Source organism: Anolis carolinensis, chromosome 1, assembly GCF_035594765.1.
Source record: "Anolis carolinensis isolate JA03-04 chromosome 1, rAnoCar3.1.pri, whole genome shotgun sequence".
Taxonomy (NCBI): Eukaryota; Metazoa; Chordata; class Lepidosauria; order Squamata; family Dactyloidae; genus Anolis; species Anolis carolinensis.
The window spans coordinates 218,970,121-219,546,836 of NC_085841.1; the positions used below are offsets into that span (position 1 = coordinate 218,970,121).

The window sequence follows — 576,716 nt, forward strand, 5'->3', positions numbered from 1 at the left end:
TGTGGCCTGCATCAATAGGGGAATAGCGTCTAGATCCAGGGAAGTCATGCTACCCCTCTATTCTGCCTTGGTCAGACCACACCTGGAATACTGTGTCCAATTCTGGGCACCGCAGTTGAAGGGAGATATTGACAAACTGGAAAGCGTCCAGAGGAGGGCAACTAAAATGATCAAAGGTCTGGAGAACAAGCCCTATGAGGAGTGGCTTAAAGGCATGTTTAGCCTGCAGAAGAGAAGGCTGAGAGGAGACATGATAGCTATGTATAAATATGTGAGAGGAAGTCATAGGGAGGAGGGAGCAAGCTTGTTTTCTGCTGCCCTGCAGACTAGGACACGGAACAATGGCTTCAAACGACAGGAAAGGAGATTCCACCTGAACATCAGGAAGAACTTCCTCACTGTGAGGGCTGTTCGGCAGTGGAACTCTCTGCCCCGGACTGTGGTGGAGGCTCCTTCTTTGGAGGCTTTTAAGCAGAGAGTGGATGGCCATCTGTCGGGGGTGCTTTGAATGCGATTTCCTGCTTCTTGGCAGGGGGTTGGACTAGATGGCCCATGAGGTCTCTTCCAACTCTACTATTCTATGATTCTATCACAACCAACTGTTCCCTCCTGGTTCATGCCAGTATTGAAGAACATCCCAAAATCATGCAAGGACATTGTGAATTTACAATAGAACTTGTCAATTATATTTTCTTAAACATGAATGTTTGAGCAAGGGATATATATATCTGTGAGAGAAGTATCACACAGACGTTTTAAAAAGAAAGCTGAAACTATGCCAAAAATAAAGAACAATACATTTATTTTGGAACAGTAGGCCAGAGAATCCAGACTTTAAACATGGCCGTAAGGCCCAGAAACACTGTATAAATTTGGGAAGAGTCAGATGTTCCTAATTCCTATAATCATATCCCCATGTTTTGTTTTGTTTTGCTTTATTTTGTTTTGCAGTTGAGCAGAATTTTCCAGGACTCAGATGTAGAAACATATGAAATAAATTGTGTTAGCTTCATTTGTTCTTCCAGTGTGTTATTATTTCCACAATAGTATCATGCATTAATTTAAAAGGAAGTAGTTAAGTTTATTATGAGATATTTTATGTGCTCAATAGTGTTCTTAAACAACAACCACAAGTCAGTGGAGTTATTATTAGACACAGTTAACTCTAACTTAGAATTAATGTTGCATCTGATGCTAAATATTACTCATTGGTTTCACAACTGGTTGGGTTTTTTATGTTGCTTTTAGAAAGCCGAGTCACAAGAATAAATCCGCAGCTTCTTCTTGTTATATTTTATTATATTGAAAACCGGTAGGATTTCCATAGGTGGGTCAAAGAAGCTTTGTGTGCGTTCGTTTTGGGAGTCTTTTGGGGGTTCTGTGAGACCAACTATAATTGAATACTGCAAATACAGTCACAGTTGAAATCCCAATATATGTATTTTAACAACAATAAAACAAATTACATATTAAATGTGATATATATGCACATTTGAGGTGCAGGATTTGGTTGCAAGACTCTTCTGGCTGTGCTGCTCAGTTGTATTGTGACATTTGGATGCAAATTATAAAACCCTTGATGACAATTTTTTTTTGTCTCATACGTCTAACAGACGTGAAAGTAAATCCAAGTAGGATGAGAAAAGATACTTCTTTCACATTTTTTTTTGTTCCTTGAATCTTTTATTTCTTCCACTTATCACCAACAAGGTCCTTGTGGATCGACTCAATGTATGCAATAAAAAATATACTGAACCACACAAAATATCTGTCAAATCAGCAACAAACAACAGCTCAACTCCAGTGTTTAGAAATATGGGGAATAACAATGTAAATCTTCATGTTTTTGTTCTTTCAGGTAAGAATGAATAATTCCTTTAGTATTCTCCCTGTTGAACAAGAATCCAAAAATTTCTGTTCAGTTCTTAAATAGTATTCATGCCTTTGGAAGTACTATTTTTGCTCAGAAATAAGCATTTTATCTGTATTGAGAACTTAACCACCAATATATATATACGCGCAAATACAAATAGTTTGCAGACTATGGGCCCTTCCACACAGCCTATATCCCAAAATATGAAGGCAGAAAATCCCACAATATCTGCTTTGAACTGGGTTATCTGAGTCCACACTCAGATGTGGGATTTTCTGTCTTGATACTCTGGGATATAGGGATAGTTTTTATTATTATTATTATTATTATTATTATTATTATTATTATTGACACAAAGACATAGTATGACACAGCAAACGAGATATATATGCTGGATTTCATATCACAAAATCACAAGTCGAACACTTTCCAAGCGTTTAGGACTGTGTGATATATTTTCGGATGTGTACGCAGATCCCAGTAAGGTGTCCTTTTGCAGTTGACAGATTGTAATTTTGTCAATGTTTATTGTTTCCAAATGCTGGCTGAGATCTTTTGGCACGGCACCCAGTGTGCCCATCACCACCGAGACCACCTGGACTGGTTTCTGCCAGAGTCTTTGAAGTTCAATCTTGAGGTCCTGTTAGCGGCTGCGTTTTTCCTGTTGTTTTTCATCAATTTGACTTACCTGGTATGGCGACATCAATAATCCAAACTTTTTACTTTTCCACAATCATGACTTCTGGTGTGTTACGTTGTTGTTGTTGTTATTGTTGTTATTGTTATTATTATTATTTTATTATGACACAGCAAACAAGGTAGATATGCTGGATTTCGTATCACAAAATCACAAGTCGAACACTTCCCAAGTGTCTAGGACTGTGTGATGTATTTTCGGATGATGCGTGCAGATCCCAGTAGGGTGGCCTTTTGCAGTTGGCAGATCGTAATTTTGTCAATGCCTATTGTTTCCAAATGCCGGCTGAGATCTCTAAGACGCAGCCATAACTAATGTATGTTTAACGTTCAGGAGTTTTACTGTTTTTGAACATCAGGGGTTCACTGCACAACTCATCCACATAATTCAGTCTAGCCTTAACTTTGCCCTATTAATGATTACATTTATTAAGCAGTACTTCAAGGATCTTTCTTTTCCTTTTTAAAGTGAGGCAGTCCTTCCAGTCCTTGCCATTCCACTTTCCGAAAGCTCTGACTTTTTATTTTCTCCTGTGCTTTACATATGGATTGATTTAAAAAAATCTAAGATGACTCAATCTGGAAAAATTTAGCTCATCTCAGCACTTAATCAAAATATTCCAAGCTTTTGAGGCAGGGAGACATACACATATTTGACCAGAACCCTAACAGAAATCCTCTGTTATTCTGTTATCTGAACAATTCACCAAAGCATTTGGGAAATACTTGGGGGAATCAAGGCCAGTTTCAAGGTCTCAAGATCAGAAAACAAACCTTCAAGTTAGATAAGTGCCTGGAAAGTTACCTCTCAAAAAGGATAATGAAAATGCAATTTTGTTAATCAACACATTTCCCAGAAGTGCTCTGGAAATGAAGAGATTGAAGAGAATGGTGCAAAAGTCTTGTTGATTGACAAGGTTGTGCAATGGTAACAACAGGAACTCCATGCTATTAGGTATCCCTGCTGCTAATTTCAGCCTCCGAACAGCAGTCCTACAGGTGCTTTGCGATTGCTAGCCTCATTTCTGCTGTCTCTGGCTTCTCTTGATCTCCCCATACCTGGCTCCAGATTACTAATGCCTTCCCTGCTGAGCAAGAGACACATCTGCTGAATCTAGTCCTTTGAACATGGTTCTAATAGTGTGAAATCTACTAATTGCTGACAGTTTGCCCTTGTCTATGCTTTCATTTCAACAGCATCCGGCATTGTTTCTGCTGTTACTGACATCCTGCATTGACAGCAGTTAAATGTCTGAGGTTAGACATTGCTTTAATACATGCAGATGGATTTGTAAAGTGACAAAGGTGTAACAAGGATTACTGAAGGAGGACAGGGGATTCGTAGAGAAGCAGAGTGATCTATTTGGGTTGGTCCTCTTTCCTATGGAAGATACTAGACTGATACCTGTATCTGAAACCAGTATTTCGGAAAGGAGAACCTGAAAAACCAAATCAAATAAAGTTAATAAGAGATTATTTTGGAAGGCTATCAGATTAAGAATGTTAAAAGTGACCCATTTCATGTGACATATATCCAAGTGTCCTTACAGAGCTAAAGGAACCATAATAAAAAGAGACCAAGTTCTGCTGAATGCAAGAGGAACCAGAAAATTGAAGGCAATTAGCCTAAATTTTAATCTAGTAAAATTAAAAGAAAGCATAATAAACACTAGATTGTTGGATACAGTGAAGAATAAGTATTAATAAGGGGAAAAAACAGTATGGCTTCTGCAAAGAGAAATCCTACCTCACTTTTTTCATTCTCTAAAAGTGGCATAAATACAGGGTTTGACATATGTCACATCCTTAGATTACTTTGTAAATAAGTGTTGAGCTTTGTGACAAAGGAGCCCCCAGTGACGCAGCGGATTAAACCTAGCTGCTGAACTTGCTGACGAAAGGTCAGTGGTTCGAATCCGGGTAGCGGGGTATGCTCCTGCTATTAGCCCCAGCTTCTACCAACCAGCAGTTCGAAAACATGCAAATGTGAGTAGATCAATAGGTACCGCTCCGACGGGAAGGTAACGGTGCTCCTTGCAATCATGCCGGCAACATGATTTTGGAGGTGTCTACAGACAAAGCTGGCTCTTCAGCTTAAAAATGGAGATTAACACCAACCCCCAGAGTCAGACACGACTAGACTTAATGTCAGGGGAAAACTTTTACCTTTACCTATAGTGACAAAGGACAAAGATCTCTTTCTTACTACACAATGATGGCACTTCTCATGACTGCTATGTCTGCATCCTATGCAATTCTGGGATTTATAGTTTGGTTAGACCCAAGAGCTCCCTGACTGAGAATTTTGACTATCTCCCAAAATTATGAATCATAGGATTCCACAGGATGCAGCCAGCACTATTCAAGTGAAGCCATAGTGCCATAATTGTGGAATGTGACCAAGGCTATGCAATGTATTCTGCAGGAAGAATCTCTTCATTCTTTCTTTATTAATTTTTCAATGTTTGGTAGTGGTGTTTCCTGGAGTTTATTTCACATGACTTGAATAACTAGCATATATCTATATCTATACACATAATAAAAGTGAAAATCTGTATTTTTGTGTGTGGCAAGGGTGTCCGTTCACACAGCCAGCCTCCGGCCTCCACAAACAGTTCCCAGTGCTGTGGAGCCACCAAGTCACTCCCTCCCGTGACATTGCAGGTTACAGCGAGCACATCCCAGCGTTACTTTCTCTCTCAATTTGCATGATCCCGCCCACTGCCTCTCCCTTAACCCTTTCCTATGGCACACAGCAAACAGAGGAATTGATCAGCAACTGAACATACTGGAGAGGTTTGGGGAGAATTCACCATGATTTCTAGGAGTTGTAGGGACTGGGATGTATAGTTCACCTGCAATCTAAGAGCACTCTGAACTCCACCAATGGGCCTGGAACTAACTTGGCACACAGACCCAGCATGGCCAAATTTGCATAGTGGCGGGGTTTGTGGGAGATTAACCTTAACATCCAGGAGTTATAGTTATAGTTCACCCATCTGATGACAGATCTGGACCAAACTTGGCACACAAATTCAACATGGCCAGCTGGGAATATTGGTGGACTTTGGGGTGTTTGACCTTTAATTCTGGGAATTATAGTTCACTTGTGTTCCATGAGCCCAACAACGATGGATCTGGACTAAACTTGGCAAACAAACCCAACGCTGCCAACTTAGGGTGATTGACCTTGGCATCACAGAGTTAAAGTTCACCCGTATTCAGAGAACACACTGAACCCAGCAAGTGATGGATCTGGACCAAATTTGGCACACAGGCACAACATGGCCAACTGTGAATACTGGCACAATTTCGGGGTGTTTGCCCTGGGAATCTGGCAGCTGTAGTTCAGCCTTATGTAGAGAACATGTGACCAAACTGATATTACCTAACACCCAAAAACAAATAATTTTAAATTTCAAATAACCCGAGCATTGCCAGGTGCCCAAGCTAATTTAAAAATAAAGAACAGGAGTTGGGCTATTGAGAATGGGCAGCATTCACTGCTTTGAAAAATGAGCAGTGGGATTTCCAAGGATGTGGATTGAGACCGATGCTATTAAATTTATTCATACATTACTATGTCACGGAAAGATAGCATTGTCAAAAAACTAAACAGTTTGAAGAACTTCGAAGTTGTTTCCAGAAGCATGGCTAAAGGGTGTCAATAGACAAAATTAAGTTCATGGTAACTGTAAATTGATAAATACTAGAGCAGCAAATCCTAATACACTGATTAAATCTGAAATGTAACTCTAGGCAAGAGATTGTGGGTTTGTGGTTGCGAATCAGATTGAAGTTGAAGTTTAATGGAGCAAAGCTCAATTAAAATGTCTGAACATTTTATGGCACTAGTTTAAAAAAGGCCAATTCCTTATTATTGGTGGTGATGATGGTAACAGATAAAATCTAGTATGGCAATACCCTCATATTGTGTGTCTGCATTTGGAATTTTATACAATATTCTGATAGTGCTATTTCAAAAACGATACAGAAGTGCTAAAAGGCTACAGAAATTAGCCATTTGTGTTCAAAAGAGCAGAGGCCACATCAAATTAGAAGAGAATGCTCTATGTGCTAATAGACTGGGATTGTTACTTCTTCAAACAAAAAGGCAAAGGGCTTACATTGCATTGAAAACCAGATCACTGAAGATGATAGGATATAACTTTGTAAAATTATACCAGAAGTAGAGAGAGTGGATAAAGAGAAAAATCTCCCACTCATCCTATGAGAATCTGAGATTCAGAACCAATGAAGGAAGATGATTTTCATAATGTTGATATTAATGTATGGGATTTCTTTCCATAAGATATTATAAAGATGAGACAAAGTGTAAATGCCAGCATTTTTCTGCTTGTGATTTATTTCCTATGACAGGGAAACCTGAGAGAGACAATAGAAACCAATGTACTTGTGTTTGGAAATAGTTCATATATCCACAAATGCAGAATTTCTATAAATGGGAGGTTTTCCCCTGCGATGGGGAAACTACAGGTAGCAGGTGTTCTGCCCCAAAAGAGCATTCCTGTTACATGTTTATCTACTCAGTTTACAATGTTTGTATACAGATCTGTTAGCAATTCATCAGGCCTGACCCCTTGTATTGTGTTTGGTTGTTCCTAGCAACTCTTATCTCTCTGGTTTGGTTCTCCTCAGTTATCTTTTTCCTCCATCTAGTGTGCCTTGTTTTCTTCGTATCTTTTTTCTCCCCTTCACCTCATCCTTCCATTCAACTTGCCTCTTGTCTTACCAACCATCTTACCATTCGCTCATTTGTAGTTGACGTTATTTAATCCAAGAATAAAGTTGAGCTGTCACTTACTACCGTCTTTCCCCGAAAATAAGACATACCCATTAAATAAGCCATAGCATTTGAGCAATATAAACCATATCCCAAAAATAAGACATAGTGACTGGCATGGCTATGCAGCGTACCGACATGGAGCAATAAAGATGGCAGCCACCCCTTCTCTCTGCCATGGCCACGGCTGACTTACTAGCTTACACTAGCATGCTCTCCTCCCTGTCCAAGCAAGGGAAGGCTGCAAGGCACTCCAAAGTCTCCCAAATGGAGGGAGCAGGAGTAGTGGCAAGCCCCAGTAAGGGAAAACGCTGCAAGAAGGCGAAGGGGATGGGACTCACTCAGGCCCCCACCCCACCCACAGCTCAGCTGCAGGGCTCCTCCCCAGTTTTCTTGCTGCCAGAGGAGAATGCTGGAGTGCTACTCGCTGAGCTGCCTCTCTTGCTGTTGCAAGGCTTGGGTGCATTCCCTCTCTCGCAGGAGCAGCAGTCCTCTCCGGACGGAGGGAGACATCTGGCCATCACATTGACTGAGTGCCTAAGTACTGGCTATGAATATAAAAATAAGACATAGTGTGTCACCTTGAGGAAAAATAAATGCAAGACAGTGTCTTATTTTTGGGGAAACATGGTATATATACTCACGTATTATTTATTTATTTATCGACCTTATTTATACCCCGCCTTTCTCTACCTTGAGGGGGACTCAAGGTGTCTTACAAACGGCACTTATACAGTGCCTTAAGGCATAAAACATAATCATGAGATAAAATTGGACTAAAATTAATACATACATCATCGCATAATTAAAATACATTTCAATGTTAAAACACGTCATCCAAAAACAAAGTCAAGACCGTTCTGTGATCACATTGCACAATTTCCCTTTAAGATGGTGCACTGCGCTATTTTTCAAAGGCCTGCTCCCAAAGTCAGGTTTTTGCTCACTTTCTAAAGGCTAGCAGGGAGGAGGCTGATCTGATATTGCTAGGGAGGGAGTTCCACATCCGGGGGGCCACCACTGAGAAGGCCCTGTCTCTCTTCCCCGCCAGCCGCGCTTGTGAAGGAAGTGGGATCGAGAGCAGGGCCTCCCCAGATGATATCAGTCTCCGAGGTGGTTCATAGAGGGAGATACGTTTGGACAGATAGACCGGGCAGGAACCGTTTAGGGTTTCATAGGCTAAAGCCAAGACTTTGAATTGAGCTCAGAAGCAAACTGGCAGCCAGTGTAGCTGATGTATCGGGGGGTGGGGGTATGTTCCCTGTATGCAACTCCAGTGAGCAGCCTGGCTGCCCCCTGTTAGACCAATTGAAGCTTCTGAACAGTCTTCAAAGGTAACCCCATGTAGAGCACGTTGCAGTAGCCTCAGATGTAATCACAGCATGGATCACCGTGGTCAAGTTTGGCTTCCCAAGGTAAATGTCTAAGTTGAGGGCTGTTCCCGCTTATAAGCTGCCCCGAGTCCCTTTGGGAAAATGGTTGGTGGGATATAAAAATAAACTTATTATTAAATTTATTATTTAGAAGTCAAAATTATGCATTTTGATATGACCTGGGGATAGGTTGAAAGTGGAAAAGTTTCTGTGGAGAAGGGAATGTGTGGGCACTGCCTTTAGGGGGTCACTCAGACTCAGCTGCCCCATTGCCATGTTCCTGCTCAGGATGGACACTATATTCGACACTTTTTCATATAAAAGTTCTGCTGGTAGGGCCTAGGAATTTCCTGAACTTTTATTCACTGATGATTCTCCAGTGAACATATTTGCTGGGGGTGATATTGTCCAGCAAATCCAATCAAAGACTTACAGTCTTTGGGTAGCCTTACGGTCTTTCATTGGAAGAACTGAGCAACTAGCTGAAAAAGATGATCTGCCTCCATTCCACACACGTAACCTAAATCATTTTGGCATGGTCCCAAACACTTTTGTGGTTATGCCAAAATTACCAAGGACATTCCTTGTAACATGGAAGGTGATCTCTATTTCTCAGTCTATTGGACACATGCCTATAGTTCATGCAAAAAAACATGGGTTCATATTAAATCGAATCCTTGCCTGTCAGCCAATGATCATGAAATCACAGTTATGTAAATCTCCCACTCTTTTGAAAGGTTTCTTCTCTTTGTATCAATTACACTATGTAACAAATTTGGGGAAAGTTCTGTTTCTGGTTTGAAAGGGTTATTCCCGTTTAATTGTGCAGTACTTACTTTGAAAGTAGTTGTTATACTCCAGAAATTTCGTTTTTGTGGCTGCCACAAACTACTGTGTTTACTTGAATCTAACTCTCTCCTTTTTTGGCTGAATCACCTTGCCAAAATCAGGGTGCACATTATTTATTTATTGTGTCAGAAATGAACCAAGGGTACAAGTTGTAATGTATTTGAACACACAGTTTTAAAAACAACAACAACAACTTGGCATTATACTAAATGTCCTTTGGCCAGTAGCTGGCCACTTGGAGTGCCTCTGGTGTTACTGTAAGAAGGTCCTCCATTGTGCATGTGGCAGGGCTCAGACCGCATTGTAATAAGTGGTCTGTGGTTTGCTCTTCTCCACACTCGCATGTCGTGGACTCCACTTTGTAGCCCCATTTTTTAAGGCTTGCTCTGCATCTCGTGGTGCCAGAGCACAGTCTGTTCAGCGCCTTCCAAGTCGCCCAGTCTTCTGTGTGCTCAGGAAGGAGTCTCTCATCCGGTGTCAGCCACTGATTGAGGTTTCAGGTTTTAGCCTGCCACTTTTGGACTCTTGCTTGCTGAGGTGTAATGGGGTCACCTTAGTGCTGAACTAAAGCAATAGGTGAAGCTGTTTTAGGAGCACCTGGAGCTCCTATTTGTAGGATATCATCTGTAATTCAATTGTCATAGTTCAATAGGATTTGTAGCTTGATGAGGCATACACATGCTTCGGCAGTGAAGGCTCAAGGCATTATAAAACTACAGCCCCCATGATCCATAGCATCACCATCACCATCCAGTCTTAACTATTTACTGCCCTAACCCTCTGCACTTTACCCTATTCCTGAATCTCATTGCCTTGCATTTTTGCACATGCCTGTCTTCCCTGTAATTTCTTAATAGCCCCACCGTTTAGCCATGATGCTCACAATGTATTTTATGAATGTTATTTTACTGTTATTGTTTTAATTATATATGCTGTTGTAATGTTGTATCTGTTGATTGGGCTTGGTCCCCATGTGAACCGCTCCGAGTCCCCTCGGGGAGATAGTAGCAGGTTATAAATATATTATTATTATTATTATTATTATTATTATTATTATTATTATTATTATTATTGTTATTATTATTATTGCATTGGATCAAGGCAGTTAAAGTGGATTCATTCTACACCCCAAGGTTTCTTTTCCACTGCTAAAAGCTTTGGTGTTCTAACACAATTATTTTTAAAGAAGGAATTCTAAGTAGGCAGTAACTATAAAGGCCAAATTACAAAGAGTGCACCTTTTGCTGCTGCATGTTACATTCGGTAACATTTTTTGTTTTGTTTAGGGTTTTAAAAATTAAGGTGCGCATTAGATTTGATGACGCATTAGACTTGAGTAAATATGGGTATGTTGAATTGATTGAGACTCAATGAGACATTCACTAAAAGCTATGCCAAAATGTGCTACTGAATGTCCCACAAAAACAAAGTTTGTGCAGTTTAATAAACTTTTTTCATGTTTTAATGATAGAACTAATTAGGAAATGACATTCATAACCCAGAAACAAAAATCATGTTACATAATGTTATTTGCATGCTAATGTAATTATAATGTATCACTAACTATAACAGTAAAACACAGTAATAATAATATATCACATAGTTGTAGATAGATCCAAAATCAAAGCCAGCTGTACTGTCAAAGATCAGTTAGGGCTCACATTAGAAATGGCAACCTATGGGGTTGATCCATTAAATTAACACTTTGGATTAATTCTCATGTGACAGTTTTATTTCTCTTTCCAAATATTTATTTCACACATCTCAATTTCGTAGCTCATTGCAGCTTTGCTCTTATTCTCACTTAGGAACATGACAAATGTCTGTGTCTCTATTCCAACAAAAATTTAGCCATATTGAGGCGTTTTGAAATAGAGCACATACAGGAGAAATTGAAATGTTAACTCTTTTGTTGTGCTACTTCTTCCCCAACTTCCCTGCATAGCCAGGGAAGTCACAATCCTCTGTTTTATATACCTGTAATCCTCTGTGCATTAGAGAAACTTGACAGGACAGGGTTGACAGTCTTGGTTATGGATGGTTTGGATAAACCATGTTTAAACTGTTCATTCAAACATAGTTACAATGTCTTCTAACTTTCTATGTCAATTCAAGGAGCAGAGAAGTGGGATGGTTTGAGTGTGCAACCCATATTTTGTTTCTGGACCCCTGAAGACCCACAAGCTGCCTTCATTCTCAATTAAGATTCTCTTTTCTCGACTATACATACTTTTGTATAATTTGTGCTTAAACCATTCTCAATCCATTTACTCGGGAGTTAATGGACTTATCCTAAGCATATAATTTCAAGATTATGACAAGGCTTCTCTTCTTTTGTTGTAGAATTTTGCTTAATCATAAAGAGATTTGGTTAATTGCTTGTGTTATGACAAAATGCATCTCAAAGAACAGATTTTCTCAATGTTGCCTTCTTTACGTCCTAATTGCTTTTAATGTTAAATGTTTTTAATGTTTTAATGTTTGTGTATATTTATAGTTTTTTATGCCCCGGCATGGAATGCTTGCCATATATATGTTGTGCTCCCTTTGGAGTGAGAAGGGCAGAATATAAATACTTTAAATAAATAAATAAATAAAATTGTAGGTGTTGAGACAGAAATGTGATACATATTTCATACATAGAGAAACATGTCATTGCTTACAGTGAAGGGCTTCAATATATAGTCCATTGGACTGTATAGCTTTGTAAGAGCACCAGTCTTTTTGATCCTGAAATTCATTATCTTAAAATATATTATGAGATAATGCAGTATCTTATGTGAGTTACTTACTTCTCCTACCTCACTCTGCCTTTCTGTGATTATAATAAATGAGATTGCAAGCACATATTGAACGAAGAAATCCTGGAAAATATAGTTGTGTTTGCATATATGTGTATATGTGTGGGTGCATATACATCTATCTTAGCATTTGTGCCAAATTACAACTCCAGCATAGGGTAGGGGAAGGTGAGGAGAAATAATATAGTTCTACTTATTAGTAAATGTGCAGTGTATACACCTCAATTCTCTCTTGTTCTCATGCCCATTCTTATGACATATTTCTGCTTTATATTTTAAAGTCATGTTGTGCTAGAAGTTTTCTCTTTGTTAGGTTAGACCAACACCACAGCCTGGACATCAATTCAGTAAGTTATTTTAATGGCTGGACAGGGAGCTTGCTAAATAATTTCTTGCCCTGTCTAATGCTATTCAAACATGAAATCTGGAGTGAGGAAGATAGCCAAATATGTTACCTCTGCCTTATAAACATAGCTTGCCAAACATTCCTAGCCAGTTTACCTCACTCGTATGAGGAGAGCTGACCTTTGCTGCCAGTGTGATGTCTCTACTCTTCACTATTGTATCAAGGTTGGTCATTGCTCTCCTCCCAAAAAGTAAATGTCTTCTGGTTTCCTGACTGCAGTCTGTGTCTGCAGTAATCTTTGCACCTAGAAATATAAAATCTGTCACTACCTCCCCAGTTTCTCTCTCGGATTATATAACTTGTGAAACACCGATCCACACTATACAATTATAACAATTTGATCTCACTTTTAACTGTCTTGGGTCCATCCTATATCATTTTGGAATATGTTAATTCGGCTGCTCTTGAGAGTTATATGCACTTTTCCCTGAACGAAATCCCAGAAACGATCTGGCTGCAGAGAATTCTAATTAGCTGAAAGTTAAACTGCTGAGCTGCTGAACTTGCTGACTGAAAAGTCAGCGATTTGAATCCAGGGAGTGGGATGAGCTCCCACTGTTAGCCCCAGCTTCTGCCAACCTAGCAGTTCGAAAACATGCAAATATGAGCAGATTAATAGGTACCACTTTGACGGGAAGGTAATGGCGCTCCATGCAGTCATGCCGGCCACATGATCTTGGAGGTTCTATGGACAATGGAGATGAGTCTCCAGAGTCGGACACGACTGGACTTAATATCAGGGGAAAACCTTTACCTTTACCTTTAAATCTCAGGATTACATAGAACGGATCCAGGATCATTAAAGTAGCATCGTATAGCTGCCACTGTGTGGTGTAGAAATACTTTATATGTCTTCAGAAAAATGAAAATATTACGTGGCCTGATGTAAAAGTGGGCTTGAAACTGACCCACTCTAAGATTTAGTAGAGCCACAACTGGAACCCTTTTTCTCAAGTCAAAAAGCAAAATACCTACTTCTGTCTGCTGCTTTGGCACCCAACAGAGAAAATCCCATAAGTACATCTCCTTGATTAATCAGCTTCTAATGAAATAATTTCTAATTTACTGTCCTTTCATAACACCCAAAATCGGCTGCCTGAGGCCGCCGCCTCAATTTGTGTATTGGTTGGGAAGATTCTAGCCTTGCTGAGGCTGTGGGAACGCAAGAAATAGGAGTTAGGGGTGAAATGTAAACAATGTAGCCTGCAATTCTATATCTATAGTATTTATTTGGGAATAGACCCCAGTGAGATAATTCTGATTCAATATGTACAGGAATGTACTGCTAAAGTATTAATTCTTGCCAGAAACACTTCATGTTCATCTTTATTCATGTAATATGATTCAACATATAAAATGCTTGGTTTGAGACATGTCGTTTGCCCTTTTGTTCTCCTTTTTTTTTTTTTATAAATTCTCTGATTTGTTTCAATTAGTAATTACATCATAGACATTACAGAAATCCCAATGGAAGGCCTTTGTTTTCTTTTAGCTCAAGTGTGATATGAAAGACTGCATTTTATTTTACTTTATTGGAGCCAGAATTCCGATTGGAACTGTTTCCTTTCAAGAAGACAAACCATATTTATAATTAAAATATAACTCAAACATGACATAAATTTTCCCACTTATGAGAATTTCTCTGACTTCACAGAATCACAAATTAGTCCTTGCTGCGCGCCAGAAAGAGCTTTAGACTCTCTTCTCCCTCTCAGAGTCTTGCCAAAAACTCTCTATAGGGGATAGTAATGAATTTATGTGGCTTAAATACAGCATGAAACAAAGAGAGTTAATTAAAAGAAGTTGTAGAGATAGAAGATGGAAGAGAGAAAATAAATGTTTATTCCAGACAAGACAAAAGTGGTTTCCATGTGTACTTTGTGGCTGTTCCCTTTGTTTTGTGAAGGGGCTTCTAGGAGTGTATCTACACTATTGAATTAATGTGTTTTGATACCACTTTAACTGCCTTGGTTCAATGCTATGGAATCCTGGGAATTGTGGTTTGGTGAGGCATCAGCACTCTTAGGCAGAGAAGGCAAAATACCTTGTTGAACTACAACTTCTACAATTCCATAGCAATTAAAGTGGTGTCAAACTGTATCAATTCAACAGAGTAGATACACCCTAGAAAAACTGCCCTTTTACGTGATATTAAAAATAAAGGTAAAAGTTTTCTCCGACATGAAGTCTAGTCGTGTCTGACTCTAGGAGTTAGTGCTCATCTCCATTTCTAAGCCAAAGAGCCTGCGTTGTCCGTAGACGCCTCCAAGGTCATGTGGCCGACATGACTGTATGTGATATTATAATATGCAAAACTGGAGGGAGTCTGTTAGTCTTCCAAGACAACTTCTAACCTCCCAAAAATTGAAAAATTGAAATAAATATAGGTTTGCAGGCATCAAAACTAGAGAGAGCTCCTCTAATGGACATGTAGTAGAAGGAATTTCAGCAAGTGTTATTACCTGCTTGTGCCTTCAAGTCGTCTGTGGACTTACGGTGACCCCATGAATTTCAAAGGGTTTTTTAAGGCGAGGAATACTCAGGGATAGTTTTGCCAGTTCTTTCCTCTGAAATATAGCCTAGGCAAGGTATGGCACACTGATCGGCCACACAGACTGCGGGGGACGTTTGCAAAACACATAGCTGATTGCTCTGATTTCTAATTTCCATGGGCATGCAGAACTTCAGGGAAGGGACTGATACTTGCCTGGTATGCCTAGAGCAGGGGTCCCCAAACTTTTTAAGCAAAGGGCTGGTCCACAATCCTTCAGACTGTTGATGGGCCGAATAATCATTTGGGGGGGAAAAACCGAACAAATTCCTGTGCACACTGCACATGTCTTATTTGTAGTGCAAAACAACAACAATAATGAAAGAACAATACAATATTTAAAAATGAAAATAATTTTAACCAACATAAACCTATCAGGATTTCAATAGGAAGTGTGGGCCTGCTTCTGGCCAATGAGATAGTCAGGTTAATTAGGATTGTTGTTGTTGTTGTTGTTGTGTGTCTTCAAGTCATTTCAGACTTTGGGCGGGCCTAAGTCCAAAATTATTTATTTATTCATTTACTACATTTATTTACTACATTTATATCCCACTCTTCTCACCCCGAAGGGAACTCAGAGCAGCTGTATGTACATACAATATATTATATTATTAGCATAGCACAATATTAGCATTAAACTATATTGAACTATACCACTATACTGTAATGTTATATGTAATATATAACATATAATTAATATTATTATATCATATTATTGTTAGTATTGTATTGTATAAGATGATATATTATCAATATTATATGTATATACAATATATTATATTATTAAAACTGATATAAAAATATTATATTATAAATGAGGGCAGGGGCCAGGTAAATTACCTTGGAGGGCCGCATCCGGCCCCGGGGCCTTAGTTTGGGGACCCCTGGCCTAGAGCATTTAAGGCCAGGTTGCAGTCTCACATGGCTTTACTCTTCTTGCAATAGTTGTCCTTTACACTGGTCTTCTCTGAAACTGTGGTGTTGTGATCAAGATATATTTCAGAAGAATGAGGTCTGATACCTGCTTTCCGGTGGGTGAGATCTCTCCAGCAGAAGCATAAGGGCTCAGGACTTAATGGATAATTTTGTCTAGCTTGGAGGTGTCATTTCCTAAGCTATCTTGATGGTGTGCAGGTAGGTACCAGACATTAGTCCATCCTACAGTAGTTCTCTGCCTCCAAGAATGGAAGTTGTAGTTTTTACAAGACCTGGCAGAAGGTAGCTTTCCCAACTGAAGGGGGAAACAGGGAGCATCTGTATAGGATTGCCCACCCATTGCTGCCAATGGGACAAAAATATCGATTTTTTTCCGATATGGGACAAAAAAGCTCATTCAAAAAGGTGCCATTTTCGGAAACGGCGCTCAAAAACGAAAATGGGCCATACGAATGAAACAAACAGAAACAGATAGCGAGCCTATACAAATGCATGAGACTACGCCATACTTTACACAACTCTGTTTTAACACAGGAAGCCAAAGAACTATCAAATGTTGGCAAATCAAGTGCATGGTGTTCAGATTTTTTTAAAGAAAAATATATGTTGGCATGAGTTCTTGGAGATCTGGATGTTAAAATGTTAAAAGCATTTTGCAATGTTCTGTGAATGTAAACAAATACTTCCAAAATATACTCTTGAACTTTTTATGTACAATGCATTGTAGTACATTTAATCCCTGTGAAAACCAATTTCTGGAATGAGTAGCAAAACGTTTGACATAGTTGTGGAACGTTGATCTTCATTTCTTTCTCCCTTTGGAGGGAGAGGTTTTGTGCTTTGAACAGAGCCTGGAACTGGCTTTCAGTTTTGATCCCTTTAGATTTCTAATACTACTGTTACTATTTCCATAATTTATTTCCCATTTTACAGTCAAAAACTGCATGTTAATTATATACTATACTGTTGGTCATCTTTTTTTTTCCTTTTCTTTTCTAAATTCCAGAAAATTGAAGACAGGAGCCAGAAAATCACATGGAAATAATAGAGAAATGTTCCTATACCATAATAAAGAATAGTAGTTCAATATTTTCAAAAAAAACCCCTGAAAACTAACAATATGTACAGGAAATCAAAACATCAACCCAGGTAAAACTCAGATAAAGATCTTCTAAAGCAGTGTTTCTCAACATGGGGGTCAGGACCTCTGGGCAGGGTCACTAGGGAGGTTCAGAGGGGTCGCCAAAAAAATATTTTCTGTTGGTCATGTGTGAAGTTTGGCCCCATTTGATCATTGGTGGGGTTCAAGGGGCTCTTTGATTGTAGGTAAACTATAAATCCCAGCAACTACAACTCCCAAATGTCAAGGTCTATTATCCCCAAACTTCATTAGTGTTAAAATTTGAGCATATTGAGTATGCCCAAATGTGTGTGTGAAGTTTGGCCCAATTTAATCATTGGTTCAAGGGGTTCTTTGATTGTAGGTGAACTATAAATCCCAGTAACTACAACTCCCAAATGTCAAGGTCTATTATCCCCAAATTCCACCAGTGTTCAAATTTGGGCATATTGAGTATTTGTGCCAAGTTTGGTCCAGATCCATCATTGTTTGATTCCACAGTGCTTTCTGGATGTAGGTGAACTACAGCTTCCAAACACAAGGTCAATGTCCACCAAACCCTTCCAGTATTTCTTGTGTGCCAAGTTTGGTTCAATTCCATCGTTGGTGGAGTTCCGAATGCTCTCTGATTATAGGTGAACTATAAATCCCAGCAACCACAACTCCCAAATGACAAAATCATTCCCGCCCCAACCGACCAGTATTCAAATTTGGGCATATCGGGTATTTGTGCCAAATTTGGTCGAGTGAATGAAAATACGTCCTGCATATCAGATATTTACATTACAATACATAACAGTAGCAAAATGACAGTTAAGAAGTAGCAACAAACATAAATTTATGGTTGGGGATCACCAAAACATGAGGAACTGTATTAAGGACTCATGTCATTAGAAAGATTGAGAACCACTGCTCTAATTTAAGACTTCTTCCAAAATGCATCCAGAGATGACTTCTCTTTCACCTCCCTCCACTTTTCTCATGTTTTCTATTTTAGCAGAATGGCAGACAAATGTAGGGAGAAGGTGACAAGGCAGGTTTCTCTGCTTTCCCCTCTTCTCTCTTTTGCTGTTCGCACATGCTGGTCAAGTATCTTTGTTTCAGATCCCATCCAAATTGCACATTTTTCCATATCATAGTTCTATTATGGACTGGCTGAGATAAAAGACTTTAGGCATAAGGTATGCCTTAACTTTTCCTTCTACTCCATATTCCTAATATGTCTGTAGATTTTCGTTCTAGTTAGACAGCTAACACAACACTGTTTGACAGTTTGCCATGTGAAAGATAAACTTGACACCTGGAAACCATTTGCAGAGAATAACTGGACCCTTGAACTGATGTCTGTGGAGATTTTCATCCTTAGAAACCTTGCGAAAGCCTTTTCCTGCCACTGTGCATTCATTAGGGGAAATTTTGAAATACAGTGTACATCCATCCAGATAACTGTAGCATACACAGTAGGGTTTCTATTTCCTGAGGGCTGTGTTTTCATCCTTTACCATCACAAAATGCTCCCAAAAGAATATGAATATATGTATGTTTGTGTGTGGCCCAAATAATGTTTTTACTATTTTAAAAACCTGTCTTTCTTTCAATGGAGGCTCTCACTGTCAAGTCACAAATTTCACAAGAATTGTTGATAAGTAATTCTAGGTGTGGGCAAAGCACTGTTGTGGGGAGACTATTGGTCTCACACTTAGTAAACAAATTGCTTTCAAATGGCACATAATGAAGGAATATTGTGTTGGTTGTCTTACAAGAGAGAGCTGTTTTGTACACTTCATATTTTGACCAGGGGGGTCTATATTCCAGTTCTTGCTTGCATCAATTGCTATTCTGATTTGTTTACCATGTTATTCCACCCCAGATCTCTAAAGGCAAATATAAATAGTAACTTAATAAACATGGAGTCCCCGATGGCACAGCGGGTTAATCCGCTGAGCTGCTAAACTTGCTGACTGAAAGGTTAGTGGTTTGAATCCGGGGAGCAGGGTGAGCTCCCACTGTTAGCCCCAGCTTCTGCCAACCTAGCAGTTCGAAAACATGCAAATGTGAGCAGATCAATAGGTACCACTTCATCAGGAAGGTAATGGTGCTCTATGCAGTCATGCCAGCCACATGACCTTGGAGGTGTCTACGGACAATGCCAGTTCTTCAGCTTAGAAATGGAGATGAGCACCAACCCCCAGAGTAGGACACAACTAGACTTAATGTAAGGGGAAAGCCTTTATTTTTACCTAATAAACATGGATGTGAATAATTGATATTTTCTCCCTGGTGAGGAGAGAAGGGCTCTTGTTGAGGGACCCTAAAAAGTGTAACTACCACTGTGTTAAAAGGCAGTGTTACAATGTAAGGTATACATTTGTATTGGTTTTAACATTTATTTTATAATCTTCCTCAAGACCACCCAGATTTTAAAATCACAGTTTAAATGTTTTATTTATTTCGTTTCAAAAGCATTGCATAATAAATAAGTTTAAAAGCGATAAAATGACGTAATCACAAACAGCTAAATAGTTTTAGACCAAAAGCGGGCAACAGTGACCACATTTCCGTAGCTTTAAACAACTCCACCTCCGTGCATGAGGCAGGGCAAGCATACATATGAGGAGTTTTGTTCAGCTCCACAGTCACACAAGGTGGAGGATTCCTCCAGGTAGTGCCATCTTGCCCGGATGTCTTTTGATCTGCCCACTCCGCTTCTGAGTCTTTTAAGGGACTTCCAAGTTGCCCATTCTTGGTTTGCCCCTGGAAAAAGACCCTCATGGGGGCCATCCAGTTGAAATTGTCTGGTTTAGCTGCCCAGAGGATACTCTTCCTGTTTCTGGAGGAACATCAAGAGGAGTGGTGGTTCTCATGAAGCTTTGCCTTGATTTGAGTTTCGTGGGAGGAGGTTGATAGTCATGCAGTGGATGGCTTTCACAATGTTTGACCTTATTTCTCTCACAGTTAGCAGCAACTTCCCGTCGCACATCAGTTTAGATGTGACAGCAATTAACAGTTTATTATAATAAGCTCTCAAAAATAGAGAGTCACCGACTGACATGCTTCTTCTTCTCTCCTTTTGCAAAAAAAAGAAAAGAAAAAAGATTTAGGGACTTAGTTTCTACCAAGTAATGCTTTGCTCTTTTGTCTGAATGTGGTAAACTATGGTTTGCCCAAAATGTGTTTGCCATGGTTGGATGAAAGGACAAATTATGGTGTGTTACAAATGGCAAGTATGTAATCCTGCTTTCTCTCTTCTATTTGCCTTTAAGAAAAAGGGAGAAGGATGGACTCTTAAGGCTTGCTTCTATCACCATGGTTTAACATTATGTTTAAACTTTTTTTTGTGTCAGGAGCGACTTGAGGAACTGCAAGTCGCTTCTGGTGTGAGAGAATTGGCCATCTGCAAGGACGTTGCCCAGGGGACACCTGGATGTTTGATGTTTTACCATCGTGTAGGAGGCTTCTCTCATGTCCCTGCATGGGAATCTGGAGCTGACAGGCAGGAGCTCACCCCGCTCCCAGGATTCGCACTGCCAACATTTCACTCCTGCCTGCACAAGAGTTTAACCCATTGCACCATCGAGGGCTCCGTTATATCTAAACTGAGCAACAACTATTCCATTCAAATGCAAACTGTTCCCCTTTTCTTAAACTTCATCATTTATTATACTGAAACACAATCATTTATATAATATAGTATCTAAAAAGATTTTGGATATCAGGCACTCTCATTAAGCTTACCTCAGCCACAGTCTTTAACCAGGATTTAATGAAAAGACTTTCATGGCTTGGTGGAAAATTATTTGCAGAGAAATTTTCTCCCTGCTGTATTGGGATTGTAACACTGTAGAACTGTTATTGAAATTCCCAGAATAATGTGTGCAAAGCATTTTATGTAGTGTAATACAGCAGTGGCCAATTTTTGTGACGACTTCCTAAGACAAGCCCAAAGTGTGCATTTTTGCCATTCAAGAGTGTACTACGCCACACATGAAGTTCTGTGTTAAGATGTATTTATATCTCTAATGACTAAAACACAAGTTATTATGTTAGACAAAGCAAATCTGTGGTAAAAGGTAAAAAGGTAAAGGTTTCCCCTGACGTTAAGTCCAGTCATGTCTGACTCTGGGGGTTGGTGCTCATCTCCATTTCTAAGCCGAAGAGCCGGCGTTGTCCGTAGACACCTCTAAGGTCATGACTGCATGGAGCGCCGTTACCTTCCCGCCGGAGCGGTACCTATTGATCTACTCACATTTACATGTTTTCGAACTGCTAGGTTGGCAGGAGCTGGAGCTAACAGTGGCCGCTCACGCCGCTCCCGGGGTTTGAAACTGGGACCTTTCGGTCTCCAGCTCAGTGCTTTAACGCACTTCGCTACCGGGGCGGGTAAATCTGTGGACTATACCATAATTTTAACTTGTAAATTTTAATGTTATTGATGTGGTCTTATGCTCAATGTATTTTAGCAGTGTTGTGTTTTATCATTCTGTTTTAACCATGAGCCACAAGAAGAGACAGGTAATAAATTATTTTATTATGACACAGCAAACAAGATAGATATGCTGGATTTCGTTATCACAAAATCACAAGTCGAATGCTTCCCAAGTGTCTAGGACTGTGTGATGTATTTTCGGATGATGCGTGCAGATCCCAGTAGGGTGGCCTTTTGCATTTGGCAGATCGTGATTTTGTCAATGTCTATTGTTTCCAAATGCTGGCTGAGATCTTTTGGAACGGCACCCAATGTGCCCATCACCACTGGGACCACCTGTACTGGTTTCTGCCAGAGTCTTTGAAGTTCAATCTTGAGGTCCTGATAGCGGCTGAGTTTTTCCTGTTGATTTTCATCGATGCTACTGACACCTGGGATGGCAACATCAATGATCCAAACCTTTTTCCTTTCCACAACTGTGATGTCTGGTGTGTTGTGTTCCAGAACTTTGTCAGTCTGGATTCGGGTCTCACAGTATCTTTGCGTGCTCATTCTCCAATACTTTTGCAGGTTTGTGATCCCACCAGTTCTTTACTGCTGGGAGGTGGTACTTGAGGCATAAGTTCCAATGAATCATTTCAGCCACGTAGTTGTGCCTCTGTTTGTAGTCTGTCTGTGTGATTTTCTTACAGCAGCTGAGGATATGATCAATGGTTTCGTCAGCTTCCTTGCACAGTCTACATTTTGGGTCATCAGCTGATTTTTCGATCTTGGCCTTAATTTCATTTGTTCTGATGGCTTGCTCCTGGGCTGTAAGGATCAGGCCTTCTGTCTCCTTCTTCAGTGTCCCATTTGTGAGCCATTATTATTATTATTATTATTATTATTATTATTATTATTATTATTATCATTATTATTAACTAGCTTGGTTACCCGGCCATGCCCGGGTTATTTGAGAAGGGCTTTGTTTGTTTTTGGGTGTGAGGTCATATCACTTTGGTCATATGTTACACTATGTCTTAGAAAAAACTTTGCTTTTGTTTTTTATGAATGCCCCCTTTAGGAAATGCATAAGGATGTGCGTGAACTACAATTCCCAAAAATCTTCAGTCAAACCCCCCCCCCCCCAAACTCCCCCAGTATTCACAATTGGCCATCTTGGATCTATGTGCATTGTTTGATCCAGATCTGTCATCTGCTGGGTTCAGTGTTCTCTGTATAAGGGTGAACTACAATCCCCAGATTCCTAGGGCAATCACCCCGAAACCATGCCAGTATTCACAGTTGGCCATGTTGAGTCTGTGTGCCAGGTTTGGTCCAGATCTGACATTGGCTGAGTTCAGTGCTCTCTAAATACGGGTGAACTACAACTTCCGGATACCAAATTTAATCACCCCCAAACCCCACCAGAACACCAAGTTGGCTGTGTTGAGTCTGTGTGCCAAGTTTGTTCAGATCCATCACTTGCTGGATTCAGGATATCTGAAAATGGGTGAACTATAACTCTCTGATGCCAAGGTCAATCACCCCAAGTTGGCAGTGTTGGGTTTGTGTGCCAAGTTTGTTCCAGATCTTTTATTGGTGGGGTTCAGAGGGCTCATGAAATACAGGTGAACTATAACTCCCAGAGTTAAATCACCCCCCTGAGCTCACCAGTGTTCCCAGCTGGCCATGTTTTGTGTGCCAAGTTTGGTCCAGATCCATCATCAGATTGGGTCAGTGTTCTCTGAACTCCTGGATGTCAAGGTCAATCACCCCCAAACCTGCCAGTATGCAAATGTGGCCATGTTGGGTCTGTATGGCAAGTTAATTCCAGGTCCATTGTTTGTAGGGTTCAGAGTGTTCTTAGATTGCAGGTGAACTATATAACCCAGTCCCCACAACTCCTGTAAATCATGGTTAATTCTCCCCAAACCTCTCTGTCTAGTATATTCAGTTGGTGATCAGTTCCTCTGTCTGCTGTGTGCCATTGGAAAGGGTAGGAAAGGGTTAAGGGAGAGGCAGTGGGCGGAGTCATGAAAATGGCAAGAGAAAGGAACACTGGGATGTGCTCACTGTAACCTGCAATGTCCTGGGAGGGAGTGACTTGGCGGCTCCACAGCACCGGGAACTATAGCCTGTTTGTGGAGGCCGGAGGCTGCCTTTGTGAGCAGACACCCGTGCCACATACACACATACAGATTTTCACTTTTGTAGTGTGTATAGATATTATTATTAATACACTGACTCTCTGTTTACTTTTTCCAGCATTACCACAAACATTCATAGCTTGTGCTGGTCAATATACTGCTCTGGCATTTTCCATACATAGTGGCCAGTGGCTTCCATATCAGGTTTATAGTGAATCTGCCCTGGGTTTTATTCTACACTTTAGAAGAGCTATCTAAGGTGCTGGACTGCATCTAAACAAATTTAGCAAATTGGTTAGCTTTAGAATAAAACCCAGATTGGTTTCATCACAACTTGCAGAAACCGCTACCTCTAATTTTAAGTATTATTAAAAACTAATACAACAAGAGTGCATCATGTTATATGGATGTTTAGGCCTTTACAGACAAGACACTGCATTCATTGTTCCTCCTCTCCCATTCTTATTCCCAGAAAGACCTTTCATATTCCCTTTATCCTGCCAGATTAGATCCCTATTGTAATTTAGTCCTAGTTTATGCACTCACCTCAAGAAAATTTATGGGCTCGGGCTGTGGCGCAGGCTGGAGAGCAGCTGCAATCAATCACTGCAATGAATCACTCTGACCAGAAGGTCATGAGTTCGAGGCCCGCTCGGAGCCTATGTTTGTTTGTCTTTGTTCTATGTTAAAAGGTATTGAATGTTTGCCTATATGTGTAATGTGATCCGCCCTGAGTCCCCTTTGGGGTGAGAAGGGCGGAATATAAATGCTGTAAATAAATAATAAAATAAATAAAAACTGCAATAGCTCAGAAGAAGAGCAAGGGGACTCTTTTCAGCTACTGCATGGACAGAGTGTAGTCAATATGAACTAGGTCTTTTATAGGAATGTCCAACCATATGAGAGTCTGGTTTGCCCAATTTTCCTGTTTTGTTTTAAGAGGGAGAAACTTCACCAGTCTGGTCTTCAAGTTGGGCCTCAATTCATTGGTGGAAGAAGTTGCAGCTTCCCCACTATTTCAGTGACACCTCTCACTGAACATTTCAACTTAGTCTGGATAAGTGCAGCCAAAGATCTCCTTTCTCACAGATTTATCTTCTCCCTATCTCCCAGAAAAATTCTCCTCCCATTCATCTCCCTGTTTTTCCCCTTTTGGTGTCTTGCTTTTCTCCTGCAAAGTTCTGGCAAAAGAGGTTTTCATGAGCTCCTTATCATCAAGGAGTTATGGTCTGGGATAGACCGCAAGAAGAGAAAGCAGACAACAGAGGACTCACAGGTCCATGAAGGATGAATAGGAGAGAACAGATTGCTGGCCCCGATTAGTGTGAGCTCTGTTTTAAATCTGAAATCAAACCATTAATTGGTCAATCACATCAGTTAATTAATTTATGCTTTTAGCTCTTCTATGTAGTAATTAAAGAAGTCTGTGGGATTTCCTCCATGAACACAGTTATTAATCCCAGTGACCCAGCTAAACTTCTGCTTGCTTAATTATATTTGTCTAATCCAATCCCCCAGTAGTTTAAACCGTATACAGTATTGTTTTCACTTCCTATCCTAAAGTATTGTGCGTAGCAACACTAATACAAATGTAGAAAAGTCTGTCTTTTTTATACTACTCTACTGGATCATTTTGAAACGATGGATTGCAAAGTATTGACCTGATAGTTTTGTAACTTGCGGAGACCAGATTCTTTGTAACCTTGCCAAGACTTCATTATAGGTCCCCATGGGGGTCTATCTCGTCCACACTTTTGGTCCACAAATATATGAGATTGCTGTACAAGATCATGTAGAAAACTGCTTTGCAATCTATCAATTAAACCACCACCTATCGTTTTCCTTCTCTTTTATGTCAGTTCTTCTAATCTCAGTGCTTACTCGGCATACGGTGATGAATGGAATTGGATATGTATTATGGTTGGATTAAGATTAAATATGACTGAACTAGGCAGAGTAGGAATACGCACAGGGTTTCTTACCATCCATAGCAGTGTGCCCCCAGTGACGCTTGTGCCTGCAGGACTGCTGACTTGAAGGTTGCTTTGCTGACCGGAAGGTTGCCGGTTCGAATCCAGGGAGAGCGCAGATGAGCTCCCTCTGCCAGCTTCAGCTCCCCATGCAGGGACATGAGAGAAGCCTCCCATAAGGATGGTAAAACATCAAAACATCTGGGAGACCCCTGGGCAATGTCCTTGCAGATGGCCAGTTCTCTCACACCAGAAGCGACTTGCAGTTTCTCAAGTTGCTCCTGATATGAGAACTTTATTTGAAAGTTCTGATAAAGATGTGGGAGATATAACATATAACCCAGGGTCTGAGCACTGGTTCAGAACTTTGGTAGCCTCATTTGATTAGGAGATGAAGACTAGGAAATAATCAACACAGAGGTGACTCTTCAGTCTCCTCTATTGTGTCCCCAGCAGATGCGTATAGATATCAGACAAAAAAAATAAAACAGAGTTCTGTGGAATCCCAAAGTGTAATTGCCTTGGGACAAAGTGTAATTGCCTGTGGAATCCCAAAGTGTAATTGCCTTGCAGCATCATCTTCTGGGACAGAATGGTTGTATCCTCAAGCCCCCAGAAAGACTGTCTATCAAGAAAGATACCATGGTTGATTGTCTCAATAGCTAGAAAATGCCCCAAGAAAACCAAAAGTATCTTGCTACTTTTCTCACTCTCTCAGAGCAAATAGAATCATCATCACCATCATGTTTATTTGTATCCCACCACCAGACATAACACTGGCAAGGAAGGTCCTCATAGTGAAAGTAATGGTTTTCCCTTTAGCAACCTATGGATGTGGGAGTTGGACCATAAGGAAGGCTGAGTGAAGGAAGATTGACATTTTTGAACTGTGGTGTTGGAGGAAAAGTCTGAGAGTGCCTTGGAGCGCAAGAAGATCAAACCACACCATACTCCAGGAAATAATGCCCGGCTGCTCACTGGAGGGAAGGATATTAGAGGCAAAAATGAAGTACTTTGGCCGCATAATGAGAAAACAGGAAAGCTTGGAGAAGAGAATGATGCTGGGGAAAATGGAAGGAAAAGGGGTTGACCAAGTGCAAGGTGGATGGATGGTATCCTTGAAGTGACTGGATTGACCTTGAAGGAGCTGGGGGTGGCAATGGCCGACAGGGAGCTCCGGCATGGGCTGGTCCATGAGGTCATGAAGAGTCAGAAGCAACGGAACGAATAAAAAGCAAACCATCTCCCCGGAGGAACTCGGGGCGGCTCACAGGATGCACTCAATAGTGTTACACAATACAAATACAATAGAATACAAAGAGGTAAAAATATTAACAATAAAAATAACCCCATTGTACAGTAATAAAACCCCTATCAGTTACAAATACTAAAAAACCGACAAGCTATAGAATAGTGGCTATGTACAATATGTGTCCTCATAAAATGCAGCAGTGACCACTGTCTAAGTTGTCAAATATAGTGATCACAATCCCTAAACAGGGTCAAAAGTCTGTGTCAAAAACCATGTTTTCAGGTGTTTCCGAAAAACTCCCCACCAACCGCACTTGGGACGGAGGTGGGACCAAGAGAAGCGCCTCCCCGGCAGATCTTAGGGCCCTTGTTGGTTCATAGAAGGAGATACAGGCTCAAAGATAGGCTTGACCTGAAGCGTTTAGGGCTTTATAGGTAATAACCTGCACTTTGAATTGGGACCGGAAACTTGTTGGCAGCCAGTGGAACTGATTTAGTAGGGACGTGGTATGCTCCCTATAGCTCGTCCCAGTTAGGAATTTGGCTACTGACCTTTGCCCTAAATGAAGCTTCAAAGGCAGCCCCTTGTAGAGTGCATTGCAGTAGTCAATTCTAGATGTAACCAAGGTGTGGACCATCGTGGCCAAGTCAGATTTTTTGAAGTATGGTCGAAAGCCCTACTGGCCACTGCCGACACCTAAGCTTCAAATGTCAGCAATGAATCTAGGAGGACCTCTAGACTGCGACCTTGTGTTCTCAGGGGGAGTGTAACCCCATCGAGCACAGGTTGCTACGCTATACCCCGATTGGCCTCATGACTGACCAGGTGAACCTCTGTCTTGTTTGGATTAAGTCTCAGTTTGTTGGCCCTCATCCCATCCATCACACCTGCCAAGCACTGGTCCAGGATCTGGGGAGCTTCCTTGGAATATGATTTTTCACGGTCACTAAACCAATTCTTGTGTCTGACTAGAGACTAAGCCATCGCTGTGAAGACCATTTAGTTTACCTAAAAGTAAACTGATATAGAACAATTAATACATATTGACTCATTCTCACCAATGTGGGCCTGCACTTTGCAGTAAAGTGTTACCAATACAATTGTTATTACAAGAGCAGTTTAGACCACAGCATTGCAGCACATTAGATGTAGCTAGCTACTACAAAAGCATCCATGAAAGCGATCTCTCCATGTTCTGTAAATTATGAACATCATTTATGGGACCTGACTGTTCTGTCAGATCGTTTAAAGTTGATTCCTAACAGGGCAGTTATTTCAGAACAGAAAATCAGAGTGATCAACAACCAATCAATTTATCTGCAAAGCTATTAAAGTTATGCTTTATGTTGCCTTTCAGCTGCATTTCCTTTTAAGTATGCACAAGCTTTCTGTCCTTCTGCACTCTTTGATTATGGGGAAATGAAGTAGCTCCTTGTTCATTTGACTGCTCTAGGGTGACATCATAAAACAGGGTGTGTAGCAGCATAAAGGCAGGAGTACTTAGACATGTTAAACTGTATAAATAGCCCTCAGAGAGTGATAGCATAAGCTCTTCTGTGCCAACAAGTATCTGTGATAAGAATAAACCTCTTAAACCCAGAGTAAATTTTCTAAGCACGAAGGTTATGCTTCTAACAGCTTTCCACTGAAGTATTACTTTTAAGCATAATGTTTCAAAGCATAGATTGCACATCATAATTGAATGAAATATTTAGCTTTTCGATAAATCAATTTTAGTGTTTCTTTCTTTACATGAACAGCTTGTATATCGTGCTAATATTTCTATCCTTGACTAAAAGGATGGTCAAGGAAAAGCTTGCAGAAATATTTTTTTAAAGTCTTCACAGTGCAATTCTGCACACATCCATTTGGAAGTAAGCTGTATTGAGTTCAATGGGAAGGACTCTTAGACAAATGCGTACAGCAGGCATAATACAGCACTGCCTCTCCAGATGTTGAATACAATGGCCATAATCTTTGACCATTTGCCATACAGGCTAGAGTTAACTGGAGTTAAGAAAATATGGAAGACCACTTTTATTTATTTTATTTTATTATTTTATGTTATATTGTGCCTTGCTCGCAAAAAGAGATCCAAGGTTACTCATTCCCAGTGCAGGATGAACTTTTGTAGGTATTCATAGGTGATATGATGTGCCCACAATACCTATCAAACTAGTGTCCATATCATTTCTTATGCGAATAAGGTAAAGGTAAAGGTTTTCCCTTGACATTAGGTCTAGTCTTATCTGACTCTGGGGGTTGGTGCTCATCTCCATTTCTAAGCCGAAGTGCTGGCGTTGTCCGTAGACACCTCCAAGGTCATGTGGCCAGCATGACTGCATGGAGCACTGTTACCTTCCCATCGGAGCGGTACCTATTGATCTACTCATATTTGCATGTTTTTGAACTGCTAGGTTGGCAGAAGCTGAGGCTAACAGCAGGAGCTCACCCTGCTCCCCAGAATCGAACCACTAACCTTTCAGTCAGGAAGTTCAGCAGCTTAGTGGTTTAACTCATTGCACCACCATAAAATGTGGTATGTGCATAGTAAATGGAAATAGTCCCACGAATCTAGGCTTAATTGTCTATATCCAGTTCTGTAATCCAATGTGTTTGAATTCAGTGGCATTCTTTGAAAGCTTTTGAGTAGCAGTTCAATAGGAAGATTTATAATGGTGCACAGGACTCCTGAAAGATAGAACTACTGCCTTGATTGCTTGAAAAGGGATAGTACTAAGCTGATATAAGTGTAGGAGGAAACACGCTTAATTTAAGTGAAACAATTATCAGGCCTAAAAACATGGCCAGTGCCGCAGGTCAATGTATGGCTCATCATAAGACATGGCCCAAAATGTTTTACTCCTGTGGCAGATACTTTATGGGTTCCTTTGCAAGCAAAATTCTGTGGAAAGGAAGCCTGCAGAGCAAGAATTGTGAAAATCCCTAATTAAAATTATTCATGTATACACAATGGGTTGAGATTATCCTGAAAAACTTTGCACGAAGCTCCTCCAAATTATCTCCATATACAGTGTTCCCTCACTACTTTGCGGTTCACTTTTCGCGGATTCACTGTTTCTCAGTTTTTCAATAAACTCTAAAAGACTATTATAAATAATAAAAAATACAATTTACAGCCTAAGGAGGGATAGCTAACACTCCAGAAGACAGGAGCAGAATTCAAAACGATCTTGACAGACTAGAGAGATGGGCCAAAACTAACAAAATGAAGTTCAACAGGGACAAATGCAAGATACTTCACTTCGGCAGAAAAAATGGAAATCAAAGATACAGAATGGGGGACGCCTGGCTTGACAGCAGTGTGTGCGAAAAAGACCTTGGAGTCCTTGTGGACAACAAGTTAAACATGAGCCAACAATGTGATGCGGCTGCTAAAAAAAGCCAATGGGATTCTGACCTGCATCAATAGGGGAATAGCGTCTAGATGCAGGGAAGTTATGCTCCCCCTCTATTCTGCCTTGGTCAGACCACACCTGGAATACTGTGTCCAATTTTGGGCACCACAGTTGAAGGGAGATGTTGACAAGCTGGAAAGCGTCCAGAGGAGGGCGACTAAAATGATTAAGGGTCTGGAGAACAAGCCCTATGAGGAGCGGCTTAAAGAGCTGGGCATGTTTAGCCTGCAGAAGAGAAGGCTGAGAGGAGACATGATAGCTATGTATAAATATGTGAGGGGAAGTCATAGGGAGGAGGGAGCAAGCTTGTTTTCTGCTGCCCTGCAGACTAGGACACAGAACAATGGCTTCAAACTACAGGAAAGGAAATTCCACCTGAACATCAGGAAGAACTTCCTCACTGTGAGGGCTGTTCGGCAGTGGAACTCTCTCCCCCAGACGGTGGTGGAGGCTCCTTCTTTGGAGGCTTTTAAGCAGAGGCTGGATGGCCATCTGTCGGGGGTGCTTTGAATGCGATTTCCTGCTTCTTAGCAGGGGGTTGGACTGGATGGCCCATGTGGTCTCTTCCAACTCTACTATTCTATGATTCTAAGGAAGGGAGGAAGAAGCCAAAGGGAAAGAAAAGGAGACCAAGCGGCAACAGGAGGAGAAGGAGGAGATTCATCAACACACGATTGGTTGATAAAGACTTAAAATAGTGTATAACTACTAAAATAATGTATAAATATTAAAATAAATATAGCGTCCCTACTTTGCGGATTTTCACTTATTGCGGGTGGTCCTGGAACCTAACCCCAGCGATAAGTGAGGGAACACTGTAATTGGTGATCATGACAAAGACTGCAATAAATGGAATTACCAACAGAACAACGGCTAGACAAGAAGGCAATCGGTAGAGATACTGAGCCCAAACTGTCATTGATCAAGTTCTTAATGTCCCAACTTTCATCTACTAGCCTTTTTTCCCCAAAATGGTCCTTGTAATTAGCTTAATTATTGTGAAAGATAAGCAGAAGGAGTTTTCATTTCAATTGTGAATTACTTTTTCTCAGAGTTTTAAATTATTTTCTTGAACTCTTCAACAAAAGCATATTTTTTGTATTTTAATATATGATCAAGTTGTGTTCAGAATGTCAAATACAATCCCAATCTCATCTAGCAAAAAAGCGGTTCTATATTTGCGTCCTATTGTGTCCTATATTGTTACAAGTGATTTTCAAACGATATTAGCAATGACAGAATAAAAGAATCTGTAACAATGAAATCATTAATCCACATGGAACGAAATTGATCTATACCGTGTGTGTATGTTTTAAAGTAACAGCTTGTCTGAAAAAGGAAACCAAATTTAGAAAGTGACTTGATCATTTTCACAAACTTGTTCATTCTAAATGCATCAACAGTTTCATAAAGGAAGCATTTCTGTTGATTGAACACATGTAAATAATAATACAACATGCATTTTGGTGCACATTAAACATTTTTGAGTACAACAGATTTCTTTGCATTGATTTCTGAAACCCTCCAAAAATCACTCTTTTTTTCTTACAGTGCATTTGATTTGCACTACAAACACCATCGATGGACCTTCCTATACGTTGGAGTGCTAATTGAAGCCAAAAATCAATAAACCGCTTTCTAGTGAAATGAGTTAGATATTGCTTTATTTTTTTTAATGATTCAGAAAAAAATCTTGTAAAAATATGTGCAGAAGCAAAACCGCGGGGAGGCGAGGATGTAATATTTTTGGTACTGAATAGCATAAATGAACATTATTAGAAACATACATGGCTATTTGCTATCACTTCAACCCTTTATATATCTGGACAAATGAAAGGGTATATTGTTTCACATGAGACCCTTGCAAGTGGATCGTTATTTTTTTATGTTGCACTGGGGCAGCAATAGGCATTCCTTATCCCATGCATTTATTTGCCAGCAAAGCAACTTTCAGAACCGCACCATAAAATTTGTATATTATCACATTAAAACATAAAGATCTTTCTTAACAACACTTGTAGGCTTTCCCTTTCCTATTTTTCTAAGTTGATTGACTGCTCTCTATTTTTATTGAACACTATTATTAACAGAAATGCTTCCCTGCATATTGCAGTGGTCTTAATTTGCAAAGTATCTACATAATAACTGTATAATTTACTGTGTGAATTATCCAAATCCATTGTTTACTCTCTGTGTACTTTAAAATATGGATATAATGTGAGAGGCAATATTGGTTTTCTGAGGGAAATTTATGGGCTTTTGATGTGTCGCATTTTGAGTGAAATATCTAATTGGATATATTCATCGCTATATTCTTATGACACATTTTTTTTCTCCCAGAATATTATTAGTAAATTTTGAGGTTATAGAACTACTGACCCAATCAAACGTGTACAGAGCTTGGCCCCCGAGTTAATTAAATATGGGTTAATAATATATTATAAGGAAATCATTGTCCTTATTACAGTTATTAGGTAGTTAGTCAAATTATAGCTTCAAAGGAATGCAGAGCATGGAGAACTCGGGATTAAATTATGCATTTGAACCTTAGGCCAGCTTTTACTGTTGAGACAGTATGCTGCTAAGAGAAATCGTGTGTCATTGAAATTAAATGCTTTTCTGGGGATGGAAGGTTCCAGTTTTTTAATGAAATTACCGAGTGTGGTGTAGTGAAATGATTAAAATCTGTATTCCGGGAATGTGGCACTGAAAAAAAATCAATAAATGCTAGCACAATTTTGCTGCTGAATGTGAATCCCAGGAAGAAAATAAAATAGCACTAATATTACAATTAAAATCATAGCCCATTAACTGATTTTTCCCTGAGTCTGCCAAGACATAATTTCTGCTAATTTTTCCAGAATACATTTTCCTGCGCAACGAGGAGCTTTTCAGATATCCTTGTTAGACAGGCAGTGTTTTTTGCCCTTCCCCCAGTGTTCCTTCATTGCAATCATTGTGCTTCCACTTATTATGTTACAAATGACCGAGGTAAGGCTGACATTCTCATTGCATGCAAAGAGACCCAGTCTGCCAAGCTTTTTTTTTTTTCCTAATGAAGCAGCTTTGTGAAATCTCTCCATGTGCTAATACTAATGAAGATCCTCCAGCACAATTAAAATCACAGCCAGGGCCTGAAAAGGAAACACAACACAATAGTATCTCTCGACATGTGCATATTATTTTGATGTTGCTACCAGCTTTTGTTCAGATCTGATGTTAAAAACCTTCACATTTCAAATGGCCCTTGACAGTGCAAAAGCATCGTCAGCACTTGCATGCTCCAGTTTCAGAGAAGGAGAAAAACGTCCCCTTGCACTTTCCCTTCTTATTTCGAGTCAGTGCTCTTGGCTGTATTTTAAGCTTTTACTTTTATAGTTTACAGGAAGCAATTCTTTGTTTGCAGTGTACTTTAACCCTGACTTAGCTTGAGTTTTGGTAAATGAGAGGGAGAGGGAACATGCAGAGTAAGCTACTGAATCAGAAGAGGGGTGTATGTTTCCCCTTTTGCGATCCCCCTCCTCAGTCTCACACACAGATTTCATTGCTCTCATTTGTTACAATAATCACGTTTCAAAATATTGCAGTGGCTCTGCAAAAGGACAGTGGAAGAACTAATTCTGATGTTAATTTTAAACTGATGTCACTTAGTAGAGACATTAAGGGCCAGAGGTATAATCTCGAAGCATAACAAAAACAACTATATCTATATATCTATATATCTATATATAAAATGTATATATAATGATATATATAAATGCATAAAAAGATCATCATCTTATGTATTGTGTGTCCTTTTCCTTCCCTTATACCACTAAAAGAGACATGACTTTGGGGATGGAGAAGGAAGGGGATGTTTGATGGGCTTACTTTACCTTTTCATGGCAAGAGAAAGGTATACATCTTAAATGAACCATTTTTAATGTAATTGTATCTTAGGCCCCATCCACACAGCTGGATAAAATCTAACATTAGCTGCTTTGAACTGGAATATTTGGGAGTGTGAACTCAGATATCCCAGTTCAAAGCAGATATTGTGGGATTCTCTGCCTTGATATTCTGGGTTATATGACTATTTGGAAGGGCCCTTAATTGCTTTTAGGGCATATGTTTTAATGTTTACTCATGTTTTAGTTTATTATATCCTATTGGATTGTTTCTGTTTTATTTTTATTTCAATGCTTAATTGTTTTGTTGTAAGTTTACTATTGCTACTGTGCATTATTATCCTGTATTATTTTTGATGTGTTTGTCCTCATTTGGGGCATTGAATGTTTGCGTTTTTGTGTGTGTAAACCACCCTGAGTCCCTTTGGGGAGAGATGGCAGTCTAGAAATAAAGTTTTATTCTTATTACAGTAGAGTCTCACTTATCCAACATAAACGGGCCGGCAGAACGTTGGATAAGCGAATATGTTGGATAACAAGGAGAGATTAAGGAGAAGCCTATTAAACATCAAATTAGGTTATGATTTTACAAATTAAGCACCAAAACATCATGTTATACAACAAATTTGAATGAAAAAGTAGTTCAATACGCAGTAATGTTATGTTGTAATTACTGTATTTACAAATTTAGCACCAAAATATCACGATGTATTGAAAACATTGACTACAAAAATGCGTTGGATAATCCGGAACGTTGGATAAGCAAATGTTGGATAAGTGAGACTCTACTGTATATTTATTATTATTAAGAGAGGCTGTATGATGTTTTCATTATTTTAACAGTTTTATTGTTTTAAGTTATTTTTTACTGACTTGTTTTAATAACTATAGACCTAATTCTGTTTTAATATTCATATTTTTAGCTTTTAAATAGTATTGCTTTTAGGGGTGAGATCCACTTTGGCTCTTCATCAAGATGGAAAAATGAGTTATAAATAAATATAAACACGATTATCATCATCTGACACCTCTTTCCATTTTTTGGGGAAAGCATGTTGTATAATGTATAGCTTTCCCATTCCCACACCCACAATACCCTGGGTGCATCTACACTGTAGAATTAATGCATTTTGAAACCACTTGAACTGCAATGGCTCAATGCTAGGGAATGATGAGATTTGTTGCTTGGCCAGGCTCCATTACGATTTGGCAGATGAGTCTCAAGACCTTATAAAACTGGGACTCTATAGCATTGAGTTCAAGAGGTGTTAAACTGCATTCATTCCAGAATGTAGACACACCCTTAGAATTATCATCTCTCTGTCTGGGTTGCTGTGAGTTTTTCCAGGCTTTATGGCCATGTTCCAGAAACATTATCTCTTGACATTTCGCCTACATCTATGGCAGGCATCCTCAGAGGTTGTGAGGTATATTGGAAATTAGACAAGGGTGGTTTATATATCTGTGAAAGGTCCAGGGTGGGAGAAAGAACTCTTGTCTGTTGGAGGCAGGTGTGAATGTTACCTCCTTTCTGTTGAAATTGTCCACGTTTGTGGATTTCAATGGCTTCTCTGTGTCATCTGACATGGTGGTTTTAAGAGTGGTCCAGCGTTTCTGTGTCTTCAAATAATATGCTGTGCCCAGGCTGGTTCATCAAATGCTCCACAATGGCTGACTTCTCTGGTTGAGATAGTCTGCAGTGTATTTCATGTTCCTTGATCCGTGTCTGGCCAATGCTGCGTTTGGTGGTCCCTATGTAGACTTGTCCATAGCTGCATGGTATACGGAGACTCCTACAGAGGTGAGAGGATCCCTCTTGTCCTTTGCTGAACATAGCATTTGTTGGATTTTTTAAGTGAGTCTGTAGATAGTTTGTAGTTGTGTTTCTTCATGAAACAATCAGGGCCAGCTAACACCTGCCAACAAAGGATTCTCCCAGGCAGGAATCAGCCAGGCCTTGAAGCTGCAAGGCTTTTTGATGCTCATCAAATAAGAGAAGGCTGAGAGGAGACATGATAGCCATGTACAAATATGTGAGGGGAAGTCATAGGGAGGAGGGAGCAAGCTTGTTTTCTGCTGCTCTGCAGACTAGGACACGGAACAATGGCTTCAAACGACAGGAAAGGAGATTCCACCTGAACATCAGGAAGAACTTCCTCACTGTGAGGGCTGTTCGGCAGTGGAACTCTCTCCCCCGGACTGTGGTGGAGGCTTTTAAACAGAGGCTGGATGGCCATCTGTCAGGGGTGCTTTGAATGTGATTTCCTGCTTCTTGGCAGGGGGTTGGACTGGGTGGCCCATGAGGTCTCTTCCAACTCTACTATTCTATGATTCTATGATAATTGCGGGCTGTATGGCCATGTTTCAGAAGTATTCTCTCACCCACATCTATGGCAGGCATCCTCAGAGGTTATTGATTATTTATTTATTTACCTTATTTCTACCCTGCCTTTCTCCACCCCAAAGGGGACTCAAGGCAGCTTATATATGGCAACCATTAGATGCATTGAAAACATACAAATAATGACTCAAAAACAATTTAAATTTTTAAATTAATACATATTAAACAATTAAAGCATTTTAAAACAGTTTATGCTAATCAAGGTGGCCAATTGCAACATTCATACTTGCCTCCAACAGACAAGAGTTCTTTCTCCCACCCTGGACCTTCTACACAGAACCATAGCCAGGGAAAAAAATCAGGGGGGAGGTTGAAACTTTTTTTCATCGAATCATGAAGAGTTCCATAATGCAAAATAATTTAGAAATCAAGCTCCATCAATAAACTTCAGTGGACACTCAAGACAGATAAACTTCAGTGGACGCTCGTGGAGATTTGGTTAATCAGTTAAAATTCATGAGTAAACCAGGTTTTTTTTAAACTGAAAAATCTGGGGAGGGGTTGTCTGTTTGAGGCAGGTGTGAATGTTGCAATTAATCACCTTGATTAGCATTGAAAAGCCTTGCAGCTTCAAGGCCTGGCTGATTCCTGCCTGGGGGGAATCCTTTGTTGGGAGGTGTTAGCTGACCCTGATGGTTTCCGGTCTGGAATTCCCCTGTTTTCATAGTGTTGTTTCTTATTTGCTGTCCTGATTTTAGAGTTTTTAAATACTGGCAGCCAGATTTTTTTCATTTCCATGGTTTCCTCCTTTCTGTTGAAATTGTCTACATGATTGTGGATTTCAATGGCTTTTATGTGTAGTCTGACATGGTGGTTGTTACAGTGGTCCAGCATTTCTGTGTTCTCAAATAATACACTGTGTCCAGATTGGTTCATCAAGTGCTCTGCTGACTTGTCTGATTGAGTGAGTCTGCAGTGCCTTTTTTGTTCCTTGATCTGTGTCTGGGCAATGCTGCGTTTGGTGGTCCCTATGAAGACTTGTCCACAGCTGCATGGTCCACAGACCTCATGGATGGCCCATGAGGTCTCTTCCAACTCTACTATTCTATGATTCTATAAGCAGAGGCTGGATGGCCATCTGTCGGGGGTGCTTTGAACGCGATTTCCTGCTACTTGGCAGGGGGTTGGACTGGATGGCCCATGAGGTCTCTTCCAATTCTACTATTCTATGGTATATGGTAGACTCCTGCAGAGGTGAGAGAATCCCTCTTGTCCTTCACTGAACATAGCATTTGTTGGATTTTCTTAGTGGGTCTGTAAATAGTTTGTTGGTTGTGTTTCTTCATGAAACAATCAGGGCCAGCTAACACCTCAAGAATCATTGAGTTGGAAGAGACCTCATAGTCCATCCAGTCCAACCCCCTGCCAAGGTGCAGGAATATAACATTCAAAGCACCCCCGACAGATGGCCATCCAGCCTCTGCTTAAAAGCCTCCAAAGAAGGAGCCTCAAACACACTCTGGGGCAGAGAGTTCCAGTGCTGAACAGCTCTCACAGTGAGGAAGTTCTTCCTAATGTTCAGGAGGAATCTCCTCCCAACAAAGGAATGAGATTTTCCTGCTTCTTGCAGGGGGGTTGGACTGGATGGCCCGTGAGGTCTCTTCCAACTCTACGATTCTATGATTCCCCCAGGCAGGAATCAGTCTGGCTTTGAAGCTGCAAGGGTTTTAAATGATAATCAGGGTGATTTATTGTAACATTCACACCTGCCTCCAACAGACAAGAGTTCTTTCTCACACCCTGGATATTCCACAGATATATAAACCTCCCTTGCCTAGTTTCCAACAGACCTCACTACCTCTGAGGATTTATTTATTTATTGTGTCAGAAGCAAATTGTGGGAGTTGGAGTCCAAAACACCTGGAGGGCCCAAGTCTGCCCATGCCTGGTGTAGACGCATCCTTCCTATGAGCATCTCTCTGCTCTGATACTTGGCTCTGGAAAGAAGGGGCTGAAGAGTTGTGCTTATCCTTCCAGCCCTATAGATAGAAACCCCATGCTTGAAGCCCACCCCTCTCTTTCCAGCCAAACCCCCCACAAAAGAAGCCCAACTTTCTTCCCAACTCGAGAGTGGGTCTGCAAAGAGGCGTTGAACTTTGGAAACGGAGGGATGAAGCCTCTCTGTGTCTGTCTCTGCCTTTGGGGGTTGGAGGGCTCGCTTATTCTGATGAGTGCGGGCAGACAGGAGACAAGAGAGAGAGGGCAGCCACCGCTTTCTCTCTCTCTCTCTCTCTCTGGCCCCCTTCCCTTGAACAGCAACTTTCATTGTTAGGAAGAGGAGCGAGCCGAGTGGGTTGACGTCACTTCGGGAAGGCTTCGCCTGGAAGTGGAGCTGAAGCAACCTTGAGGAGGGAAGCAAGCGGCTTCAATCCGCTGCAAGCCTGGGACTCTAAGCAGAAGAGAGGCGGAGAAAGGCTCCGGCAGCGAGAACAAGGGCCACGCTATGACTCCCCCCCGCTAGATCGTCCCAGTCTTGCTGATTTCCCGTCCAGACCCCACGCATCCCACCCACCCTTCTCACGCCCCCTCCGTTGCTCTCTCTCCACCAAAGGAATCCTCTTCCAAACGGCAAAGGTAAGGCTCGGTTTTGGGGAGGTTGGGTTGCAGTCTGGGTTGTCAAAGGAGAAGGGAGACGGGGGAAAGAAAGGCTGGTGCGGGATCCTGGTTCCTGGCATCTCTTTGTTGCTGAGGAGAAGGTGTCTCAGGCGTGTTTTGCTCCTCTTGCTCTCTTCCCCGGTCGGAGCCCTAGAAGGAGAAGAAGGAGCAGCAGTGGCTTCTCCCAGCCTGGAAAGTGAAACTGACCTTGTGCCACTCGGGGCGGGCGGCTGGGCACCGGAGTGGGAGGGGGCTTGGCAGGCAGAGGGGCCTGGCAGGGGAGGGATGGGGCCCAGGAGCAAAAGGAGGAGCACCTTTGGGAGGCCTGGCAGCCTTTGACCCTTGGCCAGCCCAGGCAGGCAGGCACCAAGGCACTCCTCCCTCCGCCTCCTTTTGGCTTGCCTGCCCCTTTCGCCACTTTCTTTTCCTCCTTGGCTTGATCCATTCGCCCTAGGCATGACAGCCAGCCCTACAGCCCCTCATCTTTTGGAAACAGAAAGACGGAAAGGAGGTTCAGATCACCCCAAAGTGAGGGAGGGAAAGGCATTAGGGACTCTTTCTGGATCTTAAGAGCCCCTCTCTCTGGACATTAGAGCCCCTTTCTAGACCTAAAGAGCCTCTCTGTGGATCTCAGGACCCCCCTTTTGGACCTTAAGAGTCCCTCTTTGGAGAGAACCCCTTTCTAGACTTTTAAGAACCGCTTTCTAGACTTTAAGAGTCGCTTTCTAGACTTTAAGAGCCCCTTTCTGGACTTAAGAGCCCCCCTCTGGATCTCAAGAGCCCCCCCCCCCCTCTGGACCTTAAGAGCATCTCTCTGAACATTAAAGCCCCTCTCTGGATCTCAAGAACCCCTTTCTACATCTTAAGAGCCCCTCTCTGGACATTAGAGCCCACCTCTGGACCTTAAGAACGTCTTTCTGGACCTTACGAGCCCCTCTTTGGACCTCAAGAGCGACCCCCCCCCCCTTCTGGACCTTAAGAGCCTATTTCTGGATCTTAAGAACTTCTTTCTGGACCTTAAGAACCCCTCTCTGGACATTAGAGTCCCTCTCTGGATCTCAAAAGCCCCCTTCTGGACCTCAAGAGCCTATTTTTGGACCCTAAGAGCCTATTTCTGGACCTTAAGAGCCCTCTCTGGATCTTAAGAACCTCTTGCAAGACCTTAGTGCCCCTCTCTGGACCTTAAGAACCCCTTTCTGGATCCTAGATACTCTTGTTGGACCCCAGAGCCCCTCTCTGGACCTTAAGAGCCCTTCATTGGACCTTAAGAACCTCATGCTGGACCTTAAGGGCTCCTTTCTGGACCTTAGAGACCCTTTCTGAACTTCAGATGTTCTTACTGGACCTCTGGATTTTATCAGACCCTTTCTGGATCCTCAATACCCTTGCTAGACCCAGGAGCTCCTTTCCAGACCTCAGCAGCCTTTTCTAGACCTTAGGAGCTCTTCTCTGTACCTTAGGAACCCCTCTGGATCTTAAGAACCTTTTGCAAGACCTTAGCGCCCCTTTCTGGACCTTAAGAGCCCCTTTCTGGATCCTAGATGCGCTTGCTGGACCCTAGAGCCCCTCTCTGGACCTTAAGAGCCCCTCATTGGATCTTAAGAATCCCTTTCTGGATCCTAGATGCTCTTGCTGGACCCTAGAGCCCCTCTCTGGACCTAAGAACTCCTTGCTGGACCTTAAGAGCTCTGGATCTTAAGAACCTCTTGCTGGACCTTAAGGGCCCCTTTCTAGACCCTTTCTGAACTTAGGATGTTCTTGCTGGACCATGAGAGCCCCTCTCTGGATTTTATCAAACCCTTTCTGGATCCTCAATACACTTGCTAGACCCCGGAGCTCCTTTCCGGACCTCAGCAGCCCCTTTCTAGACCTCAGCAGCCCTTCTCTGCACCTTAGGAACCCCTCTCTGGATCTTAGGAACCTCTGGACCTGAGAGGCTCTTCCTGGACACCTTTTGCTAGAATTAGAGGCTCTTTCTGAACATTAAAGGCTCTTGCTAGAGTCTTAGAGGCTCTTTCTGGTCATTAAAGGCTCTTGCTAGACCTTCCAGGCTCTTTCTGGACCTTAAGAGTCTGTTTCTGAATCTTAACATTATCTGGTTGGACACCAGTGGCACTTGCTGGACATTAAGGGCTCTTTCCAGGCATTAGAGCCCTTTTCTGGACTTTCTCTCCCTTCCCTCCCACAGCCCACTTTTCTCCTGCTTCCTCCTGTATGTCTGTTTGCCAGAGTTGCCCCCCCCCAAGACCCCCTCCTCTGTGGGGTTTGTTTGTTTTGACAAATGGGGCGACCAGGGCGCCTTGGTGTGGCTTTCTTTTCCCCGCCTGCCCCTCTCCGTCCGTCCTTGCTTCCCTGCCTCCCTCCCTCGCCTTCTCTTTCTTTTGTCCTTCGAAAAAAGCCGGAGAAGCAGCTGCAGCCCTTTGGCGGAGTTGTTGAAATTTATCCCTTTGTGTATATTACAATATCCTCCATTTTTCCACTCCCCCCCCCCCTCCTCTCTTCTCTCTCTCCCTGCCCTCTCAAGAACAAGAGCCTTTCGCCATCTTGGGCTTCTCCTCCGTCTCCTTTTCTAATTTCCAAGCCGGGTGCCTCAGCGCCTGCCTTGCTCCTCTTCCTCAGCGTGAAGAGAATTCTGCCTTTGGGCAGCCTGGCCTTCTTGGCAGGAAAGGCACCAAAGTGGCGGGCAGCTTCCCAGGGACGGGCCGTGACGTCATGTAAAGTTTGAGAAGGGGGCTTCAAAGTCTCCCTCCTGCAACGGTGTGTGTCTATGAGTATGGTTTATTACTATTTCTCTCTCCAAAAGGATTTCTGGTCGAACAAGTTTCGAGCTCCCAGGGGAAAGAGGGAGTCTTTCTAGAAAAGTATTTTTGTAACAGGTGGAGAAAACTGTCTAGACTTCTCTCCTTGGCTATGTCTGGGCTTTTCGGTGTTACAATCATATCATTTATTTTGGTTAGACTGGTTGCTCTTTGGGGTCTCTTCCAGTTCACACTAGAGCAGGCATGGGCAAACTTGGGCCCTGCAGGTGTTTTGGACTTCAACTCCCATACTTCCTGGCCTCAGGCCCTTTCCTTTTCCCCCTCAGCCGCTTAAGCGGCTGAGGGGGAAAAGGAAAGGGCCTGAGGCCAGGAAGTGTGGGAGTTGAAAGTCCAAAACACCTGCCAGGGCCCAAATTTGCCCATACCTGCACTAGAGCATAGATTCACTTCAAGGCCATTTTACGGAGAGGGCTTTAAACAGCTCAGCCAGACAGGTCCTGGGCCTCACCAGACTACAAATCCCAGAAACCGGATTTAAAGTGGATTCACGCTCTAGTGCAGGGTCCTCAAACTTTTTAAGTGTAGGGTCGGTTCACGGTCCTTCAGACTGTTGCAGGGCCGGACTACGATGAAATAGTCCCAAATAAGGATTGTTGTAGGAGCCCCGATGGCAAAGTGTGTTAAAGCACTGAGCTGCAGAACTTGCAGACCGAAAGGTCCTAGGTTCACATCCCGGGAGTGGAGTGACCACCTGCTATTAGCTCCAGCTTCTGCCAACCTAGCAGTTCGAAAACATGCCAATGTGAGTAGATCAATAGGTACTGCTCCGGCGGGAAGGTAAGGGCGCTCCATGCAGTCATGCCGGCCACATGACCTTGAAGGTTCTACGGACAACGCCGGCTCTTCGGCTTAGAAATGGAGATGAGCACCAACCCCCAGAGTGGACTTAAAGTCAGGGAAAACCTTTACCTTTACCTTTAGGATTGTTGTTGTGTGCCTTCAAGTAAGACTTAATTCAATGCTAAGTCTAAAGTTTAGGACAGGGGCCAGGTAAATTTATTTATTTATTTATTTATTTACAGCATTTATATTCCGCCCTTCTCACCCCGAAGGGGACTCAGGGCGGATCACATTACACATATAGGCAAACATTCAATGCCTTTTAACATAGAACAAAGACAAACAAACATAGGCTCCGAGCAGGGCTCGAACTCATGACCTCCTGGTCAGAGTGATTCATTGCAGTTAATTGCACTGGCTTGCTCTCCCGCCTGCGCCACAGCCCGGGCCTAAATGACCTTAGAGGGCCACATCCGGCCCCGAGCCTTAATTTGGGGACCCCTGCTCTAATGTGATGACGTTGCAATTCTATGATTCTGTGGTTTGCTATTTTCTTCTCACATGTCACTGATGGAGAAGGCTTGTTCCTTTTTGCAAGTGACCCCGTGTCAGTGGGCAAAGTGACAAATGACTTCTTAAGGGGGCAGTGCCTGCAAATGCATTTTAAATAAAGAGTTGTGGATTGTGTTGTCGAAGGCTTTCATGGGTTGCTGTGTGTGACCACTTTTTTGGATGACTAGGAGTAACATCACATCACTTTCAGTTGCTTTTATGTATGTTTTGGGTTGGTTTGCAGCAATATTTAGCTGCAGTTAGGGAAATTGAGTGGTGTTTTCTTTTGGTCAGAACATTTGTTCAGTAGAGATGAAGTGGGAAGATCTGTGAGGTTGCATAGGATTCTTTGGGGGGCTGTAAAGTACCCATTAAACTGGGTTGCTGTGAGTTTTCCGGGCTGTATGTTGCCATGTTCCAGAAGCATTCTCTCCTGACATTTCACCCACATCTATGGCAGGCATCCTCAGAGGTTGTGAGGTCTGTTGGAAACTAGGCAAGTGGGATTTATATATCTGTGGAAAGTCCAGGTTGGGAGAAAGAACTCTTGTCTGTTTGAGGCAAGTGTGAATCTTGCAATTGATCAAGGTGATCAGAGAATGCTTCTGAAACATGGCCATACAGCCCAGAAAACTCACAGCAATCCAGTTATGGATTGCTTTTACTATGCTGTTTCCTAATACAGAGTCTAGCAATCCTAGATGTTGCATGCCTTTTCGACTGTGTCTGGGATTTGTTGTTTCCAGCTTGATCCAAATATACCCAGGTCTTTATCGAATGCTGCGTTCCTGTCTCAAAAATTGCTTCTCAAAAAAACAAAATAAACAAATAGATACTCCCATCTTATTATCTAATGGCTGCAAGCTCTTAAAACTTTTAGTTATTTAAAGGCAAACAATGAAAGATATTGCAATTTCCATATACTTTCCCTTAAAATAAAGTTGTTTTCATTTTAGAAAAAGTTGCCCTGATCGTGGGGCAAAACTTGGGGAAAACTGGGCTCTATGTGAAAACACAGAATTCAGTTTTTCTTTTTCAGTTTCCTGTATGTGTTTGGTATTTCTCTCCATCTATTTACACATGCACTAACAACACGAAAACTCCCTGTGTTTAATTTGCATTTCCTTTGTCTTCACGTTGAGGGGGGAAGACTTACCATTGACTACAATTAACATGGAAACAAACAGGCACGTTTTAAGCATATCAAGATGTTCTTTTCTTCAATACACTCCACACTAATAGACAAATTTAGCATATTTTTATGCTTGGGTAGGAAATCTGCTTTCATGTTTACAAAAGTAAGCTGTTTACCTTAATATGTTCTTTTCTTTTCCTTTTTAAAAAGCAAGCCACTTCAGAAAGCTGGGTTGAATTGAATGGCTGCCAGTGATGTGACTCTTAGGTAGATGAAAATGTTGAAACAGTTAAAAGCACACAGAACAGATGGCTTTAAATTATACATGCAACAAAGGCTTGGGAGATTTGGCAGATTATAAATGGTGAGCAACAGAAGATAAGCAGTTTAAGAAAATGATAGTTAAGTATATTTGATATCGCACACCTATTGTAAACTGTGCACGTTTTTAGGCACAATGGTGCATAAATCAATAAAGCATGAAATACCAAGAAAATTATAGCTGAAACAAATGCCAGTATTGGATATATATCTGCGTGTGGCATGTTGGGAATCTTAAGTATTTAAGAAGTGAATGCATTTTAGGTGTTGAGATAATTTCCACACAAGGTCTTACAAGGATTTTTTTAAAAGCCTGGAATTTTGATTATTTGAAAACAAGACTTGATAGAAACACATGCATATGAATGGCTCTGTGTATAACTCTGGATTAACTGTCTGACCATTTAAGCGATGTCGGGTTTTAGGCTGTAGATTTTTAAAATAAAAATATCCCATTACTTTAGTATTTTAAAAATGTATCAACCAAAATAAGTGATTGGTATTTGTCTTGAACTGCATCAGTAACATCACAGCACTGATCCATCCTTGAAATTCCCAGAAATTGAGCTAAAATTGTGTACTGTCAACAAAGTAGCTTTCGTACCTATAATTTAGCCTTAAAGTAATACATACTCAGTGTGAAGGAGTTAAAATTACTCTGCTATATGCTTAGGTCAGTGCAGGAGGGGTAGATTTCTGTGGATAATAGTTGGATATATTTTTGATTACAGTAAAAGAGCTGTAATTATGAAATTTATCAAGAATATTAACAAAAAAACCAAATATCATACCTTCTGATTATGTCACAGTATTTGTCATTCATTCATACCTGATGCATGGTCAGATCAGAGGTGCAAAGCAAATAAATATATATATTATATTGATTTTTCAAAAACATACAAAATTCAGATTGAAGGCTAATGGAAGCTTGAGATTTTGGGGATGTCTTTACACCTTCCTTCATTTCTTTGTTTGCATGTTTATTATAGAACTGCAGTGTGAAGGAGCAGATGTTTTGCCAAACATCCTGATGTGTTGCTTTTTCTTAAGGGAGTGCGTAACTGTTCCTTCTGATGCATTGGCTTGACAGCTGGTTGATTTCATGGAGCTGCTAAGAAGCCATTAGTGGTGTCATTGAATTGAAACAGAACAGTTACTCTCAGCTTGAACTGCAATTGTTAATGTCTTTGTTGCTACTTTTGTGTTTCCTGCACAAAACACCAAATATCACAGTTGCAGGAAAGTTCATATCTTTGAATTAGTGAAGTCATTGAATTAGTGAAACTGTATTAATGATGCTTGGTTATTTTTTGGTGCTAAATATACTTATTAGACCATATCTAGAAATAAAATAAGGATTTTTGTTTCTAAAGATATGAGAGGGAAAAAGACTTACAAGGAATCTTCGTCAGGACACTATGTTCCTTCCAAACCAATCGTAGTAGTAGTATTTGTTGTTAAAACAGAGCCCATGCTGCTATTTATTTTCAGTAATTTCAACTCAGGTTTAAAAGTAATTATCCAAAACTAGCACACAGTTTCACACATTTAAGTCCAGTTGAAAACAATAGATCTCACAAGTGAAAGATTGAGGCCCACGTGCTGAACAGCTCAGATGTGTTTTTGTTTTAGAATAGGAGTTGAATTATATTTGCCTTTAACTGATTGATTTGTGCATTTATTACCCTTAATTCTATGATAGTAAAAAGAAACAAGATTTTTTTACTTGTTTCTGAATATATGTCAAGATCCTTACTTTTTATTACCAAATAGACTGTTGGTCATTAAAATAAACCAGGTTTTAACAACAACCTATGATCCTTTCAAAAAAGTATTTATCAAATAGCACAAAATACTGACAAAGTTAAAAAGATAGATAATTATGTATTCACATTAGAAGGCTGCTTGAGAATTGATCTCTTACAAATGAACCTGTGCATTAATAAAATTGTGCTATGGAGAGGGAAACACATTTCAGCAAGACAGATTAATAAAACCATTTCATGAGCCATGTTTGTCAGTCAATGTGTTTGATGGAGGGAGGACAGTGTTGGGAGAACTATTAAAATAACAGTAGTAGTGCCAAGCACCAGTATCAAACATTTGAAGTATTCAAAGGGCTACATGCAAATATTATCTTACAAGCAAACTGTCAAGAAGCAAAGTAGTATTATTTTCGCAATGTAGATTTCCTTTAATCGTGTCATAAGCAAATTGAGAACATACTGCAAGTCACTTCTGGTGTGAGAGAATTGGCCGTCTTCAAAGACATTGCCAAGGGGATGCCCGGATATATTACCATCCTGTGGGGGGCCTCTCTCATGTCCCCACATGGGAAGCTAGAGCTTACAGAGGGGAGCTCACCCCATCTCATGCATTCAAACTGCCAACCTTTAGGTCAGCAGTTCAGTTGGCACAAGGGTTTAACCCACCGCACCACTGCAGCTCTACAATGTAGATGAAAACCTGTGGCAAAGAGAATAATTACATTTAAGGTTATCTCACAAATTTAAGGTAATCTAGAAAATTTCTGGCTCTGATGAGATTTGTACAAGGATCTTCCAAATCATTTTTGTGAGATGTAATCCTGACCATTCCTACTGAGCAACATGAATAACATTTGGACTTACCGGTAGTAACTCAGCAAGACTTAAATGGTCCATAGTTCAGTCTGTATAGTAACACTTATGCTGGTGTTCCTGGCACCTTTGGGGGGGGGGGGAGCAGTTACAGAGTTCCCTCACTACTTCGTGGTTTGTTTTTCGTGGATTCACTGTTTTGTAGTTTTTCAATAAACACTAAAAAAAATAATAACCATAAAAATTATGATTTTTCTTTCCTTCCTTTCTCTCTCTTTCTCCTTCCTTCCTAAGGGGAAGCCGAAGGAAGGAAGGAAGGAAGGAAGGAAGGAAGGAAGGAAGGAAGGAAGGAAGGAAGGAAGGAGAAGGAGCTGAAGGGAGAGAAAAGGAGGCTGAAGCAGCTTTGTGAGATTGTAAACAACACAGTTGGACAGCATCAGTGGGAATGTAAACAATACAAATATAGTAATGTATATACACTATATACATATAGTCCCTACTTTGTGGATTTTCACTTTTCGCGGGTGGTCCTGGAACGTAACCCCTGTGATAAGTGAGGGAACACTGTAATCATAAAAAACATTCAAAGATGTAGTGCTTGTCTTGATTGACAAATAGCTAGAACTCTCCAAGTTTTATTTATTTCAAATAGAGATAGGCAAAGTGTGGCCCTCTAAATGCTGCTAAATCACAGCTCTTGGCATGCCAATTGGCTGTGCTGGTTAGCTTGCTCTTTCCATCCAACATCAGGAGTCTGCAATTTTCCCACCCTAGTTAAGTGTTTGTACTCTTCAGTTGAAACAATTGCCAGCTGTAATGGAATAAAAGCAATTCTAATGTTGTGTGGTGATCCAAAGGGGAAAAGAGATTCCACCTAAATATTAGGTGGCAAGGATTGTTCAGCAGTGGAATATGCTGCCCCAGGGTATAGTGGAGTCTCCTTTGGAGGCTTTTAAGCAGAGGCTGGATGACCATCTGTCAGGGTTTCTTTGATGGTGTGTTCCTGAAAGGCAGGGGGTTGCACTGTATGGCCCTTGTGGTCTCTTCCAGTTCTATGATTCTAATTTATTCAGAAATATATGTGGGTAGGATTGTTGTATGTATGTATGTATTTTATTTGTATCTCACTCTGTCTTTTAAAAAATCCTCAAAGTGGACTATACAAATATTCAAACTTTTTTTGTTAGTATGTGCACATGGAAAAGTTTTGCCCCAAAATGTAGGATTTGTATTTACACTTCCTTGTGTCTGAAATAAAAAAAAAACTTGAGTATTCGATTTTGGTATTAAATATAGTTTTTGCATTCACTGCATCCATATTTTTGGGTAGATATTTTTTATTATAGTATTTTTTTACAGAACGTCTTTTGTATATATCCAACCTGATTTAGTGATCCAAGGGCTAATATTATTGCCAGAGAGTTTTTGTGCCTCTGAGGTTTTCTCCATTCATTTCAGTAGAGGAAGGGGTGGAAGAAATTAAGGATCAGCTTTCCAGTGTTGTTTCCATATCTTTTCCCCAAAAGTTTGACTCAATGTAAGTAGCAAATTAAAACAAACAGTGCAATTAAAATATGTTGCTGGACTGCAACTTACATCATCCTTCACCAGTAGCTATGCTGGGGTTGATGAGAATTGAACTTCTAAAAGGCCACTATTTGCCTATTCTTGATATGTGAACAGAGTTTTACATTCACATGGGAGTGAAGAGCAAACACAGATCACCTGAGCCCTTCCACATGCACAGTGGAGGACCTTCTTAGAGCAACACCAGAGGCACTCCAAGTGTCCAGCTACTGGTAAAAGGACATTTAGTATAATGCCAAGTTTTTCTAACTTTGTGATTTCAAATACATTTCAACTTGTACTCGCAGTTCACTTCTGACATGATAAATAAATAAATGGGAGTGAAAATAGGATTATTTGAAGATACTAATTCTATAAATCATACTGCCACAATGTATTTCTGAATACATTTATTTCAAACCGATGTGTGTTTCAAATATATATAAACTTAATCATTTTAAAGTCAAGCAACTCAATTTCCTCTTAAATTTGATTGCAAAGGAAAATTAAGTTAATTGCTCTATGGTTTTAAATGTTAGATCTGCAAAGCTAATGGATGCATTTTTGTGAGTGATATTAATTGTTCAAACGACATTGTTCTGTCTTCATTTTTCTCTGTTTTGTCTACTGTTGTTGAAAGGGCAACTTCATGTTTTTGTATGCATATGTGCAGAGAAGGGAAAAGGAATACTAATGTCTAAGATTTGTCTGTACTTGCCATAGTGTTTTAACTGTTCTTCTTGTTAATTCTGCTTTCATTAGTTTTTCTCACACAGCAAAACAAATTAATCAGATTTTGTTAAAATCTACAATCACTTGCCACTGCAGAATTAGATTCATATGTAACATACTAAGCATGTTCACTCAGGAGTAAGTTCAGTGAGATTTATTCTGGCTAGTTGAGGTCTAAAGATATAGGAGTGTGAGCAGGAGCTTGCTTAGCATTGCCACATTCTTCCCATTTTGCACATAGTGAGACCAGATCTGTTTAGTGGGATGGACCTTTTCTATCAATGGAGACCAGTTGGGTTAGTTGTTTAACTTTTGTATTCTGTGAGGTGATTTGGCTATTTTGTTTCAATTTACATTGTAAGCCATATTTGGGTCCCATACTAGGAGAAAGGCATGATACCAGTTCCAATTGTTTAAGAATGAGAAAAGCTCCCTGTGGCAGACATTTGTCTTCACCAAAGGGGTAGAAGTGGAGTGCTTATCTCTGCCACCAAACAACAAGAACACTTGGAGATGTCTGCTGTCTGTAGTAAGGCTTTTCAGGATTGCATCCTTGAGCACATATCACACAAGCATCCCTAAATCCATCTTCGAATGTGGATATTTTTTAAAGTTACTAGATTACTGCTCAGAAGAAATCCTTCCCCATACCACTTTCAGCTTTGGAATAGTTCAAATTGTGTTTTATATAGTAGTGGTTTTATTTTGTATTCTACTGTATGTTTATTGTATGCATTGTTTTAGGCACCTTATGCCATATGTAAGCTGCCCTGAGTCCCGTTGGGGAGATGGACACAGGGTACAAAAATAAAGTTCTTGTTTTTGTTGTTTTGTTGTTATATTAATAGTTACAATTCAATATTCTGCTTGTATTCTTGTAAATATTGTCCATTGTGTTTTTTATATGGCTGACTCACAGATAGATTTTTTGCCATATGGAATCAAGATTTCTTTTAGTACTTACTACAATCTTTTTCAAAGCCTGGCTTCATGCATATTGCAATATTGATACACCCTGTTTTTTGCTAGCACCATCATGTAGTCTCTGTTAGCATGTTAACATGTTTCGTTTAATGTTAAGGTGAATGGATTCAGTTCTGATCGTGTTTCTTTAACTGAAGCTGGTTAACTGACTTTGGTCAAGATTATGTTGGATCTCTAGAAGAGTACAAAACTCAGATGTGTGCTTACACTGATAGTATAGGAGATGAAGCCTGTGGGGTTTTTTCCAGCTTCAAAATAGTGGCCAGATGGCTTCTGGCTGCAGCTCTAGCCACTGCCACTGGTTGGTTGCCCACAGAGGTGCAGATGGCTGCCATCTAACTCCTGTTGCACAGCTAGGGAAGGAGGAGTAACATTCTCCTTCCAGACAAAGGTGGAAGCTGATCTTTGTTGGCAATGCAACTGTGACTGGTTAACCGATGAGCACACTGTTGTGGCCATTCTGGCTGCAGAGTTAGAACTATGCTGGGAGCTGTCTGTTTGCTGTCGTGCAACTAGAGTAAATGCATTGCACCAGGACATGCTGGGTACCTCCTTGCACAATGTCCTCAAACTATCTGCACTGGTGTAATTGTTAGGTTGGGTATGTCCCCAACTTTTGTTGGTGATCTTAGCATTAACTTTTGAACATTGTCCATGTAGACTTAACGTAATGGCAGCATGAGAAACCAGGTGTTAATTTCTGACATTTTTATCCAAGTTACTTCCCATTCAGTTTCTTGCTAATATTTATGTTGGCTTCAATAGTATCTATAATGCAGCCATACTAGATCTGCATAGCAAAAATCCATTTTATTCTTTGTATACCTCATATAATAACCCTACTACGGGATTGTTCCTGAAAGCCATTCCTTTAAAAATCTGAAATACCGAAGAAAAGGAATAGTTACAGATGGCAACACACTTTAGAATATTACAACTCTGCTGCATTTTATATTTGGATTTTTAAAAATATTACTGTTTTACTGACCATCCCTCAGTGGTGACTTGGAAGTATAAGAGAAATAAATACACTAATCATGATTTACAAGCTTTGATCACTGGTCCACTGAGAATGTATAATAATAAAAGTGAAACTTTTATACTCACACTTCTGTTTTAAGTGGTCCATATGGAAAATGTCCTTTTGAATAGAATGCAGCTTCTTTCTACTTTATATGTTGGGGATTTGATCTGAAACAAATGGCGACAAGGAAAATACTTTTTTTCCCCTTTGGGTTTAAATCAAAAGCCATGGTAGTAGTGAGACAGAGTCACATTAAAATGCAAGCACATTTACAAGAAATGATGGTTTTATATTTATAATAAAATATAAAGAGTATTACACCAGCTGCAGTGTTTGAACAAATCTACACTGTAAGCAAAAAACTGCTTAATTTTTTTCTCTCTGACGGGAAATCCAGCACGAAGATAATTATTGCACTGGTCCAATGGATGTGCAGAGACATAATTGTGTGTTTTTAACCCTGTTTTTCTGTTCTTACACTTTTCCACAAGCATGCACTCATTAATCAAAGACACTGCACTCCTGCTGAGGGCGGAGAGGTTCATCAAATTGGCAGCCGGTTTGGTGCAAAGAACGGTGTACTGAAGCTCTTAACGCGCTGGGACATAAATAAATCTAAGGTCTTTGTATGCAAACCCTGGAGGTTAATACTGCATAATTCAATGTCCTGTCTTTGTTTTTATGATTGATGTTTTTAAATGTTTGAAGCTTGATGCAAGTCTTCTGCTAGGTCAGGACTTACAGTCTGATTGGCTGAAGCAAAAGGGGGAAAAAGGCATCAGGCTGGCAAGGGGACTTTGAGTATGCTGCGGAGGTTTTGATTTTTATCCCCCCCCCTCTCCCCGCCTTTCTCCTAGAAGATCATTGTCATATTGCCTGAACTGTTATAGGAATGTTCCAGTGATTGACAACCCCTGCTGTGATAATGGACCTAGTGCATGAAATGCCAATAGTTTGGTCCTATTTGTTCGGAAGCTTACTGCTATTTGTATCCTTAACAGAACTAACATGTAGAACAAGGGGAAACGACTGGGATTTCTCTGTTGAAATAGTGCTGGGATTTGGTTTTAACATGAATTGGTTGCATATTCATAATTTAAGAACAACTGGTTACAGCCAGAAAACAGTCATTTGCAAGCTATTATACACCATTCGACTAACACAAGGAACCTGGTCTCAGGCTCCGTCCTCCCGCCTGGGTTTATTGATCTACCTGCATTTAAAATCTAGTCACTGCTGTCCAGGGAGGCCTTTCATTTTCGCTGTGCTTGCAACATAGATGAGGTTCAATTTTAAATATTTAATTTTAACTAAATGCTGAGGAAAATGATAAAGTGCACAAGCCTTGAAGGAACAACCCCGTATGGATCAGTGGTGACCGCACATCTTTAATGCAGAAAGTACTATTTATTGGAAACACGTTTCTTCAGCCTTCTCGGGCTTTTGATTGCTTGTGGAGTTCAGAGCAAGGAATCAGATTTAGTCAAGGTTACCTTCTTGATTCCGCAGCTCTTAAAAATGCAGTGTGTTATTTTTCTGCTTTGCCCACACACAGAGATTTTGCTGGAGTGTGCGAGTATATAATAAAGGAACGAAAGGAAAGGAAATTTATTCATAACCAGCTTTTGATAGGAAAGAAGACCCTACCTAAGTACTAAACTAGGTAGATTCGAATCTTTGTAGTATTCTAGAAATTGATTTGAATCTAGCTTGTGTTTTGCTTTCTGTTTTAAGCCGTTCGGTATGATAAATTAGCTTATCTTAAAACGAGAAGCCTTGTTTTATGCGGAAAAATCTTTGTTGTTCAAAATAAGTATATATTTATTTCATTATTCAAATACTTTTAGTCCTCCTATTTGTTATAAGGGATACAAAAGGATCCTTCCAGATTAGTTCGAAGCCATGGGATTTGGTGGAAGCTATAGCAGTACATTTTTCTTGATATACAAATGACATACTTCAATTTTCAGTACTAACTGCAAAATCTAATTTCTATTGCATGCACAGTGTGTTTTCCTTCTTATCAGGGAGTTTCTCATTCAGGCCGGGACAAACGGCACATGTCTCAATCCACCTGTTATATTTTGGAGCAATGTCATTGATGATACTTCAAGTCAATGTTGCTTCCCCAGTCTTTCTTTTTAGAGTTATTGTTAGTAATATCATTATACAAAAAAAAAAAAAAAAACTAAAAGAGAGGGATGGGGAAATGGAAAACCTGGAAGAGCTTTCAGTGAGGAGAGAGAGAGTTTATGGAGGGGATGGTGATGGGTGCTGAGTTCATGGAGATGGCTGTGGGAAATCATGTTCCCACTACAACTCAAAGAAGAGAAAAGAGTTGTCAAGAAACTTGTGAATCAAGGGTAGGATTACAACTAGTGAGAACATACCCAGAGTATTTGGGAGGTGACCAGACCCGACATCTGAAAGAAACCACCCTGGCATTGGGCAGTCATGAATGGCCATAGGTAGGATTCTAATTATTCTGTTAATTCTTAATATGGTAAGCTTAATGTTCTTAGATCAATGGTTCTCAACCTGTGGGTCCCAGGTGTTTTGACCTACAACTCCCAGAAATCCCAGCCAGTTTACCATCTGTTAGGATTTCTGGGAGTTGAGGGCAAAAACATCTGGGGACCCACAGGTTGAGAACCACTGTCTTAGATCATCTAGTAAGTGGGATGTATGGATTAGACTGCTATGGTAAATGTGAAAATTGGAATAACTGAAGTAATGAGAATGTCTGTTTGTACCCGTGGGATTTGCTTGTGTGTAAATATTTTTAAGGTACCATGTTCCAGGCTCTGTGTGAGAAAGGCTGGATATTTGATTGGATATTTTATTTGAAAATTTGCCTTTGGGTGAACTTTGGGGAAGTAAAGATTCTTTTCGTATGATTTACCTCTGAGCCCTTTGTGAAAGAATGAGCACATATTATATAGATCCTTTTATCTTGAGTCCAGGATGAGGTGACTTGTACACAAACCAGAACAAAAAAAACCTTCAGAATACCAGGAAATGTAATCCTTCTGAGGATATTGAGTTTGCCTAAGAAACTCAGAAGATATTAGGGATTGCCAATAAGGAAATACATTTGACTGTTAATTGTGAGAGAGTAGGCTTACCTACTGGAGACTCTGATCTGCTGTTTATCACTAAAGCATGCATTACTACTTCTTCTTCTTCGTCCATATACATGGCCTTGTCATTTCTGTTTAACCAATAGTGCAACCTTTGTAAATCACATTTCAGGAGCGGAGGCAGTTGACTGTTCTACCAGTTTAATTATGAATGTTGTTGCTTTGGAGTTCTTAATGAATTTTTGCTGATATGATTTGGTGCTTTGTGCAAGGATGATCTTTATGTTTCTGATGGATACTTGTGGATTTTTTTTTTGTAAAAGCATTTTTGAAGTGTACTGATATTTAGGAATAAGATTCTCAAAGTGAATAAAGCAACTCTACCTGCCTTCCAGCCCTCCATACCAGTTGAGATGATCTCAATTTCTTTGCTTTGTCTTGTCCCATATAATTGGTAACCCTTTGTTCCTAGTTAGAATAAGGGCTAAAATACTTCATTCTCACAGGTGTTTAAAACTTTAAAGTGACTGTGACATGGGACCTCATTTTGACCAAAGCAATAATATTGAAGGAGAGGAGTTGTCAAACTCATTCTCACTTAGTAAGGTAAAGGTTTTCCCCTGGCATTAAGTCTAGTCGTGTCGGGAGTTGGTGCTCATCTCCTTTTCTAAGCCAAAAAGCTGGCGTTGTCCGTAGACACCTCCAAGGGCATGTGGCCGGCATGACTGAATGGAGCGCCGTTACCTTCCCGCCGGGGCGGGTACTTATTGATCTACTCATATTTGCATGTTTTGGAACTGCTAGGTTGGCAGAAGCTAGGGCTAACAGCAGGAGCTCACCCTACTCCCCAGATCAAACCGCTGTTCTTTTGGTCAGCAAATTCAGCAGCTCTGTGGTTAATCCACTGTGCCACCGGGGACCCCCATTCCTACTTACCTGCAAAGTTTTCCCATTTCTTCTTCTTCTGAAGGGAGGGGTTATAGACAGTGTTTGTTTCTCTCCTTGAATGGTAGTATCAACAATTTAGAGAGGATGCATAAATGTGGAAACAGTGCAGTATAGTCATTTGAGTTATGCAGTAGGACTTCAAGACAATAGCAGCCCTCTTCTGAAAAAATATTGCAAAGACACACGGAAACTTTTAGGATTGCATGTGTCAGAAATGACTTGAAGGCATGTGTGAACATGTGAGAGAGTAGGAGAGTGGAGGAAGAGCACCATTGTTCTGCTCAAATTTGGAAAAACCTGTATATCCAATTAAAATGGGATGAGTTGATACTCCTTGTCATATATTATTTGGTTCCTAGTTTTTCCTTCTTTGCTTATTTTGAAGGTAGTCCTGCGATTATCTTCTTTTCCTGAGGCCTTTATGTAGGAAGGGCTAAAAATCAGAACAAACCCCCGAAGAATATGTTAAAAGAGGCATGGTGAGAGGCTTTCTACTGCTTGTAGGGAAAATGTGTGATGGGTAGGATATTGCTATCTTTGAAAATGTAATTTTCATTATTATCTGTTTACTGCAGGTTGCCACTATAATCTCACTTTATACTCGCAGAAGTTTGCAGAAGTGAAATTGTCAGTGAATGACAATGTTACTATGAATTGTTGAAAACATATTTGGGTATAGTTGCACATTCCCTAAGCCTGCAAACATGTGGTAGCTTACCCTCTCATATCCGATCTAAACTGCCATTAAAGAATATGTAACTTTTGTAGTGGCGCCTCCCATCCAGTGTTTACTTTTAAGGTCCCTTCTACACAACTATATAAAATCTATATTACCTGCTTTGAACTGGATTATACGGCAGTGTAGTCTAGACAGCTCTTCCAACATTCTTATCAGTTAAACCAAAGTCAACTCTGAGTCCCATACATTAAAAATCTATATTTATTTCATCAAAAAGGACTTTGAACCAAAGGTTTATGGACCAATCTTAGGGCCCTTCTACACTGCCATATAACCCAGAATATCAAGGCAGATAATCCATAATGACCACTTCCACACAGCTGAATAAAAATCCCACACTATCTGCTTTGAACTGGGACATATGGCAGTGTGGACTCAGATAATCCTGTTCTAAGCAGATATCGTGGGTTATGCCTTGATATTCTGGGTAATATGGCTGTGTGGAAGGGCCCAATATCTGCTTTGAACTGGGTTATCCGAGTCCACACTGCTGTATAACCCAGTTGAAAGCAGATAATGTGGGATTTTATACAGCTGTGTGAAAGGGGCTTAAAATAATTCAGTTCAAATCAGATAATGTGGATTTTCTGTTTTGATTACCTGGATTATCTGGCACTGTAAAAGGGGCCTCAGATAATCAAGTTCAAAGTAGATAATGTGGATTATCTGCCTTGATATTCTGCATTATATAGCAATGTAGGACCCTTTTACACAGCTGTATAAAATCCATATTATCTGCTTTGAACTGGATTAATTGGTAGTGTGTACTCAGATAACCCAGTTCAAAGCAGATAATGTCGATCATCCGCCCTGATACTCTGGATTATATGGCAGTGTAGAAGGGCCCTAAGATTGGTCCATAAACCTTTGGTTCAAAGTCCTTTTTGATGAAATAAATATAGATTTTTAATGTATGGGACTTTAGTTGACTTTGGTTTAACTGATAAGAATGTTGGAAGAGCTGTAGAGAACCTACTCTGCCTCTGTTAGAATACGCAGGTGAAAACGTTATAAATTATTTCCTCCCTATCTATGTATTAAAATATGTATATCCCACCCTATATCAAAATACCAAAGGGTGCCTAACAAATAGCCCTAAAACAAGTCAAATATTTTTTAAACAGTCAACTAATGTAAATAGGCTCAAACATATCAAACCCGATGAGTTAAATTTTTTAAAAAAGATTTTAAAGATTTTAAAAGCATTTAAGGTAGGTTAAATTAATGAGGCCCAAAGGCTTTGCTGAACAGATAAGTTTTAACTTGGCACTTGTGAGTGTTAGTGCCTGCTGGTCCTTTGGTGGGAGGGCATTCCCCAGCTTAGGGGCCACAGATGAGAAGGATCTCTCTCATGTCAGTGTTTCCAGGTCAAATAAGACCCAACACAGGATTTAAAGAAACTTTGCCCTACTTGAGTGAAATTAATCACTGCAGGCTTCAATTCCATTGACCAAATCTGAGTCCAGTTCACTCTTGTAAACTAATCCAGATGTCCGTGTTCAATTTTCCTTGAGATATATGCTGAGCAGATTTTAAAGTAAGGGTATGTGGAGAAGCGAGATACACAAAGGTTTGTCAATTCAGCCCTGATTTGTTCTGCTCTAAATTTTACAGCTCTCTCTGAAAGGTACTGGTTTCCAAATTTTGAATATCTGCTGTGCTGCATGGTTGAAGTAATTCCTCCTTATGCTCATTTCACACCCCTTTTTTCAGTTTTTTTGTAAAAAGGTTGACCCATTTTTTCTTCTGGCAGAACCTAAATATGAGCCAATATTTTGTGATAGATGCTTTAATATATAGTGTTGAATATATAGTGATGTGAAGGCTGTGTTCTATTACTCAACAGTAAACATTTAGATCACTGTCCTGCTCTATGTAGAGTCGCATTTCTTCCCTTCAGCGGAGTAATTTTAAATAGTGAAAGATGCTAGGCAGGATCAAGTTTTGTTTAATTACTGCTCCCACCACTGGAATTGCTGTCTAGCAGGATGGCATAATTTCCTAGATGACAATATGCTAAAATTATGTATAGAAACTTTATGGGAGAAAGAAAGTAAAAAGCAAATTCAAACCATTAATACTTACCTGATTTGCTTTTTTTAAAAAATCGGGTTAGAAGCGACTTGAGAACATAATACAAGTTGCTTCTGGTGTGAGAGAATTGGCTGTCTACAGAGACGTTGCCCAGGAGAGGCTATGATGTTATTGTGACAAATACTATTTGCTTTGTTTACCAAGGGCAGGATGCAGCACTGACTCCTTCTGCTGGTAGAAAAGTTGGATCCATTGGGAAGGATACAGTTTTGTTTTATTGCTTTGTAGACTCCTTCCTCACTATGTATTGCAAAAAATCTCATTTATAGGACTGTGAAATTCCCCAAAGCCATTTTGAGTCCAGCTTCAAGGACTGTGGGTGGGTTGGGGGGATCACCAATATGTCCTTAGACCTCAAACATGTTTGTGTGCAATCTGTTTGCCTACTTGGGATTTACAGAATGGTGGGAAAAGTGGGCTTTGAAACTCAAATGAAGACATTAACACAGCTATCCTATGCGCAGTTTTTTTGGGAGTGATCCTCACCAAACTTAGTATACCTTGCCATAGAGTAGGCATTTATAGGATTGCTGTGTAAAGCCACGGACCTAAACATACTTTCTGCTGCATAAACCAATGCAATGTATGCCTGAATAAAAATGCATGAGAGTGAGTATTTGTAAATAATGAATTAGAACAAGTGGGGACATAAAAGAAGCCACCCACAAGAATGGTAAAACATCAAAAAAAAAAAATCTGGGCATCCCCTGGGCAACGTCCTTGCAGATGGCCAATTCTCTCACATCAGAAGCGACTTACAGTTTCTCAAGTTGCTCCTGACACGAAAAAAAGATTTAGAAGTGACGTTTTCTCACATTTGAATCAATTCAACTTATTCATATAGTATGGAAATATATGAAGAAATCATATTAGGTGTGATATCAGAAATGACCATTTACTTAAAGGATGAAGAATTTTGCCAGTTTCTGCTGATGCTCTGTGGCTTAGCCCCATTTATACTTATTTGAAAGTACAGTAGAGTCTCACTTATCCAAGCCTCGCTTATCTAAGTTTCTGGATTATCCAAGCCATTTTTGCAGTCAATGTTTTCAATGTATCATGATATTTTGGTGCTAAATTCATAAATACAGTAATTACAACATAACATTACTGCGTATTGAACTACTTTTTCTGTCAAATTTGTTGTATAACATGATATTTTGGTGCTTAATTTGTAAAATCATAACCTAATTTGATGTTTAATAGGCTTTTTCTTATTATCTTATTATCCAAGATATTCGCTTATCCAAGGTTCTGCCGGTCCATTTAGCTTGGATAAGTGAGACTGTACTGTACATACCACTGTGTTTTAATCAAACTAATTTCCATATATATAATTAATTAACATATTTAATATTTATTCTCCTACTTTGAAAAGCATACCAAGCTAGGAAAATATACTTCAGCAAGCTCTGGATAAAAATTTGCCTGTTATTGAATACCTAAAAGCCATTCCTTCTCTGTCCCTTTCTGAAAGTGAAGAGGCATCCAGAGATGAACAAATGCTTTATATTTATAGAAAACAATATTGGCTGATTGTCTTTTGTATAGCAAGGCTTGGGTGTGTTCTAGATCACAGAGGGCTTCCATACAACATGATTATGACCACTATTTTGGATGGCTAGGAGTAATATCACATCACTTTCAGTTGCTTTTGTGTATGTTTTGGGTTGGTGTGACTTTGCTGTTCGTTTCAGTACTATTTAGCTGTATTTAGGGAAGTTGAGTGGAGTCTTTTTGGTCAGAACATTTGTTCAGTGGAGATAAAGTGGGGAGGTCTGCGGGGTTGCATAGGATTTTCTGGAGGGTTGCAAAGTACCCATTAAACTGGGTTGCTGTGAGTTTTCCTGGCTGTATGTTAATAATAATAATAATAATAATAATAATAATAATAATAAAACTTTATTTATACCCCGCCACCATCTCCCCAACGGGGACTCGGGGCAGCTTACATGGGGCCATGCCTAGGACAATACAATATAACCATATCACAATACAATTAAATAATACAATACATAAAAACAAACAGTACAACATAAGATCAAAACAGCAGTATAACAAGGGCGGGCCGCATGAACACTAAATTAAAACTAAATTAAAAACTCTGGGTGAGAAAGGGATCAGAATAAAAACCTCGAGGGACAGGGACGTCAGATAGTGAACCAGTCTAGAGGATAAATGTTGGGGGGAGTAGCAAAGAACATTTACTCTCCGAAAGCACACCGGAAGAGCCATGTTTTTAAATCTTTCCTGAAGGCTAAAAGGGTGGGGGCTTGCCTGATTTCAATGGGCAGTGAGTTCCACAAGCGGGGGGCCACAGCAGAAAAGGCCCTCTCCCTTGTTCCCACAAGGCGGGCCTGAGATATAGGTAGTGGCGACAGGAGGGCCTCCCCTGATGATCGGAGAGATCGGGCAGGTTTATGGTAGGAGATACGGTCACGAAGGTAGGCGGGTCCCATCTTCCAGAAGCATTCTCTCCTGACGTTTTGCCCACATCTATGGCAGGCATCCTCAGAGGTTGTGAGGTCTGCTGGAAACTAGGCAAGTGGAGTTTATATATTTGTGGAAAGCCCAGGTTGGGAAAAAGAACTCTTGTCTGTTGGAGGCAAACGTGAATGTTGTAATTGGCCACCTTGTTTAGCATTGAATAGCCTTGCAGCTTCAAACCCATATACCATGCAGCTGTGGACAAGTCTACATAGGGACCACCAAATTCAGCGCCCAAACATGAATCAAGGAACATGAAAGGCACTGCAGACTAACCCAACCACAGAAGTCAGCCATAGCTGAGCACTTGATGAACCAACCTAGACACAGCATATGATTTGAGAACTGAGAAATGCTGGACCACTCTAACAACCACCATGTCAGACGACACAGAGAAGCATGTGGACAGATTCAACAGAAAGGAGAAAACCATGAAAATGAACAAAATCTGGCTATCAGTATTAAAGAACTCTAAAATCAGGACAGTAAATAAAAAAGAACATCACTAAAAAAAACCCAGGGGAATTCCAGACAGGAAACAATCCTGGCCAGCTAACACCTCCCAACAAAAGATCCCCCCAGCCAGGAAGCAGCCAGGCTTTGAAGCTGCAAGACCATTCAGTGCTAGTCAAGGTGGCCAATTGCAACCTTCACAGTTTCCTCCAACAGACAAGAAAAAGCTCGGAAAACTCACAGCAACCCAGTGATTCTGGCCATGAAAGCCTTCAACAATACATTACCCATTAAACATTTGCAAGGTAAATCAAATTCACATTTCTTAGGAGTGCTGGAAATTGTGGTCTCTTGACTATCAGTATGAAAGCTCAGTGTTGTTTCCACAGCTCTCTATGATTTTAGACAGAAGCCCTTCCTAGTGATGCTTAGAAATACCAAGGATGTGTCCAAAATGTTTTGGACACCCTGGCTTCATCACTGTAGAATTAATGCAGTTTGACACCACTTTAACTGCCATGGCTCAGTGCTATGAAATCCTGGGATTGTGGTTTGTTGTAGGCAGAGAAGGCAGAGAAGGCTAGAGATCTCATCAAGCTTTAACTCCCGTGATGAGCCGTGGTGTTCAACTGTATTCATTCTATAGTGTAGATGTGCCCATAGTCAAGACCTTAAAACTTTGTGCTGACGACTTGCAATATTTTTCTTGAACTGTAGGCATTTGCTCTTTATAAACAGAAGAATCTGTTGTTCCAAAGGACGCTTCCATCCTGGCATGAAACGTACGTCCTTGAGGACAAGTGTCAATTATTGAAATGTGTTTCAGGTACAAGAAACTATTTCAAAACTGAAGACACTGTTGCCTCGCTGAACCATTTACTTTGATTAGTTGGATTGATATCAGATAGTTTTCCTACAACAAAAAAGTTGTTTGTTTTGAATCCCAATTTTATTTCTTCCCTCCTTACTAAAATGTACTTTGTTCAGATGTGGTGAGGGTTGCCACGGAAACTGTGAAACTTGAAATGGAAGTGAATGCAGTTTATATTTGAAATTGATAATCTGCTTGTTTCCATGTTTCTGCTTCTCTTTCCATGGAAACAGAACGCTTATCACAGAAAATAAGTGAAAGGTTTGGAAACGATGGCTTAGTTTGAGTCTCTCTAGAGAAAGCTGAGAAATGTTTTTCTGTATTTTATTTTATTTTATTTTTGGTCAAGTTCAGCAAACAGCAGTTAGCGGAGAACTTCAAAGTGGTAGTTTTGGCTGGGAACTTCCTGACACACCGGGAATCAAAAGGCTCCTGGCATTGCCATAGTGATTTTTAAAATTATGGGGAAAGGAACCCCCTTCGGAAACAAAATATATACCTTTGTGGGCTCCTACTGCTTTGAGAGTTTTAGACATGTCAGTGAAAATATCACAGGACATACAGGTCTAACCTGAGATGGCTCATGCTCGCTTCTTTCTAAAGAATGCATCTATACTATAGAATTAATGCAGTTTGATACCACTTTAACTGCCATACCTCAATGCTATGAAATCATTAAAGTTGTAGTTTTTCAAGGCCTCCTCTGCCAAAGAGTGCCAGTCCTTCAACAAACTATAACTTCCAGAATTCAACAGACTTGAGCCACAACAGTTAGAGTGGTGTCAAACTGCATTCATTCTAAAGTGTAGATGGCTCCATAGACATATGAATCTCATGTTAGATCATTGGTCCCGGTGGCGTAGTGGGTTAAAGCCTTGTGACTTGAAGGTTGGGTTGCTGACCTGAAGGCTGCCTGGTTCAAATCCAACCCAGGGAGAGCACGGATGAGCTCCCTAAATCAGCTTCAGCTTCATGTGGGGACATGAGAGAAGCCTCCCACAAGGATGGTAAAAACATCAAAACATCCAGGCGTCCTCTGGGCAATGTCCTTGCAGACGGCCAACTCTCTCACATCATAAACGACTTGCAGTTTCTCAAGTCATTCCTGACATGAAAAAAAAATGGTCCCACTAACACAGTACTGCCTACTCCACAGTCTCTGGATGGCTTTTCTTTTTATCTCCTTTTTGATATTTTAGTCAAAAACACAAGAGATTTATTTCATTTTGGATTTTCTACATGAAATATATGAGTTTACGACTGTAATGCAAGGACTTGAGCATGTCACTTTCCCATATCTCATGGCCTGGCTTGATCTTACTAACACATGCCTCTTTCTAGTAAAGCAAAATTAATAAATAAAATTAATGAATTAAGTAAACTAGGAATTCTGGGAAATTCAGACTTCATAGTGTGTTGCATGGGTCTTCTCTCTCTGCATCCTTTTTCCTCCTGTATCAATGGTACAAAAGATTTAAATATCACACCAATTGCAGACACAGGCTCTACAATTTCATAATTTTGATTTACAATTCAAATTCCTGCCTAAATTAAATAGACTAGAATAGTTTTGGATAACACACATTCACTGCAAATGCTGCATATTATCTGTTTTGGTGAAAACTTACTTCTTAGCATTTCCTTGATAAAGTGACAATATTACTGCTGTAACCAGATTTTTTTTTCCCAAAATGATTTCAACAGTAATCTATTTGGGTGGGTATCGGGAACCTAAACCTTGGTCTCTGATGAGTCCTTTCCCTTTAAGTAGAAATGTATTTCTGAGTTGTAGATTTGACACCACTTTATTCTTTGGCAGAGAAGGCAAAAGACCTTGTAAAACTAAAATTCCTATGATTCTATAACATTGAGCCGTGGCAATTAAAGTGGTATCAAACCACATTAATTCTACAGTGTAGATACATCCTTGGAGTCTTCCTTCTAAGGGCGCTGCTGTCATTCTGATGTATGTATAGCAGACCAGTCTACATTTACACATTGAAGTCAACACTTGATGCTGCCAATGTAAACTTAAATGTTTGTGTATGAATCACCCCTAAGAATGGCTTTCAGCATTGCAATTGAGGGCTAATGGAAGACATTCAAGTTCGTCTTTGGTCTTGTCACAATTATTTCACTTTATCAATGTTCCTCACCTTTGTTGATTTTAATCTTTAAATGAGACCTTCCTGTCTTCCTATATTTTATTCTTGAGCCTCACGTAGGCTCTGTACAATTTTTACCCCTACACATTTTGCACTATGCTCAGGCTCTAAGGACTTGATATGTTTTATGTTGTTCTATGCTGTTTTTATTGTTTTATATTGGTTTAAATTATGAATGTGTTTTAATGTATGTTGATGTTGGGCTTGTCCCCATGTGAGCCGCCCCAAGTCCCCTTGGGGAGATGGGAGCGGGATATAAAAATAAAGTAATAGTAGTAGTAGTAGTAGTAGTTGTTATTAATTTATAAATCCTGCCATGGGAACTGCACTTATTCACTCTTCATCTGTGGATGGTCTTGTTCATATATGAGTCTTCTTTAAATTTAATAGATGTTAAATGCCATCTTAATACCAAAAATGTACTTCATATGTAAAGGAATATTGTCAAGAAAACCTTGTGACAGGTTCTCCGTAAAATTGCCAATAAGTTTTCGAATAGACTTGAGGGCACACAACAACAACCCTGGCACATTGAGGAATAATCCCATCATCCACATCAAAAAGCCCAAGAAGCACTGGTCTAGAGCAGTGGTTCCCAACATGAGGTCCGTGGTCCACCAGTGGTCCGCAAGACCTAAAACATGGTCCATGGCCTACACCGTTGCAATGAGAGTGACTGGTCTCATGAAAACCTCTTATAGTGGCAAGGCTGATTAAATACGGTTTTCTGTGGGTGAGCAGATGGCGACTGCTAGATGGCATATGTTCTGTATCAGAAACTAGAGCTGATGTGGACTATCCAATGCAATTTTCTGTATCAGCACCCCAAATAACTAAATCGAATCTAAAATTGACCAAAATTCGATTCATAAATCTTTGGATACTAATGTTGGAATGTCAGAGTATCCATGGGGGCCTTCCACACAGCCCTATATCTCGGAATATCAAGGCAGAAAATCCCATAATATCTGCTTTGAACTGGGTTATCTGAGTCCACACTCAGATAATGTGGGATTTTCTGCCTTGATATTCTGAGATATAGAGCTGTGTGGAACGGCCCCTGGTCAAGTGGTTTCTGGTCAAGTGGTTCCTGGTCAAAAAAAGGTTGGGAACCACTGGTCTAGAGGTCAATCTTGCCCACCTCCCAGTAGGTCACTGAGGTTAAGATTTGGGGGTGGTATTTGCTATTGAAAAAGAGTTCCAGTTGGGGGGGGGATGATCTTGATTCAAGCAGAGACCCCTTTTACACATGTTTCCTACTCTAAAGATGGAAAGCTACCTCCAGTGGCCCTCCTGCCAAGTAAGCATAAATCTCTTTCCACACCAACATGAAGGGGCAGATCTGGTCCACTTACTTATGATAGTGAGCATAGGGGAATTAAAACACATCCACTTTCATCAATGTTGAGCCAGCAGGAATGTAGATGCAGCTGTAAAACCATCCCCTCCCCTTACTTCGCCCCCAGTGAGGATTGTTGAATTCATACTAGCTATGCTTTATGTTTTTTAACAAAAGCCAGCATTTTCACAAGGAGGTTGGAGGACAGAAATCTTTTACTTTATACAGATTAGGAAATGGTGGGTGCTTGGTAATGTTTTACAGCTGTGAGCTGAAATGAAAAAAAAAGTACTGTATTGCCTGGAGAAACTTCCTTGAATGAAGAAGGTTTTTATTATGCATATTCCTTCACTTGTTTTGTTGTATCCAAGGCACCACTTTAAAACATATTTTGAATGCCTATAAAAACAGCACTGTGATTCTAGTCTTAGTACCAGGCTTCTTTCTTTGAAGATCATGTTGCTAAATAGTTGTCTTTGTAGTGATCCAATATTTTAATCTCATAGCAGGAGTCAGTATTATTATTATTAAGACATCTAAAATAAACCCGCTGTTAACAATATTTTAACATAAATTTTATAGTATTTTCTTTACCCCTTAAAGTGTTTGAGCCATGACAAATGGCAGTATCAGTTCCAGGAGGCCAAATAGAGTGGTAGCTATGGCAGAATGTCTTACACTATCATGCAAACAACATCTAAAGCTGGAGAAGGAAACTAGTCCACAAGTCACCTGCTGCTGTAAGCCTGATTTCATGCAAACTTCAATTTCATCCAGCTTTGTGGAGACATACTCTCCTATTTAAGCATCCTTGCTCTTTCTTTTGTTCTCCTGAGCATCCTTCTGAGAATTGCATCCTCTTCTAGTTTGTATATATATATGTACTTATACATCATTGCAGAGATAGAAAAGTATTGCATGCCATAGAGAGGGAAAAAGCTATATAAACCAATAAAAAACACCCCCTGCACACACACATATTTTGCTTTGATTCCCACTACTCTTGGATAGGTCTCCAACTACTATCCAGTTTGATTTTTCTGTAAACAAGTGTCCCTTCATAGGATACTAATTTCTCCACTTCTGGTGTGGCCATCAATACAGTATGTGAATTCTGTTCTCTGCTGTTGAAATAGTTCAGAAAATTCAGCGGGAAAGAACAAGGAGTTAAAAGTGAGGGGCCAGGGCTATTTCTCAGCACCTAAAATTTCCTATCTTTATTAACTTACTTAATCAATTTAGTAGTCTTGTGCTGTCGGGGTAAACTTTGCTCCATTTCGTGTTACTGCTTTCGTTCAGGGCCCAATCCGTTTTCAAGAGCTTTCCAAATTGGAATTGGGGGTTCGGTCAGGGATGCAAAATTTGGACCATAATGGGGTGGGGGCTCCCACCCACTGCCTCCCCTTCCTGCCATTCCTACCTACTGGCACCTGCTGTTGCTCCTCCAGAGTAAGGCATTCAGCTGCAGGCGGGTTCTGGGCCTGCCTGCACAGCTTGCCAGCCACCACACACACCTTGCCACACTCTCTGCAAGCCGGCCCAGAGCTCATCTGCAGCTTAACTCCAGGCCTGCCTACATGCAGGCAAGTAGGCAATTTTGGCTCAACACGAAAGCAGGCTTTTGTGTCGATCAGATTTCCATGTCGGAAGGGGGCTTCCTGTTTTGTGCTTACAGATAAATGGAAGACATGAAAGAAACAGGAAAAATTGTAGGAATGAATTCCGTGCACATGTCTACAATGTAGGTATTTATTAAGTTTGTCAAACATTCACAGATTTCTCCTATATAGTGATGATGGTGTCTGCACTCTACTTAACAGATTGCGGTGGCGCAATGGGTTAAACCCTTGTGCTAGCAGGACTGCTGACCGAAAGGTCGGCGGTTTGAATCCGGAGAGCTGGGTGAGCTCCTATCTGTCAGCTCCAGCTTCCCATGCAGGAACATGAGAGAAGCCTCCCACAGGATGGGAAAACATCTGGGTGTCCCCTGGGCAACATCCTTGCAGACAACAAATTCTCTCACACCAGAAGTGACTTGCAGTTTCTCAAGTCACTCCTGACATGAAAAAAAAAGATAGATAGATCTTCATTTCTAGGAAATGTGGGTAGAAGAATGATTTTCTTTAAAGAAAATTTTAAAATATTTCTCAGAAATGTACTACTTGTAAGAAGCTAGGGTTTGCCTGGTGTAGCAGAGCAGTGGTTTGTGTGATTCAAGTGGCTCTGAACTGTTTTGTTACCATTTCAGACTGCAATCCTCCTTTTGCAGTCTGAAATGGTAACCCCCTCCTTTTTTTTTCTCGGTTTCTAGTACCACTTTGTAACATGTGTTTTAGATCAGACCCTATTGACATACAGAGGTCACTATTTGATGCTGCTAATGTACAAGATGGTTTTTAACCCAGGATGGCTACACTCTAGCCCCATCTGCAATGCATTTATAGTTTTGTTTTCACTGTTTCTGTCATATATTCATTCTTTATGACCACACAAATGCACATGCTAGATGCCATTCACCTCAGGCTAGAGGAGTGGTCAATTATGAGTATTTGGTTGCACTTGTTTTACAAAGAGAATGCTAAAGGATGTCTGGCTGACACTGGACACCTCACCATTATTGCAAATTTCCTTCATCTGTCCAATCGCTATGCCGTCTGGGGATTTTGGAAGATGTAGCCCAAGGGATCTGGAGGTATCAGGGCAGTAGTGTCATTATCTGCATCAAATATTATTTATTGATGGGGGAAGGGTTAGAATCCTAGAGTTGGAATAGACAACAAGGTTCAGTTCAACCTCATTCTGTCATGCAAGGAGACAGAATGGCCATCTAGCATCTGCTTAAAAACAGAGAAAGAGACTCTACCACATTCCCAGGTAGCATATTCCACTATTGAACAGCTCTTACCCTCAGGAAGTTCTTCCTAATGTGTTGTAGAAAGCTTTCATGGCTGGAATCACTGGGTTGCTGTGAGTTTTCTGGGCTGTGTGGCTATGTTCCAGAAGTATTCTCTCCTGACGTTTCACCCACATCTATGGCAAGCATCCTCAGAGGCTGTGAGGTCTGTTGGAAACTAGGCAAGTGGGGTTTATATATCTGTGGAAGGTCCAGGGTGGGAGAAAGAACTGTTTGTCTGTTGGAGGCAGGTGTGAATGTTGCAAATTGGCCACCTTGATTAACATTGAATAGCCTTTCAGCTTCAAAGTCTGGCTGCTCCCTACCTGGGGGTTCCTTTGTTGGGAGGTGTCAGTTAGCCCTGATTGTTTCTTGTCTGGAATTTCTCTGTTTTCAGAGTATTGTCTTGATTTTAGAGTTTTTTAATATTGGTAGCCAGATTTTGTTCATTTTCATGGTTTCCTCCTTTCTGTTGAAACTGTCCACATGCTTGTGGATTTCAATGGCTACTCTGTGTAGTCTGACATGGTGGTTGTTAGAGTTGTCCATCATTTCTGTGTTCTCAAATAATATGCTGTGTCCAGGTTGGTTCATCAGGTGCTTAGATGGAATCTGTTTTTCTGTAGTTCAAACCCATTGAATCTTGTTTTTTAAATAATGCCAGTGGAGCATGTATGGCAAATCTACCATTGTGATGCTGATCACTACTTTTCAGTGAGTTTTTGCATACATTTCATTTTAGTTTTAGATGTTTTAAAACAAAAATCTGTCTATGCCTCATTAAAAAAAATTCATCTCCATGGTGGCCACATCCATGGCTGATTATAATTTTGCTAATAAAAGTGGGATTTTTACATTTTAATCAGTCACTGTTGATTCAGATCAAAACCACTGATTATAAAATCATTTTTAATAGCCATTCATTGTAATGCATGTGACGATGTGTTTTAAAGCTTTTGGCTGGGTTTCAAGCTTACAGTGGATTTTCTATTCATTTTCATATTTTATACTGTAAACTAGATTAGCAAGATTCAAACCTGTTTGACAGATTTAAGCAAACCTTTACCAGCCCTTCCTTTAATATCATCTAAATCATATTATTAATACATGCTTGAGCCAACTGATTTTTGCTGACAGTTGGAAAGGTGTTAGGAACCTTTTCACTCTTGGAAAATAGTCATGATATACCGAACACTAAATCCACAGAAACTTTATTGGACACATCCTACTGCCTTTAGAAAACTGAAACATTTGGTCCAATAAAATCTGGACATTTCTGTGTCATAAAAAATCTTTATAGTACTTTGGATTGGTAAATCTGGAGAGGAATGGTAATTTGCTGCTGGAGTCATAACATTTCAAACTAATCTGCAAGTGAAGCAGTGTTTCGTGGACATCAGCAGTTTTTTTGAACAATTATAACGTAAATGAATCGACTTGTCAAGTAAAATGGAGCAGTGGGGAGAGGACAATTTGTATTAAGTGCAGTCACATGATAGAACTGTTCACTTTAGATGTGTACATTTCAGAGGGCAAGTGTGACTGAGCACCCTCTGATATAAAACAGTACAGGCCGTCCCTGAGTTACAAGCAGCCAACTTACAAACAACTCATAGTTAAGAACGGGGGTGAGACAACTGGAAGTGAGAGAAATCTTCCCCTAGGAAGGGAAATTCACTCCTGGAAGAGTTATAATGCACCACTCATGCACCAAGGATTGTTCTTCCTTGTGTATTTGCTTAAAACAATGCCTAGTAATTTTGTATACACTGAAGCTTCCTCACCAATCGTTGTTTCCTTAACAAGCGGATTTTTTAAAAAATCCAGTGATCACGGGGACAGAACGTGAGGGGGAATCTTACGAACAGGGATACAGACAGCAAAACCAACTTCACAGGGGTGTTAACCCTTCCCTATGCTAGCCAAAGCTATATTTTTGGCTTGAGTTATGCTTTAAAAGTGTACCTGTTCTGACTTATATATAAAGTCAGTTTCAGAAACACCCTAAAGAACCTATCTTGTTCTTGCCTGTAGATAGAAAACTAGATGCCATGGGGTGCATCTAACCCAAGTACGGGCAAACTTCAGCCCTCTGCATGTTTTGGACTTCAACTCTCAGAAATCTCAGCCACCTTACCTGTTGTTAAGAATTATGGGAGTTGAAGTCCAAAAACCTGGAGAGCCAAAGTTTGCCTGTGCCTGATCTAAACTGTAGAATGAATGCAGTTTGACACCGCTTTCACAGCCATGACTCTATGCTATGGAATAATGCGAGTTATGGTTTAACAGGGTCTTTAGCTTCCTCTTCCAAATGAGTACTGGTGCTTTAACAAACTACAACTCCTATGACTCCATAGCACTGAGGCATGGCACTTAAAATAGGGTCAAACTGCATTAGGTATTTGTTTGTTTGTTTGTTTTACCATATTTATATCCTGCCTTTCTTACCCCAGAGAGGGCTCAAGGCAGCTTTACAGCAAGCGGCAATTTGATGCCATATAAACGATAAACAATTATAGTTAAAACCAAACAATTAAAACATGAATTATTAAAAAAAAAACAATAAAAATCACGCCAACCAAAACATAATCCAGGTCTGTTACATTTGTCAATCACATTGTTTCATAGTCACTTATTGCACTGCTCCAATTACTTGTCAAAGGCTTGTTCCCAAAGCCACATCTTAAGCTTTTTCCTGAAGGTCAGGGGAGAAGGGACTGATCGGATCTCACTGGGTAGTTCCACCGCTGAGGGGCCACCATTGAGAAGGCCCTGTCTCTCATTCCCACCAAACACGCCTGCAAAGGAGGTGGGACCTATGGCAGGGCCTCCCCAGATGATCTTCATCTCTGAGATGGTTCATAGAGGGAGGTACATTTGGACAGGTAAGCTGGGCCAGAACCGTTTAGGGCTTTATAGGCCAAAGCCAGCACTTTGAATTGTGCTTGGTAGCAGACTGGCATCGAAGATGCACTCATGGAGAAGGGTCTAATCTAGCTTTTTCTTTTCCATGCTAATTTTTAAAAATATATATGGATTTTTTTGATTGTGTTAAGAAAAAAAATTTATATGCAATTTCCTCCAATTCCCATATCTTTACTCTAACGTTATTCGGTCAGTATTTGCTGCTACTTGTCAAACCATTCCTCTGACAACAAAGTATAGACTACATCTTGGAAGATTCATACTAATTTAAAATGAAAATATTCCTTTTTCAGAAGCACCCCTTTTTTAGCGGATAAGAATATTTCTATCTGTCTGTCTTTCTCAATTAATCATCTGTCTTAGTTAAAATAAGTATCATATGTTGGGAAGAAGGACCTCATACCTTATTCTAACCAAAAACAGTGTATTAGTTATCTGTGAAAGCTTACTAGGGTTCAGTAAATTTGGATCTACACTGCCATCTTATAATGAGCTGTTTTCTCCTTCTGGATGATAACAGAAAAATTGTTTCTCTCCTAATGGGCATTTTGAATTTCTAAATTAGGGGTGAGCAAAGTTGGTGGTTTAGCTGCTGCATGACTTTCTCATTGGCTCTAAATAGCTTTGTCATTGGGAGATTCACTCCAAAAACTTCTGAAGGGCCAAATTTTTACTCTATGTCATTAACTGAAAATAACATGGCATGGTTTTTGGATATATGTAGTAACGTTTTTGGATATATGTAGTAAAGAGCCCCGGTGGCAAAGTGCGTTAAAGCGCTGAGCTGCTGAACTTGCAGACCGAAAGGTCCCAGGTTCAAATCCTGGGAGCGGCTTGAGCGCCCGCTGTTAGCTCCAGCTCCTGCCAACCTAGCAGTTCGAAAACATGCTAATGTGAGTAGATCAATAGGTACCGCTCTGGCAGGAAGGTAACGGCGCATGCTCCATGCAGTCATGCCGGCCACATGACCTTGGAGGTGTCTGTGGACAACGCCGGCTCTTCAGCTTAGAAATGGAGATGAGCACCAACCCCCAGAGTCAGACATGACTGGACTTAACGTCAGGGGAAAACCTTTACCTTTACACTATATCATTTACTGAAAACAACATGGCATGATTTTTGGATATATGTAGTAAAGTTTCAGCATATGATACCAACTCCAGAAAACATATGATCCCTACTTCAGAGAATTGAGCTGTGTAAGCACCATGAAAGAAACAAAAGTTAACAGGAAAGTTAGACACAAATGAAAGATTTTGTCTTTGTGGTTCTTAATACACAGTTTTTAAAAGTTCTTCTTTTGCCACTGAATTTGCTGAGATTTTTCTGATATTTAACTTCATGTTTGCAACACTTTTTTTAAAAAAAGCAAATTGTGTTGCTTCTCTTTAAAAGCAATCCCGGTGATTACTTTACCACCTTGTTTTTGTCTTTGCAAGCCCTCGAGTCTAGTCTGTGCTTGCATCTAGGCTGAGCAGTCACAGATGGGGGGAAAAGTAAATAGAAGTACAAGGTGAGCATGGGAACAAGACAAATCCAGAGTGGGGATTCCATAACGATAGCGACAGGCTCCGTGGAATGTAACTTGAGCCCTTACCTTTGGCTATAACGAAGGACATATGCAAGGCACTTTCACATACAGCTAGGGCTGTACGTTTAAAACTTGTAACCAGCAGGAAATAAAATTGCATGGTTGTCATTTACTTTTCTCTCTTATGGTTTATTTATCTGGCTCTCTCCTTCATCTCCTGCCCACTTTGCGCAGCCTGTATAATTCTGGAGTGCATGGCCAAGCCTTACATCATCACCACTCCAAGAATGAGCTCTTGGGGAAGCAAAAATAAACATGGTCCACCCTGGCAGCTGAGAACAGTATGCCTGCCAAATTCCCAACCTCTGCTGGCTTGAGGACCTGACTTCCCAGACTTGTTTCCCAGCTCCAAATTGGACAGAAATGTTATTTATAATCTGTTATGCATTAGCCCCCAAACCTGACTATTACAGTATTTTGGGGATTTTTTCCCCAGATCATTTGAGTAAGGTGCCCATTCATGTACACCCCGATAAATTAAATCCAGGATAAAAGAATATTGGGAAAAGTTAATCCCTAAACATGAGGGATTTGGAGGTAGTGCTTTTAAGTTATTTCTGAGTTATGATGGCCCTAGGGTGAAGTTGTCAGAGGGTTTTCTTGGCAAGATTTATTCAGAGCAGATTTGTCATTGCCTTCCCCTAAGGTTGAGAGAGTATGTTTTGCCCAAGATTTGAACCTTAAACCTATCAGGGTTCTAGTCCAACCCTCAAACCTCTACCCTACACTGTCTTTTAAAAGTAACATTGAGCTTAAAGAAATTAGAAATACAGTAGAGTCTCATTTATCCAACACTTGCTTATCCAACATTCTGGATTATCCAACACATTTTTGTAGTCAATGTTTTCAATACATTGTGATATTTTTGTGCTAAATTCATAAATACAGTAATTACTACATAGCATTACTGCATATTGAACTACTTTTTCTGTCAAATTTGTTGTATAACATGATGTTTTGGTGCTTAATTTATAAAATCATAATCTAATTTGATTTTTAATAGGCTTTTCCATAATCCCGCCTTACTATCTAACATATTTGCTTATCCAACGTTCTGCCGGCCCGTTTATGTTGGATAAGTGAGACTCTACTGTAATTATCAAGATCTTTATGGACATTGCAAGATTGCTTTAATTTTTGCTATTCTTTCCGCTCTCTGATTTTGTGTGGGATTAATAATTTTGCTCTGAACTGTTCCTTTCTGTATATCTAGTTGCCATTTCTAGTAGTTTGCCTTTATTGACATATTACTGATCAAGATGCACCTTTGGTTTCATCCAACAAGGTGATTTTCATGATCTTTGATCAGTGCCACAATATACTTGTCATATGAGGTTTTGATAATCTTTTTGCTCTTGCTATATTCTGCTGAGAAGCAGCATGGTGTAGTCATTTGAGCACTGGACTATGATTGGGATCGTTGTCGTCTCACTTGTTCAGTCGTTTTCGACTCTTCGTGACCTCATGGACCAGTCCATGATTGGGGACCAGGTTTCAAATCCCCACTCAGCCATGGAAACCCACTGGCGGCTCTTCCACACTGCCATATAACCCAAACTACCGTGTTTCCCCGAAAATAAGACAGTGTCTTATATTAATTTTTGTTCCCAAAGACGTGCTAGGTCTTATTTTCAGGGGATGTCTTAGTTTTCCATGAAGAAGAATTCTCTTTTATTGTTGAACAAAAAATGAACATTTATTATACACTGTACAGTAGTTGTCATCACAAACCAGCATAACCAGACAAACTGGGAATCCTATCAAGAATTTCTTGTTACTACCACTATTTCCATGTACAACTGGTATGTACATTTACCAATCCTGCATGCTCTGGTGTTCTGTTTGGCAGGCGCTGGGCATGCTTCCAAACAAAAACTTTACTGGGTCTTACTTTCAGGGGAGGCCTTATATTTAGCAATTCAGCAAAACTTCTACTAGGTCTTATTTTTCGGGGATGTCTTATTTTCGGGGAAACAGGGTATCAAGGCAGAAAATCCCACAGTATCTGCTTTGAACTGGAATATCTGAGTCCACTCTGCCATATATTCCAGTTCAAAGCAGATAATGTGGGATATTATTCAGTTGTGCGGAAGGGGCTTGGGTGACCTTGGGCAAGGCAAACTCTCAACGTAATAGGAATGCAATAACAATCTCCATCTGAACAAATTTTAGAAATAAAATCCTATCTTAAATTGAGCATAAGCTGGAAATGACTCTAAGGTACACAATAGCAATATCCTGCTGACACTAGTTGGGATTTATGGCATAAGAATATGGTAAATCATTTTGACTTCTGTGTTTAAATTTTTAAAAATGAAATAAATACTCTTTCAAGATGTTGAAGTCATCATACTTCATCACATGCCAATCTTCTGATTTAATTAGTAGGTGATTATAAACAAAATGTATAATTAATATCTCACTAGTTAAGGAGTGCAGTTTTTCAAGTATTCTGTACTTCATAAAAATAGTACACCGAATCTGTGTACTGTGAAGGAATTAATCAGTTTTCCACCTCATTTTGCCATGAATAGGAGCATCACAAGTTTCTTTTCGCAAAAATAGAACTATCACAAGATTCTTATATAAATAGCCTGCATTTGACTAAAAAAAACCCTCAGCATGCCATTTAAAATTTTTGAACTATATTCTTCTTCAAAAATGCTTGTGTAAATAAAATAGATGTTGCTTATCCAACCTTCGCTCATCCAACGTTCTGTATTATCCAGCGCAGTCTGCCTCCTGCCGGGGTCCACAGCTGTTTATCTAGGCAGCAACGCTCAGGGGGCCAACACGCCCTACAACAACAGAAGTGTAGCCACACTCCCAAACAAGTAGCAGACTTGTAAAACATGATGTCTTGATGCTTAATTTGTAAAATAATAACATAATTTGACGTTTAATAGGCTTTTCCTTAATCCCTCCAGATTATCCAACATTCTGCCAGCCTGTTTATGCTGGATAAGTGAGACTCTACTGTAGCTTTAAACTGTGTTTATATGGCTGAATGAGTAATTTATCTAGGGTTCTGACTTTACTAATAGTAAACAACATATAAGCATAGTTCTCTCCAGCTATATTATACTTAAAATATATCTTACTATTATTATCTATCTATATATATAAAAGAGTGATGGCATCACGGCGACCCACAAAACAACAAAACTACAGCCCCCCCAACCTCGAAATTTGACAACACAACCCATCATCCACGCCTCTAGGTTGATACAACAAAAAGAAAAGAAAAATAAAGTCCCAATTAGAGGGAGAGGAATAATTGCTTTTATCCAATTGCTGCCAGTTAGAAGGCTAAGCTCCTCCAACTTGGTCTCCTAGCAACCCAATAAAAATAATAAAAAACACTAAAAATAATTAAAAACACTAAAAAATTAATACAATAAAATACTGTAATAACAGAAAATAACTAAAAATAATACAAGAAAATAATAAAATATAATAAATAAAAAGATAACTTACAATAAAATTAATTAAAAAAATACAAATGTCAAATAAAAATTACACAACAATTTTTAACCAATACCACCACCACTTTGCCACAGCAACGCGTGGCCGGGCACAGCTAGTTACCTATAAAGCCCTAAACGGTTCGGGTCCTGCTTGTCTTCATGACCACATCTCTCCCTACAAACCGTCGCAAGCTCTAAGATCCGCCAGGGAGACCTTTCTCTCGCTTCCGCCTCCATCACAAGCACAGTTTGCGGGGACGAGGGAGAGGGCCTTCTCGGTAGTGGCTCCCCAGCTCTTGAACTCTCTCCCTAAGGAAATCAGATTAGCCCCCACCTTGTCCATATTCTGGAAAGACTTGGATGTTTCAACGTACCTTTGAATAACGGTTTAACTTGCAACCATCCTTGCCCAGCCCTAATTTATTTATTGTTCTGGTTTTTCAGCAGTTTGTCCTCAGCCCTGCATTTTGCACAAGCCTTGCCCTTCCCTCGCAAATTTGAATATGCCCATTTTTTGGGGTTTTTTGGGTTTTTTGGTTTTTTTGGTGTTGATTGATGTAGTTTATGATACTTTTACTTCCTCGGTTTTTAATTGTTTTAATTATATTGTTTTTTTTTTTTGTTGTGTGTCATAATTTTGTACTTTGAATTCTCTGTTTATTCTGGGCCTGGTACCCATGTAAGCCACCCTGAGTCCCTTCGGGGAGATGGAGGCGGATTAATAAGAATAAAGTAATTATTTTATTGTATGATACAGCAAACAAGATAGATATGCTGGATTTCGTATCACAAAATCACAAGTCGAACACTTCCCAATTGTCTAGGACTGTGTGATGTATTTTCAGATGATGTGTGCAAATCCCAGTAGGGTGGCCTTTTGCACTTGGCAGATCGTAATTTTGTTTCCAAATGCCGGCTGAGATCTTTTGGCACGGCACCCAGTGTGCCCATCACCACCAGGACCAACTGCACTGGTTTCTGCCAGAGTCTTTGAAGTTCAATCTTGAGGTCCTGATAGCGGCTGAGCTTTTCCTGTTGTTTTTCGTCACTGCGACTGTCACCTGGGATGGCAGCATCAATGATCTAAACCTTTTTCTTTTCCACAACTGTGATGTCTGGTGTGTTGTGTTCCAGAACTTTGTCAGTCTGGATTCGGAAGTCCCACAGTATCTCTGCGTGCTCATTTTCCAATACTTTTGCAGGTTTGTGATCCCACCAGTTCTTTGCTGCTGGGAGATGATACCTGAGGCATAAGTTCCAATGAATCATTTGGGCCACATAGTTGTGCCTCTGTTTGTAGTCTGTCTGTGCGATTTTCTTACAGCAGCTGAGGATATGATCAATGGTTTTGTCAGTTTCCTTGCACAGTTGCATTTTGGGTCATCAGCTGATTTTTCGATCTTGGCCTTAATTGCATTTGTTCTGATGGCTTGCTCCTGGGCTGCAAGGATCAGGCCTTTTGTCTCCTTCTTCAGGGTCCCATTCGTGAGCCATAGCCAGGTCTTCTTATCAGCCTTTCCTTCAATTTTGTCAAGGAACTTTCCATGCAATGTTTTGTTGTGCCAGCTGTCAGCTCTAGTTTGTAGTTTATTATTATTATTATTATTATTATTATTATTATTATTATTATTATTATCTTAAAAGATGTGCATTTTTGGGCAAGAATACTGCATCATTAGAGAGCCAATGTGGTGTAATCGATTTGAATGTTGGACTCTGACTCTGGAGACCAGGATGCGATGCTTACCCAGCTGTGGATACCAGCTGGGCAACTTTGGGCAAGACATATAGAGACAGAGAAAGTCAAAGGCAAATTCACTCTTGCCAAGAAAATCCCATGATAGGACTCTCCCTATACATCTGACAGAACAACACATAACAACAATGCCATCATTGCATCTGTTGCTTTTTAACAGTACATTTTGGAATGGGAGAAAATCAGAATATTTACAGAATGTTGTTATTATTGTTAACTGCCATCAAGTTGACTTTAACTTATGGTGATGTTATGAAAGGGGAGGCCCCAATCTCCCATCCTGAGGTCACGAGGTTCAAGATTGTGGCTGCCTGGAGTTCATCCAAATGAGATGGGGTCATACTTGTTCACCACTGCTCTGTACTTTACCAAGCATTAACATCTTTTTTAGTACAACTTCAGTTCTAAAGTAAAATAGATTCAGATTAGTAATCATGACTTCTAGATACAGTCAAAAAATGCAAATTCTCTCACACCAGAAGCAACTTGCAGTTTCTCAAGTCACTCCTGACACAACCCCCCCCCCCAAAAAGCTATAGTCTATGTAATCCACATATGTTAATCACAGAGAGTTTACATGAATATGCGTCAGAATATAAACCCTGTGATACTTGGAGCATTCATTACTCTCTGAGATGGCAACTGTAGTTTTAATAAGAAGATGGCTACTTTCATAGACAGTGAGAACACAAACCTTTACTCATTTAAAATCCTATGCTTCTTAATTTCATATTTATTAGTGCTTTGATCCATTTACTTGAAACGATCTGATACCGAGAGCAGTTTCCAACACTTGACAGCCACTTTTAAACAGTAAGATTTTGTCAAGCTAACATTTATTACCTAGAGAATCTGCTAGTATCTAATATTACAGTTCCGATTTATTAATTTCAGAGACTTCATCATCAGTTTGTCTTTATAGAATAATAGCAATGAAAGGCAATACCGGAAAAGAAAATGGCTGATGTTTGCCTTCATTATATTCCCGTTTCCTTTACTTCCCCTGTTAGAACTAGATAGAAAACATTAATGGCTGTTTTGGTTTTGAGATGTATAGTCCCTAATACATATTTTTGTAATAGGCGTATTGGCTAATAAAGCCCCTTTTATTCATTTTTAGTGTTGTTTCTTTGTGAAACTAGTTGTCAGCTTTATCTAAGAACCAGGCTGAGCGTACTCTGTAATTTATGACCGAATGAAAAATGTTGCTATTCAGATTTTTGAGCAATATCTTAACAGTTGAATAGTGTACAGTCTGTTTTGTTTGCTTGCATTTTTACCACTTATTCTTGAGTAAGATTATATCAGTGTGCTGGTAATATTAAACAGATACAATTATGGAACATTTTAGGATAACTTTTAGGATATAATTGTAATGGCTTTAAAAAAAGAAAGGATATAGTTTATAAGCACTGACATAAAAAGAAACAAATATTATCTCTTCCCCAGTGTTCAATTAATCTTCCTTTTAAAGTATAATTCACAGTCTGATCTTCCATATGTTTAGGAGGATCAGTGGATTGTTTGTTGTTTTTTCTCTAGCATTTCCTTGTGCTTAGCTTTGGGATTGCACATTTGTTTTATTTGGTCATGTCTATTCTACCAGATATCTGCAATTGTAATACAGCAGTTGTCACTTGATGCTTGGTTCCAACCAGAGGCAAAGGTTGATTTCATTTGTACTGTGTGTACAGTTGGAGTAGACAGACTTCACACTTGCAGAGTCTACTTTGTTGTTGATTTTACAAGATCCACAAATCAGATCCTGATGGGAAAACATACATTTAGACTTAAATTTAGTTGTCATTCTCAGTGATGGCAGACCCAGTGAATTAACAACAGTTTGGTTTTTAAAAAAGACATATACATTTTCCATTGTTACAATGAATCATTTTGGAACTAGCAATTGGATTTATATTTGGAAGACAATATAGAGCCCAAGGGTTTGTTTTGAATACCAGAACTATATAGCATTCATGAGCTTTTATCGCAAAATTCTCTAAAGGAAATGACCAGTTCCTGGCCTTTCTTCAATATAAATAGGAAGCATAATATTTCTGCTATTCCTAGGTAATTCAGAAATGTCTTGCAATCTATTAGTAATCATCCAAAAATCTAGTTCGCCGCTTTGAATCCCACCCATGGGAGAAAAACGGGATAAAAATGAATAAAATATTTGTTTATCATGTCAGAAGCGACTTGAGAACATGCTGCAAGTCGCTTCTGGTGTGAGAGAATTGGCCGTCTACAGAGACATTGTCCAGGAGACACCTGGATGCGTTACCATCCTGCTGGGAGGCATTTCTCATGCCCCTGCAGGCTGGAGCTGACAGATGGGAGCTCAGCCCATCTCACGAATTCAAACCGCCAACCTTCAGGTCAGTAACCCAACCTTCAGGTCAGCAGTTCATCCGGGACAAGGGTTTAACCCATTGCACCACTGCGGCTCCATAATAATAATAATAATAATAATAATAATAATAATAATAATAATAATAATAATAATAATAATAATAATAATAAAATGTCCAGATCTACCGTCTGCCCATAGCTGGGTTACAGATTTGCCTTCAGGTCTTTCTATGACAAACAGGCATAAATAGTAAATTCTGGTAGTTACGTTTTAAAGAGTTAGGAATATGGTTATGGTTTGGCAAAAGTTAGTGTCAGCTTGGAAGGAGAGGATCCCCTGGACTTTAGCATTGACTCTATTTGTCAACGGTAGCAGCAAACATTCAGCCTTCTTCATTTAATCCTCCCTCTGATTCACCTTTAGTAGTATGTTGCAGGAGCTTCCTGTGTGTCTCTGTGGTGCAGTAGGATGCTCTTAAAATATTGCTTTGCATCTTGAAACTTTACAGCTCCCTTCTGATAGCAAGAAGGGAACAGTGGAAGCTATATGCATGATGATGGTGTTACTACCATTTCCACAGGAATAGGACTGTTGTGTGGTTTGCAAAGCAGAAAAGTAAGCCTACCTGTTTCCAATCCTTCTATTAGGATTATAAAAGTTTAGTCTAATTCAGGCATGGGTTATGCTGATTCAGCATTCATTCCTGGTTTCGCGTCCTGGCTGCACTCTCTGGTTGTTTATTTTGTTGGCTTTCTTATTCTCTCTCTCAGGCCCAATATCACAAAATGTTGCTTGATACAGTGGTGGCAATGTGAGTAGTTGACATTGAGAAAAGTGGTTTTCCCAGTTTCTTCCTCTGAAATGTAGCTTAGAGCAGCTGGTATTCATTGTCATTATTTGGATGCTAATTTTAGTTATTTTTATGTGCCCACTCTGGATTTTATATCAGTGTTTGTTTTACAGAGGCATTGAATGTTTGCCGTTGTATGTTGGAATCCGCCCTGAGTCCCTTCAGGGAAATAGGGCGGAATACCAATAACGTTTTTATATTATTATTATTATTATTTGAAGAGAAGACTGTGTAGGATGAAGTCCAATCTCATAACTTTCATAACTCTGGCCTTCTGTACACGCATAATCTATTTCACAATCTAAATTGTTTATTATTTTTGAAGATACGTGATTTCACCCTCCTCTTCTGCCTCCTTGAAATATCTCAGGGTGTGATGTGCTATGTGGTCCTATATGTGGTTGGGGCTGAGACTTATTCACTTGGGGCTGAGACTTATTCACTTCATGTTTCAAAAGCACTGTAGCTGCCCCCCCCCCCCCAAAAAAAAAATAAAACCTGAGCAGGACAGCAGATCAAGCAACAGACAGGAACATTAAATTTTTTATTTTGTCTGTTTTACCTCATATTGATTTTTTATTTCTGCATTCCCATCTGTCATCCATTGTAAATCACTTCTGGTGTGAGAGAATTGGCCGTCTGCAAGGACGTTGCCCAGGGGACGCCCAGTTGTTTGCTGTTTTACCATTCTTGTGGGAGGCTTCTCTCATGTCCACGCATGGGGAGCTGGAGCTGACAGATGGACGCTCACCTGTTCTCCCCAGATTTGAACCACTGACCTGTTGGTCAGTAGTCCTGCCAGCACAAGGTTTTAACCCATTGCATCACTGGGGGCACACCAGAAGCGATTTGCAATTTCTCAAGTCGCTCCTGACACGAAAGAAAATCCATTGTAAATATTCATTACTACGGTAATTTAGTTCTTCACCTCTAACCTGCATGCTTTACTGGCTTATATATCCTTTACTGTTCATTCTTTTCCATTTCTATTTCTAAGCCGAAGAGCTAGTGTTCTGCGTAGACCCCTCCAAGGACATGTGGCCGGCATGACTGCATGGCGGTCATTACCTTCCCGCCGAAGCGGTGCCTATTGATCTATTCACATTTGCATGTTTTCGAACTGCTAGGTTGGCAGAAGCTGGGGCTAACAGCAGGCGCTCACTCTGTTCCTGGATTCAAACCTGTTACCTTTCAGTCAGCAAGTTCAGCAGCTCAGCACTTTAAAATGCTGTGCCATTGGGGGCTTCAAAGTATCCTCCTTAAAAAACAGAATCCCCAAATAATGCCTTGATTTTGCCATTTTATACAAAGGACATCATTTTACTATGTCATGTATATAATGCTGAGTATCTATGGATTTTGATATCTGCAGTGAGGGAAGGCAGGTGTCCTGGCACAGAGGATAGGATACCAAGGCCCCACTGTATTTCATTCAACCTTTTATCTTGTTTTTTAACAAGGTTAAATGTACAGTCCAGAAGCCATTGGAATTCTGTTGTTTCATCTTAAAAGAAACTTTTCTAATTTTGGAAAGTCTAACTTAGAGCACAGCTCTATAAATGAATAAATAAATCCCACTGGAATTAGTGAAGCTTATTCTAAAAAGAAAGATGTAGAACTGCATGCTTAAATTGGTATGTTTGGCTCCACCAATGTAGTTACACTGCTTGTGAACGTGAAGGTGACAGTCAAGTTGAGAGCAGATCAAAAGGCAGTGGTGGCAAGGAAAAGGATTAGAAAGGCAGCAGTGGCAGCCATAGGAAGCAACGGTGACTGACTTCACGCTTCCTCTTTCTCCATGTGAGATTGTTTGGAGAAGGATTCTTGGTGGTGAATCACTCCAGGAGGGAAGAACAGTTGCTTGTGCCACAGGACAGAAAATCGATGTATCCACATGCCATATAGTACCTTGGCTCTGAAAACTGCTCCTCCAAGCAGGGCACTAGGAAATAAGTGGTTTAGAGCTAGACACTTCCTTTCCCTGTGGCTGCTGTATGCGGCTTCTTCCCACTTGCACAAGCATGGACAAGTATAACTATTAGCATAACTGTGATTCTAGCATAGTGTGCCAACAGGGTTCCACCGTAATTGATTTGTGAATCAGTATGTTGCATTGGCAGGATTGCAAAGTTTGTTGAAGGAACGGTGTGGAAACTTCTGTACATGCTGTATCTGTACAGGACACATAGACATAGTGGTAATGGGTAGAAGTAGAAAGAAGAGGTCACAGTGGAAATTTCTACACAAATTTCTGATGTTCAGGCTTTTGCTGATAATACAGGTTGAATATTCCTTATCTGAAATGCTTGGGAACAGAAGTGTTTGAGGTTTGGGATTTTGTTTTCCAGCTTTTGGAATTGCCATATATAAGTGCAGCCTAAATACAAAATTTATGTATATTTCATTTACTCTCATACACATAGCCTAAGGGTACTTTTATCCTATCCTATCCAATTTGTTGTCAATCCACTCCTTTGGGCTTCACGCAAATCTACCATTTGCCAAAATATAATATCCTGTGCTTTTCTTTTCCATTTCTGGCCGAATAGCTTAACTATTGGTTCATCCCATCGAGTATGGTCTCTTAGTATCCAGTTTGTTAGTTGATATATTCATCGGTTGTCTTTTGTTTGCACTGTATGGCCAGCCCAAATTCTTTTTGCTTCATAGATTTCATTGACCACGTCCTGTACCCCGATTCTTTGCGCAGGTCTTTATTGCTGACTATCTCATATTGTCACACCGCAAATCCTTCTTTCCATTACTCTCTGAGTTACCACCAGTTTTTGCTCCTCTAACTTTGTTGTTGACCGTGTTTCAGATGCGTATAACATTGCCGGTAAAACTGTAGTGTTGAAGATATTGGCTCTGACCTTCATTGGCAGTTTATAATTTGTAAGGTTTTACTTTTATACAATATGTTAATTTACACATGAATAAAGGTTTTGTACATTGAACCTTCAGAAAGTAAAGGTGTTGCTAAGGGCTCACACTACTTGACTTCCAAAATTAGATGGGATTTGGTGCTGAATGGGAATATATAGAATTACTTTGGAAAAGTATTTGACCACATAATGAGAAGATGAAGTATGTTGGCCATATAATGAGAAGACAGGAAAACTTGGAGAAGATAATGATGCTGAGGAAAATGGAAGGAAAAAGGAAGAGGGGCCGACCAAGGGCAAGATGGAGGGATGGCATACTTGAAGTGACTGGCTTGATCTTGAAGGATCTGGGGGTAGTGACTGCCGACAGGGAGCTCTGGCGTGGGCTGGTCCATGAGATCATGAAGAGTCGGGAGTGACTGAACAAATAAACAACAACAAACTCTCAGGATTCTTAAAAAACAACTTTTCCAGGTCCTGGAGATTAGAACCATTCAGACACCATAGAGACGAGCAGACAAAGCAGAAAGGGTTTGCCATGTTAAGGTTAGAGCAGTCATTTCAAACCCAAATCTGGATTCATGAGCTGGTCCATGAGGTCACGAAAGGTCGGAAGCGACTGAACGAATAAACAACAAACCTAGGAAATCCCTCCAAACAAATTTAAAGTATATAGATTTACTTTCCATTTCTTAGGCGGAATTTCCTCTCCCTCTGTCATCTCAAAACTGACCTGTTATGAGTATCCTTTTGCTGGTTGCTTCTTCCAGGGCCATATGCAAGTCATATGTGTCATATTCAAATCCAATCATTTTTAAAGGAAGACTTTCACTCCTGTAATCAGAATCTCCTTTCTCTTTTGTTCCCCTTTCAGTTTTTGTGTTCTGCTGAATGATCACTTCTGCTAAATACAACCCACTGTTTCCTGTGCAGGGGTGCTCCTTGATGATATACAGTGTTCCTTCGCTATTTCGCTGTTCACTTTTCGCGGACTCGCTGTTTCACGGTTTTTAATAAACACTAAAATAATATTATAAATCATAAAAAATTCTGATTTACAGTGGCGGTGGTCTCAGTCGGGCGCGGGCGGTGGGGCGGAGAAGGAGCCCAAACGGCAGCATGAGGAAAAGGAGACAGCACCATGTTCCTGTGCCTCTTTCTTCTTCCCTTCTTTCCTTCTTCCCTCCCCCCCTCCCTCTTTCTACTTCCTTCCTAAGGAGAAGCCTAGCATCTCAATTTGCGGATTTTCACTTACCGCTGGTGGTCTTGGAATGTAACCCCCACGATAACTGAGGGAATACTGTACTCCCAAAATCCAAGACTCTACATTACATGATTACTGTAATTTGAGATTACTTTAACTGTTAAATCTCCATCCTGTATAACGCTGGGATTTGTTTGGTGACTAACAGACATTTCTCTGTTAATGCAAGGCAATCCTGAGAATTCGGAGTACGTAACTGAACTATAAATTACAGGATTTCAAAGGATGGAGTTGGAAGAGTTGAAATGCAGTATAGATGCATCCTCAGTTACTTGTTATCCATTTGTCTAAACCATTTTCTTTATGTACAACTGTGACAACTGTCTAAGAAGTATTTCCTCGTCTCATTAGCAATAAGAGCTACATCCATTTTAATGTGTGCCATAATTTACCATTTATCGCCTTGGAACAAAAGATATTGAAGATAACGTTCCCATTTTTTCCAAAAAACAACCCAATAATTTCAAAGAAATCATTACTGTTAATATAGATCAATGGGAACAGAAATAATCTCATCTAGAAATGAGTGTCTTTTAAGGGATGGAAATCAATACAAGCATTTTAAAAAAGAAATATGATACTATAGCAGCCCCCTACTTTTAATATGGAAGTGCCATGTATTTCGGCAAGCAAATAGAGTGAATGGTAGATATTCTTGGCACCTTTCTAATGAAGTCATTTTTTAACGTGCAATTATTAAGTCTATCTGAATAGAAAGGAGAGTGGTGTTGTCAGTAATTGATTGCTCTGACAGAAAACTACCAGAAATCCAGTTCAGCTAACATGTAAAAGGCAGAAATTTTCAGCTGCTTTTCCATATAAGTGTCGTACATGGGCTCTGATTCTAAGCATGCTTATTTTGAAGTTAAATTTTGTTGAAATTACTGAGGCTTAGCTTAATGAAAATGTGTTTAGGAGTGACAGCTTGCCTTGCCTTTAAGGTGAGTTGAGATTTTTATCACCCTCCTATTTATTAAAAAGCATCTTGACATTGTTTCCTCAAAGAAGTTTACATAAAATGAAAAGGAAAACTTGTTTGCTTAAAAGGAAAATACATACACAAATACATACAGATCCCTGAGTTTGCAAGACCTGAGTAGCAGGTGTTTAGGAGTAGTGTTATGGGGGGAGGAAGAGACCGGGATGATTTTGGCCACTTCTCCACTGCCATATAAAATCCAGATTATTATCTTTGAACTGGATTATATGGTAGTGTAGACTCATATAATCCAGTTCAAAGCAGAGAATGTGGATTATCTGCTTTAATAATCTGGATTATTTGGCAGTGTATAAGGGGCCTTGTTGCTCTCTCATTCATAGGGTCATGATAAGCCAAGATCTCTTGTTGGCAGTTAACAACAAATAATTAAAATCCTGAGTTTCCCAATCTTAATGGTTGTGAATAAAGTCGCCTTGAGTCTGTGTTGCAGAGAAAGGTGGGTTAGAAATCCCCTAAATAAATAAAAAATAAACATATGCAAACTTTTGAAAAGGCATGACCAGTATCAAAAATATTGGGAATGTCTTTCTGAAATGAGAAACTGGGCTAACCAGATCATACTTCACTGAATGTTGTAAAGTGGGGACTATAACCTATTCTCAACTTTTGGTCCTCCAGGCCTTAGGCATCTTGGCCAACTATCAGAAAGTTTGGTATCAGAAGCCCAAGGCCCATTCTACACTGCCATATAAAATCCAGATTATCTGCTTTGAACTGAATTATCTGGCAATATAGACTCATATAACCCAATTCAAAGCAGATGGTGTGGATCATCTGCTTTGATAATTTGAATTATATGGCAGTGTAGAAGTGGCCCAAAATAACTAGAGGACTAGAACCACTGACCCAGAGTTCTGCTTTTGAACTGGATTATATGGCAATGTAGTCTCATATAATCCAGTTCAAAGCAGATAATCTGGTTTGATGAACTTGGTTATATGGCAGTATAGATTCATCCTCAGAGACAGAGCGAAGGTTTCTGTTAGGAAGAGAAAAGCTGATAAGATCTAAATGGGTTTTTGGTGCTGAAAATGTGGTAAGAGTTCAGGGCATCAACAGAACCACTTGCCTAGAAAAGTACCAGGGAGGGGTCTTGAGGGCAAAGTGATGGATAAGAGACCAGACGTTGGAACAACTAACTCAATCTGGAGAGGGGTCCTGTCAGAGCCCTCGGGCCCTTCCACATAGCTATATAACCCAGAGTATCAAGGCAGGAAATTCCACAATATTCCTTGATATGCTGGGTTATATGGCTATGTAGAAGGGCCCATCATCTGTGTATAGTTTTATGCGTACATATATGGGTCTTTCTCCACTCTTTGTTTGCAGAGAAAGTGTAGGGATAAGGTGCTGCCCTTTTGAAAAGGTTTTGGAGGTGAAGGAAAGCTCACTCATTGGAGAGGATTTTGTTACTCTAAAGTAGTGGTTCTCAACCAGGTTCCCCAGATGTTTTTGGCCTTCAACTCCCAGAAAGCCTAACAGCTGGTAAACTGGCTGGGATTTGTGGGAGTTGTAGGCCAAAAACATCTGGGGACCCCAGGTTGAGAATCACTGTTCTAAAGTAATGCTACTCAAAAATGATGGTCAATGTGCCAGTTAATCCACAAGTTATTCGCTGTTGGTTCATTGCGAGTTTCCAGGAAGGAAAGAAGGAAGGAAGGGGAAGGGGAAGGGGAAGGGGAAGGGGAAGGGGAAGGGGAAGGGGAAGGGGAAGGGGAAGGGGAAGGGGAAGGGGAAGGGGAAGGGGAAGGGGAAGGGGAAGGGAGGGAGGGAGGGAGGGAAGGAAGGAAGGAAGGAAGGAAGGAAGGAAGGAAGGAAGGAAGGAAGGAAGGAAGGGAGGGAGGAAGAAGAGAAGGAAGGAAGGAAAGAAGGAAGGAGAGAAGGAAGAGAGGAAGGAGAGAAGGAAGGAAGGTTGGTTGGTTGGTTGGTTATAGTTAAGAGGAACAGATATGGTGGTGGTTCCTGGCACAGTGGGAGAAATTTGACACCCCCTTATCATGGCGAAGTGTGTTAAAGCAATCAGCTGCTGAACTTGCAGACCGAAAGGTCACAGGTTCAAATCCCGGGAACAGAATGAGCGCCCGCTGTTGCTCCAGCTCCTGCCAACCTAGCAGTTCGAAAACATGCCAATGTGAGTAGATCAATAAGTACCGCTCCGGCGGGAAGGTACCGGCGCTCCATGCAGTCATGCCGGCCACATGACCTTGGAGGTGTCTACGGACAACGCCGGTTCTTCGGCTTAGAAATGGAGATGAGCACCAACCCCCAGAGTCAGACATGACTGGACAACATCAGGGGAAACCTTTACCTTTACCTTATCATATAGCTTAAGAAGCTCTAAAGAACCTCACTTTGGAGTAGGCTTTTCCTCCTAACTCTTTTGGGCTCCCTTCTCTTTTAAGCAAATGGGGGTAATTGCAATGTTCAGTTGATATTGGGGTGGGGGTGGAAGGAGGTCTCCTAATAGAATATATATAGTGGAGGAGAATGGAGAAAGCTACGCTTTTGCTGCACATGTCTTGAGTATGGGATGGATGGCCCTTCCATCTTCTTTCAGCTGTATTTAGGGCATCCCACCCCTCAATGCAAATGTATGGAAAAATCATTCTATCCACTTTCAGAGGGGGAGAAAATACCACGATCGGCACCTCAGTCTGGCTTTGCAGCCGCAGGGGCACTTATAGGATTAACATTCATGTTCCTAGCTCTAAACATTTGTCCCACAATACTTTTTTGTCACTGTGTGTTTAGCATTCGCTAATTGAAATGCCAATAAAGGAAAGACCCCAACTTTTATGCCGTCTTTTTCTTGCTCTGCACATAAATATAGCCTTGCTTGTTTGTTTGCAGGGCAAAGGATTTATATTCCACAGCACTGTTTTTATGTGGACTATCTGTGTTTGTGTGTGTGCATGGATGTGGTCTGGGGGGCCAAAATAGGTTAAATGCTGCATCAGGAAGTGGAACCAATTTTCATTTCCCTTTGGTGCCTTAGTCCGATGCGGATCTAAGAGTTACAAGACTGTCGTCACTCTTGTTTTCTCTCCAAGGGCAGACATCTTTTTCATGAACTGTAAAGAACAGCCAACAAAATAAACTGGGAGAAAATATTGCCAAGATAGTAGTTTTGCTCCCTCTATTTCTCATCTTGCTCAAGCTTGCAAAATGAGTTATGTCATAAGCCAGCACCCCGTCTCCTTTTAGTTATGACTGGTTACAAATAAAATAAAACATGCTTTGAATTATTTATCAGAAACCACAATCGGAGGGCTAAGAATTATAATGGGTGTTTATACTTTCCTCTGTCACCTGCCCTTGTTCTGTTTCCTCTGTCATTTGCTCTCTCTCTCTTTCTTATTTTTATTTCTTTCCCCCTTGGAGACATTTTAGGCATCTACAGTTTTCTTGTTCTCAAGTTTTCTGTTAAAATTACACTCCCCAACCCCCAGTTTACAGAATTTCTCTCTTGTACCCTGATGTTGGCAAGCATTAGATAAAAATAGGTCATGTGAAGTTCATCTGATTTTGTTGTGTCCTTCTCTTGGTTCCCAACAAATAACTATAGACATCAGAAAAAGAAAAATATTTGTCTAGATCTGTTCATTATGATCTGTTCAGGTTTGAGTTCACCAATGTGTACCAGTGTTTCTGAATTCAAAAAATCTTGTCAGGAGTCCATAGAAGTTATAACTGAATTCTTTTTACATTTAAGTAAAAGTAAAGGTTTCCCTTTGACACGAAGTCTAGTTGTGTCCAACACTGGGGGTTGGTGCTCATCTCCATTTCTAAGCCAAAGAGCCGGCGTTGTCCATAAACACCTCCAAGGTCATGTGGCCGGCATGACTGCATGGAGCACCATTACTTTCTTGATGTAGCGATAACTATTGTTCTACTTACATTTGCATGTTTTCAAACTGCTAGGTTGGCAGAAACTAGGGCTAACAACGGAAGCTCACTCCGCTTCCCGGATTCGAACTTCTGACCTTTCTATCAGCAAGTTCATCCGCTCAATGATTTAACCCGCTGCACCATTGAGGTCTCCTACTTTTAAAAAGTGGAATAATGATTTCTCTCCAAAGGAGATGAATGTTTATGAGGTTTAACCAGTATTACAGTAAACTCAAAATTGTTATAAAATTTCAGTGTTTATGTCTGAATTACTGTTTTCACTAAAGTAATGAACAGCATGGCTTTCCAGCTCTGTTTTTCAAGGCTGAAACTGTTCCATTTGCATTTATTTGGCAAAGAGTGATATGACAGCATGTGTGGGAAGGAAGATCTGTCTTCTTTTTGTGTGTCTTTGAGAGGATGTACATGCATCCACAATACTTTGCAAAATGCTTGAGGCAAACAACAGTAGGAAACAAATGGATCCTTGAAGCAAATTTCCCCTTCATCTTGGCTGAATTTCAGAATGAAAAAATAAAAATGAGCTTAAAACACTTTCCACTTTATAAATAGCTCTTTTTCAGTTGTAGGATATGTAGTTTCCAACTTACAACAACCCTAAGGTGACCTTTATCTGGCTGGTTTCTGGTCAAGAGGTTTACCTTTGTCATCCTCTGAAGGTGAAAAAGTGTTCCTTGCTAAGGATCTTTCATTGGGTTTTCATGGCTGACTGGGAACTCGAACCTTGATTTTGTGATCTCCATGTGCACTCAATTTACTATACCATGTTGGCTCACTTTGTTGCATAGCACTGTAATAATAAATCAGGATGCTGAGTTTCATATATGGAGATCTCTCTACCTATAGTAGAGATCTCTACCTATAGTTGGTTGGACAGAACTTGAAGAATCTCACTGGCTGAAAAGTGGACTCATAATTAACGATAAATTAAAGGACTTAAAAAACAAGATAAATTTGTGAGAATTTGATATAATTATATAATTTTAACCAATAGAAAGGCTTCCCCATATGATCCCCTTGCCTCTATCATAAACCTTATTTTTACATGTTTGCTTGATAAGCATAGATTGGTATAACTGATTGTCTTGCTTGTTTTGTTCGAAACTGTTAGTCATTGTTGAATCATACAGTATTTGGTTACTGAATTCCTCATTTTTTGTACACAAATATTGCAACATGTAACTGTGAATAATCTGGGAAGAAAATAAATGAAGAAGCGGAGCAGTTGTACTACACATTGGCTGCATATTGTAATAGATGTAGCATGTTTTTCTTGCCATTTATTGCAATGGTTCTCTTTGTAAATTTGTTTTTAATTCACTGTTCGCCACTTGGAGTCCCACCCATGGGAGAAAAGCGGAATAAAAATGAATAAAATAATAATAATAATAATAATAATATTTTTTCTTTGAAATCTTTTCATTAATGTTGCTTGCACTGTAGGCAGCTGTCTTAGGTAGTCCTGAGCTTGCAAAACCCATGCCTCTCTGTCAAAAAACGAGCAAAGTCTCATTTACGGAGAGGCTGAATTTTCTTTTATCCACCTTCTGCAAAATTTGCTCATCCAATATCCTTGTGCAGAACGTTTGAGTCAGTGAAATGGGAACTCAGTGAAGCATGCAGACAAAATACTTGCAGAAGCATCTTTCCTGACCTTACCCTAGCTATGAATCCTGATCAAAATACAAAATCGTGATGCAGACCATCTTGTCATTGCTGACATCATTACTTTTACCTGCCATAACCATGGTGTGGAAAGGTTCATGGTTTGGCCGTGTCTGAGGAAATGCTAACAGAGCTTTGGGGATGCAGAAAACTTTCTCTTTTCTGTTTTAATGTCATTGGGGTTGATTTTACAGTGAGAACAAAGATTACAAAAATATCAGACAAATGAACCAACAAACGAACTGTTGACAAGGGTTTCCTTGGGCAGAAAATAATGTTACTCAACTGATTTGTTTCCAGATGCTAGTTGTTTCTTCAGGGGGTTGATTCCTGAGCTGCAGGAATAGTGTGGCACACTTCATACATTGTTGGTGTGGGAAGGATGGGATTTTGTTCCATTCTGTATACAGCCTGGGCTGCCAAAGATTGGCTTTGATTTGAACCGTGATAGCTTATTTTCATCTGTATCATTTGATCTCTGATAAAGTGATCGTGCCCCCAAACAGTTATGTGTTCAGTGAGTCCTTGTTGTGCATACCAAAAGAACAGCAACCCATCTGTCTTGCGCCCCATCATGCTGTTGTAAAACTAGTGCCATCTGATGCCAAGCTATGATAGCGCATGCTGCAACGATTTGCACACAGTCTGTGAAAGGATATTTGATTCCATTTCAAAATAGGAAAATGGCTGAACACTACTTCTTGAAGCAAAGTGGTCTTTTATTGGCCTTGTGCTTGCATGTTTTTCCCTTGTGCTTGCATGTTTCATGCTATACACTCAGATGACCATTGCTTGAAAGAGATGGGGGAAAATGACAACAAGCTCTAATGACAAATTAGCAATGCTTGGAAAATTCTATTTTGAATCCGTTCATGTAATTACATTAATCAGGTCAATGTCTTCTGCACACATACTAGGTTTTAAGAGTGTCTTTCCTACATAATTTGCTCGGGTGCGTATTTTTTCATGTGCATACTGCATACAATTGCATGTTCAGGGGGACCATTCCCAGTAACTGAAAATTGGCCAGCAGTTTGTGGGCTAAGTGGATCTTTTGCAGGCTGACTAGGCCACTTACATTTGAAATAATATGGATGCAAATTTTGATTTTTAATAATGTCATGTCTACTTCAAATGGTTCAAATGATTATATCCAATTAATCATATATTTTAAAGAGTTACTCATTTTCTTTTAAAAAAATGTGAAGCCTAAGTGGACTAAAATGCAAATAGATTTCAATGGACAGTATCGACCTCCAAATTGAATTGATTTTCACCAGTCTGGAATGTGAGCAAGATTAATGCTGATGTGCCTTGTGCAAAGTGTCAGCAGCTGTGCAGGAATACATGTATGAATTCCCACCACATTATCAAGATCCCCATTTATAATTAGGAAGAAAGCAAACTACCTTATGCCAGTTCTTTTCCACCTATCCCCGTATTCTGTATTTGGCAGTCTTTTACATCTCCTACTACCCAACCTTTTTGGCTGGAGATGCCAGGATTTAATCAAGAATGCTCTGCACACAAAGCATCTCCTGTGCCAATAAGTGATGATCTGTCTGGTTCAAGTGATCAGTTGTATCAGTTGTCATGAGTCAACAGTGTGATATAGCAGCTGAAAATGCCAGTGCTTTTCTAGGCTGCATCAAAAGTATAGTATAGTGGTTCGCAACCTGTGCTCTGCGGAGCCCTAAGGGCTCTGTTTTCACTTTCCAGTGGCTCTGTGGCCACTCCAGTAAAATAATTTAAATACAAATTGAGTGAAATTAAAAAAACAAGACACAAAAAGAAGAATTAAAACAAGAAAACTATAAATTGCATTCTAAATGGAAATTTGCCAAGTTGAATTTGCCACTGTGCGAAAATATAAAATAAAATACAACAACAGGTGTTCATTAAATTTTTATACGTTATTGTATGTTATGTTATGGGCCCCAAGTGGTGCAGCAGGTTAAACTGCTGAGCTGCTGAACTTGCTCAATGAAAGATTGGCAATTTGAATCCAGGGAGTGGGGTGAGCTTCCGCTGTTATGCAAATGTGAGTAAATCAATAGGTACCACTCCAGTGGGAAGGTAACGGCTCTCCATGCAGTCATGCTGGCCACATGATCTTGTAGGCATCTACAGACAATGCCGGCTCTTCAGCTTAGAAATGGAGATGAGCACTACCCCCAGAGTCGGACACAACTAGACTTAATGTCAAGGGGAAACCTTTACCTTTCTTTTTATGTTATGTCTTAATTTAGGCCTACTGTTGCACTACAGTGCACTCTAGTTTTGTTGCAAAACAAGTTCTGTTGATTTACTGAACTTTAGAAGAATTTTTATGTATGGCTAAATTTTGACAATATCATGTGTACTGGTGGTAGTTGAGAATAAATTGAGATATGGTAAATGTCAAGGTTTATCAAATACAATTTCATTGCATGGACATTGTGCAATTGTTTAGATATTTCTTTACATTCCCTTACTATGTATCCCGTCTTCCTCCCCCCATAACATTACTCCTAAACACCATTAAGTTGTAAGACATAGGGTAGACCTAAGGTAGTGTTTGTCAACCTGAGGGCCGGGACCCGGGGGGGGGGGGTGCAAGGGAGTTTCAGAAGGGTAACCAGACCATCAGAAAACACATATTTCTGATGGTCTTAGATGACTCCTTTGGCAGAGAAGTTTGAAGATCTATCCGCCTGTCCTTTGGCCCAGTTCTATCATTGGTGGGGTTCAAGGGGCTCTTTGATTGTAGATGAAATGTAACTCTCAGCAGCTACAACTCCCTAATTTCAAAGTCTCTTTTCCCCAAACTCCACATGTTCACATTTGGGTAAATTGAGTCTTCGTGCCAAGTTTGGTCCAGATCCATCATTGTTTGGATCCAAAGTGCTCTCTGGATGTAGGTGAATGACAACTCCCAAACACAAGGTCAATGCCCACCATATCCTTCCGGTATTTTCTGCTGGTCATGGGAGTTGTGTGTGCTAAGTTTGGTTCAATTCCATCGTTGGTGGATTTCAGAATGCTCTTTGTTTGTAGGTGAACAATAAATCCCAGCAAATACAATTCCCAAATGGCAAAATCAATCCCCACAACCCTACCAGTATTCAAATTTGGGCGTATTGGGTAGTTGTGCCAAATTTGGTCCAGTGAATGAAAATACATCCTGCATAGCAAATTCCAGTTATGAAGTAGCAATGAATATAATTTTATGGTTAGGGGTCACCACAACATGAGGAACTGTATTAAGGGGTCACAGCATTAGGAAGGTTGAGAACCCTGGCCTAAGGGGTTCCACCATAGAAATTGATGCTAAAAAAGGACTCTGTGAGTCAAAAAGGTTAGAAACCACGTTAGTATTTAGATTGAGGGAAGTAATAATTCCACTCTATTCTGCTTTGATCAGACTTCACCTGGAATATTCTGTCCATTTCTGGGCACCATAATTGAAGAAGGACATTGACAAGCTGCAATGTTGTAGAGGATTGTGACCTCTAGACATTTTTGCTGTGTGTTATTTTAGGCCCTTTGACATCAGGGATCAAGTATAATTCAGTTGTTGGGGGGGGGCATACAGTTTTTTTGCACACAAAAAGAACTCCTAGGAGCCTCAAAAATAGCCATGGGGTACACTTTGCTCATCCTGCTCAAGCGTGGAGAGATGGAAAATAGAATACTGTAGTGCTTATCATAACTTTCAGTGTCTCCAGGTGGAGTTTTAGAGGAGCATTTGCTGCGCAGGTGATGTTAAAAAAAAGGAATTTTTGTAAGAAGTGATCAAAAAGGAATAATAGCAATGCTAACAATCACAAAATATTTTTAAAAATTAAATGTCCATAACCTCATGCTAACAATTTTGACTTTAATGCTAGATGCTAAAATTGGCCCCAAACTTGAGGGGTTCTTTAAATTTGTATCACAAATGTTGAGGTTGTTTCTGGACTTCAGTGAGCTGCCTGTCCGTCTTGCTTCTAGTTTCTGTTAATGGGAAGCATGACCTGAATGGAATCTTAAATAAGAGCAATATTTGGCTTAAATTCAATTGTTAGTCCAAAATAGAGAGGACCTGCTGCATTAGTGGTATATAAGTGTTAATTTACCAAATTTACATTATTTAATGTGTTTTCTCAAGTTGATAGTAAAAACTAAATTCATGGTAAGGATATTAAAAAAATTACTCTACAAATACTTCCTTCTCGTTAAAAGTTATAACGCATGAATGCTCCAGTAAAGAGAAATTTCAGAAGGACACCTTGAAGTGATGCTTAAGGACAATATTAGGCTGCTTGTTTCTCCCAAATTACATTTGTTGGCCGCTTCTGTTGCCCTCCTGTTATTTTCTTGGGACTTTTCACCATCCTCAGCAGCCAGCAACATCTTTGCTTCTGCTAAATATACAAGAAAAAAATGGCCTTGTGCCCACTAGAATAGAATTCCGCAGGCTACTTTGATTTGTCTTTTCCCTTTGTTTTCTCATTACCATATTCCCTTTGGTTTCCGACCTTTCCTTTTGTACTTGCTATTTCACCTTCCTTGAAGTTCTTCTTTGCTTTCTCCTTCTCTTTCTTTTTTTACCATCTGAAGGTATTTCAGTAGTCAAGAGATTTTAAAAAAATAAAACCGAAGCCACAAAAGAACTTCACCATAACAGAAAGCAAAGCCATGATTAGGACTCAAAGACTACTGAAGTTTGCTGTGCATATGCTTTGAAAGAAGAGGGAAAAAATAAGGTATTGCAGAATGTTTCAGAGTTTTGCAATAAGGATTATGTGTGTGAGAGAGAAAGGGGGAGGGAAAACATTAGTTGTCTTTCGGGTGAGTTTTACTGCAAGAATCTGATAGCTCTTGGTTGTCTTCCTCCTCCTTAGCATAAAGACATTTACATGCGCTGCTCCTTTCTCTTCATGACCTGTTGAAAGGACTTTTTTTCAGTTTAGGCCACACTGAAGGAATATTAAAGCTGAAAACCTGCAGTGGAGGAAACTGTCATGTGATATGTCAGGAATATGTGAATTTAAAACTTGAATTCTGAACTCTTGAGTGTTGTGAAAAAGCCTTGAAGAACAAGCCATTTAGGAAGCTAGTCAAGGACTTCATTTTCCCATTCTAACAAAAACAAACAATATGAGGAGGTTCCTGCTTCCACTCAAACACAACTACCTTATATACTCATGTATAAGTTTAGAAATTGTCATCAGAAAATCAGTCCAAAAAACCTGGACTGACTTATCTATGGGTCAGTGTATTGTACATTAACTCTTATCAATAAAGGAACCACCCCCCTTTCTAAGTAAAGTGGTGAAAAGCAAGATTATAGTCTGTTCTGTGAGAACCTTAAAGAAGCACCAATCCCATCTATCTTTTTTAATGTGTGAGCTGGGAACTGGCAACAGCAACTGGGAGAGATGGCCCTTTGAAGAGACATTGGTCCTTTCCTTCTCAGCAAAATGACTTTCAACTTATCCATGGATCATATAAAAATTCATAATTTTGGCCCCCAAACCTACCCTCAATTTATACATGAGTATATATGGTAAATCTAGTGTTAGACCGGCAACAGTTGGAAGAAAAGTAAAAAGACATCAAGTCCAAATAGCTGCCACTTACTTCATTAGGTCATCCCTCGTTGTCCAAATATGATGGCCTTCCAAGTTCTTGGAAGATGCCTATGCATGAGTTTTTAAATGTGTGGAGGTTGGTGCACAGCCAATCAACACACAGTCTTCATAGAGTGAAGGTCCCAACCAGTAGCGTGGTCAACACAGCGACAGTGGCTTCTCAGTCTATTGCAGCCTTCTTCCGCCTTCATAGCTGTTGTAACATGTACCATTAAGGTCTTCGGATTGTGTTCGGTCTGGAATCTCCCTCGTGCCCCCCCCCCCCAGGAGTGCATGACTCTAGTTGTTACAACCGCAGATTCATTGGAACACACAAGCCCCCCCCCCCACCACTACAAGATGACAATCTATCGAGGGGGCTGCCAGTGCAGGAATACACAGGCTTGTGTGTTCCAGTGAACCTGCAGTTGTAACCACTGGAGTCATGCACTTCAGGGGGGAGGGCACGAGGGAGATTCCAGACTGATCACAATCTGAAGACCTCAACAGCGGATCAGGCAGAAGATAGCATGGTACTTGTTACAACAGCTGTGAAGGTAGAAGGCTGAAATAGATTTTGTGATTAAGACCAAGAATATGCAATCATAAAATCATCCAATCCATTTTGTCTATATAAATACATTTGTTTATAGAGAATAGGAGGACATTTGGAAGCATGTTTTCACGCAGCAAAATGGTGTCTCTTGCCAAGAGGCCCAAGTGCCTTTATCACCACATGAAGGAAAAGATGGAATAAGGTATGTTCAAAGGATCTATATGTTCCCTTTCATCTTCTAAAAAAGGAACATATAATTAAAATAGTTAACAGATGGTAGTGTAGTCCATTAAGATTAAGAACCTCATCATATGAGGCTTGGGCTCCATCCTAGGACACTTCCAGGACACTTCCAGGACGGAGCCCACTGAAGCCCATCACATGAAGCAGGGATACTTCTGGTGGGGCTCAATCCTGAGAACGGGCGGCTCCCCATGTTCTTATTAGGTAAATGAGGATGGGGGGAGGGGGGGAGCAGGGCAACAACATATGATGAGGTCCTAAGTTGCATTTCAACAAATATGAGTTCCCTGTGCTAAAGATGCAAGGAAGATATCAGCTCTTACCTTCATTTGTGGTGGCTTTGCAGTAATGTTTACGGATTTTGGTTACTGGATTTTGAGGAAATCTCCAAACTACCAATGGTTATCTTCCTGCGATGCCTGAGACGTGTTTTTCAATACGTTCCAGGGAGATTATGTAACTCTTAATAAGATCTGATAGGTTTCTTTTGTTTTGAAGCCAAACAATTGATTGCCAAAAATGAAGGGAGAGGTGCATTTCACACTAAGTGGTGGATTAAGCTGTGGCAGCTAGCACTTATGGAAAAGTAAACTTCACAAGTTATGAAGTATAGAGTGACTGACTAGATTGATGACTCAATTAATGAGACTTAGTGGCCTTTTACTGCATATTCCAACAATCACAATATTATTTACCACCACTTCCACGCATAAGTCATAGTAAATTTTGGAATGATCCATTGTCCCAATTATCCAAATTATCCAGCGTTCCCAGTCAGTCTTGTGGTATTTCTCTCTTGTTGTTCTTTGTTTGTTTTTGTATTTCTGTTGTCTTTTCATTCAACAGAAAGTGACCATGAAGACTTTTTTTGTGTCAGGAGCGACTTGAGAAACTGCAAGTCACTTCTGGTGTGAGAGAATTGGCTGTTTGCAAGGATGTTGCCCAGGGAACACCCAGATGTTTTACCATCCTGTGGGAGGCTTCTCTCATATTCCTTCATGCGGAGCTGGAGCTAACAGACGGGAGCTCACCCCACTCCCCAGATTTGAATTGCCAACCTTTCAGTCAGCAGTCCTGCCAGCACAAGGGTTTAACCCATTGCGCCATTGGGGGCTCCATCATGAAGACTTGAAACAATAGAATTTTAAAAAGCAAAACACATGCACCCCACTTTGCTCTCTAATAAGGTTGGAAATGTTCGTGTTATTTGAGAGATTGCACAATATAAAGGTTCACATCTTTCTGCATATTTTCATTGTAAAGCTTTTTTAGCGACCCAAATCAAGTCTGTGCAATATTTGTAGGAGAAGTACTGTTGCATACAAGCCATATTACATATACAGTAGAGTCTCACTTATCCAACACTCACTTATCCAACGTTCTGAATTATCCAACGCATTTTTGTAGTCAATGTTTTCAATACATCGTGATATTTTGGTGCTAAATTCATAAATACAGTAATTACTACATAGCATTACTGCATATTGAACTACTTTTTCTGTCAAATTTGTTGTATAACATGATGTTTTGGTGCTTAATTTGTAAAATCATAACCTAATTTGATGTTTAATAGGCTTTTCCTTAATCTCTCCTTATTATCCAACATATTCGCTTATCCAACGTTCTGCCGGCCCGTTTACGTTGGATAAGTGAGACTCTACTGTATATGTAATCGGAAGACAGATTGAGTTCTTTCTGGTGCTTCATCAATACTCAGTACTTGTCCAAGTCTTCCTTAGCACAGCATCTTTTCTGTAATTATCAGGGAATAGACCATGATAGGTTGTCTTAAGGGTCACCATAAGTCAGAAATGACTTGAAGGCACACAACAACAAAGCAAAGCTATGGGGAAATAGTTGTGGTGTTGTTATTTCTCCTTTACCAAATTGTAGTTTGGCATGCTTTGATGTTAGGACAAATAAAGTGAAGATCACTGTAATGAAATGTGTCCTTCCATCCCCATTCTTTTTTCTTTTTGCCACTTTAATTCTGTTGTCTGATTTGTTAAACTTCAGTTTCCTATTATGGGGAGCCTGCAAAAATATGGTTTTGAGCAATCAAATTGGATATAAAACCATTATTGTAGTTTGCATACGGTTTGAAACTTGTTTAGCAAACAAGGTAATTGAGTGTGTGGGTGGATGGGAGATGGAGTGGAAGAAAAAGAAGGAAAGGGGAGTACACCGCACATGAAGAGTCCTGGATCAATAAACCATGGTTGAAGAGACTGAGGGCCCTTCCACACAGCCCTGTATCCAAGAATATAAAGGTATAAAATCCCACATTATCTGAATGTGGACTCAGATAACCCAGTTCAAAGCAGATATTGTGGGATTTTCTGCCTTGATATTCTGGGATATAGGGCTGTGTGGAAGGGCACCCAGAATACTGTGGATGAATCAGGCTTATGTGCTGAATACAGTAGATGTTCTGGCATATTATGCTCATGGAGGAAACTTGGGATGTAAATGCAATAGATAAATTGTACAACAAAGAAGGTAATCCTAGCAATCATATTTTAGGGGGAAACAAATACTGTAATTTGACAGCATAATTTAAAGAAGTGTGCTTTTAAAAACAAATGACTGTATACACTATTGTGTAAATAAATATTACAGTGGGTGGCATCATATTTTTTAAAGGAAGTTGTGTATAGAGCTTTATTTAACTTTATTTTGTGAACTCTAATTGTACAGCTATGTCATGCAAATGCATGAACTGCTTTTTTTCTTTTTTGTTTTCATTAGGCAGTATATGTGCTTATTTGTACTAATGAGGCCTAAAAATAAATAGCTCAAAACCAATCTTTTAATGAAGTAGCATAGCATACATATCAACTCGCCAAAGGAAAAAAACAACAACAACAATTTAATAAAGATCCTAGCATTACCATATGACTCTTATTAGTTGGGGGAAATGTTTGCATTAAAAGTTTGCATGCATGACACAATAGCCTTTTTGAGAAGAAACTAAAGTAGTTAATCTGAAAAGTCACTTTGACTCTGACTCATTTTTAAAAATTGTATAAACATGTTCATATTGTGTAACTTCCTCAGCTGCGTGCCAGGTCATATCTTCCCAGTTGCGGCTTAGTTCATTTTCCAATAGTTATATAGTCTGCTTACCAGAGACATTGTTTCAGTCTCTTCTAATGTTTTTACATGTAAAGGAAGAGTTCACAGAAAAGCGAGTTCCCATATTTTCCTGTTAGTAAACATATTAAAGTGAGATTCTTTTGAGTATTGAATTCTTCTGAATTTGGCGGGGTCAGTTCTGTCATCCCACTTTTTCATCTGAATCATAGTGTTGGAAGAGACCTTGTGGGCCATCCAGTCCAATCCCTTGCCAAGAAGCAGGAAAATCGCATTCAGAGAACCCCCGACAGATGGCCATCCAGCCTCCACCATACTCCGGGGCAGAGTTTCACTGCTTAACAGCTCCCACAATTAGGAAGCGCTTCCTAATGTTCAGGTGGAATCCCCTTTCTTGTAGTTTGAAGCCATTGTTCCGCATCCTAGTCAGTTGCAGCAAACAGTGAAATGTCCAAAAGTACTTTGTATTCAGTTTACTCAGCAAAAGTGAGAAGAGAGGAAGGGAAAGACACTTACCTGTCCCATTCGACTGAGGCAAAATCAAACTGCTGCAGCTTCTCCAAACATGTTTGCTCTTCTTCATTAATAACTTTTGTTGTCTTAACCACATACTAATGTTGCTTGTCCTAATGAGTGTGGATTTTCATCTGTGAAATGTTGGACAATATGTGACCACTGTTTTTTGCAGATAGTTTCTTAACTACATGCATTCATACTGTTGCAGCCTTCTGTAATTCAAACACCTGTTTCTACGCTCCACCAAAAAGCTAATTTGGATGGCCTAAATCCAGTTACTATTTCAAACTACGTACCCTGTTTCCCTGAAAATAAGACATCCCCAAAAAATAAGACGTAGCAGAGGTTTTGGTGAATTGCTAAATATAAGGCCTCCCCCAAAAGTAAGACCTAGCAAAGTTTTTGTTTGGAAGCATGCCAGGTGCCCGCCAAACAAAACACCAGAGCATGCAGGATTGATAAATGTACATACCAGTTGTACATGGAAATAATGGTAGTAACAAGAAATTCTTGACAGGAGTCACAGTTTGTCTGGTTTGGTTATGTTGGTTTGTGATGACAACTACTGTACTGTATATAATAAATGTTCATTTTTTTTGTTCAACAATAAATGTGAATTCTTCTTCGTGGAAAAATAAGACATCCCCTGAAAATAAGACCTAGCACATCTTTGGGAGCAAAAAATAATATAAGACACTGTCTTATTTTCGGGGAAACACGGTATGTCCAATTTATGCAAATACGAATTCACCAGTTGATTCAGTAGGTCTTTTATGTTTAGTAAAGGTAAAGGTTTTCCCTTGACATTAAGTCTAGTCATGTCTGACTCTGGGGGTTGGTGCTCATCTCCCTTTCTAAGCCGAAGAGCCAGCCGTGTCCGTAGACATCTCCAAGGTCATGTGGCCGGCATGACTGAATGGAGCGCCGTTACCTTCCCACTGGAGTGGTACCTGTTGATCTATTCACATTTGCATGTTTTCGAATTGCTAGGTTGGCAGAAGTTGGGGCTGACAGCGGAAGCTCACCCCGCTCCCCGGATTCAAACCACAGACCTTTCGGTCAGCCAGTTCAGCAGCTCAGCGGTTTAACTCGCTGTGCCACTTTTTCTTTTACTTTTGCTAAATTTATCGTGACCCCAACATTGAGCTAAGGGGATCTCATTTTGGGGTTTGGATCCATAGTTTAAGAAGCACTGCTTCGGACCATTGTGTGGTCACATCCTGAGATCTGCATCATGTGGGACAGAACTGAAAAATTGTGCTTGTTGTGAATTGTTTGGAGTTTGACTCATCATGTTAGTTGCATTTTTTACTCTAAATCTACAACTAGACATTTGGATATAAACTTTTCCTTCTTATATGAAGCAATTCCAATATGATTTAGGAAGATTTATGTGGGAACTGCAGCTTGATTCCTATTTTTAGAAACATCTCATGAGTTATGTTATTTGTGGCAAATGAGAGGGTCCTTAATAGTGTGCTTTCTCTTTGGAAATCAAACATTCAACAATATTTGGCCTTCCCATAATCTTTCCAGAAACTGAGCCAATTCCATCTGTTGAGTTACTGTATGATATCATACCTTCCATCTGCCCGATTTGGCAGGGACAGTCCTGACTGATCCTCTGTCATCTCACTTTTCCAGTTGCTTTCTAAAATGTCCCAGTTTTCGCTCCTCTTCCTTCTTTCCCCATTTTCCCTCCATCAACTTCAGTTGCTACAAACTGAGCTAAAAGTGAAAAGTAGTTGGCATTCAATTCACCACCGAATGGCAGGAAATGATACTTTTTGTCACCTTGATCACACTCTAATGTTGCTTGGCCATATATATGCTGGTTTTCATCTGTGAGATGTTATAAGGCATGTGATGCCAAGTAGTAAGCTGAGTCTGCAGATGCTGCAGTAAATTAATAAAATTGAATACACAGCACCACAAAATGTTCCCTTTCTTATTTCTTCAGAAATGTATTTATTGGGATATCACCTTTTGTTAGAGTAAGCACCATGCTTCCAGACATTCCTTAAAATGTATTCCACAGCAGGAAATTAGGATAACCAGTAGTAAAATAGCTTGCAGAGTTTAATGTGTTTATTGGATATATTGTCCTCCTGCTACAGGAGTAGGCAGCTTTTTTTTTTTCCGTGTCAAGAGCAACCGGAGTTGCTTCTGGAGTGAGAGAATTGGCTGTCTGCAAGGACATTGCCCAGGGGACGCCTGGATGTTTTGATGTTTTACCATCCTTGTGGGAGGCTTCTTTCATGTCCCTGCATGGAGCTGGAGCTGATAGAGGGAGCTCATCCGCACTCTCTCCGGGTGGGATTCGAACCTGGCAGCCTTCAGGTCAGCAATCCAACCTTCAAGTCACAAGGCTTTTTACCCCTAGGCCACCGGAGGCTCCTGCGTAGGCAGCTGTGGCCTTCCTAGATGTTTTTTTTATTGCCACTCCTATAGTTACTCACTCCTGGCTTTTTAATGTGATTGTAAACATCTGGAGGACCACAATTGCTCACCTCCTTTTTACTAAGGTTGCATATGTGTAATTTTCAAGTGGTGTCCAACCAACTGCGTTCTGCTTAGCTTCATTAACACCACTTGGCACTTTTACATCTAGCAAAGGACAATGCACTACTTTTAATAATATGTTCTCCATTTATATTCCTCTTTTCCACAATAGGGGACTCAAAGCCTCTTACAACAATGAAAACCAATACAGATGAAAAACACACACCAAAAGCAATAAAACTACTGGTATGTGGTTGTTTTGCAATCCATACTTATCTGCAGATCTAAGATATTTTTCCTTTTTTTAATATTTTATTTATAATTTTTCCTATACATAAAAATGAAGGGGAAAAAAAGAGTCTAAAGAAAAAGAAAATACATACATAAATTATGAGTACATATAACTGTGAAGCTGGACAGACAAAAAAAAAACAACAACCCAAAAACAAAACCCCATATCCACTTCCAGCTCCTCTGCATTGCTTTATAGATCATCGTATAAACATTTGATATATTTTAGCAAATCTTCGTATATAACCTGAAGTCTAAGAATTTCTGTGAACAAGAATCACAAAATCACAAAAGTTCTATGTTACTTTTTGATAAATACTATCTTAGTTTGTTCCAATCGGTCCATTTTCTTGGCGAAATGCTCTGTGATATTTTTTGTGTTAATAAATCCATGTTTTTAATATCAATTAGTTTCAGCACACACACCAAAAGCAATAAAACTACTGGTATGTGGTTGTTTTGCAATCCATACTTATATGCAGACCTAAGATATTTTTCCTTGGTTGTTTCCACAAAGAGTTCATCGAAGACAACAATTTCCCCTTATAGTGCTATCTCCTTGTGAATCTTAATCTTGCCCTAGTAATGTGACAGATATGGGGAAATGTAGCCATCCAGGTGGTCGGTGGACCACACTTCCATTATCTGTCACCATAGTCTTGCTTAGCTAGGGCTGAGAGAATTTGCAATCCTAACAACATCTGTTGGGCCGCTGATCCCCCATCACTTTATGAGAGGGGTGATGTACTGAAAATGGATTAGCTTCATTGCAAGAGAAGATAGGTGTCTTCCTTGCTTGCTTAAAAAATGTGCTTTCCAGTTTGGAAGAGTTCTTGGTTTTTAATGAACATATGTGTGTGTGTAACTGCAGAACACAAATGATATGTGTGTGCAGTAGTGGGAGATTTGTTATTTTGTATGTGATTTTCATGAAGGTGTATGCATCACTTTAACACTCATATGTTAGAGAGAAAGATCTTAGAAGAGATGAGCCTCTGCATAATTTTTCAAAACATACATAATGTCATTTCTTGTTGATGATATCACCCAGGCAATATACAATAGTTACCCATAAGGCTTTAGCAACCGTATTTAGCATTTGTGGTTGGAATTAATATGCACTCTGGGAGCAAGTTCTGCTTTTTCCTCATGACAAAAATGCAAAGTATTTTTTTGAGAAATAAAAATACAAGAAGTGCTACCTTGAGAAAATATCATCTGGGTCAACAAGCGAATAACAACAGAACATTTATTGTGTGCAATGTATAAGAAAGGGCTTTAAATACTTTCAAAAACATTAGTCTTTGTTATCAAAAGGTATCATGGGGGGCAGGGCAATGCCTATCATTTCATAGTAGTTTAAAAAAGAAAGCTGTTGAGGCAGCTACATTGGGATTATATTATTTAGGACGCTAGAAGAATGCTATATGTACGTCTTCTCAGAGATGAATCCTGTTGAGTCCATTGGGGTTTCCTCATGGATAAATGAGGAAATGATTACTGTACAATCTTATGGCAAGGCTGTGCTTGTCTTTAGTTCAGAGGTGTTTGTGAGTAAAAGTGGAAAACAGGAATAGTACACGCAGACCCCTTTGCCCCAGAAAATAAGAATAGCTGCTTTATGTCTTCTGCCTGGAGTGTGCCTTGATTTAAAGCTTTGTGGATATGAATCTCTTCCAAAGAATAAAGACCTTGAGTGATTAACAAGCAACCAAATACATATTTTAAATGCTTTGACATATGCCATGGTTCATATTGTAGACATGGAGTGAAGTTTGCTTGTCTTGTGTTCTTGAGCATACGCCAGCTACTCACGCTTTGTTCTTATAGTTTATTTTGTCATCAGGGCTCCCTATAAATATACAGTCACTTGAATGCTTGGTTGTGGCTGATGGCTTTTATGAGTGATAGCAGCACAGCAAACCTCAATAAGCTATCCAATAAAAATTACAACTTTTTCTGGTCAGGAGAAGTAGCAAGGTCAGAGACCTTTTTAAAGATCAATCTCTAGAAGAATGAAGATGGATTTTTGAAGGGAACTATGGACACCCACCCTTTGAACCAGATAGTTTACTAGACTGTACACCAGTTTAGCTTTTGGAAATGATTATAAAGACCCAGGAAGGGTTGTCTGCATAGAAGAGGATATTCCAGAGTGCTGGCTGAAATGTCCTCTTCTATGTACCCATGAAAAGGACATGAACCTCAGCCCTTATTTTATGGTGATCATAATTTGGTGATCATAATTATGGTGATCATAATTTGGGTCCTTTCACACAGCCATATAACCCAGAATATTAAGGCAGATAACCCACAATATCTGCTTTGAACTGGGATATCTGAGTCCACACTGCCGTACAGTGTGGATTTTATACAGCTGTGTGGAAGGGGCCAGTGTTTCCTCTCTAAAGACAAAGAACATCAAATGGCTGAGGGATCAGCGCTGGTCTGTGGACAACCACTTTGAGTAGCATTACTCTAGAACAGTAGTCAAAGTCCATTGACTGGTTCTGATTCATAAGCCACTGGCTGTTATTTTGGGGCTAGAAAAGAAGAAACAATTTTAGCCAAAGGGCACAAATATGATGTTGCATCCTAGTACAACCTACTGTGTGAACAACCTACTGGTTTTCCACACCAAATAACATTGCTGTACAGTAGAGTCTCACTTATCCAAGCTTCACTTATCCAAGGTTCTGTATTATCCAAGGCAGTCTGCCTTTTAGTAGTCATTGTTTTTGCAGTAAATGTTGCAATGTTTTGGTGCTAAATTCGTAAATACAGTAATTACTACATAACATCACTGTGTATTGAACTGCTTTTTCTGTCAATTTCTTGTAAAACATGATGTTTTGGTGCTTAATTTGTAAAATCATAATGTAATTTTATGTTTAATTGGCTTTTTTCTTAATCCCTTCTTATTATCCAAGATTTTCGCTTATCCAATGCTTTGCTGGCCCGTTTATCTTGGATAAGTGAGACTCTACTGTATATACTTGAGTATAAACTGACCCGAATATAAGCCGAGGCACCTAATTTTACCACAAAAAAATGGGAAAATGTATTTACTCCAGTAAGCCGAGGGTGGGAAATGCAACAGCTACTGGTAAATTTCAAAAGTAAAAATAAAAATAGATACCAATAAAATTTCATTAATTGAGGCATCAGTAAGTTAAATGTTTTTGAATATTTACATAAAAGTGTAATTTAAGATAAGACTGTCCAACTCTGATTACCTTATATACTCAAGTATAAGCCAACCTTAAAGTGAAGACCTGGCTATGCGAGCAAGCGTTCAAAGAATAAGTTTTGTTGGCTTCGACTTGGTCTGGACTAAGGTTTATGTACAAGGTTTTGTGGATGAATGGCTAAAGTAATTTGTATTGTTTTAAGTCTGTATTTAACTGCTTATGTATTATTCTTTTATATTGTTGTGTATTGGCATCGAATTCTGCCAGTTTTGTAAGCCACCCTGAGTCCCTTTGGGTGAGAAGGGTGGGATAGAAATGATGGAAATAAATAAATGAACCTGAATATAAACTGGCCAGGACCCTTACTTGAAAAGGGCTGAAAAACTTGGCTTATACTTGAGTATATACGGTAAAACCTAATGGTCTACAAATGCTCCTGAAATGAGGCCGGGTGGATTTCTTTTCTTTCCTCACAAAATACAGAAACCACACCTTTTTTGGACAGAAATAAGTCCTGGCAAATGTTTCATATTTAGATGACTTTCAGCATCCATTTGCACATTTCTGACTTTGAGGACATTCGAAATATTTGTCTGATGCAGTTTTCAAGATTGATATGAACAGTGATGCTCACCCAATTTTGCATTCACTGTAACAGGTATAATGTGTAATTGTTTATGTTGAAAGGCCTTTCTTGATGTGCAGTTACCAACACAGCTGTTAGGACCTATGTCAGAGAAGAATAGCCCTGTTGCATTGGAAAAGGAACTCTTGCTTTCAACGTTGCTTCCTTTTTCTCATTAGGATGTCAACGCAGGTTTGGATTTTCTGTCTATACCCAGCTGCCTGTAGAAAATATCCATGACACAAATGCTGCAGTAGCATATAATTTCCCTCTCATGTCTTCTAATTGAACAGGCTGCCCTTGCTCGGTTACAGATGGCTTTACTGTCATGTGCCTCCTGCAGCCTTGGTTGCAGCTGTGTGCGCAGACATGCTGCTATACGAATGCTCTTCTCCAGGAGCACATGCGCTATGTTTTCAAAGGCATTGAAAGCACAAGTTGAGTTCCGTTGCCCTTTCTTTCTGAGGAGTTAAGTGGAAGGGTGGAGCGGAGTCATTCAGCAAAGTCTAAAGGCACATAACCAGAGAGAATGAGACAAAGGCGAGGCAAATTTAGGTCTAATATCAAGGGAACGTGTACATACTGAGATTTATAAGGCCATCAAAGTAGTTTCCCAAGGAAGCTGGCAAAGTCCCAGTTGAGGACAATTGGGCATTAGCACAGCGGTGGCTGCCAACTGATTCAACAATAGATTGTATGCCAAGCATTTTGGCAGCGGAATGGATTGAGTGCTTTAGAATCCACCTAGCTTTAGTTTATCAATGGTTTTTTAAAAATGTTTTCAAACACTTTCCCCTTATCCCCCCTGAGACTCATCCCAGCTTAAAAAACAAAACTCTCACTCGGGTCACTCTAGACCCAAAGCTGACTTTCTTTTTTTTTCTTTGAGCATTTAGACTGTTTTAAAATAAGAGTTATTTATTAGCTTTACATTTGTCTGGGATCCATTTTACCGCAACTATAAATGCACACATGAACTTTGTATGCATGCCTGCTTGCATTGGAAGAAATGTCATTATTGCTCTGCCATTGTTCTCGCTAAGCAAATAAATGCATTGTTCTTTAAGATCAATTGAGCAAAAATAGAATCTTTAAAAGAAAGACAAAAAACAGCTGTATTTTGCTCTAGTTTGTATGAATTATTAACTGGAGTATACTTGTAACAACAACTGCCTTATGTGCACCTGACATCTATGGTTTAGACTGAAATTTTGCCATATGTATAGGGAAAAGGTAAATGTTTCTCTTTGACATTAAGTCTAGTCTTGTCTGAGTTGGGGGTCGTGTTCATCTCCATTTCTAAGCCGAAGAACCGCGTTGTCTGTAGACGCTTCCAAGGTCATGTGGCAGTCATGACTGCATGGAGTGCCGTTACTGGAGTGGTATCTATTGATCTACTCACATTTGCATGTTTTCGAAGTGCTAGGTTGGCAAAAGCTGGGGCTAACAGTGGGAGCTCATCCCGCTCTTCGGATTCGAACCGCCAACCTTTCCGTCAGCAAGTTCAGCAGCTCAGTGGTTTAACCCGCTGTGCCACCATATGTGCTGTGTCATATGTATAGTATACTCCATTAAAAGTGATCATCTTTATTTCTGTAAATCTATTCCATTCTTCACAGGCAACAGGGGAGATAGGTTTTGTAAGGAATAACAAGCTACACATATAACTAGAGATGCCAACATTCAAAAACAAAGGGGATTATATGTGAATAAATAGAATGTTCTCAATATATATAATAATAACAAAAATAATAATACAGTAACAGCAACACCAACAACAACATAACATGTAAAGAGATATCACTGGAACAACTGTGCCCATTTCGTGAAATGCTAAACTTGGCCACGGTGGTACATGCCTTGGTCTACTTTAATGTGTTCTACGTGGGATTGCCTTTGAAAAGTGCTCAGAAACTTTAGTTGGTCCAAGGAGCAGAGGCCAGACTGCTAAATGGGACTGGCTAAAGGGAGCATATAACTCCTCTGTTGCAACAGCTCAACTGGCTGCCAGCCCATTTCTGGTGCTGGTTTTGACCTATAAAGCCCTATATAGCTTAGGTCCAGCTTATTTGAAGGGCACTATCTCTCTTTATGAACTTATTGGAAAATTATTATCATCTGGGGAGGGCCTTTTTTCTTTCCTCCGACCTGCTCAAGTACGTTTGATGGTCATGCTGCTGGGGAGGTTGTGAGTGGGATTTTGGGGAGGGGGGAGGAATGGTAAGTTTTACATGCTATTTTAAGTGTATTTCTTATATTTTAAGTGTATTTTAATCTAAATCCATGTAGTGCTATTTAACTGTTTTTTTTAATGGGATTGTTGTATGTTTTCCGGGCTGTATGGCCATGTTCCTGAAGTATTCTCCCTTGACATTTTGCCCACATCTATGGCAGGCATTCTTAGAGGTTGTTTTTTGATGTTTGTATTTGTTTTGTTTTAAATTGTGATCTAAGTGTGTGATTGTTAGCTGCCTTGAATCCCCACGGGAAGAGCACTGATGTAAATAAAGTAAATGAAATAATAATAATAATAGACAAAAAATAATTCTAAGGGCATCTCTTTATCCCAAAGATGATAATGCCTCAACTATTAATTCCAAGAGCAAATCTTCCACGTTGCTATACTCTAGTTTTTCCAAACCTGGTGACCTCTAGATCAGTGGTTCTCATCCTGTGGGTCCTCAGATGTTTTGGCCTCCCAGGAATCCTAACGGTTGGTAAACTGGCTGAAGTTTCTGGGAGTTGTAGGCCAAAACACCTGGGGATTCACAGGTTAACCACTGAGCTAGATGTGTTGAACTATGTGACTAATTTAATTCTCATTGTGTTCAGTTGATGTCATCTAAGTACAACTGAGTTTGCATGTAATCTGTTGTTATTGTTTGTATGTATGATATGAGTTAACGGGTGTCAGCGCTGAGCTGCTGAACTTGCAGACCAAAAGGTCCCAGGTTCAAATCCCAAGAGCGGATTGAGCTCCCGCTGTTAGCCCCAGCCCTGCCAACCTAACAGTTCGAAAACATGCAAATGTGAGTAGATCAATAGGTACCGCTCCGGCAGGAAGGTAACGGCGCTCCATGCAGTCATGCCGGCCACATGACCTTGGAGGTGTTTATGGACAACGCTGGCTCTTCAGCTTAGAAATGGAGGTGAGCACCAATCCCTAGAGTCTGTTATGACTGGACTTAACGTCAGGGGAAACCTTTACCTTATGTTATGAGTTGGTGTTTCTGTAACACGTAATGAGTTCAATTACAGTAAAGTCTTGCTTATCCAACATAAATGGGCTGGCAGAACGTTGGATAAGCGAAAATGTTGGATAATAAGTTTGGATTAAGGAAAAGCCTATTAAACATCAAATTACGTTATGATTTTACAAATTAAGCACCAAAACATCATGTTTTACAACAAATTGACAAAAAAGCAGTTCAGTACACGCTAACATTATGTAGCAATTACTGCATTTACAAATTTATCACCAAAACATCACAATGTATTAAAAACATTGACTACTAAAAAAAATTGACCACAAATAAAGATAGAATTGCTGCCTAGAGAAACAGCTGTGGATCCGGGTGGGAGGCAGACTGCGTTGGATAATACAGAACTTTGGATGAGCGAAGGTTGGATAAGCGTGACTCTACTGTATTGCTATAAAACTATAGAGAAATGGTAAGAATGGTGTGGGTCTCCAGATGTTGCTGAATTGCAGTTCACAACATTCCTTATCATTGGTTATGCTGGCTAGTGCTGATGGGAGTTTTAGTCCATAAACAACTAATTGTCCCCAGACTAAGGCCATATGTTGCCCATCAAGTTCATTTTTCTGCCCCCATCCTAAACTTTAGACTTGGAATTGCCCTAAGTCTGAAACAACTTGAGGGCACACAGCAACAATAACAATTTTGACTATTCCATCAACCAAAAGCAGGCCCACGTTTCCCATTGAAAAGTTTATATTGGTTAAAATTGTTCTTCATTTTAAATACTGCATTTTTTTTTTCATTTTTTGCACTGCAAATAATATATGTGCAGTGTGCATACAGATTCATGTTTTTGAGGGACCGTGAACCGGCCCGGTTTCAAGACCCTTATTCTACACAAATGCAAAAAGGAGCAGAAGAAATGTACACTCGAGTTAAAATGGTTAGTGTGTTCAGTGCACATTGCTTAACAAAGTAAGCTGTTCCTGAAGCAAAATGGTCTATGTGAAAATGAATAATACAGAGAGAGTTCTGAAAGCCTCAATGACCTAAACAGTATGAGAAGTTCTAGTTTCTCATACATAATGCAGAACATAATGCAAATACATCATGTAGCTTTAATCTTTATCATTTGGAATCTTAACCAGAGTCTATCCAACATCATCAATTCTCTTAAAGAGAGTTATTTTAAGAATATAATGAGAGCATGACAATTTTTACTAATTATGGTGAGAGGCTGGAATATATTTAACTTCTGCCTTACAAGACATTTGTTACTAGTCACTCGTCAATCATTTTTAACTTGTGACCTTGCAGTCTGCAGCATGCTTTGGAAACAATGGAAAAGCACAAGGAAATGATCAATTTCTAAACATAGCTGAGCAGTTTCTTAAAAATGTGAAATATGGACATGTTGTCTTTGAAGTGCAGCATTATTTGTAAAATGCCCTTGGCCGTGATTAACAATGTATAGCAAGCAGCTCTCAAGAGCAGCAAACCAAAGGTGTGAACAAAAAAACCCCTATGCTATAGTCTATCAAATGGAAAGAGCAAATCCCAGTAATATAAAACAGGTTAATTGAGACTGCTGGCCTCTTATAGACAAGGAATAAATAACTGGCTTTCAGCAGGTACTGGCATTCTCAAAAATTGATGGAGCAAAGAGCCTTTTGATATGGTGGTATCCACCAGTTTTCTAGATGTATGAGTGTTTGGGCACACACATATACACAATATGGAGAGGAATAACAAGTAGATTTGGATTTCAAACTGTATTTTGGTTTAATTATTTGTTTGACTTTTGTAAAATAAGGTTTTAACCTAATCTTGTTTTAAATAACCGTAAGCCTCCTTGGATGCCATTGTTTGTGAATGATGGGGTATAAATTCAATAAATATATCAATAAATGAATAAACCATTTCTCTAAGGACTTTATCACATGAAGCTGCTATTACCTGGCAGGCACTGTATCATAACAGAAAAGCACTTTTGATATCACACCTCCTTTCATTCACACAATTGTACTACTTCTCCAATGCATACCACACTTCCCTAATTTTTTAAGAGCAATTTCACAGTTCCAGCAACAAGTAACAAAAAAGGCAACAATAAATTGAAAATATTAAATAACCACAAAACAGACAGTTCAGGGATAGAAAGTGGGAAAGGAGGAGGAGAAGAACCCTATCCTCTGATGTCCTCTTAATTCTAGCATGCTAGATCAGAGGCAGAATGGACCCATCTTACAAAAATAGGTGACAGGAATGATGTAGGATTGAGAGTTATTGATGGGTTTTGCCTGTCAATAATGAAGGATAGGTTTGTCTCAGGTAGAAGAAAGAATGTCAATGGGATGCACATGGCATTGTGCGGTAATTTCAGTGCTGGTTTGCCTGCCTTTTGAGATAAAATCCCTTAATACAGTATGAAACCATGCCTATTATTATTATTATTATTATTATTATTATTATTATTATTATTATTATTATTATTATTGGAGCCTCCGGTGGCCTAGGGGATAAAAGCTTCATGACTTGAAGGTTGGGTTGCTGACCTGAAAGCTGCCAGGTTCGAATCCCACCTGGGGAGAGCACGGATGAGCTCCCTCTTTCAGCTCCAGCTCCATGTGGGGACATGAGAGAAGCCTCCCACAAGGATGGCAAAACATCAAAACATCTGGGTGTCCCCTGGGCAACGTCCTTGCAGACGGCCAATTCTCTCACTCCAGAAGCAACTCCGGTTGCTCCTGATATGAAAAAAAAATATTATTATTGACACAACGACATTGTATGACACAGCAAACAAGATAGATATGCTGGATTTCATATTACAAGTTGAACACTTCCCAAGTGTTCAGGACTGTGTGATTTATTTTCGGATGATGCGTGCAGATCCCAGTAGGGTGGCCTTTTGCAGTTGACAGATCGTAATTTTGTCTATGTCTATTGTTTCCAAATGTTGGCTGAGATCTTTTGGCATGGCACCCAATGTGCCGATCACCACCGGGACCACCTGTACTGGTTTCTGCCAGAGTCTCTGAAGTTCAATCTTGAGGTCCTGATAGCGGCTGAGTTTTTCCTGTTGTTTTTTGTCAATGCGACTGTCACCTGGTATGGCGACATCAGTGAGCCAAACCTTTTTCTTTTCCACAACTGTGAGGTCTGGTGTGTTGTGTTCCAGAACTTTGTCAGTCTGGATTCGGAAGTCCCACAGTATCTTTGTGTGTTCATTTTTCATTACATTTGCAGGTTTGTGATCCCACCAATTCTTTACTGCTGGGAGGTGGTACTTGAGGCATAAGTTCCAATGAATCTTTCGGGCCACATAGTTGTGCCTCTGTTTGTAGTCAGTCTGTACGATTTTCTTACAGCAACTGAGGATATGATCAATGGTTTCGTCAGCTTCCTTGCAGAGTCTGCATTTTGGGTCATCAGCTGATTATTTATTTATTTATTTATTTATTCTATCCCGCTTTTCTCCCGTGGGTGGGATTCAAAGCAGCGTACAACATATATAGCCTACTCTTTTCTAAACCCTATTCTGGATCCTTTGACCAAACAGCTAGTTTGTTTCCTGTCCATCTTTGCATTAGTGACATTTATGTGCCACAGACAGCAATCTGTTGAAGGACAAGAGAGGATCTCCCTTCCTCATATGCTCCCTAAGCAGTACAATCTTTGTATTTTATTGTTTCTTTAGGCCTCCTAATTACCTTGTTAATTTATAAAATAACTAGCTGTGCCCGGCCACGCGTTGCTGTGGCAAAGTCTGGTGGTATGGGAAATAAAGTATTGAGGAATTGGAGGTAGTTAAGGTAAAGGGTAAAGGTTTTTTCCTGATATTAAGTCCAGTCGTGTGTGAGTGTGTGGGTTGGTGATCATGTGTATTTGTAAGTCGAAGAGGTGGCATTGTTTGTAGAGTCCTTGGAGGTCATGTGGGTGGTATGACTGTATGGAGCTCTGTTAGTTTTGTGTCAGAGGAGTACTGATATTTGGTTGTTTATTTGGATGATATTGGATGTAGTGATATTTGGATGTTTTGGAACTGTTGGGTTGGGAGAAGGTGGGGTAATAGTGGGGGTTGACTCCGTTTTTTGAATTCAAACATGCGACGTTTCATTGGAGAAGTTGAGTAGGTTAGCGGTTGAAGACGCTGCGTCATTAGGGGATATTATTTCCTAAAGGTTGTAAATATACAATATTTGTGATTATTGGGTGTTTTTGTCTGTTGGAGGTAAGTATGAATGGTGTCTAAGAGATGTTGTAGGTGTTGTGAATGGGTATAGAGTACGTTATCATTGGTATATTAGAGTTGTATAAGAGATGTTGGTGTTTTGAATGGGGATAGAGTACGTTATCATCGGTATATTAGAGTTGTATAAGAGATGTTGTAGGTGTTGTGAATGGGGATAGAGTACGCTATCATCGGTATATTAGAGTTGTATAAGAGATGTTGGTGTTTTGAATGGGGATAGAGTACGTTATCATCGGTATATTAGAGTTGTATAAGAGATGTTGTAGGTGTTGTGAATGGGTATAGAGTACGTTATCATCGGTATATTAGAGTTGTATAAGAGATGTTGTAGGTGTTGTGAATGGGTATAGAGTACGTTATATCGGTATATTAGAGTTGTATAAGAGATGTTGGTGTTTTGAATGGGTATAGAGTATGTTATCATCGGTATATTAGAGTTGTATAAGAAATGTTGTAGGTGTTGTGAATGGGTATAGAGTACGTTATCATCGGTATATTAGAGTTGTATAAAAGATGTTGTAGGTGTTGTGAATGGGTATAGAGTACGTTATCATCGGTATATTAGAGTTGTATAAGAGATGTTGTAGGTGTTGTGAATGGGTATAGAGTACGTTATCATCGGTATATTAGAGTTGTATAAGAGATGTTGGTGTTTTGAAGGGGAAAGAGTACGTTATCATCGGTATATTAGAGTTGTATAAGAGATGTTGTAGGTGTTGTGAATGGGTATAGAGTACGTTATCATAGGGATATTGCAGTTGTGCAAGTGATGTTGTAGGTTTTTTTGTTAATGGGTATAGAGTACGTTATCATCGGGATATTGTAGTTGTGTAAGCGATGTTGTAGGTTTTCTGAATGGGTATAGAGTACGTTATCATGGGTATATTAGAAACGTTAGGATTGTATGGTGATGTTGTTGTTGTTGTTGTTATTATTATTATTATTATTATTATTATTATTATTATTATTATTATTATTATTATTGAGAGGCTGGGTGGCCATCTGTTGGGAGTGCTTGGATTGTGTCCTGCATGGCAGATGGTGGGAGGTGTTAGCTGGCCGTGATTGTTTAGTGTCTGGCATTCCTGTGTTTTAAGAGTGTTGTTTTTTATTTGGTGTTGTGATTTTAAGCTTGTTAAAATATTAGGAGTCAGATTGTGTTGATTGTCATGGTTGATAGCATATATTTAAAATATTGAGTGTTAAAATGGGTCGGATATTGTAGAAGGGAGAGTATATGGAGAGAAATGGTTGATAGCATATATTTAAAATATTGAGTGTTAAAATGGGTCGGATATTGTAGAAGGGAGAGTATATGGAGAGAAATAATTCGGATGATGGGCGGGCGCTAGGACCCAGGGGACAGCTTTTTCCCATTGCCTGCCTTCCCTGTTGCCGGCGGCCATTTGTTTTCTCTTTTCCTCCCTCCCGGCATGGCTCCCAATGGGGCGTTGTGGGTTCTCTCCATGTGGAGCTGCGTGAAGTGAGTTTGTGTTGTTTCAACCTTAAGGCGTGGATGATGGGATGTGTTGTCAAATTTCGAGGTTGGGGGCCCTTTACTTTTGTTGTTTTGCTCAGTGCTCGAATTCCATCACTCTTTTATATATATAGATCCTGAATATAGAAATAATCTTTTGACCAAGTGGTTATCACTTGATCAGTAGTTATGTAAAGGGATTGAAACAATGAGTACTCCTTTCTTGAAAACTCACCTTAGGGAATTCTTGGGACCTCATCATACTTACCTTAAACAGTGTCCTATGACATTTCTACCTCATCTTCAGGATGGAGCCCCATACTAGACATCAAGAGCTTCCAGAATTTGACAGAAAGCTGTGCGCAGGGCGACAGATTCACCCCACTGCTCCCTCTTTCCTCATGGAAGCCTTTCTGATGAGGCCCTTAGAGCAATGGTTCTCAACCTGTGGGTCCCCAGATGTTTTGGCCTTCAACTCCCAGAAATACTAACAGCTGTTAAACTGGCTGGGATTTCTGGGAGTTGTAGACCTGGGACCCACAGGTTGAGAACCACTGCCTTAGAGGAAGGCAAACCACCTCTGAATAAATTTCCCAAGACAGCCTCATGATGACAGAATTGCTATAAGTCCAATTTAACTTGAAAATACAAAACAAAAAATATGTTTTACTAAATGTGATTTCAATACCTCTGATGTCTGTTCTTGAATTCTGCACCACTCTGCCCTTTCTATGCATTTCATTTATTGCTAGGTTTGGTTATTATTTCTAATGCTTTTAAAAGAAGAGCAAAAATACCTTTAAGGAATGTATTGTCTTTTGAATGCAGGCAGTATTCAGTGATTTTTGTTTTTGGGATTCCGGAATATAACTTGTTGAGAAATTTCAAAGTCAAAGTCTTTTCAGCACTCTTTGCAGAATGACATTGCCCTGTAATTCAACCATTCCATTCCAGTGTCACCTTTGTGCTTGTAAGGGTGACAGATGAAGTGTCTTTCGATATCTCAGGGAAGATTTCACTCAGAGCAGATGGTCTTGTAAAATCCTTTCTGTTTTCTAGTAGGCTTTATCAAAATACTCTTTGGCTATATTATCCAAACTATATTATCAAGCACCGTGCTAAATACCATTACGAAACTGGTTTTGTTCACTTTGTTTATGGATGTTACCAAAACCGAATCATATAGAAGACTTCAAAACTGACCTTCAGAAAATCTTTGGGATCAGGAAGGGATATGGAATAGGAAATTTGTACAACTTGTGCCAAATCCAGGAACTTATTGTAAAATCTGAGATTTGTGAGAACCAACATATTAATTTATTCTAGAGGCTCCACCAGAACTGTAAGATAATATCAATATAGGGACACCCTTTCTTCTTTTCCTTATGTCTTGACTGATTCCATCTTCAGAATCCAGGAAAAGATGTAAGAGAAGAGGGATAGCAGTTGGGCAAAATCTGCTAGATTTTTCTTTATGATGATGAGTGTGAATGGATACTGGAAAGAGAACAAGAAAGGCTTTCTGATGCCCCCCTCCCCCCTTGCTGTATACCTTTAAGTTGTTTCAAACTTATAGAAGTCCCAAGATGAACCTAGTACAAGATTTTCTTGGCAAGACATTTTTGGGGTGGGCTGCCCTTGTTTTCCTCTGAGACTAAAAGAATGTGACATGCCTAAGGTCATTCAGTGGATTTCCATGCCAAGTGGGATTTGAACACTGGTCTCCTGAATTCTAGTTCAACACTAAGACCACTACACCATACTGGATCTGTTCTGCAGTCAGTAGCTGATGATAATCCTTATTTCCAGACCATAAAAACGTTAATAATATATATTTTTTTGTGTCTGAAGTGACTTGAGAAACTGCAAATCGCTGCAGGTGTGAGAGAATTGGCTGTCAATAACAACAACAACAACAACAACAACAACAACAACAACAACAACAACAACAACAACCTTATTCTTATATCCTGCCCCATCTCTCTGAAGGGATTCGGGGCGACTCACAAGGGGACCAAGCCTGGCAATACACTATAAAATACAATCACATAAATACATGTAAAACATATAAAGTGAAGTGAAGTCAGGCAGGCTCCCTCCCTCCTATCTTTCCATAGAAGAGTTAAGATCCGGTTGTGGGACCAGGCCTTTGAACAATAATAGCAGCATCAACTACTACTATGTGTTTTAGAACTCAATGACAGACCTAGTTTTTTAGATTCAAAATGCACCAATTGTATATTTATATGTGTATTTTTATGAATGCCTAACGTAATTTAGGAGCCCCGGTGGCAAAGGGAGCCCCGGTGGCAAAGTGTGTTAAAGCACTGAGCTGCTGAACTTGCAGACCGAAAGGTCCCAGGTTCAAATCCCGGAAGCGGAGTGAGCGCCCGCTGCTGCTCCAGCTTCTGCCAACCTAGCAGTTCGAAAACATGCCAACGTGAGTAGATCAATAGGTACCGCTCCGGCGGGAAGGTAACGGCACTCCATGCAGTCATGCCAGCCACATGACCTTGGAGGTGTCTATGGACAACGCCAGCTCTCCGGCTTAAAAATGGAGATGAGCACCAACCCCCAGAGTCAGACATGACTGGACTTAACGTCAGGGGAAACCTTTACCTTAATGTAATTTAATTTTAATTGATTTCAAATGTACTGTATTATTTTTATATATGTGCTTTTATTGTAAGCCACCCTGAGTCCCCTATTGGGTGAGAAGTGCGGGATACAAATACTGTAATAAATAATAAATAAATAAAATAAACATAAAATCATAAATCATATAATACATTTAAACATGCTCAAAACCAATAGCTAATACTCAGGCGCAGTGAACACATTCGTGCTGATTTTTAATATAATGCTGTTAAAACGCAGGAGCTGAGCGAAGAGGCTGTTCTCAGAAGCAGAAGAATAGCACTGATATATTGGCAGTTCCATCTTTGTTCAACCTTCATGCTTAGTATTACTTTCTAGATTTTCATTTTTCATCTCAGATCAATTGGGTTTTCTAGAATGATAGACATAGATGAGCTACATGTGCTAGCTTCCCCTCATCCAGTCCAGTGTGCTTCTAATGTGTCACAAAGTCGACAGTTTGTGGAATCTATTTGAGGAAACATTGAGAAGTCATGTTTCCTTTTTTTCTACTGAGCTCATGATGCAAGGTGTAAGTATAATAGAGAAATGAGCAACTGTGGCCTTTCAGATGTTTTGGGGTGTGTGACTTATATAATATTTCACTATTGGATGGTCAGGTTGATGGGAGTTCTAGACCAAAGATATTTGGAAGGCCACAGTTACCAGTAGGCCTATATGGATGTTATACCTGTCTTCTTGCCCATCTCTACTGTCGCAAGTACATTCTCCAGTGTATACTGTCTCCAAGAAGCATGTTAATGTAGATCTCCACCTCTAGTATTCCCATAATCTAAAACCCTGATGTTGCAGGAGTCTGAGTAACATGGGATAATAGATACATAGACCAGGATTCCCATTATAAATACACTACTCCAATATTCAGGTGTGTGTGGGGCGGAGAGTATGGTCCTACTATTCCGCTCATATATGTGAATGTTAGTGCACATATGATTCTTCTTAATATCATTTCTCCCTCTCATAAAAAAGAGAACCCACACAAGAGCAGCGTTATACATTGCTTGCACTATTTGCTTTTGATGATGCACATTGGGAGTAGGCTCTTGTAAATGAATGGACTGACATTGATCAGCATATCTGGCATAGTAGCGTTGTGCTTTGCCATGGTGGAGGAAAGATAAAAGAAATACTACATAGCAATCCAGTGTGTAGCAAAGCTGCACTTGAACATAGGAAAATAACTGCCTTCTTGTTCTTGCTTAATATGCTCTAGTTTCTTCATGTTTGTTGTCTGACAGAATATTTTATGATTTACTGTGGGATTTCTTAAATATTATATTTGATGTCTTAGCTTTTGAAAATGTAGCATTTGGGAACAATTCAAATGAACATTATTTACCTTTTGTTTCAGCTTGCGGAACAGTGATGCCACAGAACTGACCACATTGATCGCAGTAAGTAGCTTCACAGTAACTGATATGCCAAATTTCAGAGAAGTTTGAATCAAACCAGAGAAGAGAAAAATATGAGAAACAATCCAGAGAAAATTAAGAACAGGGAAATGGGTAGAACTGAAAAATATGTCTTAAATGTTTTAAGTCTGGTTTATGCCAATCATACTTAGGCAAGTGTAGATGTCTCTATCTTTCTATGTAGTTCCAGCTGATAACTCATTCGGATAGTAAATCCTTTCTGGGTTTAGTCTGAACTTTAGCAGTTCTGTCCAAGGTCCTAAACCTGTTTTGGGGTTATGGTGGCATACCCTGGATAGCTCCTGTGTATATGCATATATTGATTTCTGTACAGTAGGGTCTCGCTTATCCAGCCTTCGCTCATCCAATGTTCTGGATTATCCAACACAGTCTGCCTCCCGCCTGGATCCACAGCTCTAGGCATCAATTCTATCTTTATTGCAATGTTTTAGTGCTAAATTTGTAAATACAGTAATTACTACATAATGTTACTGTGAATTGCATTGCTTTTTCTGTTGTAAAACATGAAGTATTGGTGCTTAATTTATAAAATCATAACGTAATTTGACATTTAATTGGCTTTTCCTTAATCCCTCATTATCCAACATTTTCACTTATCCAGCATTCTGCTGGCCTGTTTATGTTGGTTAGGCGAGACTCTACTGTATATATCAGGCTACCTTAGCCTCATATCTTCCAGCTATTTTGACCTACAGGAATATTTGACAATTACCTATGTGACCAAAGCTGATGAGATATTAAGACCAAAGAAAAACTGGATGGTATCAGATTGGGCAAGGCAGGTATATATTATATGCTGCCCAGTGGTTTTACTCTCAGTTGCCCATGTCCCTAAATCTCCAGCTGTCCCCAGATTAGGTAAAGGTAAAGGTTTCCCTTGACATTAAGTCTAGTCGTATCCGACTCTGGGAGTTGGTGCTCATCTCCATTTCTAAGCCAAAGAGCCAGCATTGTCCGTAGACACCTCCTAGCCAGCATGACTGCATGGAGTGCCTTTACCCTAATTACATTCACCTTAATGTAAGAAAGATTTCTTTCTTGTGTGGTGTACACTGGCTTTGTCAGTGTGGTTGTTTTAATGCAAAGTAGGTGCTTTTAAAAATTCCGACAAATGAATGAGGGAGAAGGAGTGAGCTATTGGATACAATCCTATTTTCCACTCTCATATTGACTAGATCAGTGGCTCCCAAACTTTGGTCCATAAGATATTTTAGTCTTCAGCTTTGAGAATTTCTGTTTGCCAAGCTGAGGCTTCTTGGAGTTCAAGTATAAGATATTTGGAGAACCAAAGTTTGGATACCACCGGACTAGACACATATGTAACATATAGACTTTCCTGATCTTACATTCTTACAGATATAACAAACACCTCAAGGCAGGGAAAATGAGCAGCTGCAGGAGGGGAAGATTTAGAGTGCAAGCAGTGGGTGGAAAAAAAAAGAATGAATGAATGAATGAATGAATGAAAGAAAGAAAGAAAGAAAGAAAGAAAGAAAGAAAGAAAGAACGAACAAAGGAGAGAGAGAAAGAAAGAAGGAGGATTATATACCCCACAAAATAAGACTCAACCCTATGTTGTTGAAGTTTGCATAAAAGTGCAGTGAGCGTCTCTAAGAAATGTAAGGATTTGGCCTAGTTATTTTGCCTGAAACTGGACTCCTACACATCTAATGGTTAGTGCTGTGGGCATGAAAACAATTGGCACTGTGTGCCCAGTATTGGGTAGTGAAGGAGAGAGTTTCACATCCAACAGACTTGCCTGCATGTCAGGGAAAAAACTAGAAGGGTAGTTCCAGTTCTAAAACTAGTTCCTGTTGATCAGTGGTTCCCAACCTGTGGTCCGCAAGAACTGAAATATGGTCCGTGCCCAAACCGTTACTATTATGTATAATAACACAGTCCAACCAAAAAAAGATTTTCTTGGTGTCTTCATGTTTAGGCGTGTTCCTTGGGTTATTTGGGGGTGCTGATTCAGAACATTGCATTGACTAGACCACATCAGCTCTAAATTATTAAATATGATTTCATGTGGGCGAGCAGATGGCAACTACTGGATGGCATATGTTCTGTATCAGATACTAGAGCTGATGTGGTCTATCCAATACAATTTTCTGAATCAGCACCCCAAATAACCAAACCAAATCTAAAGTTGACCAAAATTGATTCATAACCCTTTTGGTACTAATGTTGGAGAGTGGTCCATGGTCAAAGTGGTCCTTGGTCAAAGTGGTCCCTGGTCAAGTGGGCCCTTGTCAAAAAAAAGTTAGGAACCACTACTGTTGATGGATTATCAGAATTTGCCCTGCCATTAGGCAGAGTGTAAAAGAATCTCAAGCAGTGCAATGTTGGAGGGCAAGGTTGGAAGTATGACACAACCTGCTCTGCACTTTCTATGTGAACCTGCCGCTGTCATGTGCAGGGGAGGATGATGTGTTGTCATCAGCATTGAAGTAAGACTAAACTGTTATTATGGTTATCTTCTATATATGGCATGGGAGGGCAGCACCATAAGAACCACTTCACTGCCATATAATGCAATTTCATAATGCAGTTTAATGGCATTGAACTACATTATGTGGTAATGTAGACTCATGCAGCCAATGAAGTTAAACTGCAGTATAAAAATGTATTACATGGCAGTGTAGATAGGGCCCCAGTACAGTGTAATGGTTTGAGCTTTGGACTATGTCTCTGAAGGCCAGGGCTTAATTCCCAGCTTGGCTATGGAAACTCTTTGGGTAAGTTTGAGGGAGTCATTAAGTCTCATCCCTAGAAGACATCAGGACAGGTTCACCATAGGATTGCCATACATTAGAAATGTCTTGAAGGCATACATACAACAACAGAAAGAAGGAAGCATTGTGTTTTCTGCCTCAGGCAGCAAAATGCCTTGGGTCAGCTCTGTTTGGATTGAAGCAACAATATCTATTTTGTGGAATGTATTTCATTGTTATACCTGTGCTGTAGTCTCAATTCTAAGTGAAATTATACCGCGGGCGCTGTTTGATACTGTCATTACCATGGCTCATTTGCCGTACTCTGTGTACGATGCTCCATTTTCAGTCATTGGTACAAATTGGTACACTTTTTCATTTTCATTTGGGAGTCATACTAACTGAATTAAAACTATTGGTGACAGTAAAGGATTTGAGTGTCTGATTGTTTCTGTCAAATTTGAAAAACAAAATTGCGGTCCTGAATTTATGAGCCTAATTGCACCGTGCAGAACGAAGTTGTGCCGAGATTAATAGCACTTAATTGCAAATAATCGTTGTAATGCTAGACATCTCCTCATGAACCACAAGACATATATGTGGTTCTTGCTTCCCTCTAGTGCTCATGGTAGGATCTCATTTGATCACTTTATATTTAGGATTGCGGTGTAAACAGAAGGGCAGATATGCCACATAACAAAATATGGTTTTATTGCCATAATTGTCAGCTGGTTTGTCTTAGCACTATGTTGTTACCTCATGTTCTGGTATCATATATTCTGAAGATAATTATTTCCCCCCAATCTGTGTACTTTACTCATACTAAACCTCATTTGTTATTGTGTTGACAAGTCAGCCAGTTTGAGATTTTTTAGATGTACCCCCCCCCCCCCAAGTCTGTTGGAACCACATATTAAATATTTTAGTGTCGTCTTACAATCTTGCAGTTCTCATTGCTCCCTCCCTTCATTATTTTATTCATAAATTACATATCAGTGTTAAATATATTCCTGGTGGTGTGGGGTGTCACCCTATTTACTTCATTCCATATTGCGAACTGCACATTTATTCTTACTTTCTGTTTACTGTTCTTTAACCTGTTACTGATCAATGGTAGATTTATCTTCTTTTCACAGTATCCGTGAAGTTCATTGTCAGAAGCATTTTGGCAGTATTCTTAAATTGTTGAACCACAAGGTGAAGCTTCTCTTTGCAGAAACCACCTTGATTCCTCTTCAGCAAGGATTATTATTCCTTATCTTCAGTATATAAGTTGACAAATGCATTTGCTTGTGTCATATCACAAACCACTTTGAATGTACCTCTGAGTTTCAAAAATAGCTTGCCTTGTGTATTGGTGAATGGCAGGTTTGAAAACCATAAGGTCAAATCCTCGTTGTGTAGGACCAGTCATGCTCTTGGAAAATAGAAAGTTTATCTCTTCCATAAGTTGGGTGTATAGATGCCACTGTTTCAAAACAGTCAGCAGACCCATAAAGAGTTTCTAAGCCTTCTGTCTGAAAATGAGTTGATAAAGAACAGCACATGCAGTTATTTGTGTTCCAGGCAACACATGTATTTGTGTATGTGCCTTCATGTTGCCTGTCAGCTTACAGTGATCCCATGAGTTTCACAGGGTTTTCTTAGAGTGGTTTTGCCAGTTCCCTCCTCTGAAATATAGCCTACAGTGCCTGGTATTAATTGGTGATTTCCCATCCAAGTACTAACCAGGGCTGACTATGCTTACCTTGCAAGATCACATGGGATTTGATGCTGTTAAGGGAAACATTGCACTCCATAAACTGTAGCTTCCCTTATTCAGTGCAAGCTGAATATTTTACGATACTCTGCAATCTTTCTTTTCAGTAGCGACCTTCATGCCTGCATCCCAGGGGTGCTTTACAATCAGTAAAGTTAAAATTAGATCGGGTAACACAGAAAAAAATTGCTAGAACAATCATTTTAGAAATGCTGACTAAAAGAAATAATTTTTAAGGCTAGATTGAAAAATCCAACTAGTTGTGGATGGTTTCTGCTTCGTACTGACAGCATGTTCTACAACTGAATGTGAAACTATTTAAAGCCACGGCGTACAACCTTAAAAAATATTTAGGAATCGGAAAAGGTACTAGCATCTGCTGATTTGGAAGAAAAGCCATGCTCACTCGTATAGAATGAGCACAAATCCATTAAATAGGAAGGAAAAAGCGATTTTAAAGGTCAAAAGAACAATTTTTACTGATTTTACCAGTATCCCCTATTCTATAGCCTCCCCCCCCCCCAGGTTGTAAAAGCCTGGTGGGGTAAAAGGTATCAAAGGAAACCAAAATTTCCTCTCCACTCCCAGCAGAAGCATTCTGTTACTGTTGTCCCCTCCTATCAGGGCCACATTAAACGCAACAGGTTAAATTAAACTCTTGTTGCCCCAGCTAGAATTAGACCTAGGATCAAAGGAACATATCATAGAGCAGGAGGGAGGGATGTTGGCTTGGGAGCCATAGATCATTTGGTCTGGCCCTTGGTCTCCTACCCAAATACTAACCCAGTATTGACTCGAATCTTGTGCCTTTAACAATTTTTGCAAAAACCGAATTTCAGATGAAAATTAAGGAAATTACAGTACAGGCAGTCCCCGAGTTACAAACATCTGATTTATAAATTACTGATAGTTAAGAACGGGGGTGAGACAAGAGGAAGTGAGAGAAGTCTACTCCTCAGAGGTGAAATATAATAATAATAATAATAATAATAATAATAATAATAACAACAACAACAACAACAACAACAACAACAACAACAACACTACCACCACCACCACCACTTGGGAAGTGTTCGACTACTGATTTTGTTATATGAAATCAGCATATCTATCTTGTTTGCTGTGTCAGACTATGTCATTGTGTCAATAACAATAATAATAATAACAACAACTTTATTTGTATTCCGCCCTATTTCCCCAGGGGGACTCACTCCTGAAAGAGTTATTACCATGGGGGAAAGGGGTGTCCACTGAAACTTTTTCTTTCTTTGACAGCCTCCCCGGGTTGAACTACTATGCTGTTTATAATTGTTGTTTTATGATATTGTGTATGTATTTTAATGTGATTATATTTTACAATGTTGACCAGGCTTGTCCCCATGTAAGCCTCTCCGAGCCCCCTTGGGGAGATACAAAAATAAAAGTTGTTGTTGTTGTTGTTGTTGTTGAATTGCCTGATATGTGTTCTGCTGAGGCAGGTCACACGGGGAGACTGGGGCTAGAGGTTTTATGAGCCCTGACTGCCCCCCTCCGCCTTCCTTTCTACTCTTTTGAAGCTGGATTGGCAGGAATGCTGTATCACTCCACAGGATCCCTGGCCGTGATTTGTGTGGATCCTTTTTGCCTGGTTGGTTGTGGTTGCAGAGTCGGCACAGGGATGAAGGTGGATTGTTGAATTGACAACATCATTGGAGGTGGGAATCTGGCTGCCATTTTTAACTAGGTCTTTCCTTCCTTGCTCTCTCTCCTTCCCTATCCCAGTAGACAATAAGGTTCTAACTACTAGGCCTTTGCCTCTTAGGCATTTACCCTACAATTTGAGCTGCTTCTACCCATGGCAATTTCAGCATGAATTTCCCTAGCAGGGCATAATGCAAAGATGGGGCCATATAAGGCCCATGAAATCATTTTGTGTGGCCCAGCGCGGGAAAGGATGCCTTCCATAACCCACTCACTTAACCCAGCTCCTGTTACTCCACTGAGCCACTATGTCGACTCTTCTGTATGCTGAGTGCCGCTTACTATTCAGATCTGAACCGCTTCCGGGTTCCTCTCCTTGCACAAGCACAATCTGATTCTTCTGCTCTTGTTTTTGCTGGCTGAGTGTGAAGCCAGTAAGCATGTACTGTGCAGCCTTTGAAACTTTCATTTGATTTTAATATATAATTTATAAGAATATAATAATATATGGTTTTATAAGTATTTAAAATATGATAAATAAATAAATAAAGGTATGATAGAGTAGGGTAGGGTAAGGCAAGGTAGGATAGGGTAGATTAGGTTAGAGTAGGTAATGGTATGGTATGGTTCGTGAATGATGTTATACATATTCAAATGACCCTTGGCAGGGGGAAAAAAGTTTCCCACCCCTGCCATAGAGTCATCCTGAAAGACTTATAGATGCCTACAGAAGTGTTCGATTTTATGATCAACTCCTGCAGTTTCTGCTGTAAGTTGATCATAGAATTGTGCTGAAGGCCTAGAAAGAGCACTCGTCTAGGGCTCTGTGGATCCTCCATTGTGGACTTATGATATGTTTCAGCTGGAAATCCAAGACATTGTTCATTTCAGTTAAGAAAAATAGGATTCCTGATTATACATGAAAATTATATTACACAAAGGATCCTGAAATGGATCCCTTGCATTATACATAGACCTAGTGTACATTCAATCTACTAATAAGGCTTTTAATACTAGGTTGGATTACTGTAATGCACTCTACGTGGGGCTGCCTTTGAAGACGGCCCGGAAACTTCAATTGGTCCAATGATCAACAGCCAGGTTGTTAACGGGAGAAAATTATAGAGAGTGGTCAACCCTCCTACTGAAACAGCTCCACTGGCTACCGATAATCTTCCGGGCCCAATTCAAGGTGCTGGTTATCACCCATAAAGCCCTAAACAGTTTGGGTCCGGCCTATCTTTGTGGTTGCATCTCTCACTATGAACCTGTAAGAGCCTTGAGATCTGACGGGGAGGCCCTCTTCTCACTCCCGCCGCCGTCTCAAACATGGCTGGTGGGGACTAGGGAAAGGGCCTTCTTCTTGGCGGTCCCCCGGCTCTGGAACTCCATCCGAGGGAAATTAGATCAGCCCCAACTTTGGCCACATTCTGAAGAGGGCTCAAAACCTGGTTATTTCAGTGTGCGTTCGACTGAACAGGCATACTTGACGCTATCACTCTCTAATGTCCCCCAGTCCCTTCTATTGCACTTTATTGGCCCAGTTCCAGAAATTGGAATGATTGCATTCAGATATATGTTATCGCCTGACCCCATCAAATTTTCTGACAGTACCTTGTTTACAGTTTTATTGTTTATATGCATGTTTTATATGCTTTTTATGTGTTACTTTTCTTAAATGTATTTGTTATTGTATTTTATGATGAACCGGGCTTTGTCCCCATGTGAGCTGCCCTGAGTCCCTTCGGGGAGATGGGGTGGGATACAAAAATAAAGTTATCATCATCATCATCATCATCATCAGGTAAGGTAAAGGTTTCCCCTGACTCTGGGGGTTGGTGCTCATCTCCATTTCTAAGCCGAAGAGCCGGCATTGTCTGTAGACACCTCCAAGGTCATGTGGCCGGCATGACTGCATGGAGCGCCGTTACCTTCCCACCGGAGCGGTACCTATTGATCTACTCACGTTGGCATGTTTCCGAACTGCTAGGTTGGCAGAAACTGGAGCAACATCAGGTGCTGATTCCGCTCCCGGGATTTGAACCTGGGACCTTTCAGTCTGCAAGTTCAGCAGCTCAGTGCTTTAACACACTTCGCCACCGGGGCTCCCATCATCATTATTATGCACACCCAATTTATTAAAACTATGACTGGTAGCAGCACTACTTTGGAGCTTGTTCTACCTTACAGGGCTGGAAGTGTAGATATACTAGTTAGTTATATGTGCAGATCTCTCTTAGAATAATGGAATCATAGAGTTGGAAGAGACCACATGGGCCATCTAGTCCAACCCCCTGCTATGCAGAAAAAGTGCATTCAAAGTACCTCTGACAGATGGCACTCTTTCAATTAACGCCCCCTTTGATACTTTGAAAGGTAAGGTGTGGCTGCTAAAATGTCTTTCAGCCTTACATTTTAATTATTTCAAGGCAATCTTGACTGATGTAAGCCCTTTCTGAATTTTTATCATTAGTCAGTAGGGAGTCTACTCATGTAAACAACCCAAATTATAGCTTTTCTTCCCGCACTTAAAGGTGATGATTCATGTTATTTTGGTTATTGTGCATTCTGAGACCCAGCATGAAACCACAAATTTTGTTTTAATATCGAGAAATATTATGGAAACACTGCTAGGTTTTTTCTACAGACAGTTCATAAAGAAAAAGAAAAATTCACCACTTTGTATGTGTGCAGCACCTGCAGATTTAATTAAACCTTTGCTGCTATATAATAACAATAATTATAACTGAGAAACCTGAAAGAATGAGATCTCTACACACAGTTTTAAGTGTTTGCAATAAGTAAAACTGTTTAAAATGGAAGGCGAGAAATAATTACACTTCTCAAGATTATTTTTTAAAAGAAAGTAGTTTTGCAAAACATACATGTAGATTATAAAGAGACAAATATTAAGGCTGAAGTACTGCAAATGAATATGGAGTTGCTTGGTGTTTGTAATTCAGAGACTCATTTGCTGAGATTAAGCAAAATCTGCATTGTGTGACTGAAGAATACAGATTACTTTGAAGGGGAAAATGGCAATAGAGAATGAAACTATTTTTGCATAGTATATTCACTGAAATGTTAACTGTTCTGCTTTGCCTGTCTTTAATACCAGAAACTTGAACTGTAATAATTGAGAAATCTTTCATAATTGCGTCAGAAAATATGCTTTGTGAAAAGTATTAGAGGACAAACAAGGGTCTCTCTAACAAAGAGTGAAAACGAAGCAGTGACCTAAATCCCATTGTCAGTCGCTGCAAAAGTAGAGCCATTAAATCATTTGCTGAATGGTAAGACAGCCCTTATGTAAAGTATTTTGATTCAATTGATCTATTTTATTTGAGACTAGCCATTGAATTTGGACCACTGCTAACTCAAAGGGCCGGTGGTGGTGCTGTCTTCTAAAAAAAAATCCAGGAAAGAAATAAAACATGGAACTAATGGGACACAAATATAGTCCGAGTCCCAGGCATGTTGGAAAATCATTGCCAGTCCCCGTGATCTGATATGAGAAGCATATACTTAGGCCATAATGCTGTTCTCCCAATTTTGTACGTGAAAATATAAGAAAGACGATGAAGAATATTTTTGGGACACACTGCACTGATTTATAAAAGTAAATTTTTGCCAAATAGTTTTCATATAAGCATAAACCTATGTATTATTCCCAATAAGTGTAAACTCAGAGACATCACGGTCATGGGTTTGAGTATTGGACTAGTATTTTGGGAGACCAGATTTCAAATCACTGCTCTGCTATCGAAACCCACTGAGCGATCTTTGGTAAGTAAAATCTTTTGAATTTAAGAGAAGGCAATGATAAAAGTTCCCTGAATAAAGTTAGCCAAGAAAACCCCATGATTTGAGTTGGCTTGAATATACATAGCAGAAACAGAATAAAGCCACTGAAACAATGGGGGGTTGATAAAGTACCCCTGACAGATGGCCATCCAGCCTCTGTTTAAAGGCTTCATAGGAAGGAGCTTCCACCACACTCTCGGGGAGAGAGTTCCTCTCTGAACAACTCTTACGGTCAGGAAGTTCTTCCTAATGTTCAGGCAGAATCTTCTTTCCTGTAATTTGAACCCATTGCTCCGAATCCTAGTCCAATACTTCTGTAAGTTCCATTGATTTAATTGATCTATTCTTAGTAAGAATGAACTGTATGATTTAGACCATATTTATGTTATTTATTACAAAAATGTAATAATGTAATATGAATTAGACCTCTAATAAAATGCTACAAGCAAGTGTTAAGGATTCAGCCAGCCACACTGTCCTTCATTCCATTCTCTCTTCTACTATCTTTCTTCCCAAATCAGTATACATTTAATCACCACTGAGCGTGATCACTCTTCATTTGGAAAAAATCTAAAACTTTTTATGTACAATATAGTCTCGCTTATCCAACATTTGCTTATCCAACATTCTGGATTATCCAAAATCACAAGTTGAACACTTCCCAAGTGTTTAGGACTGTGTGATGTATTTTTGGATGATGCGTGCCGATCCCAGTAGGGTGGCCTTTTGCAGTTGGCAGATCGTAATTTTGTCAATGTCTATTGTTTCCAAATGCTGGCTGAGATCTTTTGGCATGGCACCCAGTGTGCCCATCACCACCGGGACCACCTGGACTGGTTTCTGCCAGAGTCTTTGAAGTTCAATCTTGAGCTCCTGATAGCGGCTGAGTTTTTCCTGTTGTTTTTTGTCAATGTGACTGTCACCTGGGATGGCAATATCAATGATCCAAACCTTTTTCTTTTCCACAACTGCGATGTCTGGTGTGTTGTGTTCCAGAACTTTGTCAGTCTGGATTCGGAAGTCCCACAGTATCTTTGCGTGCTCATTTTCCAATACTTTTGCAGGTTTGTGATCCCACCAGTTCTTTGCTGCTGGGAGGTGGTACTTGAGGCATAAGTTTCATGAATCATTTGGTATTATTATTATTATTATTATTATTATTATTATGTCTCTCTTTCCTGCAACGTTTTCTTTATTACTTTGCAAAGGAAGGCTCCCCAATTGCCCTGCTTGCCCCAGGCACTCACGGCTGCCACTGCCACCACTTCTAGTGCATGGGCAGGAAGGGTAGGTGCTGGAGGTGGAGCACCTGCCTGGCTTCCCTCCTTCCCTTCCTTCTCCACCCCGACTTTGTCCCATGTCACCGCCCTACATTTTCCAAAAAGGTTGCCCTTTGCTGAGGCTCCTCCCTTGGGAAGAAAAGGTGAGAGCCAGGTGGCAACTATAAGGCCCCCCACCACCACAATCAAAGCCCCTCCCAACAGGTGGCCATGCTGTCTCTGCTGAAAAACCTCCAGAGAAGGAGACTCCACAGACTCTGAGGCACCATATGCCACTATCTGAAATGACTTGAGCACACAATAGCAACAATCCTAATTAACTTGATGCTCTTATCAGCCAAACGAAGGCCCACACTTCCCATTGAAAGACTGGTATGTTTACGTTGGTTAAATTTGTTCATCATTTTATATATTGTATTGTTCTTTCGTGAGTTTTTTACACTACAAATAAGACATATGCAGTGTGCATAGGAATGTGTTCATGTTTTTTTTCAAACTATAGTCTGGCTCCCCAACAGGCTGAGGGACCGTGAACTAGCCCTCGGCTTAAAAAGTTTGGACACCTGTGCTCTAGTGTATATTTTTCTGAAAGGGTTAAAGACAGATTTTGATTGCTTATTGTTAGCATCTGTTAGGAGGAATAAGTAGTTTATGAAGCTTTACTGTACAGATGGCAATTGGAAGGATTCAGATGTAAACTGAATTTTCTGTAGTATCATTTGATTACGAAGACCAGCTGGTTTTATTAGTTAAATAGGAGTAATCCTGAGAATTCCTGTTAGTTGATATTGCTTAGAAAGTGCCAAAACCGTCTCAGGCAATTGTGTACAACCAAGTTTTTCTTGTTTGACAGATTAATATATTGAGTTGACATGTAAACAAGGGGAAAGACTGGTCTAAAGGTTCATTTATGAGGGACGCAACTGGAATGTTTTTCAATGTTTTTTGTTTGCTTGCTAAGAGCATTTTAGACCATTCCAAAAGAAGGATTTCACTTATTTCCAGAGTCTGCCCCCATGTTTACATCATCTCGGCAAACATGAATTTTAGAACTTGTATTCACTAAGGTAAAATTTTCTGACTCTGCAAACCTGTACATTTTGTCTTGTTCTTGAACTGGATGTAGCCCCAGGTCTCTCCATGTTTTTTCCCCCCAGTACCTGAAATTGACAAATATTACTGCTGTAGTGCAGTAGATAGTATGCTTCGGACAACAATTCAAATCCTTTCTCTGATAGAGTCCAGCATCTCTCGGTAGCAAATGGAGAATTGGGTCCTCAAACTAATTGTACCTGAATTATCCTTGGCTGGTGATTAAATGGCTTTGGAATATGGATTCCTAAGGATTATAGGAAGGGAACAAAGAAAATCAAAATGTGTGAGCATGACCCATCCCTCCATGGTAGCCATGAAAACTGCATGCAAGTTTTCAACAGAGAAAACTCCAGTCTCCTCGTCCATTCTCATATTTTTTTTCCAGTGTCAGACTAAAAACTGGGTGCAAGAAGTATTCAGCAAGACTCATAATAAAAATGAATCCATTCATGTCACTGGACATAGTTAACACTTGACTATGATGCTAACAAAGATTGCTTAGTATTAGAAGCCCAATTCACTTTACATTGCTACACACATTCCATTACATTTGCCCACTTCTGATAAAACTCTAGTATTTTCGGTCTATTTCTTGTGAAGGTGACATTCTGGTATGTTATTCTCCTGATTTCTTTTAATGTGAGGAGACAGATCATGGATTTCTCAGGAAGGTGTAGTCCCGAGTCACTGAAAATAATGATGCAACTGGTTTATTGAGCTTGCTATTTGAATCAAAAAGTGGTGATATGTTACCTACAAATTTGTATCATGGCATAGAAATTAAAAATAACACAGCCCTATCCACAGGCTTAGTGAGAAGATTGACATGGTCCTCTAGACATTTTTGGGTTACAGCTCCCATCATTCCTTACCATTGCATATGCTAGCCATTGCTATCAAAGTTACTGGAAGGCATATCATGTGGTGTTGCCTTTGAAGACAATTCCAAAAATACAACTAGCGCAGAATTCAGTAGCCAGATTGATCAAAGGGATCAGACAGTTTGATCATATAAAACTTGTCCCAACTGCAGTTAGGATTGGCAGTTCAGCATCACTGCATTGGACATAATCCTTTCCCCTTGCCAGTCTCCAAAACATTTGCACTGTTCTCTCCCATGCCTCCCAGGCCCTGAGACTTGGCAACCTAGCTCTAATAGTTGCTGATACGTATCAGAATGTAGCTTTTAACCTATGACGCTTTAGATGGCTTAGGCTCTCAATACTTGGTAGAATATCTCTCCTATAGCTAAGCCTCGAAAGGCGGTAACAAGAGGGCCTTCTATGTGCAGTACTATAATCAGTAAAGTCTGCTTGGTTTCCCTGTTATCATCTTTTTACACTGTCAGATTAAATCATTCACATACTTAATGTAATGCTGACTTTTAAATATTAGCCTTAAGCCTGTGTTTTAGCTGTAAAATTGTTATTGGGGAGAAGGGCAGTTTTATATTTGCATACCTGGCATTGTCCAGGTATGCATTTTCTAGTAATTTTTATTATAAATACTCATTATTATTATTAACCCCTGGTGGTGCAGCGGGTTAAACTGCTGACCTGCTGAACTTGCTGACCAAAAGGTTGGTGGTTTGAATCCAGGGAGCAGGATGAGCTCTCGCTATTAGCCCCAGCTACTGCCAACCTAGCAGTTCAAAAACATGCAAATGTGAGTAGATCAATAGGTACTGCTCTGGCAGGAAAGTAACAGCACTCCATGCAGTCATACTGGCCACATGACCTTAGAGGTGTCTACAGATAATGCCAGCTCTTGGCTTAAAAATGGAGATGAGCACCAACCCCCAGAGTCAGACACAACTAGACTTAATATCAAGGGGAAATCTTTACCTTTACTATTAGTGTTATGATTTTAGGGATTGTTCAGTCAGAACCAGCATTTCAATTTGGATAATCAAGGGTATGTGTGTCAAATTTGGACCAGATTCATCAAGCCATGCAGGAGCCTTTGAGGTACAAACATACATACATATGTTTACTATATTTCTGTTATGTATTCAACGATATCCTTATACACACCCCTTCCAAACATAAACATTTGTACTCATTTTGCATACTTTGTCTGGAAGATGTTTAGAGCTTTCTAAAGAAAACATTTTCCAGAAAAGGGAATTAAGAACATGCAAATATGATTTCCATCCTGAGGTCCCAGATGATAAAGACCTAAGATCTGTGGACCACAGTTTATTTGCTTTGGTATTATTTCTGTTAATATTGTATTTATTTATATTCTACCACTTTTCCAGTCCTGGTTAAAACTGATTTTAAAAATTCTGCTTTAAAATTCATACAAAGATTTACTACTTTGAAATGTTTACTAACAATAGAACTAAAAGTAGTAGGTTGGGAACTACATCTTTTGCAGCAGAGTTAACAGATGTTTGGCTTGAATATCTAGCATTTAAAACTTAGATATCTTGTCTCTCCCAGCTTTAGCTTAAAACTCTAGTTGAAAATAAAAACAAAGGTTTGCTTTCTCAGTCAAAAATAACACAAGTTCTTCTTTCATTTTTAGTATTCTAAAGAGACAATACTACTCCCTATTAGTCACTATGGTATTTCATATTTTAAGAATTACAGATTGAAACTCACCAGACATGCCCTGAAACTTGCAGACAAACTTATGTTTGGCATTTAAAATAAAAAACGCTCCTTCTCCGTGTGTGTGAGCGCATATACATCTGTATATAATGCTATTGCCAAGACAAGATTAAATCAGATGCAAGTGGCTGCTAAACCCTTTAACCAAGTTAGCTGGGATGTATTCTTTTGAGTATTTTGGCATGGCATGGCATGGCATGGCATCACGAAATGCCCCTTTTGGGCATGAAACATATCCCAGTTCACCATTCGAGGGAAGAAGGGCAAAAAGGGCTTTATCTGAGATTAAGTAATATGTTGTTTGTGATTTTTTATTTGTCTCTCCCTTCTTTGTAGACAGTGATAAGATATGATGGGACAGTGTGATAATGTATACCATTTTAAATATTTTTAAATATGTTTTTATTGTAAACACTGGTAGAATAATATCAAAATCCATCACAATTTCAATATTCATATCAAATTATATATTCTTAGAAACATTATCCTTGCTAATTCCACCTTTATCTTCCACTTATGTCTATTGGTTCCCCCCCCTCCCCCCACTCTCTGGGAACAGTACTTTCTTTCTTTCAGATATTATTTCAATTGATCAATCGTAAATAGAGAATGATTCAATTCTTTATATTTTCTTTGTCCTTTGACTTCATCTATCAATCTATCAATCTTCCCCATTTCAGATCCCAGTTCTTTTTAATTCGACCTGATATATTTTTAGTTCTCCTTTCAAGGATGTAATCCTGAAGCATAAAATCAGCTACCTAGGTATTCATACCATTTTTTAACTTCCCACTTTGTTTGCTCTTTCCAACCCAAGGCAACTGTTGCTTGAGCGGCAACTATCATGTATATTATAATTTCCCTGCACTCCTTAGTATTTTGTTCTTGTCTAATTTCTGGGTAAAGAATTCTTTATTTTTCAAAATCAATTTATGTCCTGTTAAGTCTTCCATTTCCTTCTTTACCTTGTTATAAAATTTTTGTATTTGATCACATTCCCACCACATATGAGCCAATTTTTTCGCATCCGTGCCAACACAATTTTGTGGTTGTTTTAGTTATATAAGCTAATTGGATTGGGGTTCTATATCATTTTAAATATCTATTTATATTCTACATTGATTTCTTACAGTGTTTTATAGTCATACATTTCACTGCTGTTTAACTTTGTATTGTGTTTTTAACATGTTGGAAGTCACTTTGAGTCCCCACTGTGGGAGAAAAGTGGCATATAAATAAAGCTTTATGGTGATGATGATGATGATGATGATGAGCCGCAGTGGTGCAATGGGTTAAACCCTTGTGCTGGTTGGACTGCTGACCTGATGGTTGGGTTGCTGACCTGAACGTTGCAAGTTCAAATCTGCAAGATGGGATGAGCTCCCATCTGTCAGCTCTAGCTTGCGAGGACATGAGGAAAGCCTCCCAGCAGGGCCATAGCCAGAAAAAAATGGGGGGGGGGGGGGGTTTGAAACTTTTTTTTAGTGAATCATGAAGAGTAATTCCATAACACAAAATAATTTAGAAATCAGCCTCCCTCGATAAACTTCAGTGGACACTCATGGGGATTTGGTTAACTAGTTAAAATTCATAAGTAAATCTGAAAAAAAAATTTGGGGGGGAATTGAACCCCTAACCCCCCCCCCCAAGCTACAGCCCTGCCTCCCAGCAGGATAGTAACACATCCGGATATCCCCTTGGCAACGTCTCTGTAGATGGCCAGTTCTCTCACACCAGAAGCGACTTGCAGTATGTTCTCAGGTCGCTTCTGACACGATAAAAAAAATTATGATACCAGAGCTCTTCCTGTTACCACTCCAGTTTGCTGGACAGGCTAGTGAAAGAAAGATAAATTAATTGAATGCACAATATCACAAGACGAAGAAGGATAAAAGATGCTGAATTGGAACATGTATTTTTTTTTCTGAACCTTTTGCAATCATCCTCTTAGATATGCAAATAGCCTGTAATTTCTGTTTTAAAGGAGCTGACTTAATTAATTTAAGGTATGTAGGCATAATGTTTTAAAAAGTACAAAATGTTCTAGTCTTAAACTCCCATCTTTTTTCAATTTGGCAGGGATATAAAATGGCTCATCAGAAACTGGTTTAAAATGCCTATCAGCTGCATAAAGCCTGGGCGTGGAGCTTGCGGAGGGATGTATGTATCATCTGTTTTAGATGTATTACAGAGGTGATGTCAAGGTGAAAGCAGACTTGCGGAATGGTTGGAAATCATTGATATTCTGACTCTGAGGCTGTAAATGGCACTGTGGCAGATGGAGTCTTTGTCAAGGAAGAAAAATGGCAGCTCTGGAGCATCAGAGATGTTTTTGCTAGCAGCTCAACTCACGGGCTGTGACCTTCCAGTGCTCAGGAGTTACACTCCCGCTTTAATAAATTGTCTTCGGCTTTTATTCCTTAAAAGTAGATAAATAGTAGTCATCATAATTCAGGACAAATTGAGTTGTTTCATTAGAAAAGGAACATAAAACTGCTTTAGTGCCTACATGTTAAAACAGTCACTTTGCAGCCTGCACTCCTTTCCTGAATGAAGGAAAAACTAGATTTTTTAAAAGCCTTGTATCTTTGTTATTAAAATTAAAAGGAACAAAAATCGAAAAGATTATTATACTAGGCCCTAAAGGTAGCATTGCTTTTGAATGCCCAGGGGAGAAAGTTGAAAATAAGATATTGAGGAACACAAGTATTAAATAAATCTATTCCTGTGACTCACTGCAGAGACTGAAATCGTGGAAGGGCACCTTGAGAACTTTTTTGTAATTATTTCTTAAACTATGTTTCACCATAATAGATGTATCATTCTATTATTCTAGAGAAGATTTAAATGTCACTGTAGGTTATTTCATCTTTTTTTTTTAACTTAGAAAGGTTGGAAATCATATAATATAAAGGAAGAAAACCATGCTGGTTTGCTGATAAACTTCAGCCTAACAAAGCCTTGCGTTATTGTGTGTTTTGAATAGCCTGCTGTAAGGGAGAGAGGAAACTTGCTCTTTGCATGCTGTTGAGGCCAACTAGACTTGAAGAAAAGAAAGTCTGTTATATATTTTGATGTGAGTCCAAACTAGGAAGGTTAATGATATTTTCACATTGCTTTCTTCGGTGACAAAGGGCATTTGACATGTCTTAACACATTTTGAAAATATTTTGAACATTTGTGATGTTTTTGGTACTTATTTGTGAAAGTTTTACTTGTAACCAGAAACATTGCATTTTCCATAAAAATGCAATAGTGGTACATGAAAACATTGTGTTTTTGTGTGTGCAAATTACAGTTTTATTTGCAAATGAAATTTTTATAAAATTGCCTGAAATAAGGAAAATAATTCAAAAATGTACATAATGTAAAAAAAAACTTATATTCTTTCCCAGAAAGGAAAACACTTCAATTTGTCTCATTCTTTCATGTAAGAACAATATAAGCATTTATTTAGAACCCTAATTAAAACTTGAAATGATTTTATTGATCAGCCAATTGGCCTTATCAAATTACACAATATAAACACAATGAACAGTATACAGCTAGTCTGAATATATATATATATATATATATATATATATATATATATATACACACACACACACACACACACACACATATACATATACAGAAGGAAAAAGTAGAGAAGGCCAACTGTAAAAACTCAGAATATTTGTCCACTCTCTGGAAGAACTATACATTTGTGGTTGTTGTCTTATGTATACTAGTTTTATTTCAGAAAAGAACTCAGAATGATTTAATACATACTTTATTTTTATACCCCGCCTCCATCTCCCCGAATGGACTCGGGTTGGCTTACAGGGGGCCAAGCCCAAATAGTTACAGTCATTGTAATAAAACACATCGGAGTAAAAACAGATCAATAAAATGCAGTGAAAACACACCAAAATAAACATAAATTGGATAAAAACATGAAAGCACATAAAAATGATTGAAGGGTCTGTAGACTTTTCTAGGTAGATTATTTTGCATGTCATGCAAAGGCATCTGATTATTTCACTTATTATTATTGTATGGTTACTCTTAGAGGGGTGATGGGACATTCTCCCTGAGAAATCTTCAAACCCACACTTGGTTAGTTTTGTGACTGGACAGTAAAATGTGTTGATCTAACCCTGTGCTTCCTTCATTTCAAAAATATACTATAAGAATATCAGTAAAGTATGAGTTGAGGTCTTAGATTGTTTGCAAAATATTGTATTTTGGTTTAGTAAAGACCAAAGATTTTCCGAAAGGGTTTTTTTTTAACATAAACAGCTCCTCTTTGTAAAACATCTGTTCCAAAGTTTCCTACAATTATGTGCCGTCGCGCCTGGGGCTATAACTCTTAGTGAAAGAGGCATGGACGTGACATCTTTCCCCAGGGGATTGCTTCTTGCCCTCCTTTAGGGAAACTGGAACTCCCAAGGACCAAAACACTGTAGATAACTCAAAACTGGTTTTATTTAAACCTTGGTCAGACCACACCTGGAATACTGTGTCCTGTCGCCACTGCCTATATCCCAGACCCGCCTTGTGGGAACAAGGGAGAGGGCCTTTTCTGTTGTGGCCCCCCGATTATGGAACTCGCTGCCCATTGAAATCAGGCAAGCCCCCACTCTTTTAGCCTTTAGGAAAGACTTAAAAACGTGGCTTTTCCGGTGTGCTTTCGGAGAGTAACTGTTATGCACTTCTTTTGTTACTCCCCCCAACATCTATCCTCTAGACTGTTTTTCTATCTTATGTCCCTGTTCCCCGTGGTTTTTATTCTTATCTTTTTCTCACCCCAAGTTTTAACTGAGTGTTCATGCGGCCCGCCCTGTTATATTGCTTTTGTGATTTTGTGTTGTACTGTATATGACTATTTATTGTATTGTTTAACTGTATTATGATATGTTGTTTTTATATTTTGCTATATTGTATTGTCCTGGGCATGGCCCCATGTAAGCCGCCCCGAGTCCCCGTTGGGGAGATGGTGGCGGGGTATAAATAAAGTTTTATTATTATTATTATTATTATTATTATTATTATTATTATTATTATTACTGTGTCCAATTTTGGGCACCGCAGTTGAAGGGAGATATTGACAAGCTGGAAAGCGTCCAGAGGAGGGCGACTAAAATGATTAAGGGTCTGGAGAACAAGCCCTATGAGGAGCGGCTTAAAGAGCTGGGCATGTTTAGCCTGCAGAAGAGAAGGCTGAGAGGAGACATGATAGCCATGTACAAATACGTGAAGGGAAGTCATAGCGAGGATGGAGCAAGCTTATTTTCTGCTGCCCTGCAGACGAGGACACGGAACAATGGCTTCAAACTACAGGAAAGGAGATTCCACCTGAACATCAGGAAGAACTTCCTCACTGTGAGAGCTGTTTGGCAGTGGAACTCTCTCCCCCGGACTGTGGTGGAGGCTCCTTCTTTGGAGGCTTTTAAGCAAAGGCTGGATGGCCATCTGTCGGGGGTGCTTTGAATGCGATTTCCTGCTTCTTAGTGAGGGGTTGGACTGGATGGCCCATGAGGTCTCTTCCAACTCTACTATTCTATGATTCTATGATTATGTGAAAATATACATTACAGTCTTTGGTTGTTTTAAGTCCAAGGTGCTCTGTAGCTGAGAAGCTTTTTCAGGTCCCTCTTTCTCAATGACTGTGAATGCCGGAGCAAACTCAGCCTCAGTCCAAATGGCCTATGTTTGAAGACAGTGTCTTCCTCTGTTGCCAAAGGACTGATTTGAAGGTGCTTGAGACTCCTCAACGTCATTCAGGTTGGCCCTGAACATGAGCGTAAGTCTCAAGGGTAAGAACCTCAGAATTGGTGCTGAGAGGTAACTTAATCAAGGGCTTTTAGAGCCAAGTCTCTCTCTCACGTCCATCTGATCGAAAGCTTGCTGGTGGAATGAAAGGAGGAAACACTGTCCTACTCCAGGAAGAGGTGGAGCCCAACAATTGAGCTGAGTGAGCAATATAACAGGTGCAAACAACATTGATTGACAGATATAAATAACCAATCCAACTACATTTACAGGGTAAAGGCAAAATCAGGCATGATACAACAATTCAAATCTTGCAAGTTACAATTCAACATATAGATGGCGCCACTCGCGCCGTCACAAATTAGTAGCTGTAAATACAGTTGACCCTTTGTATCCATGGATTCTGCATCCACGGATTCAGCTATCCATGACTGCAAACTATCAAAAAAAAAATTCCAAAAGGCAAACCTTCATTTTGCCATTTTATTTAAGGGACACCATTTTACTATGGCACTCTATATAATGGGATGAGTATCCATGGATTTTGGTACCCATGTGGTGTCCTAGGATCAAACACCATGGATACTAAGGCCCCACCCTTAGAGAAACATGTATGTAAGCAACTCCTAAAATATCTGTATAAAATTGGATCATGTAATTTTAAATTACATTTAAAATTTTAAATTAGCTAATTTGAAATACTCCAGCTGGCAGTCTTTTAAATCTACCATATATGTTGTAAGATCATTTGTTTTAAGCCGTTGTGGAAGTATTGGTGCCAGTGGCCCTAAAAGCATATCACACCATGTAAAAATGTTCAGTTGGATCATTGACCTGTACTACAGAGTAATAAATAAGTGTCAAAATTAAAATTGCAAACATTTCACAACCATAACCTGCCTGAGAAACTCTTTATCCCTCTTGACAATTGTTAGAATTATAGAATGCAATCACAGTTCATCACGAAGGAAAGTGACCCAATGCTTTCCAGGGTCAGGACAGTGACATTAAAATCTGTTCTGTCTCAAACCCTTGGGGTTGTAGTCTTTGCTTCACAGAGTGAATCCATTTCCAATTTAATGGTCTGTCCCTTGTACTGTGTTCAGTCCTTTTGTAATTGCACTATAAAAAATAATTCTTCAAATGATTTCAGACTGATGACTCAGGTTAGTTTACATCTTTGGTGTTCTTGCCCCGCAAAATGCCTTATACAGTGGAGTCTCGCTTATCCAACATAAAAGAGCTGGCAGAATGTTGGATAAGTGAAAATGTTGGGTAATAAGGAGGGATTAAGGAAAAGCTTATTAAACATCAAATTACGTTATAATTTTACAAATTAAACACCAAAACATCATGTTTTACTGACAGAAAAAGCAGTTCAATACACAGTAACGTTCTGTAGTAATTACTGTATTTATGAATTTAGCTCCAAAACATCGCAATGTATTGAAAACAATTACTACTAAAAATTGACTGCAAATAAACGTAGAATTGCATAAAATGAACTTACAATAACTACATTGTTGGAAGTTAAATCCATAAAAAGTTCAGTCCTGTGAAGATTTTAAAAAATCAGTGATCTTTGTCTGCCTAGAGAAACAGCTGTGGATCCGTGCGGGAGGCAGACTGCACTGGATAATACAGAATGTTGGGTGAGTGAAGCTTGGATAAGCGAGACTCTACTGTACTTTAATTAGCATTAGGGCTTGCTGTTATAAGTCATATATAGAAGCTTCTTAGCAGACGGTTGTCATAGAACTTCAATCTTGAGAGTGAAGAAAAAGCAAAAATATGTCAGAAACTGAACTGACATTTAAAGACCTTTGAACTCCCGTGCTTGTGATTATGTCAGTAACTACATTTAGTCCAGTATGAAGTGCAGGATTGACATCTGTGTCCATGGTATATGTGAAGTGTTGCTGTGTGAAGGGAATAGAATGTTCTTCATCTTTCCACCTCATTACTTGCGCCGATTTGCCCGTTGTATGCTGCTTCCCCTCTGTTTTCAGCACGAAGCCCTTCCAACGACACACAGACACTTCCGGTCAGGCTCTGTGCTGAAAAGGGAGAGGTAGTGGTGTACACTGTCATGGCAGCAACATGGGAGCCTTCCCGTGTTTCCTTCCCAGTAATGGGGGAGCCAGAAGGCAGCGCTTCCTCCCATGGGATGAGGGAGAAGATAAGGTGGGCAATGCAGGGCATGGAGCCACAGGTTCTCCATGCCCCTGGCTGGGAGCCAATGCATTTGCTCCAGTGTGGGACAAATCAATGGACCTTTATGATTTTGTTTGAGATGAGCTTGTACTGCACTGGAAAAGTTTTATGCAAGCTCATTCTTCCAAACCATGATTTAGGCATCCCTAGCAAACCATTTCAATCTTGAGAGTGAAGAAAAAGCAAAAATATGTCAGAAACTGAACTGACATTTAAAGACTTTAGAACTCCCATGCTTGTGATTATGTCAGTAACTACATTTAGTCCAGTATGTACGATCTCTTCGCTCGTCGGGGGAGGCCCTCCTTGCACTTCTGCCAGCGTCACAAGCATGGTTGGTGGGGACGAGGGAGAGAGCCTTCTCCATGGTGGCCCCTCCGGCTCTGGAACGCTCTCCCCAGGGACATTAGGCAAGCTCCCACCCTGGTAACATTCAGGAAGAGCCTGAAAACTTGGCTCTTCACACAGGCCTTTGGATAAGTACTGCCCAGTTGTTTGATGAATTCTCGTACCAGCAATTATTTCTTGATCTGTTGTACCTTTGCATTGTTAATCTCGCTGATATAGTCATAGGGTTCACCCCCACTTCAAGGTGCTCTCCCATGATCTTATAGCACTTTTAACTACCTCTTGTTTACAAAACTCACTTAGTGCACTTTTGCCCAGTTCATTCTTATGATTCTAGTGCTGTGTTATAACTTGTGTTTTTACTAATGTTTGTTATTTTACTTTTATGTTAATTTTTAATTTTATTTGAATGTGGTTTCTGTTATTTTTTGTTGTTTTATGTTTGTTATTGTATTTGCCCGGGCTTTGGCCCCATGTAAACCGCCCCGAGTTCCCCCGGGGAGATGGAGGTGGGGTATAAAAATAAAATTATTATTATTATGACACAGCAAACAAGATAGATATGCTGGATTTAGTATCACAAAATCACAAGTCGAACACTTCCCAAGTGTCTAGGACTGTGTGATGTATTATTATTATTATTATTATTATTATTATTATTATTATTATTATTATTATTATTCCATGTGAACTAAGTGCTGAGCAAAAAATGGCAGCCTGAATCCTCCCTTGATAAGTTTCCCTTTTGTCCAAAAATAATGGTAATCTGAAATCCCTCAGTTGTATTTGACAGTTATTTGATTGTGTCATGAGCAACTAACCAATATGTCACATCACAGACTGCTTTTAAAACACCTACTACTTGTAGTATCATGCAGAAAAAGGAGGGCTTTTGTTTCATAAAACAAGTTGGAATCTTGTTGGAATCTTTGGGCTCAAAGTTTCACAGGTCCATTGTCTTCAGAGCTTCTTTCGTTTCTTTCTATGACTTTTCATTGTGTTAACTTGTTAATTTTTTTAAAACTGAGTTCAGTATTCATTTTGGTTTTCATTTCTCCAATAACTATTTTCCAGTTTACCAAGACAGCTCCTTTTATAGATACTTTCTTGGAAACTTAATTAGGGACAATCACTGTTCTATCTTATTCCTAAATTTTCCTGCATCGACACATAATTGCTGAAGATAGGACGGAATTTCTGTGCCTTGGGCATAGCATCATAGACACCCGGTGCTTATGCCAGCCCAAATTTAGGGCAGGAATGCCAATGTTCCTCAAACTATGGCATTTTTTTAAACCTCATTGATTGCACTAGACAGGATGAATTACATCATGTGAGCAAAACTGAGAACAGTAGTAGCCTATATACACATATATTACTATAATAGTGTTTCTTTGCATTTTAATTAGGAAGTAGCTTGATGTATGAATTAGGACCAGTAAGAAGGCAGCCAACACAGAGACCACACAGTTGCCAAATGCCGTTTACCAACCAATGCATTTATGTGAATTTCAGTGTAGTTTGTGCAGACTCCTCCATAAGCTGTGTCAGTTTGAATTAGGGTTCTATGGTAGCGGTGGTTAATGAGTTATTCCCTTAGTTAGTAGCAGTGCCGTTATTTAAGGAATTATGGGTGTCATGAATTACGATTAATTACACTACCAGAAGGATGTACTGATCATTTTCTTAGTTGTTAATTAAACTGAGTTTATGCACTCTAGCAATACATTTTGGGAAGCAAAACCCTGCGTTGATGCATATTTCAACAAAACCATTTCGTCTCAAAAAAGTTGTAGGTTGTTGGGTTTTTTTTTTGCATGTCCAAAGGAACATCTTTGTTGACAATTTAAGCAAACAATTTAAAAATATCATTTGAAATTCCCATTTTAAGATACATAACTGCATGTGTAACAAGGAGCCAGGCTGCAGCATAATTTGGTCATTTAAGGTTATTTAATAACTCGAAATAATAGCATCCAATCTCCTTGAGTATTAATAAATGAAAAGGCAATAGAAAATTATTGTTCTTCAATGCAGTCATCTTAGTTACTAGGTGACAAAGAGGACTGAATGAAATTAGTATTAATTCATGTTCTTTTAGTTCTTAAATTTGTAATATATATTAGCAAGTGGTTGTACACACCTAACACAATCAATGGTAAACTTTCTGTATGAGCTTATATATTTAGTAATCAGGGGTTGTATACCCCTACACAATGTAAATGGCAAACAGTTTTGATAAGAAATACTCCCAACAGTTTCCCTGAGAAATAAACCTCCTTTGTCTCCTTAGTACCCATTGATTTTTCCTTCAAGGGTACATTAACAATGCTGATAGAACCTGTGCAGTTAGCATCTACATTTAGCAAGGGGGAGCGTGAAAATAAAAAAGCACTGCATTTATAATATTTACACGATGGCATGCAATGCTGATGCATTTGAAGCTGTGAAAAGTGAAGGGAGGACAAAATACTGAAAGGGGTGGGGGCTGGGGGTAATGGAGAAAGAACAAACGATGCAAAAAGAAAATGACACTGAGGTCTTGGTTTAATACATATGTATTCCAGGTTGATGGTTGATTTCATTAGCAAATCTCATTGTTATGCAATGTCTGTTCTTCTGCAGCAAAATGAATATTGTATTCTCACAGGCTGTGTGTCTATTTTCTGTTGATGGATAAATGAAAGGATATATATTTACTGCATTTCACGGTCTTTTATGAATTTTCTAGAGAAAAAGCAGGGCTTCGGTTCCAGTGCCCCCCTTCCCCTCCTTAAAGCTTTTAAGAGCTGTATATTAATGAATATTTTAATACACACCACTCAGTATAAATTAACTAGCATTACAGAGGAGATAGTGTGAATTCAGTTCCTTTTTTCATGTACTATGTGAGCGATGTTAGGCTGAAAACCTTTTGAACGCTGTCAGTCCAAGGAAGCAGAGCTTTATTAATCTGTATAATAGCAAATATTCAGATGCAATCTTTTCCTATCATCTCTGTATGAAGCTGATACAGGGATGTAATTTCCTTATATCTAGTAAAATAAAAAATAAGTAAATACATGCCCATATTGTCTAACAGGCTTTGAAAGCCCTTTCTGGGGCTAGCAACAACATCCGCAGTGCAAATGTGGAAAACTGCAAGAAGGATGTTTGCTTACCATTGCCACATTCTGATTTTGTCATAGAATATATAGGTAGAAATAGGCAGCTGGACTTCAGAGAGGATACGATGTATTATGTACAGAAGGAGTTCTCAACTACAGATCCTGTGAGAGACTGCAATTTTAAAGAATTAAAAAATATGCTTTAAATATAGTATTTTGGGGGCTGGAGTTTGATATATTGGGGTTCTCAGCAACTGGAACATTATTTTAACGGTTCCCCTAGGGCAGTATTCTCAGCCTAAACCGTGATGTTTTAGCCTTCAACTCCCAGAAATCCTAACTGCTGGTAAACTGGCTGGGATTTCTGGGAGTTGTAGAGCAAAACACCTGGGGACCCACAGGTTGAGAACCACTGCCGTAGGTAAAAAAAATGAGGAAGGCTGACTTACAGTTTCTAAATTCTTGAATCAAATCCAGCTCGGAGAACAGGAAGATTAGCAATATAGTGCACAATCACCGGTAGGCTGCCTTGTTAATACAGTGGGCCCACCAAATCTGCAGGTTCTCTGTCCACATATCCAACTGTGTCTTTAGATGTACACAATACTGTACATTCGAATCTGCGATGCGGAGTATGCCATTCGCTTGCTTCTGCCTTTGAGGTTGTAGGGGTCCTTTGCAAAGCAGAAGTGGATGGTTGTGAGTCATGGGGATAGATAGCAGCAGATTTAAGGTGAGCTTGGGTTTTCTGACTTGTATAGATAAGCCCTTTCTCTTTTGAAAAGTGAATGATTTGTTGTGAATGTTTCAAAGCCTTGTTCATATGGGAGCTGACACTCTGTAAATCAGGTGCAGTGAGTCATCATTGGATCTTGTAACACCACAAATGCTGACTGTTTCATGGATAATCTGAGGAAGTCATGAAGGAGCCACCTTGTTGAGACTAGGTTAAGACTCAGGGCAGCTCAACACAGACACTATAATGCAATTCAAAGTCAACTTGAAGGCAATGGACACGGCGGTGCACATTAAGTCAGAAGCAGCATGTTAAAACAGCTCACCAGAAAGTCCTGAACAAGTCAGAAAATCTACAGCTCATGAAGTACTGGAGTCCAAGACCAAAAACTGTTGAGCGCTTGTCAAGACAGCCCTAGTGCTGGCGCACTTTAAAAAACTCTGAAGCATAGCTACCTGGAAGGTAAACAAGTGCTTTCCCAAGAGAGGAATTGACGACATACCCATGGGGACTCTTACTTTCCACCTCTTTGTTGTAATTTCCTGTGCCCTGTCATGATTTGGCACTGATCCTGTACAGAAATGGAAATGCACATCAGCACACCTCAGCAGAATCGGTAAGAAAAAAAGATTTCTGGGTTCGGTTTCATTGACATTGTGTAGGCAGACCTCAGCAGAACACAATGGGTTTAATTCAGCTCCTAACATGATTTTAGTGTCTATGTAGAACCACACTCAATGCAACTGTAGTTGGATGTACACTGTCCTATACTCTAGGACTGTCCTATATCCTAGGACAGTGATGGTGAACGTGCCTTAGAATAATGTTAGAGAACTCAAACATGCACTCCCCTAATCTACATTTCTGAAAATACTAAATACCTCACCAAAATACACATCCATGATGAAGTTATGGCAGTTAAAATGGAGTGTATCTCTTATACCTATATACAGTAGAGTCCCACTTATCCAACACTCGCTCATCCAACATTCTGGATTATCCAACGCATTTTTGTAGTCAATGTTTTCAATACATCCTTATATTTTGGTGCTAAATTCGTAAATACAGTAATTACTACATAGCATTACTGCGTATTGAACTACTTTTTCTGTCAAATTTGTTGTATAACATGATTTTTTGGTGCTTAATTTGTAAAATCATAACCTAATTTGATGTTTAATAGGCTTTTCCTTAATCCCTCCTTATTATCCAACATATTCGCTTATCCAACGTTCTGCCGGCCCATTTATGTTGGATAAGTGAGACTCTACTGTAGTATAATTCAAAAAAACATTAGGAGTTCTGCAGGAGTTCAGGGTTAATATTTTTTGAGCTATAGTTATAATTATTTTTATGGAAGTGGTCACTGAGATCCAAAAAACATTTCAAGGGTTCCTTTGGGGTAAAAAGGTTGAGAAAGGCTAGTATAAGAAGTCCACAATTTACGAACAAGATGGATTCTGTAGGTTTGTTCTTAAAACAAATTTGTTTATATAGCAAGTTGGAACAGGTACATTTTAAGTGTAAAAAGGTAAAGGTAAAGGTTTCCCCTGACTTTAAGTCCAGTCGTGACCGACTCTGGGGGTTGGTGCTCATCTCCATTTCTAAGCCGAAGAGCCAGCGTTGTCCAAAGACATCTCCAGGTCATGTGGCCGGCATGACTGTATGGAGCGACGTTACCTTCCCGCCGGAGCGGTACCTATTGATCTACTCACATTGGCATGTTTTGAACTGCTAGGTTGGCAGGAGCTGGGGCTAACAGCGGGCACTCACTCCGCTCCCGGAATTTGAACCTGGGACCTTTTGGTAGGGACCTTTTGTATGATTTTAAGTGTAGCTGTAGCCAAATATATATATGCTCTGTGTGTGTGTGTGTGTGTGTGTGTGAGTGTGAGTATGTGTGTGTGTGTGTGTGTTCATATGTGCATGCATACTTTGGATATATTTGGGTATATAACTTTGCTGTTATATTGGTTTCTTGTATTTTGTATTATGTATATGTCTTGAATGTTTTTATGATGTGTAAACCACTCTGAGTCCTTATTGGAGATAGAGCGGTATATAAATAAAGTTTTGTTGTTGTTGTTTGGATAGTATAAGGAAATGTTAACACCCCTGTGGTGTATTTGTTTTCATGCCTGTGCCCCAGTTCAGAAGATTTCACTTTACTATGCCTGTGATAAATGCATTTTGAAAAATTTGGCTTGTTATGGAAACAAGGATTGGTGATAAATCTTCAGTGGAGACCCCTTTTCCCCATGAAAAATCTTTCACTTCCTGTTTTCTCACTCCTGTTCTTAAGTCTGAGTCTTGTAGGTTGGATATTTGAAAATCGGGGATTAGCTCTGTAGATAACTTTGTTCACCTCAGACTGGTATCCAAATGGAAAACTGTCTGGAAATTGCATGCCCATAGACCACAAATGAAATTTCCATGCTATTATTGGCCAGACCCATTAATATATTTTAAATAACACCATGGCTGCCAATGATGTAAAGTGAAATAATTTAAACTGCTATGCATATAATGAAAACTAAATCCAGAGTGTTGTTTTTTGGGGGATTTGTTCTCCTAGATAGCAAGTTAAAGGTCAATGCAAGATGTATCAAATAATTAGCATCTGATTAAAATCAAGCTTAATTGCTCTGAACAGTGAATCAAAACACCAGAATACTAAAGTACAGCAATAATATTAATCACTAAGCCTCATTAATAGAATTTTTAGATATAAACAACCTTATCTTAATTCAATATACAAGCTTTAAAAAGTATTCCATCTGAGAATCAAAATATCTGTTAGCCTTGAATCTGATTAAACATTTTTAAAGTGTTGCTGCAAGAAGTGTGAAATGTGACTCAATTTTTATAATAAGTTGGTGTTGGGGGGTGTATTTAGTTGCACAAGAGCAAAATTCATTGTATGCAGAGGAGGATGCTGTCCATTTCATATTCCTCAATCCCACACCGGAGGACTAAGGATGCATCTACACCAGTGGTTCTCAACCTGGGGTCCCCAGATGTTTTTGGCCTTCAACTCCCAGAAATCCTAACTGCTGGTAAATTGACTGGGATTTCTGGGAGTTGTAGGCCAAAAACATCTGGGGACCCCACGTTGATCTACATTGTAGAATTACTGCAGTTTGATATCACTTTAATTGCCATGGCATAGTATGGAATCATGGGAGCACGTTTTACAAGGTCTTTAGCTTTCATTGCCAATGAGTGCTGGTTCTTCACCAAACTTCAAATACAGTATAGACTGTAGATGCACCCTTAGGTTGGATTTCCACCCCCATATAATCCAGATTATCAAAGTAGATAATCAAGATCATCTGCTTTGAACTGCTCTATAATCCAGTTCAGATAAGATAATATGGATTTTATTTCGCAGTGTAGATGGAGCCCATTATGCAAACTTTGTTGTTAGCATGAATCTTTGGACTCGCCTATGCTATTTTGAGAATCATGTTATATTTAGGCTGTGGTCCTTGGGATATCCTAGGAGACATAAGATATTGTAGTCTTCTTTCTCTCTCCTCCTTCTTTCTCTGCTTTTGGTAGGAGAAGAAATAGTTCCAAGTCAGGATGTCTCTTGTTGCAGTCAAAGTACTTCCATTATTTTATTGTTAGTAATCTAATAATAACAAGGAACAGAAAGGGGCATATCAAGGGGCTGTTGCTTGTGTTCGAGGCATAATAGCTCTGTCCTATTCCCCTAACATCCTTCTGATAAAGAAAGGAAATCATGGATGCTTTGGACATGACATACAGGTGTACCTCAGTTAAAAAAATAGAAGTGTTAATGGACATACTTCTGTAACAGAAACTTTGGTACCAGAAGTAGAAAGAATATCATATCACAGGCCATTGGTTCTTAATAATACCTCCCAACCATAAATTTATTTTTGCTGCTATTTCATAACTGTAATTTTGCTATGGTTATGAATCATAATGTAAATATCTGATATGCAGGATGTATTTTCATTCACTGGACCAAATTTGGCAGAAATACCCGATACGACCAAATTTGAATACTGGTGGGGTTGGGGGGATTGATTTTGTCATTTGGGAGTTATAGTTGCTGGGATTTATAGTTAACCTACAATCAGAGAGCATTCTGAACTCCACGTAAGCGCATGCACAGCTATAGAAGGATCACATAGAATCCCATTATTTCTTGCATTTACTGTAGTTCAACACTGGAAGTTTGTTATCCTCTAGCCCAGTGCTTCTCAACCTGGGGTTCCCAGATGCTTTTGGCCTATAACTCCCAGAAATCCCAGCCAGTTTACCAGCTGTTAGGATTTCTGGGAGTTGAAGGCCAAAAACATCTGGGGACCCCAGGTTGAGAACCACTGCTCTTTCCCTTCATCACTTGACTTCCAGTGTCAATGCTTTTTATCCACTTCTGCAATCTCCAGCCAAGGTTTTTCTTTTCTGCTCACAAAGGATTGCTGTGCTTTAGAAACTGTCGTAAACCATGGACTACTATGAAACACATGGAAGGAAATAGATAGGTGCTCAGAGGATACGAGTTCTATGTGTTTCGGGCACAGATACAGATTGGTGGACAGCAGTTGTTGAAGCCTAATGCTTGTCACTGGTCTGGGATGTAGTAAAAATGGCCTCCCAGACATCAAAATTGAGAGTAACATTTTCATTAATATTCTCTGGGTGGATACAAAATTCTCTCAACTCTTTCTTAAGGGCAGACTGCCACAGCAACAGCATTGCCTCGTTCTGTATTCAATCAGCATGTAGTATAATTTAACGTCATTCCAGGACCTTGAGAAAGGCTAGCAGCATCTCCCAACATGTATGAAGACTTTTCTTCAAAATGGACTTCTGTGTGGAAGCAGGGGAGAGAGAGGGCAAAAAAAGAAAATTATCAACAATCTTCTTGTAAAAACTCTTCCAAGAAGTTTTAGCCTACACTTTAGGAAAATGTAGGCTAAAATGATGGATGCAAGCATGCCTACATGGATGGTTAACTGCTCTGAAGCTTCTAGATGCTATTTGCTCCCATCCTCTGCATCTTGACGTGGGTCAAACCCTTTGATGCCGCTCGCCACCCAATTTTGGTGGTATGCTGCCAACTAGCTAGGGGAAGCAAAAGTACTTCTAGTTGCCAAACACTCACATTTTCACTCTTAAAAAGCACAGCTTGTTTTAGAGCAGAATTTCACTTCCCCAAGGGTTTGCAAGTGCAGATTTCTATTAAAACACGACAAATTTTCACTGTACACTCCATTTTCGCACAGAAATTAATATGCTTGTATTGCCACACTGCTGACTCCTGGTGGTATTCCCGTTGGGAAATTGTTCTAAATAATTTCTATTTCCTAGTGGGATAAGTGCTGGAAAAAAAGACTGTACTCTTCTGACTATGGACCTTATCAGAAAAGCCCATGGATTCTCCTCGCATTGGATGCATCCATGGGCTCAAGGTGGGGATGTGTAGAAGCCGCCATGCCATATCCCGCATTGCCCGCTTTATCTTCTCCCTCATCCCATGGGGGGAAGCATCAGGACCTGGCTTCCCCCCATTGAAAGGAAGACAACATGGGAAGGCTCCCGTGTTGCCATGGTGGCAGTGTGTGCTGCTTCATCTCCCTTTCCAGCATGGAGTCTAGCTAGAAGTCCCTTATCATCATGTGAAGGGCTATGTGCCAAAAAGAGAGGTGAAGCAGCGTACGATGGGCAAATCAGTCCGTCTGATGAAGTGGTTTGACTTATGATTCAGTACCATTGGGCTCCCTTCTATTGGGAAATAATTTATCACTTCAGAGATTTAAAAATTCTCTGATGCCACTGGAGAGATTCCTTTAGGTTTCAAGATGACTGATAAAATAAGTTTTCCAGGTTCTCCAAAACCAACTTCTGTTATCCAGTTCGGAATGCATTTGAGGACCTGTAGAGCTAGGCTCCATCTACATTGCCATATAAAGCAGTTTAGAACTGCATTATGTAGTCACTGTAGACTCATATAATGCAGTTCAATGTAGTTAAACTGCATATATGTGTCTATACTGACCATAGAATGCACTTTCAAATTGCATTATATGGCAGTGTAAATGGAGTCTTAGGTAGGACCATTCTAGGCAATCAGGCTGGGTGGATGAATGATTTTGCCTTGCGTTGGGAAACCAATTTATTCCCTTCAGGTATTTTTTAAACTTTAGTTTATTTTTAACTATTCTGATGTGAATGGGGTGGATACACTTAATCTTGCTGCGTGTATGCACGTACACACACAAATATACTATTGCATGTTGAGACGGGGACTCCTACAGTGTAGCACACAACATTTAGTGCCAGTTCAAGTAACTTTTTTCAGACTTGCATGGATTTGATAAATGTGATTAATATTGGGTGCATATTTGCACCAACTGACTCTTGAGGCAGTTGCATTGACTCAGTCACATGTTACCTCACTATGTGAGTACAATGTGGGAAATAATTGTGACATTGTCCTAGTGTTACTATCTTAGATCTAAGCCTATTTATTTGATCACACAGTGTCTCCAAAGTCCACCCCAAACATTTATGGGATGCTCACTATGAAAGTCCATAGAAATTGTATGTTGGTTAATTGTCTGCCCAAAGAACAGGTGGAATTCCTATACCCAACATCCTATTTTCTTGTTCCTTGTTTGTGCCCTCTAGTTCATTGGTACTACAGTAGAGTCTCACTTATCCAACATAAACAGGCCTGCAGAACGTTGGATAAGTGAATATGTTGGATAATAAGGCGAGATTAAGAAAAAGCCTATTAAACATCAAATTAGGTTATGATTTTACAAATTAAGCATCATGTTATACAACAAATTTGACAGAAAAAGTAGTTCAATACGCAGTAATACTATGTAGTAATTACTGTATTTACAAATTTAGCACCAAAATATCACGATATATTGAAAACATTGACTACAAAAATGCGTTGGATAATCCAGAACGTTGGATAAGCGAGTATTGGATAAGTGAGACTCTACTGCATTTTCAAATGCTTGTTTATAATGTTTTGTCAGGGTTTAGTAAACCATGAGGCATGATTGTATGTTTAAATGCAGATAACAGTTTCCCACAGTGCCTCTATGGCCATATTCCTAACATCACAGCAAATCTTCACTTGCTTCTTTATCTCCCCTAGGAAATGTGGGACATGTCCAAGGAAAATGGCAGAAAAAAGACTTTAGTTATTAATATACAAGTGTACTTTTTCCCATATGATTCATCATACTTTATCATGCATCTCTAGCTGGCATGAAGAGCACAGGGAAAGGATGATAGCACCAGTGTCTAGTCTGTTGCCAAATCTGACATGATTTCACTGTCCAGACTTCCTCAAAATAATAATAATAATAACAACAACAACTACTACTACAACTACTACAACAACACCACCACCTGGGAAGTGTTCAACTTGTGATTTTGTGATACGAAATCCAGCATGTCTATCTTGTTTGCTGTGTCATACTGTGTCGTTGTGTCAATAATAATAATAATAATAATAATAATGACTTTATTTTTCCATCTCACCTCCATCTCCCCGCAGGGACTCGGGGCGGTTAACACAGGGTCATGCCCAAGGATAAGTAATACACAAAGTAAAATACATGTAAAAACAGCATCTTCAACCAGATAAAACACATTAAAACCAAATGATACAGTAAATAACAATAAAAATCATTTTAAAACATGGAATGATGACATAAAAGGACCACCATTTAGGAGAAGTAGAATAAAATGGGAGGGCAGTCTAAGTGAAAGTGCAAAGATATGTATTATAGTGCCATTTGGGAACGTAGAAGGACAAAATGCTCAACATTCTCAAGGAGAATTGGAGTGAGGTAGGACTTCAAGTTACTTCCAGGAGAGAGTAGGATAAGGTGCAAAATGTAATGAAATTAGTTTAAGTAGAGTATTGATCATGGGGGCTAGATTATTCAAAAGCACACTGGAAGAGCCAAGGTTTTAACTCCTTTTTAAAAGGTGACAGGGTGGGTGCTTGCCTAAGCTTCTAGCCAACTCTGGAATGTTCCCTGACTTTGCCTATAGCAAAACAAACAAACAAACAGTGATACTCACTAAAAGCTTCTGCATATCACTGGGATAGCCTGTAGTCCATACGGGCCGAATATGCGGGGGAGGGGTTTGCCACTGTAAAGTCCTGGAACTTTTATCTAAGTGGCAAAGAACATCTAGCAAATGTGTACTATTTGGTGAAAATATTTAATGCAAGAGATGGAAGATAAAACAATCCCTTTCTTCACTCAAGAACTTGGTCTTTTCCCCCAGAAACTGCCCTCTATCCATGACTTGCTTGTGGTAGATTTACCATCTGTTGGGCTATCAAAATACATTGGATTTGTATTCCTCGCTGGTAATAAGGTTCATTCTGATTAGTTTCCAAAGGCTGGAGGTCAAACTGGATGTAACACTAAATGCATTTTCAGCAACTACATCTGGGTTTGTTTGTTTTTTTAATTTATTCTAAGTACATGCATGTGCCCAGACACAGACACACATACACTGGTTTTCATAGGGCGACAACGTGATGGGAGGGAGACATCAACTCTAGTTGTGCTCCAGACAGAAAGACAGGTCACACAGATCCACACATGTTGTTATTAGAATTAAACCTTCCTGTGGTATTGATAAAATCAATATCAAGGTGTGATATTGATAAAAATTGTACCCATAGTCTTTAGAATAAAAAATAAAAAGCAGACATCACAGCTAATGAGGGTTGCTAAAGAGGTTAATATTTTTCTAAAAGTTGTGCCACTTGGCTTAGAGGCTTGGTGATAAAGATTAAGTTCTGTCTATTTCATATTGCATCAATACACACATATCACTGAAATGTTATCTCCATGCCAATATCTCCTGTTGGAACCTCCCTAAGTTGTGAGATCTTCGTATTATGTATTTATTTGACAATACGATGATGATCAGCACTGGTGAAGCAATACGATGGTGATGATACAATACATGGTGATTGCATGCTGTGGTGGGTTATCATTTTTGTGAAAACTGCATACAGTAGTGGCTGGTGGTTTATTTATTTACGATTTTTCTATCCCACCTTTCTCAATCTCGAAGGGGACTCAAGGAGTGTTGTGACTGCGCCTTCGGGGATTATGGTTGATGGGGATGGAATTCAAAGAGGAAGAAAAAACCCTCGTGATGAGGGTTCACTGGAGGAGTTGCGCAGGAAGCGACTTAGAGAGCTATATGGGGGATCTTCTGAGGAAGATTCAGATGGGGAGATGGATGCTGAGGAACAGGTGGTGGCTGGGGAAGCGGGCACTGAATGGGCACAGCCACCGGAGATGTCTGGGGATTCGGGGTCTATGGATACTTCTGAACCTGGGGTTTCTGCAGGAGCTGATCCCAATTGGGATGCTTGGAGAAGGGAGGATGGTTCTTTAAGTGTTCATGGGGCTAAGTGTGGGCAGGATGATTGGGACTCCGACGAATTGCTAGGTACTCCAGATCCACGAGCTCTAGCTGTGTGGAGCTCAGACTCTGAGTAGATTTGGGACACCTGGTGTTTGGGTGTGAGTGTTTGGTCACCCAGGAGGAAGGGGAATAAAATGGGAATGTTTGGCCACTGCACCTTGCGTGTGGCAAGGTGTTGCTGAGGCGCCATTGGGATCTCTGTGTTTCCATGAAGACTGGACTTGGACTATGATTTGAATCTGCTGTTATCACCTAGCTTGGCTCTCGCTGTGTCTTATCGTGGACCTGTTTTGGATGACTGCACCCTCTTCAGACCTTGGATCGGAATTTGACCTTGCTACTGCCTTCGCCCTGTGATTGATGACTACTATCGGCTTTTGACTCCTGGCTTGCTCTTTGGACACCGCTGTTATCTCCTGACCTGACCTTGGAATCCCGGACGACGTCTTTTCACCATCCTTTTGGAGCCTTCGGCTTTATCCACATTGTGGAAGCAGTCTACTGCATTCTTAGTTTGTTTGTTTGTTTCCTGACCAATTTGGTGTTTTCTTTTGGGAACTGTTCCTTTGAAAACTACAGAGCCGGCTGGCAGGGCTTTGACTCAGAAAGTGCAGTTTGCACGAAGTTTGTTTAGCTTTGTTTTTACCTGCTTGTGTTGCTGAATTATATTTTTGTTTGAACTGCTCTTGAAGCACTGATAGTGAAGTGTTTCAAGGTTTTTTCTGTGTTAACATTACTTTTTGGCTTATCTGCTGAATAAACTCTATTTTTGCTAATTGGCGTCTGACTCTTGACAAGGAGGCTTTACATATTGCCAGCTATTTGATGCCTTAAAAACAATACAAATTCAAATGGACATTTAAAATCGAATAATAAAATACAATTAAAACAATTAGAGACATTTATAAACCATACAATAACCATTAATTACAAGATCCACAAGTGTAATCCGGGCCGTTCCTATAGTCATTACATGTCATTCCATATCTATTTATTGTACAGGTTCTCCAAAGGCTTGGTCACAAAGCCATGTTTTTACTCTCTTGTGGAAGATCAAGAGGTAGGGGACTGATCTAATATCCCTGGTTGCTATATCAGTGAATTCTTTGTGGTTTTAGCCAAAACGTTTAAGGAGCTACCTGCAGTGTTGAGCCCTTTTCCCATTGCTCACTTAAGGTTTGGATTTTGCCCTTTCGTAAATGTCCCTTGGCATTGGAGCCATGAGGCAACACTGCTTCATAACCATTATAAGATATGTTTTTGCTCTTACTGGAATCCAGTGAATCATGGTCAAGATATTAATGAAACTGATGTTAGGCTTTGTTCTCTCAACTACTCTAAATTGCAATATTCATTAATGATTGTCAGTTATTCCAGTATCTTCATAACATGACAGTGGTCCACTCCGTTGAGTAGAATGGTAGTGTGAATTTGCATTGGTAATAGTGACAGTGGCTCTTGGGTTCTGTGTGGTTTAGTAATTGATTTGGTTTATTTCTGGTGTAGCAGTGTTGTAATTTGCTTCCTTTTTGTCACTCACTGCATTTTGGACAATTCATTAATATAGGGTTTCTCTGTTGTGATGGGCGGTGCCTTGACACAAAGATTCAGAAAGATGGATTTCGGAAACAATTCAAACCAGTGATTTTATATTGCCTGTATAAAATTCTCACTACTTTAAACTTCAGTGAGTTAATTTTTATTCTTTGCTGGTAGTATATATGATAACAAGTCTATGGGTTTTTTTTAGAGTTACAAAAAAGGAGCAGGTGCATTATCATTTGGAACCATTCAACATTCCTGTTTTATGCAATTGCTTCTCCCTCCCTGTCAAAGCATACATTTATATGTGCTGGGTTTCTGTGTTATGCTTAATGGAACTTCCTTATTATCTAAAAACTTTGGCAGTAGTTTCTTTTATATCATTGGTGAACATTTATGCTTTTGAAAAATTCTTCCCCTCTCCTTCTTCAATGTTTTAAAACTTTTCCTTGTGGCAACAAGGGGGTTAATAGAAGGCAGAGGAAACATTTCCAGTGATCTGTTTGCCAGAGGAAAAAGAAAAATATGTTTTTTGCTTGCAGAGTGTGTTTTTTAATTCATGGGTGTTGCCACCCTTCAGCCGAAGGATTTCTACCTTATATTTTGCAAGTCACATACTTCACCTGGGTTGGTTTTGATCACATGAGCCGGGATGTTTACCGGTGATCTAAGTGCTCCACCTGCCTTCCAGTTTGTTTACCAGGAAATCAAGATGTGCAAACTGCAGGAAGTACTATTTGACCCTCTCCGGCAGTATCTCATTACAATAATTGCTAATCTCTGAATAAGACAGCCATGTTTTGCGAGTAACATAGGGAGAGGGAGAGAGAGAGGTTGTGTTGGAGAGATTTTTAGGTGTTCCTGCAAACAGGCTGTTGTAAATGCCGGCTTCGGATTATGCTTCTTTGATAGCTTTTGATAATAGACATCTGCTGACCTCTGGGGTCAGGAGAGCTGCGATACAACAGTGCGGGTGCTTTCGTTCCTCTTAACTGCAAAAAAAGAAATATCACGGCTTGTTGTTTTGGAGAGCTGTCACTGTTCTGAATCGAAGGGATAATGGCTACTTCCTGATTAAACCACTATCCACGGTAAGCTGTTCGTATTACATCTCTATTCGCCTGTGAAGGGAAGAGGGTTCAGTGTTTTTCTTTTAAAAATAACCAGGGAATTGTCAGTGTAAAATGTTTATGGCATGTGGGTTAAAAGCTTTCATTTTAGAGCAATGTTTCCCTGTTTTTGTTTCGTGTGATTTCTTTTTGTCTTAAAGTAAGGGAGTTGTTTAGCTTCTTCTGTACTGATGGAATATTTTAATACATACATCTGTGAGTTTTCCTATATGGTGTAATGTTTAAATGCTGTGTTTTAACTTTGGGGTTAAGGATGCAATGTAATATATTCTTGGGAAAGGAAATGCCATATATTGTTAGGCAAAGTAAATGAGCAATGTTTTCCACATTAAGTGAGCTGGAGAAACAAAAGGCAGTTAACTATGTTGTCGTCTGTGGATTATTTTTTAGCACATCTGTTACTCTTTTGGACTACAGCACAATTTGTTTTAAAAATTAACTTTTTATATAGGTTATTAAGGAGATTATTCTATACATTATATTGTATTGTTTTAGTAAATATTTGGAAAAATAATCTGAAATATAAATAACATTTAATTTTGGTTATCAGTACATTGTACATTGTTTTGTCTTTTTGAAATATGTTACAATCAGAGCAAAATTATTTTTTTCAATAATAAGTATTTAAGTATATGCTTGTGCATTGAAATCAGCAGGGATTATTTCAATTTGATTCAGTTATGTCCAGAATTTTAATTTTTTTTAGTATATTCGTGAAGTAAAAACCAATTTCATTAAAGCTGAGAGTCAAATATTAACTGCTTGGGGGGGGGGGCGGTGACACTTCTGTTATATCTGCTTCAAAGCTAAACTGAAAAAATACAGAAAAAGTCTGTTTTATGAAAAAAAATATTTGCCATGAAGAAGCAATGTACAACAAAATTAATGTCAACAGCTACTTAAAATTGCTGATTAAGACAATAATACAGGTAGAAAGCATCCTTTATCCAGAATTCTGAAATTGTCCACTTTAGTGACTGAGATAGTGACACATTTGCTTTCTGATGGTTCAGTGTATATAAACTCTGTTTCATAAAGAAAATTATTACAAATATTGTTTAAAATTGTATTGTTGAAAGCTTTCACGGCTGGAATCACTGGGATGTTGAATGGTTTCCGGGCTGTATGGCCAGAAAACATGGCCATACTTCCCAGAAAACATACAATACCCTGTTGTTTAAAATCACTTTTAGACTATATGTATAAGGTGTACACAGAACTTGAATGAATTTTGTTTTTATATTTGGATATCTCATTATGCATGTATATGCAAATACAGCTATCCCAAAATCCTGAGGTGCGGTGGGGGGGGGGGGACCCAAACCCCAAACCCCTCTTGTCCCAGAGATTTCAGATAAGGGATTCTCAACCTGTACTGTGTGCTGTCTATGTTCTCCGAAGAGAATTAAGTATGATTGAACTCAAATTGGAATAGATTTCAAAGTACACATGCTAATTTTCTTAGATCATAAAATTAGATGGTAAGAGATTTTGATTTAAGTAAAAGTACCATGATAAGACAATGCTGGATGTAGTTGATTTTATAATTGGTTTGACAACATTATTAAGAGGCTAGCGGAAAAGGGGCCAAGTAGTTCTGTTGCCAAAATTAATAATTACCTGATTGAGAACATTAATTTATTCAGATGATAATGTAAAATAAAATTCTGCACATGTGTAGTTAATATTTGGGGTTATAGGATTGTTCATAGATGGCTATATGAAAATTATTTAATGTTAGTCCTGATGAAACTTTGGTACATGATAAGCTCACCTGACTTACATTGGTAAGATTAGTATCTTCTCTGTGGTAATGGCGCTCCATGCAGTCATGCCGGCCACATGACTTTGGAGGTGTCTACGGACAATGCCAGCTCTTCGGCTTAGAAATGGAGATAAGCACCAACCTCCAGAGTCAGACATGACTGGACTTAACGTCAGGGGAAACCTTTACCTTTTTATGGTGTGGTCCCTCAATTGCTTTATCTGGTTGCTGTCCCTCCTTCATAGCTTAGATCTTTTCATTCTAAGGATATGTTCATTTCAGTAGGGCATTGGAAGATGCATTCTCAATAACCCCATAGCCACTGAAATAGATCCAACTATAATTTTTAGGAAGCAATAACATGAGTCAATATAACCAACATGCATGTCCCAATGGTATGGACTAGAGAAAAACTCTCAGAAACTCATATACTTGTCAAGAAAGCTTATAAATATGGAGCCAGTTCCAAACCGACCTGAGTGAATGTGCTTGTTGCTAGGGCTAAAAAAAACAGGGTTGGGTCCAATATTCTTTTTGTTATGGAAAAAGTTCACCCATGAAGGACTGGTGCTCTGATGTGTTGCTCTTATGTGATGTCGAAGGTTTTCATGGCCTCAGAGGATGCCAGCCATAGATGTGGGCAAAACGTCAGGAGAGAATACTTCTGGAACATGGCCATACAGCCCGGAAAACACATAACAATCCATGTGTTCTTACTCTTTTTATTGATTCCCCCCACATCTCACAGTGGTGAGGATAGAGTTACCAAGTTGGATCTGAGAGGATCTGAGAGGGAGCTCCTGTAACTTTACTCCTGAAGTGGAAGAGGACTGCAGAAAAACTCATGAAAATGGATAATCCTGTGTGCTTATCTAGAAACCTCATAAATAATGAGCCAGTTCCGAATTGAGTGAGTTTGCCTGTTCCTAGTTCTAAAAAACCAGGGTCGTAGGACAAGGTGCTACAAGGTTCTGTCACATGGTTCTAAGGTAACTGTCTTCCTTCACTTTCCAAACCCCAACTTTCAGCTAAAGCTATTTCCTCCAAACATGGCAAATGTCTTGTCAGTGGAGATTGAGAGGGAGAGCATGGAGGAGTGCCAAGCTCCATGCCGTCTTGAGAAGAACAGCTGGGGAAGGAAGTTGGGGCTTGGAAGATAGGAGAGAATAGGTACCCTTATCCCACTTGAAGGATCTTTATGATACCTCATCCTGCTCCACAATCTAGTCAGGATTAAAACCGCAGGAGTTCCTTCCTGTATGTACCCAGTCTGGCAACCCTGGTTTAGGAGGTTCGTCTAGCTTTCTGGAGAGTACAGTGGAATTGAAGAATCAGCAAGTATCACATCTCTGCTGTGAAGAGAGAGGGAGAACCTCACCTTGTAAGGAGAACTCTTGAGAGTACTGGATGTTTTTAGAGACTACCGTCATGCACATTTAAGTGTTCTCATTCTTCATTCTGTGAGAGAAATCTTTTGCACATATGTTAGGCATAATCCTTAAGCATAATATGTCGTGATAACTGCCTGAATTTAGTATTGCCTGATCCTGAACAATATAGCATTCCCTGTTAAACATTTTCACTATGGAACTTACATATATACTAGTATGGTAATTTTTTATTTGAGATCTTCTTTGATATTGTCACCCGAAAATTCAACACCTGTTATATTCACTTCCACAAAGAATAACATTAGCCTTTTCATGTCATGTAGAATCATAGAATCATGTTTTTAGAACAATTAGAATACAGTGGAATACACCGCAAGAATCGATCTCTATAATCCTTGTTATCATTACCTTTCAAATTATTTGTTATTTACAACTATAAAAGTTGGGAACCAAAAAATTAAAAGGATGTAAAAATCTACATAATGCAACAATATATTTCAGTAATAATCTGTTATGTTGGCTGTGCTTAGTAAATTATTGTCACGAGAGGAACCATCCTTACTATGTAGACTCTCCAAAGTTTTTTTTTATTATATTAGCTGAAAATGGGTTGTGAGTCTGCACTGTTTTTCTATCCCTTTTCTTTTGGATAGCTTCTAAATTAAGAACAAGGTTGTCTTGTGTCATAGAAACAGATGGCCAGAGGTCTGGGCAGCTATTTGTTGATGAAGGACGGTATGCTATAAGTAAAAAACAACAGTTATCTCCTCTTTAGAGCAATAGTTTCCAAATGTTAGTTCAGGACACATTTGTAGGTCACAGAAAACTGATGAGTAGCTCACCAGGCTACTAGAAGTCATCTTCTAAGTCAGTGTTCCAAAAATGTCAAAGGTTAGTGTGTGAAACTTTTTCTCCTGGAGTGAAGCATAAATAGTTCTTGTGCAGTGACAGAACTCCATAGATGGATCCTCCCAACTTTACATTTCATGACCACTGGCTTGGAGCCATTGGCAGCTATTTTTTTTAAACTGATTTTGTGTAACAAGAAGAAAAAAGAATAACATTTGCCAGGATCCATCCTCAATTTCTGATGATTCTGAAAGGATAAAATCATTGAGTTATTAAACCATTATCATAGGATTTTAGCATTTCTCATGTAGATAATGAAACTGAATGATTCATTAAACTTCCACCTCTATCTAGAAATACTCTTGTGGTAGTTAGGACTACGGTACATCAGACAAGCAAAATTGCCCATCTTACGGCACTTGTACCTCTCTTCATGCACAGAGGCCATTGGATCCCATCACATTATGTTAATCTACTTCCAACAGGTCTCTGTGCCTGAAGAGAGGTCCAAGCATCGCAGGAGGCAGTTCCGTCAACACGGAAGCTTCCCATGTTGCATAGAAAACAACAGGGAGAAGCCAGATGGTGATGCTTCCTGCCGTGGGATGAGGTGAGGGGCAAGGCAGGCGAGGCAGGGTGCTTGGATTGTCTTGCTGCCCCGTGGATTTGCCACAGAGGCTGGCAAATCGCCCCCCGCCTCTCATCAATGTGATGTGGTTCTTAAACATTTACTTCAAGTAGTTCAGTTACTGTGATGGTGGTGTGCCTTCAAGTCATTTCCAACTTATGGCAACCTAAAGATCACCTTTATCACCCAAGAATCCATACGGTGGGTTTCCATGGCTGAGCATAGAACCGAACCCTAGTCTCCAGAGTTGTAGACCAACATCCAAAGCATTACATCACACTGTCTATATTTTAAGTGTCATGAAACAGCAGCAAATTGTTAGTTAATTGTTGTTATGGTTTTATTGCTGGGAGGAAGCAAAGGACGTGTGGAATTTCCTGCTTTGAGTGTCAAAATAACTTGATCATCTTTGGCTACTGTACACGGGGAATGCAGCAGATAGGCCTCTATATTCTACTTTTCCTTGGACAGCTAAGTCCCAGGTCAGATCTGCGCAGAAGAAATATTTCTTTTGAAAATGACGTTTTTAGAAGGATTGGATTGTCTTTCTTGTTAAATGCATCTGAATTCATGCTACCCAGGATATTTTAAATTAGAGAAATCACAGAATATTCTTTAATGGTAATGTTCAGCAACCTTTTAGACCACTTAGTTGGAAAGAGTGTGTAGGCTAAGATCCCATATCTTTGCTGTTACACAGCAGCCACAGCAGGAGAATGTGACAGCAATAGTCCACATCAGAAGAAGAAAAAAACAAGAGCAAGAAAACGGTCACTGATCATTGGGCACAGGGAATTAGCCTAGTCAAGATGTCCTACCTGTTGTGTCTTGCTCCACAATACTCTCAGAGCTAGCCATCTCGCCTACCTAAGAACTGAGAGTATCAACTTGTTTACATAAAAAGGGTTATTTTCCTATAGGTTCCTGGCCTCAATATGATTTGATATGTATCACTACAGCCAACAGGCATGTAAGAAAGGGATCAAACCTGCGAATCTTATCTTGTGCACATTCAGTATTTGTTCTTGTTGTTACTTGCTACTAAAGCAGGTTCAATTTATGGCTGTGGTATCATTGAAAGATGTATCCGGAGACCCTGTTATTAGTCCTGCCAAAGTCTTGTAACGCAATGGCTACAGCTTCCTTAACTTACACATTCAGTATGAGTTGTCAACAAAACAAGGGTCTATGCATACAATATCTATACTTGTATCATTTTCATACGCATACAGTAAAACCCACTTATTCACGGATTCGATATTCACAGTGTCACTTATCCACACTCAAAAAGATAGTCTTCTTTGAAAGTGAGTTTAGGCATCTCTAGTGCAATTCTGTGTCATGCCTCCTGCCAATTATAGTCAAAGCATAAGGATCACTATTTTCCATGGTTTTAGATATCCATGGGACATGAGTTGTTCTTGGAATATATTCCCTGTGGATAGAGGGATCACACTGCATATGCACCAGGGGTAGTCAGCACGAATATAGGGAGAACATAGTCCATTGGTGTTATCCTCCTATGCATATTGGCTGAATATATATTGTGATATGTGTACAGTGCATCCAGTTAATATGTGATGCCACAGTATTTCTGCCAACTGTTACATAAACATTATTTGTTAGATATTTGGCTATGGGAGATTGCTGCTTCTGTGTAGTTGGTACGAGCAAGATAATATGGATACAGTCCTTCCTGTTCCTGTACAAAATTTACTTCCTTGAATTTGATAATTACAAGGTTTTTATTTGGATCTTATCCTGGCCTGCCCTGAATGTAACAATGTGGGATTAATCTAACAATTGAAAGATGGAAAGCTTGATTTAATACTTTGGGAGGAAGGACAATGATTGTACTTAATATAACAACATTTTGTATTTGAAAAATAGAATAAAAAAAGCTAAGTAACTGATTCAGTTTAGGTTTGCCATGGCTGTTTTAAAGCTGCATATAGAGCATAGCAATACTGTTTTGAATGCAGGAAACTAAACTTGTAGAAAAAGGAAAAAGACGTTAGCACATCTTTGTTTGTTCGGACATTTCACAATTTAAATTACAGTTAAACAGATATAGACCACAGCCACCAGACTGCTGAATCTGAAGACATTCCAGCAAAGATACTCTACTTCAGAGTGAGTGGTTTTGAGGCTGAAATCCAGCATTGTGTTTACTTTTTCATTGTGCCTTAATTTAAAACAGTTTTGCTTTAGAGGAAGGGGAAAACTTCTATAACATTTAACAGAACTGTGTCACGCAGTCAGAGGAGCCCTCTAAAAGGAATATATTTGTGTTTCTCTTCAGACTGGTTTTGACTTTAACTCAGATGAGTACATTTTAAAAAATGATAGTGTGATTACCCACTCTTAGTATGGTGTGATTATCCACTCAATCGTTGCCCTACTAGAAAGGAATGCCTTCAGAACCAAAAGTAAGACTACTTATTGTTTAAAGTATATATTTGAAGCTCTCCATTTATTTCTTGTGGATTGTGTGCAAATTAATTTGCAAGCTCCAGTAGGAATTTAAGTGATCCAATTAACTTGCCCCTGGGCTCTTTATGGCACTGGTTGCTGTAAAATAATTTAAAGTTAATCTATCAGGAATTCATGAGGACTTGGAGCTTAGGGTACGTTGAGAACAGGTGAGAAATGTACTCATAGTAGACAGTTGTCAATGCAGGGATATAAGGCCTTATAGAAACAGCTGGATGTTGCTTTTTCTTTGTAAATTTGCTATGGCTGATATGCAGACATCTTTTCGAACTTTTTCGTTCTACAATATTACAGCACTATGACTGCCTGATTGCATCCTGAGGAATTCTGGATTTTGTAGCTTGGTGATGTACAAGATCAGTGGTTCTCATCCTGTGGGTCCCCAGATGGTTTGGCCTTCAACTCCCAGAAATCCTAACAGCTGGTAAAATAGCTGGGATTTCTGGGAGTTGTAGGCCAAAATACTCGGGGACCCACAGGTCAAGAACCACTGCACTAGATATTCTTTGCACAGAATGGTAAATTATTCAGGAAACAATCCAAGGATTCTGTAAGATGAAATCATGGCAGTTAAAGTGGAAATCATAGTGCTGTAATTGTGTGGTGTGAAAAGGCCTTTGGTTAACAATAGTCTGAACTCAATATCCTGAAATAGTGATGCCTTTTTACAGCTTTGTGTCCTCTATTTCCCTATGGCGCACAGCTTGGGTGTTTTCTATAGAGCAGATATAGCAAGTACTGAAAGAATGAAATGCCCGTTGAAAGGTTTCATAGTACAAAATATAAGTTTTGATGGTAAATGTGCACAGACTACGTTGTCATCGGCATATTGGAGTTCTGTAATAGATGTTGTGGTGACCTTGGCTTTGACTTTCAGTCTGCTGAGGTTAAATAGCTTGCCATCTGTCCGATAGATGATTTCCACTCCTGTGGGAAGCTTCCCATCAACAAGGTGAAGTATCATAGCGATGAAGATGGAAAATAAGGTTGGGGCAATAACACATCCCTGCTTGACACCTGATTCCACCTTAAATGGGTCACTTTGGGAGCCGTTGCTGTCCAAGACTGTTGCCATCATGTCATCATGGAGAAGCCAAAGGATGTTCACAAATTTGTCAGGGCACCCGATTTTTTGGAGGATGGTCCAGAAAGCGCTGCGAATTCACTGTGTCGAATGCCTTTGCAAGGTCAATGAATGCCATGCACAGAGGTTGGTTTTGTTCCCTGCATTTTTCTTGGAGCTGTCGTGCAGTCAAGATCATGTCCACTGTTCCTCTGGAGACTGATGAATCTTGGCGCTAACATAGAATGGATGTAAATGAATGCCTCCTATCACTTTAAAAAACTGCATCGCACCAGCTATTAAGAAAGCAAAATACTTTGAGAAACAGGGTAAAGCCCTAAATGTGATAAGAATATCGCTTGATGAGGCTTACTAGCAATGGACATCTAAATGTGCACAGAAAAATTGCATCATGGTCTTCAATTCATGTTTGATGATCGCACTGGAATGGGCCTTATTCATGGCAGGAGATTTTTCTAATTATAAATGATTGAGACTGCACAAAGGTCTGTTCCAAACATAGTGTCGTGTTCCTAAATTGTCTAAGATCTAGAAGACCGTACTTGCTCAAAATGGTGCACAAGCATTTATTTTCTTTTTTAAAAATTCTCAAGAAATGGAGTGCTCTTGTTGTTACTTGCCTTCAAGCTGATTCTGACCTATCATAGGGTTTTCTTGACAAGATTTATTTGAATGAGATTTGTCATAATTTCTAGTCAGCATCTGAAACATTCTCAAAAGGATTTGTTTGTCAGCCCTTCCCACCAGTTGGCAATATACTCTGGTGCTACTTTCATCTTATTTTGTATGCTGGCATTAGTGTGTCCACTGTAAAAAGATTGAGGTGCAAATGAATATTCTTAACATTTTTTTTTACAAAACTGACTTACTTAAAATCTTTAGTTTACATGGCAGTGAAATGTTAATATTCCATTAAGATATAACCAATTTTATATGAGCACAATGACTAAAAGGTTGATTGATATTTTTAACTCTTGTTTTATTGTCTTACTGTGTTTCTTTTTTTTGTATATTGTTCAATGTATTTATGCTGTTGTTTTTGTAAATTGTGTTAGTCGGGCCTTGCCCCATGTGAGCTGCTCCGAGTCCCCGTGGGGAGATGGTGGCGGGGTACAAATAAAGTTGTATTATTATTATTATTATTATTATTATTATTGAGGTACAACCATGTGTGTTGGCCTGGACTGTGGCCAACAACTGGGGTGTGATCTTTCAAATGTTCTCCTTTAATGGAAATAAGAGGATTTCTGTAGAAATCGTCTGAAAGTTATAGTAAGAATGGAATACTTCCTCTTAAATAGCAACTTAAAACAGAATAACAAAACTGTCAAAGTATCATTTCTGCCTTTCAGGAAACCAGCCTATTATATATGTAATGTGTTTTTAAAATATGTTCAAGATATATGGAAGCTTCTCACAAGTGCTTTTTTAATTAATCTAATTCTTGAATGTGTTTAGTACAGGTGGTTACACCTTGAAGTGTGCCAAAAAGGAGCTAGAAAGCCACATGAACTCCAGGTGTGAACAAAATGTAGCCACATGGAAGTTCACAAGACCACTTTGTGTGCCCCCCACAAAATCCTTCACTTACTCTTTCTGCTTTCGCAACCAGGACCTTTCTATGGGTTTACCTGTTCACCATCTCTCGAGTGATTGTTTAATTTCACAGTTTTAAAATAAAATATTTTTACCTTTATATCTTCCACCACTGGTTTTCTTAGTGATTGAAGCTAGCTCCTAGAATTAGTGACCAATTGTCATTCTGCAGCTGTTCTTGATTTCCCTCCTTAATAGATTTTTCAGGGATAGTAGAAAAGCATATTACCTAGATCCCCGATAAAATTCTGCATTGCATAAAGGGCCATTTCATAACAAAAACTGTATTTGGAGGCATCCTTAGTCCCAAATGACATTGTTAAATCATGCTCAGAAATAGGTTTCAAACTGTATTTGCAGCTACTGTAGCTAGGGAAAACATTGATTCCAATGTAATGCTAATCACACTTACCTTCTTAATTAGATGCATGAGGATGTCTCTTGAACAGGAAAAGCTAGGAGCACATGAGCCTGTACCATTCTTTCAAAAGCTAGGTCATGATTTAGCAATTGGGCAGTATCATGTCTCCACCAGGCTGGAGCGCATTCCTTCTCAGTTCTCCAAACAAGTTTTAAGGTATAAAGGCTGTATTTCAGAGGAAGGGACAGGCAAAACCACCTCCAAATACTCCTTGCCTAAGAAAACCCAATGAAATGCATGGAGTCACCATAAGTCGACAGGCAACTTGAAAACACGTCACAAACATACACAATGGCACTGAACCATCTGTCATCCATGTATCAGGATTGACACAGCAAGAAAACCCAGCTAAGTTTATTTATTTCTTTGTCACTTGCCTTTAGTAGTCAGTGATGAGCCAATGTGGTATATATTGATTTGACTTGGTAATCTATCTTTGTATTGAAATTTGACTTTTGGTACCTTCATGAAGGACTCAACTAAAATAAAATAAAAATTAATTGTGGGTATATTAATAACAGTGTTGTAAAGAAGGGAATTAATTAATTGAAAATCAAATGGTGATGTTGGTGATGATATAAACATCAATCAGTAGTAAATTCGTAAGGCAACAAATATTTCTCTGGATCTAGAGTTTTTGTGGGATTTGAATCCCGAGGGAAACTACAAAGCTCATATTGTACTGATACCTTTAGTACACTAACCAAATACATCGTGCTAGCTGTCAAAGTCCCCTGGCTTCATCATCAAACGGATATGGTATGAAAAAAATAATAATGTGCTTACAGCAAAGCTTAAGTTGGCCTGGTAAAAAGGTAAAGGTTTTCCCCTAAGTTGGCCTGGAGGTCTAAGCTAATACAGATAGGAGCCAAACGCCTTCATTCTTGTGAGGAACTGGGGACAAAAACCGTAAGAGAATTGCAGTAACATTTCCTTCTTCATCAAGAAAGTATACATCATATTTTCTCCTTAAAAGGATGTAGTTTTGAGGATTATGATTTCCCATATATGATGACACTCGGGGATACTAATCTAATGCATAATGTTTTATGCATACATAGGGAAAGCATAACATTGTTAGCAAATGTACTGTTTTTGAAGGCAAATTGTTTTCGTTTTTTTAAAAAAATAATGTCAGGGCACCCGATTTTTTGGATACATATACAGTACTGAGCTGGTCATTGACCGTAATAATAATAATAATAATAATAATAATAATAATAATAATAATAAAACTTTATTTATATCTCCCCAATGGGGACTCGGGGCGGCTTACATGGGGCCATGCCCAAAACAATACAATGTAAACAGCATATTAAAAAAAAAAAGCACAGCACAAAACAATAAGCAATACAGTAAATAATATCCATTACAAAATAAAACAAGGAGACAATGAAAACAAGGGCAGACCACATGAACATTAAGTTAAAACTCGGAGTGAGAAAGACATAAAAATAAAAACCACAGCGAACAGGGTCATAAGGGAGTGGGGTATTCTGGAGGATAGATATTAGAGGGAGCAACGGAAAAGAAATATAAAATGGTTACTCTCCAAAAGCAGAGCGAAAGAGCCATGTTTTCAAGTCTTTCTTGAAGGCTGCTAGTGTGGGGGCTTGCCTAATCTCAGCGGGCAGAGAATTCCACAGTCGGGGGGCCACAGCAGAAAAGGCCCTCTCCCTTGTTCCTACAAGGCGGGTCTGGGATATCGGGAGTGGGGACAGGAAAGCTTCCCCTGATGAACGAAGGGATCGTGTAGGCTTGTGATAGGAGATACGGTCACGAAGGTAGGTGGGTCCCAAACCGTTTAGGGCTTTATATGTGATGGTATACACCTTGAATTGGGACCGGAAAATAAAAGGCAGCCAGTGGAGCTCCTTGAACAGGGGAGTAGATCTCTCCCTGTAATAAAAGTTTACATTACATTACATTACATATACAGTAGAGTGTCACTTTTCTTACATTCTGGATTTATGAATATCGTTCCGTTATATAAATGCAGTGCTTTGTACATCTTGATAGGTTGATTTTATTATGTACATTCTCTGTATTGTATAATTGGTTTCTCTTGAAAAGATCACATATATGATATTGATAATGGTTACATAGGATTTAAATTTTCCATTAGATTTCCGATCCATAGGAAGAAATTAGTTTTGTGCTAGCCTATATATTACAGGGAGAAATTACAATGCCAGAATCAAGAAATTTTATACCTGAAACCATTTTCTTGATTCACATTCTCCAAACATCTCTGCTGAGAATGATTTTTCCTGCTTTATAAATTATTGAGACCAGTGGGGTTTTTTTTCTTAAAACCCTCATTATCTGATTGTAAGTGCCCGTGTCAAGACCTAACAAGTAAAAAAGAGTTCAGGAATTGGGATTACACCTGCCCGAACTGGCTCCAGCCCTCTCATATGCAGATCATCCAAACCAACTCACACACTCATCTTGTTTCTGTGTCATTTATGTAATCAACTCAGTTTTAAAATAAAACCAACACAGTTTTAAAATAAAACAGGACTAATCTCAGTTAATTCAGTGGTACTCAACGTTCAAAATATTTAATTGAATGCTAGGCAGTGATGGTCAATCGTAATGATTTCTGCCCAGTAGTAGCTTGGCTCTAGTGCACTGGTTCTAAACCTGGAGTCCATAGATATTTTTGGCCTACAACTCCCAGAAATCCCAGACAGTTTACCAGCTGTTAGGATTTCTGGGAGTTGAAGGCCAAACACATCTGGGGACTCAGTTTGAGAACCACTACTCTAGTGGAAGAGCTTCTGCTTTCTACTGTATAAGTTGAGCTAGCTGATTCTTATAGGTTCCTTCTTATATATTGCCACTGATTGTATCCAAGCTTGTTCAGTTCTAGAACTTTACCCAACTCTTAAGCATAGTTTTTCAGGGGGCTTAAATGCCCCCCTCCCGGGTGGCGCAGCATGTTAAAGTGCTGAGCTGCTGAACTTGTGAACTGAAAGGTTGCAGGTTCAAATCCAGGGAGCGGAGTGAGTGCCCGCTGTTAGCCCTAGCTTCTTCCAACCTAGCAGTTCAAAAATGTTCAAATGTGAGTAGATCAATAGGTACTTCTCCGGTGGGAAGGTAACGGAGCTCCATGCAGTCATGGCGACCACATGACTTTGGGGCTGTCTACGGACGACGCCGGCTCTTCGGCTTAGAAATGGAGATGAGCACCAACCCCTAGAGTTGGACACAACTGGGCTTAATGTCAGGGGAATACCTTTTTACCTAAATGTGTTGGGGAAGACTAGCAAAAAAGGTCTGGACTTACATGTGTAGAGGTGCTTTTAAAATAAGGCAAACCCTTTAGATACAAGTTACAGTCTGACTGCTAGAACTGGTTTCAGTGTTAGAACATGAATTGATACACCAAACAGGCAGCATTTTGCTGGACCAAATATTTGTTGAGGATTCACACACAGGTATGCTGGCAAAAAATGACCACATGATCAAATAGAGGTCAGCATCTGGTTTAAAGATACCAAGCATATCCTCTTCTTCATATTTGGATTCTTTTTTTAAAAGTATATAGTTTTTTTAAATGTGTGCCAACATTTGCATAAATGTGTTAGTTGAAAACATGTAATGTTTTAATGATTTCTCAATGCTGTTACGAATCGGTAAAGCACAGAAAGGGAACACTCTTTCTGCTGACATCAAGTTTAATTTTCTGGCACAGACCTCTTTAAAATGTTTTAACTCCCAACCTGGTTTATAAAAAATAATTTGGAAGCATTTGAAATCTTAACACACGAGAAACAAATTGAATTTAAGAATCCACTGATACTCAGTTGGACCTGTCACTGCTCTGTGGCTGCATTGCTTCCTATTTGTGTAATGAAGCAATCTAAACTCTTGCTGCTAGTGCTACAAAACAAGCCTGTACCTGATGATGGCACAGCAGTAGACAATGGTGTCATAGATTTTTACTGTGCATGGAATTTTTATAAGTGTATTATTGCTTTTGTTATTGTTACCATCATTTATGTTTATAGCGCCATTGCTGTACGTGGCACTTCATAATTAAAAGAACAACAAAATACTTCCCTACCCTGAGGCTTACAATCTAATTAAGACATGACACACAAGGAAAAGGAGATGCCAGTGTGGGAGGGATTCAGTCCAGCAGATAATGCCTCTTCTTCTCTCCCTCTGGGACGAGGGCAGTGGCAGTTGGGACAGAAAGGAGGGCTTTTATCTGCCTCTGGGTTTAGACATGATGGATCTGTGCCTGCTTTTTCTTCTCCCTTTCCTAGGCAAGGGAGGTGGCAGTTAGGGTGGATGGAGGACTTTCATCTGCTTCTGGGCCTAGACATGATGTAGCTGTGCCAGTGTCTTCATTCAAGGCTAGAATATGGAGACAGGGCTTTTCATCTGCTTCTGGGCTAGGTGTGATGGACTGTGTCTGCTTCTTCCCTCCAACCAAGCAAGGTCAGAGCAAGTTAGGATAGAGGGAGAATTGTTCATCTGTAGACAGATGAAGATACAAGAAGAAATAGGGTCTAAGAGTCAACAGTTTTGTGCATGGAGGGAGAGGCCGTCTATCTGCTTGTAGACCTAGGCATAATGGAGCTGTGTTTGCCTCTTCTTCTCTTTCTCTAAGACATGGGCAATGGCAGTTGGGATGTAGAGAGGATTTTTCATCTCCATACAGATGAAGACAACAGCCCCAGTCTCATGTTTATTGGTGAAAACCTGCACATCATTTACCTTTCCATCTTTTGCTCCAGTGCCACAGCTCAATGCTATAGCAACTTTATATAATTGGGAGGCCAAATGCACACTGCATTCAAGGCAACTGGTTAGTGATGAGGTCATTCACAAGGTTATTGTTGTGATGGAACATCTATGTATCTTGTTTCTGTTGCTTGTCTCACATAGTGTTTGTATATAAGCAACTTGTGGCATAACAGATCATATAACCAAGAGTAGTCTCTCTAGGAACAGAACAACTAGCAAGCAACATGTGAGGATAAAGCTAAGGTCAGTGATCTATATTAGGTCTGAACAACTAAATTTAACGCAACTCAGCAGCTGTATATGAAGATCTCAACAAAATTTCCTCGTTTTGCAATCCTGGGTAAAATTGTTGTATCAATGGTGAGTCCCTGGACTCACCTGAGAGCATCTGCATTTGGCTTGAAAGGTCACAAATCATGCAGATTTGTTCCTATCTGAGCCATGAAACCTTAAATGTACGTATGTATATTATGCTGCATGTCATTACATAATTCTCAGTCTTACAACTTCAAAGGATCTCCAGACTTATACCAATAGCCTCTGGTATACAATGGTATGTTTATTTTTAAAATAGTTTCTTCTGTGAAAATGCCAAGTTTTAATGAAAGCCCTTATGTGAAGAATGATCTCACAGTAGCACCCCTCAGCTCTTGACAGCTGCTACATTGCAATATGAGGAAAGTTAAATTACTACTATTTTTAACCACAGGAAAAATATTGACAAATATTTGGTAACTTCTTTATCAAACAAGTTGATGAAAAATGAAGTGCTGATAATCTTCTCAGCCTAAAGTGCACATCTCCAGTTACAAGTGACCTTTTGCTTTGAATACATTGACTACCAGCAAAAGGACTGATCAAATCAAACTTCAGCATTTCAAAATCCCATTGATTTCAGATAGCCCAAGTTAAGCACCTCTGACATAAATAGCTGGTGAGATCTTCCATTGAAATAAATACGCTTTTGAAGTTGGTATCCATTGTATCCTGTGGGACAGTGAAAAAAAAGAGAGGGTCTGTGAGTGTCAATGTTTATCACAATGCTGTCATATGGCGCACCCCACAGCTTTCTTCCATGGAAAACTGAATGAGGAACAGTATTGAAAGAGGCTGGAGTGAGAAAAGGGACTATAAACACCCCCATTGTATGTGCAAAATACCCTTTGGATCCTTAATGCGCCAAATCGTATTCAGAAAAAAATTAGCTAATAGCAGTCACGCTTTGTAGACAGCACTTTGCACTTTATTTTCCTACTGAGACATACTGCAAAATCTGGGCCATACCTTTTTAACAAGCCCTAAGATACAGTTCCCTACAATTACAATGAAAGCTCTTGCTTTTGTTCACTATAAAGGAGCAACAAGCATAAGTAATGATCACTATTATATATATATATAATAATAGGTTTTATAAATGAGGTATCCAGTGTGTCATACTGTTATGATCGACTTCATTTTTACATAGCTTATCTAAAAGTAAGGTTTTCTCCCAGTAAATAGTTTCTTCAGTCATTTGAAAGGATAACAGCCGAATTATGGTGAAACGTAACTCTGCTTGGAGGAACAATTCAGAGAAATGTTTTGCTTCTTTCTAGTGACTATATTATTTAGTTTACTATAATAATAGAGGTTCAAGATTTGGATATTGAGAAAATGATGGTAAAGGTGCTCTGATGTCATCACTAGGCTTGTGCACAGATCCGTTTTCAAAAAAAGTCTTTGGCTTGTTCAATTGGTTTGGATGCCTGCAATGGCATGACTTCCACCGCCATTTTTTTTAGCCACAACAGAACAGTGTCTGTTGAAAACTTGTCTGCTTTCCGTTTCTTTTGGTTACAGGGAGGGAGGCAGCTGCTAGAAGGGAAAGGATCCCAGAAAAGATGATTTCTTCAGCCCTTGCCTTAAACCCAGATTTCCTCTAAATACAGAAAGGAAAAGATCTCAGAAAAGGGCATTACTTGAGCCCTTGCCTTAAACCTAGGTCTCCTCTATAGAGAGACAGGAAAGGATTTCAGGAAGGTTGGTTTCTTAAGTCCTTGCCTTAAACTTGGGTCTCCTCTAAAGAGAGAAAGGAAAGGATTGCAGGAAAGGGGGATTCTTAAGCCCTCCGGTGGCCTAGGGGATAAAAGCCTCGTGACTTGAAGGTTGGGTTGCTGACCTGAAAGCTGCCAGGTTCGTATCCCACCCGGGGAGAGCGCGGATGAGCTCCCTCTGTCAGCTCCAGCTCCATGTGGAGACATGAGAGAAACCTCCCACAAGGATGGTAAAACATCAAAACATCCGGGTGTCCCCTGGGCAACGTCGTTGCAGACGGCCAATTCTCTCACTTCAGAAGCAACTCCGGTTGCTCCTGACACGAAAAAAAGCCCTTACATTAAACCTGGGAAGCCCCCCCCCCATTGCCGCCAATGGGCCACATTGAAAAGTAATCTTTCGGCTTCCCGGATCGAAAATGGATTTCTGTCCTCCTGAATTCGGGAGATTCCCAAAAAATGGATCGGGGTCTCCATCGAAATCCAGGACATCAAAAGGATCAAGGTTTACCCGGATTGCACAAGCCTAGTCATCACCGCTTCTTAATTGTCTTTGGCGATAAATGTATCCCCCTCTCCTCAGTTTATTGAACTATGTAAGAAACATGACAAGATAGTGAAGAGCAGAGACATCACACTAGCAACAAAAGTCCGCATAGTGAAAGCAATGGTATTCCCCATAGTAACGTATAGTTTGAGAGCTGGACCATAAGGAAGGCTGAGCGAAGGAAGATAGATGCTTTTGGTGCTAGAGGAAAATCCTGAGAGTGCCTTGGACTGCAAGAAGATCCAACCAGTCCATCCTCCAGGAAGTAATGCCTGGCTGCTCACTGGAGGGAAGGATATAAGAGGCAAAGATGAAGTATTTTGGCCACATCATGAGAAGACAGGAAAGCCTGGAGAAGATAATGATGCTGTGGAAAATGGAAGGAAAAAGGAAGAGAGGCCGACCAAGGGCGAGGTGGATGGACGGTATCCTTGAAGTGACTGGCTTGACCTTGAAGGAACTGGGGGCGGTGACAGCCAACAGGGAGCTCTGGCGTGGACTGGTCCATGAGGTCACAAAAAGTCGGAAACGACTATGCGACTGAGCATCAGCAAGAAACATGATAGTTGAAGATAACACCAAATGGGTATCAAACAATCTGCTGGATGCATATAATAAAGAAGATGTGAAGATACCACAATAATGAAGGTGCAATATATCACAAGTATTTGTGGATTTGTCCTGGCTTGCCCACCAATGTTTGAATTTTTCCACAAGTATTTTTATAGTGATTTGTAATGTTCATTATATTAACCCAGGCTTTTTCTAGGTGGGCAAGCAGTACTAATATGTACATGTCCAGTACAAATTGGGAATGGCATTATGCCCCTTCATGCAATTTACAAATGAAGAAGTCTAGAAAGACTATATTTCCCTTGCTGTTTGCTATGTTTATATACACATGTGTCACTTTTATCATTTTTATTCATTTCTTCATTCATTAAAGACATTTCTAGGACACCATTCTTTGCAAAAAAAATAAAGTCATAGCAAAGCAACCACCAGGAATAAGTGTAAAACCAGAGTTTTAAAATATTTATTTTTGGTGTGTGTGTGGGGAGGGGGAGAAGATTAACGTTCCCTCAGTCCCTCAACCCATACGGTTTACAGCGACTGTGTTATTTATGGGATTTGCAGAGTTGTACAAAAAGCAACTTTTCCTTGCTCTGAACCAAAGTGCAGCAAAAGTAATACCAAGCAAAGTAGTGGGAAAGGGCAAAGATGTGCATTGTAATCCTTTTTAAAAGACAGCAGAAAAAGAGAATGACATTCTTTGGGGTGAAAGGAGGGGGGTGAAATTGTCTCGGCCTCTTGAGAGTTGATGTGAAGGCTGTCTTCTATCCTTCATAGTTTATCACTGCATGCAAAGTAGGAACATGAAACAGAGCCCAATTAGATAATGAAACTGGACTTTCAAGGACAACAGTAACTCTTTGAATTGGGTTTAGAAAGATAATGACAGTCTGTGTAGTGGTTGTAATCCAGGATATTCATAATTGCATCTGCCAGGAAGAAAACATTCATTTCCATTCTTTGTATGTTTACTGTTCAGTGTGTGTGTGTGTATGTATGTGTGTACATCCAACAGGTTACATGTGACCCAAAGGCCATTTTTGTATCCTTTTGACATCAGATTACGGCTCTTGGTACCCTGTAGAGCAAGCATGGGCAAACCTTGGCCCTCCAGGTGTTTGGATTTCAACTCTGTAGAGTAATGAACAGGGACTATAGTGTAAATATACAAAGAGCCTTTTCCAAAAATAGCAGCTAGATTTTGAAAGTCTTTATATCGTAGATCAATTTAACCTCGATATGGCATTTTGTTGCTGTATAAAAACCACTTTGTCCTTGTAGGTTTGTGGGCATTGCCAGCCTTTTTCTTCTTATTACAGATACAGATTTTTCTGTGGTGTTGAAGGCTTTCATGGCTAGAGTCACAGGACTGCTGCGAGTTTTCTGGGCCATATGGCCATGTTCCAGAAGCATTCTCTCCTGGCATTTCACCCACATCTATGGTGTCGCACCTCAGGTTAGCTTCACCTTGCTAAAGACACCAGGCTGCATACAGAATGTAGTCTTTTGTAGTTTATTAGGAAATAGGGAAAAAAACAAGGCCATACAGCCCAGAAAACACACAGGAACACAGATTTTTCTTCTTGCTGTCTTAGTTGCTTGCTTTTTATTATTTTCAGGTGATATCTAGAGCTGACTTCTTTTAGCAGAATGATTCCTGCTTATGACAACCCAGATCTGAATGCCAGATCAGTACTATCCCAGGCTTGAAAAATGCAAGGTGATCCTTCATGTCACAAGGGGATGTTAGAGAAGGGATAGCCTCTAGTGATGCATTAAACACAGCTGCATAGAGCAGGGGTCCCCAAACTTTTTAAACAGGGGGCCAGTTCATGGTCTCTCAAACCGTTGGGGGGCCGGACTATAGTTTTTTTTAAAAAAACTATGAACAAATTCATATGCACACTGCACATATCTTATTTTGAAGAAGAAAAACAAAATGGGAACAAATACAGCCTCAATGTTAATCATCATCATAATCATCATCAAAATAATAAAGGGGGTTGGAAGAGACCCCTTGGGCCATTTAGTTCAACCTCTTCTGCCTTTGTGCACCAAAAGCACAAACAAAGCACCCCTGACAGATGGCCACCCAGCCTCAATGTTGTTGATAATAATAATAATAAACGCTTGGAAGCATTCGACTTGTGATTTTGTGATTCGAAATCCAGCATATAGATCTCATTTCCTGTGTTATACTATGTCTTTGTGCCAACAACAACAACAACAACAACAACAACAACAACAACATCAAAGAGAGTTGGAAGAGCCCCCTTGTGCTATTTAGTCCAACCCCCTTCTGCCTTTGTGCACCAAAAACACTAGTAAAGTACCCCTTAATAATTAATAATTAATTAAATAATAATAAAAATGCCATTATAAATAAGCAAAACTTTGGAAGGCATGTACCAGGTGAAGGAGGAGGAGGGCCGGATAAATGGCTTGGATGGGCCGCATGTGGCCCCCGGGCCTTAGTTTGGGGACCCCTGGCATAGAGTATTCCATTCAAACATGAAAACCCAAGTTGTAACAAATGAAGGAATTACGTCTTCACATACATTTCAAGGTATTGTTTTCATGCTGAGAGTCTTCCACCTCATCCTGAGAAGTAGAGAAGAAGGTCCAGGCCCTGGGATCCAAGACATAGCAACCCTTGAGCCAGCACACCCCATTTTTATGCATCCCTCCTACAAGAATGAGACCTCAATTACGCCTAAAAGTAATGGGGCCATTCAGAAGGGAATGAAATAAACGCAAAAGTCAAGGGCAAATGCTGAAAAATCTAGATGTCAGCTAACTTGAATGAGCGGAAATTTGTTCACTTACGTAAAGCCCCTGGTGGTGGCGCAGTGTGTTAAAGCTCTGAGCTGCTGAACTTGCAGACCGAAAGGTCCCAGGTTCAAATCCCGGGAGCGGAATGAGCGCCCGCTGTTAGCCCCAGCTCCTGCCAACCTAGCAGTTCGAAAACATGCAAATGTGAGTAGATCAATAGGTACCGCTCTGGCGGGAAGGTAACGGCGCTCCATGCAGTCATGCCGGCCACATGACCTTGGAGGTGTCTATGGACAACGCCGGCTCTTTGGCTTAGAAATGGAGATGAGCACCAACCCCCAGAGTCGGTCACGACTGGACTTAACATCAGGGGAAAACCTTTACCCTAAAGCCAGCACTGAATATTTCACTGCTAAGTATGATGGGTGCACTAGAAAGAGAGGACATAAACATTTTTAATAATAAATGAATGGAAATCAGTCCCTGTTAAATATTTAGATTTCCCCCCATTAAGATATTAACCTTTTAATCAAACTCTAGCAGAAACTGTCTTTGTGAACCCACCCCATGCCCTGCATGGATACACAGGCATACCAATTGAGAATATTTACTCAGGTCAGTACATTGGTTTTGCTATATTCCACCTCTTTTTCTGCAAATGGGAAACTTGCAGTTGTAATGGATAATATGATCCAACTATATATTTCAACCATATGGTTAATGCTATGTATTGAGCTGAATGTAGGTCTCTGCTTTTGCCTCACCTTTCTGCACTTCCGCCTGGGTGCCGTCGCTGAGATCACAACACTGAGAGTGGCTTGAAAGGTAGAGGAGGATAAGGTGAGTTGACAAAGCTGTCCTTGCCTCACCTTATGCACTTAGGGCTGTAGGCATTACTCAGCATGACTCCACCTTCATTGTGCCTCGGATATAATTGCATCATATGCTCCTGAGAAGAGCTATGGCTGGGGCCAGGAGACTGTAGCTGCAGAAACAGACTGAAGCTATGTCCATTCCACTGTACACTGAGTCTTAGAAGTAAGGCCCACATCTCTTTGAGTTAAAAATGTCTAGCATTGTCTGGTGTAACTGCAGTCCTGGGCATACTTTCCCAGAGCTCTGGTAAGTAATTTAAAAACAAAACAAAACACACACACACAGAATCTCCAGCTAGGCTTTCTGGTAGCTGCAAAATGTAATATTTTTCCACTTAACATTGGAATAAAAACAAACACAAAAGGAAACACTGTGAACTATGGGGACTCAGTTTATTTTAATCATCATCATCATCATCATCATCATCTTTATTTATATCCTGCCACCATCTCCCCGAAGGGACTCGGGGCAGCTTACAATGGCACTCTAGGGTGCACATATCATATATAGCAACTAAATATGGTACAAAAGTATAAAACAAGTCACATAAAATTATATCAACAACCCCGGTCAACACATATAGCATGAAATCAAAATAAAAATCAAAATTTTAGGTTGCTATGTTGGACTATCTCGGAGACTGGAGGTCAAGTTGCCAAACCCTCTAGTTTTTTGCTTTGAGGTTTCATAGACTTGTTATTCTGTCAAGGAAAGTGGTCCTCTACCTCATCCTTGCCTACTTTGATAGTGTTTGTGTCCTGGAAGAAAACAGGTTTAATACCTGTTGTCTCCTAGGCAAATCAAGGGTTTTATTGCAGTATAATTTACAGGTGTCTCTATGCAGCTGCGAAGTTTTTGAAATATTGTCTTCTACATTATTCTATTGTTTGGCAACTTCATGTAGATCCTACATGTGTAGGCAAGACCAATTCTGTGTGCAATACAGGAAATAATTAACTGTCAACTAGTACCTTGTTCCTTCCAGAAAAGTTTCAGTGAGTGTCAGTAAATGAGTGACACTCATTGAAACTTTTCTGGAAGTCCTAAATAGACTGGAAAGTTCCTGATGGCACTTGAAATTGTACAAGGTATTTGACCTCTAAATGTTTCTGGACTACATATTATTTTCCCCTCTTCACAATATGCTTTGGACATACTGATTTTGATGTGAAGAAGATAATCCTCAGTGTGATTTCTCTCATCTTTCTGTCATAAGAATTTCTCAAGTGATGAAAAAGGAGCCATTGCAAATGTGAAAGAGGGTAAATAACTGGCTTTTAGTTCTGTATTTTCTTAATGTATTGGAGAAGCTGAAACGCAAGAGGATATACTCAAGCTACAGAGGTTATACATTTACAAGGGAGTAGCTCCCAGTGAACACCATGTGACTTATTTATGTCCCATATGTAAGTAAAGGCATATGAGGAGTGAACAAAAACGAAGAGAAAGCTTTTCATTCATTGCAAATGGTTATAATAATGAATTCCTGATAGTGTTGAATGGCTCCTCATTTCTTTTGCAATAATCTAGCCTTAGGTTTCCTTATGGTTTCAAAGAGAGATGATTTAAGGCCTGAAATAAGCATGAGGAGAAAGTTTCCAGTGGGTAAACAAGCAGCTTCTGGGATATGGGAGTTTTTGTGGGGGGGAAATTCTAGATTGAAGAGGGAGAACTAGAAAGATGTGGGCCACCTTCCAAGATATGAGAGGATAAATACAACCACATGAACCTTGGATATTTCACACCCTTCTTCTGAATTAATTTGTGGCACCAAAGAAGGGAACTGGTAAAATACTGGCTGCCATTTTGGTAGAGTTATGTTGGTTTTAGGGGACTCTGTAGCTGTCATTAATTGAAACTCTTAGATACCAATTGGGTAAAAGGCTACACAAACGAAGGTGGTAGACTCAGCAAAGGCCTACAGAAGAGGAAATAAACTGTGTGCCTGAAAAGGGAAGCAAGAGTGTTCAAGGAATATGTCTGGGGAAGGGACGAGAGCATTTTCATGACCAGAAACATCAGAGGCTGGAGTCACGTTTTATTTGAAATAGTTCTGCCTTCTACAACCATTATGCAGTTACTCCAGCAATTTATTTAGTAAAGTGGTGTAAATGCTTAAAACCACATTTTTTTTACTTTCCAAGGGAACCATTGGACACTAGGTAAACCTCCAAAGCAAAAACCTTCTAGTTGTAGTTCTTCTAATTTGATGTTGTCGCACATGCTACTGTAGGTTTGTTCAGATAGTTGATTATCCTGCTATTATGTGCTTGGAACTCAGTTTGGCTCTTATTTTCTTTGTGTGAGTGATGTTTTTCATCTTTAAAGTCCTATGTTGTGTAGTAGGACTATTATACCTGAAGGGAATATTTCTTCTTTCTTTTACAAACACTGTCATATATAAGGCCTTGGCCTGTGCAGAAAAACAAGAACATCAGCAGAAGGAACTAAAGCCTTGAAAAGCCCTTTGGCCTGTGTATATATTTCTCACTATGATCAGCCAGGTTCCTGCTAGAAGCCCAAAACCAGGGCATGAAGGAAATACTGTTTTCCACCTCTGTAGTTCTTCCAGCAGCTAGTAGCCAAACTGATAGGGTTGCCAGGACAAGATAGTACCAGGCCCTGAAATTTTAGGATCCAAACCTGAAGCATTGAATCATAGAGTTGAAGAGACCACAAGGGCCATCCAGTCCACCTCTGCCAGGCAGGAACACAGAATCAAAGCACCGCCAACAAGTGGTCATCGAGCCTCTTCTTTAAAAACTCAAGAAATGAGATGCTACCACACTCCCAGACAGCATATTCCACCGCTGAACAACTCTTACCGTCAGGAAGTTCTTATTAATGTTTAGATGGAACTGTTTTCCCCCCCTGCAATTTGAACCCATTTCTTCATGTCCTAGTCTCCAGGGCAACAGAAAGCAAACTTGCCCATTCCTCAATGTGACATACTTTTAAATATGTAAACATGGCTCTCATGTCTCCTCTCAACCTTCTCTTCTGCAGGCTAAACATACCCAACTCTCTGAGCTACTCCTAACAGAACATGGTTTCCAGACCTTTGATCATTCTTGTCAATTTTCTTTGGACACATTTTAACTTATCAATAAAAAGGTAAAGGTTTCCCCTGACGTTAAGTCCAGTCGTGACCGACTCTGGGGGTTGCTGCTCATCTCCATTTCTAAGCTGAAGAGCCAGCGTTGTCCATAGACATCTCCAAGGTCATGTGGCCGGCATGACTGCATGGAGCGCCGTTACCTTCCCGCTGGAGCGGTACCTATTGATCTACTCACATTGGCATGTTTTTGAACTGCTAGTTTGGCAGGAGAACTTATCAATATTCCTCTTGAATTGTGATGCCCAGAACTGGACTTGGAATACTGTGTCCAGTTCTGGGCATCACAACTTATCAATATTCCTCTTGAATTGTGATGCCCAGAACTGGACACAGTATTCCAGGTGAGGTCTGACCAAAGCACAACAGAGGGGCACCTTTACTTCCCTTGATCTAGATAAATCACATTTATTTTAAGCCCTGAGAAACACCCTTGTGATGCCTCATGGTACGGGCTCTGGTAAATTCATTAAACATGATACGTTGAGCATGAATCACAGTTTCACAGAAAACCACAATTTTCAGATAAAAACACCTAAGTCCAACAAATGAGGAATATATCTGCCACCATTTGATGCATTACTGAGATTCTTCCACTTGCCCTGGGGATTCAAGAAAATCAAAGTTTGGGTGAGCCCTGAGATCCAGGAACACTAATTCCAAGGCATGCTGATCTTGGAGCCAGCATATGAACATTATTTCTAATGACTTATGTGCTGTAACAGTCTGTTAAACATGGTCTGGGAGAACTGGTTCAAATCCCTACGCGGCCATGATGAACTCATTGGATGATTTGGATTTCAGTCACCACCTTTTGGCCTGACCTCATTGGGTTGTTCTGAGGATAATGTGCAGAAGGGAAGACAGGATATATGGTATATTAAATAAATAAGCTTGCATCCTCCTCCATGAATTACTGCAGTTCCCCGTGTGAGTTGAAAGTCCGTCACTTCATCTTATTTCATCATTTAACAAAGATATGGTATGAAGATACATTTCCTTTTACATGTCCTAAGTCTACTGCTATTCAGCTTGCTTTAATGATCTTGGATTCTAATATACCATCAGAGCCTTTTCGCTATATCTACCTTCTTCACAGGCTTCATAATTTTGTCAATATCTGTCATACTTCCCTTGATTGCTTTTCCCCTAAATGACAAATCCCAGATCATTTTTGTTGCCCTTGTCTGCACTTTTCCCCGGTACAACATCCATTTTACAATGTTATGCTTAGGCACATTAATCGTATTCCACATGTGATTGTGATATAAGTTTGTACTAGAGTGACTACACATGGACTTTTGTATACAGTTCTAATCAACTCATTTGAAAACTGTAGAGAAATGGCATGTTACTTCTGACTTTTACAGAGAAATATAGAATCAAAAACTAGGTAGTGTGGATTATATTTTAGCATTTGAAACAATTAATGTATTTACTAGACTCTAATGCTCATCCTTTTTGGCTAAGTGATCTTGCCAAAATTAGGATGGACATTAGATTTGCATATTATGGTAATCTTAATGCTGAGCCAAAGCAAAAGAGGAAGATGCTTCAGGAGCACCTGGAGCTGTTCCTTGAGGGACATCACCTCAGATTGAATTGCCATGGCTCAGTGCTAAGAGATCCTGAGATTGTAGTTTGGTGAAGCATCAGCTTTCTTTGGCAGAGAAGGATCAAGGCCTTGTCAAACTACAGGTCCCATGATTCCATAGCATTGAACCAAAGTAATTAAAATGGATTCATTCTATAGCATAGATGCATCCAAAGGTTTTCTCTTCCATTGCTGGCAGGTTTTGTATCCTAACACTTTTGTTTTTAAAGAAGGTAACAGGCAGCAACTAATGTGTACTTTTTTGACCAAGTTACAAAGAGTGCACTTTTTGCCACCACATTACATTAAATAGCAAATCCTATATATATAGGTTTCAAGGTTTTGAAAATTGGGATGCACATTAGATTCAAGTAAATGTGGATATTTAAAATACAGGCCCTCCTATGTTCAGTGGACTTTACTCTCCCAGGTAAATGCACAGAGAAATGCCAACTCACTGCAAGATTAAAAAAGCATTTTTACCAAAAGAGAAAAACACTTTAACTTGTTTTTGTGGGCATAGAAATCCCCCTTCCCAAATCTGCCTCTTTTAAAAATATGGTACAGTAGAGTTTCACTTATCCAAGCTAAACGGGCCGGCAGAAGCTTGGATAAGCGAATATCTTGGATAATAAGGAGGGATTAAGGAAAAGCCTATTAAACATCAAATTAGGTTATGATTTTACAAATTAAGCACCAAAACATCATGTTATACAACAAATTTGACAGAAAAAGTAGTTCAATATGCAGTAATGTTATGTTGTAATTACTGTATTTACGAATTTGGCACCAAAATATCATGATATATTGAAAACATTGACTACAAAAATGGCTTGGAAAATCCAGAAGCTTGGATAAGCAAGGCTTGGATAAGTGAGACTCTACTGTAGTTATGGCCCAAAACATGTGGATCAAGGTGTTGTTTTTTTTAAAAAAAAGTATGGCAGTAAAATCCATTGTTCGTGGTTTGAGAACTGTGGTTAAAAAGTAGTTGAAAGCAAAAATAAAGTGTTATTGATGAAATGATCACTTTGCATTAATGCAGTGTTTGTCCTAGCAGTTCTTAACAGATTATGGTTAATAAAGCTTTAAAAAGTTATGTTTGTGGACTACATCTCCCAGATCCTCCTACAAAAGATCCTTACCTTGTCGTGATGCTGAAGCTTGAGCACCACCATCAGTGATGCCATGAGCGAAACCATAAAGGGACACCCAAGACGGGAAGGTGATTGCAGAATGAATACGATCCCTGGGGAAGGTAATGGCAACCCATCCCAGTATTTTTGCCATGAAAGCTAAATGGATCAGTACAACCAGAGATATGTCAATATACCATCATAAGATGGGACTCCCAGGTCAGAAGCTGATCAAAATGCTACTGGGGAGGAACAGAGGATCTGGGCAAATGGAAGAAAAAAGGAAGAAGGGGTGACCAAGGGCAAGAGGGATGGACGGTATCCTTGAAGTGACTGGCTTGACCTGGAAGGATCTGGGGGTGGCCACTGCCAACAGGGAACTCTGGCGTGGGCTGATCCATGAGGTCACAAAGAATCAGAAACAACTGAACAAATAAACAACAACAAATTCCCAGAATTCCTAAAAAGCAACTTTTCCAGGTTCTGAAGATTAGAACCATTCAGACACCATAGAGACGAGCAGACAAAACAGAAAGGGTTTGCCATGTTAAGGTTAGAACAGTCATTTCAAACCCAAATCTTAGAATATATAAGCAAGAAAATGATGATGTGGGATTAGATGACTAAAAGAAAACACTTCTTGTTTAGTAGGACTCCTTCAAAGCAATCGGAAAACTGCAAGCATTAATTTGAGCATTTTTATCCTTGTGTTTTGGGAGAGCTCAAGCATTGTTTAGGTTGAAATTAGCCCTTACAAAAATATAATTCCTATTTTGTTATTCTCAAGTAGCTGCTTTGTTATATTTGCTAATTATATTCAGGCTTTGATTACAATTATATGATGCTACTGGAGGGGAAAACATTTCAGATAATCATACATACATTGAAGTCTGTCTACAATGGAATTATTCTTCCCTTCTTTAAATATTTTGGCTCTGGACAGAGAATCTGCTCTGGAATGCATGATTTGCTGATCTTAGCCTTATCCTGATACTCATATTAATACCGCAATTGTGTGATCTGCCCTGTTTTATGAGGCAGCACCCAATGCAATGTCCAGTGTCCACGGTCAGAGGCATTTGTCACTGTTCTTCCAGCCTATCCGCCTGCTCATCTGTGTGGCTCTAGTAGAAAAGAGGAGTATACTAAGAGCCTGCGATCCCAATTAAGGTTATAATTCTGCACCTCTTCTTCATGACAGTTGAGCTGTTGCCCTGGCAACTGATGCAGATTATAACGAACATCAACACAGTTCTTTACAAATAAGCAGCCACATAGCTTGGTCCCATGCATATTTATCTCAAAGGAATCCTATTGCATTTATTTGGATTTGCTCTGAGTCTGTATTTATCAGAGAAGGAGTTATATTACTGTCACTTGTGTAGTAATTTGCGATTATTAGAAATCAAAGCTGTCCATAAATGGGTCCTACTGAGTTAAAGGTTAATGTGTGCATGTACTATTGTTTCTTCCTAGAGCTATTATTCTTCAATATTGTTGTTAATGATTTGGGTGATGGGAATCCTTATCAAGTTTGTGGATTATACAAAATTGGCAGTGGTAGCTAACACATTGGAAGAGAGGGAAATGAGCAGTAATTAATAAAATGATATTGAACAGAGACAAATTCAAAATTCTGTATGTAGGTCACAAAAAACAGATGCACAAATATATGACAGACTTACTTGTCTCAGCAGTACCAGACTAGGGATTATTGTTGATCATAGATTGAACATGACACAGCTGTGTGATGCTGCAGTGAAGAAGGCACATACTATTTTAACTTACATTAACACATTTGCTCAGAGTGAGTTTCCATTTGCCTGCCTCATTGTTTGAAGATGCATCTAGAACAGTGGTTCTCAACCTGTGGGTCCTCAGGTATTTTGGCCTACAACTCCCAGAAATCCCAGCCAGTTTACCAACTATTAGGATTTCTGGGAGTTGAAGGATAAAACATCTGGGGACTCACAGGTTGAGAACCAGTGATCTAGAATGAATGAACTTTGACACCACTTGAATTGCCATGACTCAATGCTGTGGAATATGGGATATGTGGTTTTACGAGGTCTTTTGCCTTCTCTGTCAAATACCGCTGGTTTCTCACCAAACTATGGACCCCAGGACTCCATAAAGTGATGTCTCCTCCCAATTGATTAGGTATCTCTTGCCCAGGTGTATGTGTGAATTTGATCAGATCGTTCTTCAACAAATGTAAAAAGTATTGGGCTGAACAGAGAACTTTGGAGGAAACCTATTCCCTACAAGATCTGACATTTACTTCTTCTCTTCACCTTCGTCATATAACCAGTTCGAACCGGCCTGAGGATATCTTCTCTTATTCCGTTTATTGCTTTGGTTGTTTAGATGTCTGTAGGGAACTACTTTGTCCAACACTTTGCCCAGGTAAATAATAGCAAGAAGTAATTACAAGTGTTTAAATGACCATGTATTGTAATGCTTGTATAATGTATAATGCTGGGAGGTCTAGATGCTGCTCCTGCATGGCAGGTGGTTGGACTAGATGGCCCATGTGGTCTCTTCCAACTATTTTATCATTCCACATGACAGCCCCAGATTGTACTATATTCCTGCACTTTAAACCCACCCCATATTCCATCTTTGTAGACTTTCTTTTAGGAATTACTTACTAAAAGGAAATATGAAAAGAGTGACAAGATTCTGCATCCTAACTGGCTTCATGACGTTTGGGATTTCTATGGAGTACACTGAATTTCCCAACAGCAAATTATCTTCTTCTTTACTAGGCATCCCCCATCAACCTGGAGAAGATGATGAAACCACACTATGGGCTACATCTAAGGCCCCTTCTACATTGCCATATGAAATCCAGATTATCTGCTTTGAACTGGATTATATGGCAGTGTAGACTCATATAATCCAGTTCAAAGCAGATAATTGGATTTTCTGATTTAATAATCTGTATTATATGGCAGTGTAGAAGGGACCTAAAAAAGAGAATCTGTCCCACTGATGGAAAATAAATGAAGAAGTGCTGCAGAATTATATAAGTGTACACATGTTCACTAGCCACAAATGTGTAGGATGTAATCAGTAACCCACATTCATTAGAGTACCCTATACACTCACGTAAATATAGACATTTTATTAAAAAAATAACCCCAAACCTGGTCGACTTATCCACAGATCATTATAAATAAGTACATTAACTCTTCTAAAAAAATTGAACCATTCCCTTTTTCAATTACAGTGGCAAAAGGCAAGAACTCAATACATATTGTGAGAACCTAAAAGAAGCGCCAACTCCCTCTACTCTTTCTGTTATAGTGCTACTACTGCCTCCTCCTCCTCCTTCAGTGCCTGGTTGGGGAAATGGCAATAACAACAAGGGCAGCTTGGTGATTTCTCCTCTCCTCAAAATGACTTTTTTGCTGGTCATCTCAAATTCCATAATTCTGGTCCCAAAACTTGCCCTCGACTTATCCATGAGGTTGACTTATTCATGAATATATATGGTATCTGTCCTCTACCACTCTGGGAAACTTTGAATGTAATACCTTTTAGTAAAACTTCATTAAACATTTTTCAGCAGATCTTATGTACTTCATTTCCCATTGTGCCAATTATGAAGACACTGTGTCAAGGAATAAAATTAATTACCTGTAATTCTTGTTCTCTGAAGACAGCTGCGTGAGCCTGAAAGTCAGGGTCTATTGTGCAAGGGTAGAGATGTGTTGTGACATTTAGCTCATATTTCTCCAGAGGTTTCGCCTTTCTAATCATTTTGCTCTTCCCACCCGATTCTTCTAGTGTTGAAAAAAAATCCTTATTGCATCATGATTCATAATCATGGACATAGCTGTAATGGGAAGGGGGGATCCTGCCAGCCTGTTCCGACACTTTTCTAACAAAACTCGTAAATTCCCACAGAGAAGAAAACTTGACTCCTAATTTTTGGCACTTGGATGAATGTGCCTGCCTGGAGGGTGGCCTACAGGTATAGAAATAACATACAGATAAAACAAAACTTGGTAATACAACCTGGTAAGAAGCAGAAGTGGAATCAGAGATCAACTGAGAATATGTGTGAGTTTTTAAGAGCTGTGCAGTGATTCCTCTAGCACTTGTCATAAAAATTTGCCTTATTGAGGAAAACCTTTTTTTTTTGCTTTGGCAGAGAAAGGAAAATGAGTTCAGATGCCTTTGAAAAACATAAAAATAAAACTTCATTATTGACTGAAAAAAAAATCTTATATCCCACCTTTCCATCATCTTCATTCAGGGTAGCTAAGAATGTTTCAAATTTGTTGTAAAATGTGCTGAAATTACATAAAATGCAATAAAATTACAGTACAGGAAGATTCTTTTGACTGGGAGGCAAAGAAATCCCTGTAAGCTTCACTCTCTAGCGTGCAGAGGCCTATAGAGTCTCCCTCAACTGCCAACTGGGAGAGGCGCCAAAGGCCTCCATTTTTTTCACTCCATAATAATAATAATATTAAGGTAAAGGTAAAGGTTTCCCCTGACGTTAAGTCCAGTCATGTCTGACTCTGGGGGTTGGTGCTCATCTCCATTTCTAAGCCGAAGAGCTTAGGGCTGTGGGCTCGGGCTGTGGCGCAGGCTGGAGAGCAGCTGCAATGAATCACTGCAATGAATCACTCTGACCAGGATCATGAGTTCGAGGCCCACTCGGAGCCTATGTTTGTCTTGTCTTTGTTCTATGTTAAAAAGCATTGAATGTTTGCCTATATGTGTAATGTGATCCGCCCTGAGTCCCCTTCGGGGTGAGAAGGGCGGAATATAAATACTGTAAATAAATAAATAAATAAATAAATAAATACATTGTCTATAGACATCTCCAAGGTCATGTGGCTGGCATGACTGCATGGAGCGCCATTTCCTTCCCGCCGGAGCGGTGCCTATTGATCTACTCACATTTGCATGTTTTCGAACTGCTAGGTTGGCAGGACCTGGAGCTAACAGCGGGCGCTCAAGCCGCTCTCGGGATTTGAACCTGGGACCTTTCGGTCTGCAAGTTAAGCAGCTCAGCGCTTTAACGCACTTCGCCACCGGGGCTCAATAATAATATTATAATAACTTTATTCTTGTATCTTGCCACCATCTCCCCAAAGGGACTCAGGGTGGTTTACACATGGCACCAAGTTCCAAAAACAGAACATAAAATACAACACAATTTTAAAAATAAGTTGAAAAACATATAGACATATTAAACAAAAATTTAAAACTCAATTAAAACAGTGCTCATCAATCGGTGGCAGAAAGCTACTGTAAACATGGCAAGGCTGTAAACGATTGGACGGGGCTAGGATAAGTGCAAAGCTGTAACCATCAGAATAGGACATGAGATAATGTGCAAGGCTGCCTAACAATTGCAAAGATCAGATATAGACTAGGCATTCTCGAAGGTTTGTTTGAACAGCCAAGTCTTCAGGTCCCTATGGAAGGAGGGCAATGTGGGGGCTTGCCCAATTTCCCTGGGGAGGACGTTCCAAAGCTGGGGACCCACTACCAACTGTGCTCCCTTGTACCCACCAACCGTGCTTGCAGATCTTCAAGCACATGCAGGTTGATGTAGAGATACGGTCACGAAGGCAGGACCTGAACTTTTTAGGACTTTGTATGTAATAACCTGTACTTTGAATTGGGACTGGAAACATATTGGTAGCCAGTGGAGCTGCTTTAGTACGGGCACTGTGTGCTCCCTATAGCTAGCTCTAGTTAGAAGCCTGGTTGCTGATCTTTGCACAAACTGCAGTTTCTGAGCCGTCTTCAAAGGTAGCCCCACATAGAGTGCATTGCAGTAATCCAATCTGGATGTAACTAAGGTGTGGAGGACCGTAGCCAAGTCATAATACTCACATCCCCATTTTTAAGGGGAAAAATGGGGAAAGTGCGACCATTATGTGATGAAGTATGGTATTTACTTTACATCATGTCTTTCTCCCCGTATAGGACTCTAGGCTACTCACAAAGATTAAAAAAGAAAATCAAAAGAGATAGATATTTCAGTTTGTTTTTCCCCCTTAACTCATACAGCAAATGCATGTTTAAACAAGATCTTTGACTTGTGTCAGAATGCTTTTAGCAAATAATTATTTTATCCAGGCAGTAGTATATAACCATTAAAAAAAGGAACCAGACAGAAGCAGGAATAACTTGCTTGTTTTGGCTTAGAATGGGCTGGGCTTTTCTGAACTTTTTAAAAAAAGAATTTTGGAGAGTCTGAAAAAAATAACAGCTATGAAAAATCCAACCCTGAATTACTTTCTCAACACCTTCTAGTCATCCTGAAAGTTGTTGCATTTCTGAAAGTATGGGTATAGGGAAGATAGGTAATTGCTGATGAATAGTTTGAAACCATGAGTTTTCCATCTGTAATGGACAAGCATATTCTGAAATTGTTTCTATTCTGATATTCTCTATCCCTGGCCATTGTATATGTTTTAAATTGGATTTTCCATGCTGGTTAGAGCAGCTACATTTCCCAAGGACAGACGGTGAAACTTTTTGATAGTTAACCTCCAACAAGAATTTAAAACACATAGAATACATTCCTTCCAGTTTTGTAACAATTTTTTTTAAATGTAACTTGCTGCTAAAATCGGGAGATTCTTTGAGGAGCCACGGTAGTTGAGGAGCCATGGTGGCACAGTGCATTAAACCCTTGTGAACTGCTGACCTGAAGTTTGGGTTGCTGACCTGAAGATTGCTGGTTCGAATCTGCGAGACGGGGTGAGTTTCTGTCTGTCAGCTTTAGCTTGCGGGGACATGCGAGAAGCCGCCGAGTAACACATTGGGTGTCCCCTGGGCAATGTCTTTGTAGACGGCCAATCCTCTCACACCAGAAGCAACTTGCAGTATGTTCTCAAGTTGCTTCTGACACGATAAAAGATTATAGTTTCATGGAGAATTCAAACAAAATTCTCTCTCTATCATCAGTATACAGTGTTCCCTCACTACTTTGCGGTTCGCTTTTTGCGGATTCACTGTTTTGCGGTTTTCAATAAACTCTAAAAGAATACTATAAATCATAAAAAATTACAATTTACAGCCTAAGGAAGGGAGGAAAGAGAAGCCAAAGTGCGAGAAAAGGAGCCCAAGTGGCAACGGGGGGAGAAGGAGACGATTTATCAACACAAGATTGGTTGATAAAGATTTAAAATAGTGTATAACTACTAAAATAATGTATAAATATATAGCGTCCCTACTTCGCGAATTTTTACTTAGTGCGGGTGGTCCTGGAACCTAACCCCTATAGGGAACACTGTATATTGAATGCAACCTAAATAATGCTATCTTGGAAAATGCTAGCATACTAGATTGATACAACTCTGTGCTACTACATGGTGAGCTTATGTGGTATTGCAAACTGGTGTGTTGAACACTGAAAGTAATTCATTGAAAAATGCTAATGAAACAACTGCTCAAGTTCCCAGAAGTGATCGTTTTGCTATTGTGCATAAGTTTTGCCATGATGCATAGATTGGATATATATTAAATTTATTTCTTTTTCTCATCAGATATGTCAAAATAAGATACAGTTGTTTTCTATGAGTGTTTCTCATCTATCTTGTAGTTTGTTAGTATTCTATTTAGGTCTGAATTTTTTGTGGTTATTTATCTTGGGTTTGAGAACCATTGTGGTTTACTGGTTTGGCTCCTAGACTAGGACTCTGGAGACTAGGATTTGAACCCCTACTCAGCCATGGAAATCCACTGGATGAATCTAGTGGTAAGGCATACTCTCTCAGAGGCATCATCCCATGAAAATCTCATGATAGGTTTGTAGTCATAGGTTGGAAAGGGCTTAAAAGTCACGCAACAACAACATCTTGGCTTACAGCTCATGAACATAGGTTATTGATATGAACATTGCTTGAAATCTTCTCATAGTTTCTATCATTTGTTTGTAACATTTTTATTTCTTTATTATGGTCTTGTTTGAAACCTGACCCACTTTTATTGGTTGGTATTGTGATGAATTCCCATAGTATGTATGGGGGATTTTGTCGTTCATATAACATGAGCAAAATGTTAACCGCAAGGGTTAGAATGTAAAATATTTGTTTAGTTAGCCAGCTGTTAGTGCCAAGTAGGGCAGAAAGGTCTTCTCCCACTTCTCCCACTCATTTATTCTCCCAAAAATAAAATGTCTCCCCCAAAGCCTCTGGGAAATAAACTGACATTTTGGGTGTTTGGGGGTGGAAGGGCTTAGAGTTTTAAATGCATAGCCTAGCTTTTTCCATGAAATGATTATCTACAAAAAGTGAATCTCCAGAGAATCTTGGAGCATTTTTCTGGTCCAAAATTGTGGCCCAAAATGTGACATGAGATGGATAGTTGTTGTAGGAATTGAATATGCAACCATCCATGGTTGGAGAGAGGGGGTTAATAGGAAACCCCAAACACCACTCCTTGTAGCCGCCTACTCCTGGTTTACCAATAGCCATAGTTAGATCCTGCCAGGAGCAGAACCACTTTTAACACCTATTATTTTAGGGTTATAAGATATAAACACAGGGGTCATCATACTCATTCATATTAAGCTAATTACAAGATTTGGGTTAGGCATTGTGTATGCACACCAAGAGATCATATATTTTTGATATTTTGTTTCAGTGCTGATGAAATATTTTTCCAATATCAGGATAAGTTATCAAATAGTATGTGTCAGATGGATTTGTAAGCAAACCTTATATTTTTCTCAAGGACAAGAATTATTTTTATGATATGGCTATACCAAAATGGATCGCGATCCAAACTAAGTTCCTGAATATGAACTTATTTTCACCATATTGTACTATATTTGGAATGTAAAATAATACAGATCTCATAATCCCATACTTCAGTTTACTCAAGATCTTATCATAAAGTCTGATCAAATCTGTTTGACAAAAAAGAGTGTGGGAGACTTCTAAGAGCAACAGTATCTGTGGCATAGAACTGTCTTGCTCACATTACTCACTTCTCTTTAGAGAAATGTGCTCCATATTTGCCAAAACATTAGTCATTTATAATAAAAGTAATAATACTTTGGTTTTAATAGACTTTAGTTTTGTTAGTTGTAGTTGTGTGCCTTCAAATCATGTCTGACTTATGGTGACCCTAAGGCAAACTTATCACAAGGTTTTCTTGTCAAGATTTGTTCAGAGGGGGGGTTCCCATTGACTTTTTCTGCGAATGAGAGAAAGAGTGATTTGTTCAAGGTCATTCAATGGATTTTCATATATTTTGTAAAATGATCTGATAATGGAAAAAGTGGTTTTAATCCCTGGAAGGTTACTTCATCTTGAGAGAGCTAATGTTTGGGAACGCTTGTCAATGGAGGTCATGTTGAGTCTACATACCCTGCACATTCCCAGTGAGACCAGTCTTATCCACTTAATAACATAACCTGTGCAACATTCACCTGTAATTCTGGAGCAAATTGGATCAGTAGGCATGCAGATGAATCCAGTTCTCTGAAATCCACTTCACAAAGCAGAAGAAGGCAATACTAAGTATTAATTAATGTGCTTGATTTGAAAGGTATAAGCAGAGAGCCAAAGGTATTATACCATACTTCTTCCTCCTTGGTGTGCTCATCTTGTTCTGGAATATGCAGTTTTTAATTTGATTGATATGTCAGCTTTTATGAAACACATCATTTATTTACTGACTTGTTTGACTGCATTTCGGCTAGCTTTGAAATATTTACAAAAGAAGTAAGTAAAACGAAAGGGAAGACTTTTGCCGGTTATTTGAAAGCCTGCATACTTTCAGACTTTTTAGTTCAGCTACATATCTAAGTATATAAGAAATATTGCTTATCACTAAGCTACCTAGAGGAAAAAATTGCATCCGAGCCAGAATGAAGAAGATGAGGCCTGGAAAATATACATGATGATGATGGAGGAAAAAAACCAGATGAAGGAAGGTTAAGGGGCCACATTAGAGACCTTGGAGAGCTCCACCTGTTTCTGAAAAAACAAATGCCATTTTAAATATTTTTGTCTCCAAATACCTCTAGTTGGAATGGGAACATTTCACTGTGTTTTGAGTTTCAAAAAAATGCCTTTCTAAAATTAGCATTGAGGCAAGTTACAAAAAGTTGTGGAAATATACCCTATACTTTCTGGTAGACATTTTGGGGCAAAAAATTGTTTTGCAATTTTTTTTGCAAAGATTGAGATTTCATTTTGTTTTGTTTCAGGGAGCTTCCAAATGTGCAGCAGTTTTTTTAAAATTTCTGGGGATTCCTGTGGGCCACATTTGCCTACTCCTGGTTATTGATCTTTAATGATGATGATGATGATGATGATGATGATGATTTAAAGATTGAACTGAAAAGTCTCTGGCACAAGCCAGTAAAGGTGGCCCCAGTGTTGAGCGGCACACTGGTGCAGTGCCTAAAGACCTTGGTCGGCACTTGAAAACAACCAGCGCTGAAAAAATTACCATCCATCAGCTGCAAAAGGCCACCCTAGTCAGAGCTGCACGCATTATTTGCCAATATATCACATAGTCTTAGACACTTGGGAAGTATCCAACGTGTGATCCAATACAACAGCCAGCACAGTGATCTTGTTTGCTGTGTACTAATTTTGTGTATCTAATAATAATAATAATAATAATAATAATAATAATAATACCACCACCATACCAGGTGACAGTCGAATTGATGAAAAACAACAGGAAAAACTAAGCCATTATCAGGATCTCAAGATCAAACTGCAAAGGCTCTGGCTATTACCTGGTGGTAATCGGCACACTGGGTGCCGTGCCGAAAGATCTCAGCCGGCATTTGGAAACAATAAACATTGACAAAATTACATTCTGTCAACTGCAAAAGGCCACCTTACTGGGATCTGCACGCATCATCCAAAAATACATCACACAGTCCTAAACACTTGGGAAGTGTTTGTCTTGTGATTTTGTGATACGAAATCCAGAATATATATCTTGTTTGCTTTGTCATACCATGTCTTTATGTCAATAATAATAATAATAATAATAATTTTATTTCTTACCTGCCTCTCCTCATGGCTTGAGGCGGGTTACAAAACAATTAAAATACATAAGCACAGCAAAAACACTACAAATACACACACTAAAACGTACCTCCATAAAGTTACATGCCAAAATGTATCTCTACAAAATACATACTAAAACACACAAAACAGACATCAAACAAATCCATGTTTAAAGACTGTGTGGGTAGACCTGTTGGAATAGATGGGTCTTTACATGGTTTAAAAATTCCTACAGCTCATTTCGCTGTAGCAGGTCGTTCCGCAGTCATGGGACGGTGGTTGAAAAGGTCCTCTGTGTGGTAGATGCAAGTTGGTTTTTGGCTTGTTGGAGCAGATGCCCCCTCAGAGGACCAAGGTGTGTGAGGCAAATTATATCGGAGAAGGTGATCCTTTAGGTAACATGGACCCAAACCATGTAGGGCTTTAAAGATCAAAACCAAAACCTTGTACTTTGCCCAGAAACTAATTGGCAGTGAGTGGAGTGACTTTAGGATAGGTGTGATATGCTCACTCCTGTCACCAGTCTGGCTGCTGTATTTTGAACCCGCTGGAGTTTCTGAATTTAATAATAATAATAAAACTTTATTTATACCCTGCTCCATTTCCCGAAGGACTCGGGGCGGCTTATACTGGGACAGGCCCAAAACAGTATTACATCAATAAAAACAGTAAAAACAATTTGGTGGAAGGGTAACCCATTCCTACATTGCAGAAGTCTAACATTGAGGTTACCAGTGCAGCCACTACCATCTTCAGGTCCGCCAAATCTAGAAAGGGGCACAGCTGGCGTTATCAGCCAAAGCTGATAGTAAGCACTCCTGACGGTTATCTACCTGGGCTGATATTTGGAGAGACAGATCCAGGCGTATCTTTAACAAGATAAATCAAATAATCTGGGGCTGCCTCTAGATCTAGCTCTCACTTGAGGAGTCATACTCTCCAAACATTTCACAAATGAAAACCAGGATGCTTGAAAACATATTAATGAAGAAACCTTATTAATGAAGGAGAAAGGGGAAAGTGGGAGGAGGAGCATGAAAACAAGACAGCTGAAAAAGCAGAATAGCAGAAGATTGATTTGGATAGTTGCTGCCAAATAAGCACAGTTGATATGGAAAACTGAGTAGCCTCATTGGCATTGGTCGCAACTTTAGCTGATATGCCCTAGGGCTTGCTTAACTTCGGACAATTATTTGCTCAGATGGTGATTCAGAGAAGGATGAGACATCGAAATCCTTCTTTCGGGTAGTACTGGTGGTCCATTTCAATAGGCAGCAATTTCATATTGGTGAGTACATCGGGAGTGCACCTTTCTAGGCCATTCATTTGCAATAGTTGGCCTTCAGAAACAAGACAGAGGAGGACCTGGGCAGCTTAGTTCCACCTCTGGTTCTTCCAGATTTATTAGGGCTGGCTCATGTCCCATCTTCAGCCTGTACAATCTGGAGGGATTTCATTGGTCAATCTCCATCAGTTAGGGCAGCGTTTCTCAACCTGGGGGTCAGGACCCCTGGGGAGATCGTGAGAAGGTGTCAAACAGGTTGCCAAAGACAATCAGAAAACACATATTCATTCACAGTGCTCTCCGGAGATAGGTTTTTTTCCCCCTCCAGAGATAGGTGAACTACATCTCCCTTAAATCACTGTCAATTCCTCCCAAACCCCTCTAGTATTTTCTGTTGGTCATGGGAGTTCTGTCTGGGAAGGTTGGCCCAATTCTATTATTGGCGGGGTTCAAGGGGCTCTTTGATTGTAGGTGAACTATAAATCCCAGCAACTACAACTCCCAAATGTCAAGGTCTATTTTCCTCAAACTCCACCAGTGTTCACATTTAGGCATATTTAGAATTCGTGCCAAGTTTGGTCCAAATCCATAATTGTTTGAGTCCACAGTGCTCTCTGGATGTAAGTGAACTATAACTCTAAAACTCAAGGTCAATGCCCACCAAACCAGTATTTTATGTTGGTCATGGGAATTCTGTGTGCCAAGTTTGGTTCAACTCCATCGTTGGTGGAGTTCAGAATGCCCTTTGATTATAGGTGAACTATAAATCCAAGCAACTATAACTCCCAAATGAAAAAATCAATCCCCTCCAACCCCACCAGTATTCAAATTTGGACATATTGAATATTTGTGCCAAATTTGGTCCAGTGAATGAAAATACATCCTGTATATCAGATATTTACATTATGATTCATAACAATAGCAAAATTACAGTTGTGAAGTAGCAACAAAATAATTTTATGGTTGGGGGTCACCAAAACATGAGGAACTGTATTAAGGGGTCACGACATTAGGGAGGTTGAGAACCACTGAGTTAGGGCTTAAATGGTCTGAATGCCATTCATCCACATTGACTGATGTACCAGTAACCTCCCTAGTTGAGCAGAAAGAACTTGGGTTATTGCAGCAAGTGGTTTGTGAGCTTATCTTTGATGATGTCCAGAAACATAAACAACTGGTACAGAGTAAAGCAGGGAGTCTTTTTATTGGGAGATAATATTTTGAACATATTATTCCAGTGCTGTGTTGGGTGTATTGGCTCCCAGAACATTTCCAGATATCATTCAAACTCTCATATGTTCTTGTCCAATGAAGAAGGTCATCTTCAGAGGCTCTTCTTTAGTTGCTGCTCCAGACAGGAGTGTAGTGGGGTGGCTCCCAAGGAAAAAGTCTTCTCTATAGTCCTCTTTCAATATGTTAGCATATCCTCCATCTGTCCCAGTTTAGCAGGGATATTCCCAGTTTTAATCCTCAGGTGTCCCACTTTCTCAGCTGCTTTTAAGATGCCCAAATTTCTCTCTTTCTCTCCTACTTCCTTTGTCCTTGGCTTACTTCAGTTGCAGCAAACTGAAAATGCAAAAGGACATAATTTGTGTTCAGTTATTTCAGTGAGAGGGAGAAGAGGGGCTGAACTTTTGCCATTTGCTGTAGGCTTGTTTGGATTTCCCCCCATCATGATCAATGCATAAATTTTGCGAGTTATCTGTTTAAAATAATAGTTTTCTGTGTTCTTCCTTAACAATGATGTTTGCCTTTTGTTGCCTTACCATACATGTGATGGTTTTCATCTCTGAAAATGTTGGTTATGGTTTGGAGATCTAGCTAAGGTCCTCATTATATTAATTTAAATACCAAGGTAAGGCATGTTTCTTCTGGTAGGCCATTTAATCCAAAAAAAATTTGGTGCTCCACTACAACAACCTGCAATCCTAGCCAAGATTACTGTTTGTGGAGCTGTTCTGAAGCCTCAAAGGACAGCAGGGATAATGGTGGTTCTTGTTGTCTCCAGGAGGGAAATCTGCAGACTCCTGAGCATCCTATTTCTGCAATATCTGGCTTGTGGGCAGGTCCTCAAGGCCAGGTAATTCTGGAAATGCTGTCTTGAAAAATTACTTGTCCTTTGGAACCGATGGTTTCCCATATCCTCAAGGACCCACCTTGTAAACAGACTGAATTGCAGAAACCGGCTGCTCTAAAAGTAGCAACTTTACTTCTTAATAGCAATGATAAGGACTTTCTCCACCTTCCACCTTCCTTCTCTGCCTATCTGTTTATTTGTACTCCTGTTGCTGCTACAATGGCAAAGAGTCATCTTTAATTTGTCATTATCCTATATGTTGCTGGACTTTAAAATATATTTATATTTTACATGTTATATTATTATATTTTAATAGCACAGCTGACCTTTTATTTTATTGGAAGATAATAAATAGAAATGTATTATTATTATTATTATTATTATTATTATTATTATTATTATTATTATTACTATTATTGATCATTAATTCATTATTAATTCCTAAGTTTTTAATTATAGACCACCACAAGGGATTGCCAGTTTAGTGATATATACTTTTAGGAAAAAAGAAAATAAATAAATGCATTTTATTTTAAGTCTCATGTATATTCTTGTCTATGCTTTGTAAAAGAAACAAAAATGTTATCAGCACTTGTTGCGTTTTTATAGAAAGAGCTGTCCACATATTGATACTTTTTTATTCTGTCTCATGAACCTTTGGGGCTTCAGTCTAATTATTCCTGATCCTCACTAATGACTCTTTCAGGGATTATCTCTTCCAATGTCAGCCATCTGCTGTGGTTTAGAGTAATGAACTAACTGGGTACAATTAAGGTTTAGTCTTAAATTAAAAACAAAATTCTTATGTCTGTTGTAACACAATGGTGGACAATATGGGTAATGTCTCGATGTCATCTCACTGTAACAGCGACATTGATCAACATGTCGTAAACTATGTTACTGCTTATGTTTACAACCCAGCTGTATAATACACATGGATTTTTTAAATTATTTATCCATTTTCCCCCTTTGATTTTCAAGCATATAATTGTCAAATGTGAACATTTCCCCCATTTTCTCCTCAGATAAATAAATGTGTGTCAAATTTATTGCACATTAAATTATTAATGTTTGCTTATATTGCTTCAAAATACTTGGGTTTTCAGAAACGATTTATGGAATATCATACATTGCAAATGATCTTGTGTGAAAATCTTACTAGTGATTTTATCATCTAGACTGTAGCATTTATTATAGTTATGATGAAACACGCTGAGATGAGTGTTCAAAAGAGCTGGACATTTATCAAAGAAGAAAATATAATATATTTATCTGTTCATACTGTAGAGTCTCACTTATCCAACGTAAACGGGCCAGCATAACGTTGGATAAGTGAATATGTTGGATAATAAGGAGAGATTAAGGAAAAGCCTATTGAACATCAAATTAGGCTATGATTTTACAAATTAAGCACCAAAACATCAAGTTATACAACAAATTTGATAGAAAAAGTAGTTCAATACGCAGTAAGGTTATGTTGTAATTACTGTATTTGCGAATTTAACACCAAAATATCATGATATATTGAAAACATTGACTACAAAAATGCATTGGATAAACCAGAACGTTGGATAAGCGAGACTCTACTGTACCTAGTTTCTCAGCATAACCATTTACTTGAGTGGGAGGCAATAGAACTTTGCATGTATATTCTATTAGGTGTTGAGATTTGGACTGAAAGTTTCATATGTAATTAACATAATTTTATATTTATACTAACATAATCAACAAATGATACTAAATGTATTACCTCTCCAGATTGCTAAAGTTAGCCATGACTAAAGTTGTGATTGTGTATTGGGAGCAGACCTCACTGATCAGTGATTTTCATTTGAGTATGCTTGTATAGAATTATGCAGCAAGTCTCATTAAAATTAGTGGGGCAAAGCAGTCCTAAATAACAAATGGTTCAATCCTGTAAGTTTTCTTTGAAGTATGTCCCACAGCATTCATTGTGATAAGTGGGTATAGGAAAGTAGCCTTAAATGACATGCTTTCAGTACGTTTGAGACTACAGTCTCATATATCAGGAATGGGAAGTAAATGCATTGCACAGGTTTCAGGTGGCCTATTTCTCTCTCTCAAGTTTATCCAACTCCTTCAAAATAAAAATGGTCCTTTTCTTGTCAAAATAAAAATGGTCCTTTTCTTGTCACCACATGTTCTCTTTTGATAAGAAATAAGGTGAAAAAATCAACCCATGTTTTGGGATTTATTTTTTTGCTGAGCTGCTGAACTTGTAGACCGAAAGGTCACAGGTTCGAATCCAGGGAACAGAATGAGTGCCCGCTGTTAGCTCCAGCTTCTGCCAAACTAGCAGTTCGAAAACATGCAAATGTGAGTAGATCAATAGGTACCACTCCGGCGGGAAGGTAATGATGCCCCATGCAGTCATGCCGGCCACATGACCTTGGAGGTGTCTACGGACAACGCCGGCTCTTCAACTTAGAAATGGAGATCAGCACCAACCCCCAGTTGGACATGACTGGACTTAACGTCAGGGGAAATCTTTACCTTTTACCTACACCTCATTGTTAGTTGCAACTTACTTTAGTTGGCTTGCAATTAACAGTGTAGTGTATAAGCCTACAAATTTTAGTCCAAAAAAAGTTGCAACTTACTTTAGTTGGCAGGAGACCCTGTTTAAACCCCTGTGCCAGCAGGACCACTGACCAAAAGGTCAGCGGTTCAAATCTGGGAAGTGGGGTGAGCTCCAGTCTGTCAGCTCCAGCTTCCCATGCGGGAATGTGAGAGAAGCCTCCCACAGGGTGGTAAAACATCCAGGCATTCCCTGGGCAACGTCCTTGCAGACGGCCAATTCTCTCACATCAGAAATGACTTGCAGTTTCTCAAGTCACTCTTGACACACAAAAAATACTTTAGTTGGCTTAGAGCAACTATATGAGATGCTTCTGCTCTTAGAAATGTAAATTATTTTTGATTTTATTTCTTTTATTTAAAGCGTTTTACTAATTATGGTCATGTTTCTACCATAAATTTACATGAGATTTTTTGGAATTCTTTTCCCATGAAGAACTAATTTTACCCATTGCCACCGGTAATTTAATTCTGCCCATCACTTCGTCAAAAACCATTAAGACAGATTGTATAATTTTATGCTGGGTATCTTTTTAAAACTGAAATAATTAGCGAGTTGCCTAAATAGAACCGAAAAAGTGGGAGAACAATTTTTGAAACTTTAAAAAAATTAAGCAGAAAGGAAGTGCTAATGTATTCAAGAGAGTCATAGGCCTACTTTCTAAAGTGCCGTAAATAGATCCATCAAAGAGGCACTCAGTAATTTTTGCAGACGTGTCTTTAGGAAATAATTTTAAAATGTTGAGCCTCGGTGATACTATGCTTTCTCTCAGGCCAGTGGATATATTAGGTTTTTTTTTCCTCTGTTGGAAAATGGTAACTAGAAAATATGTGATTTCAAGAAATTCTTCCAATTTCCTGTATTTTTCTGTAGTTATTATATAGCACCCAGATGTTGTTGGATTGCAAACCCTGAGGCTCTAGTCAGCATAGGCAGAACCATGGCTTTACAGTTCAAAAACTGTTTGTGCAAAATTATCTTTAATTGTTTGTATAAAATAAGTGTGAAATAGAAACCATTTTTTAAAATATACACAGGCTATAAAAGTCTTCCCTTTATAATCTGTCAGCATGGGAACTGGAGAAAGGTGAGACCTATTTCAGTGAGACCTATTTCAACGAGATTGCATGTTCCGAAGTAAAAACTGTAGAAAGATTAGTGCTGTTATAAAATTAAAAATATAGTGTGAAGGCCACAAGCAAACTGCATCTTATCGTACTATGGCAGAGATCTGTTTCAGAAATGTTATAGAGCTTGTTTCCCTTGCATGATCAAATTTATTACTACCGCAATTATGCTTCCAATAAGGTGATATATTTGATATGCATTAACCATCTGTTTTGTGTCATGTCTCCCTCACAGATATGGAGTCTGGAGAGCGGTTAACATCCACAGCAGCATCCTCCTCTACAACAGCTACATTGTCTCCTGCTTCTTCTTCTTCATCCTCTTCTGTTGTTTTGGCAGTTTCCAAAGGTGGCCTTTCCACTGGAGCTGCATCACTAAGCTCCACAATCAACACCTGTGGTAAGTAGTGCCATGTTTCGATATGATGAACTTATGTCAACGGGCTTCATACAGGTGATTGCAGAATGATTATTTTTGAATGCACGGTCGAAGGAAGAAGCCATGGCAGCGGGTGGCTTCTTTTTCAATGGAAATTAAATCTACTGTCTAGTTTTAGTCTGAACATTAAAGAAGCTTCACTAGGCACAGAATCTAGTTGAGAATGGGATTCAGCACCTTGGATAACTCCCTGAATATTTGGCCTAAAACGTGGTGTATTTTCACTGCTCTGTTGATTTGGAACACCATCCCTGGGTAAATCTACACCAGTGATTCCCAAAGTGGGCGCTACCACCCCCTGGTGGGTGCTGCAGCGATTCAGGGGGGTGGTGATGACCACAGGTGCATTTGGGGGCGGGACCAGGGGAGTGGCGGGGCCTCTGAGGCACCTATTAGGACATAGGGGGTGGAGCTAGAGGAGTGGGTGTGGCCTCTTCCCAAGAGCACGAGACAGGGCTGAGCCTCTATATACCTCCCCTGAGGCACTTGTTAGAACACAGGGGCGGGGTATAGAGGTTCAACCCCATCGGGCACTCAGGAAGAGGCCCTGCTCCCTCCTCTAGCCCCACCCCCTGGGTTCTGGCAGGCACCGCAGGACAGGGATAGAAGCTCAGCCCTGCCTCAGAGCTTGTAACTCCGCCCATCCCAGTCCTGGCCGCCCATTTGTGGCCCCACCCACCTCCCCTCCCCCTCCCAGCCCTGCATCTTCGACTAGGGGAGAGGCTCAGCCCCGCCCTCTTGAGCAGGAGCCACGGCCGCCCTTCTAAGCCACACACCCCTTTCCAGGCGGCACTGAGTCATATTTTTTCTGGAAAGGGGGTGGTAGGCCAAATAGTTTGGGAACCAGTGATCTACACTGTAGAATTGATGCAGTTTGACACCCCTTCAACTGCCATGGTTCAGTCCTATGGAATTATGGCAATTGAAGTTTTACAATTTAGCCTTCTGAACCAAAAAGTGTTGGTGCTTCACCAAACTCCAACTCTCAAGACTCCATAGCAGGGGTCCCCATACTAAGGCCTGTGGTTCAGATGCGGCCCTCCAAGGTAATTTATCTGGTCCCTGTCTTAAACTTTAGACTTAGGATTGACCTAAGTCTGAAACCGGCGCACAACACCAACAATCCTAATTTTGGACTATTTCATCATAGTCGGGGGCCCCAATAGTCTCAGGGACCATGAACCGTCCCTCCACTTAAAATGTTTGAGGACCCCTGCTCCATAGTATTGAATCATGACAGTTAAAATGGTGTCAAACTACATCCATTCTTCAATGTAGATTCATTACAAGCAGTGATGTATGAGAACAAAGGGAATTTGGTTTCCTTAGTCCTATTGGCTTTTTTGGTGAGGGGGGGAGTTGACCCCCAGTTGCTTCCAATGGTCAGGGATATAGTTCACTGACTATATTCTGTGATATGTCAGAAGAATGGGAGTGCCCAAGGTCCTACACATCCCATTTTGGGCATTGACGCTGTATTGCAGTGATGTTGAACTTGAAGTCCTCCAGGTGTTTTGGACTTCAGCTCCCAGAATTCCTGGCCATTGGACAAGCTGGCTAGAGCTTTTGATGGCCCAAACATCTGGAGGACCGAAAGTTTGACACCACTGATGTATTGGGTGCATCTTTATGGGCAGATCTTTATCTACAGAGGAAGATGGGGTCTGCAGCTTCTAACAGTCTCTCAAATGCAATTCAAAGTACAGTAGGACTGGAGCCTACAGTGATTTTTGTACTTAATGTTACTATTAACAATTATATGTCTCCATCAATATATCATGCCTTACAGATCCCATATGCCTCCCTGCATGTAGAATTAGCCAATATTTTCCATATAGGGGTGGCTTTAGTGTCAGATCAGACATAGCCCAGAAGATCTTTGGTCCCAAATACTCTTAATTTAAAATATAAATATATTTATAGCACCCAAGCAGGAAGAATGGTTGGAACAGGTTAATGGCACTAGGGAAACGAGGAATTTAGATCTCTTCCTGCCTCTACCCCCTGCTTCTATTAATATATCTACCTACCTGCTACTAAAGATGCTGATTATGAATGCTGTTTGACAACATGATGAAAGCACTAACTATCCTGGTTTTGTTACCTGAAGTGTGATAGAATTTCTTGAGTTCTGAGTCTCTTGGTCCAATCTCGGTTAAATGTAATAGGAATAATTGCTGCATATATTACAAAGTCTTGCAAGTCTGACAGTTTTTCAACCTGTTCTCTAAAAGTTCTTTTTATCCTCCAGTGCAGGAATTAATTCATGAAGGGTCTCCCCAGGGTTTAGCTTCTGGAATCTTTCTTAAATGCTTGGTATTAATTCTGAAACATGTGACATAATATTTAGGAACAAAATGGCTCTTAAGCATGTGCAGAAGTGCCTCCTGTATTGTAATTGTGTGTATGAATTATGTGTATTGCGAGGGAGAGTTTGCTTTGTGGTAGTTTCTTGGTACATTCACGGAGTGTAGAAAATTCAAAATGTGAATGATAACTGTTGCAACTAAAAAATAGAAGAGGGGAGGGAGGAAGTTAGGAGAGATAGATAAATCGAAAGATAGAGGTAGTGTGCTGCTTTTGCTAGGATGATGATGATGATGACGATGATAATAATAATAATAATAATAATAATAATAATAATAATAATAATAATACCATCTGTCAACTTCAAAAGGCCACCCTACTTAGATCTGCACGCATTATTTGCCGATACATCACATAGTCCTAGACGCTTGGGATGTGTCTGACGTGATACCTAATACAAAAGTCAGCATAGTGATCTTGTTTGCTGTGTACTAATCTTGTTGTGTATCAAATAATAATAATAATAACAACAACTACTACTACTACTACTACTACTACTACTATCTTCCGAAAGGGACTCAGAGTGGCTTACAGAACAGCACCACAAAAGGGCAACACTGAACACATAGAATACAACAAATTTGCAAAAATTATAGACAACACTAATTAACATAAAATAATGACAGAATAATTATCAGAGACAGCTCCGTTAAATAAAATAACAAATAGAACACGACACCAAGTTATAGTAAACACAGATAATAGAAACAGGATAGATGGATGGATGGATGGATAGATAGATAGATAGATAGATAGATAGATAGATAGATAGATAGATAGAGGCAATATGCTGTTTTTGCTGAGGCTCTAGAAACGCCCCCCCCCCCCAAATCTTATTTCCTGTACCCATCACATTTTATGATTAGCGGTGTAAAATTCTTGCAAAAAATAACATTTTAGTTATTATTTTTGCAGTTTCCTTTTTCTTAATAATGTGTTATTTTGGTAAGTAAACAAAACCATAAGAAAATTGGTTTGGTTCACTGGTAATCTTTCAATTAACTGGCACAGCACTCCTAAAGTTGTGTATTTGTTTTTCCCTGAGTGATGATAAAGGCAAGGCAGCATTGGAAAGAAAGAACTGAACAAGTATGTTTTTTTGCATTTGTGCAATGATTTCAATGTTTTCTTGGGCATAGAGAGAGAGGGAAAACAGTTGGACCTCGAACAGCATTTCTGTTTCAGCAATTTTGGCAGTCCAGCCATTTCCAAGCAATTTCTTTTTTTACATCTACTTTGCTCTACCCTCCAATGGTCATTCAGCAGAATAGCCCCAATTAATCTTGTTATTCCATGTTTGTCTGATTTTAAAAGGTCCCATTATCACACCCACCTTTGCCCCTGACTTATCTCAATCACTGCAAATTAAGTTCAAAATGTAGAATAAGTTTGCACTAAATTAACTCAGTGTGGTAAAAGGACAGAAGGGGATCAGAAAAAAAGTATTTTTTCTAAGTAGGTTCGGGCAGAAGCCTTGTGTATTCTGTCTTAATTAATACCTTTTGCTATCTTGATCACATTCTGATGTAGCTTAACCACTTATGTCTCTGTGTCCATCTGTGACAAATGGGAAGGTGTGTTTTGCTCATCCACTAAATTGGTTTTATCATGCTCATTCATATTTTTGGAAATGGGAGAAGGCAATGATAAGTCATTGATTAGACCACATCAAGTCTAAAGGAAGAGCCAATATGCATAATTGATTAATTATGAGACAGTTGCTGTGACAGTATGTTTTTATAATATTGTGAAACCTGAATTTAGTGCAATATTTGTCTGGAAAGATTCTTATGTGAAAAACTTCATACTAGATGCTGGGGAGGGATCGATTTTAAAGAGTTATTTAACACCATAGCAACATAACAACAACCGACACAGGGGTTTCTTTTGGTTTTTTACATAATTATTGAAAAGCTCTATCAAATTTATATTATAATCAGATATTTTCTCTTATATGGTAATGAGTTTTTAAAAATCCTTTTTCTTTTCACATTTTCTTAGACAAGTGTGGCCGCTAATAAAAAGTTGCAATCTGGTGTGGGTGGATGAACATCCAGATTTTGGAATACAGTAGTAGAGTCTCGCTTATCCAATATAAATGGGTCGGCAGAACGTTGGATAAGCGAAAATATTGTATAATAAGGAGGGATTAAGGAAAAGCCTATTAAACGTCAAATTACATTATGATTTTACAAATTAAGCCCTAAAACATCATGTTTTACAACAAGTCTGCCACTTGTTTGGGAGTGTGGCTGCACTTGTGTTGTTGGGCGTGTTGGCCAGCTGCACGTTGCTGCCTAGAGAAACAGTTGTGGATCCGGGCAGTAGGCACACCGCTTTGGATAATACAGAACGTTGGATGAACAAAGGTTGGATAAGTGAGACTCTACTGTACTTGTATTTGCATGTCTGTACATAATGAGATATCTTGGAGATGGGACCCAAGCCTAAACACAAATTTCATTTATATTTCATATGTACCTTATACAAATTACACAACATTTTAATAAGTTTCTTCATGAAAAAAGTTTGTGTACAGTGACATATCAGAAAGCAAAGATGCCAATACCTTAGCCATCCATGTGGACAATTTTGAATTTTGGAGTGCTTTGTAAAGGTTACTTCACCTGTATTTAGTTGTGTAATACATTTGGAAGCTTATACTTTGTTGCTATTTCTATGCACCTGCTTTTGACTATGAATGGTTCAATAACATATAGTAAACACCACATTTGCAAGATATTCCAGTATCAAGATAGAAAGTAATCACCTTCTTCTCTTCTCATCAGCTCCCAGTATGTTGTTAACATAACCTTTGAAAAGCAAATAATAAATTGTTAGTTTATTGGTCCCAACGTGTAAAGTGTAAAAAATAAAATCTACTTATATAATTGACTATTCATCTTACACAGTATTAGCAGTTATTGTTGCCAGTGATGTAAAGTCGAAAACACCTTCTTCTCAGTTTGCAATTAGAGAGGATCAGGTTTCTTCCAATTCAATATAATTATTTTCTTTGTGGTAATCAATAGTCTATTAAGCAGACTTGTAATAAACCTCAATACCTTTGCCACACAAATCCCAAGACAGCAGCTGAGCGTAAATTCGAACTCTAGGTGTTGTGCCAAATAGATTATATTACAGATACTATGTTATCTGTGAGTACTCTCAGATCAGCTACAATGTAAGTTTGGAAAAAATATGCACCCAATTGCTTGCTATTTAAATATAGTAATTATATCACACATATATTTTTGACAACACTATTCATAATTACAAGTCTGAATCATAAGCCGCTTACTCCAGAACAGGCTTTGAGTATTCCCATGAACTTTGGTGGAACTTCCCTGAGGTCTGAGTCAACTATTAGCAATTACTACAAATGTGCCTGTGAAGCTTTCCTACAAGCATAATCTCACCCAGGGGTCAGAACCATGTATTCAGATGAGCCTTAAAATAGGTCTCTGCTAAGTAATTAACATCTGAATCAGAATTTTGCAAAGTAAATAATATCCAAATCAGAACTGTCCAAAACAAGAAATTTGTGAATTCCATCATAAACCTCCAGAGATTATGATGTTTGAATTTCAAGATGTGTCTTTCTAATAATATTAAAGTAAGTGTGATAAGACATACTTCAATGATGTTGGTTCATAACAGGCTTCTTTGGGTATTATGGGGTGGTTTCGATGCAATTGATTCAAAATCTTGTTTTGCAGAGTAAGTACAAACTGTAAATTGCCAATGTGACCCATTCTTAGACTCATTCTAATCATTGTTTTGTAAGACTATGTTTCAAGCCTCAACACCTTTTACAATTACAGTTGTCCTTGTATGTGTACATTGTGATCCGCTCAGAGTCCCCTTCATGGTGAGAAGGGCAGAATTTAAATACTGTAAATAAATTTGCGTTTTTTATTTTTGTGGATTTAAATTAAAATGCTCTTTCTAAAAATCTCTATGTGCTCCGGTATGATTCTATGGTCAGCTAACTTCCTTTATTTGCAGTTTTTCACATTTTTGGGGTCCTGTGACCCTAAGCTCAGCAAATGCAGAAGACTGACTATAATTACTGCTACCATAAATTCTCAAGCTTAACATTGATTCCTAAATGTCATTAGTAGTCCCAACTCTTTCAAGAGGACTTACATGAGTGTTGACTCATCATTCACTTTTGCTTTCATGTGTCTGATCTTACTGGGAATGCTAGTAGAATCCAGATTTGTGAAAACTAATTGGGAGGAGGGGAAGGTATTGCTTTTCTACAAATTGCCTTTCATACTCTTTACAAGCTTATAATGCCTATAAGTTATTTGTTAAATGAGTGAGACCAATTCTTTGGGAAGGTAGAATATTTAGTCAAGTGTAAAATCTTTTTATTAAAGCATTCAGTTAAGTGAGTAAGATTCAAACCTTGGTCTCCAGAATGATAGTCCAATACCCAAACCATTACATCATTCATATATGCAAACCCAAGACACCTCAAAGGTGGAGTCATACAAGGCCAAACCCTAATCTGGCATCTCTGAGCCATCCCCATGGAAGCATCCAACTCTATGTTTACATATTTGTGATTTGATATCTAAAGTTATGTATGTCAAGTACCAATATTTACAAAATATATTATATTTTATTGTGATTTTAAAATATATTTATGCAGTGCATTTAAGACATTTTTGTAGACTTCAAATGTTGTACTAAATTACCACAAATTTTAATCAAACAGAGGACTTTTATTTGTTCTGGAACCTGTCTTCTTCTCAGTTTTAACACAGAAGTCACATTGGTTGCCACAGCAAATTCGTGAATCTAATATTTGAGGGACATGTTACAGCAAGTTGTTCAAAGATTAGTATTTATAGGGGAAACCACATTCACAGTTTTGAGTTATGTTATCTTGGGTAATGAGAGAAATAATGGAAATCAAGCTTACCTTCAAGTCAGCCCAGTTGTCTCAGTGAAATAGTATCACTTTCCTGCTTTTAAATAGTTGTAAGAATTGCCTTATAGAACTCACCCCTAAATAATGCCTTCATATCTCTATTATCTTAAATATGGAACTATTAGGTGGGGAGGGATGGTTGGTCAATCCTACCTTGCTTTGCAGATGATTTTGTTCACCAGTGTTTTATGTTTAAGGCATTACTTAAGTATTTATCCCATTTAGTTCTTTTGAAAAGGCTTATTATAGTGCAGCACAAAATTCATTAATATTAATAAAGGCATTTGCCTTTATCATTCCTTGTTACTAAGACACCAGCTCTGTCGAAATGGATGCTGGCCTTTTGGGTAATACTTTCAATCATTTATCTATGTACTGGCTAGCAGAATTTCAAAAGCTTTGCTGAAAAATATTCAACCTATTATAATGTAAGTCAAGAGTCTTAAGCAATGTAGTTTTGTATTAAATTTCATTATGCAAAACATGCATGCAGAAAGCTGGCACCTTTTAAACGGGAACGAAAACTAGAACCGGAAAATGAAAGGAAATACAAATATTCATCTCTAGCCAGAATATTAATGTATCAGGAAACAAAAAAGATAATGAGTTGGAGGAAAGAAGGGAATCAGTATAATTCACCATGCTGTCATATGACTTTCTTTGAGGACAAGCCAGGAATGTATTCCATTTTGAACATGTTGCTTGTGTTTTGTTAAAAGCATATTTTAAAATTAGTATTTCTTGTTCCCAAACCACATTTGAATGTTCCTTTCATTTCTGATAAAAGTATTTTCGGGAGTGTGATTGGAGTGTTTTCATGTTAGACAGTGTTATTTTTATAAGTCTTTGCAAGTGTGACAAAATTGTTCTTGATAGTCCAACATGATTCATCTTAAAATTACTGTTGGAACGAAAAAATATTTTAGTGTTTGTTTCCATGATCATTTTTCTCTATTTTTATGTATTTCATACTTGGATATATTTCATTGTATAATAGTTGCCACCGCATAATCGTTGGACACCCATTTTTTGGGTGCCAAAAATTCTATTTATGTTTTTCTTGCATAATACACCCTCATTTTGCTCTGATTTTTCCTTCCGTCCTTCTTTCTCTGAAGGCAAGGCAGTTTAAAAACTATAAAATCAAGGTCTCTGAAGTTGCACTATTCCCGCTTCCCTCCTTCTTCTAAAGTAAGGCAGTTTACAATACGTGGAATGGTGTTCTTTCAAGAAAGGAGGAAGGAGGGAAAATCTGAGTTCCAGAGACCTCCATTTCAGATTTTATAAACTGCATTGCCTTGGAGGAAGACAAAATTAGAGAACAATGGAGCTTCAGATACCTTCATTTTATAGTTCTTAAACTGCCTTGCCTTCAGAGAAGGAAGGAAGGAAGCAAGGAAAGGAGGGAAAATCAGCCCCAAATGACTTTGTAGTTTACAAACACATGGACCTTGGATCTCTTGCCAGATGACTTTCCAGTCTCAGGATGATGCTGATTTAAGAAGCCATTGTGACTAGAGGTGTCTTTGCACGCTTCTCTGGGTATGGGATTAATGATGGTGAACTATGACCAGAAGAGTTCAGTTCCAGTCCCCATTGAGCCAAAGAACTCAGTGTCCTTCGATCGGTCCTTCTCTGTCAGCTTGTCTCAAAGGGGTTTATAAGGATATATAATCAGGGAAGAAGAGTTTCTTTAGCTCAGTTGAGGAAAGACAAAAATTTCAAGGCATCTAATAAATAAAAATAATGTTCCAGATTAATGTTGTGCTTTGTAGAAGTAGCTGGCACAGAAGAAAAATGGTCATCATGCTCAGTACATCTGACACTATCTTTTTGCCTGTCCTTTTCATGAACTAATCAATAAAAATATTTATATTCTGCCCTAAATTTAAAGATCTTAGGATGGTGTACAATAAAATCAATGTGGAAGAGTTTAAAAACAGTACCAATAACTTAAAAATACTAAAAGCATATTAGAGATACTACAAGCAAGATCAAGGGAAGTCATAGTCCCACTCTATTCTGCTTTGGTCAGACCTCACCTGAATATTGTGTCCAGTTCTTTGCACCACAATTCATAAAGAATATTGAGAAGCTGGATCATGTCCAGAGGACGGCGACTAAAATGATTAAATGTTTGGAGGCCAAGCCCTACAAGAAGCAGCTGAGCAAGCTGGGTCCATTTAGCTTGGAGGAAAGAAGACTGAGAGGGGACAGGATTGCTGTGTTTAAATATCTGAAAGGGTGTGACCTTGAGGAGGGGCAAGCTTGTTTCCTTCTGGAGCAATGAAGATTCTATCTGATGGTAAGAGCTGTTCAGCAGTGAAATGTGCTGCCTTCGATTCCAGTGGCGTCTCCTTCTCTGAAGGTTTGATGCAAATACTGAATGGCCATCTCTCAGGGATGCTTGGATTCTGTGTTCCTGCATGGCAGGAGATTGGCCTTGTGGTCTTTTCCAACTACAATAGAATCTCGTTTAATCGACCTTCACTCATCCAGCATTCTGTATTATCCAATGCCCGCCTGGATCCGCAGCTGTTTCTCTTTCAGTGGGCCTCTCTGCGTGCCAGGCGCCCGCTGGGAGGGCAAGATGTGGCTGGTGTAGACCTTTTCCCTCGGGCACAATGTCCGACCTGCACCGGCTGCATCTCGCCCCTCCTGGCGAGCACCCGGCGCGCGGAGAGGCCTGCTGATTTTTGCTGCCTAGAGAAGCTTCTCTAGGCAGCAACACATAGTAGGCCTCTCCATGCACCAGGCACTCGCCAGGAAGGGTGAGATGCAGCCGGTGCATGCCAGACGCTGTGCCAGACATGTCTGCGCCAGCCATGTCTTGTCCCTCCTGGCGGTCTGCCCAGAGAAACAGCCAGCCAGGCATGGCCTGCCAATGGGATCATGCACTCCTACGACCTTATTCTGCCAGGCAGGGACACAGTCACATTGGCTCTAGTTCAGGTTATAGTACAGGCATGCTGCTTTATTATACCACATCTCTCCATATCTGATTCTGGCTTTTCCTTAAACTCTCTTTATTATCCAACATTTTCACTCATCCAACATTCTGCCAACTCGCTTATGTTGGATAAGCGAGACTCTACTGTACATGGCTCTTTATTCTAAGACATTTACCAACTAATATCAATGGTTAGCCTCTAGGTTAGTCATTTGCTTAATCGACTGGGTATGCTGCTACTTATGTTTTAGAGGCATGCATTGGGCTCAGATTTTTTCCCCATGAAATTTATTTATTTATTTATTTATTTACATCACTTTTACCCCGCCTTTCTCCCCGAGGGGACTCAAAGCGGCTTATAATAAATAGGCAAAAATTCAATGCCTAAAAACAATGTAAAAACAACAATTCATATAAAACAATCTACAAAACAACAATACATATAAAACAGATACCATTAAAATTAAATCACATTATATAAAATTTTAAGCATGTCCAAGATTACAATCAATTCATCCAGAATCCTCAATAAGTCTTCGTACAGGTCATGTAAAGTCCATGTTCTCATTCATTAAAAGCTTGCGTGCACAACCATGTCTTTAAGGCTTTCCTGAAGCCTAGGAGAGTTGGTATCTGCCGTATGTTGCTGGGGAGGGTGTTCCACAGCTGAGGAGCCACCACCGAGAAGGCCCTGTCCCTCGATCCCACCAGCCTTACCTGCAAAATTTGAGTAAATGTTCCAGGATCTTAAAAAATCATGAACAATGAGAGAAATGATCATACAGGATGCTTGGAAATAACAAACAAATCAGAAAAACCAAAATAAATTCAACATTTTCCCCCTGGCAAGTGGACTTTACCATTACATAATCAAAAACAAAATTCCATGATGACGCAAAATGCAATATAAGTGTTTTTATGCTGCAGTATTATATAGCATTTTCAGTACATTCTTTATTTACTTAATACATTTATGTTCCCCATTTTCTACTAAAGACCTGAAGGTAGTTATTTCTCTTTCATGTTTCATCACAAAGTTTTCAAAGGAATATGTTATTTTAAATTGTATTCTTTTAAATTGTACTTCAACTTTTTTGATTTTATAGACTATATCGTAAATTATTTTAATATGGTTGAAAGTTTAATTCTATTTAATATTAACAGTAATTCTATGAGATAGGTTAGACTGGAATGAAATTCATGACAAAGCATAAGCCTTTTTCTCCACAGTCTCACAGCTTCCTTCAACTATTAATGCTTATAAGTACAGTAGTAAATTCCCCAAAAGGGTATAGCAGAACAGCAAAAAAGTTGGGCAAAATCCTGTTGGTTACTCCCAGCTAGATTAGGCTCATTTAATAAATTGTTGATAAGTGAATCAACAGATAGATAGATCTTTTGGATTCATTGCGTTTATTGTAGTCAGAAATCACAATTGGATTTTGACCAAATATACTAAATAAGCAAGAAGAGATCAAAGGTTATAGAACTGTAAATGGAGATTTAAAATGTCTCCTCTGTCTTCATATTGCACATACAAGAAAGTAGAACTTCTTTCATTTCTGTGTTACAAAATTCACTTTTCCAATTAAGCGCTTACTGCTCCCTATATAACACCACAGAAATGTAACTCAAGATGATTATTAAAAGGCCTGCAGGGGCCCAAGATGACATAAGAAAATCTGTGACCACATAGTTCATCAGACATGGTGTAAATAATGGAAAAACTTCATGTGGTTTTTTTTTTTGCCTTTTTTTGACTTGTGTAACCAAGTGTTCTTCAGGAAAAATGATATTTGGTGCTAATACTCAATGTCTTTTTTAGGCATTTCAGCTTACTATAATTAATAGAATGGAGCGAAACAAATAAAAATTAGGGATGTGCGCAATTTATGTTTGTTTCCTTTGTGCATTCGTTTCGTGTTGACCATTTGTCGACACGAAATGAATGATGACATTTTCGTATGAAACAAAAAGCTACACAAAAATGAAAGCTGCACGGTCATCGTGCTTGCTTTCATTTCTGGCCACATGGTCTCCATGCCTGCAATCACTTCTTCATGTGTCAGAGAAGGAGGCAGGGAGGAGGCGATCCTTGGCCAATTGGAGGCCAAACAATCACTGAAGTGGGCTTAACTGATGCTCAGTCGTTTAGTTGTCTGCGACTCTTCATGACCTCATGGACCAGTCCACGCCAGAGCTACCTGTTGGCCGTCACCGCCCCCAGTTTCTTCAAGGTCAAGCCAGTCACTTCAAGGATACCGTCCATCCATCTTGCCCTTGGTCGGCCTCTCTTCCTTTTTCTTTCCATTTTCCCCAGCTTCGTGATCTTTTCCAAGCTTTTCTGTCTCCTCATGATGTGGCCAAAATATGTCAGCTTTGCCTCCAGTATCCTTCCCTCCAGTGAGCAGCCGGACATTATTTCCTGGAAGATGGACTGGTTGGATCTTCTTGCGGTCCAAGGCACTTTCAGGATTTTCTTCCAGCACCAAAGTTCAAAAGCGTCTATCTTCCTTTGCTCAGCCTTCCTTATGGTCCAGCTCTCGCATCCATAGGTTACTATGGGGAATACCATTGCTTTGACTATGCGGACCTTCGTTGCCAGTGTGATGTCTTTGCTCTTCACTATTTTGTCAAGGTTGGCCATTGCTCTCCTCCCAAGAAGTAAACATCTTCTGATTTCCTGGCTGCAGTCTGCATCTGCAGTGATCTTCGTGCCTAGAAATATAAACTCTGTCACTGCCTCCACGTTTTCTCCTTCTATTTGCCAGTTATCAATAGGTGTAGTTGCCATGATCTTGGTTTTCTTGACAATTAACGGCAACCCAGCTTTTGTACTTTCTTCTTTCACCTTGGTGATAAGGCTCCTCAGCTTTTCCTCACTTTCGGCCATCAGAGTGGTATCATCTGCATACCTAAGGTTGTTAATGTTTCTTCCAGCAATTTTAACTCCAGCCTTGGCCTGAACAAGGAGTGTATATAAGGGGAGGACTGCCCTTAAAGCAGCTATTGCTGCTGCTGGGTACTGGGGCTGGCTGGTTTGCTGTTGCTTTGTCTCGGCTTGGCTTGGCTTGGCTTGGCTTGCCTTTTTCCTTTTGTGCCTTGCCTAGCTGTTGCTGGTAAGGGCACTGGTGGGGACTGGGATTTTGGGTTTGGGGTTTTGCCTGACTGCTTGCCTTATTTTTAAAAAAATCATTTCCTTGTTGGGCTTCCCTTCTCTGTTTATCTCACTGGCTCTTTCTGTACTCTGCCTTGGTCCTCCCCCTCCATTGGGCTGCAATAAGGATAGTCTTATTATTTTTTATAGTTAGTATTTTTTTTTGGAAGACCCAAATGTTTAAAAAGTTGGTGGGTTAAAAGGGGTTGATTTCACTTCTCTAACCAAAATCTGAGCAGGGTGCGAGCATTGGAAGCCCTTCCATTGCCGCCAGTGGCACAATTTTTTTTGGTTTTTTTGTAAGTGAGACAAAAATTCTACTCATATAGATGCCCATTTTCGGAAACGGGAACAAATACGAAAATGAGACAAAACAAATGAAACTACATAAAACAAACAGCAATTCCATACAAATGCACAACACTAATAAAAATATCAATGAAACAGTGGAAAAATTACTCTTTAAAGGCTTGTACTTCTAAATAAAGGTTTTTATAATGCAACTGTTTTGTCTCATTCATGGAATTTTACTGGACATCCAAATATATTTTTTGTTTGTTATTCTCCAATGAAGACCTCCAGTAAAATTCTGTAAAGGAAACAGGATAATTGAATAATAAAAGCTTCATCTGGAAGTAACCTGTATCTTTAGAGGCAGAGGTTTGAACTACTTATGTTTGGCATTGTGGTCACACTGATGCTAAGTTCTGAGTGTAAAAACACCCACAATCCAAAAAAGGCAAGTTTCATGGTTTTTGGTTTTGAAGATTTTCTTCCGAAGAGCATCCATTAAAACAAGAGTCGGTATGAGAAAAAAAAATGGTACACTTAACATATCTTATCATTGGACGGCCCAATACTGATGTGTGATGGCCAGATCATCTTTGTGTTTCATCACCATTCTTAAATAGGTTCTGTGTCTGAGCCAGGGAATATATAGAAGCACATGGCTGTAGTTGGCCCATGATTAGTACAATTCTTTATTTGGAAGGCCCATCAAAGCCCACCCAGCAGCATACTTTGCAGACCTCTTATATGACCATCTATTGTCAGTTAGTTTTGGGTTGGATGGTAAACCAATTGTTTTGTCTTAGTACATCATAGCTGTTGTATAACGTGATACTTATTCCCCACTGAGGGAGTAACTCTCTATGTACTCAACTAAAGATGTGTTCAGTATTTCTAATCATGGAAAGTAATGAGGCTGCCCTGTCACTTTTAATAACAACCTCTACATTTTGGTGGGGAGAAAGCACCACTGTAGACCTTCAACAGAAGGATATTAGAAATGTTGACATTGTATTTACAATGTTGTTGTTGTTGTTGCTGTACATGTCACTTTTGTAAAAGAATAACAAAACAGTCCCCTGCCCTCAGGATTGCAATCTAATTAAGATATGAAACAAAAAGAAAGGGGGATGGTAGTGTGTGGGGAATTACGTCTAGTAGATACTATGTCTTCTTAGCTCTTCCCAAGGCCAGGGTAATGGCAGTTAGAATGCATTTCATATCCTACTGGTCCTAGGCACATACAATCAGGCATGTAGCCAGGGGGAGGCTTGAAGGGCTTCAGCCCCCCCCCCCCCGAAATTCTCAAGGTGGTCTGTGATAAGGCTTTACATTTATTATTTAAACTGTTATGTTTATTCATATCATGATCTGATCACCATGCTCAATATATCCCATATGCATGGGGGTATTGGACTAACGATACAAAAGGTTTGCTAGGGTAGATCCTCTCTCACTTAGACTCCCTCCCTCCCCAAATCAAAATCCCAGCCCCCCCCCCCCCCCCCTGAATCAAAACCCTGGCTTCGGGCCTGCATACAATGCTTTCCAATGTACTGTATATACTCGATGATAAGCTGAGTTTTTCAGCCCTTATTTATGAGCTGAAAAAGCCTCCCCTGGCTTATAATCGGGTCAAGGTCAAGGCCGGCAACGGAGCCTGCAGGCTATTGCTTGCAATATGTGATCTATTTCTCTCTTCTCCTCCCTTATCAGTGTGTTTACTTTTGCAAAGCCTCCCTCGCTCTTAATCAAGGGAATGTTTTGAAAAGAGAAAGATGCCTTTGCAAGTCAGGAAGAAGAAAGATATATATTCATTAATCTTATGAAAGCATTTTCCCCTGAAATATTGGTTAAACTCTCCTATAGGCATTAACCCCTTGCAAGCTTTTGCAATCTCTATGTACCTTTATATATGTATCTATCTATATACATTAATTTTATATATGAATTTTCCCCTCATATGTTTGCAGGTCTTTGCAAATCCTTTATACATATAGATCCATGTACCTGTGTATCTGTAGCCATACATATACATTATTTTTATGTATGAATTTACCCTCATATGTTTGCAAGTCTCTGCAAATATCTATATAAAGAGAGATGTCTGGATAGATATGAATATATTCTTACCTACCTATATATAGGGCTTGCAAATATTTCAGGGGGGAAATGAACACACAAATATATATAGACATGTCTATGGCTTGCAAATATTGTAGGGGAAATGCACACAAACACACACATAGAGAGGGGGGGATTTGCAAATGCTTCAGTGGTAAATGCATATGTGAAATTAGTATCTATAATTATAGATTTATATCTAGCTCTGCATTGTTTATGTAGGCTTTGAATTTTTGCCTGTTACTATGTTGGAAGCCGGCCTGATTCCTCATGGAGAGATAGGGTGGGATCCAAATGAAGTTATTATTATTATTATTAGATTATTATTGATACCATATTGTTTTGGTTGCCCCTACTTTTCCACTTATAGAGCTAGTTTATTATTTCTCTTTGAAATATGGTAAATATTCAAAAACATTTAACCTACTGATGCCTCGATTAATGAAATTTTATTGGTATCTATTTTTATTTTGAAATTTACCCATAGCTGTTACATTTCCTACCCTCGGCTTATACTCGAGTCAATAAGTTATCCCATTTTTTGTGGTAAAATTAGGTGCCTCGGCTTATATACGGGTTGGCATATATGCTTTTATGAGACTGTAACCCTCTTTCCTTACGCTGGTCTATGACCGTAATAAAGATTTGTTGTTTGGTCCTAGGCATGATGGAGTTGCCCCTGCCTCTTCTTTTCTACCTCTAAGCCCATGGCAGAGGCAATTTGGATAGAATGCTTGAGTACAGTTCATAGCATTGTATTATTATGAAGGGAATTTTCATCCTTTTCTATGGGAGGATGTAATTGGTAGGGATAAAGGAAGCTGCCTTATAACAGGTCAACCTCTCCTCATCCACACAAATATTGCCTACTTCAGATAACAACTGTCCAGAATCTTTTGCAGAGGTCTTTCACGTCATCCCATTATCTTACCCTTTTAACTGAAGATGCCACTGAAAAACCTCAGATCTGAGCCTTATCACTGAAAGATTGTGCCTCAGCTTAGAAGCCTTAGTGGCTTCAAGAATCAATCTTTTAAGATGCTAGAGATTACCTTATACTGGTCAGACCATCGATCAATCTAGCTTACACCATCACTAACAGATGTGCTTTAAATGGAGCCCAGGTTTAATTATACTGAATGGTTTTAATTAATACTTTTTAGTTGTATTGTATTTTTAAATGACCGTAAGATATTTTGAACTCCATGGTAGGTTGAAGAAAGGAGATAGACAGACAGACAGACAGACAGACAGACAGATAGATAGAGTAAACACAGGTAGTTCCAAATTCTGCTGGAAAGCTTTTAAAAGAAGATATGAGGGAATGAACCTGGGATTTTCCATACACAATGTATTGTGGCTCTTCCCAGTTGGATTCTTGATATAAATAGTAGAGATGTACTGTATATCTTTGTAAATTCTGTTCTAAATGGCAACAATAAGCAATTTAACCAAGTTCCTTCTCTAAAACTGTGAAGCTTTTATAACTACAGTAGAGTCTCACTTATCCAACACTCGCTTATCCAACATTCTGGATTATCCAACGCATTTTTGTAGTCAGTGTTTTCAATATATCGTGATATTTTGGTGCTAAATTCATAGATACAGTAATTAATACATAGCATTACTGTGTATTGAACTACTTTTTCTGTCAAATTTGTTGTATAACATGATGTTTTGGTGCTTAATTTGTAAAATCATAACCTAATTTGATGTTTAATGGGCTTTTCCTTAATGCCTCCTTATTATCCAACATATTCACTTATCCAACATTCTGCCGGCCCGTTTATGTTAGATAAGTGAGACTCTACTGTATTCACAATTTGGGATTTATTTCTCAAAAAGTTCATGCTTGGGGTTTTTTTTTTGCAAAGACATCAGCATTTTCTGTGCAGAGTGTTTTCTGAACAGCAAATCATGTTCTGTACAAATAGCGTACATACAGTAGAGTCTCACTTATCCAACCTCCGCTTATCCAACGTTCTGTATTATTCAATGCAGTTTTTGTAGTGAATGTTTTTAATACGTTGTGATTTTTTGTTGCTAAATTTGTAAATACAGTATTTACTACATAACGTTACCGTGTATTGAACTGCTTTTTCTGTTGATTTGTTGTTAAACATGATGCTTTGTTGCTTAATTTGTAAAATCATAATGTAATTTGATGTTTAATAGGCTTTTCCTTAATCCCTCCTTATTAGCCAACATTTTCGTTTATCCAGTGTTCTGCCGGCCCCTTTATGTTGGATAAGCAAGACTCTACTGTACTTATATATAGGTCGATCTCATGTGTAAGAAGGGAAGTTTTAGGGACTAATATTACAGATTCAGATATGACCCATGGATAAGTTAAGGGCCATTCTGTAGAGAGGGGAACACATCACCTCAAGGACCTAGTTGTCCCTAACTGCTAGCATTTTCCACACCCAGACATTAAAAAACCCAGTAGTGGCACTGTGACAGAAAGAGTAGAGAGAGTCAGTGTTTCTTTTAGGTTTTCCTGGAATGGAATAAGCTCTCAGTTTCACCACTACACAGAGAAGGAGATGGTTCCATTTATGATCAGAGTTAAAGTACAATACTCATATCTATCCCTTAAATAATTTGACCTAGATATTTTGTGTCGGTATTTTGACTAAAATTTCTAGATTTAGACATGGGCATGTAATATTTATGTCCAGAAAATACAAGGGCTTTTTGCAAAAATTGCCCTATATATATTTTTAGCACAGAAACTACAAGAATCTTGTCTGTTCAGTATTCTCATCACGATTTCTTGACACCCCTTGATATTTTCAGATATTTTATACATTCCTAATTTATAATGCCTTGCAGAATTATGTCTCTTTCCTTGACTTCCACATTTTGTTGAGTTACTGCCAGGATAGATCCGTCCTGATTCTCCATACTGTGACTCTTACTGTGTGCATCTATGGCAGCACTTCTTTATTCTTTGACGTCCTTCTGCCCAGTTGGAAAAATAATGGCATTCTGTGCCTCAGCCACTGAACCACCCTGAGAAAAAGCAATAGTGAGTAAATGCTGACTAAGTAAGATGAGTAAAACTTGGAACTACCCTCCAAGTGCTCTTGGCTGCCATGTTAAACCTTGGCTTGGTGGATATTGGAAGCCAGCCAACTCATCAGGTTGCAAATAAGTTGGGTGCCTTTGGAAAATGTAAGCATTCACAAAAGGTTACAAGTGATTGACCTAAGTTTGCTACTGAGACAAATTTAGTCCATAGATATCATCCATAGGTTAAATTGAAGTAGATAATCGGGGCACTTGGTAGTGTTCCAAAAGTATGGGAGGAAATGCCTCCAGTGGCATTTTCACATATTTGCTCCTTTTACTGACATTCTAGTTCTTCTCGGGGGTAAGTGCTTATTTGCATAACACAAATGTAGTTTCTTCTGGCAAAATTGTAATGTTTCCTCCTCATTTGCCACAGAGAATTAAAAGGGCAAAACTGCTTGAAATGTATGGGGTGATCCCTACTGTAGTGATGCAAACAGTACCACCTAGTGATTGCATCCAAACATCGCAAGAGTTACACGGACAATATTAGAAGCGACAGACCAAAACAGGATTGGAAAAGATAAAGGACCTACTTAAGGGGAGGATGTACATTTGAACACACATCTTCCACATCAACGGTCAAAGTGGAACAATCATAGCAAGAAAGAGAGTAAAATATGATTTTTTTCCTAGTGACTTTTTTAAATTGATTGATTTTAGGGGGCCATCTTAGTTCCCTTTCTGGGAGAAATGCAACATGCACAACAACAACATCGTAGATCAGGAATGGAGGGGAAAGGACACAAATAATTATTATTATATTTTTATCCCACCCTTTTTCCTAAGAAGCTCAGGATGTTATCTAGGTTTTTCTTCTCTGAACTATCTATCTTTTGTCCTTATCTGAGAAATTATAGCCTAAATCTACTGATTTAGTCTTTGATAACTATAGCAAAAAGTGCTGCAAGATGTCTCACAAAAACAAAATTTTTGCAGTTTAATAACTTTCCCCCTGTTTTTAGAACTAATTACGAAATGTCATTTATAACCCAGGAACAAACATCGTGTTACATAGTGTTCTCAAATAGTGTGTCAACACAGAGGTCATTCTCTTTGATTCAGCGGGTCTGGTTTAGTTGGGGCTAAGAGTCAGATTGAATGTCCTAAGATCATCATGTGAGCTTCATGAATAACTGCATATTTGAACCAAAGACTTCTTGTCCAACATCTGGCACTTCGGGGCATAAGAAATGGTCATCTCTCTTTCTTGTTCCTCAGCGGTCAGTAGTTAGAGGCTTGACAGAGTCTCTGAAGGGGAACTAAAGCATTTTAATATGAATGTGAGCATAACATTCAACACATTGTTTACAATAGCTGCTGTAATTACTTCCAAAACATAATAGATGTTTTGAACACGTTGGCAGAAGATTGAGTGGAATAGCACATTAAAACCTAAGTTGCTTCAGATTTATTTCCTGTTTAGTAAAAGGAATCATCCTTTGGTTCATCCCGTTGAAATCAAACGAGAGATTTCCTTTTAAGCTTAACGGGGAAGCTGTGGTCGTACATTTCCAAATAGAAACGATCTGCAAGAAATACTTTACAGATGTCTACCTAAGTAAAGCAGTGTTTACGTTATACTGATGCCTTCAGCTGAATGTTACCGAGTTTGCTTATGTGTACGGATCAGCTCAGGTTATATGGGGTATATTTATATGGAAGGGCAGAACCTTATAGGACTTGGGTTAATATTGGGAGAAAGAAGGGGTAGAAATTAAATAAATATAAATACAGATCAGCATGCATTTTCAATAGCCCATTTTCAAGTGTTGCTTTTTTCCCCTCTTCAGGACATTTATTCAGAACAGCTGGGGATCTGCCGTGTAACCTGTCCACAGTGTCGAGTGCCTTCCCAATGGTCAGCCACCCAATCTTTGGTCTACACACAGCCAGCTCAGGGCATACAGAATTTGGTGGCTTGGGGACACTTGCTACACCCACAGCCTTAGCAGCACATCCCCAACTAGCACCTTTTCCAGGTAACATTCATTTCAAAAGCACTCACTCGACAACGCAGCCATGAATGTTCCTAAATACAAATAGGCACAAATTTTATATATTTCATTGTTGAGTGGAGAAGTTCCAACTTTTCTCATTAACAACCATAATAGGAAGAACATGTCAGTGTTCAGGATGTTTGTGATTAACATTTATTAAGGCTTCAGTCCTATATATCATTATGTAGAGATATGTTTCATTAAACTCAACAGAACTTTCAGTAGATATATGGTATAAAGAATTTCACTGTAATTACTTTGTAGTAAGCCTTGGTACATGTGTAAATTATTGGATGAAATTGTTTTTAGACAATTAATTTTCAGATGGACTTATATAAATTAATGAAGCATTAATCCCAGAATATGTATGTTTCAAAATTCCAGTTATATATTGCCAGTAAATAAAAAAAATGTCTATGTACAGTTAAACAAACTGAGCTCCCTATGAATTAATACTTTCTTCCTTAATACTTTTAGCTTCTGTGTGCAGTTACCCAGAACTCACTGGCATGTGCTTTCAAAATATATGTAAGCATTCACTGTAGTGAAATGACACTAGGACTCTCACCCTCATGGTTTAGAGACAGATGTGAAAATGTGATAATAAGAGTAAAAAGGAAGCAATAAAGAAATGAACATCATTATTCTTTGGCAGTTTCATGGTACATCATTATTCTTCCAGGAATGGGTAATCATGATAGAAAGATAATATTGTAAAATAAATGCAAGTTGGTTGCCACTGGAAACTTGGTTTCTCCTATTCTCGTGAAAACAACATCAGTTACAATAATAACATGCCAGCAAAATTAATAAATAGACTGTAGACTTCCTAATAGTTGGCTTTTCAAGAATGTATCAAAGACAGAGACCAGCAGTGAATGGGGGTGGATTTTTTTTTTTTGCATCCTTGAGATTATTAACTACATCCCATTGGATTCAGTTGTTTCCAAAGAACTGTGTGTTGAATTGTGCTATAAGTATCATTTTAATGATTATGCTTATTTGCCAAAGTGATTGCAAAACATTGGAGAGATTGCTACAGTGTATCTTATTTATTTGTGGCTTATATTTAACTTGTGAATGATTTGAGATAAAATGGAAGCTCATGGTTCTGTTGTGATGTGGACTGTTAGGAAACACTACATTGAATGTGTAGGTAATAAATATACAGACTGAAATTTAAAAGTGTATTTAATAGCAGTTATCATCCAGCATGGCTGATAGAGATAATTTACCGATATTCCCCTTCCTCTTGTCTAGTCTAGAAGATTTGGGAACACTTACAGCAGATTGAGTGTGTATGTGTATAAGGATAGGAAAGAGAAGTATAGACTGGGTTGTTGTATGTTTTCCGGGCTGTATGGCCATGTTCCAGAAGTATTCTCTCCTGACGTTTTGCCCACATCTATGGCAGGCATCCTCAGAGGTTGAGAGGTATGGAGAAACTAAACAAGGAAGGTATATGTATATCTGGAAAGTCCAGGGTGAGAGGTATAGACTGTTTGTACTAATGGAAGTCCATTTACACTGCAGGGAATCCAAAGGGATTACAATTATTTTCGGGGCAGTAAATGTCTCTTTGACAGTGTCCTACCTCATTGATTTTTTTCTCTTGTACGTCAAATGGTTCATGCATTTTCTCTGTGATAGGTATTGCTGTCAGTGGCATATTTGTGCTCTACTGCCTTTTCATTGACAAAAGAAAAATTATTTCCTGTTGGAAAAAAACACATTTGATTTTAATAAAAATTGTATCTTAGGATTTTTTTAGGATTAGGATCAGAGCCTTTCACCTACATTGGTTTGCAAGAGAGAAACAAGGCTCCATAAAAACACCCTCTGGACACAAGTTTATCATAGATTACTCTTTCTATAAGGATTTTCTTTTCATTTAGAACATCCTTTTATGTCAACCAATAAAGTGATTTGAACTTATATGTATGCGTTATGTATACATATGTGTTATGTATGTATTTTATTTTGTTCTATTGTAATTACCTGGGCTTGGCCCCATGTTAGCAGCCCTGAGTCCCTTCGGAGAGATGGAGGCGGGTACAAAAATAAAGTTGTTGTTGTTGTTGTTGTTATTATATTGTTCAGTTTTCTGCTCTTTTATAAGATTGCAATATTATGCCCACACATCTAAAAATAAGCCATACTGCTGGGAGTTATCTCTGAGTGCTGTAAATCACATAATAGCACTGTCTTGGTCTGGGTTACTTACTTTCTTTGTAGCATAAATATTAGCTGCAGTAGAGACACATCTCAGTTAGGTTTAGATATTGTTCCTACGGCTGCACTTTGTAGCTGTAGATAACACTTTGATGATTGGTGCCGAATCACTGTTTTGTTGCACACACTTATTTCCATCAAGAACATGAGAAACACAATAGTTTCCATTCCTTTAGTATCAGAGAAATCCTATAGATAGTAGAAATGTAAGCTTAAAGATATGATTATCTTGAAAGAGAACAAGTGGGTGGTTCAGAAATTCTTGAACATGTATGAACCTTACTCTTGCCCAAGGAGTTCTTGAATTGAGGCAGTTCTGTGTTCTCCTGAGTTGTTGAAAGTCTAGCCAAACACACTTTGGCCATCTGAGACAGATCAGCAAGTGCCCTGTCTGGTCAAGTCCATGACTTGTATAGTTATTTTTGCAGCTGAGATAGAAAATCCCACAAACACTTCTCTTTAAAAACATCAGTCATCGCCCTCCATTAAATAACTATTGATTTCCCTCTGTTTCTAGTACCTTAGGTTAGTGATGTCAAGTTTGTGGCCTTCCAGGTGTTTTGGGCTTCAGTTTTCAGAAATCCTGATCATTGGAGAAGTTGGCTACAACTTCTTGGTGTTGGAGGCCCAAACTTCTGGAGAGCCACAAGTTTGCCACATCTGCGGGTCATTCAGCTTCCAGAAGAACATATCAATTTTAACTTTGTTTTTACCCATTTTCTATTTTTTTAAAATACCCATTTGCTCTTTTTTGTGGTGAAAATAGCAATCTAGGGGATCTATGGGATAATTTATTTGCGGCAAACTTTCCCCTTTCAGGATGAATGATATGCAGTAGTCTAAAATGTACTAAAAAGTGAGACTATTCAAATCCAAGTTACATTCATTGACTTGTCTAGAATTGCTAGATTTTAGTTTCACGTTGGCATAATGATGGTAGGGTGCTTCTTGTTGGCAAAGTTTCTGTCTTCTTTCAATGTTGACTTTCATATCTGCGCCTTGGAAAGCATGCCTGTAGAGAAATGGGAGACATGATGACTTCACATCAAGGTAGATCGTGCAGCTATAGGGGTGGCAAAATTGATAGCACTACCTTTCCATATAAGAGTTCTGCTCCACTCCCTAATTTTTTCAGTCCATCTCCAAAGTACAGGAAGATGGTTCAATTTGCAGTGTCTGTCCATATTGTCTTCAGAACATTGTTTTGCTGATTTTCTTTGGTTGTTTCGATTGTATTTACAGTTGCTCAACTGAAGTATTAAATTATTGCCATTCTAGAAATTTAGGGCTGAAGGAACATTTTATTTGGAGGAGGTAAGATTCTTATAGGGAGAAATGCCTTCATTTCGTTCTCTGCTCTCCATAAATATTCCCCTGCCTCTAAGCTTGCCTAATTTTCTTTTAAAATGTGTTTCGGGCTATGGAAGGCAGAATTGCATATAGAGGGTTTTTTTTGTTTTGTTTTATTGGCTGTTATTCCAAGATGAAAACATCTTGTCCTCTGCTGCTCAAACCCACCTATGTAGATTGTGCCTTACTTACTATATTTTCCGTGCTGCTCAGTATGCGTTTTTAATCGTAGCAATTATAATTCCTATAATTTCATCTAGAAGTTACCTCAAATGTTCTAGATGAAATTGAACATAACCATAGCCAGCTATGAATGATTATTAACCTAGAATGTAATCTTGATCAATATGATTAATCAAAATCTGCTAACATTGCTCTAGGAAAAACAATAATATTGTAGTGGTAAATCTCACGCAGCCATAAAAAGCCCGCTACTCACTTCACTTCATCCTTCTGTAGGATAGGACCTATCTGTTGCTAAGTCTAAATGTTTGTAGAACATTTACCTTTTTGCCAGATATTATACTTAATAGCAGTAAAAAGATTTCTAAACAACTTGTTATATTTATTGTGTTAGATGTGAGGTGAAAAGTACATTGAAACTCATCACAAAAATTCAAAATATACAGTAGAGTCTCACTTATCCAAGACTTGCTTATCCAAGGTTCTGGATTATCCAATGCATTTTTGTAGTCAATGTTTTCAATATATCGTGATATTTTGGTGCTAAATTTGTAAATACAGTAATTACAACATAACATTACTGCGTATTGAACTACTTTTTCTGTCAAATTTGTTGTATAACATGATGTTTTGGTGCTTAATTTTAAAATCATAACCTAATTTGATGTTTAATAGGCTTTTCCTTAATCCCTCCTTATTATCCAAGATATTTGCTTACCCAAGGTTTTGTCGTCCCATTTAGCTTGGATAAGTGAGACTCTACTGTACCGCTAAAACAAATATTGATCAAACAATTACAAATTACATCATTATATAAAGTTTTTTTTTCTTCATACCAGGAGGGACTTTTCATGCAAGTCGCTTCTGGTGTGAGAGAATTGGCCGTCTGTAAGGACGTTGCCCAGATGTTTTACCATCCTGTGGAAGGCTTCTCTCATGTCCCTGCATGGGAAGCTGGAGCTGACAGATGGGAGCTCACTCCACTCCCCAGATTTGAACTGCCGACCTGGGGAGTGGGGAGAATGAGGTATATAAAGATAACCTGGTATAAAAAATTGTATGAAGTAGAGAAGTCTGTGATAAGATGTCACTGCAAAGACCAATGTGATATATATTACTGAGGCTTGGAATATAAGGAGTTGTTGTGGAGCTGGGAGATACACAGAAACAATTTTATATTCCAGAGATGAAATGCTTAGCTGCATGAACATTTTAGGTGCAGCAGTTCCACTTTATTTTAACATCTTGAACTAGATCTGGGCTATAGTGAATGATTGTCACAGCTAGTATAAACCAAATAATTAATGTTCCCTTTATGTCTTTTTCTTTCTTTGCTCTGGATGTGCAGAATGGTGGCGTAACGCAGAGGTGCATTCACGTACCGGCGCAGCTTTCTTCCCACCACTTCTTGGAATTTCTCCTCTGTTTGCCCCTCCTGCTCAAAATCACGACTCCACTTCATTCCATTCAAGGACCACAGGAAAAAGTACTCGAGGAAGTTTGGAGAAAGGTGAGTTCTGAATTGCTAATGTAGGTAAAGGTTTTCCCCTGATGTTAAGTCCAGTCGTGACCGACTCTGGGGGTTGGTGCTCATCTCCATTTCTAAGCCGAAGAGCTGGCATTGTCCGTAGACACCTCCAAGGTCATGTGGCCGGCATGACTGCATGGAGCACCGTTACCTTCCCGCCGGAGCGGTACCTATTGATCTACTCACGTTTGCATGTTTTCGAACTGCTAGGTTGGCAAGAGCTGGGGCTAACAGCGGGCGCTCATTCCGCTCCTGGGATTTGAACCTGGGACCTTTTGGTCTGCAAGTTCAGCAGCTCGGCACTTTAACACACTGTTCCACCACAGTCCCCCCCCCCCCCCAAAAAAAAGGGATTACAGACAGCTAAATAGTTTCATACCAAAATTGGCAACCGCGACAGCATTGTCTGTAGCTTTTAACAGTTCTTCCTCTGTACATGAGGCAGGACATTGTGGGCAAGCATATAGATGCAGAGTTGTCTGTTCTGCTAAACGGTTGCACAGTTGGAGGATTCTTTTAAGTAGTGCCATTTTGCCAGGTTGTCTTCTGATCTGCCAACTCCACTTCTGAGTCTGTTCAGGGACTTCCAAGTTACCCATTCATGGTTTGGCCCTGGAGGAAGACAGTCGTGGGAGGCCATCCAGTTGGAATTGCCTGATTTTACTACTGCTGGCAGCACCGAACAACCCAATGTGCAGTTGGCCTTCCACATTTATGGGTTTAAGTCCTCCTGTGCAACGCTATAGTCAATTTCTACTGGTAGAAGGCCCAGAGATTCCTAGAGAAATTTTCTCTCATGTTAAATAAAAAAAAATATTTTTTTTAATTTGCAGCTTTCTCATTTTGGCAGATGTCCTGGGCCCCCAACCCCATGAAAGTGGAGAGCCTACTGTAGTTATGACAGACTAGTGCATCAACAGGATCCTGGTGTCTACCTGATGATGTGAATAAGGGCGCAGAGCATAAATGCATTCACATATAGTCATATTTTGGTCACCATTGTTAAAAGTGATCTTTGAGTCCATTACATTATTTCTTTAGCTTCCCATTCTGCATGTTTCTATATTTGCAATTTGCTGTCTTTGTTTTTTGTACTACTGATTTTTTTTTGTCTTTGGGTCAACAAATGTTGGCAAAATTGCTTCTGTTGCTAATCGGATAAACTGACAATTTCCATGAGACATCCTTTCCAAAATAAGAATACCATTTTGTTTTAATGTATAGCTTTCACATATGAGTGTGAAAACCTCTGGAATAATATTTCCCATTGCAGTCAGTAATGGGTCTTTGACTTGCTTTAGCCATTTGCTAAGGTTCCATCTCTAAAGGTGATTATATTGTTTTGAAGGTGTTAATGGATCAGTAAACGGGAATAGCACCACTTCAGTATCAGGCATCAGTACGGCTACCACCACCGCCAGTTCTGCAGGACCGGCAAAAGTTATAACAGCGGGAGGAAATCGCAAATGTAACCAGGAACAAAATAAAAACCAGATTCTGGACGCCAGACCTGACAAGATAAAAGACAAGGTAAGTGGGGAAGTGGAAGGCAGGCATGGGCAAACTTTTTTGCCTTGAGGCCACATTGTGGGCATGACTGAGACGGCTGGGCCGAAAGGGAGAGGGCCTGTGAGAGGATGGGGTTCGGAGGGTGCAGAGCAGGGGCCGGGCCATCTTCAGGTTGTCCTCCTGGCATACAGATGGGGCTGCTTGCCCGATCCTTATGCCGGTAGGAAAATGAGACATGCAACAACTGCCCCGATCCTCCTTCTCCAATCTTCGGGCTGTCCTCTCGGCATTATGCCGGGAGGAGGATGAGATAGGTGATAGCCAAGAGCACTCTGGGGTCTTAGCTACTGCGTGCCTTCCTCAGGCCACCCTGTCAGCATAAGGATGGGGCCGCTCACACCATCCTTATACTGGGAGGAGGGTGAGACATGCTGTGGCTGAGAGCACTCCAGAGAGCTCTCAGCTGCTGCGTGCCTTCCTCCCCCATCTTTTCTGCATAAAGATGTGATGAGCCACCGTGTCCTTATGTTGAGAAAATGAGGAGGGCTTGAAGTAAGCGCCCAGGGGGTTGCGTCCGGCTCCTGGACCTTTGCTTTGTTTGCCCGTGTCTGATTTAAGTTATTCATTTCTGTTTAGTAAAGAAAATCCTTATACAAAGCCAGGCAACTGGCTGGACTGGTAACTTTGTGCAATTGCTGGTAATCTAGATGGACCTCCTCAGTATTCTGGGAAACTTGAGGGACATGTCTATGGATGGTATGAGGGTGTGCATATTTATCTGGAGCCATTAGTTGTATACAAGATGCTTCTCCATATCCTACATATCAAGGATTAGACATGAAGCCATGGAAAGCTATTAGCATTTGTGTGGCGTCAGTGTCCACACAGATATTCCACACACATAAGCCCCCCTGTACTGAATGCAGGGACCCATCCAAACACAATACATCTGATGCAGTTTTGTATTGCAAGATCTGGAATGCATTTCTGTTTACACTTTAATAAAGTCAGAAAGGTGTTCCCTGTTGTGGTAATTTTCAAAAAGGAAAAAGCATTTAAAAATGTAAACCAGCATCAGTTCAGCAGATCAGAAGCTTCCTGAGTATAGCAGTAGAGTGATTAGGCTCACATACAGTTTGAACTGGATTCAGTATTGAAAGAGTATTAACAGGGATACCGTTAAACTTGACTGATACATTCAAACACCCAACTGGTATTGTAATGCATATATTTTGTAAAATTGCAGTAAGATTCTGATTGGCTTGTGGTGATCTGCAGTTCTGTGCTCACATAATGAGGTGTAATCTACCCTTGGGAGGCCCTGGCTCCAAGAAAACATGGACACGCTGAACCTTTCTTCTAGATTTCTACAGCTTTTGAAAGTGTTAATAACAGATGTCAATATTCATGCTATCTGGCAAGAGCTAATCTGAGGTAGACTGAATTTGTGCACCCAAAATAATAGTTGGGAATGTTGGAACTCAACCACATCCTCAACAAGTTTATAGTCCTCATCAAGGACTTAGATGAGTTAACTGGCAGGGAAAAGCCCTTCCCTTGTTGGCCTCTTTGTCTTCCTGTCACTCTGTTCTCTCCTCCTGTCACCTGCTTGTTAGACTGATACTTCTCAGGGATACGCCTATTCAAAATATCTGAGCATATGGAAAGGCTCTTCTCCTGTGAGTATGGAGAGAGATAAGATGTCTCCTGAGAGTGAGTTAGTTAGATAGCTAGGCCCTTCTTTACTTTCCTATTTAGTAACAAAGTTCTTTGAATAAGGTCTTGTATAAGGCTTGACTCTGCTCCTGTCCTGTGTATTGCTGTGTATTGTCTAAGCCTAATCACTCTGCTGCTATACTCAAGAAGCTTATGATCTGCTGAACTGATGCTGGTTTACATTTTTAAATGCTTTTTCTTTTTTGAAAATTACCACAACAGGGAACACCTTTCTGACTTTATTAAAGTGTAAATATTAAAGCATTTTTTAAAGCATTCCAGACCTTGCAATACAAAACTGCATCAGATGTATTATGTTTGGATGTGTACCTGCTTTCAGTACATGAGGCTCATGTGCGTGGAATATGTTTGTGGACACTGACTCCACGCAAATGCTAATAGCTTTCCATGGCTTCATGTCTAATCCTTGATATGTAGGATATGTAGAAGCACATTCATCGTAATAATGTTTATCCCTACTACATACGATAGGGATGACAACAAAGGTAGATTGATGTGATGGCATGCAAATAGTAGTAATTGCATAACCCTGTATTGCATATCACCTGACATTAAGTCTAGACATGTCTGACTCTGGGGGTTGGTGCTCATCTCCATTTCTAAGTTGAAGAGCCAGCGTTGTCTGTAGACATCTCCAAGGTCATGTGGCTGGCATGACTACATGGAGCGCCATTACTTTCCTGCCGGAGCTGTACCTATTGATCTACTCACACTTGCATGTTTTTGCACTGCTAGGTTGGCAGAAGCTGGGGCTAATAGCAAGAGCTCTCTGCTCTCCGGATTCGAACCACCGACCTTTCGGTCAGCAAATTCAGCAGCTCAGCAGTTTAACCCACTGCGCTGCCGGGGGCTCCCCAGTCTGGCATAGCAGGCAATAATGTTAATTTTATAGATGGGGAACTAAGGGTGAGAAGTACTGAATTTCCCAAAGGTACACGAGAAAATCATGGTAGAAGCAGGATCTAAATGAAGATTGTTGTGGTTCAAATTCAACTCTGTCCAATAGGAAATTGAAATACATCTGAAGATTTTAATCCTTGATGTTTAGGAGGAAGAGGGGGATTGAATAAATAACTGGTAATGGTTGTGATCCTGAGAGCTGAGTGTTTTATATAATAATAGATTTTAAGAAAACACTAAGCCCTTTCCTTTTCCTTCTAGAAACCCAGAAAGAAAACAGTGGATAGTTCCAGCAACAGTGAAAGTGATTCTGGCTCCTCTTCGGACACCTCCAGCGAAGGCATTAGTAGCAGTGACTCCGACGATCTTGAAGAAGATGAAGAAGAAGAGGAAGATCAAAGTGCGGAAGAAAGCGAGGATGATGACTCCGACTCAGAGAGTGAAGCACAGCAAAAAAATAAGAACAAGGTGCGGTCACACTGGACATTGCCTCCATTTTCTGAAAGTTAATTTGACTACCAGCCAAGTTGTTTTAGATGGCTGGCTGTGGTGACGTGTGTTTTGACAGAAGTCAGTCTTGGTCCTTTCTGTTGGCATAGCCCTTATGCTAGTTGTATCCCAACAATGGGAGAGAAACAGTATGGTCACATACTAGAGATTTGACACTCAATATTTAAGCAGGAAAGGAAATACACAGCTTTTTGTTGTCAGAGGCTTTCATGGCCGGAATCATTGGGTTGCTGCGAGTTTTCCGGGCTATAAGGCCATGTTCCAGAAGCATTCTCTCCTGATGTTTCACCCACATCTATGGCAGACATACTCAATGCTCAAGGCTTTTCAGTGCTAATCAAGCTGGTCAATTGCAACATTCATACTTGTCTCAAACAGACAAGAGTTCTGTCTTCCACCCTGGACATCATTCCACAGATATACGATATAAACCCCACGGTCTTAGTTTCCTAACAGACCTCACAACCTCTGAAGATGCCTGCTATAGATTTGGGCGAAACGTCAGGAGAGAATGCTTCTGGAACATGGCCATACAGCCTGGAAAACCCACAGCAACACACAATGTTTTTCTCAAAACCCTAATAGAAAATGTACCTTAACTGAGGCCTCTTCTACACTGCCATATGCAATCTAGATTATTTACTTTAAACTGTCCTATATGTCAGTGACTCATATACACCAGTTCAAAGTAAATATTATCTGCTTTGATAATCTGGATTATATGGCAGTGTGGAAGGGGCCTTAGAAAACTAGTATTTTAAGGGACAGTGCAAAACAAAGAGTTACTTTTGAGTAGACATATAGTAAGAACTGCCTACAGGCACTGGTACAACTGAGTTTCTAAAGAAAAACTACCAAACGAGACATTATATTAGTTGCATGCCTACGTGACAGATTTTAGAGACATGGGCCCCTTCTACACTGCCATATAAAAACCAGATTACCTGCTTTGATAATCTGAATTATATGGCAGTGTAGAAGGGGCCATGGATGAAGCCAGGAGGAGTGGGCAAGGGGCGGCCTGTGTGTTTTGAGGCTTACTTGACACAATGTTATCCAAAGAAGATCATTCTCCTAAACCACGTTGGAATACATTTGAAGGGAAGCTTCTGCTGACACCAGTAGACGATTCCCTCTCAAGACTAAGGCCCCTTCCACACTGCAATATGATTCAGGTTCTGAAACCAGATAATCCAGATTATCTGCTTTGAACTGGATTATATGAGTCTACACTCATAGCAGATAATCTGGATTTTATATGGCAGTTTAGTGACCTAATAGCAGCCGAAGTGGGGTAATTTTGTTCACCACCACAATACTGGAAGAAAGTGTGAACCTGAGCCCCATGGGCCTGGCTATAAATATTGTAGGCTGCCCCTCTTGCCAGGCTGCTTCTACTAGTGGAAAAAGACCTTTATATTTTAGGAGACCTGCAGCAGGACCTTGAAGGGCTCTTTAAGCAGATTGAATCTTCATTTTTCTTCACTGGCACACTTTTAATTTGTATCTTCAACTTTCAATTTGTTTTCATTTTTTCCAGTGTCAATTCTATTTATATTACTTTATTGAAAGCCACCTTGAATCCCATTTGTCAGAGAAAAGTACGGCATAAATCAAGTAGATAAATGCTTTAAAAATTTTGCACCTTTCCTCCTGGCTGCTATTTAAAATTTGAAAGCTAGACTCATTAATAGAAGCCAGGCAATTAATGCTAGAGCTAGTTTGGGTCTTAAATGCCAAGCAGAATCTCCCTTCCCACTCCAGCCTGTGTAACAGCTCAGGACCCTTCTACACTGCCATTAAAGTTATATTTTGCCAGCCTGGATATGCAGTATGATATTGCTGCTGCATTGATCAGAGGACGAAACACCACTAATGCCCCTTCTACACTGGTGGCACAGTGCGTTAAAGTGCTGAGCTGCTGAACTTGCGGACCAAAAGGTCCCAGGTTCAAATCCCGGGAGCAGAATGAGCGCCCACTGTTAGCCCCAGCTTCTGCCAACCTAACAGTTTGAAAACATGCAAATGTGAGTAGATTAATAGGTACCGCTCCGGCGGGAAGGTAACGGCACTCCATGCAGTCATGCCGGCCACATGACCTTGGAGATGTCTATGGACAACGCCGGCTCTTCGGCTTAGAAATGGAGATGAGCACCAACCCCCAGAGTCGGTCACGACTGGACTTAACGTCAGGGGAAACCTTTACCTTTAACCCTTACACTGTCATATAATCCAGATTATCAAAGCACATAATCCACATTGAACTAGATTATATGAGTCTACACTGCCAGACAATCCAGTTCAAAGCAGATAGTCTGGATTTTATATGGTAGAGTAGAAGAAAATAGGTTTGGAAAAAAAGACCAAATGACAACACACGAGGGATTCTCAAATCTGTATAAAAATTTATTGTCAGGGTAATATTAATTCCACGATAAATGGCTAGAATGGAAACAAACGCTGTTGTTTTCCTCTTGCTTAAAGCAGCACGGTGCAATCTTGTGCATATCGATTCAGGACTATTGCATTCAATGAGATTTGCTCCCAGCTCCTTGTGTATAGTCTCAAAGACTTTAACATCACAATAGAGAATCCGAGTGCCTCACACGTCTTGGCCGGTGAATTCTAGGCACGAGGGCCATTTCATTTTGTCATAAACTGCGGGGGATAGGAAATAGATATCCGGCCAAAGCCACAAGATGAGTCCCGAAGGCTGAGATGTCCAGAAGAGTTGCCATGGCTACTGAATTCTGTTTACGGCCGCTTTTCTTCCTCACTTAGCAGTTGACGCTGCCCAGTAGCCAGTGGCCAGAATGCAAGCCTCAGTGTTCCGTTAGGGCAATCGAGCGGCATCGATTTGAAAGTAACTGAATTTTTCAAAGCAGATTGTTTTATTTTTCCTTCCCAACCTTCACGTCACATTGTAACAGAACCTTATAAGACCTCAACTGAAGGAGATAGACTGTAAGGTTATTTTGAGATTATTACAATATAAATATGTTATCATTCAGGTGCGTGCTTCTCAAAACATGTTCCTGCGTGCTGTTAGGGATTGGGACCAAATTAGCAACTCATTATAATGCTGAAAACATTGACTGGATGTTCAGTTTGATCTTGTTTAGTTCAGTGTTTATGTCAGTTATTTTGTGTGTGTGTGTGTGTACATATATATATATATATGTATACAGTAGAGTTTCACTTATCCAACCTTCACTTATCCAATGTTCTGTATTATCCAACACAGTTCGCCTTTTTAGTAATCAGTGTTTTTGTAGTCAATATTTTCAATACATTGCAACGTTTTGGTGCTAAATTAGTAAATACAGTAATTACTACAGAACGTTACAGTGTATTGAACTGCTTTTTCGGTCGATTTGTTGTAAAAATGATGTTTGGGTAGTTAATTTGTAAAATCATAACGTAATTTGACATTTAATAGGCTTTTTCTTAATCCCTCCTTATAATCCAACATTTTTTCTTATCCAACGTTCTACCGTCCCATTTATGTTGGATAAGCGAGACTCTACTGTATGTATTTATATATGTGTGTGTATATATATGTGTGTGTGTATGTATATATATGTATATGTGTGTGTATATATATATATATCATACTAGAAAAGTAGTAATACAGTAGAGTCTCGCTTATCCAACATAAACGGGCCGGCAGAACGTTGGATAAGCGAATATGTTGGATAATAAGGAGGGACTAAGGAAAAGCCTATTGAACAACAAATTAGGTTATGATTTTACAAATTAAGCACCCAAACATCATGTTATACAACAAATTTTACAGAAAAAGTAGTTCAATACACAGCAATGTTATGTAGTAATTACTGTATTTACCAATTTAGCACCAAAATATCATGATATATTGAAAACATTGACTACAAAAATGTGTTGGATAATTCAGAATGTTGGATAAGCGAGTGTTGGATAAGTGAGACTCTACTGTACTACAAAGGGCTCTTCCACACAACCATATAAGACAGAAGATCAAGGCAGATAATCCACAATATCTGCTTTGAACTGGGTTATCTGAATCCACATTGCCATATTTAGTTATTTAGAACATTTGTACCCTGCCTTTCTCTGCATGCAGACTCAAGGCAGCTAATAACATAAAAACATACAAATTCCAACAGTTAAAATATGTAAACAACAATAAAAAACATGGTAAAAATACATCAATTAAAACAATAAAATTATAATCCATCACTATCTCAACTGGAGACATATCCAGTTCAATGTGGATTTTATACAGCTGTGTGGAAGGGGCATAGAATATATACACACATACACACACACACACATACACATATTAGCTTGGGTACCCAGCATTGAACAGGTTATTTGAAAAAGTCAATTTTTAATTGTGCAAAATGCATAGGGTTGCGGATGAACTGACATCATGCCAGGTTAACCCTGAAAAACTCAATAGTACTCAAAGTTTGTTACGTTGGACAAGTTTACTCTAGATGCATCATTTGTAGAGTTCAGTGTGCTCGCTGGCTGTAGGGTAAACTACAACTTCCACTATGGTGAGTCAGTCCTCTCAAACCCTACCAGTAGGTTGAGTTAGTCATGGGAGTTCTGCGTGCCAAGTTTGGTCCAGGTCCATCATTGGAGGAGGTCACTGTTTCCCTGGTTGTTGGTGAACTACAACTCCCAGAAAGGAAGGTCAGTTCTCCCCAAACCCCTCTAGTAATCAAATTTTGGCAATCAGGTATATGTGCCAGGTTTGGTCTAGATCTATCAGTGTTTGGGTTCACAGTGCTCTCTGGATGTAGGTGAAGTATAACTCTCCCCAAATCAAGGTGAATTTTTCCCAGATACCTCAAGTATTTTTTTTGCTGGTCATGGGGGCTCTGTGTTCCAAGTTTGGTCCAATTCAATCTTGGGTGGAGTTCACATTTGGTCATATCGGGTATGCATGTAAAGTTTGGTCCACATCCATTGTTGTTTGGGTTCATAGTGTGCTCTGGATGTAGGTGAACTACAATTCCTGTAAATCCAGTGACCTTCAGTATTTCTTATTGATCACGGGGGTTCTGTATGCCAAGTTAGTTTTAGATTCATTGTTGATGGAGTTCAGAGTCCTCTTAGATTGCCGGTGAACTATATATCTCAGGACCTACAACTCTTATAAATGATAGTGAATTCTCCTCAAACCTCTCCAGTATGTTCAACTGCTCATCAATTTCTCGGTTTGCTGTGTGCCATAGAAAATATTAGGAAAGGGTTATGGGAGAGGCAGTGGGCGGGGTCATGCAAATTCCACACCAATGGAGAGAGTCAGAAACACTGGTATGTCTGTGGTGGAGGAAAAACAAAATCTAGGATGAAATTGTCCCTGTATGAAAGCCTTCACTTGGGTGGTGGGCAGTATTATGTTTGTGGAGAGCATTGGCAGGCTCTTATACATGTTCATGGCGCTCACTATAACCTGCAATGTCATTGGAAGGAGGGCCATTGGTGTCTCCTGAGTTGTGGAAGCTATAGCGATTTGTGGAAATGGAGGCTTGTCTGTGTAAGTGGACACCCCACCACATACACACAAACATTTTCACTTTTATTGTGTGTGTGTGTGTATTGCTAAAACTGCTCATCTACATACATTCTAGTACTACCACTGACAACAAACATATATCAAAACATAAACAAAACACACATGAACATACAAAACACACTAACAAACCAATTCTATGAACCCTACCCTCACTATCTGATGGGTTTTATCCCTTACTCTCCTATTCCCTTTCATTGTTATTATATAACCACACTTCTAGATTATATAACCACATGTCTACATTCGGAAACACTCTTTGGATCCATCAGTTTATTTATTTACAGTATTTATATTCCGCCCTTCTCACCCCGAAGGTGACTCAGGGTGGATCACATTATATACATATAGGGCAAACATTCAATGCCCATATACACATAGAACTGAGACAGAGACAGGCGCAGAGGCAATTTAACCTTCTCCTGAGGGGATGTTCGATTCTGGCCACGGGGGAGCAGCTGCTTCATCATCCACTGTGATGGCACTTCCTCATTCCAACGTCGTAAATTAGTTAAATTTGCCTCCCCACTTTATAAATGGTACCTTATTTCCTACTTGATAGATGCAACTATCTTTCGGGTTGCTAGGTCAGCAACGAGCAGGGGCAATTTTTTTTTAATTGACGGGTTCTCACCCCGCCACGGGCTGGCCTTGAACTCATGACCTTATGGTTAGAGTGATTTATTGCAGCAGGCTGCTCACCAGCCTGCACCACAGCACGGCCCCAAGTTGACAATTGCCCCCATCGTTGTTGTGAAAAGGCAGGAATAAAGTGCCAGTCTTTCTAGAAATTGATTGAAGATTTTCTCTTTAATCAGCAGAGTTATTTGTCAATCTCAGGCCCCTCCTACACTGCCATATAATCCAGTTCAAAATAGATAATCTGGAATTTATATGGCAGTGTAGATGGGGCCTTAGTCACACATTATAATCCTTACAACATTGCCTGGATCTTCAGTTTTATCTTTGTGTTTTTCTAGTACTTTTGTATTTTCTATATGTGGCTTAAGGGTGTATGTGTGTGTGTTAAACAACATAAACGCAAATCAAGATCCAGTTCTTTGTTTTCCAGGTGCTCATGCATAGCGGACCAGACATGAAAGCGGATGGACAAAAGTCCCCAGAAAAGCCCCCGGAAAAGCGCCCGCACCAGCCAATACCTCTTGTGTCTGACAGCCAGACTCACCCATCATTCCAGTCCCAGCAGAAGCAGCCTCAGGTTTTGTCACAGCAGCTTCCCTTTATTTTCCAAAGCTCTCAGGCAAAGGAGGAATCTGTGAACAAACACACAAGCGTAATACAGTCTACGGGATTGGTGTCCAATGTGAACCCTTTGTCTTTGGTAAATCAAGCCAAAAAGGAAACTTTCTTAAAACTTATAGTTCCTTCTCCTGATCTACTCAAGGCAGGGAATAAAAATACCTCTGAAGAACCTAACCCATTGACCATTGATGTAAGATCAAACCGGGTAAGAAGACCTCAGTTCTTATTCTGTGCTGTTTTCTATGGGGAAGGATTCGTGTTTCATTTTAGATTTTATCACAGCTGTTATCAATGATAGAGTCTCCATACATCAGAAATAACTTGAAAGCACACAACAATCTTGGAATAAATAAACACTATGTGAGCTGTTTTGATTCTGCACAGTCAGAGTTTTAAAATTCTGTAGCTGCCTTTACAAATATAATGAAGTTTAGATTGGCTTATGATGTCATGTTAGCATATAATTTTTTATATTTGTAAATGTCCATGAGACATCTGCAACAGTGACCTCATACAATCAATATAAGGTAATGGCTCCATGCAGTCATGCCAGCCACATGACATTGGAGGTGTCTATGGACAACGCTGGCTCTTGGGCTTAGAAATGGAGATGAGCACCAACCCCCAGAGTCGGACATGACTGGAATTAACATCAGGGGAAACCTTTACCTTTATCTTTACCTACCAGTATGTTCTTCTGGTTGCCATGTCGGACTAGGACTTTATAGTCTAATCTTGGATGAGGGCTTTATAGTCAAATTTCCATTCATTTGTGAAGTTCAGCTATTTCACCCTAACTTACCTTGTTTTGTAAGGAGAGTGGAGTGAATGGATAGAGTGTTAGATGTTGCCTTGAATTCCTTTGAGGATATGTGGAAAGAAAGGTGATAATATATTGTGCTCAGGTTCCATAGCATTTGCCTAATACAACATCATTTTTGTTGTATTGGAGGAGCTTGCTTTTTGCCCCCCCCCCCATCCCCCTCTTTTGTGACTAGAAGGGTCCAAGCCCTTACATCAATAGAGCTAATTCTCTCTAAGCTCTAATACCATCCGAAAGTATATTATCCTATATGAGCACTGGGGTAGAGATGTGCGCAAATTTTTTTCCTTCGTTTCCTTCTTGTTATTGTTTTGTTTCAAACGTTCGTCTACACAAAACAAATGATGACATTTTCACAGGAAATGAGAGGCAATACGAAAATGAAAGCCGCACAGTCATCATGCTTGGTTTCATTTTCTTTTCATTTCGGCCATGTAACAATAAGCAGGTACTGACAGAGGGCTGCTTTCCCATTACAGCTGCTGTGTACCAATGGGTGTTAATAATAATATTAATATTAATAACGATAGCTACTCTGAGACCCTAAACTGAGTCTGGAAGAGGAATGCCTTCCCATTACATATGATGTGTACCAGTGGGTCTTCATAATAATAATAATATTAATATTAATAATGATAGTTACTCTGGGACCCTGAGTCTGAGAGAAGAGGGCTTCCCGATGACAGCTGATGTGTGCCAAGGGGTGTTAATAATAATAATAATTTTAATAGGAATAGTACTCTCGGGGGGGGGGGCAAACATTTAAAAAGTTGGTGGGCCAAAAGAGGTCAAAATGTGTGTAGCAATTTTCACCCCTCTAGCCCAAAAACTGAGCAAAGAGGGGGTGAGCCTCGGAAGCCCTCCTATTGCAGCCAATGGTGTGAAAATTTTCGTTTTTTCCGTAAGCCAGACAAAAAATCTGTTTGTATAGGCACCCCATTTTCGTTAGCGAGAACAAATACGAAAATCATATGACACGAATGAAACTACACAAAACAAACAGCATTTCCATACAAAAGCACAACACTACACTGGGGCCACAAGTCTCCACTGGTACAACATCATTCATTGGCTTTTCTGTCTCCGTACTCATTTCTAGTTTCTGGGTGTTTAGCCTGCAAAGCATTTTAACTGTTTGTCTCTCCTGCTATATTTATATTCTAGTAAATTAACTATTTAACATGTGTATCAAATGCACTCCAGCTCTCTTAAAATCTAATAAAATAGCAATTTCCTTGTTAATTTTCATAACTTTCAAAGTGCCAAGCAACATATTGCTGGAATTATTCAGTGTGGAGAGCATATGGTTTCTGAACTATTACCATAAAAAAGGGCCTCCCTGGGCTGAAGTCAAATGCAAAGGATAGAGTTTGTTCTAAATCCAAGAAGGAAGCCGGGTGAAACTGTATTTCACACAGCAGTTAAATACCAATTAATTCCGTATCTGTGGGTGGCATCGTAGTTTCCAAGATACCAAATGTATATTTTTGCATCAGTTGCAAAGAAACATACAGCTTTCACATCAGAAATATAGACACACCTAAACCTAAAATATATATCTATGTTATTTCCCTATCTGTATGCATGTACACACTTGTGCATATTTTCCTGTAACCAAATATTTAGGAAATTTGGGCAGAAAACATAAAAGTAGAAATCAGTGGAAGGTGCATTATATGTTCCTGATCTTCCTTTTTCTATAGCAAAAGCCAGTGACCTAGTTTGGGGTGAAGTATCTTACCTATAGCTACAACAAGTGTAGTGTAAGTAAGAAGAAATACCAAGAAAAAGAAAATGCTGACTTCATCTCCTTGGCTTTTATTACAAATGCACTTTGGGATAACATATGCAACTCAGTAAGAGGCAAACAAAGCATGCCACCACTAGCTCTATCACACATTAGTGCCATTCATTAGGTGATGGACATACTAAGCCCTGTAAATTTAGTACCATGAAACCGTTAAAAAAAATAAATGCAGGTGTTAGGTCCTTGGAAATAAGTGTGCTTTTTGTTTGCTGTGTTTTGATTAGGTTAGTGGGAATAGATTAAGAGCTCATTAAGATAGTGTCACAAAATGGGGGAACTGAATTTATAAATCTCTGTCATCACAAAGTATGATTGATTGACTGATTTTGTGTTCAGCCTCTCTACCTAAACAAGACCCAAGAGGATTGATAACAAATTAAAGCCAAGTTCAGCTAAAAAACTGTGATTGAGATTCTAGATCAGCTGCTTAGTTAAGTGTACTTTACTGAAGTATACTTGAGTAGTATCTCCTAGCTCAATACTTGCCTATTAAATAGTTTAAGAAATATGTAGGAATCCTAAAAGACCACCAATCCTGACTTCCTGGGTATTAGCTTCTGTGAGTGATAGGATAGGGCTCTGCTGTCCTGTAGATTGGGGTATCTCCAGCACAAGAAGGAATCGCAAGAGAGATCCTGCTTCAGATTGTTACACTGAAGATTGCTAGTCAGAGTGGTTTGAAACTTCAGTCCCCTCCATCCTGGTTGATAGGAGAACAGATCCCCGACACTCGCAATAGCAGCAATCCAGTAAATCAGTATTGGGGGACTTTTATAATCCCAAAGTATTCCTTATTCTATTGAATATGTAGGGTTGTAAATACAAATTAGTTATGAATCTCTATGAATTCCAGCCTATTACCTGTATTAGATCAGTACTGTACTTAACTTCACGGAGATTACGATCTTCTGGGGAAGCCCTGCTCTCAGTCCCACCTGTGTCCCTCCTGGCCTTCAGAAAGGAAACAAAAACTGGATTGTGTGACCAAGCGTTTGGCCAGTAAAGTAATGCAGTGCAAGAAATAAATATGGAATATGTGCAATCGATAATTGGAATGGCCCAGTTTACAATTTTTGATCATGTGATTTTAATGTTTATATTAGGTGGTTTTAATTCTATGTCCTTATGTCTAAATATTGTTTTATCTTATGTTTGATCGTCTTTACCATTTTTAATGCATAGCTATATGATTCTTATAGCTATGCATTAAAAATGGTAAAGACAATTAAACATAAGATAAAACAATATTTAGACATAAGGACATAGAATTTTAAAAATAGCTATATATTTCTTAGGAGCCCCCGGTGGCACAGTGTGTTAAAGCGCTGAGCTGCTGAACTTGCAGACCGAAAGGTTGCAGGTTCGAATCCTGGGAGCGGAGTCAGTGCCCACTGTTAGCTCCAGCTTCTGCCAACCTAGCAGTTTGAAAACATGCAAATGTGAGTAGATCAATAGGTACTGCTCCGGTGGGAAGGTAATGGCGCTCCATGCAGTCATGCCGGCCACATGACCTTGGAGGTGTCTATAGATAACGTCGGCTCTTCGGCTTAGAAATGGAGACGAGCACCAACCACCAGAGTCGAACACGACTAGACTTAATGTCCGGGGAAACCTTTACCTTTACCTTTTATATGTTTCTTGTTTAGATTTTATGATGTGGTTTTATATGTACGTTAGGCATTGAAATTTGCCATTCTTATGTTGTAAACCACTTTGAGTTCCTCTGGGGTGAGAAAGTAAATAAAATAAAATAAGTAAATACTATAACAGTTACAAATAAATATATTAGCAATGTGATTAAAACACAGTTAAAACCATTTAAAGCACAATTAAAAGATAATAAAAAAGGATTTAAGTACAACCTATTAATGCTAAGCCACATAAGTTAAGAGCTAGAGATCTGCCTAAATAAATTTATTTATTTCCCACATTTATATCTCGCCCTTCTCTGCCTGCTAGCAGAAAGGGGAACTTCCTTTGGGAGGGAATTCCACTATCTTGAAGTGCTCAGAAAGGTTTGAATGCATTAGATTTTGAAAACTTTTTTGTCCCCTATCCATTACATTCCTGCAAGAAATGATCCTTAGATTTTTGTTACGCAGATAGTATTTAAGAAGCTCACAGAGAGGGAAAAGAAAGATGGGAAATTACATGCACTTCCGTGGAGGGTTGACTTCATATTTTCCAACATTTCTGTTATTGTGGTGGCAAAGGGTTGCATCCACTTGTGTTGTTTATCAGAGGAATGTGCCAAGTGACAGAGTGTATTCTTCCTCATTGGTGCAGTGCACTTCTTCTCAGGTAGATTCTTACACAGGTTTGGAGGCAGTTTGTAGAGCAGTGGTTCTCAACCTGTGAGTCCCCAGATGTTTTGGCCTTCAACTCCCAGAAACCCTAACTAGCTTGGATTTCTGGGAGTTTTTGGCCAAAACACCTGGGGATCCACAGGTTGAGAACCACTGGTGTAAAGGAAAAAGAAAGTAAGAGCAAGTCCACATACAGAATATAAATGTGTCATGACAATTCTAGATGGTTACCAGTTTTTTTTATCATGTTGACATTCCTGCAGTATTTTTTTCTCTTTAGAAAGTATTGTGTCTTGAAACAGTCAATATGGGCAATAAAGTCAGTACTGGTAGAAAAGTAATGAGAATTCCGTGTGGACAAAGAGAAAGGCGCATTTGATCAAGCTGTAGGAAGAGTGCCTGCTTTAGATTATAAAACAGAAAGATGTCAACTTTTATCTAACCTTATTATGCAGAAACTGGGATATTTATTATGGGATGTACTGTTTTATTAAAAGAGCCCCGGTGGCGAAGTGCCTTAAAGCACTGAGCTGCTGAACTTGTAGACTGAAAGGTCCCAGGTTCAAATCCCAGGAGCGGCTTGAGCGCCCGCTGTTAGCTCCAGCTCCTGCCAACCTAGCAGTTCGAAAACATGCCAATGTGAGTAGATCAATAGGTACCGCTCCGGCGGGAAGGTAAGGGCGCTCCATGCAATCATGCCGGCCACATGACCTTGGAGGTGTCTATGGACAACGCCGGCTCTTCGGCTTAGAAATGGAGATGAGCACCAACCCCCAGAGTCAGACATGACTGGACTTAACGTCAGGGGAAACCTTTACCTTTACCTTTACTGTTTTATTGTGCTTTCCTCCCCAGTTAATACAATTTGATTAAAAATTAGTGTTTGGTAATATTGTTATCTACAGGTTTTTATTCACTCCTACATTTTGTTTTCATTTGTTTTCATTTAATTTAGATTCACCTGAATAATATTTGACATCAAGGTTTGAGTGGGCAGATTTATAGGATCACGGTTGGAAAGACTGAAGCACTTTAGCATCAGCTATACAGTGATGGAGAATGGTCCCAGCCAGGGCCATAGTCTGAAAAAAATGAGTGATGGGGTTGAAACTTTTTTTAGCGAATCACGAAGAGTAGTTCCATAACACAAAATAATTTAGAAATCAGGCTTCATCAGTAAATTTCTGTGGACACTCAAGACAGATAAACATCAGTGGACATTCATGGGGATTTGGTCAACCAGTTAAAATTCTTGAGTAAACCAGGTTTTGTTAAAACCTGAACATTTTGGGGGGTTGAACCCTTAACCCCCCCCCCCCTTGGCTACAGCCCTGGTCCTAGGGCCACCTGTGACTGCATCAGGTCTGGAAGACCTCAAATTTGTTTTTACATAAGGCAGAATGGGAAGTATCTGGAAATCCATTTCTGATTTCTTCTTTCTTTTTGTTTACTTGGGATGACCATCTTCTATTAGAAAATCACCATTTCTGGAGCTTTCTAGGAGTGGAAAGTATTTATCCGTTTAAAAAAATCAATATCTGTGCAGTGGGAATGCTGCGAGGCAGACCTACAGGACACAAAAAAGGCCCTGGGAAATGTCCTGCCTGAAGGCTATGTTTTTCCCATCCCTGCATAAAGCTTGCCTAATGTTTTCGCTATCAAGATGCTTATGATAGTTTACTTACATCTGATTCCTAAATCCTACATTAATTCAGATGTAAGCCTCTATTGATCATAACAGAGTCTGCTTCCAGGTAAACAGGATTGGTTTTGTATCTTTTCTACCTTTGTATTTAACCTCTGCGAGCAGTAGCATGGCTCAAGTAAATCTGATTTTCTGTTAACATATCTCTATCCTTTTCTTGCTCATGTAGCAAACATTTTATAGAATGAAAGAGAATCCATTCTTCTCTTCCGACAATAGACAGAATGTATGATGATTCTAGAATTATTCTAGATTGATCTAATATTTGGCTGTTTCATCTTTTAAGGTAGCTTCCTTGACCACACAACAATATCTAAAAAATCTATGAAAAAGTGTTTTGGATCAGATGGAAGACAGCATTCTGTGCCTCTAGTGGCCAAATAAATGTGTTTGGAAAACTGTCAAGGAAGCCATGAATGAGTTTCCTACTAGAGTTTTTCATCATTTGGTATCAGGAGGAATGGTGCCTTTGGCATGGAAGTTGGCATATAACCATTGTACTCATTATAGCTACTACTCATCTATAACCTTATCTTCACTTATGTCCACCCATCCATTTAAATTTAGTTTTTCAGTTTCAGATTGCTAAAGACATGTCTCATAGTAGTATTTTGTTAAACCTTTGGTTGTCTTTTGTGCTTGTCTGCAGGAACAGTACAAACAAACATTCTCAGCACAGTTGAAGAAACAAAATGAGTCATCAAAGAACCTGAAGAAGGTTATCACAGCATTATCGAGTCCAAAGCCAACCAGTTCATCACCAGCTCATCAAAAACACACCTCTTTAGAAAACAACCATTCTAATCCTTTCTTGACCAATGCACTTTTAGGCAACCATCAACCCAATGGAGTTATTCAGAGTGTCATTCAGGAAGCTCCTCTAGCACTTACCACCAAATCCAAATCTCAAACCAAGGTCAATGAAAATGTATCTACTTCCAGCAGCATAACCTTTTCCTCACCAGTAAATTTAAGCACGTGTGGGAAAAAGATATCAAGCAACCGGACACCCGTGATGTCTTCTACCTCTCCTGTATTACCTGGCCCAGCAAAGGAAAAGACAGTCAGCAATAATACAATAACAACAGTAAAAACACAACACAGCCATCCATCAGGAAAACCAGTAGTCGAACAATTCAGAGGAACAGATTCAGACATTCTTAGCAGTAAAGATTCTGAAGATTCAAACGATGAGGATGATGATGACGACGATGACGATGAGGATGAAGATGAGGATGATGAAGATGAGGATTCTGATGATAGTCAATCAGGTTTATTTAATTTAAAGAAACTTTATTAATTTATTACACCCAGCTATCAAATGTCATCTTCTTTACTGAAAATTTCATGAGTCATAAGCCTAAATGTAGCAGCATACCTAGGTTAACAAAATGTTGCTTTTGTTGTCAGTAGATTACTCTTTAGGTATGGAGAAAGACTTATGAAGGTGTCATTTGACTGAGTAAGGGGTAATGAATATGTGCTAAAGCATACAGATATTTCTTCTTGATTGAGTAGGGTTATACAATAGTATTTTTCTAATTTTGTTCTTGAATTATTTATAATTTATTGAAACATTTCTGTCCTGCCCTTTATCACAGGATCTCAGAGAGGCAAACAATTTAAAACTCTTGAGTCCCCTTTGGGGTGAGAAGGGTGGGATAGAAATGTAGTAAACGAATAAATAATAAACAAGAAAGGAAGATATGCTTCAAGGAAGCAATGAGAAATTTTAACAATTTTCTTCTTGCTGCAAGCAACCTATCTGAAATCTGATATGTATTCTGTACTTTATTCACAAGTGGTAATTTGTGCACAGAAAATAGCATTTTCTGCACAGGAAATTATATTTCTGTACAGGAGTATTATTTTCTGCATAGAAAATAATATTTCTGCCCAACGATATCACTGGCAATTTTGCACAGAATTTGTTCAGAATTCTTATTGTGAGTTTTCTGACACTGAAAAAGCTCTTTTTGGATCATTTTAAATATTTTTACATCATTTATAACCCTATTGTGAAGACTTGAGAAGATGAAAGAGATAGGCAAGGAGGGACTGAGGGATCAGTTTAAATAATTTGGTTGCATTCCTTTACATAAGTGAAAATAAGCTTTATTAGTGATGACTTACTTCAAATAGAAACTTATTGGAGTAGGATGTTAGATTTACTAACATTATATTGCAATAATTTGTTTCGTGTTTAAAGCCTATGATAGTTGAAACCTAATCAGAAATTTATGACTATTAAGATAATTAAGTCTTGCAGGTATGAATGTATAGGATTTCAGCTAATGTTAAGACTAATTTCAGTCTTATCAGTCATATAGGTCCCAAAAAGGAATCAGTGTTCTAATTAAAATTGGTGATGACTTCAAATTGGCATCTTAAATTTTACTTAAATAAAAACAAAAGGTGGGATGTTCTGCACTAACTTTAATTTCTGAAATACAGTAGAACCCCGGTTATCCTATTTAAACGGGCAGACCGAATCTCGGATACCCGGATTTATTTTACTGTATTGTCAGTTGTTGAAGGAGCCCCCGGTGGCCAAGGGGATAAAAGCCTCGTAACTTGAAGGTTGGGCTGCTGATCTGAAAGCTGCCAGGTTCGAATCCCACCCGGGGAGAGTGCGGATGAGCTCCCTCTATCAGCTCCAGCTCCATGCTGGGACATTAGAGAAGCCTCCCACAAGGATGATAAAACATCAAAACATCCGGGCATCCCCTGGGCAACGTCCTTGCAGATGGCCAATTCTCTCACTCCAGAAGCAACTCCGGTTGCTCCTGACACGAAAAAAAAAAGTTGTTGAAGAACTGCAATGTGTATATTTGAAGCACAGTTTTTGCGTAGCTTCTGATCTGTTTGTAAGTTCCCAAGTTCCCAAGTCCAAACACACCATACATAGATGGTGCCCATAACTAGTTTAAGAAACATCTAGTTTTTGTTATTTCCTGAGACTAAGGAGATAATAGGTTTCGCAAACAGCATGTTAACTGTATATGATATATTGTTGAAAAGCTGTGGGGTTTGTCTTGCTGGGTCATTAGTTGCAGGGTTTGATCTTTAGCTACAAAAGAGATCCCGAATGGATAGCCAGTGTGGCCAGACTTCTAACAAAAGAGGGAAATGTTTTTTTTCTTGTGGATCAGGATGTAAAGTCAAAAGACGGGTTCAAAACCCTCATAGCATTTGACCAGTTATTCCTTGCAGTAAACAGTTTAGAATTTCGCTGTGTTTCCTTCTTACTCCCAATCACTTTACATTCCCAGTGAATGCGATAATTGTATTCATTTCTTATAATTCATCATCCCTCTGTTTTCCCAAAGAATCTGATAGTAATTCAGAAGGCTTTGATACTGAAGGATCTGAAGATGATGAGGAAGAAGATGATAAAGATCCAGATGAATCAGAGAGCGACACAGAAGGAGAGAAGTCATCAATTAAGTTGAACAAAACGACTTCTTCTGCAAAAAGTTCTTCCATCAGTCTTGCAGCTTGCTCTACACCGCTCAATCTCCAAATAACAAAGACACCGAGTTCTGCTCCAGCTGCATTGTGCCCTGAATCCCCCTCTCCTGTCTTTGTGGGCACGCCTTCATCAGGGCTGACTTCAAGCTCTCACAGTGGTATTGCAGTTATTTTCTATTTCTCTGTTCTGTTCATATGTGAGGGAATTGTGGGTGTGTGGAGCAGAGTTTTTTTGCTTAAATCTCAAAAGGAACCAACAATTTTGCACTTCCCGGGATCTTTCCAGGACTGCATCTCAGCACATTACCACATTACATTTTCTTATCTGTATACCTGAAAAAGCATTCTGCTTGAAATTCATAGATGGCACAATGTCTCACACATTCTAAGTATTTTTACTAGGAAACTGCATTGCCCTTAGGCCACTGTTAACATCCAAGATCATATTTACAAAATGAGATACCGGGATGCTGTAGTTGCCTGTGCACTTTGAGAATCCTGATTTTCTGCTTCCACACAGCATGTTTTTCAGCCAGTTATGGAGCATTCTTCCACTGTGAAAATAATAATAATAACTTTATTCTTGTACCACGCATCCATCTCCCTGAAGGGACTCGGGGCGGCTTACATAAGAAAAACAATCAATACATTTAAAACACAATATAATAACATAGTTATAAAACAACATAACATGACAATTATTAAAACCAAGACATCAATTGCTATGTACAGAAGCTCTGAGTCCCTTGAGGAGATAGGGCGGTATATGAATAAAGTTTTATTATTTATTATTATTATTAGTGTCATTCTAATAACACTGGTGGCACAGTGTGTTAAAGCACTGAGCTGCTGAACTTGCGGACCAAAAGGTCCCAGGTTCAAATCCCGGGAGCGGAATGAGCGCCCGTTGTTAGCTCCAGCTCCTGCCAACCTAGCAGTTCAAAAACACGCCAATGTGAGTAGATCAATAGGTACCGCTCCAGCGAGAAGGTAACAGCACTCCATGCAGTCATGCCGGCCACATGACCTGGAGATGTCTATGGACAACGCCGGTTCTTCGGCTTAGAAATGGAGATGAGCACCAACCCCCAGAGTCGGTCACGACTGGACTTAACGTCAGGGGAAACCTTTACCTTTACCTATCAATTGAAGTTGTTGCTTGTTTCTGACAACGGTGGTAGCTTCTGCTGTAACAACTACAAATTAGTATTTTTAACACAGTGCATGATTAAACTTATGGAATTTATTGCTACAACATATGGTAATGCCCTGCCCTCCAAGACATAGAATGGTCTCAATTTGGATTGAGTCTCTAGAATAAGAGAGGAAGCAACAGAAAATGCATGGCATTCATTCTCTTTCAGTCCTAACTAAAATAGACATATTGAATCCATTAGTTTTATCTATGTGTTGACTCACCATTCTACTATGGATTGAACGAGTTTACTTTAGTTGGGACTAACAACAGGATATCGAACAGAATTGTTTAGTTTAGTCACACAGACATCAGTGAAATTCAATGTGCCAAATAACGTTTATCATTAAATTAGGGTATTTCTCAGAAAATGGTTCTACAGCATTAGATGCTCAAAATTTCTTCTTGGAGAAAACTGAATGGAGACTTCAGTTTGGAGAGCTGTTGAACAGGAAAATGTCATTAAACCCCAAGGCATGAATCTGTGGAGTGCATCCTTTATGTGAAAATATGTTTAGTGGAAATGGAGGAGATGCTTCATGTCATGTTACGTTATGTCAGAAGTCAATGAGGCACAATTACATTGGTTTGTGTTAGTATTGAATTATCATGGGTGGAGGCATAGCCTGAGATCATGTTAGCTAGATTTTACCTAAAACTACTTCAGAGAGTGCATTTAGAACTGGAATATTGTTCTACTGTTGAATCAATGATGTGAATCCTACATATCTTGACTTTTAACACTGAATATTATGCATGACAACTCTGACATTCAGTAGGTCTTATTTCCACTGTACAAAATTACATACTAACATTAGAGACATGCTGATTGTTCACAAATTGTATTTTGCTATTTTTTCATGCATTTTTGACTACATAAGAAGATGGCAATGATGGGTATAATTAACTTCTGCTCAGTAGAGATTTTTGTCAAAAATAGCAAAGATGTCATTGTCTAATTATAACGTGTGTTTTCTATTTTATAAAATTAACCTATTATATTCTTTTAAGGTACTTCAAAAAGGCGACGAGTAACAGATGAGCGGGAATTGCGCATTCCTCTGGAATATGGGTATGTACATTTAAAAAAATAAAATTTGGAAAATAGTTACTTGTAGAGTGCCATTATGTAGTCTCGAAATGTAATGATTTTTAAGATGACAGTTTGAGCTCATGATAAAACAAATTGAGTAAAATGTTATTTTGATTTACTCTACATTTTTGCTGTTTTGGAAACAGCTGTTACTGGAAACCTGGCAAATGTATTGAGGAAAACCCATGTTTGCCAAGGGGATAACCCAAAATGATGCACTTATAGAAGTCAATATTTTGATAGGAAATAGTAGTACAGTAGAGTCTCACTTATCCAACATAAATGGGCCAGCAGAACATTGGATAAGCGAATATGTTGGATAATAAGGAGGGATTAAGTAAAAGCGTATTAAACATCATTAGGTTATGATTTTACAAATTAAGCACTAAAACATTGTGTTATACAACAAATTTGACAGAAAAAGTAGTTCAATATGCAGTAATGCTAAGTAGTAATTACTGTATTTACGAATTTAGCACCAAAATATCACGATGTATTGAAACATTGACTACAAAAATGCGTTGGATAATCTTGAATGTTGGATAAGCGAGTGTTGGATAAGTGAGACTCTACTGTACTTAGGCTTACTTCACTGGTGAATTTCTAAAAATCTCTTTTTCTGCCTTTTGTCTGATTATATTTTCAAACCTCTTCTGACCAAATCTCACCAAGAAAAACCCTGTGATAGATTCACCATAGGTTGGAAAAAACTTGAAAGCACACAATTAAGTAACACGAACATATACAAATATAAAGAAGTAAACTTATAAAGCATGTCATTGTAGGAGTGTTGAGCAGGGGAATATTTCCATAAAACCTCCTATAATATATGTAGTGTTAAGCAGTTTTATAGATAGGTCTATCCTGTTCATTTCTCTGAGGACTTCTCCAGTCTTTCGGATGGGTCTCAGCAAAAGGATAGCCAGCAGTTAGACAAATTAAGCTGGCCAGGAAGGTGGGGGGGGGGGGCTTGACACTCAGCTGCACGAGGCTCTCAGGAGAGCCCTATGCAGCTGCATGTGCCTGCAGGCCTCTCCTTGACCAGAAGTGGTTCAACCACCAGGCCAACTAGGCAGTTGCCTGTGGCGCCATCTTGTTGGGGGCACGATCGAGGCAACTCCTGTCTCCTGCGGCCTGCCTCCGTCGCCGCGCTTCCCTCCGCAAGGAAGGAGTCGAGGTCGCTGCTTTGGGGAGCAGAGAAGTGGCGCTTTTGTTCTATGTTGTTTGGGCCTCTGCCCCATGTAAGCTGCCCCGAGTTCCCGCGGGGAGATGGTGGTGGGGTATAAATAAAGTTTTATTATTTATTATTTTTTTCTGCTCCACAAAGCCCCGAACACCTTACTTCTCGCCAGGAAGGCATTTGGGGCTTTGCAGAGCAGAGAAGCCACCAAAAGCCTTCCTGGCGAGGCCTTCCTCTTCTGCCCAGCGCTCCGGCGAGCATTGGGGCGGCCCAGCATTGGGGTGGCCCAGCGCTCGCTGGTGTGCGGGGCTTGCCCGGGTGCCCAGGCCGGGCCTCCCCTTGGTGCCCGGGCCGGGCCTGCCCCTGGTGCCCGCACCGGGTGCTAAATTCACAAATATAGTAATTCCTACATAACATTAACATGTATTGAACTGCTTTTTCTGTTGATTTCTTGTAAAACATGATGTTTTGGTGCTTAATTTGTAAAATCTTAATGCGATTTGATGTTTAATAGGCTTTTCCTTAATTCCTCCTTATTATCCAACATTTTCGCTTATCCAATGCTTTTATTTTTCAGTGATTGGTTGGGGGGGGGTGCCAAAATTCTGTTCGCCTACACTTGAAAAATACCTAGGGCCGGCTCTGTCCTTGACACGTGGTGGTGCTGCATGTGACTAGGAGGTGTGACATGCGACTGCACAGAACTCTCGAGTGCTCTGCAGACACATATGACTGGGAGAGCCCTCCTTTCGACAGGAGGACATGGCAGGGTGTCTCGTCCTCCTGCTGAGATGAGGGTGTGAAATGCAGCTGGCTCTGGGGCCAGAACCTGAGGAAAGAGCCCAAGGGGTCACATTCTGCCCATGGGCCTAGGATTGCCCATACCTGGTATATACACATGTACAAGTCAACCTTATGTATACACCGAGGGCAAGTTTTAGGGTCAAAATTATGGATTATCATATGACTCATGAATATGTCGAGGGCCATTCTGTCAAGGGGGGGGGGGGAGGAAGCACCAATATCACCTAAGGGAATCAGCCACCCTTGGCCACTGCCATTTCCCTGCCCAGATATTCAAATGGGCCAGAAGTGGCACCACACTACTCTCATTGACATATGGATCAACTGACTTGAGTATAGATAAATATAGAATGTAGTTGTAAACATTCTCTGACTGGATGTAAGTTTGACTAAGTTCACTTGGTTTTACTCTGAGGAAATGTATATCTGCAGTCTGAACTTATGTGTTTTGGATTTCAAGTAAGCCTGCTAACTTTGAAACAATTTATTGACAAGTAGATGTGCATAGTACTTCTGTCTTGGTTTGCCTGCTTATATATAATTATATTTTATTACAGCTGGCAGAGAGAAACAAGAATAAGGAACTTTGGTGGCCGCCTTCAAGGGGAAGTTGCATATTATACTCCATGTGGGAAGAAGCTAAGACAGTACCCTGAAGTAGTAAAGGTATACTTTAAATGTTTTGTTTCCTAGTTCTTATGAAGCAGGCACATTTTTAAAATGATTTTTCGCTCCTGTAACAATCTTTGATGCAATATGGCCTATCATCTTAGGCTAATATACATTAACCTACCCCTACATTGACCTCTTGTAAATTTATCTCCCCTTACCAGAATATGCAAAACATTTGACTTCTGTAATATTAGCTGTTACTTCAAAGCTTGGGTTGTAATGACTTAAAACCTGAAGTGGAAAAATCTGTGATTTTTTCAGTATCTCAGCAGAAATGGAATAATGGATGTCTCAAGGGACAATTTCAGCTTCAGTGCAAAAATAGGAGTGGGTGACTTCTATGAAGCCAGAGATGGACCGCAGGTATCCACTTTTTAAAAAAGTAAAGTCTTTGATCCGAGTAGTAGTATCATAAATCTAAGTTAATACATTTTTACTACACTCTGGAACATTGCTATTGTTAGCTGGTTGCATTCTCACAGCCATATGTATGACTTCATAGTATTAGTTGTGAATGACTGGGCACCTGCCCCCAGAAAATGCTGAAAAACATTCACAACTCAATAGGTATCAAGTCTCAAATGGTAAATGCATTATACCCCAATGATTCAAATATGGAAACTCCATTCAATTAATATTTTCAGCCCCTGAAGTCAAATATATCCAAAGGCTGTAATTATAGGGGTTAGGGGTTATATGCGCCTTATCTTTTCTCTTAACCCTTACAGCTACTGTTTATAAAGTATTGTGGGAGGGAATTTAGCTAAAATTGGAAGGAGTTTGGATGTGAAGCTTGTGGGTGTCATTTAAAGTTCCTCTTCCTCTTCCCCTGTAACTCGAGCACTAATATGTTTAAATATTTATTATAGTATGTGTCATTATCTTACATATAGGATAATAGGAAGGAATTACATTCAAATGCACCTCATGTCATATAAACCCTGTCATAGTGATTGAAATGTTCATCATAGCAGTATTGGATTGTTCTATGTAGTATCCATGGTAAAGAATATATATATTGTAATCTGGAAAGTACGTATATGCAAATAAGCTGGGAAAGCAGGCATCTCCAGGGGCTAATATTTATATTTAAGTTTTAAAAAAACTGGGTCTTTTTTTACCATGGCTGTATCTTTCCATTATAACACATTAGCATTATTTTTGCATCACTTAATATTTTGTGCATTCCTACATACTGTAATGAGAAATATCTATGGTTTCAGCATGTGTAACAGTTCCCTCCCACCCATACCTCCTCCTCTTTTCCTACTAGCACATTTTTCACAGCTGCAAACCAAGATACTTTTGCAGATACTTTTCTGGGGATTTTGAAGCAAAGACTGAGAATGTAGTCATGGAATCTTCACCTGCTTTAAGCATGATTTAGAGAAAGTCAATTTTTTTTTGCATTTTTATAACAGTTTAGTTGTAATGCATACTGGTTTTATGCAGAATTACAGAATTTAACTGTATGTTGGGAGTAATTTGTAGGTGTATTTTTAATAAGAATCATACCAGCTTCTAAAAAACTCATACCAGCTTCTATTGTTTCTTGTGAAATGCTATGACATTAAAGACAGACATTAAGATGGGGAACAGATGACAATTAAGGCAATATGTTATGCTTAATGCAATCAATATATTTTTAGTGCCATATGAAAATTTTCCTTTCAACATTGATCATTAATGCCTTTGTTGCTCAATAGCTATTGTCTAAATAATTTCTTTCCAGATTTCTTTTCTAACTCTTAACTAATATCCTGTATCAAATCTTTTAAAATAACATTCTATCTGCTAGAAAACATATCTTCAGTAATTTTGTAATATATTGACAACTTTTCATGTCTTCTTGCTGGGGTTTCATGTGGTTTCTCTTGTGTCCTTGCTACATTGTTCTGCCTAAATGAAATTATCATCATATGCTGGGCAAAAATTCTGTTTTGGACTATAAAAGTTGTCCATGCGACAGGAAGCGAGGGCCCCATCTCAGATAGTCTTTTTGTCAGTTCTGATTGACAGAAGTGGATATGTGTCCGAAAATAAATATGCTACATGGTCTCTACAGAAAAACTGTGTAAAAACTTAGACTGAAAACTGGTAGATTAATTCTGAAAAATTAGATACTCCCCCCAACCAGTGGTGGTATCTGCTAAGTTACTGACTATGTCATATCCAGTTCTTTTTGTCAACTTCTCATTAAGATTAGTTTCACACAAGGGTGCAAGACAAATTTTCAGAATAGTTGCTTTGTGTTCATGACCATTTTCCTCACTTTGAGTGGAGTCAGGAGAACATTTAAGAAACTTGAGAGTGCTTAGACACTGGTGCATTATAGTTAGCGTGGAGCAATAATGGATATGAACTTTAGAGAGAGCTCAAATGAAGGTAAGTGTAATTCTTCAGTGTTAGGGGAATATTTTTATTGCGATGTGTTCTTGGAATAACAGTTTGTTTAGTAAAAGTAGCAGCTCAGTGTTTATGCTTGCTAGTATAAATGTGCTCTTTCGGTATATGCTTTGATATATGTCAATATATGTGTTACTCCTATTGGTCCCAAACTTTCTTGTAATATTCATTTCATAGTAACTTTTGCAAATCCGATATGTGTGTGATGGGATTACTGAATATCTGCTCTTTCTCACCAGTAAGCTCTTGGTAATCTCTTCTTCTTTCCAGATATGTGGGAGTAACTGTGCTTAATTTTAAATTTCACTAATTAGATTTGGAGTTATATTATCTAATATAATTCCCATAAAAGCACCAGTTATTACCTTCTCTGTTCTAATCTTGTAGAGTTTTTACCATAAGTTATTTAATGCTAAAAGTTCACACTCCTGAATGAAGAATTGTTGGTTTTTGGGACTGTCTTAATGTAATGTAATGGAGTAAAGGATAACTGGGTATGCAGGTTGAATCCTAGAAATGTGGTGCCTATCTGGCTTGTGGAGTTTGGGGATAGAGCAAATAAAGAAGTCAGGTAGTTTCTTATTTTTACAGTTTATTTTTTAATTCGTAAAACATATATACCCAAGTTTAGAAATCTTGTGAAGCTCTTACGTTGGTTTCTTAGAACATAGATTTTGGAGTCTCAACTATGGAACTTGCATGAATATATTTATATTAATACATATAGTTTAAGTATATTTTTCTCTAATTTTGATAATTCAAAGCTGCCACTACTGTTAGCTTGTAAAGTTTCCTAAGTTTGAAAAGTTGGCTTATTTAACATTTTGCCAGAACTAAAAAGGTTTCAAAAAGAGTTCCGAGTTCATCTATATTGTGGAAGACAGTCAGGTTCTGGTTTTAGCTTTAATTGTCTGTTGTACATATTACCAAATAAAACTATATAGATATTTCATTGTGAAGCACAAAATGTAAGTTTTCTTTGGACAGAAATGGAAAGGAATTCATATTTTTTCCATATAACGAGAAGCCAGTATAACTGTGTGATATTCAAGTTTTGTGTCTTTCTATCTCATCTCCACTAGTTAATAAGAGAAATTTAGATTTTAGTTGATCATCAGTCTGCCAGATGAATAAATTCAAACTTATAGGTCCCATGCTTACGACAGATATATAGACATACTAGCTGTGCCCGGCCACGCGTTGCTGTGGCGAAATATGGTGGTATGGGAAATAAAGTATTGAGGAATTGGTGGTAGTTAAGGTAAAGGGTAAAGGTTTTCCCCTGACTTTAAGTCCAGTCATGTCTGACTCTGGGGGTTGGTGCTCATCTCCATTTCTAAGCCGAAGACTCCTCCAAGGTCATGTGGGATGACTGCATGGAGTGGCGTTACCTTCCCGCTGGAGCAGTACCTATTGATGCACTCACATTTGCATGTTTTTGAACTTCTGGGTTGGCAGAAGCTGGGGCTAACAGTGGGGGCTCTTTCCGCTCCCCCAATTCAAACCTGTGGCCTTTCGGTCCAGAAGTTCAGCAGCTCAGCGCTTTAACACACTGCGACATCAGGGGATATTATTTCCTAAAGGTTGTGAATATACAATATTTCTGAATAGTTTTTTTCCCCTGTTGGACGCAAGTATGAATGCTGCAATTAGGAAAATGATTAGGATGTAATGGCCTTGCAGCTTTAAAGCCTGTCTGTTTCCTCCCTGAGTGAATTTTTTGTTGGGAGGTGTTAGCTGGCCCCGATTGTTTCCTGTTTGGAATTCCCTTGTTTTCAGAGTGGTGTTGTTTGCGATATTTTATGTGCTTCTACTGTCTGTAGCCCTGAGAAAACAGAGGATTTGCCAGACTTTGATGATGGGAATACTTTGTTGGGAGGTGTTAGCTGGCCCTGATTGTTTCCTGTGTGGAATTCCCCTGTTTATTTACTGTCCTGGTTTTAGAGATTATATTGTTCTGCATTATTCTATCCCAGTAATTATTTCATATTAAAGTAGAATCTCACTTATCCAACATTCACTTATACAATGTTCTGGATTATCCAACGCAGTCTGCCTTTTCATAATCATTGTTTTTGTAGTCAGTGTTTTAAATTCATTGTGATATTTTAGTGGTAAATTTGTAAATACAGTACAGTAGAGTCTCACTTATCCAACATAAATGGGCTGGCAGAATATTGGATAAGCGAATATGTTGGATAATAAGGAGGCATTAAGGAAAAGCCTATTAAACATCAAATTACGTTATGATTTTACAAATGAAGCACCAAAATATCATGTTAGACAACAAATTTGGCAGAAAAAGTAGTTCAATACACAGTAATGCTATGTAGTAATTACTGTATTTATGAATTTAGCACCAAAATATCATGATATATTGAAAACATTGACTACAAAAATGCGTTGGATAATCCAGAACATTGGATAAGCGAGTGTTGGATAAGTGAGACTCTACTGTAATTACTACATAGCATTACTGAGCATTGAACTACTTTTTCTGTCAAATTTGTTGTATAATATGATGTTCTGGTGCTTAATTTGTATAACGATTACCTAATTTGATGTTTAATAGGCTTTTCCTTAATGCCTCCTTATTATCCAACATATTTGCTTATCCAAACTGGATTATATGAGGACCCTTCTTCACAGCTGTATAAAATGCCCACTGAAGTGGATTATATGGCAGTGTGGAGTCAAGATAATCCAGTGCAAAGCAGATAATATAAGATTATAAATGGGTTATATAGCTGTGTGGAAGGGCCTTGAGTCTACACTGCTATATAATCCAGTGCAAATTAGATAGCCTAAGTCTGCCTGTCCCCTAACTGAACCCTGGCTGTCCCTTGGCTTGCTAGGAGTTGGTTGCTAGGAAACGAAGTGGGCAGAGATTAGCCCTCTAAACTGGCAGCAACTGGATAAAAAAATTTATTGCTCTCCCTCTAATTAGGATTTTGTTTTTCTTTTCTTTTTGTTGTATCAACCTGGAGGCATGGATGATGGGTTGTGTTGTCAAATTTCGAGGTTGCGGGGCCTGTACTTTTGTTGTTTTGTGAGTCGCCGTGATGCCATCACTCTTTTATATATATAGATTATGTGTATATATATGTGTGTGTGTATGTGTTGATTGGCAAGGATTTTAAGTTTTATTGTCCATGCTGTGTTCATAATGAGGTTCTATTAAATATATTAATCACAAGGGGATGCAGTGGTGTTTGCTGAAAGAAGAGGAAGTCCTTCCCCGTATCAGAGCGATGGAAGGGCGTAGAGGACGACCACCCAATCTGGACAGACAGCGTGCCAAAGAGGAATCGAAAATGAGGCGTCGCAAAGGTCGTCCTCCTAATGTTGGTAACACCGAGTTCCTTGACAACACAGATGCTAAACTGCTGCGAAAGCTGCAAGCCCAAGGTACCGTCATTATTAGTGTTTCCTTACATGTGTGGCAAAACCTGTATGTATGTATGTGTGTAATGGGCGAGATGGAAGATAATTAATACAATATTGTTTCTGAATGGAAGTACTTTGCAAATCCCTCTGCTAATATATATTCAGATATCACACAAATATTACAGCATATTCAAACAATCTGAAGCTGCATTCCTACATTTTGTTATTTGTGATGGATTCTAGCCTATCAGTGGATTTAAGAGTATAAATAGGAGTGGGATTACAGTTGATGTCACCAAAGGGAATAGTTTCCCTTTTATCTTAGCCAGTGAGGTATATGTATGCTTCCAGAAGTTGTTTTACTATAAATTCCATCTGCCTTAGCCAACCTAGCCACTGATTCATAGAATCATAGAATCATAGAATAGTAGAATTGGAAGAGACCTCATGGGCCATCTAGTCCAACCCCCTGCCAAGAAGCAAGAAATCGCATTCAAAGCACCCCCAACAGATGGCCATCCATCCAGATTGATGGGAGTTACAATCCAACAGACCTGATATCAGAGGAAATAACTGCAAACTGTTACGGTAGGGTTGAAGCAGGAGACATTACTCAGCTATGTCTTCATAACTACCCTGTTTCCCCAAAAATAAGACATCCCCAGAAAATAAGACCTAGTAGAGATTTTGCTGAATTGCTAAATATAAGACCTCCCCTGAAAGTAAGACCTAGCAAAGGTTTTGTTTGGAAGCATGCTTGCTGAACAGAACACCAGGGCATGCAGGATCGGTAAATGTACATACCATAGATTGCTGTACATGGAAATAATTGCAATAACAAGAAATTCTTGATAGGATTCACAGTTTGGCTGGTTATGCTGTACAGTATATAATAAATGTTCATTTTTTTGTTCAACAATAAATGTGAATTCTTCTTCATGGAAAAACAAGACATCCCCTGAAAATAAGACATAGCGCATCTTTGGGAGCAAAAATTAATATAAGACACTGTCTTATTTTTGGGGAAACAGGGTAAGTTGGTCATAGTATGACTGTGGACATGATAAATAAATATGCACATAGTCATAGCCAAATACTTGCATAGGTATATCAATTTCATATAATAAGCAAATCTATTCTGGGGAACCACCTTTAAAATCTGCTTGGCCTGGGACAAAACCTCACTTTTGATAATGATCATATTAACCAGTTAAGTGAAAATTACCTCTTCAGTAGTGGAGGAAGCATCCTGGAAACCAAAACTTAATTTCCTTCCCAGGTGTCATATTTGTTTACTTCTGACTTTTAATTACCTCAAGGTTTTGTATATGGGTTCTAAAGGGTGTCTCGTAATTGTACACTTCCTTTGTACTAAAGCAGTGGTTCTCAACCTGTGGGTCTCCAGATGTTTTGGCCTTCAACTCCCAGAAATCCTAACATCTGGTAAACTGGCTGGGATTTCTAGGAGTTGTAGGCCAAAACACCTGGGGACCCACAGGTTGAGAGCCACTGTACTAAATGGTGAAAAGGACTGTACTTTATTGGGAGTTGGCTCATGGCTTGTAGTATTATCTGGAGGGGAAATGGTTGGCATCTGTATTTTTGCTGTTTATATATTTGCAAATGTGCCACAGAATGTGATGAACACAGCTGAGTTCAAGCTCGTAACACTTATGTGGGGAGGATAATTACCCAGCCTTTGGCACACAGATGCTTCAGAGCACATGCCAACCTTCTGGATATTCACATTTCAATGGCTCCTGATTCTATAAACTGGCACATATGCATGGCTCCAAAGAAGATATAACTGTGGCATAAATAATCTGCCAGAAATTGCAGCCTTGTTTTGTCTAAGATAACTTGTCCTGGACATTAGATTCTATGAATTAAGTCCCCTTGGGGAGATAGGGCGGAATAGAAATAAAGTTATTTATTTATCTATTTATTTATAAATATTATGTATGTAGATGTATGTAGATGTCATTTCACAATTTGATACACATTACTGATTTTATTTTTTTAAAAACCTAGATAATCTCATGGATGCAGAAAAAAACTTTCTGTGTTTGGGAATGATGGAAAACTCTGCCATGATCACCACTCCTTTGAGAGATGGTCATGAAAGTAAGGGGAATCTTGTTTGCTGCCCACAAATGCATGGTTATTGACCTAAAAGCTCAGGGTCTCCCTACCCCTTATGAGTGTAGGCATAAACAGATATCTAAGGCCCCTTCCAAACTGCCCCTATATCACAGGATCTGATCCCAGATCATCATCTTATCCAAGATTATCTGGCAGTGGAGATTCATATAATCCAGTTTAAAGCAGATAATCTGTGATCAGATCCTGGGAAATAGGGCTAATAAGCAGGTATGCACTTATGTGGTGCTGGCTGCAGTAATCCTTGCTTCCAGAGCAGCCCCTCACCTTTTTTGTTGGGATAGGAAAGGAAATTTGCTTGCTTACATGATCAGTCTCTAGTAACAACCATTACTTGCCTTAACAGCCACTGCAGGTCAGTGGTATAGCACATACATCAAATCTCCATATCAGTCCTTTGCCTTTCTGTGTAAAAGAAACCAGACAGAAATTCAGCCAGAAAGAATTCATGCTGAGATTTTGCGAAGCTGCTGCCAATGCTACAGAAGATGCTAGGTTAGCATGACCAGTAGTTTGACTCAAGCCCCTTCTACGCTGCCATGAATTCCAGATTATCAAATCAAATAATCCACATTATCTGCTTTGAACTGGATTATATGCAGGGCCAGCCCTAGGTAATTTTCAAGTGTAAGTGAACATAATTTTGGCGCCCCCCCCCCCTCAAACCAATCACTGAAAAATAAAAGTGTTGGATAAGCGAAAATGTTGGATAAGTAGGGATTAAGGAAAAGCCTATTAAACATCAAATTACATTATGATTTTACAAATTAAGCACCAAAACACCATGTTTTACAACAAATCAACAGAAAAGCAGCTCAATACATGGTAATGTTATGTAGGAATTACTATATTTGCGAATTTAGCACCCAACATTGAACTGGGATATAGGGCAGTGTGGACTCAGATAACCGAGTTCAAAGCAGATATTGTGGGTTATTCTGCTTTGATATTCTGGGTTATATGGCTGTGTGGAAGAGTAGTGAGGGTCCTTCCACACAGCCATATAACCCAGAATATCAAGGCAGATAATTAAAAGGCCACCGAAAGGAAATCTGGCCCCCGATATTAAAAAAAAAACTCTAAAACCAGGACAGTAAATAAAGAACAACACTCTTTGGGTCTCCAGATGTTTTGACCTTCAACTCCCAGAAATCCTAACAGCTGGTAAACTGGCAGGGATTTCTGGGAGTTGTAGGCCAAAAACACCTGGGTACACTAGGTTGAGAACCACTGCCATATAGCATAGCTAGGCCTCCCAACATCTGAGTGATTGTTATTTTAATACTCCTTACTTTATAGGAAAGGACTTGAAGGAACAAAGGAACCATGGCATATTTATGATTTCATGCGGAATTTTCCTTTTTAGTTTTCCACTGTGGTTTCAACAAAAGAAATTGTGTTTTTATGAAATCAGGATGAGACATTACAGTTTTGTGGCTGAAAGTCTTAAATCCCGTTCCATAAATTCCAATTCTATAAAATATAGCTTGACAGTTAAAGTATAATCGTAGTGCTAAAACTGTGAAGTGTGAAAGGGCTTCAAGTAAGGAAATTTTCAATACCGACACTTTTAGTTCAATCATTTCCCATCTTTCCTTTGATCTGTTCACCTGAAGGAATGCCCTTATGTTAATTTGCAGCATTTAATCCTAACACCCTTAGTATCTTCTCTTTATGTTACAGAAATTGCTAGGCAAGCAGCACAAATCAAGCTTTTGAGAAAACTTCAGAAGCAAGAACAGGCCCGAGCTGCCAAAGAAGCAAAAAAACAGCAAGGTAAGTATGAAACCTCTTCTAAGAATCTTATGGACCCTTGCAGATGAGTTTTGTTTTAATCTATATATAATCAGTACCCATTATTGTACACTGATTTACTGATGCTTTTTCTTTGTCTTATTTATAGCTATTATAGCTGCAGAAGAAAAAAGAAAACAAAAAGAACAGATAAAAATAATGAAACAACAGGTAATTTAGATCTTTGGATTTCAGTTATAGGCATAACCAGATATTCCAATGGGTTTTATACATTTAAAGGACGTTGAAGTTGAAAACTTTAAACTTCATCCCATAACTTCCTATGGAATAGCCTACTTGCACAACATTTTGGATGTGAACATAAGCATTGATGTATTTTTGAACTTCCTCCTTATCTATTGCCTCTTTAGAATACAATTTTTTATAGAATTTGTTGAATTGCTTTATGATCTCTGTGTCATTTACATAGGTCATTCTTATTATTATTGCTGTGTTTGCTGCTCAAATGCCTGGTCCCACAGTGACGTTTTGAGTTTTTCCCGAAAGGACAGAAGGGAGAAAGCCAGTCTGATTTCACTAGGGGGGAGTTCCACAGATGAGGGGCCACCACTGAGAAGGCCCTGTCTCTCATCCCCACCAATCGTGCTTGCGAAGGTGGTGAGATCGAGAGCAGGGCCTCCCCCAACAATCTTGATCTCCGAGGTGGATCATAGAGGGAGATATGTTTGGGCAAGTAAGCTGGGCCGGAACCATTTAGAGCTTTATAGGCCAATGCCAGCACTTTGAATTGTGCTTGGTAGCAGGAGGGCAGCCAGTGGAGCTGATGTAACAGGGGCGTGGGGTGCTCCCTGTATGCTGCTCCGATGAGCAACCTGACTGCCGCCCATTGGACTAGTTGAAGCTTCTGAACAATCTTCAAAGGCAACCCCACGTAGAGCACATTGCAGTAGTCTATTTGAGATGTATCAAGAGCATAGACCACCGTGGTCAAGTCAGACTTCCCAAGGTAGATGTCATTCTGTCCCACTTCCACAACTATGTAAATGTGCTTTATAACCAGTTATAAATGTGCTTTATAACTGCATCTGGAGAACTACATTTATAACCATAAAAGCTCAAATTGCAGAGCCTTTCCTTCATGGACAGGAGAATCTGGATAGAGTCTGTAACTGTATTTTTTTTCGTGTCAGGAACAACTTGAGAAACTGTATAATAGTCTATAATACAGTGGTCCAGACAAGTTTTGAATCATACTTGTATTAATGTCATTCTGGTCTTTTGAATATATAGATAGATAGATATTGATTTTTAGATTTAACATTTGGCCATTACAAATACAAATCAACAAGACCCTTCCCCACTTCCCACAAAAGGGCATAATTTACCCATGTCAACGTATACTACCCATAAGTAGTAGTTTTAATGAGGTATTTGATATTTTGTTTTTAGTTCCCTTTCTTGTTATGTATGTATCTACTCTGTTTGTCAGGTGTTGGAAAGCAAGCGTTCTCTGGGCAATGTGCAAAGTAAGAATATATTTATAATTACACTCGCCCATGCGACTTAACTGATAAAGCCACATAAGTCTACATTGATGGTAATAAAGACTTTTGGATGGAAAGTGAACAAACTATATGTAGAGGCTGCAGGTGCTGTACAACTAGAACTGCTTTTAGTTTCTAGGATGTTAGTAAATTTGACTATAGCTCTTGAGGAGGTCTTGAGTTCTCTGTTCCACGATGCAAGCAGGCCCTATAACCATGTGGAGCAGAAGATCCTTCCTTTGAAGATATGTGGTACTGTCCTTTGCATGAAATCATTGTTGGTTGTCTACCAGGTGGAACCTGATAGAATGGTGAAAGGTAGAGGTGCAAATGGGTGTTCATGGCAGAACTAGATGGGTTTGTCCAGAGGACTTGCTGTGCAATTGGGAGGACTGTGCGGGACATTATCTCTTATTGCTGTACCTGAAAATAAATGAGAGCTTTTCTTGTTATAGGAAAAAATTAAGAGAATTCAACAAATCAGAATGGAAAAAGAACTTCGGGCACAGCAGATTTTAGAGGTATTACCAGTTAATTAACTTTTAATGTGAAATGCAGGGAAGGCTATTGCGAATTGAAGAGTCTTGTGTCAACGTGTTGAACTTATGCATAAATACCCCAATCCAACGACAGAAACACGGCTCCAGACTTAAATATTCTTATATCTGAGGTATATCTGAAACAATTAGACTATATACACACAACCACCTTTTCCAGGGTAGCAGCCACAAGAAACCAACATTTGAGTGATCACCTTACATCTGATGAATTCTAACAGCTTAATGGTTAAAGTGTTTACACAACCACACAGAGCATTAAACAAAAATAACACAGTTTGGAACCTGGAGCTCCTGAGGATGGAACTCTGCTCTTTCACTAGATCAGTGGTTTTCAACTTGTGGGTCCCCAGATGTTTTGGCCTTCAACTCCCAGAAATCCTAACAGCTGGTAAACTGGCTGGGTTTTCTGAGAGTTGTAGGCCAGAACACCTGGGGACACACAGGTTGAGAACCACTGCACTAGATGAAGAGGATAGAGGCTGTTTTCACTCCTTCCCTTTTTCTTCCTCAGCTCCCTATTACTTTGTTTGGGTGACCCTCTAAAACTAGAGGGGGTGGGGTGGCTCAAAAACGGTGCAGAAATGGCAGCTGGCAAGCTTCAGTTTCTCTCCTATACGTTCTTCTATATCAGGGGTCCCCAAACTAAGGCTCTGGGCCGGATGCGGCCCTCCAAGGTCATTTACCTGGCTCCTGTCCTAAACTTTAGACCTAAGTCTGAAATGGCTTGAAGGCACACAATACCAACAATTCTAATTTTGGACTACAGTGTTCCCTCACTTATCGTGGGGGTTATGTTCCAGGACCACCCGCAATAAGCGAAATTCCGTGAAATATGGACACTATATTTATTTTAATATTTATACATTATTTTAGTAGTTAAACACTATTTTAAGTCTTTATCAACCAATTGTGTGTTGATAAATCATCTCCTTCTCCTCCCGTTGCCACTTGGGCTCCTTTTCTCTCCCTTTGGCTTCTCCTTCCTCCCTTCCTTAAGCTGTAAGTTGTAATTTTTTATGATTTATAATAGTCTTTCAGAGTTTATTGAAAAACCGCGAAACGGTGAATCCGCAATAAGCGAACCACAAAGTAGTGAGGGAAACTGTATTTCATCATAGTCTGGGCCCCCAACAGTCTGGGGGACCGTGAACCAGCCCTCTACTTAAAAAGTTTGAGGACCCCTGTTCTACGTTTTAACCACTTTGGCAAATGAGAGAAAGCCTTCCTTCCATTCACAGAAAGGCAGCTTTGGCACTGCACATGTTGAAAAGCCATATCACAAAGGAAAAGAAAAATAGCAACATTTGGCTGGATTATCAGAACAAGCAATAAGCATTAGGGAAACATCTTTACAGCTGACATTTGAACAGCATGATCTTAATCTCAAAGAATGTGCATGTTTATGCTTCTCAAAGATCTGTGAGTCTCTGTATTGTAAACATTTGGTTTGTATAATGTATCCATGCCATTTTAGTGAAGTTGGAGGAAATTTAAATTTAAGATTTCTGTTTCAGATCTCCATTTCTGATCTGTCGAGCATCAGATTTCTTTTTAGTTTCAGTAGTCATACCTGTCCTTTAATAATGCAAGCAGGGAGAACAATTCTGATAAAATGCCAGTAAGTGGTTTTTTTTACAGTGGCTTTAACTAAAACATTAGAATTGTCCCCAAAGATTAATAAAAGGCATGAGTAATCATTAGATACCCTGGGTTGCTTAACTTCTAATTTTTTAAAGAAAACATTTGAAGTCTAGTCTTTGCCAATACTGTTTTAAAATTACATTTTGATACATGATGTCTTTGTTAATTATACATATCTGCCCCCTCCTCCAAAAAAATTATCCTCTTGAGTTTTTCCATAATATAAAAAGTACTGAGGAAGAAACCTGTTATGATGTACACATGATGTGTGGTATTGTTTTTCACCTTGCAAGGCATGAAGCGTTATTTCTAGTCTGAGATTACTTTCAAGTTATAGTGGTGCTGTTGCATGACCTTGGGACCTGTTTTGCATGCACAGGCTAAAAAGAAAAAGAAAGAAGAAGCAGCAAATGCCAAATTATTGGAGGCCGAGAAACGAATAAAGGTTAGTTTAGATGAGCATTAGAGTTTTTCTCTTCCCAACATTAAAAACCCAGCTAATTATATCTTCTAAATGATATATTTAAACCTCATTGTATTCTGTGTGTTTCTCGTATAGTTGTATACATGTGTGTCTTTGTATGTTTTGTGTCTCTACAAGAAAAGTTACAACTTACCAAGTATTTAGTTTGTGTATGTGTGTGAATGAGCTATAAAACAGTTTAAAGATGCACATACTGACTGTATGCCTTTTCATGGAAAGCAAGACAGTTGATTCAGATTATTATAAACACCAAGACTGACACTCCAGCCCAGGACTGGTTTACTCATGAATTTTAACTGGTTAACCAAATCCCCATGCTAAGTCTATGAGACGCAAAAAATCAAGAGTCCCTACAGGCACTATCTCAAGCAGATATTGACAGATCTGAACCCGGGGGGGGGGGGGTCAGGGGTTCAAACCGCCCCCCCCACCCCCCCGAAATTTTCAAAACCCCTCCCGAAATTTTTTTCTGGCAATGGCCCTGGAGTCCAGCCCACTGCTGGAAACATGGAGAAGGAAAACCAAAATAAACGTGCCCCCCCCCTCCCCAGCATGGTCCTCTAGTCACCATGGGGTGTAGGTCAGTGGTTCTCAACCTATGGGTCCCCTGGGATTTCTGGGAGTTTTAGGTGTTTTGGTCTACAGCTCCCAGAAATCCCATCCAGTTTACCGGCTGTTAGGATTTCTGGGAGTTGAAGGGCAAAACATCTGGGGACCCACAGGTTGAGAACCACTCAACCCTGAGTTGGGGCGTCTCAAACCTTGCCCAACTTCAGAGTCCTCCAAAGGGATCCCATCCACACCAGTGTCAAAGAGACCCTGATAATGGATGTCCTGGATCTATGCCAACTATTCCAAAAAGATATGACAAAAACCCTAAACATCAGATACATACTCGATTTGCACTGGCAAAAAATGGGTGGGTGGGGTGCTACTTTGAAAGGGTCTATGAAGTGTGTAGGAGAAAAGCCCTTAAATAGCGCCACAACCAAATTGAAGACCACATCTTGGCCACTTCAGTTTGATACACCAGCCAATGGACCTAAACCACAATTGGCTGGCAGTTTCTGCTTTCCTTCCACTGGCCTGTGAGTCACCCAGGCCCCTGGGAAGAAGCAGCTAGTGATCCATCAAGAAGACGGACTGCCTGGGCTCCATTGTCCACAGATCTTTTTCCAAGGCATTGCATTGGATTTAATCCTTTCTGTTCCTTTCACTGAGAAAGAATACAATTCATGCAGGGGGACCCCTTGCCTGCAAATAAATAAGACTGTTTTTTTCAGTGCAAGTGTTTTGGGAAACAGAGCAATAAGCGGTAAATCTTTTTGCCTGTTGCTGTTATTAGCCACAGCCCATCACCTATGAAATGTATAAAGTAGGCATTCTTACACTTGAACTTGATATGGCTTGACATTGGCCTAAATTCATTTGCTATTCCCGACTAAAGTAGAACAATCAGTGGTGTTTACATAAGAGCTGATGCTTATTGATTCCTTTGGTTTACTCTGGGACTAAGGTTTGCATTTAGTCCATTTATTATGCTGGATATTCCATGCTTGTTGTTTTCAAGATTTTGGCATGATATTTCCTAAGTTGATAGAAACATGAAGAAAAGGATGGAGATAGAATAAGAAAAAAGATGTTGAAACAGTATTTACATCTCTTGCATGATGGAAAAATAGTTTTCTGTTAACAACATTTTTAGATGTTACAGTTGCCCCTTTTATATTTTAAGGAAAAGGAAATGAGAAGACAGCAAGCAGTTCTTCTAAAGCATCAGGTTCGTACCTGTAATTTCATGGGGAATACATATGATGTTTTTTTTAAATATATACTTAAAGTACTTGGTGGGCAAATGTGTTATTTTCTTTTTTTTAAAATAAATATTTTTAAAAATTCTGCTTAAATGTTTTTCTTTACCTATTGGGTAAATTGCTTTGCTTTGGTATTTGGGATCTTTTGGGGTTTTATAAAGTGGTTTTTGACTCTGTGATTTCTGTTTCATAATGATGTGCCAACTCTTTCTGCCAGGAGTTGGAGAGGCATAGACTAGATATGGTATGGGTATGTTTATTTTTGTACATCTAACACCGCATTGTGATTTGGTTGTGATATGGTTGTCATAGCAATGCATAAAACGTAGCACTGGCTGCTGTCATATTACATACTGCTGCATGGCTTTCCAGCACAGTGCATTGCATACATCTGCTTGTCTTGTCTGTAAAAAAAAAACAACAATTTGACTTATCTCAAACTTGTTATAAATTGACCCCTATGAGCCATACGCAAAGCTGTTGCCTTGACATCAGGAATTATTGTTGCTATAATATCAAGTTGGATTACTGTACCTAATTGGGGACAAATTCATCTTAAGCCAAAATTGCATTACTTGACCTATAATGGGTTACAAGTTATTTTCACTTGGCAACCTCTGCAACCGATTCTGGGAATCCTATTCTTTTTCTTTCATTTAATATGAAATACCTCAATACAGTTTTGCTATCATTTTAACATTACATAATTGGGAGCATTTTATTCAAATTCAGTTATAGAGTCTTTTCTCTTTATTATTTAGCATAACAATAAACTTACATTATTTTGCTCTGAATATAGATACTTTTTTGTATTTTGTGCTTAAATTCAGGATGCCCTTCCTATCATTAGCTTAAATCTCTGGCATAGCTTCTGTGGCTTGCCTTTGAGAAACAGCAGTTTCTATCTTCTTTTTATATAATAGTTCACCCGTGGCTAAGGTCCTCTAATTTTAAGATCAGCGGGTATATTTTGATCCATTGTCCGCATCCTCACTTTTCAATTCAGATATATATATTTATATATATATCAACGTGTAATCAAAATGGTTTCATTTTTTAAAAAAGCACTTTTGATTACTTTTCAAAGGGTCTGTATTGCTGTTTTTTGTAAAAAAAAAATTAATTTAATTGGCCACTCAGTGAGTAATTGCAAGCTTCCTGTTATAGCAGATGTAAGGTAACTGACCTGTTCCAGCCAACCATTATGCTTTTTGTTCTGCCAGCTTCTGAAGGAGCCTCACAATTGACCATAAGTAAATCTGTATGCTTCTGTTTTACACTGTCTCCATGTTCATCGCTTTACCTTTTTGCTTTCAGTTGTACTTATATTTGCTTTCTAAACCTGAACTAAAACATGCACAGACTTGGCTTATTCTTGTCTTTTATTTAGCATATACCCCCTGACGTGTCTATTAATGCTAAACTTGTCCTGTTGAGCTTTGAAATAAAACCCAAACAAATTGCAACTCTTAGGTGGAGTTGTGTTGTGTTCTAACTGTATCTGCTTCAATAGGAACGGGAAAGGAGAAGGCAGCATATGATGCTGATGAAAGCCATGGAGGCACGCAAAAAAGCAGAAGTGAGTAGCACACTCTGAAATGGAGCCATCTCTCCCCTCTCTCCCCTCTTTCTAAACAGCTCCCATTTATATTTTCATTCTGAATTGATCAATGATATTTGGGGGGGGGGATAGTTTACATGGCAAAGGGAAACACAAGCCAACAAGATGAAACTTTTTGTAATAATCAGAAATGAGAGTAGTACAGTTTACATCAATTTTTAGGTTGATTTTAAATATGTCTTTATATTTTTCCATCATGTCAACTTTTTAAAATACTAGCTTGGGGACCCGGCGGTGCCCGGGTCATTTGAGAAAGGCACTGTTTGTCTTTTAATGTTAGGTATTCCCAGTTTGGAGTGGGTGAACTACAATTCCCAGAATAGTGGGTCAATCCTCCCCAAAGCTGCCAGTATTCAAAGTTGGCCATTTTGGTTCTGTGTACCAAGTGTGGTTCAGATCTGTCTTTGGCTGGGTTCAGTCCCATTTGGATGCAGGTGCACTACAACTCCCAGATTCAAGGCCCATTCCCACAAACCCCTGCAGTATGTTCAGTTGGTCATGAGGCTTCTCTGTGCGAAGTTTGGTCCCGGTCCATTGTCGGTGGAGATCACTGTTTCTCTGGATGCAGGTGAACTATAACTCCCTTTTCCCCAAACTTGTTCAATATGTTCTGTTGGTTATGGGGGCTCTGTGTGCCAAGTTTGGTCCTGGTCCATCATCAATGGAGTTTTCACCAGGTTGTTTTGATGGCTATTGAGTAGAATAGACAATGTTCTATTTTGGATGGAAGAAGAAATCTAGGTATGGCCCTTCATGTGAGTGAGGGAAAAATTCCCTAGCTCATTGATTATAAGACACACACTAATTTCCGCACCACCAACATCTACAAAAATGCATAAAATACATCTGTGATTCTAAGATGCACCCCATTTTTAGAGATATAGAGGAGATGGTGGCGCAGTGGGTTAAACTGCTGCGGGTTAAACTTCTGAACTTGCTGATCAAAAGGTCAGTGGTTTGAATAGGGGGAGCTCCCACTGTTAGCCCCAGCTTCTGCCAACCTAGCAGTTCGAAAACACACAAATGTGAGTAGATCAATAGGTGCTGCTTTGGCGGGAAAATAACGGTGCTCCATGTAGTCATGCCAGCCACATGACCTGGGAGGTGTCTACGGACAATGCTGGCTCTCCAGCTTAGAAATGGAGATGAGCACCACCACCCCAGAGTTGAACATGACTAGGCTTAATGTCAGGGGAAAACCTTTACCTTTACCTAGGGGAGATGTGCGTCTTTAGAATTGAAGAAATGCATTGGCCAACAAAAATGCAAAATACAATGTTCCCTCACTACTTCGCGGTTCACTTTTCACGGATTCGTTGTTTTGCAGTTTTTCAATAAACTCTAAAAGAATATTATAAATCATAAAAATTACAATTTACAGCCTAAGGAAGGGAGGCAGAAGAAGCCAAAGGGAGAGAAAAGGAGCCCAAGCAGCAACGGGAGGAGAAGGAGGCGATTTATCAACACAAGATTGGTTGATAAAGACTTAAAATAGTATATAATTACTAAAATAATGTATAAAAATTAAAATAAATATAGTGTCCCTACTTCACGGATTTTCACTTATGGCGGGTGGTCCTGGAACCTAACCCCAGCGATAAGTGAGGGAACACTGTACATCATGTAAATTTTCAAAGCTCCACTATCTTCTTCCTCAGGCAAATGTTGCTTAAAAAATAATACAGGAAAACAGAAGTAACAATGTCATTTCTGTTGTAGTTCAGTTAAAGAAATCTCAGTGCAGAAGCTGCTCCCTTTCTTGGGAACTGAGACAAAAAACAGTATAATTGTACTCAATTAGCAGCAATTAAGACCGGATCTACACTGCTCTATATCCCAGGAACCTATCCGAGATTATCTGCTTATCACAGATTATCTGGCAGTGTAGATTCATATAGTCCAGTTCAAAGCAGATAATCTGGGATCAGATCCTGGGATATAGGGCAGTTTAGATCCAGAAAAAGTAACTTCTTCTGGGATCCAGGTTGCCTTTGTCCTTTGAAGCCCCAGGCTCTTTTCTTAAACACAAAACAGTGAATTTCTCAAAAGTCTGTGCACCACAATGATAGTAAAATTGTTAAATGCTCTTTAGATAAAATTTTATTAGCTCCCTCTTGTATGGAATCATTGATACAGTAAGTACCATATATCTTAAACATACCCTGTTTATCCTTGTCTAATTGAATTCAGAATAATGGGATTTGGAGAAGCAAAGATCTCAAAAGATCATGCTCTTATTATTTTTTTAAAAAAAAATCAAGTCAGTGTTTCTGAACAAAAAAGCTACAAACTTGTAGAATTGTGAGTATGCTATATAGCAACAGAGCATAGACTGCAGAATAAATTAAGAGTAAACAAACCAACATACAGCATTTCTGATTACACATCAGTAGGCCAAAGTGTAACCTAATTTTTAACTATAATTTTCATCCTCCACAATTCACTTCTCCACTTTTAAATGTTAATGTTATTTTCAGAGCCAACGCTCTCTAATTTAACTGAACATCTTGTGAGCAGAAATGATTAAATAAAACAAAATTACATATAAACAGGCTATTTACAGATAAAAGAGATTTATAATGATTCTAAGATTAGTAGTGGGGGAAGGAACCCTTTCCAGATACATGTTTAAATCGACAGACAAAATGTACAAACTGTAACATGCTAAAACAAGAGCAAGTGGAGTTCTGTCTATCTCCTCCTGTACAGTAAGTTTTGCCATGGTGTCATTCAGTTTCACCTTAGAACAGTGTTTTTGGGAATATCTGGGTTTGACACCTTGACAACAAGTGTGAATGTGTCAAATATGTAAGAAACAAAATAGAAAAGAATATATATATATCTCTGTGTGTGTGTGTGTGTGTGTGTGTATAAGCCCCTGGTGGTGCAGTGTGTTAAGCACTTAGCTGCTGAACTTGCAGACCGAAAGGTTGCAGGTTCAAATCTGGGGAGTGGAGTGAGCACCTGCTGTTAGCTCCAGCTTCTGCTAACCTAGCAGTTCGAAAATGTGCAAATGTGAGTAGATCAATAGGTACTGCTGCGGCGGGAAGGTAACAGTGTTCCATGCAGTCATGCCGGCCACATGACCTTGGAGGTGTCTATGGACAATGCCGGCTCTTTGGCTTAGAATTGGAGATGAGCACCAACCCCCAGAGTCGGACATGACCAGACTTAACGTCAGGGGAAACCTTTACCATATATATAACAGAAATCTTTCTTCAAGATTAGTCAACATACTTTGAGCTCACTGCAAGAGACCCTGAGTCTTGGTATATCTAATCTGTAGAATGAATGCAATTTGACACCACTTTAGCTGTCATGGCTCAATGCTGTGAAGTCCTGGGAGTTGTAATTTCCCTGTTTGGTGCAAGAGATGAGCTGAACTGTAAAACAAGTTTCATTGAGTGATTTCAAGATGACAACCTCTCATAATACATTCATAAGTTTAAGATAGAGATGGTTTGGATTCTTTTCTTAAAAAAAATCACTGCAAACATTTGGGTGTAATGGGTTAAACCGCTGAGCTGAACTTGCTGACCGGGAAGTTGGTGGTTCTAATTCGCAAGACGGGGGGAGTTCCCGCTGTTAGCCCCAGCTTCAGCCAACCTAGCAGTTTGGAAACATGCAAATGTAAATAGATCAATAGGTACCGCCACGGCGGGAAAGAGGTGACCTAGGAGATGTCTATGGATAATGCAAGTTCTTAGGATTAGAAATTGAGATGAGCACCACTCCTCAGAGCTGGAAGGGGAAACCTTTACTTTCATTTGTGTTTGTTGTTTCTAGGCATTGCCATGTGTCTTTGTTTTACTGGAATCCGCCCTAAGTCCCCTCAGAGAGATAGGGTGGAGTTGAAATAAATTATTACTATTGTTGTTGTTGTTGAGATGAGCACCCAGTGTGCCGATCACCACTGGGACTACCTTGACTGGCTTGTGCCAGAGTCTTTGCAATTTGATCTTTAAGTCCTCATATCGTGTCAGCTTTTCCAGTTGCTTCTCTTCAATCCTGCCGTCACCAGGGATTGCCACATCGACAATCCATACTTTGTTTTTTAACACAATCGTGCTCCAAAACTCTGTCTGTCTGAATTCAGAAGCCCCAGAGTAGCTTGACATGTTCATTCTGTGTAACTTTTTCTGGCTTGTGATCCCACCTGTAACCTTTTCTGGCTTGTGATCCCACCATCGTTGTTGTTGTTGTTGTTATTGTTATTATTATTGTAAATCCAGTAATGGCATAGAGTGCAACCCCCATGGAAACCCAGGAAGCTACTTTATAGCATGTCAAGCTGTTTATCCATCCAATACAATATGTTCTATACTACTTAGAGCATGTTATGCTAGATTCCAAGGAACTGCCTTTAATATGACATGCAAACTACATTCTGACACTTAAACCAGGGTGAATTAGATTAAACGGAAACAAAAGGTCTAGTTGAACAGCATCTGTTGCATACCCAAATTATCTCCTTAACAATGCACTCCCCTACACTGGATATTCAAAGGAATTTAGGCCAGGCTTCATGCATTAAGGATTGTGGCTTTAAGTTCATAAATATATATGTGAGGATTAGTCTCTTTATGCATTGGATATTTTTGGTAGGCAGCATCATGGTAAAATTGGCCGGGTGCCTACGATAGTATAGTGTTCCTTTGTTTTTATTGTGAACCTTGCATTTTGCACTTAGATATTATTATTAGAAGCGTAAAATAATGCCCCAGTGGGCATTACATTTTGTAGATATGTATAATATAGGAGCCTATCTCAGCTTTGGTATGTTGCAAATATAAAATGTGGCTATATATATATTTTTTTTATAATGAAAAATTATGAGATATTATTTTGGTTTAAAGTACAGTTTGTATTGCCATAGAATAAACTTTATTCAAGACCCTCCCGACTTCTCTATTGAAGCCATTATAAGTTCAGATAATAGCACACACAAATTGATATTCAGTTTACTTATATAAACCATATACTGCAGTATCATAATTGTGCCGTGGGTTCTTTTCGCTCTATAACTCTCAGAGGATCAATAAACAACAAAAGATTGTTAAACATGCATTTATCACTAAGCGTCTTTGTCAGCAATTTTGTAGACAATCATATATAATACGGGAGTGAGTCTCAGGTTTTAGAAATTGTCTAATAAGCAATTTCAAAGCAAAATTAAATTCACAACACCCGAGTGATCCTTGTGCTGTGAATACTCTATCACTGAAGATTTATACTACCTTGTTCACAGTTGAACATGCTATGCCTGATTTCTAGCCAAACTTTTACTTAAAACAAAACGTATATTTCAGTTATCAGTGTCCTGTGTGTACACCTTGACCATTTAAAATCAATAAAACTGAATACAGGAACTAGGAATGTTTTATGAACTTCAGTTTGATGTAAGTAATGCTGCAGATGATTCAGGTTTTTTTCAAGCATTGTGCAGAATGAATAGTATAGCTTAGGCCCCCATCTACACAGCCATATAATGCCGTTTTATACTGCAATATATGGTCAATGTAGAGACCCATATAATGCAATTGACTGCACTATAGGAGTCTGTACTGGTCAAATAATGCAGTTGTAAGCTGCATTATTTGGCAGCGTAAATGGGGCCTCAAGGGGCCTTTAGGTAATGTCTATCCCATGCAAAGCTTGGAGAAGATTTTCTATGAAAGACTACATGCAGAATCCATTAGCAGTCTCAAAAGTAAATTTTCCAAGTTATGTAGTGCTTTTTCTGAAGACCACCTAGTTCCCAATGTGCACAATTCCTCCTCTGGACTATACAGACAAAACAAATTCCATGTTATTAGAGAGCTTTGTGTGCTTTGGTGTTTAAATAATAATAATAATAATATATGGCGTTACTTTGAAACCTAATGGGCATGATTCTGCTCTTCCAAATATGCTCAGTGGAGGGAGCAAAGGTTCTGCCTGTGCATAAATACCTATGTGACTTTTAAAAATAGGGAACACTGTGTATCTCACCTTTCCCATTGCATAGCAACTCATAGAACACAAGGATCTCTGTGCTTCCTGGGGTATAGATACATTATAAAATTAATGCAGTTTGACATCACTCGAATTGCCATGGCTCAGTTCACTGGAATATTGGGAGTTGTAGTTTGGTGAGGAACCAGCATTGTTTGGGGAGACTTTATTTATTTATTTACCCTGTTTCTACCTCGCCTTTTTCTACCCTGCAGGGGACTCAAGGCGGCTTACATATGGCAACTATTAGATGCCTTAAAACACATACAACAATAAGCTTAAAATAAATTAAATTAAAATTAATATTTTAAGCATTTAAAAACATTTCATTCAGTATTAAAATCACAACATCCATTGTCATTCTACATATTCCAAATCAGGCCCGTAGCCAGGATTTTGATTTGGCCGCCTTTATAACAACCCCCATGATGGAATACTGCTTTCCAGAAGTTCAGGAGCAGTCTCAGCATCCAATCCAGACTGTGCTTGTGTTAAAACCAACTTTCTTCCCAACTAGAATCCACAAGAACCATTGATACAAATAGTCTCCTGGAATATGTACTGTATATACTCGAGTATAAGCCTAGTTTTTCGGCCCTTTTTTAGGACTAAAAAAAAAACCTCCTCGGCTTATACTCGGGTAAGGGTCCTGGTGGGCTTATATTCAGGTCGGCTTATACTCAAGTATATATGGTATATTTATTATTTTTCTCTTACTCTATTATTGTTGTTACTTTTACATTTATTTTACTCTATTTTTATTATTATTAATACATTTATTATTTTACTCTATTATTATTATTACATTTATTACTTCGCTCTATTTATTATTATTATTATTATTATTATTACATGTATTACTTCACTCTATTATTATTAAAAGGATGCATAAGCACATTTACATTGAAGAAAGTGAAAATATTGATTTAATCAGAGTTGAACAGTCATATCTTAAATTACAGTTTGATATAAAGATTCAAAAACTTTTAAACTACTGAGGCCTCAATTAATGTAATTTTATTGGTATCTTGGCTTATACTAGAGTCAATGTTTTCCCAGTTTTTTAGTGGTAAAATTAGAGATGAAGGGGCGCACTGACATGCATACACAGTTGAATCCAGTTGAATATGCACACTGCACCTGGCTATTACCCTGTTTCCCCTAAAATAAGACATCCCCAGAAAATAAGACCTAATAGAAGTTTTGCTGAAATGCTAAATATCAGGCCTCCCCCGAAAGTAAGACCTAGCAAAATTTTTGTTTGGAAGCATGCCTGCCAAACAGAACACCAGAGCATGCAGGATCGGTAAATGTACGTACCATAGAGTGTTGGACATGGAATTAATGGTAGTAACAAGAAATTCTTGATAGGATTCCTTACTTACTTAGGCGATCCCTCGTAGCTCGAGGACGATTGTCTTCCATCTTGGGGGTGGGTTCTTATGTGGCTGAAGAGACCGATTCTTGACCCGCATATTCTCCCGCAGTGAGGACATTGGTTTCCAGGTGGAAGGTGGTCCCGGTCGGGGTTAGCTTGACGCTCCTTCCTCTTGGCACGTTTCACCCTTAGGCCCTCCGTTCGTGCCTCTTCGAACTCCGCAGCACTGCTGGTCACAGCTGACCTCCAATTAGAGCGCTCAAGGGCCAGGGCTTCCCAGTTCTCAGTGTCTATGCCATGTTTTTAAGGTTGGCTTTAAGCCCATCTTTAAATCTCTTTTCCTGCCCACCAACATTCCATTTCCCGTTCTTGAGTTCGGAGTAGAGGAGCTGCTTTGGGAGACGGTTATCGGGCACTCGGACAACATGGCCAGCGGAGTTGATGGTGTAGGAGCATCGCTTCAATGCTGGTAGTCTTTGCTTCTTCCAGCACGCTGACATTTGTCTGCCTGTCTTCCCAAGAGATTTGCAGGATTTTCCTGAGGCAACGCTCCAGGAGTTTGGTGTGACGTCTGTACACAGTCCACGTTTCGCAGGCGTAGAGCAGGGTTGGGAGGACAATGGCTTTATAAACAAGCACCTTGGTATCTCTACGGATGTCCCGGTCATCAAACACTCTCTGCTTCATACAGAAAAATGCTGCACTCGCAGAGCTCAGGCGGTGTTGTATTTCAGTGTCGATGTTGACTTTTGTGGAGAGGTGGCTGCCAAGGTAGCGGAAATGGTCAACGTTTTCTAATGTTACACCGTTAAGCTGTATTCCTGGCTTTGCAGAGGGTTTAGCTGGTGCCTGTTGGAAGAGCACTTTGGTTTTCTCGATGTTCAGTGAGAGGCCGAGCTTCTCGTATGCTTCTGCAAAGGTGTTTAGATTGGTTTGTAGGTCTTCTTCTGAATGCGCACAGACTACGTTGTCATCAGCATATTGGAGTTCTATAACAGATGTTGTGGTGACCTTGGTTTTGGCTCTCAGTCTGCTGAGGTTAAATAGCTTGCCATCTGTCCGATAGATGATTTCCACTCCAGTGGGAAGCTTCCCATCAACAAGGTGAAGTATCATAGCGATGAAGATGGAAAATAAGGTGGGGGCAATAACACATCCCTGCTTGACACCTGATTCCACCTTAAATGGGTCACTTTGGGAGCCGTTGCTGTCCAAGACTGTTGCCATCATGTCATCATGGAGGAGCCGCAGGATGTTCACAAATTTGTCAGGGCACCCGATTTTTCGCAGGATGGTCCAGAGAGCGCTGCGATTCACTGTGTCGATTGCCTTTGCAAGGTCAATGAATGCCATGTACAGAGGTTGGTTTTGTTCCTGCATTTTTCTTGGAGCTGTCGAGCAGTGAAGATCATGTCCACTGTTCCTCTGGAGGAGCGGAGGGGCTGTCTGGGATTCTGGGAGGGTGTCTTCTGAAACAAGGAGAAGGCGGTTTGCAAGGATTCTTGCGAGGATTTTCCCGGCGGAGGTTAGAAGGGAGATACCACGATAGTTCCCGCAGTCTGTTCTGTCCCCTTTCTTGAAAAGGGTGATGATGGTGGCATCCTTGAAGTCAGCTGGGATTTTCTCGGTCATCCACACCTTTTCAGTGAGCTGGTGGAGTTGTTGTATCAGCTCAGGTCCACCCTCTTTGAAGATTTCAGCAGGAATCCCATCAGGTCTGCTGGCTTTGTTGTTTTTTTGTTGGCTGATGGCATTGCTGACTTCTTCCAAACTAGGTAGTGCTGCAAGCTCATCCCTGGTTTGTTGTGGGATTTCTGAGAGGGTCTCACAGTTTGTGTGGTTATGCTGGTTTGTTATGACAACGAATGTACAATATATAATAAATGTTCATTTTTTTGTTCAACAATTAATGTGAATTCATCTTCATGGAAAAATAAGACATCCCCTGAAAATAAGACCTAGAGCATCTTTGGGAGCAAAAATTAATATAAGACACTGTCTTATTTTCGGGGAAACACGGTAGCTAACGGTTCGGAGTATGTTTTAATATATATTATATGTTTTATGATTTTATGCCTATGTTTTAAATGTATTTATGTGGTTGTACTTTATTGTGTATTGCTGGGCTTGGTGCCCATGTGAGCCACCCCGAGTCCCTTCGAGGAGATGGGTCGGGATATAAGAATGTTGTTGTTGTTATTCACATTTCTACAGCTAAGTGAGAAGGCATATTTCTGCAACAAATTCATATTTTCATCTTTTGCCAGCCTCTGCATTTGTTGTAGTCTTGCCTTTCTTTTTAATCTGCTTTGTTTAGATCTCTGTTTTGTTGGGCTTTTATTCTGCTTGCAGCCTACTAGACTACCCACTTGTATCTTAAAATGTATTTATGCCTTTTAAATTTGAGTACAACCTTTGCTGCAGGAATAGATTCTACCTTTTAATGAAGCTAAGAATAAAAATCTAGGGCACCCAGCAGATTTATAAAAAAGGGAAAAAAACATTGACCATATCCAAACTGTGCCTCTCTGTGGTGTGTAACAGACATATTTTTCTTTCTTATATTGGAAGGAAAAAGCACTCCTTTGAGCACAAGTGCTTTCTCATTCCACCAGAGCTTCATTTCTTTCAAGTATTGAGTCTCAAGCCTACCTAATGCAACATATTTCAATTTTGGAAAATCTGTTTCTCAGTCCTAAATGTTTTGTCAATAATGGAAAGTGCACTTAAATAGCAAAGGAGAACAATAATTATTACTTCAAACCTTACCGAATCCATTTACTGACTTAAAGATAGCTAAACCATACTTGAAATTTAGCACCGGAAAACCTGTCTACTATTTTCTTAGACCCCTTCTACACTACCATATATAAACCAGATTATCTTCTTTGAACTGGATTAGATGGCAGTGTATACTCATATAATCCAGTTCAAAGCAGATAATGTGGATTATCTGTTTTGATAATCTGGATTATATGGTGGTGTAGAAGGGGCCTAAAAGGAATATAAGGCGAATGGAAACAGTGGTATATTTGGGGAGTAGAAAGACCTGGATTCCAGATCGCCTTACCTGTAGGATTATTTTCTTCATAATTTTCCTTTGTATTATGAGCTTTAGTCTTTGTATGTACTCTAAATTTACTTTATTATCATTTGCTGCTTTTTCAATAGTGTACATATTGCATTTAGTTTCATGATGTACTTGTTTGCCATACACCACACATGCTTTAATTTCTTTGTTTACTTAGTGACTTCGATGGCTAAGAATTCTCTTATTTTGTGTACAATTATATTAATAATACTATCATATCTACACTTACTTCTTCATTTATTTTGACTATTTCCCCCCTTTGTTTGGTTGCTAAACATCAGCTCCCAGTGGTGAGAAATCCTGGGAATGGCAGTCCGAGTAATCTGGAGGGCCACGCTATTCCCACCTTTGCTTTAATCCAAGTAGTTTAATTGCTGCAGTGATTATTAAGATTATGCAACTCCTGCTTTTCAAATTCTTAAATTACTCCTTTAAAAGTAGAATAGTAGAGGTTTAATTTTCTATTCTTTCTGTGCTATTTAAGGAGAAAGAGCGGTTAAAACAAGAAAAACGTGATGAAAAGAGATTAAATAAAGAGCGTAAACTGGAACAGCGACGACTGGAATTAGAAATGGCTAAGGAGCTAAAGAAGCCTAATGAAGATATGTGCTTAGCGGACCAGAAGGTAATCAGAATAATGTAAATTTGCTTTTTATTGCTTCGCCTCTTTTCATGCCACTCTCCTTTAACTTACAACAATTAATTAATTTTTTCCTTACTGCTGCTACCTTTAAAATTGTTCTTTTTGTACTTTACATTCCTTGATAACATTATTACTCCCGTGTTATTCAGCCTATAACTCTAAAGTAAATATCAGGACAAATAAGAGGTTATTTTGTTTGCACTTAAATTTTTAGGGGACATTTTTTATATTTGGAGTTAAGGTTGACTATTTACCCATTTGTCTCACTGAGCTAGATCTTTGAACACTCTTAATCAGCCTGTTCTGCCCTAATAAAAATGCTGCCATTGCGCTCATGCTCTGCCTGGGCTGTTAACCCACCAGTCAAGGAAAACAGCCTACAAAGTCAAGGACTGGTAAAATCTTGATACAGGTGTTGCTTGGATCAAGAAAAAACGAATTTGTCCAGGTTTTCAGAAAGGCAAAAAAAAAAAAAATAGAATCAGAATTCACATGCATATGAGATACCTGGCCTAATAATGTTGTCATTACATTCTAATAATGTAATAGTGTTGTCGAAGGCTTTCATGGCCAGGATCACAGGGTTGTTGTATGTTTTCCGGACTGTATGGCCATGTTCCAGAAGTATTCTCTCCTGAAGTTTCTCCCATATCTATGGCAGGCTTCCTCAGAGGTTGTACCTCACAACCTCTGAGGATGCCTGCCATAGATGTGGGCGAAATATCAGGAGAGAATACTTCTGGACCATGGCCATACAGCCCGGAAAACATACAACAACACTCTGACAACAGTTTTATAGTTTACTTTATCTCTATCAGTTAGCCTAATCATCACATGACCTTTCTGGTCAATGAGAGGGGAGAGGATAGTGCTTTGCTTGGTCTCATTGTTTCCTGCTATCTAACTATGAGCATGTGTGGCATTACCTAATAATATTATCTAATAACAAAAATATGCAACTCAAGCACTTTCCCGACAGCCCATCCCAGATAATTGTTCAGCTCTCATTGGTCGCTTTTGGATCCAGGACATAGAACCACTATCTGCCCTCTACATTTGTGGTTTTGACTTCTGCAGATTTTATTATTATTATTATCCCACTTTTTCTCTTTTTAAAGAGACTCACATTGGCTAACATTAAAAGCATTACAATACAATTTAAAATATAGAAATATACAAATATTCAAACAGTATTAAACATCATTAGTATTAAAAACAATTGAGATTAAAACCACAGCCCGCTCCTGACATGATCTTAAAAGACTTCTTCTTTAAAAGCCTGCCTCAATAAAAAGGCTTTAGCCTGCCGCTGGAAGTACAGCAGGGATAAGGCTATTCTAGTTTCCCTGGGAAGAAGAGAATTCCAGAGTTGAGGAAAAGCCATTGAGAAAGAAAGCCTGCTCTCTCGTTCCCACCAATCGAGCTTGAGATGGAGGTGGGACCGAAAGAAGGGCCTTTCTTGAAGATCTCAGCGCCCAGGCAGGCTTGTATAAAGGAGTCGCGGTCAGCCAAAACAGTCCGAACCGGAGCCATCTATTATTTGTGGATTTGTCTAAAATGTTCTAAGATATGCTCCAATGTGACTCTGTGGTCAACCTTTTCCAGAGGTTGACCACAAAGTCATAATAAAACACCTAGACCAGTGGTTCTCAAGCTAGAGTCCCCAGATGTTTTTGGCCTTCAACTCCCAGAAATCCTAACAGCTGGTAAACTGGCTGGGATTTATGGGAGTTGTAGGCCAAAAATATCTGTGGACCCCAGGTTGAGAATCACTGACTTAGAGACTCATAGAGATAACACCTCTCTATGAATCTCTGGGTTCTTCTGGTGGAAATTGACCACTGATTTGTGCTGTAAGACCTAGAGGTTCTTAGAGAGGTGTTCTTTCAGGGAGGACAAATTATTTGCAGTGTTTCACTCTTCACAGCGATCTTTTATCCCTAATTGATCCTTTACCCCTAATTTACCCCTAATTGAAGAGCTGACTGCATACCAACCTTTGATCTGATCCAGTAGGGCTTTTATCCAATTCTTAGCTCTGATTGGAGCTTTTTTTTATTATCAGCAAAAGAATAGAGTTTTCACTAATTTTATTTTGCATGACACCACTTGTGTGTTGAGAGGAACATTTTTCCTCAGGGCTAATATGTATGTTTGCTGGAAAAATATACTGTATATACTCGAGTATAAGCCTAGTTTTTCAGCCCTTTTTTTAAGACTGAAAAAGCCCCCCTCGGCTTATACTCGGGTGAGGGTCCTGGTTGGCGTGTATTTGGGTCAGCTTATACTCGAGAATTTATGGTACATTTATTATTATTCTTTATTATTATTGGTATTATTACATTTATTATTTTACTCTATTATTATTAAAAGGATACATAAGCACATTTACATTAAAGAAGATGAGAATAATGATTTAATCAGAGTTGGACAGTCTTATCTTAAATTTGAGCTTTATGTAAAATTTCAAAAACATTTAACCTACTGATGCCTCAATTAATGTAATTTTATTGGTATCTATTTTTATTTCTGAAATTTACCACCCTCGGCTTATACTGGAGTCAATGTTTTCCCAGTTTTTTTGTGGTAAAATTAGGTGCCTTGGCTTATATTCAGGTCGGCTTATACTCGAGTATATACGGTAAGTCTTTTCCTAACTTACTCTGTTATACAACAACAACATTTCATTATGGTCCAAAGACCCTTATTGCTCCATTATTATGATTTGAATAGTGGTGATGTGAATGTTAATATTTATTGAAATACGGTGTTATATCGTACTCAGAAAGGAGTCCAACATGTTGCCTAAAATTCTGGAGCTACTTTTCATTCCCAGGTGACAATTCTTCTCTGTTCTTCTTCATCTTCTTTCAGCCTTTGCCAGAGCTGCCTCGCATCCCAGGTCTAGTTCTCTCCGGAAATACGTTTTCTGACTGTCTCATGGTGGTACAGTTTCTGCGCAACTTTGGTAAAGTCCTTGGCTTTGATGTCAACTTGGATGTCCCTAATTTAAGTATTCTTCAGGAGGGGCTCTTAAACATTGGCGACAGCATGGGAGAAGTACAAGACTTGCTTGTGAGGCTGCTCTCAGCTGCAATTTGTGATCCAGGACTAATGACAGGCTACAAGGTAATGGATCCTTATTTGGTTTCTTAAGTAGTAGACAAAATAATCAGTTGATATTAAAATGAACGTGTCTCAGATTTCATGATGTGGTCACATCATGAGAAGACAGGAAAGCTTGGAAAAGATCATGATGCTGGGGAAAATGGAAGGAAAAAGGAAGAGGGGCCGACCAAGGGCAAGATGGGTGGACGGTATTCTTGAAGTGACTGGCTTGACCTTGAAGGAACTGGGGGTGGCGACGGCCAACAGGGAGCTCTGGAATGGACTGGTCCATGAGGTCACGAAGAGTCGGAAACGACTGTGTGATTGAAGAAGAAGAAGTCTCAGATCTCAGAAAGAGAAGGAGATAATAATAATAATAATAATAATAATAATAATAATAATAACTATTATATTTATCTATAGCAGTCCTCATGTTGTAAACAAGATAAATTCTGTAGGTTTGTTCTTAAGTTGAATTTGTATGTAAGTCAAAAGAAGTATATTTAATTTAAATGTAACTTCAGATATATATTTTTAGTTTTGAATAGCATAGGGAAGAGTTAACACCCATGTGGTGTTTGTTTTGCTCTCTGAGTCCCTGTTCAGAAGATTTCACCTCACTTTCTGTCCCTGTGACAACTGGATTTTGGAAATTTTAGATTGTTGTGGAAACAAGGATTGGTGATAAATGTATTGATAAATTAACTGCCGGAATCACTGGAGTGTTGCATGATTTCCGATCTATATGGCCATATTCTAGCAGAATTTTCTCCAGCCATACACCCTGGAAACCACACAACACTCCATTGGTGATAAAGCTTCATGGAGATGGATAAACACTCCATTGGGGATAAAGCTTCATTTTTTTCTGATGATAACTCTTTATATATAATATACATACATACAAACCTAACAATAAAGCAGTTTCGAGACTGTACCATTTTGGACTTTATATGAACTTTTACAAAATTAAATTAGCCAGTGAAACTGTGTACCCATTGACACTGCACAGTTCAAGCACTATGATTTCAGTTTAATTGTCTTGGCTGCACTAGTTCATGATCAATTATCAATACCAATAAAATGTAAATTTAAAGTTCCTAGTGTAAAATTGACTGGGTAGGTGTCAAATATGTGTTAAGTCTAAACTATAGTTCCTACAGTAGTTTGAGTGCAGTTAATCATGGGCAAAGTTTCTTTCCTACAGGCCAAAACTATTCTTGGGGATCATTTGCTGAATGTTGGCATCAACAGGGACAATGTGTCTGAAATCCTGCAGATTTTCATGGAAGGCCACTGTGGGCAAACAGAGCTTACAGAAAGCTTGAAAACCAAAGCGTTTCAGGCGCACACGCCAGCTCAAAAGGCCTCAGTGCTCGCCTTCCTGGTTAATGAGTTAGCATGCAGCAAAAGTGTTATAAGGTAAGACCTCATTAAGTCTGTGTGCACGTTGCACATCTTTATTCCTGTTCCTGATGAGGATGATAGTAAGAGCATAAATAATAATGTCAGCACTAATTTTCCTAAAGGGCACTTAACAGATCAACTCTCTGAATGCTCAGTAGCAGCTGGCTGGCTGTCATCTATAAACTATCATTTTTTCAAAGGGTTTTTCCTAACAAAATTGTGGGAGGTGGTCCTGCTTGTCTACTAGCATGATACTTTTAATTAGCTAAGTATGTCATTTATTCATAACTCATAATAGTTACAACATGTAGCAGTTTATGTGCATAGAGAAGTACTGTTCCAGATTCATATTTAAAAACATTCCTGGGAAATGTTATTCAATTAATTGCATAAATAATTGAGTGTTTTTTTCTCCCCATCTTGACAGTGAAATAGATAAGAACATAGATTATATGTCAAATTTAAGGAGAGATAAGTGGATGGTTGAAGGCAAACTTCGGAAGTAAGTGAGACTCCTCTTAAATATTGCAGTATTTTGCATTTATTTGATTTGTCATGCAGACTAATTCCAAAGGCAGAAATTATGTTAAAAGAAAAGGATTTTAAAAAGATAGCCCTAGCTTATCTTTCACAGTCCATTAAAAACACATGAACTTTAGTGGATTAGAAGCATTGAAATTGGGAGAAAATCCCTTTGTATTGTTTGAAAGAAATAAGTCTTTCTCATTTGAAGATTTCTGGAGCTGTCAAATTGTTATTGGCATTATCAGAAGTAAACGTTGATTGGAGCTATCATACCTATTTACTTTTGTTCTGAAAAGAGGATTTACAGGGCAAGACGGCAATTTTGTAATCACCTTTAAAAACTTGCAAAGCACAGATTAAAAATACCTCAGATGCCACTATTTCCTTTGGTATATCTTGGGAATAATTCAACTGCTGAGGTAATCTTACCTGTTGGCTACCGTAGTAGAAACTGTCAAGTTTTTAAGGATGATGATTTCCTGTCCCGTTTTTCTGTTGTACAAAACAAAATTCCATACAGCAAGTCTGATAGCTCCATCTACTATTGAATTTTAAGTTGAAATAAATGGGAATCACAGCAGGGATGTGCAGCCATGTGGTATCTATAGCCAGGCTTCATTTACTTCTCCTCAGTCATTTTTCTTTCCTATCGAGTTACAGCAAGGAGCCCTTACTGAGTCCTTGGCTTTCCAGTGCTTCTGTTTCTAATCCTTTTCCTCCCACATCACCACCTTTAATGCATCTCTAAAGGAAAAAAAATGAAAACAAGATAGAAGAAGTAAAAAGAGACAAAAGAAATTGCAAGGAGAAATATACATTAACATTGAATTTCTGTTAGTGTTAACTGGCTCCCAATTCATCCAGGGTGTATGGTTGTTAACTGTGGGGTCAATAGGCTCGCGGTGAGTTTTCCGGGCTGTATGGCCATGTTCCAGAAGCATTTTCCCCTGACATTTTGCCCATATCTATGGCAGGCATCCTTAGAGGTTGGGAGGTCTGTTGGAAACTAGGCAAGTGGGGTTCATATATCTGTGGAAACTCAAAAATCAGGAGAATAAATAAAAAAATAAAATAAAAGACAGGGGAATTCCAGACATCAATCAGGGCCAGCTAATACCTCTCAACAAAGGATTCCCCCGGGCAGGAAGAATCCAGATTTTGAAGTTGCCAGGCCATTAAATGCTAATCAAGGCTGCCCATTGCACCATTCACACCTGCCTCAAACAGACAAGAGTTCTTTCTCCCACCCTGGACCTTTCACAGATATATAAAAACCACTTGCCTAATTTCCAACAGACCTCACAACCTCTGAGGATGCCTGCCATAGCTGTGGGTGAAACGTCAGGAGAGAATGCTTCTGGAAGATGGCCATACAGCCCAGAAACCTCACAGCAACCCAGTGATTCTAGCCATGAAAGCCTTCGAGAACACATGTGGGGTCAATAGCTGCTATATGTGGAGTTTGTTTCCAAATGCAAAAAACTGGGGGAAAAAAACAAGTTGTAGGTGGCAGCACATTGTTGGCTAGGAGTAGAATATTATGTACAGATCAAAACTATCAACATGTATCAAATTATTTTGGTACAGGGTTTGGAAAATTCCATTTTGTGGCAAAAGCATGCGTGTTCTTAGTACTTTTTTGATTCTTGTAAAAATTTGTTCAGATGAATTTGATATCTTTTGGCAACAAGCTCCATATATAGACCACCATCATTCTATCCAAAAAGCAAAGGGTCATTTAATGCTGCTTTGTTTTCTACCTCTGACTCAAGGGCAACCTTTTTCCTGATTTTTCAGCAAATGTAAGTACTAGATTTTTGAGGTGGGAGGGTTATAATACCTCCTCTTATAGGTCTCATTTTCAAAAAGTCTGCAATCCTTGGATAAGCAGGGTTCATTTTTTTTTCTTCTTAAACTTTCCCTTTTTGGTTTCTTCCACCCTCAGCTTCTACTTTAGCTACTTTATCTCCTCATTGTGTGTGACTGTTTGATTACCTCTTTCTTCTCCATTCATTCATTCATTCATTTATTCATGTATGTTGTGTGGATGAATTGAAGGCTTGTCCAATGTGGATTTCTTTTAGACTTGTTTTTCTTTCATGTTCACCAACTTTCCTATTTTGCATCTGTTGACATCTTGCAAATGAGATGGATAAAGAAGTGTTTCCATTGGTCTGCTTTGATCCAGTACCCAAGACACACGTCTCATGTGGGTCCTCAGTGATGTAATGCTCTTTGGACTTTTATATAGCATGTTTTTGGTTTGGTTCTCATGCCAAACATCTCAGCAACGGTCTCACTGGAAGATGACAACCAACCCTTGGTCATTCATTGGACTTCAGTGTCTGATCAGGCATTTAAAAATAGTTCTTTTTGCCAAATTCCAACATTATATTTCCAATAATAACATTAACAACAACATTTTTAAAATTTTATTACCCACTTCTCCTTTTAGCTCGAGGCAGGGCACAACATAGCAGATACATCTATAAAAGCACATGTTAAAACATGTTAACATGCAACTATAAAAGCTTTTATTAAAACATACATATTAAAATACATGAGACAAAAGTTAAAACACAATAAACACAGAATGTGATCTTAAAATTCATACTTAAAACTTACTGGGTGGGTAGATACCTGTATAGGACAGTATTATTCTCTGTTAATTGTTCTGGGAAAGAGCTCTACGAGACAGACTAAACTTATCTAAAAGAGATTGAAGTACAGTAATTGGTATATTTTGTTTTGTAGCAACTGTAAATGTTCATCTCTCCAGAATTCCAAAGTACTAGGATTAGTTTAAGACAGTGCCTTGTGTGTGTTTTACTTCAGCCAGTAAACATTCTTTTCACTAAGTCATTTTTGAAGCACCGAATATCTTATATCTTCTGCTGAGATTTAGGAAAAATGACAAACATCACAAAGGTGACATTTAAATAAAATGATTACATTCTACCAGAATCCTATTTCTGGTTACCTCTTGTAGTTAAGTGTATAGTACAGGCAGGACCATAGCCAGAAAAAAAATTGGGAGGGAGGGTGAATTTTTTTATTAGAGAATCATGAAAAGTAGTTCCATAATACAAAATAATTTAGAAATCAGACTCCATCGATAAACTTCAGTGGACACTCAAGGTTTGGTTAATCAGTTAAAATTCATAAGTAAACCAGGTTTTTTTTTTAATGTGAAAATTTTCGGGGGGGGGGGGGTTGAACCCCTAAACTCCCCCCTTCTTGACTACAGCCCTGAGTACAGGACATTTCAAAAAGATGGACTTGATTTGAAATTGATACATCTCTGCCACATGAATGAAACACTTACTCCTTGAAAGGGCGAGGCATAGAGTTGCAAAGGATTACCACTAGACCCCTCTCGCAGCACACAAAAAGGCCCATCCCTCCGTCACTCACAAGACGGTGCTGCCATAATGCAAGGCCTAATAAGACATTCTCCATTTGCAGTTACTTTTTAGATTTATTTCTGACTCAAAATGATGGTTCAATAACTTATTGAACCATTTGTAACTTTTTGCGTAATTGTTACATGTTGCCATCGTAAATTATACAGCTTTGCAATTGGGTCTATCATTTTGAAAACCCCTGTAGAGTTTGTTCTGTGACAACAGTTCTAAGAAGGCAGATATCTGAAATTTGAAAAAACAAATCACAATCAAATTATATAAAATGTCCAGTGATTGTCAGTGGGGTTTGTAAATAACTTTTTTTATCCATAACGTTTTGAGTTGCATGTTGGTCTGCTAACTAATTTGTATTTTTCCCAGGATGAAGACATAAAATCACTCAGGCAAATGATGTTTCCAGATTTGAGATTAGATTCTCCTAGTCTCCATACTATAGTTAATTTTTTTAGGTGTTTTAATACAAATAACTCCCCAGCCGTTCTTATGCTTGTCTGTAATGTTTAGTGTAGGAACCCCCAATGGAGCAGCTGGTTAAACCGCTGAGCTGCTGAACTTGCTGACCGAAACGTCAGCGATTCGAATCCGGGGAGCGGGGTGTTAGCCTCAGCTTCTGCCAACCTAGCAGTTCGAAAACATGCAAATGTGAGTAGATCACTAGGTACCGCTCCGGTGGGAAGGTAACAGCGCTCCATGCAGTCATGCCAGCACATGACCTTGGAGGGGTCTGCAGACAACGCTGGCTTAGAAATGGAGATGAGCACCAACCCCCAGAGTCAAACACGACTAGACTTCTTGTCAGGGGAAACCTTTACCTTTACCTAATGTTTAGTGTAGGACATTTGAACTATGCCAGAGTAAAACCACAAAGCAAGTCAGTGCTACTTTAACTGGTTTTACAAGGACAGTAACTGCCATGCAGAGGCTTAAACCTGAAGTGCCTCCATCACTTTGGCTGGGTCTACATTGCCCTATATCCCAGGATCTCATCCCAGATTATCTGCTTTGAACTGAATTATGAGTCTCCACCGCTATATAATCGGAGATAAACAGAAAATCTGGGATCAGATCCTAGGATATAGAGAAGTGTAGAGGGGGCCTTAGTTTCTTATTGCATAATTTAAAGAATGTTCGTTTCTTAATGCATAGTTTGAAACATAGTCCTTTCTCAGTGTATGCTTTCTCATGCAGTGAGAAAGCTCTACTAGTTAGAGCTTTAAATTCCCTCCTCAACCTAATTTTGTGACTAAAAGAAAAGACTTCCAGATAGTTTATTTAAAAAATAGATAACTGTATGGGACCTAGGGTAAACAAGCCTTAATTCTCCCTAGAAGCCATGATGGCCAAACGGAGGCTGTAGCTGGGGGCAGAGATAAAATTCACCCGCCCACCCCCCGAAATGTGTCAGGTTAAAAAAAACAGGCTTACTCATAAATTGGTTAGCGAGTTAAACTCATAAGTAAACCAGGTTTTTTTTGGGGGGGGGGTTGAACCCTTGAACCCTTAACCCCCCCCCCCCCCCTTTTCTGGCTACAGTCCTGGAGGCTATCTTACTTTGGCTACATCATGGGAAACATGACTCACTAGAAAAGACAATAATGCTTGGTAAGATTGAAGGTTGTAGAAAAAGTAGGAGGCCATTGAGATAGACTCAATCAGTGAAGCCACAGCTCGGTGACTGGGTCTACACTGCCATATATACCAGGATTTGATCCCAGATTATCTGATTTGAACTGGATTATATGCCAGATACATTGCCAGATAATATGGGATAAACAAATAATCTGGGGTCAGATCCTGGGATATAGTACACTGTAGATCCAGTCTGAGTCTGCAATACCTGAGCAGGGCAGTTGAGGACAGGGTAACTTGGAGAATTCATGGGATTGCCATAAATCAATGTTGATTTGACAGTAGTTAGCAACAAGAAAGCTGTATGATACTTTTTCCTTTCTTCACACTCTGCTTTAATGGGCATCCTCAAACCCTACAAGCTACTTTTCCTTTTTTTTAAAAAGGCAGACAGCTTCATCATATCCACTTGCTGTATGGAATACTGTTTTGTAGGATGGGAGAAGAAAGGAAGAAAAAGAGACTGCCAAATTACATAGCGTTGGTTTATTGTAATTTATCTACTTTTGCCATCATGATTCACACTCTTTCTCTTTCTTTTTCTTTCTAAATAAAACCCTTGCCTTTTCCAAAAACACATTTTCATATCTCTTCACATTCTGTTATGCACTGAAATGCTAATAGGGGGTTTTCAGCCTGGCTATTGATATCCCTCCGGGGCTGTTTCAGTATATTTGCCTGCTAGATTCTCAGTAGCTAGAGCTATAATGTCTGCTGTATGGAATCTTGTTTTGTAGGGTAAGAGATGAGGAAGGGCTACCACAACTGTACTTACTGGTATGTAAGCTTCTTTTGTTTCATAAAAATGAAACTAAGGCTTCCACTGCCCAAAGTGCTACAAGATTAGCCTCCCACATAATGCTTAATAAAGTATCATGTAATGTAGAAAAACGCTACTTTGGAAACAGGTTTTGTATTTACATAATCCATAATCAAGCCTTATATTCATTATCAGCTGTGTTAATTGATTTTCTAACCTTTCTAATACAAACAGTGGACATTGGGCTTTTTAAATATGCATTAAAAGGGTACATTTTAAGCACTGACAGAAAAGGAAATGTTTGCAGGATTAGCTATGGATGCCTTCTCTTATTTTACACAAGACATGAGCATATTCAGTAAAATTAACACATGAGCCTTAGAGTATTATGAGCTAGAATAAATATGATTAGGAGCACTGGAAATATTCTGTATCGTGAAGGTTCGCAGCAAAAAATATTTGTGTTTTTGTGACTTGCAGTTTCTCAAGTCGCTCCTGACACGAAAAAAAACCCAAAGAAATTATTCATCTCAAATAAAAGTGTATGTCGATAAACGGTATTATTCATTCACCAAGCCAATGGTAATAAATATCATTTAACAAAAAAAAATGCTGAACAACAGGCACAGAAACAAATTATGCTCTCCCAAAGAAGTGTGGAGAAACTCTACATATGTGACAGCAATATATATTAATACTGTTTGTCTCCCATGTGTTTAAAGGCTTAGAATCATCCACGCTAAGAAAACAGGCAAAAGAGATGTTACAGGAGGGGGAGACATAGGAGAAGAACAGCATTCTCTGGGAACACCTACCGCTGGCCGAAAAAGGAGACGGAAGGGAGGAGACAGTGATTATGATGACGATGATGACGATTATAGTGACGATCAAGCAGATGAAGACGATGAGGATGAGGAAGACAAAGATGACAAAAAGGGGAAAAAATCAGATATTTGTGAGGATGAGGTGAGGAATTCTAATAGATAGGATATGATGCACAATCCATATGATTAGACATTTATCGATCTTGCACTTGAAAGGGGACTTTACGGTTTTCTTGGAACATTATTGTTTTGAAATAAATCCTTAAATATAACATCATTTTTAATTGAAATGTCATGAGAGAGTATCTTTTAACTATAGTTTCCAATCATTTTCATAAGATACATATGGATGCTTATCAAGGGTTGATTATGCTGGATTTATAAAAACTTTTGAAAACTTAGGAAGAAGAGGAAAGGTGTAGAGCCCCCTCAGGTTCCTAAACTAATCTCATGATCCTTTCAATCCTATCCCAGGCTCATATTCGTCTTGAAGAGTTCTTGTTTAGTTGTTAATCTGGAAATCTAAATAACATTAAATAGTTTTTTAAAAAAAATAATAGCAATGACTAACATATATGAAGGATCCCCGGTGGCGAAGTGCATTAAAGCACTGAGCTGGAGACCGAAAGGTCCCAGGTTCAAATCCCGGGAGCGGCTTGAGCAGCCGCTGTTAGCTCCAGCTCCTGCCAACCTAGCAGTTCGAAAACATGCCAATGTGAGTAGATCAATAGGTACCGCTCCAGCGGGAAGGTAACGGCGCTCCATGCAGTCATGCCGGCCACATGACTTTGGAGGTGTCTACAGACAACGCCGGCTCTTCGGCTTAGAAATGGAGATGAGCACCAACCCTCAGAGTCAGACATGACTGGACTTAATGTCAGGGGGAACCTTTACCTTTACCTTTTTAACATATATGATGTTCATTGTATCAAGTTAATTTCATCTCACATATGATCTGAATGTTGAAATAAAATTCTAAATTCTTCCCAAAGACTAATTAGAATGAATTTATAGAGATTGTGAAATGTATGCCATTGGGTGGACTGTAGAGACTGAACATTTAGGTCAATGGTAGGAATCATATACCCTCTAGATCAGTGGTCCTCAACCTGTGGGTCCCCAGATGTTTTGGCCTTCAACTCTCAGAAATCCTAACAGATGGTAAACTGGCTGGGATTTCTGGGAGTTGTCGGCCAAAACACTTGGGAACCCACAGGTTGAGAACCACTGATCTAGAGGGCTATATGATTCCTACCATTGACCTAAATGTTCAGTCTCTATAGTCTGAACCACTGCTCTAGATGTTCCCGAACTATAGCTCCTAGCATTCTTGACCATTTGCTATATGGTTAGGGTTCAATTCCCAGTATTCCTGTGGGAATACTATAGTATAGAATACTATTCTATACTGGTTATGCTGGAAGTGAATTGCAATATGATAAAAAGCTGGAGGACTGCACAGTTCTGACATCTGGCTTATAGTGTTCTACAAAAACCTAAAGAGATGGGAATGTTTTGATAAGCAAAAGAGTTAGAGAAGGATAAGCTAAAGCTGCTCTAGTTGTGACTAGAAGATAAAAAACTTGCGATCTTATCTGCTCCGTTTCATAGGATTTTTCAATGGGCAATTATAGCAATCTTTTGGTTGCTATAATTGCCCATTGAAAAATCCTATGAAACGGAGCAGATAAGATCGCAAGTTTTTTATCTTCTAGTCACAAAAAGAAGAGAGAAGGAAGATGAGATATAAGGGATTGGATAATTTTCTGAATTGGCAAGTTTGATATCCAAGAAACGTCCATCGCTATTTCTCACCATACTCTGTCATTCCCCAAGTCAGCAATCATAAGACTGTGCCTCGGGGAAATATAATCAGGCCTTGTAGAGTCAATGCCAATTATAAAGCTAGTCTGGAACAGGCATGGGCAAACTTTCTAACTTGGGGGCCGCATGGCGAACCGGAGCAGTGGGTGTGGGCCGGGAGGGTAGGGTTCTCCCCAAGTCCTCTCCTTGCCCCTTCTTCTCCTTCCTCTTCTCTTTCGGAGGTAGAAAGTGAAGGGAAGACAGGAAATGTTTGGATCCCAAAAAGATTAGCCTTGGTCAAGACAAGATGGTGGACAGGAGAGAAAAAGTGTATCCATTAGACCCAGTATTACCTACTCCTGATATATAATCCTAGAATCCAAGAGCTGAAAGTGACCCCCAAGGGCCATCCAGTCCAACCCCTTGCCATGCAAGAAGGCACCATCAGAAGACTCCCAATAGACAGCCTCTGCGGAAAAGCCTCCAGAGAGGGAGACTCCACTACACATCAAGGCAGCCTATGCCACTCTCCAGGAAGTTCTTCCTCATTTTTTCAGTCGAATCTCTTTCCCTGCTTTTTGAAACCACTGATCCCTTGTGCCCTGGTCTGTAGAGCAGCAGAAAACCAGTCCCCCCCCCCTTCTCAATAGGACACCCTTTTAAATCTTGAAAAATGGTTCTCATGTTCCCTCTCAACCGTCTCCTCTCTCAGCTAAACATCTCCCAGGAAGAAGGGAGGAAGGAAAAAGAGAAAGGAGGGAAGGAGGGAGAGAAGGATGGAAGGAAAGGTGGAAGGAAATGGAGGGAGGGAGGGAGGGAGGGAAGAGAGAAGGAAAGACAAAAGGGAAGGAAGGAAGGAGAGAGAGGAGGAGGGACCTGGGTTTACCCATACCTAGTCTAGAACATACTGGTAGTATCAACAGAGTTTTGTATCAAGTGTCATACCTACGACTGACCACAGGAGTGTATTTGGGAGAAGACATTCTATAACAGACATTTTAGTGGTTTTTCAGGCATTTTTTGTGAAGCTCTAATATTCCATTAGATGCCAATAGGAACACAAGAAGTACATAGAAAATAATGCACTGCTACCTTTTGTTTATTGGTGGTAGGATGATGGGGACCAGGCAGCAAGTGTGGAGGAACTAGAGAAGCAGATTGACAAACTGACCAAGGTAAGCCACCTATGTAAATTAAAAGTTTACTCCTTTTGTAAGGTTTATGTGAAACAGACATCCACATGGGCTCTTATCATTGAGCCAGACTTCCTAGCATTTTTGCACTAGGCTAACCAAACCAGTTTTATAATGAAACAGAGGAAACGGTCAAAAATGCTGCAGTCTGAATGAGGCATTGGGCCTGTGTGGGTGTTAGCGCTGTTTTGAATTTTGATACTGATTCTAAACTTGCCCTGAACCAAATTTAACCTTAATGTAGAAATAGTGCTAGAATCCAAGGAAGAACCCACAGGTGCTAATGTGGTTTTGTGATATACCAAAAATTCTATAAATAATAGTTTTACAATATCACTCTTTATCTGTCATTAAAACTGTGTACCCTTGCTAATGATTTTCTCCAGTGATTAGTCAGTTTGGGTCCATAGGTTTTGCTAAACTTCAGCTCCCAGAATCCCTGACTGTATGATCACTGGTCAAAAGTTTTGGGAGGTTTAGTCCAAAAAATATCCAGGGACCCAAGATTGGCAACCACTGCATATTCTGTGACATTGAGTGTTGGGAATTAACATGGTCCTTGTGTGACTTGAGGGTGTTGGTGAATCATCATGTTTATCTATGTTTATCTTCACAAGGAGCCTTATATTAAAAGCATATCAATACAGTTTAAAATCTACACATATGCAAACATTAAAACTGAATTTCCTTCGGTACAGGTCCAGTGCCACATAGCATACAGATTTTGAAACTGACAAGAGTTGGCTTTTGAATCCATCTACTGCAAACAAACTGTAGTTTTAAGAAACAATATAGCTTAGACCAGGAAATGGCTGAATGTATCTCTGGTCCTGGCCTCCAAAGTTTCATTCATTCATACATACATACATACATGAGGAGTAATTGTCTCTGATGCAGAGATTGGAAACGTTACTTTTCTGCACTATTGACCCTGTGGGTCGGAGGATTCTAGTATCCAAACTTTGAAAAAAGTACCTTTCCCAGCTCCTGTCTTACCCAAACGACCTTCATTATATTATGGATGTTGCCTTCTGCTCATCTATGCAGCTCAGATGGGCGATTGTTCGCTGCCAGCTGTTCCTGTAAAAATGAATAATTTCCTTGCTTCAGCTGGAGAAGTAGGAGCCTGACAGAATCATGACAACACAAAAGCTCAGGCATGATTCGAATTTTAAAAAATAAAATAAATTGAGACCAGGTTGTATGTTCAGGTAATTGTGAACATATATTTATCTGTAAGCCAGTTGAAATGTCATATTCATTGCACATCATGTGCTACAAAATTTAATATTGGATGGCCTATGTGTATATCTTCCTATACACACATATGCAAACAAACACACCATTTCCTTTTGCGCATAATTAATAAGATTTTGTCTGCTGTCAAATAAATAAAAGCACTGATCTCCTTTGTTCTCTCAAAATTGGGAGCAAAAAATAGAACACAGCCTTGCAGTATACATTCTTCAACTTGCTTTGTTTTTACCCAATGTGATACTTTTTTTATAGCCAGTTTTATTCTACATTTCTTAGGGGCAGAGCCAGTCAGAATGGGGTTGTTTTTGGAATAGATCATGATCTGTCAAAATGCTGAATGTTCTTTGGCTTAACATGAAAGATAAGCATTATAAACATAACAATGATTATTCCACAGCAACAAAACCAGTATAGAAGAAAGCTGTTTGAAGCATCTCACTCCTTGCGTTCAATGATGTTTGGTCAAGATCGCTATAGACGTCGATACTGGATTCTGCCCCAATGTGGAGGCATTTTTGTTGAAGGCATGGAAAGTGGAGAAGGTAATGAGGAAATCTTGATTAAGTGATTTGTAATGTTTTCATTATTTTCGTCCTTTTCTTATGGGAGTACAGAACATGCGGCAAATGCATTTCCAAGGGCTGTTGCTCTTTCACAACAAAACCAAGCCAACATGGTGGATGGGGAAGCATCTCTTTAGTGTATCCACCCTGACTTTTTCAAACCTATTGGGCACGCACCACAAAGAATATAGTGGGAGAAGAGGATGTGGGAATGAGGTGCTAACTCAGTAGTAGCTACACAGAGAAGGGCCCTAGTTGGAGTGTGGTGTGGGCTGCAACTGGAAAGATAATACATTAGAGGATTTTATTCCCCTTTAGGTCTAGGCCTTTCATAAATTACCATCTAGATTGGTTCATTAGCACTCATGTCCCAATCTACGTAGTATCACCACAAAGGTTAAACTCTTTAAAAGCTGATGAGAAGAAGGCACAAAAATTAGGGCATTATCCCCTCCACACATACTCCCAGTTGGAATTACATTGGGTTTTGCAGAAGGTGTAGACCATAAACATTGACCTCAACCTATATATAATAACACAGTTGTACTAACTGATGCAGAAACCCTGCAAACAAGTGGTTGCCATGCAGAGTACTTGCTCTCTGTGCGGTCTGTCGGCTCCCATCCCCATGGCTCTTCCCTTTCTTTTGTTCCTTGTGAATCCTTGCTAATGCTTGTTGACACACACTAAAGGGCTAGAAGGAGGAAAATGTGGGAATGGGGCAGGGGAGAGTGGCTCAATTCCTTCAATTGAGGATTAATATCATTTCTGATGTTTTATATGCCATAAAATGTTTAAAATGTATGGACACCATGTATGTATGAGGATACTTGTGCATTTATACAGGTGGAATAATTTTCTCTTAGTAGTGCTGAGTAGGCTTGTGCAATCCAGGTAAACCTTGATCCATTTCAGTGTCCTGAATTTCTGTGGGGCCCCCGATCAGTTTTTCAGGAGCCTCCCGAATTCAATAGGATGAAAATTCATTTTCGATCTAGGAAGCCAAAAGATTTATTTTCAAGCCTGCCCATTGACGGCAATGGGGGGAAGGCTTCCCAGGTTTAAAGTAAGGGCTTAAGAAACCCTGCTTCCTGCAGTCCTTTCCCTTCTCTCTTTAGAGGAGACCCAGGCTTAAGGTAAGGGCTTAAGAAATTCTGCTTTTTCCAATCCTTTCCCTTCTGTATTTAGAGGAGACCCAGGTTTAAGGTAAGGGCTTAGGAAATCACCCTTTCTGAGATCCTTTCCCTTCTAGTGGCTGCCTCCCTCCCCATAACTGACAGAAACTGAAAACAGCCAGCCTTTCGACAGACACTGTTCTGTTGTGGCCGGAAAAAAAATTGGCGGCAGAGCCCATGCTGTTACATGTGTCTGAACCAACTGAATCAGCCAAAGACTGTTTTTGTAAACAGATTTATGCACAAGCCTAGTGCCGAGGGAATGTTGAGATACATAGTTTGCTGTAGTTACACTGCTATGGTCATCTTGAGCTCCTTTCCTAGAGAGATAGAATGAAGCCTTCCTTCCATAGGTAGGTCTTCAAATGCTTGTATTGAAAGGGACCTTGATAAAATGCGGTATTGTTTCTATGTGTTGCTATTGTTTTTAAATAAGCATTCTTTGGACCTATATTAATTCTGTTGATAAAGAGCCAGTCTGATGTAATGGTTTTAGTGGTGGACTAGGGCTCTGGGAGGACAGGGTTCAAATTCCGATCCAGCCATGCCAACCTATTGGGTGAGCATCAAACAAGTTACATTCTCTCAACCTCAGAGTAGCCAAAGGGAAACCCTCTCTGAGCAAATCTTGCCAAGAAAACGCCACAAAAGGTTTGCTATTGTTTGGAAATGAATCGAAAGCACACAACAACAACACAATTCTGTTGATAGTTTAATTATATTTTAATTTTAGTATGATGTGTACTTGCAGCTGTTTATCTTTTGGCTTTTGTGAACCACTTTGGGTTCCAGAGCTGGGTGAGATGGACGGAACAATAACAGCAGCAGTAGTTGGATTGAAACACTGATCTGATCAATTCCCGATTGTTTTCATAGATCTTAGATCAAACCTGAACGTAGTAGGAAATACTTGATGTCAAAGAGCACACACTTTTCAGATATCCTAAATATGAATAATAACAATGCCTAATGTTTAAAGTGTGTAAAATTAGTAAGGAATCCTAATTTTAGTATCACCCTGGACATTGAAACAGAACATCTGATTAGGGAAACATATTTTTCCAATAATTAACCTTTTCCAGTAAAAAGAACACAGATAATTGGTAGCAGAATGGGATTTTGAAATAGTACTAGCAGTTGTTTTCTATCTCATTAAAAATCAACAATAATGTAGTGGTGCCTTTAAAATTATGTAAATTTTGATGTAAAAATATAAATATGATACATGTTCCTTTATTTTTTAAAACTATTTCAAATCAAGAGGATGTTTTTAGATCAAGGTGATGAACAATCTTGTTGTATAATTTGACGTATAACTTCAGAAGGTTTCTGTTATGTGTGGTAATTGAATAAATAACTGTCATTTTATATATGCAGGTCTAGAAGAACTTGCTAAAGAAAAAGAGAAGCTGAAAAAAGCCAAAAGCATTCATATCAAAGAAGAATTGTTTGAGACCGCTGAAGAACAATTAAGCTGCTTAAATACAAATCAGTGTAATCAGAAAGAAGATCTAAAAGAGAAAGACAGCACAAATCTATTCCTGCAAAAACCTGGCTCTTTTTCAAAGCTAAGCAAGTTGTTGGAGGTAGCAAAAATGCCTCCCGACTCTGACATTCTGGCCCAGAAAGCCAATGGCAGTGCCACAAACGGGTGCCCACTATCTTATCAATATAGCTCTAAAACCTCACTCTGCAGCCACCAGGCCACTGTATCCCAAACAAGTGGTGAGAAACCAGATCCAAATAATCTCTTTAATCCTGTTGCAACTGGGCCAGGGAAGTTTTACAGCTCTTCATTAATTTCAAATGACCAGCTCTTAAAGACTCTTACAGAAAAGAGCAGAGAGTGGTTCAGTCTTTTACCCAGAGCTCCTTGTGACGACACATCACTCACCCAGATAGATTCACCACCAGCTGCTCCTGCTTCACTAACTCCTCATTCTCATCCTCCATCCAAGTCACCTTCACCTGTCCCGTCTCCACTTATTGGCTCAGCCTCCTCACCAACTCCAATGGGATTAAGCCCATTTGCATTATCACCTCTGCAGGTAAGATTCAGTGATAGTGTCCAGCCTTGCACAGGCAACCCCCCCCCCCATTATTAATTTTTAAGACGGTAAGATGAAGAATGCATGAGGATGTGAGCAGCTGTTGATGTGTACGTGTATAGATGATGGGAGGATTGGCATGAGTCCTAACTAATGGCACAGCAGTGTCCCCCGCAGTGGAGTTCTGCTTGCAGGATGCGCCCATTTGCCAGGATAGAGGAGAGGCAGTTTTCAACAAGTTCCTTTCCATCTACAGTTCCTCTCCCTTACATTCAGGAGTAGTAGTTAAGACTGAAGCAAGCATGTATCCTGTTGATGAGATTATAATTTAGTTCTTCTTGTTTGGTTCATCCATGCACAGTTTATTGCATTTGATGTTCCTGACAAGGGCAGCAGGAGGCAGCAAATGTCCAAAATTGATAAATCCCTTGTTTTGTCCCCCTTGGGTTGCCTGTAGATCAATAAACCTATCAAATAATTTTCCTGGACAAGGATGGGACTCATGAGGTCTTTTGAATGGTTAGACCCATCATTCCTCACTAGTGGCTGCTGGAAGTTGCAGCCCAGTACCACCTGGAGGGATGCATGGTTTTCTGACCATTCAACAGCCCACTGTGAAGAATTTGCATGGTACTTTGCAGATAAAGTCACTCAGATGCTGTTATTGGTACAGTTCCAATAGATGTAATTCTGGCTCCTGCTTGTCCAGTGTTGCTGGATACCTTTCAATTTGTGCAGCCTGAGGATGTGGACAGGATCTTTGGAGAGGTGAAAGCTACCACATGTATTCTAGATCCTTGCCCTTCCTGGCTGATCAAACAGGCCAGAGGGGGCCTGGCAGAGTGGTTGAAGATGGTTGTCAATGTCTCCTTGGAACAAGGCAAAATTCCAACTTGCCTAAAGGAGGAAGTTGTGAGACCTCTATTTAAAAAGCCATCCCTGAACCCCTCCATAATGGACAACTATCAGCCAGTGATCAACTTTCCCTTTCTGAGCAACGTCTTGGGAGTGTCTGGTGGCCACCCAACTCCATGGATTTCTGGATGAGACTGATTATCTAGATCTATTTCAACCTGGTTTCAGGCCTGGTTTTGGAATAGAGACAGCTTTGGTTGCCTTGTTGGATGACATACCCAGAGAGCTAGGCAGGGGGAGTGTATCCAGTGTGTCCTTGATGTTTCTCCTGGATGTTTTGGTGGCTTTTGATACCATTGACATGGTATCTTTCTGTGTCGTCTTGCTGAGATGGGACTGGGAGGCATTGTCTTACAGTGGCCCCATTCCTTCCTGGAGGGCTGTACTCAGAAGGTGGTGCTGGGGGGCTCCTGTTCAAACCCCTGGCTGTTGACCTGTGGGGTTCCTGAGGGTTCCATTTTGTTCCTTATGCGTTTTAACCTATACGGTTTCATATGCGCTAGGAGAGGTCATCCGGAGTTTTGGAGTATGGTGCCACTGCCACCTATATGCAGATGACACCCAACTCTACTACTATTTCCACCTAATGCCAAGGAAGCTGTCCTGGCCCTAAACCAGTGCCTGTAATCAGTAATGGACTGGATGAGGGCAAACAAATTGAAACTTAATTCAGACAAGACAGAGGTATCCCTAGTCAGTCAAAAGGCAAATCGGGGAATGGGGATCCAGCCTGTACTGGATGAGGTCACACTCCCCCTGAAGACATAGGTCCACAGTTTGAGGGTCCTCCTGGACTCAGCACGTAACCTGGAGGCCCATGTCTCTGTGGTGGCCAGGAGGGCCTTTGCACAATTAAAACTTGTGTGCCAACTGTGTCCGCTCCTTGAGACGCCAGATCTGGCCATGGTGGTACATACCTAACTTACATCCTGTCTGGATTACTGTAACGTGCTCTATGTGCGGTTGCCTCTGAAGAGTGCTCAGAAACTTCAGCTGATCTAAAGAGCTGCAGCAAGGTTGCTAACTGGGGCTGGCTACAAGAAGCTGATAACCCTCCTGTTGCAGCAGCTCCTCTGGCTTCCAGTCTGTTTCTGGGCACAATTCAAAGCACTGGTTATGGCCTTTAAAGCCCTAAACAATTCAAGTATAGGCTATTTGGCTGACCGCATCCCCTTGTGCAAACCTGCTCAGGCCCTGAGATCTTCAGGAGAGGCCCTTCTTTCAGTCCCATTTCCATCTCAAGCACGGTTGGTGGGAATGAGAGAGCGGGACTTCTCTCTCGGTGGCTGCCCCGTGAGTCTGGAACTTCCTTCTCCCCAGGGAAGTCAGAATGGCCCCCTCCCTGCTGCCCTTCCGGCAGCAAGCTAAAACCTTTTTATTCAGGCAGGCTTTTAAAGAAGATGGTTTTTGGCTTTTGTGCTAATGTTAACGATCCAACCTCCCATCAACAGTTTTATAATTGTCATAATTCAGTAACCCTTGTAACTATCTTGTAGAAGACTGCAAGCTCCAAAAATTTGAGAAACAGGTGCTAGTGTCTTCTTGCCAAAATGACAAGGAAGTAACACAACTTGTATGACAGATTATGTGAGCGTATGCTACTGTAGGATCCCAATTCTTAGTATTTAAAAATATGTAATAAGCACAATGTTGTTGTCATGTCAGCATTTCAAGCACATTTCTTTATGTTAAATGTGATAAATGAAGAAATATTTTATATCAAAACAATCTGTTCCTATTCCTCATTTACCACCTGCAGCTGTAGATGAACTAACAGTGATCTTTTTCCCCCAAAAATATTTAACAGCTAAAGACAGGATTACCAGTAATGGGACTTCAGTTCTGTGGATGGCCTACTGGAGTTATTACTTCAAATCTTCAGTTCTCATCTCCTTTGCCTAATATAGGATCAGGAATGGGATTGTTAGAAGGAAATGGCAATTCATTCTTGACACCCAATCTTTCAACGAGTAAAAGTGAATCACCTGTGTCACAAGTTGAAAAACAAGCTTGTGTAACTTCTACTGTGGTTGAAGTAGCCAAACCAGTAGATTATCCTAGTCCAAAGCCCATCCCAGAGGGTAAGTACGAAATATGTCTACTTTTAGATTTTTGGTTGCTTCCTCTTTATGTTGGAATTAAGAACTAGGATTAATTTTACATCTATGATAGCCAGTGTGGGATAATTGATAGAAAGTCCTGGGACTTCATTAGAGTAAACTTGTACTTGAAAGAACTATCTCCTGTGTCCCTGGAAATTCACTGGGTGACCTTAGCTTACTCAGTCTTTCCCTCATCTTCTTGGATTGTTATTGTAATGGTAACATGGGAAGAGGAGAACAATGCACACCTATTTATTTATTATGAGATTTATCTCCCATCTTTCTTGCAAAGATGAAATACACAGTGGTTTGCAATAATATTAAATAAAAGAACAATTCAAACAGAAAATAACATCAACAGTATTACATTAAAAGCAGTTTTAAAACATGCACCAAAGAGAAATACAACACTCAACTGGTAGCCTTGAAGTTACTAAAGGAAATCAATAAATAGTAAGCATTCTAAGGAGAGCAAACATTTCCCTTTATCCAAATCGCAGGAGAAATGGTCTTACAGTTATACTTAAACTTATACTTAGACTCCAAAAAGGAAAAGTTTTGTAAGGATTCTAGCACAGGATTTCCTGATTCGATTTCCCTTTGTCAAAGTCACAGCAGAAATTGCCGTACATGTATATCTAAATGGTAAAAAGTGTTTTTTCCCAGTAGTAGGAATGGCTGCAAGACAACCAAGATGTAAAGATTCAGCTGTACCCGCGCTTCTCCCCTGTGCCCATATCTCTAACTCTGAATCTTGGTCAAGAAATTTATTATAAAAACATATTACATTGTTTTTATTTAGAAATGCAGTTTGGCTGGTGGAGAATTATTGACCCAGAGGACCTAAAAGCTTTGCAGAAAGTGTTGCATCTCAGGGGAATTAGAGAGAAGGCCTTACAGAAGCAAATACAAAAACATATGGATTATATTACTCTAGCCTGCCTCAAGAATAAAGATGGTATGTAGCTGAAATAATATGCTCAACTATTGCAAAAAGCATAGTGATAAATAACATCTTGACTGTTTTTCATTTCTCTTTTGACCCATGTAACAAGTGTTTTCATCCAGGTGAGTTCTAAATAATGAATAGTTTATCCACTATGCACGCATATATAAACACACGAGCTTTCAAACACAGACTGAACGTGTCCTAAAAGCAACCTAATCTGATTCCCAAATACAGCTGCAATTATTGAAGTAAATGAAAATGATGAAAACCAGGTAACACGAGATATTGTGGAGAACTGGTCTGTAGAAGAACAGGCAATCGAGATGGATATTGCGATCCTTCAGCAGGTGGAGGACTTGGAAAGAAGAGTGGCCTCAGCTAGTTTGCAAATCAAGGTAAAATATATTTAAGTCAAACTGCTCTCCCATAATGTAACTGCAAAAGTGATACAGCATCTTTTTACAGTTAAGGATAAGTGCTTTTTCTGTAATGTCTCACAGGGAAATGCGGGGTGAAGGGGAATCCTCTGTAGCTTCATTAGATTAAGAATACATAGCATTAAAATATTTCATCTTCTTAAAAATGTTTTAGTAGCCCTAGCAGAGAGGGAATATGAGCCAGGTATATAAACAATGGCAATGACCATGAAGAATGACATAACTAGTGGCCTAGACTACCTTTTAGTTGTGAATTCATCTAAGATTTGTCTTGTTGATTCTTCTTTTTGCAACAATATGTCAGAATACTGTTGCCATAAAACGTTCTTATTCTTTAAAGCAATAAGTGTCATTAATCAAGTGCAACAGGAAAGAAAAGCTAAGACACTCTATGCCTCAAATGTCTGAAATCTTTGGAAACATACACAATGTACGGGGCAATCAAAGGGTCGGTTGTCCACACTGAGACGATTACAGTAGCAAACAAACTTGTGCAAACCTTTCTATTGAAATATAGGGTTGGATGTGTCCCGAACCTGCATCGGAAAGGGAAGACCTGGTATATTATGAACATAAGTCAATTACTAAGTTGCACAAGAAACATGATGGTGATTGCGCTGCTGGAGAAGACGGCAGTAGCGGTACTCTAGAACGGAAGAGTGACAACCCTCTAGATATAGCTGTAACACGACTTGCTGACTTGGAGCAGAACATAGAGCGAAGGTATCTGAAGAGCCCCTTAAGTACCACCATTCAGATCAAACTGGATAATGTGGGCACAGTTACTGTCCCTGCTCCTGCACCATCCGTTAGTGGTGATGGTGACGGGTAGGTTATTGAGATTAACTTGAAAAATTATTGTGCTTCTTTGCTAATTGGAGCCTATTTTCTATTGTGTGTTTTATCTATGTATCTTCTTGTATGTCTCTGATCCACACAGATCACGTTTATTATGCATGGTGCTTTGTAAAGATTTTTTTTTTCCTCCCCCGTTGTTCCGTATGTTAATCCTGCAACGTTATCTTACATTTAACTGGTTGTGACTAAGCTTTGAGGCACGTAGCCACAGTCTGTGCACTACATCAAATTTAGTTGCTTAAGCCTTATTACCCTTATTGGCTGTGTACGTTTTTGTCATTGCTTGGCTTTCAATGTGACAATGATTGTTCCGCGTTCAGAACCTGATGAAAATGGATGTGACCTGCTTAATTTCTCTATATTTCAATGCAGAATGGAAGAGGATATTGCTCCAGGGCTAAGGGTATGGAGAAGGGCATTGTCAGAAGCTCGCAGTGCTGCGCAGGTAGCTCTGTGCATTCAGCAGTTACAGAAATCAATAGCATGGGAAAAATCTATTATGAAAGTTGTAAGTGTTGTGAACTGATTTTTACGTATCCTATTTTCCTCCTTTCCAGATACCTCAACTGATAGTGTGTCTCTTTCATTGCTGCCTATGAAAATGACAACAAAAGTTCAATTGCACTTTTTACATTGGTTAAGATAAATTATTTGATGAAACTGTGCTCTTTTGTAGCTAACTTCAGCATTCTGAACTTTCTTGTGACAAATAGCCCTTCTGCTGGCATATTTTGAACAGAGTCGTTTTTTAAAAAAAAACTGGAACGGGCCTTTCTCTGTCTCTTTGGGAGAGGTCACTATGCTAATGAAAGCAGAACGACACCTTCTACATGACCATTGTGGGGAGTTGGTGTCAGAGACTGCAATTAAAGGCTTTTTCAGAAAAATGAGATGCAAAGTACATGCTTAAAAGATGCGCATGGCTTCTTTGCATGCCCACTTAATACAACTTACGTGCAGATTGGACGACTTGTTACAGGCACACAGGCTGAAATGTCCATCTCCGCATAGAAATGACAAATTAACAAGCACTGCTGTGTTAATTGCATATTCATAAAAGGCATGCAAATGCATGTAAGAAGATTTTGCATGAATCCTGGGCATCAGATTTCTGAAAATTAAGCTTTTTATACTATAGTAATCAATGGGTAAATGTTAGTAATTAAACAATGAATATGTTACTGTTGAAATAACAACTGCCTTCTCCCACTTTTATGCTTCCTATAAACTTCTAGACATCTCTTTTGCTTGTTACTATGGCCAGCTTATTTCATTTCCATAGTGGGCAATGAGAAAAGAAGGCAGGCAGGCAGGAAGGACTAGCAACACATTAACCCTCTAGGAGACATTGGAGGGATGCACCCTGCTCCTACAGCCATATAATCATAGTATAAGAGTTGGAGGAGACCACATGGGCCATCTAGTCCAACCCCTGCCATACAGAAAAAGCACAAAGTACCCCTGATAGATGGCCATCAGCCTCTGTTTAAAAGCCTCCAGGGAAGGGGTTTCCCCCACGCTCCAAGGAAGAGAGTTCCACTGCTGAACAATCAATCAGTCAATCTATCAGTGCAATGTAGCCCCAAATGCCTCTGAGGTCCCATCTATACTGCCATATAAAATCCAGATCATTTGTGTTGAATCAGGTTATATGACTAATATAATCCAGTTCAGGGCAAATAATCTGGATTTTATACTGCAGTGTAAGAAGGGCCTGAGAGTGCAAGAGGCATAAAAGACCTTTCCTGGGACTAAATTACTTCCTTGGGGTGAGGGGTCTACAGAATATGGTGCAAATGTACTCCACGTCTCCTAGTGTACATTTCACAATAGTTTGGGACAAAATAATTTTGGAAAACATTTGCCAAAAATATTTAACTCCTGGGAGGTTCGTGGGCCTTCAAATGTGATAAAAACACTCCTAGAATACATTTATGTCATGAGAGTAAATTCTTAATGAAAAATCTCAGATGATACTGACCTTAAATATTTTATTCTTACCCTGGAAGGTATAACCCTTATCACCAGAACAGAAATCTTTTGAACTTTGCTCTAAGACTCGTGTTGCCCTCCCAAAATTAAAATGCTCCTAGCTCATGGTAGTATCACTTCAGCAAGGGAAAGTAATAGTTTTCCCAGCCCCCAAAGAAAATACCATATTACACTAAACATTGTATTCTGTGATTCTTAAATCTGTCGCACAGAATATCAAGGCACATAAATGTCCCCTGACATTAAGTCTAGTTGTGTCCGACTCTGTGGGTTGGTGCTCATCTCCATTTCTAAGCCAAAGAGCTGGCGTTGTCTGTAGACACCTCCAAGGTCATGTGACCAGCATGACTACATGGAGCACCATTACTTTCCTGCCAGAGCAGTACCTATTGATCTACTCACATTTACATGTTTTCAAACTGCTAGGTTGGCAGAAGTTGAGGCTAACAGTAGGAGCTTATCCAGCTCCCTGAATTTGAGCCACCAACCTTTTGGTCAGCAAGTTCAGCAGCTCAGCGGTTTAATCTGCTGAGCCACTGGGGGGCTCCAAGGCACATATTTTGAGCATATAGAAGTCAACCACATGATTTGGCGGCATTTAGATTGACGCTATATACTCAAGTATAAGTCTCAAACAATATGTCAAATTTAGTGCAAAAAACCTGGATTGACTTATCCATGAATCAGTGTAAATACTGTACCTTAACTCTTATATAAAAGAAATCCCCCCCAAATCTGTCCTTGACTTATACATGAAATTAATTCATGCATGAATGTATACAGTATTTAAATAACATACGTGACATTTCATATATCAACTTCTTCTGCTTTAACTCCAGATTTTAGCCAAATGAAAAATTTACTAGAATTGTCCATGTGTTGTGGAGCATGTTTGTTTTTCTGCACAAATGAAATTCTATTATCCACATCCTCACAATTCAAAATCTCCTTAGGTGTCCTAATTTAGTGCTGTATTAATATTTGGTGGCACTCATGATTTGAACTGAATTCCTAATTATTGCATATTTAACACAGACTGATAAATAAGAGGTAGCAGCATGAATCTGGGAGATGTCGGGCAGGATTATAAAAATACATTTGACCCTCAGTATCCATAGATTCAACATTCTATGGATTTCAGGGTTGTTGTATGTCTTTCGGGCTGTGTGGCCATGTTCCAGAAGTATTCTCTCCTGACGTTTCGCCCACATCTATGGCAGGCATCCTCAGAGGTTGTGAGGTATGGATAAACTAAGTAAGGAAAGGAAAGAATATATATCTGTGGAGAGTCCAGGGTGTGGCAAGAGTCCTTTGTCACTGGGAGCCAGCATTAACGTTTCAGTTAATCACCCTAATTAGCATTGGAAATGTTTTGTCTCATGCCTGGGGACATCCTTTGTTCAGTCAAGCCCTCAGAGTTTTGGTTCCCATCTACTGTTTTGATTTTGGAGTTTTGTAATACTGGTAGCCAGATTTTGTTCATTTTCATGGTTTCTTCCTTTCTACCGGATACCATGCAGCTGTGGACAAGTCTACATAGGGACCACCAAACGCAGCACCCAAACAAGAGTCAAAGAACATGAAAGGCACTGCAGACTAATTCAACCAGAGAAATCAGCCATAGCAGAGCATTTGATGAACCAGCCTGGACACAGGATACTATTTGAGAACACAAAAATGCTGGACCATTCCAACAACTATCATGTCAGACTACACAGAGAAGCCATTGAAATCCACAAGCATGTGGACAACTTCAACAGAAAGGAAGAAACCATGAAAATGAACAAAATCTAGCTACCAGTATTACAAAACTCCAAAATCAAAACAGTAGATGGGAACCAAAACTCTGAGGGCTTGACTGAACAAAGGATGCCCCCAGGCATGAGACAAAACATTTCCAATGCTAATTAGGGTGATTAACTGAAACATTAATGCTGGCTCCCAGTGACAAAGGACTCTTGCCACACCCTGGACTCTCCACAGATATATATTCTTTCCTTTCCTTACTTAGTTTATCCATACCTCACAACCTCTGAGGATGCCTGCCATAGATGTGGGCGAAACGTCAGGAGAGAATACTTCTGGAACATGGCCACACAGCCCGAAAGACATACAACAACCCTGTGATCCCGGCCATGAAAGCCTTCGACAACACATTCTATGGATTTCACCATCTATGGCTTGAAAATGTTCCTCACCATACCCTCCAAAAATACAAAAAGCAAATTTTGATTTTGCCATTATGTATGAGGGACACAATTTTACTACCTCTTTGTAAATCATCCATAAATATCGACATCCACAGGGGGGCTGGAACCAAACCTCAGTGGATACCAAGGACCCACTATACTCAAAAGAGATGTAACTAAACATCTGAAAAGAACATCTTTTGACCTTATAAAATGTTTATAATTCCTAAAACCTCTCCCTCACTGAACTAACCAATCCCTAGCTGAAGTAGGATGTTGTGCATAAAATAGTGACGGGGTTGGAGAGTAAGTTGAAAGACTGGCCATTTTCTTTATTTCTAATCTTTCTGTGTAAATAGCCCATAGATTCTGAACATTATTTTAAATTGCATTATCTTCTACAGTGCACGTGCATCATATGTTGCTTGTCATACCACATAATTAAAGGAAATTTATTTATATGAAGTAATTTCTCTGTATTGCAGTACTGCCAAATATGTCGAAAAGGAGATAATGAGGAACTGCTGCTTCTATGTGATGGCTGTGACAAAGGCTGCCATACTTACTGCCACAGACCCAAAATCAGTTGTATCCCAGATGGTGACTGGTTCTGTCCTGCCTGCATAGCAAAGGTGAGGCTAATTTAAAGGTGAATTGATGGAAGAGAAAGGGGCTTGGAGTCTGAATTTTCCGGGCTGTATGGCCATGTTCCAGAAGCATTCTTTCCTGATATTTCACCCACATCTATGTCAGGCATCCTCAGAGGATGTGACGTATGCTGGAAACTAGGCTAGTGAGGTTTATATATTTGTGGAAGATCCAGGGTGAGAGAAGGAACTCTTGTCTGCTGGAGGCCCGTGTGAATATTGCAATTAATCACCTTGATTAGCATTTAATTAGTTTGAGTCCTTTCAGTGCAACACTTTCCAGGAACTGTAACTGCTGCAATTTTTCCATGCAGAGTAGTCCACAGAATATGCAACTAAAAAAAAAAACCAACCAAATGAATTAATATTTTCAAGCATATTCATATTTTCAAAAAAATTCTTTTCTTTGCATGTACCATGGAAACAGGACCTCTGGAAGTCTAGAAAAAGGAATTATTTACATATAATTTATCCCTCTTGCCTTTCAAAACACTGCATTTTTGGAACACACAAAATATGACCCCCATATCCATAGATTCGATATCCAGTTTTACTTATGCTTCTGTGGACCTCTCCAGGTTCTTCAGTGTGATTCCACAATGCTTTTGGCCCAAGTAAAGGCATAATATAGGTTTTTTTGTTATCCACTGTTTCAGCTATCTATGGGGATACTGAAATGTATTCCTTCATGGATACAAAAGTCAATACTGTATATGTAAAAATATTTGAAGTCATAGTCAGTGGCAAGAGATAAATGGAATAGATTGAATATGTGTTAAGAAATCTCAATTTATTTTCATTGCAATATATGCAAGCAGAAAATATATTTTGTCAGTTGTATCTATCAGAAAGATGCATCTGTCGGAGAAGCAGGACTGGCTCACATTAGCCACAGGTTAATTCATCAGAAGATGTGAATCTGTACATTTTTTAAAAAGTAAACTGCTTCTCTGATGGTATTAGGTTAGTGCAGGCCTGCACATCTTGGTAACAGCAAGGGGCTGAAATTGAAATAGATGAAAACACTTCAGGCCACAGATAGGTTTTTAACTCTTCACTTTACAAGTTAAAGGTATAATGAATGAATAAACTATTATATACATAAATTCAGCTTAATTCAGTTTCTGCGAACTATAGCTCAAAATGTAATTCCCACTCAGTTTATTCCTAAATTGTAGGCAAAAGCACACTGCTGCAGTGACATCCAGATGTTGCATGACCACACATATCCTGGTTATCATCTGTGAAATGCTGGGGCATACAAGAGCCTGTTTACACAATAAATGCCATGAGCTCCCATTGTGATTCTTTCTACTTAAGTAAACTTCCATCTTTCCAATGGCTAGTAAATGGGATGAAGTGATAAGAGTACTGACTGGTAAATAATACTGTAATAAATAAATAAATAATAATAATAATAATAATAATAATAATAATAATAATAATAATAATAAATTATTTGTAGATTGCCCTCTCTCCCCAGAGGGACTCAGGGCAGTTTCCAGCATATATGGCAAGCATTCAATGCCAGCAAGAAGAAACATACAAACAAATTATATCAAAGCAGATCATATTAAGCAATATATAAGCAACCTAACTTTAAAACTTAATACAGTAGTCTCAGTTATCCAACATAAACAGGCCGGCAGAATGTTGGATAAGTGAATATGTTGGATAATAAGGAGGGATTAAGGAAAAGCCTATTAAACATCAAGTTAGATTATGATTTTACAAATGAAGCACCAAAATATCACGTTAGACAACAAATTTGACAGAAAAAGTAGTTCAATACGCAGTAATGCTATGTAGTAATGACTGTATTTACAAGTTTAGCACCCAAATATCACGATGTATTGAAAACATTGACTACAAAAATGCGTTGGATAATCCAGAACGTTGGATAAGTGAATGTTGGATAAGTGAGACTCTACTGTAGCAGATAAAAATAGCAAAGATAAAACTTAAATAATCCATCACAGGCAATCCCGATAATGAACCAGTCCCAGATTCAGAAAGATCTAGATGTGGCTCATACAATCCTGAATTGAAGGAGGTCATATAATTCTGGTTACAATAACAGCTGATGTTCCAGGAGAAAGTTGTGTTTAGTGCATGAATTATCTGAAAGGTGCATGTATTAAAATGGCCTTTGAGAATGATGGCCGGACCATTGCAGTGTTCTGTAGTGTGTGTTTACTTAACCATGCACATTTGTACACATTACTGTATCTTTTACAAATTGACCTTCATACTCTTCCGTTAAAGCTTATGTTGAATTTTCATGTACATGGAACTGCTTTGCCTACGGAGATAAACATTGGCTTGCCTGTTTTTTATGTAGTGTTCATTTTATTGGGGCTTTTTCTCTTGATGCAGGCAAGTGGTCAGACTTTAAAAGTTAAAAAAAATCAGAACAAAGGGAAGAAAAGCAACGAATGCAAAAAAGGCAAGAAACTGCCTTTAACAGTTGAAGTGGATGAAGAGGACTCTGCATCTACAAGCAGCTCTGTCAAAAGAGGGAAAGTAGACTCAAAAAAGAGGAAAACAGATGAAAATATTTCTGCTAGTCCATTGAAACAGGAAAGTGTTTCCCCTGTGAAAAAAGCTAAACGAGATGAATCTAAAGACGCAGCTATAAGCAGGTATTAACTTTCAGGGCATATTTGTTTTAAATTTTGAGGACAAACTGAAGTTTCTGAATGTTAAAGGATGTCAGTTGATCCATTTATTTAAACCAGTGGTTTCGAACCTTTGGACCTCCTGGTGTTTTGGATTTTAACTCCAGGCACCCCTGTAGACTTTACTTGGGAATTATTTGGACTTTACTTGCGAAGACGTTTTTGAGAGCGGTGCTCCATTATTATTATTTTATTCATTCTGTATATAGCAACATGACTAACCATATGCTTACTTCATCTGGAAGATACTTTTATTGATCATGTATCCCTGAAGCCTATATACATTGGAACCAATATCAGACTTAGATAACTTTTGTGTTAGAGCTGTTGTTCCTTTTCATTTTGTCTGGTATTACCAAATTGAGCTTTGTGCGGGGAACTTTAATAATACTATATGCTATTTGGACAAGATGAGGACAAAAATGAGATAAGAGGATGGAAGGATAAGAAAACTGATTTTATGTTAAAGGCAGAAACCAACTGATAATTTTCTATATAGCAAGGAACATTCAGGTAACACCAACACCAGTACCAGGTTGTTTCTATGGATGATGTGGAAGAGCAATCCACTCATCATGAGTTATTCCCTACATGTGAGGAGTTGGATTGCGCCTTCTGTCCTCCAAGAATGAAACTTCACAATAAACACCAATGCACGCAAGATAGGAGAAGTGAGAGTATGTCTGATACTTGATATCCTTTCCTTCAGTTTTATGAAGTTCTCTCCTTGAATCACATATGTTTTGATTTTGAAGTGCTGCCTTCGCAGTCTAAAATTTACTCATGCTATGTGTGACAGAAAGGAATAGCTTTGTTCAAAGAATTACAGATATAATGGTATGTAAAGCACAAAGCAGTTCAGAAACTCATGTCTTGTTTTGCTTTTCCCTTTCCCAGCATGCTCTTGTCTGAATTGGAAACTCACGAAGATGCATGGCCTTTTCTACTTCCTGTAAACTTGAAACATGTTCCTGGTTATAGGAAAGTTATTAAGAAACCCATGGATTTTTCCACCATTCGAGACAAACTGAATAGTGGACAGTAAGTAAAGCTTAGTTTTTTTTTTATAGTGTCAGAAGCGACTTGAGAACATATTGCAAGCCGCTTCTGATGTGAGAGAATTGGCCGTCTACAGAGACTTTGCCCAGGGGATGCCCGGATGTGTTACCATCCTGCTGGGAGGTTTCTTTCATGTCCCAGTAAAACTTAGATGAATCATAGGGGTGGTGGGGGTGGAGTAAATCACATTTTAAAATAACTATTTCTGTAAGATCAAATTATAAGTATCCTTAGTTTCTGGGATATCACCGCCAGGTAAATAAACAACTGTGGGGTGAATTTGTTGACTGAAGAATAGATGTTGATGCACTTTTGATGGACAATATAGATCACAGTTAACTTTGCTTTGAGGGGTGGAGTGTGGTTTGTGTTAAAGACGTGTATCAAGTTATTACTGCAAACACACCTGTCAATTTAAGCTTGTTTCTTATAACTCTGCAGACACAGAAGGATTGGCTCACATCAGATCTGAAACATTTGGTGTGAGGCAACCTGTCATATATGTATATGCCAGACATTCTGTAAAACACTTCTAATGTGCAGAACAAACAACATGGGATGGATTGGCATCCCAGGCAGCTTATTTTCAAAAGGGGAATCTTGTGATACTAGGAATCTAGAAACTCCTAGTGGTGACCTGGATCAAGTATTGCCAATCCTCTCCTTGCCTGAGATTTGGAATCATTTTAGTGTAAAATAGATTTGAATCAGGTATTCCCAGTTCTTCTTGCTTTCATGGAATGTAGGAATGTATTTAAAGGGGCAGGCCTCATCTATGAGGGCATAGCCAGTATTTAATGAATTTTCTGACAGCTCACTCTCACCAAAAAGTACTTTTTAATGGGTAATGTAGACTCCCTGGAACTTAAGTGGGAATGGGCTCAAGTGCTTGTGCCTGTATTTGCATTGTATCAAGGAAGAAGAGGAGCACCACCAGGGAAGTAAACATTTCTGAATTATTGCTCATTGTCAGAATTTTCTGATTTCATTTATCTTTATATTTGCATTCGCAATAGGGCTTCATTGAGGAGGAACAGCAGTGGGTATTTCATATGCTGGTGAACATAAGAAGAACCCTGCTGCATCAGGCCAAAGGTCTAACTCAGGGGTCCTCAAACTTTTTAAGCAGAGGGCCGGTCCACAATCCCTCAGACAGTTGAGGGGCCGAATTATCATTTGAAAAAAAAAAAAAGAACGAATTCCTATGCACACTGCACATGTCTTATTTGTAGTGCAACCCCCCCCCCCCAACAACAATATAATATTTAAAAATAAGAACAATTTTAACCAACATAAACCTATCAGGATTTCAATGAAAAGTGTGGGCCTGCTTTTGGCCATTGAGATAGTCAAGTTAATTAGGATTGTTGTTTTTGTGTACCTTCAAGTTATTTCAGACTTTGTGTGAGCCTAAGTCTAAAACCGAGGGCAGGGGCCAGGTAAATGACCTTGGAGGGCTGCATCTGGCCCCCGGGCCTTAGTTTGGGGACCCCTGCTCTACACTATTGAATATGGAAGGATTGTGAATTCGATATAGTTATAGATGTGTAACTCTAAATCAAGCATCCATAGCTGTGATCATGGATTCCAGCAAATATCCTTTTTGCTGTCGCACCCTGAAGATATTTGCATTGGTCCCACTAGATTGCATTTGCCATCCCTGGAGGAGGATGGCGGTGCCTATTTAATAAAGCATTTGCATTATTAAATGTTCTTCTCATTTAACCTTGCTAGTTGTATTAGTTGTGCTAAAACCATCAGACTTAAAATTTCTGACTATGAGCCAAGGTATTATGTTGTTACAGTAACATTTTGGTGAGATTAGACTTTAAAGCTTGCTAGCAAAAAATAAACCTTTGGTGCGAGGTATTTACTATCGGCATAGTACAATTCTAAACAAATCCTTCCTCCCTGCTTTCTCATTCCTACGGATGAAAGAATTATTGCTTTCAATATGTGCTTCTAAAAACAGGACTTTCCCACCCTTTCAGATATCCTAATCTTGAAGCCTTTGCTGTGGACGTCAGGCTTGTATTTGACAACTGTGAAACCTTTAATGAAGACGATTCTGATATCGGCCGGGCTGGCCACAACATGAGGAAACATTTTGAAAAAAAATGGACAGAAATTTTTAAAGTGAGCTGAAGTGATCCCAGTCGACGACATATTTTCTTTTCTTAAATGAGGACAAATGAGACCAGCAATGTGAACTGTATTTCCATTAAAGTACAAGGCACATGCATACCTAATGACTGTTTTATTTTTCCTTAAAGTATCACAAGGGAGTGGTACTGATTCCCGAGGCTTCACTCCTACAGCAACCATGGCCCTTGGTTCTTGGTTTGTGTGTTTTATCAAACTATTTTAGGTAGAACAGGGAAGCACACCCAAAGAATTTAAATGTAAGGGGTGTAATAGTGCAATAGCAATTTAAAATATATCAAAACGCACTGAATATTCAACCACCAGAGCTCTACTTGGGGAAAAATGTTCTCTTTTCCCTGTCAATAAATATCTATTTTTCATTTTTTTACTTTGTAGTTTATTTTTTAGTAAATGTATTTAATTTTATGAATTATTTATGATTAAATAGCATCCAGACTCTTCGTTTTCTGTGAAAAGGAAGAATTAGAAAAAAAATTGCTTTAAATCTTGAAAATACAACAAGGAATGTTTTAAAATATAAAACAAAGCCAAGTAAAACTGTTTACACTGATGTGCTGTAAAAAGCACGAAAAAATTAAACTTTACTGTAGAGTTACAAGTACATTTATATATATGTTGCTGCATCACTTGTGTAGTTAAATTGTATTTCAAGGCAGTGAAGAAAAATGAGGCATATGTATATACTGTTCATTATTGTTTATATTAAGTCTTGTTTTAAATATGTATGATGTGTACATATTGTTTGCAGACATTATTGTTTATGCCTTAGAAGGACTGTAGCATTTTTAGTTTTAAGGTAATTATAACTATATGGCTTGTACAGTAACTATCCTCTACCAACACTGTGGAGTCTCCTTAATCTTTGTAGTGCCTGCCTTTAAAACAGGGTGTAGGGGATATTAGTTTTCCATTTTTCTATTTTGTTATATAATTTCAAGCCACCAGGGCCTCAAATTCAAGTATAATCATTTGTATCCATGTGGAATAAAATTGTGACAATTTCCTATGCGCACAGTATTTTTTCATACAAACATTTCCCTCCATTTGCCTTGCCACAGAAAAAACAAAAAGACATTTGTAACCACTGTGTTTTATCTACTGTGTGTTGTGGTGGCCTGTTGGAGGCAGATAGATCAGACTTTTTCTTTTGTACCTATGTAAGAGTACTTGAAGTTTCATTTAAAACAAAACGTTGTGGAAAAGGTAGCATTCTTCCTTTTTTTCTTTTTTAGGAGTGTTATTTTTCACTAGTATGTGTGGCACGGATACAATAAAAGGCTGTTTTGCAAACCAGTTTTTTTCACTTGGTTATTTTAATTTCCTGTAAGATACGTTCAGAATATATTTTTTTACAAAAATATTGCTTATTAACAGGAAGATCCTACCTTCAGTATTAATCAGAAAACATACTGCGGAGACAAGGAAAAGCTTCCGGCAGACACTCCCGACAGATGTTAGTCATGATGGAGGGCAAACTGGGATTCTCTGCAACCACACAAGGAATTGCCATTTAAGAATATTTGTTAATATCCATCTTGAATAGAACATATCCAGGGATGGTGACCAAGATGGTCACACTTCTAGAAACTAAGCCTTATGAGAACTGACTTTGGAAATTGGGTGTGTTTAGCTTGGAGAAGATTGAAATATGACATAATAGCTAACTTTAATTATTTCAGGTGTTGTTATATAAAATATGAAGGAAGCTTGGCTCTTTTAGCTGGTATTAGAACACAAAATTACAAGAAGAGAGTCTCCATCTAAACTTAGGAAGAACTTAGTACGGTAAGAACTGTTGAGCAGTGAAATGGACTGCCACAGGAAATGGTGGACTCTCCTTCTTGGAAGGTCTTTAAGCAGAGGTTGGATGAGCATCTTTCTGGGAAGGAGTAGTTGAGCTTTCCTACATAGCACAGGTTGGTTTAAATCGCCCTTGTGACTCCTTCTAATGGTAGGACAGTATGACTCTAAATCATGTTTTGGAGTGAAGTGGCGCCAAGCTGAGATCAAAGATTTGGTGTCTGCATTGTCTCCGGGGAGTGAATGGCCAATCCATGTCTTCCAAAAACATCCAAACACAAACAGTTCTGTAGACAGAACTGCCACCTTTAACAGAGTAATGATTAGCTTTTAAAAAGTGAATTTCCATCCATTTGCCTTAAAATATGCTTTTTTAGTATCTTGTTTTATATTTGTTCCAGATAGAAATCAGTGGAAGACACTGTACATAGCAGTATAAACACTACAAATAATATAAACCAACTGGGATGACAAGCTTATTGCAACACATCTGGAATTACTAGGTTGTGGAAGACAAATATATGTATATTATAAATAAACTTTACAAAGCGTTGATGTAGGATCTTCTCACACACAAGACTGGAAACTAGCTCTGTATGCAAACTATATTCAAACCATACTTTATGGCTGCTGATTATGTAAGATGTATACTCCGTCCCCATACCTTTTAGAAATATTGCCCTTTGACCCATCACACAGCAGACTGGTTTGCTCCTCCCAATCAATCCTTTTTCCTTGACATCACTCCCCTTACCCCTCCCCCCTTTAATTTATTTTCAAATATATGGAGTTTTGAAGCCTTAAAAGGGCATTCTTGCAAGATTTTGAAGGATCTGCAGCTTTATAGCTTGGAAATCAAATAGGAAAGAGTGAATAGTATCCTAATGGACAGTTATGTTTTGAAAAATGTGTGTGTTCTGGGAAATCTGGGCTGAGATGTTCAAAGGTCCCCAGTTCATTTCTGCTAGAAACAGGTTAAACAAAGCAAAATGATCAATTACATTTATTGTGGAGGAAAGTCCTGCCTTGTTCTTTTCATGATTCTGCTTTACTTTAGCCCAGTGGTTCTCAACCTGTGGATCCACAGGTGTTTTGGCCTACAACTCCCAGAAATCCCAGCCAGTTTACCAGCGTTGGGATTTCTGGGAGTTGAAGGCCAAAACATCTGGAGACCCACAGGTTGAAAACCACTGCTTTAGGACAAAGCTTAGGAGAGCAGGGCTGTAAAGTGAGGAAAATAACAAAGTTTGGGGTTTTTTTTTCAAATACTGTATATACTCGAGTATAAGTCTAGTTTTTCAGCCCTTTTTTTAAGACTGAAAAAGCCTCCCTTGGCTAATACTCGGGTGAGAGTCCTGGTTGGCTTATATTTGGGTCAGCTTATACTCGAGAGTATATGGTACATTTATTATTTTTCTCTATTATTATTGGTATTATTACATTTATTATTTTTCTCTATTATTGTTGCTACTATTACATTTATTTTACTCTATTTTTATTATTGTTATTAATACATGTATTATTTCACTCTGATATTATTATTGCATTTATTATTTGACTCTATTATTACATGTATTATTTTCCTGTATTTATTATTATTATTATTATTATTATTATTATTACATGTATTATTTTATTCTACTATTATTAAAAGGATACATAAGCACATTTACATTGAAGATGATGAGAATAATGATTTGATCAGTGTTGGACAGTCTTATCTTAAATTTGAGCTTTATGTAAATATTCAAAAACACTTAACCTACTGATGCCTCAATTAATGTAATTTTATTGTTATCTATTTTTATTTCTGAAATTTACCACCCTCAGCTTTTACTGAAGTCAATGTTTTCCCAGTTTTTTAATGGTAAAATTAGGTGCCTCAGCTTATATTTGGGTTGGCTTATACTCGAGTATATACGGTAAGTAGATATGTTTGCAAAAAGATACCCACACTAACAGGATGGATCAGGATTTTTTTTTTAAAAAAGGATTATGTTCAGTATGTTGGATCAGCCAAATTTTGCAGATTCTAACTTAAATGGGGAGTAAAAAAATATAAAGGAAACAACTCCAAGCAGATCAGGACATCAGAATCTACAGTCCTTCCACTGGATACACCATAAGTGGAATGAAAGGAGAAAGGTTTCGGAGGGATATTGTGGTCAGCACAACACTCCGCCAAACATGCCCATATGGACACATCAGAGGCACAGCTGATGGTGTGCAGATGAGAAAAAAGACAGACGATCCATGACATATAAAACACAATACAGCACTATACATGTGCAATTACAGAAAAAACAATGTATCTAGACAACAACTTTACCATCTACTTCTGCCTTCCAAAAACTACACTTTGCAGACTATTCCCATACGGATTCAGATACAATACACACAAATCGGAATATGCGTCATGAGACAGGAAATGACAGATACTGTAGGAAACAGTTGCAAAACCCATGATAAACAAGCATGTGACAAGGTGGCATGTGAGTCAAGAAATGTAGTGCGGAAAATGTATAATCATATTTGATGTAATGAGGTAGAGGCAAACATGGAGTGTGCATTTTAAAAGAGAATAACACCTTCCACACACAATTGATTGCAATAAAAGAAAACCTGCTAACTGAACCTAATGTGAAAGTTCACTGACACTGTTAAGATGCATTTTTGTTGTTTTAAACATTTCATTACTAGATTTGTACAGTACAATGATCAAAATATCTTCTTGGAAACAATAAGAGAAACTTATTTCCTGGTAAACGTGCACAAAATTGTATCCTTGTCCCCCAATTATGGAGCACTGGAATAGCATCCTTTCTAAATAGCTAATCCGTGTGACTGGAGAATGGGTAAATTTATTTCAGTAAATTATTCAGAATATTTAATTCTGCTTTATCAAAATTAGAAATCAGTCTCTTATCTCTACTATGCCAAAGCTTACAAGAAGATTTGTTCTACTTGACTTGGCCATATTTATGCCCAAGCTCATTACTAAAAAAAAATGGTGAGTGCTTTGGAACAAAGCTACGCTTCTTGACAGAAGAAAGAAAAAGAAAAGGCTACTTCTAGACTCCCCCACCACACACACACATAAACACACACTTTTGCCAAGTACAGTAGTTTCTCGCTTATCCAACCTTCACATATCCAACATTCTGTATTATCAAACGCAGTCAGCCTTTTAGTAGTCAATGTTTTTGTAGACAAAGTTTTCAATACATTGAGATATTTTGGTGCTAAATACATAAATACAGTAAGTACTACATTATGTTACTGTGTTTTGAATTGCTTTTTCTGTTGATTTTTTGTAAAACATGATGTTTTGGTACTTAATTTGTAAAATCATAATGTGGTTTAATGTTTAATAGGCTTTTCCTTAATCCCTCCTTATTATCCAACACTTTCACTTTTCCAACATTCTGCCAGCCCATTTATGTTGGATAAGTGAGATTCTACTGTACTACTTTTACATTTAATTTGGAAGAGACAGGAAACAGAAAAGTAGAAATAGGTATTAGCAGCCATTAAACATTTTTACTGAGGACATGCCGTCAGGGAAAAGTATAGTTTTAGAGGGAGGCTTAGACTACATCCCAGGAACAATTCACATGCAGAAGCAGACACATATCGCAAACACAGCAATAATAATCAGAATGTGACTGTCCTGAAGCTAAAGAATACGCTGAATGCAAATGTGATCAACTTAATGTAGAAAGTTTATCAAATGAAGAAGTGCCTCCCTCTCCCCTCAAACCAACTGAATTGGACCCCAAAGCACAGTGTTATCAGTATATAAAGTATTTTATGTTGCACATCTTTGTGAAAGTCAAATTAATGGATTCTAGATCATGAAAGCATATGTCATGATACATGTAAAGATTGTCACTAAGACCTTTTATAATTTCAGATGTTTGATGTTTTGGTTGATTTGATCTGATTACTGCCTCAGTGAACTACAATTCCCATAATGCCATATCACTGAGGCAAGGCAGTTAAAGTTGAGTCAAGTTGCATTTGTTCCACAGAGAAGACGTGCCTTAGGACTACTCAATGTAATAATAAGGATGATGGATTGCTCTGAGTTTTCTGGGCTGTATGGTCATTCTCTCCTGACGTTATGCCCACATCTATGGCAAGCATCTGCAGAGGTTGTGGGGTATATTGGAAACTAGGCAAGGGAGATTTATATATCTGTGGAAGGTCCAGGGTGAGACCTGTTGGAGGCAAGTGTGAATGTTGCAATTAATCACCTTGATTAGCATTGAAAAGCCTTGCAGCTTCAAGGCCTGGCTGCTTACTGCCTATGGGAATCCTTTGTTAGGAGATGTTAGCTGGTCCTGATTGTTTCCTGTATGAATTCCCGTTTTCAGAGTGTTGTTTTTTATTTACTCTCCTGATTTTAGAGTTTTTTAAAAATACTGGTAGACAGATTTTATTCATTTTTGAGGTTTCCTCCTTTCTGTTGAAATTGTCCACATGTTTCTTGTGGACTTCGATGGCTTCTCTATGTTGTCTGACATGGTGGTTGTTAGAGTTGTCTGGCATTTTTGTGTTCTCAAACAATATGCTGTGTCCAGGCTGGTTTATCAAGTGCTCTGCTATGGCTGACTTCTTTAGTTGAGTTAGTCTGCAGTGCCTTTCATGTTTCTTGATTCAATATATAAGCCCACTTGCCTAGTTTCTAACAGACCTCGCAACCTCTGAAGATGCCTGCCACAGATGTGGGCGAAACATTTATATGTATATTTTTATCAATGCTTAATATATTGAATTTTAATTGATTGAATTGTTGTAATATTTCTATATTGTGTTTTATTGTAAGACGCCCTGAGTCCCCTATAGGTGAGAAGGGCGGGATATAAGTATTGTAATAAATAAATAAATAAATAATAAACGTCAGGAGAGAATGCTTCTGGAACATGGCACGGAAAACTCACAGCAACCCAGTCATTCCACCCATGAAAACTTTCGATAACACAATAATGCTGATAATGATAATAATAATAATAACAATAATACACCCACTCCTTATTTCTCCGAATCCAGGCGTCTCTAAAGGGCTGCTCCACAGCTGTTTGGGCCTCCTTGTTTCCCCACCCACTTCTGCCTTCGATCACGTGGCAGCCTCGGTGGGTTTGGCTTCCCATTGGCTCTCCCTCTCAGCGGGGAAGCCACTTCACGTGACCTTTTGTTTGGCTTCCGCTCTGATAGGCGCCGCTTCCTCCTCCTCTCGCAGAGACGAAGGAGAGAAGCGACTGCGCAGCCGTGAGAGAGAGGTAAGCCTAGAACTGGGGAAGGGAAGGGGGGGGGGGGCTGCGGTGACGTCATGCGAGTTAGGCTCGGGGCTCGAGGTCGTCTCGCGGAGGCCGTTAGTCGCGCGCTCGCTTCAAAAAGAGAAAGGAGGGTCTCGCGTGCCATAACGAGTGCGCGTGCCGTTTCTTCTCCTCCTTCTCCCCTGGCAGCAGAACTATACATTAACACCGCCATGACTCAATGCTAATAGGGAGTCCTTGGTGTCATATGTCGTTTGACCTTGTAAAGCCACAATTCTATGACTCCATAGCATTGAGAGATCCATGGGGGTTAAATTGGTGTCATTCCACAGTGTACTCACAATCATGCCTTTGGCTGTGGTGTCAGTAGAGACATCCTCTGATATAACTCGCAATACTGGTCACACTTGATTCTGTGAGAACTTAACATACATATATAAATACACACCAGTCATGGAAAGCAATGAGTAATTAGGCTGAGCATCCCTCATTCAGAAACCCAAAACTGGCTGAGGTAGTGACACCTTGGTTTCCTCAGAGTCCAGTGTACACATACAGTAGAGTCTCACTTATCCAAGACTCGCTTATCCAACGTTCTGGATTATCCAATGCATTTTTGTAGTCAATGTTTTCAATATATCGTGATATTTTGGTGCTAAATTCGTAAATACAGTAATTGCAACATAACATTACTGCGTATTGAACTACTTTTTCTGTCAAATTTGTTGTATAACATCATGTTTTGGTGCTTAATTTGTAAAATCATAACCTAATTTGATGTTTAATAGGCTTTTCCTTAATCTCTCCTTATTATCCAAGATATTTGCTTATCCAAGTTTCTGCTGGCCTGTTTAGCTTGGATAAGTGAGACTCTACTTTTCTTTCACCTTCAACATTCTTACAAATATCACACGTAGGATTGCTTTCAGCTTATGTGAATGTGAAACATACATAATTATCGTCCTCTCCAAGATATTTCATATATGCAAATATTCCAAAATGCCAATCACTTCGCTCCTTGTTTAGATATTGGTCTCATATCCATTATATACAGCAGGGGTCCCCAAACTTTTAAAGCAGAGGGCCGGTCCACAATCTTTCAGACTGTGGAGGGGCCGAATTATCATTTGAAAAAAAACCCGAACAAATTCCTATGCACACTGCACATGTCTTATTTGTAGTGCAAAACAACAACAACAATGAAAGAACAATACAATATTTAAAAATGAAAACAACTGTAACCAACATAAACCTATCAGGACTTCAATGGGAAGTGTGGGCCTGCTTCTGGCCAATGAGATAGTCAAATTAATTAGGATTGTTGTTGTTGTTGTTGTTGTTGTGTGCCTTCAAGTCATTTCAGACTTTGGGCGAGCCTAAGTCTAAAATTATTTATTTATTCATCTACTACATTTATTTATTACATTTATATCCCACCCTTCTCACCCCGAAGGGAACTCAGAGCAGCTGTATGTACATACAATATATTATTAGCATAGCACAATATTAGCATTATATATTACTATATTGAACTATACTACTATACTGTAGTATTATATGTAATATATAACATATAATTAATATTATTATATGGTATTATTATTTGTATTATATTGTATAACATTATAATGTTATTATCAGTATTATATGTAAATACAATATATTATATTATTAAAATGATATAAAAATATTATATTATAAAACTGAGGGCGGGGGCCAGGTAAATGACCTTGGAGGGCCACATCCGGCCCCCGGGCCTTAGTTTGGGGACCCCTGATATACAGCATCCAACAGGATGGGACCCACAGTTTTATTTATCCAATTCTGATAAAATATAGTCTCAAGGCGCTTTTTAGACCCAGTCTCCGATGGCAGGCTGGGTCTGAAAATATGAGTTGCCAGGAGACAAGCGAGAGCCACCCACAACTATCATTCAGGGCCAGTTAACACCTCCCAATAAAGGATCCCCCCCCAGGCAGGAAGCAGCCAGACTTTGAAGCTGAAAGCTAATCAAGGTGGCCAATTTGCAACATTCATTTACACTTGCCTCAGGCAGGCAAGAGTTCTTTCTCCCACCGTGGACCTTACACAGATATATAAACCCCACTTGACTAGTTTCCAACAGACCTCACAATTTCTGAGGATGTCTGCCATAGATGTGGGCGAAACGTCAGGAGAGAATGCTTCTGGAACATGGCCATACAGCCCAGAAAACTCAAGGCAACCCAGTGATTCCGGCCATGAAAGCCTTCGACAACGTTTAATTTCCATAAGAAATAGTAAAAATCTGAGCCTATATATAACATGTGTCAGCCTCACATAACGCTGTAATGCAATTTGTTCCTAGGTTAGAAATGTCATTTCCTAATTGGTTCTATCATAAAAACATTGAAGAAAATTATTAAACTGTAAAATCTTGGCTTTTGTGGGACATCCCTGCAGTACATTTTGCTACAGTTTTCAATGAATCATCTCATAGAGTCTCAACCAATTCAACATAGTTTGTGGCAGCCACAAAAATGAAGTCTCTGGAGTATAACAACTGCTTTCGGAGTAAGCACCGCACAATTAAACAGGCAATAACAGTTTCAAACCAGGAATAGAACATTTTTCATATTTTGTTACATACAAATTAGAATTGTTTTTCTGAGTCATTTATTATATTCCTAAATATAAGCTATCCTCTAAAAGTTATGTTATTATTATTTTAATAAAAATAGTAATGCAACATAAATTTTAGTGACATATTGGAACTTTAGTTACATTATCAAGCTACTAAAAGGCCATTAACATTTTTAACATATTGCCAACATATTGTCACTGTCCGACTCTATAGTATTCTTGGATCATGAGTCTTTAATTTGAATAGGGTTTGTTATTCATGGTTTCGCATGTCTCTACAAAGTCTGGTAACATATCCCCTGTGAATATATCATATATCCAAATATTGCAAAAACGATGGTGATTTTTTTTGGGGTGGGTGGGGGGGGGGGGGAGAGAGAGAGAGAATTCAAAACACTTCTGGCTCCAAGCATTTCAGATAAGGGATACTCAAGCTGTGCTTTTGTGCCGCTTTTCTGGGCAGAGCTGTCTTCCCAAAGTGGGAATGAAACCTGCAAAGAAAACAATACAGTACCAACAAGAGTACACATGTTCAAGAGCTAGAAACTGCCATTTTTAGCTATTATTATTATTACATTTATTTATACCTCACTTTATCTCTCCTGAAGGAGACTCAAAGCAGCTTAATATAAAAGCATTAGCATACGATTTAAAATATACAAATATGCAAACATTAAAACAGAATTAAATAGAAACAGGTTGTTTTTTTTTAAATCGCAGTTCTGGGAGAGCCTCTCTGTTGACTAAACAATCTAAAACATATCAAGATTGAAAAGCTTGGAATCTAGCATGGAAAGCACAAGGGGTTGTAAAAACAAATAAGTGACTAACACCTAAACACAGTAGACAGATTGTTGCTTTCCTCAGCTGCGTACAATAGAAATCACTTTCCAGTGTCATTTTTCATAAATTCTGCCCATATACTACTAGTGGAGGTGGTTTCTGTTTTGACAATGTTATTTGAAAGCACATGGCGTTACCTGTATTAGGGGGCAGGAAAACATGCAGTGCAATTCTAAAATATTTTTACTTCAAATAAACATTTTATTGAGTCTACATCTTTTGTGCCTAATTTTCCACAAGGTGCTGAAAGCAACAAAAAAAAAGTGTTCAGTTAACACATGCCAATGGAAATGCCAGGAAAGTGGAAGATTGTTGCATCTCTTTTGTCTCATGTGGTAGCAAACAATTTTCCTAAATATATCCCATATTTACAGCGGGAGGGGGGGATCTAAGTACAGTCAACCTTCCACATTCACTGGGGTTGGGGGCACAAGACCCCATGTGCAAGTGAGAAACCAGAAATAAAAATGAATTGTTGGGGTTTTTTTTAACCAGAGAAAACACTTATCTAGGAATTTCTAGGTCTTCCAGCATGACTCCATGGTCAACTTCTGCTGCAAGGTGAATGTATGGTTGCTTTAGAGTTTAGATTCTCCAGCAGGACTGAAGGAAGTTGACTATAGAGTCACTCTAGAGCAATTTCTCAAATTGTGCTCCTCCAGAAGTTCTGGACTTCAGCTCCAACAGTTCCTAACAGCTGATAAGCTGGCTGGGATTTCAAGGAGCTGAAGTCCAAAATACCTGGATGAGCACAATTTAGGAAACACTTCTCTAGAGGATCTAAAGATTCTTAGAGGTAACAGTTTTAATCAAATCAGTGGATCATCAAATCCGCAAATGTCAAAACCGCAAATGTGGAGAGACAGCTGTAATACTTAAGTTTTGCTTCATCCATGCTTGTGATAGAATGAATATCTCAAAGCTTTTCCTATGCCAAACTGTATTTTGGCACAACACAGTACCACCATTCATTATATCATAGAGAATTCATATGTATTTCTTATGTACCTTGGATTTAAAGTTGCAAGCCATGAATAGAAGGGCTCCCTACGATTTAGGCATCCATACAAATACAAGTAAAGAACACTTGCTTTTCTAGGTGATGGATGAGCTTCTTTTTTGATCTGCAGTATTAAGGTAACCAATACTGTAGTTGGAGCCAAGTATTCTTTATGGCAAACAAGCTTCTTGAAGCTTCCTTCTTTCCTTGGTGTATTATGATATTATTTCTATGAGGCAGTCCTAAAGGAGTCACTTTTCCTTCTGCTATGCAATCTCAGAAGTAAAAACGTATTTGCAAATAAACATTCTGTACTGGTAACAGTGTTGCATTGCAGCTTCAGGGCATACATCTGGGTAACACAAGTTATGGTATGCAATCAGATATTCAGGATGACTGTGCAAGATGAAAATGTAGAGTGAATGCTTAAGTTTCAGCATTTAAAGATTCTTCTTGTAGTCCAGATAGATGATTTCAATGTCAGGCTTTCATACATGGGTTATTGCTATAAATTAACCTGTTCCCATTGAAGTCATTTGCAAACTAGTCATATATTTGTGTTAGGATAAGTGAGCTTTTTAATTGAATAATTAATAAAAAGAGACATGATATAGACATGATTAACTGTTACAACTTTTCTTCTTTCTAACAGGTACCTTTATATGACCAAATGGTGAAATTGATTTGTACTCTAGTAGATCATAAAGATGATGTCAACTGCTGTGCCTTCTCCTCTTCCTTCTTGGCTACATGTTCCTTGGACAAAACTGTCCGATTATATTCTTTAAGCAATTTTGAAGAGCTTCCTTATTCACCACTAGAAGGACATACTTATGCTGTCCACTGCTGCTGCTTCTCTCCATTGGGACATGTTTTGGCTTCATGTTCTACAGATGGCAACACCGTTTTGTGGAATACTCACAATGGACTAAAATTGGCTGTGCTAGAGCACCCCTGTAGAAATCCTGTACGAATTTGCAGATTTTCCCCTGATTCCACCTTTTTGGTTTCAGGAGCGGCAGATGGAAGTGTCAATCTTTGGAAGGTCCAGTCCTTGAAAGTATACCGGTGAGTAGGCCAACCGTAACATGAATTAGAAAGATGTTACACCATTCACCTGTCCAAAGGGTTATTACTAACGTCACTGTTGCTACTTGATGTTTACTATATGTGAAGAAGGTGTTAAATATACTAAGACCATTTTTATCAGTGTTATTTCAGTGAATCGAAATGAATCCTTGAATCTATGATTTCTCCAAATTAAGAGTTCCTTCTGTAAATAAATGGCTCAGGTCCAGGCTATTTATCAAATCACATCTCCCTGTATAGACCATCTGGGGCACTTTGGTCAGCAGAGGAGGCCCTGCTCTCAGTCCCACTGCCGTCACAAGGGTGGCTGGTGGGAATGAGAGAGGGGGCCTTCTCTGTGATGGCCTCTGGGACTCCCTCCCTAAAGAAATAAAAATGGCCCTACCCTCTCCTTTAAGAAACAGTTAAAGACACATCTAAGCACCTTAGCATATGGAGAGGGAGGATTAACATAACTGCCACCCCATAGCAGCTATGGTCTAAGTGAAAATACAACAAATGCTGAACATTTTCAGCAAATTGGTCATTTAAATCTGTCCAGGTATACGTTCACTCTGTGCAATAATGTTTTTACTGAGTGTCACGTTTAATTTTTTTTTTATTTAGAATTTTTATTATAAGAGTATGTTATTGTCATGTTATACTTTTGATATTAGTGAAGTACAGTAGAGTCTCACTTAACCAACATAAATGGGCTGGCAGAACGTTGGATAAGCAAATATGTTGGATAATAAGGAGGGATTAAGGAAAAGCCTATTAAACATCAAATTAGATTATGATTTTACAAATTAAGCACCCAAACATCATGTTATACAACAAATTTGACGGAAAAAGTAGTTGAATTCAAAATAATGCTGTGTAGTAATTACTGTATTTATGAATTTAGCACCAAAATATCATGATTTATTGAAAATATCTATTACAAAAATGTGTTGGATAATCCAGAAATTTGGATAAGCGAGTGTTGGATAAGTGAGACTTTACTGTAGTTGTGGTATTGAATGTTTGCCTTTTATATGTATGTTAATCGCCCGGAGTCCCTCTGGGGAGAGAGGGTGGTCTAGAAATAAAGTTTTATTTTATTATTTTTATTTATATAAAAATAACTCCCCATTCCAAGCATAAGAAATGCAGATTTCCCCTCTGTTTTAAAGAATTCACTTTTTGACAGCCCATTTTTTGACAATTATAGATTATACCCAGAATATATATTACTAGGGGGCCCCTGGTGGCACAGTGTGTTAGAGCGCTGACCTGCTGAACTTGCGGCCCAAAAGGTGCCAGGTTCAAATCCCGGGAGCGGAATGAGCGTCCGCTATTAGCCCCAGCTCCTGCCAACCTAGCAGTTCGAAAACATGCAAATGTGAGTAGATCAATAGGTACAGCTCCGGCGGGAAGGTAATAGCGCTCCATGCAGTCATGCCAGCCACATGACCTGGAGATGTCTATGGACAATGCCGGCTCTTCGGCTTAGAAATTGAGATGAGCATCAACCCCCAGAGTCGGTCACGACTGGACTTAACGTCAGGGGAAACCTTTACCTTTATATATCACTAGATTCTTTATTTTTTTACTTCTGTTTATATTAATGACTGCTCACCCTGTCATTTTAATTCAGATAAACTATAGTTTGTTAAAATAAACAAACTTCAATCCTTGGTTTGTGAAGCTTTGGAATTTGGTTCACATTCTACATTACAGATGATCTGTTGTGCAGTGGCAAATTTTTAAACACTTCCCTTTTATATATGGCTTAATTTTTATGATTATATTTTTCAGACGAGTAACATTTTCACAGCTTTGTACTTCCAAAGTTCAAATTCTTTTATCATTGCCTTTCAGATCTGGTAGTGTTAAAGATGGCTCTTTGGTAGCCTGTGCATTTTCTCCTAATGGAAGTTTCTTTGTAACGGGATCATCATGTGGAGATTTAACTCTTTGGGATAACAAAATGAGATGCTTGTATAATGAGAAAGCCCATGATCTCGGAGTCACCTGCTGTGACTTTTCTTCCCAGCCACTTTCTGGTAACTTACTGTTTAAATAAATCATTTGAGTATTTTTCCCCTTTCCTTACTCTTATTCATATTCTTTTTCCTTTTGTCCTTGATGCTTGTGGCAGGTGAACAGAAACAGGCTGTTCTCAAATCCTTTTCATTTCTTCACAGTTATCCTCATGCTGAACATGATTACGGGGGAAATGTCGGGAAAGTTGCTTGGATGACTGGCATATCTGTGAAATGCTAATAGTACTCTACATACTCTTTTGTGATAAAGTCTAAATTTTGTGATAGAGGGAATTATTCCGAGACGTAACAATTGCATGCTCTCTTCCTAATGCATAGGTTTAACATCCTCTAGTTTTTTATACATAGCCAGCATGAGAAGAATAAACTGCAGTTTTATACAGACTAATATGGGAGAAAATTCCATTGAGCAGGCAGGCAAAGATTATGCTGTATAATCATATTTCTAAATACATATGGGAATAAGCCGCATTGGGCACAGAGACATTTATGCCTGTACACATTTACTTTGTTGTACAATATGTTAAATTGAAGGTTATCACAGGATTGCATCCACACACTTGCCATTCTATTCTCAAATATTCAACAGAGGCTCCCCCTGTTTAAGAGAGTTCACTGATTCACTAGGGCAGTTTTAGAGGGGAAGAAGAAACTGCAGGAAGAAGGTAAAATTGTTTAAAAGATTGCTTCTTCCCCCTTCTTCTAGCAGGAGATTTATATTAAGAACTCTGTCCACAGTTAGTCTGAATGAGCAATGAAAATCATGAACTGCAAGTCATAGTATTCCTCACCTTTGGCAGTTCTGTCTCTTTAAAAAACAAACATTTTCTAGTAGGAGCCCTATAAAGTTTTCCTAATCAATTTGTTTTAGTTGTTTGTTTGCTTTCATTTTGACTTCATCTTATGGCAATCCTATGAATGAGAGAATCAAGACTGTGATTTCCTTTATTGAATTAATCCATCTCTGAAGTGGTCTTCCTACTGCCCATGACTTACCACTTTGCTGAACAATATCACATTTTTTAGTCATGTTATGGTATGTCCAAAGTATGATAGGCTAATGTGCTACTCTAGTAGTAATATTACTCTGGCACCCATTTGTTTGTCTTTTTGACAGTCTGTACTATTCATAAAATACTTTTCCAGCACCACATTTCAAATGAGTTGATTTTCTGCCTTTCAGCTTTCTTCACTCTTCAGCCTTCACAATCATCCACAGAAAACAAAAATACTCATACATTGTTGGAAGTGAACATATGTATTTGTTCCTTTATTTTGGATAGGTGTAAAGCTTCATCAGCAATCAATAAATTAAATTGAGTAGAATTTGGAAATTGGGTGAAGGAGAGCTGTATAGCAGAATGAGAATTATGACTAAATGAGGGACTGCAGAAGATTCATATATTTGGGCTTACATCAAAGTCAGAGTCATGTACATGAAAAGTACAAAAAACCCTACTGCCTTAATACAACAATCTTTTTGACCTTCGTACATGTTATTTCTCAATATTTATGATTGCTCAAACTTATGTTTTGTAAAAACTTGTATTCTGTGAAATAGTAATATCTGTCCTGTTCTTTAAAAATATTTAAAGTGTTGGCAGCTAAAATACTATAAGTTTGAAATATTATTTAAGACAGACATGGTCTATCATTAATCTTTCATAATTGGCCTTTTTTTCATTTTCAGTTCTCACAGTCCAACTGTATATGTATATTTACATAACCTGAATGCATTTTCAGAAATATTTCAGTTACAGTATACATAATGAAGTATAATAATTATATGCTGCAATATTAACACATACTGAAGAAAATAGGTCAGTTTCCATTATTGGTAGAATAAATAAATATAATCATCATCATCATCATCCAGGGAGCAAGGGGGAACAATTTCTCTGTAACTTCTGGTGTGCCCTAAAACTGAGTCTAGAAACCTTGGAAAACCTCAAGAACTAGTCTCTGGTTGATCTTGAGGAGGAGAGGAATGTTCCACTGCATCTGCCAATGCATGGAAATTCCTATGTCTAATAGGGAGCAGTATCTAAACTGATTCTGTTTAGAGATTAGTTCTACAGCAAACATGCTTGTTCTGTGTTAATATTGTTTTAAGATTAACTTAGTTAATGTTTAAAATAAAGTTATTTCAAATAATTTACCAAATATACTCAAGTGCAGGTCAATCTCATGTATAAATTGAGGACTGGTTTTGGGGCCAAAATTATGGATTATCAAATGACCTGTGGTTAAATCAAGTGTCATTCCACAGAAAGGGGAAAGCATCACTTCTTCAGTAGAAGTTGTCCTAGCTGTTGCTGCTGCCATTTCCCCACTCTGGCATCCAAAAAGGCTAAGAAGTGGTGCCACATCAGAGAGAGAAGAAGCTGTTAGTATTTCTTTTACATTCTCCCAGGAGAGGCTTAACTCTTGCCTTTCACCAGTCTACTAAGAGGAGGGGTTCCTTTTTTGATAAGGGTTACGATACAGTGCTCACATTGACCTGTGGATAAGTTGACCCAAGTTTTTGCATTGATTTTTTTGACTTAAATGTTTAGACTTATGCATGAGTATATACAGTAAATCTTTTTTTCTTTCACAATAAAAGTTTGTCAACGTATTCTTGTTTATCCACACTGACAGCAGTGGATATAGTTTCAGCCTCCTCAACAGGAGTCGTTATACCCTTATCTTTGCCAAGTAAAGCCAGATAGAAATAATGTCAGTGTATCATAAAAACAAATTGTAGATCTGCATTGAGACCATGGCATGATGGTTAGGGTAACTATGGTTTCAGTCTGATTTTGATATCTCTGTATCTGCTATATGTTAGAACAGTGGTTCCCAACCTTTGGGCCTCCAGAAATCCCTGCCAGTTTACCAGCTGTTAGAAACTGTGGGAGCTGAAGTCCAAAACACCTGGAGGCCCAGAGTTTGGGAACCACTGTGTTAGAAAAATAACTCATTCATCCCAATAAGATCTTTGAGGCAAGTTCCTCTAGAACAAATATGAGCAGATGGCCTGATTCCCTCAACTGGATTGGGACAATAACATGGAAAAAAGTAATAAAGTCAGGAGACTGATCCAGTTCAGGGGCCTATGACCAGAAATGTAATTCTTAAAAATATATGCTTATAATTATTAGGTGCAATATTGGCCTTATGTCTAGTCTGGTCTCAATAATCCTATCAGATATTTGAGGAATGCAGATCATGGGCCCAGATTAGATTATACCTCCTCTTCCTTTTTAAGAAGATTGGAAACTGGTTTTACGTTGTGATAGAATGAGTCAGCCTGGTCTCAGGGTGTCAGATCCAGCAATTGTTTTATGGCATTATGAGCAAATATTTTGCTAGGTGATATAATGAATAAGCTATTTACAGTGAAGCAATGTTCTCTATTAAACATTCTATGTAATGATTTATGGCCACAACATTTATTCCTCAAAATTAATTTATTTCTACAATGATATCTTAACATTACTAGTGCATGTATCTTATGTTTATCATTTTTGTTGTAGTGGAAAATCCTTACATATAATCTTCATTTTATTTATTCTGTTAGAGATTATTCTGACAGACCTCCATTTTCTGTTGATACAGATGTTGTTAGTTTTTTACTCATCTATTTCTGTGATTTGTATACATTATAGTTTTTTGCATTTGATTTTGACAGTGATTCACTAACTGTAAATGCTTCCTCACTTCTCTTTTGGGGGAAGCACAAAAAGCTTTTTTTATCCTGCTAATTACATTCACTCTTTTTTTTTCCCCTGTGGTTCTTTACTCACTGATATCTTAGAAATGAGTGTATTCTATAAATAACTTTTCTTTCCTTCATATCAGATGGTTTGTAAAATACTGCTTTGTTTATGGTCAAATATCCTTTAAAACGTGCAGTAGGAAAGAAAAATGGGTTGCATATATATTAGAGACTGGCTGTCCCTGGCACGCATTGCTGTAGCCTAGCTGGGTTAAATGGGAAAGAAAGTATAGAGAAAGATATATGTGATTTCACGATACTTGTAGATAGGAAATATTTGTGATTGTTCCATTGTCTGTGCAGATATAGAGATTGTCTGGTTTGGCGACTCTGGAACACACAGCATATTATTGTCCATGTGATAAGCACATCTCTTTCTTTCTCTACCCACCCCTTAGGGAGAATGACAGAGGGCATAGCTTCTTCATTGGCCATGCCCCCGTGTTATTTTCCTGCGGGGAGAGGCCATAGGCCCCTCCCAGGAAGCAACCCTAGTGCCCCCTCCTCCCAATCATTGCTGTGTAGTTCTTGGTAGTGGGTAGGTAAGCATAAGGAGGGTATTCATAAATGTCTCCCTTCCTTCTCACCCTCAGGCCTCCCTAGATGCCTTCGTCGTTGCCTTAGAGGTGAGCCCCCCTCCCCCCCCCCAAAGCGGAAGGAGGCTCATCCTAAATGCCTCCCTTCCCTTCCCTGTCAGTTAGCCATTCTCAGCCCTCAGGCTTCCCTGCAGACTTCTTCTGCCTCCGCCATTGCCTTGGAGGTGATTCCCATTGTGGCCCATCTCCGAGGTGAAGGGAAAGGCTGTTCTTCCCCTCTACCGCCTTCCTTCCCTTTCTCCCATCATTTCTGGTTTTGCCTCAGCCCTTGCCATCTCTGCGCACCCTTCTCCTCCTTCCTTAAACTGTCATTTGTAGTACAGTGGCTGTTGCTTGTTTGTCCAGCAGATGGCGCTGTTTGTGAACCAAGGCATGGTTTTATCTGTCTCAGGTGTGACAAGTGTGTAATAGTAGGTATGTGAATACCTTGAAACACTTGCCAGTTCGAAAGCTACGTTGTGTCCAAACTTCGAAGCAATCATTGAAGTAGTTTGGGAAATATGAGATCCCTCACAAACAGACATTACATTTTTATTTATATAGATGTAAAATCTGTAAAAATAAGACTATTAACTGCAGTCCTAGCATTTATAATAAAAATAATGCATATTGTGCCCCAGTTTTATTCCCTGGTTACCTGTGATGCTGAAATTAGTTAATCTTGAGGGATTGCTGCAAAAATAATCTGTTCACACTGTTCTTTAATTTGTCAAAAATAGAGGTGAAAAGGATATAGCCTTCCAAATGTTTCTGGAGTGCATCTCCCAGGAAACCCCACCATTGGTTGTACTGGCAAAGGCTGCTGTAAATTGCAATCCAGCAACATCTTTAAAAAATAAATGTTTATTTCTTTCTACTGCAAATGGGGGGAAAGCGCATCTTAGAAATGATGAAATATAGATATACAAATAGGGTATTTTAGCTGTACAGGTGGGATTTTTCACACTGTAACTATTATTTGACACAATTCTGTCAGTATGCAAAATTTGTATTATCTAAAGATACACTATTTTACTTTATGGCTAGGTAGCTTTGCTTCCCCTCCAGGCAGTTCTGCCAAATAATGTTTGTGCTCAGTTGCATTCGTCTTTGAATTCGCCTTTGAAATCTCATGCCCCATCAGAATTATAAGTATGCATTTTTGGAACAAGCCTATGTATTTTGGTCTAGATCCAGCCCACTCAATTCAATTGTTCACAGTTTGTCCATCTTATCAAATGCACAAATATATATATATAAAGAAATAATTTATTTTCAATATTTGCATTTAAAAAGGTAATAAGGAAGATGTTCAATATTACCAGATGGCATCTTCAGGTCAGGACAGCATGATTAAGATATGGCTCATGTCATTTACTGAACACACAGGTATGTATATTATAAACATCATAATCCTACAATGTTGTTGTATTTCGTATTATTTTGTTGAGATTCTATACACACAGGTAAAAGCAAAAGAAGGGGAATAAACTTGTAATCTACTGGTGAATAAAAAGAAATGCAAAGCAAATTTATTTATATTTTAGCATATGCATATCCTAGCCTTCCGTTATAGTCACAGCGCTTGAGGCAGATTATAGCAATGTAAGATGACTTAAAAATATGACAATGCAATACGGTAGTAAATAAAACAGTTTAAAAACACATACAGGCAGGTGCAGCAGGTAATACAAGAGATCCATCCTTAAGAAATGTATAAATGTTACACTATAAAATGACTTATTGACTGACATAGTAGTCATTGCTAATGACAGGGTGTCATTTTCCTATTCTGTGCTGAGTCCAAAAATGTAATTTAATATTCTTCCTTATATTTAAACAAAAACAGATTTTCTCTCTACCCCATTTATTCATGGCATTCCTTTCATTTCTTCCAATCCACTGAAATGCTATGTAAACCTTTGCGTGTTATTCATATTCTGATAGCATTTGGTTTCCATGCTGTAATACTGGATGTTTCACGGCTTTTGAACCTAAAGCAACGAAGGGTTGTTGTTTTTTACAGTGAATTATGACATAATTTTAGTTTTCTGGAGTAGTAATTGGGAGGCAGCCAAATTGTTCTAGTTAGCTTTTTTGTTATTATCTCTTCTGCGGTGGCTTTCTCTCAAAGTAAATACTTCAATATTGTGTGCTCTTCAGTTTGAAGCAGCCGTTTCCACTTCAGCACAGATCAGTTGTATTTAACTACTCTTCTCAACCTTCCTAATGCTGCGACCCCTTAATACAGTTCTTTATGTTGTGGTGACCACTCAACCATAACATTATTTTCGTTGCTACTTCATAACTGTAGTTTTGCTACTGTTATGAATTGTAATGTAAATATCTGATATTCAGAATGTATTTTCATTTACTGGATCAAATTTGACACAAATACACGATATACACAAATTTGAATACTGGTAGAGTTGGGGAGGGATTTATTTTATCATTTGGGAGTTGTAGTTGCTGGGATTTATAGTTAACCTACAATCAAAGAGTATTCTGAACTCCACCAACAATGAAATTGAACCGGATTTGGCACACAGAGCTTCCATGACCAACAAAAAATACTGGAAGGGTTTGGTGGGCACTGACCTTGCGTTTTGGAGTTCACCACATCCAGAGAGTACTGTGGACTCAAACATTGATGGATCTGGACAATACTAAAACCATCAGAAAAATATGTTTTCTGATGGTCTTTGGCAACCTCTCTGACACCCCCCTCATGACCCTCCCCCAGTGTTGAGAAACACTGCTATAGTGTCTTTCTAGGGAAGAGATGTTTATGTATATTATTTATTGCTTTTTATGGTATAAGAACCACAACCTTTTTGAGGAACAGTAATGAACAGGTACACCGAATATTTACTGCTAGGTTTTTTCCAAGTTTCATAATTTTGACCAGTTTCTTTCGTCAAACCTGGGAAAGAAATAATATATAGGTTTTGGTTTTTTATTCAGATGTGACAAGCTTTTCATTTGGTAAAGAACTTTTCATTAAATTCATTAAATCCATTCTTTAAATATATAGGACTTGAACTGAAATGTAAGTGCACATTAAACGGACACACTGCCCCAGTTCTAGCTTGTGCCTTCTCCTGTGATGGCAAAACTTTAGTCTCTGGGTAAGAATCTTTGCTTCATTTGCGTCCTTGAATTTTATAGTCAGTTTGGACCTTTTTCTCAATCTCTTGTCTGTATTTATATATTTATAATGCTGTGTATGCCTTTAAGTAATTTCTGACTTATGATAACCTTAAGATGAATGAATCATGGGGTTTTCTTGGCAGAATTTGTTCAGAATAGATTTTGGCATTGCCTTCTTCTAAGGTTGAAAGGATGTGGCTTGTCCAAAATAATCCATTAAATTTCCATGACTGAGCAGAAATTCAAATATTATAGAGATGGTACAGGAGAATGTAATGTGTAATAATAATAATAATAATAATAATAATAATAATAATAATAATAATAATAATAATACTTTATTTTTATATCCCGCTCTCATCTCCCCCAGGGGGACTCAGGGCGGCTCACATGGGGAACAAGCCCAATGTCACATATAATAAATAGTCATACAATAAAACCAATATAAACAATAAAACCATAAAACAGGATAAAACAGTTCTTTATCCCTGATGCAAGGTTTGTTTATTTTATTTCTGTTATATATCAGATTTTTTTCCCTTTTTAGGTCAGTCGACAAAACTGTAGTGATTTTTGAAACTGTAAGTATTTAACAGCATAAAAGGGAAAACATTATTGTATAGTGATAACAGTGTATAATGATGTAAGCCTCCGTATCGCTATGGTTTTATTGAAACAAGTAATTTTTATTCTTTAAACCAAACTGTAGTGTAATTAGGGATGCATCTACACCAGGCATGGGCAAACTTCAGCCCTCCGGGTGTTTTGGACTTCAACTCCCACAATTCCTAACAGCCTCAGGCCCCCTCCTTTACCTCTTTTCTGACGGGGGAAAAGGAAGGGGCCTGAGCCTGTTAGGAATTGTGGAAGTCCAAAACACCTGGAGAGCCGAAGTTTGTGCGCGCCTGGTCTACACTCAAAATTAATGTAGTTTGACACCATTTTAACTGTTCAATGCTATGGATTTATAGAAGTTGTCATTTGATGAGGCACCAGCACCCTTTGGCAGCAAAGGTTAAAGATCTTGTGGAACTGCAACTTCCATGATTCCGTAGCGTTGAGCCATGGCAGTTAAAGTGGTCTCAAGCTGCATTCATTCTACAGTGCAGATGCACCCATAGTCTCATTCTGACTGTTGATAGATTTCTTCAATGGAGTCTTGCAGATTTCTTTTATCTCTTGTCATCAGTGGATTGTGCATTGTAACAACAGTTTTATTGAAACAGTAGTTTTAGCATGCTACTTTTTTTTTGAAGGACATAGGCATATAGAACACTGTGTGTTTCAGAAGTTTCTTCCTTCCCATGTTTCTAAGATCCAAAAAATGAAAAAAGTAGTCAGAAGCTCTGTGTTTGCCAGTATATCTTTTCGGCTGGAAAGAAGTTTCCTTTAATAGTCCCAATCTGATTTAAAGGAAAAAAAGAGATGCCTTTCACTCTCTGTTGGACAGCATAAGATTACCCAGACCAAGACTGAACAACCTGCTCCCCTTACTTCCACTGTGCCTAAGCGCTTGAGGATAGATACTGCAAGAAGTATGACAGAGCAAATTCGAAATGCTAGACTGGTTCACCTTCAGACAAGCCAATTGGGCAAGTTGATAGCTGTAGGTTAGTTTCTTCTTCCCCCTGCCAGTTGCATCAGCAGCTTGTTGTACCTGAATAAATTCTTACCCACATTTTTCTGCTGTATATTTATGTACGGAATTAAACTGCTGCTTGCATTCAAAAGTCCCTCTTGACTACCTCATATTGCTAAATTTGATAAAGAATTTAATCTTGGTCCTTAAATCCAGTGTGATTAAATGTGGACAAGGTGAATATGGATTATTTTCCCATAATTATTGTAAGCAAGTTAGTTTTTTCAATTGCTTCTTGACACATACCTTTATTACAGTCCATTTAAAGTAATAAAGCTAGTGAAATATTCTGACATTAGATAGATATTGGATTAAATGTTAGTTGATTCAATATTCTTGGTCTCTAATTTTAGAAAGGGCTGTGTTAGTCAATTTCAGAAATACATTTGTTGCACCTGAAAGACTAATATAGTCATTTTAAGAGGGACATGTTGTATCTTCTGAAAAATGCTTAAAGAAATCATTTTTTAAGAAGACATATAAAATGTCTTCTAATACAGTACAATGAAAGTTTAAAACATATTTGTGAAGGGTAACATCTAGTGGCCAAATGTGCTAATCGCAGGATTTTTGAATTGTTACTTTAAGTAAAGATTACAGTGTATTCTTGTCATGTTTCAGTTACTGCCTTATTTTTCATGTGTCACACAATTCTAAAAAGATTTTTTCAGGGAAAAAGAAATTACTGGATGATACTGTATTCCAAAATATTCCTTGATGAAATACTGAAAGTAGAATATGTATTTCAGTTTTGAGAAGTTTTACTGAAGCATATTTACATTTATGGAATATCCTTTTACCAATGCTAATGATTCAACTGTTGCTTTAGACAAGCTGTACTACTCCTTATTATTATTATTATTATTATTATTATTATTATTATTATTATTTACTTTTATCTCACTTTTCTCCCATGAATAGGACTCAAAGCAGCATACAAAATAAGAGAACAACATAATACAAAAACCACAATCCCCCAACCCAAACATATAGACAATAAATTAACAGATTGCATAGACCCAAATTGCATCAATATAAATAGCATAAAATCACACATACATCATTATCATTTTTAAAACTCTACACCACAGGCTGCTGAGGCTGTCCTAAAATGATTAAAACATTTAGCTGAACAGTTCAGAGATGTTAAGATCTGTAAATATATTCTTCATATCTGTACTTCTTGGTTTAAAGTTTTGCATATTTGACATATGGGAAGCTGTATTTCTGCTAGCCCTAATAAATGTGTTTGTTTTGGTTGACAGAACACTGGGAACATCCTACATACTTTGACTCAGCATACAAGGTTTGGTGTTAACTTATTTTTTTATTCCATTATCCAAGAAGAGCATTTAAAATATGATGTGCATCTACTGTATTGTTTATGTTTCTAGGTATGTTACAACGTGTGCCTTTGCACCAGATATGCCATTATTTGCTACAGGTTCAATGGATAAATGTGTGAAAATCTGGCAGTTTGAACCAAAGCAGCTTTTCACAGGTTAGAGTTGAACTATTTTTGTATTGTGCTTTATCATTTTTGTAGTTCTATTTGTTAAGCCAGTAGGAAATAAATTCAAACCTGCTTTTTGTCAACTCAGGACCCTTTTACAGCCATATAATCCAGAATATCAAGGCAGAAAATCCCACAATATCTGCTTTGAATTGGGATATCTGACTCCACACTGCCATATATTCCAGTTCAAAGCAGAGTTTTTATTCAGCTGTGTGGAACAGACAATTGGTTCTCACTGTTGCCTTATCTGAGTGGGAGTTGCTTTCTAAACTCTCAGGCATATTATCATCATTCACTTGTATCCTGATGTAGCTAACAACATATTTTAAAACAATACAGATTAAAAGTATAGAAAAGCATCATAAAAGCATAAAGAATGCATAAAGTTTGTTATAACAATTGGCCCTTTATGGGTTTGGAATAAGACTGAAACAAGGAAAATGGTACTTCAAAATTTCCCTAGAAGCAACAATTAGCCAGAGAGCCTAATCTAGAGTTACTATCTTGGAAGATATCCACTATGCATCATCAGAGTAATAACAGCTCGTGCCCAGGGAACAGGAAAACAACAGAGAAGGCCAAGGCGGGGGGGGGGGGGGGGGGAAGCAAGAGCATCACTGAATTGCATTATATCTTGACCAAACTATGTAACATCTGCAATAGAACTGGAGGGGGGGATACATTTTAAAAAACACAACTGATCCTTCACATTAGTGGGACTGACACACATTCAAATATTTGTGAGTTTGCAATCACTCTACCCACCTCTGCCACTTTCCAAGATGGCAGTGGCACTTTGCACAAGTCCCTTAGCCCATAGAGATAGGCATGTAGACTGACTTAAGACCTCCCAAACTTGGGTTGATCTGTTGTTGAAGGCTTTCATGGCCGGAATCACAGGGTTTTTGTGAGTTTTCCAGGCTGTATAGCCATGTTCCAGAAGCATTCTCTCCTGACGTTTCTCCCACATCTGTGGCAGGTATATATACCTCACAACCTCTGAGGATGCTTGCCATAGATGTGGGCGAAATGTCGGGAGGGAATGCTTGTAGAACATGGCTATACAGCTGGGAAAACACACAACAACATTGACTTGATCTGTTTTCCTATGTAAGAAGCAAGAAGAGTGTGCACTGTTATAGCCCTTCCAGACTTGAAGCCATTGTGTTAATGTGTATTAGTCAATCAGCCTCCCGCCGGGTGAAGCAGCTGGAGAGCAGCGAGCGCGTGCGCCGCCACTTGCGCCATGTGGCTGCTTGGCTCCACCCCATGTCCTTCGAGGATACGGGGCGGAGCCAAGCGGCCGCATGGCGCATGCGCGGTGGTCAGAGAGGGTGCCCCATCCATCTCGCTGTTCGGACCACCTCTGGTGGATGGATATGGGGTGGAGCCAAGCAGCCGCATGGCGCAAGCGGGAGGCCGCCCATCTCGCCACCGGTTTACTGATCGGTCCTGCCACCTGCCTTGGGGCGTTTTGCCCACATCTATGGCAGGCAGCCTCAGATGTTCTGAGGTCTGTTGGAAGCTAGGAAAGTGGGGTGTATATATCTGTGAAAAGTCCAGGGTGGGAGAAAGAGCTCTTTTCTGTTTGAGGCTAGTGTGAATGTTGCAATTGGCCAGCTTGATTAGCATTTAATGGGCTTGCAGATTCAAAGCCTGGCTGCTTCCTCCTTGGGGGCATCCTTGGTTGGGAGGTGTTAGCTGGCCGTGGTTGTTTCCTGTCTGGATTTCCCTTGTTTTAGGAGTGTTGTTCTTTATTTAGGCTTTTCCTTAATCCCTCCTTATTATCTAACATTTTCGCTTATCCAATGCTTTTATTTTTCAGTGATTGGTTTGGGGAGGCACCAAAATTCTGTTCGCCTACACTTGAAAATTACCTTGAGCCGGCCCTGGCCATGTGCACATTCATTGGGGGGATAGGGAAGAGAAGTGATCACTGCCACCATACACTGACTTTTGATGCCTGAAGCTGCTCTGTGCATGCATCAAGCATCCTGGGCTTTGGGAAGAAAGGAGAAGTGCGACCACTGTCACCAAGAATTGCCTTTCGAATCCAGTGGGCAGGCAAAGGAAGATGTAGAGAGGGTGAAAGGGTGGGCAGGCAAAGAATGAGACGGGCAAGCAATTGGTTGGCTGGGCAAATAAAAACTCAGGGAGGGCAAAAAGAGTGGACGGTCAGAAAAAGACCATCCACTCTTTACCCTCCCTGCATTTTCTCTGCCCAGCTAACAAATTGCTTGGCGGATGAGTGAATCCTTTGGAAATCATGATGATAGCTGCTACCAGTAGAAGAGGGAGGGAAGGGGCTCTGCTCCTACTATGTTCCTAGTGGCTTTGCCACTGCTTGCCCTGGCTGCCCTTCTAGACTCCATCCCTCAACTGTGTCTTGCACTGTGCAGCCCATCTGTGGGAGAGAAAAGCAGGGAGGGTGAGTGGACAGAGGAGGAGACAGAAAGACAAGCAAGACCTCTGGAGGCCATAGTGATGTCTCCCCATGCTGCGCCCAAGATAGTCTTGGGGGTATTGGCAGCTTTTTGACTTTTGCAAAGGTCCTCTGTCTCTAACTCCTGTAAATGTGGAGGGCCAACTGTATTTTTTAAAAATCCCATTGTTCCTTTGATCCTGACCAAAAGTTTGGACTTTGTAGAGTTTGCTTCCAAAAAATAACAAATCAAAAGAAAAAGAAAATAAAGAAAAATGAGTTGTAGATGGCAACATGTTGTTGGACAGGAGTCGAATATTATGTATAGATCAAAACTATCAAAATATATAAAATCATTGTGGTACAAAGCTTGGAAAATTACTTTTTATAGAAAAGGAACGCATATCTTCAACACTTTCTTTTCCAATTCCTGGAAAATTTGTTGAAATAGATTTGGTATCTTTCGGAAACAAGCTCCATGATTATATTCCGTAGAACCAGCAGGGTGAATTTACATCAATTTACGATAAAACAATATAATCTTGTATTCAAGGTGGAAAGTAAGATCCAGCAGAGGTTCCCCTGCTGGTAAGTAGGTATAAAGGAAGGGAACTGTCAGTTTGGATCAAGTCATCTGTTCAAGGTCTCAAGCTTCTGGAATACTATGCCAACCAAGTTTTTTGGAAAGCAGATGCCATTCTAGAAGAAGGGAGGAATCAGCAAAAATTGCCACCCACTTCCATCTTCTAGCACAAGCAGGCAGGACTGTGCTGAGTGCCCATCTGGATCATCTCATTAAAAACAAGTCATCATTGAAGCAAAATTTCCTTTCATTTAAGTGCACAATATGTTCAGGATTTTCATATTACATAGCACTTTCTGATTTTAATATATAAAATAATAGCAATACACAGAGTCTTGGCAATACTTCAGTGGTTTTATTCGAGATACTGTTTGTTCTTTGCAAAAATTTCCTTTTCATCTTCCCTCAGGAAGTGCACTAATTGAGGAACCAAAGATAGCTGTTGATAACTGGTCTGAAGAAGATGTTTCTGCTTGGCTGTGCAAACATGGCTTAGATGATCTAGTTGAGATTTTCAAAAAAAACAACATTGATGGGAAAGAACTGCTAAGCCTTACGAAAGAAAGCTTAACTGATGATTTAAAAATAGGTAAGGTTACTCTCTCTCTCTCTCTCTCTCTCTATATATATATATATATATATATAATTTTATTTATATATGCATAGATTTGCTCATGGACACACATGCAGCTTCCAAACATATCATGGCTATGGTCCTGAGGACCAGAAAAGTGCACATCCCTGCTATGGATCTTTGATGACTCCAGAATGTCCTGCTTCTACTTCCAGTCAACATTCCTACCATCCCTTGATTTTAGTTCCCTTGAACTGGATGTACAAAATGTTTCCCACAGGAACTGAAATGGGTAAAGCGGAGCAAGGATGAGAACCATATACTGGCCAAATGGAATTATCTGGATTAGTGGGTCCTCAGAGGTTACTGGATTATACTTACCAGAATCCATCATCATTGGCTTTGCTGAAGTCCCGTCACCTCTGGGGACTCAAGATTGGTAACCTTTGATCTAGTAATAGAAATTTATTCAGATTAATTATACTAGAATTGTGCTTGAGACCCAGAGTGTTCCATTATCTGCAGAAATTTCCCCACTTCTGAGACATCAGAGATCGTTTCCACTAGAAATGGCTTGTTGAATGGGGTTCCTTTGTGATCCAGATAATGAGCAGGCTTCTCTATAGAATTAAGAGATTTTCATAATGGCTTATGGATATCAGAATCTGCCATAGGGCAAGAATGGGCTTGTATGATTTCAAATTGCTTTCAGTTCTATAATGCTTAGAGATTTGGTGGTGTCATAAGTTCGATCATTCCAGCACAGCATTTTATCTTCAGTGCAAGTCAGTATGTATATATATGTGTGTGTATGTGTATATGTGTTTGTGTATGTGTATGTATGTATGGTCTCACTTATCCAAGCCTCGCTTATCCAAGCCTCTGGATTATCCAAGCCATTTTTGCAGTCAATGTTTTCAATATATTGTGATATTTTGGTGCTAAATTCATAAATACAGTAATTACAACATAACATTACTGCGTATTGAACTACTTTTTCTGTCAAATTTGTTGTATAACATGATGTTTTGGTGCTTAATTTGTAAAATCATAACCTAATTTGATGGTTAATAGTCTTTTCCTTAATTCCTCCTTATTATCCAAGATATTTGCTTATCCAAGCTTCTGTCGGCCCGTTTAGTTTGGATAAGTTGAGACTCTACTGTATATATAGTTTCTCTGATTTTTTGTTCTGCTCTCATAGGCACCAGTTAATAAATGACTTCATTACACTTAAGCGTTCACAGCTAGTTCTTACATTCTGTGCAAAAGTTGGAGCCCATAAACAATTTTTATAGCTCATCAGATCTAAGGGGGAAAAAAGAAGGAAAGGGAGAAGAAAGTGCTCTGTATGCATCTCTGTGAAAATTTGAGGAAGACAAAGTTGCCAAGCTTATCAGTTGAGACTAATCAAATAATGCTGATGGTAAGCTTATATGAAAATTGAAAGCCTTGGGACTGAAGAAAATATCCCTTGCTGAGCTGACCTCCTGCGAACACACCAGCACTCAGTGGAAAAATAGACCTAATAAGTTGTTGCCTTTGTACTGGGACTTCTAATGACACCACCAAGAACCAATTACAAGCTATAAATAGGAAAGTATGAATTTTATTACAACTTTAAAACATTAAGAACAGAGGCCTCACATATGAAGCCGTGTAAATGGAGTCAATCTACACGGCTTCATATGTGAGGCGTATACAATCTATGGGGATGGATAATAAAATGATGAATAAGAAAGTAACTGAGATTTGGCAGAGCAGGTCATAACAAGACCTGTCATAGTGCGTAAAAATATCTGAAATGTTTTAGTTAGCATAAAATGCTTTCCCCTAACAATTCTAACAAAGTTAATGGAATAGAACATATCAATCAGTCTTTCAGTTGGGTGGTTCTGTTTTCATACAGTGTATAATAATTACAGATATGAGGCATCTATTTATATTATTAAATTTTTTGTCTTGATGACTTCTATCAAATGTGGATGGTTAATTTAAAATTGGACATAGTTGTGCCAAAGTCCTTTCATCTTGACTTCAGGATCCTTTGCCTCCGGTAACCCTTGAGTTTCCTAGTGACAAGATATGAAAGCAAAAATACAAGTTACTCTTCTTTCTAAAAATACTTTGCACTATATAGGTTTAGGGAATATCGCTATCCTTCTTATCCCTTGGAAAACACATGTATATAAATTAAAATGGAAAAAGGCAGAAATATTCCTGTGTTGATTTTTTTCTAACATTATAAATAATAGCTCACATTACATCAGCATTTTGATGTCATACTCTTGCAAGTCTTTTTGTCTTTGTGTTGCCTATTCCATTTCCCATACAACCTGGAAATCATACTTAATGTCCTTTCAAAATGTAGAATTCCCTATTTTAAAGTTTTTGTTTTGTGCTGAGAGTAAACGAGTGCCTTGAAGTTCATCAACTATGGGAGTGCAGACCATGGACTTTTCTTTCACTGCTGTAGGATAATTGCTTGGATCTTGTCCTCTTATATTCGTTTTCTCCCAGCGGCATTTAACTGAAGGGCAGGTGGCCAACAGGCAGTTCATATGACATTGCATTAGATTGTTTGTTTTTGACACTTCTTTGGAATAATATACTTCCATTACAATGCAGATACAAGTCATCTCCCTTCAAAAGCTAATTGCCATATTACGACATAAACAACAGTTAAACAAGGCCAGCACAGTGCATTGAAACAAAGCAAAATATTTGTGCAGAAATGAATCAAATTTATATCTGTTACATGGTAGGATTAATAAAATGTATATGAACCACCCCTTATCACAATCTTTCTCCCTCTCCCATTTTTATGGTTGCTTATAAAACATCAATAAAATATTAGTTACTGAACAAACATCTAGCACATTCTTATCTTTTTCTACATGCTAACAGTTCAGGAACCATTAGCATTGCAACAAGACATAATTTCCATTATTAGCTAAATTACAAAATGGAATTCATTTTAGGTTACATTAATATTTTTACCATGATAAATATGAAGCAGGATTATCTGATTGGATCTAATTTTCAAACCGTTTTTACTTTCCTTCATAAAAAGGCATTCCAGAAGTATGATTTCAGCCAATTTGAAATTATTGACTGAGGATAGTATGTCAAGTTGGTTATGCTACTGTGGTAATTCATTATGAGATATATTCATTCTGGCAATAGTTAGAACATATTATGCCTTTTAGTTGATAACTATGGTACTTTCCAACCTAGGTGCTTTTAGCTAATAGTTATCTTTCAGATACTGAAATTTATGTTGTTATCTTGTGTGAATTTGTGAGAACAGGGAGAAAAAAAGAAAGATCTTCTTGCTTGCACCATATCCTCTGTTTTGTTTTTGTTTTTTAAAATCACTTGTTATCCTTAAGGATCAGTTTACATTTTAAGAGTGTATGAGACATGAATCCTGGATAGTATATTTGAAAAAGTAACAATTTGATATTTACCAGTGTTACAGAAAAAGGAAATATTTCTGTGACTGATTGAAATTCTCTGAATTAATATTTACCGTATTTATAATTTTGATCTAGCTAATACCTAATCATAACTAATATTATCTAGTTATGACTAATATGCAAATTGTTTTCCAGATTCCCTAGGTCTTCGCAGTAAAGTATTGCGTAACATTGAGAAGCTAAGGAATGAGCTGGGGTCAACTTGTCTTGGTATACCTGATGAATTTCTGTGCCCCATAACAAGAGAGCTTATGAAAGAGCCAGTCATTGCTGCAGGTTGGTCGTCTTTCTTGTGTCAATAATTAAGAGAAAGGTAAAGACTTACCATATATACTCGAAGATAAGCCAAGTTTTTCAGCCCTTATTTATGAGCTGAAAAAGCCTCCCCCTCTTATATTCGGGTCAAGGTCAAGCCAGCAGCGGAGCCTGGAGGCCACAGTATGTTTTCTTTTCCAAAACCTCCCTTCTTCGCTTCTCCTCCCAGGCTGGTTATCTTATTTTTTAAAGAGAGACTCACAGAGACAAGATGCGAATGTTTTCAAAAGCGAAAGGAGAATGTGAGAAAACGCTTGCAAGCCAGATTGCATGGGTAGAAGGGGAAGGAAAAAGGATATTCTTGCAAATTATTATTATTATTACCACTACTACTATTATTGCAAGAACATTTGAGTCCAAAGGGAGGGATAGAAGGAAAAGAGAGCAACAAAAGGTGTGTACTTCTTTTTATTCCTAAGGAAACAAAAATGAGGTGGGTTTTTTTGGGAGGGGGAGAGAAGTTTTAAAAAGCCTTTTCTGGCTACTTTTAGAGTTTGAAAAAGGGAGAAAGAAAAGAGATGGGAAAGGGCAGGAGAAAAGAGGACAAAGTTGTTTTTAGAGGGACTTTGCTTGCATTTCTTCCTTGGGTAAATGCATGCCCCAAAGCTTCTAAATATTTATATAGATGTTCCCCCTACAAATACATTAATGTATGAATTTTCCCCTCATATGTTTACAGGTCTTTGCAAATCCTATGTAAATATAAATAGAAATTTCCATGTACCTGTATATCTGTTCCTATATGTATACATTAATTTTATATATGAATTTTATATGAATTTTACCCTCACATGTTTGCAAGTGCAGAGGGAAAATGCACGCGTGCGCACGCACACACACACACAGATGTCTAGATAGATATAAACATTGATAAATAGGGCTTACAAATATTGCAGGAGGAAAATGCACATAGAGGATTTGCAAAGGTTTCAGAGGGAAATACACATGTGAAATTAGTATATATCATGATAGATCTATATCTAGCTCTGCATTGTTTATGTAGGCATTATATGTTTGCCTGTTACTATGTTGGAAGCTGGCCTTGAGTTCCCCAGGGGGAGATAAATAGGGCAGGGTACAAATGAAGCTGTTGTTGCTGATGATGACGATTATTATAAAGTTATTGTTGCTTTTCCACTTATAAAGTTAGTTTACTGTTTTTCTTTGAAATACAGTAAATATTCAAAACATTTAACCCACTGATGTCTCAATTAATGTAATTTTATTGGTATCTAATTTTATTTTTGAAATTTACCAGTAGCTGCTGCATTTCCGACCCTCGGCTTATACTCGAGTCAATAAGTTTTCCCAGTTTTTTGTGGTAAAATTAGGTGCCTCGGCTTATATTCGGGTCGGCTTATACTCGAGTATATACGGTATATATAATTAGGGCAAGGTTGGGCAATTGTGGAAGAATATGGGACTATATTGGATCCCCAGCAGACCATGGAACAGACCCTTACCATACTTGCATTTGCAAACAAAATCAAAAGTGTTTTTTAAAAAATCCCAAACACACTGAAGGGGAGCATGGGAGCATTTTCACAATGTTTGGAAGCCTTTCACTTCCTATTGACTTCCTGTTTTAAAATAGACTCCTTCAGGGCTTATATTTGTCAGGAGAGGGGGCAAACACGAAGGAAATATTCCTCAAATCTCTTAGAAAATGTTTTGGAACCATTTCTTTTTCTGAACAAAGTATTTTGAGCCTTTTGGATCACAAAAACAGCCCTGGGGACTTGAAAATTGAACTTTACCCATCTTACTAGCCTTGATTTGAGATACAAGTTGTGTAAAATATTGCTCTTTCAAAGTAATAGTGAAGAGGTTTGTAATGTTCAATATATTGGCAATTTGCTTGTACTCTTCCCCATAACAGCAAGGTAAGTCCAAGTGGAGGAATGGCATTCCTGTCCCCCCAACTGTTCTGCAAGTCCACAAGGTGAAAACTGGATCAATAACAGGAGTGGGAGGTGGAGCTTAAGTCCTAGATTTCACAAGCTCAGTATAAAGATGTAAATGTTCTGGGAGAGAAAGATCAGCTGAGTCCTGGACAAAAATTTAATATATTAAATTACTTGTTTTAAGAAGAGGGCACATCAAAAGCATATTAAATAATGTAAGAAGGTAGAAGTTTAAAAATGTGCTCATGTATGTGGATGACAAATTGATTCTATCGATCTATTGATCTATGAATCTAAGCAAAGTGAAGAAAAAGCAACATCTGTTTGTTCTCCTTTTGCTCCCAAACAACGGGGGTGGGGGTGAGAATCCAGAAATGAAACAAACTACTGGAACTAATGTGGAATAAAATAGCGTTTACAATGAATAGATATCAATTCATCATCTCCACATATCTCGTCTTGCTTTATTTTTGGTACACTGAGAAATACATATGCATTACATATCGAGAGTGAAGGTATTAATATTTTAGTGTTTTTACATTTTCTAATTATGGTATCAACTGTATGGCTGGAAAACGATCAATGTATGCATTCGGTTTCTTTAAAATATAGCTTTGCCTTTGTGGAAACCACTAAGTCATGCAAGGCAGAAAAAAATATTTTGTTCACCATGGTCTCCTTCACCATATCCATTTCTGTTCTGAAGAATTTCACTGCACTCAGGAGCAGCTTATGGAAGTACCTGACCTAAACAGGTTGTGGGAAGCTATAAGAACGGTTTACCTCACGTTAGTTATGTTACTTTTTGGGTGCTTGTGTTTCATACAATGACAGGCTGACAGCGCAAGAGACCTTGCCTAGCAGCTCTGATGATCCACCAAAAAATACTGATCAGTCATTCACTGTATTCTCTTTTTATTTAATTTAAAGGGAGGTTATACTTATTTCCCAAGGTGAGAAAATAATCATATGCTGAGTGCTACTGCATCCCAGGAATTGGGCAATATTTAGTAAGAGACTTATTCTTAGTTTACAGGTCTTAAGTGTCGTAGAATGTATTGTATTTATACACAGCACTAATGTGAACATTCTTTGTAGAGGTCCATATGTAAACAACATATTCCGATTAAAAGGACATTCCAAAGTTATACCAGTAATAGAATATATAGACTGATAAGCCACACTTTGCACTTAATAATAATAAAAAATAATAAAATGTTATTTATATCCTGCCCTATCTCCCCGTTGGGACTCAGGGCCTTTGTTATTTATAAGCACATGCATCATCTATATCACTGCTCAACCATCTATCACAGCTCTCTTGTGTGCGTGCAGTTGCAGACTCAAGTTTTTTTCAGCCTCAAGAGAGCCAACCCTGGGTGGGGAAGTGTGCACATACATCATCTACTGTGTACGTACATAAAGCAGCATCATGTGTTCATCTGATGACAGAATCCATCTAAGCCAGAACAATATATTGCACTTGGAGTGATTTTTCAAAATTTTAAATACCCTCCATTCAGAGCCCTGTTGCATAAAATCCATTACCTGGGACAGTGAATTAACCTTTCTGTTATGTAGGGCATACATACATAATGTCTCTTCTGGATTATCTACATTTCTTGCACAGAAAGTAATCTGGAGTAGGGAGAATCTAAAGTTGAAGTAGCTCTTAAAATAGTGGAAAAAAATTCCTTCCATGGCTTAGCAATGCTAACTTCTGTTTTCAGAGATGTTTTCAATTCTTCTTTCAGATGGCTATTCCTATGAAAAAGAAGCAATGGAAAGCTGGATTGTAAAACAAAGGCACTCCAGCCCCATGACAAATCTCCATCTTCAGAGTCTTGTACTTACCCCTAACAGAACTCTTAAAATGGCTATCGATCGTTGGTTAGAAAATCATCCAAAATATAATGAAATCCATCCTAAGGAATGACTGGAGTTTGGTTGAGGTTTGCTTTTTTGAATTAATGGTAATGAAGGTGAAGATATTTATATAAAATCAGATATATAAAATCAAATCTGTTATAATCTTCTTGATTGCACATCATAAATTAAATATCTTGATAATGAACAAAAACAGGTCATTTTTTTATTATGATAGGAGAGTTTTATTTATCTTTAAGATTATGCTGGTGGTGGCACAGTGTGTTAAAGCGCTGAGCTGCTGAACTTGCAGACCGAAAGGTCCCAGGTTCAAATCCCGGGAGCGGAATGAGCGCCCGCTGTTAGCCCCAGCTCCTGCAAACCTAGCAGTTTGAAAACATGCCAATGTGAGTAGATCAATAGGTACCGCTCCAGCGGGAAGGTAACAGCACTCCATGCAGTCATGCTGGCCACATGACCTTGGAGGTGTCTATGGACAACGCCGGCTTTTCGGCTTAGAAATGGAGATGAGCATCAACCCCCAGAGTCGGTCATGACTGGACTTAACGTCAGGGGAAAACCTTTACCTTTTTAAAGATTATGTTCTTTACAATCAGCCCTCCGTATTCACCAATTCCATGAGTTGAAAATATTGCAGAAAGAAAGCTTGTATTCTGGTGTTTTCTATAATGTTCACCTTTTACTATGCCACTAGCTGTGCCCGACCACACGTTGCTGTGGCTTTTTGGATTTGTTTGTTTGCCAGGTGGAATAGCAGTGAATAGCCCTGCAGTCGCAAAGCCTGGCCATTTTCTTTGTAAGTATATCCTAGTTTGGTGAGCTGGAATACACTGAATTGTGTCAATGCAGCAAGTATGCATTCTGTTATTAGTCTCCTTGAGTAACATGTAATTGCCTTGCAGCCTCAAAGCCTGGCTTCCTCCCTAAAGGGAATCCTTTGTTTGGAGGTGTTAGCTGGCCCTGGTTGTTTCCTTTCTTGAATTCCCTTGTTTTCAGATGGTTCTCCTTTTATTTGTTGTCCTGATGGTATACATTTTATTGTTTTGTTAATTTTTTTCCTTGATTTTTTCCTCTGTGGAATTTCCCTATGTTCAAAGTGTTGTTTATTTAATGTCTGGGGTTTTATTGGGGCCTTTTTTTATTTCATTTGCCGTCGTTTGTTGGATGGTGTTAGCTGGCCCTGTTTTCCCTGTGTTCATAGTGTTGGTTTGTTTTCACTGCAGTGAGGCCATTTCTTTAAGCAGAATCAAGCAGTTTTCTAACGAAATGGGCCCCCATTTGGACTACCACTCCTATAGTCCCAAAAAGTTGGTTAGGGATTGTGGGAGTTGTTGTTTGCTCTCCCTCCCTTCTCTTGCCTGTGCTCGCGCTATGTCGTTTTCGCAAAGTCCCTGACTGAATTCCAAGCTTTCCTTCACCCTTTTTTCCTCTGCTTCGTGCACTTGCCGGATGTAGTTGTTTAGGCCTATTGTCCTCCTCCCTCGCATTATGCATGTAGGAAGTAAGTACCTTGATGAATGTATTGACATTAAATGTGAATTATTGGAAAATATTTTTTCTAGAAAAATAATTTCCATGGAATTTTATACAACTTAATACAAATTATTTTTATTTCAAAATTAGTTTGATTGGCAAGGGTAAGACTTTCATGTCCCTTTGCAGTTCAGCACACTGAACCCTAAAGGTTTTCAGTATTTCATCTGTAGTAGTTTAAGTGGTAATCCTGTGTTGGTTTGCCTGGATATAAGTCTTGCTAAACTAAAGGGATTTACTTTTGACTTAAGCAAGCAAAGAGCTGAGCTAAAGGCTTGCACGTTCTCATTGTAAGTACACAGGGTACTAGTCAGGCATGAATGGCAGGATTACTCTTGCTTAAGAACCAGCATTGACACCATGTTTCTTTAATTAGCTGTTACACATGATCTCCAGTGAAGCATTTTTACAAACTGACAAACCTATCAAACGATGCAGAGAAGGCTAATTAAATGAGCAAGTAATCACCAGTGATATTTCATGCAACTGTGATGGTCATAATAGATCTTAGGGACATCAAAATACTAATGTAGAATGGGTAAACAAGTCTGAAAATCTGACATGTGCTGATCACTAAAGAGCACCAGAGATCCAATTCCAAACATTTACTGAAACAATGTGTTGTCGAAGGCTTTCATGGCCAGAATCATACCATTCCATACCTCACAACCTCTGAGGATGCCTGCCATAGATGTGGGCGAAACGTCAGGAGAGAATGCTTCTGGAACATGGCCACACAGCCCGAAAGACATACAACAACCCCATTTACTGAAACAGTAAAACATGTATGAAGAACTTTCTTATATATACAGTACTCAAGTGGAGTAGAGTAACCCATATGCGGTATAATACACCTTTCAAATGTCAAATTCACTGCTTATTAAACTGTGGGTCCTGACCCCAAATGGGATCCCCTTGACTAGATTTTAGTATCACCACAAATATTGGCTTTCTGGATGCCAACCATTTACACAAATCTGTTAGCAGCAACATGCAGTGTTTATGTGAACTTCAGCTGTACTCCACAAAAAGGAAACTCAGCCAGCTTAGCAAGCCTTGCAAATGCCGATTTATTATTTGTAAATGTTTGGTTTTTATACCTGTTTTTATATACCTATAGTACTGGAGGTCACGTAAAGATTTCTCAGGCAGAAAGGGGACGTGAGTGGAAAAATGTTTTAGAAGCCCTGCTCTGATCAGTTCTGACTAAGGATATTAATGATGGCTTGTACTATCACGGTTGTACTAGCAAAAATACAGAGTACTCAACTAGAAGCTATATTAATAAGTTTTTTTTATTTCATATGGGAAAAATACAGTAGCTGTGCAAAAAAATAGATCTACAGAACAAGAGAATAAAATAAGATTTTACAAATACCAAGATAAACAATAAATAAGCTAGAGAATAACTGGTCATTTCAAAATTGCAAATTCAATTCTGGAATTTTCTTTTTTTAAAAAATCGTGCGAGAATGCTGTAATAATGTACATACATATTGTACACAGAGGAATAATTGTTAAAGGGCAACAGACTACTCCAGCTTATATAAATCCAACCTTTGTTACTTACAGGAATGTTCTCACAAACTAGTCATCTCAAAAACATCCTTGTAATTTTTAAAAAGAGCATTTTTCACCGAGGGAAAGTATCAGATGTCCTTCCTATAAAAAATGCACACACTATACCTCTCTCTCAGACCTTCATTGGCTATAAAAACTCTAGCAACACTTGCATTCCTCTTCCTTACTCTCCATCTTGTAGTGACATAGCACCTCAAAACGTGTTTTAGATAAACTATGTAAAGTGCTGTTTATACGTTGTTAACATGTTATAATCTTATATTACTCAGTGCAATAACCAGGATGTTGAACAAAATGCATGCAAAACCCCATGTAAATTACTTCCTGCCTAGTAATAGCTAAAATCTATCTCAGCCACATGACAGACTCAAACAGGGCTGCTGAATACTTTGCACAGATGTGATAGGTTTCCTGAAGTTACACCTGCATCCTTATAAAGCAGAAAGAATAAATATTTCCTGAAGAGAAAAGGAAAAGTAATGGACAGATCTGCATCCCACCACTGAGTATGAATTAATTTTAAACAATCACATAATATACTGACTGTACAAAAAGCACAATCCAATACGTGTTTGCTCAGACATAATGTCCTACTGAGTTCAGTGGAACTTAGTCCAAAGGAAACGTATAAAGGGTTGCAACCACTTTCACCAGTCACCTTTTTTAAAAAAGACAACTTGGAATCTAGTTAAGCCGTCCTAAAACTTCTCTTACAAAGCATTGAAATGAATGATTGAGTTGTTCTTCTGCTGTATAAAAAAGAGTGTAATAATGTAATGGGTGGCCACTACCTGGCTAATACTTCCAGTCATCCTAGTCTGCCTGATCAAGGTTCAAGAAGTGGCTGAATGAACATTTTAATATAATACACTCTGTAAAATATTAGTGATTAATATCAGTAACGTATCTGCTACTATGCACTAAGTTTTACAACCAAAATGGCATGGTTGATCCCTATTATTAGTCTGCGATAAAACAGCTACCATTATTCACACATTAGACTCTACAAATGATCGCTTTGGCTTTGTAGAAGTGATGTGACTTGAAGTGTTAAGTTGAGAATGCTGTTTAGAGAGAACTTCCTGGTACAAGTGAGCCACTGGCTTGGCTATTCTACTATCTTGGGAACTGGCAGACCCTTGGCATTCCAGTTTCTCAAGTTCTTTACACTGAGTCCCATTCTGGATACTCTCTCCTGGCATTACAATGGAAGAAGAGGAGAAATGGACAGTCTGATGGCTAGAGCTGCCTGGCTGTTTGGCAGAGAACTGCTCACAGCTTGAAGACAGAATTGCCCCAGCACTTTTCAGGAACACTTCAGCAGGTTGTCCATGCCAACTTCGATTGGAGGGATTCATCATCAACATCTGCTGCTGCTGTTGTTGTTGTTGGAACCGTACAGTTTTATCCATGACCCCCATGAAGGGCGTATTGCGAGGCCTATGTTCTGTCGACCCACTCGGGCCTTGGCCAGCTTTGCTCTCCTTGAGCCACATGTCTGGACCTTGTCCTTTCAGGTTCTCAGAGAAACTGCTGCTCGAAGACAAGCTGCTTGTTGAGCTGGAAGGTACCATGCTGACCGAAAGCGGACCAGGGCAGAGAGAGTTTTGCTGTCTTAATTCAGCAGTTCCTGGACCTCCTTTTTCCAGATTTGGAGAAGCATGGACAGCCAACCTCTCGTGTGTTTTGGACTTAGTCATGAAAGAGTAGGAAGATCCTGTGTCACTACGCTGCACATAAGGAACCTGAACGGCTGAGAGTCTTTCACTAAACAGTGCAGTGTTACTGCCCACTGACAGAGTGTTCGGTCCTTCAAAATGCTGGTTTTTATTGTTTGGGTTTGAGATGTGTCGGGAGGCCACTGGGCTTGGAGGAAGATACTGAAGAGGTTGAGTCTTTTTCCCAGTCTGGCTGGATCCAGACCTTGCCCCACTCTGGATAGAATTCATATGCTGGTTGGTTTTTACTATCTGGGCTTGTTTTGTGGGCTGCATGGTCAAGCCAGGCTCTCTCAGGAATTTCGTCTCTGCTCTGCTTGGCGGGGAAATTGGCCTAAATTTCTGCTGGCTGCCTTCTTGAGGGTTTCTGCCACAGGTTAAAGCAGCTTGGGAGAGTGGCAGCCTCTGTGTGGATGGACCAGCTTCCTCTTCATGCAAAAACTCCTCCTCTTCTATCTCTTCCAGGCTGAAGTGATCCTGCACGAGAGCTTCCCCTTCGTTGTCGGAGTCATTGCTCTGCTGGCTCAGCTGAGCACAGGGCTGCTTCTGTTGCTGTGTTCTCTGGAGCTGTTTGCACTCTTCTTCCACTCGACTTAGCAGTCTCTTTATTTCTTGGTTGCCAGGGCTCAGCTTTATGGCTTCTCTAAGATCACTGAGGGCTGCATGAAATTGCCTGCATGGGAGGGGGAAAACAAAAACCATAAAAATTGACATATTTACTTTTTAACTCGTACACATAAAAAAGAATGTTTCATGCAAGCTTGTTAATACAGACTGAGTATTCTTTATCAAACATGTTTAGGAATAGATTTTGGAATATTTACAGATACATAGTGAGATCTTGTGGAGTTCGGACCAAGTCTAAACATGAAATGTCATTTATGTTTCATGGACACCTTATACACATAACAACCTGAAAGTAATTTTATACGTATTTATAATATAATAGCCTTAAGCTCACTTCTATCACTACTTTTAAGGCGCTATAAGATATTATACAAAATGAGATGTCAACACCTACCATGAAAGATAGATGGTAGGAGAAGCAATCTACCCTCATCCACTGGATGGTTGCATATATGTGTATAAGAATATGTATTCAATTTAGGTTGTTAGATAAGATCATTTATGCAAGGTTTTAGAAATAAAATAAGAAACAAGGGAGGGTTGTAACTGAAAATAATTTTGGACTCCTACCACGTTCAGCTCACATGTGGGAAATACCCAAGAGCACATGGATCGCTCTTCCTACTATCATTTTGGGCTTTCGGAGATCAATATCAGATTTTTGAAAAGGCTCTGTAAAACAGGCTGACAGCTAGTACAAAGGGAACTGATGCAATATCATCCCATTAATAATTTTACTGCCTTCTTTTGGATTAGTCCATTTTTAAAGACAAATCTCCATTTACTCTACTCCAGGGCTGTATCACAATGACTGCCCTCTTTCCTTTTGGCCAACTACACCAATTCTAACTGAACAGAGTGAGAGAATTACACTATATAACACAATTTGAAAAAAAAAATCTGTTCCTGGTTGGAAGTGTTATTTTTGTTCAGCTGTGCAGTACTTACTTTGAAAGTAGTTGCTATATTCCAGAAACTTTTTTGTGTGCCTACCACAAACTACGTTGAATTGGTTGAGAATCTATGAAGTACTCATTGAAAAACTATCACAAAATGTGCTGCAGGATGTCCCACAAAAACAAAGTTTTTGCAGTTTGATAAACTTTTTCCATGTGTTTATGATAAAACCAATTAGGAAATGACATTTATAACCTAGGAACAAAAGGTGTGTTACATCATGTTATTGTACACACAGTTCAGTCTTTGTGTGCCATCTCTATTTATACATGGTATTTTCCCAAACAAGTGCCCAAACCTGTATAGTGCACAGAATTCTTATATTTTGTCTAATTCTCACGCTAATTAGAGTTTAGAATCTAGTACAGTCCTGCCCCTTCCTACAATTGAAAATTTCAATAGGATTCCTTCTATACTTGCAGACACAATCCTTGAGCTTCAATGAGACTGAAATTTCTATTAGCATAAATGTTACAAACACAGTGATCATGAAATTAATAAGCTTGGTGGGCATAGGTTAGGACACAAATGGAAAACATGTCCCTGTCTTGTCAAAACACAACAGGAGGTGATAGCAAAGGGCATCTAAGCTTACATGGAGATGAGAGTGTTTCCTAATGACTTTTGAGAAGGTTAAGCTAACACTTCCCACTTGAATATTTCCATGATAAATTATTGTTGAAAACTGGGCTGTCAGTACCTGCTGTTCCTCTTGGCTCTTGCTCGAGCATAATATGCTTCATAGGATGTGGGTTTGAGATCCAGGGCTTTCGTAGCAAACTCCTCTGCCATGCCAAAGTCCTGCCAGAAAAACAAACATTTCAAATATTGACATATTTATTTCAGAAAATTGCTGCTCACAATGAAAGGTGATATGGAGGATCGACCCAGCTCTATACAAAATGAAGCCTTCACAGCCAATTTCTGATTACATTTCTGCTTCCATCTCTTTGCTCTTTTCCAAACACAACCATAACTAAACCCATCGCCATCAATGCGTCTGTCACACTATTGTTTCACAAGTAAAAGTTTTCCCCTGACATTAAGCCCAGTCGTGTCCGACTCTGGGGGTTGGCGCTCATTTCCATTTTTAAGCCGAAGAGCCAGTGTTGTCCGTAGACACCTCCTAGGTCATGTGGCCAACATGACTACATGGAGTGCCGTTACCTTCCCACTGAAGTGGTACCTCTTGATCTACTAACATTTGCATGTTTTTGAATTGCTAGGTTGGCAGAAGCTGTGGCTAACAGCAGGAGCTCACCCCACTCTCCAGATATGAATTGCCGACCTTTTGGTCAGCAAGTTCAGCAGCTCAGCGGTTTAACTTGATGCGCCACCGGGAGCTCCTGGTACTGTTTAACAAGGCACATTAAAATAACCCAAGGGATTTTCAGAGGGTGGTGAATTTTCTCAGAGGATGGTGGACTCTCCTTTGGAAATCTTTAAACAGAGATTGGAAGACTATCTTTTGGTAGTGCTTTAGCTGTGCATTCCTTAGGGTCCCTTCCTATGATTCTATGCTGTGGATTAACATTTCTTCACACTTGCTTAAGTCATATGATCGTGACTATACTTCTTAGTAGGTGACAACAACCAACCCAGGACCCATGAGATCATTGTCATCTGCTCGTACAATGGAGAAACAACTTGGGAACACTTACATTTGTTTTTCTGCGGCATCTTGACAGGCTTAGATATAAGGAAACTCTGAGCTCATTAAAAGCCTTCATTTCTTCCCCGAAACTCTCTCGAGGAAACTTCCGTAAAGCATACTGATACCGCTGGGCTGCTTCCTTCATCTTCCCTTTCTGGAAGGTCAAAAGCACGGAAATTTAACAGCTTGCTTTGTAAATGCTGCTTCTTTCTTAAAGTAAATTGACATATTAAGAGTTGCCAAACATATCAGATTTTAATTTTTTTTAAAAAGCAGTAACACTTATTTCAACAAGTCACTAAGAAAATATTTATGTTCCCTCTACAGTTTGAATGCAAGGAGGTTTTTTATAACATATATACACAGGACAGCATAGTGTTTGGAACTGGAACTTGGTGTGAAATGTACATTTTGTGGATTATATTGTAGCAAATTGTGAATAAGTAAAGATCTGTTGTTGTTGTTGTGAGCCTTCATGTTCATTTCTGACTTATGGTGACCCTAAGGTGAAGATATCATGTGGTTTTCTTGGCAAGATTTGTTCAGAGGGGGTTACTTTTGCGTTCCTCCAAGGCTGAGAGAGTGTGACTTGTCCAAGGGCACCCAGTGGGTTCCCATGCCTGAGCAGGAATTCAAACCCTGGTCAATAGATTCGTAGTAAAAAACTCAAAACTATTATATCATACTGACTGAAATCAATTCAATTCATTCCTTGGTAAATTTGCACCAAATTACAACGCAAACCATAAAAACTACATTGCTATAATGAGTCGAAAAGGGTTTTACACATTTCTTACAAAAAACAGTTTTCAGGTACATTTTACATTATTGACCATTTCTACACTTATAGATCTTCTTTATTGCCATGAATATGCATATCTAGCCATTGTAAATGATAAGCATGGGGTAATATAGAACTCCCATGATGATAATTACTCATAAATAATTGTGCTTGATTAAATAATTGAACAAGGATTTTAGTCTGTTTGATTTCCTCTACACAGAACTTCATGGGGACCATGGCCAACTCTCCACTCAACAAAATCAAAGGCTAACTCCAACAATATTTTTCAAATGCTCTTCTGTGTCAGTATACATTTTCCCCTTGACTTCATCTTTCTCACCTCCCCCATCACAGACGCAAAGCACAATTCATGGAGAAAGCATCACTGCTACCTTTAGCAAATGCACACAAAGATAAATATCTCTGAGAGAAGATGACGAAGACAGAGCATTGTCTCCTTGGAAGGTTCAACTAAGTTCTGAGTAATCCAAATGCACAATAGCTGAAAGTGTGATTGCAGGTGCCACCCTCTGAAAAGCAGTTACAATATGAACCTCTTTTTTCAATTACATCTGAAGGTTTGTTTTATTGATATATAACTTGCTTTCTCCAGGCATTGAAGTGATTTGTACAGTAAATATAGACAAGTGTTCTAAGGTTGCAGCGCAACAGAGAAAGCCCTAAGAGACTTTCATCAAACTGCAATGTGACAGTTAAGTCAGACAACGCTTATATCTCTATCCTAAATAAGACCACTTACTTTGTACATTATATTTCCTTCTTCAATTAGCTTCTGCAGGAGGATAATCAGAATATCAGGTTTAGATGTTGCCATGGCCCATGCTGCGTTTCCTGAAATTTAGAATATACACATTTAGTCACATTTCTGCCAGTATTACTAAAACCTTCAAATGAAATATAATTCTGAATGCAATATAATTCATGTTCTGCACGAAATGGAACATCAAAACTCTTGAAAAATAACCTTTTCTTGGAAAGTTCACCACTATATTTAATAGCAACAATTTATGTAGACCCGAAGTGACTATTCAAATGTTACCAATGGCACCACTTTTGAAATTATGAGAATCAGCTTTTCTATCTGTATTGTGGCGGCTGATATTTCAGAATTTGTAAGGAGACTTGGGGTGAATCTATACTGTGGCTCTTTTGCTGCAACGGTTCCATGAGGGACTTTAGAGTAACACAGTAGTTGAGAGTAACACAGTAGAGATTTCAAAGCAGCTCATCAAACCATGGCAGTTAAAGTACATGGAAGCAGTACAATCATGCAGTGCAAATGCAGACTTAAGTTTCCATATATACTCGAGTATAAGCTGGCCTGAATATAAGCCGAGGCACCTAATTTTACCACAAAAAACTGGGAAAACTTATTGACACGAGTGTAAGACGAGGGTGGGAAATGCAGCAGCTACTGGTAAATTTCAAAAATAAAAATAGATACCAATAAAATTACATTAACTGATGCACCAGTAGGTTAAATGTTTTTAAATACTATATTTACATAAAACTGTAATTTAAGATAAGACTGTCCAACTCTGATTACCTATATATTCGAGTATAAGCCGACCAGAATATAAGCTGGCCAGAACCCTCATTCAAGTATAAGCTGAGGAGGGCTTTTTCAGCCCTAAAAAGGGCTGAAAAACTCGGCTTATACTCGAGCATATACGGTTCCTTATTTAAAAACAACTAGAATCTGAACAGCTAGAAAATATGTTAATTTTTGTTGCACATATTTAGGGTTACTAAAATGCATTTTATGAGGAAGTAATGTTTTCCAAAAAAATAATTCTTTTTAATACACCTTTATTTGTTATGACCCATTCATTTTCACTAACCTAATTTGGCTCCTTTCCGAAGAAGTGTGACAACAACTGATGTATTTCGACATCCAATGGCTCTGTCCAGTGGGCGCATCCCACTATTGTCAACATGTTCAATCACTGCCCCCTTCTCCACTAAATACTGCACCTATGAATGATGAAGATTGATTGAGAAAACAATAAAATACATGTCTGTAAGAGCAAATACAAGCCAAGAACATCAGTTAGACCAGATCAATAAAATTAATACACCGTTGGCCTGTCCTTCCATTTCTCCATCAGCTTGAACAATAATTGCTTTAAAACTGCATTGTTTTTTAGCCAGCAAGCACTCCTGGTAAGAGTCAGAACTTACAAATGAACTGAGTTAATAGCTTTAATTTTTCTCTTAAACTGAGTGGGTTGTTAGTGCTCAAATATATGCATATTAATATTAGGATTTCATATTAGGGAACGTTTGCTCAAGTCACAGCAGAACTCATAAATATATAAAAATCTGCAATAAGAACTTGATTTTAAACTTTATATTGTATTTTGAAAACTTTTCAGGGTTTCATTATGTGCAACCGTTACTTTACAGTTTGGCCAAACATTAAGATCTGCCAATTTAGTGAAATCAACTCGGAATCCAAATAAAGGCTTGTTTCCCCCAGTGTTTCCTCCAGAGACACTTTCTTCGAAGTGAAGAAACAGGAACCCAACATTAAAGAAGTCTTAGGCATCCAAGTAAATAAAGGGGTCATTTCATCTCTTGATTAAACATCTCTGCTGGCACCATCGGCACCATGAAAGGAGAAACCTGGATTTGCTTAATGAGCCTGCCAGTTGGCAGCATCAGAGTGGCTTGGCTTGGTTTCAGGTAGAGCTAACTTACAGCAGGCACAGGATTTGACTTGACTTACAATATCTGAGTCTCCATAGAAAGCGGCTAAGTCCAAGGGTGTCCTTCCATTCTTGTCTGTCTGGTCTATTGTTGCGTCTTTTTCAACCAAATACTGGACCACGCTCTTGTGGCCTTTGAGGCAAGCCCAGCTCAGAGCTGTCAGGCCTTCCTTGTCCAGCAATGAAATGTCTGCACCTAATGCAGAAATCACAGAAACATTATTTGAGAGAGAAATAGGGATACTCATTCTTAAGCCAAAATGTAATTTCTTTTGAAATGCATTAATTATTCCCATCCATGTTCCTTGAATATAATTTAAGCCTGCAGTATAGAGTTCAACATTAAATCACCAAAACACATCCTGAGTTACTTCAACTATTATACTGTCGGGGTGGCTAATTTATCTTTTAAATGCAAGAATAACATTATTTATAGATCTTGAAGAGCCATTCCTCCTACCTTTGGAGATGAGAAATTCAACCGTGCCCAGATGTCCTTCACAAGAAGCCACCATGAGAGGCGTCCTCCCTTGTTTGTCACTTAAATTTATATCAGCCCCATGTTCCAACAGAAGTTTTGCAATCTAAAAAAAGGGAACACATTCCCATCAGAAAATTGTGTAAATCACAAGAAATAGAGATGGTGGTTTGGATAAGTTATCTTCCTTCCATGGCTGGTAGGACTACTTTTGTCTGAGGAAGAGCAAACAGTAGAGCAAATAGTAAGAAGGTGGAAGAAGGAAATGACAGTCATGAATTCAGACCTTTCATCCTTTCAAAATCTATTTTGGGATACTAAAGTATCTCTAGATCAGAGGGGGAGATTAAATTAAAGGTTGAAAAGGGAGGGAGATTTGGTGAAGACCACCACTCTGTTGTAACAGGCAGAATTATAACAAAAGAAGTGGATCCAATCCACAATGTAACAGCAGCCCACATGGCTTATGCCCCATAAAGGTAAAGGTTTCCCCTGACGTTAAGTCCAGTCATGTCTGAATCTGGGGGTTGGTGCTCATCTCCATTTCTAAGCCGAAGAGCTGGCGTCGTCCGTAGACACCTCCAAGCTCATGTGGCCGGCATGACTGCATGGAGCGCCGTTACCTTCCCGCCGGAGTGGTACCTATTGGTCTACTCACATTGGCATGTTTTCGAACTGCTAGGTTGGCAGAAGCTGGAGCAACAGCGGGCGCTCACTTCGTTCCCAGGATTTGAACCTGGGACCTTTTGGTCTGCAAGTTCAGCAGCTCAGTGCTTTAACACACTTCGCCACCGGGGCTCCTACCCCGTACTACTACCCCATACTGTAGTCCTAACCACAACACGCGAGTACTTGGCCAGTATACAGCAACTTGTTGCATTCATATTTCTTTAATTTGGATTAATCTGTACAGGTGCCTCATGTCAGCACAGCATTTTGACTTCAGAACCACACACCTTGCTCAGAAAGCTGCTGACTGATGTTTTCACCCCTCACCTGTGCAGCTATTTCATACATAAGAGAGAAATAGATCCCCATGGATTGCACTGGTAAAATGGGACTGGAGGCCATATGGTATTCACTGCATAGTTACATAACTACCATACACAGTGCATAGAAGATTTTGATAAATCGTATTTATTTATTGAATGTGTCTCAAAATGTGCACAAGATTCTTGATAGCTTCCATATATTTACAAATAGACCTTTTATTTCTCTTTTTGCTAATCTTAATGGATAGTTTAACTTTTCCAATAGCACTATATAGCCCATATTCTATTTAATCAATTTTCTAGGGTTTTTTTTCAGTTTCTGACTATGGAAGCCATTTATTAGCCACATGTGCAAAAGTTACGGTTGAAGATGAACAATTAGAAAAACATACCACAACAATTACCCTATGTAACAAAATTTGAAAGAAAAATCTGTTCCTGGTTTGAAAGTGTTACTTTCTGTTTAATTGTGCAGTACAGTAGAGTCTCACTTATCCAACACTCGCTTATCCAACGTTCTGGATTATCCAACGCATTTTTGTAGTCAATGTTTTCAATATATCGTGATATTTTGGTGCTAAATTCATAAATACAGTAATTACTACATAGCATTACTGCGTATTGAACTACTTTTTCTGCCAAATTTGTTGTCTAACATGATGTTTTGGTGCTTCATTTGTAAAATCATATCCTAATTTGGTGTTTAATAGGCTTCTCCTTAAACTCTCCTCATTATCCAACATATTCGCTTATCCAACGTTCTGCCGGCCCGTTTATGTTGGATAAGTGAGACTCTACTGTACTTGCTTTGAAAGTATCCGTCATACCCCAGGAACCTTTGTTTTTATGACTGCCCCAAACTATGTTGAATTGGTTGAGATATTTATGGAAAAACTATCGCAAGATGTGCTGCAGGATGTCCCACAAAAACAAAGTTTTTGAAGTTTAATAAACTTTTTCCATGTTTTTTTTATGATAAAACCAATTAGGAAATTGCATTTATAACCCAAGGAAAAAAACCTGTGTTATATAGTGTTATGTGTAATTAAGAAAATTAGAATATATGGAATAAAACTATATGGATGATGTGGGTGAGGGTAGGGGAGTATAGATCTGGAAACAGACAATGTAACAATGCAATTGTACTGTATGAAATAGTGTGTTTTTTTAATTAAAGAAAAATAAAAAATAAAAAAGATTATTGATAGTTATATCTAAAGCAGACCCGTTTTCATAATCAAAAGCACCAGTTTCGTTTCCCCCCAAATAGAATGTTAAAATACTTGCTTCCATATAATATTATAAAACTTTTCTTTATTTTTAAATTTAAGTTTATTCATCAAGATTTGTCGCACCTGCCAATGTCCCTGACGAACAGCACAGAAAAGTGGAAGTATCCCTCTTCTGTTAGTTCTTGTTACTTGAGCCCCGTGTTCGAGTAATAATTCACATACTTCCAGTTTTCCTCTCCCAGCAGCAGCAGTCAATGCTAAGAAGAAATAGAAGATTTTAGTTTTAGCATACTTAAGAAAAAAAAGTTAAAGGGAAGCATTGGGGCCCCTTCTATATTTCCATATACAATCCAGATTATCTGCTTTGAACTGGATTTTATGGCAGTGTAGACTCATATAATCCAGTTCAAAGCAGATAATGTGCTTTGATAATCTGGATTATATGGCAATGTAGAAGGGGCCTAAGTGAATAGATTCTTATATTCCGCTCTTGCACAAGTCTATGCCTAACCCTCCCTAATCTACTCATGCACTAGTCCTGGTTCTGGTGGCTGAGTTGTTTGTTTTACTTTTAATGATGTTTTTATACCCTGCTGTGTTTTTAATTGTTTTAATCGCATTGTTTATATGCTATTATGTTTTTAACTGTGTTTTAGTTGCTGTAATTGTGTATGTTCTGGGCTTGGTCCCGATTGTAAGCCACCCCAAGTCCCTTCGGGGAGATGGTTGGCAGGGTTCAAAAATAAAGTTATTATTATTGCTATTATTATTATTATTATTATTATTATTATTATTATTATTATTATTATTATTTTATTATGACACAGCAAACAAGGTAGATATGCTGGATTTCGTATCACAAATCAAAAATAAAGTTCAAGTTATTATTATTATTATTATTATTATTATTATTATTATTATTAAATGTGTTACTATTTACTGTATTTGTTCAATAATTGACATTTTATTTTCACAAAATAAAATAAACTAAAGAAACTAAAATGGCACACGTCCATACTTTCTGATACAAGCTGCAGACTGTGTAGTTAAGTTACACCACGGAAATCTTATTCCCTTTAATAAGGAATTTAACTCAGAATAAAATTAAAATATACTTTAACATTTCCATAGAAATGGTAGAAACAATGAAAATGGCAACTGTTATTCAGGAACACTATTTATTTCAGGATTATACTGAAGATGTAGACTCAAAACAATTTGGCAATGGTCTTTTTATTCTTGATTGTGTGATCACTGATAACTTGATGTAGGGCAGCCACTGTTACACAAAGAAGACACAGCATTAACTCTTAGCTCACTATCACTCACAGATCTTGAACTCTGGGAATATACCATATTCGGAAATATGGACGACTGAAAAACAGCTTGCAGTGAACATAAACAAACAAGATCCTCTGGAAGGTTCTGTTGAAGAATGCTGACTATGCTGGAAACTCCTATCTCTGATCTGTACAAGGCACACTACAATAGTATGCTCCACTCTAACTTTATTTTTTTAAAATAAATAAATAAATAAAGAACAGCTAAACAAGCAACTGATGCAAAATGGAAAATATGAGAGCAACTAATTAGGTCTAAAGGAACACTAAGAATCTTTGGAAGAGCTTTGGTCTATCGTCAGGAATGTTACGGGAAGTTGGGATGAGAGAGAAGAAAGTTTTGAAGACAGGAAAAACACAATTGGTTGGAAACTGCGGCAATACCGTATAGTAAATAAGATGGTTCATAGATTTTGTGGCATCTCATGTGGTATGTATTCCAGGCACCTCATTTTTGCAGTGGTATAGATATCTTCTTTCACAATACTGTGAAGGATTTCAATGCTGGAATTCCAGACCACACATTTTATAAGAGGAGAAAGCTTGCTTATTACCAGATCAAATCAATGTTCCATATAGATCAGTATCATCAATACCAGTGGTTCCAAAACTGGGGTCCTCGATGTTTTTGGCCCACAACTCCCAGAAATCTCAGCCAGTTTACCAGCTGTTAGGATTTCTGGGAGCTAAAGGCCAAAACATCCGGGGACCCACAGGTTGAGAACCACTTATCTATACTGACTGGTAGTAACTGAGGATCCTTCCACACAGCTCAATAAAATCCCACATTATCTGCTTAGAACTGGAATATATGGCAGTGTGGACACAGATAACCGAGTTCAAAGCAGATATTGTGAGATTTTATGCCATGATATTCTGGGTTATATGGCTGTGTGAAAGGGCCCTGAACTGTCCTGGGGTGCAACTATACTATGGAATTAATGCAGTTTGACTGCACTTTAACTGCCATGTTTTGGAAGAGACATTTGTTTTTACACACATACCTGTTTCTCCCCACAGTGTATCTGTTTCATTGATGTCAATTTTAGGCTCCTTTTCAAGCCTTATCAGAAAATGAACAACCTGACAAAGAGGAGGAAAATATTAATCATGAGCTGATTAAAAACTGAACAAAAAACAATCTAAACATTCAAGCAGCCATGGACTTGATTTTCGGTAGTGCTTCATTAGTGGTGTAAATAGTCAGCTAAAGGACTCAATACGTGTTAAAGAATACTTATTTAGCATAATAGAACAAGTGGCCTCAAAGCAGTGCTTTGTTATCTATGCAAGACAGATTCCTAATATTTAGGAGACAAAACGGAAGCTGAGTTTTATCCAGCTAAAATTACAACTCCTTAGGAGACATTCTGACCAAATAAAGTGCAGCGTAGAATTAAATATGTATACACAGGCTCATTTTATAAATGTATTATTTGGCACACATTCCATTAATGCATATAGACAGTCCACAAGTTACAAACGTAGTTAAGAACAGGGGTACAATAACAGGAAGTGAGAGAAATTTACCCCTCAGAAGGGGAGTTCACTCTTGAAACAGTTGTCATGGGGAAATGGTGTCTCCACTGAAGCTTTCTCACCAATTCTTTTCCCACAACAAGCCAAATTTCTTAAAATCCAATTATCACAGGGACAGAAACTGAAGTTAAATCTTCTGAACAGGGGCACAGAGCAAAACAAACACACTTCCCTATGCTATCCAAAGCTACAAAATATAAACTTTTGCCTGAAGTTCCACTTAAAAATGTACCTATTCTGACTTATATACAAATTCAACATAAGAACAAACCTGCAAAACCTATCTTGTTCATAATTTGGAGGCTGCCTGTATAGATTTTTTTGGGATATTAGTTAATATTTTGCAGAATTACATGAATATGAATACATATATTACTTAATTTGTGTTTACATTGTAAATTATTTCAAACAGCTCTTTAAAACCCAAATATCACAATATAATCTACAAAAATAGAAAGGAAACAGACCAATTTGGTATCAATAGTGTCCGAAACATTTGCAGGAATCCTACAAGATATGTTATGTTATTCAACTTTACCTAGTGCAGAGCAGAGGTACAATGTTCCCCCACTACTTCAAAGTTTGCTTTTCGCGGACTCGCTGTTTCGCAGGTTTTCTCTGATGCTTATGGGACATGGCCATACAGCCTTCCCTCCCTCACAGGCCCGGCCTGCCTCCCCGGGGTTTGCGAAGGGGAGAAAGGCCCCCTAATTACTAAAATAACGTATAAATATTAAAATAAATATAGCATCCCTACTTCGCGGGTTTTCACTTTTCACGGGTGGTCCTGGAATGTAACCCCTGCGATAAATGAGGGAACACTGTACTGAAAAATCCCTTTACTAAATTGTGAAGGTCTGTAATGGGGCACTAGCAAAGAGTGCCTGGTGCTCACTGGTGTGCAATGCATATCCATGTGTGATGTGAACTGGTGCAAAATGCACCTCACTGTGAAATACACACTGGTGCACAATGCACACCAAAGCACAACTGGAGCTCATTATCCTTGTGAGCTAATGCATATCACACACCAATGTGCACTGAGTCCTTAGCCAGCTTTGCTATGGAGTAATGTACCAGCAACCTTCTATTGCATACAGGTATACGAATTCCTGCAAATATAAGATCCCAATACAGTAGAGTCTCACTTATCCAACACTCGCTTATCCAACGTTCAGGATTATCCAACACATTTTTGTAGTCAGTGTTTTCAATACATCGTGATATTTTGGTGCTAAATTCGTAAATACAGTAATTACTACATAGCATTACTGCGTATTCAACTACTTTTTCTGTCAAATTTGTTGTATAACATCATGTTTTGGTACTTAATTTGTAAAATCATAACCTAATTTGATGTTTAATAGACTTTTCCTTAATCCCTTCTTATTATCCAACATATTCGCTTATCCAACATTCTGCCGGCCCGGTTTATGTTGGATAAGTGAGACTCTACTGTATTATTAATGAATTTTTAAAAACAAACTAAGTGTGGAATGTGAATTCAAAAGCCTCTTCTACACTCTGTTTCTATTAATAAAAATATTTGTAAGGAAAGGCAAAATTGAAAGAAGTTGATTTTAAACCAAAGGGTATCTCTAATTTCTACAGCAGTCAATCTGTCACCAAATCAGCATCCAATGCAGTCTTCAATAATTTTTTGTGCAAATCTATATATATAAAAGGATAAAGTTGCGGGCGCAGTGACTATAACAACAAAACTAAACATCCCAGAAAAACAAAATTTGGCAACACAATGCAAAAGGCTTGCCTCCCAGTTGTAACAACACAACCACACCACAAAACCACACAGGACCCACAAAACTCACAACAACGCATCGTGACTATAACACAACAAAACGCCCCAGAAATACAAAATTTGACAACACAACGCAAAAGCCTTGCCTCCCAGTTGTAACAACACAACCACACCACAAAACCACACCGGACCCACAAAACTCACAACAACGCATCATGACTATAACAACACAACTAAACGCCCCAGAAATACGAAACTTGGCAACACAACACAAAAGCATTCCCTCCCGATTGTAACAACACAACCACACCACAAAACCACAATCCGGACCCACAAAACTCACAACAATGCATCGTGACTATAACAACACAACTAAACGCCCCCGAAATACAAAACTTGGCACACAACTAAACGCCCCAGAAATACAAAACTTGGCAACACAACACAAAAGCCTTGCCTCTCGATTGTAACAACACAACCACACCACAAAACCAGAATCCGGACCCACAAAACTCACAACAACGCATTGTGACTATAACAAATACAAAATTTGACAACACAACTCATCCACCTCCCCAATCCCTACATTCACACTTGGCCTCCAAAAAAACAATTACAATAATAACAATGACAACAACTACAACAATAAGAATCAACACCATCACAGGCAAGAAACAGCCAGGCACTGAGGCTGAGAGGCCAGTCAGTGCTACACTGGGCCTCCAAAAAACAATACAGTAGCATCTAACTTATCCAGCCTTCATGACCACTACAACAACAACAATAATAAACACCTACACAGGCAAAACAAAAAAAAGACTATTGTACCACAATAAGATGTAAACCGCACTCAGCAGAATCAGACATCACGATTAACAACAAACCAAAGACAACAGGGATCTCAAGCAATTATCAATCAACACAAAAATTGAAGAAGGTAACAGACTTCAAATACTACTACTAATGTGAGTATAAAGAAGGGTGGAGGTCACAGCATAAATACAACCTAATGTAGATGGACCAACACCACCAGACTAAGCCACAGCAACGCGTGGCCGGGCACAGCTAGTACAGTTATAAAACTACAGAGACTAAACTACAGATACGAGATTAATCACAAAAACAATTACACAAGCATGGTTTTTGCAGTCTTAGGCAAACAGAAATAGTTCAAATGCATTTTTAAAAATAAAAATAAACATGTACTTCTTTATGGCTATAAAGCTCTAGAACTAGACTATCACCACAGAAATCCTACTGCAGCTTTTCATCTCTGAAGTGCAGGCTTTATAATGGCTACAGCAGCATCCTGTCTGAAACATGTGGAGCATAAAACGCTACTAAGCAGGCTGGGAACTTCACACACCAACGCCTTACAATACTGGGACCTTTCTCTTAGTCGGGAATACAATTGCTCCACTGATACTCAAAAACTATAACGTGGGAAATGAGATATTAGGAAGTGTTCTAGCAACTGTGAATTATCAGTGTTGCTTGTTTCATGGTACACAAAGGTGACTGTTCTCATATTCTATTCCGCAAGAGGAAGCACTCCTCTCTTAATGAGGCAGATTGCAGCCAAGCCATCGTTTGCATGTCTCACAAAATCAAAGCTTAGAGCAGGATAGGCAACATGTGGCCTGTGGGTGATATGTGCCTCTTGATTATTTTTGTTTTATGTCCTCTTTTTGGTTTGTTTTGAACTCTTTGGGGGTCCAGGAGGAAGAATGAAGACTGTCTTTAATTTCACTATTCTGGAACCACAAACCAGGTTTATAACAAAGCAGCTAGATAACAACCTGAAATTGGTTTGCAAAGACGACTACAGTATATGAAGCACTATCTCTGTTCTGAAGAACATGACATGCTGTGAATAAGGGATTTGCTGGGGGGGGGGGGAGATCTCACAATCTCCTTTCTCCAAGGTAAAAAGGTAAATGTTTTCCCCTGATGTTAAGTCTAGTCGTGTCCGACTCTGGGGGTTGGTGCTCATCTCCATTTCTAAACCAAAGAGCCGCCGTTGATGGTAGACACCTCCAAGCTCATGTGGCCAGCATGACTGCATGGATTTCCTAAAATGTGTAGTGACTCCTTTCTCCTCATGTCCCTTTCACTATGTACATAGCATGTGTAAACTGGTCCATAATATTTTAATACCTTTGCCACATGAAAACACACTGGATATTTATTCATGTCCAACTTTGTGTGTGTGGTATCATATACATGAATGCAAGAATAGCAAGTTAGCAACACTTTCGAACACTGAAGGACAAGCAAACTACCTGGCAGTGTCCCATGCTTGAAGACGCTGTGAGGGCCTGCTGCAGCGCATGCCGCTTGCTCAGTGAACTCTGCTGATGGGGAAAAGATATCCAATCCATATTGAACAGGTATTCAAGAATATCAGCATGGCCTCTAAGAGCACTGTGAACCAAAGCACACTGTCCTTTTTTATCCAGGTGGTCAATCTGTATTTAAAAAGACATGAACAGAAGAGGGGTGGGTGGGAGGGGGAAGGAAAATAATTTACGATAAAAGAAACTCAGAGCTTTCTTCCACCAAACAACAAATACATTCTACTAAATGGATAGGTATAACATTTGACACCACTCTTCATGATTTTGTGCATTATCATCATTATCATCTTAGCACCCAGTCTTATGAAAGGATGTCATATTGAGGAGGGGGAAAGTTTGTTTTCTCCTGCTCTGGAGACTAGGTCGCCAAGCAACGGATTCAAACTGCAGGGAAAGAGATTCCACCTAAACATTAGGGAGGACTTCCTGATGGTAAGAGCTGTCTGGCAGTGGGGTATGTTGCCTTGGAATGAGGTGGACAACAAATGGTGTGCAGTTAAGCAAGGCCTGGTTTGATACTAAACAACTACCTAAGTGTGTTTTTTCAACCATATGCATTTAAAGTATCATATCACTCTTCTTGGTTCTCATACCAATGCATGAAATGAAGGCATCACTCTGCTTACACACCTCAGCATTACCATCCCTGTGTGATAAGGTAAATTAAGAGGAGACCCAACAGAAGAAAACAATCTGAACTGTTCTGGTTGGGTCTATGGATAATGTAAGAATCAACAAGTATTTCAGAGGATGAGGAAGTAACCATCCCTCAAACAATTTTTCTACACTATTTGGAAGGCCAAATACTGTTGCAAATAATACAAACGTGATATTATAGTATCATATCAAAACACATACAGAAGAAAATACTGCCTGATAGTAATAATAATTATTCTTCCTAATTACACAGAAGCCACACAGATCAGTCATGTCCTATATGTATCTCAGGCTGAAAGCATTTCAATATTCCATCTCTTAAATACTTAGGGGTGGCACATGCATGTCACCACTCTCTCGTCCACATTTCAGCTACATTTGTTTTTCTTCCCCTCACTTTCTTGCTCTTCATTGGGTTTTTTTTTACAATGTGGCACATTTTGGAGTGTATGCCAGAATCCTTCTTCCATAAATGGTGCAGACCAATGTCAGCTTTGCCATTTACACCACAAACTTTATAGGCCAGATCCTTGATGTATCACCTATGCTTTGCCTCAGCCCAAAAGCTATATAAATTTATAGATCCTGCTGTGGCATTTACCTTTGCTCCTTTTTTGCACAGGTGTGAGACTATTTGCATGTGGCCTGCAGCTGCTGCACAGCAAAGTGGGGTCATCCCATTCTCAGATGCACCATCCATGGAGGCACCAAATTCCAGCAAGAGAAGGACCACTTCTTCATGGCCAAGATGAGATTGAACGCATAATATTGGAGCATTGTTGAGAACTTCTGTCCTGTAGTTTACATTGGCACCACCTAAGATCAGCAGACGACTTACCTAGCATAAAAAAGTGTAGAGACTGAAAAGAGGTAGATATTGTGTTTCTTAAATACTTTTGTTTTAGATATTACATATAACTTCAACTAATGGTTGAAACTTATAAGACTCATGTGTAAATGCTCCAACCATTCCCATTCACTTGCTGATGGAAAATAAGATTTGTTTTTTTGATGACATGCATGGATTCTAGTCAATGGCTGATAGTGCAAAGGCAACTTTCACTCTCACTCTTCTCCTGCTGGAGCTCTGAAAAGTGTCTCCAAAAGGCAGGAGAGGGAGATGATGAACCTTGCAGGATATGTCTTATTGGGCTGCAATGGAGGAAGAGTCCAAATTATAGCAGGGAAACCCTCAAAAAAATGCAAGGACAGGGAAGAAAAAAGGCCAAACTCAGAAGATGTTTCCCACATGTTAAGATCATATCCACTGCATTTGTACTTGGGATCTACCAAAAAACCCTATGTAGTATGTAACCCATCCCAATGCCACTTTGATTTAAAGCAGTGGTGCACAACCTGTGGCCCGTCAGATGTTTGGGATTCCAACTCTCAGAAGCCCTAGCCAGCTTGTTCAAAGGTTAGTAATTCTGGGAGCTGAAGTCCAAAACACCTGGAGGGCTGTAGGTTGTGCACCACTGAACCAGAACATTACAGTAGTGCTGTTCAGGGCATTCTAGGGATAGCAACACAAATTGAAGGACAAAACACAACTTTCCCAGCATCCTAACAAGATTTCTTACCTTTACATTTGGAGTATAGAGATTTCTTAAAGATGCAAGAGCTGCTGACAAACTATCTGTACTATATCCAATCCACAGGGCTTGAAGATGGCTGGAAGAAATTCCAGTCTTTTTACTGAGTCCCTAAGATCAAAAACAGGATACCTGTTGTGATACATTTGCTAAGTACATTGAAGGAAAAGTATCTTGTTTCATACTAACTGGGATGGTATCCAGAAGGCCATCTAGTCATGCATTGTGTGATAAATGTCACTTGCTGTGTCTTGGTGGCATATAGGTGTCTACTACTTCGAGAGAAGTTATAGTGGATCCGTTCTTAAAGAGGACTTCCTTGGACCCAACGTTTTGTGAGGACTATTGTTTCATTATCAATATACTTCTTTTAGGCAAGATGTTCACTGCATAATGTCTGGGCAGCTTCTTACAGGAAACAGATGATCTGAACCCATTTTTGACTGGTTCCAAGTACAGCCTTAGCTGTACTGTTTACCAGTGACATCCAGATGAAAGACAGGGAGTACTCATCCCAGATGTCTTGGTGGCTTTGGATGTCACTTACCATGATCCTATTTGATCCTACTATCCCATCTCTGAGGTGATAATAAGAACTAGGTTGCCATGGTTCTGCTCCTACTTATAGTGTGGAACTGGGACACTACTTTTAATCTCCATGGCTATCAGATCTTATCCAGTTCCCCATGCTGGTCAATATTTATATGAAGCTGCTCAATGAAGTTGTTTGGGAGTTTGGTGCCACCCATATGCTGTTGACAAGCAACAACAATTCCCTTTGACATAAGTTAACCAGGGCTGTGCATGTGCTAGATCAGTGCCTGGATACTGTAATAAGCAGGAAAATAACCAATAAACTGAAACTATATCCTGATAAAATTGGGACTTTGGGAGCTTTCTAAGTCTGGGAACACAGTGGACAACTTGCTCTGGATGGAGGTTTACCTCTGCTGTAGAACTGGGCACACATCTTAGGACTATCCCTGGAGCCATCTCTATCACATCCAGCCAGATGGACCTCATGGATCAAAGTCCCTAGGGCCAGCTTCAACTAATCTGACAGCTATTGCCTTATCCTGGATAGCAACAACCTGGCCATAGTAGTCCGTGCACCAGTAATTTCTGGAGATTGTAATTTATGGGGCTATCCTTGAAGATGAGGCTAAAACAATATCCACTAGCTAGGGAACACTCATGATGCCCTTTTTAAATGGACTTTATTGGTTGACAATACATGCCTGGTCTGAATTCATGGAACTGGCAAGGGCATTTAAAGCCCTAAATGGCTCAGAATGTTGATACTAAGCTAAAGGGGAGCACAATGTTAAGATCTGCTTTTTTTGGGGGGGGAGGGGGGGCTTCTTTGAAGGTATTGACAGAGACCTTCATTACCAAATACCCTCCTTTTGAACGATTGACTGATGACATGTGAAACCTGTGTTTTTTTTAAAGGAAATGGGAGGGGGTCTAAGGTTCTGACTTCAAATGTATACAGATATAAGTCTATAAATTGTTTTTTTAGTTTAGATTATTTTATATAATTTATACTATTTAAATTATTTGGTACTATTTTAGATTATTTTAAATTGCTTTTATATCTGCGATATGGATGGATATAGGAATAGATGTAAACATTTAAATAAAAAAAACTAGAAAATTAGCAAGATTTTTTTCTCTAAAGATGAAGAGTGTTGCACTAGCAATATGATGACAATGTTCTCCAAAACTAAAAAAAATCAAGAGGAAATTATAATTGCCGAAAGAGCATATGTATCTGCAAATAATAAGCATAATTAAAATTGTGAGCATTAAAACGTTAAATAAACAAGTCCTTTTACACATATAAAACATAGGAACTCTTTGAATAACTTGTTTTCTACATTTAAAAAAATACAATGTCCATATAATGTTGAGGGGGGAAGAATACAATAATATTATGGCAAAAAGCTTAACAAAACAAAACACAAAGATAAAAGAACCAAGCAATCAAGGAAACACAGTAAAAAAAACAAAATAAATAGACGTTGTACCTTGAAAATGTGTGCTTTGAGAATATGATGCCCAAGTTCCATTGTCTGCTGACGGTTAAGCTTCCCTTCCTGCCTGGAGAACATGAATGCCAAAAGAGCATGGCCATTCCTAATTGCAGAAGCAGAAAGACCGGATAGAGATCATTTTAAACAAGGTCACAACTCATGTAATTCATTTATCCTACAAAAAAGCTCAAAGAACAAACCACATACTCCTTCCCTTGACCAAACTCTAAACATCAAGATATGTTTATATTTACAAAGACAAAAATATTTAAAGATACATTGATCCCCTTCTCAGCTACACTGATCCGTTCTGGGGCAAAGCAAATGCTGTTCATATAACATTTAAATCTAATTAAGTCATGAGAGGAAAACTCAGGTCTGAATATGCCTGCCAAGGTCATCACATAGCATATCTGGTCTTCATTAAAATGCTGCTGAGGTTGTACTGTAAAACTACAACTTTTTGCAAAACCACATTAACGCTTTCTTGCTTTGGCTCGAATTCAGTATCACACTTACAAATGTGTAAATTGGCATTAAGCATGCATTGGCATTACTGCATTCATGCTCCCTCAGTAGCCATGATCATGTCCCCAAACTACTTTATGGGCATCAGCTGCACCAAAAGAAGGCCTGTTCTGCTGGCAATTGAGGCACTGGTGGACAATGTCTCCACCACCTACCAAGGCTGAACAAGGCCGTGACAAAGATTTGTAAAAGGGGTCTTGCTCCTAACTGTCACAGCATCATGTGCTAATGGGGATGGCGGAAATCATCCTATGCTCGACTGCTGGCAAAATGGTCCATCCTCTCTTAGTGGTAGATGCATGGGAAAGTAGGTATGACAATGTCATTAAGTAGTCAATATAGAATCCAGTCTATTCTTCTTAAACAGTCAGCAAATATATAGCAAGCCCTCTCGCTATTGTTTTAAATGCAGTTTTCTCTTTCCTCTCTCCGTTCTTCTTTCCATGTCCCTCTTCCTCCTTTTTTGGATCATTTTTGAAAGCAACACCGGAATACAACGTGTCATGCAATAGTAATATACAAGCTGAATGTGCAGAAAAGGTTGACTTCTTTTCTGCATCCATGTATCTTTTCTGCACCCATTTTCTATCCATGTATTAGGTAAAAGTAAAGGTTTTCCCCTGACATTAAGTCTAGTTGTGTCCGACTCTGGGGATTGATGCTCATCTTCATTTCTAAGCCGAAGAGCCGACCATATCTGTAAACACCTCCAAGGTCATGAAGCTGGCATGACTGCATGGACAGCCATTATTTTCCCACTGGAGCGACTCACATTTGCATGTTTTCAAACTGCTAGGTTGGCAGAAGCTGGGGCTAACAGTGGGAGCTCACTTCACTCCCCAGATTCTAACCACCGGCCTTTCGGTCAGTAAGTTCAGCAGCTCAGAGGCTTAACCCGCTGTGCCACCAAGGGCTCCTATTCATGTATTAAATGCCTTTTTTAATCCATAAATTAAATTCAATTTAAGAAACCCCAACACATAATACTATCTTAAAGTACTATGTACACTAAAGAATACTGCAGAAACATTGGGGAAACCAGCCCAACTATTGTAAAGCTCAAATACGTGTACACAGAAACAATACCTGTGTGGACTAAATGCATGAAGCTACCTTGAAGAGAGCTAATTTAGAAACTTGATAGAACTTTCACACAAGGAACAAGGTTAATGGTTTTTCTCTGAAACATTATCACCCTCCTAAACTATATATCAAATTGCTTTTGAACCTTGCCTGTGTCTCAAAAGCTCCTTGTTGTGTGTGGCATTAATTGGACTAAAAATAAATCTAAAGGACAGCAGGATGCATCAAATCAACCCAATTGTTCACTAGATAAATGGACTTCCACTGGTGGCCTTGTCCAGAACAAGGCTCCATATTTCCCTATACTCTGGTCATCTATATTTTTTTTGAGAAGGCACAGCTGACAACAAAGATCCAATCCTACTATACAGCTGAGATTTCTACTGAGCAAAGTAACTGCAGTACAATGAAGAGCATCTTTTCAGCAAGCAACATATTGATCTCCTTTCATTAGAGTTTGAATGGGTTCTAATTTTAGAGTGTCATGCTGCAGAAAGACAAACCTCTTTTCAAATTATATGAATGTCAACGCTGACATCAATAATCCCATTGCAGGCCCACTCTCAAATCTATTTACAGGCATCACAAATTAGTGAGGCAGAATCAGAGATACAAGGCACTGAACAAAGAGTCCCACAACTCCTACTCTCTCTGACAATGTCCAAAAGCTCTATCTACCTGAAAGGCTTTGCTGTTAAAAAAGAGGAAGAAGGATGTATCAAACCTTTGTGTTGGATAGATAATTCATACTCTTGTGCTGGCATAATTATATATACAAAGTCATAGAAAGGTAAGCAATTTCATTCTTCCAGAGTGTCCAGTGCCATTAAATCACTTCCATGTATAGTGAAATTTGTATAAAAACTAATTCACTTTTTAGAGTATGCAATTTACAATTTGTGCATCATCCCCAAACCCCATATCTAAAAGCAGTCTTCTTTTATAAGAGCTTGTTCCTTTCTTTTTTTACCATGCAAATGCTATGAGCATTTATAAGTACCAACTATACAGTATGATGCCTCAATTTACCTTGGCTCACATAAAAAGTCAGTGTTTTCACCTTCTGCTCTCCAAACAAGCCATTCCCTGAAGGAAGGATGGCAGAACATTCGTGTTTTGTCTCGCCTTTTTATCAGAAAGCCTGAAAGGCACTCCATCCTCTGCTGGAATTCCTCCCACTGCTGTTCTCCATATATCTGGCCTGCATTAATAGCTTGGAAAATCTGGTCATCTGTCATTGGGTGAAGTGATGCCAGAGCCACATTCAGCACCGGCAAGGATCTTTCAAATGATGAGTTTGTCATGAATTTCATGTTGCACTGAAGCAAATAAAGCTCAGAGAGGGAGACCGGAACCACTTTGTAGCTTGCGCTTTTGATGACCAGGTGGCCCTTCTCAAAGAGGTCTAAGGTCAGCTTTAAGTAGAGATACGATCCCATGCTCCTCATGATCAAGTGATTGCTGACTTTCCCAATAATGGCTGCATCTGCTTTCCCATTGAGGGAGATGTTGTTTATAATATCCTGGCTGGCATTGATCCTGTACTGAATGTATGCATTTAAGTCAGCTTGTATGTCTTTGTTGTCATGGAACTCATCAAGGGAGATGGTAAAGAAAGGGTGGGAGCTGGTTATTTCCTGTTTTATAAAAAGAAAAAGAAAGAGCGGATGTATCAAGAATTTTATAGCAATGTATGAGATTCAAAGATCTATAAATGGAATTTCAGCTTGCAGAAAACAGGAAAGGCACAACAAATTAAAGGCAGTGTGATGATGTAGACTAGACAATGTTTACATTTAGTACCAAAATGGGGTGATAGTACAGATGAGGGTTTGCTGAATACATCAATAAAGCTTTCACTTAGATAAGATAATACATTTTTCTGTACTCTTTCATATCAGAGTATAAATGGAAGAAATCACTTAGCTGGATGCTTTCAGAGCCACTCAGGACTAAAAAGCACAAACAAAATAGCACATGAAGAAAAAGAAAAGTTGTCTAGAACTTCTCTTTTCGGGAACTGTTTTTTCATTTGCAGATTTTACTTTGTTTTTGACAATGGAGTATTTGAGCACATCATCCCTGATGTGGACATTGTAGTGGCACATTTTAATGATAGGAAATATGGACATTGGGTTGTTGTGCATTTTCTGGGCTGTATGGACATATTCTAGAATGTTTCTGGAACATGGCCAAACAGCCCGGAAAAAGCATAACAACTCAGTGATTCCAGCCATGAAAGCCTTCAACAATAATATGGATATTTTTAAATTCATCTTGATACTCTTCTCATGCCTGTAAAACTCCTTCTACAAGGGAAAAGTCCAGGGTTAGGATGTGTTAAGAGCAAAAATGATAGGACAGTCAAGGACCAGAAGAAGGATCCTTACTGAAAACATCTGGTTCAGAGTCACTGTATGACTAGCTCTGGCATATAATTGTTGACCCTTATTGACTAGAGATAGACAGTGGTGTACAGGGTGATATGCTGCCTAATATCCCTTAGATCTCATCGTTCCCATCTGTTGTGGGTCCACACACCAGGCATCGTTCATTTCAGATAAGAAAAATAGGGCTCCAAATTACACAAAAATAGTATTACCCAAAGATTCTACATATAATATGCGGGCCTACTATAAATTAAAACACACATTTATTGGGTTCTGCATGCCAAATGCTTGGATCAAATGCTTATAAACCATTATTAGTCCATGTTAACACAGATCCCCTAAATCAATGGTAACTCATTCATATTCTTATAAATTCAATTGATTTAATGACTTTACTGCATTTGGATGCAAGCAGTAAAAGCTTCTGCTATGAATAGATATTGAACAATGTTTACTCCTGTATATGTATGATTCATAGAAGCACCTGTCATAGCTACATCTCAGCCTCTAGACCACAGCTTTTCAAACATTTAATGTTGGTGACACACGTTTTAGACATGCCTCATTTTATGACACAGACATTCAGTTTTACTAGTAAATCAGAGGTTAATCAACCCCTTACAAGATATATCGACACATACATAAATTGTAATAACAAAATGTACAGAGACACAACGTATCTCATGAAAATTTTCCATTTGTATTTTTTAAAAATATATGACTTGCAAGGTAATAACATTGTGGTTTTTGTAATTTCTCGCTATGTTCTTGTTATGTTTCCAAGGATTTTGTAATTTCTCGTTATGTTTGCACAACACACCTACACACTGTTGATGACTTGCTAATGTGTTGCAGCACACGGTTTGGAAAGTTCTGCTAGGTCACAGTAAAATGTAACTCTTTCTCCTCAGTGCTTTTCAAAATAACTTGTTATTAAAATATTACCTGGAAATTTGTTCTTACAGTCACAATCAGTTTTAGCCAGGGAGGAAATTTGGAAATAATATTTGTGATGAATGAAGAAACAGTATCCCCATAATCAGGCTTGTGAAATTCAGCTTCATTTAAGCCATCTATCAAAATGATGTATTCTTCTTCTGCAATTTTCTGTTCTGGAAGGCAAGAAAGCGAGAAAGCAGTAAAAGGTGAGTAACTTTTTGTACCTATTTTAGACTTTTTCTAGTTAAAAAATGTGAAGATGATGAATTGATTTAATCTGTATACATGAAAGACAGTTTAATCACTAAAGATGTGGTGGCTCCACAAACACATTTCTTCTACCCTCCTCCCAAATAACAACCCCCATCTCCATGGTAAAACTTTATGTACCAACAAAGAATATGGTTAAATACTACTTTATCTTTTAGCCAATAAATTCATTCCGGTATCCCAGGCAGATTTGCCTACCCAAATGTAATGTGGTGCTCTAAAATCCTTACAGGTATTTTGGATTTTTAAAAATTAATTGCTTCCCAGAAGTGCTTGGTCATTTCTCTCACTTAATAGCATTTATATATTTCTACAAGCATATTGGAAATACATACTGAAACAGTATAACCTATAACATCATCATGCACAGATAGATCAATATACTTAACTAAAATCTGATTTCACTCTTGCCATAATCAGAATGCAGATATGGATTACAATATCAATTTACCTTTTATAATTCTTCTGAATACTTGTGAATTACATACTATAAAAGTAATGCAATAGCCAGACATTTTGGCTTGGCTCAAGCAGCTACAGTCCATGAGCAGATGTTATACTCTTATTTTGTAAAGATGGGGTGTACACAGCCATGCAAGCATGCAAACACTTTGAGTTTATAAAGTGCATTACAAGAAGAAAAACTAAGGAAGTATCACTGCAGATTCATAATGAAAAAACAGAAGATACACAAAGATTACCAACAAAAAGAACAAGCTAACCTGTCAGAACATCAGCAAAGCAGCACCCCAGTATTACTAACTCATGTTTACTATTAAATGTCTAGCTTTCCCCAATATTTACATTTGTAATTATCATTGGATATATAATTATGTGTGATAATTTCAATTACAACCCATTATATCAAGATAGATTTTACATTTGTAATTAACACTGCATGTATAAGGATCTATGAAAATTTGTTTTTCAGTCTTTTCAATTATAGGTTGGGCATTGCTGTTTCCAACAGACTGCCAGTGCTTTTGCAGAGCTGTCCACATCATTATTGACCAAACCGCATTTGTCAACACAGCTTTTATTATGGTTCCAATTTGCAAATGGATTCACAGCACTTCTTGAATAATTCATGTTATTACATAGACTATATAGATTGCTGGAAAGTACATCAATAAATGTCTGACATCACAACCTTATACTTCTTTGGTAAAAATCTAGCCCTTTATTATTTATTGGCAACCAATGTTTCAGTTTATTTACCTTTCCTAAAGGTATCCCTCAATATAGATGGATAAATACAAGTTGAGTATCCCTTATCCAAAAAGCTTGGGACTAAAAGTATTTTTGATTTTGAGGGGGTGTGTGAATATTTGCATATTGAGGTATCATGGAGATGAAACCCAAGCCTAAGCACAAAATTCATTAATGTTTCTTCTACATCACATGTGTCAAATGCCCACAAGCCAAATCCGGCCCACCACGTCATTTTATGTGGCTCACAGAGCTTTCAATGTCAGAGCAACATAGTCATATTTATACAGTATTATAATTACAAATGACAATTTGAAGGCAAACATAAGTCTGATCTGACCCTCGGTGAATATGAGTATTGACACTTCTTCTCTACATCTTATACATACAGTTTGAGATTATTTTATGCAATACTTTTTCATGCATGAAACCAAATTTGTGTACCTTGAACTATCAGAAAGCAATGGCCTCACTTAGTCATGCATGTGGATAATGACAGATTTTGGAGTATTTCCAATTTCCAGATAAAGGATGCTCAACTCGTATCAGTTTGAAATATTTCATTTTCTTGGAAGGCTTTCACACTTATTTAACAAAAAAGAAAACACTTTTGCCAGTCTGGAAACAACTCCTCTAGCTACTGCTACACACATTTAACACACATTTTCATGCTGTCATTGAAGTCACCCAAGTAATGAGTTTGACCTACCTTTTCTAAGATTTGCCAACGGTTCCAATACTCCTCTTCTGAATGCTGCCACAGGATCCTGAACACAGGACCTCAGGCTAAGCATGCTTTGTAGGTGTGGTTCCCGTATCAAAAGTTCTCTATATGCTGCTAACTGATGGGAACGGCAGAGGAGAGCGGCAATACTATGTACAAATTCTGGGACAAGGCATGTATAAGTGTTGTCTGCTTGGCAGTAGTGATAGGCAACAACCTTTAAAATCAAAACAGTGTTTAGAAGTCATAGGGAAGCTATCAATGATAACAATAAAAACAATGTGAAGCAAAGTGGAACACATTTCATATAAAATGATACTGCACCCCTCCAGCTACTGATGTTCCATAATGCATCATCTTGCCATGGGCTACTCATAGTTGCAGTCCAATGCCAGGTGGGGTCACACATTTTCCCACTTTTAAGAATGAAAATCAGGAGAATATGTATAGAGAACATCTATGTCTAGCTCTCATAAACCCTTTCTCTCTGGCACTGGGCAACAAGGTGATTTTTATAATCTTCATTACATGTTAGATGGCAGTATTGCACAACTGGATTCTCTCTGCAAAACTAAATGGTTTTCTTGTAATTGTAATATTCTGTTGTAGTATAAGAATGTTACTGACCATCATATCTTAAAAAAAAGGAAAGTCAGCTATAAACATCACCTTATTCCACAATGATAAAATAATTACCCCCCCTCCCAATAACTAACATTTGACATAGGCATGTCTTTCTGCAGCAGACTTCAAACCCAAGTCTATTGGCATATTTCAAGCATGGATCCATTCTATCAGAAACACGTGTACAGTTTTTGGACATTACTAGGACTCAAGAAATATCATCAGTAGTAAAGGTACTAATTTGCCATGGTCAAAAGCACTTAACAATTTAATTTCCTGTTAACACAGAAAGCCTTTGGATATCTATGTCCTTGTAAAACAAATGATTTAACCTCTTGATCTGACAGAATTTCAAATAATATTAATAATAATAATCCCAGGTGACAGTCGCATTGACGAAAAACAACAGGAAAAACTCAGCCGCTATCAGGACCTCAAGATTGAACTTCAAAGACTCTGGCAGAAACCAGTGCAGGTGGTCCCAGTGGTGATGGGCACACTGGGTGCTGTGCCAAAAGATCTCAGCCGGAATTTGAAAACAACAGACATTGACAAAATCACGATCTGCCAACTGCAAAAGGCCACCCTACTGGGATCTGCACGCATCATCCGAAAATACATCACAGAGTCCTAGACACTTGGGAAGTGTTCGACTTGTGATTTTGTGATATGAAATCCAGCATGTCTATCTTGTTTGCTGTGTCATACAATAATAATAATAATAATAATAATAATAATAATAATAATAATAATAATGATAATTATAGCAATGCTAATAATGCTGATAATAATCTTTTTCATGATCTCACTTAATTATTTTAAAGATAAAGTTTTCAATTAATTCAATTTCTGATGGCAACGTAACGCTCATTCTCTCCAAATGGTGGCTAGCAAATTGGGAGTCATTCTGAGGAATTGTTTCCCCCTCTTGGTAGAATGAATTCACTTTCCTTTCACTCTGTTTTCTCTGTCTATACAAGGTGCATGATGGTCCAGTCCCAAGCCTATTTCCCAGGGCCAGATAGTAAATTCTGCCTCTCCTCTGCCTTCCCTACCCCACAAATTGAAGACATATATCTCACAACATATGCACACGTACAGCACCATCCATAATCACATTACTACACTAACAAATTTCCTGCACATAACCAAGGTGTAAGACACTATCTATTTAAAGTAAAAGGTAAAGGTTTCCCCTGACGTTAAGTCCAGTCATGACTCTGGGGGTTGGTGCTCATCTCCATTTCTAAGCCGAAGAGCCAGTGTTGTCCGTAGACTCCTCCAAGGTCATGTGGCCGGCATGACTGCATGGAGCACTGTTACCTTCCCGCCGGAGCGGTACCTATTCATCTACTCACATTGGCATGTTTTCGAACTGCTAGGTTGGCAGGAGCTGGGGCTAACAGCGGTCGCTCATGCCGCCCCCGGGATCTGAACCTGGGACTTTTTGGTCTGCAAGTTCAGCAGCTCAGTGCTTTAACACACTTCACCACCGGGGTTCCTATCTATTTAAAACATAATCCTAAATGCCTTTTCAGGTCCTAACAAGACATTAACTCTGATTAATGCGACTTTTTCCTCCAGCCATGCAAATTACAGCTGCTAGAAGAAACACTTGGCATTGGAATTGGGAAGTGACATTCTCATGAGACATTCTGATGTCTTCAGTGTAGGCTTTGTGCATCTCAAAAACTGCTCCAGAGGGCTGGGAAATCCTCCAGAGCAGGACACCAAAAGCAGCAGGAAGAACGGTAAGAAGGCTTAATTTGCAGTATTGGTATGACATCTTAGGCCATTGGGTTCTTAATTTTGATCAGGAACACAGTAAGGGGGGGGGGGTGTACAGGGAGGATTACATATCTCGTACCCAGCCACAGAAGTTACACACCAGATTGGAGGCTCTCTATGAAACTACCAACCCTTTGTACTTTGGCCACCATACTCTATAGCTTCAATGAGATCAACACAATATGCCATTGGCCTCAACTGGAAAGTTCGACTGATATGAATGTGAAGTCTGAAAATCATAATACACTTGTTAAATATAGGATGCTGCTATAGTGCAGCCTAGAAATCTAAAGGTATCTTTTTTAAAAGTCCATTATAACATCTTTGTGTCTTCTATGTTTTTAACAGACTAACAAAATATCTAATTCAACTACACTACAATCCAGAAAGTTGACAATTAAAAATGAAACTTTTCTTTTACATTTCTATATACAGTAAATTAGACAACTATTGGTGTTCTCTCTTGAAAATTGAAGTGTACCCATAATTAGGACATTAGATTTCACTTTGGTAAACCTAAGGGCCTTTACTCAGAAGGATGTCCCTCCATGTTCTGTAAAGCTTAGTGTCACGTAAACGTAGATCAAGTGCTATTTCCAACTGGTTGGAATTGACTTAAAATATTCTTATTCGATAGAGATCTATATATAACAATGATAGCATTAGGATAGCTCTTACGTAAAAGATTGTACCAAGTAATACATCAATGCCAAAGCAAATCCTCTCCTATTTACAACAGTATGCAAAGCTTTCCTTTTTTCACAATCCTTCTTGCGAAAATAAGTGCATTAGAAAGTCCCTAGTGCAATTTTCTGGTAATTCCCATTTTATATAACCGCTTGATACATCAGTGACGAACACAGTGTAAGCTGCCTAGATAAGATGTTTTATCCTCACTGTTCCCTCTCCCAGATACATTTTGCTTCAGGAAGCTATACTGAATAAACTAATGGTTAGAAAGGGAGGGGTGCAGCAATTTTCTTTCGAATTATGGATCACCATCTGCCAAATTGAGACAAAAAAACGAAAATACACTCCTACAGTTCAAGTCAAACTGCTTTTCCTTGCATGGTCAGGAAGGGGAAAAGGAAAAAAAAACAGGGTAAAGAGAAAGAAAGGAATATGATCTGCCCATATGTCTTCACCAGAACTATGTAGTCTCTTCTCGTTATTTGCTTACAACAAAACAATCAAATGAATTACAAGATTTTCTAATGTTAAAAAAAAGAATGCACATAGGCTTAACCTGAAATTTCCTGTTTCTAAATACGTTCGGCCCTCCACATTGGTGGATTTGACTTTTGCAGATTTGCTTATTATGTGAATTTGATTAAAGTGTTTTCTCTAGAATGACCAACAAGACTCTATTGACAACTTCCACTGGAGGTCTTGGAGTCATGCCGGAATACCTAATGATTCCTTGAGAATGCATCTCTGTAGGAATCTCTAAGCGTGGTTTTACACTGACATTTTATCCCAGAGCCAATTTGGCATGGTTTTTATCACTGGCCCACAGGTACTACAGAGGCGCTAAACTTGGCTACTGCAGAAGCGCCATCAGCACTGAACTTAGTTCAGCACTACAGGAGGATCACCGTTATTGTCCCTTTCTGTTATCATCACACTAGCGGCCACTGGGTGGGAAATGACTAGTGGCCACTGTTTGTCATCTGAAGTGCTGTCAACCAGAGCACCAGAGTTGTACTGGGGGAGGGGGGGGGGAGAAATAATTGCCCCCTCCTTCCCCCTTCTCAAATTGTCCTTGCACCCTGACTGACATCACTACAGGCAACAACCAAGTACCAGTAGCCATTTTGTTCCTTGTGATTGCCACTATGATGAGAACAGAATGGAAACGCTAAGTGCCATCCTGTGTCCTGGGGCTGCCGAACAGAATGGTATTAGAACTGGGTTACTTGTTTACATGGTTCCAGGGTCCAAATTTGCTTCTGAGTTTCAGAGAAACTCTGGAGTAACCCACAACTTTAGTTAATGTGGTTCAAGGTCAAGTTAATCTGAATCAGCTCTGTGCATTACGCAGTCACCACAGAAATTATTCTCTTCACTTCCAGATAAAGTGGCCAGGTAGATGCTAGGTCTACCTAGGTCTTCCAGAACAATTCTGTGGTCAAGCTCTGGTGGAAACTGACCAGGAGGACCTAGAAATTTCTAGAGGAGTGTTATCCCAGGTCAAAATATTAGGTTTTCGATATGCACTTTTACATTTCCACAGGGTCCTGTGCTCCAAACCCCAACAAATGTGGAGGACTGATTATAGACACTGATTTCTTAATTCTTTCAAGTAGAATATTTGCAGCCCTGAACAACTACAACTACAACAATGTAATATTTTGGCCTAACTGTGAAAGAGCTGTTCAATATAAGAGTGTTACCTTTGAAGCAAGACGTCTAACTGATTCTTCCATTTGGTTCTGATGTTCCTGAGCAGGAGGGCAGTTCAAGGATTTGATGGTACTGATACCAGCTGAGGGAACAACAGAAGTGGGCAGCTGGCTGAGTGGGATCTCTTGACAGGGGTCATTGGCTGTGGGGAAAAAGGCAGGCAGAAACTAGAGTTATAAGTAGTGACACTCATTTTGTGGTATAAATTATGTATCTGTAAGGTTGGAGATGTTTAGTCTTCTACAGAAAACTAAACATTATTTGAACTCCCCCGCCTGTCCTCATGTGTTACCAGTTATGACTTCATTTGTGTAGCTGCACATGTTCATCCCTCTACTTTGAAGATTTGCTGCACTAATTCAGTGGTGCTGTTAAGAGCATACATTCAAATCAAAAACAGAAAGCTGGAGACAATTTAAATTCCCTTCTAATAATAGACACACTCCTCAAATGAACCCCAAAGCTGCATTTCACTTGATCACAAAATCCTAGTGTATATAATACGATATATGTATTTCCTGAGCCAACCATTCATCACCAACATATTTTGGTGTGGATAAAGTCTCCTTCTTTCCAGCTATCTCTGTCTCACGCACACAGCTTTCTCTCCAATATTGCTCAGTTTCAGCTATGTTAATTTGTGTACAACTGATATAATTTTTATTTTCTTTACAAAATTTTAGACATCACCATATTTAGCCATTTGCAGTAGCATTCCAGAAAGGCCACAATTTTTGAAAACATGCCCACCAGTTCAGAGATTCAGTGAATCTCAGCTCATAAAGAGTAATCGGCATAAGCCTCAAATTCACAAAGAAAAAGAGTGCAAGAAAAGGAAAATATAGGTCTGATCTTTAGACAAATTAGTTAAAGGCAACTTTCTGGTTCTGTAGTATCTTCTTCCCACGAAGGCATCATCTACATTGCCATATAATGTAGTTTAAAACTGTAGTTTGAAAGTATTAAATGGTCAGTTTAGACTCCTATAATGCAGTTTAACAGTGGTGTAGTGGATTAAAGCCTTGTGAATTGAAGGTTAGGTTGCTGACCTGAAGGCTGCCAGGTTCGAATCCAACCCGGGGAGAGTGCGGATGAGTCCCCAATCAGCTCCAGCTCCATGTGGGGACATGAGAGAAGCCTTCCACAAGGATGGTAAAAACATCAAAACATCCAGGTGTCCCCTGGGCAACGTCGTTGCAGACGGCCAATTCTCTCACACCAGAATCGACTTGCAGTTTCTCAAGTCGCTCCTGATGAAAAAACGGACCATATAATGCAGTTTGAAACAGTATAATATGGCTGTGTAGATGGGGCCTAAGGCTTTTGCAAGGTTTAGAATACGCTGGCTGAAGAAGAGGGACGATCTCTAAAAACCAAACCACGGCATCTTCTGCGAATTGAGCCAAATTACAGGTGTTCCTACTCTCTCCTTGCTCAGCAGGGTCCCCAAATACTTTTTAGCAAATGAAGAGATGTCAGGGTGAAAACAGGGCAGCAAGCTGCTAGCCATTTTGTAGGCTTTTCTCTTGATCCAACTTTGTATGACAGCAAGTATGCATTGCAAAGAAGCATAGCTCCAAACCATACTTTATGGCCCGTATAAGAAATAAATCTGGACAATTTACAGTTTCTATCAAGCCATCTGCCTAGTCAAAGAAGCAAAATGAATGAACAAATAACATCTTGAATGTGTTCAATGATTGGTAGGAGAGCAAGTAGATTACCTCCTCTCTTCACTATTTAATTCCCCTATTAACCCACTTCTTATTTTTAAGTGGACATGATTCCTACTTCACCGAATTCTACTTTAATTCCTTATCATATCAGCCTTTTTTTTTTTAATCCAGAGACACTTGGCCATAGTTTCCACTGAAAACATTATTTCTTCCTATCCTCAGCACAGCATTTCTTTGAAAGCAATAGAAAGCTCCTGCTGGCATTAGCCTTCCAAGGCAGTCTGCACAATTGAGATGCCACCATTATCTGATAATGGCGACAGGCAAGAGTTAATACATCAAACAGGATCTGGGTTTGACCTGGACACACTTTCTGCTTTGCTGCTGCCTCCTAGAAATGTTGCTCTCCAATTCTTTCAGCTAATATACGACCCAAGAGAATAGCATGCTGTGCAGTAAACTAAATAATTGCCCCAATGAATACTCCCTCCTGCTGGGCTATGAGTGTAATTTTCCTCAGAGTTTACTTTTTGAAGACAGATTAAGCTTACTGATTGGTCAGGTTTTTACCAAGACATTCGACACTATACTTATTGTTTAACATGGTGAAAAAAAGTACATCCCAAGAACAGTAAAAGGCATCCACAAAAATGGCAGAAACTTTCTCAGCATTCCTTTAATGAAGGGCCAGAGCAATAAATAGTAAGAAACTAAGGAACAAAACGAGAGGATATCTTAATACTATAATATAGAATTTCTCCCCACACATACAATACATACTGTAAAGGAAATATTCTGACAATACTACACCAGGTAAATCAAGTTGTTAAATTAAATCTCACCATTTAAATAAGTGGTGTCCAACTTTGGTCCCCCAACTCCCCCAACTTTGGGGACTCCAACTCCCAAAGCCCTGGTCAGCTTGTGCAACTGTCAGGAATTCTGGGAGCTGAAGTCCAAAACACCTGGAGAACCAAAGGTTGGACACAACCAATCTAAATGACCAATACAACAACTTAAAATAGAAGATACAGTTTACACAGAAAGATACAGAAGTTATGGAACCTTCAAAACGGAGCTAATTTCATAATGAGGCCTCAAATTCTTTCTCACACCCCACAAGACATCAGCCTCCCCACCTTCCGATCTTGTTTCTAGCAAATGCTTCCAATGAATCAGGTGTGAGTTCATAAGATGATCATGGATTGTAAGGGGTGAGGGGGAGCTAACAAAGAAAGCATCCATGGCAGAAAGGAGGAAGGGTGCTATTATGATCCCAAAAAGTGGAGATTGTTTCCAAAGGATAACAATTTTTTAAAAAAATTTGAAAAATGAGTTATAGATGGCAGCACGTTGTTGGCGAGGAGTAGAATATTATGAGCAGATCAAAATCACTTTGGTACAGGACTTGAAAAATGGCATTTTATAGCAAAATAATGCATATCCTCAGCACATTCTTTTGATATCTGTAAAATTTGTTCAAATGGATTTCGGACTTTTTGGAAACCAACTCTACAAAATGTAAATACAGTACGTTTTGACTTCAATTAATAAGAAATAAAAGACTGTTCTAACATACTTTTGGGAGGAGAGTTGGAGCTGGTGGAAGCAATTTGTCTCATGCGACTTCCATGGCAGCTAAGTGCCACAAGCTTGGAAATAATTGCAGTCTTCCCAAATCCCACATTTCCAACGACAACGGCTCCCCTGGTTTCTGCCTGCTCTGTATTCTTCAACTTTTCCTCTATGGCTTGAAACAGCCAGTCTCTTCCGACAAACACAGAGTCCGTTGTTATGCTTGGCACTTCGAACAATAGTGGCTTTAGCAAAATGTCTTGAGGCTTATAAGGGACAAAACGTGCTGAGAAAGGGGAAAGAATGTGTTAGAGGACCATATTTTAAGCAATGAAAAATCAATTTAAGGCAAAAGAACTGAAACATGATAAGACAAAACCGATCTGCTCTGAACATTCATTATTAACATGGCCTAGAACCAAAACTATGTCAGAATAGAAAATGTGTATTTTTACTTCAGGTCAGCTTCCCCACTTCAAAGCGGCTTCTCTGCTCAAGATCTAAACAAACAATGTTATAACTGTATGTTTGTTTTTTAAAACTTTAACAGAGATTTGGACACATACACATGCTTCTGAATATATGAAATCATAACATCCAAGTTCAGCAGGCCTAACTCTCAAGATTTTAAGGTCAAAAAAGAGTTTTGAGAATACCCTTTTAAGCAACTAAATAAGACATACATGTGTAGTCTACTATTTTAAATATATACCGTAAATAGAATATAGCTGTTCTGAATACAAATTTTAGATCTATACTCTTCCCTGTGCCAAACATTTAGACATATGTGGAACTCACTACTCAGTGTAATTTGGTCAATACAGAAGAGAAATGTGGATTTGCTTTTTGTCACCCATCCCATCCTCACCTCATGTCCCGATGCTGTATGACCCTGAATCTACACACTAGTAATCCAGAAGAACCAAAAACCTACAACAGATCTTCAAGCATCTCTGTGGCAATACCCTGCCCACATTATCAGTGTGTCATGGTTGCCGCTCTCCCACAACTTCATCTTCTCTGGCTCTAGAGCTACGAGGCAAGTAACCAAACTGCCCCATCTTATGTGATTTTGGAAATTCAACTTTTATTGTGGCAATTGCAGAATAACAGTGGTGTAAACACTGAGGAAAGACTGTTAAGCTGTACACACAAAATATCCTAGATTTAGTCCAATTTAGTCCAATTGTAAATTGGAAAGACTGAACCTTGGTAAAGCTGCCACTGCCACTGCAAGTAAGTTAAAGCCTCATTCAGCAGTTATGGGGCTATTTTTCCACTTGTTCTGTCCTAAGAATCCTGGGATTTGCAATGTACATTTGCATTTAGAAATCTCAGCCAGAGCACTCTAATGCCCCCAAAATATGAAATCCGGGATCTCATAGGATGGAATAATGGCAATTAAAATGGAATAACATCAATATATAGTGTAAATGTACTCCAGTGGCAAGACTCAGTAGAAGGCACCTCTCTTTCTAGCACTTATGTGTGTGCTCACATTCAGTTCTGTAGCTGAAGATATTTTGCACAACAGTCACCACAGCTCTTTGAGGTCAAGTCCAATGTCTTCCTTATTTACTATTAATGTGACAGACTGCTACTGGGTTTCTATGGCTACTCATAAACACGTGAGAAGCATGCTAAGCAAAGCCCACCCATGCAATATCTAAACACTTAACAAGCATTAAAAACATTGAAATTTCAACAATAGTTGGAAAATAAAATCATTGAACTGTTTTTATCACCAAATGCAATTTATATAAAGAGCCTGATTTGATGAGTCTAAATTGTTAATACCATCCTTTTGGTATGAATCCTTGAATTTCTGAAAAGGGGAGAAACTGTCATACTGGTGCATATTTTGTTATGGAGAGGCGACTTGCTAATTAAATTGCTTAGTGACAGGTTCTGCACAGATCACTTTTGATCTTATTCTCTCACTGTTCTATACTGGTATTGCCTTTGACCCTTCCTGTTTGATCTATTCTGTAAGAGTTTTCTTCTTTAGTCATCACAGAAACCTTTTAAGCAGGTGTGAAGTACTGTTCCCGCGAGACCTCCATTTAGGGATACATCTATGCAGGGATAACTGGAGAGGATGGGTCTCAAATTCTGGTTAGTTCAGGACAGTAGATACAAAGCAGAACAAACTCCAAAAGGAAACACCTCTCTTTAATCCAGATGCAAGTAGAGAAGTCCCCTGAATGAGAAATACTACAACTAGGGATGGAGAATTTCCTAATATTCCTGCAGTCAATGTTTGAAAAATCTCATATATACTTTGCATCTTGAATAGAAAGAAAAAAATTGCAAGAATTCATACCAACATGAACTGAAAGAAAATCTTGAATGACAATAAATGAATGTTTTGAGATTCCACTGAGAAAAGAGTTCCTAGATCCAGGCGTATACGTGAAAAAGGAAAAAATAATATTTAGATTTTTTTTCTTTAAACAAATTGTATTTCTGAACATTCTTACTCGTAATACAAAAAGAATGCAAATAAGAGTGGAATCCTAACATGGCCAATGCTTTTTAAAGCACAATTTAATTTATAATTTGTAATTTACCTTTCATTTCTTGTTGAACTCTCCCTCCAGCAGTATTGTGCCAAGGTAAACGAATTGAGGTCCGCAATGGGGTGTTTCTCTGGCCATCCAAATAACTCAGGTCTTCCAGCTTGGTGGAACTCGTTGCTGTAAAAATAACATTAAGTGATCAGACTGATGGACTATGGAGTTCAGAAATTACGTCTAGCATAAGGTGGGTTAATCACAGCTATATAAACATGGAGCAAGACATAAACGGAAGACCCTCCATTTGCTGTTACAACTTGAGATGTGGTTCCATCACATCTGAAGAAAAATAGATCTGCAGAAAGTGGATTACTGTGCGGACACATCTGTTGTCTCTTTACCACTGTTGGTTCCTTTCATTTAATAAAGTGACTTTCAGTGAAATTCTGTACAATTGTCATCTTTCAGATTCGGCTCTTTGTGTACACTAGCATGCATAGGCTTAGATGCATTTCTGCTGACACAATGTAACCCCTAATTAACATATTTCCACTGTTCATTCACATTTTCCTGGGCAGAAACATAGACAGGAGAAACAGAGCCAGAGAAGAAAAGGAGTGGGGGGGGGGGGAAATAGTAACAGAAGCAGGTAGTAGAAGAAAAAGCAGGAGCAGCAAAAATAGGAGGAGGAGGAGAAGAAGCAAAAGAAGGAGAAAAAGGGGAGGAGCAGCAGAAACCAGCAGCAGCAGCACCGTATTTTTAGACTATCAAAATGGGCAAAGCATTAGAACATTATGAGCAGGAAGCTAAAACATAGTATGACATGACTGTCCATAGATACACTCATGGAAAAAGCAGCTTATCACAATGAGGCTGCTACAGAGCTGTACGAAAAAATGAAAATCCGATCAAGTTATACCATATTAGTATAGTAGTATATCAATTTATATCCCACTTTCTTCTCATAGGACCGTATCACATTAGGAAATACTCCGTATCCGGGACTGTTTGAAAATGATTTTGAGTGGATTCCATCACATGACATTTGCCCCATCCCATCAGTAATCCATTTGAATCCGTCTGCAAAGCATCACAAAAATGGATGATTTTTAAACAGAATTCTAACTGTGTTTTTTGAAATGCCATGGATTCTTCCATTGCTAAAATGCTGTTTTGTGTGTGATATGAAAATCTGTATGCATCCCATCAGCAATGATACTTTTTAAAAGGTAAACAGATTATATCCCAATGTTATATGTTCCTTGAAGGAGACACATAAGCACAAGAACCCATTCAACTACCCATGATGTGCCAAGACATACCATTCTACCTTTAGACTTTTTAGAATCAAAGCAAACTAGAAAGTGCTCTGGTGCCATGACATTACAAACATAGTGTAACAACAACAAAAACTATCTTAAAATTGTACCTTCACAGCACACTTGGTGTTTTAGCAGCCCAGTGACTTCAACCAACAATTTATTACGGTCTATGACCAGCATATATAAGAACGGGCACAGGTGCCCGAAATAGGGGAATCGCAGTTCCCAAATAAAAACGTATTATAAGAGAAACAGATTAAAAACAGACTATGCTTATAGTTTAAAGAGCAGGGGCGGCTTATAGTAAGTATCAAACCACTGGGAGGCTCTAAAGCAGGATGGAGGGGGCATTTGCAGCATTTCAGTTATAACAAATAGCTCTGGCTGCATTCCCGGTAGATAGCTGCTCAGTGAATTTGAAAAACTTGAGCTTCAAGCAGCAAGGAGTTAGTTAACAATTAAATTACTACTTTTTAATGTGTCAGTCATTACTTTCCATGGTCCTAAAATTCTAATTGGTGATTGTACTTCAATTTTCTGTTAATTCTTCAAAATACAAAGTAGTCAAAACGCTCTCCAGTGCACAACGGACATCATGACCACATGAACAAAAGCATTCTACACTGGGAAATAATTCCATGCATGGAAACACCGTAAAGCGTATATAACGTTCTCTTCCTAAAGAATAACAGACAATTTTGAAATATCCTACTTCCACCATAGGACTAGCTGGCCCAAAGTACCATTCTTTGAATTAAATGTGGTCCTTCATGGTTCATGATTTTTAATATTAAAAAATTATCAAGAAAGATTTAAAACTAGCGATTTACCATTGGGTGGCACATGAGAGAAGAAGCATATACTGATTCCTTTTTTACAGCCAGTTTGGCAGTCAAATTATTTTTTAAAGCTTCAGTATTTCCCTGTCGAAACACAGCAAGGTAGCTCAGATGAATCTTCTGCCCCAATGATTTCATTCAGAGTTATTGACAGTCCAAAATCTTACAGGCAGACACTGTGTGCAGTACTTTCACAGCATCAAACACATCAACAATCACTCATTAACGGTAGGATTCTCAGCTTTTCTGTTTGCAAAGATACATACGTGTCCAACCGTAAAAGCTTTTAGGAAATTGTGAAATACACTGGAAGTAAATTGGACATCCTCAGAATTAAGTAAGAAGAAAAACTACTTGAAAAGAAGTCAAGAAAGTGGTCATGATCCCAAGTTCATGGGTAGGAGGGAACTGTACTAAAATCAGAAGTTTATGAATACTTTTCAAGGCAACACTGAAAACGTAGCTTGTCTTTACTGCACAATGCAGTGGAAAACTGAAAGAAATCAATTGACAATGGCTAAACTAGGAACATCTGCAAATATTAAATTGATTACAAGGCTGAAATTCTACACATTTACAAATACTTTCATAATAAGCAGAATCATTGATAACAGGAGGGGTTTTATAAAGGAGAACTATCCACACTATGTATCTTTTACGTTCAGGGGGTTGATTGCAATGACTTGGAGTCTCAAAGGCACACAAAAATTAGTTTTTCAATCCATTTTCTGGCCACTACAAACTCTCCAGCAGCTTTCCAATGAAATCAGCACCAAGATACATCATATATGTTGGTGTCTGATAAATTCATAATTTTCCAGAAAACAAAAATGTAGTGCATCTATGTTAAAAAAAAAAGTATTTTAATATAAAAACAGCAGGGTCATAAGTTCATACATTTAAGAGGCACTCCACAATTTGTATAAAGACAGATACCAAACTCCTTAGACCATTCCAAGACCACCCTGGCACAAAATCTGGTTCCTTATGGAAAAGGCTAATTCCAGCATTAAGCCATCAGTAAATATTTACATGAACCAAGTGCTTTTTTTAAAAATCTGAAGAAGACCTTTCCTCCAAATGTTCTTCTTATTAGGGCTTTGAGGGGGGGAAAATCTGATATGTATTATATTCCAAACAGCTTTTAAACTTACTCCATGCTGCCAAAACACAAATTAGTGATACATAAGAAGTTAAAAACAAAGGAAAGAAAATGGGACAGAGCTGGTCTACTTAGAAACTTAGAAAATGGAGCATGGTTTAAGTTATGCCAGTAACCGAACACAGAATGACATTAGTAAACTTTCCTATTCCACTGCAGATAAAAAGCTTAGGAATATATCAGATCAAAATAAGGGGTCATTGTATCATTTGTCATTTTATGTCTGTGCTCAGGAACACAGGATTCAGGCTAAGATTGTGCACATTCAGAATGGTACTCAAATCTCATTAAAGCTTTCTGGGCTGGTTCCCACTTGTCCCCATTTGTATGCAGGAAGTAGTGCATGAACCTAAAGTAAAATCGTAGCTAGTTTAACATGAATATACCAATTCCCTCCATGGCAGGAGCTCCAAAAGGGAATGTCATGATCACAGGAATATATCTCACCTATTTCAACCATCTCTCAGTTTTCATCAATTATGTGGAAAGTTTTTGATCAAACATACATAGTTAAGCCCACTTTTCTGTTACTCTTAAATGGAACATTTTGCTAATTCCCTCATTAGTTTTAATGAGAACAGTTTATAGCCAAATGTTCTCTGCAAAGTATCTGTCCTCTAGGATCTCAGGCTCCCTGTCTCTTTGGCCACAATTTCTAAAGTAATTATTTCTCAGATTTCAATAAGTAACAAAAATTGCTTATATATAACCACGAAACTCATTACACCCTTATCTCCCCTCTTCCTGGCATAGCCAGTGCTGGTAAGAAAAACCACTAACACAGTTAATCTTGATATAATTATCAGGAACGCTCATCTAAATGTCAATGTCTACTTTGCAACTAATGTATTTCTTCAATTCTAAGACACCACGGATTGTAAGATGCACACTAATTTCAGTAGCATCAACAGAAGGAAGCTATCTATATAAAATAGCCCATGCAAATGTCACACATTTGTTTTATTATGGAGGGGAAAGTGTGTCTTAGAATAAAAGAAAAACAGTATGCCGTATATATGCAGCTCGGCCTACGAGCCCACACAGTCACCCTGGCGAGCCCTGGGGTCGCTAGAAGAGGCCCTACTCTTGGTCCCACTACCTTCATAAGTGCAATTGGTGGGAACGAGAGAGAGGGCCTTTTCGGTGGTGGCCCTGCGGCTCTGGAACTTCCTCTCTAAAGAGGTTAGAACAGTGGCCCCTCCCTGCTTGCATTTCGGAAACAATAATAATAATAATAATAAAACTTTATTTATATACCACCCTATCTCCCGGATGGAACTCAGGGCAGTTTACAGTCATAAAAGCAACACAAACATTACATAACAACATAATACACATTATTAAACAAAGTAAAATAATACAATTATAACAATAAATCACACTTACATGACCAGATCAAGGGGACGGGAACCATAAACCCAATATATTAAAATGTATCATTTTAGGCTAGGGAAATCTTGTGCAATATATTCAGGCTCAGAAATCGGCGGTAGTCCAATGTAATTACTCAAAAACAAGTTAAAACCTTCCTATGGAAGTAGGCCTTCCCTGAAGAAGACCAGTAGGCAGATATTTGCCTGTGATGTGCAATGTGTGAAATATATAGCGGACCTTCGATAATGCTCTTGTGTTTACAGACTAAAGGAATTGGATCTTACCGGAGTTTTTGATTTTATGTTTCATGTTAGTCGTTCTATGGGTTCGGATTTTATAATTGTTATAATTTGTTAATTTTATACATGCTGTGATGTATGACTGTATTTTATGTTATGTAACTGGTTTTGATTTTATATGCTTTATGCCATTTTTGAGTCCCTCTCTGGGAGGAAAGGAGAATAAATATAAATAAATAAATAAATAAAGTAGATCCGAATCTGTTATTCCCAAAACTCAACTGTTGTTCTGGAAGAGCTTATAACAATGTCAAGGTCAGTATCATGGAGATACTGACATCATCAAATTGTTCAAGAAATTATTTTCTGTTTATCTCTTCTTTAGCTGGTCTTGCAGGAAGGTCAGTTTTCAGCATGTACTATGTTTTACACCTTGTCAAGCAAATATCAAAGTGATGCCCAATGAAGATCTTTCCATGCTCTTGCAATAGTCATTTTGGACAGCACTTAATAAGATTGTAGGAAAAGATGTATGTGGCAAAATCTCATCATCAGCAATAACAATCCTTCACCAAAAATGTTTAATCTTTGTACATTCTAGAAAACCTACATTTCTACACCAAAGCCAACAAAGATTTGAGACTTCCTGGGTAACCTTATGGAGTTTAGTTGGGTTTACTTGCCATCTGTGCACTCTTTCAATTTATAAAGCCCTAATGTTATTCTAGCATTATTTGATTTGTATACCAAGGTTAGTTCCACAAATTAATTTGGAACCAGATGTATTTTTAAGTTCCTATATATTTGTAATACTCCCCCTTTAGTGTTGTCTCCAGTAGAAACTGACCGTAGTTGTACTGGAGGAATTGGAGATTCTAGAGAGAACACTTTAATCAAATCCATGAATAATCAAATCCACAAAAGCCAAACTGCAAAGATGGAAGGACAATTGTAGTTAGAAAAGGACAACAGCTACAAGATTTGTAACCATGAAAATAGAGGAACAGTAAACGTTAATTTAAATGGTTGTTCTTTTAATTGTTGTAATTTAATTTAAATACATTTTGTGCCTTTTTCTTTCCATGTTACTGGTTGTATGCTCATTTAGATGGACTGAAATTAAACAAACTGGTAAAGAGTTCAGGGCTAATTTTTTGTGTATATGTTAGATTTTTATCATTTTTTTAAGACTTTGTAATTGAAATTCTATTTATTTGAGTATCAGCAATAAATATTTTAGTTTAAAAAGACTGAACTTTCTATATTGATCCAAACTACCGTTCCATCTAGTTTTGTAAACATGGTAAGCTGGGTGCCTGAAACACAAAGTCAGGTCTCCTATGTCCCTTATACTAATTGCTTGTGTTTATTCCTACTTAAAAATCTGGGCCTGTTGTTTTCACACACATATTTCCCTATTTTTGAGGGGTCATAATTTCATTTATATGGGAGGAGGGAAGTGGAATTCTCTGAAATTCAAATAAGATTTGTGGTAAAATATGTGCCATGATTATGGCCAATGTACTCAACACAGATCATTTCAGATTGTCCTGCTCTTTTAATTTGCTACACATATATTGTAATGTTTTTATAGTTGCTCTGGATTTTTTTGTCTGATCAAATGTTTCATTTTTCATGCTTAAAAACAACAAATACTTGGAAAAGTCTTTGACTTCTTATTGTTTACTACATTACTTTTTTTTAGTTCTAGAAGCTCTCTGACTTGTTTACATTTATTTTTTATAGATTTGGGAGATGACTGTGTAGATGACTGTTCAATCGACATAAAATATTAAATGAGCCTTAAATAAAAGAATGCCATCTTTGAATAAATTTATTTTCTGAACTTGGTGATTAATATTTATGTCTTTCAAGTCAGTAAGTTCTCTTGCGGTAATAGTGAGAGATTCAATTAAAGTCACAAATAAGGGTGGTCACAGTAGAAGGCTTTGTCCTGCTTCTCTGTTTATCCTCAATCTATCTGAGTTCAGTGCTTTTACTGATATTACTGCTGATGTTCCTCCATATAGATCTTTTACTACAGTTACACATCCTTTTCTGGTGTTCATTTTGTCAAAGAAACCAAATAAATAGCCATAAAAAGTAAAATTGAAAAAGGAGGTCTTTGGCCCTGGCTGCTAGTAAAAGCCCTTTCAAACAGAGGGGTTTTTTTATATAGAGGACTAATTTGAGTGTTAAATAATTATGTGAATGAGGAATAATAATATCACTTTGCTATATGCAGTACTAAACAAACATAAAGTCTTCATATAAGTGGATGAAATGAGCAAACTTGGTCCAATGAGTCATTCTGAAATAAGCACTATATTGCAATAAACCAAATAGTCAATAAAGATTAATTGGGATCGTTACTGTACAGGTTTCCTGAGGGTTTTGCTGCAAGGATATTACAGTTTCCCCCAGTATGCAACCAGACACATTTTGCCATTAGGAAGTGCTTCTTCATGTTACGTTTCATGGTGGTGCAATGGAATAAACCAGTGGTTCTCAACCTGTGGGTCCCCAGATATTTTGGCCTTCAACTCCCAGAAATTCTAACAGCTGGTAAACTGGGATTTCTGGGAGTTGTAGGCCAAAACACCTGGGGACCCACAGGTTGAGAACCACTGAGTTAAACCCTTGTGCCGGCTGAACTGCGGACCTGAAGGTTGGGTTGCTGAACTGAAGGTTGGTGATTTGAATCTGCGAGACGGGGTAAGCTCTCATCCGTCAACTCTAACTTGCGGGGACATGAAAGAAGCCTCCTAGTAGGATGGTAACACATCTGGGCACTGCCTGGGCAATGTCTCTCACCCCAGAAGCAACTTGCAGTATGTTCGCAAGTCGCTTCTGATACGATAAAAAAACCCACTTTCATTGTAGTCTCAGGCCCTATCTGCACTGTGACCATTAAATGCAGTTCGGAGCTAGCTTCAAACTGCAGTGGTCAAACAACAAACTACCACAAAAGGGAATAAAAGAAAGCCCTCAATGTGCATCAGTGCTCTGTGGTTTCTGTAATCACCATCTGGGCCTCAAACTGGTTCCAGGGTTTCCTGTGTAATCATATGCACAATGAAACCGGTTTCTTCAATACTGGTTTGAAACTGCACTAAATGGTCAGTGTAGATAAGGCCGCGGCTACACAAACCATATATACTGTGCTTTTATTATATACTGTGTTTTTAAGACTGCTAATTATCAGAATTACTCATGTCTATATTATAACTTTCAAAAATGCTACTGGTTTACAATAATGGTTCTTAAACTTTGACACTGGCATTATTTTGAACTTTCAACTTCCAGTAGCCCCAGTCAGCTTGGCCAATGATCAGGGATTCTGGGAGCCAAAACCCAAAATATTTAGAGGGCAAAAGGTTAGGAATTCTTGCTTTTGATGTGTTCTTATAACTTGATTTAGAGGTTGAGTGCTTTCTACTACACTTCACTCTAACAGATGGAACACATATAGCGACTTCTTTTTACCGTGTTTCCCCAAAAATAAGATAGTGTCTTATATTAATTTTTGCTCCCAAAGATGCTCTAGGTCTTATTTTCAGGGGATGTCTTATTTTTCCATGAAGAAGAATTCACATTTGAACATTTATTATACACTATACAGTAGTTGTCATCATAAACCAGCATAGCCAGACAAACTGTGAATCCTATCAAGAATTTCTTGTTACTACCAATATTTCCATGTATGGTATGTACATTTACCGATCCTGCATGCTCTGGTGTTCTGTTCGGCGGGCATGCTTCCAAACAAAAGCTTTGCTAGGTCTTACTTTTTTTTTGGGGGGGGGGGGGCTTATATTTAGCAATTCAGCAAAACCTCTACTAGGTCTTATTTTCTGGAGATGTCTTATTTTAGGGGAAACAGGGTAATGCAATTGGCAGAAGGAACATGAGTCGTTCTCCAAACATAACATCTCATCACTATGCAGACCTTTGTGAGCTTTTAAATATTTTATTATCTCTGTTAGAGACTGTGCACTCCCTTTCATCGCACCTTTAAATGGAAAATCACATATAATATGATGGAAATTGTTTCTCGCAAACAACAACAGGAATTAAATGGGAATGGGGTTCCTCCCCTGTTTCCTTACCTGCAACAGAGTTAGGTCGAGGCATTACCAATGAGCCAGAGTTTTGAGTGTAAGTCACAGGACCATCTCCTGAAGATGCTTCTCCTTTTGGTAAACTTTCTGAAGATCCAACAGTCTCCTCTTCTGCAACTGGTGAACAATTATCTGCCCTTCGTTCATAAATGATTCCCTGATGCGTTGCAGTTCTGAGACTTCCATCTTTACTCCATTCCAAACTGGATCCACTACGGTCATCGTTCTCAGATGAACTTGTTACTGTTGCTAAAAAGCAGAATATGAAAGGAAAAAAACAATAAATTCCAGATAAAAGAATGATAATAACGCATGAAGATCTGCAATGTTCTCAAATAGAGAGAATTATTGGGACAGAACTTGTCTGGAATCCAATCACTTCTTTTCTCAGTTTTTAAAGGGAGGAAGCCAGTAAGTACTTTGTGCTCATGTCCAAGCTAATTAATATCACTATTTTTTTCACTGATTCATTTTGGGATTATTTTAAAATCAGCTTTTCATCATTAACCAACAAACGACTTATCTATTTGTCCAGCTTCTTCATTATCTATTCCACCCTCCCACCCGCTCTCCCTCTGCCACTAGCCATACTATTCCATTCTTTCTTCTACCCAATTGTTATGTTTTCCTCCCTAGGGATTTCAATGTTCAATGCCATGGAAGTATTCTGCCATTCAGGGGAGGGAGATCTTTTCCTCACTAAAGACATCCCAAATTTCTGACCCTGAATCCCAAAGATTGGAATACTCCAAAATTCAAAACTGTGCATATGAGTGGCCGAGACTGCAACACATTTCTGATGATAAACACAAATTTGGTTTCATGCACAAAAGTATTAAAAATTCTGTGTAGAAAATTACCTTTAGGCTACGTATATAAGGTATATATGAAATACACATGATTTTTGTAGGTCTCATCTTCAAGATGTCTTATTATATATGTAGATTCAAATACATGTGTTCAAAAAATCTAAAATCCAAAGCACCTCTGGTATTTCCAATAAGTGATACTATAAAGCTTTTGATTAGATTTGTCATAGAAGGAAAGACTCAAATGAGAAGTATATACTGGAAAGACTGCATATCATATGTATTTAGAAAACATTATATGATGTCATCATGCCAATGAGTTATTTGAAGACATAATAGACTAGATAGTATCCTTGGTCTGGTTTTACAGGGGGAAAACAAGATTTAAGTATACATGATGTGAATTACATGACCTCTTATTTCAAAATTCTTGACTCATATACTGTTAAAAGTTGTAAGGATTTAACAGAAGGCTGACAAAGTACTTGTCTATGACAAAATTATTAGGTTTAAATTTTTGATTGAAGAAATAATTTGGCCTCTTGATATATTGCAAATTAAACATCCTTTTTGATTTACACATTGAAGGGATAAGGAGGGCTAGGGAAGATTTCCACTCAAGTTTTTTAAAATACTGAAACGGAGGCATCTTGCCAGACTTCTGCTCTCATTTTGGCCATCCGCCCAGACTTTTCTCATACTTAGCTCACTGAAAAAGAGGAAAATCTGCCCTCACTTCTATTATGTCAGTGGAGGCAGACAATTTCAACTAAGGCAATAAAACACTAAAAAATAGGAGTGAAGCCTTAGCTACTCAAAGAGCCTACTGGCCCAGAAAAAACATAGCAGGATTGGAAATACAATGGAGACTTACGGAAAAGCAAGTTATTTTCATGGTTGGTTAAAGCCTGCCCCCTCTCAAAAAAAAAAAGATGTTACAAAAATATTTGTTGTCGAAAGCTTTCATAGCCAGGATCACAGGGTTGTGGTTTTCTGGGCAGTATGGCCATGTTCCAGAAGTATTCTCTCCTGACGTTTGCCCACATCTATGGCAGGCATCTTCAGAGGTTGTGAGGTATATGGAGAAACTGAGCAAGGAAGGTTTATATATCATGTCAGACTACACAGAGAAGCCATTGAAATCCACAAGCATGTGGACAATTTCAACAGAAAGGGGGAACCATGAAAATGAACAAAATCTGGCTACCAGTATTAAAAAAACTCCAAAATCAGAACAGTAAATAAAGAGCAACACTCTAAAAACAGAAGAATTCCAGACATGAATCAATCAGGGACAGCTAACGACTCTGAACAAAGGATTCCCCCAGGCCAGGAGGTGAAGCTGGTAGGGCCATTTAATACTAATTGAGGTGATTAATTACAGCATTCACACTGCCCTCCAACAGACAAGAGTTCTTTTCCCCACCCAGGATCTTCCACAGATATATAAACCTTCCTCCATATACCTCACAACCTCTGAGGATGCCTGCCATAAATGTGGGCAAAACGTCAGGAGAGAATACTTCTGGAACATGGCCATACTGCCCGGAAAACACACAACAACCCTTACAAAATATACTTGCTAAACTCTGTACTAAATGTTCTTTTAATACTATTAATATATTAGCACCTGGTGTTCAGACAAAACAGGAGGGATTACAGTGGAAAATGGCATTAACCTCTCTCTCTATCACCTCCTATGCTCTCAAAAGAACACAAATGATTAGATCAATAACTAACTGCTTTGTCATTTCATTTTGTTTCTCATACAGTAAAGCTGCCAATGCCTTGCTATGCAGGCCAGCCTTGAATGTCATTAGTCTTTCAATATGCATGTGGAAATATGTGAGAAGGAGCATTTTATTTAAATCAACCTAGTTGTAAAACTGAATATCTTATGTATCTTGAAAGCAGAAAGAATGTGACTCTCTGAACATACATGCAATGGCACACTTTTAATTCAAAGATCCCCAGCAATCTATCTGGCTATTTCTTCATATGCTCTATGCAGTCTTCACTTAAAGTACCTGTTTACTCCCATATTGACTTTTATTCTCAATTTATTAATTATTAATTAGCCATTTAAAACATTTTTAAATGCCAGGATTCTATTCCTCCCCTATCGACCATCATAAAAAAGGTAATTATTATTTTTTCTTGGCACTGCAACAGCATTTCACCAATATCTCCATTGTTCACTAGCAAACATTATTCATCCTAACGCTAACAAGACTGGCACTCCAGCTTGGCTGTGGTAACTTGGTGCTCTAGTCTGATGTCCAATGTGTGCCCACCACTTCCTTCCACAGCACACAGAACTAGGAGATACACTGGCTTAAATAGCAACAACTTCTTTGTATGTTTAAAACGAATTTCCTTTCACATGTTCTTCAGATTTCACACTGCATATATAACAGTACTCCATTTGTTACACAAGCCAACTACATTTCTGGGCACAACATTTTTGATCTAAAGGGTCACACTAGGTATTGGGTGGAGGCCCCCCACAAATCTATGAACCACCATCCTATGTACATGCTGTCTGATTCTATTAATTACACTTTGTAACAAAACTGTTCCTAGTTTGAAAGTGCCATTTTCTGTTTAATTGTTCAGTAGTTACTTTGAAAGTATTTGTTATACTCCAGAAACTTCATTTTTGTGGCTGCCACAAACTATGTTGAATTGGTTGCGACTCTTATGAGCTATTCGTTGAAAAACTATAGCAAAATGTGCTGCAGGATGTCCCATAAAAACAAAGTTTTTGCACTTTAATAATTTTTTTCCATGTTTTTATGACAGAACCAATTAGAAAATGACATTTATAACCCTGAAACAAAAATAGTGTTACGTGGTGTTATTTAGGTAAAGGTAAAGGTTTTCCCCTGACATTAAGTCTAGTCGTGTTCGACTTGGGGGGTTGGTGTTCATTTCCATTTCTAAGCTGAAGACCTGGCATTGTCTGACGACACCTCATAGGTCATGTGGCCAGCATGACTGCATGGAGTGCCATTACCTTCTTGCAGAAGTACCCATTGATCTACTCACATTTGCATGTTTTCGAACTGCTAGGTTGGCAGAAGCTGGGGCTAATAGCAGGAGCTCACTCTGCTCCGCGGATTTGAACCTCCAACCTTTCAGTCAGCAAGTTCAGCAGCTCAGCGGTTTAACCCGCAGCACCACGTATGGTGTTATTGACATTTGAATATTATAAGGTTGCCTTTCCTCAAACATAACCTCTGCATTACTTTTTATTTTAATTGTGCTTCATGAAATTTATTTCCATCATTTTACATTCACTGAAATGTAATTTAGTTGCTTCTTGCCTTACTTGACTCCTCTTTAACTCTCAGCAACAACACTTAGAGCAATGATTCCCAGACTCTAGAACTCCAAGTGTTCTGTATTTCAACTCCCAGAAGCCTCTGCTGGTTTGGCCAATGATTAAGGATTTTGGAAGCTGGAGACTGAGTTAGAAGGTCACAGAGCTCCTGTCAGTGACTCTGAGACTGCCAGATTGTAGCTCCTCTGAGATGGATATTAGAGTACACAGTTGGCCCTCCACATTTGTAGAGCTTAGAAGTGCAGGACCTTCATGAAAGGGGGGAAATTGTGAGTACAATGGAGACAGGGGCAAGGCTTCTGTATACTCCCCAGGTTGCCAAGAGGATGGCAGTGAGAATGAAGAATGCATTTCTGGTTACCAGTCCCAGATGTTGCTTTCCCCTCCCAAAGCTGGGGGCCATGTACAGATTTACATAGCAGCACAGCTTCAGGAGGTGGGTGGATTGCCAAGAGCTGCCCCATTTTCAGGAGTTGTGATGAGGATTGATAGCAAACAGAGGAAGCTCCCAGAGCCCAATGGGAGCTTAGTTCATGTTGGGAAACAAGCAATGCCCATTCTGCTCTCTCTTCTTTGACTTTCTATAGGCAAATCTATCAAGGTGAGAAAACAGAAGGTGGTGAGCTTCTTTCAAGCCTTGGAAGTGGAGGCTATGGCACCCAGCTGCCAGAAACTCATTCTTCCTGTTTCTTAGTCCATAGAGATAGAGAACAGACTGAGTTAAGGATTGGGGAACCTGAACTCAGTCTATATTCCTCTCTCTGTGACCTAAAGAACCTGAGTCAAGCGATACTTCTCCCCTGGAAAGCACAAGAAATTGGCTAAGGCAGGGCAATGGCAAATTCACGAATGATCAAATCCGTGAATGTCAAAACAATGAGTGTGTAATGGTGGTTGTACTCCAGAAAACATACAATAAGGAGCTGCATAAGAGGGGGAAAAAACAGTAGGCCTTGTTAATGCTTCAGAAATCTACAACAAACATTGGTGGAAGCACAAAAAGGTCACAGAGTCCTCTGAGAGCAGATGCAAGAGCATCTTCCATGAGGTCATCTGACTGCCATTCACATGAGGCTCTGAGCACAATTCTTACTATTCTTCAAGAACTGAGATGATACTTTCAAATGAAGCTTTGCAAGAGAGGTTTTGGACTTCTGAAAGACTGGACAGAGAAAGGACTAATTAAAGCCCTGGGACAGATGCTATCTTCGGGATCTGAATCTATGACTTCTAGACATGGTCATGGCGGTATGAAGTGTTTTTCAGTATTGGATAAAGTTGCGATTTTACTTAATTGTAGCTGTGGATCTTGTTGAGGGTCCTCCAGCCCACAACTCATACAGCAAAAAACACATACACATTCAACACAGACACCACCAGAGAGTCACCAGCACTAACAAGCTCTCGTCAGTACCACCATTCACATCCCATCCCCTTCTCTCTCTCAGACAGACTAAATTTGCTTTTTCTGCTCATACTGTCTCATCACTCAATGACAGAAGCTGTGGTGGACCAATGGGTTAAACCCTTGTGCCAGCTGAATTGCTGACCTGAAGGTTAGGTTGGTGACCTGAAGGTTGCCGGTTTGACTCCGTGAGACTGGGTGAGCTCCCGTCTGTCAGCTCTAGCTTGCGGGGACATGAGAGAAGCCTCCCAGCAGGATGGCAACACATCCGGGAGTCTCCTGGGCAACATCTCTGTAGACGGCCAATTCTCTCACACCAGAAGCGATTTGCAGTGTGTTCTCAAATCGCTTCTGACATGATTTAAAAAAACCTTAATGACAGAAATATCAGTGTAATTAAAATACCATTTCATGCTTTATTGACACCCATATTTTTCTCAAAAATATACTTTTTAAAACCAACATCGTTAATCGGAATTATTCCAATACTCCTGATGTTATTATTTCTGCCTGCAACACCATTACAAAATTTAAACAAGGGGCTTTCAAATGTATCCATCTCAGAGGAGCTGCAATCTGACACTCTGACAACTCTATGATCTTCAGTCTCGACCACTGTATTATCACTAAAGTGGTCATTCTCTCCTGCAGCAATGCAGCCCCTTCTTAATCCAATACAAGAGATCTGAACAGCACAGTAGGGTCATTCCAGTGAGGACCTTTGGGAACTCATAACTGCTGTAGTCCACTAAAGCTTTGCATCAAAAGGAAGTTTAGGCATGACTAAATGCCTACAAGAAAAAAGAGAGAAAAGAACCACTGAGGGTGACATAATTATTTCAAGTGAAAGAGCACTTCAAAAATATTTGGAGCATGGAGATTTTGGAACTGGAGCCAAGTATCAACATAAATGAGAACAAGAGAGGTTTAGCTCCAGCTATGTATATCTTTGAGGTCTCATAGCGGCCCACCTGCTGATAACAGAAAATCAAGCTGTAAAAGGGATTGCAAGAAGTGTCTGCATTACTAGGAATTAAAGTGCTTACCTATAATTCCACTGTCCTTGCTTTCCAATGTGGAGCTTGGGCTGCTAATGGTCCCACAGGGACTACTTTTGTTGGCTGCTGTTTTGCCGGCGCAGCTATTCAGAGTTGAGCAGGGGCTGTCAGTGCTAGGCGACGTTGTGCTGCTTGTTAGAGTAGAGCAGGGACTGACTCCTTGACTAGCAACTGTGCACTGCAAGATGAATAAAACAAAGAATTAATGCACGGAGCACAGCATGACACCCATGATGAGAGAAATGAACATTCAGCAGAAGATATATAGCAAACCTAAAGGGAACACAAACAGCTTTCCAAATATATTGGAAGAATTCTGGATCATGATAAAATGCTGACTTTGATCTAGTTTTAAAACTTGCTAGTGCAATTTATTAAATGTCTGCTAGAATGAGAAAGACTCAGTCTATCTTATGGTAGAGTCATCATCCAAAATCCTACATGGAGGACCAGAGCAGCTGCATCATCATTATTCAAACTGTTTTTCTCCCTTCCCACTAGGAAGCAGCCTTTTCTGGAGCTAAACAGCTGCCAACAGGGTGGCTGTGGAAACATTATATGTAGCTCAGATGAAATAGCTCCCTGTATCCCATCCATGCATATAAGGATGTCCACTGTCTCTTTGAAGAAACCCACCAAAGATTAAACTAATTTCTTATTGCTTAGCTTGGCTTGAGAAACAGAGTCAAGCTAGAAGTACCATGTGGACAAAAGCCATTCAGTTAAAAATGCACATCCACAATATGGATGGTATAAGCAAGTGACACTGTAGGTGCATCTGCTCTGTAGAATTAATGCAGTTTGACACCACTTTAACTGTCATGGCTCACTGCTATGAAATCCTGGGAGTTGTAGTTTGGTGAGCCACCAGCACATTTTGGTAGAGAATGCTGAAAAGGCACAACTTCCATTCCATAGACTGTGTTATGGCAGTTAAAGTGATGTTAAACTGCATTAAGTGTACAGTGCAGAAGCATCCTGTTTTACACAAAAGCAAGTAAAATGACAACTGTCTTACATCACCATCGAAGTCTGATTTCTAAATGTGAAACCAAGAATCATAAAATCATAGAGTTGATAGACCTCCAGGCCATCCAGTCCAACCCCCTGCCAAGAAGCAGGAAAATCGTATTCAAAGCACCCCCGACAGATGGCCTCCAAAGAAGGAGCCTCCTCCACATGACGGGGCAGAGAGTTCCATTGCTGAACAGCTCTCACAGTTAGGAAGTTCTTCCTAATGTTCAGGTGGAATCTCCTTTCCTGTAGAGAACAGCCCACTGTATAATTCCACCAAAAGCTCTTCACTACATGCCTCCAAAGTCAGAGATCACATCCTTAGTTAATTATGAACATTTGTAGTGCCTTGGGAACAATGATGCAGGTATAAGGCAAATCCTCTAAATATTAGCTGTAAAATCCCTTCTATTTCATCATTTGAAGCAGCAAATTGAAAATAATCCATTCATGTTTCATAATTCAACTTTCCTTAGCTTTTGAAACATTTCTTTCAGTGAAAAGAACAGGGAACATTAAATCACAGCATGTCCGTTCCCCCTCCCTCTCCTACCAGCCTTTTAATAACTGTGTATTATTCTTATACACTGCTGCAAACAATCATTATTGCCTACTATTATGTTTGCTTTACATTAAATATTTTGAAACCAAGGCATCTCTGATGTGGCCAGGCTATTTTTAATTAGATTTCACGAGCATACCATCATTTCATGCTTTTCTTCTGCAGCAATATGGGCAGAGGTGGGAATTCCTTCTCCTAGTAAAAATCCCAGTCTTGTCATCAGTTCCTGAGCAGCTGGCGAACAACCTGATTCTTTCTCTGATTTTGCTTCTGGACAGAAAAAGAGGGAACATAAATACAATTTATAAAGGAGAGTTACTGTGACATATTTTGAAAGAAATGTGCAGTCATACAAATATAGTTATAATAATAATAATAATAATAATAATAATAATAATAATAATAATAATAATAAAACTTTATTTATATCCCGTCACCATCTCCCCACGGGGACTCGGGGCGGCTTACATGGGGCAGTGGCCCAAACAACATAAGAACAAAATATAAGCAACACAATACAATCACAATATAAAAAGATAAAACAATAATACAATATATCAATATAAACAACAATAGAGGATAAAAATTCCATTTAAAACACATAAATGGTAAGACCGTAATAAAAACAGGATAAATTATTAAAAACCCACTGGGGCTGATTAATTAATGACTATCTCCGAAGGCCTGCCGAAACATCCAAGTCTTCAGTTGCTTCCTGAAGGAAAGTAGAGAGGGAGCCAACCTAATCTCCCTGGGTTATGTGAGATGATGCCTGGCTAGTAATGCTTCCTGCTACTGAGGTCCCTTCTACACTGCCATATAATCAAGATTATCAAAGCAGATAATCCACAATATTTGCTTTGAACTGGATTATATGAGTCTACATATAATGCCATATAATCTAGTTCAAAGCATATAATCTAGATTTTTATGGCGGTGAAGAAGGGGCCTAAATCTCTCCTCACTACTGTAGGAACATACTGATAAATCTGCATTGTTAATCTCATTTATTCCTTCAAATTACAGTTGCGGAGAGGTAGGGGGGGTTCATTAATCCCCCAGAAGATTTTGGAGGACCAAACCTGTTCCCACAAAAGTCCCTAAAACACTGATAGGGGTATGGAAGCATTTCTACCATATTTTAGTTTTCAAACCAGGTCGCCCACCAAGCATTTTCATCATGTTTTAGCTTTCAGTAAAACCTTCCATTCACTCTGAATTGCCCATCCCATTCCCATCCCGCCTCCCCCGTCCCTCCGGCAAAATGTGGTGGAAATATAACCCAATCCCCACAGTTGACATTTAGGGGGCAATTTTTCAGAAAAAACTTTTAATCCCTGGGGAGGCTTCTAAACATGTCAGAAATACACTCCACACTCCCTAAAGTGCATTTGGGTGCAATCTGACGGAGGAGGGGGGGGGGAGGGAGAAGGTGATGGAAGAAGAGGATATTTTTGACTCCTGGAGATCCCTGTGGACAACAAAAATGGTCTTCGGGGGTGCATGCAACTTTGCCATAATGAATGAAATAGCCTTTCAATAAAACATTAGAAAAAGTGTTAAGATTTTCTTTGTGAATTATGTTAACAGACAAATGAGGTATTAATTTCATCATAATCATACTTGCCTGGTAACCAACCCCAACCCCAACATCTACAACTTTTCAAATTTTATGTTGCATTGCACTTTTAGTGTTATTTCCATTGTTAACAGTTACACATATTTAAAATGCATTTTATGTTAACATCCCTGAGGCATTTTCTTACAAGGTGGTCTATAAATGCTTGCAAGCAGGCCTGTAGCGAGGGGGGGGGGGTTAGGGGTTCAACCCCCCCCCCCCCCCGAAATTTTTCAGGTTATAAAAAAAACCTGGTTTACTCATGAATTTTAACTGGTTAACCAAATCCCCATGCTAAGTCTATGAGACACAAAACATTAAGAGTCCCTCCAGGTACTATCTCAAGCAGATATTGACAGGTTTGTAGCGGGGAGTGGTGTGTGCTAGGGGTTAACCCCCCCCCCCCCCGAAATTTTCAAAACCCCTCCTGAAATTTTTTTCTGGCTACGGCCCTGCTTGCAAGTAAATGTGGAAAATAATATTGTTCTTTGAAAAGTGTATTTTCCTCTTTAATTTCTGTGTATTAGAATATAGTAGTATTGTGGCATAGAATAGCAATGACCTTTAATAGGACAAGTTGAATCTTAAATGAATCTCAACAACTGGCTCAGAAAGAATTACTGAAACACAATCCAACTTGCCTGAAATGGACAAGACATCTGCTTAATCTTGAGCTAAACTAACAAAAAAATGAATAAAAAATCAAAGTCCCCAATAGGAAGGATTTAACAATGTTTCCAATATCCTTCAAATGGCGAAACACCTCCTCGTTCCTCTTCCAATCATGTCTTCTAAACATTCAAAACAAGAAGAGCTTTATTTTACACAGCATCTAATCCTTCTAGAAAGTAATCTGCTGTCCTTAATGCCCTCTATAGTGGGTTGCATTAAACATTACAGTAGACAAGGTACAAACAGCAGTATTATTCTTTTGGTAGTTGTGCAAGAAATCGACACATTCTTGGACGTTACTTCCTTAACAGGAGCAGAAATAATACGGAAAAGACAGGGGTAAGTTCCTACACCACAAAAAAGGGGAGCAATTCAACATCTGCACACAAACTTTTTTATTCAATGTTAAATGAAACACAAAGTCAGGTAAGCCTTGCCTAAGGAAAGAAAAACATTCCAGAGACCAATTGAAGGCTTCCTCCTAAACACATCCAAGATTTTTTTAGTTGACAAACTTCCATTTTTTGTATGATTTCCATTTTATTAATCATATTTCCATATCTATGTTTTTTAATCTGGGTTTTACGTTGTGATAGCAAGGATGCTGCTGAAATGAGAGGATGTCATATTATCAACATACGTCATTGCTAAATCATTACCTAGGTTTAGTCTATAATCAAGATCCTTTGATGCAAAGGCCTCTAATTAAAAAAAGACCCTTCATACATTGGAGAAGAAGATAGATTCCAGAGGTTCCATTACGGGTCATAGCAGCTCTGCTAACAGAGGAAAAGGGAAATAGATATTATGCCTCCCTTTGCCCCCAGAGAGAGTTAAGCAGCTTTGGAATGGAGATTTTTCAATCAGAAAAGTTAAAGTGTTAAAAAGCAACTTTTCCCAGTACTGATCCTTTTTCTATACACGTTCTAATTTTAAAAAAAAATCCCCAAGCTTCCCAAAGAAATCTGTTTATCTACTATAAGACTAGGGGCCCTTCCACACAGCCCTATATTCCAGAATATCAAGGAAGGAAATCTCACAAAATCTGCTTTGAACTGGGTTATCTGTGTCTACACTGCCATATATTCCAGCTCAAAGCGGAAAATATGGGATTTTATTCAGCTGTGTTTTATTCAGCTGGGAGATCAGAAGAAAATAAGTGATATTTGCTGCTTAAGACAGAAAACTACTTACAAGAAAGAAGTGACAGCTAAGGGCTTGTCTACAAGAGCAAAATAATCCAGTTGCAATTCAGATATCCTGCCCCAATGTTGCCATAGATTCACTTGTGCCACACCTACTCATAATATATCACACTGAAATTGCATTGCTATCCACACCCTATATTTGAGTAGGAAGCATGTTTAGTTCTCCTTCTCCTAAGAAGGGATAATCCATTGTCTTCCTTTCTGCTTATGTCCATTGCTGCCACTGCCTTCCTGGCAAAACAGCTTTCCTGCAAAGCCTAACAGGGAAAGTCGTTTGCTTTGACATCAGAACAAGGCACCCAGCCATGCCACTAATAGAGAGGAGATAGCCCAATCTCATAGCTGGGAAGCTGTTTGATTGGGAAGGTGGTAGTAGCAGTCAACTTGAACAGAAACAAACAAAATGATAAATCACTGTGGAGGAAGCTATTTGGCCAGGAAGGCAGTTATCCCAAGGAAAACGAAAGATTCAGGGATCTACCTCCCCACTTCTGCTGCTTTCCAGTGCATCTCAAAGAGGACACTTTCCCCCCTCTACAAGACCGCACGGCTCAGCTGGGAACTGAGTGAAGGCCCTAGTGCTCTTATTTGCAAAAACAACAAGGGAATTTTAGTGTCACAAAGCGTATATCACTGCAAGTGGCACTGGACATGGAAAAAGGGCGATGCTTGCCACTGCAGCCTCCCCCACCGGAAGTAACGCCATCAGAATGGACGCATGTAGCAAAAGTTGGACTTTCCTAAGTCCTTGTTTGACTTTCCACTTTCTCCATAACCACACATCTTTTTATGAAGCCAAAAAGAGAAGAAAATAAATGGTGTACCTATGAATGGGGGTGGGAATGGTAGAGGCCTTAATATATATTTGAACATACGGAGATGATTTTCTATAGAAACATCTTCCCACCTGCCAGTTTCATCTTCAAAGAAAATTACACCAATTTTACTATCTCATTCATGATTCTCTCTTCTTCAAATTTAGTTCTGAATGAAAGTCTTACATTTTACCATTAAAGACCGGATTGAGCTGCTGTTTAAGTCAAAATGCCTCTACTAGATACAGCCCATTCCCACACAGAAGGCATCGTAGGTATCCACAGACAATCCAGCACTGCTGTAAATATAGCAGACAGCAACTAAGCCAGTAAAACTCATTAATTCCTCTACGCTAGTGCACCAGCTTCATTACATCCAAGCAGCAGCAACAACAAAAAACAAGCAAACAAATTCAGCCAACTTCCTACCAAAGTATAAAATCTGTAAAACTATTTTTTTTTCTCCCCATGAAATAACTCTTCACACTGATTTTTTTTCTGATCTAATTTTTCTGATCTAAATTTACTGGGGGAAGGGGCAATGCTATTGAGACAGCTGCTATTCCATAGACAGTTGCCACTGCTAAAAAAAAGATAGAAGTCTCGTTTTAATATATGGGGTTCGTTAATAGAGAACTGGTAGATTCCAGCCCCCTGAATACCATAGGCCAAGAGCCAGACTTCATGAATGCTGCATTATTTTGTATCCTATTAGAATCTCAGTATCAATCAACCAGGACCAGAACTAAAAGACATATACTGTATAAACTCAAAGAATATACAGTATATATTCTTCGAGCACAATTCTGAGCCTTCAGATGTTTAGTGCCACAACCGAACTGAACTCACAGTCATTTCACATAAAAATCTACACCTGGTAACATGAAGTTATTTTCATTCCAGCAGGTTAAAACGGGGAAAGTTATTTTTATTCTTGTTGCTACAATAAGGGGAGAATGAAGGTACCAATGCAGCCCTTGAAACCTTTCCATCCAAGCCTCCAGAGATTTCACCTATTCCAAGTTTCCTACATTATTTACTCCATCCTATTGTCTGCTTTACCTACAAACTGGTTGAGGGGACTTTGCAGAGGTTGAAGAATCAATATACCTATCAATACAGAGAGAGGGAGAGAGAAAGAAAGACTGCACACTGAATTGAGTCACAAGAAAAAACATCTGGAATTTAGAACACTTTAAACCAGTGGTTCCCAAGGTTTGGGCCTCCAAGTGTTTTGGACTTCAGCTCCTACAGTTCTTAACAGCTGGTAAGCTGGCAGGGATTTCTGGGAGTTGAAGTCCAAAACACCTGGAGGCCCAAAGGTTGGGAACCACTGCTTTAAACTAAAGATGGACCTTCTTAACAGGTTATAGAATTATAGAATCATGGCGTTTGAACAGACCACAAGGGCCATCTAGTCCAATCCACTGCCATACAGGAATACATAAAGCATTCCCAACAGATGATCATCCAGCCTCTGCATAAAAATCTCCAAAGAAGGAGACTCTATGACACTTAGAGGTAGTGTACAGTGTTCCCTCACTTATCGCTTACAGCAGTAAATGAAAATCTGCGAAGTAGGGATGCTATATTTATTTTAGTATTTATACATTATTTTAGTAGTTATACACTATTTTAAGTCTTTATCAACCAATCATGTGTGAATAAATTGCCTCCTTCTCCTCCCATTGCCGCTTGGGCTCCTTTTCTCTCCTTTGGGCTTCTCCTTCCTCCCTTCGTTAGGCTGTAAATTGTAATTTTTTATGATTTATAATAGTCTTTTAGAGTTTATTGAAAAACCGCGAAACAGCAAATCCGCAAAATGTGAACTGTGAAGTAGTGAGGGAACACTGTACTCCATTGCCAAACAGCTCTTACAGTCAGAAAGTTCTTCCTAATGATTGATATGGGATCTCTTTTCCTGAAGTTTGATTCTGTTGCTCTGTGTCTTAAGACTCTGGGGCAGCAGAACACCAGCTTGCCCCCTCCTCAATGTTACATCTTTTCACATATTTAAACATGGTTATCATGTCCCCTCTGTTTTTTTTTCCTCCAAGCTAAATATATTTAGCTCCATAAGCTTTTCCTCATAGGGTTTGGGCTTCAGATCTTAGACCATTTTGGCCACCTTTCTCTGGACACATTTCAGCTTGTCTATATTAGAATCACAGAATCATAGAATCATAGAGTTGGAAAGGCCTCGTGGGCTATCCAGTCCAACTCCATTCTGCCAAGAAGCAGGAACATCACATTCAAAGCACGCCCAACAGATGGCCATCCAGCCTCTGCTTAAAAGCCTCCACAGGAGCCTCCACTACACTATGGGGCAGAGAGCTCTCACAGTGAGGAAGTTCTTCCTGATGTTCAGGTGGAATCTCCTTTCCTGTAGTTTGAAGCCATTGTTCCGCGTCCTGGTCTCCATGGCAGTAGAAAACAAGCCTGCTCCTTCCTCCCTATGACTTCCTCTCACATATTTATACATGGCTAGACGGAATAGAGAGGTAATATGACTTCCCTGGATCTAGGCACTACATTCCTATTTATGCAGGCCAAAATCCCATTGGCTTTTTTTGCAGCTGCATCACATTGTTGGCTCATGTTTAACTTGTTTTCCATGAGGACTCCAAGATCTTTTTTACACATACTGCTGTCGAGCCAGGATTCCCCCATTCTGTATTCTGCATTTCATTTTTTCTGGAGACTGAGCCCATTTCAGAAGAGTTATTCTCTTGAACTATAGCTTCCAGCATCCATAGCCAGAATGGCTAGTAACTATATTGAATGGGGGGATTCTTGAAGTACATACAAGGCTTCAAAAAGTTACTTTCCTGATTTCTGTAACTAATGCAACATGAACATGAAAAAGACATCCTACTTTTGAGGTAAAGACAAAACAATTATACTGTTTTCTTTCATTGACCATTTGAGAATTCTGTCAAAACGTTGCAGAGGCCAATATGCTGTTTTAATAGCAAACACAAACAACTGAAGGATACTTTTAAAGAGAAAGAGAGCAAAATACCTGATGTTTTAAAAAATGCACACACCATTGACTAATAAATAAGAAATAATTTAAAAAAGAATGCCATTCAAAAGAAGAAGAAAAGAAATCATTCAACGAAAATCTCCCTTCACTCATTTTATGTCTTATTCCCTGGAGATCTTTGTCACATCACTTAAACAATCAAATAAGCCAAATAAAATCTCACATTTAAAAGCAGCACCCTCTTATCTGAGGCTTCCAATTGACTCTAAACTAACCAGATTTAGTCTACAGAAACAGATGTTATGAACCCCACTAAGCACATGCCTTGATCAACAGAGAAGAACATGTAACTAAGCAAGGGAGCTCCTAGAAACCAGCCATTACCTGTGCCTTCCAAAGGCAAGCAGGGAATGAGAACTCTTTTCTTAACCAGAAGCACCAGGAATCTTCCTTTGGCTGTATCCACACAGCAGAAGTAACTCAACAGTATAGAATTATACATTAACTCAACGGTATAGAATTCTGAGATTTGTAGTTTTGTAAGATATTTCCATCTCTTTCAGATACCTTTTGAGCTACAAGAATTACAGATTCCAGGATTCCATAGGATAAAGCCATTGCAATTAAAGTGATGTCAAGCTTCTATGATTCTACAGTGTAGATAGTCTCTAAAGGTGTATCTACACTATAGAATTAATGTAATTTGACACTACTTTAACTGTCATGGCTCAATGCTATGGGATCCTGAGATTTGTAGTCTGGAGAAGCAACAACACTCTTTTGCAGAGAAAGTTAAAGATATTGTAAAATTGCAACTCTCATGATTCCATCGCTTTGAGCCATGGCATTGAGAGAAGTGTCAAACTGCATTCCTTCTGCAGTGGAGATGAACCCTTCATTTTTGGCTGTGTCAAATTCCTAGGGAAGTGAGGGGAAAAAATGAGAGCATGGATGTCTTGAGATCCATTCCTGTTTATTAAGAGGGTTCTTTAGGCTCTTTTTAGAAATTGCACACATGCAAATATAACACCAGGAGGATGGGGGGTGTAACAGAGAGAAGGGTTATACCTGCTACCAAGTCTGACACTGTGTACATATTTGGGAGAACATTTGTATCACGTATGGCCTTTCGTCATTATGGTTGAAAACCAGGCCTATGTTAGTATAGCAGGGATAAGTTTGGACAGCTGGAGTTTGGGGCTGGTGAGGGGATGAACACCTAAAGAAGACTTGTGTAGACCTGCTTTTATAAATATTTTGAAACATGACACATGTTATGAGGCAATGAGATGAGATCTTTTGACATGCCATCACACCAGCACAACAACAATCTGCCGTGCCAAAGATATCAGTCCTTCCCCTTCACATGTTTCCTTGAATCCATCCACAAAGAACCTTCATCAAAAATTAGGATTACTACACTACTCTTCAGGCAACAATGCCAATTATTGATGCATAATAACCAGAATAAATCTGCATGGCCGAGGTTTTATATAGCCTCCACACTAGGAGCTGCTACTTTTTCATCATTGGTGGTCTGCTTCTTTCAATCAGAGAGGTCTTTCTCTCTTTGGCTATTTCTGCTCTTGTTGTTTTCCTCATTAAACTGTACATAGTGTGCAGGCTAGGAGCCAAGTGGCAGCAAAATTTACTGCCATATGGGAGTGAGTAGATGGAGGCTTAAGCCTACCCAAACTAGTAAAGAGTGATCAGTTCCCCGGGGCTTAAATGATGCTCTTTAGTAACCTCTCTGGCTCAAAACACCCAGATCTCTGTACAGTTACTAATCACTGGGGTCATGAGAGGTGACAGACAGGAGAATAAAGCATCTCTAAACTTGTAACTAAAACTCTCCCTTTGTGGAAGAGGTCTTTGCATCCTAACCAACAGCAGCAACAACAACAAAAAGTCGCATCTGGTTGTCAACCCAGAATAGCCAATGTTTGTATGACAGATCAAAATAACAGAGTGAAAAATGAGACAGAGCAAAAACCCTCAAGATGATACATGAGAAGTGTTTTCAGCATGAAACTAAGGGTAAGCAGACAGCACTTAAAATGAGTGCTTTGGAATGTAAAAGCCTTTTCTAGCCCTGATGTTTAAGCTCTAGAATAAAGAAAAATGGGACTGAACACAGACACACAATTTGGAATGAATATTATTTTTAGTTTATTTATATATTGATGAAATGTATACCATGGTTTTCTCCTGTGATGAGATCCAAACAAGGCATACCCCCCTTGCCAATCGAGATATATTCAAAAAGGGAGAAAATATGCCAGAGAAGAGTTTTCAATTCCCACAAAGACTATCTAACTGTTTGTCTCTCCATCGGGATGTAAAGAACCTGGCTCTTAAATTCAAAATGCAAGGAAAAATACACAATTTTACTTGATGTTATAGGTTGTTTTTGGGCTTTTTGATACCATTGAGGTTTTAAATCTACAATATCACTATGAATATGAAATCCTCATTATTGCACAAATACTTAACAAGGCGTCTTAATTGTCATTTTGCATTGACATTCATTGAAAGTGCAGTTTGTTATGTCGTAGTCAAATTTAATGAACTTGGAACTTTTCAGGAATACCAATTAACTCCAAGGTCGGGCTGTTAGCAGCCTTGCCAACACAGCCATCTATTGTTATTGCTGTCAGATTTGGAAAGCTTTTCACTGCAGTGGCAAGACACATCAGTTTAACGTGGAATAAGCAGAACACTCTCACTCAAAAAAAGCAACAGCAGTTTCAAAAACTAAACCCAATCATGCCTCTCATGGTAAAATGACCTGCAGCTCTCATATTTCATTTTTCCATCATTCCAGGATTTCAGCAGTTTTCTAGACCCCACCAATAATAATCAATCACAAGATCTGAAAAACCATTTGGCGATAAGAGGACAATTCCTACTGTTTTTATAAAAACCTCAAATCCAGGCCCACTCATTAAGTCAAAACATAATTATCAAAAAAACACGTGCTTACCATTCTGGTTGAGTTCGGACGGTTCCAACGCTTTCCTCATTGCAGCACCAACTGCATCTCCTGGTATCCGAGGACTTTCCACATACTTGGGCTTCCTGATGGGACCTGAAATGGGGATATCTTAGTATCCAGCCTAGTATTTTTCCAGACAGAACACACATTTCAGAACAGGCAGAGACAACCAGAACAAACTCTTAAAAAGCAAAGAAACGTGATGCCGACAGTATGCACACTACCCACACAACAGTAAAGACAGTGAACTCTCCCGTACTTCCACTCTTGGAGTCTGTTGTCAAGGGGAAAAAGCAGCAACAGCAAGCTCTAGTCAGGCTCACTTTTTGGAATGTAAACTCTGTTGTGGAACAAAAGCAGCTTCCTTGCTGCAGTGTTCCCGAAGCAGCAGCCTCCAGCCTCCGTAGAGAGGGTGACTCTGACATGGTCAAAACTCACACAGCTTTGCAACTGGTCTCTGTTTTCCTCCTCAGTTTGAAGATAACCCTGTTTACTAGTTTAATCTTTGAAGCCAGGAGGCAAGGATTACAAAGCGGACAGCTTGCAACATTAACACTCTAAATACTCCAGTCCAGCAGCTTTATATTACTGAGTACCTTATTCCTGTTGAAGCAAATGACGCACAATGATGACAATACTTGGGGGGGGGGGGGCTGGGAAAAAGAAGGAAAGGAGAAAGATCTGTCCAGCAGCCAGCTCTTAATATTTTCAGAAGGAGAAAAAGAGACGCATCAATGTTGGCAAGTGATAGCTAAACTGAAAGCAAAGCATACTCAGTGTATTACAGGCATCTCTTTTCCCAGTGTTGGCAAGATGGGGTAAAAGTTCATCACAAGTGTGCACTGAATACAAGAAAAATAATGGATTACTTTAATATTCTAGTATTTAAATTATTAACACGAGTGTACTTTACCAAATGCAACAAATGCAGGAAACAATGTATGCAAAACAGGATTTCTGATCACTAAAATAGCATCACAATGAGAACCATACTGCCATCTAAGGGTTCTTTAGAGAGAGATAGAAAGAGAGGCTCAAAATAAGGCAGTCCCTGAATTACAAACATCCAACTTACAAATGACTCATAGTTATGAACTGGTGTGAGACAACAAGAAGTGAGAGAAATTTACCTCTAGGAAGTGAAATTCACTCCTGAAAGAGTTATCATGGGGAAAAGGTGTCTCCACTGAAGCTTTCTCACCAATAATTGTTTCCACAACAAGCCAGATTTTTCAAAATCCAATACTCACAGGGACAGAAAGTGAACAGGGGCACAGACAGCAAAACAAACACCACAGAAGTGCTAACCCTTCCCTATACTATTAAACACACACACACATACACACGGCTAGAGTGACACTTAAAATGTACCTGTTCTAACTCACATACAAATTAAGAACAAACCTGCAGAACCTATCTTGTTCATAATTTGGGGACTGTCTATAATTAAGACATTTCTCCAAGTAAACTAATCCAGAACATTGGATAAGTGAGTGTTGGATAAGTGAGACTCTACTGTACCAAGTAACCAAGAAGACAAAATAACCAAACAATCCTTTCAAAAATAAGAATTAAACTAACATGAACAGCCATCACCTCTTCAACATTCTGGGTAACTCCATGAATAAACCTAAGAACCATATTGCTCTACAAAATTTATGTATTTATTTCAAAAATATGCATCCCATCCTTCTCTCTCTCTCTCACACACACACACACACACACCGGGGGGGGGGGGGGGCGCTTAGGGTGGCTTCACAACGGGCAGTCATTAGATGCTGAAAACAAACAGTTACTGTATTAAAAAAACCAATACAATTAAAGAGATAAATAAAACATCAATTATTAAAAAATAATTTAAAAATTGCACAAGTCTAAACAATAGTATAGGGTCCATTCATAATCAGTCACATAAATCATTATTATTATTGCTGCATTTGTTGCTTGAATGCCTGGTTTAACACACATTAAACAAGGAAAATTCCACAACATTTTGCACCAACAGATCTCAGTTTCCCTTAGGGAGATAGGGCAGGATATAAATAGTGTTGTTGTTGTTGTTGTTGTTGTTGTTGTTGTTGTTGTTGTTGTTGTTGTTGTCAGCACATTTCCAAAGTGAATCTACAGGTGAAGGCTCAACTCCAATTGTGATGTGGATGACTCTTAGGCTTACAATACAATATGTTTGTAAAACTGAATTCATTCTTGCGTAAAGAAGCATAAAGCACCACACAAACTGACATGACCAAAGATCCTAGTGATTCCACTGGAAAGGGAGTCTCACCTCTAAGAGATGCAAAATGTGGCTTCCTTAAAGTAAACAAACTTAAAGGACCTGATAGTGATATCATTTTATACTAAAAACAAGAGGTAGAAAGACTTTAATTAAAGCAAAATCTTTTTCACACAGATGCAGTAATAGACAAAATGAGATGGGTGGGACTCTTGTCCCTCCAAACAATGGCATATCCCTCAGCTCTGTTCCCAAACAGCCCATGTTTGTATTAAATTGGATGTTTTACCAAAAGATACTCTTAACAAATAATGCACTCTAGGGCTTGGTCTCTGGCCAAGGGGCTCCCAAAGGAAGGACTGGAAAGATGAAGACTATTCTGTAAATAATTGAGACATCTCACTTTCCAGTAAATGCAAGCTATAAACATTTTAGTTGCTGGAGTTTGGAAGACTTGGAGTACATCCTTATTAAAGAAATGACATATTGTTGATCAGCAGATGAGAATGTTTAAAAAAGTAAATAATCCTTCAAGTAACTGGTTCCAAGCTAGAGTTTTACAGTTTAAATGAAATGGAAGTCACTCATTTCTCAAACAACAATGGTTTTGTAGAATCTGTTTTAGTCTGGTTACGCATCTAAACTACGAGTCCTCTTTAGTGACTCTTTTGGGAAGTGAACAAACTTGCAATACTTCGACTGATTATGAGGAAATCCTCATATTCCATCCTGTTTTTGGGAGGATGCTACAGGATGAAAATATGATTGGACTTACCAACCTCTCAAGGTAGCATTTAATGTGAACTAACAGGCCAACCTATTCCAAAATGTTTTAAATCACAAGGACATGAGTTAATTGCACAAGTGTTCAAACTGGCATCTCCAAAAATTCTCCCAACAGTCTCATATTGCACAAATTGTGGAGTATCCACATATGGAAACCAATAGTCACAAAAGCACTTGATGTATGGGTTAGTCTTTCTAAAGACAGAGGGTTTATCCCAATCCTAAATAGGGAAAATCATAAAAGGTCAAAGTCAATTCTGCCAGATGACCCTGTGCAATTAGGAGTAGTTAGAAAAGTATAAAAGTGGGTCTCAAATGAACTCTGATAGGATGAACCTTGTGTTTACCTAATGCAATGCTCCATCTGTCCAGAAGACTAGAAGAGCAAGCCAGTTCTACCAAAAAGAAAAGAAGGACATTCAGAAATGATCATATTTACTCTAATCTAAAGCTCACCTGTTTTGGCTAAATTACATAGCCAAAAGTGAAGTATGCATTAGATTTGATGGCGCATTAGAATCATGCATGCAAACCCATCTGTGGCCCTCCATCAAACTAAGACTGGTGAATCCACCAACCTCAGTCTGACACAGGAGCATGACTTCCCAAATAGTCTCATGAATGAATAATCTCATTAACCCCTTCCTCAGTTTTGAAGGCCTTGTGAATGAGGGCTAGGCTGGAAAGGCGCCCATTTGTCAGGGTGAGATTGGTCCGTTCAACAATCTCAACCTGCTGGAGGGCCACGGCTTTCCCTTGTTTGATGGTCATTGCAAAACAACCAGGAGAATGGCCAACAGGCAAGGGGAAGCCATGCACTATATTAGACAACACATCTTTTCTTTGTAATATGCACCTTCAAAATTGAGGTGCGCATTACAATCAATGGTGCCTTATACTTGAGTAAATATGGGGTATATTGTTTATTCATTTTGTTATTCTAGAAGTTTATAAAACCATGGATAGGACTCTATCATTAAAATCTACTGGTGTCACCAGGATCCAATAGTTTCTGGAGGGTGAATATACTCTACTAGGTAGTTATCCATTATTTGTTCTGCAATTCAAGGTGCTGGCTTTAGCCTATAAAGTCCTAAATGGTTTGGGCCCAGCCTACTTGAGGGACCGCATCTCCTCCTACCAACCCACTCAAGCCCTGTGATCATCAGAAGAGGCCCTTCTCTCGGTCCTACCACTGTCGAAAGCGCGGTTGGTGGGAACGAGAGAGGGCCTTTTTTGGTGGTGGCTCCGCGGCTCTGGCACTCCCTTCCAAGAGAGGCACGATTGGCCTCCTCCTTACTGGCTTTTCGATCTCAAAGTAAAACCTTTCTGTGGAGTCAGGCCTTCCCAGATGAATGATAATAGGCACTACCAGATAGCTGCTGGTCATAGTTCTGAATGCTTATTGGTCCTGGCAACTGTGGCATGGCCTTGGAGTGTCTTAGGAGTTTGTATAACACATTTTTATAAATAATCTCAGTGGCCACAAGCTAGGGAAAATTTTAATGGCATGTGTTGTAAGTTATTAATTTGTTGTACTTGGGGTGTTTAAATTGCTTGATTTTTAAAATTAGTTTATGAAGTTTTAGTTCATTATGTATTTTATGTATTGATGTACAGTAGAGTCTCACTTATCCAAGCTAAACGGGCTGGCAGAAGCTTGGATAAGCAAATATCTTGGATAATAAGGAAGGATTAAGGAAAAGCCTATTAAACATCAAATTAGGTTATGATTTTACAAATTAAGCACCAAAGCATCACGTTTTACAACAAATTTGACAGAAAAAGCAGTTCAATATGCAGTACTGTTATGTTGTAATTACTGTATTTACGAATTTAGCACCAAAATATCACGATATATTGAAAACATTGACTACAAAAATGGCTTGGATAATCCAGAAACTTGGATAAGCGAGGTTTGGATAAGTGAGACTCTACTGTATATGTATTTGTGTTTTTAAACTTTGTACGCCGCTTTGAATCCCAACATGGGAGAAAAGCAGAATAGAAATGACATAATAATAATAATAATAATAATAATAATAATAATAATTATTATTATTATTATTATTATTATTATTATTATTATTATTATTTCTCTAAAGCACTGACAACTAATTTGAGAAAAAGGCAGGCAGCAATACAGTTACTTTTTAAATAATATATTATGTTTTAATGTTGCTTTCTCTCTTCCTTGCCATGCTTAACTATGCTTCCAGACTGGACTAGATAAGCTTCACCTTTCCTTTTGCTTCTACTATTTTAGAGTTCTATTAGAAGTACTTAATATTCATACTTCAGCCCTCAGACACGTACACCCTCACACACCAAAACATAAAAGACAGGGTGGAATTAACCAAAGAGGATTTTAAAATTAAATAATCCATAATCCTTCTGTACTCTGGATTCATATTATACTGAACACTGTGTTCCTACATTCTCGTCTCTGGGTTATTAAACATTTTAAGTGCACAGTGGTTTTATTTTAGCAATTTTCCCGGCTAGAACTAAAATGTCACCCCTAAGGTGTAAAATAGAATTATTTTTATTCTCACTAGGTCAGCTTGGAAGCCAATAAAGTTCTTATGAAATGCCACATCCACATTTTCATTATACCAATTGCTAACTAATGTGATAGTTATTATTATTTCTTATCTCTTTATAATATGGATTAATAATTTTAAAAAATGTAGAATGACACTAGTTGTGGCAGGTACATGTGTGCTGCCATTTTTAAAGTTCTATAAAGCAGTTGAACTATCTATCCATCTTCATGAATCCCATTGTCTTGATATTTTACATCATGTGTATGTTACTCATTTAATAAAATGGGACTATTTCCCTCCATGTTTCAGAAGACTAGAATCTGCTATGACTTCAAACAGAACATCATACCACGTCCCATAATCCTAGTTTGGAGACGGTAGTTGAATCACAGTTTGCCTGTTTCGATGTCAAGACAAACCAGTTTGAAAATGTCAAGAAGTTTTCTCTTGAGGCTTGTGAGGAGGAAATATTAATGCAGAGTTTGTTCTTAATCTTCCAAAAACTACAATCTGACTGGGAATGTGACAACAGAATATGATCAGTGTTGAAATGTGGTATGGGGCAGGAATGGCACTGAATGGCTCCATCATAACTTGTCATCCATATTGCTAGATGCATGGCCCTACTCACACAAGGCAGTTTTACAAGGCCTCAATACATCTTATTTCACTTTTTGTCGCAGACAATAAAACAAACAATAAAAAACTTGACATATTTGCCTGCATGAATCAACTGGAGGAGAGGGGTAAACTTGCTGGATTTTTTGAAGGTGGTAAAATAGGCTGGTGTGGCAATAGTTCCCTTTCTCCTAAACCACAACGTTTTTCAAAAAAAATAAAAAAATTGCCTTAGGTACCAGAAGTTGGAAACAACTTGAAGACACACAACAGGAAGAATAAACAAGTTTTACAATCTGGACCTAGTGTTTATGTGATCATGTATGCACTGCCATATAAAAACTGATGAGATTCACAGAAAACAAATTAAAGAGAATAAGTAACAAACTTAACCATACAATGAAATGTTAAAACATGAAAATGAATATCATTGCCACCACTAACTACGGTACATGGAGAATGACTAGTATTGTCTATCTCATCCACTGAACTTAAGACTAGTTTCTGAATAATGCTCACAAATAGACTCAGCCATATTGGTTTAATTAATTTATATCGCACCCCATGAAAAGTAGGTAACACATCTATGAAAATAGTAGTATTACTCATTATTTATTTATCAGAATTGACATCTGATCAATTAAAGCCTTCCAAATTTGTATTTGGAGTTTTGTGGTCTTCAAAAGCTTCGTAACACCTGAACAAGCTTCCTGACTCTTTCATTTTTTTGTCTGTGTATTTGTAGACTTATATCCATTTCTTTTAGCAAGGCACAATCTCTCAGGTACAGAGGAAGGCAAAAGGAGCCTCCCTAAATAAGTCTTCCTATTCTATGGTGACCCTAAGGCAAACCTAAGTCAGAAACCTGTTGAAGGGACACATCAACAATAAAGATAATTCTGAGATCCAAAAAAGGAGAGTCAAATACTACATTTGACCTTGTTTTTCCCACAATACTACAGGAATAATACATCTGGTATTCCTACTCTAAACTTTGCTTCTGGAACAATACTTGACAATGCTTTGCAGTGTAAAGTATTTCAAAGCATTTTTCTCTCTCATCAAATCCCAGGAGTGACACTCATTTATTAATTCAGTCAAACACTGCAGGAATGCTGTCAGCGTTCACAATGCTACCATTCAATATTGGATCTGAGAAATTTGCACCAGTGAGTTGACTGTGACATTTTTCCTTTAAAATTACTGTGTTATAGTCAACATTCTATAAAAAAGAAATTAAATCATAAGAGGCTATTCATACTCAAAGAATAACTTGCGGATCTTTAGAATAAGATGCTTGAAGTATTGTCAGGTCTCAGCAAGAGTCAAGTTTGTTTGTTCAGCTTCAGAACTGGGGTATAGGAACGGAGTGGCCATAACTGTCAATGAGCCAGCAATAGGTGAATGTCTAGCACTGCATTTCAAACCAACAAAAAGGATTGAGAGAGATTTAGGTAGAAGTGGTGGTCCAACACCACAGAGGAGACAAGATTTGATGCTGCAGGAATTCTGGGAGATCCTTCAGTAAAGGTACCAGAATGGAAGAAAAAAAAAGAACAGATTGTCTCCTGGTATTGCTTTGAGTCTTTTGGGCTGTATGGCCATGTTCCAGAGACTTTCTCTCCTGACTTTTGCCCACATCTGTAACAGGCATCCTCAAAAGTTATGAGGTGTCTTCTGGTAACTGTAGTTCTTTGAGCGGCCATCTGTGGACTCAAAACAATTGGGGTCACTTTGTACCTAGACCAAGATCTTGGAAAGTTCTACATTTGGATTTTGACAGTAAACTTACCCTTCAGTGAGCACTTATGTGCTGTAATTTCATCCCCCATCATCTCAGTCCTCAGTCTGTGTAAGTGTGATAAGGAACATGCATGAAAGGAGGGTAGGAGTACACAAGTGATCATTCAAAGAACCACAGTTATAAGTAGTCAACATATTCTTTATTTCTTGTTAGTCCCTTTGAGCCATAAGCCTCAAAAGTTGAAAGCAGGAAAGTTTAGAGGAAGAATATGAGTGGATGGCAATGGATGTGGATCACTAAAATGATAACATAGATGAGCTTTCTAACACTCCATTCATTGGGGCAGATAAAGAAGAAGAAGAGGAACCAACATCAGCACCACTGCTGCCGCCACGACCACCACCTGAGACAGGGCATGAAAGCACAGTACACAGCTATAAATGAGGGGCAGGGCTACTGCCAAAATGCAGCTCTAGAAATGTCTGAAATTTCCATCCACGCACAGAATGCCCCATATATGTCATAGGGACTACAAAGAAAAACAAGACTGTGGAATATCTGAGAACCTGGAGTGACAAAAGCAGGCTTCTACTGCCATTCTTATTACTGTGTGCCAACTAAAGGAAGGAAAAGAGTTTGGCTTCCATTCTGTCATAAAAATTGCATTCAGTGCTAAGGATGCGTCAAAGACACAGAGAACAGAAGGAACAGACAGCAGGTTTTTGAACACAACAATTCCCTGGCATACAACTTCTATCTCAGGTGTTCAGTCTCTTCAATACAATCAAGCAAGGTAAATGAATAATTGTTGCATTCCTTTCGGAACTCATACATTATTTCAACCTTGGGAGCTACTTTCTGATTGTATAAACAAGTTGAAGGATGAACACAAATCAAGGAGTGTTATTTTGGGATAAGTAACAGATAAGCCCTCAGTTCAGCAACTTCTGGCTACTTTACAGCAAGAAAACCTTTAGGAAGAAACTGTTTCCACAGCTGAAAGAGTGTGTGTCAACTGAGGTCAAAGACCCCATACATAAGACTACATTTCACACCTGGTATTAAAATTCAGTGTTGGAGGGATTTTTTAAATGAAAATCTTTCTGTTTTCAAATCTAAGTAAAGGCTACTTCTTTGGCTGAAGTTCCACAACATCAAAAAATTGGAAGTTAAAGCGAATGCTTTAACAGATGTGTACCTTTGATCCATAACGCTGTTGCAAGGATTCATAATGTTGCAAGATGCCACAGATTGTGCATGCCTATGCCATCATACCCTCAATTTGCAATCTATAGCCTTTTAATATAAACTGCAAAAAGAGGCTCCAGTCATGTTATTTCAACTGCCTTCTTTTCTGGAATCATTCAGTGTGTATCACAGCTGAATCACAAAACCACATTTCCTCAAAAGCACTAGTGGCGCTTTTCCATGTGAGCCCAAAAGAACTGAACCACCACTGTGCTAGGACTCAAATCCATGGTTTGACTTATTCCAGAAATGGTCACATTCATAGAATCATAAAATCATACTTGGAAGAGACTTTGTGGGCCATCCAGTCCAACCCCCTGCCAAGAAGCAGGAAATCACATTCAAAGCACACCCAACAGATGGCCATACAGCCTCTGCTTAAAAGCCTCCAAAGAAGGAGCCTCCACCACACTCCAGAGCAGAAAATTCCACTGCTGAACATCTCTCACAGTGAAGAAATTCTTCCTAATGTTCAGGTAGAATCTCCTTTCCTGAAGTTTGAAACCATTGTTCCGCGTTCTAGTCTCCAGGGCAGCAAAAATGGCCAATTCCAGAAATGGCCATTAAACGTATTTATGCATATTCACTCCTGAATCATGAAACCACTTTGAAAAACATTTTCAGCATTCTAGCTTCAGAAAGAAAGTGAGCATACAGAAAATAACTTTGCTGATAATGCTTTCATGTGAGAGAAATTTTTAAATCATTTTTACACAGGCTCCAATTTGGCAGGAAAAGTCTCGGTTAATCCTCTGATGTATCCATATTTTCATCTGCTTTTAAAATGTTCTGGTTTCTCTCTCCTTCTCCCACCTTCTATCTTTGTCTTTGGCTACTTCAATGGCTGCCAACTGAGTTCAAAGTCCCTAGTCGTTTGTACTCAATTAATTCAGCAAAGTTGGCATCAGTATCTTTCCCTTCCCAAAAGGCTCGAGCAGAAGTCAGCTCCTGCAACCTCTCCTAGCTTGTGAGTTTTTCCTGGCTTGCCATCTTGATCACACTTCAATGCTGCTTGGCCATTCACATCCTGACATTCACCTGTGAAATGCTAGAGGGTATGTTTTGAACTGCTGCTCCATTTCAGCGAACCAATAATGAGGTGCCTTCCTTGAAAGGCATGATGACAGTCTATCAATAGTGCATTCATTTTCAGCAACACTTGTATGAATATATGATACACCTCTTCAATATTGAGGCAAACATGTTCACTTTAATCTCTTTTTCCTGTGCCAATATTTTTTACTTTGTAACAACTTAAACCTTTTCAAGTTCATCATGGTCACCAAATGTCAGGCTACTCGTTCAACAGGTATCAACAGTATAAGCAATGGGGTATTTACCTTCATAATGGCAGAACCCACCCACTCCTTGGTTGACAACTCCCATAGCCCTTTAATTCCTACATTTATGAATGCAAATTGTATTCTCCACTTCAGTCAAAAGCATACATTCTATAAGTACAAGACAGTTAATCTGCATTAAATGTGTGTGATTTAGTGGTCACACTTAACACATTTTCAGTGTTAACACACATCAGACACAAGCAGAGTTCATGCAGTAAATAACCTTATGCCCCAATCATGCTACTGTTTATCCTTTTCTCCTCACATGACCTCTTTATAGTTTCAAATCCTGATGTAAGCAGAGGACAGCAAAACAACTCTGTGGTCACTTTATACGTGTATGAGGAAAAATAGAAAAAAAGACGTCATGAATTTATATATCTAAATTTTTTTGAAAGCTTTAAGTACAAAATTCCAGCAGAGGGTGCTACTTCTATACTTATTTGGACATAAAAACAAGCAACAACAAGGTCTGTTTAAGCTGAGAGCAGCTCCAAAATGCACCTCCGTGTAAAGCACAAACCACATCCTTTTAAAAAGGCAATAGTTTTTGGCTTCTTTACTGCAAGCAAGGCTATAATTAGATACATTAAATGAGAAAAATAATGGACAACCGTTTTGAATCAAGATTAGATTAATAAAACAAGAGAGGGTGAAATAAAAATATCAAAATGGAAAATAATTCTATTGCTCGAAATTGCACAACTTCCTTGTAAATATTTTATAGCTGTAGAAGTAGGGGAAACTCGATGCCAAAGTCACTTTTTTAGGTTTTCTGTATTAAACTCAGTTATATGTTTTCTCAAGGACATTTTCTGGGAGAACAGAAGTCTCAGCAGACCGAGGAAATGCAAAGAGAAGAGGAAAAGAGGACCCAAGCATTTATCACCCAGTCAGCCTGCATGGTGTAGTGGTTTGAGAATTGGACGACTGGAGGTCAGGGTTCAAATCCCCATTCCCCCATGAACTCCAGTGGACACGTTCCACACACTCAACCTCAAAGAAAGGCCACCGCAAACCCATTCTAAAAAATCCTTGTGAAGAAAAAACCCCATGACAGAGTTGTCATAAGTTGAAAACAACTTAAGGGCACACAAAAGAGAAACCCGACAACAGTATCAGGAAAGATTCTAGGGTAGATCATTAAACAGACAGACTGTAAGCACTTAGAAATGACGTGATCACTAAAAGCCAACATGAATTTCTCAAAAACATGTCATACCAGACCAATTCTGTTTCCTTCCCTTCCTTGGTAGATGAAGGAAAAACTATGGATGTAAATATCTCAATTTCAGTAAGACCTTTTACAAAATTCCCTATGATAGTTGCAAACAAGCTCATAAAACATGGCTAGACAATGCTATTGTTTGGTGGATTTGTATTTGGTTGACCAATTTCTCCTCCTCATCCTGAGAAGTGATCAGTGGAGTGTCACTATGAGTCTGTCCCGGGCCCAGTGCTATTAGATACCTTTGTCAATAACTTGGATGGTGAAACTGAAGGCAGGGTTATCAAATTTGCATACGGCACCAATTTGGGAGGTATAGCTAATTCCGAAGAAGACAGGGTCAGAATCCAAAATTAGACAGCTGAATAATGATGTGGTTGCTCTATGTCCAGCTAAGAGGCACATCGTTGGATAATTCTTCACCCCCACCCCATCAGTATATGGCCATGTTAGAAAGGAGGATGCAGTTAAAAGAAAGGTGGGTCAATTGGCCATTAAACCACAAAGGAAAGGATTTTCACTCTCTGAAATAATCAAGACAAGTGACTTACAATAGCATACCTTGGAACCTATGCCATATTAGGTCATTAGTGGGAGGGCAGCCGGGGGGGGGGGGTTATGTTTCTACGCTGTGTTTTAAATTGTGCTAATCTATGTTGACTTTATCCGATTTTTCATTATGGATTGTAATCTATTTTGAAGACAGTGAAATAGAAAAGAAGGTATGCATGTTTTATCATCTTTAATATTAATTTTTCAAAACATAGAAATGAATCATTAAAATACAAGGATCGGAAAGCAGTGCATACATGTTAAGTATTTCAGAATGATGCTTAATAATGCAAGTCCAATGATTTTGCCAGATAAAATACAACAAAATGGAAGGATTTCAACTGTTGAAGTGTTTTAACAGGCAATTCTAATAAAATTAACTTTATGTGAACAGTTGCAAATTGCTCAAAATGATTTTTTTACTCAAAACCATATTTTGGAGGAAGTATTCTTATAGCTAGAACCACTTATTATAATTGGTTATAATTTTTGCTAGATCCCTCTTGTCTCATTTCATTTTAGCACTGAACAACATTCAAATAAAAGTGAAAATTATCTCATCACAACACTTAGGGATGAGAGAAAGAGTGAACACCTTCTAGGTCAGCAAACAGTTCTTCCTATCAAAATCAGGCCCAGAACAACTATACACAGTTTTAGCAGAAGGAAATTACCAAAAGAAAGGTTCAGTTTTGACCATGGGATTATTATATATGTAAACATGCCAAATGAATAACAAAATATCCTTTAGACAGACCTGACACAGGCATATTTATGTATTGGATGTATATTCCACTTTTCCCTCAAGGTGGGCTTCAAGGCAGTACATAATGTCGCCACTCTCTGAACCAAATTAAATAACTTGTTAATGTTGCATTAACTGTGTGAGGAAGACAGATTTTCCTCCTCCTTCCTCAGGTCCTCTTTCTTATCATTTTGTCTCACCAATGTCTGTATTTAGAAATATGTACTTTCTCCCCTTCCCTTGTGGAGTCATTCAAGCATTTTTTCACAAAAATGAAGAATTTTCAAACCACCCAAGTTAGAACAAATGTTTTTACACACCTTTATAATTTTGCACGAAACATTAGGAAACAGAATCAATTAATGTAATGTCAATCACACAGCATGAACTAAAACAACAGCAAAAGCCTGAAGCTACTGTTTAAAAGTTTGGAGCCAGCCATCATAAAACATATGCAGTATGAAAATAATTTAAAAAGCAATGTGCTTAGGTATGACTAAATTGTTAGAGGAGGGGGCTACTTCCAAACTTATGGGCTGAATTTACATGTAGTGATAATCTACAATTCCTGGCATATTTAACAAACTACATTGTGGACATTTCATGGCAGTGAGCTCAGCTTCTTTAAGTTTCCTTTTTCACAAACAGGTAAATAAACCAGGTTCTTTTTGAGGTTCAAACTCAGGATTAAATGCTGCTAGGCAAGCTAGGACCATAGATCATATTTACACTAGGGCTTGCTGTTAGCTTACACATTTAGGCTTACTTGTGCATCCAATTATCATTCCAGATCTTGATTTCATGCGAAGCTTTCTCTTCCTGGTTTGTTTACCTACTCAGAAAAAGGAAGAAGCCAAGCAGGAGCAAATGTCAAATCTGTTTTATATTACCGATGCCTTCTTCAAATCGCCTTTTAATGATTCGAAGTGTTTTTACACCAATATTTGTTTTACTTTAAAAGTTGGTCTCTTTTTAATGCATACACACATAAACTTGATTGCAGATGCACACATTGGAAAGTCATGGCTCTTAAATTAAATTCAAAATTTTGATCTCAATGTGTATCTGATAGTGAAAAATAGAGCAAATATGAAGACTCCTTCCCTGCATTAAAATCTACACAATAGACACGGAACTGCTCCATCTGATTAGCGCCTTTAACTTCGAAGATCAGTTCTAAAAGGACAATTTATTCTGGGGCCAATCCAGAGAGACAAACACTACCAGATGAGCCCCAAAATGGATTTGACTAATATTCCCATGGGCACTGCAGAAGGAGTCCTGAGCAAACCCAATTCCAAGCACTAGAGAGCCACCCTTACCATCCCTCTCCTTATTCTTGCAGCACCCAGCAAAGGTGACATGGTTAGTGTTCAACACTTGCGGACTGGAGTAATATCAGCTGGAGTGCCAGAATGTGACGCCCACTAAAAGCCACAACAAAAATGTGAGGGGGAGGGTGAGTGCCATCTCATCTGCTTGGACCTCCGAACCCAGTGAATATGGATTGCCATTGAAATAATGGTGGTAGGTTCTACCTCAGAACTGGCCCAATTGCTTACATGGGCCCAAAGTTGCAATTTGCTCTGGACAATTGGGAAGAACCCGCAACTTTGGTTAACATGAATCAGCTCTGTGCATCATTTAACTTCCATAGAGCGAATTCATCTTCTCTTTGGGATAACTGGTGAGTGTAGATGAGTCTTCAGTCCTTTTACCATTTGGCATTCAAAAAACAAAAGGTACCATATTCATGATACAGGGCTTGCATTAGTGGGCTACTTAAATAAATTGCACCTGAACGATATAAAAATTAGTCTATCCTGTTAAACCAGGGGTCCCAAACTAAGACCTCAAAAGTTATTTACCTGGCACCCGCCCTAAACTCTAGATTTAGGGTAGCTGTAACTCTGAAATTACTTTATAGTACACAACAACAACAATCCTAATTAACTTGACTATCTTATCATCAAAACCAGGCCCACACTTCCCATTGAAATACTGGTAAGTTTATGTTGGTTAAAATTGTTCTTCACTTTAAGTATTTTATCTTACAATAACAATAATAATAATAATAACAACAACTTTATTTTTATATCCCGCCTCCATCTCCCCAATGGGACTTGGGGCAGCTTACATGCGGACAAGCCCGATCCAACAAAAATTAAAACCAAACAATAACATAAAAACAGCATCATCAACAGCCAATAGTCAGAGCAGTAATGGGTACTGAAATTCGGGGGGAAGGGAATTGTGCAAGAGAATGTCAGAACAGGGCTGGTGGACAGAATGCAAGGGCCAATAATAAATTAGAAGTTAAGCAGTAATGTCAGTTTAAAACACTAAACCTATAGGAGGAAGATGCGTGTAGTGTGCATAGGATTTTGTTCATTTTTTTTTTCAAACTAAAGTCTGGCCACCCAACAGTCTGCAGGACCATAAATTGGTCCTCTGCTTTAAAAGTTTGAGGAACCCTGTGTTAAAAACTTCCTGATGCCTTTGACTAAAAATGTGGAGAGGTTCAGACACTGCAGACTTCCTGGTAAACTCAAGGTGTTGGAAGCATGCTTGAAATTATGTTCAAGAATCAAGTAAGGCCAAACTGCTGCATCTATCCACAGAAATTGCAATTGTTTTAGAAACAGTAATAGAACTTGGAAATGAAAATGTTAGCAGTAGCTGAAAAACCATCTACCAAAATGAAAAAAGATATCTGAAATGCTATGTGAAGTACAAGCAGCATACATAAGGTCAATAAAAATAAACTGCTGTCTGGCATTTTATGATATACTGTATTGAATTCAGCAAGAAAAAAGAGCATTTTGAAATTAAAAGATCAGATGATCATATTCATTTTAGCATGAAATCAGTCAAAGCTGAAGCTCACAGTAAGGGGTAAATATTTGAATTCCAGAAGAAAATACATGAAACTTTGGGAAAAAATCACCCGCTGCCTTTTCTCTGAATGCTTCCCTCTAACTTTTGCAAAACAGTAGCTATTTTCTTGTACTGACAAATAAAATTCAGATATCAAAATGCCAACACTGTATTCTCACTTTACAGATAACAAGAACTTCATCGACTTCATAAAATGCTCATGCCCCAGGTTTCATGTAATGATTTTAGTGTGCTGGAATGAATTCAGTCAACCACTGAAAGGGAAGCCAGTGACTGACTAGACCTTATCTAGGCACAATTACATTCACTTGTTGCTACAAGGAAAGCTTTCAGGAGGGGTTAATACAACTTACAACAGCATTTCCCCCCTTTCCATGTCATATTATATCAAGCTTAGGAAATTAATCTAAGCGAAATTTAGAGAGAAAATATTTTCAGAATGTATGATTTGTACATCATCCGAGTTTTGAGAGGAGGCTGTAATATCCAGGCTTAGCGGAGGGCCGAGACAGAGACGTGTAACTGTCCTCTCAGCCCGGACACGTGGCAGGCTCCCGCATCCTCAAGCTGAGAGTAGGGCTGGGGAAGTCACACGCAGCTGCGCTGGGACCTCCTAAGAGCCCTGCGCAGCCATGTGTAAAACCCTTATCGTGGCAGGACGACATGGCTTGTCGCTGCGTCTTCCTGCCAAGAAGGGGGCTGAGGCAGTCACATATGGCTGATCAAGGCTGTACGGAGAGCCCTGGGCAGCCATGTGAAATCTTCCTCCCAGCAGGATGGCATGGTGAGCCGCCATGCCCTCCTAGTGAGAGGAGGGTCCTGCAGTCACACACACCTGCACAGGGCTCTCTAGAGAGCCCTGGGCAGCCACATGTCAAGCTCTCCTTTTGGCAGGAAGATGTGGCAGGCCTTGGGTAGCTGTTTGTGAAATCCTCTCAGTAAGAGGGTGTAGCGGGCTGCTGCTCCCTCCTGCCATGAGGAGGGCCTTGCAGTTATACACATATGTGCGGGCTCTCCGGAGAGCCCCACACATCCAAGTATAAAACCCTTTTCCCTCATGCCAACAGCCCCATCCCCAGCCTCCCCCCCAGTGCCAACCACCTCCTGGTCTCCCCTCCATTGCCCAGGAAAGATGGGGACCAGGCAATATTTCTGACAGTGGGGGCTATCCATCTGTATGCTATATGTTGAAACCTAAAATAATTCCTATAATGTTACTAGAAGTGCAAATGTAAGGATAACAACCAAAGTAAAATGATAACATCTGGAATTTAGAGGGAAATGTGCAGATTTGGAAACACTACTTGGAAGTGACTTTGTTAACCAAATATAATTTCACAGCAAGATTTGAAAGAAACATTCTTGATGTTACCTGGAGATTTTTTGCTTGCTCTTGACTGCATCAAATAGGCATGGCGAGGCAGTAAAGGTGATGATGGCAAAGACATGGAAACTCCTTTGGCCAAATTCATTCTGTAGACATCTTCAGGAACAGGTTGTACACCACCAGGAAAGTCTGGACTGTGGCCCGACACGGTAATTATCTGTAGAGCACTTTCTGAACATGAATCACCTGTAAGAGGGTGGGAGGAGGGGATTACTGACATACCAAAGGAACAGAAGCATCTACTACATAATTCAGGCAGATTGACTAAAGCTATATAAAACTTTAGTGTTACAAGAACCAAATCCCTTACATTGAGTCTTCCTGTGAGAACAAAGTCTCATTTTACTGACACAGATGTTTACTGCCAAAATGAAGAGACACAATGGATGAAACAGAATAACCTTTGTTTCCAATTGAAGAACAACTCTCAAGATTACTGCTTTGTAGTCTTCGTTGCCAAAATCACATTGCTATGTCAATTTTAATACTCTTCAGTCTTTGCTTGTATTAATATCTGACAGTTGACTGACTGGTTTATGTCAGAAATAGATTTGAAAAGGAAAGTAGTGAGTTGTCAATCCAAACTTCCTGCTGAGAAATGGAATATGGTTCAAAAACAAAATAAAAACTGACTGTTTTATGTTGTCCCTTCCTACTCACAAGAGTGGCATTGCACACTTGCTTCCTAAACCCACTATAGAGATGCTTCTACAACAGATCCAGTCCACATGAGAAAATACAAAAGCCAGAACTGATATTAAGGGAATTCTATCCACAAAGAGAATTCATCATTTCCATCTTGTGACTGCTATCCTAGAAACATCTAAATAATCGCTTATTTTTATTCTAAAAAGTATGCATAGGATTGGGCCTTAGACTCTTCATAATCTATATATATAAAAGAGTGATGGCATCAGGGCAGCGGACAAAACAACAAAACTACAGGACCCCCAACCTTGAAATTTGACAACACAACCCATCATTCACGGCTCTAGGTTGATACAACAAAAAGAAAAGAAAAATAAAGTCCTAATTACAGGGAGAAGGAATAATTGTTTTTATCCAATTGCTGCCAGTTAGAAGGCTAAGCTCCGCCCACTTGGTCTCCTAGCAACCTACTCAGCCCAGGGGACAGGCACAGTTAGGCCTCACTTAGGCCTCTTCCACAGATTATCAGATTTTAACTGGATTATATGGCAGTGTAGACTCAAGGCCCTTCCACACAGCTATATAACCTATTTAGAATCTTATATTATCTGCTTTGAACTGGATTATCTTGACTCCACACTGCCATATAATCCACTTCAGTGTGCATACTAAACATAAAGACAACCATACAACAGACATTCAATACCACCACTACCTCAACAATTTCTCACCACCACCACCAGACAACGCCACAGCAACGCGTGGCCGGGCACAGCTAGTTATGAAATAAGTTTAATAGAAACAAGTCAAAGTGGTCACTATTCCACTTCTTTTCCACTCCATTTGAAACAATATGCAGTAAGAAACAGGTATCTGTGGGATCAGAATATGCTGTTTCATTCATCCACATCCAATAAAATATGTCCTCTAGGTATTTTCTAGATCCACAATCACAATTCTGTGGTATTCTTGGCCCAGATATCCTTTGTTTCAATAGGGTTTGCTATTTCCCCCAGTTTGCATACAGTTCGCAGACACAATTATCATACTATATCTCTCTAATAGCATTCAATGATATTAATAGGATTAGAGAAGGAGTATCTACAAACTTATTCATTACTCTTTTTTGGGATGGGATAATAACTGGATTCGGTACTCCATTGGGGTTGATGGAACAGACATAATTTTGCCCAATTCTGGCTACATTAAATTCTTGGATTTTGTCACTGATGTCTGTTGGTAAATCCCACCTCTTTCTCCGAGAGCTGGGTATAATAGCTTCCATGTGTGAAGCAGGAAACAGAGTATCTCCAAAATGCACCAATCTACACTTTTTATGTCAACTTGCCTCTTTCTCCCTCCTCCCTTTTCAGCCTCACCATTCCATTACTCATTTGTTGGATATCAGTTGTTTTGATACTGAGCTACTGACTGGGTAGTCTCCAATCTATGGCTTTGCTTCTGAGGGCTCCCATGTAAGAACTTTTTCCCAAAATGCTTCTTGAGTGTCTGCAAGCATGGGAGGTACACTCAGCTACAATATGAAAAGGTATGTATTGTGCAAGGAGGGTAACAACTACAACTATTGTAATGCCATCACAAAAAAGGATGATCAAATATCTGCTTCCAAGAAAGAAGAGACTAAATATTAGGAAGGTCCTAGTGATGAGAGCTATTCAATAGTAGAACAGAAGATAGTACATTTCTCCTTGGATATTTTAAAACAGGAAATGGATAGTCCTCTGTTAGGGATGCTTTAGCTGTGGAGTCCCGCAGTGGCAAATATTTGAACGAAGTGATCCTTCAGGTTCCTTCCAAATTTACAATTCTTTGATCTATAATTACAATTTTATGATCTCCCTTGAAATGACTGGCTTGACCTTGAAGGAACTGGGGGCAGCGATGGCCGACAGGGAGCTCTGGCGTGGACTGGTCCATGAGGTCACGAAGAGTCGGAAATGACTGAATGAATAGAGAAATTATCTATAAAATATCTGATTGTATATGTATATGGGAGTTTTTTTTATAAAAAAGAGGAAAAAGTGCACTTTAAACAAAGCAATCCTTATCTACTGTACCATCTAGTATTATTTCTTCAAAACTTGCTACGTCTCTATGCTTCATAAGATCTGATAAGAGAGCAGTACTATAATTCCTGCTTACCATTGCCACTTTCTGGCATTTGAATGTTTTTTGTGCTCCTACTATGACTTACTACAAGGACACAAACAATTTAAGTCAACAAACAATTAGTATGCTTTATATCCTGAACACTTTTCTCTAATGGAAGATTAAAACAAAGAGGGAGCAAAAGCATAAACAATTCTCTCAAAATGATTACACAACATGATCCCCAAAAAGTATACATAAATATTAGAGGAAATGAGCCATCCCCACCCATCCCCTGAAAGCCCAATTTAGCATATATTATCTCTGCAAACAAACAGCAAAAAACAAGAACTCTCTTCATATAAATGAACATCACCTTGCCTTAGAAGGAGAAGTCAGAACTGTTGATTTATATGCAAGCATACAAAAAATGTGTGCTTTAAAAATATAGACCTATAAAAAAACCCACACACAAAATAAGAACTGGAAGAGGCCTAGAACTATTCCCTTCCATTTCACCTGTTTGCTTTTATCTGCTTTGATATAAAAATGTGACATTCTGACAACTCAATATTTAACAGAATGGTGCTGCTGTACTATCCTTATTCCTTGGGGGAAAACTACAATTAAACCACAGTACCCACAGAAGATATGTTCGCAGCCATATGCAATTTGTCAGGAGCTTATCCTCTGCAGATATAACCAAACATCATGAAATTTCCTAACTTTCAGTCTCAACGTATCATGGAGCTGCATTGGAGGACCTAGACCCGGTGGTTCTCAACCTGTGGGTTCCCAGTTGTTTTGGCCTTCAACTCACAGAAGTCCTAACAGCTGGTAAACTGACTGATTTATATTAAATTGTAGGCCAAAACACCTGGGGACCCACAGGTTGAGAACCACTGACTTAGACACTGTTCTCTGGGAATCTCATAGGCCCTCCAACACATGCCTGCAGTCAGAGCCGGCCCTAGGTATTTTTCAAGTGTAGGCGAACAGAATTTTGGCGCCCCCCCCAACCAATCACTGAAAAATAAAAGCGTTGGATAAGCGAAAATATTGGATAATAAGGAAGTATAAAGGAAAAGCCTATAAAACATCAAATTACATTATGATTTTAAAAATTAAGCACCAAAACATCATGTTTTACAACAAATCAATAGAAAAAGCAGTTCAATACATGGTAATGTTATGTAGGAATTACTATATTTGCAAATTTAGCACGAAACACTGAACAGGGATATAGGGCAGTGTGGAATTAGATAACCCAGATAGCCCTCAGTATTAAAAAAAAACCCTAAAATCAGGACAATAAATAAAGAACAACACTCTGAAAACAGAAGAAATCCAGACAGTAAACAATCAGGGACAGCTAACTCCTCCCAAAAAAAGATTCTCCTAGGCAAGAAGAAGCCAGGCCTTGAAGCCACAGGGCCATTAAATGCTAATCAAGGTAATTAATTACAACATTCACACCTGCTTCAAAGAAAAGTTCTTTCTCCCACCCTGGACCTTCTACAGATATATTGAGGCGGGAGGTTAAAGAACCCCAGGAAATACCATATATGGGCAGAGATGGCGACGGCTAGCGACCCGGGTGCATAAACTCACAGAAACATGTGGTTTCTGGGAAATCATGTGTTTCTGAAGAAATGAAAGCTAAAGATAAACAAACTGCGCATGGGCACGCAGGCGCTCTGAATGATTGTGAACACGGCACAGAAAGAGTGCGCCCGGGCCGCTGGTCAGCGCTGATTGGATGCAAGTCAAGCAGCGTCACAACTCTAAGCCAATGAATTTGCTTGTGGGCGGGCATAACCCGAACCCTGCAGTGTGTATAAATATTTACTCAGCCCGCCGCTGGGGGTTCTCCCTGGGAAAGCACTTATATTGTGCGAGGGGGAACCCTAGTGGCCACTTGCCAATAAACTGTTTTCTTGGAAATACTCCAGTTGTCCGTCTCCAATCCCTCCCACTGCGCTTGCAAGGACCGTAGCACAAAGGTTCTGCTACATTTTCTGGTGACCCCGACGTGATTTCCTATAAGACGGGCCAGGAGGTCGGAGACGGATCCCGTTGGCGGGACGGTCCCAACTCAGCGGTAGGGGCCAGAGGCAACTACCGTGAGATGAGAAGGGGCCCCTGAATATTGCAAGACCGGCTGCGGTGCTTGCCTCTGATGCCAACGCCGACTGACGGTGGGAGCTGCAACACCAGCGAGGTTCCATAGAAACCAGCCAGGAGGGAAAAGGATCCAGGGAAAAGCCCAGGGGCGAAGGTTGGTCCGACGTCTACAGAAATCTGGCAAGTATAGTGGTTAAATGAGACACTAAGGGAACGCCGGCGCTGGGAGGGACACACAAAAGTTCCCAGGGAGGTAGAAAGGGGCTCTGTCTTGTGTTTCCTGACGCATGCCGTTGAGTGTCCGGGTGCCCAGGCCAAGGCAGTCCCCTCTATTAGGCAGGATGGGAGGGAAAAATTCAAAGAGCTCCACTCCCTTACAATGCATCTTAGATAATTTTGGCTCTTTTGCTACCCGAGCCGTAGCAGGCAATCCAAGGGACCTGAGAGATTATAGACTGAGGAATTTGTGTCAGGGAGAATGGCCAGAGTTTGGGTTAGGTTGGCAAGTAGAAGGGACGTGGGATCTGAAACTGATCCGAACAGTGGAAGAATATTGTGCTGTGAATCATCCGAACCAGTGGGTCTATATTGCTACCTGGGAACGGGTAGTTAGAGAAGATCCAGGTTGGGTTTGACAGTGCAAGAATGGCAAATGTATGGTGGTGAAGAAGGAAGGGAAAAAGAAGGAAGTTTTCCAATCCAACGAGGAGGACTACCCAGATTTACAGTTGAGTGTACAGGCTAGACAACAGGAAATACTGCCGCCACCGCCCCCACCCCAGGGAATAGTCCCCGGTGCACCTACACTAGGAACGGGACCCCCACCCTACTCTCCAGAGTCAACCGAAGCAGCCAAGAAACACTATCCTAGCCTAGAAAAATATCAGGAGGAAACAAAGGAAAAGAAGAAGTCACAACGGATGCCCAGTGATGCTTCTCCGGCACAAACTCGGAGACATGGAGCTCCGGTGTGGCCCGGTGATTCACCGACCGGACCGGCCCTCCAGATGCCCTTGAGAACGGTGCCTGTGATAAACAACAGGAATGAGATAGTTCAAGCATACCAGGTAGTGCCTTTCAGTAGTAGTGATATTCTGAATTGGAAGAATAATACTCCACCTTATAGTGAAGAACCCCAAGCTATGGCTAGGCTATTGGAAGGGATTATGGCAACCCATAATCCCACCTGGCAAGATTGCAGACAATTGTTGAATATGTTGTTCACATCAGAAGAGAGAAGAGCAGTGTTGAATAATGGGGTAGCCATAGCCCAGGTTGGGGCCCCACAAGATGGTGATGCAGCCGAGTGGGGAGCACAGAGGTTTCCTGTGGAGATAGATCCCCAATGGGACACCGAGCAAGAAGGACATATGCAGAGACTGAAAGGATTCCAGCGTATATTGGTAGAAGCGGTAAAGAGGGGCCCGCCGCGACCCGTCAACATTATAAAAATTCAGGGAGTGGTACAGGAAAAATCTGAGTCACCAACAGCCTTTTTGGAAAGGCTGGAGGCAGCATATAGAAAGTATAGCCCGTATAATTTGGAGGATGAAAACGGTAGGAGGGCGATTCAACAGTCTTTTATCAGTCAAGCGGCTCCTGACATCCGGAGAAAGATTCAAAAGCAACCAGGATTTCTAGGAAAGACTATGAATGAATTGTTGGCACTCGCAGATCAGGTTTATATGGCAAGGGACCAGGTAGAAGAGGAGAAGAAGGACAGGAAGAAGAAGCAGGAATACCAAGCATTAGTCACCATGATGGAACAGAGTGCAAGTGGACAGAGAGGAAGAGGAGGATATGCCAGAGGGGGACAAGGAGGAAGAAGAGGGCCCCCTCGGAGGTTAGGTCGAGACCAATGTGCTAAATGTAAGAAGTTTGGACACTGGAAAGGTGAATGCCCAGAAGGAAAAGAAGGAAGTCAGGAAGGACTGAGAGGAAGAGGAAGGCCTGAGAGAGGAAGAAACCCAGGAAGGGGAAGAGGACGTGGAAACTACGTACCTTTTCCTGCGAGAGAGGTGATAGCTGCAGCAGCTGTGATGGAAGAAGAATGGGAAGATATGGATGGAGGAGAGGAATGAGGAAGCCAGGCTCTTGTTTTGCTGGACCCCGGGGAGCCGATGGTCACACTTGAAATCGGGGACCAACAATTGGACTTTTTAGTGGACACAGGTGCCGAAAAATCAGTAGTAAATACAAAAATTAGTCCACCAACTCGGGAAACTACGAAAGTAATAGGGGTGTCTGGGAAGACCCAGAAGTGCCCCTTCCTCAAGGAACGCACCTGCAATCTGGCCGGACATCAGGTCAAGCATAAGATGTTATATCTTCCAGACTGCCCAGTCCCTTTGTTGGGAAGGGACATTTTATCAAAACACTAGGGGGCAGTAGAGAGCATACTTTGAGGTTACTCAAGGAATTGGAAGAGAAGGGTTACAAAGTGTCAAGGAAAAAGGCCCAGTTGTGCTGTCCCACGGTGAAATATTTGGGGTTCCATCTGACCGAAGGAAAGAAGATGTTAGGAGCTGAAAGGAAGGAAGTTGTTCGCGCCATCCCCACTCCCAGTACCCGGCGACAGGTGCAGGAATTTTTGGGATCAGCAGGATATTGCAGACAGTGGATCCCCAACTACGCCGTGTTGGCTAAGCCGCTGTACCAGGCTACGAGAGGTGGAAGAGAAGATCCGTTTGAGTGGACAGAAGAATGTCAACAGGCGTTTAAGGCATTAAAAGAAGCATTGATGTCATCTCCAGCATTAGGACTGCCCGATTTGGAAAAACCATTCACTCTGTTCGCTGCAGAGCGGGAAGGAACAGCGGTTGGAGTATTGACCCAACCACTAGGTTCATGGCAAAGGCCGATTGCCTACTTGTCAAAGCAATTGGACACAGTGGCTCGTGGATTGCCACCTTGCCTGAGGGCTGTGGCAGCATCAGTAGATTTAATCAAAGAAGCGAAAAAATTGACCCTAGGACAGCCACTGACAGTTAAGGTGCCCCATAGCGTTAAGGCACTGTTAGACACTAAGGGACCGCGCTGGCTCACAAGTGAGAGGTTAATGAAATACGAGGGATTGTTGTGTGACAACCCACTGGTGACCCTGGAGACTTGCTCCACTCTGAATCCGGCCACCCTGCTCCCGACTCCAGGAGACACCACGATCCATCAGTGTGCCCAGGTGATGGACGAGGTATTCTCCAGTCGACCGGATTTGAAGGATGTGCCACTGACTAAGGTGGACGACACTCTGTTCACAGATGGAAGCTCCTTTATGGAAAATAATCAAAGACACTCAGGTTATGCGGTTGTCCGGTGGGGGGGAGAGACGCTGGAAGCAGGGTCACTGCCCCCGGGGACTTCTGCCCAGAAGGCCGAATTGATTGCCCTGACCCGAGCGTTGGAATTGTCAAGCAGAAAGCGGGTTAACATCTACACAGACTCAAAATATGCCTTCACTACCCTCCATGCACACGGAGCACTGTACAAGGAGCGCGGGCTCCTCACGTCTGGAGGAAAGTGCGTGAAACATGCCGGAGAGATTGTGGATCTCCTGGAGGCGGTTTGGAAGCCAAGGCAGGTGGCTGTGATGCATTGTAAAGGGCACCAACGTGGAGACGATCCCGTAGTGCAAGGAAATAGGCAGGCTGATCTGGCAGCTAAAGAGGCAGCTAGGCTGCCCCATATTGAACATCAGGTAATGGCCCTACAGGTAGAATTAACTGAACATAACGTTACATATACACCAGAGGAAGAAGAATGGGCCTTAAAGGAGAAGGGTCAGTGGTCAGGAGAACTCATAGTGATGCCAGACGCCCATGTCTACGTCCCTAAGGACTTGGCATGGCACTTAGTCCAACACATGCACCAAAACACACATTTAGGAAAAATGGCATTGGCAAATCTGCTAGGACGACAGTTGTATATCGATGGATTACATAGCCTAACGGCAGCAGCAGCCCGAAGATGCTGGACATGTATCAAAAATAACCCCAGAGAAGGACCCCTCAAGCCACCAGGAGTCCAACATGTGGGTGGGGTACCCTTTGAAGCTTTAGTCACTGACTTTACAGAAATGCCCCCATACAAAGGATACAAATATTTACTGGTGTTCGTGGACACATACACAGGATGGGTGGAGGCTTACCCTACAAAGACTGAGAAGGCTGTGGAGGTTTCAAGAGCTCTAATGAAAGATGTTATTCCCAGATTTGGCATACCCTTAGAAATTGGATCAGATAATGGCCCCGCATATATTCAACAGGCCGTGCAAGGATTATGTAGAATTTTGGGCATAAAATGGAAGTTACATTGTGCATATAGACCCCAATCTTCTGGAAAAGTGGAAAGAATGAATAGGACATTAAAGGCTCAGCTTGGGAAACTTTGCCAGGAGACAAGATTGCCGTGGACGGTGGTTTTGCCCATGGCATTATTAGGAATCAGATGTACACCACACAAACGGACAGGACTCTCCCCTTTTGAAAGACTCTATGGACGACCCCCTTTGAACTTGAAGGGAGCCTTAGAGACAGGAGCTGAGCAACACCTCATAGGAGAGAAACAGACATTGGCCCAGGTTCAGGCTTTGGGCAGACAAATGCAGCAGTTAGAAAAATACATTTCTGAATTGAACCCACCATTCCCTACCACACCTCTACATTGTTTTTCACCAGGTGACGAGGTTTTGGTCAAGGATTGGAAGATTGAGCCATTGGGACCCAAGTGGCGAGGACCCTATGTTGTGCTCCTGTCTACCCCCACTGCAGTGAAGGTGAAGGAGATTAAGCCGTGGATACATTACACCCGTGTAAAACTAGCACCTGAGGAGTGGCGGACGGAGCGAGTTCCTGGTGAGGACCTGAGACTCAGGATCATCCGGCAACTCCCTGAGGGGCCAACAAGGCCATGAAGCTGATCCCTTCGGGTGCAACGGAGCGTCGGTGGTCAAGTATGTCGCAGCATGGCCCAACAAAGGCGCTCTCTGGGAGATGGTGGCTAGACATTTTGAGAGGAAAAAGTGGGAGACAAGTTATGAGGAGGGGAGGAAAGAGTACTGTGTTTGGTATATTATTTGTGCTGAGTTTTATTCTTTCTTTTGGAAAAAGAGCACATGGGAATTGGATAAAAGAACATGCCAATTATATGTTTGAGCAGCACGGGAAAGAGGTAGCATTAATATATGAACACCCCCTCACCATAGGAGATTTTTCATTTCTTCCCGATTTAATTGATGAACCACAGATTGTGTTGGAGGGATTGTCCAAGGCTCAGGAGGGTTCACCTACCGTGTTTTCTAGCATACCGCAAAAAATAAATCAAACTCGGTTTCGACGGCTTAGATACCATACCTCCACCAGGGGTTTGTGTTTCTGTTGTGGAGGATCGGGAATATGGAATTCTGAGTGGAGACACTGGGGAACTAGGCAGGCGTTCTTTTCCCGATTAGGCAATTACTCCAATTGTCGAGACCGGTTCTATCTACATGGACGATTTAATACATCTTATGTCTCACGATTAAATCTAACCGCAACCGAGTGGGCTAGCATGTATCCAGATTATCCTATATTTAGTGTGAATGATTCTATTGAGGGCCTAAAATCTTATATGAACATACTGCAACAATTAACTCAACTGAGCCTAGGTCAAAGCCTCTGTCCGTTATGGCAAATTAGGGATCCAAATCTATGGTTTTTCTTTGATAAATGGGCCACAAATTATCACCCCGGCAACTACCAGTGTGTCGGTGTGGGTTATTTGACATTCCCAGTTCGGGTCTTACACAAAAGGCATCAGCGCCTGAAACGGGACATTGTGCAAACAGGCCCTCTAGGACCAGAATGTTCGGATGAGGTCATAATTAACAAGGCCCTGTCAGGTTCAGAAGCCTCCCGTGTAGGAGGAGGCCTGATCACAGGCTTGTTGACCCTGGGTGCCTACCCAGGGATTGTAGCTCAAGCAAATCGTAGAAGTGTTTTGGGCCTGACTTGCCGTCTTGAAAAGTCCATAAATGCCACTGGTAAAATTTTCCGGGAAATCCAGTCTGAAGTAGAAGAAATCAGCCAGATGGCCCTACAGCATAAACTGGCCCTTGACTACCTACTGGCGGCCAAGGGGGGTTTATGCGCCATGGTTAGAGGGCGTTGTGTAGTGAAATTTCATAACTTGAATAGTACTATTGAAGATGACATCGAGTCATTGCAAAAGTTAATTTACAATAATGTCCAGGAGGTAGAAGGTTGGTCTCCCTTCTCCTGGGTGACTAGCTGGTTACCCTCAGTAGAATGGTTGAAGGACATATTGTTGGTAGGGATTTTAGGATTGTTCATTGTTCTCATAGTTATGTGCTGCACTCCAATAATGATGCAAATGTGTACTAGGTGTGTCACACAATCTTTACCTGGAGAAAAGATAGCCATACTCCAAGCCAAGCAGGATTGGATGGAACCATAATGCTTTGCTTCAGCTTTTGTACAGGCGCTTCGCAAAAAGAAAATGGGGGAGTGAGGCGGGAGGTTAAAGAACCCCAGGAAATACCATATATGGGCAGAGATGGCGACGGCTAGCGACCCGGGTGCATAAACTCACAGAAACATGTGGTTTCTGGGAAATCATGTGTTTCTGAAGAAATGAAAGCTAAAGATAAATAAACTGCGCATGGGCACGCAGGCGCTCTGAATGATTGTGAACACGGCACAGAAAGAGTGCGCCCGGGCCGCTGGTCAGCGCTGATTGGATGCAAGTCAAGCAGCGTCACAACTCTAAGCCAATGAATTTGCTTGTGGGCGGGCATAACCCGAACCCTGCAGTGTGTATAAATATTTACTCAGCCCGCCGCTGGGGGTTCTCCCTGGGAAAGCACTCATATTGTGCGAGGGGGAACCCTAGTGGCCACTTGCCAATAAACTGTTTTCTTGGAAATACTCCAGTTGTCCGTCTCCAATCCCTCCCACTGCGCTTGCAAGGACCGTAGCACAAAGGTTCCGCTACAATATGAACCCCACATACCTAGCTTCCAAGTTCCTACAGACCTCACAATCTCTGAAGGCCCCAAAGGTGGGCTTGCGTGGTGCGAAGGTGGGTCTGCGCTGTCCGGAAGGCCCAGCGCGGCCGCTGGAAGGCCCGAAAGAGAAGGAGGTGGAGAGTGGTGCCCTCCTCCCAGGACGATGGTGCCCCCGGGACGATGGCGCCACAGGCAAATGCCTATTTCGCCTTATGGTTGGACCTCCTCTGCCTGCAGTAACTTCCAGGGAAAGTATACAACAGAATTGCCTAGAGGAATCTTCTTGAACTGTGCATCCCAAACCCAAATGGGGTCCTCTTGGTTCAATGTTGGTGTCATGAAAATGTCGGCAACAGTAAAAGATATGCTACACTATATTATACTGTACTGTTTATTACTATTTCTTCATTTATTCGAAGCTTTATATTCTGTCCTTATGCAATCCTATTACATACCAAAAAACTTTTTTTTCAAATATGTGATTGTAACCTGAGAAATAAAGCAACAATATACTTCCTAAGTGGCCATTCTTATCTTGTTTGCTTATTTCCTTTGAAATGAATGCAGTTGCCCACACCCAGTTTTGTCTTTGGCCTCCTGCCAGGGGATTTCCTGCTACAAATATTTCCACATATCTCTCTCCAGTCTGGATTGCCAGAAGAACTTCAGAATAGAACCAAAACATACAAACATGGTCTTCATTGCAGTACACTTCCCTAGTGGGAATCCAAACAAATATACTCGGTTCCAGGTGAACATGCCCAAGTTGCAAAACATTTATGCTAAATGTTAGGAAATACTTTAATTAAATTGTTTGGAAAACAATAAGTTGAACTGGCATGTCTGTGCACACAAGAGCACACTCAGATGTTATTCTAAACATTCATGTAAGGGTGAATTGCATGAACCTTATATTCTCAAAAGGGTAACAGTCAAATAGTTTTATCTCTGGAACCATTGTGTAAATTAGGCAAGCAGCATGGCCACTGTACAATGATCCTAATGCACAATGTGTCCTGGTGCACACATCCTAATGCACAATGGGACAACTTGTGCTTCAGGATATACAATGCAATGGGATCCACTGTTGCACAATGGGATATCTTGAACTGTGCCTTATTGTGCATCCTTGCCATTCACTAGCATGATTGTGCACCATTTCAGCAATGCAGCCACATTATTGTAAAATTGTGTGTCATAGCCTCTGATGCAAAATTTCAGCCCATATTATTATTTAAAATAAATTTTAATATGAGATCCAAGGGGGTTGCTTTTTTTTGGCCAGAACTGCATACCTGGTGGTGGATGGATGGATTAACCTTTTCCACCCCTATTATATGCTGACAAAAATTGTGACTTCACACAATGTTCTTATATGTACTGATGATAATTTCTTTCCACGGGCTGAACAGAGTACAGTTTCCACAAAAATTGTCTCAATCCACCTTTACTATTTCTAAACTAGATATTGTTGAGAATAAATAGAATACAGAAGTCTAAACTCAAGTGTAAATCTGAAGTAGAGTAGACCTGTTGAACTGATGGGATTTATCAGGGATGAGCAACTGAGGAAGACTAGAAGGGTGCATTCGCAGGGCTACACTGCAACCAGTCCTAAAAAACATTTAAAAAAAAAACTCTAAATGCTCCCTAGGAAGCATGGAGGAGGTAACATTTTCAAAATGGTCTGGACCTTCCTGGAATAATTTTGGATGTGGCGAAAGCCATTTTTTAAAACAGCAACAGGAATTTAAAAAGGTATCACTTCTTGTTTACTTCCTTTTAAAAAAAAAACCCATAATCTATGCCTAAATCTGTCTGGAGGAATGTGGTAAAAATCCCCCCCCCCCCGGCCAAAAAAAAAGGTGTTTTGGGGAAAATCGTATTTTTGGAATTTTTTTGCAAACATTGTGTAAATGACATTGAGGGGCATTTTTGGAAGTATTTTTTTATTCCACGGGTCACACTTTGCCCTCCACCAATCTAAATGTTTACTTTTTTCTGCAGTTGGTTCAATGGCGCTATAGTTAGTAACTGAGTTTAATTTCATTTCAGGCTAGGAGCTTATGCCCCTTGGCCTACTGTAAAAAAGTCCACAAAGGTGAACATAGTATGGGATAAATGGGTATTCCAGACCTGAAATGCAGCAATGTTTATATACTGTTTCGATTACAGCTTCAATAGCACGTATTGTGAAAACCTTAGCAACAAGAAACAATTCTCAAGTTACAAGCACGCCTATTAGCTTGCCTTGAAGACAAAAATCCTAATGCACATTTTTTCTTCTTCCATAAAAACAGCTCACTTTTAAATTCAAAGGTATTTTAGCCAACGTTTTGGTCGAAGATCTAAGATCAGCACTAAGTGCATTTACTAACAAATGGTCAAACACAAAATGCTGCAGTTTGATTTACATAGAAGTGTCTTTTCTCTCCATCTCAGGGGGGTATAAACCTTCTCGCTAATAGTGAAGTGTCAGCTATAGTCATAACAACCATCCTGGATGACTGGTCAAAATAAACAGAGCACCATCTCCACAGATTTCTGCAACCACTTGATTGCGACTCTACGCTGAATTCTACCACACAATATGAGAATTAAGAGGATCAATTCTTTTAAAACTAAAATAAAAATAGCAGTAACTAGAAGGAAGGGTACTAATGTACATACCCTGTTTCCCCTAAAATAAGACATCCCCAGAAAATAAGACCTAGTAGAGGTTTTGCTGAATTGCTAAATATAAGGCCTTCCCCTAAAGTAAAACCTAGCAAAGTTTTTGTTTGGAAGCATGCCCAATGAACAGAAAACCAGAGCTTGCAGGATCAGTAAATGTACGTACCATAGAGTGTCGTACATGGAAATATTGGTAGTAACAAGAAATTTGTGATAGGATTCACAGTTTGTCTGGTCATGCTGGTTTTTGATGACAACTACTGTACAGTATATAATAAATGTTCATTTTATGGTTCAACAATAAATGTGAATTCTTCTTCATGGAAAAATAAGACATACCCTGAAAGTAAGACCTAGCGCATCTTTGGAAGCAAAAATTAATATAAGACACTGTCTTATTTTCGGGAAAACACGGTAGGAAGGTATGGCACATGCAAAGGGATCTTGTAGCACTTTAGAAAACAATTGAAAGAAATTGGCAGCATAAACTTTTGTAAACGAGGAGTAAATCTACGCTGACCACTTCATGTGGATTGAAGACATCTCAAAAACACAGTATTCAAATGACGCATGGCACAAATGGGCGCATGAAAGCACTTTAGAGGGATTAACACAGGATAAATAAAATTAGAGATACTTCAAAATATGACCCGTAATGTGAATCAGCACACAACGATATAAACCACATCGCATAGCAAAACTAATTAAGGGGTGGGAGCTTCGACAATTGGCACATGCTTTGTGGTGGGGAAGAAGTTAGGAAAAAAGCCACAGCTGTTAAGCTGCAGATATTGCAGATCCTAGAGCCAGGTCAAAACTAAACACTCTGGTGCATATAAGCACTGCCCAGGCCTCGACCCAATTCCTGTACTTGACATGTTATCTCTGCCTTTACTGCTTTTGTCTTGAATTACTTGGTCACTGTAGACATGCCCTAAATCAAGGGCAACTTGGCATAAGCAATAAGAAGCTGTGTCTCAGGAAACAGTCACAGGCTGCATCTACACCTGTGGAAATACTCTAGAATAAATTGCTCCAGAACTGCCTCAAATATAGCAAGGGAGCAACCCAAAGCCCCTTTGCAGTCGAGACAAACAGCACGCTGAGTTCATCTTTGCTATTTCATTGGTCAAAAGCAGCTCCCTAGCATAGCCTTGCTGGTGGTATCATTTCTGGGTTGTTGGTTTTGTGTGTGTGTGTGTGTGTGTGTGTGTGTGTGTGTGTGTGTGTCAGGAGTGACTCGAGTCGCTTTTGGTGTGAGAGAATTGGCCGTCTGCAAGGACATTGCCCAGGGGATGCCCAGATGTTTTTTGATGTTTTTGCCATCCTTGTGGTAAAAAGGCTTCTCTCATAGTCTTCTTGAAGCTACTCTCATGGCCCTGCATGGGGAGCTGGAGCTGACTTCTGGTGGGGTCACATCTATAATGACCATTTAAATCAGTGTGGAGTCAGATCAGCCTGAATTTGGTTGGAAAACCCCCCATGGGCTGATCCACATTAACCCGAGGAAAGACAGTTAATGAAGCTGTATCCCAGGTTAATATACTTCAGGAGAAATCCCAAGCTCTACACCAGGTTTGGGCTTCTCCCTCAAAAGCTGCAACCAGTTCCTATGCAGATCTGGTTGTATCACTCCCAATGGGCATCCTACACTCAGGTGGCCCAGGGACATGGGATGGCTGTCTCCTCTCAAAAGTATTTTTTTTTTGCAGAGTCCATTATACGGCTTCATTTAGTTGTGTAGAACTGCCCTCAGTCAAGATGCATCTACACCAGGCATGGGCAAACTTTAGCCCTTCAGGTTTTGTTGTTGTTGTTGTTGTTGTTGTTGTTGTTGTTTTCAACTCCCAGAAATCTCAGTCAGCTTACTGGCTGTTGGGAATTGTGGGAACTGAAGTCCAAAACACCCGAAGTTTGTTCATGCCTGATCTACACTGTAGAATCCATGCAGTTTGACACCACTTGAACTGCCATGACTCAATGCCATGGAATCATGGGAATTGTAGTTTTACAATGTCTGTATCTTTTTCTGCCAAAGAGTTCCAGTGCCTCATCAAATTATAACTCTCAGGATTCCCTAGCATTGAGGCATGGCAGTTAAAGTCCTGTCAAGCTGGATTAATTGCACAGTGTAGATACACCCTTAGTCTTTACGGTGTTACAAGGTCCCTTTGTATCTGGATATTCAGCAATGTCCACAAAAAAATAGTAATTTGAAAGGCATGCTTTCCTAGGTTTATTACACTATGCAAAAAAATGGGGAAAAAACTCTTTCTGGCTTGGAAGTGTTATTTCTTGTTTAATTGTGCAATACTTACTTTGAGAGTAATTGTTAATACTCCAGAAACTTCGTTTTTGTGGCTGCCACAAACTGTGCCGAATTGGTTGAGACTCTAGGAGATATTCACTGAAAAACTATAGCAAAATGTGCTGAAGGATGTCTCACAAAAGAGAAGGTTTCTGAAGTTTAATAAACTTTGTCCATGTTTTTAATTATAGTGCCAATTAGGAAATGACATTTATAACCCAGGAACAGAAATCGTGTTACATAGTGTTATTCGAGGCATTAGGACTGTGTCCAAACCATGGCAGAGGTGGGAAATCTATAAGCATTGACCCAAATCTTTTAATTCTAATAAAACTACATTTCCAGTAATAATAATATATGAGCTGTAAGAGAAATGGTGTCATCTTTTCCTCCTTCCAGTCTAAACACTAGATATGGGACCTTACCTTTTTATGTTCAGTTAATTCTTTGTTTATAGAGCCCCTGGTGACGCAGCGGATTAAACTGCTGAGAGGCTGAATTTACTGACGAAAAGCTTGGTGGTTCAAATCCGGGGAGGGGGGAGCTCCCACTGTTAGCCCCAGCTTCTGCCAACCTAGCAGTTTGAAAATATGCAAATGTGAGTAGATCAATTGGTACCGCTTTGGCGGAAAGATGGCGGCACTCCATGCAGTCATACCGGCCACATGACCTTGGGGGTGTCTACGGACAATGCCGGCTCTCTGGCTTAGAAATGGAGATAGCATCAACCCCCAGAGTCAGACTTGACTAGACTTTATGTCAGAGGAAAACCTTTACCTTTACCTTTTATGGTAATTATGCCATAGGACACAGTTGTTAGTATATGAAAATAGAATATTAAGAGTATTTATTATATTTTTGTCCTATTCCTCCAATGGTACCAAGGCAGTATATGTCATTCTCTCTACTCTCATTTTATCCTCATAATAAGCTTCTGAGATAGCTGTGCTATTTTGGGTGCATTTACACTGTAGAATTAATGCACTTTGACACCACTTTAACCGACATGCCTCAGTGCTATGGAATATTGAGATTTGTAGTTTGATGAGGCACCTTTGGCAGAGAAGGCTAAAGACCTTGTCAAACTACAATTCCCATGATTCTATATCATTGAGCCATAACAGTGACACCTTGAAGAATGACTTGTTAGGGAAAATCCTCATAGATGCATGTAATGAAAGCATCCACTGTCCATGAAAGCTTATGTGAAATAAAATATATTAGGCTTTTTAGGAGCCTGGTATGCATTTCTGTTAATCATGAGTTTTGGGGATCATACGTTTTGCCCCACCATTAAAAGAAAAGAAAAAAGAAAAGAAATAATTTGATTCAACCACAGTTTTGTGTAACAGACTTCAATAACTGCAGTGTAATTTAACTCCATGTCAGTTAAAACAAGCAAGGGTTTCAAATCACAGTTTGAGCCAAGCTTTTTAAATCCTCAGAACCAGGCATAAAACAATCTCTGTATTTGCCTGCCTGAGTTTTAAGATCTTCGGGGGAAGCTTTCCTTAGTCCCATTACCACCACAAAATCAAATAAATTTACTATGTTGCTGTTGTATCTCAAGTTTCAAATGCATTTAATTTGGTTATAGCTGCTTTTGTAATACTTCATATTACATGCTGGTCATGTGGTGGCCATACATTTCTTGTTCATTTTGTGGCTAGCAAAGTTTTTGGCTGCTAACAGCTCGTTATTGTGAATGCATCTTAGGAAGTAATCTGTGTATTAATATTTAATACGAATAATCTCTTAGGTTAACAGAACTGTCTGCCAGATAGTAAGTAACTGATCTAAAATATTTCTTGGCATAAACAATAAACAAAATGGAGAAGATAGCTGTTATAACTAAGACATAACATTTGGAACTTTATAACATCTCGTATTTGAATTGTTTTCACTGGCCATGATTGAAATATTAAAGACGGACGAAACTGGCCTGTGTATTAGTACAGTGGCTGCCTTTTCCCTTTATATAAAGGATGGTCCCTATTAAATACTGCTAATGGTGGGGATGCTGGGAATTTCACTTTACAGATAGCAAATTGCATGCTCCTTCTCTAGACTTGTAGCCTTCAGATGTGTTGAACTTCAACTCCCACCTCCACCAACCATCAAGGTCATTGGGCATGCTGACTGGAGACAGTGAGAGCTATAATAAGGAGGTCTGGAGGGCTCTATTTGGCATACAACAGATAAAGATGATTGTTTTCAAATGTCTTGTTGAGAGCTGGCTATAAGTATGCGTAACTTATCTAAAGAATTAGGTAAAGGTTTTCCCCTAACATTAAGTCTAGATGTGTCCAACTCTGGGGGTTGGTGCTCATCTTCATTTCTAAGCCATTGTCCATACTCCAAGGTCATATGGCCAGCATGACTGCATGGAGTGTCGTTACCTTCCCGCCGGAGCAGTACCTATTGTTCTACTCACATTTGCATGTTTTTGAACTCCCTGAATTCAAACTACCGACCTTTTGGTCAGCAAGTTTAGCAGCTCAGTGGTTTAACCCACTGCGCCACCAGAAGCTCATAAAAAGAATAGACTGAATAGTAATTTAAGAATTCCTTAATACTAATTTTCATAAAATAATTTCCTAATGCACCTTTCCTTTGCAAAAACTACTGGCCTGTGCAGCAAATAAAACATAACATCTCAAGTCTGGAGCATCTAGAGTCCTACCAGCATCAAATAAATCATATATTAACTTGCTCTGTTATATTTTAGCTTTTTGCACTTAATCCAGTCTCACAGGTAGCATTTCTAGCATCAAGAGTTCCACTCAGCGTAATCACTGAAGCAGTAATAGCTCTACAGAAAAAGTGGGATGTTATCTTGGAAATGTAACTAAATTCCCGATGGAATAGAGAAGGAAACTGAAGGATTTAATCAGATTAACATCTTTTAAAAAGAGGAAGTATAATGATACTACCAATGATGTTTGCGTGGGATTTACAGGCATGGACATAGAACCTGGATCCCATATCTAATCCTCTAGAAAGGGACAAGCAATTCATATAAAAACTCTTTTAGAGTCTAATATATGAAGACTAAACATAATAAAAACAATCCCAAATTCACTGGCATGAATAAGGTCTAGACAGTCACATCTCGAACTCAGAAATAAATAAAATGATTTTCATGAACATTTTTACCTCGAAAGTCCATTAGATTCTGGTATTCCTGTCCTTCAAAGTGGGAATTAAACATATAAGTACCATAAATTTGGAAGAGACTATCCAATCCATGATCCTACAATCACAGGAATATACCGTATAGCCTATATACTTTTTCTTGCCTAAGATTATTATGAGAATCTAGACAGCAATATTTTATATACTGAAAATGTGCATTAGAAAAAAAAACGAATGCAGTCATTAAAAGTAGTGTTGTTGTGTTAGGCAATCCCTTGTTGTCTGAGTATGATGGCCTTCCAAGTTCTTGGAAGATGCCTGTGCATGAATTTTTTTAATGTATGGAGTTCAGTGCACAGCCGATCAACATAAAGTCTTTACAGAGTGAGGGTCCCAACCAGTGACATGGTTAACACGACGACTGTGGCTTCTCAAGCTGTTGCAGCCTTCTTCTGGTTTCACAGTCGTTATAACATGTTCTATGTTATTTTCCATTGGATCTGCTTCGTCTTCAGATTGTGCTCGGACTGGAACCTTCTCTGCCCCCCCCCCCCAAAGCAGTGCATGACTCCGGTGGTTACGCCCGCAGGTTTATTGGAATACATAAGCCCCCTCACCACGACAAGGTGACATACTAAAAGTACAGTAGAGTCTTGCTTATCCAATCTTTGCTTATCCAACGTTCTGTATTATCCAACGCAGTCTGCCTCCCGCCTGGATCCACAACTGTTTCTCTAGGCAGCAACGTGCAGTGACACACCCAACAACACAAGTGCAGCCACCCTCCCAAACAAGTGGCAGACTTGCTGTAAAACATGATGTTTTGGTGCTTTATTTGTAAAATCATAACGTAATTTGACGTTTAATAGGCTTTTCCTTAATCCCTCCTTATTATCCAACATTTTTGCTTATCCAACGTTCTGCTGGCCCGTTTATGTTGGATAAATGAGACTCTACTATAGTATGATAACAGAGTAAATTAACAATATTGATGTTAATTAATGCAAATGACTGCATTGGTCAGGTTTTAGATTCAATAGTTAAAATGAATTTTTGTATTTCCAACAAATAGTTGTAAATGGAAGATGGATGAACAATCATTGGACTAGAAGTCTCAAATCAAGGTCAAATAAATTTTTACTTTGTTTATAACTAAATTATGCTGGCTATATTTTATTAACTAGAAAAAGACATGTCCTTAAAAGCAACTGGAAGCCCAAGAAATCCCATGCCACATAATTAAAATATCAATAAATGAAAACTTGCTCAGACATGTTCACAGTAGCCCACATCTCTCTGAACACTGTAATTACAAGAAAGCGGAATATTGAAGGACAGCATAATACAGACCAAAAAAAGGGGATCAAACAACTTTTATTCAACTGAGCGACTAACACAAAGAAGAGTTTCCTTCCTATTTATGAGACCCATCAAAACAAACAGTCTAATGGAAGACAAAACATTTCGCTGAGTACTTCAAGCAAGCCAATTATGAAATATCCTTCCTGATCATTTTAATCCATGAGAACGTTTAAAAAGAGAAGGGTATTATAAATGACATCCATATGCATGTAAATTTAATACTATTTGTTGCAGGAAGGAAGCTGGAGTGAAGTCCAAACCATACGGAAAACATAAAATTGCCAAGAGTAAATTTTAAAAACTAAATTAGCAGAATGCTATGGGAGTAGGGAATAGACAGTAGAATCAGATTATAAAGAAAATTTCAAGAAACATCCATTGTTGAGGGCTTTTTTTTCCCCAAGGGCATTATATGGAAACAAGCAAGCATATCTAGCTGTCTTACAGCAGTTTTGATCATTGACGCATCTAGAACTCTGCTCTTAGTAGCAGAAACGCAACACGATCTTAGCAGACAGCCTTTTCCATCATCTGTTACTTCATCTTTTAAAGGTGAGATATCAGGGATTGCATTTGGTATTTCCTGCATTCAAGGGATGTTCAAGTCATCACCCCATCCTTACACAGGAATGACACAGTCAAAAGCAGGGGTCCCCAAACTAAGGCCCGGGGGCCGGATGCGGCCCTCCAAGGTCATTTACCTGGCCCCCGCCCTCAATTTTATAATACAATATTTTTATATCAGTTTTAATAATATAATATATTGCATATACATATAATATTGATAATAATCTTATGTTACAATATAATACTAATAGTAATACCATATAATAATAATAATAATAATAATAATAATAATAATAATAATAATAATAATAATAAGTTCAAGATTGAACTTCAAAGACTCTGGCAGAAACCAGTGCAGGTGGTCCCGGTGGTGATGGGTACATTGGGTGCCGTGCCAAAAGATCTCAGCCGGCATTTGGAAACAATAGACATTGACAAAATTATGATCTGCCAACTGCAAAAGGCCACCCTGCTGGGATCTGCATGCATCATCCGAAAATACATCACACAGTCCTAGACACTTGGGAAGAGTTCGACTTGTGGTTTTGTGAAACGAAATCCAGCATGTCTATCTTGTTTGCTGTGTCATACAACATCGTTGTGTCAATAATAATAATAATAATAATAATATGTTATATATTATATATTATATAATAGTATAGTGGTATAGTTCAATATAGTAATATATAATGCTAATATTGTGTTATGCTAATAATATAATATATTGTATGTTCATACAGCTGCTCTGAGTTCCCTTCAGGGTGAGAAGGGTGGGATATAAATGTAGTAAATAAATTCAGTAAATAAATAATTAATTTTAGACTTAGGCTCAGCCAAAGTCTGACATGACTTGAAGGCACACAACAACAACAACAACAACAATCCTAATTAACTTGACTATATCATTGGCCAGTAGCAGGCCCACACTTTCCATTGAAATCCTAATAGGTTTATGTTGGTTAAAATTGTTTTCATTTTTAAATATCGTATTGTTCTTTTGTTGTTGTTGTTGTTGTGGCACTACAAATAAGACATGTGCAGTATGCATAGGAATTCGTTTGTTTTTTTTTTTCCAAATGATAATTCGGCCCCTCAACAGTCTGAAGGATTGTGGATCGGCCCTCTGCTTAAAAAGTTTGGGGACCCCTGGTCAAAAGCATGAAAAGAAATCAAAGAAGTTAGAGCCAAAAATGACAAACCAGATCACTAGGAAACAAAGTATCACCATCAATACTTATGGGATACAGAATCGGTTTTTGTGTGTCTGAACTAAAAAACAGATGGCTCTTACCAATGCTGTACGCATTACAATTACATTACTAGGATTATAAAACAGAAGAACAACAATCAAAAGTAGTGTCCAACTTTTAGGCTTTGGAGAGTGGACTGAAATAGTTGGGGGTGAAAAACCCAGGAAGTAAAAGTAGAATTTCTGTGTTTGTCTTATACAGTTTAATGAAATCATTAGATGCTATTGTAGAAACTGTTGTAAGAAAATAAGACATGTGTTGTTGAAGGCATTCATGGTCGGAATCACAGGGTTGTTGTGTGTTTCTGGGCTGTATGGCCATGTTCCAGAAGTATTCTCTCTTGACGTTTCGCCCACATCTATGGCAGGCATCCTCAGAGGTTGTGGGGTATATGGGAAAACTAAGAATGAAAGGTTTATAGATCTGTGGAAAGTCCAGGGTGAGAGAAGAACTCTTGTCAGTTGGAGGCCAGTGTGAATGTTGTAATTAATCACCTTAATTAGCATTGAATAGCTTCATGTCCTGGCTTCTTCCTGCCTGGGGAAATCCTTTGTTCAAAGTTGTTAGCTGCCCCTGATTGATTTATGTCTGGAACTCCTTTGTTTTTAGAGTGTTGTTCCTTATCTACTATTCTGATTTTTGAATTTTTCAATACTGGTAGCCAGATTTTGTTCATTTTCATGGTTTCCTCCTTTCTGTTGAAATTGTCCACATGCTTGCTTCCGGGCCATACAGCCCGGAAAACACACAACCCCAAAATGAGACATGTTAAAAATAGTAATATTTAACAATAAAAAGAGGAGACTGATATACTCAGCAAGTCTGCAAAGTGTAAAAGGAAAGTACAAGGAATATTGTATCAAAGAGGACAAAGAGAAAAAACAATGGAACATCAACTGATAAAAGGAAAGGAGACAATAAATATCCATTAAGAAACTCTGAAAAAAAGGAGTTAGAAATTTTAAGCCAAGAAAGTACACTGTAACCATGCAAAAACTGAAGATTAGATAAAAGAACAAAGTGTCCAACTATGTCAAAAGCAGAGAAATCATCAAGAAGAATAGAGGCTATATCATTTAGGAAAAAGATAACAATGATAATGCACTGTGTGGTTTTGATGGAACGTAGGGAATGAAAACTGGACTTTACACATCAAAAATTATATGACAGAAATTGAAAACAAATGTTATAGAAGTTAGACGAAAGATGGAGGAGGAAAATGGGATGATATCTAGGAATAGCAGAATAGTAATAAAAATGCTTGTCAGGAATGGCTACGAAGTGATTATACAATCACTATTTTTGTTTGGTTTAGCCCAAATGGTAAAACGCGGTGCTCTTGTTTCTGTGAGGCACTGTCAATTTGAGTTACTAGTAATACTGCCCAGTTCAAACAAACACACCTAAAACAACATTTGGTGCAAACATACCCAACAAGATATCATCCAGATGTACTACAGCTCCATCTTCCCCAAAGTTGTGCTGGTTGAAAATGGCTGTGGAACTCATCTGAATACCAGTAAGCTGGGGAAAGTTGGCATCCAGCTACACTTCAGAATTAATGCAATTTGACACATCTTTAATTTCCATGGTTCAATGGAATCATGGGACTTGCAGTTTGGTGAGACACCAGTATTCCTTGGCAACGATAGCTAAAGATCTTGTAAAACTACAACTCGCATGATTAATTGACCCACAGCAATTAAAGTGGTGTTAATCTTCATTAATTCAACAGTTCAGATTTTTTTATCGTGTCATAAGTGATCATACTGCAAGTCACTTCTGAATTGGCCATCTACAAAGACATTGCCCAGGGGACAGCCAGATGTGTTGCCATCTTGCTGGGAGGTTTCTCTCATGTCCATGCATGGGAAGCTAGAGCTGACAGATGGGAGCTCACCCCATCTTGCGGATTTGAACCGCCAAACTTCAGGTCAGCAGTTCAGCCCACACAAAGGTTTAACCCACTGCGCCACCACAGTTCAGATGCATCCTTGGGAACAAGATGTGGCCACATCCATATGCTACCCATTACACTACATATACAAGGATTAGCAGAGGGAGCAATTAGCACTTTCAGAGAGCACTCACTGGATTTACACTGCCATATAATCCAGTTTCTGAATCCAGATTATCTGCTTTGAATTGGATTATTCGACTCTATACTGTCACATAATCTGTATTACTATACTGCCACAATGGATTTACTGCAAAACTGTACACATGGTTCGGATGACTAGATAATTATAAAGTGAGTAATTCTACCCACTTGCAATGACACATTTTTTTCAGTGCTAGAAAACATTGCTTCGAAAGACTGTCAAGATCCCAAAGCGTGGAATCAAAATAATTGTTTTAAAAGCCTACATCAGAAACCATTCAATATTCTCTTTCATTTCAGGTTCACATGCAAATGTTGGTGTTTAAGGTAAAGGTAAAGATTTTCCACTGACATTAAATCTAGTCATGTCCAACTCTGGAGGTTGGTGCGCAGCTCCATTTCTAAGACGAAGAGCTGGCATTGTCTGTAAACATCTCCAAGGTCAGGTGGCCAGCATGACTGCATGGAGCGCCATTACCTTCCCGTCGGAGCGGTACCTATTGATCTCCTCACATTTGCATGCTTTTGAACTGATAGGTTGGCAAAAACTGGGGCTAACAGCAGGAGCTCACACCTCTCCCCGGATTCGAACCGCCAACCTTACGGTCAGCAAGTTCAGCAGCTCAGTGGTTTAACCCGCTGCACCACTGGGTTGATGTTTTACTATCATAAAATCTGATGCTCTATCCATATACTACTATGAGACATTATGCATACCAAGTAAATGACAATATTTCCAACAGTACAGATTATTAGGGATTTTTTTTCAAAGGAATTGGTGTGAATAGCTAATTTAAATATAAAACAAAAGGTTTTGTTACTTTGAGATCTCATTAGAGTTTAAACAAATTCCCTAGGGAACGCTGTACCACACAAAATACCTACTGCTCAGCAGAAATGCCACTGTACTAAACTGCTTTATTATAACCAAGAACCACAAAAACTTGGGCACAGCAGTGCGGAATAAATCAGAAACAGACCCATGTATTAGTGTGAAACAAAGCATCTTTTGTTGACTAATGTCTTCAGAAGAATGACCAAAAGTCAAACTGTAGCTTGAAAAGATTCCAGCACAAGTTTGCCACTTAAAACTAACAGATCAGAGCTTTTCATGCCAGAAAGTTATTTTCATATAAAATCCAAAGCTTATCAAACAAGGACTGCAGAATAACGTGGGCCAAGTAGAATTGAGTACAGTATTTAGCTTAAAAATGTCAAATCCTATTCTATGATTTTTATGATGTAGGATCTTTTTTAAACAACATAAGGAGTAAATTAGTAGTTATTAGACACACCAGTAACTATTGACTTACTTGGCACCTGTGTTCAGATACTAGGTACACGATTTAAATGATCTGGGGGAGGCCATAAGCCAAGGAGGGCACAAGTGGCACATGCAACTGAAACACAAATCTGATCCAAAAGGCCAAAGGAGATAAATCTGAGTCAAAAAACTATAAGAAGAGATCAATCAAATCACCAAAGCCAACACGCAGAGAAGAGGAGAAAATCAAATCTGTAAAACTTCATCAAAGCCAGTCAGAAAATCATGCGGAACAATTAGTAGCATTGCAGTGGTATTGGCTGATGAAAAGGAACTGAACATTTAGATGGGAAGCATATAGGGCATGAGCGTGGAGGATGTAGGGGACTATCGAAAAAACTTACTGCATAACTCTAAAAGATTCGAACCGCCAAACTTCAAGTCATCAGTTCAGCCAGCACAAGGGTTTAACCCATTGCGACACCCCGGTTGCTAATGTGCAAGGACTTCTGGTGCTCTTCATATTCCATAACTATAGGAAAATAGTTGGGATGGTTGTTTACTTCTTCCCTCCTTGCCATCAATCAGGAAATTGCTATGTTCAGATGGCTGCCACTGAGAAAATATGGGTTGGGGGCGGTGGGTAGTTGTTACACAATTACTAGTAGTGAATTGTGAACTATGCAACAAGCAAAAAAGTTAGTCACTATGATGGTGCAAGTCATATTTAGACTATTATAATTCACTGCCAGGATTGCAGCCTCATCCAGGCATTTGCATAGGACAGTAAGTCAAGATTCTGTTTTACTGTGATGAAGTACCTGTTTCGCCTACTTTCTGCAAGCATGAGCAGAAATTCGTTGTTTAGTATGGTGTGTAAACTAGGCTTGTAGCATATTATATTAAACCAGGGTTTAGTCTTGATTTAAACATTTTGAATTGGAAGTGCCATGGCAAGCCAACAGCCCCATTCTGGAAAACACGCTAAACATAAATTTCTGATTTGTTTAGCCACTCACAAGGGTGGAAGGAATCAAGTAGGAAAGATGAACTACATTACTATTCTTCCCAATAATCCATATTTCCTGCAATTCCAAGGAACCATTGGAAACAAATAAGGATGATAACCAAATTGAAAGGCACATAATAAAATGAGTGTTTGCTTATCTTACTCATACTCCTACCTCAATAGCATCCAACAACTCTGCTTTTTTTGTGGCCAGCAAATGACGTTTTGAAGGCTTGATATGAAGACTGCTTATGGATCTTCACTTTCTTTAAGAATTTTTGTCATTATGCATAAACGTTTCTATCTTGGCTTAATTCAGGCTACCATGGCAAAACCTGAAGAAAGGATAGCTAGAAAAAGTAACAGTTTTTGTAGCTCAAATATTCTTGCTGGTATTTTCCAGAACCTTCTCACTGTGCCTGGTAGCACACTCCTTTCAACAAAGTATTGCTTTCTGCAACAGCTTTAAAACGAATTTTAAAATTTATTTTTAGGGAACACAAGCCACTGTCTAATGGGCGAGCGTATGTTAAAAGCACACCATTGTTCTTCACAACCTATACCAACAGATGCACTTGCGGTTTGTTCTAAAAGCCTCCCCACAACCACAAACACCCACTTTCTTCCCACTAAAATCTGTTTCAAAGAAAATCAACTCTCTAGTTTCTATTCTAAGTACATACGTTATTGCTATTAGCTACTGTTTGCTCATCCTTAAGAGTTTTAGTGCAAGAAAAAGAAGAGATCTTGTTAGAGAAATGACAGCAAGTAATATCCTTGATTTGGATGATGGAAAGAAAAAAAAGAAAGAAAGATACCTTTGGTCTGTATTGCCTATGGACCTACTGATAGCAGCAAACCTATTCAAGAGGAGGAATATATGCATACTCTATCATTCCCAGGCAGCATCACCAGTGGGTTTTTTTTTTTTCGTGTCAGGAGTGACTTGAGAAACTGCAAGTCGCTTCTGGAGTGAGAGAATTGGCCGTCTGCAAGGACGTTGTCCAGGGGGCGCCTAGATGTTTTGATGTTTTACCATCCTTGTGGGAGGCTTCTCTCATGTCCCTGCATGGAGCTGGAGCTGATAGAGGGAGCTCATCCGCGCTCTCCCTGGGTGGGATTCAAACCTGGCAGCTTGCAGATCAGCAGTCCAACCTTCAAGTCACAAGGCTTTAACCCATTACTCCACCAGGGGCTCCATCACCAGTGGTGAGGAATGTGGCATTCAATCCAACATGCTGCCTCCAATGAGAACCAATGTGGTGTAGTGGTTCGGATATTGAAATAGGACTCTGGAGACTAGGATTCAAACTCATAGTCAGCCATGCAAAACCACTGGATGTTCTTGGGTAAGTGACATTCAGGCCACTTCTACACTGCCATGTAAAATCCAAATTATCTGCTTTGAACTGAATTAAATGGCAGTGTAAACTCATACAATCCAGTTCAAAGTAGATAATGTGAATTATCTGCTTTGATAACCTGGATTATATGGTAGTGTAGAAGGGGGCTCAGCCTCTGAGGAAGGTAATGACAAACCCATGAACAAATCTTACCAATAAAACCTTGTGATAAGTTCCTTCTAAGGCAGTGGTTTTCAACCTGTGGGTCCCCAGATGTTTTGGCCTTCAACTCCCAGATATCCTAAAAGCTGGTAAACTGGCTGGGATTTCTGGGAGCTGTAGGCCATAACACCTGGGGACCCACAGGTTGAGAACCACTGCTCTAAGGTCATAAATTGGAAATGATTTGGAAGACAATGTTGTGACTCAGCTGGAGCCTCAGAGTGATGGGGATTTATGGGATTCAGGTTCAAGATGACCCTGATTTGAATTATGGGATTCAGGTTCAGAGTGTCCCTGCTGTAGAAGATGAGGAACAGGGAGGTTTTCCCACAGCAGGGAATGGTGTTGATGATACTGAAACTAGCCAGGTGCAAATTGACTCAGGAAGAGAGGACAGTTCTCAGTCTGATAGCATGCAGACAGACACTAATGAGCTGGCTGGCCTTGACAAAATGGAATCTTTAGATCGAGCAGGCCGTTTGGAATTCAGGGTTCGCAGGAGTGTTAGAATAGCAAACAAGAAGGAGGTCAGAGGCCAAAGAAATGCTTTCATGCTATGCAAAGGGTATTAAAACAGTGTGTTGGGAGACAAACTTTTGTCAAAGCAACTTCTTGCTCAAGTCAAGAAGCAAGCCTTCGTTTTTCCTGGATTATCTTGCAGCCTTTGTGTGTTCATGTTCATGGGACTTTGTGATGCTCTAATGGGGCCTTGTTTTATGCCTTATGATTTCTTGGATTATTCTTTGTAGCCTTGTTTTGCAACAATCTTTTGGAACTTTACTTTTGCTTTTTAAGAACTGTTTATTTCCTATTTCCTAATAAACTACAAAAGACTTCAACCTGTGTGCAGCCTGGGGTATAAAGCAAGGTCAAACTAGCCTGAGGTGCAACACACAACACAACGATCGGGAAGACTCCTTTTTAATAGGTATGCCTACCTGTGGTAAAGTGAAATTGAAAGAAGAAAACAAATGCACATCCTCTGTTCTAAAATATGATAACCAATTGCCTGTGCAGTAGTCTCCAACAGAAGAGTGTAATACATAAAATATAATTAATTTTTTTAAAGTCTGGATCTAATTCAGGACATGGATCCGCTTTTGTAAATGAAACAAAACAGTACACTAATACCACATCAATCTGCTAATCTGAGATGCAGAGGCAACATACCACTACTGTTCCCCAGTAAGATCATTCAGGCAAAGGAGAGATTAGCCTGAGCATGCTTCATTACAGGCATGAGCAACTGTGCCTTTCAGATGTTTTGGGACCATATAATACTATGGGTTATGCTAGTTTACTCTATTTAGAAGTGTGGGCCAAAAAGCATCTGGATGCCCAGTTGTCCAACCCTGCTTTATTCCATTCTGTCTTGGGAATCACTGGAACAAAAGGGGAGCTGCAGAATCTATAAACAATACACCTACCAGATTCCTTCTTGCTTGCCTTTCCACCATCCCTGCTTTTCTTCAAAACGGCTTTTAACATTTCAACACTGCTCTTCTTCCTAAAATGAAAGAGGGCACATAATAGTTTTAAATGAATGCGGGTGAAGACAATACTTCTGTGTGCAATATTTGCACATCACCATACAAAATAAACTTTTATAATAAGATATTAATTCAAAACATGTTAAGGCTTTACTTTTATTTCACCTAAAGATGCTTATATAAGTTAAAGCAAATACTGAAGCTACATGGAATGTTTAAATACTGGGAGCAAGTGACTGGGGGTTTACTGTCTGGTTACAAAGAAAAACAGCAGACAACATTCTCCGCATTCCACATATAATTAAGGTTATGAGGCTAAACCTGGATAAGTTACTGTTAGGGACTCTGGCACAAGCATGTCTGGTTTTTGACCAGAGTTCACCAGGAGAGGAGGTGAAAGCTACACCACTACAATAGCTATCATAAATTTAAGTAAGTCTGGGTGAGACAGTAAAATACTTAAGAGAAAAATTCATCCATGTGTTTTAAAACCTTTCAATAAAAACAAGCCTGAACTGTAGCTTATAATGGGAGCAGGGAGGGCACTTAAGCATTTTAAATGCCCCTAAAGGTAATGCTTTTAAATAGACTATTTAAAAATATTTCCTGAAATGCTTACTTCATCCCTAGCATATTATTTCAGACTCTGACAAAAGATGCTGTGTGCAGCAAAGTGCACTATTTGAATGTAAGAATCATGTGCAATTGGCACCTGGCTAGTTTTGAACTGGCTTAATGTTAAAGAGTTATGAAAAATTTGGCAACAGTAAAAGGTTTCTGAACACCCCTACCCATGCATACAAATCTGTTAGCAACAACATGCTGTGTTTAAAGCAGACTTTGCAGAAAATGCTTCAGCTGTACTCCAACAACAAAAACAATAAACTTTATTTATATTCCGCCCCATCTCCCCATGGGGACTCTGGGCGGCTTATAACATAAAAAGGCAAACATTCAATGCCACACAAAAACAGTAAAATTAAACAATACAGATAAATAGTATAAAACATTAAATAATATAAAAATAACATAAAAGACCAATAAAAGACACATTAAACACTATCAATAAAAATCGAATTAAAAGCCATTATCCATAGTCCATTTTTTGCTTAATAAGGGCAGAACTTCAATCATTTGACTATCTGTATGCCTGGACGGTTTTTAGTTGTTTTCTAAAGGAGGATAGCACGAGGGCCATTCTGATCTCCTTTCTGAGAGAGTTCCAGAGGCAGGAGCCGATTGCAGAGAAGGCGCTCTCTTTTGTCCCTACCAGCCAGGTTTGAGACAGGGTGGGACGGAGAGGAGGGCCTCTCCTGTCCAGGCAGGTTCTTATGAGGAGAGGCAGTTGGTAAGGTAGTCCAGACCTGGACCTTTAGGGCTTTAAAGATAACGACCAGCACTTTAAATTTCGCCCGGTAGCAAACTAGAAGTCATTGGATCTGCCGTAACATGGGAGTTGTTCTCACCCTGTACGGTGCTCCCGTTAGTAACCTGGCTGCTGACCTCTGGAACAGCTGAAGTTTCTGAGCACTCTTTAAAGGCAGCCCCCTGTAGAGTGTATTGCAGTATTCCAATCGAGATGTAACTAAGGCATGTACTACCATGGCTAGATCTAGTATCTCGGGGTATGGGAGCAACTGGCGCACAAGTTTTAATTGTGCAAAAGTACTTCTGGCCACCGCCGACATCTGAGGCTCCAGGGCCAGCAATGAGTCCAGGATCAAATAAACCAATACTTTTATTTACATTCTGGAATCTTATATCATTACCAGTAATTTAGGTAGTTTACATACACAGTTCAAGTGAGCAGAATTGTACAGGAGGTCCCTGAGCCACAAACAAGACAGGTTCTGTAGGTTTGTTTTTCAGCTGAATTGGTCTTTCTTTTAAGTGTAACTCCAGCCAATTTTTTTTTTAGTTTTGAATAGTATAGGGAAGAGTTAACCCCCCTGTGGTGTATGTTTTGCAGTCTGTGCACCTGTTCAGAAGATTTAATCTCTCTTTCTGTCCTAGTGACAACTGGATTTTGAAAACGTTGGGGAGTTTTGGAAACACCTCAACGTTGGGGTTTTGTCTCCCATAACTCTTGTAGGATTGAACTTCCCTTCCTAGGGGTAGATTTCCTCTCACTTCCTGTTGTCTCACCCCTGTTTGTAACCAGAAGTTGTATGAAAGTCAGATGTTTGTAACTTGGGGACTTCTTTTACTTCACCTTTTTAATGTAGCGTCTATGACTCTTCCCTTGCACATTCCACATTAGCCCTTTGTCAGTTAAAATGTGCCAGCTTTCAGTTGGTGTCAAACCCTAAGCATTCACACTTCTCTGACAATGAAAGATAGATCTTGCTCTAGCTGCACAAGTTGCAGATACAGACTTAAAATAGTGTATAACTACTAAAATAATGTATAAGTATTAAAATAAATATAGTGTCCCTACTCCGTGGATTTTCACTTATTGCGGGTGGTTGTGGAACTTAACCCCCACGATAACTGAGGGAACACTGTATACCTCTTGGTATCTTTCATTCTCTAAACCTTGGACTGAGTGAACACCAGCACAATGGTCTAGCATAATATTATCCAGAAACCAAACTAGGAATGTTTCTTGCTTTCAGAAAACACAAAAACAAAGAATAGGATGAAAATACCTATACATTTATGCCATTTTTTGTTCTTAAAGGTATGCAATAAAACGGGTACTTTACATGGAATATTCACGGAGAATCAAACAATCTCTTGAATTTATAAGGTCTAAAGTTTATACACTGGGGATAACACAGAGCTTCTGGAAAATTCTAGGGCTTTTGGCTTTTGCTTTGTTTGAAATCTTATTCTGACCTACTGAGATTGTCAGTGGAAAAAATAGACATGAACCTTGGCTTTACTCTGCTTCTTCTTCCAAATGACCTCACTGTACTGAGACACAGAAAGTCAAAGCTATTTTCTGAAACTTTAATGTACACATTGGTAAAAGAAAAAGTGGCTATCCCATTGGGTTTCTATGAACAAAGAATGAAGCAAAAGTGCATGGAATGTCTAGTAATCTTCTTAAAACATTGGAATGTACTGAACTATCATTTGCATTTTGGCTAGGCTGGCATTGGTTATTTTCCACTCATGGGTTAGTCAAAAGAGTCAAGAAAGAACAATCCTTTATGCTTTTGGGACCAAGTTGACAACTAGGGAACATCTACACTGACCACTTAATGCAGGAGAAAAGTACACAGAGAAAACTATTCAAATTGCAGGAAAAAAGATTCCACCTAAACATTAGGAAGAACTTCCTGACATGTTGTTTGGCAGTGAAATATGCTGCTTGGGAGTTTGGTGAAGTCTCCTTCTTTGGTGGTTTTTAAAGAGAAGATGGATGGCCATCTGTCGGGATTATTTTGTTTGGGTATTCCTGCATGGCAGAATGGGGTTGAACTGGATGGCCCTTGTGGCTCTTCTCTATGACTGAAGTTGCACCTGATCATATGTCAAGCCCTGAAACTGGGTTGAGGCCTGGACAATGCACTGAAGAGGATAGCTCCAACTCAGTTCCAGGATCTGCAATATTTGTGATTTCACTGCCATTGAGGATTCAAGAGTTTCTTTCAACTCTCTCCCCTCCAGTGAGGATCGCCACAGCACTCATGTCTTAATCAGCTTCACCATGTGATGTGGCTTACACATCACATAGTGAATGCACTATAAAGACGCTATTTTGGTGCATCCCTCAATTTTACATTAAGTCCTCTAATTCAAACTCCTGAGTGCATTTGAGTGCTCTATTCAAATATGGCATTTTCAAGACACCTTTAATCCATGTTAAGTGGTCAGTGTAGACATGCCTATAGTCTTCAGCCAAGCCAGCCTGGCTATTTTAATGCTCAGTGGAATCATCCTAATAAACGATATAAGCATCTTTCCTCCACTGTTGCTTGGCAACCTTAATGTTTTTTCATCAGCGTCCCTGTTTAATTATTGCATCTTTGTAAAACCAATATTAGATTTATTATAGTTCTAAGTGATATGAGAGGATCAAATTGTTTTGTGTACTGCAATGCACATGGACTCGGCCTTTAGCGGCCCTGTGTGTCTTTGATGTTTTTAGAGTCTCATGGCTATGCAAGTAAGTATGGGAGGATCATGAGACAGCTGTGATTTGCATCTCACATTCCAGCCAAAACTACTAGAAGCCTCCATTGTTGCGACTTCCTCTTGCAAACACCACATTCCTAACCTCCATTGTTCTCTTTTCCATGCTCCTGGACAACACTGGAGACAGCACGGTTCTAATTTTAGGAAGAAAACCCAAGGCCTTTCCAAGCGCCAGTATTTTAAGCCACTTTCAAAATTTCTAATCTGAATGTAGTATCTTTAATAGCCAGAACATACCTTCAACATTTAAAGGGATCTCTTGTGCTTTCTAGCTCACATTAGTAGTGCTCACATATTTACACAAAGGAGCTTTTAACATCATGTGCGGAAAATGTCCAACAGTTTGCCCTTAAACTGCATGGCATGAGTTCAGAAACTACACAGTTCTCATTCAGCAGAATGGGTTTGCTGCTAAAGATTTCCATGCTTCACAGGAGCTGCAAATTTGAGCAGATAGCCACTTCTACGATATATTTTTACATAGATTTTTCAGGCCTGCTGGTTTAAATGGCAGCTGGAGGTTTGACTGATCATTGCAGACAGCATCTTTCCAAAATCCAGGGCAAATCTTCCTAGACAGATTTAGCACCACATCATGAAGTTCAATTAGGCTACAACAGACCTTTAACTACCAAGAAGTAAAATGGAGAGGATTGGGAGAAGTGTTGTTGTTTTGTTTTGTTTTTCTGGTACCATGGCTCACCCGCTGAATGGTAAATAATGCATACATTGCAAGTGAAACATTCTTCCTAGTGACATTGCAAATGCTAGATTCCAATTTATTTGTCACATCCATGTTCTATAAGAAGTTGGCAGAAGATATTTTTTAAGGATGGAAACAGGATAATAACAAGCAATTTGTACAGCCAAAACATTCCGTATATCCTGCCAATGAATTACACACTACACCGTAAAGATGTATGAAAAGATTTTTTTCCTCTCTTATGGCTGCTCTTAAATTATGAACCAGACTGAGAAAAAAGTATCTAAGGAAGACCTGTATGCTAACAGATTTTTCTCTCACCAAGTGGAAGGAACTGAAATGTATGAAACAACAAACACTGGGTTGTTGTGAGTCTTCCAGGCTGTATCGCCCATATCTATGGCAGGCATCCTCAGAGGTTGAGGGGCCTGAGGATGCCTGCCACAGATGTGGTCAAAACATCAGAAGAAAATGCTTCTAGAACATGGCCATACAGCCCGAAAGACTCACAACAACCCTGTGATTCCGGCCATGAAAGCCTTCGACAACACAACAACAAAACAGTGAACATTAAAACTTACGATCACTGTCTCTAAAAAGTAGTGGAATGCATTCTGACAGGGAAGCATTTCTTACTGTCTAGAAAAAAAGAAGACAGAGAAGAGAGGAAGCAATTGGATTTGCATCAATATATTACGTACCATCTCAGCAGTACACAGTATGTATATACAAGGTATGATTTTCTGTTGTTTCCTTGACTATTAATTTACCACAGATCCTAAATTACAGGCATAATGGAGTGCTCCACTGGGAGAGAAATCATTAGCAATAAATAGCATCCACAGTTAAGGATATTTTGGAACTGAATGGGGCAGTGATTTATCGTTTAGTATGGAAATATTAACTGATCTACTGTGATATCAGGACATGTGGTAAATAATTAATTGGTATTCTAGGCAGCACACAGACTCCGAAGGTGACTTTGAAGTAGCTGGCAAGAGCTTAGAACAAAGCGACAGAGAAAAAGGAGATGCCTAAATGAAGAACAGTTGATTTTCAGGAAAATATACGCTGAGAATTTATTTTCTAACAGCCATCATGGTTTCTAAGTGAAGATAATAAGAGATTGGTTTTTAAAGTAGGATTTTAATATATGGCAGAGGAAATATACTGATCAATGCTCAGAACACCCTAAAGCTAATCTCCTCTACGTTCTACTTCTTTCTGTCATTTCCAGTGGAAAAGGTTATATTCTTGGAAGATTCCCATGTTTAGGAACTATTTTCATCCTAGCCTACCTACTAACTTGTGGTATCTCAGGGTTTATCATGTGGGGCCACATATACACTACATCAATGTGTGATCCATGGTTTATCTTTTGCTGAGTTGCTAATGTCCAGTAGTAGAATTAACTTTCAACCATTCACCCAATCTACTGCAAAAGATGAAAGACCCAGATAGCTTTGCATAGCTGCATTTTTGACACTGGTCAGAAACCTCTAGGCCAGTGGTTCTCAACATATGGGTCCCCAGATGTTTTGGCCTACAAATCCCAGCCAGTTTACCAGCTGTTAGGATTTCTAGGTGTTGAAGGCCAAAACATCTGGGGACCCATAGGTTGAGAACCACTGCTCCAGGCCAAAAGGTTACAAAGTCCATGTGAAAGATACGATTAAGCCAGAGAGCACGACCATATATTCCCCAATTCCAATGCTAAACCATTGGGATGGCCATAACAAAACAAAAAAAACCCCAGAAGTAATTCATATCTTTGGCACAATGCAGAATAAAAGTCAATACTTTTTAAGGCAGTTTAAGGAGCAAAGGACAGGATGGGATAGAAATAATCAACAAATGTTGTGTGTACCAGAAAAATAACCAATACAAGGTGAATATGACTCCCCACCCCCACAAAGTTTAAAATCCAAGTAATAAAATTTCGATTCCTTTACCAACAGAAAAATATAACTTCCCTAGATCTCAAGGGAAGTTACTTTTTGTTGCTAATAAAGTTCAAATATATTTCCCTGGATTTTATGACTCTTTGTCTCCTTGTGGCCACATGGTCAAGAGAGCCATTGATATCCCACCATCTTAGTTGACAACATCAAAAACAGCATATTGACAAAATGTTGGCCTATGACTCTAATATAATCATTTTTCTTCTCCTGCATGATTGTTAACAGCTTTGCCTGATGAAGAATCCAGTGGAGCTTCAAAGGAATACATGCTGTATTTTGTGCCTTTTTGGTTGGCCCAATAAATTATTTTTTTGAATTTGGATGTTATTACATTAAACTAGCAATTGCACAATCTTTACAGCAGCAAAGATCATGTTAATTGTGCAGTGAACATCAAACTAATTCCTTTGTTAATTTGAAATTAATCACTTTCACTGGATTATGCCAAATTTTAATATTCTGAGAGAAGGAATTCTTTTTTCCCTATTCACTTTTTTCACATCAACCATAAATGTGGTCTTTGCCAGATCAGACCCCTTCCAGGATCTCAAAGAAACTAGAAGGCACACATGCATGTCATTTATGGGCAAGGCCAAGCTGCAAATAGACAAGGGAAAATCAATTAAGTGGGCTGGGGAAGAAGAGCAAATAGGGGAAATTTGCACATTTGTCAATATTACCACTTTTTACGTTGTCTTTCAGATCTCTGTGTGCTTTGAAACCAAACAACAGAATTCTTTCGAGCACAAAAGTGACCATTATATTTTATTCATGTTCAAAGAAGAGGAACTTGGAAGAGCTCTTGCCACTGGCCCCTTTTCTCACTGCCTTTATCAAGAAAGCACTGGCATCAAGCCAAAACAGCAGTTTAAACATTAAACAGTCATACTAACCCCAGGGAAGCAGCAGTTTTATACTCCACCAGAAGGGCCCGAAGGAGAATTTTCTTTTTTATTATTTAAAAAAACTGCTAAAACTGAAGCCTTGCTGTCTACAAACTAGGTGGCCTACTGACTTATCAAACTGGTTTTAAAAGCCCTGAGCGAAAGTGTGTTCTCACACAGTACAACGCAGACACAAAGGAGCAGCCCACAAAACTGTATTATGCAATTTAGAAATCTTCCTAACTCTTGGGTTAATTTTTCAATGAAAACCCGTATACACACTTTATCAAAACCTTTGTGTCTTTCTCCCCATGTCTTCTGGTCAACTTCTAGCTTCTTGTGGTGTCTACCTACTTTTCAGAAGTACATCCTTTCAGCATGCCAGCAATAATTAATCTTCTCCTGATAATAAACCAATTTCAATGTTAATCAGAACTTTGCTTGAGTGGGTAAATGATGAAAAGTTACATTTTAAAATCAATAGTACTACATGGGAGGAGTGAGAGTAAATTAGAAGCCAAACAGCCAGGTTAAGAAGCCACCTTAGAACCAGCAAGAACACTACACACTTTGTATATAGCAAGCTACACCTAGCCTTACACCCCTCTCTTGGTTTATTAATATACATACACATACGAGTACATATGTACAGAACAACACATGCACACACAAACACAAACAAGTGGACAAAGCCCAGATCAAAATACGTACTATATCTGGTATAACTTCCCATGCTGTCTTGTATACCTTGTACATATCTGCAGAGGCATAGAATCATAGAATCATAGAATAGTAGAGTTGGAAGAGACCTCATGGGCCATCCAGTCCAACCCCCCGCTAAGAAGCAGGAAATCGCATTCAAAGCACCCCCGACAGATGGCCATCCAGCCTCTGCTTAAAAGCCTCCAAAGAAGGAGCCTCCACCACAGTCTGGGGGAGAGAGTTCCACTGTCGAAGAGATCTCACAGTGAGGAAGTTCTTCCTGATGTTCAGGTGGAATCTCCTCTCCTATAGTTTGAAGCCATTGTTCCGTGTCCTAGTCTGCAGGGCAGCAGAAAACAAGCTTGCTCCCTCCTCCCTATGACTTCCCCTCACATATTTGTACATGGCTATCATGTCTCCTCTCAGCCTTCTCTTCTGCAGGCTAAACATGCCCAGCTCTTTAAGCCGCTCCTCATAGGGCTTGTTCTCCAGACCCTTAATCATTTTAGTCGCCCTTCTCTGGACGCTTTCCAGCTTGTCAACATCTCCCTTCAACTGCGGTGCCCAAAATTGGACACAGTATTCCAGGTGTGGTCTGACCAAGACAGAATAGAGGGGGAGCATGACTTCCCTGGATCTAGACGCTATACCCCTATTGATGCAGGCCAGAATCCTGTTGGCTTTTTTAGCTGCCGCATCACATTGTTGGCTCATGTTTAACTTGTTGTCCACGAGGACTCCAAGGTCTTTTTCGCACACACTGCTGTCAAGCCAGGCGTCCCCCATTCTGTATCTTTGATTTCCATTTTTTCTGCCCAAGTGAAGTATCTTGCATTTGTCCCTGTTGAACTTCATTTTGTTAGTTTCGGCCCATCTCTCTAGTCTGTCAAGATCGTTTTGAATTCTGCTCCTGTCTTCTGGAGTGTTAGCTATCCCTCCCAGTTTTGTGTCGTCTGCAAACTTGATGGTCGTGCCTTCTAACCCTTCGTCTAAGTCGTTAATAAAGATGTTGAACAGAACTGGGCTCAGGACGGAGCCCTGCGGCACTCCACTTGTCACTTCTTTCCATGATGAAGACGACACATTGGTGAGCACCCTTTGGGTTCGTTTGCTTAACCAATTACAGATCCACCTAACCGTAGTTTTGTCTAGCCCACATTTTACTAGTTTGTTTGCCAGAAGGTTGTGGGGGACTTTGTCGAAGGCCTTACTGAAATCCAGGTATGCTACATCCACGGCATTCCCTGTATCGACCCAACTCGTAACTCTATCGAAAAAAGAGATCAGATTAGTCTGGCATGACTTGTTTTTGGTAAATCCGTGTTGACTATTAGCAATGACCGCATTTGTTTCTAAGTGTTCGCAGACCACTTCCTTAATGATCTTTTCCAGAATCTTGCCTGGTATCGATGTGAGGCTGACCAGACGGTAATTGTTCGGGTCGTTCTTTTTTCCCTTCTTGAAGATAGGGACCACATTCGTCCTCCTCCAATCTGCTGGGACTTCTCCTGTTCTCCAAGAACTCTCGAAGATAATTGCCAGTGGTTCTGAAATAACTTCCGCTAGTTCCTTCAATACTCTTGGATGTAGCTGATCTGGCCCTGGGGACTAGAATTCGTTTAGAGCGGCCAGGTGTTCGTGGACAACTTGTTTCCCTATTTGGGGTTGGATTTCCCCCAATCCTTCGTCCATTTCATGTTGCTGAGGTTGAAGATGGCTTTCTTTTTGTGAGAAGACAGGGGCAAAGAAGGCATTAAGCAGTTCTGCCTTTTCCCTATCCCCTGTCACCATCACCCCATCTTCTCCTTGCAGTGGCCCTATCGCCTCCTTGTTCTTCCTTTTTCTACCAACGTAAGCAAAAAAGCCTTTTTTGTTGTTTTTTATGTCCCTGGCAAGCCTGAGCTCATTTTGCGCTTTAGCCTTGTGAATCTTTTCCCTACAGGTGTTGGCTATACGTTTGCACATCTGCAAAGGGCTGAGTAAGAGATCTGCCCTCCCTTCTTCATCTGTAATGTGCTATATTAGATGTCCTTGAGGATTTACTATATATATTCCTGTAGAAGTATAGAAATTTTAGTCAACAAAATTAACCTCCAAAATTTGAGCCGACTTATTCACAGTGTAAGTATTATACATTAATTCTTATCCAAAATAAAACTATTCTCTTCTCTGAGTAGAGGGGTGAAAGGCAAGAGCTAGGGGGTCTTCCAGACATGTGGTGAAACAGGTTAAAGTAACCCATTTCGGCACAGGTTCGAGTCCCCCCTCCCTCCCACAACCCCTGGTTTTCCCTTCCCGATTGAAATTGGGATAGCATGAAGACATCCCCGAAGCCTCCAAATTATCTCCTAAAACTTACTGGAAAAGGTCCCTGGCCACCATGGAACCTCTCCTCACGTTGTCCTGGGTGGAGGAAACGATGCCTGAGAAGATGGGAGGGATAGGGAGGAAAATCCCTCCCCTCCCCCCTCCCCCGATCTCATGTGTCATTTCCTTCCCTCAGGATAACGCAAGGGGAGGCTTCAATTTGGGGCTTGGGGAAGGGGTGGACACCATCCCACTCCTCCAGGCCTTTCAAAACTCAAAGCAAGACAGTTGTGGAGATTCACCCCGAGGACTGCAGGGGAGTCAGTCCCCATAAGTCCAATATCTCACTAGACCTGGGTCTTTCAGGAAGGCTTGGATCTAATGAGGTACTCATAATTAATATGGTATTTAATTTATATGAAATAAACCAAGGAAATATTGATTTACTCCACATTAATTCGCTTTTACTGGAGGTGTCTTTTGGACACCTCCGGTAAAACCGAGACAGGTTCTGCATTTTGGGTCTGGATGGATGGGCCCTAAGTCTGTTGCAGGAGAACCTAAGGAAAGCACCAACTCGCTCTACTTTCTACGCCGTGGCAACACTTCTTGACTTTTTGAATGTTTGGATGAGAAAGTGGCCAATGTTGTCTGTCCCTTAAGGTGACACTGGCACTTGCTTTTCTTTGCAGAATGACTCTCAACTTATCCACAGATCACAACAAAATCCATAATTTTGGCCACAAAAACTGTCCTTGACTTAGACATGAGGTTGATGTATACCTGAATGTGTTGTTGGATGGAAACAGTAGCCATAAGGGAAAGTTGCAGAGGCTGTTATTAAAGCTTTTAGGGTAGGAACAGTAGCAGGCATGTGGGTGGAATACTATCAGGGGACAGAAGAAAGCAAAGGGTGTGTTCTGTGACTGTGATCTTCAATGTTTTATACTGTAAGCTCTAACATACAAGTCAGAAAAACAGCACCAAAGAACTGGTTTACAAAGTCACACCACCATGTGAATCCAGCAGGTCTTCCCACTGTATTTGCAGATCATACTGCTTTGTGGTTTGTTTGGAAAGGTTTCCAAAACCTGCCCATAAGGTTAATTTTATATGGAATCCATTCCCCTCTAAAGCAAGCATTAAGACCAGAAGATACTGTGTCAGTTTCCCATGAACAGTTCCTGCAGATATATGTCTGAAGCAGCAATCCAGAAATATTACAGCAGTAGCAAAGAACATTTTTAAAAGCGTACCAGAAAAGTCATAGTTCATTCTCTTTTAAGCCAGAATAGCACACATATTTCTCAGCATAGTTGCATGTTGCTTATAGAACAGTTCCAACCTGTATATTAAAACATTACGTACAAGCATAAATATTTGAACAGTAGTAGCGACACTACTGTCAAAGTGTTCTGTTTTGGAGAAAGAGAGGCAAGGGATAGATATGGTCAAATTCAGAATTGTCTCCTCTTTAAACGACAGCATCTACATATTCTCAGGGCACAGTATATTCTCAGAGAATGGCTACAGGGAGCATACAACTGCCCTGTTGCATCAGCCTCATTACCTGTCACCTCATTTCCAAGGAAAATTCAAAGGGCTGGTCCTATATGCTTGGGTCGAGGTTATCTAAAGGACCACATTTCTCTTTATGAGCCGACTTAGAGGCCTAAGATCATCTGTGAGGGCTTTCTCTCTGCCCCATTACCCTCTTGAGTACATTTGCTGGGAACACAGGAGAGGGTCATTTTGGTGGCTGCTCCCAGACTCTGGAACTCCCTCCCAAGAGAGACCAGGATGATCTTATCCCTACTTGCCTTTCACAGGCAGGTGAAGGCATACCTCATTTGTGCACCTTCCTTTCTCATGCTGCTCCATCTCATTGCTCTGCTTGAGGAGGTAACGGAGTAAACAAAGGAAAGCACATGCACTCCCTCTCCTTATGTTCTCATGCATCATTCACTTCTCCTACTTGCCCAAGCAAGCGAGTGTGCAATGAAATGCACAATTACACCCTCTCTCATTGCACTCCTGTTCCATCTCCTTCCTCTCAGCAAGCAACTAAGAGTCCTGTTAACAATGGCATAGAGCAGCAGCAAATACTCTGCAAATAATCAAATCTGTGAAAAATTAAACCCACAGATCTAGAGTGGTGACTGTAATGAATATATGACTCGAATAGTAAATAACTCATATTTCATTGCATAATAGCTGCCACTGCATAATAGTTGTACTCCCATTTTTTGGGTGCCAAAATTGTATTTTTGTTTTCCTCGCATAATAGTCACATCCCCATTTGAGGCTGATTCTCCCTTTCTACTTTCTTTGAAGGCAAGACGGTTTAAAAACTACAAAATGGAGGACTCTGAGGCTCCACTCTTCTCTCCTTTCTCCTTCCACTGAGGCAAGGCAGTTTAAAAAACCTGAAATGGAGGTCTATGAAACTCAGATTTTCCCTCTTCCTTTCTTTCCCTAAAGAACTCAATTCCAGGTTTTGTAAACTGCCATGTCTTGGAAGGAGGGAGAAGGGAAGAGGGAAGAGTGGAGTTTTACAGACCTCAATTTTATAATTTTTCAACTGCCTTGTATTTGGAAAAAGAAGGAAGAAATGGAAAATCAGCCACAAATGGCTCTACAGTTTTCTAAAAAAAATTAAACAAATAAAAAATGGAGTTGGTTATTTAAGGCTGGATCATCCCTTCTTCTAATCCCTTTTCAGAGGTAAGGCATTTTTTAAAAAACAACTAATTTTTTTCCTTATGTAATAGTTGCAAATCCTCCTTTTTCATGAAAAGGGGAGGGAAGTGTGACTATTATGTGATGAAATACAATATTTAGCAGTCTAGTTTGTGTAAGCTATTTCATTACATTACTCCAACCAACTGATATTATTAAAATATCTCAACCTAGGTTTTAAATGGGTTCCACATATCAGCTTCATTTCATTACTACCCTTTTACAAAAGGAAGTATTACATAATATTCATAAAACCCATGTTGAAGCTGTTCTAAAAGGTTTGCATCCTTCATATTATAAATCATGAGCCACAACATAATTAAGAGAGCATTTAAGTAGGCCACAAAAAGTGATCAAATTTTGGGGGGAAATCAACCAATTTTTATCTAGCACAGCCATTTTCTAAAATACAGTACCATTTTTAAAGGTACCATCTTGGGTCACATTGTTGATTTGGCATACTTATTCATTTCATAACTAAAGTGTTTCAGTTGTAGGATAAAACTTTGTTTTGAAGAGGAAAACGTTCCAGGAGACAATCATAGCCCAATGTCTGTATTTGTTACTACTAGCTTTCTTCAGCTAATTTTTTCCTAGACTTCCTTTTATTCCAGTTTGTTTGTTCTTCTTTATGCAATGTGAGGACAATTAAGCATTCACAGATGATCTTTTCTCCATGGGTAAGTTTCAGAGATCTATAAACGACAAGATTTTTCAGCGAGATAAACATTTGGCACATTTGGCACTTCAATGAATAAAAAAGATTGAAGAACTAAAGCTCAAAAGAGAAAGGCATATTTATAAAGGCATGAGGCAGGACCAAAAATGATTTCCATTTGTGGCAAAACAGTATTCATTTTCAGACTTAAAAGTATGTTTCCACCATAGTAGTTGGTGTGGAAGTTTTTTGAATAAAGGAAGAAACCAGCAGATTATAGAGTTACGTACCGAGGAAGTGGCCACTAATAACAGTTTTGCAAATTAGGGGGGATTTTATACAGACTAAAGGCCAGCACAACCTTTCAAATGGTCTTGTTAAACATGCCTCTTTTGCTTAACTCAGCACCCACAGATTAGTTCAATCTTTCCTTCAAGGCCCTTGAAAACACTAAAACACCCCACTAACAATTTCACATAAATGCCATTTACTTAAAGAATGATGGGTAGGTAATGCATGAAACCCAACTTTAGAACACTGCTGAAAATGATTAGTCCAAGCAAAAATCCGCAGCCTACTAGAAGTCCTTACTTTGGTTTTTATGTAGTTTTGATCTATGAACACGAATGCTGGAGATGACTCAATAAGAAATTGACTCACATCAGTAACTTCTGAGAACCCCAAAACACATAAATCTGCAGCATTAACAAGGATCCATGAAAAATCCAAAGCTTCCATCTATATTGGTAATATAACAGGTATTTTCAATTTTCAACAAACTATAATGAAAAATGGCAAATCTGACTGTTGTGGTAAGGAAAAAACTGATAAAGATCTTTGCAAGATAGAAAGATCCCATCCAAGGTGCAACTAGCATCAGCACTACAATACCAGCGTTATTGAATATCTCCCTTACCTAGTATTATTTCCTTTTCCAGTTCTATTTAATCTTTCTGCAAAATAACACCTTTTCACCGCTGCTTCCTAAATTATTATGGAATGAAGAGTGATACCTTTCTGGCACTCTTATGCCTTGCAAGATGTAGAAATATTTGAACTGCATGTACACATGCAAGGAAATCAATCAAACAAGCCAAATGATTCATTGCTTTAAAATAAACAGTGTTTATTTAATTCATCTGCCACATATCCAGTACATGAACCAAAACAAAGAATATTGAAGCACCCTTAAAATGTACTGTAGTATAAATAAATGGACAGGGGTCTACTTTGTTGAATGAAGTGCAACTTTTAGCTAGTAATTTTTCCACTGGCAGGTACAAGGGGGGCATACAACAGTAGGGCAGAGTTCATGAAATAAAAGAAGTGTGTTCTGTCTGTGACATTTATATGCAAAGCTCACATTAGCTGATGAAGGGGACCTTCGTCTACAAAAGCTTATACTCTTCTGTACTCTTCATTAACCTTTAAATCGTACCACAATACTCTGCCACAGATTAATACTATCACCCCTGTGAAAGTTACCAGTTAGAAGCTAAATTTTAATACGATCATCAATTTTAAGAGATTAATTCTTCTAATGTCTGGTTCACTCCATACAGCAATAAAAATTACTTTTCCTTTTATTGCCTATTACCTGATTACATGGAGGGTTTCCACATGAAAAATTTATTAGACAAATGATGCTCCTGGTAGCTTGTCTAGACAGTGTGTTTACTGCAAGAAATGGGACATGCAGCACAGCTAGGGGGGAAAGCAAAGTTGATTTTGTAATAAACTTTAACGGAGGTAGACAGTAAGATGGGGAAATTTAGCATTCCTTCACTTCCTCTCCCCTGCCAGTACCTACCGCCCCGAGCAAAAGGGATAAGCCCTTCAACAGTTAAAAGAAACCATTTGCTTTGAACTTAGCACAAATTTCTCCCACTTACTCCATTGTTAAAGCAATGGCATTCAACATAGTAACCTATGGATGTGAGAGCTGGACCATAAGGAAGGCTGAGCGAAAGAAGACAGACGCTTTTGAACTGTGGTGTTGGAGGAAAATTCTGAGAGTGCCTTGGACCGCAAGGAGATCCAAGCAGCTCTCACACCAGGAAATAATGCCCAGCTGCTCACTGGAGGAAATGATATTAGAGATAAAGATGAAGTACTTTGGCTACATAATTTTATTTTGTGTCAGGAGCAACTTGAGAAACTCCAAGTCACTTCTGGTGTGAAAGAATTGGCTGTCTGCAAGGACATTGCCCAGGGGAAACCCAGATGTTGAGAAGACAGTAAAGCTTGGAGAAGAAAATGATGCTGGGAAAAATTGAAGGAAAAAGGATGGGGGGGGGGCAACCAAGGGCAAGATGGATCGATGGTATCCTTGAAGTGATTGGCTTGACCTTGGAAGGAGCTGTGGGTGATGGCGGACAGGAAGTTCTGGTGTGGCGTAGTCCATGAGGTCACAAAGAGTCAGAAGCGACTGAACGAATAAACAACCCCATGTATCACTGTGGAAGACATTCTGGCTTCAAAAGTGAACTGATCTACATGCAAGCTCATTTTACAATTTCAGGATGATGTAACATTCTGCTTAGAGCACATCTACAGTGACCCTTTATTGCGGGGGGAGAGGCAAATCATCTCTGTGGTGGCTGCATGATGCACAGACCTGAATCGTATTTTTAAAAGTCGGGGATTGCTACAGATTTTCACTGACAATCCAGAGAAAACTGCGGCTTTAGTCACACATAAGCAATTGAACCAGTTCTGAGATGGAACTGGCTGCAACTGTTTAAACAGTCATCCCGTATTACTCAGGCTTGGGTGGCCCAGAAACACAGCATGGTGCTCATTGTCCTCCTCCTGTCCTCACTGTAGTAGCGGCCACTCCTCTCTCCCTCCCCTGCCCTGTGTCATTATGGCACCCAAGCCAATGTCGCTATAGACGATGAGCAATGGACACAAGCCATTTCATGACAGGTGGCCTCCTTTACGAGAACAGGATGGGGATGGTAAGAGGCGTGTCCACTGGTGCCAAACTAAGTCAGCACTACTGGAAAATCAGAACTTCTTCCCACCTCTACAACAATCTAGGGCTAGCAGAAAAAACCATCCTGGGGGCTGATCTAGAATTTGACACTCCAGATCACACCCTGCAGTGTCCCTTTAGAACTGTCCTTAGACTGGAAGGCAACAGATAGAATAATGTGTACTCCACACATTAACCATAACCCAGGTTTCTGCCAGTTTTCCAACTTACCTTGACATCCAAATTTAAAACAAAGGTTTTATGCTATTGTAAAAAGGAGGAACATATGCATGGAGGCAGAAGATCCAGTACATCACTCTGTCTGAAACGTTCTGGCCTCTGGTATCTGTATCATGCTTTCACAACACATCAGTAGTACACTCCTATAAAAAGCTATTCTGTATGACTCATTTTTAAGTAACAATATGGTGTTAGCCAAGCAAAACACACAAAATGCTGGAAAGCAGCAAATGCCCCATATAGTGAAACAAGAGAACGTGTACTATACTTAGCACTAAGATCAAATTTACTATAATATGACTTGTTTGAAAGTCTCTTTGAAACTTCAATATACTGGTATAATTTCACTTCATTTCTTCGTCAATACAGTATGTCTGTTTTGTTGGGAAAGGGGGAAGAGTGTTGTTTGGAATTGGAACTTATTTAAAATTGCATGTGCTCTTGTTTTTTTGTTTGTTTCTTTTTTTTAGAAATAAGTTTTAAAACAATTAGAACATCCTCTTTGTTGCATGAGATGCAGAAACTCTGTCCTGGCGAAAGTTTTCCTTGAATAATTTTCTAAAAGGGTTAGGGCTTCCACAGTTTTGCAATGTCCTTATGGGACAGTAAAATATAGATAGATGTAAAATAAACCACTTATGGTAAAGACAGCGATAATATAATGAGAGATGTCTTAGCAGGCTGCTCAGGAGAGCAGTGTATTTTTGTCTCTCCAGTCCTTATGACAGACTGGAACACCAGCAGATTGAACACTTGTCCAAGCATCATTGCCTGATTCAGGCAGGTTGCTCACCTTCTTTATAGTGTTAAGTGACTACTTAATTAATGTATAGATCCATACTTTGCCATATTACTATAGACAAAATATAGTCGTCCCTCCACATTTGCCGTTTTGACTTTTGCAGATTTGATTACTCACAGATGTATTCTGTTCTCCAGTGTGAATGTATGGTCAACTTTCTTCGGATATGCTGGAGAACCTAGAGATTTCTAGAATGTCTAGGAATCTCTAGTTCTTCTAATGCAATTCTACGTTCAGTGTCCAACAGAAGTCATAGTAGCAGACCTAGAAATCCCTAGAGGTGTTTTCTCAGGTTAAAAAAAACAGTAGTTTCTTTACAATTTTTCACTTTCACAAGGGTCCTGTACCCCTAACTACAGCAAATGTGGAGGATTGACTGTATTTGAAAGGTTTTTTAAAATTCCAGTGAAGAGAGGTGTTGTCTTATTAACACAAATAGTACTCCATTTTCAGAGTAACAGGCTGTCTGACGCTTACAATGGGAAATTTGTTTTTATAATACTGCCAAATTGTCTTTCCAAAACCTGGGCCTACAGAAGGAAACTTACATTTAAATTGAGTGTAATGACAGTGATTCTACTTTTTAAAAACATCTTTTTTAGAATTTGTAAAAGGAGTGAGCATGTCAGACATATATATCCAGTTCTGCCTTTGAACAAAGATGGATGATAAAGTTAGGTACAATCTTAATTAGTTTACTGAGACGCTGGCACAGAACACATCCCATATTTCTAAACCTGGTTTGCATTACATATAAGAGACTACACTTGATTCTTTTCAAGGCTATGACTGAAGCTTTAAATCAAAGAAAGCTTGACCTGTTCTGTTTTTGTTTTTAAAAACCCACACATTTGCATTGACTTAATTCCTTTTGAGACAAAGTTCTACCATAGCCCACAATGAAAGATCCTTGGAAACAGATGCCAGGACTCTATCAGACATATAAAATACCTTCTGGGATGAGATCTATGAATACTCAGCAGAAAAACACTTCCCAAGTTAGCTGTCACTACTCTAAGCATCACAGGACAGTTAATAAAAACATTAGGAATGTGCTTCAGATTGCTAACAATAAATGTTTGGAAAGAGAGAACTGACTGATATGATCTCCAGCTAGCAGCAAGGAGGTATAATCTTACCATAGCTCTGGCAAGTTATGACTCAAACGGCAGACTATTAATTGAATTAAATAGTTATTTTATGTAGCTCAGCTGAGCTACTTTCAACTAGAAAATTTGAGTAGTTAAGAATGATACTAGTCTGAGGACCCAAATGGCAATGATATCACATTCTATGTTTTATAATTAAATTCTTCTTCTCCAATGTGAAAAGGAGAGAGGAAAATACACAGTTGAAAAGTTATCTGCCTTGAACATTATTTCTTAAATGTATATGCAAGCCGATTTTAAATGAAACTCAAGAAAGTCATAATCAGTAATGCATCAGTATACTTGAGAAATTATAAATATTGTAGTGCTTTAAAGGAGTAACTTTGGAAATAAAAGACATATCTGAAGTCTTACAGAAATTTGCAACATTTATAAACACATTATAACCTCTCCTGCAGAACCCTAAGTATTATTCTTTAGTGGACCCTATTGATTAGTCAGAAAATTGTCACTTTTGTTAGGGATGCTATCCTTTGGTATTAGGACAAAACCGTATGGGAGGGTATACAGCGTTCCCTCGCTACTTCGCAATTCGCTTTTCGCTGCCTCACTGTTTCTCCGTTTTTCCCCTCGCCTCCTTCCCCCAAAGAGACATACATGTACCGCTTCCCCCACTGTTCTCCCTCTCCTTCACACAGAAATAGCAGAGGCAGGGGCTCTGCTGAGACCACCCAAGCCCCCCCCCCTTCCTCCCTCGAAGCAGATGGCAAGGAGGAGCTGCAAAGAAGCATGTTGGGAAGTAGCCAGGCAGAAAATAATAGTGTATAATTTCTAAAATAAGGTATAAATATTAAAATAAATATAACGTCCCTACTTCACGGATTTTCACTTTTTGCGGGTGGTCCTGGAACGTAACTCCCGTGATAAGTGAGGAAACACTGTACTAAGGTTTGATATCTGTCAAACAGTAAAATGTTTCACAAAAATGAGGTAGAAGGAATGTATTTTTAAGGAGATAAATCGGAGACATGCAACCTTTGAATGTTTGGGGATGTTATTTGCATTCCCATTGACCTGAATGGTTGCATCCCACAAATATTTATTTATATCATTTAAGTACCATCTTTGCTGCAGAGTGAGCTCCTAGACCCATTATCTAGGGGACAATCTGGTGTAGTGTATACCAGCTCAGTCCCAGGATGGCTTAAACAGGCATTCCCACCAGCTGCTGTGGAGGCAGGAAGGAGTTCAATATTACTAGATAGCCACCTTTACCCTCCCCTACCATTCTTCATGTCATGGAGGTCTCAGGTCGCAGCATGGGTCCTACAGCCAACAATTATATGCAACAATGTCAGCCAGCGTAATGTGGGCCAGAGAGGAAGAAGAGGCAGAATCGCTCTTCCTCTCACCCCTCCCTTCCTCAATTGCTCCATTGCCCCAGCAGGTGACAGGAGACATGGGACGGCAGTGAAAACAGTAGGGTTGTGCACATTTTTGTTTTTACAAATAGGCTGCGGCTGATTTGGACAGCCGTAACAGCACAAGCTCTGCCATTTTTTTTCTGGTCACAACAGATCATGTGGTTACTGAAAACAACGGCTTTCTGTTTCTTTCAGCTACACGTGGAGCATGGTGAGGCACCCCTGTGCCCCCATAGAATGTCACCATGAGCCCTGCCTGTTGAGCCAGTCAGAACAGAAGAAAGTCATGATGTGTCTTTTAGCCAAGCTAGGCTTCCATTTTTCTGTTGTGAGCGGGCATCTAAGAGACACAGATCAGTGATCTAAATTCTCAGTGCCGCTTGCAGCTCTGCATGGCTTGGGTTGCTTTTTTATTCAAATAGCAATAAATAAGCAGTTTACTTTCTACACACTTAAGAAGCTGCCACTTACGGTGACCTTCACATGAGGCAATCTTCAAATGTGGGGTAGAGGACATAGCTTACTATTTCTAAAGCCGCCATAAAATGAGGAGGTATTTTATTTCTTTTTTTAAGACTGGCTAATGCTCCTTCAGGTGGTGTGGCTCCCACTGAAATTAGTGTTTAAAAGGGGTGCCCCCCTTAACTCAGCTTCATTGAAAAGGTGTTGAGAGCAAACAATCCCAGAAAGGGTGGTTTCTTAAGTCTGATGCCTTTAACCCAGGATAACCCAGGATATAAGGAGAAAAGATCCCAGAAAAGAAGGAAGTCTTCCCATCTTTCCACAAGGAATCATGTGTTGAGCTGGCTTAAAAAGGCTTCCACTCATGTGATGAGGGGGAAACCAGAACGGTGCTGTCTGCCTCTGGCAACGTGAAATCCATGCTGAGGAAAGAAGGGAGAGTGGAGGGAGAAATGGCTAGGTCTCCCTTTTAAAGCCTGAACCCAGCCAGTTTACTGAGGCTTAGACTTCCCTCCATATGAAGGGGAAGCCTGGATGGTGCCGGGCATTGTTTGGGTGCCACCGGTGGTGCATGCGAAGAGGTCCAAGGAGAAAGGATCCCAGAAAGGATGGTTTATTAAGACATACCCTAAAAATGATAGAAAGGGGAGCCTCATATGTTCCCCATTGCAGCCAATGAGCCAGATCTTCCCAGATCTTTTGGTTGCTGGATAGAAAAACAGATTTTTTTCCCCCTACCAAATTCAGGAGGGTTCCGAAAAATGGATCTGGAGATCCACCAAAATCTAGATAGCAAAAACAGAATGGGATTTAACCGAATTGCACACCCCTAGAAAACATTTGCAACCAGTTCCATCTCGAACCTGGTCCAACTGTTTGCACAAACCCAAAGTGAGGGGTTACTTTGAATTCCGAAGCAGAACTTAAGACTATTTCCAGGACTATATTAAGGTGTCCTTATCCTGTGTTATACCAGATCAGCTCTGTGCAGTGTTCGGCCACCATGGAGCTGATTCAGACCTGTTCTCTAATAAATAGTCAGTGTAGATGTGTCCTCAGATAGAGTCAATTTTAAAATCTTCACAATAACATTTAAAAGCAATTAAAATAAAACAGAAAAAGTATATATATATTTTCAAAAATAAGATAAGGCAGTGAAAAGGGGTACCCAATTTGCTGTACAATGACTCCTTTGGTACAAGTTTGGTTGGTGACTAATCGGTCTTAAATTATTTCACTTTGACTACTGTCCTCCCCAACAGATCTGTGATGGGGAATATTTTAATGGACAATGTTTTATGAAATTATCCTGCCCTGTCAAAGTATTTACTAAAATATTAAATCATAATAATGAAAAAATATGTAAGATGGAAGGAGGAGGGCAAGTGGGCTGCAAAAGAACAGGAGCAGGTTGTTGGAACAGGTGGCTAATATTACAAAAATTGCAGAATTGGATTTTATCTACATGCTTACTAAAAAAATCTGTTCTTTCATCATCATGATCTCAAAACAATAAGACAGACAATGTGTGTGGGAGGCTTGGACCACATAACATTGTTAGGAGCTGAACCTGGTATGACTTGCATTGTGGGCTATTACTTGCTATATGAACTATTAGTGTATGCATCCCACAGTGCCTGGCTTGCAGTTTTTTTGTCGCTGTTTCTTTCCTTCCTCCTTTCTCTTCCCTCTTTTGTTTGTTTTTTTTCTTCTTCCTTTGATTTTCCTCATACAGTTTTCCATCTATTATTTCTGTTCCCTGCCATTCTCTATCTTCCAACTGTGGGGGCAATTATATATTTGCAGTGTTTGTCTATTTTCACCCCAGAATGTTCTTCACTTTAAATGTACATCACCAACAAAAATTATCAAATAAATGCAATGATTAGTAGTGATAGAAATAGAGGCAATGTTACCATAACTCCAAAACAGCTATGGCCAATACCTTTAAACCTGTAAAACAACAGTAGCAACATGCAGAAAAGCAGCAAAGAAGGGCACTAAAAAGCTTACGGTACTTTAATAAAGTCCCAGCACTGTTTCTGGAATGTAACCTATGCAAATATGCTCACTATAACTTTATTATTTCTAAATGCAAAGGTAAAGGATGTTGATTTGCAGAGTTGTAAGATACTTCTGCCAACCTAGCAGTTTGAAAAGATGTAAATGTAAGTAGATCAATAGGTAACGGCAATCCATGCAGTCATGCCAGCCACATGACCTTGGAAGTGTCTACGAACAACGCTGGCTCTTCAGCTTAGAAACTGAGATGAACACCAACCCCCAGAGTCAGACACAACTAGACTTAATTTAAGTCAGGGGAAAACTTTTACCTTTACCTAAGATACAATTTTAATCAATAAAAATCATACATATGAAGTTAATGCCCAATGCAGATGAAATAGAACTGAGAAGGGAATAGAACCGATGGTAATGTTTTCCGTCAGTTATATCTAAATTACTAGAAATTTAAAATCAAATCCTACTATGAAAAGAACAGCAACATGCTTTAGAAATATTAATATATTCTCTGAGTATACATACTATGATATTATCAAAAGGTAACCCTCCTTCACAGCAATCCTGGTGAAAAACCTGGTGTTCAGTCCAAGAAAAGAGCTACCACTGTTTCCCAGGAAATAGCAGTTTCAAGCAATTTCAGGTCACCACATGCCAGAATACCAATCCTGGATCTCCAATGGCTACCATTTGGAAACATCTGTGTCCCTATATTGGGAAAATGGATGGATGGGTGGATGGGTGGCTAGACAGACAGACAGTAAAATCAACTTTAAATGCATATAGGTACAGAATATATTGTCCCATTGCCAGAAATACTATCCACTTCCCCAAACTAACATTCAAATAGAAAGAATTGTGAATAAAAACGGGTTCATAAATTACCATCTCTTATCAACATATGGGTCTTTGCAGTGCTATTTCTTAATTCTTTAAAAAAAACCCTGCCTGTTACCAGTGCCAGATTAATGTCTGAAAAAGTGTAGGCGGGTGCACAGTACATTATGTGATCACTGTGCAGAAAACTGCAGAAAATAAAATTTAAATAGGAAAGTAATGGTAGCTGAATATCCAGTTAGGTTTATTGTGTTTACAAATGGCCACTACACATTATCACTAACCTATTTTTCTCACCCGGTGGTTACTGAGTTTTGCCCTATTTTTGCAAAGCTGTTGCCACAAGAGTTATCAGCTTCATTTTCAACTGATCAATTCACATGATTACTCAGGCATTCACCGTCCTCCTTTCTACTTAGTCTCTTGGTTATTTTCTGGTGCATAGCTAGTTTTGTTTTCCCCAGTAACATCTATTGTTCAGCTCCTCTATTAACAACATCAGAAGTAAAATTTGTATTCTAAGTTCTATATTATACTGTGTGTGTGGGGGGGGGGTGTGTGTTTAAATTTAGATTAATGTAGTGTGTCTCCACTTTGAATGACATGGCTGAGTGCTATGGACTCATTGGAGTTGTAGTTTTACAATGTATTTCGCTTTCACTGCTAAAGAATACAGGTCACTCACCAAACGACAATCTCCACAAGTCCATAGCATTAAGCCATGGCAGTTAAAGTGGTTGCAAACTGGATTAATTTGACAGTATAGATGCACCCTTATGCACCAGAAACCACATCTCCTTGCTAGTTTTTGCACAGTCAAGGTATTTGTTTGTTTTTATTTTTAGCAAAGACTTCAAATCTATGAAATCTCTCTGGCATCCCTTCCATATCTTGCATCCCTTCTTGTGGGTGATGGGGACATCTAAGAACACGTAACTGCTATAATTACATACATTGGACAGGTTTTTCTTTAGGGCTTCCCAATCAATTTAGTCCACATTCTCACAAGACTTTTCTATCACCCTCCTTGTGTAATTCTACACAGAGGGCAAGGTATGAAATCTTCATTATCTTCCCCCTTTTCTTGTGCTCTGAAACTGACCAGCTCTGACAAACAAAAGCCGTTTTCACAACCGATTTTCAGCCAATTAGCCTGTATCTTGCTCCATGTTTCAAAAAGAGTATCAACAATGGTAAATAAATATGATCCAGAAATTGTATACTAATTGCCAGAATAATCACTTTCACAATATTCCCAAATCCTATGTCCTGCCTATCAAGTTACATCCTCCATGACTGTGCAAATATAAAATACCCTACAATTTTCTTCTGGAATTTCTCAGCTATACACCTACATGACTTCTTATAACTTTACTTATCTATATGATCCATAACATTAGTCAATGTTTTCTGAAAACATCTTATAGGTCATTTTACACAAATGTCCACTATTTTACTACAGCTTTATACACCTATAACTTTAGCAAAATTATTGCCTGCAGAAAATCATAATTATAAGACAAACTCTTAATGGCTGGATCCAGATTTGGACATACAGTACTTCACTGCACTTGTTTCAGTAGAAGTTGTCTACATTTAAACACAACCCAACTGTTTTCAACTAATTCATTTTTAATTCAAGGAACTCACCATAGAACAGTTCTTAGGCCAATGTATGGAAGGTTCTGGAACCAAACCCTAGCAAATATCAAGGTACATGTCTTTTAAAGGCAACATTTTCATTATTCCTTATTTGAATAATCAATTTTGCAGCTTTTAGTAATTAAAATACTTTAAAAAAATCAAAATGTCACAAATATTGTAAAGCAAAACCAAAACCCTGTGGAAATGATTAAAGTAAATAAAAAAAACCCTAGTCATATAACAGGCTGATTTACTTTTTATTGCATTACAATGATAATATAGCTTAATTAGGTTTTAAGGGAGATGGATAACAATTAGTAAATACATTCCTTTTACTACAACAATAGCCAAATTCAGTTTATAGTTACACTAAAAAATGGCCAGCCATTTATTGTTTTACAAAAGCAACATGGCTTAGCGCACATCTATATTAACCACTTAATGTAGATTGAAGGCAGCTCAAAAACAGGGTGCTTGAATGAGGCACAGGAGTGAGCTTTAGAGGCCTTAAACCAGGATAAGCAAAATTGCAGGATATTCCGTAATGCCCATCAGCACACAATTGCGTGGCAAAACTAATCAAGAGACAGGCACTATGGCAATCCGCATATGTGAATTGGGGCAAGAATTATACTGGGCCTTTTTTCTGCAAACACTACAGATTCAGAATCAGGTCAGAGCCAAATTCTCCGGTGCATATGAACACCACCATGGTTCCTTGACCTGGGTCCTGAACATCACGTGTGATCAGCTGCACATTTGGTTTGCTTCCACCTTTGCTGCCTTCATCCCACATTACCTGGCAAGTGTAGATAGGCTAGTAGATATCTATTCTGTATAGTAATATTAAAACTTTATTTATATAGTGCTCCATCTCCTCGAGAGGACTCAGGGCAGTTTCCAACATGAACATTAAAAACATTCAACTATCAAAAAATACCATACAACAAAGTTATTCATAGTAAACATAATAAACAACATCATAAGACAAAACCAAAACAATTCTATTAAAAAGAGACATAAAATTATAAATCCAAATCAGTATGTATTAAAATCAAATTAATTACAAATTACAAATTCTTTGATTCTAAGGCAGTTATAAATCTATTTTGTCATATAAATATCTCTAAAAATGGGCTGCATCGTAAAATCGCAGGTGCTTTTATATGTTTGTGGGTGTGTATGTATATGTGTGTTTGTATACACACACACATACACATATACATACACTGTTCTGCATTGGTAGTACTGAAATTAGTGTGCATCTTACAATGTCATCTTAGAATCAAAAAAATACGGTAAGCTATTATTCTAAATGGGTTTTGTCCAAGTTCTGAGAAGACTGAAGAACAAGCAGACCTCCCTAGATCATTAGTTTTTCTTTAATCTAAACAACTCTGGCATAAATCCTGGGAAGGGGGTAGAGGTGGGCAGAGTGTATCTAAATCAATGATTTTGTGTGTCTGCTGTATACAGTATGACAGTTTGACAGTCCTTCTGCTGGATTCCTGCAAGGAGGAGGAGGAGGTCTGTTTAAAGATGCTGTGGCAGACCCCTCATTGCAGCAGCGCCCGAGTGAAGAAAAAAACACTAATCTTGTGGCACCCTGTCACTACTAATCTCTGTGTGCAATGGGTATCCCAGTAGTTGATACACAGGATTAAAGGAAAAGTAGCAATAGTGTCTCCTTTGATCTTCATCAACTGAAAGTGCATAAAGGATGGCAGAATGTTAAACAACTGAAACACTGAAAATGCAGAAAGGGAATGGGGTTGGGGGCAGGGGAAGCCACGTGATGAGGTTGAATGGAGAAATGTTTCAACTAATGTAAATGGAACACTGCTCAACTTCAGAATGAATCCAGACTCAAGTGTATAATTTCTGAAAGCAGAGTATCAAAAATGCCAGGGTGGCACACAGTCATCTCCCGTTAGTCCATGGAGCTCCCTTCATAATGTGCTGTGTATTTCCTCAACAGGGCTTTGAAATAAGCCTAAAAGGATTTCTACACAAAAGTCTTTTTGTGCACCAGAGAGATAGAGAGCGGGAGACAGAGAGGGGGGAGAAATGTAACAGCAAGCATATTTCAATCCAAAAGACAGGAGCAAAGAGAGAGCTAGTATGTGCCCCTTGAATGCAGGATGCAAACTCCCACGTCTATTTTGGGGAACTCAGAAGGCGCTACTGTGTGCAAGTAAAGCTTCTGCCATGCACATGTGAAATGGCCCTCCTTGAAACTTTTAAATAGCTGGGCAGACACTAAAAAGTACAGAAAGGAATGTCCAGGTGGCTGCCTATCGCATCCTAGTCTGAAAGTAACTGTGAGTTGCTATTTCCAAGGACAATGTTAGCTCTCTTTTTTCTGCCTCTTCAGGTCATGGGCTGTTAAATTCCAGGCACTATGCAAAATTAACTGCCTAAAGAGGCAAGGCAGGGGGAAGAGAGAGGAAAACACTATGACAACTTTGCCCGTTAACACCACACTGATTATTCCCAAATGGAACCAGACCTAGGAATGTGCAATGCATTCACATTCCCCCTGCCCTCTTTCCTCTCCAAAGCCTCTGCTTAACAGTTTAAGATACCTGGGGGAGAGACCTATACTTTATGCTGAAAGGTGTTTACACACATCAACATGGAGTGCAAACAAATAAAGGTTGGAAAGCCATTTGAAGAAAAGGGAATGCAAGAAAGACACATGCACAGCATGTCCAAATATCCCACAACTCTGCAAATGTGGGAAACACTACAGTAAGCCACTATATAAGCATTAAAATCTACATACAAAAACGAAGAAAAGTCTTCTAAGATCATCGAAGGCTTTCATGGCCGGAATCACTGGGTTGCTGTGAGTTTTCCAGACTGTATGGCCATATTCTAGAAGCATTCTTTCCTGACGTTTCGCCTGCATCTATGGCAGGCATCCTCTGAGGTTGCGAGGTCTGTTGAAAACAAGGCAATTGGGGTTTATATATCTGTGGAATGCTCAGGGTGGGAGAAAAAACTCTTGTCTGTTTGAGGCAGGTGTGGAAGTCGCAATTGACCATTGATTAGCATTGAATAGCCTATCAGCTTCAATGTCTGGCTGCTTCCTGCCTGGGGGAATCATTTGTTGGGATGTGTTTGCTGGCCCTGATTGATTCATGTCTGCAATTCCTCTGTTTCCAGAGTGGTGTTCTTTATTTACTGTCCTGATTTTAGATTTTTTAAATACTGGTAGCCAGGTTTGGTTCATTTTCATGGTTTTCTCCTTTCTGTTGAAATTGTCCACATGCTTGTGAATTTCAGTGGCTTCTCTGTGTAATCTGACATGGTAGTTGTTAGAGTGGTCCAGCCTTTCTGTTTTCTCAAATGATATGCTGTGTCCAGGCTGGCTCATCAAGTGCTCTGTTATGGCTGACTTCTCTGGTTGAGTTAGTCTGCAGTGCCTTTCATGTTCCTTGATTTGTGTTTGGGCAATGCTGCGTCCCTATGTAGACTTGTCCACAGCTGCATGGTATACGGTAGACTCCTGCAGAGGTGAGAGGATCCCTCTTGTCCTTTGCTAAACGTAGCATTTGTTGGGTTTTCTTAGTGGGTCCACCTAAACTGGGCTCTACAGATCTAAGATCGTTTAGAAATGCCTTTGAATGTTATTTTTAAGATATTATTGTTTTGCTTTCTGCCAAAAAATGCCAAATTTAAAATGCCCCATTGCATGCTATTCAATGCGTGCAAGAAACAGAATGCAGGATGGGGCAGGGAAAAAGGATAAAAATGAATGGGTGAGACTACAGGTGTGAATAGGTTTTAAGTTTCAATGAATGAGATCATCAGAAACAAATACTAAGCTTAACCACCATCCCCTTTTCAGGCCTTTTCACTATTCACTTTTGAGGGGTGTGGTGCATGTGAGGGCATGTAAGTTCCAAGATCAGACAAGATCCTTTTGCCTTCTGGGTATTTAGGCAGACTGGCCCAGTTTTCTACACACACACACACACACACATACTATACTTATTATTTCAATGTTTTAAAAAATAGTGATATTTCACAAATTTATCATGTGGAATTTGTCCTTCAATTCTAAAGATATGCTAAGGCAGTATGGTCCTATTTTTTTTAAAAAAACAAACCCAATAATTTATGAGTGTATGAGCATGAAACATACCCACTAAATCAGGCCAGAAAAGTTCACAGCGAGAGAAAGAGAGAGAAACAGAAAGAGGGAAATTATCAGTCTTTTATCAGCCTACAAAATTCTTTTTGAATTCTTTTGGAGCCTAACGTGAGTGATGTAGTCCAGCTGAACTTAGGCTATGATGAATTGTCAAAGGAATCTGAAGATAGAGCATGCCATTTAGGGAAGCAGATGTTATAATAAACATTCACATATAAATCTACCTGGGGGCACTTTTAATACTATGAGCAAGCTGTACTTCAAGCACTTTAATACATTTGTCACTCTACAACTTATTAATATTTTTATCCAGAGGTACAATTCTTTACCCAATACTAAATGTTCATATTTATCTTTCCCCTTACTCCTGTTATTTTTCTCCAGTAAAACTACATAGTAATAAATCTATCTTTAATCCTTACAGGCATTCTTGTTTATCAAATTCCCATAGATAATCAATCAGCCTATTAAGCAGTCACTTCTAGTCTACTGCTTTCTCCATACAATGTAAATAGAAACACAAGTCATCAACTTTACATTATGGAACAGAGCTCATGAAATCAATTTTTCCCTAGATAGGTCCAAAAGTTGTTATAAATACTAAGATGTCAAGGAAAGCAAAAGGTTGGACATGGCTTTCGTTCAAATTCAGATTGTCTGTAACAACTAAGAAAAGTTGTGTGTGGAGGGGATATGAACGTCTTAATCAACTTATTCCTAAATTTAACAAATATAAAGACATAGTTGAAGTCATAATGCAACATATGACATAATGGATTTAGATGGGGGAACGGGGATGGAACAACAACTCTAAACCTTCAAAATTATTTCAGAAAACACATAAACGGTGACTTCTAAAATCTTTACAGACCATGGTCTCAATGTAAAGAATTCTTTAGTGAGTTCTATGTCTACAATTGCACATTCTCTGTTTCTTCCCTATTCTAACATTTGGATCCAAATGCTCATACTGGTCAGGGAATGGTAACCAAAATATGGGGATTGCTTCCTGCACATATCAGAAATGGAAAGGGGAAAACTGAAAGAATCAACCACATACTTTGAAACTAGCTTGTTTAGTTCAACATGAGCTTTTGTGCATATCCATAAAAGCTCATGCTAAAATAAACCAACCTGTTTTGGCATAAAATAGAGAGTGGGAGAATGGAGGCTTCAAGGAGCAACTCTGAGACAAGTATGCATCTAAACGATTTCCTCAATTTACTTGTTGAGACAAAAAAAAACCTGGCATGAATACACTGATTGATTCCAATAAAAGTACACATTATGATTCCCATAACTGCAGGACTAGTATGTTTTCTCTACGAATTTTGTAGGTACAACGGGGTGATTTTATGGTAAACAGCAGAAATAATTCATTTCAATAGTTTGCTCCTATCTACCGTTTCCTGTTTCCACAGTAAATTAGGGAACATATCCCACAAAGATATGGGGGTTATGTTCTAGAACATGCTTTGCCGACAGTTAACAGTTTTTTCTACAGTATATTGCACCAGCTCTACCAAATATGCCAAAGTACCTTAATTAATGGGAGAAGGCAAGTATCACAAATGCCAATGAATTAGTAGGAGTTTGGATAAGTAGGTCAAAAATTGGTTGGGCTATTATGCTAGCAAAAGAAACAGAGGTGTAGTCTCAGTGGTCACATAAAGTATAAAGCAGTGGTTCCCAACCTTTGGGCCTCCAGGTGTTTGGGACCTGGAGCTCCCACAGTTCCTAACAGCTAGTAAGCTAGCTAGAATTTCTGGGAATTGAAGTCCAAAACACCTGGAGGCCCAAAGGTTGGGAAGCACTGGTATAAAGGCATTGGAAAAACTGAATTGCTGAATTGTTGGAGGCAGCAGATCTCCCAGTGGAGAAACAGATATCTTGAAACCAACATCATTGGCAAGATTCCCTCACCTCCATAGCATAAGCCTGGAATATATGCTGCTATTACCATGGTAAGATTTTAATCTCAGCGTCTTTTTTCCTAGTGAAACAAAAGTGGGTCCAGTGATACCTAAATAGTGCTGTACATTAAATTACAAAACCAAAACACTAACATGGCACGCAATGCCCATACATGGCAAGTAGGGTAGCACTGTGTAGTGGAATACACAAAGGAAGGTTACAATTGTTTTTGGTAATTCAGTCATTTACCTCCGTGCAAATAATAAATAAAATAATACCTTAAAAGATAATTACAGTATATACTCATGTATAAGTCGAGGGAAGATTTGGGAGCCAAAATTATGGATTTTGATATGACCTGCGGTTGAGTCAGGAGTATTCTATGGAGAGGACAGCATGAATACCACCTCAGGACCATTTGCTCCTGGCCCTGCTGCAGTTTCCTCACCCAGGCATTCAAAAAAGCCAGAAGTGATGCCATGGGGGAGAGAATAGAGGGGATCAATTCTTTTTTGTTTTCCTGAGACTGACTAAATTCTTACCTTTTGTGACTCTACTTAAAGAAAAGGATGACTTCTTTTTTTAATAAGAGTTAAGGTTCAGTACTCACACTGACCTGTGGATAAGTTAACCCAATTTTGTTTGTATTGTTGTCTTGACTAACATTTCTAGATTTATACATGAGTATATAGAATCAATCAGTAAGTAAGCTGTTTCTGAGACCTTTGGTGGAGTGTCCTTAAGAACAGTACAAGAGGATTCGGTATACCAAGCCACAGTTACTGGGAAAGCATTGAGTATTATTGGGGGTGGTACCTTCCACACATATGCAGAAGCACTTTTCACCATTAGATGCAACCTCCATTTATTATTTTAATTCACCAGTTCATATTATGTTGGATCATACATTATAAAATAAGCCAGGAGTGTGTCAATTAAAACACTGAATAAAACAGTCTTACAAAGGTGTTTTGAAAAAACCACTAATAATCCTTACATTATTTCCATGGATGGAAACAGACTAGGCCAGTGGACCTCATGGCACAGCGAATCCCATCATATAAAAGACCTGGCATCGCATAGCCTCCGGCCTTCATTGGGAAGGATCTCCTAAGGGGATCTGAAATGAGCTGGTGAAGTGGTTTATACAGGAGGAGGCAAGACCCCTCTCATTAAGCTCTAAAGTCCATAAATGACTTGCTCTAATTGAGCTCAGAAACAATGGAGCAGCGAGCCCTTTCGCCAAGGGAATGCTTCTCTTTTGCTTGAGAAAAAACCAAAGACACAGCAGACATCCCAATTTATCTTTGATCCACATGTACCTTTTATTGCCCCCAGCTGTGCTTGAGTTGAGCAGGCTGGCAACCCCTACAAATCTCACACCTACAAATGGCACATCATTCCTAATCCGTTTATCCTCTACTCCGCTTCTGCCAAAAATTACTTGCTTAATGTTCAGCTGCTCCTGTTACTTGCGGCTGGGTGTGTCTGTATCTTTATATAGATGTGATTATCGTTTGCATATAACATTATGCATGGAAGGAGTGGGGGAGAGTATATGAAGTGTGCAAAGCCATGGAGATGCAGGCCAAGATCCTGCAGCACTGCACAGAACACTGAAGCTCTTCCCTGCTGCAGAAGCTGGAAGGCTGGAAGGAGAGCCATTATACCTGTTTATTGGCCGAAAATAGGGGAAAATGGTTGACTAAGGCAACAGAAAAGCTGCCCGTTTAGGGAAATATTTATTTATAGTATTTATATTCCACCCTTCTCACCTCATAGGAGACTCAGGGCGGATCACAGAACACACATATGGCAAATATTCAATGCTGATTATAGCAATGACAAGACAGACAACAGATAGAGGAATATATAGGTTTTGGGTTTTTTTGAGATTAAAAGCGACCTTGTTTTTTTTACAAGATCTTTAGCCTTCTCTACTAAAGAATAGTGGTGGCTCACAAAACTCTAAATCCCAGGATTCCATACCATTGAGCCATGGTAGCTAAGTTAATGCCAAATTGAATAAATTGTACAGTGTAGATGCAATCTTAGGCCCCCTTTACACTGACCTATATTTCAGGATCTGATCCCAGAGTATCTGCTTTAAACTGGATTATATGAGTCTCCACTGCCAGATAATCTGGAATAAGAAAATATTCTGGGATCAGATCCTGACATACAGGGGCAGTGTGGAAGGGACCGTAGCTTCTTCTCCTGCTCCCTCTTCCCCTGGATATTAAATAGTTTCAATAGCAGCACCCTGGCCCTGATAACTGCTGGGTGGGCAGGACAAGACATAGCGTTAGATGAGTAGTACCCTGTGTATCCTCTAGTTGTGCATGTACATATCAATAACATGGTTTTGGCCAATAACAAATGCCTTTTACAATGTTTCATGTTTGTGTTTCTAAACAGGAAACTGTTTGATATTTTCTATATGTTTTTGTTAAATTCACTGTCTGCTAACACATTTTGATGATGAAGTGCAGACCTTAAAGTTCATTAGGTTTGGAAACAAAAAGAGAAAGCTGTGGTGATCAAAATGAGAACAAAGGTTGATCTTCATGCAATAAGGTATTGGAAATGTCACCATGTCAAGAGATGCAAGCCACATACAATTTACACTATTGTGTAAGTTGTTTGACACAATGGTCTCGTAGGGCATACCTGGGAATAAGTTTCACCAAACTCAACAGGACATACTTCTGACGGGATATGTATGGGACTGCATTAAAAACCAGCCTCTGGTTGAAAAGCAAATTTCTCACAGCTCAGATGGAGAAATGACAGTCCAGCTGACATGTGGGTGTGTATGACAGAGCTGTTGAGCAGAATGAAGCCCTATGTTTCTTTATGTTCATTTTTTTCTAAGACAGAATTCTTTTAAAAAAGAGGAACACAATGTACTGTCTCACGTTTAACAACAGTGTATGTTAATTAGCAAATATGCAACCAACTGAGTTGAGAAGCTGCAACTGCTGTGAATGACAAGCAAAAGGCATCATGAAGTTAGAGTCTAAGTTACAAAATTGTCACAAGCAATGTGTCTACACTACCTGAAACTAATAATTGAAACTAGTCCTTTAGCTTTGACTGTAAAACCAAGGTTATCAGTTAAGGTGATTAGAATTATATACAGTACAAGCATAAACTTGATCTTCAAGTCCCAATACATGTTGAAAGAAGGGTGAATATTAGGTTTAGCATATATCCTAAAGAATTTAGAAGGCCAAATAGAAACATTGCAAAATTGTGGTTAACTGAAGGACACATCTGTGTCAAATCTGTACAACATGTACTAACTACATGGTTAGCTGAAGAACATTAAATGGTGCTTATTTTGTTGTATTAATTTTTGATAATGCTGAGACAATGGAAGTTTAAACATCCAAAATGGCTGGTAAAATCATTGCATCTTTTTTTAACAAGGACAATATTTTATTTTAACAAAACACAAAAAATGTATTTGAGAAATCCTATAAAGCATTAGTCCAATATGCCACTTCTTCCTCCCCCCCTCCCCCTAATTTAAGCTTGTGACCGAAAAAATGTTACATCATATTTTTACCAATGTAATTCCCATGGCTGTCTTTTAGAAAAAGGCATGTATAAAATCAACTTCTGCTTTATCTGTCTGGATGAGCCATTTCTAGTCTGGAAGGAGGCCTCATCATTGGGGGTCCTGGCATCATTGCCATGTGTCCTCCCATGGGTGGTTTCATTCCCGGTGCGGGTCCAACGGGCATCATTCCTGGGGGAGGTGGGCCCATCATTGGCATCATTGGGGTGCTGGTGTCATACCAGGCCGTAGAGGAACAGGGATATTAGCTGGTAGTGGTATCATTGCCACTCCTGGAGGTGGAGCAGAGAATGGAGTGGGTGGGATTTTTCCTTGTTGAAATGCAGCAGTTGTTTTATCTATCAGGCTCTGTGCTTGTTCTTCCATCCATTTTTGATAGTAGTCTTTCACATTCTCTTAATGTTTTCTACCACTGCAATGGATTTTTCTCAAAAATGGTTCGGCATGTTGCATCGGATCTTCTACCGGATCAAAATTATTGCATCTTTAAGTGTATCTATCTGTCTTTGGAGTACTTTAAACAGAGGCTGGATGGTTATATTTCAGTGCTGTTTTAGTTCTGTATTCCTATATGGCAGGGGATTGAACTAAATGGCCTTTGTGGTCTCTTCCAACCCTATGATGATAAATATCAACTTTGCCTTCCCATTTGTTTTGATTGTACTCTTGGTAACATATGTAACTTTAACTGTCTTAAAGGTCACAGACCACAAAGGCGAACAGCCTGTCAGAGTCTCCACCTCAAAGAAAATCTGAAAACACTAACAAAGTCAGAGCATGAAGATAATAATAATAATAATAATAATAATAAAACTTTATTTATACCCCGCCACCATCTCCCCAACGGGGACTCGGGGCGGCTTACATGGGGCCATGCCCAAAACAATACAATGTAAACAGCATATAAAAGAACAGCACAACACAATACAATAAGCAATACAGTAAATAATATCCATTACAAAATAAAACAAGGAGACAATAAAAACAAGGGCAGATAACAGGAGAGGAATCAACAAACATGTAGGTCCTTCAGAGAAAAACTCAGAAGTACTCTCACAATGCTACTACTGTGGTACTCTAGTAGAAGAAAGTGAGTGGAAGGTGTGCATGAAAATAGGGAAGGTAGAACCTCTTTCCAAAACTAAGTTGCAGAACTTATAGAAAGAAGGTCATAGTGGCTGCAGAGATACAGAGAAACAATGGGGTGTAATGGCCTGAGTGTTGGCCTATGACTCCGTAGAACTGGGCTCAAACTCCCATTTGACCTTGGGCAAGTCACTCTCTCTCTTCCTAACAGGAAGGAAAAGGCAAATCCACTCTGAACAAATCTTGCCCAACACATCTTATAATGCATTCACCTTAGGGTTGCCATGAGTCAGAAACAACCTGAAGGCACACAAGAGTGACAGCTATAAGTGCAGAGATGCATGTGTTCATCATGAAGAACATTTTACTTCCAAAACCAAAGCTGGCACCCAAACACAGGGCAGTGCTGACATGGAAGGAAGTCTTGAAATCACAGAGAGCCCATGTAATTTTGAAAAAAAGGAGTGGGTAGAGGCCATGGAAGTTTTGCACATTTACTCATCCCTTTTTCAGATAATTCATAACAGTACTAAGATTGTATGGAATAGAACAATTGGGGAGATTACATTTTTTACATTAGCTATCACAGCTTGCCCACTTAGAAGCAAGCCTTTTCTTCCAGTTTCAGGCCGCACTAGTACCTTTATTTTCAAAAGTCTCCTCTTCCCAAGGAGATTTGTACCAAATAAGTGAAATATTTCAGGGTTTTTCCTCCCTTCATACCTTTGATACATAACGTGCATACCATTATCTTTGGCCTGTCAAACGTTTCCATAAATAGGAAAACAAAAATCTGCTCAATTTCTCAGAAGCAGTAAGAGAAGGAGGTTTATATAACATTTGCCATTATTCTTTTTTAAATATATAAAAAGCCACATGCAAAATTACAGGAAAAGGCCAATAGTCAGAGTGTATGTTTGCCTACAAATCTGAAAGTACTGGAACCTGTTCTTCAAGTTATAGTCATCACCTCAAATATAAAGCTTTTCCTCCAAATTGGAAACACCTGCATGCTGGTTTGGACACTTCATTGTGGGCCAATCCAGCCTACTGCACAAAATAAGTAAAATTATGCCTTCTTTCATTTACAGTTGGATTTAGAAGCCCAACCCGTGCCATGTCTTGCATTTGATGCTTACCTGTCTGGACAAAGTCAAAAACAGAAAAGTAGGTCTGAGTATGTTATTGAAAGCCCAGCCTGGGGACCCCAAATCAAGGTCCAGATGGATGACCTGGAAAAGTCACCCGTCTTTGAAGTAAAGAAATAAAGCAGGGCTATTCTTCCCAGGTCGCACTTTGTCCTTTCACACAAGCACTACCCATTCCCTCTTACTTGCACTCCTTGCAATAAACAGGGATCGGTCACCAACCAATCTCCCTGTTTCCCAATTGATCAGTGGTTCTCAACCTGTGGGTCCCCAAGTGTTTTGGCCTACAACTCACAGACATCCCAGCCAGTTTACCACCTGTTAGGATTTCTGGGAGTAGAGGGCCAAAACATCTGGGGACCCACAGGTTGAGAACCACTGCAATAGATCCATGTCCAGCAGCACCCTTAAACTCGTCAACCCACCTGCATACCCTTTGATCTCAATTGCTGGGACCCATGAAGGGATCTTAGCACCCACTGTCCCTAATCAGATGCCACCATGGGACCCATATCCCCAGGGATAAACTTATCAAGGACCCATTGCCACCATGACCCAACCCGAAATCATTTCCCAATCCTCCCTCTTCCAGATTGGGCAGACACTAGATGACATATGGCTTCAAGTTCAATCAATGACAATTGAAATTCCTGTCAGGCCTCTATGCCAATCAACGGCCAAAGTTAATGGACCTTTAAACTTTCAGCCAATCAGCGGCCAGAAAGGGATGGCTTTTTAAATCAAAGGAACCATGGACCCTGCCACTGCACCTTGTATTACTGTTTTTCATAACTTCCAATGCCTGTAAATTCTTATAAAATGTCTCTACTGGGAGCGCTAGGACATGTCAAATCTGGGATCACCACTTTTGCCATTGGCGAATAAAGATCTCTGTTTCTGCCTTCATCTCCGCGTGTCTTCATCGGGAATACAAGGCATGCCAAGAATCCGATCCCTAGAGTTGCAGTAACAGTTAGGTACAAGGATTTTTTTTAAGGAAACTGATTGGCAAATTAAACTGATTAACAAACTAAAACCCACACATTTTGTGTTCATGGGATAACTTCATCATGTAAAAAACAATTAGGGGGTCAGGATAAAAGTAAGGACCCTGTTTCGATCTTTGGGCTACACCAGATCAGGGGGAATGTATTAACAAAAATGTCTCTGTACTCAAAGAAAATCACCTCTTTGCATTTTGTTCAAGGCGCTTTTCAGAAACATCAAAGCTACCCTCAACTATTTCTGAGAGAGTATTCCCCTTTCACATTCATACTTATCTTATGAAGTTGAACTGAAAGAGGAAGGGGGGAAAAGTTGATCCACCATGAAAAGTTCAACTTGCACCATCTGATAACTTTGATGTTCTCCAGCCATTTTGTTTCAAAGGACTTACGTTTTTATTTAGCCAAAGGCAGAATGCAAAAACCAGATTTGATGGGGGGTTTATTTAATTCAAAGCAAACTTTTTAAAGCTGGAGTAATTCATACTAATCAAAACCAGCAAGTCTTCAGATTTTTAGTAATTAAAGACTCTTCACAGCTGGCATTTGGGTCTCTGCTAAGCTACACATTTAAACCAAGCTTGCTTTAGCAGTTCCTCTCCTTCAACACACACACACACACACACACACACACACACACACACACACACACTTTTTAAGGCTTATGTAGGGGAGAAACCTATGCCACACAGTGTTTCACAACTATCCTAAAAACAAAGACAATTCCAACAGACTACCTCTAGTAACAGAGGGCATACAATCCCACACAACCACACCTCTATAAGGGTACTTGTTAAGTAACAATTTTCAGCTTCTCTCCTGGATGATATGCATTCATCTAAAACAACCACCTTGTAAAAACAAACTTTCTAACAATGTATCACACTTGCTAAATATAACTTCAAAAAGGTAATTTTAACTGTCATGGCTCATTCAAAATTTCAGATTTGTCTCATTTTTCATATCTATGAATACCATATGCAGCCATCCTGACACAGATCAACAATGAAGCATCCATGAAACATCATTTTAGGACTAGGAAATGTAGGCTTACCCTTCGCCAATTCTGGGTCTCTCACATATCTCTACCATATTATAAGTGTATCATTCTCACATAAGCAGCTCGTGTGTTCACTTAATGTGTGAAACAAATCATTACAGGATTAAGTTTGTAATATTATCTTCACCTCTATTATTTATTTATTGAATTAATATCCTGACATTCTCCTAACAACTCACTTTCACATCAAATATTTTTTCCACTTATATACATTATTATTCCATCAAATGCCATTTTCAGTTTAATGACTATAGATGAAACCCTGGACAAAACAAAAGGTTTATAACTACTGGTCCTTCCAGACAGGTGCTATATCCCAGGATCTGATCCCAGGTTTTCTGCTTTAAATTGGATTATATGAGTCTGCACTGCCAGATAATCTTTGAGCCCTTCCAAACAGGACCTATATCCCAGGATCCAATTCAAGGTTTCCACTTTAAAATGGATATGAGTCCGCACTGCCAAATAATCTGGGATAAACAGAAAAACTGGGTTTAGATCCTGGGATACAGGGCTGGTCTGGAAGAGCCCTACATCAACCTTTCTGCTGATGCTTTATGAAGATTCAAAGGCAGATATTTTGTAAATTTTGTACTTTCAAAAGTCCAGCAGGTTAAATAGAAGAGACAGTGACAAAAATAAAGACAGCTGGCTCTTCCTGCACAATCCCCTGCCATCCTCAATACTGCCTTGCCTCCACCCAATACAAACTCAATAACCCAGTGGTTTGATGCTTTACCATCCTGTGGGAAGCTTCTCTCATGTCCCCGCATGGGAAGCTGGAGCTGATTTGAACCGCCAACCTCTTTGTCAGCAGTCCTGCTGGTTTAACTCATTGTGCAAAGGTAAAAGAGTACTTTCAGAAAGTACCATTCATTGAAGTTGGATTTAATACATATACACACAAGAAAAAGTCATACAAGTTGAGATATAGCAAATTCATGACTGTAGTCTAGACTCTTTTAAAAGCCATCAGAGGAATTCTGGGCTGGGACCACAGAAATGGAGAAAAGAGGCAGCCCTTTCTCCTATGATATTCTCCCACTTTCATTTAAAACCCACATCTGTCCTAGCTATTACACATCTCATTAAGATAAACATATAAGCACACAGGCTTTTTTCCACAAGACAAACAGCAATATGAGTGGGAAGAGCCAAAATAAAAAAAAAAATAGCCTAGGGAGCAAAGCACTTTCCTTCCAATCCAATTTGGAGAGCCTTGCAGCTACTTTTAATGATGGATCTTAACAGCTCATACACTTTAACCCTCGGGCATTAGCTACACTTCCACAGCACTTTGCAAGGAACTATCTTCTGATTACTTCCACAGCACATAATCAATAGGGAAAGAAAGAAAGAGAGGAATGCCATGAAACTGCATCGCCTTGTTTGTTTGCTTGTCTTGGTTCTGCAAACTTATCTTCTGCAAACTAGGGGTGGGAAGGGACCAGTGGAATCTGTCTCACATTGATTCAGGCTGTCTCATCTTTCTCCGGAATGTAACCAGACTGAAACAAACTTCCTCCCACGGACTGGGTGGGTTTCCGTTGTTGTTACTGCTCCTGCTGCTGCTTTTTGCCAGATCAAGCTTTACAGCAGTGCTGGGAAATCTTTGACACTTAAGTGTTTTGGACTTTGGCTCCCACAGTCTCAAACTACTGACCATGCCAGTTGGGGTTTCTGCAACGGAAGTCCATAAAAACTGGAACAATCAACTATGATACAGATGTATTTCTGACTACATATTGGTTGCCCTTAACTTCCCACTAAAGGCAAATGTAACAGCAGCTTTGTGAGGCTAAGTGAGAGACCCAAAGTGATCCCACACTGGAACTATCAGAGGATCACCTATTGCTTTAGCAAAGTACACGGAAAGAGAATTCATTCTAAAGCATCATAATTCAATGGGAACACATTCCTATGTCTGAGTGGTCCTATTAGGAGAGAATGCTTCTGGAACATGGCCATACAGCCCTGAAAACTCACAGCAACCGAGCCCTATAAGGCTTTATCTCAATATCACTTATGTTTTCAGATTCTAACTTCCTAAGAATCAAATCTTCAGCATGATCTTCCAACTTCCTGACGCATATTGGATACAATGGCAGCCACCAAGATACTGTAATAATGATCTTGAGATCATGCTGAAGATTTGATTTTTAGAAATTATTTAATCCCCATTCAGCAGATGGAACGTTTCAAGGTCTCCAGAGTAATGTTTTCTTACAGAATTCACAGGGACATGTTGCATTGTTGTTAAATCTTATTGTTTAAGTATTTTGTGTGTATTGTAATGCTATGTTATCCATTTTTTCTTGTGTAAGCCGCCTCAAGTCCTGTGGGGAGATGGTGGCGGGGTATAAAAATAAAGTTGTTATTATTATTATTATTATTATTATTATTATTATTATTATTATTATTATTAAAGGTGGATGTTTCATGGCACTGCATCTGAAAATTTGTAAACAATATCTCTGAGTTTCAGCCACCTGTCATACACTGTTGTGAGTTTTGGAAGAAAAAACACCCAGAACTAAAAAATGTGCTATTGCATCTGTGTTGGTTATAATTTAAACAAAGAGCCTTGACAGCTACTCAAATCAAAGCTTCCATGTCAAGTGAGTATGCGTTTCTGACTCAGATTGTTTGGAAACAGTGAAATACCCTTGGTTCTGCACCAGCAAGCACTCAGTTGAACGCACTCAAAATACTCTGGAAATCTCACTGAGATCAGAAGAGACTTCAGATTACATCAGTGAAGACAAGTTTTGTTTTTTTAATCTACTGGGATGAACGTCATAGAGATGTCCTAGAAAAAGGAAATATTGATTTTTCACCATGTCTCCTAAGTGTCTTGCTAAGTTATTCAAATATAATTTCTGAGGTTTGAGGAATAATTTGTCAGTGAATTTCTGAACTAAAAATCCAAAAGACAATGGGAGTTTCATACCTTCTTATGTTCTCTTTATTTTTTATTTTTAAAAGAAAACAGGCTTGTTTGGAACTGTTTCTGCCTTTTCCAGCAACTATTAAACAAATCTTTTTGCACAAAAAACAAGAATCCTATAGCAGTAGAAGAAAGTGTGCCATTTGGTTTTCAGGAGCATGATCGCTGGCACAACTACAGCAACAATTCTTGTGAATTCAGAAACAGTCATCTTGAGGAAGGGAAAATAATGGAGGAAAGCCAGAATTAGTGAGCCCAGACAGCTCAACCAGGTAACACTTGAGCTTTTCTATTACAGAAAAACCAGCACAATAATGTCACAGTTGCTGGAACCTTAAAAAGACAACAGATGAATTGTAGCCAAATATAGCAGTGAAGAATCCCCTGCAGAAGTATTTTAAGGGCACAGGGTGGTTGAGTGTTCCTAGTCTGGCAATGCAAGGCAGATAACTCTTTTATACACAGCATTCTTATGTTCAAAACAGGAAAGCTGGCCACATAGATTCTACTGCTCACATTAGTCAGGAAGTAAAAGCAAAGCAATGAAATCCCAAAGCGCATGGACTGGAAGACTGGTTGTATAAGAAAAAGTGTAGATGTGCCTTAAGCACACAATATATCTTATCACTGTTTCTAACATGATTATGGCTTGCAAGCCTCCTCCTTCAAACACAGATGGGTCTAACCAGCCCAACCAGACTTGTAAATACTTGCCAATGGAAACCAGAAGAGTAACTAAGGATCGCATCCAGGCAAAGAATCAAGAAAACCGGTTCTTTTCCTCCTGTTCAGGTTTTTTGTATGTATATAATGAATTACTTTAAAATGAATTACTTTGAAATAGCTTAACGTAACAGGAACAGATTGAAATTTGCATTTACTCATCTATTAAGTATGCAACCCAGTCCAGGACCACTGGCATGACAGCTTGCGCCAGCATACTGATATTCCTCCAAATGCACATCCAATTTAAAGTAAGGGAATAGCACAAAAAACATTTCCACTCACACGCCAATCTAAATACCAATCTATGCCCGTAAATGCATATTCAAAAATAAATCATACTCATTCCCAGTGCATTTCTTTTAATTGGATGTATATCTACAGAATATGTTATTTTATGTACAGATCCAAACATGCATCTACATTCCAAAACAATTAAGCACTAGTAACTACATGCATTTTGAAAAAAGCTTGCTTTTCTTGAACAAGAGATAATGTTTTGAGTTCAAGCTTTAGGATGACAGAATAGGTAAGAGATTCAAGGGTAGCCACCACGTTGGCCATGCAGCAAAATGCAGCAATACAAAATCCACAAAACAGTGATAAGGAGAGTGACCTCTGCTTGAATCAAGATCCATTCAGGCCATCTCAACTGAGAACAGATGTGACATCAGAGATAAAAACATAGGCTTGTGGCTTTAATAACATCACTTTTCATCTCCTGTATGATTTTTAACATCTTTGCCTGATGAAGAAGCCAACTGGGCTTCGAAAGCTGGAATGATGTATTTTGTGCATTTTAGTTGGCCCAATAAAGTACTGCATCATTGTTTTGAGAATTTCATTTTTGTATAATAGGTAATATTTATTACTTTCAAATCATGACTGTTTAGACCATGAATTTGATTTAAAATCCATCTGACCTAATGTGGAAGGCAATTTATAACAATGATCTAGATGTGAATTTCACTGAGATATCTGTCTTGCCAGTGCAGGAAACACTCTGCACATGCCACTCCTATTTGTACCAGGTGAGGTTTAACTGGATATTACAGGCTGAATATCTCTTATCTGGAATTCCAAAATCCAGAAACTCCAAAATCTAAACTTTCTCAACTGAAATAGTGACACCTTTGCTTTGTGGTGGTTCAGTGTACACAAACTCACTTTCATACACAAAATTAATAAAAACATTGTGTAAAAATTATTTTAAGGCTATATCTAAAAATTATATATGAAACAGAAAATGAATTTTGTGTTTGGTCTTGAGTCCCATCTCTGCAAGATCTTGTTATGTATATGCAAGAAGCGCAAAATTTGAAAAGAAATGAAACACACAACACTTCTGGTCCCAAGCATTGTTGGATAAACTTATACCAGAACAAGGGCCTAAATTACTGTAAACTGTTCTCTATGAGGAGGCCCACCAATTTTGATTTTATTTGAATATCAGGGGAAAGTTTTACTTCTTTGTGTTTGTTTTTATTATGCTGGCTGTTTTCATACCAACTTTAAAAACTATTTTGTTGATTTAATGTTTTAATGTAATTTTGATTGATTGATAAATCTCTACACAGGGATGTGAATTTAAAAAAAATTAAAATACGTATTTTAAAATCCTAACAGAGATAGAGAAAATGCTACCTGCCAAATGTTTTGATCTATAGCTGAGATGGGCAAAGTTCAGCCAACCAGCCACATGTAGCCTTAGTTGTCATCTTAGGCCTGGAAAGGGCACAAAACATGGTGAAAATATCTCCTCTTCAAGGAGTAATAATTTTTTTTGTGGGAGCAGGTGTAGTGAAAAAATGTGTCCCTCCAAGGACTCCTGGGGGATCTTCTAGCTTTACATAGTTGCCCAGCTTGATCAACAACTTCCATCCATCAATGGCAAGTTATGAGAGATTGAGGGGATTGTAAGCAAAAACATCTGGAATGCCAGAAGTTTCCAAGCTCTGCTGTAAAATAAATAAAACAAAAATAAAGCAGAATAGGGGAGTCCTCTCACATTGCTGCAGACTCCAAATCACGAGGGCTTTTGAGCAGGGTACTAACTTCTTTAAAATGCAAAGGGAAAACAACTCATTTCAGCAAAAAAAGAAATTCACAAAATGTTTCCAATGCATCCACTTTGTCCAGGATGCACATACAAGTTTTGCTTTTCCTCATCAGTGGGATAAATCTCTGTGGACAGTTACCATACAAACATTTTAACCTAATAGTATTTAATATCACAGGATGTTATTATCATGTACCTTAATGTGGTGACTAAACACATTTACAGTTCAGGATGTTTTTATACAAACACTCCTGTATCAAAAATGTCAGTGCTTTCTTTCTCACATTTATTCTGTCTTAAATTTATGGATAATGCCTGGAACCTTCCTCTATTCTACAATTTTTATGCCATATATCCTTTCCCACCCACCTCTGTTTTTGTTGGATGCAGTTCGATTTGATGAAAACCAGAAACAAAACTTTGACTTTATTGGAGTTCATCACCCTGAAAGGGTATTTTAGGATATCAACAAGCCCTGCTGTTCTCATTTAATCTTCATTTCTTTCAGCAAGGTAAACAGATGATAAACTGCGTATAGAGAAAATCCATGTAGAGTTAAGCACCTATTCATTACATTAAAAACTACACAGTACTGCAGCGACATTAAATAATTTATTTTTATGCGTTTTACATTAAGCAGGAAAAGGTTCATTCTAGACATGAAGAAAAAACTTATCATTAAAGAAACAGCTTCTCTTTGATATATATCAATTCATGTCAGAAATCTAAAATCCTAAGGCAAGAGTTCTAGCATTTGTCCTTTTACAGTCACAACAGACAAAATCAAAAAAGGATGATAATAAAGTATGTTGTGACCAAAAAAATCAGAGTGAACAGATTAAAAGGGAAATAGAGGACTCCATGCCATAAATATCAGAGAAATCAGATTCCCTGTCACAAATATTATATGTTATCAGTCACTTGAACTTAGAGACCAGTACTACTCAAAGGGGCAGTCCCTTAACCAATGAAGGTCCCTGAGTTGTTGACTGCCAGTTACCAGAGAGTTTCCAGAGGAAAAGAAGAAGAAACACCTTTTGCCAATGGACACAAATATGCTGGGCATATTGAAAAAAAAATAGAGTACTTGAGAAGCACTCCTCTTGACTGCAATTCTTCCCCTTATTGATATATTTACAGTAAAATACTACACTGATGAGCAAGGGACTGTAAAACTATCGAATTACATCTATGAAGTTCTATTCCATCACATTTGGACTGAATAGATATATACAGTCAGCACTCCATATCCAAGAATTTTGTATTCAGATTCAGCCATCCATATCTTGAAAATATTAATTTAAAAAAAACCAAAGCAAACCTTGATTTTTGCCATTTTATTTAAGGGACAACATTTTACTATGTCACTCTGTGTGTGTGTGTGTGTGTGTGTGTGTATAAATAAAATGGGACTTAAGCATCCTTGGACTTTTATATCCACAGGGGATCCTGGAACCAAATCCCAATGGATAACAAAGGCCCACTGTAACTGTCATTCAAGCCACAGTAAATGTGCTTTGTATTTTCACAGTCATTAAAAACTGTTTTAAATTAATGGTTTTAATATGATTTTCTTTGCTTTGAACCTTGCTATTATCTATTGCTTTAATTGTATTTTGCTTTAATTCATATTGTGAGCAGCCTTCTCACACTGAGTGAAATATGAGATACTAATTCATTGTGTTTATCTGGTCATTAATGATTTTGCCTTATCACCAACACTGCTTGGTGAACAATCAAAACCAAGCTTCAATGCAGTTGCTGTTGCCCTTTTAAAAATTTGCATTCAGTTTTCATAAACTACAATTTCCACTGCCAAGGAATAACATGTATGAGGTGATCAGCACCTCTGCCATTGCTTCCCAAGATAAGGTCCTGTTAAGATTGCTTTGGACGTCCAGCTCCCAGAAGTTTTGCTCAGCAAACCCAAAACATCTGGAGGAACACTGACCTACCATGATCTTCAACATAGTTCCCTTCCAATATCTGGATTATATTCCATAATCTTTGATGCAGTGAGTTCACTCTAGCTGAGACTAACAATAGAAATTAATCCCAGGTTTACAGCAATCTATAATATTTCACTATGAGTCAACACAATGAAGTGTTTTAAGTGTTGGACTACAGCCATGGAAGACCAAGTTTTCAAATCACCACTCGGCCATGGAAACCCAGTAGGTCACCCAGTGCACCTTAGGAAAATCTCATTCTCTCACTCTGGAGAAATGGCCAGGAAAACCCTAGGATAGGGTCATGGGTCTCATTGGGTTTAAAAGCACACAACTACAATTATAGCAGTCAGACTTTAACACATAGTGTCAACAACTAGAAAACACCTTTTCCCAGAATTTCCTTCTTTTTGACAACACAGGCTTGGATTCCAGGCCTACTTGGCTTAACAAAGTTGACAGAAGCTCAGTTCACTCCTCCCAAAGATTATTCTCTGTCCATGAACATTTTAAAGATAACCTAGGAGTCAAACCATGACACCAGAGGGGGAGGCAAGGGGTAAATATTTAAATGTTTATATCAACCACAAGATCTAGAAACTTGGGATTATTTTTGTGGTAGAGACCTCACATTGAAAACCGTAAAAAAAAATCCTTCCCATTCTTCAGTCTTGCCACATGAAGGCCACTAACTGCATCCTTGTGATGCAAGGCCACACACCATCACAGACATTGGACAGAAAATTGAATACTGTATGTATAATCCTAGAATGATTGTCTTTCTGTATAAGTTATCCCTTGCAAGGAAGTCTAGCAGAGATCATCTCCTCAACCATCAATATCCAGTACAGCCCCTATAACTACAGGAGGTATGTTCCAAAATACCATGAATACCTGAAACCATGCAAAACAGTGACCTCTATATTTTGACTATACTTGGCCTAGACCAGTGGTTCTCAACCTAGGGTCCCCAAATGTTTTTGGCCTACAATTCCTAGAAAACCCAGCCAGTTTACCAGCTGTTGGGATTTCTGGGAGTTGAAGGCTAAAAACATCTGGGGACCACAGGGTGAAAACCACTGACCTAGACAAGTACCTCAGAATCAAACTAGAGGACCTAGAAAGGACCACAAACACTTCCAAGAGAGTATTTTCTGGAAGTGAAATTCTGGATATCAAATTTGTGAATTAAGGGGTTGTACTATATCTCATTTTTGGCAATAAATGGAGGGCAGGGTAAACTAGGCTTACAAATGTGGTTGCCTTTCATCACTTATTGAAAAAGGTGCTTCTAGCTTAGCTGAAGGAGCCCCCGTGGCGAAGTGTGTTAAAGCACTGAGCTGCTGAACTTGCAGACTGAAAGGTCCTAGGTTCAAATCCCAGAAGCGGAGTGAGCGCCCGCTGTTAGCTCCAGCTTCTGCCAACCTAGCAGTTCGAAAACATGCCAATGTGAGTAGATCAATAGGTAACACTCCGGCGGGAAGGTAACGGCGCTCCATGCAGTCATGCCAGCCACATGACCTTGGAGGTGTCTACGGACAACGCCGGCTCTTCGGCTTAGAAATGGAGATGAGCACCAACCCCCAGAGTCAGACATGACTGGACTTAATGTCAGGGGAAACCTTTACCTTTACCTTAGCATCACCATATCTTAGGCTCCATCTACCCCAGTGGTCCTCAAACTGGGGTCCCCAGATGTTTTTGATCTTCAATTCCCAGAAATCCTAACAGCTAGTAAACTGGCTAGTATTTCTGGGAGTTGTAGGCCAAAAACATCTGGGGATCCCAGGTTGAGAACCACTGATCTACGCTGACCATTTAATGAAGTTCAAAGCTGGCTTTAAACTGCTGTGGCTAAACAACAAATACCCACAAAAATGTGTGGGCATGTGTAAAAATGCTCTGTGGTTCATGTAATCACCATCCTGGCCTCAAACTGGTTCCAGGATTTCCTATGTAATCATCTGCACAGCGAAACTGCATTAAATGGTCAGTGTAGATGTGCCCTTAGGCTAACCTTTGCATATAAAAGACCGTACAACGATGCTGGCAGCATTTTATTCTTCTTAGGCTGTAAGCCATATAGGGCGGTCATGAGAAAAAGTGACATATAAAATAAATAATGAATAGCCTGGCTACAAAATGTTATGGATTTGAAGCCAGAGAGTTATATTCTTTTCCAAGATTTCCAGCTACACCCATTTTCCCACCACCAATCCCGCTGTCAGCAGACTTAACTGCTCAGTAGTCATTAAGCATACTCCTTTGAAAAGCTACTTTCTGAGAAGTGGATTTGGGGAGGAAAGGACTCGTGAAAATCCTCAACACACCTACTGATCCTTTTTGAGTATGGATCATGACATCTTGTTAATACAGGGATCAGAAATTGGAGAATAAGTTTGCCACTCATTTGATAGTACAATCAGCCTTCCACACTTCTGAGTGTAACTTTGGCAGATCTGATTATTTACCAATTTGATGTATGTGGTCCTGGAATTTCCTAGGGTGTTGTGCACCACTAACCCCAGTGAATGTGGAGGGCTGACTGCATAAGAAAATAGGTGTAATTCAATCCTATGAAAGCAGAATACTGTACGTAGGAACTTTGGGGAAATAAGGACAATACGTGCCTTCTACTCTAACAAAGTAGGGCCTGCACAAACACTATAGTGCTCATCTCTCTTTGCAAAGACAGTCATAATCCAACCCTTGACCAATGTGTCTTGAAATGTAACAAGCTTTTCCACTGTCATAGTGACTTGAATGTGTTTATATATCTCTGACTTTTTTCACTATGGTCACTTCCAACGTAATGAATACAGCTCCTACAGAATATCTAATGAATATGACCACACTTTTAGCTCTCCTCCAACACTTTTCTAGGTATAGAAAGGTGTTTCAAAAATTATGTGTGCTTTTTAAAATCAAACTCATGTTACATTGTAGTTATTCTGTGCCTTCAAGTCATTTCCAACCCATAAGTGACCTGATTAAGGGGGTTTGTTGGCATGATTTGTTCTTCTGAAGCAGAGAGAGTATGCTTTGCTCAAGGTTTTCAATGGCTGAGTGAGGTTTCAAATCCTGGTGTCAAAAATCATAGCCCAATGCTCAAATCACTATGCCACACCGGAGCCTCCGGTGGCCTAGGGGATAAAAGCCTTGTGACTTGAAGGTTGGGTTGCTGACCTGAAGGCTGCCAGGTTCGAATCCCACCCGGGGAGAGCGCGGATGAGCTCCCTCTATCAGCTCCAGCTCCATGCGGGGACATGAGAGAAGCCTCCCACAAGGATGGTAAAAACATCAAAACATCCAGGCGTCCCCTGGGCAATGTCCTTGCAGACGGCCAATTCTCTCACTCCAGAAGCAACTCCAGTTGCTCCTGACACGGGAAAAAAGAAATTACGCCACACTGCTCTTTAAGTACAGTTATACAATAATATATAGGCTTCCCTCACAAAATCTAGGAGGAGACATTTCTGCAACATGAAATTCCATGAAAACCATACAGTTTGGCACAGTCCTCGCCTGACTTTTAAAGTGATGCCCTCCTATTTGAAGTTGCCATGGCATCAAGACTCCCGTTAAAGACACAAAATGTCTCTTTCCTACAGGCAGTTATGGGAAGTTAGCAAATTTGGAAAAGGACCAAGTATGCTTTGGCTCTGCAATAGACCTAATTTATCATCGTTTGGACATTCCAGTGGTTAGCTAAACCAAGAAAGCAGAACAACTGGCACTTTATAACATCAAGTAAAGTAGAGATTCACATGTGCTGCCAAAGCCATAGCCATGCCCTACATACAGGCAACTATTTTCACTTTTAGTCATTTCATCTCCTGTAGCAAAACAAATTTGAAATAAATACCATTGACACCCAGCTCCCCTCAACTGATGCTGAATCACAGCAATTAGGAAGTCAGGATGGTTTTCGATTTGGCAGCCAGAAAAGATACACACTTCTAAAAAGTCATCATCAAATCTTCAGAGGAAATTCTGAAGGATGCAAGATATCATATTTATTTCCTTTGCTACTATAAGTTGGATAATATGCCAAGCTTCTATTTTAAGAGACAAACAAAACATTTTGGCTGACAGTGGAACTTTGCAAACAATTGACATCCACTGTCTAATCTGTACCAGACTTTTTTATACAGAGCGCTTGACTGCAGCATATTTATAAATACTATAATGAGTACTTTCCTAGTGACTGCAAATTCTCCTGCTCCTAGCAATCAAAAAGAACCCTGCTATTAGAAAGAAATTTCAACTTTCCCATTAATACAGTAATAAGTTTTTTGCCAAGTTTTTTGCCAAGCAGAAAAATGTTACTTCCTAAAAACATTACCAAAGAACTTCTTTAGCTATTGCCACATAGCAAGAAGTACAAAGTAGAGGAACAGCTGTCAAGATAACACAGCTTCTATATATGAATTCAGTGGGGTTTAGTCCTAGGTATAGGATTACAGCCTTTATCAGGGAAATGTCAGTTTTAATCTTCATGCATTAGATCAAGGCATTTTAGTACTGCAGAGTTAAGTTTTGTTGCAGACTCCACAAAGAGTTAGACCTACAAAGTACATATTCCTGGCATTTGGGGGAATTTGAGAAAATGGTTAGTTGCTGTAGGAGGATTTTCTTTTCTTCAAGGCAATTTATTTGACAGGGGAGGGGGGAGGAGCCACTGTCACCTGAGCGGTTTCCCAGATTTCAGCCACCTGTCATGCTCAATTTTATTTAACAAATAAAAGAATTGTGAATTCCAATCAATGTTTCAGCAAATCTTCTGATTTTTGTCACTGCATACTTTTTGTTGCTCCATTCAATGTAATATATGGCAAGACAAGGAATGTCTCATGCTGTTTTTCAGGTAACTTTGATGCAGCAAAGCAGACATTATTAAAGGTAGGCCCCACTCCGGGAAAATCAACATTTCTTCCAATTATGGAGGGACCAGACCTTTCAGTGGGGCCAGGAAAAATTGCAAACAAGTGCTGTATGATTGCCTCAACTTGCAATACATTGGACATCTTATTAGGTAAAGGTTTTCTCCTGACATTAAGTCTAGTCGTGTCCGACTCTGGGAGTTGGTGTTCATCTCCATTTCTAAGCCGAAGAACCAGCGTTGTCCGTAGACACCTTCAAGGTCATGTGGCCAGCATGACTGCCTGGAGCGCTGTTACCTTCCCGCTACCTATTTATCTCCTCACATTTACATGTTTTTGAACTGCTAGGTTGGCAGAAACTGGGGCTAACAGCAGGAGCTCACCCTGCTCCCTGGATACGAACTGCAGACCTTTCGGTCAGCAAATTCAGCAGCTCAGCAGTTTAACCTGCTGCGCCACTGGGAGCTCCTGGACATCTCATTAAAGCCCCAAAACTTGTCACAATTCCCCTCAGTGAAAGTTATTTTTTGCAGAAGAGACCTCATATGCCATCTAGTACAATCCCCTGCCATGTAGGAATATAAAATCAAAGCACACCACTGAAACACCACTGAAAAGTGACCATCTGGGCTCTGTTTAAAGACTTCCAAAGAAAGAGAAATATAGTCGAGACCCATTGATTTGGCCAGTCATTTTGAATATTTAAACTTCCAAGCTAACCAAAGGTTAATTTAGGCAACAAAATAAGCACAATTTAATGTTCTTCAGCGAACACAGATGGTTCGTACATGCTGTACAGATTTTGCACAGATGTATCCTTCAGTTAACCACAATTCTGTAATTTTTCTATTTGGACTTCTAATTCCTTTATGATGTATGCTAAACCTAACATTACCTTCCCTTCAAAATTTCTTGGGACTTGAAGATCAAGTTTATGCTTGTAAAGAATTCTAATCATCTTGGCTGCTAACACTGGTTTTACGGTCAAAGCTAAAGGACTAAACCTAACTGTTATTTTCAAGCAGTGTAGACATATTGTCTCAACAAAACTTACATAAGTGTTGACTTGTCATGTTCCCACTGATTCATTGGTTCTGTTCCAAGGACTAACAATTGGATTCAGCCCAAAAGTAGAGTAGAGATGGGCAATTTGCTCTCTCAAATTCAAATATTGTAAACTTAAGATATATGCTGTAAATACTGATATGGTTAAAACCAAGGTGTTCCTTGCTAGATACTTTTAAAAATTGATTTTCTATGCTATCCACATTAGATCCATCCTGGGAGAAAAGTGGGTTCGATAAATGAATAGATAAAAAACACAGGACAGTAAACCATGTGACTTCAATTCAGCTTCAAAACACAGAAAATTCCCAGATTAATGTTAAATTCCATTCCTACCATAGGCTTTAACCTCACTAGTGGCTACTGCACTGGTCACATCTAGACAATGAAAGTAAACCATCACTAAGCAGATACCAAGGGTCCACTATAAGATCTTGGCCTAAATAATGAAATTACTGGTAAATGGGAGCTGGTTAAACCGCTGAGCTGCTAAACTTGCTAACCAAAAGGTCAGCAGTTCAAATCCAGGGAGCAGGGTGAGTTCCCACTGTTAGCGCCAGCTTCTGCCAACCTAGCAGTTCAAAAACATTCAAATATGAGTAGATCACTAGGTACCGCTCTGACTGGAAGGTAATGGCGCTCCATGCAGTCATGATGGCCACATGACCGTGGAGGTGTCTACAGATAACGCTGGCTCTTCAGCTTAAAGAAATAGAGATGAGCACCAACCCCCAAAGTTGGATACAACTAGACTTAATGTCAGGGGAAAACCTTTACCTTTACCTTTACTACTGGTAAATAAGCAAGGGGACTAATTCAATATTATAAAATTGCCAATAATACTACTGCAAAACTTCAGCATTACCCTGTTTTCCCGAAAATAAGACATTCCCTGAAAATAAGACCTAGTAGAGGTTTGCTAAATTGCTAAATATAAGCCCTCCCCCAAAAGTAAGACCTAGCAAAGTTTTGTTTGGAAGCATGCCCGCCAAACAGATCACCAGAGTATACAGGATTGATAAATGTGATAACAACTACTATACAGTACATAATAAATGTTCAATTTTTTGTTCAACAATAACTGTGAATTCTTCTTCATGGAAAAATAAGTCATCCCCTGAAAATAAGATCTAGCGTATCTTTGGGAGCAAAAATTAATATAAGTCACTGTCTTATTTTGAGAGAAACACAGTAGCTAGGGAAACACTCTGTTGCAAGCATTAATATTACAGAATCAATGCCAATTGTTTTCAGTGTTGATTGCTAGCCTACAACTCAGTCATGGTGTCCCCGTTTCAGCTCTCATTAATGAACTCATTACATAGGTTTACACTGTAAAGCTTATACAAGTCATTTTCTTTCAGCTCAGCCCCTCATCTGAAACATGAAAATAATACTAAGAATTAACCTCTACAAGAACTGAAAAAATTATAAAGACAATGGTCTGAAACCTATGGATAGTCCCAATGAAAGTAGATCTACTGAATCAATGGGATTCATATGTCCCCTTACCAGTCGACAATTAATTCAGTGGATTTACTATAGCTTGGACTAAATAAATACATGAACTACTTTTAGCATTCGAGATGCAGAAAGATGAATGCTAATCAATAGGACGTACATAAGTGATCTCAATCTCTACCACATCTGAAGATGTGGGTTTATTAAATCAAGAAAAGCTAATGCTAAAATTAAAAACAGTTGGTCTTAGAGGTGCCGTTTAATTCCTTCGATAGGTGATAGGAGCCAAATTTAAGCATGAAATTAATTTATGTTTCATATCCACTTTATACATAAAGTCTGAAGGTGATTTTATACATAATATTTCAACAATGTTATGTGTGAAACAAAGAGTATGTACACTGATCCATCTGAAAACAAAGGTGTCCCTATCTCAGCCACCCAGGTGGACAATTTTGGAGCATTACGGAGTTTTGAATTCTGGATAAAGAATGCTAACAAATCTTTGTATTCATAAAATAAAACTGTTTTGAGATACTAATCTTCTCTGCACAGATATGACCACCTCTCCCTTTCTACCTGGCAAAAAACAGGAAATTACATATCATTAGATTAAAGGAACATATAATTTCCCAGTTGTTTTATTTATCTCCTCTCACCAAGGTATACAGATTTTAAAAATCAAACAAAAATGAATCATGGGGGCAAGAAGATTGCCTAGTCCAAACTTGTACGTATTCAGGTGTAGATCACACGTGGAAAGGAAGCATGAAGACAGCAGACAATACCAAGGGGCTATATTTGAAACTGAAAGGGCATGTATGTATTGGCCTACATTTCCCACCAGTTCATGCCAGCACAGCGTACGGCAGTGGTTCTCAACCTGTGGGTCCCCAGGTGTTTTAGCCTACAACTTCCAGAAATCCCAGTCAGTTTGCCAGCTATTAGGATTCCTGGGAATTGAAGGCCAAAACATCTGGGGACCCACAGGCTGAGAATAACAACAATAACAGCAACAACAACAACTTATTTATTTTTGTATCCTGCTTCCATCTCCCCAAAGGGACTCGGGTTGGCTCACATGGGGAAACTCAACAACATAGAGTTAATGGAAGGTCTAACAATACAGAGTTAATGGAAAATACACACCAGTACATACACACCACTGACCTATGGGGAGAGATTACAATATTAGAGAAGCAGTCCCAAGCAACTTGGAGAACTATAGTTGCCATCCCAATAAAGACAAAGAACTGAACTAAATTGCTCAAACAAATGAGCTGGTTTCAAATACAGAAAGGGAGGAAAGTCTTCATTACTGTCAAGCTCAAACTGGACTCAAACAGGAATCACCCATCCTTAGTAACTGAAAATGACTAACTTGAATGGCCCTTTCCAATATACTCTTCCAAAATGTTTCCTCGCCCTTTTCCAAGTGAGTTCCGTCACACCCAAGTCTTCTGATTCTTAAATAAATCAACAAAAAGCAGGAACATGCCACCCAAGAGTCTCTACCTTTCTTCAGAAGGGTGACACTTGCTTAATTAAAAGAAACAGCATAACTTGATTTGCATGTGTGTTGAAAAAAAGTTGCTATCTTAGTTTTTCCAGACAAAGGAAAGCAAAAAACAGCATAATCGGAATTCTCTGCCTCCTAAAATAATTCTTTCATCTTTTCAAACAAAAATCTGGAACAGTCCCATATTGAATCAGCTTTGCCACTTAACACTGCCTTATTTTGAGAATCAAAATTTAATCTACTGAATGCCAGACAGCCTGGAGTCTTCCAAATGCTTAATTTTCCATGGGACAGTCAGTTCATTCATTGTCAAGTTTCTCCACTTCAGTTCTATATCCTTTCCTCAGGTAGGAAGAACAAGCCAGACAGATACACACAGCCAATGTTAATTCACTATATAATCACAGCCCCCCAATGCCATATCAAGGACCTAAGGAGGCAATACTCTGCACATGCTCAGAGGCTCTCTTATTTCCTTTTTGCATAGTATAGAACCCTGGATAAAATTTAGCCATGCAGCCAACTTCTTTCAAAGATACTTCACATGCTATGATTTTCTTAACACAAACATCCTGTCTGTACAGGCTGATTATCCCTTATGTGAAATGCCTGGGGGCCCGAAGTTTCTTGGATTTTAGATTTTTTAAAAAAACCCAATTGTGCATAATGGTATCGTTTGGAGATAGGGCCTGAGTTCAAACACAAACTTCATGTATCTTTCATATACACCCTTTACACATATCCTGAAGTCCCTTGGTATCTGCCGGAATTTGGTTCCAGGATCCTCATGAATACCAAAATCCATGGATGCTCAATTCCCGTTATACACAATGGGGTTATGAAAAGGCGTCTCTTATATTTAATCACAAAATCAAGGGTTGCCTTTTGATAATTATTATTATTTTGCAGTGGGGAGTATTTTCAAGCTATGGATGGTTGAACCTGTGGCAGATGAATCCAAGGGTCGACTGCATGCCCAATATTTTTAGTAATTTTGTTCATGAAAGTTTGTATTCATTGAGCCCTAGAAGGGAAAGGCGTCACTACCTAAGCCACCCATATTTTGGAGCATTTTGGGTTCCTGGTTAAGGAATAGTCAATCTGTATAGGAGAACACATACAAACCTAAGATCCAACAGAACTAGAGAGCATCCATCCTATATCAGTATCAACAGAAAGGTACATGTGACTCTGCCACATTTGACTGCTCTCCGCATTATCCCCAGAGATCAGACAGACTTGATTGCTCGCACTAAGGACCCTCTTCTTCAGGACAAGAGGTTGCTTCCCAGGGCCCTTCTACACAGCCATATAATCCAGAATATCAAGGCAGAAAATTCCACAATATCAGCTTTGAACTGGGTTATCTGAGGCCACGCTGCCATATATTCCAGTTCAAAGCAGATAACAGGGCCGGCCGGAGATATTTTTAAATGTTAAGCGGGGGTGCTAAAAAGCGCCCCCGCCACCGGCCCCGCCTCCCACGCCCTGGCCCCGCCCAGCGTGCCCTGGCCCCGCCTCCCACGCTGTGTGGGAGGCGGGGCCAGGGCGAATAGTGCGGGGGGCGGGGCCAGAGTTGGCCCCGCCCCCCGCCCAGCGTGCCCTGGCCGCGACCAGGAAGTAAGGCCCGAATGGCCTAGCTGTGCTGTGCGCACGCGCACAGCACAGCTAGGCCATTCGGGCCTTACTTCCTGGTCGCGGCCGGCGATCGCCCGGGCGATCGCCGGCCGCGACCAGGAAGTAAGGCCCGAATGGGCTATCTGCGCTGTGCCCGTGCGCACAGCGCAGATAGCCCATTCGGGCCTTTCTTCCTGGTCGCGGCCGGCGATCGCCCGGGCGATCGCCGGCCGCGACCAGGAAGTAAGGCCCGAATGGGCTATCTGCGCTGTGCCCGTGCGCACAGCGCAGATAGCCCATTCGGGCCTTTCTTCCTGGTCGCGGCCGGCGATCGCCCGGGCGATCGCCGGCCGCGACCAGGAAGTAAGGCCCGAATGGCCTAGCTGTGCTGTGCGCGTGCGCACAGCACAGCACAGCTAGGCCATTTTGCCCTTAGTAACAAACTAACAAACTAACAAAGTAACAAACTAAGGGCAAAAATGGCTTATCTGGCTGTGCGCATGCCAGTAGTAACAAACTAAGTAACAAACTAAGGGCAAAATGGCCTAGGTAACAAACTTAGTAACAAACTAAGGGCAAAATGGCCTAGGTGTGCTGTGCGCACGCGCACAGCACAGCTAGGCCATTCGGGCCATTTTTGCCCTTAGTTTGTTACTAAGGGCAAAATGGCCTAGGTGTGCTGTGCGCACGCGCACAGCACAGCTAGGCCATTCGGGCCTTACTTCCTGGTCGCGGCCGGCGATCGCCCGGGCGATCGCCGGCCGCGACCAGGAAGTAAGGCCCGAATGGCCTAGCTGTGCTGTGCGCGTGCGCACAGCACACCTAGGCCATTTTGTCCTTAGTTTGTTACTAAGGGCAAAATGGCCTAGGTGTGCTGTGCGCACGCGCACAGCACAGCTAGGCCATTCGGGCCTTACTTCCTGGTCGCGGCCGGCGATCGCCCGGGCGATCGCCGGCCGCGACCAGGAAGTAAGGCCCGAATGGCCTAGGTGTGCTGTGCGCATGCGCACAGCACACCTAGGCCATTTTGCCCTTAGTTTGTTACTAAGGGCAAAATGGCCTAGGTGTGCTGTGCGCACGCGCACAGCACAGCTAGGCCATTCGGGCCTTACTTCCTGGTCGCGGCCGGCACAGCGCAGATAGCCCATTCGGGCCTTACTTCCTGGTCGCGGCCGGCGATCGCCCGGGCGATCGCCGGCCGCGACCAGGAAGTAAGGCCCGAATGGCCTAGGTGTGCTGTGCGCGTGCGCACAGCACACCTAGGCCATTTTGCCCTTAGTAACAAACTAAGGGCAAAAATGGCTTATCTGGCTGTGCGCATGCGCACAGCACAGATAGGCCATTTTTGCCCTTAGTTTGTTACTAAGGGCAAAATGGCCTAGGTGCTTGTCGCGGTTTGGCGTGGGCGCGGGGATTGAAGCCCCGCGGGCCCGCGCCAACACCGGAGGCGTCGGTGGCGCTACGGGTCGCTGTCGACGCCTCGACAGCGCCCCTAGCAGCCAGCGCCCGAGGCGGCCGCGTTAGCGGCCGCCTAGTAACAACCGGCCCTGGCAGATAATGTGGGATTTTATTCAGCTGTGTGGAAGGGGCCCCACTCTCATGTTCTTAACTACCTGGGCACCAATACTCTCGAACCCAACGCCCTGCAACAACGCTCTCAGGGTGCATCTACATTGTAGAATTAATGCAATTTGACGCTGCTTTAACTGTTCTCCAAAACAGCTTTCTGCTTAGCATACGACCTCAGCCACATCTTGTTCCCAGTCATTTAAACCAAGGGTGCATCCGCACTGAAGAATTGATGTAGTTTAACACAACGATAATTGCTATGGTTCAATGCTATAGGATCCTGGGAGTTATAGTTTTACAAGGTGCATAGCCTCCTCTGCCAAAAGGTTCGGGTTCCTCAACAAACTGCAGCTTCCAAGATTCCATAGCATGGAGACAAGGCAGTTCAAGCAGTATCTACATTGTGTTGTTGAAGGCTTTCATGGTCGGAATCACTGGGTTGCTGTGAATTTTCCAGGCTGTATGGCCTTGTCCCAGAAGCATTCTCTCCTGATGTTTCATTCACATCTATGGCAGGCATCCTCAGAGATTGTGAGGTCTGTTGGAAACTGGGCATTTGGGGTTTATATATCTGTGGCATATCCAGGGTGGTAGAAAGAGCTCTTGTCTGTTGGAGACAAGTGTGAATGTTGAAAATGGCCAACTTGATTAGCATTTAATGGCCCTGCAAATTCAAAGCCTGGCTGCTTCTTGCCTGAAGGAATCAACCTGGACACAGCATATTATTTGAGAACATAGAAATGCTGGACCACTCTGACAACCACCATGTCAGGCTACACAGAGAAGCCACTGAAATCTACAAGCATGTGGAGAATTTCTACAGAAAGGAGGAAACCATGAAAATGAACAAAATCTTTAAAAAACTCTAAAATAAAGACAGTAAATAAAGAAAAACATTCAGAAAACAGGGGTGTTCCAGACAGGAAACAATCAGGGTCAGGTAACACCTCCCAACAAAGGATTCCTCCAGGAAGCAGCCAGGCTTGGAAGCTGCTAGTCTATTCAATGCGAGGTCTGTTGGAAACTAGGTAAGTGGGGTTTATATATCTGTGGAAAGTTCAGGTTAGGAGAAAGAACTCTTCTGTCTGCCTAATGTAATATAATACTAATAATAATACAATACAATAATATTAAATTATATATTATATATTACATGTAATACTACTAACAATATTATAGTAGAGTGGTACAGTACAATATAGTAATAGATAATGCTAGTATTGTGATATAGGTAAAGGTAAAGTTTTTTTCCGTGACATTAAGTCCAGTCGTGTCCAACTCTGGGGGGTGGTACTCATTTCCATTTCTAAGCCAAAGAGCCAGCGTTGTCCGTAGACACCTCCAAGGTCATGACTGCATGGAGCGCCGTTACCTTGCCACCAGAGCGCTCCATGACTGCATGGAGCGCCGTTACCTTGCCACCTATTGATCTACTCACATTTGCATGCTTTTGAACTGCTATGTTGGCAGAAGCTGGGGCTAACAGCGAGTGCTCACTCAGCTCCCTGGATTCGAACCTGTGACCTTCGCTTGGCAAGTTCAGTAGCTCAGCACTTTAACACACTGCGCCATTACATAATACGCTCATAACATAATATCTCACCTTCTCACGAGCGGCTTACAAATTATATGTAAATACAATATATTATGTTATGTTATATTGTGCTATGCTCGTAACATAATATATTGTATGTGTACATACAATTTGTAAGCCGCTCTGAGTCTCCTTCATTGGAAGGGCGGGATATAAATGTTGTAAATGAATAAATAAGTAACAGTGGCTCTCCCGGTGGCGAAGTGTGTTAAAGCACTGAGCTGCTGAACTTGCAGACCGAAAGGTCCCAGGTTCAAATCCCGGAAGCGGAGTGTGCGCCCGCTGTTGCTCCAGCTTCTGCCAACCTAGCATTCAAAAACATGCCAATGTGAGTAGATCAATAGGTACCGCTCCAGCGGGAAGGTAAATGGTGCTCCATGTAGTCATGCCGGCCACATGACCTTGGAGGTGTCTACAGACAACGCTGGCTCTTCAGCTTAGAAATGGAGATGAGCACCAACCCCAAGAGTCAGACATGACTGGACTTAACGTTACCTTTTTAGTGGCTCTCAACCTGTGGGTCCCTAGGTGTTTTGGCTTCAACTCCCAGAAATCCCAGCCAGTTTACCAGTTGCGAGGATTGGAAGGCCAAAACATCTGGGGACCGATAGGTTGAGAACCGCTGTAATCTTTTCTCCCAAAACATCCCTGGCTCCCAGCTTTCTCCCAGGAAAAGGGTGCACATTCTACACTGTTGAGCAAGTATGGGCAAAGTTGGGCCCTCCCTCCAGGTGTTTTGGACTACAACTCCCAGCATTCCTCACAGCCTCCGGCCCCTTCCTTTCCCCCCTCAGCCGCTTAAGCGGCTGAGGGGGGAAAGGAAAGGGCCTGAGGCTGTGAGGAATGCTGGGAGTTGTAGTCCAAAACACCTGAAGGGAGGGCCCAACTTTGCCCGTGCCTGCTGTCGAGTGAATGCAATTCTTACACTGCTTGTACTGCCCTGAGTCCACGGGAATTGTAGTTCTACCAGGTCCTCAGCCGCCTTGTCCAAACTCTGTCAAAACCGCGTTGTGGAGGCAGACGAGGGAAGGAAGTGCGCGCAGAAGGGACGACTACTAGCCCTCGTCTTGCTCCCTGAGGAGAAACTTCTGCTCCCACTTGGGTTTCTATTCGACCAAGGAGAGGCTGGGAAACGGGAGGAGAAGGAAGGCGACGCCGGGCTACTTACCTCCCTGTCTGGGCGAGGAAGGAGAGGAGGGAGGAGAAGGAGAAGAAGCAGGCGCCCTTGGCTCTTTCGCCCTCGTTGCGCGCTGAGAGCAGGCGAAGGGAATGAGCTCATTGGGAGCCGCGAGCAGCCAGTCCCCGCCTCCCTCCGTTCCCTCCCTTTCCAAGAGGAAGAGGGGCAAGCGCTCCCAGGTTGCGTTGCAGAGGGATGCCTCGCCTCTTTCCCCTCCTCCGTGTCTGGGCTGAGTCTCTTCCACCACCAACAAGCTCACCCTGGCAACCCCCTTCTTCCCTTCCCTCTCTCCCTCCGCCTCTTCAGCGGCCAAAGTTCCTGTTGCTCAGGGGAGAAGGGGGGAGAAAAGCCAAACCATCTGGGACCAATTAGCAGGAAAGAGGGCTCAGCGGGATTGCAGGAGGAGCAGGGAGAGCCAGCCTTGGGCATGCCCTCCTCCTCCTCCTCCTTTTCCCTCATCAAGGCTTTCAACCTGGACTTCCAGAAAGGGGGAAACGGCAGGGAGAAAGAAGAAAGGTCTATCATCCACATTGTAGGATGAATCCAGATTGGCACCACTTCATAGATTCATAGAGTTCGAATAACAACAACAACAATAATAAAAAAAAAACTTCATTGACAAGCTGGAATGTGTCCAGAGGATGGCAACTAAAATGATCAAGGGTCTGGAGAACAAGCCATATGAGGAGCGGCTTAAACAACTGGGCATGTTTAGCCTGCAGAAGAGAAGGCTAAGAGGAGACATGATAGCCATCTACAAATATGTGAGGGGAAGTCATAGGGAGGAGGGAGCAAGTTTGTTTGCTACTGCCCTGGAGACTAGGACACCGAACAATGGCTCCAAACTACAGGAAAGGAGATTCCACCTGGACATCAGGAAGAACTTCCTCACTGTGAGGGCAGTGGAAAGAAGGTGAAGGCTCCTTCTTTGGAGGCTTTTAAGCAGAGGCTGGATGGCCATCTGTCGGGGGAGCTTTGAATGCGATTTCCTGCTTCTTGGCAGGGGGTTGGACTGGATGGCCCATGAGGTCTCTTCCAACTCTACGATTCTATGATTCTATAGCCCTATCTCCTCAAGGGACTCAGGGCGGTTTCCAACATGGCAAGGAAACCATACAACAACAAAACATAATACAGTAGAGTCTCACTTGTCCAACATAAACGGGCTGTCAGAACGTTGGATAAGCGAAAATGTTGGATAATACGGAGGGATTAAGGAAAAGCCTATTAAATGTCAAATTACATTATGATTTTACAAATTAAGCACCCAAAACATCATGTTTTACAACAAATGGACAGAAAAAGCAGTCCAAAACATGGTAACATTATGTAGTAATTACTGTATTTATGAATTTAGCACCAAAACATGGTTTTGGTGCTAAATTCATAAATACAGTAATTACTATATAACTTTACCATGTTTTGGACTGCTTTTTCTGTCCATTTGTGGTAAAACATTGCAATATTGAAAACATTGACTAAAAAAAACCATTAGCCTCTAACAAATGGACTATAAATAAAGATAGAATTGCATAAAATGAACTTAGAGTAGCAACAGTGTCAGAAATTAAATCCACTAAAAGTTCAATCCTTGCTGCTTAGAGAAACAGTTGTGGATCCGGGCGGGAGACAGAGAGTTCCGCTGCTGAACAGCTTTCACAGTTAAGAAGTTCTTCCTCATGTTCAGGCGGAATCTCATTTTCTGTAGTTTGAAGCCGTTGTTCTGCGTTCTAGTCTCCAGGGCAGCAGAAAACAAGCTTGCTCCCTCTTCCCTATGACTTCCTCTCACATATTTATACATATCCCTCATCATGTCTTCTCTCAGCTTTCTCTTCTGTAGGCTAAACATGTCCAGCTCTTTAAGCTGCTCCTCACAGGGCTTGTTCCAGCCCAGTCTACCTGTCCGAACGTATCTCCCCCTATGAACCACCTCGGAGTTTAGGATCATCTGGGGAGGCCCTGCTCTCGATCCCACCTCCTTCACAAGCATGACTGGTGGGGACGAGAGACAGGGCCTTTTCAGTGGTGGCTCCTCGGCCCTGGAACTCCCTCCCTAGCAATATTAGATCAGCCCCCTTCCTCCTAGCCTTTAGAAGGAGAGTAAAAACCTGGCTTTGGGAACAGGCCTTTGATAATAGCGCAGTGCAATAATTTTATCTGGAAATCGTACAATGGATGATGGAACGGCTTTAGACCTTGTCTTTGGATGACGTGTCTTATACTGGAATGTATTTCAATTATGTTTCTATGTATGTATCAATTTTTAATAATTTTACTTCATGTTTATGTTTTTATGCCCAAGGCACTGCACAAGTGCCATTTGTAAGCTGCTTTGAGTCCCCCTCGGGATAGAGAAAGGCGGGATATAAATATAGTAAATAAATAAATTGTTCTCCAAACTATTGATCATTATAGTTGCACTCCTCTGAATACATTCCAGCTTGTCAACATCCCCCTTCGATTGCGGTGGCAACTGCCCTGGGAGTTGTGGTTTGGTGAGGCACCAGGTCTTTTAGGCAGAGAAGGTAACTGACATTGTGAAACTACGGCTCTCGTAGAATCCAAGAGTTGTTGAGACCACAAGGGCCATCCAGTCCATGCCATGATTCCATAGCATTAAACTACAGCACTTGAAAGTGATGCCAAACTGCATTCATTCTACAGTGCAGCAGCACCCAGAATATGTATTCTGAACTTGACCTGTGTCTGTCTCAGGCATGGGCAAACTTTGGCCCTCCGGGTGTTTTGGACTTCAACTTCCACAATTCCTAACAGCTGGTAGGCTGTTAGGAATTGTGGAAGTTGAAGTCCAAAACACTCGGAGGGCCAAAGTTTGCCTCTGCCTGGTCTATCCGCTATGGCAGGATGAAATGCAAACCTCCTGCTTCAATATTCTGTGTGTTTTCTGTTGAAATTCAACCCCACACTACCCAAGTCTACAGTCCTCAATGAGGATTTATTTAGCTTATTGTAGGCTGAGGGTGTCCCTTCCCCCAGACTCCTGAATGACAGTTGGAATGTATCTACCGATATTTCTTCTCTCAGTTTCTGCTCTCATTCTGATTGGTTATGGATACTTTTGCAAGCCTTTACTTCTGACTTTTACTTTTACATCTGAGAATGTGCTGTGTGCTTTGAGATCTCTCTCTGCATGCGTGTCAGGAGAAATGTAATGATTGGTGTTTCTTCCCCTCTCTTTAAACCTTAGAAGACATGGGTGTTAGAATAGCTCAGACCCAGTTCTTAACTATTAAGAAATGCAGTTATTTTATTGTAAATAAACCTTTTGTAATTATAAATATCGAGCTCTGTATGTTTGCTTCCTAAGCTCTAAATTCTTTACAGCCACATAGCACTTCATGCTCTGCTTGCTGTAAGCTGAATGCTCAACCATAAGTACTGTATCCTGTTTTTATATTTTTGGAAGCTCTGCTATATTTTCCCTAACAGAAAATCCTAACATTTTCCATGTTCAAAAGAGGGAAGTCCAGATAGAAGCATCAAGTTGGAACAGGTTGCAAGGAGCATCCAGTCCAACTCCCCCGGCATGGATACAAGGTTGAGCACAACTGTCCAAACCCCATACAATCCATATTACCGTATTTCTTTGATTCTAAGGCACACTTTTTCCCTATACAAACATATCTAAAATCAGTGTGTCTTAGAATCACAGGTGTATAAATAACGATATTTTTTCCTCTTGGTGGTACTGGAATTAGCGTGTGTCTTACAATCAATATCATCTTAAAATAAAAAATACGATATTATTATTGTGTTCCAGGCAGTATGGCCATGTTCCAGAAGCATTCTCTCCTGACGTTTTGCCCACATCTATGGCAGGCATTCTCAGAGATTGTGAGGTCTGTTGGAAACTAGGCAAGTGGGGTTTATATATCTGTGGAAGGTCCAGGGTGGGAGAAAGAACTCTTGCCTGTTGGAGGCATGTGTGAATTTTGCAATTGGCCAGTTTTATTAGTATTGCAAAACCTGGCAGCTTCAAAGCCTGGCTGCTTCCTGCCCGGGGAAATCCTTTGTTGGGAGGTGTTAACTGGCCCTGACTCACATTTTTAACAAGTGTAGTTTAAAATCCACAATATACAAATATTAAACTTGAATTAAACAACCTTTAAAACACTTTAAAACGGTTAAAATGATCAAATATCCTATAGCAACCCTCTTAGCTCACTGTTCAAAACTTTCTTCTTTAATAGGTTGGATATGATGTTGGGGACATCTATACATGACATGCGTGTTAATATTATTATTGCCCAACTTTTATCTCTTGACTGAGACACAAAGTGGCTCAATTAAAAAAGTGCAATTTGAAATCTACAACATACAAATATTAAAATGGAATTAAACAGCCAATCAATTGAAATCCCTTAAAATGCTTAAAAACTGTTACAATGATCAAATATCCTACAGCACCACTTTTGGCTTGCTCTTAAGAACTTACAGTATTTCTTTAAAGGGTTGGTTCTGTATGCAGAGTACAGTCCTGCCTGTGTTGTTTATTCTGGGTGTTACAACCGGTTTTGTGGCTTGCATATTTGGTGTAAGGAGCGACCATATGGATTTATAGGTTCACCGCTACAGTGGACACCTTTTTACCTGACATGTTTACAGTAAGGCATGCCTGTGTTAATAGTGAGATTTAAAAGTAAAGATGTTTTGTTGAGTATGAAATCCAATAGAAAAACACAATAGAAGGAAATTAAGTTGTGGTCTAATTACAGGCCCCATCTACACCGTGTTATATGAAGTGAAAATTCATATAATGCATCTACATGCATTATATGAGTCTTCACTCAGTCAGTGAAGCCTCATATAATGCAGTTTAACTGAATTGAATTGTATTATATTGGACTACACTGACTGTATAATGTAGTTTCAAACTGTGTGGCAGTGCCACAGTCAGCCTTTCATATCCACTAATTGTGTATTAATGAGTTCAAATGTCCACTGCTTGAAACTACTGAAAATGAACAAAATCTAGCTACTAGTATTTTAAAACCTCTAAAATCAGGACAGTAAATAAAGAACAACAATCAGAAAACAGGGGAATTCCAGACAGAAAACAATCAGGATCAGCTAACACCTCCCAACAAAGGATTCCCCAGGCAGGAAGCAGCCAGGCTTTGAAGCTGCCAGGCTGTTCAATGCTAATCAAGCTGGCCAATTGCAACATTCATACTTGCCTCAAACAGACAAGAGATTTTTCCCACCCTGGACCTTCCACAGATATATAAAGCCCACTTGCCTAGTTTCCAATATACCTCACAACTCTGAGGATGTCTGCCATAAGATGCGGGCAAAACGTCAGGAGAAAATGCTTCTGGAACATGGCCATTCAGCCTGGAAAACTCACAGCAATCCAGTGATTCCAGCCATGAAAGCCTTCGACAACACATATATATTTTTAAATGCAAATGCATTTTGGAACCTTGATTTTACCATTTTAGATATGGGATGTGATTTTATTACACCGTAATACATAATGAGATTTAAGCATCCATGGATTTGGGTATCCAGGAACTAAACCACAATGGATACCAAGGACTGCTTAATCCTTTTGTAGATATTCGGTGTCTTCGCGTATTAATCTATAATTGGTTGGATTTCCCGGCCTCCAGGAAGTGTGTTGTTTGATTTGCAGTCCTGTCTGCATATATGTGGGCTTGGTCAGGTATAGTGCAAAGTAAACCTGTAGAAATGAATTTTGGAAGACCCCACACAGAATGAAATGTTTTATAAATACAGCCAGGGGAGGAAGCTGCCATTGCTTCCAGAGCTGCGTGAAGCTGAGATTGGAGCATGTGGAGATTTTGTGAAACAAACACAAAAGAAGCAATTCCTTCTTCAGAGAGGCAGTATGGTGTAATAGTTTGGGGTGTTGGATTAGGACTCTGGGTTCAAATCCCTGCTCAGCCATAGAATCCCTTAGGCAAGTCACACTTTCTCAGCAAAGGGAAAACGTCTCTGTCCAAACCTTGCCATGCCATGTGTCAGAAATTACTTGAAGAACCCAACATGCTAGGATTGCCTTAGGGTCGCCATAAATCAGAAATGCCTTTGCGCACAACATAAATATTTGCGTGGGCAAGTGGGTGTCTCATCCTCTGCAGCAGGCTCCAGAGACCTGAGCTTATTAGAAATCTCTCTCTGCACATTCCTTCTTCCAATTTTCCATTTCTTCACGCAAGGTCTAAACTGAACATTTGTAGAAGTTCCCTCCTCTCATGCCATCTGTTTTCACAACCCCTTTTTTGCCTCCCACCTCTTCTTGACTCTCCCCACTCCTGCTCATTAAATAAGGCCCAAAGTTGCAGGCTATTTCCCCTTGTTTTAAAGCTTTAAAAGTCTGACAAACACTGTTTCCCTTTTAATGTTTTGCTCAGAACTATCTATTATTTTGGAAGAAGTACGTTTATTTTTTTAAAAAGGTTCATTATGTTTTCTGATTCATGAAATCTCTTTATTATCAGAACAAACCTAGTTCAAGTAGCCTCAAAAGTATTGGAGAACTTCAGAAAACTGGCAAAAGTCATAGTAGAAGTCTTACGTTTTCTCAGATTCCCCTGTTTCATATTTTTGGTCCAGTAGTTTTATTATACAGCTCTAATAGCTGTATAATAGCTGTTTGTTGTTGTGTGCTTTTAGATTGTTTCTAGTTTAACGGGGCCCTAAAGTGAACCATTCCTGCCAACCTAGCAGTTCGAAAACATGCAAATGTGATTAGATAAATAGGTACTGCTCCGGTGGGAAGGTAACAGCACTCCATGCAATCATGCCGGCCACATGACCTTGGAGGTGTCTACGGACAACGCCGGCTCTTCGGCTTAGAAATGGAGATGAGCACCAACCCCAGGGTCGGTCATGACTGGACTTAATGTCAGGGGAAAACCTTTACCTAAAGTGAACCATTCATGGGGTTTTCTTGGCTAGACGTGTTCAAAAGATATTGCCTTTACCTTCGTCTGAGGCTGAGAGAGTGTGACTTGCACAAGGTCAGCCAGTAGGTTTTTATAGCTGAATGGTCAACATCAAAGTCACTATACCACATTTGCTCTCTCCTATAATGTTAACTCAAAATTAACTCCACTGTGGGTTTTTTTACACAGCCATATAACCCAGAATATCAAGGCAGAAAATCCCAGAATATATGCTTTGAATTAGGTTATCTGAGTCCATACTGCCATGTATTCCAGTTCAAAGCGGATAATATGGGATTTTATTCAGCTGTGTGGAAGGGGCCTTAGTTTAATAAGACTTGCTGTTAAATAAGCATGCATTGCATTGAGCATTTTACCATTTGTGGTCGTCATATAAGAAAGCAAAAAAAAAAAAATACTCGGAAGAAACATATGAGAAAATCCAAAAATATTGGATATCAAGTTTCAATTTAAACCCAAATATTTTTCCTTGGTATCATAGTCTTCGAAGTGAAGAAGAACAAGGGTAAATTAAGTAATTACCTATCAACGGTGGCTAGAATAACATAGGTACAAAAATGGAAAACAAAAGAACTACCAATAATGGACCAATTGATATTAAAAGTGATAAAAGTAATGAAAATGGACATACAAATGTAGGCAATTACTCATGATACATGGGGGAAATGCAACAGATTGTTCAGCATTAATATGCTTTATGAAACAAGAAAAAATGAACTTAATAGAAGAGATCACTTACTGAAACAAAATTTGTTCCCCAGAGGAAGAGACATGAAGAGGGAATAGGGAGGGACATAACAATAATTGGAAAAGATAACTACAGAAACATCCATGGAGAAGACTGGAAGTCAATCCTATTTTTTCCCTCTTTTTCATTTTTTTGTTTTGTTTTTCTCTCTTACTTTTTCCACTTTTACTATTCCATTTTTGGAGTATATCCAACCCTTTTCACTTTCTCTGATTTTAACATAATTAAAATAATTTTATTTCTTCAAAAAATATATTTTTAAAAAAGAATTGAGCTGCTTTGAGTCTCCTTTGTCTAGAGAAAAAGTGGGGTATAAATAAACATAATAACAATAATAATAATACCCTGAAGATATACAATTCCAAAATCTTGGATATATACAGCAATATAAATATAGAAGCTAACATTGACTATTAAGGCCCCTCTTCAATTCCATTGTCCCAATTTTATATATATATATATATAAATAAAAGCAAGTTTCTTGGTTTTACCCTATTCATCACACTTTAATCTGGCCAGTTAGAGTGAAACAGCCATTAGTTATCCTTGCAGTGGGTTCACTATCCAGCTTCTGTGCTTCCATAATGATGGATTTATGTCTCATCTTGCTGCAGGTATCACTTTATGTAACATACACTGAAAAGCTTTATATCCCTTTCCATGTGTCACTGTTGGAGGTGCTCTTGACATTAGAACATGCAGCGGTAATGTCAGCATTAATCTGTTCACTGCTGTGCCACTGGCCATACTTCTAACTACAATGAGCGAAGTCAGCTGAAAAACTTCCATTATTTTGAAAGCAGATAGGATTTCCCTCCCTAAGAACTGACATTCCTCTTCCAGTGAGATTCTATTTCTAAAATAGGCCAGTGTCTAGAAACGTTTAACACCTAGTAATTTCAACAGAATAAATTGTGTGATCACAATAACTTTCTCTTACTTGAGTTGCATATTGCTTCCCATGCAAAATCATAGCTGGTGGCTTTTTTTTTATCAGTAAGGCAATGAATTCACCCCTGGTTTTAGATTGCATTATAAAGGAACTATACAAGGAAATGAGCCCTCTGCAAGAGGGCTGAACTAGAGCACAGAGTAGATTTGATATCTCATTAATACAGAAGGGACCGACTGCAACCATTTAAACCCCCAGTACTAAGGATCCCGGCATTTTGTTAGTTTGCATTGGATATAACTCTGTTGTGATATAGAAGCCAAACATTATGAACAAAATAGAACCATTATGGTGACTCCATGAATTTGTTTTCTTAGCCAAGGAATACAGAGAGATGCTTTTGCCAGTTCCTTCCTCTGAAATATAGCCTACAGCACCGTCTATTTGTTGGTGCTCTACCATCCAAGTAGTAACTCAAGGTGGCCCTAATTAGTTTCCAAGATCAGATAAAATTTAGTCCCTTTGTGCCCCTCAAAATAATAAAAGTTCTATAATAATAATAATAATAATAATAATAATAATAATAATAATAATAATAATAATAATAATTGGAGCCCAGGAGCAAGCCATCAGAACAAATGCAATTAAGGCCAAGATCGAAAAATGAGCTGGTGCAAGGAAACCGACGAAACCATTGATCATATCCTCAGCTGCTGTAAGAAAATTGCACAGACAGACTACAAACAGAGGCACAACTACGTGGCCCAAATGATCCATTGGAACTTATGCCTCAAGTACCGCCTGCCAGCAGCAAAGAACTGGTGGGATCACAAACCAGCAAAGGTCGTGGAAAATGAACACGCAAAGATACTGTGGGACTTCCGAATCCAGACTGACAAAGTTCTGGAACACAACACACCAGATATCACAGTTGTGGAAAAGAACAAGGTTTGGATAATTGATGTCGCCATCCCAGGTGACAGTCACATTGATGAAAAACAACAGGAAAAACTCAGCCGCTATCAGGACCTCAAGATTGAACTTCAAAGACTCTGGCAGAAACCAGTGCAGGTGGTCCCGGTGGTGATGGGCACACTGGGTGCCGTGCCAAAAGATCTCAGCCGGCATTTGGAAACAATAGACATTGACAAAATTATGATCTGCCAACTGCAAAAGCCACCCTGCTGGGATCTGCACGCATCATCCGAAAATACATCACACAGTCCTAGACACTTGGGAAGTGTTCAACTTGTGGTTTTGTGAAACGAAATCCAGCATATCTATCTTGTTTGCTGTGTCATACAACGTCGTTGTGTCAATAATAATAATAATATACTTGGTTTATATTCCACTCTACCTCCCCTAGGGGACTCAGAGAGGATTACAAAATACATATATGGCAAACATTCAATGCCATTACACAATTAAAAACAAAGACAGACAGTACGTAGACAGAGGCAAGGCTTCCCACTTTTCATTTCTGGCATATGGAGGCTGTACTCAACTCAGCCATGGGGAGGTGCTGTTCCATTTTCCTCGCCGAGGAGTCTGTTGTCCATGGACGTCTTCCTGATCAAATTTTGCTGGCATGTTTTCAGGGGTGCCTTTTACCTCCCACCTAAGCAATACCTATTTATCTACTCACATTGCTGTTTTGAAGTGAGCAGAATCTAGGGCTGATGACGGGGGCTCACCCCGACCCACAGCTCGAACTGCCGAACTTCCGGTCGACAAGATTTTCAGTAGCTGGCAGTTCAACCCGCTGTGCTAGTCATGGCCCCTACATTATACAGATAATTATTGTGGGGTTTTTTTCCGATACAGCAGCATTTTTCAACCTGGGAGTTGGAACTCCTAGTATTTACATTTGGGTGTATTGGGTATTTGTGCCAAATTTGGTCCAGTGAATGAAAATACATCCTGCATATCAGATATTTACATTACGATTCATAACAGTAGCAAAATTACAGTTATGAAGTAGTAACAAGTCAGCACAACATGAGGAACTGTATTAAGGGGTCACAGATTAGGAAGGTTGAGAACCCCTGTGATACATGTTGCCACTTACTGTTATGCACACAGAATTAAATAACAAAAAGTAAATTCTATATTCTATGGTCTGTATCCAGATTAAGGCCACAAATCCAGTGCCCTCAACTCCTCATGCTATCCCATAAGTGGCTGTAGGCCATCTCTCAATCTTTCAGTCATTTTTGGGGTGTAAAAACACTGCTGTGGCACACATGAAAAAGTGGTGTTATGACTTTTCCAAGTAAGTAGAGACATCAATGGTACTTTTTAACAGTAACAGAATGAAATGATACTTTTAGAATCCAATAAGTCATACAGTAGAGTCTCACTTATCCAACACTCGCTTATCCAACATTCTGGATTATCCAACGCATTTTTGTAGTCAATGTTTTCAATACATCGTGATATTTTGGTGCTAAATTCATAAATACAGTAATTGCTACATAGCATTACTGCATATTGAACTACTTTTTCTGCCAAATTTGTTGTATAATATGATGTTTTGGTACTTAATTTGTAAAATCATAACCTAATTTGATGTTTAATAGGTTTCTCCTTAATCTCTCCTTATTATCCAACATATTCGCTTATCCAACGTTCTGCCGGCCCGTTTATGTTGGATAAGTGAGACTCTACTGTAATTAGTCCTAGGTGCTCATTATGCTTAGTTGTATGCCTTCAAGTCATTTTCAGCCCATGATGACCCTAAGGCAGTGGTTCCAAACCCGTGGGCCATGAGACCAAAACTAAGGGCCGAGAGTCATGCGGGGAAAATTGGTGCCGGGAGTACATTCTGCCATTGGAGGAGAGAGAGAGAGAAGGAGAGGGAGAGAAAGAAAGAAGGAAACGCCAGCGTTTTGCCCTCGCCAGCGGTTTCTTGGCCTTGGAAGGCTTCCCAGGCCATGGCCGAGAAGACTCACCTGGCACAATTTTCTGCAATGCAATTTTCTGAATCAGCACCCCAAATAACCAAACTGAATCTAATGTTGATCAAAAACCAATTCATAACCCTTTTGGTACTAATGTTGCAGAGTGGTCCCTGGTCAAAGTGGTCCCTGGTCAAGTGGTCCTGGTTAAAAAAAAAAGGTTTGTAACCACTGTCCTAAGGAGACTAGGGGAGCCTTCGCACAGTTAAAACTTGTGTGCCAGCTGCGACCGTACCTTGGGAAGCCAGACTTGGCCACGGTGGTCCACGCTCTCGTTACATCCCGTTTAGACTACTGAACGCACTCTACGTGGGGCTGCCTTTGAAGACTGTTCGGAAGCTTCAATTAGTCCAACGGGAGGCTGCCAGGTTAATAACTGGAGCGGCGCACAGGGAGCGTACTACTCCTCTGTTACGCCAGCTCCACTGGCTGCCGATTAGCTACCGAGCACAACTCAAGGTGCTGGCTTTAGCCTATAAAGCTCTAAACGGTTCTGGCCCAGCTTACATGTCTGAACGTGTCTCCCGCTACGACCCACCTCGAAGCTTAAGATCATCAGATGAGGCCCTGCTCGTGGTCCCGTCAGCCTCACAGGTGCGGCTGGCGGGGACGAGAGACAGGGCCTTTTCAGTAGTGGCTCCCCGCCTATGGAACACCCTCCCCATTGAAGTCAGGCAGGCTCCCTCCCTCCTATCCTTCCGTAGGAAGGTTAAAACTTGGTTGTGGGGCCAGGCTTTCGAATAAGAATCAGCAGCATTAATTACTATTATGTATACTGGAACTCAATTGACAGACCCAGTCTTTTAAACTTGAGCACGCCTATCTGTATTTTATAATGCGTTTTATGAATGTTTTATGTAAGTTAATTTTTTAAACTGATTTATAGTGTATTGTACAGTTTTTATATGTGTGTTTTATTGTAAGCCGGCCTGAGTCCCCTGTTGAGTGAGAAGGGCGGGATATAAATATTGTAATAAATAAATAAATAAATAAATAAATATTCAGTGCAGGTTTGCCTTTGCCTCCCTCTGAGGCCGAGAAAGTGTGACTTGCCTAAGATCAACTGCTGAGTTTCCAGAATGGATTTGAACCCTGGTCTTCAGAGTAGTAGTCCAACATTCAATGACACACTTAACCCCTAGACCACTTTGGCTTTCAAGGCTTTGGATTTGGGGCTTTTATTTATATGTGTATTACTTTTATATAAGGTAGTCAGTATGTTTGTGGTTCAGTTCCATATTTAACATGAAAAAGAGGCTCCTGTGCTTCTCAGAGCATCATGGAGCCTGTCTCTTTCTTCTCTGGCAACTGCACAACTGCTCTAGATATTCTACACCCACTGAATATCTAAAGCAATTTTTGGAAAGCCATATCCAGAAGTTCTAGCCAGCCAGGCAATTGTGAAAATGTAAAGTGCAAAAATGTCTAAAGAGTTGCAAGATTCCTCAAGGCCATTCCCCAGGAACACCCCCCTATCCTGAAGACCAGAGTATCAATGGTGCAGCTAGAGCAAATGATCCAGATGTTTCGGTAAATTGAGGCCCCAGGCATTGCAAAACCACAGAAGATGCACACATACTTCTTGTACTGTGATGTGGTCAAGACAGAAATGTTCCTGGAAGGGAGGGAGCTGTATATCTCGCTATGTCCCTGAAAAGAGATGGCTCAGACTTCAGGGACAACCAAGCCCAATCCACCTCAAAGCCAAACTTTAAATGGGAACATCTACAAAAGTACAACAGAAGGGCCCCCTGTTTTTTCAAACTCATCCACGGTTTCAACCATCTTAATTTGGCCTTCCATTTCATCCCGAATGCTGGAGGAAGCAACAAGTCACACTAATGGCAAATCAAATGTAAAATTCCCTCCTGTTGCCTTTTTGGTGCCAGAAAAAGTATTTTTAAAAGAAACTTGAAATGACCAGTTGATTAAAGGGCAAATTGTTTTTCTTTCAGAGACTTCTGTGGAGTGAAATTTGCCATTTTGGAGGCTATTTTTCAGAGGTGGACGTGGACGACAGAATGCAATGCACATTTTGAACCAATAGTTCAAACAGCCCAAGCTGAAAAGCCAACAGAGCTCGCCCAAGGAGAAACCGTTCAATCTTTGAAGAGATTTAATGGAGGGCAAAAATGCTCCCCAATCTACACTGCCTTGACATTTACTCCCCTGAGGTTCAGGCAGGTTTTTTTTTGTCAGACATAAATGTAGTGACTTCTCAGGATTGCACCTGGAATCATTTCATGTAACCCATTGCTGTGTTATAGCCCTTCCAACTGAACAGGTTGTTTTATGGGCAGTCAATGTAAAGCACACAGAAGAAATGTACTGTAGAGTCTCACTTACCCAACATTCGCTTATCCAACGTTCTGGATTATCCGACACATTTTTGTAGTCAATGTTTTCAATACATCGTGATATTTTGGTGCTACATTCGTAAATACAGTAATTACTACGTAGCATTACTGCATATTGAACTAATTTTTCTGTCAAATTTGTTGTATAACATGATGTTTTGGTGCTTAATTTGTAAAATCATAACCTAATTTGGTGTTTAATAGGCTTCTCCTTAATCTGTCCTTGTTATCCAACGTATTCGCTTATCTAACGTTCTGCCGGCCCGTTTATGTTGGATAAATGGATCTCTACTGTACTAGGATTAGGATTGCTTTGGCTGGTAAATATCAAACAGGTAGGTGTCCATTGCCAACAAGCTGCAGATAAAGAAATTGAAGTACAGTCATGCCACATTTGCATCTTTGACTTTTGCAGATACGATTATTCATGGATTTGATTACATTGTTCTCTCTAGGATCTCTAGGTCCTTCTTATGAGCCTTGTGGTCAGCTTGCTTCATTCATGCTGGAGAACCTAGAGATTTCTAGATATAATTTCTCCCTAGAAATCTTTAGATCCTCTGTGCAATTCTTTGGTCCAGCAGAAGTCAACTATTCAAAGTACTGGCTTTAGCCTATAAAGCCCTAAACCAGGGGTCCCAAACTAAGGCCCGTGGGCCAGATGCGGTCCTCCAAGGTCATTGACCTGGCCCCTGTCCTAAAGTTTAAACTTAGGGTTGACCTAAGTCTACCTGGTCTTTGGAGGTCTCTTTGCTTACCTATGGCCTTATGAGATGGTCTAGATGGTCTTTGAAGGTCTCTTTGCTTACCTATGGCCTTATGAGATGGTCTAGATGGTCTTTGGAGGTCTCTTTGCTTACCTATGGCCTTATGAGATGGTCTAGATGGTCTTTGGAGGTCTCTTTGCTTACCTATGGCCTTATGAGATGGTCTAGATGGTCTTTGGAGGTCTCTTTGCTTACCTATGGCCTTATGAGATGGTCTAGATGGTCTTTGAAGGTCTCTTTGCTTACCTATGGCCTTATGAGATGGTCTAGATGGTCTTTGAAGGTCTCTTTGCTTAGCTACGGCCGTACGACCATCTAGATGGCTTTTGGAGGTCCCTTTCCTTACCTATGGTCCTATGAGACCATTTAGATGGCCTTTGAGGCTCCCTTTCCTTACTTATGGTCTTATGAGACCATCTAGATGGTCTTTGGAGGTCTCTTCGCTTACCTATGGTCTTATGAGATTGTCTAGATCAGGGGTCCCCAAACTAAGGTCCTCCAAGGTCATTGACCTGACCTCTGTCCTAAACTTTAGACTTAGGGTTGACCTAAGGGTTGACTTGAAGGTACACAACAACAACAACAATCCTAATTTTGGACTATTTCATCATAGTCCAGCCCACCAACAGTCTGAGGGACTGTCAATCGGCCCTCCACTTAAAAAATTTGAGGACCCCTGCCCTAAACAGTTCCGGCTCAGCTTACCTGTTCGAATGTATCTCCCCTTGTGAACCTCCTCAGAGATTAAAATAGTCCGGGGAGGCCCTGCTTTCGGTCCCACCACCCTCAGAAATGTGACTGGTGGAGATGAGAAACAGGGCCTTTTCACTGGCGGCCCCTCGGCTATGGAACTTCATCCCCAGCGAAATCAGAACAGCCCACTCCATCCTGTCCTTCAGGGGGAAAAATTAAGAGATGGTTGTGGGACCAAGCATTCGAACAGTAATTGCAGCAGTGTAATAAAGAGAATAATTTAATGTGACTGACTAATGGATAGACCTTGGACAATGATTTTGAACTTGTATGATTTTAATTGCTGTTTTAATAATTCATGCTTTAATACTTGATTTTAATTGTAACTGTTATCTTTGGAATCGTATGTTTGGCATTAAATTGCTGCCTGTTGTGAGGCTGCCCTGAGTCCCCTTCGGGATGAGAAGGGGAGGGTGCAAGTGTGGGAAATAAATAAATAAATAATTTAAATCATGACTATGTTGGAAGATCTAGAAATTCTTAGAGCAGTGTTATTTCGGGAAAATTAAATGTTCTGGTTTTTCACTTTTATGGAGACCCTGTGCCCCTAACCCTAGCAAATGTGGAGAGCTAGATATAATTTAGGATTTAGACTTTATGAAATCCAAGGGTCTGTTGACCACCTGGTTAAGCAATCTTAATTTTTTTGGCCTGAGAAATTTTTCATGATCTGGATATATAGGTATATAAAACAGGTATAAAAATCAAATATTTACTTATAAGAGATTGGCATTTGCTAAACGGGCTGATTTTTCTTTTTATGGAGTATAGTGGAAGCATCTTCTGCAGAGTTCACTGTAAACACTGTATAAGAGTTTAATGTTCACAAACCTTTTCAGCCATGGACCCTTTTTGAATGAAAAGTTTATTGTGGAGCCCCAAGGAATGTTTATATATATATATCACAAAGCACCCCCAACAGATGGCCATCCAGAACAAATGCAATTAAGGCAAAAATCAGCTGATTACCTAAAATGCAAACTGTGCAAGGAAGCTGACGAAACCATGGATCATATCCTCAGCTGCTGTAAGAAAATTGTACAGACAGACTACAAACAGAGGCACAACTATGTGGCCCAAATGATTCATTGGACCTTATACCTCAAGTACCACCTCCCTGCAGTAAAGAACTGGTGGGAATACAAACCTGCAAAGGTAATGGAAAATGAACACGCAAAGATACTGTGGGACTTCCGAATCCAGACTGACAAAGTTCTGGAACACAACACACCAGACATCACAGTCGTGGAAAAGAAAAACGTTTGGATTATTGATGTTGCCATACCAGGTGACTGTCGAATTGATGGAAAAAAACAGGAAAAACTCAGCCACTATCAGGACCTCAAGATTGAACTTCAAAGACTCTGGCAGAAACCAGTTCAGGTGATGGGCACACTGGGTGCCGTGCCAAAAGATCTCAGCCGGCCTTTGGAAACAATAGACATTGACAAAATTACGATCTGCCAACTGCAAAAGGCCACCCTACTGGGATCTGCGTGCATCATCCGAAAATACATCACACAGTCCTAGACACTTGGGAAGTGTTCGACTTGTGATTTTGTGATACGAAATCCAGCATATCTATCTTGTTTGCTGTGTCATACAACATCGTTGTGTCAATAATAATAATAATAATAATAATAATAATAATAATAATAGAAACCACAGGGGCCATCCAGTCCATCCCCCTTCTGCCATGCAGGAAAAGGGTTCTGGAAGCAAAGAAGGCACGGTGGAAAGGGTCTGTGTGCCGAGGAAGGGAAGGAAGGAAAGGAAGGAAGGGGAAAGGGAGGAAGGGTACGGGAACTCTTCGTGGCTGTGATTGCCAGCCTCAGCATGTTCCAGCCTTTGATGGTGATGGTAGTGGTGGCAGAATCCAAGTGCTGCTTCTCTATTGAGTCCTTGGTGGGTAATTGGGGTCAGATCCCCTAATTTAAGAAGCTGTGTCTTAGACCAGCAGTTCCCAAGCATTCCTTCTCCATGTGTTTTGAACTTGAATTTCCAGAAACCCCAGCCAACTTGTTCAGTGGTAAGGAATTATGAGTACTGAAGTTCAAAACATCTGGTGGACCAACATTTGGGAACCACTACCTTAGAGCAGTGGATCTCAACCTGTGGGTCCCCAGGTGTTTTAGTCTACAACTCCCAGTAATCCCAGCCAGTTTACCAACTGTTAGGATTTCTGGGAGTTGAAGGCCAAAACATATGGGGACCCACAGGATGAGAACAACTGGCCTTAAAGTAATGGGATGTAGTCTACAGCATTCTGTTTTTGGATGCTATGGCGCCAGTCTTGCTCTGCAGAATTCTCCTTCTGGGAAGCCCTTCCTTGTTTGTTCTCCGTCTGTCTCTTACTTTCTCTTTCTCATGTTTTTTCTCTTTCTCTCTGTGTTTATGAGGGATGGACAGATGGGTAGGAAATGGGATAGTATATACAGCCGAAGACCTATCAATCTTGCTATGTGTAAACTGCACTCACCATCAACTGCATTCACCACCTCCATTTTCATCATGGATCTGACCTTCCCTTGAAAATGCTTTCCCCATTCCTCAGTTTACAAAACCATCGGCCTTGGAAAACATTTGCTTACATATTCCAAGGGTTACTCAGGTTGAAAAAGAGGACAAGATTAGAAGCTCCTGACTCAGCTCTCTTTCATCCTGTGTTGACAGATCACGTAAACAAAGGAAAGAACTGTTATCTCCTGTTGGAAGAGTTTATAGACCTGTGAGGACCTGAGAGGGTGTGGTTGAAGACTCTGGAATTTTTCATGTTCATGTAATCAGCCAGTGGTTATCTCAGGGAAACCCTGAAAGAGCTATTTCTTCTGCATTCAAGTCCAGAGAGTTTGAATAAATGTATTTAAAACACCATCCTAGTGGAGTAGTCCATTTCTATTTTGTCTAAGTGGTCAAGGTGTCATGGTCACCTTGCCTTTTACTGTGATGTTTCTCAGTTTGACATTCCTAATAAAATTGTTTCAAATCAAGAAGACTGAACTGAAGACTGATAACAAATCTTGATTGCTATCTAAGTACAGATTGAGTACCCTTTATCCAATATGTCTGCGATCATTATTTATAATAAACTATTAGATTGGGCAACAGAGGAAGAAGGAATTAAAAATGTATGATCCAATGGGCTGAAAATATAAGGAGACCAATCAACTTAAATGAATGGAAATTGATTTGGAACAAAAAGTTAAAATATACCTATGCATCTGACTTTAAAGAAAACTGGCTTAAGATGTTTCACCGATGGTATATGACGCCAATCAAATTATCCAAAATATATAAAAATGCCAACACAAATTGTTGGAAGTGTTTGTAAATGGAAGTTTTTTCCATTTATGGTGGACTTGCAAAATATCCACCAAATACTGGACAAAAATTCACAAGGAGTTACAAAAATTATTTAAAAGAACCTTCCCAAAGAAGCCAGAATATTATCTTCTAGGTCTATTAGACAAGGACTTGATCTTAACAAAAAATGAAGATATTTTATTCACATATCTATCGACAGCGGCAAGGATAGACTTTGCGAAAACATGGAAACTACAGGAAACACCAGACTTGGATACTTGGAGAAACAAAGTAAGGGAGGTAAAAGATGTGGACCAATTAACTTTTTTTCTTAAAAAGAATTCGGGAAACCCTATAAAACAAACAGACTGGGAACCAGTAGAAAATTATTTCCGAAGATTGAAGAATCAATAGAATATTAATATCCGGAGAAGAATTAGGGTCAGAAAGATAATGAATAACTTTAGATGAAAGAAACAATAGAACCCTAACCACAAAGGATTAAAGGAAGTCATCGCATTTTTTGTTGTTGTGTTTTTTGTTTTGTTTTGTTTTTTGCTTCTTTTTTTCTTTTTTCTTTCCTCCATTACTTTCCCTTCCCTTTTCACTCTCTGTTCTATACCCATTATTGTTCTCACTCTTTCAATGTTCAAAACTATTTATTAAAAATTTTACAAAATGTCTGGGATCAGAAGTGTTTGAATTTCAGATTTTTTTCACATATACTTTCACAATGAGATATCTTGGAGATGGGATCCAGGTCTAAACATGAAGTTTGTTTATGTTTCATATACGTTTTATATGCATAACCTGGAGGTAATTGTATTCATTTGTAATAATGTGCATGAAACACTGCATGTGTTCTGAACCATCAGAAAGCAAAGGTGTTGTTATCTCACCCATCCATGTGGATGATTTTGGAGAATTCTGGAATTCCAGATAAAGGATGTAATAGAGAGCGGGCACAGTGTTGTGGTTTAGGTGTTGAATGTAGTCTCTAGAGATCACGGTTAAAAATGCTGCTCAGCCATGGAAACCCGCTAAATGACATTGGGCAAGTCACACACACTCAGTCACACATAAAGGCAATGACAAACTTTTCCCAACCAATCCTATTTAAAAAAAAAATATCTTGTGATAGGGCCTCCTTAGAGTCAATATAAGCTGGAGTTCACAAGACATCAATTAGTCCACAGGAAAGCTTGGATGTGTATAGCTATACATTATTTTTGAAGGTATCCTGCCTGTTATAGCTTTTGATGGAACTGAGAAGAAAAAATGAAAATAAAACTAAAATCTTCTGCTGTCTTCGGTAGCTTTCTCCTGGGAGGAGCCAGATCTACAGCTGTTCCTTCACTTAGTTTTTTGCTTTCTTCTGCCTCTTAGACTGATTTATTCAGATAATTTGTCTGAGCCAAACAGCTTTCTGAGCTTTCTTTAATGGGAGTTATGTCTGCTTTTGGGTTCTCAAATTTCCCTTACGAAGACTGGAAGTTTTGAGAGATCTGTTCGAGTTATCAATGGCTGAGCTAGGAATGACAGCAGCAAAAGGCAGCTTCAACTCTGGGAATTTAGAAATTCCCCCCTTCCCCCTCCCACCACAGCATCTTTGTTCCTGGCCATTTATTTCCACTAGATTCTACTATGGTTTCTGGTTACAAACTGTAGCTGCTTTTTTCGTTACATTCTTTTGTGGAGACTATTTCAATTAGAAACCGGTCGTCCTAATGAATTCCTCTTCTGCTTCAGCTGCATCGCCTAACCAGAAAGAAATGTTGTCCAGTATAAGAAGTTGTGGTCACCCTAAGTGGATGCACTTGATGGGAAATTATTATCAGCTTTGGCCTGTAAGATAAGCTGTTGCCCCATAGGTGTTTGTCTCCCCAAACAGAGAGCAGAACCAAGAGTTGGGGTTAGAACAATGGAGCTTTCATTAGATACAGCTGCTTTTGGGGGCATGTTTGTACAGAAGCTTCCCACGGTCCTTGATGAAGTTTCTTAATATACGACTGGAAAAGTGGGAAGCAGTAACACCACAGGCACTTGGGAGGCAGTTACATATTTAGAAGGCAACACCTGGCAGACAGCAAGATCTCATCTACCTTTATTGCACCCGGTATAATTCCTCTGCCTAATGGACTATTTGTAGGGCAAAGGGGGGAACCGTGCAATCTTTCAGATGCTATTGGACTGCAAATTCCATCAGACCTAGGACTTTATTGTACGAGGCAGGCAAACGGGCACTGAAGCAGAGCCGTCAGGATCCTTATCACATGACACCATGGGCATCACACTGCCGGTCTGCCTTCTCTTTGTAATTAATCTTTCTATTGTTATTGCCACTGTTGGTCTACAAATTCCATCAGACTTAGGACTTTATTGCATGAGGCAGGCAAACAGGCACTGAAGCAGGGCCATCAGGATCCTTATCACATAACACCATGAGCATCACATTGCCAGTCTGCCTCCTCTTTGTAATTAATCTGACTGTTGTTATTGCCAGTGTTGGACTACAAATTCGGACTTTATTGCACAAGACAAGAAAACTGGCACTGAAGCACGGCCGTCAGGATCCCTATCACACAACATGATGAACTGATGTGTCTGCCGGTCTGCCTCCTCATTGTAATTAATCTATTTATTGTTATTGCCACTGTTGGACTACAAATTCCATCATACCTAGGATTTTATTGCATGAGGCAAGAAACTAGCACTGAAGCAGGGCCGTCAACATCCCTATCACAAAACACCATGAACATCACACTGCTGATCTGCCTCCTCGTAATTAATCTGTCTATTGTTATTGTGACTGTTGCACTACAAATTATATCAGATCTAGGACTTTATTGTATGAGGAAAGAAAACTGGCACTGAAGCAGGAACGTCAGGATCGCTATCACACGATGCCATGATCATCACACTGCCGGTCTGCCTCCTCTTTGTAATTAATCTGTTCATTGTTATTGCCACTGTTGGACTACAAATTCCATCAGACCTAGGACTTTATTGCCCGATGGAAGAAAACTGGCACTGAAACAAGAGGAAGTCTGCCTCCTCCTCACAATTAACACATCTACTGGTATTGATGGGAAAAATTCATCGATAGCTACCAATCCTACAACATTTCCATCTCCTACTTTATGTCATGGAGTTATTCTGCTTCTATGCCAGCATGCAATAAAGTGATATCATGGGATGGGATTCACCTTCTCTCCCACTATTTAATATTTCTGGGTAATATTAGCATTTTTGTTTATTAAACATTACTGGAACCACATAATTGCTTTTTTAAAATGATAAAAATAAATTCTGACACAATGAGCACCACACTGCCAATCGGCCTCCCCTTTGTAATTAATCTGTCTATTGTTATTGCCAGTGTTGGACTACAAATTCCATCAGACATAGGGCTTCATTGAGCGAGGCAAGAAAACTGGCACTGAAGCAGGGCCATCAGGATCCCTCTCACACAACACCATAAGCAGCACACTGCTGGTTTGCCTCCTCATTGTAATTAATCTGTCTATGGTTATTGTCACTGTTGGACTACAAATTCCATCAGACCTAGGACTTTATTGCCCGATGCAAGAAAACTGGCACTGGAGCAGGGCCGTCAGAATCCCTATCACATGACACCATAAGCAGCACACTGCTGGTTTGCCTCCTCATTGTAATTAATCTGTCTATGGTTATTTTTACTGTTGGGCTACAAATTCTATCAGAACTAGAACTTCATTGCATAGGGTATGAAAACTGGCACTGAAACAAGAGCAAATATGTCTTCTCCTCACAATTAACACATCTACAGTACTGCTATTGATGGGAAAAATCCATCGATAGCTGCAATCCTGCAACATTTCCATCTCCAACTTTATGTCATGAGGCTGTTCTGTTTCTATGCCAGCATGCAGTAAAGTGATATCAGAGGATGGGATTCTCCTTCTCTCCCACTCACTATTTAATATTTCAGGGTAATATCAGCATTTTTTGTTTATTAAATATTACTGGAACTACAGAATTGCTTTTTAAAATGATAAAAATAAATTCTGGGGTAGCAGAGGTGTAGGAAAGTGGGGTTAGAAGGGTATGTGGAAAAATCATAGCAGGATTACAGAGGGGTGGATTTGCGCAATTGCAGAAATGAAAAGAAGTGCAATAGCAAAGGTGTTCATGCTGGTATTGTTGAATAGCATATGTGTGTGATAAAGTCCCTAGCCTGCATATTCAAAATAAGGAATGTTGGGAGTTGCTGTCAAACAACATCTGAACAACATCATGGTTTCTACCACTATTCTAGGAATGTATAATTGAATTCCAGTGCCTAACAGCCTTACCTTTTTTTTTTCCAGTGATGAAACATGATGGAAGCAGAAGGGCATCAGTATCTGGTGTACTAAAGATCACCCACCCCTATTTTGCAAATTTGGCTGTACCATTACAGTACTAGCTCCACCTTTCATCTCACCACACTTCTTATGGACTTCACCACACTTCTTATGGACTTCTCATGGACTTCTTTAACTGCTACTACTTTTGACAGCTCCCCAAAATAAATCTACCTCTTAAACTAGGCAACACTTGGAGGCGCTACAGTGGAAAATAACTGCAGGGCCCTCCCAACTGCAACCTCTTTTCAAGATTGGCAGCTGGAGAGATCCCTTGAGATCCTGCTGCAGCTGCTTGCCTCAAAAAGTCCCATGACTGGGAGACTACTTATCAGCCTTTAGTTCCCAGGGTTACAATCTGCAGCACTTTTACTTGGGGCAATACATAGTTTAGGAGGTGAGTTTTTGGGGTCATGTTTGGTCATTAATGGTCATAAGCACGAATTTTAAAAGTTATAAGACTGCAACGTATGATCTCATAAACGCTGAACAGGATGCTGGCCAATATGTCAAGAACTAATAGCTGGATGGAATTTCATCTATAGGAAGTATGTGAAAGAAAAATCTCTTAGTTCATTAAAAATATACATTCCTATAATTAATAGTACTGATAGCAAAATGCTGTAGCTAATTTAATTGCCTCAAATCAAGTAGCCAAATAGGTAGTTCAGTACAGTTAGTGACACAGAATAAAGACTATTTCAACACTGCATTTTTCTACATTGGTAAAATAAAATTTATTAGGGCTGGCCTCAGCTGGTCAGTCCTGAAAGTTAAATATAGTATAACAGGTTCACAGAGCCTTTGGAGAGACAGCCATTGGATGACCAGCCTCATTATAATTCTATTTTGAATGTTATTAGGTTACTTTCATTGGGATATTTTAATCTAATGATTTTATCTTATATTGCTGCTATAGTCCCCCCACCTTTGAAGTTGACTGTATTGCATTGGTGGTTGTTTGATATTATTACTATTGATATTATTACTGTTGTATAAACCTTTGTTTTAACTTCTGTTTTATCATCTTCTTGTGTTTTAAACTGTGTGTATTCTTTATGTATTTGCGCTGTTACTTTTGTAACATTGTGAGCCACCCCGAGTCCCCATGGGGAGATGGTGGCGGGGTATAAATAAAGTTTTATTATTATTATTAAAGGCCAGGTTTAAGTGTCAGTGATGCTAGTATCTTTCCACCACTTTGTGGCACTACAAAGTAGAACGTTTTAAAGTTTTACACCATTGGTCTGTGACTATAACAATAGAATCCATTCACTCACTCAAAGTAAAATGTGGATGTCCAGTTCTTGCCCATCCACCAAGACACAGAATGCTCTTATATACGTTCCACTTACTGAGTTCCACTTATCGCTTCGCTAAGTGGAACTCCTTTTGCCAACCTAGCAGTTCGAAAACATGCAAATGCAGGTAGATCAATAGGTACTGCTCCAGCAGGAAGGTAATGGCGCTCCATGCAGTCATGCCGGCCACATGACCTTGGAGGTGTCTGCGGACAATGCCAGCTCTTTGGCTTAGAAATGGAAATAAGCACCAACCCCCAGAGTTGGACACAACTAGGGGAAAACCTTTAGTACCTACTAAGTGGAACTCAAAGTCATGGGGGTTACAGAAGGGATTAAATTTGCCAACAAGCAATCCAGAGAATCTAAATGAAGGGATCCACTTTTGGCTGTTCAGTAATCCCTCCTCCATCTCCAGTAGAGAAATATCCACAGAGCTGCTTCATGGATGAGGTGGGAGGCAAGGAGGCTACTAGAAGCCACAGGAAAGTAGGTAAGCTAAATCTAGTAAAGTGCTGTTGATTTGTCACTAATCATAATAATAATAGAGGCCTATAAATATCTGGGCATATTACAGCTGTACAACATCAAGCATGAACATGTGAAAACTGTGGTCAGCAAAGAATACACACAAAGGGTCAGAAAATTCTCAAAAGCAAGCTCAATGGAGGCAACACCATCAAGGCCATAAACACCTGGGCCATACCTGTCATAAGATATACTGCTAGCATTATAAACTGGACACAGGCGAAACTGGACAATTTGGACAGAAAAACAAGAAAACTCATGACCATTCATCATTCACTGCACCCTCGCAGTGATGTTGACCGGCTATATCTGCCTAGAAGATCAGGGGACAGAGGACTCTTACAAGTAAAACAAGCAGTCAAAGAAGAAGAACATGCCCTGGCAGAATATGTCAAGCAAAGTGAAGAACCTGCTTTGATTGAAGTCAAAAATCAGAAACTCCTCAAAGCACAGCAGACAAAAAAACCAGTACAAGAAAACCACACTACAAACTAGAGCTGATAGCTGGCACAACAAAACATTGCCTGGAAAGTTCCTTGACAAAATTGAAGGAAAAGCTGATAATGAGAAGACCTGGCTATGGCTCACGAATGGGACCCTGAAGAAGGAGACAGAAGGCCTGATCCTTGCAGCCATGAGCAAGCCATCAGAACAAATGCAATTAAGGCCAAGATTGAAAAATCAGCTGATGACCCAAAATGCAGACTATGCAAGGAAACCGACGAAACCATTGATCATCTCCTCAGCTGCTGTAAGAAAATTGAACAGACAGACTACAAACAGAGGCACAACTATGTGGCCCAAATGATTCATTGGAACCTATGCCTCAGTACCACCTCCCAGCAGTAAAGAACTGGTGGGATCACAAACCTGCAAAAGTATTGGAAAATGAGCACGCAAAGATACTATGGGACTTCCGAATCCAGACTGACAAAGTTCTGGAACACAACACACCAGACATCACAGTTGTGGAAAAGAAAAAGGTTTGGATCATTGATGTTGCCATCCCAGGTGGCAGTTGCATTGACGAAAAACAACAGGAAAAACTCAGCCGCTATCAGGACCTCAAGATTGAACTTCAAAGGCATAAACCAGTACAGGTGGTCCCGGTGGTGATGGGCACATTGGGTGCCATGCCAAAAGATCTCAGCCGGCATTTGGAAACAATAGACATTGACAAAATTACAATCTGCCAACTGCAAAAGGCCACCCTATTGGGATCTGCGCGCATCATCCGAAAATACATCACACAGTCCTAGACACTTGGGAAGTGTTCGACTTATGATTTTGTGATACGAAATCCAGCATATCTATCTTGTTTGCTGTGTCATACAATAATAATAATAATAATAATAACAACAACAACAACAACTATATTCTTGTATCCCACCCCATCTCCCCGAGGGGACTCGGGGTGGCTTACATGGGGACCAAGCCCAGCAATATACAATAAAATACATGACATTGCTTTCATAGAATAGAACCCTAGAATTGGAAGAGATCACAAAGGCCATCTAGTCAAACCCCCGCCTATATAGTAACACCCAATCACAGCACTTCCAAGAGAAAGCCATCCAGCCCCTGCTTAAAAACCTCCAGAGAAGGAGACTCCACCAACGCAGCATATCTCGCTGCTAAACAGCGCTTGCTGTTAGGATGTTCTTTCTAATGTTTAGGTGGAATCCCTTTTCCTTCAGTTTGCATCCTTTGTTATTTCTCCTTCTAGTGCTTATTTCTGTCTGGTCAAAAAAAATGGAAATCAGGGCTTGGGAATTGTGGACAATCAGCTGTCATCAACCTATAGTGAAAGGTAACAAATTATGGGAGTTAACACAAAACATCAAGAAGCCATATCTGCTAATTCCAAATACCGTATATACTCGAGTATAAGCCAACCCAAATATAAGCCGAGGCACCTAATTTTACCACAAAAAACTGGGAAGACATTGACTCCAGTATAAGCCGAGAGTGGTAAATTTCATAAATAAAAATAGATACCAATAAAATTACACAAATTGAGGCATCAGAAGGTGAAATGTTTTTGAATATTTACATAAAACTGTAATTTAAGATAAGGCTTTCCAACTTTGATTAAATCATCATTCTCATCTTCTTCAATGTAAATGTGCTTATATATCCTTTTACTCATAATAGAGTAAAATAATAAATGTAATAAGACTAACAAATACAGTCAAATAATAAATAGAGTAAAATAATAAATGTACAGAAGAGTCTCACTTATCCAACATAAACGGGCCGGCAGAATGTTGGATAAGTGAATATTTTGGATAATGAGAGATTAAGAAAAAGCCTATTAAACATCAAAATAAGTTATGATTTTACAAATTAAGCACCAAAACATCATGTTATACAACAAATTTGACAGAAAAAGTAGTTCATTACACATTAATGCTATGTAGTAATTACTGTATTTATGAATTTAGCACCAAAATATTATGATATATTGAAAACATTGACTACAAAAATTCGTTGGATAATCTAGAACGTTGGATAAGTGAGACTCTACTGTAATAACAATAATAATATCAGAGTGAAATTATAAATGTATTAATAGTAATAAAAATAGAGTAAAATAATAAATGTAATAATACCAATAATAATAAATGTACCATATATACTCGAGTATAAGTCAACATGAATATAAGCTAACCAGGACCCTTACCCGAGTATAAGCCAAGGGGGGCTTTTTCAGTCCTGAAACAGGGCTGAAAAACTAGGCTTATAATCGAGTATATACAGTATATGTTGTAGTGAAATTCATACTGGTAGTTTGATTTTTCCATCTATGAAAGTCTCTGTTGTACTTGGCTTTTCTCAAAGTCATATTTTTAATGCATGCATGCAATGCTTTGACCTTTGTGTTAAATTCTGCCTCATTCGTGTCCATTTCTCACAGTTACATCTAGTTATTAAAGCGACAATCTGACAAGGCAGGATGGTCATTATTTCCTCATAAGTAAGTGACCAGTTAGCAGGCAAATGAATGTTAAAACCCACACAGGAATACATTAAATAATTGCATTAGGGAATTTAGATTTCCTCTTAGCTCTGTTTATTTTGCTTTCCTTCTCTCATTTGTTTTGTTTACCCTGCTGTGGTTTTCATTCCTGATATGCACACACTTGCTCAACCGGTTTTCCCTCTACATTAATTTTCAATATTTGTGCATGTGATAGGTATAATGTAACTGTGAAAAAAATTATATGTGGCAGTCAAATGACATGCCAGGAACCTGGGCGATAGGCATTGTATTCCCCCTCAGGAACTGGTGGATAAGACTATGGAGAAAAGGTAAATTCTGCATGTACATTGGCCCTCTTCAACACACTTCTGCAAAGGATTTAAAGAAGAAAGAATAACAAAAACCCTGCTAGTTAGCCACAGGAATGTGTGCCCCTGAGAGAAAAATGAAGGTATTATAGGTAACCGTATGCATGCCCGACTCTTTACTTTACAAAAAAAGCCTATTAAGTACTAGGCTCGGTCCCAGTTTATTAGGAGAGGCCAATCTCCAGATTAAAAATAAGAAGAAAGATATAGATATATGATACAGTCTCTTAGAAAGTGGCAGGAATTCAAGGCACCAAAGAAAAGCAAATTGGATTTAGTGTTCAGCAAGTACAAGATGCATGAGATGCCTCAAATGCTTTATTACATTTTTATGAGCCAATAGCAAGTTAGCATTCATTCCTTATTTATCTCTTGTTATTTTTAACTATATTAGAATATAGTCTTGGATAGTAAACTGTATGGCAAAAGTGAAAGACAATTAATGTGGATTACATTTGGGAAACATTACTTTTGTGGACGATAGTTCCAATAATCCTGCATGACCAAAAAAGATCTGCTGTGGATTAGCTGTTTGTCTGGACTCGTTCATTTTTGTTTTGGTTCTTCTGTCCCTTTTTTAAAAAGTTAAGAAAACCAAGGTAAAGGTAAAGGTTTCCCCTGACATTAAGTCCAGTCGTGACCGACTCTGGGGGTTGGTGTTCATCTCCATTTCTAACCTGAAGGTCATGTGGCTGGCATGACTGCATGGAGTGCCGTTACCTTCCCGCCGGAGCGGTACCTATTGATCTACTCACATTTACATGTTTTCGAACTGCTAGGTTGGCAGGAGCTGGGGATAACAGCAGGCGCTCATTCCACTCCCGGGATTTGAACCTGGGACCTTTTGGTCTGCAAGTTCAGCAGCTCAGCGCTTTAACACACTGTGCCACCAGGGGAAAACCAAATATGGTCAGATTACTGTTCTTTCCAAACCTAGGATTTTTCCTTATACTGAACCAGGATCACTAACCTGGGATTGTTGTTTGGTGATGAATCTTGATTTGTTTTTGTACCAAAATCTCACAAGAAAGAAAAAAGATCCCATGTTTGTACATAGTACTAGAGCACTCTTCAAGTAACTGGAACAGCTCATGAGGGGTGAAAGTGGCTATAGTGGTAGGATTGAATTACGTTATGAATTACGAAACACAGTTCCATTGAAACATACAGGGAGCTCATGTTGCCTTTGTCCTGTAGGAACCCTTTATGATTTTCTTTGGAATATTGTTGCCCAGCATACCAAGGATTCCAGGAAACAATCCTTCAAATTACCACAACAACAACAACAACAACAACAACAACAACAACAATAATTTATTTCTACCCTGCCACCACCTCCCAAAAGGGAATCGAGGCGGCTTCCAAAGCACTCGTAATGTAACAATACATACGGTGCAATAAATACAGATACATTAATACCAAAGGAAAACATAATTCACATCATCAATACATAACAATACCATAGTAAAATAAATCAGCCCTAAAATACACATCAATACAATGTTATGGTAATTATAGACATAAAATGATAACAACCAGCCAGTCATATAAAGTACTTCCAGTGAGAAAATCAATGGGTCTACAATTTGAACATTTTGAGCTATATATCTGTTGGAAAGCTTGGTTAAAGAGTCACATTTTTAGGTTGGACCAAAAACATTGGAGGGTGGGGGGCCAACCTAATTTCCCTTAGGAGGGTGTTCCAGAGCTGGGGGGCCACCACCGAGAAGGCCCTCTCCCTCGTCCCTACCAACCGTACTTATGAAGGCGATGGGACTGAAAGGAGGGCCTCACCGGTGGAGCTCAGAGTTAGCGCCGGTTCGTAAAAAGAGATGAGGTTGTGAAGATAAGCTGGACCTGAACCTTACCACTGTGAAACAGGAGACTAGGGGAGAACACACAATGGGTTTGTGTCAGAACCCCCTGAGTCTTTTTCCTGCTTCGCCCGATATGATCTGGGAAGGTTTCCTCTCCTATGCTTCAGGCTAGACCCATCCTTATGACAACCTCTGAGATGATCATCACCCTAAAGCACCCATTGTTTATCTGGGCTAACACCAGGTTCAAACCCCGGGAGCGGCGAGAGCGGCCGCTGTTTATTTATTTATTTACAGTATTCATATTCCGCCCTTCTCACCCCGAAGGGGACTCAGGGCAGATTACAATGAACACATATATGGCAAACATTCAATGCCAACAGACAAACTGTTAGCTCCAGTTCCTGCCAACCTAGCAATTCGAAAACATGCCAATGTGAGTAGATCAATAGGTACCGCTCTGGTGGGAAGGTAACGCCGCTCCATGCAGTCATGCTGGCCACATGACCTTGGAGGTGTCTACGGACAACGCTGGCTCTTTGGCTTAGAAATGGAGATGAGCACCAACCCCCAGAGTCAGACATGACTGGACTTAATGTCAGGGGAAAACCTTTACCTTTTTAACACCATTGTATCTACTTGAGTCAGCACATTAAACCCATTATTGATTGCCACACTGCATTCCTTTCTGATTGTGCCCCTCTCAGGGGTGGGTCAATAAATGGACATCCTCTTCAAAATAATCCAATGGCAGTTTTTGTTAAGTTTCCCACCACAATATAGACCAACCAGTGATAATCTCAGAAGGAATCCCAGATCAGCCATGGAGCGGATCCTAGCCAGACACTTTCTAGATCAACAAGAAGCTAGCGCAGGAATCTTCAATAGCTATCAAATGTAATAAATATGCTCTGTATTTGCAATTGCTGTATGTCAGTTCTTTGGAGTCATTTCTCTGCTGACATTCTCTTTGGCCATTAAGAATAAACCTCTGATTATGCCTTCAACTTGTCTGTGTCTGGCCTTCTGGAAAGCTTGACACACAGGCTCCGAATTGGCGGTTCTTGCAGAAGCTGAAATCACACAACATAAGTCCCTACCACTTTATTTTTCTGTCTTCATCACATGGAAAAGCAAGGTCCAAATGAGGGTTCTTACTGACATTCAACTGAATATATACAACCACAGCACTGTGAATCCAGCATTAATCAGTCTCTCGAAATAAACAGAACTTTCTACTCACATTCAACTGAAAATGTGTAAAGTTTCTGGGAATTAAGATGTAACAGCATGGACGTGACAGAATCAGGGCCAACATACACAGCTCTGTCCTTGTCCCATCTTCAAGAGCTAGGGTGAAATGGTTTGAGCATTGGACTATGACCTTGGGGACTAGGGTTCGAATCTCTGCTCAGCCAGGAAATTCACTGGATGTCTTGGGCAAGCCACACTCCCTTAGACTGTGAAGGCAGCAATGGCAAACTTTACCAAGAAAACACTATGGTAGGGGAATTGTTTGGAGGCACACAACAACAACATGAAATTTCCTTCCAAAAAGACTTACAGTAGAGTCTCACTTATCCAACATAAACGGGCTGGCAAAATGTTGGATAAGCGAATATGTTGGATAATAAGGAGGGATTAAGGAAAAGCCTATTAAACATCAAATTAGGTTATGATTCTACAAATTAAGCACCAAAACATCATGTTATACAACAAATTTGACAGAAAAAGTAGTTCAATACGCAGTAATGCTATGTAGTAATTACTGTATTTACGAATTTAACACCAAAATATCACGATGTATTGAAAACATTGACTACAAAATGCGTTGGGTAATCCAGAACGTTGGATAAGCGAGTGTTGGATAAGTGAGAATCTACTGTACTTCTGTAGTCTTATATCAGCAGAAAAAACTCACTGACTGCTAGCTGTATGTACTTCACATTATGGCGAGGGAATGGCCAGATGCGTATATGCCACACGTATAGTTGAATCTGTGCTAAAGATAGATAGAATTGTCCTTAAGGAAGAAAGAATTGTGACCAACACTTAAGCTTCCTGATAATTTTTTTGGTCAAAAAAACAGAGGAATTGTTATTTTCAGCACATACAGCCATACAAAACTGAATTTATAGTGTATTTTGGAGCATTTGTGAAGCTGCCCTGAATTCTCCCCAGACGGGATATAAATGAATGAAATAAATAAATTTTGAAGCTGTAGTCCAAAACAGTAACTTTTCCAAAGTTTGAGATGAGTGTTGCAAGAGAGATTTCTTCCTCTCTTCCCTGTTTATGTCTTGTACAGCGTTCCCTCACTACTTCGCGGTTCACTTTTTGCGGTTTTTCAATAAACTCTAAAAGAATATTATAAATAACAAAAAATTACAATTTACAGCCTAAGGAAGGAAGGAAGGAGAAGCCAAAGGGAGAGAAAAGGAGCCCAAGCGGCAACAGGAGGAGGCGTCGATCTATCAAAATACGATTGGTTGATAAAGACTTAAAATAGCATATAACTTCTAAAACAATGTATAAATATTAAAATAAATATAGTGTCCCTACTTCACGGATTTTCACTTATTGCGGGTGGTCCTGGAACATAAACTCCCGCGATAAGTGAGGGAACACTGTATTTCCTTCACATCCCTTCTTTCTGTAGAAACCCCAGACCATCTGGCCAGGACCATTCACACGGGTTTTGCTTCCATTTTTATTCATTTGTTTCATGTATATTTTTGTATGCATTTTTGTTCATTTATTTTATGCAAATAACCCCCCCCCCCCCCACTGTAGTTGAAACTTGATGAATAGAACACAACAAAAACATTGTGCATTTTCACTATTAAGCACATATTAGACTCTTTGGCTAGCATTCTATTAGGGGTTCACATAATTGCAAGGTGACTTATAATCACCTAAAGGTAAATTGTGACATTGTGCAATGCTTGTATTCTCAGGAGTAGAGCAAAGACGTAGCCATGCCTCTGGGGCCATTGTTCAAATGAAAACAAGAGCGTGGTCACTGTGCCATGGGACCTGTTGTGCAATGGGGGTCAGAGTGCTATGAGGTCTATTTCACAATTCTGAATCCCATTTTGAAACAAGACATCATGTAGGATGTCCCAGTACTGAGTGTCACAAGTCAATGGAAAGTGTATATATCCTGCCAGGGATGTAAAGTTGTGAATCATAGCCTTTGATGCATCATAAAGTTGCAATTCATAGCCTTTGAGACAGGATCTCTGCCTTTGTCTTTTGCAAGCTTATCCATTCTCTTGGAGAACCATATGAAGGTTTTTATTGCAGAGTTATCTGCAGTTTACCAGTAGTAGTTTCACTTCTTTCCACTATTGCAATACAAATGGACAGAGACAAAGTTCGACTACTTACAATCTGCATTTGTGATAAATTTTCCTGATAAATTTCTTCCCATCCAGGTTGTCAGGAAACCTCCATCCACTTTTCCCCTTACCGTATATACTCGAGTATAAGCCAACCCAAATATAAGCCGAGGCACCTAATTTTATCACAAAAAAACTGGGAAAACATTGACTTCAGTACAAGCTGAGGGTGGTAAATTTCAGAAATAAAAATAGATACCAATACAGTCACATTAATTGAGGCATCAGAAGGTTAAATGCTTTTGAATATTTACATAAAGCTCAAATTTAAGATAAGATTGTCCAACTCTGATCAAATCATTATTCTCATCTTCTTCAATGTAAATGTGCTTATGTATCCTTTTAATAAAAATAGAGTAAAATAATACATGTAATAATAATAATAATAATAATAATAATAATAATAATAAATAATACAGGAAAATAATACATGTAATAATAAATAGAGTAAAATAATAAATGCAATAATAATAATAATAATATCAGAGTGAAATAATAAATGTATTAATAATAATAAAATAGAGTAAAATAAATGTAATAGTAGCAACAATAATAGAGAAAAATAATAAATGCAATAATGCTAATAATAATAGAGAAAAATAATAAATGTACCATATATTCTCGAGTATAAGCTGACCCAAATATAAGCCAACCAGGACCCTCACCTGAGTATAAGCCAAGGGGGGCTTTTTCAGTCTTAAAAAGAGGGCTGAAAAACTAGGCTTATACTCGAGTATATACAGTATATTGTATTCCTAAGTCACATTATATATCATGGTGTAATATTATATTGTCCCTTATATAATATCACAGTTTATTTTTTTATTTAAAAATAATAATTCAAGTCGTGAATGGTGAAATCTGTGGACACAGAATTTGGGCGTACATTGGCCAGTGGTATTCCTAGAACATGCATACATTTATAATATTGTCTGAAGAGTATATAATATAATATAGTAGTTCTCAACCTGGGGTCCCCAGATGTTTTTGGCCATCAACTCCCTGAAATCCTAACAGCTGGTAAACTGGCTGGGATTTCTGGGAGTTGTAGGCCAAAAACATCTGGGGACCCCAAGTTGAGTACCGCTGATATAATATATATAATAATAATTGTATATAAGGCATTTACATAACCGTTCCTGCCCAAGCATGCAC

At 39.4% G+C, this 576,716-nt stretch overlaps 3 protein-coding genes, 1 long non-coding RNA gene and 1 pseudogene across 32 annotated transcripts; 2 read left to right on the plus strand and 3 right to left on the minus strand.

Moving 5' to 3' along the window:
* The first annotated feature begins 39,140 nt into the window (after positions 1-39,140).
* On the plus strand, positions 39,141-325,984 carry baz2b (bromodomain adjacent to zinc finger domain 2B). 20 transcript variants are annotated; one of them, XM_062969086.1, is made up of 38 exons: positions 39,141-39,467; positions 122,270-122,312; positions 207,564-207,728; positions 228,464-228,652; positions 233,784-233,945; positions 235,312-235,493; positions 238,371-238,577; positions 245,258-245,653; positions 252,739-253,360; positions 255,419-255,718; positions 257,767-257,827; positions 260,390-260,498; positions 260,766-260,867; positions 266,108-266,318; positions 270,141-270,233; positions 270,361-270,422; positions 272,212-272,277; positions 274,337-274,402; positions 276,177-276,221; positions 276,473-276,505; positions 277,769-277,834; positions 288,824-288,964; positions 291,857-292,111; positions 293,298-293,512; positions 293,925-293,999; positions 300,559-300,802; positions 303,576-303,638; positions 305,311-305,455; positions 308,029-308,699; positions 311,422-311,695; positions 312,519-312,674; positions 312,900-313,060; positions 313,620-313,930; positions 314,333-314,468; positions 318,627-318,773; positions 321,165-321,430; positions 322,364-322,507; positions 324,517-325,984. In XM_062969086.1, exons 3-38 carry the CDS (start codon positions 207,566-207,568, stop codon positions 324,668-324,670), a joined length of 6,693 nt encoding a protein of 2,230 aa, XP_062825156.1. In that variant the 5' UTR covers positions 39,141-39,467; positions 122,270-122,312; positions 207,564-207,565; the 3' UTR covers positions 324,671-325,984. The 20 variants fall into 20 exon arrangements, with proteins under 20 accessions (XP_062825156.1, XP_062825446.1, XP_062825270.1 ...); XM_062969376.1 differs by having other exon boundaries at positions 39,166-39,467; positions 313,620-313,825; XM_062969200.1 differs by having other exon boundaries at positions 39,166-39,467; positions 276,473-276,499.
* On the minus strand, positions 319,560-331,661 carry LOC103280384 (uncharacterized). Its single transcript, XR_507325.2, has 3 exons — positions 331,523-331,661; positions 326,077-326,176; positions 319,560-319,789 (listed from the first exon to the last, which is right to left on the minus strand). It is a non-coding gene; the product is annotated as an uncharacterized LOC103280384 (long non-coding RNA).
* Positions 331,662-336,856: 5,195 nt separating this feature from the next.
* On the plus strand, positions 336,857-374,344 carry wdsub1 (WD repeat, sterile alpha motif and U-box domain containing 1). Of its 7 annotated transcripts, none has more exons than XM_062970594.1 (11): positions 336,857-337,303; positions 339,167-339,351; positions 344,983-345,075; positions 346,721-346,814; positions 347,384-347,417; positions 349,741-349,781; positions 349,870-349,976; positions 353,406-353,585; positions 357,185-357,325; positions 360,999-361,220; positions 366,453-369,694. In XM_062970594.1, exons 1-10 carry the CDS (start codon positions 336,906-336,908, stop codon positions 361,202-361,204), a joined length of 1,479 nt encoding a protein of 492 aa, XP_062826664.1. In that variant the 5' UTR covers positions 336,857-336,905; the 3' UTR covers positions 361,205-361,220; positions 366,453-369,694. The 7 variants fall into 7 exon arrangements, with proteins under 7 accessions (XP_062826664.1, XP_062826741.1, XP_016852364.2 ...); XM_062970630.1 differs by having other exon boundaries at positions 336,858-337,303; positions 361,023-361,220; XM_062970671.1 differs by lacking the exons at positions 360,999-361,220; positions 366,453-369,694 and adding an exon at positions 374,130-374,344.
* Positions 363,966-542,073, minus strand: tanc1 (tetratricopeptide repeat, ankyrin repeat and coiled-coil containing 1). Of its 4 annotated transcripts, XM_062970477.1 has the most exons (27): positions 508,317-508,332; positions 485,348-485,405; positions 479,858-479,937; positions 449,301-449,501; positions 431,976-432,080; positions 421,833-421,963; positions 420,106-420,295; positions 413,491-413,751; positions 404,500-404,625; positions 401,934-402,215; positions 398,669-398,820; positions 393,849-394,080; positions 391,667-391,833; positions 389,361-389,968; positions 386,715-386,823; positions 384,673-384,795; positions 383,694-383,930; positions 382,361-382,546; positions 377,785-377,863; positions 375,564-375,697; positions 373,199-373,322; positions 372,759-372,934; positions 371,872-372,004; positions 370,770-370,861; positions 369,233-369,379; positions 368,272-368,372; positions 363,966-366,660 (listed from the first exon to the last, which is right to left on the minus strand). In XM_062970477.1, exons 3-27 carry the CDS (start codon positions 479,916-479,918, stop codon positions 365,259-365,261), a joined length of 5,559 nt encoding a protein of 1,852 aa, XP_062826547.1. In that variant the 5' UTR covers positions 479,919-479,937; positions 485,348-485,405; positions 508,317-508,332; the 3' UTR covers positions 363,966-365,258. The 4 variants fall into 4 exon arrangements, with proteins under 4 accessions (XP_062826547.1, XP_062826574.1, XP_062826513.1 ...); XM_062970504.1 differs by lacking the exons at positions 485,348-485,405; positions 508,317-508,332 and adding an exon at positions 542,040-542,073; XM_062970443.1 differs by lacking the exon at positions 485,348-485,405 and having other exon boundaries at positions 508,317-508,473.
* On the minus strand, positions 509,643-537,493 carry LOC134296296 (U1 small nuclear ribonucleoprotein C-like; annotated as a pseudogene).
* Positions 542,074-576,716: the final 34,643 nt, after the last annotated feature.

Coding starts and splice junctions, on each gene's coding strand:
- wdsub1 (XM_062970594.1), top strand. CDS start 336,906: ATGGTGAAATTGATTTGTACTCTAGTAGATCATAAAGATGATGTCAAC. Junction 347,418..349,740: donor CTGTAGTGATTTTTGAAACT/GTAAGTATTTAA, acceptor TTTGGTTGACAG/AACACTGGGAACATCCTACA. Junction 349,977..353,405: donor ACCAAAGCAGCTTTTCACAG/GTTAGAGTTGAA, acceptor ATCTTCCCTCAG/GAAGTGCACTAATTGAGGAA.
- baz2b (XM_062969086.1), top strand. CDS start 207,566: ATGGAGTCTGGAGAGCGGTTAACATCCACAGCAGCATCCTCCTCTACA. Junction 238,578..245,257: donor AGCAAAAAAATAAGAACAAG/GTGCGGTCACAC, acceptor TTTGTTTTCCAG/GTGCTCATGCATAGCGGACC. Junction 322,508..324,516: donor GACAAACTGAATAGTGGACA/GTAAGTAAAGCT, acceptor CCACCCTTTCAG/ATATCCTAATCTTGAAGCCT.
- tanc1 (XM_062970443.1), bottom strand. CDS start 508,345: ATGATCTTAGAAGACTTTTCTTCGTTTTT. Junction 384,796..386,714: donor TCAAAGCACACATTTTCAAG/GTACAACGTCTA, acceptor TTTTGATCTTAG/GGACTCAGTAAAAAGACTGG. Junction 372,005..372,758: donor TCTATGGAGACTCAGATATT/GTAAGTCAAGTC, acceptor CATCATTCATAG/GTGCAGTATTTAGTGGAGAA.